General features: G+C 42.2%; 6 protein-coding genes across 17 annotated transcripts in view; 4 read left to right on the top strand and 2 right to left on the bottom strand.

Annotated features, from left to right (window-relative positions):
• The window catches only part of RGL1 (ral guanine nucleotide dissociation stimulator like 1), a 167,376-nt gene extending 329 nt beyond the window's left edge, over positions 1 to 167,047 (bottom strand). Inside the window, exons 1-19 of one of the 2 annotated variants that reach the window (XM_088016804.1) lie at positions 166,299 to 167,047; positions 161,014 to 161,177; positions 122,944 to 123,054; positions 86,038 to 86,246; positions 63,343 to 63,420; positions 46,949 to 47,133; positions 42,049 to 42,173; positions 40,443 to 40,658; positions 36,848 to 36,951; positions 33,495 to 33,579; positions 27,561 to 27,650; positions 24,748 to 24,834; positions 23,376 to 23,408; positions 21,275 to 21,396; positions 18,646 to 18,735; positions 13,342 to 13,528; positions 9,036 to 9,290; positions 4,854 to 4,968; positions 1 to 2,129 (exon numbers count right to left, since the gene is read on the bottom strand). The exon at positions 1 to 2,129 is cut by the window's left edge and continues 329 nt beyond it. In XM_088016804.1, coding sequence (XP_087872930.1) covers positions 1,942 to 2,129; positions 4,854 to 4,968; positions 9,036 to 9,290; positions 13,342 to 13,528; positions 18,646 to 18,735; positions 21,275 to 21,396; positions 23,376 to 23,408; positions 24,748 to 24,834; positions 27,561 to 27,650; positions 33,495 to 33,579; positions 36,848 to 36,951; positions 40,443 to 40,658; positions 42,049 to 42,173; positions 46,949 to 47,133; positions 63,343 to 63,420; positions 86,038 to 86,246; positions 122,944 to 123,054; positions 161,014 to 161,145 — 2,412 coding nt within the window. In that variant the 5' untranslated portion in view covers positions 161,146 to 161,177; positions 166,299 to 167,047 and the 3' untranslated portion in view covers positions 1 to 1,941. Of the gene's footprint in view, positions 2,130 to 4,853; positions 4,969 to 9,035; positions 9,291 to 13,341; positions 13,529 to 18,645; positions 18,736 to 21,274; positions 21,397 to 23,375; positions 23,409 to 24,747; positions 24,835 to 27,560; positions 27,651 to 33,494; positions 33,580 to 36,847; positions 36,952 to 40,442; positions 40,659 to 42,048; positions 42,174 to 46,948; positions 47,134 to 63,342; positions 63,421 to 86,037; positions 86,247 to 122,943; positions 123,055 to 124,095; positions 124,220 to 161,013; positions 161,178 to 166,298 lie in introns of those variants that run through there. The other variant, XM_028121581.2, reaches the window with a different exon arrangement.
• A 67,074-nt stretch (positions 167,048 to 234,121) lies between these two features.
• APOBEC4 (apolipoprotein B mRNA editing enzyme catalytic polypeptide like 4) lies at positions 234,122 to 235,228 on the top strand. The gene has a single exon (XM_028121582.1). The coding sequence runs from the start codon at positions 234,122 to 234,124 to the stop codon at positions 235,226 to 235,228; it is 1,107 nt and encodes a 368-aa protein (XP_027977383.1).
• Positions 235,229 to 246,035: 10,807 nt separating this feature from the next.
• Positions 246,036 to 254,146, top strand: ARPC5 (actin related protein 2/3 complex subunit 5). 4 transcript variants are annotated; one of them, XM_028121515.2, is made up of 6 exons: positions 246,036 to 246,281; positions 247,984 to 248,073; positions 248,528 to 248,597; positions 248,672 to 248,779; positions 250,806 to 250,982; positions 252,767 to 254,146. In XM_028121515.2, exons 1-6 carry the CDS (start codon positions 246,214 to 246,216, stop codon positions 252,827 to 252,829), a joined length of 576 nt encoding a protein of 191 aa, XP_027977316.1. In that variant the 5' UTR covers positions 246,036 to 246,213; the 3' UTR covers positions 252,830 to 254,146. The 4 variants fall into 4 exon arrangements, with proteins under 4 accessions (XP_027977316.1, XP_027977319.1, XP_027977317.1 ...); XM_028121516.2 differs by lacking the exon at positions 247,984 to 248,073 and having other exon boundaries at positions 246,042 to 246,281; XM_028121518.2 differs by lacking the exons at positions 247,984 to 248,073; positions 248,672 to 248,779 and having other exon boundaries at positions 246,040 to 246,281.
• Positions 254,147 to 281,988: 27,842 nt separating this feature from the next.
• Positions 281,989 to 311,599, top strand: NCF2 (neutrophil cytosolic factor 2). Of its 2 annotated transcripts, XM_028121491.2 has the most exons (16): positions 281,989 to 282,380; positions 284,005 to 284,087; positions 288,518 to 288,691; positions 290,726 to 290,834; positions 295,005 to 295,139; positions 295,813 to 295,920; positions 296,997 to 297,056; positions 298,369 to 298,412; positions 299,859 to 300,000; positions 300,231 to 300,299; positions 301,282 to 301,357; positions 303,060 to 303,085; positions 303,707 to 303,858; positions 303,975 to 304,086; positions 308,405 to 308,582; positions 311,118 to 311,599. In XM_028121491.2, exons 1-16 carry the CDS (start codon positions 282,207 to 282,209, stop codon positions 311,228 to 311,230), a joined length of 1,755 nt encoding a protein of 584 aa, XP_027977292.1. In that variant the 5' UTR covers positions 281,989 to 282,206; the 3' UTR covers positions 311,231 to 311,599. The 2 variants fall into 2 exon arrangements, with proteins under 2 accessions (XP_027977292.1, XP_027977293.1); XM_028121492.2 differs by lacking the exon at positions 288,518 to 288,691 and having other exon boundaries at positions 281,991 to 282,380.
• Positions 311,600 to 313,682: 2,083 nt separating this feature from the next.
• On the bottom strand, positions 313,683 to 397,586 carry SMG7 (SMG7 nonsense mediated mRNA decay factor). Of its 6 annotated transcripts, none has more exons than XM_028121485.2 (23): positions 397,353 to 397,586; positions 366,996 to 367,134; positions 351,718 to 351,749; positions 349,317 to 349,434; positions 347,477 to 347,609; positions 338,782 to 338,953; positions 337,504 to 337,575; positions 336,536 to 336,686; positions 336,014 to 336,149; positions 331,888 to 332,050; positions 331,185 to 331,341; positions 330,045 to 330,115; positions 328,756 to 328,816; positions 325,913 to 326,032; positions 324,632 to 325,058; positions 322,484 to 322,628; positions 321,619 to 321,998; positions 320,622 to 320,993; positions 317,677 to 317,757; positions 317,020 to 317,179; positions 315,943 to 316,113; positions 315,678 to 315,823; positions 313,683 to 315,066 (listed from the first exon to the last, which is right to left on the bottom strand). In XM_028121485.2, exons 2-23 carry the CDS (start codon positions 367,109 to 367,111, stop codon positions 314,953 to 314,955), a joined length of 3,498 nt encoding a protein of 1,165 aa, XP_027977286.1. In that variant the 5' UTR covers positions 367,112 to 367,134; positions 397,353 to 397,586; the 3' UTR covers positions 313,683 to 314,952. The 6 variants fall into 6 exon arrangements, with proteins under 6 accessions (XP_027977286.1, XP_027977289.1, XP_087872916.1 ...); XM_028121488.2 differs by having other exon boundaries at positions 324,770 to 325,058; positions 397,353 to 397,584; XM_088016790.1 differs by having other exon boundaries at positions 321,619 to 321,941; positions 324,770 to 325,058; positions 397,353 to 397,584.
• On the top strand, positions 397,286 to 576,025 carry NMNAT2 (nicotinamide nucleotide adenylyltransferase 2). 2 transcript variants are annotated; one of them, XM_028121493.2, is made up of 13 exons: positions 397,286 to 397,517; positions 400,085 to 400,213; positions 436,906 to 437,051; positions 547,650 to 547,738; positions 548,540 to 548,607; positions 550,634 to 550,712; positions 553,454 to 553,580; positions 555,006 to 555,086; positions 556,268 to 556,312; positions 560,304 to 560,380; positions 573,048 to 573,149; positions 573,322 to 573,389; positions 575,698 to 576,025. In XM_028121493.2, the coding sequence occupies exons 3-13, from the start codon at positions 436,967 to 436,969 to the stop codon at positions 575,798 to 575,800; spliced, it is 924 nt and encodes a 307-aa protein (XP_027977294.1). In that variant the 5' UTR covers positions 397,286 to 397,517; positions 400,085 to 400,213; positions 436,906 to 436,966; the 3' UTR covers positions 575,801 to 576,025. The 2 variants fall into 2 exon arrangements, with proteins under 2 accessions (XP_027977294.1, XP_027977296.1); XM_028121495.2 differs by lacking the exon at positions 397,286 to 397,517 and adding an exon at positions 398,745 to 398,805.
• The last annotated feature ends 691 nt before the right edge of the window (positions 576,026 to 576,716 follow it).

Below are 576,716 nucleotides of genomic sequence, written 5' to 3'. Positions count from 1 at the left end.
TCTTTGCAGCCACACCCTAAACCAGGCCAAGGGTCCTATATTTTGTGACCCGCAAACCAAGAAATTCAGGCTGAGGATACATTTACTTCAATCTCCATGATGTCTAGCACTCTGGCCATCTCTCCTCCAAGCACAGAAGTACAAATCGGACGAGGCTTGCAAACTGAAGAAAGTGCTTTTTGACCAGCTGAAACCTAGTCCATCTTCTAATGCACAGTCTCCTAGATCTCCTAGAAAGACCTAAAGGAAATGCGAGGCCTTCCTGGCTCATTCTTTGGTCCACTGCCACACATCTCTAAACTTTCCCTGGTGTTTCTTGCAGATTTCATATGGCTATTTACATGACATAAATCTCACGTAACCTTGGGGAGCTGTCTTAACAGGATTAGGAAAAAGGAAGAAAAAAAGCTTCATGTTACAATCTATACTTCGTATCTGGGTTGGTTCTTTTTATTTTTGGAATAAAAACTGGTATTTTGAGAATTTTTTTTTCTTAAAAAGGACATTCTGAAAGTGCTTCTTACACATGTCGATATCCCACATTATGGCTTTTTAGTTCAAACCCCCAGCACAGCTCAGATTTGGAAGAGAGAGGGTGATGGTGTTCCTAGAGACAAAAACGTCATTTAACAGTAACACTGTGACAGCAATGGGGACCTGAAAAAAAAAATGTTATTGATTCCATCTGGAAGAAATGTACCTCATTAGAAAGGATTTAGATGATATACGTAGCCCCATTTCTTTCCCCGTGACTAGGCACAGTAATGCTATAGAAGTTAGTAAGTTAAACAGGACGCTGCTATGAGCAGGGAACATCTTCCAAGGGGCTACTGACAGAGCGCTCGCTGTTCAGAAAGCTTTCACAGGCTCAAAATGATCCAACAGAGTCCATTGCAGTAGGAATTTCTACACCTGAGGAACAAATTGCACGTAACAGAGAGGTACTAGGATCCAGATGGCAACAGACTCCAGACATACAGTTTTACATGCAAAAGGTGGCGATCAGAAATGGCAACGAAGTAGTGGCATTCCGAGACAGCTAAGAGTCCAAACGAGTCACCATTCTTTTGTGCTTTCTTTTCCGGCTGAGAAGCTACCAAAGAGCATGGCTACTTGCGCTGTAATGATTGTGGTCTGTTCGTTGGGGGGGCCGGGGGAACAGAAACACAATGCCAGAAATCAAAATGGGCTTGTGTTGACTCCAGAGGTGTCATGATGGCTGGACCGGCGGGTCAGATGGGCCTCCGAAGCTCCTCGTCGCCCTCCCTCCCTGGGGTCGCAAAAAGTGGCAGATGCGGGCAGAGGTCGAAAGCCCACTGGCTCATCCAAACCCTTTCGGAAGCGGCCTTTCATTCAGCCGTGGCCATTCCGGCCTCTGCAGCGCAGGTGTTCTGGTGGCACTTGATGGAGAAGGGAATTCTTCCCCTTTATAAACGTGGTTGGACTTCTTATAATACTGGCACAAAGGACACTCTGTATTCCTAGGATTGATTCCATTTATTTGGAAGGTAGGAGACTCGGTTTTCAGTTCTTTCTATTTCCCTGTAAAAAGTGACCTCAACATCCCAGGCCATTGTGCAAATTCCTTTTTCCATAGTCCAGAATATCCCATAAGTCCCTCATATATTTATACATATATACACATACATCCCTAATATGTGTATACATATATATATATATATATTTATAAAAGTGGATAGTTTTGCATTTCAGTCTCAAATAGGTCAAAGAGAATCAGTGAAACATTCAACCATTCCTTGTCAAACTCACCCCCGATTTTCCCACAATGCCTATCTTGGTGCCTTGCACACCATAGGTACTCAGTAAGTATCTGTTGACTTCACCAATGATCCTCTAACACTGGATGGTCGTTGCAATCACCACGGCCTGCTCTCAGCCCCACGCTGCGTTGGGCTAGTGAGGGGCCACCGGTCCCTCCGTTCAGAGGGTGATTTTGCTGTGCCTGTTGTTCCAGCAGCCCCGTTTAGCTGTCCTGGGCAGTGTCAAGCTGGTCCGGCTACGCAATTTCACTTGTTCTTCCATGGAGTTCTTTTTGCGCAAAATGAAGTCAAAGTTCACTTGGCTGTTCATGGCATAAAAGACGTTGGCCGAGTCCGGGATCACGAGTTCTAAAAGAGAGCAGGAGAGAGAAGGCAGTCAGCTGGTGTAGGTCAGCCCAGCACTGACCGTGGCAGGTGGAGATTTTGCCCAGCCACAAGGCAGGGACTCTGGTCCCGTGTCCCTGGGATGTGAACGGAACCAGGCAATGACTACCACCCCCAAAGCTGGCTCGCTTGACTCCTCAATCCCAATTTTAAAAAATGAAGGGCAAATACGACCTTAGAAATTTGACCCATGAACTAAATGTCCAATTGCAGACTATTCTAGCTAGAAGAAAGTGCAGCGGAAAACAAAGGCCAAGCGACATGAAATGATACTCCCAGCATCGCAGCCAGGCAATGGCAGAACCGGGACTCCAACCCAGGTGTCCTTCCTCCCACGGTCCACTTGCTACTCCAGCATGCAGCCTTTCTCAGATACTGAGAGACTCCAGTGACATGGAGGAGAAAAGAAAAATCTACAGGTTTTTCCAGAACTTTCTACTTGGAATATTGAAATATTTTTTGAAGTAATCCCAAATCAAACCAGTTTAATACTGAACACCATCCAAATAAGAATGTGTATATCTGTTAACATTTAAAGTGTATCTACTTCAGTGACTCCCAACCAGATAGCCACAATTTCTGAACAAGGACAATGCCAAGTATAAGATGAAATCATCAGGCAAAGTTATTTTAATTCATTTTTACATTTTTAAAAGAAGGTATATACTACTTAGCACTCAGGGGTAATGGGTATCTAAGGAAACCAAACAGGGGATAAAAGAGGGGAGATGGGCAAGTCTACATCGGTGGCAGTGGAGTGGGGGGGCCAGCAGCAGAGGCATCTGCTTGCAGGTTCAGTGAGGCTGATGTTAACTTCAAACACGGACATTCTATGGCAGGACTGATGCAATCAGGTTCTCAGTGACTCTAGTACATTTTGCACAAATGTTCCACAAAGAATAACTCCCTTAAAGTGTGCCCAATCTCCTGCCCACATATTTCTGGGTAAGTAATAATTCACCTCACAGCTAAATGTCACTTAGCACACCTCCAAAGTACTTGTGGGCACCTTATTTCTTGTTATCCTCACAACCACCCTGTGATGTATGAAGCTCTAGTAGGGTACTGCCTCCTTTTCACTGAGGCCCAAGGCCCAAGGAGGTCAAGCAGCCCACCTAAGACCACCCAAGTGGTGAAGAAAGCTGGGCCCAGACTACACCTCGGGGCTCCTGGTTCTTCAGAATCACCGGCCTCCCCTTAGCGTTGTTTTGTGGGCAACATGGTCAAACTCAAGAGACTACACTTTAGGCCTAGAATTTTAACTATAACGACAATAAAAGATATAACTGACAGGGGTTTGCCCCTCAACCGAGGGCTCAGCTGAACGAATGAGCAAACTCCCAAGAGGTAATTGAAAAATAATTTCCTCAGGGGCTACAGCTTTTCGTCTCTAGGAAAAGATACAGCCACTCTTCTCTGGGCCCAAGTTACAGCCCTGGCTGATCTGTTGGCCAAATGGAGTGTGAAGAGCTGCTCCCTTCCCGTATCCCCAACTTATATAATCCTTCTTTTCATGATAGGGTGGCTGCTTGTTGGTGAATAGCCTTATTAAGATGCTTGAATTGGTTAGTGTTGGGTCTGTCGGCAGATAGGGTTGGCCTCAGTCAACAATTGTCCTGGGAAAGAGACTTAGTGTGACTGAGTTTCTGTGATGTGACAGGGTCCAGAGAAGTCACCTACCAGCCTGTCTCCTCCTCTCAACAAATACAATCCCAATTCAAACCAGCAAAATATAGATACATTTTGGGTATTTTCCCAGTGTTTCCATAAAAGGAATTTCTGCAAAGAGTGGGTTCCTAGGCATCCTGAAGTACGATCGCCAGTTCTTTGCCTCAGTAATTGTGAGGTAAAGAGTCTTCAGATTCTAGGAGCACCTGGGTGGCTCTCCCTGATCAGCGGGGAGCCTGCTTCTCCCTCTCCCTCTCCCTCTCTCTCGCTCAAATAAATAAATAAAATCTTTAAAAAAAAAAAGAGTCTTCAGATTCTGGAGTTAGAAGCTTTTGCTACTTGAAGATCAATCACGAATAAAGATAAACTGAAAGATGAACCTAGAAGCCTCTCACACATGATTCACTGAAAAAAATGAGAAATTATTACAAGGACCGCTATGTTTCAGATGCACATACAACTTAGACATTATTATTGGGTAAAGAAGGTGCAAGGCCATCTGCAAAGACCCAATAGAACCACCTCCCCCCGACCTTCTGACACAGGGAGAGATCTCTTCCTAGGAGAATGCTTGATACACAGTTTACAGAGAATGGGCAGGAGGGTGCTCAGCAAAACTGTAGAAAAACGAGGGTTGTGGCGGGGGTAGCTTGAGATGCTTCACTCTACGAGTGAGGTGATGGCATGGATCCCCCACACAACACCACTCTTGCACAATTAAAAACCCCTACTTGGTTCCATAAAAAAACCAAAAAACACAGAAAGGGACGCCTGGGTGGCTCAGTTGGTTAAGCGTCTGCCTTCGGCTCAGGTCATGGTCCCAGGGTCCTGGGATTGAGCCCCACATCAGGCTCCCTGCTCAGCGGGGAGCCTGCTCCCTCTCCCTCTGCCCCTCCCTTGTGCTCTCTCTCTCAAATAAATAAATAGAATCTTAAAAAAAAAAAACCCACAAAGACATTGCGTTCATTTTCTAACTTCTAAAACCAGGGTAACCTGCCACAAGCAGCAGCACGTACCCACCTTTGCCCTCCGAGATGACCTGCACCAGCTCATACTCCTCAGCTGGGTCTGAGTCCAGATTGTGCTTCAGCATTGCCCTCTGGATCACGGCAGGGGTTTTGTCCTGGCTTGTCAACTGGAAAGACAACGGATGGGTCTCTAAGTAGTTCACCTCATGTTTCCTGAAAGAGTTCTCTCAACCCTCCCATTTTTGCTGCCTTGTGCCTTCTTGGGAGTAATGGGCCAGTGGAATGAGAACAGGACCAGGAGCCAGAACTCCTGGGTTCTAGTTCTGGTTCCACCCTTAGTAGGCAAATGATGATGGGCTACCTACTCTCTCAGATCAAGTGTCTTCTCTTAGTAAAATAGAACGTGTGCCTTGCCTATGTCCTCCACATGGGTTGAGGTTCCAGTGTGGGGGGAAAAAGAGGAGGGTATGGTGAGAAATGCATAGGATTTTGGTCCTGAGCCAAAATTAGCCTTACCTGTTGAGCACTGGTCACAACCTGTGGGTTAGAAATGCTCACAGTTCTGCAGACTGATCATTTCAAAAAGCACAGGATTTTGGTCCTGAGCCAAAATTAGCCTTACCTGTTGAGCACTGGTCACAACCTGTGGGTTAGAAATGCTCACAGTTCTGCAGACTGACCATTTCAAAAAGCACAAGGGTCTCCATGACCCAACAATCTCGCTCATAGGTATTTACCAAGAGAAATGAAAACCCGTGTCCACAAAAGGACTTCTACTACAGAAATGTTCACAGCAGATTCGTTCGTAACAGCCCCAAACTGGAATCAATCCAAATCTCCCTCAACAGGGGAGAAGAGGGGAATGGACAAAGAGACTATAATACATTCCTGATAGAATACAACTTAGCCATTATAAACTAAGAACTGACATATGCAACAACGTGGATGGATCTCAAAAGCATCATGTTGAGCAAAAAAAAAAAAAAAGACCCAAAAGATTACATGCTGCAGGAGTCTATTCTTTGAAAAACAGGCCACACTCATCTATAGTGTTAGCAAACTAACAGCGAACCTTAACCTTCATTAAGGTTAAGGGGGGAACTGATTGGAAGGGGCACAGGGAATTTTGAGGGGGGGATGAAAAATGTTCTTTATTAGATTTGGGGTGAGAGTTACACAGATATAATAGAACTAACCACTTAAGATCTGTGTATGTAATGTATGTAAATTAGGCTTCAATAAAAATCAGCTTCTAAATGTTTAAGAAGAATAAATCTAACATTTTGTTAGTGCAAGTAAAGGCCCTCCTCACCTCCAATTCTGACTTTCTCCTCTTGATCCCTGCACATCAGCCAACTATTTGGAGGATGCTCAGGGCAAGGGGAAAAGAAGGCTGACTTTTATGCCATCTCTGATTTCTTTACATTAGAAAGAATGCAAAAGAAAACACAGATTATTGTTCTCATTAGGGGATAAGAAGACAGAGGAAGGAGGAAAAGGAAGAACGACCTCCAAGAAACTGTCCTCGAGGGCCCGAAGGTGACAGGGCCTAGATGTCTCCCTTTGGTCTGGAGCAGCAGTTGGCGTTTGTGATTCAGTAAACAACATGCATTACAATGGGGTCCTTGTAAGCATGTTGCAAGCATGGGTCCTTGTAAGCAACCAAGACCTTGTTCATTTGTCTATTACCTAAACATCTGGCGTATTCATTTCCAAGGGAGAAACAGATGCACACAAAATTCGGAAAGAGGAAATATGTGTTTTGAAAGTCTAAAGAAAATACTCCCACAGCCGGATCAAAGCGGACTGGAAGCATGAAGCTAAAGAGAAAGGATCCCACTCCGGGGATGTCTGTCGGGCTGAGGTGACTCATGTTAGGCGAAGTTGTCAACTTTAAACTTACCTAAGGAGAAAGCCAGGCAACCCTTATTTTCTTGACCTTAAGCTTCCCCAGGTGTGTCCAATCGAGGTGGGATATGGCCAAGGGCTTTCCTGGGGTGTTTATTCCTCTGTCCCATCAAAGGGACAGTGCAGTGGAGGATCACAATTAGCATCAACAGCTCACATACGGAACCAGCACCGTCCAGTAGAGAGACATAATGAAAGCCTCGTTTCTAATTCTAAGTGTCTATATTAAGGTTTGTTGTTAGTTTTCTAACACTATAGATGAGTGTGTCCTGAGCCATATTAAAAAAGTATTTTTAGAAGGGAAATCAATTTTAATATTTTATTTAATCCCATACATCCAAACTATTATTTCAGCATATAATCCAGACAAAAATTGCCAATGAGAAATTCTTTCTTTTGTACTAAGTCTTCAAAATCTGGTGTATATTTTACACTCAGGGCACATCTCAATTTGGACTACTCCCACTTTAAATGCTCAACTGCCACACGTGGCTAGTGGCTACTGTACGGATGGCGCAGTATCAAGTGACGCTGGGGTATCACCTTCATGGACCTTAAATACAGAAGGCAAGGAATTCCCTGTGCCTCTTCCCTGAGCTTCACTTCTAATCCCACAGGTTAGTTTCGCCTGTTTTTGAAAGGAAAGACTCCTGCGGCATGTAATACTTTGTCTGGGTTCTTTAGCTCAATGTGGTGTTTTAGAGATCCATCCCCATAGCCGCACGTGTCAGACGTGGGACTTGCTTCTCTGGTCGGCACATGTAAGAGAAGCCATGTGAGGAAGCCCCACGGAGAACGCAATAATAACATCGATGACACGGGTTCCTGGTGGTTCTCCCACCTCTCTCTCGCTCCCTGTGTGGCCCTGTCCACCCAATGGGCCAGATGACTCCCTCCCAGTATTTAACCCCAGAACCAGCCTGGCACCAACAGGGCTTCTGCCCATCTATCAGACAATGTCCCACCGGTCCCTCCAATTTCAGCACCCTCAAACCCCCCTTTTCCAGTAGTTCATACCTCACTTAATAGGACCACCAACCACCAAGCTGCCTGGACAGCCTTCAGCTTTCCCTCTTCCTCATCCCCCATCACAGTAACATGAAGTTGATGACTAAACTAATGGATTCTACAGTTATACCTCACAAAAATCTTTCAAAAATCCATCTTGTCTCCAGCCACATGACCGTCATTCAAGCCCTTATCATCCTCCACAAGGACTATGATAACAGCTTCTTATCTCGCTTCCTCACTTCCAATCTACCCCCACACCCCAGCACCATCTCCACAATGTCAGCTACTTTTTCCAGTGAACAAATCTGATGACAATTTAAAAGCCTTCAACGAGACGCTATTGCCTGTAGGACATAAACTCCTTCATGAGGGCTGCAGGCCCTTTACAATCTGGTCCGACTTCTAGTAGAGAATTCAGTACATTTTCAATAATGCTTTATGATCTCCGTTTTGATTGTTAAGCTCCTCAAAGACAGAAATGCCCCACTCATCTCCCCACCACAGAGCCTGGCCCAGTGACTCGCACACAACTAATGTTCAAGAAATATTTTGATTTGATGAATGACATAGGAAAGCTTTCCTTTGGAATGTGAGAAGACAGTGAGTGCCTCCATATTACTTATGTCATATTCAGAGCTGAGCTTATAAGCTCTCAGTGCATCCCCCAAGAAGGCGAGTGATGAAAATGAGGGAAGATAGAGAATTAGCTGTCAATGAGAACCTGTTCTTTAATACGTGACATGTCCTATAAACAAAGGAGTCTCTTCCTGTGACGACACCCCCAAGGTTACTACCAGGAGAGGCTCTGAATGCACTCCAAAAAGCTTGCCATTAATCCAAACATTTTTGAGATTGTGTCACAAACACGGTTTTTACAAGAAGCGCAAAAAGGTCAGTCTTGTGAACTCAAACTGCACTTCCAGTTCGATCATTCACCTTACTAAGTTTGATTCCAAATGACGAAAGGAGAAAAATGTGGGAGTACGGAGGTGACTGCTGAGAATGCATGGGAATTCATGATAAACGCAGACATGGGATACCCCAGGAAGACTTCCGATGCAGGAGTGGCATCTTCCCTGGAATACATTTCTACACTCATTCAAATTGATCGTTTTGAAAAAAGCAACACTGACCAGGATGAGTAAGTTTTAGTAAATTTTAAGATGTGAAAATTGTATCTTATGGGCACTGCTGGTATGAAGATTTTTTTTTTTAATATATATAAATCCATTACTGGCGTCTACCCAGGGAGCTTGGGTGTGTATTCATTCTGGGCGAATGCATAAGCATTTGGGTGTGGGTCCGAGTGCCTTACCATGATGCTCTTGTACATGTTCCCGTTGTTGTCCTCGACACTGATGCGGATTATGCAGGTGTCTTCATTCTGTTGGTTGTAAACAGGAGGCAGCACTGTCGAGGTAATGGATGTCACAGAGACGGAGCGCTTGTGGATTTTAGGGTTGTTGTTGCAGGATGGAGGGGAGGAGAGGGGGTTCATTAAGGATGACATCCCTGAGGAAGTTGTGTCCATGGAATGGATAGAGGAACATGATGAGGAAGACTCAGAGAGCTGAAACAGTAAACATACCCCAGAAGAAAACATTAGTGTTAGAACCTTGGCCAATGGGGTGCCTCATGACTGTCAAAGCAGAGGTACATGCTAACTGAGATGAATAAACGTCCATTACTTCCTCCCTAACAGCCCACAGCACACACGGATCTTGTCCCTGGTGCAAGCACCCTTTTGGCAGATGCTTATTAGCGACTCTGCACTTGCCCTGGTCCCTCGCATCCAGGTCTCACAATTCCCCGGTTTTTAGCTGCTTTTAAGGAAGTGGCCAGCAGATGGCAGCAAATACCAGAAACTAGAGGCAATATGGCCTCCGTGAGGAAGTCAGAGGCTTCAGGGCTGGAGGAAAGCCTTACTTACCAACAGTTTATCCAGTCCTACTGCCCTGAGTGGGAACGCTGCTTAACAAGCCCAACCAAGATCATTCCCATCCTGACTCCACTTCACAGATTATGTAGCAGGAGAGAAATGTCTGTACTTTTAGAAGCTTCTAAGATAAGGACCACAGATTATACAGCTCTGCATGGACTATTAGTCCTAGAAAGGCTCCTGCGTATCACCCAGCCCCAGTGGCACTCTACAGCTGAGGAACCTGAGGCCAAAGAAAAAACTGTCGGCAGCATCACCATGACACGCTCCCAAGTTCCCTGACTCCCACGGCCAGGTTCACAGGGTGAGCACCTAGCCAAGGCTCAGTCTAAAGTTGATGGGAAGTGGTAAATGAACACAGTACATCACTACCCTGGTGGCAGTTAGCACTGTGATGTTTGTGATGAGCTTTCATATATCTCATCTCATGTTGCTCTCACAACTGTCTTGTGAACAAAATACAGAGCATGATAAAAAGGGAAAAAAGACTCTTCAGAGAAATAGAGTGACTTGCCCAAAGGAAACACAGCCTTTAAGCAGGTTCCATTACTTTCTACATTTGCTTCTAGAACCAACTATATGCATTTTCACGTCCTATATCAAGGACAATTAAGGAATGAGGTGCTATAGTTAATGTGTTTTCCGATTAACTACATAGTTACCATAAACAATATAAAATTAATTACCAAAGAAATAGGAGGCCCAAAACTCAGCAGGTTGTGTTAAAAAAAAAAAAAAGTCATTAAATGGAATCATTTGAAATATCAATTCTTGCTGTTGAAAATTACAAATAATTTCTCAGAGTGTGTGAAGCTAATTATACCACATTAATCCTATCAAATATTTTGGAAGTCATTTAAAAAATAAATAACTTACAAATGTCTCTCATACCTGTCTGCCTTTCCATGGAAACAGAACAGAAATTTAGCATTCTGATTCTCTAGCTTCCAAGTAAAATGGAGTTTACTCTATTTTATGTCCTATGGACCTCTTCCTATGGCATAACTGTACAGGAAATTCCACTGTATGATTAATTAGAACCAGCAAGCTGATTTGACCTCCCTAACTGTGGCTCTATCACAGTACGGTTTAGTAACATTTTTGGTCTATTTTTACAAGTGAATCAACTTTGTGGCTCAATTTGGGGGCCGATGGTGCAGTTTTAATAGCATCACTTTGCTTGAAGGTGCGCCACACAGTAGCGAAGATGGTCCATTTTCCAATTATTGGTTCAATTCTTTCACCTCCTTTTTCTCTATATAAATCTTTCTCCCTCTGTTACATTTTCCCTAATTTTAATGACTTTTATGATTAAGATAAACTGTTGTAGATATGGGTTATAGCAGCTTTAAATGGATCACCTGATGAAGCCCAGTTCTTACTGAGAATTTACTATGAGAAGCAAGTGTAAAAATAAATGTTTAGAGGGCACCTGGACGGCTCAGTCCTTAAGCGTCTGCCTTTGGCTCAGGTCATGATCCCGGGGTCCTGGGATCGAGTCCTACATCAGGCTCCCTGCTCAGCGGGGAGTGTGCTTCTCCCTCTCCCTCTGCCCCACTCCCTGATTGTGTTCTCTCTCTCTCTCTCTCTCTCTCTCTAATAAATAAATAAAACCTTTTAAAAACAGAAAGAAAATAAATATTTAGAAATCATGATCAGGGGGTTGAAGAAAAAGGAATGCAAAGTCTACTTCACTGAAAAGAGCAACCCCTGGGAAAGGCACGGGAGGATCCAGGGTAGGGGGAGACTAGGGAGGTCATCCAGGTCCCACTATGCAGTGAGCAAGGGGAACTGAAGCCTCTCCAGTTGACATTCAGGAAGACTGTAGCCCAGCAACTACTTGCATCCAAGTCAATGAGATTCAGCTTTAAACCTAGAGAAATTCCTGACTCTGAAAGGTTCATCAGAAGAATAAAAATTCATGACTTGTGTAAGAAATTGAAGCACCCGTGTGATAAGGGAGGAGACAAAAAGGATACAGCAAGGGGTGTGCAAATGACACGCACTGGGCTTCTGGGTAGTTTTCAAAGGCTCGATCGGGACCTGCGCACACATCCAATGCACCGACAGCTGTGAGGGTGAGTCCATCCCTCCCTGGACAGGGAGGAATCCCCCAAAGATGTGTGCATGACCTCTATTGTCACTTGTGTACGATGTCTACAATCAGAAAAGGGGGCTACAAAGCATAAGAACCTGTCAACAGGTGAATAATGAGACTTCATTCCAGATTTTAAACAAATTCAATGCTGCATGTCGAGTCACAGAGAATGACTCTATCGCTGGTTTAGGAAATATGCCTGAGAAAACAGCGAACAGACTCATAGGTGTTTGCAGAGCTTTTCCTTCAATGTTTGGAGGATGTGTCTCTGGATTTCCAAGTAGAAAGGTAAGAAATCCAGCAGGGGCAGCACCTGAGACATCTCAGCCTGGTGACTCCTGAGTAAGATGTTGTCCGTCCTGGGTCGGCTACACTATGACAAGGTCACTTGAGGGTTTCCATACTGCTGTTGTTTGTAACACAATGTGAAACCGTACACCGATCCCCTGACAGAATGGCAGATACAAACAAAATGGAGGAATTCTTCCCAACACTCCACCTCATTGGCCTACGCATAAGCTAAGGGGCCAACAGTCACTCACACAGAAAGTCTGGCTGGCCAAAAATCTCCCCCAAATGGTGCAAATTCTAGTCACGTCACAGTTGACATCTCTGACCCAAGCTTCTTGACCAAGAGACTGAAGCAGATGTATACAGAAGATTAAGACAAATCTTGTTTCCTTGTTATTTCTTTATGAAACCATGGAACATGGAAACTTTCTATAGGAATGGGAATTCTTTTATCATCTCTCATCACTTTCTCTTTTTGGGGACATGGCAGATTGTATAATTGCTACCAATTCTTGATTCTCCTCAGCATCCATGCCCTTTGCCCTGTGACTCCACAGTTCCTCCCATTGTAAGGAGTTCCCTGTCTCATTTATTTAGATGAGATTTGGCCACATGATTTGCTTTGGGCAATGGAATGTTGGTGGGTATGACTGAAGTAGAGGCTTGATACATACTTGTGGGGTTGGGCTTGCTCTCCTGCTCATTTGTCTTAGCATACTAACAGCATGGCCTGGGGAGCCTCATTACTCCGAGAAGAATGAGAGGCAGGGAGAGCACACTTGGACCAAATCCATGGCCTAGGGCCAAGCCCAACCCACATCAACCAACCTATAGATGCATGAGAGAGAATAAGTGGTTGTTGTTTTAAGTCACTGAGTTTAGGAGTGGTTTGCTATGTAAGATTACTGGATAAAAGCGTGGCAAAGACAAGGTATGACACCAAGAGGTTGACACATCTCTGCCTCTTGACTTTTCACTCCTTCTAAGAAAATCCAACGCCTCCTAAATAAAGCATACCTCATGTTACAGGCCACAACCCTTCAGTCACCATTGGATGTGGGTCCAGAACAATATTTTCAAGGTCAGATGAATAAACCAAAATGCTCATTATTTTTAGACCTGTCTCTATAAGTAACGGGTCCCCAGACTGGACTCTGCTTTGACAGCTCTTATAAACATGACTTTCAAAACACCATAGAGTGATAAACTTGAAAACAGACATTCTCGTGTGGCAAACACTAAATTATGTCAGGTGTCTATATTAGGAATTATGGGAAGGGAATAAGCATATACCTTTTTTTGAGGCTCATCAGGTGTGTCCATGGGCGTGATAGAGCCCTCCTCAGGCTCTGAGTGGTTTGACTCGCAGGATGACACACTGACAGAGTCCATGCTTTCGCCAGAGCTCCCACTGGCAGTGGACTTGGGCTGCTCTTTGGTGGGAGTGCTACTGGTAATGATGTCCGACCCCAGAAACAGTCTGCAAGAAACATAATGCCAGGCATTTGGGCTCTTACAAATCTGGAATCCATGATTAAGCGAATGTTTTGTGTTAATTAGCCCCTTAGCTGCTTTGTCAATCTTGCATGCCCTGTCATCATTGGACAGTGTTTCCTATAAAGTATCTCACAGATCATAGTAAACATCTTATCCAAACAGGCAATTTCCAACCTCAAAGAACACACAGATTGCTTAGCTGAATGAGAGGCCATAGTAATCCGAGGTCCTTCTAGATCAACAGTTCTTTATTTTTTAACATGCTATAGACCACTTTGGCAGGATCAAAATACCATCGCTGCATCCCCTTCACTTCCCACCATAAAATGAACTACGAATGAGGCTAAGGAAGAAGGCTGGCTCTGCTCTGGTCAAGAAACCAAAGAGAAGGGGCGCCTGGGTGGCTCAGTCGTTAAGTGTCTGCCTTCAGCTCAGGTCATGATCTCAGGGTCCTGGGATCAAGCCCCACATCGGGCCCCCTGCTCAGTGAGAAGCCTGCTTCTCCCTCTTCCACTCCCCCTGCTTGTGTTCCTCTCTCGCTGTCTCTCTCTCTGTCAAATAAATAAATAAATAATCTTAAAAAAAAAAGAAACCAAAGAGGACAACTTCTGTTTCCAAACATCTGGTGAACTACAGGAAGCTAAACCACTTCACTATAAAACAACTAGAAAAGAAACATTTAAAACTCTTTTTTAAAGTTGAGCTTGCAAGACAGTAAGGAAAATCCCTACAGGCCATAAATGAACAGGGAACTGAAAACCAGAAGCAACATGAGCTAATTCTGCAGCTGCTCTGGATGCGGATTGGGAAGTACAGATCTTGGTAAACGAGGGACAAGGGTTTTAACACAGATACAGACCCAAAGACGAGGGCTTCTGTTTATGGTGCGATGCTGAAACCAAAACCCCTTATACAGAGCCAAGACCCTCAAAGGGCTATACATGTATAAGAAGATGGGCTAGAAAAATATCTTCCTACTGGCACAGGAAGACAACAAGGAAGCTTATCTGCCTTGGCCGGCACTTGGGTGAAAGGAAAATGTCTCCCCTGAAATCATGTGTGATCTTGGCCAGCATCTCACTCAGATTCGCTACCAATGTGACCTAGGAACTAGGAACTCTCAGACCAGTAATACTCCTGTGCAAACTAGAATTAAAAACAAAACAAAACAAAACCCAAAAACTTTCTGGAGGAATCTACCTTCAAACCAGGATGTAGAAGATTTTCTGATAAAGATGAGCTCATAATATAAAATTACAAAATATACACAAGGAAATACCCCACCCAAAGGGAGTTAAACAAGCATAACAAATAGCAGGTTTAGATTCCTGAGAATTTCAGAACTTCTGACCTACAACAAGACTTATCAGAAAGAAACTAATAATTTAGTCATTAATTTGACAAATATTTGAGGGTCTACCATGGGCCAGGCTATAAAATAAATATGCTTAAGATATTAAAGACATAAGAAAGGAAATTGAAAACAGAAGTTAAGAACAAGATATCCTGACAAAATAACAGGAAGACAGTTTGAAAAAAAAAATCAATTCTGGAGTGAAAAATGTAGTGATTTAAATGAAAAACTCAGTGGAAGGATTAAATAACTGTTGAAGAGAAAAACTGTGAACAAGATGATAGATCTGAAGAAAATCTTCAGAAATCAGCATCAAAATATAAAGACATGAAAATAAGAAAGGTTAAAAGACATGGAGATTGGAATAAGAAACGCTGACATGTGTGTAAGAAGAGTTCCAAGAGAAGACAATTGAGAGAATGGAAGAGTGACCTTATCTAAGGAGATGGTGGCTGAGAAGATTCCAGAACTAATGAACTGCATGAATCCTCAGACCCAGGAACCACGTCTTGAATAGGATAAATAAGACTCAATCCTCACTTCAACTGTCTAACAGGATATCAAAGACAAAAGTAGTTCTTAAAAGCAACAAGGTGGGGGGCATAAAACAAAGGAACAGTAAATAAACAGATACCAGACATCTCAAAAGCAACAACAGAAATCAGAAGACATGGAATAATGTCTTCAAAGTGCTGAGTGTAAAGAACGGTCCTCCTTGAATTCTATACCCAGCTAAAAGAACTCTGAGAGTGAGCACAAAATAAAGACATTCTCAGACACAGATGGAGAGGGTTTACATTAACAGACGACAGGGAGAGGAGTAAAAGGAGGGAAGGGTAAGATGCAAGAAGGAAAGGCATGTAAAGAAACTAGCAAATGCAGCCAACCCCAAACAAGCACTGACTGTATAAAATAACAATAGTAGCAACAATGAGCTTGATTTTTCATTAAATATTTCAGGCATTATCCCTCAAGTTCCAAGACCTGAAGCATATCTTTGTTCTGCCTCATCTCCACCCCCCGCCCCTCCCCACCTCTTGCCCATTTTCCATGTCGTCTCCTTTCTGGGACCTCCAGGCACTAATGAGGATAGAGGGAAAGAGCTAAACTCTGATCACAATTCACAGGAGAAAAAATAATGCCACTGTTGTACTGCTCCATAAATTCTGAGGAGTAGACTGCTGAAGGCTGTGGACTCATGGTCCTCAGCCCATCATCTGAGAATCTAGCTTAGAATGAAATTGTTCAAAGACTAAAAAAGGTTCTTCCAATTGTATAACTCTATGAGGTCAGTTCTGCTTTGTAAAGGTTAATTCTAGCTCAATACTAGGCATCTCTGACCTTCAGACCAAGCATGGTCTTTCCCAAAGGCCCCCAAATTCTTTCCAATTCTTTGGAAAATGGGTCATTAAATGTGGGGAGAGCAAAAAGTACATTTGCCACATTTTTAAAAATGCTAAGACGATAAAATATTTTGGAAATCAACAGGTATACAAACACCCTTATATGTACAAGAAATACGATGGGTGACATTGGAGCCTGTTTTATTCATGATAAATGTTCAAACTCAACTGCAGATACCAAAGGTTAAATTCAAGCATCTTGGCAAGATTTCACCAAGGAGAGACATGTCCTCAATTTCGACCACACTTTATGCAGGGCACTGAGCCCTGATGATCCCGCTTCTCCTGGATTTCATGGGACTGTCCCTGCAGAGTTTGCGCATGAGCCAGAGTTGGTGCAGAGAGAGCACCCAGCACAATACAGATGGATGGCTGGGTTGGACAGGGGTAGTGGGAAGCAGTTATATAAAAATTCATCTGCAGTGGCTACTGCCTAAGAACAGGGAAGAAAAAGCAAGAGGGCAAAGTAGTAGCACTTAGGATTGTATCTACCTGTGCAGAACTCTGACTGCCATAGCAGGTCCAGAAATTTCCAATTATTTCTGATGCAGATGACCATCAGGATGCCTGGCATTCCTTGACTCACCTTGCAGGGAGCCTGATTCCCTGTATAGCTGTCAATCTTACCAGCTGACAAGGCTTGGTCAGGCCCTTGGGTCATCTCAAAAGAGAGTTCATTCTCCTCCATAATTGCCATGATGAAAAGATAGCAAGATACTATGGAAAATTCTATAGAGGTCAATCTACAAGCTCATAAATCTACTGTGCAGGAGGGCCAAATTAGGCATCTGAACAGAGAGAGGTGTGGCAAGAGGTCAAGATTACCTTTAAAATGCTTTCTACAAAATCACATGTCCCAACCTCATCTTCAAATGTCACCTGATGTCAGGTGGAAGCCTGAGCAGTTTCTGTTAGTGGGAATATGGCAATATCTAAGTCCCTCTCCCTTTTCTGCCTTCCCTCCCTCTTCTCCCTCCTCCACTTTTTACCTACTGCTCCATCTTTCCTTCCTCTCTCCCTTCAGAAAGCATTTTTCCCCACAGGCAATATGGCAAAAAAGTTACAACCTGGGCTCTACAGCCAAATCTTGGGTTTGAATCCAGATCTTCCAATAACTAACACACTACTTCCCCTGTCCGTGCCTTACTTTGCTGATTTATAAAGTCAGTATAAGAGTAGGAACTACCACTTAGGTTATTTTGTGGATTGGATGAGAAATACATGTATTGTTCTTAAAACAGTGTTGGCACATGGCTCAATGTATTCATTCAATAAATATTTATTAATTATCTACCATGTGCCAGGCACCATTCTAGGTCCTGGGGATATAGCAATGAGCAAAAACCAGACATACATGCCTGCCTTCATGGAGTTTGCATTCTAGATAATAAAGAGACACACACAACATATAGTATGTCATGTGGAGGTAAAGGCAATGGAGAAATGCAAACCAGGTACAGGTGAGAGAGGATGCTATGGGCAGGTAAGGCGGATACGTTATAGTAGCAAATAAGGTGGTTGGGGGAAGGCTCACTGAGAAGGTGACATTTCAACAAACATCTGAAGGGAGTGAGGAGTAAGTCCTCGGGCCACCTGGGGACCAGTGTTCTAAGCAGAAGGAATGGCACACCGAGCACGTTCAGCAAGGTCTGGGTGGCTGGAATGCAGAGTACAGCGAGCCAGGAAAAATAAGGACAGACAGGCATGGGACGGGCAGGCAGGCCTGGGATGACACTGCAGTTCCCGAAGAGTCTTGAGGGCCCCGGTAAGGACTCCTGATTTTACTCAAAGGGAGGCAGGTATTATGAAGTTAGCTGTGGAGTGTATCTTGCACGCCTAGCACCGAGTGGGGCATACAGCCACGAGTATCATGGACAAGGTTCCTGCTCTCTGGTGGTGAATGTTCTACCATGGAAAAGAGCCAGCGTGACTGAGAGGGATGGGGGCAGGCAGCAGCATCAGAGAGGGTGCTCTCTCAGGAGGTGACACCGGTGCCCACACCTGAAGGAGCCAGCCACAGAGAAAGAGCATGTCAGGCCAAAGAAATATCCCGTGCAAAGGCCCTGAGGCAGAAACAAGCCTGGTGTGGTTGGTGAATGGCTACCAGGTGGGCGTGGCTGGATCCTGGTGAACAAGGGGCAAGGCTGGATGGGCGGAAGGTGGTCAAGAAGGTTGGGGAAGATCATGAAAGTCCTCCTAAGCTAGGACAAGGAATCAGGGTGCTATATTCAAATAAACCATCGGAGGCCTTTAAGCAAGGAGGTATAATCCTATAATCCGGTGTACGTTTTAAGAGACTACCAGGCTATTTGGTGGAGAAAGGATCAAGGAGGCAACACTCACAGGCTGAGCCTCTTCACCATGCTCTTCCGAGGCTTGGGCGACGTGGCGCCGGCTTCAGCAGCTGCTTCGATCTCACAGGACAGGGCGTAGCTGGGGAAGAGGAGGGGGGTGTGGTGAGGCCAGAGCTGGAGAACTGAAGAACGGGTTGAAATTCACATGACTTGCCAATTTTGTTTTAGAGGAAGTCTCCGATGGTTCAAAGTAAAGATGCATGTACCATGTTGTTCCATCACCAGTATCAGAGGGGATGGACTCAATGACCAGATTTTACAAATTTACATGTGCGCCTCCTGCTCTAATCCCCGTCCTGGCCTGAGGACTGAGGCCCTTTAGTGCTGTGCGCCTCAAAGAGGGACTTGTGCGCTTTGGCAGCATCGAAGGCCGACTCCACTCTGTTTCCTGATCATTCTCACCCCACTACTGAGCCAGGGGGAGAATTATTTCTTGTCTGCTACTTCCCCCCATTACTCTGTGTGTGTGCACACGTGCCCAACTTTTTATCTAAGAGAAATGAAAGAAGAGACTTTTGCAAACTATCTAATCTCTAGTGAATAGACATTGGCAGTTATATTATTGGTAAAGATATTTGAATATGATTTTTAATTGTCAAAACACCCTAAATTTAAAAGGCTCCAAATTCAGACATCTATATGCCAGGCAGACAGAACTTCCATAAGCACAAACGGGATTTATATCTGACTTGAAATGTCTTTTATGAAAGCTTGTAGCTCTAACTTGTAGATGTATTTGGCTCTGGATAGGTGCAGAAGGGTGAGTGCAGTAAATAGTAGCTTAGTAATTTGTTAATTACATGTACTTTTTTTTAAACCTAAAGATGTATCTAGATATTTGCTCATGTGTGGGCATTCATTGATAAAGGAATTTTTCAAATATCAACTTAAGCTCTAGAGGTGGTTGTAAATAGGAAGGAAAAATGGGATATATTTAGCAAGATTCCTCTAATCATTAAAAAGTCAATTAATACAATTGACAAAAAGTTCATTATTACAGCTGATATTGTGAGCTTAGACTTTCTGATCCATATCACCAGCCATGGTATGTATGTTCCATATGTGAGAAGGATGAACACATAGAGAGAAATTAACTCATATACACTGATCATCAGACCAGAAATGTAAGGTGAGGCAGTAACTGCTTTATTTTCTACATGGCAAAGAAAAAAATCTTCACCAACAAAGGAGTACTGAATCACATGTTTTGTTTAATGTAACAGGACCAATCTACTCTGGGATAAAAAAAAAAAGGACCTCAGAAATCATCTATCTTCCAAATGAGGGTACCGAGGCTTACAGAGGTTATACGATTTGCTCAACATCATACGACCACCTTGAGAGCTTAGGTTGTAGGGTCAAGAAGATCAGAATTTAAATCCAAGCTCTATCACTGACTAGAGTCAGTTATTCTCTGAATCTCAATTTCCTCATTGGCAAAATACTTATTTTGCTGTCGATTTTGCTCTCCCTGCTGATAAACTTTCAAGGAAATCCCCTGGTCCATGGCAGGGGTTAGCAAATATTTTCTGTAAAGGACCAGATGGCAAATATTTTAGGCTTTGCAGACTATATGGTCTCTCTTCCAACTACTTAACTGCCTTTAAAGCATGAAAGCAACCATAAATAAGACGTAAATGAATGGGCTGTATTCCAATAAAACTTTATTTATGGATACTAAAACTTGAATGTCAAATAACTATTCCATGTTATAATCTCCCTTTCTTTTTTGCCCCCCAACCATTTAAAAATATAAAAATATGTGGTGGGCCGGATAGGGCCTGCAGACTCTAATCTGCTGGACTACAGGGTAAAGACTACACCCCCGCTGGGTGGACATTCAAGGCACTGGAGTTAACGTGCTTTTCCGTGCTCGTCAACCATGATTTTGAAACCTGTCCCTTGTGTCCTAGCCACAACAGAGTTCTCACTGTTCTTCCAAATGCCAGCCATGTCAGGCCACTAAGCCTTTGTTCACGTTCTTCCCTCTGTCTAGAATGTTCTCTTCCAGTTCTCCTGGTGAGATCTTAGCTCTCCTTCACAGCCTAGTCCAAACGTTCACACCTTTCCGATGATCTTCCCTACCTCCCCCCATCCTTGACCAAATTGCTCCCGCCCGTAGATCCTGCAGCACTTCAGCTACCCGCCAGATTTCAGTTCTTCATGAATCTGTCTCTCCTTCCCAACTGAAAGCTCCCTGGAAAGCTGGCCCCAATGAACAAAAATGACAAACATGGTGACAATGGAGGCAGTAGCGGTGGTGATGAGGAGGACAATGATGATCGGCACTTGAACAGTGCTTTTCCAAATACAATTTCATTTAATCCTCACAAACACTTTATGGATAAGCATCCTGAAGATCAGGAAGAATCAGTGACTTGTTCAAGGTTACAAAGATAAAAAAAAAAAAATGGTAGAGCAAGAATCTGAAAGCACATGTTCTGATGCCATCCATCCACCTCTCCTGCTATACCATTATCCTCTGAAAACTGAGGTTATAGAATCTACTAGCTGCTCACTAAATAGTCGCTGAAAAAATGGCCCAATGAGGAAAATGGAGGTAGTATTCTTCTCACCAACATCGAAGCTCCACCCTGATGGACAATATGAGCACCTACCTCTCCTCCTCTGTTAGGAGCTGCTGCCTCTGGAACCACTGGATGAACTTTGGGTCTGGTGTCATACAATAGCTGTTGCAGGCAGATTGCAAGAGCTTTATTTGAGCAATCACTTCAAATTCCTACAGCAGACAGAACACCAAAAAGAAAGTAAATAATAAGGCCGACCCAATATATCTCTTTTCAACATGAATTCACACCACATTAGGAAATACAATGGAGAAAACCATCTAGGATGACTCTGAAGTCCTGCCTTTCTTAGGAATAAAAGAACTGAATAACTCTTAAAAATTCTAACTCTGAATCCCTGTCTTTGTATGCTTAATTGTCAATTCCCACCCCCCCTTGAAAAAGCAAATTGATATAACTAAAACAGGCTAGCAGAGCAACCCAAACTCGTTATTACCTAAAGCCATAGTGGCTCCATTTTTCTCTTTTAGGTTTTCATTCTAGGGATAGAAAACTTATTTTTTAAAGTTGTGTACTTTTAAAGTATATTTTCAATTTCCATTTCTATTTCTTAAAAGAGAGAGAAAAAAATTAAGTCAGGAGGCTCCTAAGTTCCCCATTGCCATCTTCTTCAACCCTTACCCTTCAGTAAATTAAGTTTTGGTAGGGTTGAATATCTAAACAATCCAGGGCCTCATAAACTTGAATGTTTGGATTTCCCAAATCCTTGGGTTTTTACTACTCCAGTAAATCCTTTAACTAAATCTTTTAAAGCTCACAAGAGAAGCAAGTATATAATTATGTCCAAAATTATTTATACTTCTTTAGATGTTTCAATAAAGTTTTTTTTTAAGTCAGCAAAGGGTATAAGCCTTAGCTTTAGGTTTTATACTCAAATTTTCCAGAAGTTTAACATGCTAGGCTTAAAAGGAAAGAGAGAGGCATCCAGGGTGATTCTGAAGTTAAAGGACAAAGATGGGTAACTCTGGAGGCCAGTAAGTGAATTTGTTTTATTGTTACAGGACGTGAAAGAAGAAACTCAACAACAGGCAGGTTCTGTGGGTATCAACTTCCCATCCAACAACCTCAGCTCTTGGTCTCAATAACCTCAAGGAATATTTATCATCATGCTAAAGTGTACTCTACCAGGGACAGAAGGTTTACATTTGTCTATTTGTCTATGTTAACATGAGCTCAGCCTGGTTGGCTCCTGAAGGTTTGGTTTTAACCCAATTTCATTTCCTCCTGGAAGTTTCTCTGACCCCACAAGTTGGGGACTGATGCCCTTCCTACGTCTTCCTATGCTATCCACGACTTCTGCTCACAAGACCTTATCAGTTGTGTTAGAACTGCTGACTTATTTGTCTACCTTCCTCCTGGACTGTGAAGTTTATGAGGGCAGGGAGTGCTGGGTTTTCTCTGCAGCAACCCCCAAACCTATCAGAGTGCTTGGCCCATGTGAGGTAACGCCATCAATTTTTGGGGAGTAAAAGAATGAAAGAATGACGGACTGAGTAAGCTTCCTTAGTCATAAGTGTTATGAGGTGAAGGCATTCCTTTGTTCACTCATTTTCCTTTGCATCATTTATCTATTTAAACACACCATTTTTACACTAAAACCATAGCAAATTTTCAAAGCTCTGTTTTCTCTTTTTTTTTTAGTGCTACGCAAAGCCATCCACTATTCTCTCCACAGAAAAATTCACCCCTTCCCATGCTGACAGGAAAGGAAGAGAGTTATCGACATGTCACAGTGAACACCTTTCCTTTCTTCACCATCTTTAACTCTTCCATATGTCATTTACTCTTTCGAAACCCCTTCTCTTTCATAGGATGAACCGGCTGTTGCCCAGGCTGATTATAAAGAAGAGATGAGGAAGGGTGAGGAAAGAAATGTGGGCCTTGCAGCAGCATGACTGGGTCTGGGGGCCAGCTTCTGCACCTGGGAATTGAGGAAGATAAAACCTACTTCACAGCACTCTGGGGGAGTAATACACAGGACTGGACAAGGTACAGTCGTATATGGTAAGTGTTTGATAAATGCAAATTCTTTGTTTTTTTGCCTCTACAAAAAAAGGCTTAAGTCCCTGCTTCTCTTTTTTCATGCCCAAATGAAGTAAAATGGAACACTGCAGCCAAGGCCTCTACTCACCCTTCTCCTTTTCTCAAAGTTTATCAGTCCACCCTGAAAGAAATTCAATTAAAAAAATAGTGAGAAACCAAGCTACTTTGAAATACGGCCCTGTATTGTTCTATGAATCATTAAAATAGATCACAGGGATGATAAAGTCACAATGATCAATGACACTACAATTATGGCTACTGTGTAGGAAGAGACGCACCATTTGCTTCAAGAAAAACATTCTTTGAATTCTAATAGGGACAGGACAGGCATACAGCCTTCTTATAAAATGTCCAAAACCAACTAAAATAGTAATGATAAGGAAGTTACAATTCAGAATCCAAATACATTTGTAGAGCCAATATGGGCAAAAGCTTGAGTAAATAGTCCATTACACTTTATTTCTTGACCCAAAGCAACAAAAACTAGATGGTCATTGACTCATACTGGAATCCAAATTGTTAATGGTTTATTAAAAGGGAAGTCACTTCTACATATAGCTTCGTGAAAAGTTACGTTTCAATTCTTCATCCCCCAGCTCCTGTTCTCAGTAGGCTGAATATAACTTCTAAATCATCAGTCACTCCCCAAAAAATTCCCCAGTGCTAATGAGTGTTTCCTGAGATAAGCTGAGGCAGAGGACATGAAGAGACAGAGCTCAGGAAATGCAAAATAAATGCACATGCCCACAACATCATGACGAGCTTGGAGGTAGGTACACACAGAACCACCACCAGGCCTGCTAACTCTGATAGAGTAGAAGCAGACTCATCACATGTGAGAACAAGGGAGGGGACAGAAACTTAGATTTACAAGCAATCCTTAAATCTCACTTCAAATGTCAAATTTCTTCTCCACTTAATATTTTATTACAGCTACTAACAAGTAGCTTAACTTTCACTTCTCTTCCCCCTGAGAGAGAAAGAATGCACACACGAGAGAAAACACAAGAGCACCTCAGGGCAGGTAATTATATGAAAAAAGAAAAGAACAATTAAAAATCCACAAATTTGACCACCTCCCTACCCCACCAAGTAGAATATTAGGGCATATCAACCCCTCAGCCCTACCTGCCCAAATGCTACTCAAAATCAAGGTCGTTCTCAAACCCACTCCTTCTGTAAGGCCCTGCCATCACCCCCCCCCCCCCCCCGCATATGGGACGGATGGTAACCTCCCCTCATCTCTCACTGCATTTCTGTCTGAATTCCTAGTATTTCCACAGTCACTGCCGGCCTCGATACATAGCTTCCACTGGCTTGTGAGTCACTTCCGGTGTTACTCTGCTTTGTATTCCTCACAGCACCTAACACAGTGCCGCGTTCATAATGGGCCCTCAACAGACACTAATAAAGTGAAATTCTCTCTTGGGTATCCAAGTCACCACATCCAAACAACTCACCTCAATATAGTCCTGAAGAGCAGTGTCGAGCATGGTGAGGTCAGTCAGGAAGGTGCCCAAGTAGGGCACAGTCCCCTGCATCACACCCTGAAGAGCAAGCACAGCAAAACGGTCTTTGTTGTTACTAAAAAGTGGAAGGGTTTCAGGAGCCTCCACGCTGGAGCAAATGCACCTATTGTTGGCTAAATTTGGCAAAGTGACCGTTCATAGATGAAGGCAGCAATCTTTGGCCAGGTAAGCCCTGACAGCATTCAGAGAAAATGAAGGACCATTGAAGACCATTAGTGTTAACCTCCATGAATGAAATTTTTAAAGATTTTTAAAAAGGATGGGAATTATTATCACCTAATCTTTTTTTTTTTTAAGATTTTATTTATTTATTTGACAGAGAGAGACACAGCAAGAGAGGGAACACAAGCAGGGGGAGTGGGAGAGGGAGAAGCAGACTTCCTGCGGAGCAGGGAGCCCAATGCAGGGCTCGATCCCAGGACCCCGGGATCATGACCTGAGCCGAAGGCAGATGCTTAACAACTGAGCCACCCAGGCACCCCTCTAACTTTCCAAAGTTAGGAAAACAAGCCTCAAAGGCCAGGAGATCATACAAGTATGCTCAAGAGTGTTCACAGAGGATTCGTATTTTGCTTAGGCTGTTTCAAGGGATGGCTTTTCTCTTTCAGAGTGTGTGGATACTCCTGGGGGTCTGGAATGGCTTCACCATTGGTAAAGGAGGGCAACTGTACATTGAGGAAGAGTGTATACCACAAGAGCATGGGGTGTTACTATGAAAATGGCCTCTTGGGGGGCACCTGGGCGGCTCAGTCAGTTAAGCATCTGCCTTCGGCTCAGGTCATGATCCCGGGGTCCTGGGACCGAGTCCCGCACTGGGCTCCCTGCTCAGTGGGGAGCCTGCTTCTCCCTCTCCCCCTGCTTGTTCTCTCTCTCTCTCTCAAATAAATAAATAAAATCCTTTTAAAAAATGGGCTAGACTTTGTGGCTCACTTCCAAAGGATAGAAGCGGGAAAGGGAAAAATGGTAACTTTAAAGTGGAAAGTCTGGCAAAATACTACTTTAACTAAGTGATGAAGGTTAATATCACCAGTGACTCTGATGGGATGTGACGAGAATGGCACTTCATTTCTGTGATATCCTTCCCCCAAATCCATAATCTCAGCCTATTCACTAGAAAACAACAGACGCACTGTGATTGTGGGACATTCTAAAGATACCCAGGACGGTATTCCAGAAGACTGTCAAGGTAAGGAGCAACAAGGAAGGCTGAGCTCTCACAGAGCAGAGAGGCCTGGGGAGACAGGACAGCATCTTACAGCATGGTCCCCTGACCTGGCTCCTGGAGCAGAAAGAGCGTCCTCATGCAAAAGTGGTGAAATCCCAATCAAGTCTGGATTTCAGTTCACAGTTCACACCAGCACTGAGGTGTTGGTGCCTCGGGCTTGACAGATGGGCCATGGCCAGAGAGGGTGTTGACAATGGGGGACACAGGCTGAGGGCTTCAGGGAAACTCCGTGTACTATCTGGAACTTATCCGTAAACTCAGAGTAAAAAGTCTATTTTTTTTTTAAATTGTCCCTTGGAAATGAAGACAGAATCACTTCAACTGCAGGTATACGCAGTATTAATCTCATGAAATTTCCTTTGAGATCATCTCAATTCTCCGTAAGGCCGCTGAGGCACTAACTTCCATGGATACCTTCTCCTCACTTCCATTCAGGCACTTAGGATATTCTGGAAGAAAACACAGCCCCAGCCAAGGCAGGACCAGGTTGCTCCATAGGAGGCCAGCTGTCTCCTTGGCCAGAACTAACTGGAGAGGTTCACCCCGAGGACTCTCTCTCAGGCACAGTTCGTCCTTCCCTGTTATGTGCACAAGGTCTCATCCTGAACTAAAATAATCTTTTTTTAGCAGCTATTTTTAACTTATCTTTGAACAACTAAAAAAAAGTCTGAAATGCTGTGAAATGTTTCATAGGCTTTATGGTACAGACGAGTCCTATCATTCAAACACAACATTTCTGATTTATGTCCAGCCTTCCAAAGAAGGAGAAAATCCTCCCAAAGCAGGGATGAGACGACCTAGAGGTTGTCAGTTTCTTAATCTCCTCTCTCTCTGGTTTTCCCTCTTCCATGCTAAAAGGAGAGTTTTTAAAATAAAGCTTTAAGATAAAGCTAAAGATGGTAACTATCTTTCAGTCTTAAGGAAGGAGGTACGGTATTCCTTTGAGTATTGAAAAACTAGAAAAAGGTTTGGCTAGTCCTTGGGATTAGTATGGAAAGCTGGAAAATGGAGAGAGGGTTTGGAACAAATGAAAAGATCTGCCAGTACACAGACTAAGTCCTCCTGGGAGCAGATGCTCTTTCCTCGGCACCCATGTGCTAGGGCACCAGGTGTCCAAAGTTGACTACAGTAGGCATTCCTGTTGGGGAACCGAAGCCCAGGAGGTCTCGAGGCCAAGGTAGCAGCAGCTTCTAAGTGCAGGAGTGGATGGAGGAAGACAGCAAGAGGGAGGAAGTCTACCTCCTGCAGACTTTTCTCCTTACCTCTAGAGGAAAAAATGTTCCAGAGAACGCTATGCTTTGCAAGTGTAAGGGTTTATTTCCCACTGGGTCAAATGGGAGTGATAATATGTCTCCTACAGACCTCCCAGGGCTGTGGAGAATAAATAAAGGATGGAGAACATTCCTGGAAGCAGGGGTGCCCTGCAGATCAAAGGTGCTGGGGCCATGCAGGAGCCCCACCACCCACACAGGGCTGCTTTCTGATGGGTCCTGAGGGAAGACTGAGGGCCGGTACATACCATATCCTTCTGGAGCTGAAGCCTCCTCTGGGTCCGCTTCTGGTTTTCTTTCACACTGCTGTCCAGGTTTGCAAACTTTGAGGTTCCTTCCTAAGAAACAGAAGCACACACAGAGGAGGGCAATGGAGAGTGGCAGCAGAAGGAAGAGAAGGGGCACAAAGCTTCTGGTCCGGAACCTCTGCACAATGGCCTGCATGCCGTGCAAAAGCAAGAGGCCTCCAGCAGGCTCTGGGCTGAATTATGTCAATGTTCAGCCGGCTTGTCGCGAGCGGTCTATGTGCAATAAGGTCTGGTGGCCTCGGGTGATCCCAATATCCCCCCTGCTTTGTAAGAAGAACCCCTGATTTGTGGTTCAAATCAATGGTCAATACCAGGCCCGAAGTTCCCAGAACCGAGGCAATTTTTTGCATATCCTACATTTCACTGGGACTAATCACATGCCCCGGAAATGAAGATCTCTTCCTCAGTACATTTTGTGATTTCTTGCTCTTTGCCTGAAACACATGTGCCAGCATTCTGTGAAAGAAACGGGATTCTTTCTGTGGTTATTTCTTAGCTAAATGAAACTTTTGTACCGGAAGTTTTCTGAGGAAGCCCCGTATCGTGGAGCAGCACTAACCTATGAAAGCCAGACCTTCGCCTATTTTTTCTCCCCCATTTTCCTCCCCCCAACCTATCCTCCTGAGTTGCTTTTCTCAGGTCTGGAACTCTTACAAGTCAATCCTTCCTCCTGGGGCCTGGGGACGGATGGCTACCCTTCCTCGGCTCCTGTCTGTTGTCACAACAAACTCTTCCACGATGGTGACTAAACTCCAGTCTGCTGACTGAACACAGTGCTTTGGGGTTTTGTGGTTTCAGGGTCTTTTGAGTTCTCATTTTCCAGGAACTGTATGAATGGGAGGCAAATTTCACAATTTGGTCGGGGACAAGTGCTCCGGTAGCTTTTCCTTGGTCAGTCTTCCTGGGGTTTATGTTACCACGGCCTGTGACCTTCCCTGATCACACAGAGCAGCGGCGTCTTCTGCAGACTTGGCCTTCCCGATGTCAGCGAGGCACCAAGATCTCCTAGCATTCACCAGCCCTCACCTGGGTCCAGAGCCCACAGTGACTCATGATCTATTTTAATTCTCCCTATCACAAATGATGATAAGGAGCAGTACTGTTTAGCCACCTCCTGCATACAGCTTTTCCTGGGCATGAATGAAAGCTGCCTAAAATGTTCCATTTCCAAAGCAAGGGGGTGGTGAGTCCTCCCAAATTCTTGAGAATTTGCTTGGAGTGAGCAATCACTTCTGTCTGACTTGAAGGCAAGTGTCCATCCCTTCCCTGTGTGGGTCCCTCTGGTCCCCTTCCAGCTTCTCAATCACTGGAAGAGGTATCATGTGTGGAAGTTGTGGAAGGCAGCCCTCAAATTCTTAAGAAGGATTTCTGACAAGTTAAAAGGCTCCCGAGAGCCACAGAATAGCAGAGGCAGAAAGGAAGAGCACTTGGGACAGCCTCCCTGCTGGCAGGGAGGGTGAAGACCTGAGGTGAGAGCTCGCAGACTTGCGGATTTCATGACTTCATGATTTCAAGAGAGTTAGACTCTGTTCCTCGCTGGGTCACGGAAGAGATGGCTAGTGCAACTTCTTCCAGATAAGGTGTCAACCGAAAACCTACTATTTGCCACATCCAGTGGTACCCATTTTCCCTTCTTGGCCCTAAATCTTCTGCTCTGTTCTCACACCACCGATCCCTTGAAACCCCTTGGAACTTTTCACAGGTTTGCTGATGGTATCACACTGGTTCCTTCCTTCTGACTCCTTTGCTGGCCACACTCATGCTCCTAGTGTCTCTTCATTCTGCCAAAGTCACCTTCTTGTTTTTTGCTATAACTGGGTCTTTGGAAACGTCATCCTTAATGATTGCCTATGTTTGGATGAATTCCAAATGGCTCCCTCTCCCTCCATCAACCTCCTGCTCCCCTCCTATATCTTTCCCCTTCTCTCTCTCTCTCCTCCCTCTCTCTCTCTCTCCTTCCTCTCTCTCTCTCTCCTTCCTCTCTCTCTCTCTCCTTCCTCTCTCTCTCCCTCCCTCCTTCCTCTCTCTCTCCCTCCCTCCTTCCTCTCTCTCTCTCTCCTTCCTCTCTCTCTCTCTCCTTCTTCTCTCTCTCTCCTTCCTTTCTCTCTCTTTCCTCTCTCTCTCTCTCTCCTTCCTCTCTCTCTCCCTCCCTCCTTCCTCTCTCTCCTCCCTCCTTCCTCTCTCTCTCTCCCTCCTTCCTCTCTCTCCCTCCTTCCTCTCTCTCTCTCTCCCTCCTTCCTCTCTCTCTCTCTCCCTCCTTCCTCTCTCTCTCTCCCTCCTTCCTCTCTCTCTCTCTCCCTCCTCCCTCTCTCTCTCCCTCCTTCCTCTCTCTCTCTCCCTCCTTCCTCTCTCTCTCTCTCCCTCCTCCCTCTCCCTCCTCCCTCTCTCTCTCTCCTCCCTCTCTCTCTCTCCTTCCTCTCTCTCCTTCCTCTCTCTCTCTCCTTCCTCTCTCTCTCTCCTCCTTCCTCTCTCTCTCTCTCTCCTTCCTCTCTCTCTCTCTCCTTCCTCTCTCTCTCTCTCCTTCCTCTCTCTCTCCTTCCTCTCTCTCTCTCTCCTTCCTCTCTCTCTCTCTCCTTCCTCTCTCTCTCTCTCCTTCCTCTCTCTCTCTCCTTCCTCTCTCTCTCTCTCCTTCCTCTCTCTCTCTCCTTCCTCTCTCTCTCTCTCCTTCCCCTCTCTCTCTCCTTCCTCTCTCTCTCTCTCCTTCCTCTCTCTCTCTCTCCTTCCTCTCTCTCTCCTTCCTCTCTCTCTCTCTCCTTCCTCTCTCTCTCTCCTTCCTCTCTCTCTCTCTCCTTCCTCTCTCTCTCTCTCCTTCCTCTCTCTCTCTCTCTCCTTCCTCTCTCTCTCTCTCCTTCCTCTCTCTCTCTAGTGAAAATTCCTCACTTGAGGCCCATCTATTCTCCACCTCCATGAGTTCAGCCGCCTCATCCATCCTGCTCCTGGGCCTTGGGTGTATGCAGCCACTGGATTCTTCTCAGTCAGTGTTGGGTACTTTATTGCTCAGAAGTTAGTGGTAGCGATCCGAATGGGCCTTCAGAGTCCTAACAGTCCTGCTCCAACCGCGACTTGAGTATGTTTCAGAGCTTCACTACACGTACGTTTTCACCAGAGCCAAATTCCTGGGCCTTTCTCACAGTTTTTATGTAATTCCACCAGGGAGAGTTCTCATCCAAGAGTCGCAAGAACCAGGACAATCTGGTGGCAGTCTGCTTTTCTGCTGCTTTAAAATTTATGGACTCTACAATTCAACCGCTCGGAGTGATCTAAGTTCATCATCACAGGTTTCAGATAATCTTTGAGAAAAATAAAAACAATTTTTTCCCCAACAGTTACAATGAAAACCTTAGATTCTTTTTTTTTTTTTAGATTTTTGTTAATTATTATGTTGCCTCAGCCAGAATATCATAGAGGTGGAACATTACATCTACCCGGAAATGAAGGAGAAGACCAGTCTTTAAGACTAAGATTACCCAACTGTAAATCAGTGTGAGTCCAGGAATGCCATATTAGAAACAGAGGCCTGCAATTTTTCTCTGTGGTTCTTTTGAGAACATAACTACCTTGATTCCTTTTTTTTTTTTTTACAACCATGCTGAGAATTAACACTCAGACTTATATACTTCATATGAAGAATGATCAACAAAGGTGACTGGAAAGGGACCTACATATACATACGGCCTGCCCAAAACACATCACACCATTGTAATGATAATGCACAGACCACAGGAATTCATAGCCAAGTTTTTCATTTCTTTGGGATTGGAGCCATGTAGAAGAAATTTAACTTAGAGCACAAGGGCCAACTTCTACATTTAAGAAAGGTTTACGGGACCTTTAATGTCTAGATATGGCTTTGCTTCTAAGGTTTTGGCCAGAACACCGCCACCAGGCAATGGGCTGCACGGCACTGAATTTATCTATGTTGGAAGGATGACTCAGAGCTATTGGGATTTGAATGTGTGGCTCCAGTTAGTCTAGCTTTGTATTCCTGACAGGGAGACGACTAAGCCATCTCCTTCCAGCCAGATGAGTTTCCATTTAAAGTCTGCAAATCCAGGGGGACATGAAGCAGGGAGTAACACGATCTCAGCAAGCACTGGTTAGTGTGCAGCTAATCAGGTAGGCCAAATCCGGAGCTGGACATCAGCACAAACTGCCTTGTTCCTATCACTGACTCCAAGAAGGACCAAGAGTAGGCAGCTTCTCAAAGTCACATGAGTCCGAAGGCCCACCAATTCATGCAGTTGTACAGAGTTTCTGAACATTTGCTGCATCCCAGGCACTGTGTCAGGCATTAAGAATAGAACAGTGACAAAAAGGACCCAGTTCCTGCCTGCAAGAGGCTTGCAGGCCAGCAGGGAGACAGGCTGGGTCCCCGGCAGAGCCCATGATGAGAGAGACATGCAGGAAGAGCAGGACTTAGGAGGACAACCGTCAGGAAGACCATAACAGATGCCCTTACAGGAATGACTAATCTAACAGGTGTTAGGTGGATGCCCTTTCGTAGGGACGCCACCTCCAATGGACTTTCATCCCTCCTCCAAGTGTGTGCTCTGAGCTTGTGTATGTAGCCCATACTTTACTCACTTTGATTTGTTATGCATACTTTGGCTTCGTGTGCACACAGCATGCCAAATACTAAAAACACATTTGCATAGGGCTTTCAAATATTTTATCTTAGTCAATCTTCAAATTAATTCTGTGAAGTCAGTGGACTAAATACTATTATCTCTACAGATAATACAGTCTCTTATGCAGAGAAAGAGACTAACGACAAGGATCATACCCTCTAACTGCCCAGTTCAGGGCTATGGTAGTGCATACCCTATGATTTTATAATTGTCTACTTCTCTACCTGGCCCCCATGAGATGCGATCTCTTTCAGATCTGAGACTGCCTTCAGTGTGGTTGCACCTCCGACACCCAGCACATCGCGAACGCTCAATCAACTGTTGTTCAGTTACTGATTTACCTTCTCTGTGAAGTTTTCTCTGCTCTATCCTGCCCCCTACTACCAAGTGGCCAGAAGAAACAGTTTCATGCCTCTGTGATGAAAGCACAGGCTTTAGAGTCTCACCAGGTAAGGTTCACATACTAATGACCTACCAGGCGCGTGACTTACAACACAGGGCTTACCTCTCTGAGTCTTGGCTATCTGCAAAACAAGGATGATAAAATCTACTTTATAGAAAGGTTGTGATGATCACATCTGGCCTATGTGCCCCTCTGATGACCATTCACAACCTGTTATTTGTACCTTTATTTGACTACTTATTCTCAGTTAGTGCCTCCATCCACCAGCCAGAGGGTGAATTCTTGAAAACAGGTTCTGGGTTAGTTGCCTTCATATTCCTAGAGGCCGCTCCAGTGATTTACGGATATTGGACATTCAACAAATGTCTGGGGAAATGAAATCAACCGAGCTATACTTCTACCTTCTACAGTTCTAAAGTCAGCACTCACTTGGCATTCACTAAATATTGCTGATGGGCCCGTGCAACTTGGTCCAAATATGGAATTATGGGCTTGGCCTCTGTCACTCTAGAAGATGTTCTGCTGAGAAGGAATATTCCAGGGCCTCTCACCCACCTTGCCGCCAGCACTTGGTGTCCGCAGAGCGGCTCGTTAAAGAGATACACTCGTGAGCACAAGTTTCACAATCTGGTTGTGTAACCCTGAAGCTCCGGAGCTGGACATTCAGTTTTCTCAGCCTCGAGCTTCTTTGATTTGCCAGCAAAAACAAAAATGCTGCCTTCTAGTCGCTGCAGGCTTTCTCCTGGGACTGCAGGAATGTGGGGAGCCCTCAAGCCACTCTCCCCTTGAAGGGATTCCAGAGCTATCCGTGATGCGGCCCGGTGCCCCCACCAAGAGCCTCACCTTCATCAGAAGTTCCCGGCTGGTCAAATGGTTGTTATGGTCGGAGAAGATATCTGAAAGTTCTTCAAACATCAGCATCCGGTCCCTGGGAGAGGGATGAAGAAAACATTCACAAATAAAGAGTCAGTGAAAGGCCCACACCTTCAGCCCTGCTGCCCTCCGTTACCTGTGGCTACAGAGGGATTGGACTGATCTCAGGAGCAGAGAGGAAGCCAATGACTTTGTTCATGCAGCTTTTTTTTTTTTTTAAGATTTTATTTATTTAGTTGACAGAGAGAGACACAGCGAGAGAGGGAACACAAGCAGAGAGAGGGGGAGAAGGAGAAACAGGCTCCCCGCTGAGCAGGGAGCCCGATGCGGGGCTTGATCCCAGGACCCTGGGATCACAACCTGAGCTGAAGGCAGATGCTTAACGACTGAGCCACCCAGGCGTTCCTCTTTTTTTTTTTTTTAAAGGTACACACAGTCACCTATGTGAAGAGGGGGGTTTTCCTAACCACCTATGTTATAATCATAAATAAGGATTGCTAAATTGGGGCATCAAGTTGTTCAAATGGGACATGTTCTTTAAAAAAAATCTGTCTTAGCAATACACACACAGCCCCGTGGGGACCGAGAAATCATGCTGGCCAGTTCCCTCATTTAGAGATGAAGATGCCAGGGTCAGGGATTTGCTGACATTTCCATCGCTAAGTTTTGAGCATGGCAGGTGTAGAAGCCAAATTTCCTGAGTCACAGGCCAGTGCTCTCAAATCAGAGTCAGATTAGATGGCAGCTGAACGGGCTCTGGTCAGGGGCGGGGGTTCAAATCCCCACTCTGCCCCTCCCTCCCCAAGGGCTCTTGGGCCCTTTGCTTAACCATCCTGAGCTTCCATTTTCTTACCTATACAAGGAACATCCTAGGAGTCCCCTTGAGGGACCGCAGTGAAGGTCAGCAGGATCATATATATAAAGTGGCTACTCTGCCCTCTCTCTTCCGGAGGCCCTGTCCCTCTCCACGGGCCTCAGGCTTTTCTCCCCAGCCCTCTAGGGTTACTGAGTGGAGGACTCCAGAGGCAGAGAATTGACGGGGCCATATCATTCCCCAGTCAGCACGTCATGATCACGGGAAAGCCATTATTAACTTATTTGTTTTATAATGAGGGTAATATTATTCTTGTCATAAAGAAAACCACTAAAGCTATTTGTATTTTGGAAAAAATAATTAAGAACTTAATTACACGTGGGCCTAAATAAAGAGAAATAAATAGACGTCTTCTCTGTCCACTGAAAAGTGATTAGCATTAAGGATTACAGGGAAAGTGATAACCAAATAAGGTATCCTAACTCTGTCCCTTGAATTTAGCAATGAAAACTATGGAAAGCTGATATGAAAGCATCTTCTCATGACATTTCTGCAGCATCCCTGCTAAAACATGAACCGACCAACTAAGAAACAAACCAGACACCCATACTGTACAGAATGAGGCTTTGAGGTTTGTTTTGAGGTGAAATCATTTAAAAAGCCAGCTGGAAGAATGGGTCTCATATGGTAACCAAGAGATTAAGATACAACTCCACTCATTTTTTTTATTTGTGTTTTAACCTCAAATTTGCTGTGGAAGAAATCTTTGTCTGGCTAACTGACTTTCCACAGTATGCTATTTATCAACCACCAAAGAAAGATAGGATTACCTTTCATTGCAATCAGAGAAGGTTGCAATCAAGCACAGGAGCTATTTCAGCACCTGGGCCCCCTTTGATTTTATTTTGATACCATGACCAGGGAGTACTGATGAGGGGAAGGAGAGGGGCCCGTGCTATTGAGGATGAGGACTCTGTATGCATCTGATTTTCCCGAGGCCTATCATCTCATGATTTTATATGACCCATCTCTTTCATAAGATTTATATGCAAAGGAAAACCAATCAACTAATCTTTCTTTCACATACAGAGTCAGTTGGATTATTCAAACTTATGAAGAGAAGAAAGAACCTAAGGAGTAAGTGGTGATCAAAAAAATTTCACTGGACTTTGGAAAGCCCATCTACCAGGTTTTCTCCTGGTAGATAACAGTGTTGTAAACAGAGCATGAGCTTTGGCGTCTCCAAGTGCCTATGGCTTCTCCGGCTCTGTAACACCAGGCATTACGATCAGCCACTTCGATTTTTTTCTACTGACTCATCAAAGCCTTATGTAATAAATAATTTGACTTCCCCCAAGTAGCCTTTCTTCTGATTGGGAATAGGAGCCCACTGGTATGTGTGAGTACTCTGGCACTTATTTTTCAGCATAAACTTACGAAATTCTGGTATACCGATCTGGGTCTCTTGCAAGTTTGGATAGTGTCGGTCCCTTAGGGCTTAATCAGCTCTAAGTAAACTGATGAAACCGAATGCCTAGACCTTCCACTCCTAAGGACTAAAGCCACCAATCCCACAAAGGCAGGCCTGCCTGGGGAGCCAGCTGGCTCCCCTCCTGGCTGAAACTGACTATACCGCATACAGTATAGACTGTAAACAGTTTACACATTCTTCCTCGATACAGCCTGACTTTTTGATTAAAGCTCAAACCCAGGTAGACCTGTTGAATGTAATTGGCCTAGTGTGTAGCCATGACACATTCCCCAGCTTCTAAATCTGTACTGATAGGGAACCAGAGCTGCCTCCTCATTCACCTTTCCCTCCTCTGCAAAAAGTTCTCTGGTCTACAAGGGAAGCTCTGGAACTAGGGGAAGAAAGAGAGTAAAATAATAAGGACAATAAATTGTTAACTGTTCCAAAGCTTCCACCAAGAAGTATGAAAAACAATATAAAATGAAAACAGTATAAAAAAATACAAAATGAAAAACAATATGAAATGTGGCCAGTTGATAACTTTAGTCAGGTGCCTAGGAAGGAACACTTGGCGGTTTTGAATATCACTCAGATGGCTTTTAACACGCTGAAACAGAAGCGAACTGAATAGATTCTTGCTGAACAGCAAGAACTAATGTCCTATCTACGCACACGATCCCTCACATCTTGGCACAGCTTAGGGCTTTGGAATGTGGCTGAGAAATAACCAGAAGGAATAGCAAACTGCTATAACTTCATCACTCTACAAACTTACCCTCGGAATCTAGATCATAAGCACATCCTTAAAATCATCCCCAAAGCCAATAACTTGGCTTCGACACACTTTGTCTGTGGCAGCCCCTCTCAAAACTCATTAATGATTCCATGTAAAGAGCACCCTGCCTGGGACACACAGAGGCTTTCAAACACGTTTCTCTAGTTATGTAATATGAGCTTTGAAGGCAAGGACCCGCACCCTTGATACAGCGACCAGTCGCCCCAGCCAAAGAAAGCAGGGCAGGACACTTGGGAACTTACTTGGGGACGGCGGCCCAGGTCTTTTTTAACCTATAGATGGAATTGGACTGCAGTGCAGAAATGATGGCCCTCAAGGAGGAAAAATTCTTCAGGATCCTACATTCCTGTGCGGAGAGTGATTAAAACATAAAAGGCATTTAAATCTCAATAATACAGTGAGCTGGTGGTTTCCTGTTTTAGAGGTACCACAGCTGCTATGAATTCTTACCACTAAATAGGCAGCTGTATAAATACTGAACATCAAAAAGTGGCTCCTTACTCCCACCCCAGTCACTGAAACACTTTATAGGTTTTGGCACCATATGCTTGTTTTTCTCCCTTTAATATATTTTTTGCGTTGTTGTTACAGTTTTATGGTTTCCAGCTTTCCCAGTAAAACATGAATGGAGGTGAGTCTGCAGTGCTGTGCTCGGAAGAGCAAGTTTGCTTCTGCAGAAAGCACACAGATGCCCTAAAAACACACGTGAACCATCACTGTATCCTTCAGACAGCCTCTGTGAGGTCAGGTGGTATCGAACGTCTCATGGCCAACCTTTGCCCAGAGAGGTGTATATAACTTGGCAATAAAAACTCACCACGAGTTGAACTTTGGCTTTTATGCTCTTTGCCAAGAGGGAATATTTTTATACACATTCGTTTGGTTTCAAATTGGCTTGGGCCACGATCATAAACATTCAGAAACACCTTGGTTCCCTCGGTGTTTCCAAAATAACTTGGGCTTTTAAAATAAAATTTGCTTTGGCAGCATTTGAGAAAACAAAATAGAAAGAGAACAGGAAATATTCTGGATGGCATTTTCTGGGTAAGGAGAAAAGCTCTCTGATCCTGAAATCGAAGCTACCGCACGGAGTCTACAGCCTCAGCAGCCAGTGACCCTGGAGTCAACATCCTGCTGATGAATGGTGGGGACAGTGGAACAGTAAGGGAGAGAGCCCCAGTCTTGGCAACATGGGGAGAGTGGGCTATGCCTTATGTCAAAGGAGATGTTTCAATATACAGGCATTTGGGAGTGTAATATATCCACTGAGTACACTGTGTGAGCACGGGTTTGGCTTTGTGCAGAACATCTGAAGCAAGAGATGCCAGGGTGGTTGGGCATAAATGCACATTGCTTCTAAGGTCACTTCATGAAGTCATGCTAATCCTGAATAGGAAGGAAAAACAGCCCTCTCTAACTTAGCTTGCCAAAATCTGGCTACTTAAAACTATGCCAAACAAACAAACAAACCTCCAAACATTTTTTTCTTAGAGTCAGTGCCAAAGTATTTTACAAAAGTCATGCCCACTCTTTTTAAATTTCTCAATGCTCTCCCCTTACTTGAGAAGAGCGAGCAAGCGAGAAAGAGAGAGAGAGCACTCTGAAATAAGGTCAGTCTGGAAACCCAAGCCCACGAGAGCATGGTTCAACAAAGGTTCAGAATCCAAAAGTCATGTTCCAAAAATCAAGAAACTTGCGATAAATAAAGGAACTCAGGCACAGATACTTCATACAAATTGTAATAGACATATGGAACACATTATCCAGAAAGAGGCTTCAGTTAAGTGTTTAAAGGAGTACAAGAGACATTTGGCCCCATTTCCAGAAAGGGAGGTATCTTCCAGGAGATGCAAAAGTAAAATAAAAACATAGCAGCCAGGCCAGTCCAAGATAATATGATCACATTAGGTCACAAATATTTTCTGTGCAAAATTTTTATCGTTTTTCAAATATCCTCTCGATAGAAATTAACTGTGATTAATGCAGGAAAAGTAAAATAAATCTTGGCAGGAAACCACCTATGAGTTTCATTATTTTATTAAATTACTCCACACAATTTCAAGGGACACGACATGCTCAATATTAGGAAACTACATTGCCAAGAACAAGGACCCCTGGCTTTTAAGCATGTGCTATGGGATTTGGAATAGACCTCAAATTGTTCAACTTGTATTTCTTATTATCACATAAATGCACAATTTATATTTAATTCGGACCAAAAGTCATGGTTTGAGCCACATCGTCAAACACACAAATGCTGTATTCTCGCTATAGATTTTCTAAGCAGATGAATGGATTAAAGGATATAGCATTTATGGCAAAAAATATATATTTTTTTCTTATCATTTTAAGAAGACAGAAATTCCATGCTCTGTTCCACTCTATCAGAACTTCTTTTGTAGCTCTTGAGAAATAAGCTCAATTCAGAATAGGAGAAATCTAAGTTGTAAGATAGTATTTTCCTACTTTTTTATATACTAAAACATCTGTGGTAACAGACCACCTAACAATTCAAAATAAGGCAAATTTCCTAGCACAATTATGGCCCTGCTCTTTAATTAAAGACAACAAAAGAGAATGTTAAAGAGAGGGAGAGAGGGAGAGAGAGAGAAGAGAGAGTGTGTGTGTGAAAATTTAAGCACTATGCCCTGAACATGAGGGCTTAATGAAAGAAATACACATTAGCATAGAAAGCAAAATGGGTTTTGGTTGAGGGCTGACCCATATAAACCAGAACACTGACTAATAAGAGATTTACATAATACTTATGTTTCAAAGTCGTTAATTACATAGCTCTTGCTGATGTAATTTCTTCTGCCTACAAAAAAAAAAAATCTTACCCAATCTTCAAATACCAAAAATTATATCTAGTATTCAAAGCTAAATCCAAATGTCATCCTATCTGTGAAGCCTTCCTTGATCCCCCCCAGTCAGAAGTGAGTTCTCCCTCCTCCACAGCTGTAGCTTATCTCATGGGGCCCCACTCCTCTTTTGCTTCAGCTGAGATCATTCCAGTCTATCTTAACTTTCTTATTTGACTATAGGCTCCTGTAAGACCACATTGATTGTGCTTATCCTAATGATGTCCCCAAAGTACATAAAACTGTAGCTCACGTGCATTTAAGAGCTCATGAATTACCTGGTGACCAAGTGACTGAATACTGTTCACCTTTTCTGAATCATGAAGATGCTGATTAGTGAAGGTCATACAGTATGTAAGCGGCTGACCCAAGAGACCAGACTGACACTCAGCAGAATGTAACCAGGCCTAGAAATAAACTCTGTCCCTCCAACTTCGGATAGAAGGCCCTCCTGAAAAGCCCCAGATCAATGTGAAATCTGTGCATCTCAGTCCTTTGGAAAAGAGATTCAGGATTCTGAGAACGTACCAGCTCTTTCTATCGGTAGAAGATATAATGCTTCCGGGTGCTGGAAGGGTACTTAGGTAGGTAATCATTCTGCGTTGAAGAGTAGTCTAACACTCAGACTATCATCAAGTTCTATTTACTGAACATGGGCACAACTGACTCAGTTTGTGAAAATAAGGGGAAAAGCAGATGGATGTCCTACCCTGGAGACACAGCAGTGTGCAGGCCCATGAGCAGAAAGAAGTGTGCAAGGGACCAACTTTCTTTAAAGAGCAAAAATAAGCTAAGTTAAAAAGGCAATTTTTCTTCTTACTTTGGAGGAACAACAATAACAGCAACAAAAACCCAGTGGTCCCTCACATATGGTCATTTGATTGCCTTGCAAAACGCATAGACCCCTTTAAACAGAGAGATGGAGTGGTCTCCAATATCTACTAAATACAAAGAATATTTTTAAAAAGACAATTACATGAGCAATGTTAATCCACTTCTCAATGACTTTGGCTCTCTGCTGAGTTTTGAGTTCTTTGCCCCCCAGGATGGTACTGACAACGCATTTGGTGAGCGTGTTAAACTGAGAGATGGTAGCACGGATCGTAGGAGCCAAATGTTTGTTTTCCTTCTTATCCCTTCGAGACCAAATGCAGCCCAGGCAGTGGTGAGGCACTACTTTCTTGAATAGTTGCTAGAACAAAAGAGAAACGGACTTTCAGGACACAGACATTTCATATGGCAAAGCACATCATCTGGGTCATCTGTGAATTAGTATTTTGTAAATGGACAAACAACCCTTTTCTACTTGACTTGCCTCATCGTGTCTATTTCAATGGACAAAAGTAAATAATTAATGTTAACTGGTCAGAAAAGCCCACATTTTCCTTCTAAATCTGCTCGACTGCACAAACGGAACACAATGACCAAAAGAAAATTTTAAATGACTGACCACATTTTGACTTTTCTATCTCAAATGACAGGTACAAATCTATACAGTGGTCGAGAGGGTTTTGACCTCAGAATCATATCGAGGGTATGTTCTGGGCACTCACGATCATGAATTGAGTACAATGCATATGGATGCCCAGTGACCACCTGACGAGTGATCCAAAGAAGGACAGGGCATGTGGCGTTACCATCAATGTGTTCTACAGGATTTCTAAAATGAAGAAAGTAAGCATATAAAAGGCAATACCATTCAACGTCACAGAGTAAAAGGAAGAAAGGAAGTTACAGCCTGGTTTCCAGGTCTTTGCCTAAAAGTCATCACCAATGAGGTTTCCTATCTTTCTTTGATGCTGTCAATTGTGGAACAAAATCAAAGCAAATTCGCTGACCAAATCTGATTCTCATCTGTATGACAATTCAATACAAGGGTTTGTATGAAAGAGAACATCAGGATTTACTTTACATAGACTCTCTGATTTGCTTCTGATAATTTATTTGCATGCTCCCTAGATGGAAACTCTGTCACTTTCTATGCTGCTTTCTTCAAAGTGGTAAGTACAGAAGAGCTAAAACCATCATGATAATTTATAATAGCCCTCTTTTCTTTAACTGGTATTTACCAGCTAACATTGCGCTAAGACACGTGACCAATGTCGTCAACTATGCATGGCTAACAAACATATTCAAAAGTACAGGAAACACACATAGACATGAACTGCCAGAGTCACATGTGGATTCAGTGAACTTATTTTATCCTAATTTATACTTTGACCGCTTTACAACCTTCCAAATAAACAGTTCAGATCTTGAAATATTTATGAGTCTGCAGGGAGAGAAATACCCATGGAACAGGGTGGATTTTGTTTCATGAGAATTAGAATTCTTATTTCCCTCTGCGTATGGAGTGCCAAGGAAAAAGCACCTTCACCCAGAATTGCAAGAAGAGCTTGGGCCTGAATTATTCAGATGATTGATTCAAGTCACATCTTCATTCTGCATTTATAGGCACGGCCTCTCTCAAGGATCACAAAAGACTTAAATCACACACCCCCACTGGCCTCCCCAGGCCACCAGTACTGTCAGTCCCCACATTTTAAGTGGAAGCCCATCTAGGGCACAGAGAGAAGACCTACTGCATCCATATAGGTCAGCTGCTCTGCCACGAGATCCTCTGGGAAGCACGTGAATTCTGCAGGCCCTCCACCTTCCAGTTCCTCTTCCTCTTCCAGGCTGAAGAAGATGGTGCTAGGAAACCCATCTGTTCACAGATGGAAAAAAAAATAGCATTTTGGTGCCACTGTTTATGATCTTGTTAGTAGAGTTAAACTGCACTTCCTTCATTTAGAAAGAAGAGGGCTAACCCTTCAGAAAACCCACAGGGGGAAATGCTAAGCACAATGAATCTGAGTGAAATGGAGGTCTGCTTAATCTCTGTACGTTCTTTATTAAGTTCAGAGGCCTCATGTTATCCCTTTGATAAGCCAGATTCTTAGGCCAGGGACACAGCCAGATGAGGCAAAGTCTAGAGAAGCAAAGTTGGGCTACATTCTGGGGGTTTCCCTCATCTTGGGCTCTCTCATACTCTCTGCTCAGCTTAAGGACTCATCAAGCCACTTCCTAAGCCCCAACTATGCAATTCGTAATTACTGGCCAATTATAACCAGAAGCCTGGAAAGACCGGGCATAAAAGCAGGCCAGGCTTTGGGGCGTAGAATGGGCCATGTTGGTGTCAGAAATGCTGATGAAGTCCTCAGAATTCTAAGACAGTTCTTAGAATTCTCAAGATGTTTGGAGTAGCTTTCAGTTTCCCACCTAAAGTTATGTGTGAAGCAGAACAGCCTGAAACTAAATTCACCTGAGCCTTATTATAGATAAGGTCCTCAATTCGGCAATTACACAGGACACAGACTGAAGAAGTGAGGAAAAAAATCACTATAATAACTATTTGGATTCCAAATCAAAAGCTGAAGGACTCAGCCCATGGATTAGGAACTCCAGACTCCATTCTGAAAGACTATTTAACTGGATGAAGTCGAACTTGAACCCCAGCCTCCCTTCCCTGGAACCTTTCCTGATTCTTGGGTTGTTTTCCAACCTCATCCCCCACCTCATCCCCTTCACACTCCTTGCTCTCCTGTCAAATCTGTTCTCAAAAAAACAAAAACAAAAAACCCAGCTGCATGACTTATTTCACTTAGCATAATCTCCTCCAGTCCCATCCATGTTGATGTAAAAGTTGGGTATTTATCCTTTCTGATGGCTGAGTACTATTCCATTGTATATATGGACCACATCTTCTTTATCCATTCATCTGTTGAAGGGCATCTTGGCTCTTTCCACAGTTTGGCTATTGCAGACATTGCTGCTATGAACATTGGGGTGCATATGACCCTTCTTTTCACTACATCTGTGTCTTTGGGGTAAATACCCAGTAGTGCAGTTGCTGGGTCATAGGGTAGCTCTATTTTTAATTTTTTGAGGAACCTCCACACTGTTTTCCAAAGTGGCTGTACCAACTTGCATTCCCACTAACAGTGTAAGAGGGTTCCCCTTTCTCCACAACCTCTCCAAAATTTGTTGTTTCTTGCCTTGTCAATTTTTGCTATTCTAACTGGTGCAAGGTATCTCAATGTGATTTTGATTTGAATTTCCCTGATGGCTAATGATGATGAACATTTTTTCATGTGTCTGTCAGCCATTTGTATGTTTTCTTTTGAGAAGTGTCTCTTCATGTGTCTTCTGCCCATTTTTTGACTTGATTATGTTTTGGGTGTTGAGTTTGAGAAGTTCTTTATAGATCTTGGAAATCAGCGCTTTGCTTGTAGTGTTATTTGCAAATATCTTCTCCCATTCTATGGGTTGCCTCTTTGTTTTATTAACTGTTTCCTTTGCTGTGCAGAAGCTTTTTATCTTCATGAAGTCACAAAAGTTCATTTTTGCTTTTGTTTCACTAGCCTTTGGAGATGTATCTTGAAAGAAGTTGCTGTGGCCAATGTCAAAGAGGTTACTGCCTATGTTCTCCTCTAGGATTTTGATGGATTCCTGTCTCACATTGAGGTCTTTCATCCATTTTGAGTTTATCTTTGTGTATGGTTTTAGAGAATGGCCAAGTTTCATTCTTCTGTATATAGCTGTCCAATTCTCCCAGCACCATTTATTGAAGAGACTGTCTTTTTTCCACTGCATATTTTTTCCTGCTTTGTCGAAGATTATTTGACCATAGAGTTGAGGGTCCATATCTGGGCTCTCAATTATCATATGGTTTCACTTATTTGTGGCACATAAAGAATAGCATGGAGGACACTAGGAGAAGGGAGGGGAAAATGAAGGGGGGGGGAATCGGAGGGGGAGACGAACCATGAGAGACTGTGGACTCTGAGAGACAAACTGAGGGTTCTAGAGGGGAGGTGGGTAGGGGGATGAGTTAGCCTGGTGATGGGTATTAAGGAGGGCACGTTCTGCATGGAGCACTAGGTGTTATACGAAAACAATGAATCATGGATCACCACATCAAAAACTAATGATGTATTGTATGGTGACTAACATAACATAATAAAATAAAATTTAAAAAAAATCTAGCTGCATTCAGTTATATCTTATCTTGGCAGAAGTGTAAATCAGTGTGTTACTACTCCTGCAGGATATTTACATTTTAAGCTTTTTCTCTTTTTCTTTGTAGAAGAAGACTTTTACACATCCTGGGTCAAGTTGGGGGTGGCCTTTTCTTTTTCTTGGTTTCCCAGGGGAAAGGGGTGCTGAGAGTGGACATTACATCACTCCCCCTAACAGAGCACCACGTGGGGACTTGCCAACTCCGGGGTTAGGCATGGGATTTAAGGGTGCCCCCCCGCAACAATCCCCTCCCTACCACAGGCAAGCTGAAGATGCTGATGCTAGCGGGCTTGGGTTATGACTGGAGGAGGTAGGAGGAATCACTGCCTGTCTCCAGAGTCTGAAACACAAACAGGCACGAGCTCAGGAGAGCTAAAACCCTATGACTTCACCATCCTGCCTCCAAGCAACTCTGGGGGTACTCTTCAATTCAGTGGAGGATGAAGAAATTTGAAATCCCAAACAAAGCTCCAGAATGGGCCTCCCATCCCTCTTGTTAGCTACTATGTCAATCTATCCCAGTAGCTCTGGAATGCAGAGGCTGACCCACTTCAGCCAAAGAGGATGTGTGGTAAGGTCAGATCCTCTCACTCAGCCAACAAACACTCACAGTGACCCATATGTGCCCGGGATGTTGCTGTGGGTGAAGATTACGTGGTCCTGTCTCTCCGGGGCCTAAGCCATGCCTTCACTGTTTCTGCTTTTGGCTCCTTCCCAGAGGTAAGGGAAGTAAAAACTCGAAGCAAAATTTTACTATTGGAAAACAATGTAGGTGAACTTTTGCTTTTGCCAGCATGAAATTGGGCAAAACACGCCCATGAGAACCAAGCTCCTAAAAGTCCTTTTTCAATAACGACCCCTGGACTTCATAAACAGAGAGTTTAGAGCTTTCTTGATTAAAATTTTCCAAACTCAGGAAAAATCCATTTTCGAGCACTGCCTAAAAGCCTTTCCAAAGTCAGGCAATCTCCCTCTCCCCTGCCTCAGCCTGCCAAATGAGCTCTGCCTTCCAGTCGCTGGGTCGGAAACAATGAACGACTGGTCCCACCGGTTCCCCAATTAGGCCCGGAGCCAGGGGCAGCCCCAGTGGGGAGAGCTGGGCTCTCACACAGCATTTTCCACTCCGGCTCAGAGACAGGCGGGGAGGCCCTGAAGGGAGTGGAGGTCCAGCAGCTGGAGGAGTGCCCTTGGTATTCCAACATTCCCGGCAGATGAAGTCATCTGAGATACAGAGTACTTGGCAGTCGGCTTCTCAGGATGCGATTGCATGTTCCCCCGGCTCTGATCCCCCAAACGTAAAACAATTCCACAGGTACTGTTTGGAATGTAAGGTTATTTTCTTTGGCACTGATACAGCTTCCCTTATCGGTCGTGAGGAACCGCTTCCTTTCCCTCACTGAGGAAATCGGGCGTCACTTCAGGGAAATGCCTGTCAAAAGCTCCAAGTGGGTCAGCCGCCATGGCAACCATCAGCCAGCAAGCCAGCGAGGGGATAAATCGTCAGGCTGAAAGCCTGTCCTAACCTCACTCTGACTTTCTTCAAAGATTTCAAGCGGCCCACGACCTGCAGTTGGTGGCCCTTCCTCTGTCCTTGAAAACAGGCAGTCAGTTCCTCCAATAGGAAAAAACAGCCACAGAAACTTCCTCTGACAAGACAAGGCCACTGGCGAGCTCAGTGACAGTAATGTCTTCCAGCTTGACAGAGAAACACCTTTTCGGGGCTTTTTGAACTTTTCTGAGGGCAGGAGCACAACTGGATTTAATTCTTTGCCTGCTCAATGGGGGTGGTGGTGAGGGGTTTCCATTCATTAGACAGAGGAGCCAGGAGACAGATAATAAAAAGCTAAATCAAGTTCAGCGTGGGACATGTTGACAAGAGAAGGTAAAAGATCCTCTTTATGGTATTAGAAGAAACTGAAGGAAATCACTTCGCTTCTCAGAGTCAGTTTCCTCTTCTATAAAGTGAGAGCACCAGACTAGGTGGTCTTAAAAATCTCCTTGGCTCTAGAAGGCTGAGGCTCTGTAATTAGCACTTTGATAAACTTTAGAATTTTTATCCACCACCAATCCCCTAGCAGCTTGTCTCTCTGAGACAAACCGAGGTCATTCATCAAGTATAGGGAGAACAGTCTGGGGCGGCTGGGTAGCTCTGTTGGTTAAACCTCCAACTCTTGGTTTTGGCTCAGGTCATGATCTCAGGGTCGTGAAATCGAGCCCCACGTCAGGCTGTGCGCTCAGTGAGGAGTCTGCTTGAGATTCTCTCTCCCTCTCCCCTTCCCTCCTGCACTCTCTCTCTCTCCCTCTCTCTCCAACAACTAAATAAATTTTAAAAAAAGAAAAAGTATAGGGAGAACCTATCTTCAACATGGAGCCTGCAGAATCAGAATCTAGCTTGTTCTCTGGAACCAAGCAAGTACTCACTGTCAGTTTCCACTTCTTGCTTGTGAAACTGCTCAAGAAGATTTTGTGCCCTTCTCTCTGGATCAGAGCCTGGCATCATCCGTTTGAGATAATCCAGCAGTTTCTGTAAGCAAGGGAAGTGAGGGGGCTCCCGGAAGTCCTCTGCACACTGGTCAAGCCAGGCCCTCAGGATGGAGGCGATGGCACTGAGAAATAGAAAGGGAGAGTCACTGCACCCAACTGGCTGTGGGGACTCAAAACAGGGCCTGGACACCATGGCCTCACCCAGAACATTCCACAGGACTTGGGGTCAACAGAGAATTCATCCCAAATTCCTGGCAATGTCAGTGAAGTTAAAGTGCTAGAAAACAAGCTGGTTACATTTTTATTGTTTTAAGTGGTGGCTGTATAGCACGGGAGAGATTGATAAGTTCCAAAAAGACAAAGGACCATCAACTTATCAACTTTGGAAAAACCCGCACAGGGGGGGAAAAAAGGGCACGTGGAAGAAGATTTAGTGAGTCCCGAAGCAACTTCAAAGCAATCTGTGACAGTGAGATTATGGGTTTCCAATTCTGGCTTCACTCAAATCAGAGACCACAAAATCAACTGGACCGACATTTTAGAAAATCACTGACAGTGGGCCCGAAATCGGTCTACTGACAGGAAGTACCTATGTTGGGAAAAGATAAAAGCACTGATTTAATTTTACAAAGATTCCCAGGGGTTCAGCCTAAGTGCCAAAAAACGTCCTCCCCCAATTATCCTTCTGCTTCTCGAATTACAAGAGGAGAATCTGTGGGAGAAACAGCACCTCTTAGAGAAGTAGGTCTTTGAAAGGTAAGGGAGAAAACATGGAGATGCAAAGCCCCCGTGGAGGGGATTCCCTCCGATGGCTCAGCAGGGTCTGTGTCAGGTGAGACAGGGGCCGGGGCACGAGGAGCCATGGCCACCACTCCCCCGCCCCCACGCTACTAATAACACGACTGTGCTGTCTTTAGGTGAGGGGCAGCCCCTCATCCAGGGGAAGCAACAGCTGACTGGCAAAAAGGATAAAAAGTCTTGAGTGCTGTGATTCTACGCTTCACCTTCAAAGAGGACGTGCTGGGCTGTGTCTGCCAGGAAGGACAGTACTTTGCCTCTTTACTGACCAGCCACCCCCATGGCTAAGGCAAATGCACTGATGCTGGCTGCAGGTGGTGGGGGCTATAAATTAATCCACATGTTAGTGACAGTGACGGGACACTTCGTATTAGCTGAAGACCCCACTGACCAAAATTTTTCAGCTGACAAAAAAATATGTTAGCACCTTTAGAAATGATCATTTAAGTATACTTCAAACAAATTGTTTACTTAGTTAACAAACTATAAAGAGACCACAAGGTAATATTATCCGTCGATGTGGACCTGCAGGCTGGGCTTTCGCAGGCATGTCTAAATTCTACACGTCCCAATTTCCTACCACGGAGCAAGACTACAATCCAGCCATACATACAACTAAAGCCAATTCAAGGCTTAACTTCTGGAAGTAGAGTGCAAACAAAAGAAAAATAAATTTACTGTTTTCACCGCTATGGATATTGTTGCTTTACCAATGAGGACATGAAGGTGTCTGGAACTTTAATATTTACATGCGTACGTCGGAAGTAGGTGACATAAAGCCATCAAATAAATGCTGGAATTTAAAGCCACAGAAATGATTAAAATATGCTCTAAATCTTTAGTACAGATTAAATAAATTAAATAAAAAGCCAAGCAAAAGTTTCCCTTCCTTCTAAAAAGTTCGAAGAAATTAATATGAGCTCTGGGATTAAATGAAAACCTAAGTGAAATGAACAGGTTTCTAGTCAGTGGACCTGCGATTCTTGGTTTGCCGTTGCTTCATCTGTTCCATGGATATGCCTGTGTCCCCCCGCCATTCATATGGTGAAACCCTCCCCCCCGCCAAAATTGATGGACTTCTACTTTCTGACAGCCCACACAAAGCATTCATTATTTCTCCTTTCTTCACAAAAAACAAGTATCATGAATTAAAGAAGAAAATGAAGTGGCATTCTGATATGTCATTTTTCTAAGGAATGGGACTATTTTCCTACGAATTCTTTCTCTTCTTGGCTGACAAGCACCGAGCCCAGAACCGGGTTAGGCACACAGGTGGGTTCATAACCTAGAAGGCAGGAAAACCTGACATTTGCCTCTGTCACATTGATTCTTACATACACTTTTGTCCTTCTCAAAAGAAGGGTGAATTGATTTCATGAGTAGAACTACTCATTTAATATTTAATACTTCAGTGAGAGGATACTCTTCCAACGATACTGACGGAAGAACAGTCATGGAGGGATGATAATGCACATCAATCAATAAAAGTAAAAAGAGCTTCCACCTAACAACAAGAACAGCAACGCAATGACCCTAGTGACTCCTCGGTTTCATGACTTGAAAGAAAACCGAGGCAGAAATCCAGAATCACAGGTAAAAGACAGATAGGAAAAGATATTAATATATCATTGCCTTCTTGGCCTCCCATAATTGTTAATTTTAAAATTACAAAGCTGATTCTTTATTGCAAAAAAGTAAATATTACAAATGTATACAAACTAAAACAGCAAAATACCTATGTCCTCTTCATTCTAATCCCATTTCCATGACTACCTATCAGCAGTTTGGAGTATATCCTTCTAGACTTTTCAACAGATATGTATATATACTTAAATAAATATGCTATGTATGTATAAGCCAACATGGATTTTTTTTCCCCACTGAATAGTATGAAACCGACACCTCTCCATTGGAGATCTAACTTACTGTTTCCCAGAGTTACATATACTATTCCACTGCATGGACACACCATCATTAATGTAAGCATTCTTCTACTAGTGTGCAAATATTCAAGTTATTTTCATGTTCTCACAAACACAAACAATCACAAAATATGCATCCTTGTTTACATCTCTGAATACTTATGCATTTCTATGGGACACATTATTTAGAGCTTATTCTCATGGAAGTTGCAGCCTGGAAGGGCTAGGGGAGTTCTGAAGAGGGACTTGAGTCCAGATTCGACTTGCCTTTAGGTACACATTTCGTCCTCCTCAGTCTGATGTTTTTAACTAGCGCTGGTAATCTATTCCTTCTACCCTTTGTGACAGTGCCCTCCCCACAGCTTAGCCTAAGAGGACTTCGAAAGTTCACTATAGACCCAGACACTGACTTGGTTAGAAAAAGCAATTTCACAGAAAAGAGGAATGAAGCGGGGGAGGAAGAAGGAAGAGAAGAAGGGAAGGAAACACACAAACAGCACAACACAAGGCAGACACCTGCCCTCGTATCAGCAGGGTGGTTATCAGCATGCCAGGAAGGGAGGTTTTCTGGGAAGACCTGGACATGTGCCCAAAGCTCACGGTAGCTTTATGTTTACCAGTCCTGGGAGGAAACTTCCCGTTCCTGATAGGCTATAAAGCAGATAAAATGTGAAACATTTAATATTTCAAAAAGGAAAGCAACATCACAAATCATGGCAGCCAACAGGATTGCTGGCCAACGCCTTTCCATCTCACCCTTCATGGCTCCACCCCAAAGATGGAACTTATGTCCCAACCAGAACTGGTTGTTTGGGAGAATGTAAAGAACCTCCATACTGAAGGGAAATCTGGTTTAAAATCACAAACTTACAGGAAAGGTGCGACTATTAAGCTAGAGAAGCTACTTGGCTCTGCACCAGAACAAGGAAGGAGGATGAAGGAGGAAAACCAGCTGGGATGGGTCCCAGTTGTGCCACCTGTGAACAAAGGGAGTTGGCCAGGTCCCTCAACCTCTACTGACCCCCACCTGGAGGAGACACGCAGTAATACCTGCCTGCAGCTCCCTGACACCGTTCAGTGCTTTCACCCCACAGCATGGCAATACGGGCATTTCCAGGTACCTACAGAGAAACCTAACTGTTGGCAGTCTTTTTTTTTTTTTTTTAAGATTTTATTTATTTATTCATGAGAGACAGAGAGAGAGAGAAAGAGAGAGAGAGGCAGAGGGAGAAGCAGGCTCCCAAGGAGCAGGGAGCCCAATGCGGGACTCGATCCCAGGACCCTGGGATCATGACCTGAGCCGAAGGCAGACGCTCAACCATCGGAGCCACCCAGGCGCCCTAACTGTTGGCGGTCTTAAAACTACTTGCCATAAATCACAAAAGGAAGGGACTGAAAAAGGTAAAAGGGCTCAGTGAAAATCAATCAGCACTCATGGACATCACTCAGAGAATCCTCTAACACAGAAAAGATGACATGGAATCCACACCGTGGTACACCACGTGTGGCCCCAGTCCTGCTGCAGGAAGAGTCATTGGAAACAGACTATGCACATGTGCGCACCCCCCCCCCCCGCCCCACGTAAGGCAACCTTGTCGGGACAGATCAACTCAGGGACCCCAAACTCTAATACAAACCACAAGACGTGCTTCTTGAATGACTTGTGAAGACTGAAGAAGTACTTTGTGATACCGAGTGGAAAGATCGCGATTGTGACATAATCTAAACCCAGTAAGGAGGAAAGGCCATGAGCTCCTTTTCTGAAGTCATCTTTAATGCGTTACAGAGCAACACCCCCTCGGTCCCAAGTAAGCATGCTGGGTGGGTGGCCAGGGGCAGGAGCCCAAACTGATAGTCGAGGGGGTGACCAGGATTGCTTTTTCTACCTCAGGCAGTCCTGGCCACCCTCTCCAACCTACCACGATGGTCTGTAAGGGACAGGAAGACATGCTCAGACATCCATGCATGAAACTGAAGGACACAGCGTCTAAGGCTTTTACTTCTAAGGAAACAGACCCGTGGGGAGATTTAATTCACTAATTACACTCACAGTATTTGAGTGCACTTTGTTTTCCATATTCACAAAAACCACGTATGTGAACAACATCACAATAGGGAATCCCACAGAAGGATTTAGGAAACAATGGTCAGGTGAGATCTCAGGTACAAGGAAGAGTTACTGGGGTGAAGACTGTGGCAACAGCGTGAGCAAAGATCCTGAGGTGAGAGAGGGCAAAACAGTTTCAGGGGATATACAGAAGACCTGTTTAAAGAACAGGAAGAGAGGGGAGGAATGCAGCACAGTGAGATTTGCTATACTCATTTCTCAGCCAAAGAGAAATCACACTTAGTAATACCTGGCTTCCTGGAAAATATGAGACAGATGCCTTTGCTGAGAGGGACAAGGAACCAGTACTGAGAGCCACCATGGGGACCTTCAGTGCAGAGTAACTGGGCTGCCTGAGGTGAGCGTGTAGGCTGCCAGGATGCTCAAACCACAGATTTTTAAATACATACAGGGATTTGAATGCACAGGTACTAAATCATATTAAAATCTCATTGGTAGTAAAATATTCTCTAATTGGTCAAAGGCTTAATAAATTTTCAAAATATGAAGTCATCTCTCCCATGATGTGTAACCTCCAAGCCAAGAAATAGGATTATTAGGACAAAAATAATAACTCTGTCCATTTAGAGCTCTTTTCTCTCCCCAGAAATCCGAGATAATTTATTGTTACTTAATAAGACATGGAACCATTTTTTTCAAAGGCAGCAAAATGTTTTTTTCTATGTTTGGATATTCTCCAAAAACTGGATCTTTTCCTACTATAGATAAAAGATAAGAAAATCCATGTGGAGGGTGGGCCTCTGAATCAACGTGGCAGGTGACAGCGCCAAGCCCTGAGGGTGGGAGCCAATGGCGCCTTGCTCTTCAGGGAAAGAAAGGAAAGTGACCTTGACACTGACTCTAAGCTAGACACCCCCCCTCCCGCCTTGTTCTCCTAGTCACTGAGGGGATTTTCCTTTTCAGAGAAGGCTGCCAGATAGAGGCTGCCTCGGAGACCCCTAGCAAGATGGTTTCCCTGACAAGAAAGAACAAAGGAAGGTACAGAGAATTTGTTTCCCTTTGTTTTTCTGAAAAAGCCTGGAAGAGACGGAAACGTGACTACCTGGACTTGTCAAGGTCATCTTGCAATGCTTTCTTGTATTTTCCATTGTGCATTTTTGGTGCAGAGGCTGAGCAGGGATTAGAAGGCTGGGAGGGAAAGTGAAAGAGGAATGCTGAGAGGCTCAGGGAAATCAAGGCAAACAGGGCCAGATTCAGAGCTAAGCAGCGGGCAAGTACAGGGCACAGAAGCCAGCGAGAGGCCAGGAGGCAGTGCAAGAGAAAAAGCTCCAAGGTGAGGAGGAGGAGGAGGAAGACTGTGATAGGGAGGACACCCAGAAATACCCAGTAAATATGGGTGGGGAAGGCCCCAGAGGAGGAGGAGAGGAGCCCGAAACCAATTATCCAAAGTCAGGAGTGTTTACACACCTGTCTTTTATTCCCAAACTAGATGTGCAGGCCCTGGCATCTGAAGGCAGATTTACAGAAACTGAAGAGAATTACTGTGTACAGACCTAACCCCGTATCACCAAACCTTACTCAGTGTGTCAGTGTCTGCGCTCCATTAGAAAAGGGAAAAAAAAAAACTAAGAGGGCTCTGAAATGCCTGCTTTTTCATGAGCAGCTCAGCCAATGTGGCTAAACAGTCTCTGGAGGGCCTAACGGGGGCCCCGGTTCGGTGGCTCATTAGCTGCGAGCTAGCCTCTGTATGCCTCAGCTTCCTCACCTATAAAATGGGTACAATAATGGATGCCTCCTCATAGGATCGTGAGGCCAAGAGCTAATTATGCTAAGTATTTAGAAGAGTTCCTAGGACATAGTGAGTCCTCAAAAAATATTAGCTATTTTTATTGTTTTAAAACAGAGGAATGGCAGTCTATTAGACTAAGGACTAGATAAGCACCATATTCTAGTTGATAAAGTTGTTTCCTACCGGGTACAAGTCAACAACTCTGATACTGCCATCCAAGTATCCTGAAACTGAACAACTAAGCAAATGCATGGCAGATGGTGGATGCCACTTTTCTCGCTGTTGCAGAGGGAATTTACAAATAAGCAAAGGGAACAGGCTAAAACCGTCTATGCGGTCATGGATTAGGGTTGGAGACATCAGTAGGAACTCGTGTTTAACATAATATTGATACAGATAGTTATACATAAATATTCCTAGATGTGTGTATTTACATAATTAGTGTAAACATAAATCTCCTAGCCCTATCAGCTGAGAGGGCTAAAAAGAAATGACATCCTAGCACCCAGATCCTGGTTTCCGATACTATTCTGCAATGAAAAGAACCAGGTCTCCTTGAAGAAATGGCTGATTCTAGGACTGGGGCAGGAAACATACAAGCTGAGCCTGGAGCACCTTTTCGTGCCAGAAGGTAAGAAGGGCTTGAACAACTGCACACACCCACAATTATAGAGATGCCTATCAAAGTGACATACGAGTCAATCAAAAGAGCTCCCAATGGCCCAAACTGGAACAATCTGAGCAACAAATAAACTAGCATTGTATTATGACCCACAGCATAAAAAAAATTTACTCACGGAGTCTAAACTGATAAAAATGTTTAAATAAATAAATGGGGGAAACAAATCTCCCATGCAGAAGTTTTCCAAATACATTGATTAGATACCTTACCCTCACAGAGGGGGAGAATAATCCCTACTCTTTAATTGGGGGTTATGCACTGTGACTTCCTTCCAAACAATATAGTATGGGAAGATGTTTTCCATGGAGAAATCTGAAAACTACTACTCCAGCCAGGTGATCAAGACCAATGACAGTCATAAATCATATTGATAGTATGGACCCTTGATAGCATGTGATGAGAATGGCATTCTACCTCTGTAATAGTCCTCTCAAAAACTCGTAAATTCAGTCTAATTATGAGAAAAATAGTCTAGTTATGAGAAAAATTCCAACAAAGGGGTATCCTATAATACATCTGACTTCAAAACCATAAAGGTCATGGAAACCCAGAAGAGTCTGAGAAACTGTCACAGCCAAGAGGAGCGTAGGTTGATAAGACAGTTCAATGTAATATGGTATCCTGAGTGGAATCCTGGAACAGAAAAAGGACATGAGGTAAAAAGTAGGGAAATGTGAATAAACTCCGGATTTCAGTTAATAATGTGTCATACTGGTTCATTAATTGTAAGAAATGTACTATAGTCACATAAGAACAGTAAGGGAATCTATGAGGAAGGCATATGGGAACTCTGCTGTATTATCTGTTCAGTTTTTACATAAATCTAAAACTGTTCTGAAAAACATCTTTCTTTTTTTTTAAAGATTTCATTTATTTATTTGACAGAGACAGAGATAGCGAGAGCAGGAACACAAGCAGCGGGAGTGGGAGAGGGAGAGCAGGCTTCCTACCGAGTAGGGAGCCCGATGTGGGACTCGATCCCAGGACCCCCGGATCATGACCTGAGCTGAAGGCAGACGCTTAATGACTGAGCCACCCAGGCGCCCTCCGGGGGCCTCTTAAGCGGGGCGCCTGGGTGGCTCAGTCGGTTAAGCGTCTGCCTTCGGCTCAGGTCATGATCTCGGGGTCCTGGGATAGAGCCGTACATCCAGCTCCCAGCTTAGTGGGGAGCTGCTTCTCCCTCTCCCTCTGTCCCTCTCCCTGCTCATGCTATCTCTCTTTCAAATAAATAAATAAAACCTTTTAAAAAAAAAAAAGAAAAGAAAAACCTCTTACTTTTAAGAAAAAAGCATGAACAGGAGAGTCTGACTTCAGTTCTTAACAGAAATCGTCTCCTTTTTATCACAGGGGAAGAAGCAGAGGACACAGAGTGTAGAGGGCAAGGCGTGGGTTGAAATCCCAGCTTTCCCTTATTCCCTGTGTGACCTTGGACATGCTCCTTAACCTTTCTCTGTCTCAGACCCCTCATGTGTAAGAGAGGAGTAAGAATACATAGGGTTATTATGGGAATAATAAAAGGATATACACAGGGACTATCCCTACTAAGCATCCATGAATTCTAGCTCTTGCTGTTGGAAAGGGACACTGCCACTCCCACCCCAATTATTTCTCAGGGACCTCTGCAGCTCCGTATTCTCCAATTCCTCACTGTCTGAGGCGGGTGTTTTTGTTATAAATGGGCCTCGAATGAAAAAACTGCTGAGGCCTTCTCCATTTTTCACCATTAGAATGGAGTAAGTTGGTAAATTGGTAAGGAAAGACGCAACAAGGCCCCAAGAGCAGGAAGCAGGCACTCAGATCCATGGGCCCGACCCGTCTAATCTTCCTTCTTCTTTCCTCATATCCTGCAACCCATCTCCTTCCCCAGGAAACAAGCCTAACTTCCCCATTTCTAACAGCTGTCTCGGGACCTGGCTCAGGCTGTTCATTCAGTAATAAAGCCAGGCAAAACAACATAGGATAAAGTAAATAATCCCAAATTAGAAAATGTCAGGATGCTAACACACTAAAACACTAATCACAATGGTGATAATATGCCTCAGCTCTTCATGGACTTCTGGCTGCAACCAGATTACTGTGATCTAGGCATATGTGAGCTGGAAAGGCACCTGAGATCCCGATGCTCTTCTGAAATGGCAGGCCCAAGAGCAAAGTGGTGAGAAGCCCAGGTCTGGGACCTGAGTTCAAATACCAGAGCTCGCTTAACCAGCTGGTTGACATTAGTCAAAGTATGTAACTTTTCTGGAGCTTCCATTTACACACCGATAAAATGAGGACAATAGCTCACAGCAAATCTGCGATGGTAAAGGAAGATACAAGGCCCCTCGCAGAAGGGGTCGTGCTAGTAAGCACACCATACACTGCGGCCAGGGGTAGTGGCCAGGCTGGTGATGGCGGTATCATCACTGTCATCCCCTGCCAGGCTGCAGGGTCAGTCAATGACGGGGTCTGATCGAGATGCCTGTTCTCTAACACTTCGAGAACTCCAAGTCTTAAGTGACTGATTTTTCTTCTTTCTGAACCACTGATCATCGACATTGTTTTACTCCTCCTGAATTTTCAGAAAACTAATTTCTGCTTTGGGGACCTACTCTCTTCCCAAATTTTGATTCAAGATTTCAATTTTGCTTCAAGATTTCATTGACTTTTAAAACGTCAATTTCTACTTTTCTTTGTCCAGTATGGATATTTTAAAGACAATACCAGGTTCTTTAATGTAGTGTATTATTTCTCCATTTCTTCTTTATTCTCACGCTACTTTAACTTTTTAAAAATACTCCTTTCACTGTATAGCCTTTCATTCTTTTAAATTTCAAGTTTTAAATCTTATTTTTGCTCTGTTCTTTACCCCTTTCTTTGCCCCATTTTTGTTAAAATAGCCAAATTAATTTCCACTGCCTTCTTAGGGTATTTGAGTTTGCTGGAAGGAATATTGATTGCAAACTCTCTCGGAAGATTTTTTTAGTACTTTCCACTGTAAAGTTTCTCGGGCATCAAGGAATCACAGCCAGGCTTCTTTAACTCATCTCCCTTTTCTTTAAAGTGGTTCCAATGTCTTGGATTACTACTATTCATGTGATTCTTTACTGGACTAAAATCTGGTGTCACTATTTACAACTTCTGGGAAAAGAGTACAAGAATGGCATTCATATCGTCTGAATATGCAGAGATGAAAGCAGAATGATTTCAACAGTTTAAAGCACTGCGGTGGCAAAGAGTTTGAGAAGACAAAACACAGCGCTCCAGAAGGGAAGTGCAGAGAGTCAAAAAAAGAAAAGGAAACAGAACTATTTCAGTATTATAATAATAGTCATTAAAGGAAAGAAAAAAGTGTCATTTCCTGAGGAGTCTTAAACCTCTTTAAATAAAGCATATTAGATACATAGATAGATAGATAGATAGATACATAGATAGATAGATAGATAGATAGATAGATAGATAAATATTCTAATTTCAGATCCATCCCAGAGAATGAAGATTCACCATGTCAAGTTTCCATATGGTTAATATCCCTTCTTTACGTTCTCTTCACTTCTGAATTCAATGATTGTAATAAATCTGCACAAGGGAAAGCTTCCTTTCCCATCTGGTTCTGATTTTTTTATTCTAAATAGACAGCGTTTTATCATATAAAAGTGTCAGCAACAAGGAGGAAAAGGGCACAGGTAGGACAGATGTGGGCAGAAATGTTGTTTCCTGTCACAGGAAGTGAGTGTCCTGATTTCCAAATAGTGGCAAGTTTAGGGATTGTAGAAATAAACATTGGATGCCTTATTATATACAACAGTCCAGCGCTAACATCAGAAATCACTGTGCGGCAGATTCCAACACCTAGAAGCCTTGGAAGTTGCCTTCCTCGCAACGGAAGGAATTCGTGTTTTGGCTAGATGACTTTAAAGGCCCCCAATATTGCACAAAGCCCGAACTGGGCACACTCGGGCCTGGAATTACAAGTGGGAGTCACAGCACAATCTGACACTTTTTGAAATTCATGAAGAACACTAGTCAGTTGCAGTCCAAGACACCAGAAGCCAATCTTTCATCTCGACGGTTCCATCTGTACTTCCCCATTTCTCTTTCTTCTAAGTTCTTTTATCCTCTGAAAGGTTGATTAGATCCATATTTAGAAATACAGGGAAGACTGTTATCCTGGGATTTGGGACCCTGTATGAAACGTAAGCCCTGCTCTAACGCTTTACGTTAAAAACTGAAAAGCCAAAAGAGAGTTGAGGATTTTTCCGTTCGGGGTTAAACCTCGCAGTAATTCCGCCCCCCCTCAACCCACACCACTCCCCATCTGCAAAACTGCAGGCATCTGCCCTAAAACAGGATGTTTACTTCTTAGAAAGTTACATTCCTGCCGTCGGTTTCCCACCTGAAATCACAAGAACACAGATTCACAGCAAAAGAAAACAATAGGCATTTTGCACCCCAACCCCCCATTTCGACCCCACAATACAAAGCTTTAGCTCATCTCTGTACTGAGAAGCACAGTGAGCAGCTGTGATGTCACGATTAATAACGAGCAAGTCAAAGAAGCTGTCTGTTTTGTTTTCCTATTTTATCAAAACTGGTGGCACAGCCCCTCCGACTGAAAAAAGCAGTCAAGGGCACCTCTCAAAAATTCAATATAATATTTGGGCCATATCTCTGTTTCTTTCTTTCTTTTTTTTTTAGCATTTGATTTATTTCACAGAGAGAGCGAGAACGAGAGAGCATGAGTGGGGGGGAGGGGCAGAGGGAGAAGGAGACTCCCCTCTGGGCAGGGAGCTCTCAACGCAGGGCTCCATCCCAGGACTCTGGGATCAGGACCTGAGCCGAGGGCAGACCTTAACCGACTGAGCCACCCAGGTGCCCCAGTATCTCCGTTTCTGATTTTCATTCTCACTTTTGGAGAGATGAAAACTAAACAAGTTTTATCCCAGCGGTCATTAAACTTGAAAGGACGCCAGGGATCCTACATTCTGAGCACTCATTTTTCAGGTCAAGAAACTGAAAGTGAGAGAGAGATGAAGTGACCAGGTCATATGGCTGGGAAGTGACAGTGACTGGTGAGGGACTCGAATCTGAGTTCTCCAGGCTCCTTATCCAGGGCCCTTCACCTTCTCTGAGGCCAGCTCCTGGGCGACCTCTGCATTGGATTCACCTCATTCGAAGATGGGATATGAATAAATAAATAAATCCCCAAATACGCATGGTCCTATTTTTATAGACTTCTAGATATTCATAAGTAAAGAGCTTGCACTTGAGGACTGCAGTCCTCACCATGTAGCAGAGCTTCTTACCTGCGCACTATTGATATTTAGAGGCAGCACATTCTTTGTTGGAGGGCGGTGTTTTGCGCACTGTAGACTGTTTCACAACGATCCTGGCCTCTACCTACCAGATATCAATAGCATCCCCCCACCAAGTTAAGACAAAAATTTCTCCAGATGTTGCCAAATATCCTCTGCGGACAAAACCAGCCCACTGAGAACGGCCATAGAGCCATATCTCCTACACATGCACCAGCCATCAGGAAGCCTTCGGTCATGGCTTCATGTCAGAGGCCAGAGCTCTGGGATGGTGGAGGAATTCTCCATATGTTACAGATGGAATGAAGAAGGTGCTACCCTGATTTCCTCTCAGAAAGACAGAGCAGTGACCCTAACCAGCCACAGAAATGATTAGGAGAAGGGTAACTTCCAAGAGAGAGCAAAAAGATAATGGTGAAATGAGATGAAAAATAATAAAAGGAGAAATGGGGGGAGGGTGGGGAGGAAGCAGTACGAAAGAAGGAAAATGCAAGGAAGAAAGAGGTCAGCTGAGAGAAGGGATTTTAGCATTCCAGTATTTGTAGGACAGAGTGGCCCATTATAAGATAAAGTGGCGTATTTTCATCAGGCATAAATTTTTTAAAAGGCAAGTCAGTCTGAGGAAAAGGGTCAAGTACTTTCTACCAATTCATTGTGAGGCTTTAGGAAAGGACCATTGTCCCCAGATGATGGACCCCCTCAGGGGAGTTCTATGTGAAGCTCTTTGTTAAGGACTCATACGCTTAAAACTGGAAAGCCCTTTAAAACAGCTTATCCTGGAGTTTCACCCACATTACACTGTTCCCGGTGTACAATGAAGTTGAATAAAGTTTTATAATAGGACTTTAAAATAATGAGCATGATTCTTCACATCCAGGGTACAAACTAATTTTCTTTAACGTGCGACTTCCCAGAAACCTACTTAATCTCAAAACACCCCCTGGGAAACAGAAAAGCTCTGGATATTTTTCAGACTGTTACTCTCCCTGGAGTGTTCAGGTGGCTAGTTGAATGGCAGCTCCAAATCTGACTCAATTCCAAAATTTGTGGAGAACAACACACTTATTTCTGAATCTGGTCACAGGGGGAGGTTACATGTGACAAGGTGGCCACTCAGGTCTCCTTTCGTATATGCTTTAAAGGACTAATTCTAAAAAGGTTCTTTTCAAAAAATTATTATTTCAGTAAGTTTTCGGGGATAAACACAATTAACAACAAAACCTCTCTAGTCCTATGATTCTCAAACCCTTAAGGTGCATAAGAATCACTCACGGATCCTACTGAAATGCAGGTTTTAATCTAGGTCTGTGGTGAGGCCTGATATTCTGCATTTCTAATACGCTCCCTGGTGGTGCTGATCCTCCTGGTCTGTGTACCACAGTCTAAGTAGGAAGTCTGTAAGTCTATTCCATCCCCCCACACCACCTATTTGATGATACTGTTTCCCTCCTACAAAAACTTTTCAGGGCTGACTGTCTACTGCTTACCAGGGAAGGTCCTTATTCTCTTGGGAAAATGAACCCCCTTCGAAATAGCTTCGGCTCTACAGCTCCCCTCGACCTGGTACATATGCCATCATGAAGCGGCCACACCCAGTCCGTGTTGTTCCCAAATATATTTCCCCAATATGGTCCCACCGTTCCCCCTGCTTGGGTGGCTCTACCACCAAAATCTTCACCCTCCTTCAGGACCTACCTGAAATGTCAACTCCTCCAAGAAGCCCCCCCAAGCCCTCTAAGAATAAAGGTATTTGTTCGCTCACCACACGCCTTGCATTTGACATTCAAATATCTATATTGGTGTGTCTGGTTTTCTGGAAGGTCATGGTCCATCCAATAAAATAATAAAACTGCCTCACTCAGGACTTAAAAAGATACTCAATTTTCTAACCTTCATATCCCTGGCTTCTGAAGAAAGGATTCCATCAGTCAATCCTCTGAGGAGTTAAAATATTCCACAGGATTAACTGCCTGGACTTTTGGCCCCAAGATGAATATTTAGTAAGAGAACTTTCAAGGACCCTGGCATATATCCCATTGACTCAAGAACATCACTCCTAGAGTGGCCTGCACCCCTACATCATGGATTATTCTTCAGTGTCTCCTAGATTATTCTCATCAGATTAAACCATCACCCAGGTTTAACAAACACATACAAAATGAAAAAAACCCTCCTTTGTCCCAGATCATCCTCTAGCCCATTTCTCTTCTCTTAGAGCAAAACTCCTCCAAACTTCTGTCTTCTCCTGACCCAGACCTCCATCCACCAAAACTACATCTGTCAAGGGGACCAAAGACCACCGTGTTGCAAAAGCAGTAGTCTCTTCCCAGGCTCCTCTCACTTGATGTAAGAGCAGTGTTAGACATGGTTGGTCACATCCCCCCAAAACTCCTTCACTTGACTTCTGGACACAACTTCTTCTTTCTTCTTGTTCCCCGCTAGCTCCTCTGTTCCAACCTCCTCTTGCTGGACCCTCTACTTTCCTAATCTGAACACTGGAAGGAACCAAGGCTCAGTCTTTGGACCTTCCTCTTCTCTATAGCCTTGTTCCCACGGGGGGCACACCCAGCCCCATAGCTTTAAATACCATGTCTAAACTAAGGATGCCCAGATTTATGCCTCCCAACCAGACTGCTCCCTGAACTCTAGACTCAGCCAATTGTCTCAAAGTGAGTATGTCTACGATGAAATAACTGACACATGCTCCCTACCATACCTGCTCCTCCTCACCAGTCTTTCTTATCTCACAAAACCAAGGTTCTGTTCTATCAGTTGCTCACACCACAACCCTTGGAGGTGCCCGTGCCTCCTCTTTTTCTCTCATATGCCCCAACCACTTCATCAGTACAACCTGCCAGCAATACCTTCAAGATCTCCGCAGCTCTTCCTACTACAAGTTACTCCTACTTTTACTACTATCACTACCACCAAAACCAACACCACCACCATCACCATTATTACCATCATCTCCTCCTCCTCCTCCTCCAGTTCATGCTCCCAGAATCCCTTGCCTGGGTCTTTGTAAGGGTCCTGACCAGGCTCCTTGCTGCCACTCTTGCCCCCCATCCCACTGCCAGAGTCTATTTTCCACATAGAGCTAGAGCAAGCCTTTTGAAATATAAATCAGGCCATAGCACTGCTCTCCTCAAAATCTTCTAAATGCTTCTTATCTTCCTTAGAATAAAATTTAACACCCTGCCCAAGGCCTTCAAGTCCTCATGTGATCTGGGACCTATATGACCTTACAGATCTCATCCTCTAGCACTTGTCACTTCATGTGCTCTGCTCCAGCCTCATTCACTCATCTGCCTCACAGCTTTGTCCACATTTTTCCTGCTTGGATATTCACCAAGCCCGGCCTGTACCCCATTCAGCACTTTGCTGCAATGTCACCAGATCAGAAAGCCCGTTCCTGGCACCCTGTGTGAATCAAACTCTCCATCAGGATCTAGCCCCCTTGCCCTACTTCATTCTTCCTTTGTGTGGATTCTTTGTGTCTCTGCTAAAATCCAAACTTCTTAAGAGCTGAGACTTATTTATTTTGTTCATAGTTGTTTCCCTTAGCACAGGGCCTGGCACATGGTAGGTGCCTGATACATTTTTACTGGATGAATAAATGACTATCACTGGATAGTCAAAAAATAATTCTATGATTTTACACATTATGGGGGAAAATAACAACATAAAAAGGAATTTTTAAAAACTCTACTAAATTACATCCCTTTAGGATAATAAGTCTTGACTGAGAGATTGTAATGCATAGGAAAGGCACACTTACTTCCTGATCACCGTCTTAGACTCTGATGAACTTGGGCTTCCATCTTCTTCACAGTTTGGGCTTGTCAGGTTTCCATACCTTTACAAATAAAAACAAACAAACAAACAAACAAAAAAAAAACAACAACAACCCCAGTCAGTGGTGTGGGAAAGCAACTCTATTCCATTTCAAACATGAGATAACAGTTTCTACTTCTCAGCAGTAATTAAGGAAAGAAATATTTATGAAGTAGCATCAAAAAGTGATATTGTGTGATATTAACTTAATGGGTATATGGATAGTCTTAAACAAAAAAGGGATTTCACAATGAATCACACTACTTAAACTAACTCTTAAACTTTCTCTTAAGAGTTAGCATTTTTTTGGAATCCTTTAGATGAAATTAGGCTTTTCCTCTTAGCAGGAGGATGGGGTATTACATGATGCAAAGATGGCAGATCCCTCACGGACTGGAGCGCCCAAAGCTATACCACTGCCCCTCTGCTCTGTCTCCTGAAGGAAGCATGGCCGTGTGTGGGTAGCTTTCACACTTGCACCAACGTAAGCACACAAGGACAGCTCCATGCTCTGTGATGAGGCTGGTCTCCGCGGGGATAAGTCCATTAGGAGAAGGGTTATGGAAGCCATTTTGGACCCTCAAGGAATGACTGAGACAAGGACTGAAGAACAGGATTTGTATGCTACGAGGAGAGAGGCTGTGGGGACATGGAGGCCGACAACTGGGCAAGGGGACACAGGGGGACGACTTTTTAGAAAGCGATAGGTGCTTAAATTTTTAAATGTGTCTCATTGTAAACTCAAAATTTACTGAACAATCAGTCCCTAATTGCAGTTAGCTGTTTTTCCAACTCCATATGTAAGCAAGCTTATTGCATACAAATATATCACATTTTGTTTGGTCCCAACAGTACACTTTAAATTCTTGAGAAGATGTCTTTTTATTAACTTATAATGAATGCCCTGACGATTTCTGCAGTTTCTCCTCCCCTCAGTGAAGAATCCCGAGATTCCTTGGCGTTTCACAAGCTGGTACTCTGTCCCAAAGTGTTGATAATAGAAATTCTATAATTGGTGGGTTTACATTTTTAAAGAGAACACTTTTGTCTTCTACTAATGGGATTAAAGGCCCCAGTACCCTTATGTTCCTTTTTCCTAGGATTTACAAATCCTTTTAGAAATAAAAGCCCACCATCTGGTTTGACTGAATGCCAGCCCGTCTGGTCTCCCTACCACCCTATCCCCGTAGTTTCCAGTCTGCACCCTGCGGCATTAGCCCCCCTCCCCTCCACCTGCTCCTCTCTCGAGCTCATCAGCCTTATGGACTTCTTGGCCTCTCAAACCTATTTTCCACTGGCCTCCACCCCCCCCCCCATTCCTCTCCATTCTGTCTGCACCTGTTATTTAGAGGGCTTCCAGGGCCACCCTTTGCTTTTCCTGAGATAAGAACTTAGTCAGATTAAGATTTATTCAGCCCCATGTGAGCAAGGCAGGGATGCAAAATGAGATTTCTCCTAAACAAACAAGAGTTTTTGGCTCTCTCCCTGGCCACCATCATAGTCAACCATGTCTCCCTCTTCTCTCACAACAGGCTTTGTGGTTTATGTAAGCAGGAAAGATTAGGGCAGGTGCAGTGGAGAGTGGGGCTCTGGGAGAGCCGCGGTACCTTCCACCTATCTGACGAGACAGAGCCATAAACTCTTCTCCTGCCAGCCCTCAGCAACTAAATGTGGGACCTAATCTTTGTTTTTGTCATATTCCGTGTTAGTTCATTAATTCTCTCTGGTTATCCAGGAAATACGGCACCTTTTATCGCCCAACTGGAAGCTGGGAAAGATATGCGCCTGATATTTTTCTTTTTTAGACGTGTTTCTACTAAAAATCTCCTGGTCTTCCTCTTCCTTGTCTTCACTTTAGCTTCTCAGACTCTACTGCTCTTTCTCTACATTTTTCAGACTCCGGAGCTGAGCTGCTGGTTGGGATGACACGAGCACCTATCCCAGGTCCCCTCCAAGAATGGGATGCCACAGAAGGAGTCAGGTGCTGTCTAGACGGACTAAGCAACTTATACTGGTGAATGATGTTCGCTCTCATTAATTAATCTGGTACCATCTGCTCAGAACATGTGCTCAGAAGACCCCATGCATACTTCTCTCAGCCGCCAGAGTTGTCTACAGAGTCCTAATCAGGACCAGAATGACTGGTTGACGATACTCTGGAGACCAGTGAGGACCATCAAGAAGAAGGCAAGGGATGTCTGGTAGCGTGCGCTACGCTCCGGGTGCTCAGGCTGGTCTCCACCCAACCCACCAAGAAATCCTTTTGGCTCTGCCTTTATGACATACCCTGAATCCAAACCCTTCTCATCACTTCTACCCTCGCTCAAACTACCACCACCTTTAGTCTAGATCAATGCAATAGCCACCTAACTAGTCTCCTGGCTTCAGCTCAGCACGATCCTGGGCGATGTAAATCCCACCACGTCACTGCTGGGCGCAGAACCCTCCCATGGCTCCCGTTCCACTCTGAAGAAAGGCCAAAGTCATACCTGCCTCATGAGGCCCTAAAGGACTTGCTCTGATACCTCTGACCAAGTCTCCCACGCCCACTCAGTCTCCCTCAGCCTCACTGGCCCCCCTTGCTGCTCCACCCACACCTGGGCATCCTCCTGGCTCAGAATCTCTGCGCTCCTCTCTCTGCCCCTGCGAGCAGCACCTCCCTTGGCTCCTGTGGGGCTCTGCTCAAACGGCACTTTCTCAGCGAGGCCTCCCTTGTCCACCCTATGTAAGACCAACACTCACGACACTGTTTTATTTTCCTCCACAGCCTTTAGCACCTTCTCATATATGGTCTTATTTAGTTACTGTGTTCATTGTCCATTGGAACATAAACTCCATGAGAACAAGATTCCTGTCTCTTTTGCGCACCCAGTAGGCATGCTGATGGCTTCTTGTTTGGGGGCAAATGAATGGCCTGGTGGGGTTCCCTAAGCAGACATGAAGAGACTTCTCAACTACGAGGCTCGGATCTGTTGTTGCAAGGGCACCATCTGGCTTTTTGCTTATACAAGTGTCTTAACCTGTCTGTGCCTTCATTCCTAAAGTCTAGGATCATAAAAAAGCTTTAGGATAGCTGTGATCCAAAAATCTAAAACCAAAATGCAAAAGAAATAAAGTTTTAAGATCTTAAAGCTGAGATCTTGGAGGTATAAGCAATATGGAATGGCAAAAACCCAAAATGTATATACGGTTTTACAAAGGAGACCTTCAGAAGCAAGATAAAATTAAAGAGCCTGTAACCCTCTGGAATTTCATGGGGAGGGGATGATTATTTACCCCTGCACTTTTCTAATCATTAGAGAGAATTAATGCCTTACAGAAAAGAAACTAGACGAGCACTGGAATTAAGAACTCTTTAATGTTCAAGCTAGGTCAGTTGAGAGTTAGTTTTACTAGATTAAGAGCATTTCTTTGATGTTTCCTGGACCCTCTCATAGCTTCCCATCAAAAACCAAAGTCAAGTTCAATTCATTTACTCCAGGGGAGTAAATAAAAAGGGGGTGTGTGTTTAATTAATGGCAGTAGAATAGCTACAGACGAACCTGTCAACAATGTCACCCCCTATTTCTGCAAAGTCTCCCCAGGATTTAAGATCAAAGCGTCAATCTCTTAAGAAGGCTTGCCAATGAGAAACTGGCCTTCTTTAAATGGTAACTCATAAAACTTAAAATACAAATTGTCAGAATGACTTTGGACATGGTTTCCCATGTATCACAAGGCAAAGGAAAGATTTACAGATGCCTCTTAAAGTACAGTCTTAAGCAATTATTTGCTGCGGCCTAAAAATTACTAGAAAAAGAAAAACAAAACCATGTTTAAATGGTTGCTGATATTTTAACAGGAAACAGTTTTTTCCAGAGGGGACAGATATTATTGTTGGGAGCCTATCTGGGCAAATGAAATGTTTAATATGTGTTTGAAGGGAGGACAGGAGTATTTGCGGTTCAAAGAAATCCTAAGATAAAGCTGTCCTCAGGGACAGTCTTTCTGGTTCAGGGACACTTTCGAACTTTTGCTCCCTAACGGAAAAGGGAGTAATACCAGACCAGGATGGGGGTAATCCTGAGGAACTTTTCAGGCTCCACTTGATTCCAGCAAGTGATCCAATAACAATAGCATATAATAATTACTGAGTGCAGACCACGTGCCAGGTCCTGCGCTAAGCACTTTATATGGATGGTTTCATTGAATTCTCACAATAATCCTATGTGATATTATTATTCATATTTTACAAATGAGAAAATGAGGCCCAGAGAGCTGAGGTAATTTGCCCTTGAAGACACAGCTAATACGTGGAACAGAGATTGGAATCATGACAGTCGGACTCTAGAGCCCAGTCTCCAAGTCACTACCAGATCACATGAGCTTGAGTTATTTTATTAATTTTATGTCCTCCGATGCACTAGATTATAACTTCTTTGAAGTCAGAAACCTTATTCTTTGCATTCATTTACCCAATCCTTCATCCTTTTACGCATTTAGTCCCCATTCAAGGAATATTTGTTAAGGCCTATGTTCAGGTACTGTTCTTGGCATTGGGGATACGGGCTGCGAACAAACCAAAGGCCCTGTTTTCAGGGAGCGGACACTGTAGTGGGGGGAGGTAGACGATAAAATAATAATTAGTTAATATATACCAAGTCAGAGAGTGAAAAGTGCAATGGAGAAAAATAAAGCAGGTAGGGATGATCAGACATGGCTCCCTCACACGAGGTATTCAGACAAGGCCCGAGATGAACGTGCCCATGATGTAACATCCTCCAGAAGGTGAGGGAGTGGGCTCTACAGATCTCTAAAGAGTCTTCCACGCAGAGGGGGGAGCCATGGCAGAGGCCATAGCCCAGTGGCAGAATGGTGTGCTTGAGAAGCATCAAGAACGCCACGACGGAAGTAAAGGGAAGGCAGGAGATGGGGTGCAGAGGTGACAGGGACCGTTCAGGAGGCTTGATAGGCCATGGTGAGGACTTTGGTTTCATTCTCTTACCTTGCTCACTGCTATATCCCCTGAGGCAGCAATGGAGCCCGCTCTTAGGGGACACTCAATAAACATTTGCTAAATGAATGAACTAATACCATCTCCTGTGGAAAGAAAGGAAAGGCTGGGGAGGAAGGAGAAGGGAGGAAGTCACTGACTGGGGATAGATGAAAGAACACAGAGGAAGAAGCAAAGGGAAGCGAGACCTCACATGAAGCTGCTGACTCCAGGACCTCTGGGAGTCTCTGTTCCTCTAATAAACCCCAGCCCGTGAACACACAAGGCGGTTTTCTTTAACTGACCCATGGGAACACAGATCAGGTATGAGGAAAATGTTCAGAAGCTGACCTTGACTCAGGAGGATACGGTTGAAAGAGCCGGCAGATGTCTGGAACACCAAGGAAGCTTTGATTACGACTGGGGATCGTATCCCACAGATCAGTAAGAGGGATGTTTTTAATCACTCTAAATAATATCCTTCAGAGCAGGCACTCTCCACCCAAGTCTGACCTCAGAACTGGGTCACTGCCACCAAGTCTACCTTGGAAAGGTCTTGTTACCACCATGGAGCTGGTTATTCAAGGAGAAAACAAAGGTCAAAGACTCTCTGTTCTCTTGCAAGGGGCCAGTGATGCTAAGCATGGAATGTGCTTTCCAGTCATAAGAGCTGGTTCTCCAGGCACTTTTACCATGATGAGAAAAACCTAGAAGACCCAGAAAGAGCTACCGTCCTCCCCTCTAGGCCTTTGCTGGGAAGGGCCCTCCATCTTTGATGCTCTTCCATTCTCCACATTACCACCATGGTATCCCTGACAGTTAAGGCACCATTAAAGCAAAGAGTACCTAGTCTTTCTGTTGCACTTCACAGTTTCAAAATGCTTCACAGTTATAAAATTTTCCTTGAGAAGAATACCTTCACCCCTTGCCCCAACCCACAACTGTCTGAAGAGGAGACCAAAAGGACAAAGGTCTTACAACCCCTGTTCTTCCAGAGAAAGAAAACCAAAAGGTCTCTCTTGCTATAACTTGCTTCCATCCAACTTTAGAATTATTCCCTAAGTATGATGGGTTTCACACCCTTGCTGTAAGGTTTCTTCTATTTTCCTCTCCAAGTCCTGGTCATCCATTTCTCTTCTTTGGTCCATTTTTCCCCCATCACAGCTCAGTGGCTCATCAGTATTTCCTCCTTCCACTTCTAGTGTGTAGCAACTGCAAACAATCAACTGCAAATACATCTGGGTAGTATCCTACAGTGGCCACGGCCACAGTGAAAGACAACAGAAGAAATGCGGTTACATCTGGGGTGGCGAGCAGGCAACACTCGGACAACCACAGAGTCTGTTATCCCCCCTAACAGGGGGGATATTCATTCCTACCCACAATGAATATGAGGGTAGGACTGTGGTTTCCTATCATTCATTTTTAGGATTCCTTTTCTCCCCTATGCCTACAAAAACTCAATAGAGCATCAATTTATATGTCATTCTCAAGGGCTAAGTTCTCTCCTGCACACAGACACACAGACACACACAGACACACACACACACACACACACACACACACGTAAAAAAAGGCAAATGTCAAGTAAGAGAAAAGTGATAAACTAAAACTAACTAAAAAACAGTCCTTTAACTTTGATTCAGACACACCTTTTTTAAACCATTTAATTTACTTTAATGAAATTAATGAATTTAATTTCCAGAACCATACTTATCTGCCCCATCATGATATAAGGTAGGAGCAGGGCCTTCCTCTGACTCATAATGGCCACCTATGTGTTGTGTCCCATCGTCCATGCTAGAGAGCCTATGCCTGGAGGGTCCTTGGATGAACCAATGGAAGTCTAAGAATCCCAAGCAGTATGCAAAATTTGATGATGTGCTTTTTTTCTATATGGCTCATCCATAGTTTCTAGCAAATTCCTAAAGGGGCTTGTGATCAAGCCCTCCCACCACCTGCTGGAAAATGGCCAAGACCACTTCTTTAGATTATCAAAGCTGAACTGAAACTGGAATACATTCCAGTTACTCTTCAGGATATATGTACCTTGCCTTTCAGTTTTTCTGTCAGTTTTGTTTTGTGGTTTCCAAACAAATGCACATTAAAAAAACAACCCCTGCTGAGCAATTTGGTATTCTTTTCTACAAAAGAAGGATAATTGCATGTCCTCTCTCCCTTTGTCAAGTGAAATGAGAAAGAAAGAAAAAAAGAAAAGAAGGAAGGAAGAAAAGCTACTTCACAGAAACATTTTTATCTCATCTCAAGAGAATACAGCTAGCCCAGTTATAACCTGAGGTGAAGTCTTCAACAGTATCCCTTCAGGGTCTACTTCTCAGAACCATCACTACCAGCCCAGAAAGCTAGGGTTCTACAGTCACCACAGTTCCCACAGAGAATTCCCACAGTGCTTCTGGGTGAAAGTTAGGTCCATTTGGCAAACATAAACAAGGATTTACCAAAGACTGCCAACCCAGCAAGGAAGAGAACTTACTTTCATTTCCCCTCAAGTTATTATGGTTGGGCATAATTCTTAAACTGTACCAAATGAAATTTTGCTCGTTAACCTAAAGCAGTGGTGTCATCACACAGACAGAAGAGTAACAGTGTTTGTCTTGTTGAGGCTAAGCCCTGTCCTTTGTCTCCTGCCATGCTTCCCAGGGCTGAGTGAGCCATGGGTGCTCAGGGCATGATGTTCTGGACAGAACAAAGGTGAAGGTGAATCAACACCTGACCTTCAGCTTCCTTGAGCTGCCTAGGAGCATCAGATTTTGGAGTCAATCTCCCTGACGAGAATTCTCTGTTTTTATCAAATTGTGAACTTCTCCAACAGACCAAAAATTTTATTGATGTTGTATTCGTTTTCTATTGCTGCCATAACAAATTATTACAGACTCAGTGGCTTAAACAACACAAATTTATTCTTTTATAGTTGCATAGGTCAGAAGTCCAACACATGGTATCAGCATGACTGTGTTCCTTTCTAGAGGTTCTAGGAGAGAATCCATTTAATTGCTTTTCCTAGCTTCTAGAGGCTGCCCATACTTGGCCTATTGTCCCCTTCTTACATCTTCAAAGTCAGCCACACAGCATCTCTCTGATCCTGTTTCCATCCTCACCTCTTTTTCTCTGATTCTCTTTCACCTCCACCTTTCACTGTCTCTCGCTGAGAGACAGCAAGAGAGAGAGAGAGAGAGAGAGAGAGCACAAGCAGGGGGAGTGGCAGGCAGAGGGAGAGAAAGAAGCAGGCTCCTTGCTGAGCCGGGAGCCTGACACGGGGCTCAATCCCAGGACCCTGGGATCATGACTTGAGCTGAAGACAGATGCTTAACCAACTGAGCCACCCAGATGCCCTTCCACCTTTCACTTTTAAGGACCCTTGTGATTACATTGAACCCACTCAGATAATCCACGATAATCTCCTTATTTTAAGGTCAGCTAATTAGCAACCTTAATTCTGCTTTGCCTGGAACCCAGCATATTCATATTCCAGGGATTAATACTGGACATCTTGGGGGGGGCATTATTCTGCCTGCCATGGATGGTTATGTAAGTTATTATAGATGTTATATCTTTTATCATTTTATGAGCTAAACTGTTTTTCTCCACCTGATAAAGCATGAACCAGCAAGAGCATGGGGCCTTTCATGAGGACATGCCTTATAAAAGTTTTTCAATGCTTTTTCAAAACTTTTATAAAAGTTTTCAATGCTCTTTTCAATGTTAGAAACACTGATACCAAAAGATTCTCACAGCCCTTGTCATAATCCTCTTTTCTATCAGCAAATATTTTTATCTTCCTAATAGTCACAGTAAATAAGATATGAGTCCAATTTATCTTTCAACAAACTGCCTTTTTTTTTTTCTAAACCCATAACATCTACACCATCCAAGGGTTTTCTTGCCTGTGGGGTCATCAACACTCAAACCTAGAGAAAATCTATTTAAACTCATCTGATATAAAACAAATCTAAGAAATAGCTTTCATTTTTTAAGAAATTCTCACTCTAGCGGGATATCCAGTATGTCTGTATTTTAAGCTGGAAAAGGAAACAAAGGAATGTTATGATTTCCTGAAAGCTTTCCCACTATATGAACGTGATGAGCATCCTGGAGCCAAATGACCAATAAATCTCAACTTTTTCATGGATTCTCGGACAAAAGACTCAATAAGTGAACCACTCTATTTGTTTCCACTTGATTTTGTAGTGAGTTGGAGAGGGGAATTACTAAAATAAATGAAGAGAATGGTACATCATTATTTTGACAAACTTTTCTATGTAAGTGACAGAAGTTAGATATAAGTAAATTTCAGAAGCAAAAGTGTAGGAAAAATCACATTATGAGTTTAATAATAACATTTAATACACATGTTACTACTGTGAGAGACCAGCAACTGGAGTTGACTTATGGTTACCACTGTAAGATGCTATGAGGCCCTAGTCTAGAGAGGTTAGATTCCAGTATCTGCTCAGAGTTCTTTGTTCACAACCCTCTGTCCTTGGACCTGAAAGAACAGAGGGAAGATATTAGAAACTCTGCCTCCCACTAAAAGAAAAGGAAGTAATGAAATCTTATGAGCAATGCATACAAGCACAAATCTAGGAAAACTGGGCAAGTGCATAGTTCCATTTCAGAACTAAATTTCAGAATTATTTTAAAATGAGGTTTAATATCTCAAAAAATCTCAAAATGCTTACCCAGCTCCTCATGCTAAGAAAGCATTTGAGAGCTGAATGTATTTGTGTTATGAGCTTTTGAAAGGATGTTTACTATGACCACCTCACAGTTCCCAGGGGCAACAAAGATTTTTTTCAAAAGTGTACATTCACTCAAAAAATGAGAAGAAAGCCACAAAGAGGTAGAAAATATTTTCAAAAGACATATATTATAAAGATTTTTATCCAAAATATACAAACTCTCCTAAAATTCAACAGTAAGAAATTGAACAACATGATTAAAAAATGGGCAGAAAAGAACTTCCAGTTTTCAGTCCAGCAGGAGCTTACAAGTAACCACTCCATCCTCACAACATGTGAAAAGCTGACTAAACTGGAAAATGAACAACTATTCTTAGATCCATCAGAAAAGTGAGTTCACAGGGCAAACCACTGCTCCTCATAACTGAAGAGCAGACAGGCAGATAAAAGAATCACAACTTGTCAGAGCAGAAATTCCATGGAAACCAGTGCCAGGGTAGGAAAACCTGAACTGTAATTATTGAATTGCTGGAGGCTCAGTGAGGACAAGACTGAGAAAAACTACAGGGGGACCCAGTCACAGATGTACTGCCACACTTTTGTGAGTTTTACCTGTAGGAGACTGACCAGGTTCCTACAGTAAATATCAGAGAAAAATCTCCTGGTACAGGGGCACCTGGGTGGATCAGTCAGTTAAGCATCTGGCTTCAGTTCAGGTCATGATCTTGGGGTCCTGGCATCAAGCCCCATATCAGGCTCCCTGCTCAGTGGGGAGTCTGCTTCTCCCTCTCCCTCTACCCCCTCCCCCACGATCATGCTCTCTCTCTCTCTCTGTCAAATAAATAAATAAAATCTTAAAAAAAAATGTCTCCTGGTACTTCGAGCAAGGGAAGGTGAAAAGGAACCATCTTGAAATACACCAGAGTATTCTGTTCTTCTTAAGAACACCTGCTCTCAAGACAAGCTATTTTACCAGAGCTTAATCTACCCAGGGAAAGGAAAATGCTGCTCTAGCCTTTTCTAGCCTTCCATGTGGGGGAAGGGAAATACCCATCTTGAGGCCCATCCTGGCCATCCTTTCACTAAGGGAGAGGGGGGAGAAAAAACAACTAAGAAACACTGGTGAAGTTCACAGTCCAGGGGCACAGGTTCACCATTAGATTGAAACCTAATCATAGGATTACAGAAAGCTTCCCTTCCCCCTACATTTCAAGTACATCAGGAAAGACCAATTTCCTTTTACTGGGTACATAATATCCATCTTTCATCAAAATGTTACAAGACAAGCTAAAAAGCAAAACAAAACAAAACAAAACAACCAAACACATTGTGAAGAAACTGGACAAGCATCAGAACCAGAGTCAGATATAGCAGGAATGGCAGAAATAGCAGATTGGGAATTTTTTAAAACTATGATTAACTGGTTAAGGAAAAAGTAGACCATATACAAGGATAGATAATATAAGCAGAGAAATGGAAATAAAGGATAAGAAAGAAATGCTAGAAATCAAAAATATTGTAACAGAAATGAAGAATGCCTTTTAGGGACCCATTAGTAGATTCTGTAGAGAAAGAATCTCTACACTTGAGAATATGAAAATAGATACTTCTAAAACTGAGACACAAACAAACAAACACAAATACACAAAAACAAATTAAAAATCCTCCCCAAAAGAACAGAATATTAAGCATTATGGGACAATTACAAAAGGTATAACATATGTGTAATGGGAATACCAGAAGGAGAGAAAACAGAAACAATATCTACGGAATAAAAAAGAAAAAATGAATGAGAATTTCCCCAAATTAATGTCAGACACAAAACCACAAATTCAAGAAGCTCAAAAAACACCAAGAAAGATAAATGCCCAAAGCACTACACCGTGGCATACCATGTTCAAACTTCAGAAAATCAAAAACAGAAAAAAAAACTTGAAAAAAGTCACAGCGAACAAAACAAAACAAGAACACCTTACCTATAAAGAGCAAAAATCAGAATTATATCCAAGTTCTCAGAAGCTATGCAGGCGAGAAGAGAGTGAAATGCAATACCTAAAATGTTGAGAGAAAAACCCACCAACCTGGAATTCTGTACTCTTCAAAACTATCCTTCAAAAGTGAAGGAGAAATAAAGACTTTCTCAAATGAACAAAAACAAAAATCAAGGGAATTTTTAGCCAGTAGAACTGCCTTGGAAGAAAGGTTTAAAAAAGTTCCTCAGAGAGAAGGAATATGAGATAGGTCAGAAATCGTATCTACATAAAATTCACACAAGAATAAACAGACAATCTGAATAGGCCTATATTTGTTAAAGAAGGTTATTGATCAATAATCAATAACCTTCCAAAACAGAAATACTAGGTCCAGATGGGATCCCTGGTAAGTTCTACCAAACATTTAAGGAAGAAATTATACTGATTCTCTACAACGTCTTTCAAAGATAGGATCAGAGGGACTACTTCCTAACTCATTCTATAAGGCAAGTATTAACCTAATACCAAAACCAGAGAAAGACATTATAAGAAAACTACAGACCAATATCTCTCATGAATATAGATGCAAAAACTCTCAAAAGAAAAAAACAAATTGAATCCAACAATGTAAACAAAGAATTATACACCATAAACAAGTTGGATTTATTCCAAGTATACAAAATGGGTTCAACATTTGAAAATCAGTTCATGTAATCCATAACATCAATAGTTAATGAAGAAAAATCACATGATCATATCAATAGATACAGAAAAGGTATATGACAAAATCAAACACTCATTCATGATAAAACTCTCAACAGACCAGGAATAGGGAAAAATTTCCTCAACTTGATAAATAACATCTACAAAAATCTACAGGTAATATCATACTTAACAATGAGAAACTCAAAGCTTTCCCACTCACATCAGGAACAAGGCAAGATGTCCCCTCTCACCACTGCATTTAAACATTGCTTTGGAAATCCTAGCTAATACAAAAAGCAAAAACAAAAAACAAGAAAAGGAAATAAAGGGAAAACAGATTGAGAAGAAGGAAATAAAACCATCTTGGTTTGCAGATAACATGATTATCTATGTGGAAAATCTGAAAAAAAAACATCAACCAAAAACTCTGGGAACTAATAAGTGATTACAGTAAGATTGCAGAATACAAGGTTAACATACAAAAGTTAATTGCTTTCCTATATACTAGCAATGAGCAAGTGGAATTTGAAATCAAAAACACATAAACCCTTTACATTAGCACCGGCCCCAAAATGAAATATTATGTATAAATCTAAAAAAAATGTAAAAGATTTATATGAGCTAAACTATGAAACCCTTATGAAAGATATCAAAGAAGAACTAAATAGAGAAATGTTCCATGTTCATGGATAGGAAGACTCAATATTGTCAAAATGTCAGTTCTCAACTTGATCTATAAATTCAATGCACGCTCAACCAAAATCCCAGCAAGTTATTTTGTGGACATTGACAAATGGATTTTAAAGTTTATTTGGAGAGGCAAAAGACCCAGAATAACCAACTCAATTTTGAAAGAGAACAAAGTCATAGGATTGGTGCTACCTGATTTCAAGACTTGCTGTATAAGGCTACAGTAATCAAGACTGTATGGTAATGGTGAAAACAGATAAACAGATCAATGGAGCAGAAGAGAGAATCCAAAAATAGACCCACATGAATACAGTCAACTGATCTTCGACAAAGGAGCAAAAGCAATACAATGGAGCTGTAGTCTTTTCAACAAATGATGAGTGATAGAACAACTGAATATTCACATGCAAAAAAATGAAATCTAGATACAGACCTTATACCTTTCACAAAATTCAACTCAACAGACCTAAATGTAAAACATGAAACTATAAAACTTCTAGACGATAACATAGGAGAAGACTTAGATGATCTTGGGTATGTCCTTTTCTTTTTTTTTTTTTAAGATTCTATTTGTAAGTAATCTCTGTACCTAATGTGGGGCTCAAACCCACAATCCCTAGAGATCAAGAGTTGCATGCTCCACTGACTGAGACAGCTAGGTGCCGCAACAATGTCCTTTTAAATTCAACAGCAAAGGCACAAATCATGATAGAAAATATTGATAAGCTGGATGTCATTAAAATTAAAAACTTCTGCACTGCAAAAGACAATGTTAAGAAATGAGAAGACAAGCCAGAGACTTGGAGAAAACATTTGCAAAACTCATATCTGATAAAGGACTGTTATCCAAAATGTACAAAGAACTCTAAAAACTCAACAATAAGAAAACAAACAACACAATTAAAAAATGGGCAAAAGACCTAAATAGACACGTTGCCAAAGAAGATACACAGATGAGAAATAAGCACATGAAAAGATATCATATGTCATTATGGAACTGCAAATCTAAAATACAATGAGATACCATTACACACCTATCAGAATGGTCAAAATCTACAACACTGACGATACCAAATACTGACAAGGATGTGGAGCAACAGGAACTCTTGTTGACTGGGGTGGGAATGCATCCACTTTGAAAGACAGTTTAGCAATTTCTTATAAAACTAAACACACTCTTCCCCCATGATCCAGCATCTTTGCTCCTCGATATTTACCCAAAGGAGCCAAAAACTTAGATCCACACAAAAACCTATAGATGGGTGTTTATAGCACTTTTATTTTATTTTATTATTTAATTGCCAAAACTTAGAAACAACCAAGATACCTGCCCTTTAGTAGCTGAATAAATAGACTGTGGTACATTCAGACAATGGAATTTATTTGGCACTAAAAAGAAATGAGCTATTAAGCCATGAAAAGACAGTGGAGGAGCCTTAATTTCATGCTACTAAGTGAAAGAAGCCAATCTGAAATGGCTACATACTGAATGATTCCAACCATGTGACATTCTGGAAAAGGCAAAACTATGGGGGCAGTAAAAAAATCAGTGATTGCCAGGGATTGGGGTGGGGAGAGGGAGAGATGAATAGGCAGAGCACAGAGGATTTTTAGGGCAGTGATACTATTCTGTATGATACTATAATGATGGATACATGTCATTATACATTCGTCTGAACCCACAGAATGTACAATACCAAGTGTGAACCCTAATTTAACTACGGACCTTGGTTGATAATGAAATGTCTGTCAATGACTGTAACAAATGTACCACTCTAGTGCGGGATGTTGATAGTGGGGGCATGTGTGGGGGAAGGAGGTATGTGGGAACTCGCAGTACTTCCCACAATTTTGCTATGAACCTTAAATTCTATAAAAAAGTCTTTCTTTTTAAAGTACATATTGAGCCTTCACTGCCTTGACAGTAATGGTACAAGTCTTTAGATTTATTTGTCTGTCCCACTAAATGGAGGCAGACGCTGGGTAATATTTACGGTTGTACCTTCCAATGTGAGTGCTCATAATAGGCATGAATAATATATAAACCATTATTTATCCATCGGACAGATAGTTCCTAAGCACCTACTGCCAGATACCATTCCTAAGGATACAGCCATGAACAGGATAGGCATGGTCACTAAGTGGGGGAATAGGGGAGACAGTCAAGAAATAAGATAAATAAAAAAGGGAATTTCCAATAGTAGAAAGTTCCATGAAGAAAGAAAAACTAACAGTAATTTCCTAAGCACTTAATATTTGCCAGCCACTATACTAAGAACTTTATATTATCAAGCTTAAACCTCATAATAACTCTGTAAATATTAGGGTTATTTTTCATTCTAACATTATAGATACGGAAACTGAAGCTAGTAAGATAAAGTAACTTGCCCAATGTTGCAGAGCAAGTAAGAAGTGCAAAACTGGAATCAAATTCATTTTCTCACTCCTGAGCTCATGCTCTAAACCATTACACTCTATTCATTACATGAATCTCATGACTAAAAGAAAGACAGGAAAACTGCTTTTCCCATAAATATCGTAAAACTCTGAAAGGAAACAGAAGCATATTTGGCACTTATGACAAAGTCTATGGAAATAAATAAAACATTTTCAAGCTTTATATTAAGTTTTTAATTCCAGTTAGTTAACATACAGTGTTATAGTAGTTTAAGGTGTACGATATAGTGACTCATCACTTCCATACAACACCCTGTGCTCGTCCCAAGTGCACGCCTTCATTCCCACCACCTATTTCACCCATCACCCCACCCCCGCCCCTCTGGTAACCATCAATTTGTTCTCTACAATTAAGTCTGTATCTGGATTTGTCTCTCTCTCTCATTTTTTCCCTTTGTTTTGTTTCTCAAATTTTACATATGAGTGAAATCATATGGTATGTGTCTTTCTCTGACTGACTTATCTTGTCAAGCTTTATAGTTGATCGACTCTTGCCTGTGCTGTGGAGGAACTGGTTTCACTCAGCAAGGTCAGCTCCATTCTTGCTGGTTATTGGTACAGCATCTTTTACATAGGAAGGTGTTACTACTCCAGGTGTCATAATGTATGGGTTTAAGATTACTATCTCCATAGTGGTAATATATTTGCATAAATCCTCCCAAGCTTTCTCATTTACTATACCCCTGTCCTCCAAGAAGGGTCCTCGTTGGGAAGTAGCAGATTCAGGTCAGTGGATTTGGCCTGAGCACATCAAATAAACAGAAATACTCTAGACACTCAAGACACTCAGACCCAAGAGTGACTTTGATGGTCCATGACCTATTTAACCACCCTACTTTGCTGGCCAACATCCAGTTTTGTTTGGGTAATATCCATCTCCCAAATCCTCTCTTAAGGATTAAACTTAACTAAGAAGTAAAAGAACTGAGAAAGAACTCTGTCTGTCTCTGTCATAGAATCTAGTTCTTATGTCCCAAGGATTGTACAAATTTTGATTATATACATTTATTTGTATGGTGATTTAATGTTACTTTTCCCCCATTAGCTATTAAATATGAAGAGTACAGGAGTCATGAACAGTTTGTCCACCATTATATACACAGCACCTTGTGCAGTAAAGTACATGGTACATATGAAACATCTGGTAACTATCATTTGAACAGATGAACAAATAGGAATATTGATGTCCAAGTGAATTGCTCACAACTACATGAAGAGAGTAATGTAGTTTCCAAGGAAAGTCCATTGAGTATAGCTGAGGGGGATCCCCAAATCACCCTTTCTTTTAAAATGGCAATAACAGATCATGGAAAGTAATATGGTATGTTTGGAAAAAGATTCCAACTCAGAAAGAGGTAAGTTTTAATTCCAGCTCTGACACTTAATGATTCAATGTTTCTGAGCCTCAATTTTCTTATCTGTAAACAGGGAAGTAATGTAATGATAAATAAACTGAGATGAAGTCTGTGAAAATGCATGGCAAGAAAACATAGAAAGAAGAGATAAGTTCAGAGACCCCCTGAATTAGTCTCCTCTCTGTGACCTAAGCAAGCAAATTTAAGTCAGATTGGTCTTGAAGTAAAATGTATATGGATGCCTTTAACCTTTATCCTCTCCAAAAGTCCTCCACTGGGAGAATTCACTTGAAATGAAGGGGTATCTTTTGTTGATTTCACAAAAGATAAAAAAAAACAGATGTGCTCGGTTCTTTCCAAACTGTGAACTGAGTGTCAACAGTGCCTTAGCAAAAGTTTCTGGAGACACATTCACCCCTATTCTGCTTGTCCCTGGCATTCTGATTACTTTTGATATGAAGGATATGGATCAGAGAAAGACAGAATGATCAAGAAATGGCCCAAAAGTAGCTAATATGACAGGTGTCTGAAGAAAAATCTAGGTATGTGTATAAACATTTCATGGTCCTCAGGGAAGATCACTAGTTGAAGTAGGTTTCGCCCTACATTTGAGGTTGGGTATTTTCAATGGGACCTAACTCCCTTACTTTTTTTTAATGGTATGGTGGGAAGAATATATGTTTAAGTGGAATGTATGTTTGAAGTTAAGAGAAAATAAATTCTCAAAGCATTAACACAAACAGCTGAGCCACAATTCAAAACTTTCTCTTAGGTTAAAAGGATGTCAGCGAGCCCTAGAATTAACTGAGGCATGGTGACAAGCACAGAAAACAGGATTCCTGGTGAACCTCTGATAACCCCAAGCAAGAGAAAAAGCAAACACATGGAATTAGCTATATATGACTTCAAACCACTGTCTATTGGTGAGACACAAAGACTCATATTAGCAGAATGAAAAAACTTTATAAAAAGATTTTTTTTTAAACCACATAAAGTTCCATATAAGAAAAGTCACAGGATTGGAAGTTTTAAGGAAAATCAAAGCTTGACTTCAAATAAGCTTTCCTCAACAACAAAAAACAAATAAGCTTTCCTCTGGGGGTAAATAAAGACCGCAGCATCTGCCTTCAATCCATTCTTGACTGGTTAGGATTAGCACATCCTATAATAACTCCTCAGTGTTGATTTCACAAAAGATAAGCAATCTACTATCAAGAAACCAAGAGAAATCATAAAAAAGTTACATCAGAGACTCACAAACAACCCTACCACGATTTACTAACAAGAAAAGAGTATATAAAATTTATCTTCAGAGAAGGTAAGTTTGTGCAATTTAATTACTTACCTCCCAATTACAGACATTAAAACTCCCAACAAGCAATTTAAGAACCCAGTGTTCCACAGTATCTGCATTTTGGTTAAAATTAAACAAAGATTAACATCTGGCCACAAGACCTAAGTGAGTAGGAAATGGGAGAAAGAAATATTCATGTTGGAGTTTGTACATACATGGACAAATCAAATTTCCACAGAGGAAGCAAAATAAATGAGATTTACTTCTCCAAATTTCTACAGAACATGTTAGAGTTTCATTTTTACACCATCTGAAGTGGTTGCCTACTTGTTTTATGAGTGTAAGCCTTATCTTTTGCAGTAAAATATTAAGTTCTCGGGGTAGATTCAGGTTTTTGCAGAGCATATGGAATTTGAAGGGCCCTCTCTAAGAAAAAGAATACAAAATTGTGAATACAAATTATGTAAGAGAGTATTGCAAGTAAGTGAATGACCCTGGAGGTTAAGTACCAACAGCTTCACAGTAAATTCACCACAAGGGTGAGAACCAACCAAGTCTTGTATTTCTGTTTCTTACAAATGCTGTCTTGCAGAGTACTGGGTATTTTATAGGCATTCAGTGCTTGTTGATTCCACTCATTCCAGAGGCAAGCAAAGGATAGGACTAGGAGATGAAATTTAAGGCCAAGCATGGCCCATCCAAACAGGTCAAGATAAACCTTAACTCTTTTGTTCAGTTATACCTTAAATGATAGTTTGAACTAAATTAAATTTGAATTCTGAATTCAAATTATGAATTTGAATTCATGCTGATTGTGTTATTTATTAACTGTCATCCAGTTAATCTTTTAAAAATCCAAAAATGTGTATCTCCTATAATAGAACAAAGAGAAGATTTTAAAAATCATCAAATAAAAGCTGGATGTACATGAGTCACAGACTAAACACTCTAGTTCCTGTGTGTATGTCCACTACTTAGGATGAACAGCTGGATTCATGTGCACTCCTTTACTGACTGTGGACATCTGTGGCCTATTATCAGTAGAGTTGCCCCATAAGTAGAAGAGGTTGCCAATTCCAAAGGAAAACTTGTAGGAGTTTTTGATGGGCTGACCTATTTCCCCATATACTGTTGGCCAGCCGTATACTGCATATATGGTATCCTTTATATACACATGAAATAGCAAAAAGAAAAGTCATATAATTATCCAAGTTCTACTTATAGGTGTGAGATACCATACAAGCAAACAAACCATGAAAGAAATGACTCACTAATCCCACAGGTTCATACTCCAAGCTTAACATTTTAAGTGCTGCCATGCAAAAAACTACAGAACTTTCTATCTATGCTGAAGTCCAGAGTTATCCTTTCCAGATCAATGCACGATAAAGGATAGACAGACATTTTGTCAATGTTCCTGAATATGAACATATGAATAACCATCAGTCCAAATGATGTTACTCTGCCTTGCATCTACTGAGGAAAATATCTTGAGAAGAACTCACTGTTATCAATAACCTTAATCACACTGGAATAGAGCTTTATTATTAAAGGCCTTACTTAAGACTGATAGATATGACTGCATAAAAAATTGCTTTAAATGTCTCCATGAAAAATATTAATAAACAACTTTTATTTTTTTAATATTTATTTATTTGAGAGAGAGAGAGTACATGAGTGAGCGTGGGAGGGAAGGGCAGAGGGAGAAAGAAACTTAAACAGACTCTGAGAACCAAGAGTCCAACACCCAACCCAGGTGACCCATTAATAAGCAACTCTTAAAACCAAGGGACAGGGTCGCCTGGGTAGCTCAATCAGTTAAGCATCTGCCTTCGGCTCAGGTCACGATCCCGAGGTCCTGTGATCTAGCTCTGCGTCGGGCTCCCTGCTCAGCAGGAAATCTGCTTGCTTTTCCCTCTAACTCGCCTCCCTGCTCCCCAACCCCTCCTCTGCTCATGCTCTATCTCTCTCTTTCTCTTAAATAAATAAATGAATAAATGAATTAATAAATAAAATAAATAAAACCAAGGGACAAATTAGGAAAAATATTTCTAACATATGATAGGCAAAAAACAAATTTCATAATATTAAAGAATTATAATCAGATGATCAATAATCAGATGACAATATTTCAAAACAAAAATAAGAAAAGGATATGAACAGACATAAACAGAAAACACAAATGCCCAGTATATGTTTTAAAGATGCTAAACCTCATTCACAAATATAAGAAACATAAACTTAAAAGCAATGAGCTATTTTTCAATGGACAGATCATGATAGAGATGGTTTCAATGGCAGAGGTGAAAACATCCATAGTTCACAAGGGTGTGGGGAAAGCGAAGGAACAGGCAACTCTCATTGTCTGTGACAGGAATGTGGCTGATACAGCCTTCTGGAGGGTGATTTAGCAACACCTTTCACATTTTAAAATGTTTATATATTTTGTCCCATTGATCACTCTTCTGTGAAATTATCCTACAGAATTCTCAAAGATACATATTCAAAGATACTCTTTGCAGCATTGTTTAAAAATTTAAAAAATAAATTAAAAAACTAGAGAGAGCTTAACTGTCCATCCATAGAATAATCTATTCAATAAATACTATAAGGCCACTAAAAAGAATATGGTAATCCATCTATATGTGATTTTGAAATAACAGTATCTTACATTTCTTGAGCTTTCAATATGCCAGCCACTATTCTAAGCTTTTTGCACATGTTAATTCTCTTAATGAATAAAAAGTCTCTAAGATGGGGTGCCTGGGTGGCTCAGTCATTTGAGCATCGGACTCTTGGTTTTGGCTCAGGCATGATCTCAGGGTCATGAGATTGAGCTCCACATTGGTCTCTGGGCTCATCGGGGAGTCTGCTTGAGATTCTCTCCCTCTCCTTCTGCCCCTCCCCTGACGTGTGCTCTCTAATAAAATAAATAAATCTTTAAAAAAAAATCTCCAAGACAGGTAAGTAAAAAAACAAAACAAAACAAATTTGCAGAACAGACTGTGTACTATGATTCTATTTATATCATATAAAAATATTTTTGACAAATATCAAATATGAACAAATATTATACATATTTATATAAGGATATGTGTGTGTGTATATATGTATATATGCCCAGAAAAATTGGGGAAGAATACAAAAGGAATGGTCTACAGTGATTACCTAGGAGGAGTGGGACGTGGGGGAAAAGAAGATGTTTACTTTCATAATTTTCTGAATTGTTTGAAATTTTCACTATATATATATATATATATATGGATTACTTCTTTTTTTAAAGATTTTATTTATTTATTTGAGAGAGAGAGAGACAGACATAGTGACAGAGATAGCGAGAGAGAGCACGAGCAGGGGGAAAGGGACAGAGAGAGAGGGAGAAGACACGGGGTTTGATCCCAGGACCCTGGGATCATGACCTGACCAAAGGCAGACGCTTAACCAACTGAGCCACCCAAGGGCCTCTATTACTTCTATTTTTAAAATGTTAATACGTGTTATCTGCCTAACTAGATTATGGTCTATTTAATTTTTTCTTTCTACTTCTACAATTTTTTTAAAAAACCTAATAAAAGATATCTGGGAAAATGTAGCAATATGAGAAAACATGAATGTTTCTTTTTATACCCTTCTATGAGCACATGAGCGTATAATACTTTCAAAATTTTTTTAAAACCTAGCTAAAAGTCAGCATTCAACTACTCCAACAAAAACATCCTATCTCATTTCCTTTCTTATGCAGGAAACCCCAGAATATAAGGATTTAGATGAGAACTCTCATGTCTCTAGAACAATTGTCTGAATCATGACTTTCTTTCTCCCAGTATCGTCAATTTAATAATAATTTATTAAAAGGCCAAACTTAATTATAAATAAAGCAAAAATGAGGGGGAAAATACAATTATCAGTGTGAATTATAATATACACTGCTCTGCTATGTGTAACATGTGACTTAACAACATAATCTGAGGATAATATTTATGTGCACGTCCCTAAAGCAGTCGATGCGCAATAATTGTTAATAATATCATCACCATCATCATTGAAGCTACCATCCATTAGCTTCTTCCTACGGGTCTAATACTGAACTCCATGCTTCACATATATTAGCATATTTAATTCTCCCAGCAACCCCATAAGATTCCTGGTTACTGATTATTTACTAGAATAATATAAAATTATTAACATATGGAGAAAATTTTAGGGTGGCAAATAGTAACTGAAACCTACACACAACTGAGTCTAGATTTACAGCATGTACTCCTAAATATTTTATAGATTTTTTATAAGGTATTTCTACCAGAAATAAACCATAAAGTGGGTCCTGAATGGCCTTCGTGCCACTTGTTCCAAAAGCTATTCCTTCCAGTTAATCCTTTCTCACGCATCCCACTCGGCATATTGAGCACAGGTGAATCCGAAACGCACGCCTTCCCTCTGCAGAAAGCCTTTCTCGTGTTTCTTTCATCTCACAAACTCCGTTAGAGTCTTACCTGTCCAGCAGCAGTTCGAGCACCTCTTTAGTGGAGGCAAAGCCTCTGTACGTTGACAGGAAGATGCTGATATAGGTAAAGTCATTGTCTCCAAAAGCCGTCAGCAGGTTCTCCACCAGCTTCTCCAAGGTGCCGGCTTTGATGGTCCTGATCTTACAGGTTTCATACTGACTGACTGTATGTCCTGGAGGCAGCTGGTCCCCTTCAACCTGTACAATGAATTCATGATTAGGATCAGGCGAAATGGCTCCCCAAGGTAAAACCGAGAATACTGAAACAATTGAAACACAACCTGTCACGTTTTCCCTGCTTTTATTTCATTTCCCTATGAGCCATGTAAGGCAATTCTCTCACCTGTGAGTGTAGCAGACCGAGGTGGTGGCGGGGGTGAGGGGGGTGTTACTTTACTTCATGGTGCTTACACTTGCTTCTACTTGATCCCCTGTCAAGAACCCGGTTGCCGGCCTAGAGAGGATGTTTCCCGTTGACCCCAGAATCAAGCTCAGCAGAAGTTAATCAATCATTTCCTTTGTATTGTTCCATGGTCAGCTGTCAAACTCATTCTTTTTTTTTATTTTATTTTATTATGTTATGTTAATCACCATACATTACACCATTAGTTTTTGATGTAGTGTTCCATGATTCATTGATGTCAAACTCATTCTTAAAGACAGCTCCTATGGCGGTGTGCTGGAGCTGACACATATTGGCTTTGAAGAGGTGACTGTTAGATTTTTAGGATTTGTGTGAGCCAGCTGACACTGTTACTAGGCTGAAAGACCAGCCTTGGTAGGAGTATGATCCCCATGGAAATCTCTGGAGATCTGACCATGGTCTGATATTCTTCAACCCACAAGAAGCAACAGCCTTCCTGATTCAGTATCATCAGCAATCAAGGGAATTGACCCAGAAGTGGCTGGACCAAGGAGCCCTGGGCTAATCTCTGGGGAGTGGTGGAAAGGGTGGGTGGGTATATGACCCCTGCCTCCTGGAGACTTGCAATGAATAAGAAAAGACATGGGCTCCTGAGAAGTAGCTATCACAGGAGAACGACACTGTGGATGGCATTGGCAGGTATAACCGCACCTTGGGAGACATAAAACTTACCAACTGATTATGGATAAGATACGCAAAGCTTAAAATTGAGTCTGAGGGAAGAGAATTAAACTGAAGAAAAATAGGAATGTACCTTACCTCCTGCCATAAATCTCTGCCTCACAAATTCTATAGAGATGCAATTTTCAGCTTATCTTGTCCTTCACACGCACGAAGACGACCTACTGAGAGGATCTCTTTTCTAAAGCAAACCATCACTGTCAGTGAGGCAAACAATCACCAGGTGGTTTTTCACAACAGTAAGTTTGAATTGTTGCATATCAGATTTTCCTAAACTGAAATAGCCAGAAATAGCCAGACGTGTGAAAATCGAGGAAGAGGAGCAAAGAAGAGAGAACCGATCTTTAAATGATGACCCTGCACTCACGAAGCCTCACGTTTGCTTTTCTTCACCTGGCCTGTCAGATGTTCAACCACTGGAAGGAAATTAACTGGCAAGACTGCTTCCAGTAGGACCAAAGTGGTGGCTATCACTTTCAGAAAAGGGTGAGGGTAGCTCAACGTCATGATGTCTAAGTGCTAACGGGAATGAATAGTAAGACTCCACTTTCCACAGCGAATGACTTTATTTCTTTATTTCCTTCTGGAAGGATACTTTGACTTTACTAAGGGGAGGGATCTGGTTCAGGCAAAACACCAAACATTTCTGTAGGCCTCTTTGGCCTGCTGACTCAGATCATGGCCTAATAACTGTCCTTTATCACTCTATACGTAGTTTTAAAACAGGCCTAATAGTATCCGTCTGTCCTCCCAGGAGTGTCAACCCACTTTAAGCAGAAACAATAAATGGAAAGGATATATGGCTTCAAAGTCTAATTACTTTTTTACTAGTTAGTACAGTGTTGCCCTACATGGGTGCTGTAAACACGAGTTCTAAAACAAAAGGTCCTGTGGCCAAGTTTGGGAACTCCAGAGTAAAACAAAGTCAAATACATTTCTTTACTGCAGATTTGTCTTTAACATGCTAACGTGTTATGAAACTCTAAGAGACGGATGTGATACATGATCCTTCCAAATGGACTTCCCTTTATTCTCACGGCATCTTGCAGACCATCAGAATGAACATATTTTGGAAAATGTTAGCTTAGTAAGTCACTGTAGTGCATTTAAGCCATATTTCACTTCTGCCACTTTTCGCTTAAAAAAAAGACATGATGACATACAATAATGTTAATTTTTATGTTCCAACATCCCTATCCATTTGACCTCTTTCTTAATACCAAAATGTAGGGATGTTTTCTATGTTCTACTTTGTCACTTCAAAAGAGCTGGTTCCAGAAAAATGATCAGCCTGATAATATTAAAAAGTGTTAAAAAACATGCTTCGATGTCAAATGTTAACATCAACATTGAAAGGCATGGCTTCTCATTCTTGAGGGATATTCAAGCTCTAATTCTAAATCAAGTTTCTTTACCTTGTGACACTGTTTCCTTACCAAACAGTCTTGTAATTTGAGGGTTCTTATTTTACTCACCACGTAAATCCCGCTTTAAATCTTTTCTTCATTGAAAGCAAAAACGACTTAAAAGAACTAATTTTTCCCTGAGCACCGATGTAGCCAAAAATTCAAACACAGAGAAAAAATACTTGTCAAAGGACCTGATGAAGGGGGTCCCCTTTCCTGCCAGAAAGCAGATTTGGCAGGAAGCCAAGTCCCTCCCTTGGGAATGGAGTCCTGCTACTCATTAACCCAGTCACTTCCTTTGGTCCTCCTTTTCCTCTGGAAAAAAGGATCTCTATACGCATGCCTGATCCCCATACCTCCCTCTAATGGTTTTTGTTCCTCAGTGTTTGCATCTGTACATTAGGAAGAACCATGTTTGACCTAACAGAATAGCTCATAAAATACTTTGATTATTTAGATGTTAAGAATTATTCTCTAAGTGCGATGAGTGAGCATGAATGACAATATCAAATGAACTACGGGAATTGCTCTGGTACCTACAATCATTCTCACAAAAATTCACAATGCGTGTTAAGGTGTCAGAGCACTCGCTTCATGTCATGTTCTGCACATTTGCTAAGCACCCTAATATCAACTTGCTAGAGCAGAGGGAAGGTTTCTGAAGACGAGTTCTAATTTACCAACCCTCAAACAGAGTACATTTTTGTGAAACAGAAATTTTGAAATTATCTGCTTATTCCTGGAATTACATGGAAATAAAATTATACAAAACTGAAACAGAAAACCTAAATCTGCTGTATGATTCACACTGGAGAAGCTAAAATCTTCGTTTAATTTTTGCAGCAAAATATCCACTAGCTACAGGACCCTTTCAAGAGACTTTAGGATCTGTTTTTATATATAATATCTCAATACCTTTGAATTCTAGTTTAAAAGGAAAGTGGGGGAGGCAAGGGGAGAGATTTGGCAGACAAGTGTTTAATAACCCAGACTCGGAGAGGAATACATGGAGGGCTGAGCCTGCCCTCTGGGTTAGCACACTAACAGGAAACAGCTCAATCTGGATCTAATCAGAGACCATCATTTTACTGACAAGATCATGATACGGAGGCCACAAAAATGTTTCAGGATTTTTTTTTATGGTGGTGGGGGGGGACAGCAATCTCTTTGCCATTAGAATTCAGTGTTTCCTGAGAGAACATGTCTGACTCCTATGGGGTAAATATCTAAAACTCTGCCCAACTGTCCTAGCTGAGGAATTTCCATAATTATCCATTTGGCACGAGGAGGACGGGAGAAAAGACATGGAGAAAGACTCTTTCACCTTCTGAAAACATAAACTGTTAACAACTTGGGTGTTTCTAACTTGGAAAAAAAAAATGTCCTTCAATCAAAATAATACTTCAGTCATCTGATACTTTAATAGGGGACATGCTAAGTAAACAATCTCATTAAACTGGAGACAGTACTTCTCCAAGCCATGCTCAACCTTCAGTACATCAGTTCTGGGGCATCCTGGCCTCAGCAGGAATGTCAACTGCGAGTCCTTTTCCAGTCATAACTCTCTAACAAAATCTAAAACCCACATCCCGGGTTTTACAGATTTTAAGAAGGTACACACTGCTAACTCTACATTCAGCCCAGAGCACCAAGGGGTACATGTAATATTCTCTTTTCAAAACAGTGCACCATCCAGCCACACGAAATGCTGCACAAATAGGCTCTGACCATCTGTCTAGACTGCCCAGATATATATAGATTAAATGTCCTTGCCATGCAAAGGAAAACACGCATGTAGGTAATGGTACACAGCACAGTGTTACGGCAAGGCCCGTGCACGTGAGTATTGTGAGCTATGCACACATAAGACATTCAGAGATGTAAGGCACAGTCTGTACACAAAAGTGTACAAAAGTCTGCAAGTAATGTCAAGCTCAGTGTGAGCTTCTGCATTGTGTGAACTACTTCAGACGTGAACTCATTTTTTTTTTTGGCTAGGTTAAGGTTGCCAGGATGCTCAGTTAAATTTTAATTTCAAATAACTAATGAATAACAGGATACTTGTAGTATTTAGGACCAACTCATACTAAAACGTTATTTGTTGTGTATATGAATTTCAAATTCAACCTGGCATCCTGTATCTTTAACTTTATTTGGGAAGGCTAAGCTAAGTGCATACAGGGAGGAAAACATGGATCTCTCTTTTATTTATTTAGCCACACATAAACTAACAGTGCTATGTGCCAGGCACTGTACAAGGGAATAGAAACAAAAAGGTAAAGAGCATGCAGTTCTGACACCAGGGTTGCTTGGTCTAATGGAGGAAACAGACACAAAGAAACCATAATGATGCAAAGTGAGTTAAAAAAAAAAACAAAAAACAAAAAACACGGAGCAGAGATAGATAGGCAGATTCATGGAAGAACCAGGAGGGACCCAGCCTAAATGTGGCATCAGAAAAGACATCCTATGTAGGGGATGCTTGCACCAGCTTTTAAGTTATGAGTAGGAGTTAACAATGTTGGGGAGGATGTAGCAGAGACACCAGAACAAACAAAGGCATTGAGAAAAGAGGTGTGACAGTGGTGGGGGAGAGCAGGAAGATGATAGAGTGCTTACAGGAGCAATAAGACCAAAGGAATGGACAGCTCAGCCAAAGAGTCAGCAGGGAACTACCTGATAATAGAGGATGCTGGTCAAAGCGTAAAAAGCTTAGACACCATTTCCTATAGTTTCCAGCGTGGTCAGAGAAATCACAGTGTGGAGGGCAGATCTGATGGGAAGTTTTAAAGTTGAGAAAATCAGTAAGAAAGTTGTTGATACTCCAGGTGAGCAATTGTAAGGGCCTTAACTTGCATAACGATGACAGGGGTAGGGAAAGGGGTGGGGGCAGGGGGGTATATTTAGGGGATACTCAGGAATTGTCAAGACTTGCTGAAGAGCTGGACACAGAGGATGAAGATGAGGGAAAAGAATCAGGAACACTTCCCTGATTTCTAGTGTGGATGACCGGGACGATAACAGCACCACCCATATGAAAGAAAATTGAGGAAGTGAAGCCAGATTTTTCTGGAGCAGAGGTATTGAATTCCACCTTAGAGACATAGAACTTGAAGTATCTTTGGGATTTTCCAATAGTACAGTCCAACAGGCAGTTAGAGTCTCAAAGCTGGGCACAGGGGTCTAAGACGGAAATATGTAGACATTACGTCAATTAAAATGGCTTCACTGTCCCAAGCAGACTGTGTGGAACAGGAAGAATAGAGGACTGAGGATGGCATCTGGAAGAAGACCAAAATTCAGCAGGTCCCAAGGGCAGAGATGGCAAGCACCAGAAGAAGTACCTGCACACGTGACAAATGTACACATCGCCTGATCTCTGGTAACATTCCTGGGTAGAGAACTCAGAAGTCTTCACTGGCATATTTATACACATGCCAACATAACCTTCCATCTAATTATGCAAACACACAAGGTCCAGCCAGTGGTGTGCTGGAACCGGCGTGCCCCGCTTGCAAGAGCCAACTGTGCACACCCCTTCTAAGTTCTACGTTAATGACATGGCGTTGGTATTGTGAATTCAGTCATCCTGGAAAGATTTACACATAGAAATTGGCAGATTGGGTACAAATCGGGGCATTTGTTCTGGAGAGCTGATTTATCAGCATGCCACTGCCCAGGAGTCCTTCCCAGATGATGTCAATGGTAAATGCAGTAGAGACCCTCACACTGGTTGAACATTTTTCTCTGTGTTGTCACTGTGATTTCTGACCTCAGGGAAGGTAGAAATTCTGCCTCTGAACTAAGAAAAAAGTAGGTATGTGAAGGAAGAAGAGGTAGAGGAGCATGTCCATGACACATGAATGTGCCCTAAAAACAATGACAAGATCCCCAAGAGTTGACTTTACTTGAAGCCACATGTCACAATGTGGTCAGGCTTCTATGATGAGTACCCTCCATCCTCAGGAAAATGCTGAGAGCTGTAACAACAAACAAAGGCTGTTGTTTTATCACACAGAATCCCCAGATCCTGCCACCATCCTGTCTCAGCAGGGCTCCTTAGATTCCCCCCTTCAGAGTCCAGGAACTCTCCTGGGGGAAACAGGAAGTTGTGTTTTCCATCGCCTAAAAACAGTAGTCCTCCTGGCTGTGAAGCTGCTCAATCCAATGTTAACCCATCACAGACTCCATCTTCCCTGACGCAAGTCCCTAGGTCTGACATGCTGGTCCTCTTGGGAGGATTCCAAAGTCTTTACAGAGACAGATTCAAAAAGCAAATGGATGTCAGGGAGTTTGCTACATTGGCTACGTTTTCCAAAAAGATCATTTCACTTTTATATGCTACTTTTGTGCTTAAAACTCAGAATGCTATGATTAAGATGTTTTGAATTAACCTGGGCTCCATCCCCATTTCTGAGGCCAAGTTACTATGGAGTCTAGGACAACAACTTAAGGCCTCAATATCTTGCCCATCTACCTTACAAAATTTAGAAATCACGCGTTACTTTGAGAAGTTCAAGGATTTAGAGCTGCATGAGGAGAGGGAGGTCTGAACTAAACTAGTCTGCTGCATTTACCAAATCATATCACAAATCATCACAGTTTAGTATCCAGAATAAACTTGCAAAATGTATAATTTCCGCCTTTCTCTCTCGTTCAGAGCCTCAAATGCCCAAGGTCATCATATTCTGAGGTCACAAGTTAACAGGTGCCCTGGCTTTCTGAAACTCGTTCTGTTTTTGTGCAGTCCAGCCAACCTCTGTCTGGAAAGGTCAGTAGGGGGTAGTGAGCTTCCGTGTGACCTAATATTCTCTGTGAATGAAGCCGGCTATGAATGGAAAAGCTTCCCCACAGCTCAGAAGCTTTCCCAGCCCCCCATAAAGCCCACAGACAGTTCCATGGGGCTTTATCTCCTTCTCAGGCTTAAAGGGCTCCTTCACCAATCCTTGGGGCATGAGGGGAAGGGGTGGATGGCAGGGGTTGGCGACTGCCTGATGTTTCCGAACATAGTCCTGAGTTTGATTCTTACTCTATGCACCACATTAAGGAACCCCTGCCCCTCCCCTATGGGATTAGTTCCGTTTTAAGCAGAGTAAACATTTCTTTCCCACTGTTATTATCTCCTTTATAATGATAAAGCCTAAAAATCAAAGCCCCATTATCAAAATGCCAGTAAATCATTACTCCCCCTGGATTTCCGAATTCAAGTAATGACTGTCTAACTCGGTTCTTCTCCCCTCCAAAACTAAATCTTTAAAGTCTATGCGGGGTGCCTGGGTGGCTCAGTCGTTGGGTGTCTGCCTTCGGCTCGGGTCATGATCCCAGGGTCCTGGGATCGGGCCCCGTGTCGGGCTCCCTGCTTGGCAGGGAGCTGCTTCTCCCTCTCCCACTTGCCCTGCTTGTGTTCCCTCTCTCGCTGTCTCTCTCTGTCAAATAAATAAACAAAATCTTTAAAAAAAAAAAAAGTCTATGTGGACTTACAAATTCAAAGGTAAAGCTTAACTTTACTGTTCCCACAAAGCTCTAGAACATAGAGCCTCTGGCAAATACCGTAGTCCTCAGAGCTGCATTTGACACAGGTGATATTCCTAGGTCATGGATTTGTAGACATGGCCACCTACAGAGCAAGCAGGTGTCTTTCAACATACTATCAGGTGATCAAATCTAGGGCAAGGTGGGAAGAACCATTTAGTTTATCTTGAGTACATCTCTCTGAAAGATATACTGAAATAAATGGGCTTTTTTTCTCAGGAGATTTGCCTCCTCATAATCTGTAAACCGATTCTAAGAAAACCATCCTCATGCCCTAAAGGAAAAGGAAGAGAAGAGAGGGTTAATAGATATTTATTGGGCACTCGTGGGTCAGATGCTCAATCTTTACAATAATTCTCCGGTACGAGAATTATTCTCATTTTACTAAAGGAACCTGAGGTTTGGAGAGGTCTGGCCCAAAGTTACCCAGCCCATTAGCACAATGAACAGAGTCAGGATATAAAACCAGCCCTGTCTCTCTATAGAGGGTGTTGTGTTAAAACACAAAGCAACACCGTATGCAGTATTCCATGTCCATATTTGTATACCCAGGACCATCAGGACTATCAAGAGCCCAGAATCTCCATACTTCATACGTTGTTGTAAGAAGGATAAAATGAGAACAGATCTGAAGGCCTGTTGAACAGTTACAAGAACTACTCAGGATTCTACAGATAAAAGAAAATATTGTATGTTATACTAAAATCCTCTTTCCAATTTTCCCCCTACCTCAGTTACTTTCACCAAAAGTTAGGTCTTATTGCATCAAAGGCTTTGTAGTAGTATGCCTCCTACCTCCTGACACTGACCGAAAGCTCTAACAGCTAAGGGGGGAAAGCATTGTTTTTGTGCTAAACACCCTCTCTGGAGGAAAACAAAAATCCCCCATCCCCCTCATTATTACAGTTTCTTAAATGAGTAAATTAAGCCTCAGAAAGACAAATGACTTCACCCAAGAGCTCAAAAGAAGCCAGGAAAATAATGTTAGTAAGCTGTTTGAGAAGCTACTGGATAATAGCCTAAGAACCCATGGGGGATACTAATGTGCTCCTCTGATTTCCAGATTATTAATTAATTTTCCTACCTGCTAGGTTTATAAATCTCTTTAGCCAAGAGATCATTTCCTTCTATCTTTAGAAAGAAAGGAAAATGAAAGTAGAATGACAATATGATTGACTACGGGATTTAGCCCAAGTGGCAGGTTTGTAAATGCTGACACTTAGTAAAAATAAAGGAGAAGGTAGAGTATAGAAAGGACTGATAGCTGGCAAAACATAGATCCAATTTCTCAAACGAACAGAAACTAAAAAAGCAACCATTCTGTTCAATAGATTTAGTGTGTCAAAAATATATGTAAAAAGACAGGCATGTCAATCATAAAGAAAATATTTATCTTCCTAATAATATGCTCATCATTCCCATGGGTCATGACCCATTCTTGATATCAAGTCAGTAAAAACAGTATTAAAAGAACTTCCATTGTGCAAAGAACCCAAATGAGGTGCTAAGGGAATCTACAAAGGAAATAAAGGACTGTATTCTTTAAAAACCTAACAGTGGAGATTATATCATTTATATATCAATTTATATATCAATTTATCAATCATTGATAAATATGATTTATCATGTTCATGATATCATGATATCATATCATATCAAACATCATGATGATATTTATCATATTCACATGATAAATATCAATCATTTACATATCAATTATATATCATATCATATATGAATGTGAATCTTCTCATTTGATGGCATGTAAGGGAAGGGATGTACAGAACTTAAGGCTAGGGCATATTTTTATTAAATAATGCCAGGTAAATAACAGGGGCCTTACAGTGAGAATTTCAGATAAAGCCCTCTTGAGTCGATGGTAAAGAAGGAGAATCAATGGTAAGGAAGAAGAGCAGGGGGTGGGGGGAATCCCACAGAACTAGACTGTTTCGAGTTCCAGTTCAGTTAATCATCGAGTACTTGTCAGTGCCTTCTATTTCTCTCAGCGGTAGGCTAGAATAACTCTTTTTAACTTGGTTGTGTTTGATAGTTCCTAAATACACTTGAGTGGATTCATTCATTCAACAAGTATTTGTTGAGTCCCTACTATGTGGCTGCTGGAAGCCAGAAGTAAAAACAGAGAACCAGACAGACAGGATGCCAACTCACACAGAAAAATCCACCTCCCCTACAACTAAAGGAGAAGAAAGTGATTTATGAGCCATCACTGACTGGACCTGGGCTTGCTCTAATGGAGTCCATCCCCTAGCATCAGAGTCTTCAAGTTACCTGATCCTGAGAGTTTTATGCTGCTCCACTAGAAATACCATAGAGAGATATGGTTGATTTTATTATCACATGAAAATAGAAGCTCTGAATACAGAGAAAGAAACTCTTTCTAATACTATATATATATATATATATATATATATATATATGCTTACTATATATAGTAACTAATATATAATATGTATAAGTAACTAATATATATATTTATATACTTGTAAACTTATATACATATAAGTTTACTATATACAGTAATTGCAGATGGAACCATTGACCAAACTGAAGTAAACAGAGAGAGTTCTTGGCCATAGCTTCTCCATTACACCCCCAGCAGTGCTATGGTAACACAACAATAAAATGTCCTATTCATTTGTATAGGTCAAATCAGTTTTACTTTCAAGCCCAAAGATACTACTCCATTTCACAAAGTTAATAAATCAGACAATATGTTTGGAAAGGGTACTAAAGTTTTAGTTACAGTAGTTTGAGTTTCTGAATATAAAATACTTGAATATTTTTTTGTGTGAATAATGTCACTAAGAACAATGTACACTTGGGGATTTATTTCTCTGTTTCCTTGAACACACTAAACAGTTTCAAAAGAATCACTTGGAGTGCTGGCAAAATCACTGATTCCTGAGCCCGTATTTGCAGAGATTTTGATCAGTCGACCTAGAATAAAGCCAAGGGATCTGCATTTTAGCCAGCATCCCCAGGGACTCTAAATGCATAAGATTCCTTGATTACCCTTTGAGGAATCCTGTGCTTGACAATGCTAAAAGGGAGATGAGTAAGTTCTACTGATGGGATAAAGGAGAAGCTGATTAATATAAGCTTAGACAAAGCCATGGGATTTCTCTTAGTCTCAGGGTCCTCATCTGTCAACTGGGAATAATGTTACCTTTACCTTCCTTAACTCATCTTGATGTTGTGCGGATGATCCGAAAAAAAAAAAATGTGGGATGCACTTTGAACTGCTTGAGATAAAAGAGCTATATAATAAACCAAGCTATTAACACTCATGTCAATGACCTGAGATGCTCTCAAGCAAACCATGTGATCTTTCTGACATGTTTATGCTCTGAAATTCAATGGGCCTTCCTACACGAAGGGAAGGTACTAAGACTTGCCTATAGATTTTACTTCTGCCCTCAGTATTCTTCCACCTGGTCGTCAATCCTATGAAAATGCTCCCACACTTCCCTCCTGCAGTCTCCCTATAGAACGGGCACCACTCATTCCCTCCTGGAACTCTCTGCCCCTTTAGTTTATGAACATCCCTTTCTCAACAACAACAACTAAGCACGCTTTATGTATCCCATAATAACCTTACAAAGCAGATACATTTATTATCACCATTTTACAGATATTTTACAGACAACTGAGGCCGAGAAAGACTAAGTGACTTCTCCCAGGGCACACAGCTAAAAGGTGGCCAAAGCCAGGAGTAAATCTAGGTGGTCTGGACCCAGAGTCACACTTTACCAGAATTCTAGCTCATCTCCCTCAAGGCTCTCCTTCCATACTACAGGCTGATCACTGGTTCCTCATCCTTCACTTACCATCAAGAGGGAAACATTTCTAACATCCAGCCTCTTCTTAGTCTGCATAATCTTTTCAGTCGTCTCATACATATATCCCTACAGTTTTGCCTAACATAAGTTATATTAACCTCCAGATCTTTATCTCGAGTTCTTACTTTCCTTTGAACTTTTCTTCTTCTTCTGGATAATCCATTAGGAACTCTAATTCAACATGTGCAAAGAGAAACTCATTTAATTCCTCTAAAATTTCACCCCTTCTCTAGCCTCTGACTTAGCCTTGACTTAGTCAAGGTACAAGTCATAAAACTGCCAATCATCCTTGTCTCCACCTTATCTTCCCCTCGACTCCAAAATCCAACCTGTCCCATTCCCTAAACTGCTCCCCATGACCATTAAGGCATGGTCTTGCCTTAATTTAGACCTCATTTCTTAATCGGGTAGTGTAACAGCACTGAACGACGCTTGCTTGCCTCCAGTCTTGCCAAAATGTTCTTTCTAAAGCACAAATTCTACTCTTAGAATAAAGTCCAAGTATTCACTAAAGCCAAACATGCCTATCCTATGATTCAGCAATTCCATTCCTAGGTATATTCCCAAAAGAAATGATTGTGTATGTCCACCAAGAGACAGACAGAAACATCTGTGGTAGTCACACGTTTTCCATAGTATGTTGTCAGCATTTCGTTACTTCCAGGCATCCTCCAGTAGACTGTGAAATCTTTAAAGGCAAAGACTAGTCATATTTGTATTTATATCTCCAGAAATTAGCCTATAACCACATCAACAAGCACTTCATGAGTATTAAATGAATGTTTTTAAGATAGGAATGAGTTTTTTATCTAACAAATTTAACATTATGTTCCCTAAACCAACTTTGATTATTCCAAATTCAGTCAAATAAAAAAAGTCTGTACATATAAATAAGAAAAGTGTGTACATACACAGCAAAAGTATGTAATGTTTGATCATCACCTCTTAGCCGGACTGCTAAAGCAAATGCCTTTTTAAAATTGTTCTTATGGCATCCACAGTGATCTTTTTTTTTAAGGACTTTATTTTTAAGTAATCTCTACGCCCAACTCAGGGCTGGAACTTACAACCCCAAGATCAAAAGTCATATGCTCTACCACCTGAGCCAGCCAGGGTCCCACCACAGTGATCTCTTAAAAACACAAATCAGATCATGTCACTCCCCTGCTTAAAATCTCTCACTGGCTTCCCATAATACTTGGAATAATATGCAGATTTCCGTCATGGCCCACAAGGCCCCTCTGCCTACCTCCTTGACCTCACCACCAAAACCATCTCCTTCCCTCTCTAAGCCCCAGACACATGTCTTTCAGTTCTCAAAACACAGCAAGCTCATTCACACTAATGGGCTCTGCATTTGCCCCTCTGCCTAAAATGCTACTCGGCCTGACTTTCTTATGGTGGATCCTTCCTCTCATTTACTTCTTTTGATCTGGAGTATCTCCTCAGTGTCATGCGACCCATCTTCCTCCGCTAGACCAGATCATGTGATCTACGTTAATTTCTTAACAGCACTGACTTGTTTACTTGTTTACTCTCTGTCAACTCCACAACAGCAGAGCCCGTTATCTATCTTGTTCACTCATGTATCGCTGGCGTACAGAATGATGTTCAACAATGATTGCATGTTTGTAGTAATGAGTGAAAAACTAATTAATGCAATTAAGTTGCAGATGACTTAGAAATCTGAATTAAAGGCTTAGTAAACTCCAAAGATGTACCAAAACATACAAAACTCTGTCCTCTGAACTAAAAATCTTTGATAAAAACAAAGATCTCTTCATAGCAGGTGAGAACCTTTGTGAATTTATCAAAATAACTATTCTGGGCTTTTTTTGAATCTCAATTCCATACCTGATTATCATGATTTTAAAAATTACTAAAATCATGGATTTTTTTTTTCTCCAGAATCCCTTTCCCATCAAGATTGAGATGCTGAATCAAACTACATGGAACAAGGATCTCTCATTCTCTGAGACTGACATTGCCTTCATTGTTCTATTAGATATAAAAGCCATTGAGCCAATTGCTTGCTTTGAAAACAGAGAGTGGGAATATGCACTTGTTTTCATTTCTTACAGCTCCAAGTGGGAGTATCAGAAAATGAATACACAAACTCATCAACCAGCTACATGATATAATACACTGTAAAAAGTTTACATGTGGGGTGTTGGACAACCAAGAAGCTTCCAATACTTCCTGCCTGAAAGACATGGTATAAAGTAAGTAAGGATTTCATTTGAAGTCTTTTAACTTCCCCTTTCTCCCATGCCAGGTTTTAAGCCTTAAACACTAAGACCATTGTTTGAGGTCTCTATTTATAATAATTTTTATTACTGAAACAAGTAAGTGTTCTAAACATCTCATTCTAGAATGCTAAGCGAGGATGGTTTCCACCTTATAACAAAGTCCATTTGCAACCCCAGTCATTAAACTTAAGTGCAGGTCTAGAGCAGAGTTTCTTTACCACAAATCCCACTTTCATTCATTTATTCAAAAGTACTTGAGCTTGCCATATGTTCATGGTACTATTAAAAGACACCACGGATACAGAAATGAACACAGACATGGTCCCTATCCTCACAAAGCCACCATTCAAGCAAAGACAAATATTAAACAGATGATTCAGCAGTTTGCTATCTAATGACAGTAGAGATCATTGCTTCCCCAAAGAGGTGCTAAAAGAACATAAGAGAATGGGGTCAGATTTTGTCACAGTGATCGGGGAAAGTTTCTCAGAGGAAACAGAGACTAGGACAATCGGTAGGTGTTCACCTGGTAAAGGTGAGAGAGAACAATTTCAGGTGAGGGAACTGCAGGTGCAAATGACATGAAGCAGGAAGAAATTGGGCATACCACAAGGCTAGAGAGAAGGCGATGTGGTCAAAGGAGAGTGAACCACAGTGGCAAGAGATAAGCTTAGCCAGAAAAATTCTGATCCTTAACCGAGTATCAGTGGAAAGCCACTAAAAGGTTTTAGGCAGTAAGTACACCATGATCAAATGTGACATGGGTCTACATGAAGAACGAACTGTAGCAAAGCAAGAATGGATTCAGTTAGAAGACTACTACTAGAGAAGGCAAGTTTCTCAAAATGTGGACCATGGTCCGCCGGCATCAGAACCACCTGGGGAACATGTTAAAAGCAGATTCATGGACACAACCTCCAAGCTACTAAATCCAAATCATTGTAACTGGGGAATCTGCAGTAAGTCCCAGATTATTATAAGAAACATTAATAATTAAAAAGCACAGTAACAACACCAGAGGAATTCCAATGACCATTAAATGAAATAAACCATGATTGGAGTAAAATAATCTGCTTTTACTTAGGCACGAATTCCCTCTTCTTAAAATTTTGGTGTTACTACTCTCCTCTCCAACTCCCTTTCTTCCTTACCCTAGCAAGGGACCAATTTTATCCTTTTTCCACTGTCATCAGCTGACATTAGCTTTATTCAAAGTAGAGGCATACATATACTGACTTTGAAATGTTTCTGACTGAAGCAGATCAGAGCAAGTGAACACTTAACATTAACTATCCAAGTTCAATTCTGACTAGAAAAATTCAGATTGTGAACACTCTTATCTTTTGTTTGTGTGACCCTTTTTTTCTTCTTCTTTTTTTAAAGATTTTATTTGTTTATTTATTTGAGAGGGGGGAGAGAGAGAGAGAAAGCACAAGCGCAAGTAGGGGGAGGGGCAGAGGAAGAAGGAGAGAAACTCCAGCAGACTCCCTGCTCAGTGCAGACCCCAACGACCCTGAGATCATGACCTGAGCTGAAATCAAGAGTCAGACGTGATGTGTGGCCCTTTCTAATACCAAGGCTCTTTTAGACACACACATTTGATCCCCCACAACAACCCCAATTTAAAGATGAGGGCACTGAGGCTCAAAGGTCTAAGTAACTTACCCAGTCACATTGCTTGTAACTGACAGAATCCAGAGTCAAGCCCAGAACCCCTGTACTCCAAAGCCACACTGAAGGAGCAACGCCAGATGGCTCCAGTAGGTGAGACCCCCATCTGCTCCCTGAAGGTCCCCCACGCACCCTGCATTTAACATACGGCAAAGAGTGAGAGCCTACTCAATGTCAGGTGCTGCGAATGAATCACAGACTCTCAGGTCCTACACTCAACAGCAAGTCCAAATTCCCTCTGTGAGTTATTGGGAGGGAAAAGACACCAGTGTGGGCAAACTAGGACATGGCTGATCCATGTCAGTACAGCTACTTCAAGGTAAATATTTGGACTTCATTTTATCAGGAGAGCAGTCACGATGGGAGATTATATGTAACTGTCTTCATCGAACAAAATATAAAACTTTTCTTGTCAACGAGGTGTAATGCTCATGTCGTCAGTGGTAACCGTATGTTTGGATTTTCAAAAATGCATTCTCCTCTCCCATTTAAAAAAAAAAAAAAGCTACAACATTTTCCTTTCCAGGAATGTGATTTAACTTCATAGCTAAGCTAATAATCACTAGCTGCTTATTCTCGGGAACAAAGGAAGTCCTGTCTCCACAAGTGGACACCATGGTCCTGAATGTGAGATGGGTTAAGGATCTGGCTGAGGGTGACCATTACCTTATGTAATGCGCCCAGCTATGTGGATGCCCGCCATGATGCCATGCTGCCATGTCACTTGAATAAAAGTGGGGGCAGGGGGCTTCCCCTTCCCCTCGAACCACTCTCCTCACTCGCTTCCAGAACTTGTAAGGTTGAAAAACTTTAAATTAGACAGATCCCGGGAAACGTGTGTAAATGGTTATTGTGTCCAAAGTAAATAACGCACAAGGGGAATCAGAAAGAAATGCTTCTTCAAGGACTAACAGGCAACTTGGAAGAGGGTTACAAGTGCAGGCAGCGGCCAGGCTAGGATTGGACTGAAGAGCTATGCTTTGTAGCTATGTCTTAATTGGAGAGGAAATAGAGCATTTTTCAAACCGACCCGCGGGATTTGATGGGCACCTAGCAGGTAGTGAGAAGTCCACACTCATTCATTTTGCCAAGAAAGCATGAGAGGTAGCCCCCACAGACTCCTCCGTAGCCGCAGCCTCTCGCTAATTCCACACCTCTGGTCAAAGGCCTCTGAGACTAGGAAGGAAGGAACCTGTCATATTTATTTCGGGCGGAGCTGGAAGGAAGTTGTTCGGGGTTTGAATGTGGAAAAGGAAAAATCCAACCTTTAAGAAAGCAATATAGCTGGCCTTCGAACAAGACAGGCCTGAGCTGTGGCGGGTCCACTTCTGTGCAGAACTCTTTGATTAATACAACACCGTAAATGATTTTCCTAATATGCTTTTCTTTTCTCTAGCTTACTTTATTAGAAGAATATGATATATAATACAGATGACATATAAAATATGCGCTATCCACTGTTTATGTTATCAGCAAGGCTTCCAGTCAACAGTAGGCTGTAAGTAGTTAAGTTTTGGGAGAGTCAAAAGTTATACACAGATTTTCAGCTCTGTGGGTGGTCAACGCCCTTAACCCCTGTTGCTGTTCAAGGGTCAGCTGAACATTTAAATCACATAATAGCAATCCTACATGGGGAAATGTAATGTTCAACACAGAAGGAACTGTTTTCCCAATGAGGGGCCTTTTAAACACTAGTATTTTAAAAGCTTTATTTATTTGCCGGGAATGTTTCTGAAATGTGTTATTTTTCGGCCTTCAGAAGTAGAATGTCCTAAGCATAATTTAACCTTTCATTCATAGCTCAGCAGGCCACCAATGCTGCAAGGGACTAGAGCATCTGCCCCCGGAGACACTGACCTAGAGATTAGGGCTTATTCCAAACTAAATGATCCCAAATACCTACACCTTCCTAGTTCACGTGCATGTATAATCATCTTTACTTTCTTACATTCATTTATTCAACAAATACATATTGTGTCTTCTACCTGTGAGGTGCTGTTCTAGACTCTGGGAAGGCAGCAGGGGGAGAAACAAGCAACACCCAATGCATGGAACCTGCATTCTAATGCAGGAGAGAGGCAGAGAGGCAATCAATCAATAACAAATAAAAGGGTATACTAGACAGTTGTTAAGAGGCAAGATGGGATCCAGGACGGGTGGGGGTGCAATTTAAATGAGTAATTAGAGAAGGCCTCACTGAGAGGTGACATCTGAACAACCTACCACTGGGATAGTTTTCGTCTTATGAGCACGTCTGCCTCACTCCCTTCAAATGTGCCACATCTACTCAACTGTAAACAAAAACCTTCATTATGACTATATATAAATAAGCCAACTTTGCTAAGGAATTAACATGGTATGTATTAAGAATGATGGACCTTCCCCCAGAGTGAGCTATTTGGGTTACTCAAAGAACTTTTTCATTAACTTTCAGTTTTTAAATCTGCTCTGGAAAGTTGAAATAACCAAAAGCAAGAGGATGTTACTCTTGTTTCTTAGGGTACATAAGCCTCCAAACATCTGAAAACGTTGGCCTCCCCTGTATCCTATGATAACCAACTAGCCTGCTTCTCCCCCTTACCTCTCTAACTGTGCTTTTTCTGCCCCCTGGACTAACCGCTCTCCACTTTCTTGCCTCCTGAGTGTGCATTATGCAGGCTTGGCCCTCAGCCTCCTTCCATTTTCCATATCACTCTTTCTTACTGCTTCACTCACCTACATGTGAATGGTACCCAAACGCATCTCTCTGATCCCGAATCTCTTCCAATCAGAAAACTGCCCCATCATGCCATGTCTGAACTTGAAATCAGCATGCCCTACCAGCACCACAAAGAAGTTCTTCCTCCCAGCATCCCTGTTTCTGCTAATGACACAACTATTCTCTCAGAACCGTCTCTGAATCCCTTTCTCACTGTACAAGCAGGTACCACGGCTAGGTTTGTATCTGCTCTGCTGACTGAAGGAAGTAAAAACAGCTATTATACCAGAAACGATCGTGATCACTAATGAAAAGTGATTGCTGAAGAATGCATAGAAACCTTGGGAGAAAGGGATTCTGTTCTCCTAGAAGTGTCAGAGAGCTGGCCCAGGTGTTAGGAGAAGAATACTTTTTCAAAGTCAGCATTAGAGGTTTACTCTAACAGGGAAGAGGATTCAAGAAAGGTAGGACAAATATTCCAAATATGAAATAAAAGCAAGCAACTAAAGAGGTCAAGGATTTCCAAGTGATTGGAGGTAGAAAGAAGGCCCCGTGCTTAAAGCTATCTACTTAGGGTAGCACAGATCGAAAAGCATGGCCCCGTGAAAAGATAACAGTCATAATGAACTGAGTCTTGTGAAAATGGTAAGGTCAAGTAAAAGAGCTTTTTTCAGCTGTATTGGGAGCAAGAATGAGGAAGGAGGCTCATTGCTGATGGGAGTTAATGCTAACTGATAACAGAGAAAAGAGAACTACTTCACTCCTCTTATGCGTCTATCTTCGCTATCAAGGAAAATAATCTGCAAACTGGAAAGGGTAGGACCAACATGGTAAAGAGGAAACTAGAGCCCAAGATAGAGAAGGTGATAATAAGGAAGCACTTAGTTAGCCCTTTAAGTAATTTTGTGTCTCCAGAGCCAGATAAGCAATCTGAAAAGGCACTGAAAGATCCAGCAGATGTGATCATAATATTAATGAGTGGAATCTTCACAGAAGCACAGAATCATAGAAGTGTCTGAAGACTGGCAACAAGAAAACACACCAATTTTCAGACAGAAATTAAGGTAGACTGGAAACAATGGACTGGTTGGCCTGCCAACCATTGTTGCCAATATCCCAGATGGTTTATAAGCCACGATCGCAAGGAACAAACATAAATTATGAGGAAAAAATCATATCAAACTAACTTTTCATCTTGTTCTGACCCTAGGCAAGTAACATGGAATGCTCCAGACATATTCACAGACTCAAAACACCATTCCACCAGCTTTCCCCTTAGATCTTTATAAATACGATGGAGCTCTATGAGTTGAACAAATGTAGAGTTGGCTAGATGTGTATCCAAACCAAATAGTCAAGAGATGCTAACTGGGGAAGCAATGTGAACTCTGAAGCATTGCTAGGAGTGGAGAATGTCTCCAGAAAGAGAACATGGTTTTGTCTTTGGCCATGTTGATTAACTCATGTTAACAAATGACATAGGTAATTATACAAAATTGCCAGTATTCAACCATTTTTAACTTTATAAACACAGCAATCTCATTTGGTTTGACCTAATGCAAGATTACATGTGATGTCACAAGAGAAGTAGAGTGTGCTGGAGTTCAGAAAAGGATAATTTACCACCATTTGGGCGACTGGAGTGGATTCACGGGAGCAGTGGCATGTGAGCTGGGATTTAAACAGAAGAATATTTGGGGAAAGGAAGGCATTTCAGACAGAGGCAACAGTGGGGGAAAAAGACTCCAGGGCAGGGAAGTAGCCTTGTTAGGTTAAAGCAGGGAGCACGTAAAGGTGGGACCCAGGAAATAACATTAGAGGGGGGGTTAGAACTAGACCTTAAAGACCCTCCAATCCACCGCGATCAGTGCTCTAAAATTCTGTGATTTTTCCCACAAAGGCCAAGCGCAAATATTTGGCACCTAATATGGGCTCAAATTTAAATGAACAACTGAATGAATGAATGAATGAATGGACTGATCTGTGATAAGTACAGAACAACAAGAGGTCGACATAAACACAGTTCCTTACTGCCAACTCAGACCGTTGTTGGAATCACAGTACTTTCCGTCTTGAAGGTCATTTCATCTAACTCCCTCAAAATTTCTGGGTGACTAAGCAACAGGACTGGAAATACTCAAGCAAAATAAAGGCAAAAGGCTGCCTGGCCCTCCGCCAGTTCCTACGGTAATCTAATTCACCAGGGCAAAAATCTCCAAAAAAGATTTCGGTTCAATAACTCCTAAGTATTGTGCTTTTGGTCTTTCCTGAAAGTGATGCCATCTAAGTCGACAAGTTTCAGAAACAAATGTTTGGTGGCTTTTGTGGGCAACTGTTTTTAAAACATCAAGCACGGCTAAGGTATAATTTTAAAGAATCTGGCTCCAGGAGAAAACGCTGAAGCATTAGTCACGTGTCTTACATTTCTTCCTCTTGCCTGCCAGATTTTTTTTTTTTAATTAAGAAAGGAAAAATGGGTCAGCCCCAAAGAATTTTTACAACTTTCAGAATAAATACAAGGCCCATGCAACCCCATAAACTTCATTTTTGGAGCCTTTTCCCCACTCCTCTCTCTGTGGCTTTCAGGGTCCTTTATTTAGAACCCAGGCACAGACAGCACCCTGGTAACTGCCCCCCCTCCATCTTGTGTACTGTAAGGACATGTTTTCTCTCAGGAGGGAAGAGGACTGGTGTGGTCCTAGATTACAGTACAGCCTCTTCTGATTTCAACAGGACATGGTGGGTGGAAGATCTACGGGCCAAAGAGAAACTTGTCCAACCCAGCTTGGCTCCAAGGTCATTAAGAAACCACCCTGCTTCTTAGAAAGTATCACCACCCACCAAGGAGACCATTTTGAGGAAGTTTCTAGAAGAAACGAATCAGACAAAGCCACTCCCAACTCCAGGGACACTTTAGTGCTGGGCAACACAGGTCCTGACGTCAGATGGCAGAATGGCAGCCGTCCTTGGTTGACCCTTCCCTCTGGGCTGGTCCTGCTACGGCTTTTAGATGAGATTTATTTTGATGCTCGGTCTGGTTTAGTTGAAAAGTTCTAGAAGAGCTTCCACCAACCAGACCTGAAATCTATATGGTATTCATGGTACCAACCTGTCCTCTTACAGAGCAGACCAGGCCTCCTGGTAATGCTTTAAATTAAGCTGGACCACCCTAGAACAGTGATTTTCAACCTTTTTAATGACAATTCATAGCAAAAAGAAAAGATACGTTTTACAAGTGACTCAGTAAACACATGCATGTATTTAAAACAAGAAGTTTCAGGGTGCCTGGGTGGCTCAGACGGTTAAGCGTCTGCCTTCAGCTCAGGTCGTGATCCCAGGGTCCTGGGATCGAGTCCCGCATCAGGCTCCCTGCTCCTTGGGAGCCTGCTTCTCCCTCTGCTTCTCTCTCTCTCTCTCTCCCTCTGTCTCTCATGAATGAATAAATAAAAAATCTTTAAAAAAAAATAAAATAAAATAAAATAAATAAAACAAGAAGTTTCAGAATAATACCATTCTGATATTTTCTATTCCATTCTGTTCCAATTTTAAAATACCAATTTTTGACCCACTGAATTTATTTGCAGAACACACTATTAAACTACATCCTGCATTTTTAAATGCGAGGCCCTAGAACAACTGACCGATAGAAATATGCCAGTCACAATATGTAATTTTAAATTTGCTAGTAGCCACATTTGAAAAAAAGTAAAAAGAAACAGATGAAATGAATTTTAACAATATATTTTATTTAATTCATTACATCAAAATATTACGATTTCAACATGTGATCACTACAGAAACTCACTGAGCTATTTTACATGATGGGTTTGCATGCACAGAGCATTTCAATTTGGACTAGCCACATGTCCAAATGCCCAATAGGCACATGTGGCTAGTAGCTACCATATTGAATAGTGTAGCCCTGGAGAGTTCTGGTCCCACACCCAGAGCAGAGCACACAATGGTGTTCAGCAGAAGAAAGGGGTGCGTTCCACTCCTCACATGCCCTCATCTCATTGTACTATCAGGCTCCTCATAAAAGCTCCACAGTCCTGATAAAGGATAGGAGATTTCACAGGAAAAAGGACAGAATTGAAGCTCATTAACCAATAACAGATAGGCACTATCACCTTGAAACTCCTCAAACACAAAGTCCAAATGCAGTCTTTTGTGACATGAGAAATACAACAAATGTCACAAAAGATTCAAACTTGAAAGTAACTTCTAGAGAATTTGTTCTGAAAAATATATCTTGCTGATTACAAAACTGAATAAATGGCAGGACTGCAACTATGTGGATGAAGACTAGAAGATAAAGAGCCAACGTATAAACAACTGTGTTATACGGTAGGATTATGATCCTTTTAAAAAAATATATGGATAATGTTGTTGCATCACTTTTTTAAGAATAACTTTAAGAATATTGCTTAAAAAGGTCTTCCTTCTGTCCAAAGCAAACATAGATGCCATCGAATCCCTATACACAGAAAAAGGTGAGGAAAGCATGCTCTATAAAAAGGCAAGAAAGATCAGAAGCAGTCAGAAAATTTGCTCTTGCCAGAGCCAATGACACCAGCAGAGTCGGAATGAAAACACCTAACAACAGCTAGAACCCTGAAAACTTCCAGCATAGGCTTTGCATTTTGCATGAAGCAGAAATTCCAGAGTTAAGAATGTAAGACCACAGAGAAGAAGAAAGTTGGAGAGGGTAAGAGAGCAAAGGGAGCTGAGTTTTACTTGTGAACACTGAAAAGTATACAGATAATATGTTTATAGAATAACATATAATTTACTTCACATATTTTTCCCTTTTTGCCAGTGAATCCTGGTAAGGAACAGCACATACCCCGAGAGAGTGCCCTACACAACAAGCCTGCCACAAAGATCTCAGACAGCCTTCATCATGATGTGCATAACCCTAGTGGTCATGTGCGTGGAGGGTGTCAGATCCTTTTACAAAAATGTGTTGCACAGAGCATAGCCAAATCGGCTTGACACTGGGTCGATGCAAGCTTGAAGCAAATTGGAACCATCAGATTAAGATATAATAAGATATGTGAAAACCCCAAGTAAAATAACTTTGAAATCCAAAGAGAAATTACGTTCCCAAAAGTCTATATTTGACCCGTGACTCAAACCTATATGTCACCACAAAACTTAGGGATTAACTCTAAATACCACGTCATCCCATCTATAGAGGTCACCATCACAGTTAAGTCAAGTTTTGTAAGATTGTGAAATGTGTCCATCAAACAATGATAACAAAAATGAGGCAAAAGCAGCATCTTCCTTTTTCGTTGTGTCATTTGGGGACATATAAATTAGAAATTAAATCTAGCTTACTTATTTCATATTTTCCTTTTTGTTTCAAAATATAAGATTTACAATATCACCAAATGGCAAAAAAATAAAAAAGAAGTCATAAAGATACATGTTTTATAATAGAGATAAGGCCAAACAATTTATAAGGTGCTTACTGGGTACCGAGCGTGGCTCAGACATGGTCCCAGGGGATGGGAGTACAAAGATTGATTCAACGGGGTCCCCACCCCCGAAGCACACAAAGGAACAGGGCAGAGAGGAAAAAAATAAATAAAAGGATATGTTGTGATAAGTGCTATAAGAGAGCTTTTGGTAAAGTGCTAAGGAGACCCAGATGAAAGGGTAATTATCCCAGAAGAGGGATCAGGAAGGGTAGAAGAGTAAAGATGACATTTGAGCTGGGACTTGAAAGGTAAGTGGGAGTTCATCAGTCAGTCAATCAGGGAACAGAAAGCACTACAGGCTGATTCAGTGGCAGAAGCAGTGACAGGAGGGTGACAGAGCTGCTCAGAAACATGGACGTCACTAGGGATAATGAAATCTACAAGCCTGGATTCTCCAGGAGGGATACAGCTAGTTCTTTTCTTGGAGATATATCCACATAGGGAGCTGGGGCGACAAATGGAAGGAAATCTTTTCACCCTTCATCAACCCTGTTGCTGGAACTCTCAGCGAAACAGGGAGCTCAGGTTAGGACTGGGGGCTGCTATCAGAGCTACTGCTCACCTGCACTTTTTGGCCCAGCCATCTAAAGTTGCACACAGGATAAACCCTCAAGCAGACCCTCATCTGTGGACGGTCTAGGTCAACATTGGGTAGAAAGTCATTTTTGTAAAGAATATCATAATCCTCCAACTCTAACCAAAGAATGTTCATAAAGAAACATTTTCATCAACTTTAACTCCCTGAGAAACGCTTCTGTGGGAGCGCAACGACCGCCGATCCCTCTGGGATGCCCACACCAGCGAGCTGGAAGAACGCTGCTTCCTGGGGTTCCCCTGATCGTGCAGTCACTGCTTTGCACGTAGATGAATATTAAACTTGCACCTCGAAGTCAGTGCCCAAGAGTTCCTTCTCCTTGAGCACCACACACAGAGTCAGCAGATGTGGGGAGAAGTCAGAGTTTGTCAGTGACACTTAACGTGAACAAAGCACTTGCTCAGCATCTTTGTACAAGAGATTTAATTTTCATTTAGAGCTCTGAGTACAAGGGTCAGTTAGTCCATAAGTCAGCTGAGAATGGGTGCTAATAACAGGGAATGGGTGCAGGGGTTCGAGTGCCTTGAGAGAGGAGGAAAGGATCTTCAGATGCTCAGGGGGAACTCTATATGAATAGAAGGAAGGTCAGCTTCATGTGCAAGCGGCCAGAGACCCTGGAGACTATTTTTAATCCTGAAGAAGGACAGGAAGGAACAGGAACAACAATAAAAAAGGAACTCACCCAGGAGACATGGAAAGCAAGAAGGAAGTAACAGTAACAAGCAAATGGAAAGGAAGTGAGAAAACAAGATCTGAAAACTAAAATTGTATTCCTAACAGGGAAGCCAGGAATGCTGTAGGAAAAGGCTGAAAGAGGAGAAAAACAGAAAGTAACAATAGGACTACTCAGAGGAAGTATTTTAAATGCCTAATCTTATGAGGGTCAGTGTGGGTCGGCTGGTAACATTCTTGCCTCTGGCATTAGGTCATGAGTTCAAGTCCCACATCAGGATTTGGCCTCAAACCAAGCTTTGATTTTCCAGCAGCTCTGGAAGGCTGGAAGCATTTTCCATTCCTTGGTGCATTAACTTTACCACCCTGCTCTCCACCAAATTAAAAGTACCAGAAAGAAAGGGAGAATCAAAGAAAACTAACAGCCATTATCTCAAAAAAAAAAAAAAAAAATCATACTGGAGAGAGTAAGGAAAGAAAGAGAAAAGTTTTCATTTTCATATGTAAAATATTCACTGCATTTGTCTTTAGACTCCTGTGAATATGGGGTATTTATTTCCCCACATCCGAACTATAGAGAGAAGCCCTGTCTACATTTTCAATGCACCTACAAATCCAGGAATATCAATGGTGGTAGCAGAGGAAACACTACTCCTTGCTGAACATGAAGATATCATTAAGTAAACAGCAAGTGGGGAGAAAAAAACACAGAAAAGAGTCTCTCTGGGATGAGGGAAGAAAAGGAGGACTAATGAACAGACCATATGCCCATCGAACACTTAGGCAGTGAGGAAAGAGAGAAAAAAAATGACTTTAGGTTAAATAACAACAAGAAGACTACCCTTATATTTGTATAATTATTTACATATTAAAAAGTACTTTTATACATTAACTCAGATGATCCTGACAAAACCTACAGGAAGAAAGAAAAGCAGGTATTTGCCCCACGTCAGAGGTAAGGAAAGTGAAGATTTACTCTCTGAAAGTCACAACCTCAGGAGCAATTCAGCTCATTCCTAGTTTGGGGCTCAAGTACTACATTAGCTAATCGACGTGCGGTACAGTGGGAAATTTTTATCTTTATTTGAACTTCTGAAGTTGAATCGGAACTTGAAATTCACGGGGCAAGCACAGTTTGCTAACATCCTAAGTTATGCCCAACAAAGAATGATCAGCATAATGTTTACCAATGTAGAAAAGTGGTTTCCTACCCTCCTGTTCTTTCAATCAGAAATAGCAAATATAATTTTTAAGTAGTAAAATATTTTTAAGGCATTAAAATAAGCACACCAACCAATTAACTATATAGGAAAACTGGAGGAATTTAAAATGCAAAATATTGGAGCCCAAGTGATAATTGCCCTTCACTGTACAGGCAGCCAGACGAAGAAAACACAATAGATATTGCTTCTAATAAACAAGGATTACCAAACACCGCCGTGGTCCTTCCTCCCAGATGTGCAAAAGGAGAAAGTGATGTCAGGAACATGCCTTAAAGCCTTGCTAATGCTGCTTCTTACACAATCTGGTTTATATACAACCCCAGGCTTTGGGGGACTCGGGTAGGAAAGGCACCCACGCTTCTACAAGGTTCCACGGCAGGGTTCAAAAGAGGGCCCCGACAGTGAGGTCCCGATGAGAGCCCCACCCTCAGAGGGCGTCCCATAACCTAGGCACCATGCCAAGCGCCTTATATACACGACTCATTCATTCCTCACAGTCCTTCTGTCAAGAAGGCACTGCTGGTGTCCTCTCTACGAGTGCAAGGATCGTCACGTCACAGCTCAAGCCCACACTGCTCACACGTGGCACAGACGAGTTCTGAATTCAGGTCAGCCTGGCTCCAGAGCCCGGGCTCTCTCTTTTCCTTTGTTAACTGAAGTACAGTTGACATACAATATTGTGTCAGCCTCAGGTGTACAACACCGTGATTCGACAATTCTGTACATTTCAAAAATGCTCACCACAAAAAGCGTAGTGACCGTCTGTTACCCATACAAAGTTTTTACAATATGACTGACTAGTGGCTCTTCAGCAGTGCCCTACGACCTCCCTCAACCTGAGCTCCTGCTGAAAACACCCGTGAGAAGGAAGAGCGACCAGAAGGTGCCAGGTCCTGCCAAGGCTCCAACTGAGGAGAAAGAACCAGGTGCTAACCCCCCAGCCGGGCCTTGATGGCTCTGGGCCTTGTTCATACTTGGCTAAGTCATTTTTAAAATAGATATGCTCATCATGCTGTGCTGCTGGGAGGAGGCAACGTGGGGATAGAAGATGGCAAATGTTTTCCATGTGCTCCACAAACTAACAAAATGCTTCCGATTTCCTGAATTTTCTATTCAGGAGTGTCCGTTATCTCCATAAATAATTTCAAGTGTTGGTATTTTAATTGCAAAAGTCATGACTGTAAAGTATTTTAAGCCAACATCTAATCCAGTTTTGATTATTTTTACTTATATCCATTAAATGTTCTTCTGTTAGATAAAAACCGTCCCCGTTATTCTAGCCTTGTCACCAGCAGCGACAGAAGTTATGGGCTTGAGAAGGGCACATAACCAGGGGAAAGTGCTAGCAAGAGGGTTGCAAGGAGCCTCAGCTGATGCTACCGACCAAAGACATTCTACTTTTAGCAGAAAGGGTTTGCTTTTGCTTTTCCACAGCTTTCTCTAGAATTATGAAACTGGAAGGACTCAGCCTTGGCTTCGCTTTTATAAGAGAGGAGAATGGATATTTAAATCAGCAGGAAACGAAATAAAGGAAAAAGTTGAATTGCTCAATTCTTTGCTGAAAGGAGCAAACAAACAGAAAAACGTCTGGGAAAGTTTACATGGGACAAGATTAACTGTGTGGAAACGAATTCAAATGAATGGCCTACAGATGGCACCAGCAATTAAATGGGAGAAAATGTAGGGTAATGAGTCTGTGAGGATGGAAAAATATATAGAACCACTGACAACACACGATCTCACCCCCAACTACCACTGTTATTAGTCTTAGAAGTCACATACTGCAGGCCATAAGGGAGAACATGGCCTGGTGGAACCAAGTGAGGCAGGAACCCCAGCCATCAGAACCCGATCCGTACGTGGCCACATCCGTGGAAAGGCACAGGTATTTCTACCATGGTCAAGCCGAAAGGATCAGCAAGAGATGACGTGACTCTCTCCTTACCAGACTGACTGAGCTTCCTCCAAGGCAGAGTCTTCAACCTCATGTTGGAAGCTTGCCCTACCTTTATTCCTTCCTCCTTCTCTCTGTCTTTACTCTTTTTTTAAACTGAAGGCAGTTCCTAGACAGTGCAAGTTAATCACAAAAACGGCACAATTAAGAGAAAACAAGCAACACATGACAAAGGCAGGCTTTGAATAATTATATAGAAGAGGCCAAGGAGTGACATTCCAAAGATGTGGGAAATCCTAAAACGTTAAATGTGAAAAGACATCTTAATGTAGGCCGTGTGTGTGTGTGTGTGTGTGTGTGTGTGTGTGTGTGTGTGTAAGACAGAAAGAGAGATTTTTTTTCTTGTACGTGAGTGGAATTCGCAATCAGACTGAGCCTCCAAGAGCAGTAATGCAGGGAACCAGGACAAACTGTCAGAGACGGGTTAAAGTCAACGAGGAGGGAGAGGAAAAAGGCCAAGACACCCAACCATAAAATTTCTTGTGTCTCTAACATGACAATTATAAATTTAACTGCTGTTGTCTAAAATACAGCTCTATAATCATAGTCCTGTGGGTCCCATGTTTCCTCTCTCTCTCTCTGTGGCCTACAGATTTAATTTGTTTAGTTTGTAGGGAAACAGAAGACTTAGAAAGAAAGAGAGAGAAAGGAAGAAAGCACCAGCTCTTCAAAGTTCTCTGGACTCTGAGAACCACGCACGGCTTGCTGCCTTGCTCACTGTGAGCCCGAGATCTTGTCTCTGGACATGACCTATCAGGCATGCCTGGGTCTGGTTATTCTGCAGGGCCTTCTGACAGGAAAGAAGGCATCTGCTAGCATATACACAGAGGAAGCCTGACCAGAAGTCCCCAGAAGATCTCACCCAGTGAACAGAGGGTGACGTGGATCCCAGAAAGCCCAGTTTTTGACAAGCTCTTTGAAGCCAGGGTGGCTAAGATCCTCGCCTGTCAGGTCTCCCATCCCCCACTCCCACCCTCTGTTCTGCTGCCATTCAGGCCCTTGTCCCTTTCCTCACTTCGCCTCCACATTAGCCTCCTCCCCCTCCCACGTCCCAGTCTGGCTGTCCTTCAGAGTACGTCCACCCCCCAGGTGTCAGTCATCTTGCTAAAATGCAGATCTGGCCATGCCACTCTGCTTAAAGCCCTTCCGTGACTACCTAGCATTCAGGATGGGGCGAACCCCATAGCTTGGCGCAGGATGGAGCTCAACTCTGCAGATAGCCACACCCATCAGCAACGCAGACATGAGCTAGCTGACTCAAACACAGATGAAAGACTCCCAGGGACATGACTGAGCCTTTCTCGCTAGCCTCCTTTCCTGTCACCTTCCCACCAGGCGTCCTTCCCTCTTCCCCACTCTGAGCCCCACACAGTGCTCTCACCTCTGGCCTCCATGCTTTCCCTCACCCTGCGCTGACTGGAATGCCTGCCTCCAATGCCCACATTTCCTTTAACTCCAGCTCTTTACGAAAGAGCCCTCTCTTCCATGCAGCCTTCCTGGAGTGCCCACTCCCCACCTCCCATCTGATTTATGTGCCCTCCTCCAGGGTTCCCCTAGCACACAAATGTCTCACATGGCACTAATCATACTTACCTCAATATGCTGTAATCAGTTTACGTTTCTGTCTCCCCTACTCCCTGGAAGTTCCTCCAGAATGAGTTGTGTTTTGTTTCAGTTTGGATTCCCAAGACTTAACATGGTACTTGATGCAGGTTTTTGATGAATAAAGGAATGCTATCGAAGGCAAGGTTAGCTGACTCAAACACAGATGACAGAATCATACAAACAGACAAGCAACAGCAGTGAGGAAGTTCATACTGGACGTGTTTACTAGCAAAGGGCCCAGAAACTGCCAAAAACTCCAGACTCCAAATCACTCTGGAGATAGCCACACCCATCAGCAACCCAGACATGAGCTAGCTGGACTTTTCCAGTGGAATGAAGCAACCTTTGGTATCTTCCCCCCATTTAACCAAAACTTCCCTTACTCTGTTTACAGAAATTTTTTTTTCATATCATGAGATATGATACCATGGTATACCATGGCAGAAATTTTGTCTTACTAATTTTAGCTTACTATTGTATACTTTAACATAAAATGTGTAAGACAGTCACTGTAAGATTCTGATTATGTAGGAGGGGGATGTGTAAAAGGAACATATACCAGGGACAAAGGAAACTGAAATAAGGACAGGGGTATGACAAATTCCAGCAAGGCACTCAAGGAGAAAAGCACAGCATTTACCATATTGCTCTCCTTTTCTTTTTCTAAATTGAAAACGTCAAGAAACTTTCTCTTTATAATTTCACAGAAATAAGAACAAAATATGTTTGTAAGACTAACCTAACAGAATGTATACCTTAAGTATAAGGAGTTAATGTACCTCTTACATTAGTATGATTATGTATTTGACAGGGGTAGATGTGTATTTGGAACTCAGCTGAGTAGTCCCCTGAATTGCTGAACTGAACTGGATATTCTTAATTGCAGGCTGAATCCCCCTGACCCAGATCCCAACAGATTTTAAAAACAATGAAAGGATCCAACATCATAACGATATCTCGGGCACTTGAAACTGACAACATTTTCTTGATTGGGCAGGCTACCATATTAGTGGATTATTTCAGAAACATGTTCCCAAGGTCAAAAGGAAAAAGATCAGTTGATTCGGCTACAGATGGCTGCTAAATTTTGAAATTTACTTTCTAAAGCCTAAATTCAACACTCTGACAGACAGGAATAATGCAACCCAAGGGCCTGTTTTCCTAGATGAAAACAAGGATGACCAACTGTAAACTTAGGGCTCCTCTAGGGCTTAGCTCCTTACAATTCTAAAATCCCGCTCCTGAGCTTTCCAACCACACATAGTTGTAATGCTTGCCAACACTTTTTAACTCATGCATTGCCTTTCTTTCAATATTCAGCAGTAAGACAAGTACAGTGGGGTCTCTTGCTTTTAAAAGGTACCGGGGAAGTGTATAGCTAATTCACTGCTGTGATTTTTGTTCCTTAAAATGAATAATCACTACCTTTGTTTGTGCCCCGCTCTGTTCTAGAAAGAATGCAGGATGGCTATAATCATTACCTAATTGATTTTTCTTGCTCCTACACACCCCTTCTCTTCTTTGTAAGCTAACATCTTCATGCTGATTGTGTTTTAAATGAGGAGAAACCACACATTCATATGTATCAAGACAATATTAGGGTCCGAAAAAGGGAAGAAGTTCGGTCTATTCATTCAACAAATACCAAGTTTCTGCCAACTAGATGGCCACAGTTCCCACTTCACCAAGTTTACAGTCTAGTGAGGGATAGAAGCAAATGACCAGACAATTACAACAGAGTGAGCTAAATGCATGACAGAGAAATAGAGAATACTTCTGGAACCTGCCGAAGGGGCATCTCCTCCAGACTTGGGAGATCAGAGAACCTTCCCGTAAGTGAAGTTAGCTGAAAACTTGAGGAACTGTAGGCTATTTGAGGGTAATATGATAGCAACACCACCAAAACACCAGATAGAGTCAGTCCAAATAGTTTATCCCAGTGAGAGTCAACTTCTTGATCCAGATGTGACAAGTGGTCATCCTGCTGCTGCACCCAGACGACTCACGGACTGGCCACAATTCATCCCAAACACTAGGTTCTATAACAGGATTCCAGTTCCCTTTATTTCTAAATATATTCTGCTTTCTCCTGTCCTAGTTCACTGTCTTTACCAGCCTCTCAACAATCAAGCATTTCCAACTCAACCCAACAAGGGCCTATGTGGGAGACAGGGTGATAGATAAAGGACACAGGGAAGGGAGGAACTGGGGCCCCACCTCAAGAACCACATAACCACAGAAGCATAAAACTGAGAAAAGCCATGTGACCACCCACTGACCGTACCACTCCCCGCAAACTTTGCTGAGGTGCCCTAGCACTACCAATCCTGCTTGCGAAACAAATATCCCCACTTTGAACTTATCTTAGGTTGGACACATTTCTCGGTACCCAGCATCTGTCATATTCTAAAGACAGCAGACTGGGCTCTGGACACCAGAGCCCCTTCCCTAACAGCTGGATTCTCATCCTCTGTCCATTTGAGTATTCTTCCTAAAATGGTACGTTTCCTGTGTCCAGAGAATACGGATGTTTTCTTAAATCATTTCTACCTATCACTATCAATATAAAACCACAACACTGACACCAAAGAAAAATAACAAGTTTTGACCATTTGCTCTTCCAGAAATCACTGGACATTCTACAAGCTGATTGAATGGTTGGATGGAATTACTTGCTAATGTCCCTTCCAATCCGGAGATTTTATGATCCTACGACATAATTGCAGCCATTTCTCCTTGAGGGCTATAGCTAGGAAAAAATATCCCAGTGTAAGAAGTTATTGTAGAGGGAGAATCGGGTCAGCATTTCAATAATACTTGGCTTTTCGAAGTTGTCCAACATAACCTCACTGGTAACAGGCAAAGCCGCAGCTGCACAGAGAAGTAAATGCAGCCTGGGCCATACTCAGTTGTATATTTTACAACCAAAGGCGGGGGGGCGGGGGGGGTTTACTTCAAAAGATCAATGAAACATAAAATTGAACAAACAAATAATAAAAAAAAAAGAATGTTCTAAATGTTTTGGATTGTATGATACTTTCCGTCTAAGGATGTGTAATTATTTTTGCTATCCTTTCCAAACTGAATCTTAATTACGTTTTGAGATCCGAGTAGTAGAAAATTCAAAACTTGTGCTCAGTCTTTAAGGCATTTTTGAAAAAGCCTTATAGATATGTAGCAAGAGCTACGCCCAACCTCATGCACTAGAGAACCACATACATCTCTTTGGTGCTCCACACTTCACACATCCAAGAGTTTCTCACTAAGATACATATCTTCTACCACCTCACACCCGTCAGAATGGCTAAAATTAACAAGTCAGGGAACGACAGATGTTGGCGGGGATGTGGAGAAAAGGGAACCCTCCTACACTGTTGGTGGGAATGCAAGCTGGTGCAACCACTCTGGAAAACAGTATGGAGGTTCCTCAAACAGTTGAAATTAGAGCTACCGTTCGATCCAGCAATTGCACTACTGGGTATTTACCACAAAGATACAAATGTAGGGACCCGAAGGGGTACGTGTACCCCAATGTTTATAGCAGCAATGTCCACCATAGCCAAACTGTGGAAAGAGCCAAGATGCCCATCGACAGATGAATGGATAAAGAAGATGTGGTATATATACACAATGGAATATTATGCAGCCATCAAGAGGAATGAGATCTTGCCATTTGCAACGACGTGGATGGAACTGGAGGGTGTTATGCTGAGTGAAATAAGTCAATCAGAGAAAGACATGTATCACATGACCTCACTGATATGAGGAATTCTTAATCTCAGGAAACAAACTGAGTGTTACTGGAGTGGTTGGGTGTGGGAGGGATGGGGTGGCTGGGTGATAGACATTGGGGAGGGTATGTGCTACGGTGAGCGCTGTGAATTGTGCAAGACTGTTGAATCACAGATCTGTACTTCTGAAACAAATAACGCAACATATTTTAAGAAAAAAGAAAAAGAAGATAACAGGAGAGGAAGAAAAGGGGAGTATGTCAGAGGGGGAGACGAACCATGAGAGATGATGGACTCTGAAAAACAAACTGAGGGTTCTGGAGGGGAGGGGGGTGGGGGGATGGGTTAGCCTGGTGATGGGTATTGAGGAGGGCACGTTTTGCATGGAGCACTGGGTGTTATGAACAAACAATGAATCATGGAACACTGCACCAAAAACTAATGATGTAATATATGGTGATTAACATAACAATAAAAAATTAAAAAAAAAAAGATACATATCTTCACAACAAGTGTCTCAACTTGTGGTTCAAACTATCATTCAGAGCATCAAGAAGAGAAAGTCCCATCACTCAAGTCCTGCACCAGGTGTCGCATCTAGGCAAAAAGTATGCCATATGCACCTTCGGTCTTCTGAGCCAATGTTCTCTTCCACTCTCATAGGAAACAGCCAGAAGGTTCCAGGCAGTTCCTGACTGCAAGGAACTTACCAAGTGGGTTCGAATCCAACCTCTACCACTTCCTAGCTGTGTGACCCTGGCAAGCAATTTAACCTCTCTAGGCATTAATTTCTTTATGTGTTGGGGGGGGAGAGATCATCACAACACCACCTTCCTCATAAGATTACTGACATATTTCAGTAATACCCTCACCTCACCTCAATCTCTAGTTCACTCTAAAACTGGTTGCTCTGGAGAATTTTGAAAGGGCTACTGGAATGTAGGAAAACAAATACGGAGAAGCCACTCGGTCCTAAAAAGAAGGGTTTTGTAATTACTATGGCTCAATTGGTTGAGTCACATTTAATTAAGTCTGGAATTTCCAAGGACAAAAAAACCAGAGCTTCCCAACAGGACACCTAAGACAAGAAAACAGTGGGATCAGAGCTGGAAAGTTCCTAAGAACAAGCTGTTGAGGGCTGGGGTGGTAGCTGGAAATCACACTTTGTTGCCCTGGAGGGGAAGGGGCAGATTCTTCTACCAACCAGAAGAAATCTTTTCACGTTGTCCTCCCTCTCAATATCTCAGTACTACTGCTAACTCCAGGGTGAACCAGCTCTTAACTGTATAAATCTGAGAATGCTGAGTGGGGGAGAGAAGAGAAGCAGAGTCCAGCGAACAGAACGGTCAGTGAGAATCATGAAATAACTGTGAACATCTCAATGAACCACACTTTGTGGGTTTGGGGCCTACAGAGTTAACCCCTCCATTTCCCCATAACTTCTTCATTCATGGCTGTTGTGTTGGCTGAAAACTAAAACTGTCACCCAAGCAACATCAGTCTCCTCAGAAAGAGAGAAACAACCCAGCATCAGGAAATACGATGACCCTTTCCAAGGCAGCTGGTTTAGAACTTGTGAATCATTGTGAAACACCAAGACAGGCCAAACCACATCAATACCACATGTAAATAAAATGCATATACACAACCACCCAAAACAAAGAGATGACTCATCAGAACTCTAGTTCTTCCTTCCTTCCTTCCCTATCAGGTCTGCTGAGGATGCACCTAATGCATCTGAAAGTCATACTCTGAGTAAGGTACCTGCTTGATAAGTGAAGGCCTCCGGTTTTCAAAAAAGATTCCTACCTTTCCAGGCCACAACCGCAGATGTCACTAACAGGTGACTGCCCTAGTGGGTGGTACCTCGGCCCAAAGTACAGAGCAGGAAAGGCCTGAGTTGAGGCAGCTGGGGAAGCCCAGAGCAGTGAAGGCCTGTGTCAGCAGACCAGCGAACCCACAGCAGAGAAGATCCCTGCTGCGGCCCATCCTGCCTGAAACTCAGGGGACTTACAAGTTACATGTTGCCTCTAGTCTCCATGTGAGGCCCTGGGCAGTTTTGTTTCCTGTCCGCCTTCACACCCTCCCTTTGAATGCTGCTCAAGCACTGAATTCTGTGAGACGCAAAGCCAGTGAAGATCGAATGCAAGTGCATAATCTTCATTGCCCTCCAGTCCGTCCCCTGTGAAGCCTGAGTGTGGCTCGAATGAGGCCAGATGAAACCACACTCCAACCCCTCTCTTCGGCCCACCCTGATCTTCTTTCTCAAGGCTTTCTGGGTCACCTCTCACTGCTCTGAGGATTACTTCTATCTCCAGACTGAGAATTCCTTTGTTCTTCCACAGGCTGGTATCTGCCCGAGGAGTGATCCTGTCACTAAGCTTTCCATTTCTCCCTGGGATGTGTTGAAGGAGCCATTAGGTGGTAACAGATAACTCACATGATCCCAACCAAGATTTCAGAACCTTGGTGGAAAAAGTCTTGCTTACGGAAGCAGTGTTTCCCCAAAGACCTAGCACTCTGTGCCCACTACACATGAAATCGTGGGCACGACACCTGCATTTGTCTCCTCATGGGCTGCAGAGAGGAGGTAACAGTGGGAAATCTGCCACCACCTCCCCCCAGTAGGAAGATAGGCAGAGCCGGAATGGTCTGTCCCCTGAGCATTCTGGGTACTTGGTGAAGGTACAGGAGGAGAGGGGCTGGTCAGCATCAGTAGGGGGAGGACAGGGAGAGAAAAGGGTGCCATCTGGGCCAAACTGCTTATGGCTCTTGTCTAACAGAGTGATGCTTTCTGGTCCTGTTACTGCGTGTCACTTTCTGCCACGCCACCCCCACTCTATTTGCCAAAGACCTCAAGATGTTTCTAAGAGGTTCTGAATTATTGACAAACCGAGGGAAGATGCTTTGGAAAACATTAAGTACAAAAACAGACCTGTACAGCTAGTGCAAACACTTGGTCCTTGGCATTTTCCTTTTTAAGGCCAAAAGAGAAGGAGAAGGAGAAGACGAAGAAGAAGAAGAGCCTGCCTCTGCTAAATAATGATGATATTCACAGAACAACAGACACTGCAGCTCCAAAGTTTGCGTCTCTCCGGCTTTACTCACCCCTAGCCATCTTGCTCCTTTATTGGCAGCCTGTTGAATCTGGACTCTTTTGAGGGTGACATGGTACACAGCGCCTTCCTCTACCTCTTCACCCCAGTCCTGAATCGAGCTCTGCCAGGGGATGGGATAAAGAGAAAGAAAAAGAGTATTTTTTTTTCCTCTCTGCTAACCACAATCTATCCCAGCTGCTTTACTGCTTACACCAGCACTCAGGGCACAAGATGGGCTGTTCAAAATAAATATTACAATCAGAGCAATACAAGACACATTGCGATAGAGGGAATGCTGAAATTTTCTTGGCTCCCAGTCCTTTCCTGTGGTATCAGGATCCCCGGACTTTTCCATGTAGTTCTTTTTCCTAGACTCACTCACATATTTTAGGTTTTGTTTTGCTTTTTTTTTTTTTTTCTTTTATAGTCTTTTCTCCCCCCTCCCCTTAAGACACTGTGATTTAGTCCTGGTTTAATTCCCCCCCCCCATAAGTGAAAGGAAAAATAATTCGTTGGTAGAAAAAGTTGGTACTACTTTCATAATGGCTCAGTTATTTGAGCATACTACATTTTAAACTCAGGCGCAAACAAGTGTTTAAAATGCCAAGAGTCCTCTCTCCTTTGGAAGTGAAATGCTTCCTGTGTCTTTTTCTCCTCTTGCTGCGTTGGGACCCAAAGAGTGAGCGCGGTCGGGGGTAGAAAGTTTTTATTTCCGTAAAATAATCTGGCAAGTGCAAAAAAACCAAACCAAAACAAAACAAAAAAAAGCAACACAGCATCATGCAACTTAAGTAAGACGCGTGCGGCGACCCCCTGGATTTCCACGTCCCCAGCTAAACCTGAAGTTGTGTTAAAGAGCCACTGGGACGCAGAGGCGCTCCCGGGGCCACCCCGGCTAACAGTTCTCGGTCCTGAAAAGTTTTCCCGTCCCCACAAACAGCTGCCCCAGGCACACCAAAGGCTACTGGCGAGAAAGTAGGTGCGATGAGAGGGAGAAGACACGCCGAGAGGAAGGCATACAAAGCAGAGCGAGAAAGCCTCAGCTCCCGAGCAGGGGATCGGATGGCTGCGTTCGCTCCGAGTGAGTCCAAAACACGCCCAGAGAAAGCGGGAGAAGAGTCCCCACCAGAAAAGCCTCGGGAGAAGGCAGAGCTCTCGTTACCATTTTAGCTTGCCAAAGCAATTTCATTCTCAGGTTTCTCTCCGGTCCGCGGCCGCGGCATGGTGCGCCCTGCTCCGGGGCCCACGCAGTGTCCGCCGGCGCGGCCGCCGCGCCCCCAGCCCACCGCCCGCGCAGCCGCCGCGCCCCGAGCGAGCACAGACCCGCGCGCTGCCCCCGCCGCCGCCGCCGGTGCGCGCGACTCGGGCCACAAAGGGAGCGCGGCGAGCGAGGGCGCCGCAGACTCCTCCCCGCGCCGCTCCGCCGCTCCGTGATGTCAGGCTTTCCTGTTTGTGCTCCGAGCACACTCGCTTTCTCGAATCCCATGCATAAAGTGAGCATGCAATAGTTTCAGCAGCTCCGAAGGCGATCGGGAAACAACCCTTTCAAGGTGCTCGGGTTTCCTGGATGGGCACCAAAGTGCCAAAAAGGGACCGGGTGCGGTCGCGTGGCGGCTGGGGGGCGGGGGAGAATCCAAGTGTGTGTCCTCTTCCTTTGCTAAGAGATAAAGGGGGAGGGGGCAGTGCCAAAAGGATGGGAGGAGAGGGTCAGGAAAACTTTTGTTACCTCCTGAATTTAGATTAAATCAGAGCTGCCCCGAAGACAGGAGCAGTACTCCAAGCCAGGAAGTTTTTCATTAGGACAAAAAAGAAATGGTCGGAGGATATTCCAAAACCCATGCCCAGGGGCTGTACCCGGTCCTGCATCAGCATGCTGCCAAGAGGAAATTGCTCTGGACTTTTTTCTACCACCCATTATGATAAGGCTCATCCATAGTAACTGGCCACTGTGGGTGGGAAGGGGCCAAAGCAGGAAAGGGTTTTGCTGAGACTGACAGCGTGGAAAGTGGGCCATCAGTGGCCCCAGAGGTTCTGTGAGTCTTTGTGAGACAGCCATGGGTTGAGCTTTCCTACTGAAGGGACACAGTGGAATCACAACAGCAAGGAAAGAGCCCTTCATGAGGAGATTGCTGGAGGGAGTTTTGTCATAACAGAAAGATCTGCTACCAGGACAAAAGATTATAACATCTTTTAGATCCGATTTTAATAAATCAACAGCATGATACCAGATGATAATGTATTCAAACTTTGGCACATGACAGAATGCCACACCAATTACGAGAAACCTTAGAGTTCATGTCTGTAGTACTATTCCCCCTAACTGGATTCAGTCGCCTTTAACTTTGTTTTTAAAGCCCTCTCACTAATTGCCATGCTAAGGCATAAGGCTAGGATTTGGTTCATAATAAATGTATCATGAGCTGAAAAGCTGGAGAATCATGTGTACTGATGTTCTCAGGAGAGCAGAATAAATGACAGCGAGGACACATCAAGGAGAAACAAAAGGATTTTGGACACTTGAGAACATCTTGAAGTCACTCAGCCAAGTTTCTCTCAGATAACCAGAATCTACGCAGCTCAGTAACTGTGGAAAGAGTGCATGCTCTTTTTATAAAACCCAAGTGGTTGTTTCTATAACTTAAAAAAAGTAAAAGCACATAGACTAGATCCTCCTGTGATCACCAGGACAGAGTGTGCCTAGTGTCTAGAGGAAAATCATGCAGAGGCCCTACCCCCCTCCTCCTTAAGCCATCCCCAGGTCCCCTGGCTCATTCTAGAGGACCTACCTATTCAGGGATCTCAAAAGATCACAAGATGCACCTGAGGAGAGTTAAGCAACCCATAAGATTAACTTCACCACTACTTTAACCCAATTTGGGGCTATCCATTTCAAGATGACTGAAAATTTTTCACTTCAGGGGTATCAAGCAGTTTCTCAGCCCCGCCCCACACAGGAAGCCTTCGGAGACAGAGCAGCTTATAACTCACAAGGCCCCGCTCAGGTTTCAGATCTCATCACCCTCTTTTCTACTCCATCAATTCCCTGGCGGGCCACCTGGTATATAAAGGAAAAACAAGTTTCAAGGCAAGTGGATCCAGCTTCAAATCCACACTTAAATTAAGAGTGAACTTAAGGGTGGGGCGCCTGGGCAGCCCAGTCGGTTGGGCCTCTAACTCTTGGTTTCCACTCTGGTAGTGGCCTCAGGGTCTTGGGATAGAGCCCCACATCAGGCTCGTGCTCAACTCAGAGTCTGCTTGGGATTCTCTCTCTCCTCTCCCCAACCCCCTCTCGCTCTCTCTTGCTTTCTCTCACACTCTCTCTCTCTCAAAGAAATAAATCTTTTTAAAAAAGAGTGAACTTGGGTGCTACCTCCCTGAGCCTTAGTTTCCTCATCTGTAAAATGGAAAACTGTATGCAAATTATCACATGGTAAGAGATCAAAAAAAGTTCCATTCCCGTATCATTGCACTTCTCCCAAACTGTATTTTCCCAGACTCACTGAAAAGTTGTGTATGTATGCAATGTGGGGAAATCTGAAATCATGTCTTCTTACTAAATTACATTATAATTTCAGAGAGGTTTTCCAAGAATAACTTTGTATTTATACCTGATGGTGTGTATGTGATTTTGTTCAGTGCTGAGGCACAAAAAAAAAAAGTCTGGTTATACTAGGTAGTGCAATCAAGCATTGCATTTTACAATTTTTTAAAATATTCATTTAAAAATATTTCACCTGTAGGCAGCTCAGACAGTATTACCTTATTACACATACCTTTGGGTTAAAATACTCCTGGCCAGTATGTGGGAAGGATAAACCAGTAAGCCATTTATAATTAAGTGTGAATTTATTTACCAGATTACCTTGCCCATGACCTAGCATGGTCCTAAGAGGACAGGTCAAGTTTTATATGTTGATTTTGCATCCTGCAACTTTAATAAATTCACTTATTAGTTCTAACAATTTACTTGTGGACACAAATAAATGGAAAGACACCTGGTGTTCATGGATTTGAAGGCTTAATATTGTTAAAATATCCATGCTTACCGCAAGCAATCTACAGATTCAATGCAATTCCTAACAAAATCACAATAGCATTTTTTACAGAAATAGAAAAAAAATCCTAAAATTCATATGGAACCACAAAGGATACTGAAAAGCCAAAGCAATCTTAAAAAAGAACAAAGTTGTAAGTGTCCCAGTTTCTGATTTCAAAACATATTACTAAGCTATAGTAATTAAAACAGTGTGGAACTGGCATAATGACAGAGAAATAATAAAACAATGGAACCTAATAACCCAGAAATAAACCCAAACATATATAGTCAACTGCTCTTTGACAAGGGTGCCAAGAATACACAATGGGAAAGGGACAGTCTCTTCAACAAATGGTACTGGGAAAACTGGATATCCACCAAATTCCTAGAATACATAGGGGAAAAGCTTCATGACACCGGTCATGGCAATGAGTTTATGGCTATGACACCACAAGCATAGGCAACAAAAGCGAAAATAGATGAGCAAGACTAGATCAAGCTAAAAAGCTTCTACACAGCAAAGGAAACAATCAACAGAGTTAAAAGGCAACATACCAAATGGGAGAAAATATCTGCAAACGACATATCAGATAAGGAGTTAATATCCATAACATATAAGGAATTTCTACAACTCAATAGAAAAGAAAAGATATGCAAAACAAACAAATAAAATAACCAAATTTTAAAAAGGGGCACAGAGGGCGCCTGGGTGGCTCAGTTGGTTAAGCGACTGCCTTCGGCTCAGGTCATGATCCTGGAGTCCCGGGATCGAGTCCTGCATCGGGCTCCCTGCTCAGCGGGGAGTCTGCTTCTCCCTCTGACCCTCTTCCCTCTCGTGCTCTCTATCTCTCATTCTCTCTCTCTCAAATAAATAAATAAAATCTTTTAAAAATTTTTAAAAAAAATGAAAGGGGCACAGAATGAATAAACATTTCTCCAAAGAAGAGATACAAATGGCCAACAGGTACATGAAAAGATGCTTCACTGTGCCTAATCATCAGGGAGTTGGAAATCAAAACCACAATAAGAGATCACCTCACACCTGTAAGGATGGCCATTATTCAAACAAACAAAGAAAAAAGTGTTAGCTAAGATATGGAGGGGAGGGAAACCTTGTATACTGGTGGTAGGAATATAAATTGGCTCAGCCATTATGGAAAAGAGTTCCGAATTTCCCTGATAAACTAAAAATAGAACTACCTCATGATCCAGCAATCCCACCTCTGCATATTCATCCAAAACAACTGAACTAAGGATCTGGAAGAGGTATTTGCATTTCCATGACCAAATTGCAGCACTATTCATAATAGCCGAGATGTGGAAGCAACCTAACTATCAGTGGATGAACAAATAAAGGAAATGTGATATGGACACACCTACTATGGAATTTTATTCATCTTTAAAAAAGAAGGAAATCCTGTAATATGCCTACTATATGGATGGACCTCGAGAGCATAATGCTAAGTGAAAGAAGCCAGTCACAGAAGGACAAACACTGCTTCACTTATGTGAGGTATCTAAAGTAGTCCAACTCATAGAAGCAGAAAGTACATGGGGTGCCTGGGTGGCTCAGTCGGTTAAGCATCTGCCTTCGGCTGAGGTCATGATCCCATGGTCCTGCTCAGTGGGGACCCTGCTTCTTCTGCTTGCAGCTCCCCCTGCTTGTGCACGTTCTCTCTCTCTCTCTCTGACAAATAAATAAATAAAATCTAAAAAAAAAAGAAAGAAAGAATGTAGAGTGGTGGTTGTCAGGGGCTGGGGGAAGGGCAAAATAGGGAGCTGCTGTTCAATGTGTATAAAGTTTCAGTTATTCAAGATGAAAAAGTTCTGGAGAACTACTAGACAGCATTGTGCTTATAGCTAACATTATGTGCTGTGCACTTAAAAATTTGATGTCAGGAGAGAAGCAAAGATCAATCCTCAAAACATAGGATATTGCTAGAGATTGTTTCATATTGCCATATTTGGTGGTCACTGATAAGTCGGTAGCAATACAAGGATCCTAGGATTTCACAGGAAAGAGGACAGATATATGGAAGAACCCCAAATTGGAGGGAAAAACTTTCTTACTTTACAGTTTCACCAGAGCCAATAAAGAGATAGCTGGTTAAGAGCAGACATAAGCAGCTGATTTAAGAGAATCTACCTACAAGTGGAAATATGTAGTTTATATATTCCCTCCATGTATTTATCTATTCACTGGCCTCTCTTCCTAGATTTTATTCTACCTCTCTGGCTGCAAGAAAAAGTAAATACACAAAAACTATAGTAGAGTGTACTTATGTAGGCAGCATGACATGGAGTAATACTTATGTGCCTGGGTGAGTGAGGGGACATCTGGCATCTGAAAGCCAGAGTTTGAATCTCAGTTCTAGAAGCTTTCCAACCAAGGGACTGACCTTCACTTCTCACAGCCTGAGTGTCCTCATCTGTTCCCCTTCAAGCTTATCAGGAGTGTTAAATAAACTATTATATAAAGCACCAAATCGAGTTCTTGGAATATAAGAGGCCTTGAGTAAAAATGTATCTCCTTCCCTCCCTAACCCCCACACTCTTTCCCAGCATGTTCTTTGCATGTTTGGTTGTTTACTTGGATAATAAATTGTACTGCATGACAGAAAAATAAGGACAGTGCAGGTATAACAGACATTGTGCTTGGAAATAAATACTTAGAAACTTGTCTGGAAAATGGCAACATTAGTGTGAGATGGTAAGATATGGGAAGGCCTTGGTTTTGTCCTCAAACTCAATGCTGGACTGTAAGGTCTTAGGCCCAGTCAAAACTTTAGAGGAAAACAGTCCTAGGAGAGCAGTAAGAATAACAGCAACAACAAATATGTGAAAAAAACTAAAAAGCAAGAGGTGAGGATTCTCCTTCCACACGTTAGCAGCGCTGAGTGCATATCACCTCTACTTGCCCATGGCCCTTACCTAAACAGATGAGTTTGAAAACTTTTCTCGCTTTGAGTGAAACCAACAATGGCCCTTTTGCAATATTTTATTTATAAACTATATCTTCAGCAATTTGTAATTCCCTAAAACTTTTTGGTGGAGGACGTAAGGAAATAAATCTGTTAATTCTTAACCCCTTTCCTCCAACAATATCAATGTATTGTCAAACTGCAAATGACCGAATCCTTTCAACCTCCCTATGAAACACTTCTTCCTAGTCTTAAGTCTTGCAGGCTGGATGGTTCCTCAATGAACCTTCCATATTCGGCCTCCCACGATCAGCTTTGCATCCCACCATGGTTGCTCCCAGGTCTGCTAACTGGGATTGCCCCCATTCACCTCCTCTTTGCTTGAACTTTCGATCTTGCTTTGCAAAGGGTAAAGAACCAGCCATGCTTGGTCAAAGATGACTTGCTTCCATTTTCTGAGGGCCCAAAGTGTTTTTACTAATTATCATAGAGATACTACAAATTAAAAATTCTCAGTGCTCTGTTATTAGGTTCTCTTATTTAGGCAAGCAAATTACAAGCCAATTTTAGATGGACCTATTAGAGCTAAAGAAGAGCCTGCCACAGGGGGTAGAAAATGAAGACAGAAGAAACATAAACAAACAGCAGGACAGATGGTAGGCCAAAGGCAAAGGACTCCTCTGGCCATGATGGCTAATATTTTTCAACTAATAGTTTACCAATTACTGGCATTTACTCTTAATTGATGCTGATGATACTTGCCTGAGGAAGAAGTTAGTTATTAGAATACTATTTGTAACTTGGGCTAATGAGCATTATTACCTCATCTAATTATAGATTTCTGTAAAAGAAAAAAGACAGAGATTTATTCAGATGGTTGAAAAGATCAAAACATCCAACAGTCATCTCAGACATGATGCCAGGTCTGTGTGATTTATAATAAAACCTTCTGCAAAGTGGAGGATGGGTGACCTGATGCCATGAAGGGCTTTGACCAAGATTCTGGGTGGAGCTGGGAGGAGGGCAATTAGCCAAATCATATCCTGTTTTAGGGCTAAAGGAACAACCTTTTTCTATTATAATGGTACTGAAGTGGTACTGAAAGCTCAAATGAACCAGAACTGCTAGAACATCGTGACTAAGAGTGATGGCTCCAGTCAGAAATACCTAGATGTGAGTCCTAGATCCCTCACTCCTCTCTGAAGCAAGATCTTTCATATCCCTAAACCCACACAAAATAGGAATACAAACACATTCCTCACTGGCCCACACTGAGAATTAAATGAGATGATACACATCAAGCCTTTAGCACAGTATCCAGCACCAAGGTAAAATCTCAGTGAATGTTGTCTGTTGTTGGTTTTGGTCGGATCAACAATTTGCAGAAGCTAAGAGAGACTGCCTATATTAAAACTCAGACACATATATCAAGTAACTCAAGATTTTGCAGCTTGAAGCCAAAAATTCATGTTGCAGTGAACCCAGAAAGAACTGTAAGCCCCACAAACTGTTCAGTCAATGAGCAACATTTACTGAGTTGCTACAAAGCACAGAAAGATACTGTGTCTGGTATTCTTGTCCACCTCATTCCACCTCCATACAGTGACCAGAGTGGTATTTTCAAATCACCATAGCATCCCCTCCTATTCTTAAATCCCTCCAATGGCTCACCATTGCTAAGGATAAAAACCTAAATCCTTTTCATATCCCACAGGGCCTTGCCCAGGTTGGCCCCTGCCTACCTCTCCAGGCTCCTTTCACTCAATTCTATATACATTCTCTGAGCTCCAGCAACCCTGGTCTTTTTGCAATGTCTTCACTACATCTGGCCCCGTCCATTGCAGAGCCTTTCCACCTGTGATTCTCCTTCTTGGGACACCCCTCCCTCTTCTCCTCTCCCAACTGGGTTCAATCCCCCATTTATGTGCTCTCCTGGCACCATGATCTTCTCTTTGTAACTCCACCACAGTCATAACTTTACATTTCATTGTGTGATTCTTTGATAAATATATGTTTCCCCCAAACTCTATGAGGGCAGGGGCAATTTATTTTTTTCTCTTCATGGTTCTCTAGCACCTCCCACAGTGCGTAGCACATGGGAGATGCTCAATAAATAACTATGATCGATTGATAGGTACAGACACATAAAGCCATGCTGTAAATTCAGTAAGTGCTTTGTAATTGTTGAGTGATATAAATAAATCTTAGATGTTGTCTCTACCTTAAGGTTGTTTGTACTCTAAAAGCAAGGAAAGGACATCAGGGGAGAAACTGGAAAACGACTCCATAAAGCCACAGGTCAGCAAGTCCAGATTAAGACAACAGGGCCAACAGAGCAATGTGTCACTGAGAGGACATGACCACCTCCATCAGGAGGCACACAATCCTAAAGGACTTGCAGGTCATTACAGTCTTTATTGAGATTGTGTTGACCATGACCTTTGAGGAAAAAGAGAAACATGGACTTGGAGGAAGAAAAGACAGACTTTCAGCAGGAGAGATGGCAGGCAAGTCAGAGGATGGTATTTGGTTGGAGAAGAAGCTCATATAGTCGGATAAAGTAGCTGGATGGCAGAGATTCTGGAATTTTTCTTAAAAGGAAATCGAAATGATAAAACAGAAGGTGAACAAGATGATTATAATACTTGTCCATAGGTTGGTCAGAGGGGGACAGCATAGAGACAGAGCGATCTGACAGAAAACAATACAATAAAGTACATGCATGCCAAACAATTAACACCCAGGCTGAGACAAGGGTTTTGAACTAAAGAAAGGAACTGGGGTGACATTTTGGAAAAATAAATGTCACAACTTAATGACAGGCAGCATGTTGCAAGTAAATGAGAGGGGAAAGCAAAGTTTTAAGACTGGGATTGACAAGGGGACATGGAAATAAAGAGAAATAAATAATAAAGGACTCCGCTTTCGGGAGGAAATATCAGCTCAGTTCTGGGGAGAAAGAAAAAGATATTGAAGAGTGATAGGAAGGAAAGATAAACACTAGCCGCAAGTGGTTGCAAGTTACTATGTATATGGGAAGTTGTTCAAGACCATGAATTCCCATGATTCCTCCTGAGTGGAAGAGAAGCAGAGTCTACACAGTCTCAAGATGTGCCCACAACTGGACACCAAACAAAAATAACCAGAGAGGAAAGCAAGAGGGAAAGAGGAAAAAAGAGAGCTTAGGTTATGGAAACTAATGCTGAAGGAAAGCTCACTGTGATTAAAAATTCTCAAATACACTCAAGTCAGTCTTGGAATACAGTCAATGGACTTTAGAATGCTTCAAATGACACGTGATTTATCTCCTGTCATTATCACAAGACGTTACACATATTTGAAGAGGATTTTCCCTGTTTAAAAACATATAAATTTTTTTTCTAAATTATCACCGGTCATTCTATTCTGTGACACTCTTCAATAAAATGTAACCAAAGTTAATTGAAAGTCTTAGTGTGGTCAGTTACATAACACTAGAATTGCTGAATAGCTTAAATGCGGTGTTTTCCCAGAAATATTTGTCTTTTGGATGAAACCAAGAATGGAAAGTTTCTGCCTTAAAGGAGAACTTTTGAGAAGGTGGAAAGGAAAGAAAAACATATATAACGGAAGTATCACTTTAACAATAATTAACCAGTATGCTGCAAACAGGGAACTACTCCCACAGAAACACAGAAGAACACAAAGAAAAGTGAATTTTACCACTTTGGAGAGCTGACTGTAGATTGCACATCAATTATCTAATGTCTTTTTAAAAAACCAGAAAATATCTCATATATTGCCTTTGCCAGGAATAAATTTAGACAGATCTTTGGTTCTTGTTATTTGCCTGTTAATGCTGGCAGAATCAACTCATGCTAACCCATACTGATCCTGTTTTGTCTAAGACATGAAGTAAGGTTTATAGGATGGAATTGTGTTTAGTTTGGGGCAGGAGATGGTGTGGAGTCATTACCTTGGTTTATTCAGGATCTTCTAGATAGGCAAATAGCTACTGCTCTAGAAATCTGCATATAGCCCTCACTCCTTTTCCTTCAACGATAACGTGCATGCATGTGTGTGCGTGTGTGTGTATGTGCACACGCACACGTGTGCTGTAGGAGGCAGAATTGATAGGCTGGCCTTCATCTTGAACCTTAATCATAGAAGATAATGACTGCTCCAAAATAACATAAAGGCACTGTAAAGAAATGACAGAGCAATTATAAGTTACATGGCAACCTTATAACAAAGTAATATATTTTTGCTTTATAGCCAAATAAGTCATATATTTTACATTATTCAAAGGAATTTCTCTCCTGTAACTTGCCAGGATGCCATCCTATGAAATTAGCACATCCAGTGCCACAGGAAACCACACCACCCTTGGTTGAAGGCTGCATGACCTTAGCATGAAGGCCAGCTGGCGTTCTTGGCATACATGCCCAACTTCTGCTCAGTTTTTGGTCTTCCCCACCTGAAAAGGCTTGCAGGGAAAGTGGGGATTGGGCAAGCGGTGAGACATTCCTCAATTGGATTAGTTCTATAAATCTACACCAGACTGAAACTGCCCCAAGAGGGTACAGAAGGCCCTAGAATCAGTTCCAGGTACTGACAAGAGATTAAATTCACTGTTGGTGTAGAATCCAAGGATTCCAGGACAAAAGTGGACCTCCCAGGACGTTGTCACAACAGGGAACCCTGTGGACAGGGGCGTCATCCTAGGAGGGGGAGCAACAAAACAGAAAAAGCCTGGCTCTATTATCTCATGGAACAAAGTTACCAGACCAGTCCTGGACTGCCTATCTCTGGACTGTTTTGCAAGAGAGAAAGAGAATTCCTTCTTGTTTCAAGTGTTATAAATTTGGTGCTCTGTTACAAGCAGCCCAACCTATATCCCAATTAATATACCTATGAAATAGAACAGAAATCAGTAAAGGTAAGAGAGTTATTTAGCTAGAGGCTAGAGCATTCTAAGCAATTCTAAGATTTACTGTGATATACTCTGATTCAAAAATTGTTCTGGGTTCTGAAAGGGATTCCTTTACCTATTTATTAACTCATTCATGAAACAAATATTTACAAAGCATCTACTATATATCAGGCACTGTGCTAGGTAGGCATTGTAGAAATAGCTTTCAACAAGACAGTTGCAGTATCTGCCTCATGGTGCTAATGGATTGAAGGGAGAAACTGACAAAGCATGTACATTACGGTATGATAAATGCCAACAGAAAGATTGTTATTGGGAGGTACAGACTGTGCCTATAGGATTCAGGGAATTATTCCCAGAGAAAATGGTCTCTGAGGCAAGATCTGAAAGCCGAGATGGAATTAGAAGAGGAAAGGGGTGGGGAGGGGGTGGAGGAGAGAGCCATCCAGGCAGAGGGAACAGAATAAGAGAAGGCCCCAGACTTAGAGGAATCACAGATCAAGCAGAATCCTAGGCGTGGCCCTAGTTCACAAAACATGCCAAATAAGCTGTTCATTTTTCCTAAAAAAGAAGTAGTGCTGTATCTTCACTCTGTGAACACTAATTCATCGAAATAGTATAATATACCAACTGGATGTATGTCTCTTGGAAACACAAGGCATGCTTTTGTTTTATTTTATGTAATCCAATAATCACTCAAATAATCCTCTGTAAAGGGTCAGGTAAATAAATAACTATTTTAATGATTTTACCAGAGCGCATACTAGGTGTACAGCACTGAATTACACATACTGGCCCTGCATCTAAAGTAAGGGAGGCCAACAAGCAAATGAACAAAGTAAGCAGGCAAGAGGGAAGGGTGTGACTATGGCCTTCTATGGAACCATCCAGACTCAATTCCAAGTCAGAATGCTAGTGTTGCAGGTTGTCCCACTTAGAACAACCATCTCGGGACACCCCAGGTGAGAGTCTGGCACGTGTCTGGGTGCAAGAATACAGGCTAGATGGAAGGGCCTCTTCCAAGTCCCACCTTGGAAAGACTCAGTGTTAGTGCTATACCCGATCAGGGAATGGGAGAGAAGACCAGACAATAAGTTCTCTTTTGAGGGGGAAAAAGGCAACTTTAGATATTAAAGGCTGTGAGCCTCCTAAAGACTTCAGGTAGGAATAGAATTTCCAGGCGGTGGGGAAGGGGTTTAGGGAAGCAGGGTACACAGGAAGAAGAGAGCAATGCAAACAGAGGGAAAGGCATGAGCCCAAGCTTAGAGGTCAAATGGAAGGTCATCATAGACCAGACAAAGAGGAGGCCGCCTGGCCTAGCCACACTGCCAGAGCACAGGTCCCCATTGCACCTCCTGCTCACTCTCTCACCAGGGCATTCCCTGAGTCATACTGTGGAAATGGGTCACTTCACGTAGTGTAGACTATCCAAGTTCCTCTGTACTAGGGTGGTTTACTTGAGGTTTACATGCCTCGGGGTAGGTCAAGATTACGTACAATTTAGTCACCACACCATGACTATCACCTATTTGAAGGCATAGATATTTTTGCATTGGTAATTGGCTTTTTGTCACTGCAGTTTACAAAGTGATTTTACACATATTTGTTTCCTTAATCCTCACCACAACCCCCCAAATAGAGGTACTAGCTCCATTTTATAACCTAAGAAAATGAAATGTCAAGACCACAAAGACAATGTAAATGCAAGAGCTGTGTCTTAAATCCAAGTCTTTTGACTCCAAAAATCCTGTTGCTTTCAAAAGAATACACTTTTACACTTCTCGTGATGAGCACTGAGTATTGTATAGAATTGTAGATCACCACACTGTACACCTGAAACATAACACCGTGTGTTAACTACACTGGAATTAAAATTTTTAAAAATAATAAAATAAAGTAAGAATACACTTTTGTTCTTAGAACATTTGTTTGCCTCTTTGCTGTTGCTTATATTATTTAGGACTTTTGGCACCTGATAAAGTTCAGCAGTTCTTCATACCCATTAGTAATTAGAGGTGCATTCACACCTGTTGCCTGCACTCAAGATTTACGTCCTTACTGGCTCTTTCATGAGTGTCTCATCCTTTTCATTCCTGGTACCACTGTCTTGGTTCAGGATCATACTGCCTGGCATGATGGCCCCATTTCTTCATTCATACAGCCCCATTTCTTCATTCATACAATCATGCAGGTAGCTGCTGTAGCCCAGGTATTGTGTGAGGTGCTGGGCATGCGGTGGGGATCAACCCAGAGTCCCTGCTTTCGAAGAACATAATTCTGGGGAGGACAGAGGCAGGTCAATCAGACCTTACCGAGAATGTGAGAAGGCTATAATGTAGCACATGGTGGGGCCCCCTAGCATCAAGGAGAGCCATCTATTCTAGAGTCAAGGAGTCGGGGAGGCCTAAAGCTGAGAATTTAATGGGAAGGAAGCAAAAGTTAGCCAATGAGAAGGGGGAGAAATGCTCAGTTCAGGAAGAGGAGTGGCATGAATGCTGAAGAGAACAGTAATTTCACAGATGGAACTCAGTATGGTTTGATCTGCCCAAAGGATGAGTGCAGTGAGGAGGGGTAGTTGAGAGACGAGGTCAGCATCAGATGACAAGAGCTTGGGAGCCACGTTGAAGAGTCTGGACTTGATCCTGGGGGCCATGGAGACCATCGAAAGGTTCCACACAGCAGAGTTACACGAGAAGACTTGTATTTTAAAAAGATCTGGACTGTGATAGGGAGAAGGGATTCGAGGGACACTGCCCCCATAGAAATATAATGTGAGTCACTTACATAATTTCAACTTTTCTAGAAGCCACATTAAAAATGTAAAAAGAAACAGGCAAAATGAGGATTGTATTATTTAACTTAATATACTAATTTGAACACAATGGTTTATTTAACCTGAAGCCTTAGAAAGAGGTGTGGAGAGAAGTGAACACACTGGAGAAGTATTTGGAGAAGAGGAAGAGAAGAAATTTGTGACGGTAAGGACTCATTTAATTCATTTTGCACACTAGCCTCAAATGAATCTTCCTGAAATACAGCTCTAATTAAGATACCCACTTGTTTTCACTTTTCCATTCTTCACTTTTCGCCTACCAAGGAAAGCCCCAACTCCTTAGCCAGCAGTGGACCCTGCCTTTCCTCCAGCATCTGCACTGTCCCCTCCCCACTGCTGGGCCTCTTCGCTCCCACCTGCAGACCCCACATCGAAGAGCAGTCATAACCTTATGCAGAAGGAATGAGAAGCCCTCCGCTCAGCACTCTGGAATGGAACGAGCCACTCCTACTGCTAGGCAGGCCCCCCGTTCCACGTCTGACTCCTGGCTTGGAAATCTGCCTGGTCCCTCTAGGGTGGGGGCCCTGCTTCTTGCTTTCCATTCCACTCTTTCCTCCTTCCAGAGCTTGGAAGTTTGCCTGTAAACCTGAGCATAGCAACTGGAGCCTTCCAAAGACCAACACACTTTCTTATTCCCTCACCCTCGATTACATTTCTCCATGCCACCTGTTCCTACATTTCTCAGTACCAGCACCTCCCAACCTGCAGATTTGTCACCTACCTTGCTATTCTAGCTCTCCCTGCCTAGGTGACTGCATGTCATCTGTTGCCATATCCCCCTGCCTATCCCTTCCAATGCTGCGTCTTTCAGCCTAGACTCCCTCTCGGCTCCTGCCCCAGCCCTGGGGGCAGATCCAGTCTCTGCCAGTTTGCCATCTTTTGCAGTGAACCAGGCTATTTCCAACAAGGTTGTGAGCTGTGACCATTGACATTCAAGGCCTTGAATTGATGGCACTACATCTCCAAGTACCTGCCACAAATATATATATATATATATTATTTCCTCTTTTATTTTGGTAAATGCCAGTTGAAAGGGGGGAAGGGAAGAGTGGGAGTGAAAATCTCCATTTTTTTTTTTTAATTATGTTCAGTTAGCCAGCATATAGTACATCATTAGTTTTTCATGTAGCGTTCAATGATTCATCAGTTACTTATAACACCCACTGCTCATCACAACACGTGCCGTCCTTAATACCATCACCCTGTTACCCCCTCCTCCCACCCCCCTCCCCTATGTAACCCTCAGTTTGTTTCCTGGGGTCCACAGTCTCTCATGGTTCATCTCCCTCTCTGATTTCTCCCCCTTCAGATTTCCCTCCCTTCCCCTATGGTCCTCTGTGCCATTGCTTATGTTCCACACATGAGTGAAACCATACGATAATTGTCTTTCTCTGCTTGACTTACTTCACTTAGCATAATCCCCTCCAGTTCCATCCATGTTGATGCAAATGGTGGGTATTCATCCTTCCTGACGGCTGAATAATATTCCATTGTGTATCTGAACCACATCTTCTTTATCCATTCATCTGTTGAAGGACATCTTGGCTCCTTCCACAGTTTGGCTATGGTGGACATTGCGGCTATGAACATTGGGGTGCAGGTTCCCCTTCTTTTCACTACATCTGTATCTTTGGGGTAAATACCTAGTAGGGCCATTGCTGGAAACATCTTTCTCACTACACTTGTGTGCCCTTTCTTCCAGTCAAAACAATCTAATTGTTGTTTGTTACTTGCACCTCCCCCTTACAATACCTCCCTGATATATTCCTGCCAACCGCCCAGCCTGGAAAGGGCCTTCTCCCATTCCATCCCCATTTACTGAGGCATTCTTAATAAATATTAAGCCCAAAAATATGACAATCATAATCTACTGCCCACCCTGACTGGAAATTACATCTTCCTCCTCTGAACTGCTGCAGCTCATTATTTGGACTTCGATTACAGATTTTATTGCATTCCTACTTGTTTTAAATGTCTTATCTCTCTAAGGCTATAAATAAACATCATGGGAATAAGATCCATGTCTGATTACTTAGCAAAGGAAAACAGCTAGGAGAGAGGGGAAGAGTGAAAGAGAGATTTGGCTTAATTTGGCAAAATGAATAATGGTCCATCAAGGGTTGGAGCTGAACAAGCTCATACTTTCAAGTGCCTGCTTAGCATCCTTAATCAAATCATTCCTGAAACATAGGGGATGAGGGCCCCTGTCCCTACAGACTTTAAGGAAATTCACTGAGAGTCCCTTAGCTAATAATATTATTCTCTATATATGTTCCTTATTTTCTTCCCTTTTGCCTCTCTTCTTGGACTGATTACTTTCCATCTCCCCTCTATCCCTCCTTCCCTCTTTCATTCTCTCTCTCTCTCTCTCTCCCTCTCCCCCACCCCAAGTTTCCATGGCTTCCCAAAACAGATTGAATAAATCCAATCACCCAGTTTCTATTCCTTCAGTCCTTCCTTCGGGCACTGACTGGGTCCACAAGCGTGATTAAGGAGGCACAGCAGTTTCCCCACTGTGTCAACAAGGCAACTCAAGGACCTAGGGAACACAGCTACACCCTCCCCGGGCTATATTTTAAAAATTCAATGGTAGGAAAACCAGACGGACAAGTGGGTGTTCCCGTTTATGATTAAGGTGGGCCAACTGGCCTCTTGTTCCCTGTATAGCAGTGCATCTATACATGGAGATCCTACTGTCTTCTTATTTTGCCAGGGTCTATGCCACAGTGTGATGGGAATGAGTTAAGCAGACTGAACATCATTATTTGTACTCATTTTCCAGTTTTCCTCCTCGGAACTCCAGATACTTTAGAAAATATGACAACAATCTCACCAAATCCCTGTATGCAATGAGAGCACATTTCCAACAAAAATAAGGTAATTATAATCTACCCACCACAATGTCTGTACTACCTGCATTATTCTCTAATATTGAACATCTGAGTGGCTTTCATGTCTCATTTTCCTGTTCCACTGTAAAAATACAAAGTGTCAAATCCTAGGCCATGGTCAGGATTCCTATGATGCTAGACAGACATCAAAATATCAGGTTTTATGAAGAAGCATTTAACTATGATTAAACATGCTTCAAAGTGCTTTCGAGTGCTTAATCATTCCTCCCTGCTTCCCCATCTGGGTGATGAGTTCCATTTCCCCGTTGAAGCTATAGGCACTGAGTTTCCTTTAGAAGCATCAAAGAAGATTCTCTCTTGCCCCTTGATGGGGGGGAGCAGAGTTGGTGATAACCTCTCAAAATGCCATGTGCCTGGGTTGACGTGAAATGGCCAAGCCTTATTTTCCAGATGCTTTGCTGGAATTGAAGCCCTGGTGTCCTTTGCGGCAGGTACTTGGAGATGTAGTGCCATCAATGGAGAGTCCTCATAATTAGAACCCATATCCTTCTCTGGCCCAGCACATTCTTAAGGTGTAGGACAAGAATTACTCTACTGATAGGCTTCAGAGCTGGATGGATCCTCTAGGGGAGGGGTGGGGAAGAGAGATGACATGAGCATCATTACTTTATGTATCCGATGTCCAGAAGCTAAAACATAGAGAGCACTTTAAGAATAGAAACAGAAACCAGCTACACAAGTCTGAGAAAACATTATTTTTCTTTCTACCCAAAATAGATATTTATCATCTTGAGAGTATGAGCAGGCTTAACCTCTTTAGAGCATAATTTGGCAATACTTATCAATATTAAAAATATATATTCCCTTTGAACAAGTAATGTCACTGCTAGGAATTTATCCTGTGGATATCTCAGGAATATTTCAACAAAACATATGGACAAGGATGGTCACCGAAGTGTTATTCGTCATGGTTTTAAAAATACATCAAAATGTCCATCAATACGAGGACTGGTTAGATAAAAAAGGCACATCCATACAATGGATTACTACGGACTGGTTAAAAGAATGGGATGGATCTGTGTGTGCCAATATGGAAAAATTTCTAAGATACATCATTAAGGAGAAAAAGCCAGCTATAGAACAGTGTGTATATATATTTAAGTGATCCCTTATGTGTTAGTAAACACACACATATGTAGAGATGGGCACGTAGTTGGTTACATTCAGGCAGAAATGGTTAGCTGCGGTTAACTTAGGAAAAGGCTTTGAGATGGGGTGGAGAGATGGCTTCCTGGGGTAGGGGACCATTCGGGAGAGAGATCAGAGACCAGTTTGGGTTGCTTATTTGTACCCCCCACTATTAAAAATATAATAAATATTCTATTATTATTTTACAGGGTTTCTAAATTCACATCTTCAATAGCAATTGGGTGTGTGGCCAATGAGGGCAGGAAAAAGAGACTGTCGGCAGGGCGATCGATAATACCCTAGCCAGCTGACCTGAAGAGGAAGCTCTCTAGTCCACACAGAGGAGGAAGCTGGCCCCTGCAGAAAGTGTTCACTGTGTGTTAGAGTGGAGGGGAAGTGGAAAGAAGAAGAGTAATCATTGCCCCATCTGGATTTTTCATTGAATTTCATTTTTTCTTATTGTACTTTAGAAAAGGGACTCTGGTTAAGAGGAACTAGCCCTTGCCCGAGAATATGAGGGACCAAAATGTTGTCCCAGCTCTACTGAAAGAGTCAGAAGGAGCACTCTCATCCCCCTTCCCCACCCCACTGGCCAATCAGAAGGCTAGAAGGGAGGTGTTAGGAGAGAATATTGACGAAGCTACTTAGCAATAGGCCTTAAAGGAGGAGGAATATAAACCAGCCTCAGAGAACAGACCTTCAAGAGCTGCTGTAGCTATGGAACAGCATGACTCCTTTTCCGGGGCCTGGGAAAATCTTTGGCTTCTGTATATGGTCTGGAGGTTCTATTTATCAATCCATTCCATGGTCCCTGTTGGTGTGGTACACACAATTGTCTATCCCAGCTGCGTGAAGAGATAAGGCAAGACGAAGACTCAAAAGAGTCTACTGCACAGAAAGTCTCACCTGTCACACAATGTTTGTTTGTCACACACATGGAGGTTTTCTATTGGTCAAAACCCACCTCAGTGGCTTTCATTCTGGAGCAAGTTCATCAACATTTGTCTGAGTAAAATATCCACTGGCACTGGCCTAGACACAAATCCTACAAAATAGCCCAACTCTAGCATTATTTTCTACCTGATGCTGACCCCAGGATAAGCACAGAATTTTCCCCTTTTCTCCCTCAACCATCCAGCCAATTCATCGTTAGGGCAGAAAAGGGGGGATCAGCAACATGACAAGCCTTTTTGGATAACTTCCAAATGCTGGAATTTCTTCAGGGAAGTGATCTTTCCCCCAGGGCAGGTTACTTCAGCTAGTTACAGCACAGGGCTAATGAGGCCAAGGTGATGAGCTTATTTACCCTGAAGGCCAACTAGCTTTGATCTGTTTCACGGCCACTTCTGTATCCCTCAACCCAAACAGCTGTTTCAAAAATGGATGCCCCTGATAGCAAGGAGTACTGGTCCAAAGTAAAATAGATGTGTTAGTTCAAATTTTCATGCTCCTGGAAAAACAACACAAAACATATTAAAAATGTTAAAATGACATCACCTAGTATTTGTTCCAAAGAGATCACGAGTAATAACACCAAGCAGACTTCAATGACCTGCACAACTGCTAGACTGGTCATCAGATAGAAAAGAGCGACATATTCAGAGAGATCCCATTTCTTCTTAAGAAGGCTATCCTACTAACTATGAGCCCATTTTTCCACTAAGATAATTCTTTAAAGAAAATTATTTCTTGGGGCACCTGGGTGGCTCAGTGGATTAAGTGTCTGACTTCAGCTCAGGTCATGATCTCAGGGTTCTGGGATCAAGCCCCATAGCTGGGATCCCCACTCAGTGGGGAGTCAGCTTCTCCCTCTCCTTCTGCCCCTCCCCCCCAGCACATGCTCGCTCTCTCTCTCTCTCTCAAATAAATCAAAATATCTTTTAAAAAAAAGAAAGAAAATTATTTCTTTTAGTATGTTTTTTTTAAAGATTTATTTATTTATTTGAGAGAGAGAATGAGATAGAGAGAGAGAACATGAGAGGGGGGAGGGTCAGAGGGAGAAGCAGGCTCCCTGCTGAGCATGGAGCCCAATGTGGGACTCAATCCCGGGACTCCAGGATCATGACCTGAGCCGAAGGCAGTCGCTTAACCAACTGAGCCACCCAGGCGCCCCTTCTTTTAGTATGTTAAGAATATGCTACTTCTTTACAGGTATTCCCCCAGGGAGGACACTGGAACCAAACTCTATGCCCTTTATAACTCACTAAGTATTTTATGTAAAAACTAAACCAGATGAACATTTTAGTCACTATTTGGTCTGAGCATTTTTCATGCTAATTAGAAACTGATTCTTTTCTTCTATAAATTGATAGTTCTTCAAATTACCCCAGTCCTCCCCTCACAAATATGTTCTTTCACCCACATACTATACATAAAATACCTTCTTTTTTTTTTTTTTTTTCTAGCTGGGTCACAGAACCCAACGCTGATACCTTTCCAGCATTCATAAAAAGAAACAAACTTACAAATGATCTTTCCTCACACTTTTATCTATCTCCTTGTTTTTGAAGTTTCCAATGAAATCCAAAGTCATATGAAGACCCAGAATTCACCTTGGGGACTATCTCGAACACTCACGTAGACCCAGAATTAGCCTTGGGGGCCATTTGACATACCTTGACATCTGAACACATCTGCAACTGGAAGCTCTCTGATCTCAAGATAATCAAAGTTTGCAATACCACAAATAAGAATCTGCACTTTGAATCCCTGATTCCAGAAAATGGGCGGCTACACTGCTCCCTTACTAGTATGAGCCTTCCACTAGGGGAGGAAGGAGTTTTGCCTTCTCTGTTCCTCTCACAGCCACCTACAGATGTCCCCTGAAAGACGGAGAAAAGAGCATACAGGAGGCTCTCGGATCCACAGGGCCGGTGTATAATTCTGCCAGGAGGCTAGAATAGGACCTTCTTTTTCGAACACTCCTCCACCTATCACTGCTCATTTGTCTTCAGAGGCACTGAAGCCAGGCCTCGGTGAAGGATACAGATAATTCTCTGGAGGTTGAGCCTATTTTTAATGATCTAAGAAAGTATGTCACCCTACTCAGATTTATGTTGACCATGTATATCCTTATTCAAAATCTGAGACATGGTTGAACTAGAGATGACATACATCAAATCAGACTGTGGACAGAGAACCTGGGCTGTCGAATTTGTACCCTCTTCCCATTCTAGAATTTCTATTCTTCCTAATCTCTTTCAAGAATCTCTCCCAGTTTGGGACTCCTGGGTGGCTCAGTCAGTTAGGCATCTGCCTTTGGCTCAGGTCATGATCCCCGGGTCCTGTGATCGAGTCTCACATCGAGCTCCTTGCTCAGTGGGGAGCCTGCTTCTCCCTTTCCCTCTGCCACTCCCCCTGCTTATGCCCTCTCTTTCACTCTCTCTATCAAATAAATAAATAAATAAATAAATAAATAAATAAATAAATAAATAAATAAATAAAATCTTTAAAAAAAAATCTCTCCCAGCTCTTCATAGGCTGTCAAGTTACCCCACAGTTCCTCTGTTTACCCTCCTAAAGGACTGGAACATTATATATAGAATAAAGTGCCCCCAAATCTCTCCAAACCATGAAGATATGAACATCATTTTATTTAATAAACTTTACAGACTATGTGGTTCCTCCCCCTTACTACTGGTTTATGAGGGCCCTAGGAAAACCACCATTCTTTTAATGTCTTCCCTCTCCTGTTTATCTTCGATATCCCCCACTCCTCCCTCCCTAGCTTTTCCCTTCTTCTCTGTCCTACAGTACAGAGCCCCTTTTCTTTACTATTAAATCCTAAACACAGGCTCTGCCAATAACCCTGAGCTATTGCTGTATCATGCTGATTTGCACCAGCTGTGCTTTATGGTGGTTAACCCCATACTTATAACAGGGTCTCCTTAGATCTTCCTCTGAGAACAAGATTCCACATATACATCTAAAAGTCATAACTAGTGGGGTGGAAACTGAGCCAAGAATAAACAGATTCTGCTTTGAACTACTGATCACATTAAATAAGAAAAAAAAAAATGCAACTGGAGGAAAGAAAAATGCTACCCAGAATTGTAGCTGAAAGACTTTTCTTGGACACGTATAACAAACCATAAAGATGATCTACTCCTTCAAACATCCCACTTCTAAATTTAATGTTATTTCTCTCAATATTAATGAGGGAAAGAGGCAGGTCAGGGCAGAGAGTGAAGGAAGGGAAGACTGTCATCATGAAGAATTCAAGTGACAATAAAAAGTATACTCCCAAATTAAAATAGAGTAGCCAGGAGCTTTATCGTGTAACTAGAGTTTGCAAAGCTTAGGATGTTTGAGAATCTCATACAATTGTGGAAAACCAAGTGCAGGAAGCAACCATTGGGAATTAGAGGATAATGATGTTATTTTCCAACTTTGGGAAAATCACAATCTCAGATCATCAGTTTTCCTATCAACTCCCTCCCTGAGGAGTCACTGGCAAGGTCACCAGATGGTTTGTGTATACTGAATTGTCTGGCCCGTTTATTTTCCATTATGAAACCATGTGTAATGGTCCTGTGTTTGAACATGATCAGATATTGTGAATGACTGTCATTAGAATGTAATCACCCTTCTTCATCTCTGCCCCAGTGCAACTGTGTTCCAGACTCTCCAAACCAAAAGCTATTTGTCCGAGCTCCATAGGATAATGGATAAATGCTATTGGTTTTGTTAAAGAAAAATCTTGCAGATTGTAAAGTTGTTTATTGGTTTCAAAAACTCTAGTTAACCTCAAGATCAGGGACACAAACATTGATCCATCTGATGCGAGAGGATACCAGCAGGCTACGAAAAATATGAAAGAGTTAATTTTTTATTATAAAGCTCATCTGCTTACACGTTAGGTTCCCAAAGGCTATCTTCGAGTCTGTTTTTCTGTTAAGTCTAAGAGGGCATTAAATAAGCCACTGCCAGTAATCTGTTGATGGCAGGCAGAAACGTACTGCAGCTCAGGACAACCTCAGTCCATCAGTGAAAGTTGTTAAGTTGAAAATATGTAAGAAACAGAACTTCCATACTCATTTTATTCATCGGAAGTAGTTAGAGTAAGTTTCTGTCCACTAAAAATAGCAAGCAACATGATTTCAGGCTCCCCAGAAAACACAGCTTCCATCAACTTGAAGCACTGAATTATCAGTTCCTAAGTACCAACAGTATTAGCACAAAAACGAGAGTCCACCAACAGGGGCAGACAAAGGTCTTGATATTTTGGTGGGCGAACTCTCCCTAAGAAACATGAAACTTCTCTGGCCCTTCATGATCTGCCCTCCTTTCAAGACTCATCTCCCCCTACACCTTCCACTTTGAAGCCTGTCTTCCACCCATATTGAACTATCTTCATTCCCCATCCCTCTAGGCATTACGCCTTGGCACATGCTTTTCCCTCCGCATGCGCCAAGGACTTCCCTCCCTACCCACATCTCTTGGTGTCGTTCACCCTGTTCATTCTCCAGGTCTTATCCTATACATCACGTCCTCCCACACATCACTAATCACCCTCAGCTTTTCCTCACCTCCCAAAATTCAGGTAAAAATGTGACTCATATGTGCTGCCTTACAACCTTGTATTTCCTTTAACTGCCCTGATCACATGTGTGATGCCTTTATGTTTGTTTGTTTTAATCTGTATTCCTTGCTGGACTGTAAGCTCCACGAGGCAGGGGTTGTATCACTCCTGTTCCTAGTAGTTACTCAACAAATATTGACTGCGAAATGACTCAATTTCACTCTTCTATATTTACTATGGTAGAAATGGATTTATTTTAGATAATTTATTTAATGATATCTGTCATTTGATTTATTTTTATTTATTTACTTTTGACACATTTAATTTTTAGAATTGTAAAACATACACAGAAACACAAACATATATAATCATGTTCATTATTACCATTATCTATAATTGACAGATGTTAATAGTTTTGCATATTACTTTCACTCTATTCAAGACTTTTCAAAGGGGCAAAACTCCAGTGGTTTTGTGATCAATCCTGTTAACTAGAGAGAGAAAAATGGAAATAATATTATTAAGCCCTTGCTATGGGCCAATCATTGTCCTACATGGTTCATATACACTGCATACCTAACCTTCCCCAAAAGAATATTATTATCCACACTTTACAGACCAAGAAACGGAAGCTTAGAGGATTAACTACTGCCCGGGATAACAGATCTAGTAAACATCACTCCCATGTTCAAACAAATTCTAGCTAAATCCAAAATCCATGGAGGCTTTCCCCTTTATGGCCTACATCCTCAAATCCTATCATGTCTGGAAGGAACTTGCACTTTTTGAGTGAGAAATGTACTTTCACATATGTTATGTATCCACTCATTGAAAAATATCAATTAAGGGCTGACTATGGGTCATGTCCGTTATCTCATAAATGCGCAGAAAATTAAGTTAACCAGGGCACTGTATTCACAAGCATTCTGGTTAATTTAGCTAAAGAATAAGAATTAAGTGGTACTCAGAAAACTATAAAATACTCATGAAAGAAATTGAGGAAGACACAAAGAAATGGAAAAACGTTCCATGCTCATGGATTGCAAGAACAAACATTGTGAAGATGTCAATGCTACCTAGAGCAATCTACACATTCAATGCAATCCCCATCAAAATGGGGACAAAATCATCCAGTTTTTTCAAAGAAATGGAACAAATAATCCTAAAATTTGTATGGAACCAGAAGAGATCCTGAATAGCCAGAGGAATGTTGAAAAAGAAAAGCAAAGCTGGCAGCATCACAATTCCAGACTTCCAGCTCTATTACAAAGCTGTCATCATCAAGACAGTATGGTACTGGCACAAAAACAGACACATAGATCAAAGGAACAGAATAGAGAGCCCAGAAATGGACCCTCAACTCTATGGTCAACTAATCTTTGACAAAGCAGGAAAGAATGTCCAATGGAAAAAAGACAGTCTCTTCAACAAATGGTGTTGGGAAAATTGGAAAGCCACATGCAGAAGAATGAAACTGGACCACTTCCTTACACCACACACAAAAATAGACTCCAAATGGTTGAAAGACCTAAACATGAGACAGGAGTTCATCAAAATCCTAAAGGAGAACACAGGCAGCAACCTCTTCGACCTCAGCCACAGCAACTTCTTCCTAGAAACATCGCCAAAGGAAAGGGAAGCCAGGGCAAAAATGAACTATTGGGATTTCATCAAGATAAAAAGCTTTTGCACAGCAAATGAAACAGTCCACAAAACCAAAAGACAACCAACAGAATGGGAGAAAATATTTGCAAATGACATATCAGATAAAGGGCTAGTATCCAAAATCTATAAAGAACTTATCAAACTCAACACCCAAAGAACAAATAATGCAATCAAGAAATGGGCAGACGACATGAACAGACATTTTTCCAAAGAAGACATCCAAATGGCCAAAAGACACATGAGAAAGTGTTCAACATCGCTCGGCATCAGGGGAATCCAAATCAAAACCTCAATGAGATACCACCTCACACCCGTCAGAATGGCTAAAATTAACAAGTCAGGAAACGGCAGATGTTGGCGGGGATGTGGAGAAAGGGGAACCCTCCTCCACTGTTGGTGGGAGTGCAAGCTGGTGCAACCACTCTGGAAAACAGTATGGAGGTTCCTCAAACAGTTGAAAATAGAGCTACCATACGATCCAGCAATTGCACTACTGGGTATTTACCCCAAAGATATGAATGTAGGGATTCAAAGGGGTACGTGCACCCCAATGTTTATAGCAGCAATGTCCACAATAGCCAAACTGTGGAAAGAGCCAAGATGTCCATCAACAGATGAATGGATAAAGAAGATGTGGTATATATACACAATGGAATATTATGCAGCCATCAAGAGGAATGAGATCTTGCCATTTGCAACGACGTGGATGGAACTGGAGGGTGTTATGCTGAGTGAAATAAGTCAATCAGAGAAAGACATGTATCATATGACCTCACTGATCTGAGGAATTCTTAATCTCAGGAAACAAACTGAGGGTTGCTGGAGTGGTGGGGGTGTGGGAGGGATGGGGTGGCTGGGTGATAGACATTGGGGAGGGTATGTGCTACAGTGAGCGCTGTGAATTGTGCAAGACTGTTGAATCACAGATCTGTACTTCTGAAACAAATAATGCAACATATGTTAAGAAAAAAAAAAGAAGAAGAAGATGGCAGGAGGGGAAGAATGAAGGGGAGTAAATCAGAGGGGGAGATGAACCACGAGAGACACGATGGACTTTGAAAAACAAACTGAGGGTTCTAGAGGGGAGGGGGGTGGGGGGATGGGTTAGCCTTGTGGTGGGTATTAAGGAGGGCACGTTCTGCGTGGAGCACTGGGTGTTATGCACAAACAATGAATCATGGAACACTACATCAAAAACTAATGATGTAATGTATGGTGATTAACATAACAATAAAAAATTTAAATAAAATAAAATAAAAGAATTAAGTGGTGGGCTAATGCCATGAATGTTTGTCCACCGCAAAAGAAACATGCAACCATGGAAGCAATGAGAAAATAGCATCAAAAGACCCAGCTGGTTAAGGATGACAAATGGACAAGCTACATTCTGACTAGATTGGCCCCTGAAGGTTTCTCAGGTCCTACAATGACTACAATGTTGCAGTTGTGGTATGAAAAGATTTTATAAGGTGACTAGATATTTAAGTGTCATATTGAAAAACAGGCTGTCACTTATGATTTCTACAGTATCCTGTGTTTTTGTTTTCACAGTTAAAAAAAAAAAGTGAAACCGAGGGGTGAACAATTTGGCTCTTTTCTCCATAGATCTCAGCTCTCAGTTCAAATCCTGATGGTTGTTTAATGGTCACTCCTGTGTGGCTCTATAGTTCAAGTCTGATCTAGTTAAGTTTCTACATCTTCTTCCTTGCAGCCCCTGCCTCCTTTCAGAAAAGAGGTGACACCTTGATCCCCGCCCAAAAGGGGTGGCGTGTCCTTGTATGTATACTTTGTATCGAGGGGCTTGCTACATTTCTTCCAAGAAGTCCTGCGCATTTGGGAATCACTCACTTTCTGTGACCATATTGTCAGCAGTTTGCATTTCTCGTAGTAAATTATTATACTTCTGGACTCCCATTTGAGATCCTGGCTCTGTCTTGCTTTCACAGATCTACCACCTTCAGTTATTCCTTAAAAATAACTTCTCCTCCTACCTTGAGAGGGCAGGATTCTTCCATCACAATGTTTCGAGTCTCGGCCATGTTTAGCTCTCGGCCATTTTTAGCTCCCTTGATCAACATTTTTACTTTGAAACAATTGAGATTTGTTTTCACCCAGCATTCATCCTACTTAAAATGAAAGTTTTGAGGCAACAATGAGTTAGTTTGTAAGCACGATTTGACCATAAGGGTAAATAAGAGTGGGTGGAGAGGTTATTCTGCTTACTGAGGACTCTTTTCATCAGGCAATTTTTGCTTTTCTCGTCACTCTATGTTTACTATACACATATGTTGTTGATTTCTCAGAAATCCAATAAAATTGTAATGGTTCCTCTTAGGGGCAATACAAGCCACAAAGAAAACATACAGTTCTGGGCCTTGGGTCTGCCCTTTTATGATGTCAGAGAAAACACCACTAAACCGCCCCCCCCAATTCTGTCACTTGAGTGTTCTCAGGTGCTCTTATCAACATATGAAAATGTCTGTTTATCTGTCTGTTCCTTTGTTCGTTCATTCATTCATTCATTCATTCAACAAACACCTCAATAGTGTAGTGATATAACTTTGAATAAGACAGACATAGTTCCTCGTCTTGGGAGCTCATAGTACACTCGAAAAGATGATAAAATAAGTATTTACCATATAATGTGATAATTATACACAAAGAAGACACAAAGTGCTTTTCAAAAAAAAAAAAAAAGAGTAAGGGGGAAATGACAAGGGCACATAACATAGCGTGTAGAGATCAAGGAAAATTTCCAGAGTCTGAGTGATGAGTAAATGTTAGCTAAGGAAGGTGAAGGAAGGGCATCCTAAACAGAACAGCATGGTATGCAGACACTGGGGCTACTGACACGGGAGTGCAATTTTTTAAGAATGCTAACCCTTGGGGCGCCTGGGTGGCTCAGTCAGTTGAGCCTCCAAATCATGATTTTGGCTCAGGTCATGGTCTCATGGGTCTTGAGATTGAGCCTGGCGTAGGGATCTCCACTCATCGGGGAGTCTGCTTAGGACTCTCTCCCTCTGCCCCTCCCTCACTCATACACTCACGCTCTCGATCTCTCTCTCTCTCTAAAATAGATGGATAAATCTTTTTTAAAAGAGGGGGGGGAAAAGAATGCCAACCCTTTCCAAACAGCAATGCCCACCCCTCCCCCAATCTTTACCTCACTGAAATTTTCTTCATCTATCAAATTTCCTGAGATTCCTAGATCAGGGTTTCCCATTATGTAAATCAGGTGAATTTCTCAGATGCCAGGTCATAGAGGAAAAGTTTGTAGTGAAGATTTTCAACTATTTCCTCTCCTGGGCCCCTGAGAAAGGATGGGTCTTTAAAATAGCTACTCACTGCTGTGGGAAGACATGCAACCTCTCCCAAATACCCTGCATTTGTAATCCAAGAACAAATGTAAATAATGTCATTTCTTCCTCACATGTACCCCCTTGAAGGGGAGACAAGCTTAAAGGACTGAAGACACCTCTTTTCCCTTTCATGGGAATGATTTCCCTTTGTAAGCTCTTCTCCCCCATCCCCTGCCCCTTTACTGCCTCATGCCATGCTTTTCCTGACATAATGGGGGTTTCAAGGGAACAAAAAGAGATCCTGAGGTTTACAGTGAACATACTGTGGAAAACAATGGGCTGAAACAGAACTGCTTTGCAAGCTTTTTCTTGGAGACTTAACATCCCCTTGAATGCAAGCCCCATGAATGAATGACTTCCAGGCCCTCAAGAAACTTGTGTTCTTTCTTCCTTCCTTCCTTCCTTCCTTCTTTCCTTCCTTCCTTCCTTCCTTCCTTCCTTCCTTCCTTCCTTCCTTCCTTCCTTCCTTCCTTCCTTCCTTCCTTCCTCCCTCCCTCCCTCCCTTCCTCCCTTCCTCCCTTCCTTCCTTCCTTTTATCCTAAGTTTACCTGGCATCTCCTTTACTCTCTGTATCAAAATATAAAGAAATGTTGATGTCTGGTATGGTAAAGGCAGGGTTTATTTTTAGAACTAGGAACCAAACAGAGCAGGCTAAATTGATTACAAAAGTCTAAGATATATCAATCCTGTCTTATTTTATCCTCTAGAAGGGTTTGCCGTCCCATTCAAATCATCACCTGAGCCACCTGAATCAGCAGCCAGCATAACACAAGGTTTAGAACCCAGCCCATCCACTCTGATGCATGCACACTGCCCCTGAGGAGCAAGCAAGCACACTGCTAACGTGTCACCCTACCTCACACACAGGGTAAAAGGGGAGTAGAGTTGAGTGGTTCTGAAACACCCACATTTGGCCACCACACAAAAATCATTTGTGTATCTCAACACAGTGTTGTTTAGCTGGGGTTGACTGTCTTCCTGCCTGAGAGATTCTCTGTAGGAACTTTAGTGAGGGTAGTCTCATTACAGTCAGGCATTTGTGTCCATCAGTTCAAATTCTATTTAAAACATAGAAAGGATCCTAGAGTGTGGGGCCTTCCAGAAGGTAGGGGAAATCCTAAATTCAGATAGCAGGGATTAAAAGCAGCTGCTGTACAATGGATAGGCCAATATGGTGTACCATTTTGTACTCTTCCCTTGTCACAGATTTGTTCAACAATAATAAAAGTCTACATCTATTGCTTATTATGTAGAAGGCACTGTTCTGAGCACTTTACACATTATAACTCAATGAATTCTCACAACAACCCTATTAGTATATCATTTTTATAGATGAGGAAAACTGAAGTACAGAGAGGTTAAGAAATTTGACAAGTTCACAGAGCAATCCTGGTTCCAGAGTCCATGTTCTTAGTTGCTCTGTATATTTTCTATATTCAATAAATATCTATCAAGTACCTACTATGTACCAAACACTGTGAACATTATTGGACATATACAGATAAATAGGACAGAGGCCTTGAGGAGCTTACATTCTAGTTTGGGAGACAGCAATATATAAAGATACAAGTCCCACTCATGTGATGAGTCTTATAAGATAGATAAGCAGTGGTATTATGAGATCACACAGTGTGGTCACTAACCCTGACCAGAGGGGTCAAGGATGTCTTCTTTGAAGAGGTGGTATACAAGCACCTTTTCACATCAACACTGAAATGTAACCATAATGAAAGATCTGATATCCAGAAAATTCCCCTTTGGTTTAGAGAGTGAAACTTATTAAAAATGTCAGGCCATAACTCAAATGGTCTTACACTGGGATTCTGGTGACAAGAGCCAATGGATAAAAATAAGAAGATATAAAGTTGGCCGACTGGAGCTAGAGAGACTCCCTGATGACAAGTGTGTGCCCCGTGGTAATAGCAGACTGGTGAGCAGTGTCTCATGGGCATAGGAAAACACTGTGATTCTGGCAGGTTTTAATGTCCAAGGAAGCAACAAGAGTTCAGGAAATGGGTGAAAATATCCAGGTCCCAAACAATCAGACTGTTCACAACTGGACCCCAATCAACAGCTTAGGGGATGTGGAGCAGAGTTCAGCCATGCAGAAAAGAGAGCTACAGAGAGTTTAGCAGAGTTTTAGGGCTCCATTTAAATAGGACAGAGTTAAGGGGAGGGTGTTTCCATGAGATACTGGGGTACTGTATGAGAGAGCTGAGATGGAAGTCTAGTCACACACGCTGGAACAACGCTTTGAGGAATAGAAGAAAGTTGTGACTCGGTGGGCACATTGGTGTTTACTCATACCAGACACTACAGAGCCAAGCTCTATGAAAGCAAAACTGGTACCATTTATCAAGCTAAGGGTCCTGCCCTGGCCAGGATTAGTTAAAGTTTGGGCAAGGAAACCAAATGTAGAATCAGATTGATTTAAATAATTTTGGCAGACAACTTTGTGAGGAAATAAGAGTATAAAAATGAAGAGAGACAAACCTGAGTTTGAACGTTACTCTGCCACTTACCAGCTATGTATCTTTGGGTATGTGCCTTAGCCTCTAATCTTCAAAATCCTGATGAAAACTATACCTTTGGCTGTGACAAATATATTGATGAATATGAAAGTGCCAACTAAATATAGTCCTTGACCCAGAGAAGGTGCTCAATAAATGATTTTTTCCCTCACTTACAGACCCCAGTTGAATATTAGTCTCAAAATTCCATTTCTCACTACTGATGATACATCTACTTTACTCATTTCATGATGAGAGTGATTTAATCTCCAAAGCATGCATGATGAACACATTACTATTTCTTCCTCCAAGAATGTGATGTTACAATGTGGGGCCCCATTCCTGGGCTGAATAGACAGGAAGAGGTCATATGTCCAGTCTCCATACAGGCATTCACTAGTTTAATTTCACACAGAGAGCATCTCTGTTCTATTGTCTTGTTTGCTTATCTTGGCAGCCTCCTCACAAATGTAAAACACTGAACACATATAAGTCCAGTGGCATGGCAGATGACTCAATGCAAATTCAATCAGCAATGACAAAAAAAAAAAGTCACCACCAATAAGTGCTATCTTATGATGAATCAAATGAATCACCTTTGTACAATATTGGTGGATGTAACAACTTAGAGAAACAACATATTAGTGTAAAATAATGACTATATGATTACATAAAAACTATAAAAATGTTTGGCAATCAATCATCAGGTTTTTATTTCAACCTGTGTCCAGCAGTATGCCCATGCTTTGGGTTTATAGTGGAGTAGAACTAAAACTAAGGAATATGATCTCAAGGACAGAGGGTCTAGTTGAAGAGAGAGAATTCCCATCCCGAATAATTCCCCATTGAGCACTGACTACCACAATGTAGATGGAAAAGAAAGAGACCAAAGCGGGCTAGAAGGTTTTGAAGTGTTCAAGTAACATTTCTTTTTTTTTTTTTAAAGATGTTATTTATTCATTCCAGACACAGAGATACAGAGAGAGAGGGAGAGCAGGAGCCGGGGGAGAGGCAGAGGGAGAAGCAGGCTCCCCACTGAGGCAGGAGCTGGACGTGGGGCTCGATCCCAGGACCCTGGGATCATGACCCAAGCCGAAGGCAGATGCTTAACCATCTGAGCCACCCAGGTGCCCCTCGAGTAACATTTCTAAAAAACAAATCCAACCATATCACTAGCCCCACCTAAAACCCTACATTGATTCCTCAAGACCCACAGGATAATTTCTGAAATTCTGGGTAGAACACATAAGACTTTTCATTATTTGGTTCCTCTCAGCTTCATCTCTTGCCATTCCTTTTCTGCTATAAATACTCCAAACTGCAGAACATTCTCTCTAATATACCTTTACACAGTTTTCCCTCTTCCAGGAATATTTGTTCTCTCATTCTTCTTCCAAAATCCCATTTGCTGGGCTAATGTTTGCTTTTCCTTTAAGAATGAACTCAAGTGTTAGACTATTATGTGATTAAGAAATCAACTTTTATTGTGTTAAGCCACTCAAATTTTTGACTATATTTGAGACAGCATTAGTATTACTTTAACTAATATAGATTATTACTTTAAATGACACAGGGACTAACAGACAAAACAGGGGACTGGCTCAAGAGAGAGAATCTACAGGGAATCCCCACTGCATAAAACTAGGACCCCCCCCAAAATGTTATTCCCTCTGCATTAAGATGAACCAAGAATGACATGCCCTCCACAACAATACCAGGAAAGCTGCTTATCTTAAAATATGGTGCTGAACAGGAGCAGGGGTGAGTTGGGAAGGGAGGAGTCAATTCCCCTTGGAACTAATTATCACAAATACACCCATCCACAGGCTTTCAGCCTGTATTCAGATTGAGTAGTCTGAAAAACTTCAAGCTAAGAATTTACTTTAAAGTGACTTCCAGTTAGTAGTGCTCCCAGAAGTAAATGCAAATTTTCAACAGAGAAAGCTCCCTTCATTCCAAGAAAAATGAACCCACAGTCAAAAATCATAAAACCACAAAGAAACAAAACATCATGTGCAAAAGGCAACAGAAAGAACAGATAGCAAAACAAGATCCACAGTTATTAGAATTGCCAACTCAGAATATAAGACTATTATATTTAATATTGTTGAGAAACACTCCTCCATGAGTCTCTCTTGTTTCTGTATGTCTTGATTTCTGTGCCAAAAGATCAAGGCCTGGCTGATCTTTACCCAGATCATTTTTCAGGCCTGTGTTTGCAGCCTATTGTTAACTTTAAAGGATAAGGTAATATCTTCCATTAGGAGAAAGTGCAGGCTTACTTACTTTACTGTCTACTATAAACTGGAAAGTTTCCCAAAGTCAGTGATCCTTTCCTGTGCAGGCAGGTATCTAGGCCCTGGAGGAACTGTGACATAAGGAACCAATAAAAACATGCTGACACTCTGGCTACTATTTCTCCTGTCTCTGAGACAAAGGAATCTCATGTCTTCCTTCAGTATCTATAACTTTGGCAAGCTAACTTGCAAATAGCATAAGATCTCATAGCCTTCACAGTTCTTGACAAATTGTCTTCAAAAATAAAAAATAGGAATAGAAAGAAAGACATTAAAAAATGACTAGAAAATAAAGAACAAAACAGAACTTCTAGAAGTAAAAAATAGAATAATTGAAATTTAAAACTCAATGGTTGGGTTAAAGAGCAGATTAAATAGAACCGAAGAAAGAATTGGTGAATTGTAAAAGAGATCTAAAATTAATCAAAATACAACACAGAGAGGAAAAAAAATATAGCAACTCCAAAAGAGAGGTTAAGGGACATAAGCAAAGAGTGTGAAAAACAAACATAAATCTTGTTGGAGTTATAGAAGTAAAATGAAGCAAAAGCAATTATTTGAAAAGAAAATTACAGAGATGTTTCCAGACTGATGGAAGACAGCATTCATATATTTAGGAAGCCCTATGAATTCCAAGAGGTTAAATAAAAAGAAAACCACACCTCAACACAGAAGAATGAAACTACAAAACAGCAAAATTGTAGAGAAGATCTAGCTAGTTAGAAAAGACATTATATCCAAAGGAATAAAAAAATTAGACTTTTAGCTAGTTTACAACAAAAACAATGGAAGGCAGAGAACAATGGAATATTTTTAATGTACTGAAAGAAAGTAACCTAGAAAGTAACCCATCTACACTATCATTCTAAGAGTAGGCTCAAAATAAAGGCATCTTCAGACAAAAAGAAAAAAGAAAAGAAAGAATCTTGCTCTAGTTAGACCCTCAGAAAAGTAAATTCTAAAAAGAGAGAGAGAGATTATCTAAGATGGAGTGATATATATTAAGAATTGATTAGTAAAGAATGAGATTTTATTTTATGCCAACTAGATTGAAAAAATTAAGAAATCTGACAATTACAAAAGTTGACAAGGATGTAGAATAAGATAAATGTTATGCACTGCTGGTGGGAGTGTAAATTGGTACTGTTTTGGAAGGCAATACGGCAATAACATGCAGAACATAACTTGCACATACCCAACTACAAAATTTACCTAATAGGTATTAACCTAGAAAGATTCTTACGCATGGAACACTTATACCAGGGCACAGACATGTATAAGGATGTTCTTAGCAGATTGCTCATAATGGCAAAAAACTAAATAATTAAAATGTCCATGAACATAAATATGAATAAATAAATCATGGCATAACCACATAATGGCATATTATTCAACAGTAAAAATTAATGAATTACTACTAAAAATCTTAGAAACATGTTGAGTGAAAGAAGTGAGTCACCAAAGAAATCAGGTCTATGTCATACATATAAGACGAAATAACTAGTTTATTTAACTAAACAATATTGTTCGGGGATACATACATATTCTATAAAAACTTTTAAAAAGGTAAAGAATGATCAAACACAGACTTCAAGAAAATGGTTAACTTTGCAGGGAAAGGAGCCAAGGGGATAGGATGTGGAAGAGTCCACATATGTATTCAACAAATTGGCAAAGTTGTAGTTCTTAAGTTCTCTGTGAACTCACAAGTATCTGTTTTAATATTATACTCTATAACTTACATGTATGTTATTTTGTAGATATCAAATACAATGTAAAGAAATTAACATTTAACAAAAAAGAAAAGGAAAAGAAAAAATTTCCTTGATCTTAGTTAACGAAAATCTTACAGCAAAGACATATAGGATAAAATACTGGTGAAATAGTGAGGGTGAACTATTGAAGCATGCCCGTTAAAGTCAATAATTAGACAAGATATTCACCGAATATCATAAAGATGTTGATACTCCCGAAATTAATCAACAAACGTATTTCAATCCCAATCAGATTTCCAGCAGACTTTGCTTTTCCTTTGCATTCACGGAACCTAACAAGCTCATCCTAAATTCATATCAAAAATATAAGTTCCAAAAACAGCCAAAACAATTTTGAAGAGCAGTAATTCAGTGGAGAGACATGTCCAATTAGATATCCATGTTTCCTTTAAAGCTAAAACAGTTGAGGGAGTATTACATCAACAGAGAGGGTATGTAAAGAAATATGATACATGAGAACATTACCAACTAAAGAAGAAATTATGGACATTCAAAAATGGTGCTGGGATAATTGATTATCCATATGGGAAAATTCATGTTAAAACAATAAGATCCCACTTCAAAACAATCAGATCAGCCAATATTTAAAGGTCTGACAAAATCAGTAACTGATGAAGATACAGAGCAGGGGGAATTCTCATATGCTGCTAGTGGGGATATAAACTCATGTCCTCATCTTGGAAACCAATCTGATAATAACTAGTAAAACTGAAGGTTTTCATACTTTATAATCCAGCAGGCCACTTCCAGGTGTCTATGCTAAAGAAATGTACTACACCACCTTGTACTGAAAAAAACCTAAAAGTTAATAAGAGAACAGATAAACAAACTTGATTCAATCAACAGAATATAAAGAACAGTAAAATATGAATAAGCTAGAACTACACTTATCAACCACAGAAAACAGATAAGGTAGAAACCAAATGTTAAAAAAAAAGGAAGCTATAGAAGCAGATATATAGTATAAAACTTATACAAAATTGAAAAGATATAAATCAATACTATATATTGGATATGTGGATAACAGGTATGTACCATACATATTGAAATATGCATAAGAATGGTGAATGCCTAATTCAGGAAAGGGATAATCTGGGGGAAAGAGGGAGAATAAAATTGGGTGGCAGAACCAGCACAAGGGTGAGGCAAGCAAGGCACTTCAAAATATAAGGATGCATTAACTCTCAAGTTTGTGCAAATGCAGGACATAAATCTAAGAGTGAGTGCTTCCTTAAATCTTGTGCCCTCGGAACCTCACTTATCTGACCCGAGTCTTGGTCCTATTAGATGGGTTATGTAGAGACTTCAGCTGCTCTCTGTGGAGTTTTATTCCTTTAAAAAAAAAAAAAGCTGTTGGGCAAGTATCCCTACAGAGAGGGTTTACATTTGCTTGGGCAGTATTCTCATGTTTAAGATTGCACTTGTTAAGTTACTTTCTTGAACTGGAATTGTCACAACATGTGGATATTAGGCATTTGGACTCCAAACACAAGTGCTGTGAGGACTTGCTATAATGATCTCTCATGGAAGATTCTTTTTCTCTTTACAGAATAACCAGGAAAAAGACATGTGACTGAGCTTGGCAGTGAGCCCCCCCTCTCCCATGGCTTTGCATCTTGAGCAGATACATGTAAGAATAAAGAGAGGGTGGGGGAAAGATTAGAATTTATACCAGGAATAGTGCCCTGAGCAGTTCTAACTGACTTGGCTCCTGTCTTCTTTCCAAGCCTAGTTTTCAAAGCGTCCCATCAATTCTGTGAGCCTCCCAACATCCTCCAGTAATTTCCCATTTAGCTTAAATTAGTCAGAATCAATTTCTGTTCCTGGAAACCAAAGAGCCCTAATGATACACTGAGCCTCATGCTGTCAAACAATGAATCTATATAATTCCACTTGTTATGATTGATCCTTAGGAGTTAACTTTCTCACCATGATTTTCTTTCCCACTTAGGATTGGCAGGATTCTACAAGGAGAATGTCTACCTGTATGTTTTCAGCCCTACCTGTCAGTGCCACCTCTTTTGGCTAAATCACTGTGGAATTATTAATGTCCAAGGAATACACTCCTAACTTACTGTTCTCCATTCATGGTTGGCCCCTGAATTAAAAATTTGTCAAGCTGGCCTGTGGTGCTCACTACACTAAGAACTAGAGTCTCAAGTCAAAGAAAATCCATCATTGTACCAACTGAGTCATTTAGAGTTGTCTTACCTCCTCTGTCTTTAAAACTTCCCATATCCGAGCATGATCTTCCACCAACCAGTGTCCTGTGCTCTCTACCTTGTTGGAAAGTTTGAATTTAGACACCACTTGCATCGGCTCTCCCACAGGTTTATCCTCCATCTTGAAAGAGCCAGACAGGAGGCATTACGGATCTGTGAGGAAGAATAAAGTGTGATCCAGGTTAAAACATTAATTACCATAAAAAAAAGATATGAAAGCAAATTCTCATGCTTTATTTGTGGATAATGAGACCACTGAGGAAGGTATCACAACAGACATCAACTTTCATGGCCCCTTTTTATATTTTAAATATTCATTATTGTTATTTTAATGCAGGCTTCTGAAGGCAGGGGTGCATTCTGATGAGGTGATAGAAATTTTACAGCAAAGGAAGAAGCATCATCTGCCTATTATGCCTACTTGTCACTTTGCTCTGGCTCCCTCAGGAGGCAAGATGGAAATGGGTGCATGTAAGAGAAGCCTGAGTCAAGTTTCTTCCTATTTCCATGCCGTGTGTTGCATGTGGAAGAAGTACTGGCGTCAGGAGTCTTCCTCTTCAAACACCTATTGGGTACTTGTTTATTCGAGGCTCCATGCTAGGCATACACAAATCATTTGGTAGTTTGGCTCTGAACCTTAAGAAGTGTAATGTCTCGGGCAGAAAGGGTTGTAAACAAGTAATCACAATATGGTATATTACTGCATTGTGTGCTCAATGCCACAATCATCATTTTTTTCAAACTGCAATGGAAACACAGAAAAATAGTCCCTAAGACATTTATTAGCTGCGTTACTTTCCTGAGCCTTAGTTTCAGCAGCAGTTGCTGTAAAGACAATATTTTAGAGTTGATACCAATTCTATAGAGTCTACTTCCTTGACATCTTTCCCATCCGCCCCTGGCTGGTTTGAAATCACATGGTGCCTGCTCCGCACCATCTTGTCCTAAGGAATCTCCTTGCCTCCATTCAAGTCCACCTGAATCTATCCTTCTCAGGGTAATTTTTTTTTTAAAGTAAATCTGATAATGATGTCCCATCTACCTAAAACTTTCCCTAGAGAATAAAATCCTAACTCCTCAAAATGGCAACCACGGCCCTCCCTTCCTCCACCATACCCTGCTGCCTCCTCAGCCACTGGTTCAGCCTTCTGAAGGTACATATGCATCTCAAATACATCCAGTACCTTTAGGCTTTGTTTGTGACATCTTCTCCTACCCCCTACTCCAAGGGAATAAAGCCCCCCTCCTCCTTTGTTACTCCCTCTAGATACTCTGGAAAGATGTCTATTGTGCCACCTGTAACACTTCATTATATTTATTTGCTTTCAACTCTATTTCCACCTTCCGGTCTTTTAAGAATCTTGACACTAGAGATGGCATCATATACAGAGTAAGTACTAAATAAATGTTTGATGAATTAGTTAACCCAGTAAATCATGAGAATCTGGTGAAAATGGGGCAGCAGATCCAATATATTCAAATAACAGATGTAAAAGTCAAATTACCTCTTCTCTTTTGCCTTTTTATTGATTTATTTAGTGGGCTGTAAGGTCTTCATGAGAAAAAGCCAAGTCTAACGTTCATCATGCATCCCCAAGCAGCTAATTGCTCCTTAGTTAACAACAGACTAGTTTTCATGGAAATGTCTTCAAGGAATGGAGCACATCTGCAAAAAAGCAGGTCTTATGCTCACATAACCTACTGCCCAAGTAAAAGTAAACAGAAATGAGTATTGATAAGCCGAGCAGCGTTGGTTGGTCAGAGGATTTGAGAAAAGCCTCCTTCGGCAGCAGACTTCCTTCTCTGCCTCACGCGCTCCATCTGGAAACCGTGGAGAGAAAGCCATCTGCTTGCAGAGAGCCATGATGAGGAAACTGCTAACCAAAACCACCCCGCAGTCCCTACACACATGCAGCACTGAATACAATCCTACTAGGAAGCAGGAAACAAAACCTTCATAATTAATGAACAAAGTTCATGTGAGAGGATATGCTAATAAATGATGCTGACACATACAGGCAAGGAAATAAACAAAGCAAAGTCATGTGGAGGTTTCAGTCCAAAAAAAGGAAATTAAAATAAACAGGCACAATGGAAACCCGCCAGATTAGTAGGGAAGGAAATTCCATCATTGTTATTGGAGATAATACTGTAAACAACAAATAATAAATCAAAACAAAGTGGAAAAACTACAGAAAAGGGTTTGGGTTCTATCCTCTGCCAATCAGGGAAACCTAACTGGACAAAACAGGCAAACTACAAAATCTCAGGGCAAACAATGGAACATCTGTAAGTGTAATGTATCCCGGTGACCCCATGGCTTTCACTCCACTGCTGCCCACAGCTGCTTTCTCATTGCTACAGTGCGGGTGAGAGTTGGCAAATTTTCAGTATTGGAGACTGAACTCTAGTGTGTACTGACTTCCCACAGATTGTTCCTTGCCCTGTTTGGGAAGAAGATGCAATTGAATGAGTTGTAAACCATTACAAGGTCCTTGGGCACTAAGGATGGAAGCAGAGAGATAGCCAGCTCCTAGGACGCCCTTCAAGCATTTTGAGATCCTCCACCCCATCTGAGACTTGAGGTCTTTTCACCCATCCTCAGTACCTCTCCTCACTCGCACACACAAAAACCATATTTGCAACATATATTGAGCTCTCATTGCATACCAGCCACCGTGCTAAGATTTTCCACATTATCTCTACACCATACAATGACCCTGTAAGGTAGACTTCACCATTTTACAGCTATGACAAATTAGATGCAAGGCAGCTAAGTAACTTTAATACGCTGCTGGAAAGTAGTAGAGGTCCCAAGTTTATGCTTTCTCTCCTATGTCAGGTCAGCAGAACTTCGACCCCACACCCCCGACCCCATCACTGGTAGAATGAGACCACCCTCTCCTGCTCTCTCCCCCATGGATTAGAGTTAAAGTGTTAGTGTCTTAGCCAACTGGCCCAGTAGTGCCCACTTGAGAGGTGGTCACGTCTGATGAGTACACAGGGAAGAGTGGGATAGATACAGAGAGGGAAACATGCTGGGAAAATAGATCATTCCTCTTCCTTTTTATTCCCATCTCAACTTCTTTTTTTTTTTCTGTGTTTTTTTTTTTAAAGTACTCTCTACCCCAATGTGGGGCTTGAACTCACAGCCCCGAGATCAAGAGTCCCATGCTCCACCGACTGAGCCAGCCAGGTGCCCCACCCACATCTCAACTTCTGACCAGGGCAGCCCTTATAGGTGTGACCTGCACAGCCACACAGCATCGCATGCTCAGAAGGGCCCCAGGTTTGGTTGACTGCTCTATCACTGTCTTGAACTTCTTAATTTTTGCACAAAAAACCCTACATTTTATTTTGCACTGGGCCCCCAAATTATATAGCCAATCCTGCTGCTGACCCACGTTTTTCCTCTTCAAATCTAAAGTTCTACTCCATACCTTCTTTAAACAATTCATACATTTATTTATAGGTTTCTCATTTCCCTAAAATGAGCTAGAAGTCTATATAGTGGGGTCATTTTTTGTTAGAATTAAAACAAGAGGCATATGTAGTCTTTCTTCTACCTCTGATACACTGCATATCTTAGAGTTGAACTCCTGCCTTCTTTCTTAAAACATGTGGTCAAGGCTTACAAGCCAACTTCCAAGCATATACCACTAATAGCAGCCCATTCAATGAATAAGATGAGATCACTAAGGCAGAATCTTCAATCCCACTTAATAATTGGTCTAAGATATCATAAGCCTATGAGCTTTTTTTGGGAATCAGTTTTGAAGAACTGTCATCCTAAAATACCTAATACCCAAAACAAAACAAAACATCTCCTAGATGGTGAGATCACCCTTAAGTTAGAGGTGGGGTAGAGAAAAGAACCTGTATGTAGAGAAAGGCAAATATCTGATCAGAGAACACAGAAGCAAAATTTAGCTCAAAATTGTAAAAAGAAAATTGCTGGAGAAATGCCTTTTCCAATTGTAAAAGGGTCATGACTGTATACTGTCTCTACTTCATGAAACAGAAAAGTAAAATAAGAACAGGGAAGACAAGTCTGTTGGAATGGAAGACAGATGCTTTCGCTTGACAACGAGAAACAATCTGCAGATGAGAAAAGCCATGTGAGGGTTCTTAAGATCACTTTGCTTCAAATCCTAGAGCCCTAACATTCCCACGAAAGCTTAAAGGTTTATGTTTTTTTTTTTCAGTTTGGTTAAATCCAAAGACCATCTTTTCTTCTTCTTCTTCTTCTTTTCTTCTTCTTCTTCTTTCTTCTTCTTCTTCTTCTTCTTCTTCTTCTTCTTCTTCTTCTTCTTCTTCTTCTTCTTCCTCTTCCTCTTCCTCTTCCTCTTCCTCTTCCTCTTCTTCTTCGTCTTCTTCTTCGTCTTCTTCTTCATCTTCTTCTTCTTCTTCTTCTCCTTCTTCTTTCTTCTTCTCCTTCTTCTCCTTCTTCTCCTTCTTCTTCTTTTTCTTTTTAAGAGGGAGAGAGAGAGCACAAGAGTGGGCCAGTGGGGGAGGGACAGAGGGAGAGGGAGAGAGAGAATCCTAAGCAGGCTCCACGCCCAGCCGAGGAGCCTGATGCCGCATGAGCCTAAATCAAGAGTCGGAGGCTTAACCGACTCAGCCACCAAGGCGACCCAGGGGCTAATCTTAAAAACGTAAGTATTAAGTGATAATCTAAGAACATAAACATTTGACATTACTAGTGTCTGTTCCTGTGATTTGATAAAAATTATCTATAATTCTCATGAATGCAACCTTTTTGAAGCATGGCTTTAAAAATAAGTGCTAGGGCACAATTTCACTGAAATCTGTATTTATTTTATTAATCCCCATGTTGGCCTTGGTTTGATAAGTCAATCTTCACTTTATTGAATTTGACTTTCCCTTCTATCTTAGTAAATAATATATAAGACATCCCTCTGTATCATTATCTTTTTTCCCTCCCCCTCCCTTTTCCATTTTTTCATAAGGAAATATTCAGAACCTATTTAATATTCAGAACCTTACTGGGATGGTTTGGTATTTCTAGCCTTTGTCTAGTAAAGCCATGCTTCTCTTCTGACCCTACAGATTCCATCGTATGCACTGATAATACAGCATTTCTATTTGATTCCCTTACATATACACTCTTGATTCTGCCTAAAAAAAAAAAAAAAAAACTTTTTATTTTTTACCTCAACTCAGATTTCTTCTCATCTTGAAAATGTCTGGTATTTGCCCTGTTCCGGTCTTTTCCCACGATTACTAGTGTTTCTGCCATTTCTTTCCTCTTACCTTTTCTCATCCTCATTCTGCTTCCTAATGAGCTCAGCTTCTGTGCAGATGAGACAGGCTTCCTTGCCTCTGGTTATCTTCAACTCTTTCACCCGAACGTCTATGTATCAAGAACAGTCTTTGCATTTTAGTTTTATTCACAGGGTTGAGAATGGCATGGTACAGAGAGCACTGGAATACCAGTCAGAAGACCTGGGTTCAAATCATAAGACTGCAGTAAGTTCTCTATGTAACGCTTGGGCAAACCATTTCACTGTTCTCAGCCTCAGGTTCCTCATCTTTAATATGAATAAATAGACCATAACACCGCTAAGCCCCTTACAGATATAATAAAATAAAGTACTCACCTCTCCCCGCCAAACATAGAAAGCAAAACTAATGCGCACTGAAGTATTTTTCTAGTAGAACTGAGGGATTTATATTACCAAACACAACAGTAAAAAGCTGTGATCTCTATGGGTCCCTCACATATTGTACTTATTCCCAAATGATGCATGCATTCACGACTCAAAAGTCAAACAGTAGGAAATTATGATAGCCCCTTGGCATTCATGGATTGAACACCTGAGTTGTGACTCTTCAGGAACAATTCAAAATTCTCTAATGTGTAAATCTGCAGAGGCTTTGTAAGGCTGGTGTTTGGATGAGCTCAATGATCCTTAGCATCCAAATCCTGGTTCGGGGGTAGACATCTCTAATCATGATTGCTACTGTAGTATTCATAAACTGGGGCATCCAAGGAGGTCTGAAGATACAGCCTTCCCAGTTTTGGGGAGCATCATAGTGGTCTCTTCCTTCTGAAAACAGAGACAGAAGCAGCTGTCCAGAATCTAAGATTTCTGCGCAGAAATGGAGACTGGAGCACGGACAGACACCAGACAGGAAGAACTCCAGGGAGTCGTGGCATAGATTTCTAGCGCTGAGCAGCTTTCCTCCTGGAAAAGCAAGCATGTCAGATTGCTTCAGAGCAATACCGAAAAGTCGGTTGTGTTTGAAGTGACAGTTGATGTCAACATATTAGGAGGGAAACAGATCGTCATTTTCTCCTCCTCTTTGGAAACCCACCAGCATTCTAGTCTCTATAAGGCAATTTACTTAGAGTCTGCATATTGGTTTATTTTGCTCCTTTCGATTTACTCTGGCCTCCCCCGCTGGACTGCCAGGTCTTTGAGAGACTGAACCCAAACGTATCCTATTCCTTCAATATTTTAAAAAGCTCAATCACCCTTTAAAAAAATGATTTTATTTTCCTTCCACTAAAAAAAAAAAATACTTCACTGGAATAACAGTTTAAGCATTTACTATTATGATGTATTTTGGAACAAATGTCAATCATTGGGCAACCATTTTCAAAGGAATTTTAATTATGTCCCATCTTACTGACCACGGAGCAAGCAAGGTTGCACAATAGAGGCTATGGAATCAGAATGACTTTCTCTGAGAGCAACTGTCTCCAGTTAAATGTAGAACATGGAAGGAATACAAGACATTCCTGCTTCATTCGAGTTGATAGTTTTTAAAGGCTGGTCCATCTGCACTGCAGACCTTATGCGCTACCAACCCCCCGCCCACCCCACCCCCCCGATGATAGTACTTGGCAGAAGTTTTTAATAAGAACTCAAAAAAAGAAAAACCCAGACTGAGTTTGTACTACCCTTGTGAACCTCCCTGGAGAAATGTTGCTCTTTGCTCAGCAATTCCTGCTCAGCACAGAAAGCCAACACAAGGAAAACAGCTGGGCTCCCCTCCTGGTCCCCCGATCAGAGTGGGCAGTCTGGAAACAGATCTGCAAAAGCAGACGTGGGGGAGGGAAAGGGAGGATACCTAAACGGAATAGAGCCCGAGATCAGGAAGAATCCTTCAGCGTTGTTAAGAGAGACAGAAAGAATTCTAAGGGACTGAATTTTTTTTTATAGTCTGCATTTTTATTACAATAAAAAGCTCAGCAATTCTGTTGCTTGAAAAGCTAAGGAGGAGATGAAACCGTAAATCACATGACCGTCCCAGGCTCAAATGTTTCACAATTCTGTGGACTCCAGCTTTAACTGGCTGAATGAGGGCAAAATGCAAAAACCATCAGGGGAGCATCACACAGTTCAATAATCACAGGCTAATCTTTATCTTCAAGTTGAAGGAAGCCAAGCTGACTCAGGTCCGAGTCATTCTTTAGGTACCAACAATAATCACAGCAATGCCGTGGCAAGGTAGCATTCACAGTGCCAGGCGCTGGACTTGCCCATCACGAGCATCAGTGCATCCTCTCAGCAGCCAAGGAAAAGCTCAGATTAAGAGAGATGAAGGAACAAGCCTAGAGTTTCTGTCAAGCCCTCCGGACCCCAGAGCTGGGTCTTTACTGAGACACATGCTGCTGCACCGTAATCGCCTGTGTTCCACTTACAAAATAGCAACATGTCAATGGTGAAAAATCTGAATTCACAGGAATCTGAGCTCTTGAAAGGATTCGGAGGTGGGCTTCTCATAAGAGCAATGCCAAAAGCTGAAAATATTACATTGAGGGAAGGAAGTCTGTCGAGTTTATCAGTTAATGCACAAGATCATTTTAACTAACTTCCAAGGAGACTGGCCTTTCCACATCTCGGGTTAAAGAGCAGTCTGTTCTCAATCTTTTACTTGACTAAAAACAGAAGTCTAATCTACTTAATTACAGTCACTTTACTAGGCTATAGGATAACAGCAGGTCCTGGGGGGTGGTGGGGATCTCTTAAGAAAACACTTCTGGGAGAAGCATGGACAGTGACCTGGCACTAGGCCAATCCTTATTCTCTTTCTTAGTCTCTAAGCAGCAAGGACACCATGACTTTTCCAAATACAATATATTCTTCCCCCCATATATTCTTTTTTTTTAAAGATTTTATTTATTTATTTGAGAGAGAGAGAGAGCACGAGAGGGGAGAGGGTCAGAGGGAGAAGCAGACCCCCCGCTGAGCAGGGAGCCCGACGTGGGACTCGATCCCGGGACTCCGGGATCATGACCCGAGCCGAAGGCAGTCGCTTAACCAACTGAGCCACCCAGGCGCCCCCCCCCATATATTCTTAATTACAACTCTTCTTTCATTAGATCAGATAACATCTTGCCCCACATGAATGACTCTGATTAGTTTCATATAGTAATGATTAAATCTCGTTGGTACTGCTAAATACCCAGACACCAATTTGCTAGGCTAACTAGATACAGGAAGCTTTATAATGAGGGCAGCACCTTCATTTTCATCTAACTATGTTGTTTCTTCCCTGATCTTGACCTCTAAAAGCATAAATGCCTATAAGTGAGGCTAAGGCCGAAGGAACGGGTCCAATATTCATCCAGCATGGGGGAGGGAGGGATCTCTGTGCATTGTGTTAGGGAGACTTCTCCCATTGGCTCACATTGTTCACTTTCTTCTCAGCTTTTTTGGTCTGTACCCACAATATAACATGGTAAACTTATCTCATATGGGATCAAAAACTCAATGACCCAAATGGACCCAGAAACATTAAAGAGACAATGAAATGGAAGAGAAACCCCTAGAGATGCTGCTTCCTGACTCTTGACTCTTGCACAGATCTAGTGGGCTTGTCGCCTGGTGATCGGCGTGTCCTGAGGGAACGCAACAAAAAGTCTGAGCCATTATCTTCTGGAATTCCAAGAAACCCTCCCAAAGGCTTGAGCTTGCTGTGGCATAATGACATTTTTATCAGGAAAGGCAGTGATGTTGGTCATGTTTCATGTACACTGGAAAAGATGCACAATCATTATTTTCAAATATTTTTATTCAATATGTTCAACTGTTTTCAGTCTTTTAGTGAACTCAGTGAGGACGCTCAACTTCTCTGTTTCTTCCATGTTTGTTTTGTCTCATGTCAAGCTCTGTACCCATGTGCCATAGATGAATGGTCCTACATTTGTGGGTATGTGTATTGGTTTCGAAGCTGCTATAGAATTTACCCTCCATAGTCACTAAGGATAAAACCCTCACATTATTTTGGAGTGAACCAAAAGATCTGAAGCCTAAATGAGACAAACCTAAAACCAAATTCTATTCCCAAATCCCAAACAAATTTCCAAAACATGTCTGAAAACTGCTTTGCATAGCAAGAGTCAGGAGTGTTTTCAACTCAGCTTATGGGGAAGGCCTTGCTGGGATAGATTAAATAGTTACTGAAGTTGAGCCTACTTTTTCTTTAAAATTGCAACCATTCCCAGCAGAGCCAAGCCTGGATTTCTCATCAGGCCTTCAGAACAGCACCAGCCATCTGTCACCGACTTTTCAAAGGCTGCACTAAATGCCTTGCGTACCTCTGCCGGGTTTCTGCGTTTGGTCCGAGGTTACATTTTCACTAAGGCCAAGGAAGGGTTAGAGCTTTGACAGATGTGGTCGTGGTCTGGTTGGCCCATTTTATCTGCCCTTTTACGGACACATACGGTCTTTCAGAGCCAAATTTGTGAAATGTCTCCATTTTGAGAGCAGTAAATGAGGGTTGGATGGAATGTGGGGCTTGAGAACTCTGTTCGGTATGGTTCTAGTTTCAGAGGCACTGAATCCACCACGGAATCTGTCTGAGGAGAAATAGGGTCATTTCCTTCTGTGTCACTGTTCCATTCCAAATGGGTTGTAGTTTCTTTTCTCTTCTATTTTTCCCTTCTTAAACTTTCATAGGACTTTCCACTTCCCCTGGTGTTTGCACTGACCACAGCTTGACCTTGCTATTTCCAATAAACCAAAGTAGAAACTGAATGAGATGGTGTCTTGGATTCAGACCTCTTAGCATGATAGCAATTGTGCAAATATACCACTCAGCATCCCCGATTTCCTAGCTGAGGGGTTGATGGGCCCATGTGACTTACCACAGCAAGTGGCAACTTCCAGGGAATACGATGGTCAGGTTGCTTCGACCCCACTCAGCACCGCGCTATGCGCAGGAGGGAAGGGAAGTCCGCAGCATTTTACTTGGCTAGAGCCGAATCATTGGGCCAGGTGTATATGAGGCAGGGACACCAAAGATCAATAAACCTAGGAACTCCTTTTACCGGCCTACATGCTTGCAGTTCTGAATCCAAATCACTGCGGAGGTCCGTAATCACAGGAAGAGAAAAAGAAAGATCTCAAAAGGATAGGATACATTTCACAGATATATCTCCAAATGATAGGATAAGTGTTAGATATGCGCAAGTGCATTACAGTGAGAGCTCTGTGTGCCAACTATTAATTCCCCATTAGAAGACACTGAAGCTCCGCAGAGTTAAGTGAACTGCCCAGTATCACACAGCAGAATGCAAATTTGAAAACAGATCTGTCTGACTCCGAACACAGCTGCCCTTTCCATTCTGTCATGGCGTTTCCCAAATTTCACAGAATTGCGGCCACATTAACTTTTAGCTTTGTAACTTTAATGCTTAAAGAGAAACACTAGCTCTTGCCCTCAGGTTGCAGGGGAAAAGCCAAGAGGGTTATTAGAATTTGTTTCCTTATCTATGCTTCCTTATCTGCCAAAGCTGAGAGTCAGCTTCTTCCTCCCTCCTTTCGAGTCCCCTCTGCCGCCTCTTCCACTTTCTCGGGGGCCGAACATGCTCCCCAGCCCTGCCCTTCCAGACTTAAACAACTATTTCCCTATTTTTAAAAGTGGCAGAAAACAGAAGCAAAAAATTGACTTTGTCATTTCTTTCACTTCTCATTCACATATGTAAATTTTTGCTACAAAAGTATGGTGATCTGTAGTCCAAGTTGTTGTTGGTTTTTTTTTTTTTTTTTTTTAAGACTCTCTTTAAAACAACATATGGAACCTATTACAGTACTCACTGACTTCTTCACTTTTGCTTCTGCTCCGGAGGGTGATGGGTTTATGATTTACAGCTCAAGTGAATGCAGTTCTTGGGTTCATTGCCCCAATTTGATTGCAGTTGACATTGATTCTGGATACCAGAGAGATTTTAATTGTTAACTTTATTGTAGACTGAAAAGTGATTTACAAGCTAGTGAAGCTTAAGCTGGCTCAGAATCTCAATTTCTATATGCTCAGTCCATTTCTGCATTGCAGTCTGGACCACAAGAAAATATGGGGTTTTCTTCTTTTATTCTTTTGTGTGCCCTAAAAAGGAATCTCAAGCTAGTTACTTTATAGCTATAACATCACAAGAAGAATGAAGTATGGTGAAATCAGTCCAAATAATTTTCAGGTCTTTGTTGAGAACTAAGTGCATTGATTAAGTCGGCCTAGAAATCTGTCAACAGGCTGCCTGGGTGAAGGTTGATTAGCTCTCTCTCTCCTTCTGTCTCCCTGCCATAGACCTCCAGAGTTGTTTAGATTTTACTCCAGTTCCTACTGGACCAATTCGTCAAGAATAAGTGCTGTATTCTCCAAGTTAGAAGCTGGCAATGCTAGCCTTCCATGAATAACGGGCTGTCATAGCTGGTCTCACGTAACCAAAAAGGAAATTGAAATAGAAAGGCAGGACTTTGCATACACTCAAGCAGCACATTCGCAGGGACATCCATTTTAAATATAAGAGTCCCCGATGTTTTAGTCTGAGCCACTGAGCCAATCTAACACACTCTCCGTTTCTCCACCTTTATCTTGGGGAGTGGTAGTGAAGTCAATAAACTTCTTCACGATCCTCTTTGCTGGGCCAGACCATGGGCACACTTTCCTCTGGGTCCAGCTTGGGACTTCCAGTGGAGAGCCCCTGTCTCTTGGTCTTAGCCAGTGTGTAAGGGGGAAGTTACTTTGTATCACAGGCCAAACGGTTAAAATCTTGCTTCATTTGAATTACAATGACCTTCGAGGGCTATCTATGCACCATGGATGTTAAGAAAGCTTCGCCTGGGTGGCTCAGTCGTTAAGCGTCTGCCTTCGGCTCGGATCATGATCCCAGGGTCCTGGGATCGAGCCCTGCATCGGGCTCCCTGCTCCGCGGGAAGCCTGCTTCTCCCTCTCCCCCCCGCCCCCGCTTGTGTTCCCTCTCTCGCTGTGTCTCTCTCTGTCAAATAAATAAATAAAATCTTAAAAAAAAAAAAAGAAAAAAGAAACTTTCGCAAGTGTTGCTCCCAGTGGGTAATGACCTGTATACCTGTTCCAAAAAAAACAAAAAACAAAACAAAACAAAACAAAACAAAAAACAAAAACGATGCAGAAAGAAAGGAAAGACAGGTCAGTGAGACTCCCCCCAGGGGAGAAAACTCCGCGTGTCTCTCCTCCACAGAGCTGCGGGCAGGTCCCAGGGCGTCCAAAGTGGGCTGAACACACCCACCCCACCTATTACCCAGGACCATGTACTCACGTGCAGGGAAAAATAACGACTTTGATTTATATGTTTATCCCATCTCATCTCTTTTTTCCATTTTGTATATGTTTTATAATATTTCTAAATGTTAGAATAATACTGCATGTATGCAATTTATAAGTAATGGTCTATCTCCTGAAGGACGCTCAAAAATATTGTACTGAGTAGACTACTCCACCAAAACACCTTCAAAATTACTGCCTTCCACAAATAAAGCATCCACTTCCATACCTCTTAACTCACTACCGAAACTTTCTCTTCCTCATGAAGCGCCTATCTCTACCAATGACAATACCATCCACCCAAATACCTGAGCTAGCAATCCCAGAGTCATCCTCAAATGCTCCATATCCAAGGGGTCACCAAATCCTACTGACTACTTCTTTGAGGCATCTCAGGCTACAGCCTCCTCTATATGCCAGCCACCCTCCTTGACGTATACTTCCATTATCTCCGGGTTGAACCAGTCAAGGAGCCAAGTTACTAGACTCTCTGCACCTTGACTCTTCCTGGTCATTCTCCATACTGTCACCAGAGTAGTTTTCCTAAAACTCTTTTTTAGAAAATTGCCCTACTTAGGAACTTGCAATAGGAATGCACCAATAGGAGAGAGTTCAAGGCTCCTGTTCCAGTCTGTCATATGGCTGTACCCTGACCTTCAAGTCCTATCTTCACCTTGGCCCAACCCCAGTTCCCTACTCTCTCATATCACTGTTCTCCAAATAGGGCCCTTTCATACCTTTGTTATGTGGTAACTTCCACTCAGAATATTCCACGCCCCTACCCCACCCCCCCGTCCCCTTCTCTTTGTCTTCGTTACAGCAGCTGAATCTATATCCTCCTAATATAATGTTTTTAATTGTTCGGCATACACATGCCTGACACTGTGATACATTATTCATGGCACGCTGTTTTGATATAGAGAGTAAGTAGCAGAGCCATGATTCCAATCTCTATCTCTCTTGTTCTAAGGTACATGATTTTAACTACTAGGCATTAAATTTAAAGCAAATGTAAATATCACCCCCAAACCCACTGGGGAGAGTTAATGACTCTCCCTGTGTAAGTTGTTCATAGTTTTATCACAGCATACAATACTGTATTTTAGTTTGTACCCTAGGAGACTGAGCTCTTAGAGGCCAAGGACTATTTGTACTCCCCTTCATATGTTGAGTACCTAGTACATGCTGGCCCATATGAGGGGCTCAATAAATATTTGTTGAATAAATCAACTTACAAATCTTAGGTCCCTCCTCAATCCTTATTTTTCCCCCCTCAATCCACTATGCCCTATCACAGCTTATATAAATGCAAAAGTCACAGGAATGTCTGACACAGTACTCAATGCAGAAAAAGGCTTTATACAATGATGAAATTGTCAACACCATCATAAGATGTGTTATACAAGAACTTGTCCTCAAAAACAGAGCAACCACTACACACAAGAACAGTTTTAATGAGGTATAATTTACATGTCTCATGTTAAAGATGTATTCTATGACTTTTGACAAATGTATATACCCCATTATTCCAAAATCAAAAATATAGAACATTTCCCTCACCACAAAAGGTCATTCCTTTAGGCCTTTCCCAAGCTGATCTCACCCCATCACTGTACCCAGGCAACCACAGATCTGCCTTCTGTAAATACATGGTACATTTTTCTTTTGGAGTTTCATGTCATTGAATATCATACAATATCTACACCTTTTTAACTGACTTCTTTCCCTTAGCATACCTATTTTGAGACTGATCCACATTGTTGCAGTCTAAGTAGTTCCTTCACTTATACTGCTGAATAATATACTGTTCAATATTTTATTTATACCTTTACCTGTCGGTGGACATCTGTTTTGTTTCCAGTTTGGGTTACCTTAGATAAAAGTCGAGGAACATTTGTGTACAATCTTTTTGTGGTCATATGCCTTCATGTCTCTTAAATACCTAAGTGTGGAATTGTTTGATCATGGGGTAAGTATGTGTTTAACTTTATGAGAAATTGTTAAAATTCTTTTCCAAAGTGGTTATAAAATTTTATATTCCCATCAGCAGTGTATGAGAGTTCCACTTGCATCATAACCTCACCAACAATTGGCATTGTCAGTCATTTTAATTTTCTTCACTCTAATGTTCTTTTTTTCTTTTTTGAGAGAGAGAGAGAGAGAGAGAGAGCTCAGTGGGGAGGGGCAGAGAGAGTCTTAAGCAGACTCCGCACTGAGCACAGAGCCTAACAAGGGGCTCCATCCTACAATCCTGAGATCACAACCTGAGCTGGAACTAAGAGTCACACGCTCATCTGATTGCACCACCCAGGTGATCCCACTTTAATGTCCTAATGGACATACAGTAATATCACATTTGTGATTTTAATGTTCTTTCCCTAATGATAAGTGATATTGAGCATCTTTTCATGGATGTACTGGCTGCCTGTATATCTCCTTTGGTAAAGAGTTTATTCAAATTTGTCCATTTTTAGAGACTTTTTATTGATTCTATTCGCAAATTTTAAGAGTTCCTTATATATTCTGGAAAGCAGTCCTTTGTCAGATATATATATTGATAATATTTCCTCCCAGTCTGAAGTTTGCTTTTACATTTTCTTACCCTGTCTTATGAGCAGCAGAAATTTTCAATTTTGATGTAGCCCAATTCAAATGTTTTATGTTTAAACTTTTTGTGTCCTAAGAAATCTTTTCCTACACAAAGGTTACAAAGTTTCTTCTAGAAGTTTTACAGTTCTGGCATTTACATTTAGGATTATGATCCAGTTCAAGTTAATCTTTGTGTGTGATAAAGAGTTGAGGTTCATATTTTTTATATTGATAATAAGTTGGCTTCAGACCGTTTGTTGAAAAAGTAATCCTTTCTGTATTGAATTACCTTGGCATCTTTGTTGAAAATCAGTTGACCATACATACATACATGGGTTTATTTTTGAACTCTCTGTTGTGTTTCATTGATCTATGTACCTGAATTTATACCAATAGCACACCATCTTGATTAACTGCAGCTTCGTAGTAAGTGTCAAAATCAGTAAGTGTAAATCCTCTAACTTTATTCTTTTGCAAAACTGTTTTGGTTATTCTAGACATTTAAATTTTCAAACAAGTTCTAGAACGAGCTTGGAAATTTCTACAGGAAAGCTTGCTAGAATTTTTATTGAGATCTCATTGAATCTATAACTCAACTTGAGAGAAGTAACATTTTAATAATACTGATTCAATAGCAATACTGACTTTATTGGGATTTCATTGAATCTAGAAATCAATTTGGAGAGAACTGAAATTATAACAATACTAAGTCTTCTCAGCTGTAAACATAGTAAATCAATTCACCTAGGTTTTCTTTAATTTCTCATAGAAATATCTCTAGTTCTCAGGGTAGAGCTTTCATGTATTTCATGTTTTGGGGATGCTATTGCAAATGATATTGTCTTATTTTTTATTCCAATTTCTATTTGTTTATTGCTAACATACAGAAATGCAACTGATTTTTGCATATTGATTTTGTATCCTGAGATCTTTCTAAAATTATTATTAGTTCTAGCAGGTTTTTTTTGTAGATAGTGAGGATTTGCAGCATGCTTGATCATGTCATCTGTGAATAGAGATGATTTTACTCGTAGCTTTCTAATTTGTATACCCTTTATTTCTTTTCCTTGTCTTACTGTACTGGTGAGAATGTCCAGTAGAATTTTGATTAGAAGTGAAGAGAGTGAATGAACATCCTTGTCTTGTTCCTGAGCTTAGGGCAAAATCATTCAAGTCCACCAGTGATATGTCAGTAATAGTTTGTAGTTTTTTGTCTTTTTTTTTTAAGATTTTATTTATTTATTCATGAGAGACAGAGAGAGAGAGAGAGAGGCAGAGGGAGAAGCAGGCTCCCAAGGAGCAGGGAGCCCGATGCGGGACTCAATCCCAGGACCCTGGGATCATGACCTGAGCCGAAGGCAGACGCTTAACCATCTGAGCCACCCAGGCGCCCAGTTTGTAGTTTTTTTTAAACAGCTTTATTGAGATATAATTCACATGCCACAAAATTCAACCATTTAAAGTACACAATTCAGTGGCTTTGGTATATTCATAGAGGTGTGCAGTCATCAGCCTTCTATCATATTGTGGAGGTTCCCTTCTATTCCTGGTTTGATGGGAAATTATTATTATGAATGGATGTTGATTTTTTCCAAAAGCTTTTCTTGCTTCAATCAAAATGATCATATAGCTTTTCTCCTCTATTGTAGTAATAAGATGAACTACATTAATTGCTTTTTATTGTTAATCAACCTTATATTCCTGGGACAAGCACTATTTAATCATGATATATTATGCTTTTTATATATTTCATTTTTGGTTTACTAATATTTTGCTAAAGATTTATGATTCATTCATTCATTTTCTTTTTTTTTTTAAGATTTTATTTGAGAGAGAGAGAGTGTGCCAGAAAGTGGCAAAGGGAGAGACAGAAACAGACTCCCACTGAGCAGGGAGCCTGATGTGGGGCTCAATCCCAGGACCCTGGGATCATGACCTGAGCTGAAGGCAGGCGCTTAACCAGCTGAGCCACCCAGGCACCCCTTGTGATTCATTTTCATGAGGGATGTTGGGCTGTAGTTTTCTTATAATATTTTTGTCTGACACTGGTATCAGGATAACGCAGGCCTCATAAAATAAGATGAGAAGTGTTTCTCCTACTATATTCTCAAAACAAGTTTATGTAGGATTGGTGGTTTTTCTACCTTGAGTGGTTTTTTTTTTTTTAAAGATTTATTTATTTGTTTGAGAGAGAGAGAGAGAGAGAGAGAGAGAAAGCATAAGCTGCAGGGAAGAGGGTGAGAGCAACCAAGAGTCAGATACTTAACCGATTGCACCACCCAGGCTCCTGTATTCCTTGAGTGTTTGAGGCAATTCACCAGTTAAGGCATCTGGGCCCACAAATTTCTTTGTGGGAAGGTTTCTAATTGTGAATTAATGTCTTTAATTGATATTTAGATTTATTGATTTCTGAAATAGAATAGAATATAAATTCTTTCAAGGAATTTGTGTATTTCATACAGGTTGCAGAGTTCACTGGCATCAAGTTGTTTGTAACACTCCATTGGTTACCCTTTCAATGTGTGTAGAATCTTAGAGATAGCCCCCTTTTCATTACTGATATTGGTAATATATGTATCCTTTTTGTTTCTTGATTAATACAATTAGAGGTTTATTTATTATTTTGGTCTTTTCAAAGAATCAGCTTTTGATTTCATTGATGTTCTTTATTATCTTTCTGTGTTCTACTTCATTGATTTATTATTTGTTCCCTACTGATTTGGGGTTTAATTTTCTCCTGTATTTCTAGCTTAAGGTTGAAGCTTAGACTGATGCATGTAGAGATTTATCCTTTTGTAATATAAGCTTTAAACCTATACATTTCCCTTTAAATTGCATTTCACAAATTTTGGTAATGTGAGTTTTCTTTACATTCAACCCAAAATATTTCCAACTTTTGTGTAATTTCTTCTTTGAACTATACATCATTTAGAACTATGCTGCTTAATTTCCAAATGTTTTGGGATTTTTGGGGGGTATCTTTCTATTACTTATTTCTAATTTAATTTATTGTGATCAGGGAACATACTACATATGATTTCAATCATTTAAAATTCCTGGAGAGGGACACCTGGGTGGCTCAGTCAGTTAAGCATTTGCCTTTGGTTCAGGTCATGATCCCAGGGTCCTGGGATCAAGCCCCCGCCCATGTCGGGCTCCCTGCTCAGCGGGGAGTCTGCTTTTCCCTTTTCCTCTGCCTGCTGCTCCCTCTGCTTGTGCGCTCTCTCTCTCTGTCAAATAAATAAATAAAATCGTTCAAGATAAATAAATAAATAAATACAATTCCTGGAGACTTTTTAATGACTAAGCATGTGGTCTATCTTGGTAGATGTTCCCTAGATATTAGAAAAGAATCTGTATTTTGCACTTGCTGCGTGGAATGTTCTATAAATGTCGATTAGTCCACGCTGATTGAAATGTCATTTAAATCTTCCATATCCCTATTTATTTTCTGTCTGCTTGTTCTACCAATTACTGAAAAGAGTGCTGAAAACTGCAACTATAATTGTAGATTTCTCTTTTCCTCTTTACAGATCTGTTGGTGCTTCAAACATTTTGAAGTCAGTTAATAGGTGCATACATATTTAGAATTGCTATGCTTTCTTGATTTACTGACCCCTATATCATTGTGTAATATCCGTGTTTATTCCTGGTAATATTCCTATTCTGAATTCTACCTTTTCTATTAATTTAGTTAAAACACATTTATCTTTTCCCAACCTCTCCCTTTTAATTTGTATCTTTATATACAGACAGAAAAATTTTTCTGATTTTATTTTGTTACGTTAGTCACCATACATTACATCATTAGTTTTTGATGTAGCGTTCCATGATTCATTGTTTGCGTATAACACCCAGTGCTCCATGCAGTATGTGCCCTCCTTAATACCCATCACCAGGCTAGCCCATCCCCCCACCCCCCTCCCGTCTAGAACCCTCAGTTTGTTTCTCAGAGTCCACAGTCTCTCACAGTTCGTATAGACATAAATTTTTACAGACCACATACAATCGGGGTTTTTACAATCTAATCTAACAACCTCTAGCTTTTTGGTGCAGAGTTTAAACCATTTAAATTTAATGAAATTATTGACAGGGTTGTGTTTAAACCTACCATCTTGCCATTGTTTAGCTATTTATCTCATCTATTCTTTGTTTTTCTCCCTATTTTCCTGCTTTCTTTTTGATTGAGTACTTTTTAAATTCCATTTTATCACAACTATTGGTTTGTTTAACTATATCTCTTAATTTCTAAAGGTTCATCTAGGATTTACAATATGCATCTTTATCTTATATCTGTCTATCTTAAAATAATATTATGCTGCTTCACATACAATGTGAGAATACTGGGATAATATACCTCCATTTCCCTATCTTGTCCTTTATGCTATTGTTGTCATTCATTTTGTTTTTTCCTATGTTGTAAATCCCTCAATATATTATTATTATTGGTTTAAGCAGCCAATTATCTTTTAAGAAATTTTAAAATAATGAGAAAAGTTCTTCCTCATGTTTTCAGAGCTCTTTATTCCTTTATGTAGATCCACATTTTCTGCAGGTATCATTTTCCTTCTACCTGAAGAACTATAGATTTTGTAGTGCAGGTCTGCTGGCCACAAACTCCCATAGCTTTTTTTGTCTGAAAAAAGCTTTTATTTTTCTTCATGTTTTAAAGGTATTTTCACTGAGTCTAGAATTCTAGGTTGACAAACTTTTATCTAGCACTTTAAGGATATACTACTATCTTCTGACTTGCATAGTTTCTGAAGAAAAGTCTATTGTAATTTTTACCTTTTGTTCCTCTGCATATGTCCATCCCTTTTTTCCCCTCTATCTACCTTTAAGATTTTTCTCAGAAACACTAGCTTTCTGTGGTTTGATTATGAGGTTCTTGGTGTGTGGTTTTTGTCGTATGTATTTAGCTTATGTATGTTTGCTGAGTTCCTTCAATCTGAGTTTATATTTTTCAAAAAATTTGGAAAATCTTTGGTCATTATTTCTTTAGATATTATTTCTGTTCTCTTTTTCTCTCTCTCCTACTTCTAAAGATTCTAGCTACATGTTAGTCAATTTGATATCTCCCCACAGGTCTATTTTTCTTAATTCTTTTGTCTCTTTGTGTTAGCTTCATTTTGGATATATCCTATTGTTATGCTGTCAAAAGGTTCTATTGTTTTATCATCAACTTTCATTTATCTTTTTTTTAATGTCATGTCTGTTCTATTGTTAATCCCTTTATCAAGTAATATTTTCATTTCAGATAAAAAGTCCCCTTTAGTTTCTTTGTATGTTTTCCTTTTCTCATCTCATCCTGTCCATATTTTCAATTTAATAATTGATCCTAATGAGTGTATTTATAATACCTATTTTCATGTTTTTGTCTGCTAGTTTTATTATCCCTGTCATCTCTAAGCTTGTTGATATTGACTGATTTTCTCTCCTGGCTTTGGGTCACATTTTCCTACTTTTTTTGCATGTCTTACAATTTTTTCTTAGATGCTAAACATTGTAAATTTTGCACCATTAAGTGCTAGGTTTTGTTTAACTCCTTTAAAAAATGTTGGACATTGCTCTGACAGGAAATTAAGTCTCTTGTGGGTTAGTTTGATTCTCCTCATGCTTATTTTTAAGATTTTTAGTGTGGATCTAGGTTATTCTTTACTCTAGGGCTATTTTAGTCCCCCACTAATGTTCAAGCTTTACAAGGTCTCTATTAAATATTCTACATGTGGAATGAGATCTCTCTCTCTCTCTCTTTCATGTTGGTAAAAACTTAAATTATTCTTGGTCTTGTTTGACCTTTAGAATTGTTCAGCTTACATACACCTAAAAATTTTTTCTTTGCCAGAAGTTTCACCCTACATTTGTACAAATTTGTATTTAGTCAAAGACTCAAGGGGACCCATGTGCAGATTTCTGATGCTCTTTCTTAGCATAGCTCCCTCCCTTCTAGTATTCTGTCTCATAAAGTCTGGCTATCTCAACCCACCCGAAATCTAATCTCTGTCTTCTCAATTCTGCAAAATGCAGGGTTCTGTTTGGTAGTTTTTGTCAACACTTCATCTGATAGTATTCAACTACCTGGTGTTTTTTGCTCTTGGGAAATTTTTCTGACCATCAGTCCCAATTTCTCTGATATTTCATCATCATTGCTGGTCTTCTCTCCATGTACCCTGCCTCTTCTCTTTTTGGCTGTTTCCACTTCTCTGAAATGTAAAGATAGTTTTCATACTAGGGTCCTAAATAGAAGATCTCCTATGACACTAGATGTCTTTCTAGAAAACAGACTTCTCCTTCAAGACTCATAATAATCAAGAAAAAATATTCTACACTGTCTTTATTTTTATTGGAGATGGAGATTCTTCTTCTAATCCTCCATGCCCCACACTCCTTCAACAAGACCATCACTGCCACTACTATACAGCTAGTCCCAGCCTGCACATAGGTTAATATACAAACTTTTTTTATAACACTGGTTGATTAGAATGTGAAATGCATTTTCTAGACATGTTAGAGACTTTTTGAGATGCTTTGTTATATGTTAGAGATTCTGTGCAGCATCCATACCAATTCAGGGAGAAATCTTTTTAAAGAGAAAAGAGCTAAGCATGTTCTCAGCCACCTTAATTGCTGTGGATTCCATTCCACCTGTCCTCTGTTTCCCACAAATATTGAGGACCTGCCTCATAAGCATGAAAACCATGGTAGTCCTGGATTTGGTGGCATCTCCAAAAAAGTGGCATCTCAGCAAATTGCTAGCCAGTTGTTCCACCAGTTGGCTGAAGGGCAAAAGCACAAGCCAGATTTTCCACTGATTCGACTCAACATCCCTGCCATACTCAATGAACTTCATGCAGTGCTATAGGCTTCTTGGTGCTTAGCATCTGATTGCCCTGAGGATGCAGAGCTTATTTATTGCACTGTTGTCTCAGAAGCTTGAAAGAAATCCCCTGCCAGAGTAATCGGGTATCATCATGGGGAGGAAACCCTCATCATGCTTCTAATTCAAAAATCTCATTATTGAGTATTGAACATGTGTTGCCTCATACAATCTCCACAAACCTGCAAAGCAGGTATTTGTACTCACACTTTTCATTATGGAAAGTAAACTTTAGAAAGATTAAGTACAGTACCCGAGGTCACATAAAAGGTTGTAGTGATAGAGCGAAAATTCAAGCCTAGGTTCATCTAACAACCAAACATGTTCTTAATTACAGGGTTAGTTCACTAAGTCCAAATTGGGCTTTTCACAGGTAGAACTTTCCAACATCCATGATCCTTTCAAGTTAAATTATAAACTCTCAAAAAAGAACGGGTGAAAGACCAGGTAAACCAGGAATAAAACTAATCCTGCCATTTAAAATTCATTCTGGTTTCATAGTATCATCATTTTTCTTCTTTTATTTAGTTGAGGTATAATTGACATATAACATTATATTAGTTTCAGGTGTACAATATTTGTATATATTGCAAAATGATCATCAAATAAGTCTAATTAACATGTCACCATGCATAGTTTTTTTGTGTGTGTGTGATGAGAACTTTTAAGATCAACTCTCCTAGCAACCCTCAGATATAAAATACAGTATTATTAACTACAGTCACCATGCTGCACACTACATCCCCATGACTTATTTATTTTATAACTGGAAGTTTGTAACTTTTGACCTTCTTCACCCATTTCACCCACCCCCAGGCCCCTGCCTCTCACAACCACCAATCTGTCATCTGTATCTATGTATTTAGATCCCACATATAAGTGGAATCATATGGTATTTGTTCTTCTCTGTTTGACTTATTTCACTTATTAACATAATGTCCTCAGGGTCTATCCATGTTGTTACAAATGGCAAGATTTCCTGCTTTTTATGACTAAATAATATTCCACTCTATCTCTCTCTCTCTCTTTTACACACGCACATATATAAACATTCTTTATTCATCCATTAATGATGGACACTTATGTTGTTTCCATATGTTGGCTATTGTAAATAATGCTACAAAGAATATGGGGTGCGGACGCCTGGGTGGCTCAGTAGGTTGAGCGACTGCCTTCGGCTCAGGTCATGATCCTGGAGTCCCGGGATCGAGTCCCCGCATCGGGCTCCCTGCTCAGCAGGGAGTCTGCTTCTCCCTCTGACCCTCCCCCCTCTCATGTGCTCTCTCTCCCTCTCTCTCTCAGTCTCACTCTCTCAAATAAATAAATAAAATCTTTAAAAAAAAAGAATATGGGGTGCATATATCTTTTTAAGTTAGTATTTTCATTTTCTTCAGATAAATGCCCAGAGGTTCTATTTTTAATTGTTAGAGGAACCTCAAACAAATTGGCTGTACCAATTTACATTCCCACTGACAGTACAAGAGGGTTCCCCTTTCTCCACATCCTCACCAACAGTTGTTATTTCTTGTCTTTTTGATAATAACTATTCTAACAGGTATGGAGTGATATCTCATTATGGTTTCGATTTGCATTTCCCTGATCATTAGTGATGTTGAGCATCTTTTCATGTGCTTGTTCACCACCTGTATGTCTTCTTTGGAAAAATGTCTATTTAGATCCTCTGTCCATTTTTAAATCAGATTTTTTTGTGCTATTGAGTTGTATGAGTTCTTTATATATTTTGATATTAATCTTTTATCAGATATATGATTTGCAAATATCATCTCCCATTCAGTATGTTGTCTTTTCATTAAAGGTAACATTAAATGGACCAAAGAATGGGGTGGGAGGGACAAGCTGAGAAAGCTGAGAAAATTGCAGGCAAGGTAGCTGGGTGGAGAAAGTTCATTCTGAAGAGAGGTAACAACATGTGTAAGGTGCACAAATTAGAGAGTATCACACATTTGGATAACGGTATGCTGTCCAAAGGTTGGGTTGCTGAGTGGTAGAGGGAAGAAGGTAAGATTGGTATATGCAGATATGCAGAGGCTGGAAGGGAAAGCAAACATCATATGTTTGCTGACATATGATGGAGTTTGAAATTTATGCTTATTTAGTGTCAGGGAGACAAATTTGAAGCTATTAAAATGGGCAGGGGTAAAATGAGCATTTGTAAAGCAGTAGAAATGGAAATGAGAGAAGAGAACCAAGAACTATACAAACCAAAGAGATTGACACAGCATGGGTGTTTTGGATTTGCAGGTCAGAAAGAGACAGAGGAAGCAGGAAACTGTAATTCCTGCTGAATGACTGGGATTACAGGAAAAGAACCAGGCTTCAGAGGAAGATGATAAACTGAATTCGGACATGCTGAGTATGAGCAGCCTGTAGCTCTTCCAGCTGGAAATAAAGATGTGGCATCAGGAAAAAAGTCAGGTCTAGAGAACTGGGGTAAGGGGACACTGATTTGATGTCCAACTCAACTGCCAACTCAACCTCTTCACTTGGACATCTCAGCTTTTTAATTTCCTTCCTAAACTTCCTCCTCCTCTTGTGTCCTCTGTTGTAGACAATTACGCTACCACCCATTCAGAGCTCTGTCCAGACCATCCTTGACACCTCTGCCTTGCTTGGTACCCACATCCAATCAATCACTGAGTCCGGCTCTGTCATTGCAACATATGTCTTGAAAGTCTCAAACACTTTCCTATGCTGCACCTTCCTACTCCCAAAGCAAGGCACCTTTCACTCTTACCAAGACTGTTTCTTCCTTAGAATCACTACATAAACTCCTATTTCCTCCCTATCCAATCCATTCTCCACACACTAGGTCCTGGGAATATTACATAAGCAAAACAGTCACAGTCCCTGACTTGAAGGGCCTTCAAATGAAGGAAGGGAGATTGCCAATTAAATACTTGTAATACGGACACATCAGTAGTATGATGGGGGAAATGAACAGTTGAAGCAAACTGATCCTTTGCCAGAAGAAGGCAACCCCAGGATGCAATCTTGGCATGTTGGCAGTACCTCTGGGTCAGTTCTTACAGGGGCATATGTGGTTTGGGGCCAGTGGGATTGAAACAGAAGAATGGCAACAAAGCTTGTGTTTGAAGTGGGAGTACCAGGGGGCATGAAAGATTTTATTTCAGGGCACACATGTTTGTGCGGGTGCCAGAGGTAAAGGAGTTGATTTTTCTGGGGTAAATTTTTTATGAGCCACACACAGGCAAGCTCTGTACTTGCAAGTATTTTTTTTTTACTCTTATATTTTGGTATTAAGTTTTCCATTGATGATTTTTAAGGGCCTTGCTGTATCTCCCTGGTGATTTATCAGCTGTATTTTTCCCTTCATTTCACATTTTCTCTTCTGCTATATATCTTAGTGAATCTTTCCTTTTGCTTCTGGTAGACTCTATTTTTTTAAGGCGAATTTTTCTACCATACTTTATATTCATCCTCCAGTTTCTTTTCTTACCCCTTCCCCGAGGCTATTCTAAATCTTCTCTTCTTTTAACACCATCTTCATTCAGCTTCTCCTCTCTCCACCCTGCCAGAGCCTGTGAGCTGGCTTGTAACGTCTCCTTCCCTTTGCAAACATTTACTTCTTCTCTAATAACACTGGGTGTGTCGCATAAAGCCCCCCTCCCCAGCCTTAAAAGAGACAAAGAAAAACAAAAGATAAAGCCACACAGGGGCATGAGGAGATAAAGCCATCAGCTTCTTCCCCAGGGAGAGGCTACTCTCCTGGTGATTGTATCTCATTATGCCCTAGAGAGGGATCCATGTGCACTGAAGAAGAGAGAAGGAAAAAATCTAATTTCCTTGGACTTCTCTCCTCACTTTTAAGGAGTAGAGACCACAGGTAGTCAGAGCCAGGCCAGCAGACGTGCAGGCCCTCTTGGCAAGTGTCTCAACATATGTTCTGCTTGGACTGTCGAACAATAAATACCGACTACTGGGCCAGCAGCACTAGCATTTAGAATAGAAACACAATATGGTCTTTGAGCTCAGAGCTTGGGGTAAAGCAGAGAAGCACATATCATCACAGAGGCAGTATCGTATATCAATAAAAGAATATGTTTTAGAATTATGAAGACTTGGTTATAATCGCAGCTCCATCATTACAAGCCCTACCTTTTCCAGCTGAGTGATTTTCAATATGTTATTCAACCCTTTGAGCATCAGCCTCCATATCAGTAAAACAGGAAAAATAATAACTTGCATTGGATCGTGACACATGAAGCAATTAGGAAAGAACTGCATGAATGGTAGGGTTTGCCTCCAGGTGCTGCTACCCCGGATCAGCAGAGAACTAGGTGCGATGGTATGCCTTTCAGCTTGCTGGGCAACCATATGAGAGTTGGACCAGCCCTACCTAGTTGATAGTAAAGCTATAATATTGATAATATATTGAGTCCTTGTTCTAAGCTAAGCACTTTACATGCATGATTCACTTAAACTTCAAATTTTCCTCTATGCAAGGAACGTACTGTTTTGTTTTTAGTTTTTGGTTTTAAAGATTTTATCTATTTGTTATTTATTTGAGAGAGAGAGAGAAAGAGAGAGCACGGGGGAGCAGTAGAGGGAGAGGGACAAGCCAGCTCCAATGCTGAGCGTGGAGACTGAGGTGGGGCTCAATCCCCCGACCTTGAGATCATGACCTGAGCCGAAACCAAGAGTTGGATGTTCAACCGACTGAGCCACCCAGGCGCCCCCAGGAAGGTACTGTTTTATAGATGCAGACACTGCGGCTTACAGAACTGACTTTTTATTTCTACAACCAGAATAGTGGATCCACGATTCCAACCCCAGTGGCCTAAATTCAAAGCCCATATTCTAAGCCACTAGCCAAGGGTCTTAAAATTCTTTGCTCATGTATACCTTAAAAAATCATGATAAACTATTTTGCCACTTATTCATTTTATTTCTTTAAGATTTTATTTATTTATTTGAGAGAGAGAGTGAGCAAGAGAGAGCGAAGGAGAGAGCACACGAGCAGAGGGAGACTCCCCTGCTGAGCAGGGAGCCCGATGCAGGGCTCGATCTCGATCCCAGGACCCTGGGATCAGGACCTCAGCCGAAGGCAGACACTTAACTGAGCCACCCAGGTGCCCTGCCACTTATACATTTTAAATTGATATAAAAATATTTCATTGTAAATTTAAATAGTTTCAGATGATGTAATATCTGGTACATGGTAAGTTTAGAAATATTTGAAATATTTTAAAATAAAACTGAGATCACTCTTTTAAATGTATCCAGTGGAATGTAAATACCACAGCAATTTGATCCTCAACAGCATCCATTTAAAATATATGTGCACAAGATCCTCTTTAATGGAAAGAAGCTGTGCTCTCCTTCCCACTGCTCCTTCCCTGCAACTGGAAGGATACATCTGTTCAAAAACAGAGACCACATCTTCTGTACATGTACCAAATGTCACCTCCTCTGAGACGCTTTCCTGGACGGACCACCCTGTTTACTTCTTCATAGTACCTATCATGACTTGAAATTGTCTTGCACATTTACTAATGTATTCATTTACATTCTGCCTCCCCCAATGGAAGATTCATCCATGAAAGCATAGTCTGTCTCAATTATCACTATATCTCAAGCACATAATTGTTCCTTTATCTCCTTGAAATTGTGTTTGTTTCACCTTTGCAACAGAGTTTTATCTTAATGTAAAATAGTTTTAAATTTCAAATTATTTTGTATATAAATAAAATATAAATTTTATTTCTGTGACTACAAGGTTATACGTTAAATAATATATTCTTAGTTGTCTTTACAATGATTAATAGTATATCATTGATCAAAAGAACATAAATTCATGCATATTTTTATTAAACATATAAAGTAAAATTTTTATTAGAAATGTATCTCCTACTGAGATAGATGGAGGAAGCATGTTTAATATCTTGAATATAAGTGATGCCAATTATTTCAAAAAACCACTTTGGTGCCCTTGACGTTTTTCCACTTGGAACAGTGAGCTACGCAAGAATCAGCATGAGTAAGCAAGAGATCTTCCTTTATAAGAGGAAGAAGGGAGAACTAATAAGACACTTTAACTGTAGATATTCGATCAGTTTTAAGAACATATAAACATTAAAAGTTATAGATAACTGATTCCCTTAAAACTGTAACACCTCACTCCTTGGAAAATCTTCATGCATGCTGGGGGGCACACACATCCCAGTTAGAAGATCCCTGTGACACAGTGAACTGCCTCCCAAAGATCAAAGCCAAGAGTGCTCCATGAAGAATATCCCAGTATAGGATCAAATGAGCCCCTGAACTTGGCTGCCAGCTTCGCCAGGATGGAAGTTCAGCATGAGAGAAGTTCTGCTGCATTAAGCCAGGATCTTCACTGCATCCAGCCAAAGAACTAGCTGCCTTCCCATGGAATAAGACTGTTTTGTTTTGTTTTAAAGCAATAGGAAGCCATAGACTTTTTTTCTTTTCTTTTCTTTTTTAAGATTTTATTTATTTATTTGACAGAGAGAGACAGCGAGAGAGGGAACACAGACTTCTAAAGCAAAAAGATACTGTGGATGTCAACTGTTTAACTCTCCCGTTACAGATAAGAAAAGATTACCAGCCAGTTACTAGGAAAGCCAGTACCGGAATACAGATCTGATCTTGGTACAGTGTGTGACAGAAGGCTGGAAATGTACGTCCCTCCATCTATTGTGTGGGGTCTCTCACCAGAGACTACATTTCCCAGACCCCTAGCGATTAGGTGCCGCCATGTAACAGAGTCCGGCAAAGGAATTTGATGAAAACGCTGTGTGCCATTCCCAGCTCCTAGCCCATCTCATAAAATCCTCCCATGTGGCACTTTCCCATGCTCTTTTCTCTTCCAACTGGCTGCAATGGAGACAACCCCTAGGTTGACCTCAGGAGCTGAATATTGCAGATGAAAGAGACTCTTTGAACTGGGGTCCCTGCTGACTTGTTAATTTCCCCAGTACTTTCTTATGAACAAGAAATAAACTTCTGTCATGCTTGTGCCATTATACATTTTGGAATCCATTTGTTATAACAGCCTACACAAGGTTTTATATAGCATTCCACCCTTCCTTTCCTTTAGTCTGATGAGTAACTTCAACCTGTCTTAAAATGTAAGAATGTAAAAGTTCCAGTATATGGAGATAACAGTTTGGTCCATGAGCTAAAGGTTGTATGGAAGAACTGGTAAAATAGTAGCAGTTCTTAGCTTTGCGGTGTTGAAATGTGCAAATAAAGTGTTAATCACACCCAGCCCCTAATCAGGTAAGATGCTAGTGATGTCAGAGCAGCCTGAGTAACAAGGCTTACACCGCAGAGAAGGAGAGTCCTGCGGTCTCCAGTGGTCCCCCCCACCACACTCTGCTGAGAGCTGCACATGTGAAAATCTCTAAATCAGCTCACAGTCCAAGGGGTACAGGGGGGAGAGGGGGTGAAAAGCTGGTAAATTAAATCTTCAAAGTCAAACATTAGTAAAAAGAACAGGATAAAGTATAGAATCTCCAGAATTGGGGACCTAGGAGGAATCTCAGAGGTTGCCCAAATGTTAGGGAACCTGGACTGGATCGCCCGAAGTTAGAACCAAGCGGCACTCGGAGATCTTGGAGGACAGGAGGTTTATTTAAAGCCGCGAGCTCAGAAGAGAGCGATCTCCAAAGGTCTGAGCCCCGAGCACAGACAGAGGGGGTAATTTATACACTTCTACTTCTGCATACTTGGCACTTTGGCGCGTGGGAAGCGGAGCAGGAAGAAGAACCCGGAAGAGCCCCGGGGCAGGTACTGGGACTCCCTTGCTGGCTCGGTGGGCCACCTTAGAACACAGATTTTTCCCTATCACAAATACCTCCTCTTCACAGTGAGACCCAGAAGGAGGAACTGAGCGGTAACTTTCGGGTAGTACGATGCAGATCAGGGTTCAGATGTGTCTCTGCCAATCCTTGGCTGTATGACTTCAATTTAGGTAGGCTTCTTAAACTTTCTAAGCCTCAGTTTCCTCCTTCTTAAGATAAGAATAAACATGCCCACTTAGCAAAGGCGGTAATTAGGATTAAACGAGATAAAAAGTGGATAACATAGCAGTGGCCCAATAAATGTTGGTTTCTTTCCTGCAACAAAATCAGAATCCAAACCCAAGCTTCCTGACGCCACCCCAGTTCGGTCCCTTCCCAACCCTACCAGACTGCCTCCAACTCCTAATCCCCAGCTTTTCAAGTCTCACTGAGGCCCACGAGGCTCTTCCAGGTGGCCTGGGGGCTGGGTAGTACAAATATAAAAACTGTTAGCATCTGTACTCTTGTTTCTGGTTTTAATCAATCATTTGACATATAGTTATTAAAAAAACGTAAGAGACATTGGCTCCCTGTGGCTTATAACAGTATTGCGGAATAAACTTAGCGCCAGTCGGGGCTTCCATCTTTACCCTGGTTCCTATAACGTCCCTGCTCTGTGTCCCTTGGGCTTTGGCTTCCTCAGGTGGAAACCCAGGGGCATAAATTACATAACTAAGCTAAGATTATTATTGATTCTAAAATTTTATTTGTTCATTGATGTCTCATCAAATGCTTCATCTTGCCTTAACTCTGGAGTGTAGTTCTTGTCACTGTGATTTTGCAGCATTGTTTCCGTGTATGCCAACAAAGCAGAAGGAGGTGGGGAATGGGTTTTTTATCTGATCTTTTATACTGAGGTGGTCCTCAACTTGAAAAAGAGTAAGGTAAACCACCTTTCAGACACTGTACATGGCCATCAGAAAGTTGAACTGCATTATTCTCTGGCACGGGATTGAATGTGACTCAGATACCAAAAAAAGGAAAAACCCAGTAGTTAGGTTAAGTTAAACATCGCAGGGACATCTGTATGAAATAATAAATGAAGCAAGGAAAGAAATGAATGTCTGCCCAAAAAGAGGAAAAATCCCCCACCCATGATATGCATTCATTAAAGGAATATTTACAGAAAGGGGGAGAGAAACTTTGGGTAGCGTTTTCACAGAAAATCACCATGGTGGAAACAAATGCCCTATTTCTTGTGGCCTAAGATGTTTGTACTTATGACACCCACGCAGGGAACCCCAAAGGGTAAGGACTAACCAAGACCCAGAAGTCACTCCCAGTCGTGGGCCATATGCCTTTTTTGATTGGTTCATTCATTAAACATTTATTGAGCACCTTCTATATACCAGGCTCAGGTCCAGGGCCTGGGGATCCATTGGTGAATAAAATATACAGAATCCCTGCACTCATTTAAATCACATTCTAGTGACTAATTTCCCTCTGGTCCTGGAATGTGTAAGATAATGTTTTCATCAAAAGGGTCATTTAAAAATGGGGCCCTATGCTTCTAGATTTATAAAAAAAAAAAAAAAGAAAAGGCAATAAAGTATCTTTTGAAAACCTCCATCCATCCCACTGGCATCCAATCATCAAAGGTAAAGGAAGGCCATGCAGGTCATCACTGTGCTGCAGACTGTTCATGTCAACTGATAAAAATGACCTCCTCCTAGCTGGGCTGCTTAGCTGGGACAAATATCTCTAATGCTGGGAACCTGGGATCTTTCATAATTTGCAGTAAAAAAATCAAGGTTCAACAAGGATTTCCCAATTTTTTCCTTTTATAAGAATTCCACAAAACACTTCTTTATGATAGCATCAGAAAACTTGATTTCCACAATGTTATTTGACCTTAGGAACTGGGATTCAGGTGCATATCAGACCCCCACTGGCCTTGCTACCAACCAACAACCACAACAGTGAAACATAAACTAAACTATTATAAGACTTACAGTGTTGGCTTCCTTGTCCAAAAAACCAGGTCATCCTCGTAAAATGTGTTTTATACCAAGCCTCAGAAACCAGTGAAGAATGTGGCCCACTGGTAATCAGAGTGAGTAAGTAGGAATTGTTCACATGAATACATGTGCATGCACACACACTCACTCACTCAAGCACACGTGGAGAGTTCCAAAACCACAGTGTTAAATCACCAGCAGGAGTTATTGCAGCTAAACTAAAAAAAAAAAAAAAAAAATGAACCACTTACAACCCAAGGCTATCCTTCTAGGCACTGACGTCTCTCTCCCGTAAGAGTTGACAATGGCAGGCTGTCAAGTGAATACTTCACGGCCTCCTCCCGCTGTCTCAGGCCTCACACTGCAGCTTTACAAAGATAAAATAATAACTGTGTGTCAGTCAGGCCTTCTTAAACTAGCTCTGTGCAATGTCTGTTAAAGCCCCTCCTAAGCCAGTTCCTGCCAGGAAATGGCCACTACCCAAGGAGAGGCTGATAGCCCAAGTATAGCTCCAGACTCGGTCTCTTGGTAAGTATTTTTTCTCATTTCCACAACTCTCCAAATTTGGAAAATACTTTATGATCGCTTTAATTACATGACTTAGGATACTTTAATCCTCAGAAAAGCCCTGACAAGTAAATCTGAACTGATATTCTGGTTTTAGAGATGGGAAAACCGAGAGACTTACACAAGACCACACAGCATTTCACATCTGTGACTAACCATTTAGTTCATGGATAAAGTGGCTTGTAACAGTATCTATTTGCTATCAGAGATGTCAATTATGAATGTCTTCTGCTTCTCCTCTGTTCCCATCTCCCTCCTCCACTTATTCCCAGAGTTCTGGGAACACCGTAGATACTTGAGAGATACCTAATGAGTGACCTGAGAAAGCCCCTCAGGGCAAAGCTCAAGATGGTTGTTGAATCCACTGAGCATCACAGGTTCAACTGAACAGTAGAGCAGGATTCCCCAGGTAATTATAAAAGAACGTGTAATGGATTCCCTTCCAAGGCTTGCCAAGGGGAAGTCTAAGGAGCCCCTAGACTATCACCATTAAACCTTAGTAACCATATGAGGGAGTTGGAGAGACCCAGTAAGAAGGGTCTCTAATATTTCACTCCTCTCTGTGGTTTTCCTGTCATTCCTACACACACACACCCTACATGCCCATTTAGTACAGTAGGGGATAAGGGTAGTTTAGAGGGCTCCCAGAAAACTGCTCACTGAGGCTGGGAGTGACTGCATACCCCACTGACAATGTTCACTGAACTGCATCCAGAGACAGTTCAGGGGAGAAACTGATGGCCATTCCCTGGAATATGGGTGTCTGTGGACATAGAGCCTGGGCCTGCATCCCACTGAAGAGTTTGACTGGAGCCAAACTAAAAAAGCAGAGAGCAGAGAGAGGGCAGCAGGCTACACTCTCAACATGAAGATGTTTGAGTTTCCTAGCATCCAAGTGGGCATTGCAAAACATGCCCAGGCTTGAGACATATGGAAGGGACCTCCGTCTAAAAGGGCTGACTCAGTGATAGATTGTATGGGGTAAACCTCCAGGAGCAGGAGCACAGGAGGAAGTCAAAGAACAATGAAGCAGAGTCGTCCCTGATGAAAGGCCTCCAAGGAACCCAGGAGAGTGGCCCACAGAGAGATGATGTATGTAAACATGTCACACAGACAGAACAGCAAGGACCAAGAAAGAGCTGGATAAGCAGCATCCAGATACACAAAAGGACTTTTGTCCCTTTCCTTCTAGTTGTCCACCTCCACCACTGATCCTAGAAAAGACCCAGAAAAAACAGGAGATGGAAAAATGAAGTGGAAGAGCACATTACTGAAGGCAACAGGGGTGCGGGGGGAGGGGCAGGAAACTGTTCCTTGCCTCAATTCCCATTGACTTGTGTCCATTTAATAAACCTGGTTGCACAGTAGGTTAAGGTAGATCTTGAGGCCTTTCCTGATAGACCATGCCCCATCCATTTCTCCCAATCACATGATATGGGGTGAGGAAACACTGTAGGGAAATGGAGCACACCTTCTTTTCTCTCACAAACCTCAGCAGCACTTCAAAATTGAGGGTTTACACAAATAATCAAGTGACCTCCAAGTTCAGTTCCAGGCCAGCTCTTATATTAAATTACTTTAAGGCTTCAGAGAACTGAAAATCATCCTTTCTTCATCGAAACATTGGGAACCGCTGGTTTAGTGGATTGGCAGTCCCCAAAACTAAAGCCTGGAATCTGTTCAACAAATCTCTATGTGGCGTCAGGGGCTGCCCCTGATTCATCCAGATCTTAATTTCCCCATCTGTTGCCTAAGAGCCTTTAAACCTGCTCTCTGTCCATTTTCCTGGGACGTGGAAAGACTTCATATGAGACCTGTGCTAATAGTATTAGACAGATGTTCCCAATTTAGTACTAGAAAGCTGAAATCTGGACATAATCCTCCCCTCAAGGGCTGGACCCGGAGGTACTAACTTGACAAAGCCACCACCATAGGCTTGCAATGACTTTCTTGCCATATGGCTGCTCCTAATGATTGAAAAGGCCAGTGGTAGGCGATGGGAGTTTGGTTTATAAGGGGACTTAACTGGGTGGGTAATTTCCTCTTACTTTGTACAGGTCTGAGCAGGTTCGGGGTGGGAGTGAGGAGAGGGATCAGAACACAGAATTAGCCTGGCTGCAGCCACTAAGAGAATTGGTATTGCCCCATGAATAAGTGGAGGTTCAGTCTGGCAGGCAAAGCACCACATCCAGTCTACAACGGTCCAGATGGCAAGGGCAAAGGCAAACAAAATGAGGTAGCACCGTCTCAACAGGTGGGCACAACACATCAGAGAGATGGGAGGCAGACACTCCAGAGAAAGTGCAGGATGCGACCATAAGCTTCAAGTAAGTCTCTCAACAGATGATAGAGCCCAAGCTTCAGGTGGGAATTTGGTACAGATCTTTAGGCTCTGGGAAATGGAAAATTAAGAACAAGGAAGGAACAGATGAATAAGCAGGTAAATTGGAACCAAGATGGAGGAATTAAGATAGAAAGCCAGTTATAAAAAATAAAGTACGGGGATTGCATGTGAGAACAAAGCAAACATTCAGATGTTCAGACGAGGGCTAAAGGGCAGAGGCAGACAACAGCAGTGAGGGACATGAAGCCAGGTAAGCCTGCACATCGAATCTAGTGGGGAGAGGAGGCACCCTGGATAGGAAAAACCGGGTTGGGCCTAACACAATTTACGTCAGACTTGAGGAGAATATTAAGAGAATGGAACAGTACTAAAATCAATGGCCTTTTCTCATTATATCCCCTCCTTGCTCCATTCAGAATAAAGTATGTTGATCAATACAGAAAGATGGGCTCTCTAGAATACTCCTTAGGGACTTTGTAAGGTGGGCATTGAAATAAAACGTGGAATTATAGTCCAAGTCCATGGCCTGGAGCAATTTTGGAACAGGCCCTAGATGCAGTACCATAGATGAGGGTACAATATAGTTTCAAGGATACTTAATCAGTCTGGAGCCCTGGCATTCAAATAATGAAAATGGGGGCACCTGGGTGGCTCAGTTGTTAAGCGTCTGCCTTCGGCTCAGGTCATGATCCCAGGGTCCTGGGATCGAGCCCCGGATCGGGCTCCCTGCTCGGCAGGAGGCCCACTGCTCCCTCTCCCACTCCCCCTGCTTGTGTTCCCTCTCTCACTGTCTCTCCCTCTCTCTCTCTCTGTCAAAATAAATAAATAAAATCTTTAAAAAAAAACAAATAATGAAAATGAATTTTAAACTATCATTCAGGGCAAATCATACCAACACGTGAGGGGAAACACACTGAGTGAACCTATTAAGTTCTGGGCTATTGACCCTGGAGTGAGTGTGTTAGATGACCAGGCCACCTTGCCCCAGAAGTATTGGTACCATTGGCCAGATATCACAGCTCACAGTATCCAAAAATGGGCACACAACATATATGATGAATAAGAAGGCTAAAATCCTTACAATTCAACCAAATAAGGGTATGGGTGTTATAGTTCTTCCTATTTCCAAGCAAGGCAACAGTACAAATATCTCAGATAAGACAAATTTTTGTGAGAAACCACAGCTGGGAAAGGCTGACTGGGGACTCCAAACTAGTCAGGATGATGAGGAGGGAACAGGAAGAAAACTAACAACGGCCAGTGAGGTGGGAAGAAAGCCAGCAGAGAGGAGAAGACCTGGAAGCTAAGAGAAGGAGAGAGTAATCTGGGGGAGCGAATGCAGCTGATCTTTTGTGCTACTAAAGATCCTCCCTGAGTTCACTCAAATATAGCATTGCTGCCCTTGCGCATGGATTCTATCAGTCACTTTACAGGAAAACAGACATCGTTTCCTGCTTCTACAAAGGAAGAAATTTAGCCCAGGGAATTCCTCACAAAAGTGATCAAGGAACTGAGTCCTCCACAGTTCCTTACATAGGAGTAGAATCCAGGGATGAGCAACAGCTCCAAGACCTGAGAGAGAAAAGGAGAAGTTCGAGCTTACCAGAACCCAGCAGCTGGGCTAACAGGAGTGCCCTAGTAAATGTTTAACAATGGCTATTGGGGGAAAGCCCCCACGTGTAAGGTTTGCAATTTCTGAGGTGGAAATACTCCCATCGTGGCTTATTTTAAGTCATCAACACGATATCAGTAAACATTAAGTTGGGAAAAAATGAACAGCATTGTCCCTCATGAGCTGGTATGAGCTGGCTCCTGCAAAACACCAGGCTGAACTCACATGATAGGGGCTGCCGCCATGGCAATGGACTCAGCTGCTGCTGCCCATGGAGCTCACAGAAGCAGAGAGGGAGGAGGAAAATGTTGGCTTCTCCCTCCCGCTTCCCTCCATCATCTACTAGTCGCTCCTCTTGGCTCAACCCAGACAGAAGGATGCCCAAGGAGAAGCTCCCCTCCCCCAACAACACAGAGTGGAGAAGGTAGATATAATAAAATTTGCAGAAGACTGGATGTAAGGTGTGATAGAAAGAGACAAGGTCAGAGATGACTCTAAAATGTAGAGCCTGATGGATGACAACTATGGTGGACCAGCTTTGGGGAGAAGGATCAGCTTTTGTATTTAAACATGCTAAGTTTGGATGTCAGTTAGAAATTTAAGACAAGATGTTGAATAGATGTTGGATTGAAGAATCTACCTTGTGCTCTACCCAGTAGAGTTCTGGGCTGGAGATATCAATCAGAGAGAGAAGACCTGGAAGCTAAGAGAAGGAGAGAGTGATCTGGGGGAGCGAATGCAGCTGATGGGTCCCCTGAGGTGGGCTCTGAGAACTTTGGGACAGACATGGAGGTCTAGGAACCTTGACAATGCCGTTTCAATAGCTTGCATTGTATTGGGTTTAAGAGAGAATGGGAAGAGTGAGCCTTCTTAGGTTAGAGTTATATGGTGACTAAAATTGGACCAGAAACTTCCTATCAATCATCTTTCAAACTTCTGGGTCAATCGGATTGGAGATTATTCTGAGTCAGCTTAACTGTTAAGAAAATTATGCCCAATGGCAAGAATTTATCTCTTAGAATTTTTTCAATGTGGGGCAATCAACAAAACTTAAAAATATATCCAGATATTGAGGCTCTGACTGACTACATAAATCCAGATTTCAAATATTTGTGTTCATCATAAATAGTCTGTTGGTGTTACTGGTTAACTAGAAAATAGGTAGTGATTAGAAAACTGCACTTATAAATTTATACTAAAAATAGAACCTATGGCTTAACGTATTGGGCTTTCACCTAAGTTCCATTTACCAAAAATATTTAAGAATCCAATGCAATCCGATCATTCCTATTGTTTTAAACTTCATTACACACATTATATATAATATAATGTGTTATTTTATTATATATTTCAAGTGGTTGAGAGCTTCAACCCCTTGAAAGCTGGCAGCTAACAGTATAAAATTTACTGCCCTACAGTTCTTATGATCCAGTGGTTTGCACAATCACATAAATTCTCTGAGCCCTCATTTCTTTTCCTGGAGACCCAGAATGGTAATGCTGGAAGCATTCATTAAATAGGCTTTAAAAGTGCTAGCAAACACAGTTTCTCAGTAGTGAGAGTACATGATACATTAAGACTGAGCTGACTGGACCAACTGGGAAGTTTGGGACGTTTACTCACCTAGACAGATGGCTCAGCTGACTCAAGCAAATGGAACAAAAAGGACCCAAAATAATAGAAAGTGGAACTATAACATGCAGAGCTCCTGTAAAGGCCTCTCTGGCGTGCTTGCTGTTGAGCCAGTGCTCCCTGCGGTGGGGGTATGGGGGGGGGGTGCCATCGGCATGATGTCATATCTGAAAAGGCAGCCTCCACACACATACTCTGTCACGCACACCTTCATTTACATGGCTTCAACTCCTCCCCACTTAGATCATCCAAAAACTTTGGTGATGGGGGCATGGATACTTGAGATTCTGTGGCCTACTTTGCTTTTCGTTTTCCAGGCTTTCTGAAAACAGCTGCAGAAATACCCAGACCTTTGGGAAAGAGGCTGATCTTACCGCATTTCCAGCCAGACTGCAAGCTGAGAGAAGTGGAAATATATTACAAGCCTATTTTCCTGAAATCCCTGTCAGAACTGCTCCAGCAATTTCTTGGCTTTCCACATGACCTCAAAACAGGACAAGCTCCTCTTCCAAATCCATCTGCTTTTTTAACTTTAGCTCTAGCCTACATTTAAATATTCAGTTAAGTCAGGTACAATAGCCCCACAGTCCTAGTGGTACCCCAATTTGCAAATCTGAGTTATTATGGGACCGGGGGATATATAAATCAGATGGTGAATGCAAATCGCAAACCTCATACCCAGAGATTCGACTCCAAGAAATCTATTACCAGCAACACACTACAATATATTTTCAGACTAGCTAAAAGACAAATGCTTTATATCAAAATGATCTTAAGCAAGGATTATGGTTAGGGTTGGCAAATGTCAAGAATTTCAGTTGACATTATCTCATAGCTAGCATTTTAAAATCCAGAACGACTTAGGGAACGATGGAAGGAAAAAGAGATTACCAATGTTTCATGTAAAGAATATGAATCGAGAACTTCAAACTAATCTTTCATTCACTCAGTCTGGAATTAGCAGACTCAGGAGGCTGTTGTACACAGCACCGCCCAGCCCCCTCCCACCTGTGTGGAGCTATGCGCACACCACAGCCCGGCACACAGCGCTCTCCTGGGAACTCCTGCATCGAAAAATTCACACAGCCAGTACTCTTAGAAAGAAACATTAACCTTTCCCTTCCCAAGGGATACAAAACTTTCTCCTTTGGTCCCTCATGCAGAGCTGTTTCCTGGGCAAATGACCGGAGGAACACCCACTCAGAAAACCAGAAATCAGATTGCCAAGGAATTGAGAAGCTAAAGTGACAGTATTGAGGGAAGAGGCCATGTGTTCTAAGCGTTGCCTTAATAGTCCTTCAAAATCTGTAGAAGACTGGTTCAAATTTGGTTCAGACCCGAGACACAAAGTTATTCTTTCAAAGGAATAGAAAGCTAACTTCGGACAGGTGTCATCCTGGGATATCCAGCCCAAAGAACACTAAAAGGTCAAGATCACCTCTGGCTACTTCTGGCCTGTGCCCAGCTGCTGGAGCCTGGCTCCATTCTAACACAAACCATAGGCTCAGCTCCAGAACAACACTTAATGTTGTCAGAACTAGGGAGGCCTACAGGTTATGTCGGATATCACAAATGTGTTCTGGAGAGCAGCAGGCTTCTAGTTTTGGTTTTATTCTGGCTCAGCTGTCCAGGATTGGAGCAGAACTGGACAGATCAGCTTCTCATCCCCCTTCATTTCATGTCCCTTCCATGTAATCTAGGATGCCACTTCATCATGTCAGAATTTAACTCCAGAAAGATTGGAAGGGAGGGAGGGAGGGAGGAAGGGAAGGAGGAAGGGAGGGAGGAGGGAGGGAAGGAAGGAGGTAGCGAGAAAGGTCTATTTAAAAAGAGACAGATAAAAGAAATCTTAGTAAATCAAATAATTTTCAGCTTCCATATAACAATCTTGAAGGGTGCACTTCTCCAACCTAAAGAGCTAAGAAACATACAAATCATACACATTTAGGACCTCTGCTTTCCCATGGCCTTCTGAGACTATTTTGGTGTACTTTTCTCCATCATTTGTCTCTTATATAATAAAAGATCTTTTTATTTCCCTGTAGGCATATTGTGCTCTATTTTGTATTTTTTAAATTATCATGCAGTAAAATGGACTTTTTGTGGTATACAGTTCTATGAATTTTAACACAAACACAGATTTGTGTAAACACCACCACCATCAGGATATGGAATAAAACCATGACCCCAAAAACTTCCTGGGCCTATCCCTTTGCAGTAAGACTGTCTCCCTACTCCTAACCTCAGCAACCACTGATCTGTTCTTCACAAATAGATCATTAATAGTTACTTTGTTCCAGGGAGCCTGGGTGGCTCAGTCAGTTGGGAGTCTGACTCTTGATTTCAGCTCAGGTCTTGATCTCAGAGTTGTGAGATCAAGCCCCATGTTGGGCTCTGTTGGGGTCCCCACTGGGCATGGAGCCTGCCTAAGATTCTCTCTCTCCCTCTGCCCCCTCTCCCCACCACTTGCACACATGCTCTCCCTCTCTCTCAAAAAAAAAAAAAAAAAAATTTCTTTGTCCCACATTCCCAAAATAGAAACGCTATCGTTTATAGCTTGAAAGTTAAGCATCTTGTTATGGTAGTTATTTTAACTCATATAAAAATTTATTCAAGATAAAATATAAATTTATGTTAATAAGCATGAAACTAAAAAAGGTGAACCATCTGAAACTACACCTTTAATTCTAGCCAACATCAACCTGGGAACAGGCAGTCCAGAAAACCAACCCTGTTCACTGTTCACAGAGGCCTGGAGCTTCTCTCACTCCCCTGGGAACCTTCCTTCACCCTGCTCTTGACCGCCCTTTAACCAGCCTCAATTCAGAACTGACAACGTGTCTGGTTGATCTAGTTCTGACCCACTCCTCCCCCTTGGACTCCTGCACACTCTGCACTTCTGGATTCTCTAATTACTTCACCTGGGCCAACCTGCCACCTTCGAGCCCAAGTCCCATGGATGGCCCACGAGGCCAACACACTCTCTTGGTCCAACCTGGTCAATGAGCAAGGGGCAAGCTCTGAAGACACTACATTCTCCAGCTTGTAGTGCAGTCATCTGAAATGTTGCATATACATATGTACCATGTATATGACTTTTTAAAAAATATAAGATATTAAGAACTAAAAAAGCATATTATATAATATATATTACATAATATATACTGTATATATGTCATATTACAATACATATGATATATTGTCATATATAATAACACCATATTAAATATATATTAAATTATGATTCTAACACTGTATATACATGTATATACATATAATTATCAGATTCAAAAAATGAGATTAGACCACATAGAAATGATAATACATTTTGAACATCTGCTAAAGTGGCACTTGATGCTGAATCTTAATGGGCATAACACTCTATTTCTTATAAAATTATATGATCTGAGAATTTACATCTTTCTTAATACTTGACTTTAAGGCTATTAAAATCCAACATTATTAAGTTAACACTGGTTATGCATTTTTTTAGGTTTATAAACTTAAACCAAAACGTTTCCAGCATCATCAAATTGCTCGGCTCTTCCAATTAAACTGAATTCCATATAAAAATACGGCTTACTGATGTTTGATACAACTGAGGTTTTTATGTCCACACCCTCTCTCAACATTACTATCTTCTTTAACCATAATTAATTTCCTAAAAGAAAGAATTATAGAAACATCCCCTGTTGCATTATTTGTTTGTATAAATGTACAGCTTCTTTGCTCCTCAACTAATGAGCTCTTGTCAGTCCCATAAACCAATGATATAAAATACTTCTTCATTGCACTCCTTTTCAGAACAAGCCAAAAAACAAATAAGTAGACTTATTCTTCTCATCTGACACTTTCCTTCCCCATTAACTCACACTTACAGCATATAGAGCTATCACTTCAAAGCATGTTTCTAATAGTGAAATGCTCACTAAACCAGAATGGAAATCCATCATTCCTGTTGGTGAAATGTTAATTTGTTAACTTCCAGTTGGCAATGGGCTGATAAAGGATTTCATTATGAAAGTTTTCTATTTATATTGAGCATCTAATATTAAAAGAACCCGCCTCTATGGCAAATAACCAAGTCAAGTTCATTATGTTCAATTTTTAGTATGAAATACTGATTTTTAGATATAAGTTCTTAAATTCAAAAGGTTAAATAAGATAATCCTTAACAACAATTTTACTTGATTAAAGACACCAACAAATAAAAGAAAATAAATCCCAAGTCCTATAGAATTGTCTGCCTTGGAATGTAGTATTTTTTCATTTGGATACCAATAGGATAAATTTTCATTCACGTCTAGTAGAGCGCAATTGACGCTTGAACAATGTGGGGATTGGGGCGCCGATCCCTGCTCAGTCAAAAATCTGTGCATAACTTGTGATTCCCCCAAAACTTACCTACTCTTAGCCTACTGTTGACCAGAAGCCTTACCAATAACATAAACAGTCAATTCACACATATTTTGTAGGTTATATGTATTAAATACTGTATTCTTACAGTAGAGTAAGCTAGAGAAAAGAAAATGTTAATAAGAAAATCATAAGGGAGAATAAATACATTTCCAGCACTGTACTATAAAAATTCCCCATACAAGTGGACCCACACAGTTCAAACCCATGTTGTTCAGGGTCAAATGTATTTTCTTTCTCCGAAATCAGTGGCATTGGCTCCAGAATTCTGGCCTTCATTGCTTAGATGATCTCTTTTGGTAATAAGTTAAAGATGCCTCATGGTTACTGACACATTTTCAGGGAAAGATCATTAATATTAATACCTATATTGTTATTTTGCCTTTTCAAGGATTAGCCTAAATCTCCTTCCTCTCTCTCTCTTTCTTTTCCCTCCCCAGTCCCTGAATTCTTCTTTTTTTCTCTCTATAAGACCTCCTGAAGGGACAAATCATTAAAATGTTACCTATTTTTGATTAAAATTACAAAATTTAGCATTCTTTTAAAATTCTACATCTACATTTTTAAAAGCTGAACTTTATCCACAGAAAACTGTCCATATACATATACAAACAACAGTTTGCAAATAACTCCAGGGCTTCAAAGTCGCTCTAAAGCCTATCCGTGGGTGCACAGAGGGTCTTTAGTCCTCAGAGTAAACCCTGTTCCAAGCTGATTCTCACAAGTCAACCATTCAACTCTGGCCCAGGGCTTGCCATCGCCTCAGTCCTTCCTTTGGTCAATACTGCTGAGCCCAAATTAACTTGTGTGTCTCCTATGAAGCCTTCCCCAACTCCTTCAATTCAACTCCACTTTCTGCCTTTCCAGGCTTCCTGATACCCACAGAGTCAAGTCTTAAAATTTAGCATTCAATTTCCCTCTAGATAATTATATATATTCAATTTCCCTCTAGATAAGGGAAGTTATACCTCAAAATCGAATTGGTAAGTCCCTGAAAGCAGATACATATACCTGACATTTCTGCAGCTCCCTCCACAGCACTTGGCCCAGTGCCAGTGAATATTTACTGAATGATCAACGCACTCATCTAACTCATCCTCTAGGTAGCTTCTGTCCCATCACCGTTACTTGACCCAAGGAGGATGAGGCCAAGACCCACATTTTTTTTAAGATTTATTTTACTTATTTTATTTTTTTAATTCTTTTTTTTAAGGATTTTATTTATTTATTTGACAGAGAGAGAGAGAGGGAGAGCGCAAGCGGGGGAGCAGCAGAGGGAGAGGGAGAAGCAGACTCCCCACTGAGCAGGGAACCTGATGTGGGACTTGATCCCAGGACCCTGGGATCATGACCTGAGCTGAAGCCAGACTCTGAACCAACTGAGCCATCCAGGTGCCCCTATTTTACTTATTTTAGAGAGAGACAAAGAATGAGAGAGAGATTGGTGGGAGGGGTGGTGGGAGAGGGAGAAGGAGAAAAATCTCAAGCGGACTCCCTGCTGAGTGTGGAGCCTGACTCCGGGCTCAGTCTCAGCACTCTGAGATCATGACCTGAGCTGAAATCAAGAACCAGATGCTTAGCGGACTGAGCCATCCAGGCACCCTAGGACCCACATCTTTTTGAGCAAAATCTGGGTTATACAGAGCTCAGTGGCTATCACACTACACGATTTTGTTCATCAGTTAGCAATCATTTATGGCGTTCCCACTATGTGTCAGGCACTAAGCGAGGCTCTGGAAATACAAAAGTGACGGAATGTAAGCAGATGAACTATGGTATGCTACATGCAGTAATGGGTGCACAAGGTACCAGGGAAAGAGGAGCAGGCAACTATCTATCTAGAGGTGTCAGTAAAGTTGTTACTGAGAACAGGATGCTTGAAATGGAAGTTGAAAGAATCAGTATGAGATGAACTACAATGGGAAAGACATCTCAGGAGGGTAAGAGCAAATGCAAAGGCCAAAAGCATGGAAATAACATGTCTCTTTAATCCCCTCCTCAACTCTCCCTCGTTGGCCCCGGAATGAGTCCACATTTCAATAAGGCCAACTCATCTCACCTTTCAGATTCTTTGCCTGAAAAGGGATTTATTTTTAAAGATGGACTAAGGTGCATTGCCTAGCAAATTTGAATTTCACAATACTAAGTAAATTTTGTATTTTGGACTTGGAAATCCAACCCAAGTCCAAATTATAGATTTGTAATGACATACATGTGACTGACTCAACATTCATTTTATTAGGATCCATATTTTTACAGAGAGGATTTTTAATACAATTTTAATTATAATGATCTGTCTGCCTTCAAGGGATAAAATAACATCAAGAAAAAAATGGTTTTAAGTTATTTATTCAACTTTTCCATTCCTGTATCATTTACTTCTCCAAGTGCGTTTCAGTTTCTCTGTCTGCTGGCTTTATAAACCTCTCTTTGGGCTTTAACAACCATGGAATCACTTTTACTGTGAAGTTTAATATCCTGCTTTAAAATCCAAATATGATTCACATATTGCATCTTCAGTATTTTTCTAAAACAAAACAATCTGCTTGAACTTAAAAAAAAAAACTACTTTTCTCCAGAACACTTAAAAACATGCCTTCCAATATCTGGAAATAGGACTCATTTAATAACACAGGCAATAAACTGCTTCAGGCTCACTTTCCTGCCTTGTACTCTAAAAAGAAAGATTAGTAACACTGCTAAACTAATTTTATTTTAAAAATACTAATGATATTAAAATGCATCGATAGTCTGGCTTTAAAAAAAAAAGAGGAAAGAAAGAAAAAAGTCAAGAAGAAATGGTTGCAGAGGTGCCATTCCTGGCACTTAGTACTTTTTCAGAGACCTGAGCCTGTAATTGCTTTTAAAGACATGAGAGCCTTCATTCTCTCTCCCCCAATATATCCAAAGCAGACTTCATATCTGAGATCCTAGAGGATGCACACAAATTTATAATAAAGACACAAAGCCTCACTGATGGTGTTACACAAAAGGTGCTTTTATGGTTGTTACTAATCTCAGATACACAATAAACAATCAACTAAATAAGCAAGCAGAAATTTCCTAGGAAAGTCACTTAAAATTATTTTGAGTTGTTTCACAAAACTCTGAGTTCAGATCTTCATTGGCCTCTTCATTGCCATTAGAGCTCTAGGACCCCAACGTTGAAAACAATAAGACAATGAAGACCTGGATCCTCATATGAGAAGGGTAATTATCCTCATCATGACAGTCAGGATGATACATTACATTTGTATCATGCTTTAATACCTAAAAGAATTCTTTCCCCAGATTCACCTTATGTGTTCATCCTAAACCTCCAACAGAGATAACAAACCTAGGTTCCAGAAGTGACATGCCCAAGGACATAAGGCCGGCTAGTGGCAAGAGTAGAATCAAAGCCCAGAACTTGCTGGTACAAAACAATCTTTTCCATTGCACCAGATATAGAATGACCAATCAATCTCTTTCCCTATCTTTCCCTCATTTTGTTTTGCATTTCTTAATAGACTCATTGATTGCTTTTAAATATAGTATTTCAGGATCCTCAGACCTTCATTTTGAGTTTCCAGTTTTAAAAATGTACTAATCAGCCCAATATCGATTTCCTCTTTATTCACAGTTAACCTTACTGGAAGAAGGGTAGTCTAAAGCAAATAACGATGTTCTGCATTCACTTCTCTTTTTCCTCTTTTACATCACTGTTGGAGCACATAATGAGTGCCTCTCTCAACCAGTAAAATTTCTTCCCATTCATTTATTGGGCCAGGCCTCTCCCAGAAAACACCATAATTGGTTTCCTTTTCAGGTTTCCACAGAAAACCTCTCAGAAAGATTGCAGGGACCACAGGATGCAAGCAACAAGGCCCAAATGATACCATATATTTAAGAGTATAAGACTCTAACATCAATTTCAAAAACACATTATGAAGTAAAAGTCTTTCCATTCTTTCAACACTTTACAAAAAGAGCCCTAAGAAAACCAGCCACAGAGTAATTTTTCTTGAATCCGCAACCACTGAAAGAACAGCAGATTTCTTCCTTTCATTCATTCATTGGTTGGGTCACTCATGCATTCATTCAACAAGGAGTTTCATATTGCCAGTGGTGCTCTAGGCCCCAGGGTTTCAGTGGAAACCAGCCAAGTTTCTTCCTTGTAGAGCTTAAATTCTAGAGGTAGTAAGAAAGGCAATAAACCCATAAACAAATAATATCATATATTGTTAAGTATAATGAAAAAATAAAACCAGGTCATGGGGAACAGAGTGGAAGCAGGGAAAGCAGCTGAGAAGTGATTATGGGAGCCCAGGTAAGAGATGAAAGTAGGCCGATGAAAAATAGTTAGATTAACATTTGCTGATAAATTTGATGTCAAGTTTGAAGAAGAGAGAAGTTGAGGATTATTCCAAGATTTTTGCATGAGTTGCTTACCAGTGGTGCCTTGGCTAAGATGGAAAAGACCTAGAGAGAAACAGGATAAGGGGAGGAACAGCAAGGATCCTCTTTATTGCTGAGACAAGTTTGAGGTGCCACTGAAGTGGAGATGTTATTAAAAAAATTAAAAGACAGTTGAGGGTCACCTGGGTGGCTCAGTGGGTTAAGTGTCCAACTCTTGGTTTCAGTTCAGGTCATGATCTTGGTGTCATGAGATCAAGCCCCACATCAGTCTCTGTGCTTAGTGCAGAGTCTGCTTATCTCTCTCCATCCTCCCTCTGCTCCTCCCCCTGCTCTCTCTCTCTCTCTCTCTCTCTCTCAAATAAAGTCTTTAAAAAAAAAGACAATTGAATATACAAGTATAAAGCTAAGAGGAGAACTCAGGGTTAGAAATACAAATTTGAGAATCAACAGAATTCAGATAGCACTTAAAGTCATGGGACCAGATGAGTTCACCTCAGGATATGTGTAATCAGAAGGGGTTCAAATCATTACCTAACTTGGGCAAAGTCTTTAACCTTTCTACAACCTTTCTATGCAGGATCAATATATATCTGAACGTGTTAGGAAATCTGCATAGCACTACATAAATACATGTTGTCATCAAGCTCCCAAGAAATTAACACCATAGAAAGAAAGAAACAGTAAAACCAGGAATGAAAATATAAATTTCCTGACCATGGTAATAAGTGACCGGTTACCTTAGCAGAGGAGCAAAACCAATTGCCAGCAAATTCCCTGAAGAAAATGCCACAGAGGAAGATAAATATAGGGTGTCCCTACCTCTGGCCCACTGGAAAGAGAAAAGATTTTCAGTAACAAATGTAGCAACTGAAAATAGTATGCTGTGAATATTTTTATAGTCAGTATTTAATAGTGAATATTTCCAGGCACTGATTAATTCTTAGAATTTTATCATTATTACTCTCATAATTAGAAAAAGAAAGCCACAAAAGGGTGATATAATAAAGAATTATGATTTCTGAAAACAATATTGATTTGGCATGACATATATAACTAATAGGGAAAAAATAGCAACTTGTGGATTATTTTCTAGAAGCTCCAATGTGGAAGTTGGAATCACCAAGTGACTGATAAACTGACCTGGATGATGTTCTTGCTAAACTCTAATGTGTGTTGGTGAGGTTACAAGTACTGAGGTTTTAAAGTATAATTATTCTAGAAATTTCAAAGATCCCATACATTTACCTAGCCTATTATAAACTTAAAAAGTTAGACTTTCTTTTTCTTATTGAATGCATTGACATGTGTTAACTGCTGGAAAGAATTTTTTTTTAAAGATTTTATTTATTTATTTGACAGAAAGAGAGATAGGGAGAGCAGGAACAGAAGCAGGGGGAGTGGGAGAGGGAGAAGCAGGCTCCCTGCTGAGCAGGGAGCCCGATGCGGGGCTCGATCCTAGAACCCTGTGATCATGACCTGAGCCGAAGGTAGACGCTCAACGACTGAGCCACCCAGGCGCCCCTGGAAAGAGTTTTTAAAAGTAGCAGACAAATTAAGTATCACAAAACTACTATATTGCCATACAATAAGTAGAGAGGAAGCAAGATTATTATCTGATCACATTCTTGCCACGTTTTTGCTTATTTTATCTAATTGCCCTATGTATCTTATAGATTTATCCAATTTAACCTATCACACAAGGTTTTATTAGAATACCTAAAGAGTTGCTGCAACAGAAAAGATTTCATATAGTCTTTCTGAAATTATAACTACTGTTTTTAATGTTACTGTGTGTTTTAAAAAATTTAACACTAAGGAGACCTTGGAGGAAACCATAGTCTTTGCCATGTTTGTACTAAACAGAAAACCCCTTCTGATTATATACAGCTAAAATCTCCACCTGGGGAGAAACACGTTTTACAGTGCTATGTAAGTCATTGAACATAGAGTAGAAGTTAGTCTCTCACGTCCCCTGCTGGTGCTTCCAATTGTAATTCAAGGTAGCAAGCACTAGATGGCATTGCTGATTCATAACTAGGCAACTGATGGCTTTTTTTCCCATGTTTTAGGCTGAACTTGAAAATCTTTGTTATGAAAAAAGTTAAAGTTCTTGAGTAACTAAAGAAATTTTAAATATTTCAAACATGGAAAAAAAAACCCTCCAAGCCAATTTAGGGTGTTCTCTTCTTGACAGTATTATACCTTTCCTTAATTGCTATTACCCTAAATTGCATTCTCTACATGAGGTTTTTAAATATATAACGACCTATAAATATAAATATAAAAATACTGAAATCAAACATTGGTGTACTTTCAGGTCATAATTATAACTTAAGTGGAAAGAAATAAGGTTTTCCAAAGGAAAAAACTCAGTCTTCGGCTCTGCTAAAGCAACTTGCCACTAACATCCTAAGGGCAGGAGGGGCAAGGAGGAAACAAATTATGGGTTTGGGTCTTCACCTCTATGGTGTGCTTAGGACTCATTTATAAAGGCTCTTCTGTCCACTTTGGGACTGAAGTCTCCTGGTCTTTCCACGTAAAAACCAGCCGTGTCAATATGGCAAGTACCCCACCCCCAGCAGTTTCTGGAACTATTTGGGCTTATAAAGGGGGGCTGACAGCGACACTGAGAGGTCTCTTGCCTCACCCTTGCAAACGCTCTGCTCTATTCCTCCTGTGGGTCCCACAAGTAGCCAGTGCCAGGACTGAAATTCACCAAGCTAACAAAACTTCTCCAAGAGGGAAAGTCTTAAAAAGTAATCTTGTTCTTTCAAACATGACATTTTTTTTTAAGAATCTCGCTCTTTAAAAAAGAGATACAAAGTAGCTTCTCAACTCACCAACAATAAAATAAATACAAGTGGGGTGCCTGGGTGGCTCAGTTGGTTAAGCGACTGCCTTCAGCTCAGGTCATGATCCTGGAGTCCCGGGATCGAGTCCTGCGTCGGGCTCCCTGCTCAGTGAGGAGCCTGCTTCTCCCTCTAACCCTCCCCCCTCTCATGTACTCTCTCTCTCATTCTCACTCTCTCAAAATAAATAAATAAATCTTTAAAAAAATAAAAATAAATAAAATAAGTACAAGTAATAGAGAAAATTTCTTAAAGCTAACATGGAGACTGCCACATTCGCCAATTCATTCATTTACTCAATTAATGTGGCAATGTGCCATGAATGGTACTCAGAGCAAATAATGTGGCAGTGAACAGAAAAGAGTTGGGTCTCTGTCTTTACAGAGCCTCCTGTTCAGTAGTAACATAATGTTAGTAATATAGAAATAATTGCTTTAATGTTGCTAATAAGCCAATCACCTCAAAGCCTTTTAGAAAGTAAGCCTGATATGAACTAATGAAAATGAAACTTACTGATCATGTATCACGGGAGGGAAGAATGTGAATCTATGGAGAGAAAATAATTCAAAAGAACCTATTTTGGTCTTTGGCATACCAGTCTATTTCACAGAAAGCAAACTGTGTTTCACTGCCTAGGAGGTCACACAGAGCTGCTTATTCATTTTTATTCATTTTTATGAAGAAAAGCAAATGAATAGACATTGTGGATGCTTAGACAGTTTTCCTTAGATTATTTCCCCTTTCCTCCCAAAGTTCCACCTCATCTACTTTAATAGCTTCATCTTTGTGGAAGTAAAATATCTTAAGTAAGGACTATGAGTCATCAACAAAATTATAAATTACAAATGCAAATTTAATTTTATCACATTAGAAGAAAGTCTTCCAGCATTGCCTGGGTGGCTCAGTCGGCTGGGCATCCAACTCTTGATTTTTGGCTCAGATCGTGATCCCAGGGTCATGAGATCAAGCCCTGCCTTGGGCTCTGTGCTGGGCATGGAGGCTGCTTGAGATTCTCTCTCTCCAACTGAGCCCCCTGTCGGGCTCCATGCTCAGCAAGTAGTCTGCTTAAAGACTCTCTCTTCCTCTCCCTGTGCCCCTCCCCCTCTCTCTTCCTCTGAAGAAGAAGAAGAAGAAGAAGAAGAAGAAGAAGAAGAAGAAAAGAAGAAAAGAAGGAAGAAGAAGAAGGAGAAGAAAAAGAAGAAAGTCTTCCATTGTAGAAGGCTATTTGATCAAGAATCTCTGTCCAAATTTTAGTCCTGAAGGTACCCCAGTCTCCAGTTATCCTGACATTACAGACTGGGTTCAAGTTCCTGCTTTACACCTTACTACCTGTGTGACTTTGCTTTCCTCATCTCTCAAACAGAGGTAATAGTTATATGGTGGTGATACAACCTGACTAAGGGAGATATGCCCGTAAAATGCTTACAACAATGCTTTGCACAGAGTAAGTACTTGATAAATAGCCATTGTTAAAAACAACCAAATTTCAGTGAAGAATTTCATTAATATATTCATTAGAGGGATCGGAAACCAAAGATGAGTCAGATTTTAAGAGAGCATCTAGCTTCTCTAAAGAAGCTTTAATCTCCTGGCTTGGCCAAACTACATTGTAGGATATGGAAAGAATTTAGCAAATGAAATCACTGGGCCAGCAGTGGGTATCTTTAAGGAATCTTAGCAAATGAGAGGCAGTGGTTAAATGAAAGAAAGTCCCAATTTTCAAAATAACAGAGAATGCAAGTTCTGCAAACTACAGAGCTGTTGACCACAACAACACTCTAGAATAGACCATTAAAATATATGGTCACTTAAAGAATGCTACAGGGCCGCCATTAGCAATGAGTTAGTCTAAACCATTTCCTTGCTCTCACAGCAGACTAATAAATCTAGAAAATATGAGAGATATGGTATAGCAAGAAAAAGCCTTTGGCAGTAGGCTTATACTATCCTTTGGACAAGAAGAAATACAGATTGAGTGATAATACAGATTCATTGTTAAATGATTGCCAAATGCTACTTTTAAGGGATACATATTTTTAATCCAGAAGGAAGTATCTAGTGACCAGTCCCAGGGCTTTATGTAAATCCTATTCTGGTAACCCCAATTTACTTAGATTAAGACCGAAAGCAACCTTCAAAGAACATCAGTTCCCTAGGAGAAGGAATTTGTCGGCTGGTTCCCTGCTCCATCCCTGGCTCTTAGAACAGGACCTGGTGTCCCGTAGAAGTTCATTAAATACTTGTTGAATGAATAAAAAAATGTGTAAATAATGGAAAGTTGAGAGAATGAATAAATACTCTGAATAACTTAATCAGAATCCAAAATGTCTTCACAGGACAGAATAATGGGTCAAATGAAACCCAGGTAATTTCCCAGAGTGAGCACAGGCTAGCCTTGAGAGTCAGGTGGACTCTGTTTTCAATCTTGATTCTGCCACTTGTCAAGGAGGGAAAGAGTTTGTGGGCAGAGAACTGAGGCAAAGTTCCAGAGGGAAAAAAAAGTAAGATCCTCCACGTAAGTCCAAAATTGATCAAGTACTTAGAGAAGATAATGGTTTTTAGCTGGGGAGGGGGGATATAACTGGAGAAATTCCAACTACAAAAATATAGTTCGGAATAATCAAACATGAGTTTCTATCTGGGCCACATTTGACAGTAAAAGGAGACACTGTTAATTACGCGAGGACAACAGGTGCAAAGTGGGGTTGCCCTTGGCAAACCAGGACACATGATTACACTATTTATAGGATACACCAAAAGCTCTAGAAATTTGAGTTGATGAAAAGTTAAGTGGATCAACAATTTGCTGTAACTGGTTTAGAAATATATTTGTTCACTAAGTGCTTACCATATGCCTGGCACTGTTCTAAATCCACTACATGTATTAGCTCATTGGATACTCACAAAAGTATTCTAAAGTCTTATTATCCTACATACCATGAAAAAACTGAGGCACAAGAGTTTAAATAACTTGCCCAAAGTTAACTACTCAGCTTACCCCAAGGCTTACACTAACTGAACAGACAGACTCCAAAACCAGTCGCCCCTGAGTCTGTGCATTTAACCATTACAACATACAGCCTCAGGCTGCAATGAAATGCACTGAATTGCATTCTGCTAACCAGGCAAAGAATAGTCCTGCTCGCTTCTGTTTCAATCAGAGTTACAGCTAGAAACATGGTTTTGATTTCAAGGTCCACACCAACTAGGTACGCTAAGGTGTATTAAGGAAGGCAAGGATATGTGAGACCATGATACCCAGGGATGAGCAAAAGGAACTGTTCAGCTTAGAGAAGAAGAGACTTGGCGTGGCATGAGAACAGCTCAACTACATGGATGGTCATGGGGAAGAAAAGTCAAACTCTATTCAGCAGTTTTCAGACTTTTTTTTAATCATTGAGATTCAGTTCACCTATGTAGTTAATTATATGATTAAATAACTTAATTATGTAATCGAGACAAAGGTTTCATGAAAACCTTACTACTTACGATACACTCTGATATTTTCTATTCTATTCTACTTCCGTTCTACTCTATTTCTTCTTCTTCTCTTTCTTATTCTCTCTCTTTTTTTAAAGATTTTATTTATTTATTTGACAGAGAGAGACACACACAGGGAGAGAGGGAACACAAGCTGGGGGAGTGGGAGAGGGAGAAGCAGGCTTCCCGCTGAGCAGGGAGCCTGAAGCAGGGCTCGATCCCAGGACCCTGTGTTCATGACCTGAGCCGAAGGCAGATGCTTAACGACTGAGCCACTCAGGCGCCCCTTTCTTAATCTCTTTTAATGCTGGCCATGTCCAACTAAAATTATTCTACAACTCCCGGAATTCAGCCTAAAATTTGAAAAATACTGCTCTATATGCTTCCAAAAAGAGAAACTAAAAAGTGGCAGATAGATGTTACAGAAAAGTACCTTCCAAGTCAACAAAACAATAACTACGTAACTGTCAGGGCTGTTCAAAGTTGCAATGGGCTACTTCAGAACAGAGGGAGTTCCCTCTCACTGGCGGTAATGTAGGTATCTATCCCATCATAGACTGTGGGTAGAATAGAAAAGATTCAAAATATTAGTTAAACAGCTGAAATAAAAGAACATGAAGTTTTCTTTCCAAACCCAAAATCTCATTATTCTAAATCACATTTTTGTAATAAAAATAATACTTTCCCTTCAACAGTACCCATTTTCCAAAATATTTAGGTATGTTCCAACCTACCAAGACATATGGAAAGAAGGAAGATTGGAAGGAAGAAAAGGAAAGAAGGAGGTGAGGAGAAATGGGAGAAGAAAAAAGGGAACAAAGAGAGTGAAAGAAAGAAAACCATGTAGAATTTAAGTGTTTCCTACATAAATTAAAGAAGTTTGCCTTCAAAATGAATTCTAAGCCCCACTTCCCCAATTCCAACAAAAATGTAAATTGGGTTCATCTAGAGTACAAGATTCCTGAGTACCCTGCATGAGAAAAAGAAATAAAAAAGACATCTGAAAATCACTCCAGGCTCTATAATGAGCTCTGATGGTTTTCTTTTAGATCATTCTGGATGATCAGATCAGAACAGAGGAGCTGAGACTGACTCAGGACTTGATGTGTGAAATAGCTTTCCACAGGATTTGGCCAATCCTTTTTGACAAGTATACACATCGCAACAATCTTCAAAGGCAACTTCTGGAAGAGCCTCGTAACTCCTTTTGAAGATACTGCCAAGAAAAGCAAGACAGAAAGTATGAAAAGAAATCTAAAGAAGGACAAAATGATTGAAAGAAGGACACCAACGTGAAGCCCAATGGATACAACCAATAAAGATTAAACATTCTACTAGACTACTGACCAACCATTCAACTCATAATTTCTGTGGACTTGTTATGAGCACATAGTGCTCTCTTGCCACCAGATACCTTGTTTCATCTTCAAAGCCATTGTCCATAATCCAAGGCTAACAACACTGGCACAGAGCTAGGGGTTGTTCTCTGAGTAAGACGGATGTCTTGGTGGTAATCTTGCCAGGGCTCCCTAAAAGAAATAAGAAAGCCCAAATTGGGGTAAATGATCCATCCAATACTGCCAGGAGTTCTCTGGATGCTTTTTGCCAAACTCAATTTCCTTACAAGGTTTCAGAGCAAAAGAGTACATGGACTAGAACAGCCACAATTCAACCACAGCTGGCTGTGTTTGGTATACAAGGAGATGGCTACTCGTGAATTAAACAAATAAGATTAAATCAAAGGGTAACCTCAACTGTAAACTCCTTCTTCTGACAAAATGAGTAATTCAGTATTTATCTTCAATTAATACTATGGGTACATATATTATCAACATGTAATAGAGTGTCTTCGGAATTTACACACTCAATAAATTAAGTGTTTTAAAAATGAAGTGGAAAGTTAGAAGCTTTTTGTTAAGACCATCTGGACATCTTAGAATTCTGAATCCTGAGTTGGACCCATTCCCACGTTGCTATAAACTATGCTACAAACTCTCAAATCAGGAATAGAGTCCTTTGTAGAAAGATGAGTCCAGGAAATAAACTGAAACCAGACTTCAGATTGGCAAGTCAGTGAAGACAGAGACTTGGAAACAGAAGAAAAAGACATAATTCAGGTAGGTTGGAATTCAAACATGCTGGGACCTTGGCAACACAGGCAGCTGGAGCAAGATGAAGCCAAAATCAGGCCAGGCACAGTCTAGGGAAACACATATAAGCTCCAGAGGTTTGTCACCAGGTGGACACTTGCAAAACCAATGTATCATGTCCAAAGACACAGCAAATTCCCTCTTGATTCAGACAGACACTGTGAACAGGAGGATGAACTGAAGGACAGGGCATGGCCATGTAGGTATAGACTCATAGTCATAGTAAAACTTCTATTTCCAGTAATATTGTGATCTAAGTACACAGAAAAATCTAGAATTGTTGGATAAAATAAAACAAAGATTCTAAATGCACAAGGAAGTCTAAAGGCTCAAGGAAGTAAGGTAAATTATAGAACCGAGCAAGGGAAGAACATAAATATAGATATATTACACTGACTGTCCAGAGACTATTTGTCTCTGGTTGGATGCTGATAAGCAATGAGTTTGGAGTTTTATAGCCATATAGAAATAGATGATAAAGCCTTAGGTTTGCTTAATGTGAAGAAGTGGAACAGAGCCCCTCCCTGCCCCCATAAGCTCTCAAAGGGCTACTTTCTCAATAAAAAGAGATGACAAGGAACCTCTCTATCTCAGCATAGACTCTCCAGTATCCCCAAACACAAGGTTCAAATTTATTTACCTAACCAAGGCAGGAGGAAGAAACATTTTCAAACTCATTTTATGAGGCCAGCACTACCCTGATATCAAAGAAAGACAAGGACACTACAAGAAAAAAAAATTACAGGCCAATATCCCTGATGAACATAAATGTGAATATTCATAACAAAATACTAGCAAACTGAATTCAAGAGCACATTAAAAGGGTCATACACCATGATCAAGTGGGATTTATCCCTGGAATGTAAGAATACTTCAACATACATAGATCAATGTGATACACCACATTAACAAAATAAAGAATAAAAATGAGGGGCATCTGGGTGGCTCAGTCAGTTAAGCATCTACCTTCGGGGTCCTGGGATCAAGCCCCACATTGGGCTCTCTGCTTACTGGGGAGCCTGCTTCTCCCTCTCCCTCTGCCTGCCACTCTGCCTACTTGTGCTCTCTATCAAATAAATAAATAGAATCTTAATAAATAATAATAAAAATTATATGATCATCTCAACAAATGCAGAAAGGCATTTGACAAAATTCAACATCCTTTCATGATAAGTCCTCAACAAATTAGGTATAGAAGAATACATCTCAACAAAATAAAGTCCACATACGACAAATCCACAGCTAACATCATACTCAGTGGTGAAATTTAAAGCCTTTCCTCTAAGATCAGAAAGAAGACAAGCTTGCCCACTCTCACCACTTCTATTCAACATAGCTCTGCAAATTCTAGACACAGCAATTAAGCAAGAAAAAGAAATAAAAGGCATCTACATTAGAAATGAAGAAGTAAAATTATCTCTGTTTGCAGAAGACATAATGTTATATGTAAAAAACCCTAAAGACTCCACCAAAAAAAAAAAAAATCTGTTAGAACTAAGAAATGAATTCAGTAAAGCCGCAGGATCAACATGCAAAATCAACATACAAAAGCCATTTGCATTTCTATACACTAACAACAAGCTATCTGAATAAAATTAAGAAAGCAACCTCATTTAAAATAGCATCAAAAACAATAAAATACTTAGGAATAAATTTATTTATTTATTTTTAAGTAGGCTCCATGCCCAACATGGAGCCCAATGTGGGGCTTGAACTCACAACCCTGAGATCAAGATCTGAGCTGAAATCAATACTCAAATACTGAACTGACTGAGCCAGCCAGGCGCCCCTACTTAGGAATAAATTTAACCAAAAAGGTGAAAGACCTGTACACTGTAAACTATAAGACATTGTTTGATTAAAGAAAATGAAGAAAACACAAATAAACGGATACTCTGTGTTCTTGCATTGGAAAAATTAATCTTGTTAAAATGTCCATACTACCCAAAGTGCTCTACAAATTCAATGCAGTCCCTATCAAAATTCCAAAACATGTTGCACAGAAATAGAAAAAACTATTCCTAAAATTTACATGAAACCACAAAGACTCTGAATAACCAAAGCAATCTTGTGAAAGAAGAATAAAGCTGGAGGCATCACACTTCTTGATTTTAATCTAAATTACAAAGCTATAGTAATCAAAAGGGTATGGTATTGGTACAGAGACCAATGGAACCGAATAAAAACCCTAGAAATTAGCCTATGTATATACAGTCAAGTAATCTTTGCCAAGGGCACCAAAACACACAAAGGGGAAGGACAGTCTCTTCAACAAATGGTGTTGGGAAAACTAGAGAGCCACATGAAACAGGATCACTATCTTACTCTACTCATAAAAGTTAACTTGAGATGGATTCAAGACTTAAATGTAAACCTGAAACCATTAAACCCCTAAAAGAAAACATAGGGGAAAAACTCCTTGACATTGGCCTTAGCAATGATTTTTTTGGATAAGACACCAAAAGCACAGGCAACAAAAGCTAAAATAAATAAGTGGGACTACAACAAACTAAAAGGTTTCTGTACAGCAAAAGCAACAATCAATAAATTAAAAAGGTACCTACAGCATGGGAGAAATTATTCACAAACTATATACCTGACAAAGAGTTAATATCCAAAATATATAAAGAATGCATAGAATTCTATAGCATAAAAGCATATAATCCAACTTAATAATGGAGAAAAGATCTAAAGAGACATTTTTCCAAAAACAAACAAATGACTAATAAGTACATGAAAAGGTGTTCAATATCACTAATCATCAGGGAAACGCAAATCAAAACCACTTTAAAATATGACCTCACACCTTTAAGATAGCTATTCTCAAAAAGACAAAAGACAACAAATGTTGATAAGCATGGGGAGAAAAGGGAATCCTTTTGCGCTGTTGGTGGAAATGTTAACTGGTGTATCCATTATGGGAATGTATTGGTGGGAATGCAAACTGGTACAGCCATTATAGAAAACAGTATAGCAATTCCTCAAGAAATTAAAAATAGAACTACCACATGATCCAGCAATCCCATTCCTGGATATATATCAAAACAAACAAGCAGACAAAGCCCAAAATCAGTATCTTGAAGAGATATCTGCACTCCCAGGTTCACTGCAGCATTATTGACAATAGCCAAGATATGGAAACAACTTAATGTCCATCAATAGATAAACGGATAAAAAAAAACATGGAGTATATATTCAATGGTATATTATTCAGCCATTAAAAAAAGGAAATACTGCCATTTGCCAACAATATGAATGGAACTTGAGGGCATCATGCTAAGTGAAATAAGCCAAAGACCAACACTGTATGGTATTACTTATATGTGGAATCTTTTTTAAAAAAGAAAAGAAAGAAAAACCTGATTTCATAGAAATAGAATAAAATGGTAGTTACCAAGGACTAGGGGTAGGGGTAAATGGGAAGATGTAGGCCAAAGGGCACAAACTTTTAGTTATAAGATGAATAAGTTCTGAGGATCTAATGTACAGCATGGTTACCATAGTTAATAATATAGTATTGTTATATGTTATTTGCATACTTATATTCTTGAAAGTTGCTGAAAGTAGGCCTTAAGCATTCTTGCCACAAAAACAAACAAATAAACAAAACCCCAGAGTTAACTATGTTAGTTGATGAATGTGTTAGTTACCTTGATCTTGGTAACCATTCCACAATGCATATGTATATAAAATCATCACATTTTACACTTTAAATATATACAATTTTATTTGTCAATTATTCCTCAATGAAGTTGTGGGGAAAATCCAAAAGCAAATAACAAAAATAATCAAATTGGCTTTGTTGATACTCTATATTTAAAATGTTTTTCTACTGTTAAAAAAAATTTTTTATACTACCTATATAGTTCAGGAACCCAGAGATGAGAAATTGATATTAAAGTGATCCAGGGCTAGAAACACACTTCTAGTGCCTATAAAAATTAAAGGCAAATTCTTCTGGAGCAGTGGTTCTCAACCATAACTGGGGAGAGTTTTTTTTTCTTTCTTTCTTTCTTTTTTTCTTTTTTAATGACCGTGGAACTTTAAAAACACTAATGTGTAAGTCTCATACTCGTAGTATCTGAGTTAACTGGTCTGGGGTTCAAGCTGCCATTCTAACTTTTAAAGTCTCACTAGGTGATGCTAACGTGCAGCAAAGATTGAGAACCACTGCTGTGGAGCATATCTTTAGTGCAGACCACACAGGATCCCCACCAAGCATGACTTAAAAACAAAATTTTACAACACCCAAAGGAACAATTCACCATAAGCAAGAGTAGGCAGAAATAACAAAAAGCACAGTTAAATTCCCAAGAACATTAGATAATAGAATTATCTGTTACAGACTACATAAGAACATTTAAAATAATTAAAGATTAAAAAATATGAAAATGGAAAAAAATACAGACACTAAATATATATATTCAGTGACTTAAAAAAACAACTCAATAGTGGATTAAACAGCAAATTGACAGATGTGTAGAGAAAAGTGGAGAACTAGATGATCGATCTGGAGAAAGTACCTAGAATGTGGGATTGACAAATGAATAATAGGAATGACAGCAGAAAACTAAGAGTCATGTAAGAAGGTTCAACATATACCTTATCAATGTTCCAAAAGAAGAGAAAAGAGAGACTAGAGGAGACAAATATTTCAAGAGATAATGGTTGAGTATTTTCCAGAACTAATGAAAAATAAGAATCACCAAATTTGGATTTCAAGCAGGATAAAGAAAACTAAATCCACACCTCAACATGTCATATTAAAACTATAAAACATGAAAGGCAAGGAATTGTGTTAAAAGAAAAGGTAATATTTACAACGAAACAATTAGACTGACAACAGATTTCTTGACAGGATTACTTAGAGGATTTTCAGAGCTAACCATATCCTCTCCATACTGAGTCTATGGCCATAATATTTTCTCTCAGCTTCCACATACTCTCGTCCTCACTGAAGGATGAGATTGGACTGAGCTCAGCTCAGCATTATCAGTGACTTCATTTGGAAGAGACTGGTATAAGAGGAGTTGAAAGCAGTGAGAAGTTAAATATCAAATTTCTTGATAAGCATGGTGCTCTTGGAGATTTATTGGGGGTTGATTATGCAAATGAAGAAACAGAAGTACTACAGAATCCCATCCCCTGTTTACTCCTATCCTGTCAAATGACAAGCTTAAGAGAAACCAGTCTTTCAGAATTGCTATGACAAATACTTGCTTTCACTGACAATAGCAAGTGTTGTCAAGGAGGTAGAGTAACTGGAATGCTCATATGTTGCTAGTGGGAAAATAAATTAATAAACTACTTTGGAAATCAGTTTGGCAATTCTTTGAAAGTTGAGATGCATTTACCATACAACCCAGCAATTCCATACTTAAGTGTTTGTCCAAGAGGAATAGAAACACATCCATACAAAGACTTGGACGTGAATGTCCAGAGTACTGTTTTCATAAGAGCCCCAAACTAGAAGCAACACAAATGTCCATCAACAGATGAATAAATTATAGCATATCTGCATAATGGAATTTTACTCAATATTAAAAACTAACAAGCTACTGGTATACACAATCACATAGATGAATCTCAAAAACATTATGCTGAGCAACAAGTGAAGGACACCAGAATTCATATTTTATGATTCCATGTATGTGAAACTTGGGGAAAAAACATATCTAATTGATAGTAACAGCAAAAAGATAATGCTTCCCTAGAGCCATTAAGGAGGGTGATTGATGGGGAAGGAAGGGACCCAGGGAAAATTTGGGGTTGATGTAAATGTTTTATATTTTTAATGTAACGGTGGTAACATGAGTATATCCATATGTCAAAACTCATATAACTGCACACACAGAATGGGTGCATTTTATTATATAAATTATACCTCGATGAAGTTGGTTTAAAAAAAAACCTTTCTTTCCTCCTGCAGAAACGTATTATCTCACCATGACAGTTTTCCTATGTTTGCCTGTCTTTCTTGACTGCATCATTTATTCGCTTTTGAAATTTAATTTTTCCCACTTATTTTAAGACTAGGTCATAAATTTGAAATTATTTTCTTTTTGCTCAAAATGTAGGACATGATGGAGGGATTATGGTATCAACAAAAGAGTTTTCAAGTGTTCTGGGTTCAAATCCCAGCTCTACCAGTTTCTTTCTTTCTTTATTTTTTTTTTTAAAGATTTTATTTATTTATTTGACAGAGAGAGACAGTGAGAGAGGGAACACAAGCAGGTGGAGTGGAGAGGGAGAAGCAGGCTTCCCGCTGAGCAGGAAGCCCGACGCGGGGCTCGATCCCAGGACCCTGGGATCATGACCTCAGCCGAAGGCAGACGCTTAACGACTGAGCCACCCAGGCGCCCCCCAGCTCTACCAGTTTCTAACTATGTTATCTTAGCATTAGACATTTTGAACGTCAGTTTTGTTATCTGTAAAATGGAAATTGTAATGCTACGCACCTCTTAGGGATGTAAGGCATGTAAACTTTTTGGCACAAAGGAGGCATTCAGTAAATGTCCTTCTCTGTTCAACAAATGATATTTTCATTTAAATTCTTTATCATTTATATTATAAGATAGCCAGAGGAATTAACTTAAATAAAATGTAGTGAACTTAGTTAAATAGAATCACTACCTAATAGTGGCTTAAGTGAAATGGAAGAAGTGCACGAAAGCAGTGTCACTTAAAGCTGAATCTGTGAACCAGGGTGCATCCATAAACTGTTACCAATGTCAACAAGGTAAGTACATTAATCGAGAGTATGTATTTAGAAACTTTTATAGAAATTTGAAATGAGGGCCGCCTGGGTGGCTTAGTTGTTAGGCATCTGCCTTCGGCTCAGGTCATGATCCCGGGGTCCTGGGATCGAGCCCCGCGTCCGGCTCCCTGCTCTGCAGGAAGCCTGCTTCTCCTTCTCCCACTCCCCCTGCTTGTGTTCCTTCTCTCGCTTTGTCTCTGTCAAATAAATAAATAAATTCTTTAAAAAAAAAAGAAATTTGATATGACCCTGTGTGATTTATATGAGAAAAGTGATTTAAAGTTTAAATCTTGCATGGGAGAAAGTTCTAGGATAGTTGCTCAGATTGAGGAGCTTGAGCCAGAATGCAAAACCACACACTATTTCCTTCACTGAGAAAACCTTACTATGAAAAAAAAGTCAGCCGAACTAATCATTGTGCTTAGTGACAAAGTAAAAACTATGAATTACATAAAGCCTAATGCATTACATTTGAAATCATTATGTTTAAGTGATAATATGGAAGTTGGTCATAAACAACTGCTTTACATGTTAGGTACTATGGTTACTTAGGGAAAAAGTTCTGTAGCGAATGTTGGAACCGTTGAATAAACTCTCAGAATTACTGCTGGATAAGAAACCAGTTTGGGCCCAACCTTTTAAAGATAAAGTATATTAGGCAGTCATATTTGCCTATTTGTCTGAAATCTTTGATATGTTAATAATCTTAGTATTTCCAAACAAGGAAGAAATTCAACATGTTTTCCAATAGCAGATGACTGAAAAGTCAAAATAAATATTAGAAGTGTGGAAGAACAGAGTTTCCAGAGATGGCTATGTCATGTTTCATAATTTTAACAACTATTATCAATGCAATAGATAATAATTTTGATAGAGAATTCTATGCATAAGAATTTCATGGAACCATAAACTAGTCCTTTCATTGAAAGATAACTTAAATTTAATATAACTACAGGATAAATTGTTGTAACTGGCTACTGATGAATTCTGAAAATAGAGTATCACTTGCTTTATTTTTTGAAACTGTTAAAAATGAATACCTTGAGCTTGTGAAATTGCTTTAAAATCTCTTCCTCTATTCCTATCAGCATACCTCTTACAATCGGCCTTCCCTATTCTAATGCTATCAAAACAAACACAGAATCCATTTGGATATATGTTATATCCTGCAAATAGTGTTATCATCAATTGGACCTAGATTCAATGGAATAACAAGCAGAAGCAAGTTGGTTGGTCACAATAAAAATCTTATAAGTTGATATAAATGATAAACTCTACATAAACTGCATATAGAGGACACTGAATATAGATATATCCTTCAGAAACTTTTTGTTAATATAATTGTAGAATATAATAACAGCAACAGTGATTCTCTATACTAGTCATCTATACATAATACTTTCAATAAACAACATGTATAGTTTTGTTAATTCTTTTTTCTTTTTTTCTATGTTATGTTTGTTCTGTTTATATTTACATAATGACAGACATAGAGACAGATGGGACAAAAATAATATAAAACCACACACATACAGTCAAGTGATCTTTGATAAGTGCCAAAGTGCCAAGACTACACAATAGGGAAAGAACAGTCTCTTCAACAAATGGTGGTCAGAAAACTGGATATCCACAGGCAAAAGAATGAAATTGGACCCTTAACCTACACTGCACGCACGCACACACACACACACACACAACTCCAAATGGATTAAAAATTTAAACATAAGACCTGAAACCACAAAACTCCTAGAAGAAAACACACAGGAAAGCTTTGTAACACTGGTCTGAGCAATGATTTTTTGAATATGACATCAAAATCACAAGCAACAAAAGCAAAAATAGACGAGTGTTCCATTTACATTTATTGAAATGTGATTTAAAACTTCTATATCTTTTGATCTGTTTATATCTTAGTCATTTGTAAAATGAGCTTATGATGTCTATGTATTTTTTTGTTCATGTTTCTATAAAATCACTTTCACTGAATACAAAATGATCAGTGTATGATGGTTCGTAAACTTAAATTGGTCCTTCCCCACAGACGGTTGGAAACCTTTTTTAGAGCACCTGCACAGATTCTGGGAGTAAAGATGGTGCCTTCACCCTGCACTTTGCCTCAGCTTAAGTTGTAGGAGTTACCTCTGATTCTAAACATTTGTTGGTATTTACCTGGGACAATGGGAGAAACCAACATGGAGGAATTCTGCAAATGTGTGGATTTAGCAAATGAATTGTGGTCCAACAGAAAGTTTCCTGCTGGTAAGACTATGCTGCCACCCTGTGGCCTTTCCGTTAATGATCCCAAGCTAGGACATCCATCCTTCGCTTTTTTGTCTTCTTTTCCTCTCAACCCTAACACTTCCCTTGTCGCATCTTTCCTACCTAATTCCTTAATGAGCCCCATGAAATCTACTGAATTTTCTGCTCTCCTTTATTTCATGCTTGCTTTTTTTCTTCAGTTTAGGTAGTTTCTTACTGCTACATGAATGTGGGCATTATTATTCAGTGTCAACCAAACTGCTATGAAAGCAGTGAATTATATAATTAATTGGGCATGTACCTTCAAATAAAAGTAAACAAAAATAGCAATAAAATATGTTATTAAAGTTACCTTACAGGCAGCAACTAGCAACACACAAGCCATCTTAGATATATCCCAAATTGGGATTCCAGAACACAGATTAGAAAAAATATTTTGGGGTGTTAAACTGAGTAAAGGTCTTTAAAAAAAAAAAAAATATATATATATATATACATACATATATATATATATCAGTATAAGAGAGTTTTGCCTTTGTAAAGCTTTTTCATTATAATGTCATATTACTTTGATAGAGATAATATTCATTGTAACTCATCTGGGTGAAGATGAAGCATGGCAAGGTAACAAAGGAAGACAGAAGAAAGGAGTCTGTTTGGGGAAATAGCTGTTTCTTCAAAGTTCCTCCCTTCCTGTACATGTCAATTTAGCAATAAGAATTGTGAGCAGGAACCACATGATCAAGGTTCTTCATTTCCTTGTGGCTAAATTCTGTTTTAAAAATCATTTTGTGGGGCGCCTGGGTGGCTCAGTTGGTTGGGTGACTGCCTTCGGCTCAGGCATGATCCTGGAGTCCCTGGATCAAGTCCCGCATCAGTGGGGAGTCTGCTTCTCCCTCTGACCCTCTTCCCTCTCGTGCTCTCTGTCTCTCATTCTCTCTCTCTCAAATAAATAAAATCTTTAAAAAAAATAAAAATAAAAAAATCATTTTGTGTGGGTGCCTGGATGGCTCAGTCAGTTGAGCATCTGCCTTTGGCTCAGGTCATGATCTCAGGGTCCTGGATCAAGCCCTTCTCCACGCTCAGCGGGGAGTCTGTTTCTCCCTCTCCCTCTGCCCCTCCCCCTGCTCATGGGCTCACTCCCCCCTCCGAAATAAAATAAATAAAATTTTAAAAATCATTATGTGCAACCTAAATGAAGCTTTGCAGAGTTGATCTTGCTTTGGAATTTTCCTACACCTAAGAAATGTAAAAAAGTGGTGGCTCATGCAAAACAATAAAATTGGACCTTTATCTCACACCATATACAAAAACCAATACAAATTAAAGACAAAAGTAAAAGCTGAAATTGTAAAACTACTAAAAGAAAACATGAGGAAAAGGTTCTTGACATTGGTTGTGGTGATTAATTTTTGAATATGACACAAAAAGTATAGGCATCGAAAGCAAAAATAAGGGTGCCTGGGTGGCTCAGTCAGTTAAGCATCTGACTCTTGGTTTTGGCTCAGGTCATGATCTCAGAGTTGTGGGATTGCGCCCCACATAGGGTTCTGCACTCAGCGCCAGTCTCCTTAAGACTCTCTGCCTCTCCCTCTCCATCTGCCCCTCCCCTGCTCTCACTCTCTCTCTCTCCCTCTAAATTAATAAATAAAATCTTTAAAAAAAAAAGCAAAAATAGGGGTACTTGGGTGGCTTGGTCAGCTGCCTTCAGCTCAGGTCATGATCCCAGTGTCCTGGGATGGAGCCCCACATAGGGCTCCTTGCTCCACAGGGAGCCTGCTTCTCCCTCTCCCTCTGCCCCTCCCCCCATCCCACTTGTGCTCGATTTCTCTCTCTCTCTCTCTCTCAAATAAATAAAATCTTTTTTAAAAAAAGCAAAAATAGATAAATGGAGCTATGTGATACTAAAAAGCTTCTGCACAGCTAAAGAAACTTAATCAACAAAGCGTAGAGGCAACCTACAGATGGTGGAAAGCATTTACAAACAATATATCTGATGAGGGGCTAATATCCAGAATATATAAGGCATGTGTGTAATAGCAAAAAGAAAAATAATCTGATTTTAAAAAGGGCAAAGGACCTGAACAGACATTTCTCAAAAGACATACAAACAGCCAACAGGTATATGAAAAGGTGTTCAAACATCTCTAATCATTAGGGAAATGTGAATCCAAACCACAATGAGATTATCACCTTACACTTGTTTGGATGGCTATTATCAAAAAGACAAAAGATAATGAGAGTTGGTGATGGCACAGCAAAGGGAGCTGTTAGTCCGAATGTAAATTGGTAGAGCCATTATGGAAAACAATATGGCGTTCCTCAAGAAATTAAAAATAAAACTACCACGTGATCTGGCAATCCCACTTCTGGGTATTTATCCAAAAGAACTGGAATCAAAGAGATGATTATCTCAAAGAGATGGTATTTGCACTCCCATTTTCATTGCAGTATTATTCACAATAGTCAAGATATGGAAACAACCTAAATGTCCATAGACAGATGAATGAATAAAGGAGATGTGGTATATACATAAAATGATATATTATTCAGCCTCAAAAAAAAAAAAATCCTGGCATTTGCCACAGCATGGATGAACCTCAAGGACATTATATTATATGAAATAAACCCGAAACAGAAAGACACATATTGCCTAATTTTATTTATATGTGGAATCTAAAATACACTCATGGAAGCATAGTTGATTGCCAGGGGTTGGGGCAAGGGGAAATGGAGTAATGTTGGTCAACAGGTACACAGTTTCAGTTATGCAAGATGACTAAATTCTGGACAGCACAGCAACTACAGTGAACAATACCATGTTGTATACTTGAAATTTGCTAAGAGGGCAGATCTTAAATGTTCTCACACAAACCCCCCAAAAAGATAACTATATGTGGTTGTAGATATATTAATTACCTTAATTGCTGTAACCATTTCACAATGTATAAATATATCAAAAGATCAAGCTGTACACCCTAAATATACACAATTTTTATTTGTCAATTAAACCTCAGTAGAGCTGTTTTTTAAAACTGGTGACTACCTGGGACTGCCTATCCCTGAAATGACCCTAAAATGCAATTGGTAAATATGCTAGTGGATAGAAGCTCATTTTTAAAGGAATATTTTCTTTAATATTTATTTATTTATTTGAGAGAGAGAGAGAGCCTGGGAAAAGGGCAGAGGGAGAAGGAGAGAGAGAATCTTGAGCAGGCTCCATACTCAGTGCACAGCCTGACACAGCTGGATCCCAGGACCTGGAGATCATGACCTGAGCGGAAATCCAGAGTCAGATGCTTAACCAACTGAGCCAACCGGACGCCCCTTAAGGGAACATTTTTAAATCGGATGCCATTTATTAATGTTAAATAAAAGATGAAATCTTGGTCTTATATTTACAAGTTCATTGAGTTAGGAGATGCTAGGAAAATGGAGGCAAGAAGTGAGGACGACAAGGCATGATCAGTGGCAAATGGTGGGGAAGGGACCAATCATGAGCACTCACGGAAGCAAGCATGAAAGAAAATGTAACTGAAAAGTAACTAGTTGGTGAATACACCTGAGACCCTTAAAAGGCAAAGATTAACATGAAACATCTAATCCAGGAGTCCCCTCGAGGAGAAAGGATGTTTGCTGTTGTGGAGACTGGAAGTTTGACTGAGAAACTAGTTAAGAGTACTAAGGCTGCTGCAGGAAGCCTTCTAGGTGCTCCCCCTGTCCCTGAAGTGCTATTTTCAGCATAGTAAATGTGCTTAAGAACTTTTGGGTGGTAACTAATGGAAATACACAGTAGTGACCACCACTTGCTCCTTCGAGTGGCCTGAGGAAGAGGAAAGAGGGAATAATCGGGAGTGAGCACAAACAATGAATCGACCATAGACATGTCCAATGTCCTAGGAGATGATGTGGAGTTGAAGGCGGCAATGGAACGGAGTGGAGAAGGCAGAGTGGCTCTTCTGTTAGCTACAGACAAGGGGCCACAACTAATCCAGGGGGAGGGTTTGCCTGAAACTGGAGGGAAACAGATACATACCAATAGCTAGAGTCTCCCAGGAACCCAGATTTCGACAAACTGAAGAGCTCTCCCTTCAGGGGCTGTGGAAATATTAGTAGAAAGTGCCTCCCTTGGGGGAGATCAAGTCTCTGCTCCCTTTCATAGGTGCCTCCCTCTCCCAGAAGGGCAAACCTCCTAAGAAAGGTTCCTGGTGCCTCCACAGGCAACAGAACCAATGAATCGTGTCCACATACCAGGCCTGGCACCTGTTCTAGATCAGGACAAAGACGCTGAGGAGCAGGACCTCAGAGCTTGATTCTTACAGCCAGAGGGAGAAAAACCCCAACATGTCCACTTAAATAGTCAAATAGTATGCTTTCATCCAGATTGGAATATGCATTCATGTATATTTTCATCTTCAGAACAGGTGGTTGGAAATGCAAATAAAGTAATAAGTGTCACAGCCGTATCCTAGCAGTAGCTACTTTGCAAACGTTACCATGGCACCAATTCAACAGTGTTCTTAGAGGCAGCCACACCTCAACAAGGTCTTTCTAACTTGGGACAGCAAAGTTCAAAGGAAATAAGGGACACAAACTGCGGAAGAGTCCCAAACCAATTCGGGAGGTGAAGCTTTCAGCACGACTGGCCTCTGAAGCCCCTTGAAACAGGGCATGGTACTTAAAGGAGGGAAAAAAGGGAACGGGCCATCTTGTAGAACACCTGGAATGTGATCCAAGTCTGGAGACAAAATGATGGTAATTATAACTGTTAACATTTGTTTTTAGCTGCTAACAGATTGTGCACAGATTGGGAAGGGCAAACTCCATTTTCCAACTACTCCAGTGCAAACTGTGCTTTACCAGTACTCACTAAATCCTAGCTGGGGGTGAAAAGAGAGCAGATTGTCCTCATGTATGCCTCATTTATGTGAAAGGAAGAAAGGCTGTCGTCCCAGGGCTGCAGGCCAGGGGCTACTCACAACCGGAAGCAAGGAGCCGGGTTCTGTAGATCTCTGCTTCTTACTGCTAGTAGATCTGCTCTACTGAGGGCAGCACACCTTTCCCCAAGCACAGCCAAAGCACAGGGGAAAGGACAAGGTTGTAGGCACACAGGACGCTGGGGAGACAAGTCTCAGCCAACCTGGCCTGTGAACCAACTAAGATTCCCCGAGGTAGGCCCTGGGCTGAACAGGGCATGCCACTTGCCTGGGTAGGGGCAGAATGAAAGGGCAGATAAGCAAAAGTGAATGATACAAGAGAGTCTGTGATCAATGGTAAATTGATGATATAAACCACAAATTCTCTAAGAGTTCAAAGCGGGCGGGAGGTCTTTCCTGCTTCCCCTTCAGATGAAGGTGATCAAAGAATAGTCTCTGAAAGGCCCTCTGAAAAAGTGGAAGCTTCACCAATGGGGGACCACAGCCGACTGACAGTGAAAAGCCATAAGCAAGAATGAACCTCCAGAGCTCCCTCCATGACCTATGGAGGCCACTAGTCCTCAAGATCTCCTTAGAGACAGTAAGGATGTATCCTTCCCAGCTAAAATAGGAGACGGAGTGCAAAGAGAGGAGTACTTAGGAAAACAGTCAGGACTTACCATACTGCCTTTATTTTGAAAGATACAAAGACTTCTGCTTCCCATAGGGTAATGGGGGGACCATTAATATAGTTAACTCCATCCATCCACCCCCCTCCCAAAAAACAGAAAGGCAGAAAAAGGCCTCATGGTACAGCTTCCGTAACATTTCAGTCAAATCATGGGGGACTCAAAATTGCAACTTGAGTAGTCACTTGGATATCAGGTGTGCCACCCAACAGCTGACCACATCCAGGACTCAAGATTGAAAGGCAAGTGAGACTCTGGGTTTGGTTTCAGCAAGTTTTGATATTCCGAGAGATCTATCTAGTCTGATGAGTAGGGCTGAAAGAGTAGGAAATCCAGGGAGAAAACAATGCCTGGGATCAAGCCTGAGATGGTGTGAGGCTCCAAGTAATGGATTCATTGCCAAAGGTGAAGCAGGAAAGTGCAGGACCCAGAGAAAAAGATAGGCAAGGTCTGGGAAGCCTCGGGGCATGAATTCAGTCACATCAGGAAAATGCAGAACTAAGGAAGACACTGAGGCAAACACCTGATCCTATGGACTAAATTGACATGACAGAGGTTAGGAGAAACCTGGAATGGGATGGGTTTGTGGTGTCCAGAATTACTGCAGAGATATCAGCCATTAGGAGAATGGTGACATGAGTAAAGTCACATTCCCTCTATAGCAGGACTGAGGCTCCTAAAATATTTTCTGCCCAGGACAGGTTAGCAAAGGAACTCTGCAGGTTTCAGCTGTACCAAATACAGCAGGGACGGAGGTGATCAGGGTTGAGGAAGAAAGAAGCTGATCAAAGTGCTTCCATATGAAAGGCTGTAATAAATATTCCTGTACGACAAATTAGATTTTGGAAAGTGAGAAATATATTTTGTTTTGTTTTGTAATGGTCAGTTTATCTCTCTTAAATTTTCTACTTTATCTGTGTTGTTGCCTGGACAAAGAGTTAAATGTAAAAGATAAAACCGTACATACTAGAAAAAAATATGGGGAATACTTAACTCTTTGATGGGGGAGTCTTTTCTAAATACAACAGTAAAAAATAAATCTTAAGGACAAAGATGAGACCATATAAAAATGTAAAAATCGGTATAATTAAAAATGCCATCAGCATAATTAAATGGCTTCATAAACCAGGTAAAATACTTGCAAAAATTATGACAGCTAATCTTCTTAATACATAAAGAGTTCTTGCAAATCAGTAAGGAAAACCTCAACAAAGCACGGGGCGGGGGGGGGGCGGAGGGGAAGAGATAAGGGATCAAACATTTCACAGAAGAATAAATATTACAGACCGATAAGCATGTGAAAATGTGTTCAACCTCACTAGGAATTGAAAAGGTCCAAATTATAGCCACAAAGGGATACCGATGCTCACTTCTCAAATGGGCAAAGGAGGTGATAAACATCACTGGGAGAGAATGAGATAGAATTGGGACACCTTTCTAAGAAGCAATCTGACAGGGGCGCCTGGGTGGCTCAGTCGTTAAGTGTCTTTGGCTCAGGTCATGATCCCAGGGTCCTGGGATCGGGCCCTGCATGATGGAGCCCTGCATTGGGCTCCCCTGCTCTGTGGGAAGCCTCCTTCTCCCTCTCCCACTCCCCCTGCTTGTGTTCCCTCTCTTGCTGTGTCTCTCTCTTGTCAAATAATAAATAAAATCTTTAAAAAAAAAAAACCAATCCGACCAAGTTTGAGCTAATAATACAATTTTTTAGTGATCTACATTAAAAGAAAAAAATACAAATTTATTTATAGAAATGCTCATCAAAGCATTATTTATAATAATAAAAAGAGGCAAGAACCTGAATATTTGATTACATATTTGTTGCATAATAAAATACTAATTAGCCATGAATATTGTTTTTTGAAGAATTTTTAATAACATGGGGAAATACTCATGACCTAATACTAAGTGAGAAGCGAAGTATAAAACATGATTTTATTATGTTGTACATAACAAACACACATAGCAAAAAGACTAGAGGGAAGAGACATGTTAACAGTTATGGGAACGTAAAGTGAAATAAACCGGTATGAGTTTTTATTTTTCCCTTTATGTATTAGTATTTTTAAAAAATATCCTACAAGAAATACATAATACTTGAATAATAAAAAGTTATTTAAAAATGTTCTTAAAATGATATTAGAATGCCCTAGGTTGCTGCTTGGGAACAATGATAACTGAGTAATTTTTGTTTAAAGGAAAAAGAAATCACTACTTAAAGACCTCAACTTTTGTGGTTTAACATCCCAGAAACTATTTATTTGAAATAAACTAAAGAACCATATGTGCTTTCCAGAATGGTAAAGTTTCCAAAATGTTCTAACAAGACCCACCACTGGAAATAAAACTCTCAAATAGCAAAGTGTCCACGACCCAAAGAAAACTCAAGTGGCATTCCTACAAGAAGTCTCCACCATTAACCATGATCCTTTTCCCAAAAGGATAATTACCTCCAATTTACTGCCACTGATCTGAAGAAATAGCTGATTTTAAATGCAAGCACACTCAAAACCTATGCAGATAATTAGATAATATCATTCAGAAAAGGGACAAAGAAAGAACAAGAACATTACAAACAAAATTGTAAAATCTCCCCTTGTTTGTTTAGACTTTCAAAAACAAGAATCATTTAGATAATCCTGGGATTTGTACTATCACTATTAAGGGCTAATCTTTATTGAGTCCTTAATATGAGTTAGGCACACAATAAAGCATTTTATATGTATTCCATTGTTCAATCCTCAAGATAATCTTCAGAGGCAGCTAGGTACTATTCTTATCCTCCTTTTACAGACAAGGAAGCTGTGACGCCCAGATTTTAAACAACTTGCAGAAAGTCACTGAGCTGGTAAGTGGCAGGGCCCAGATTTGAAACAAGGTAGTCTGTTTCCAGAACCTGCTCTGTTAACCCATTTGCTGTAGTACCCCACAATCTGTGAAAGAGGTAAAGGTGCATTATGCCTTTCTTTTTCCGTCTCCTCCCCACGCCCCAAGAGTCTCAATTGAAGAAAGATGAATCCTAAGCTTTCTAGTCTATGCGTATATATCACTGTCTTTTACAAAGATGCTATAGTGATTGTGCGACCTCCTTTAAAGAAGAGTATGGTTCAATAAATTAATGCATTTTCTTTAGTTTTTCTTGTGCTGGTTTTACGTATAATTTCTCTCCCTTGTCTAGGGTTGCAGCTAGAAGACCATAAAACTAGCAATGGAGCCCTTATATGAAGAATACCTAGCAAATCATGGAACAATAGTAAAACCTTATTACTGGCTAAGCTTCTCTCTAGATTGCTCGAACTGTCCTTACCATATTCGGACAGGTGAAGAAGCAAGAGTTCCCTATACAGAATTTTATCAGATTTTTGGATTCCCTTATGGGCCAGTGTATCCTCAAACAAAGCACCTCACATTTTATGAACTAAAAACTTCTTCTGGAAGCCTGGTGCAAAAGGGCCATGCTAGCAGTTGCACTGGGAATAATACCCACCCAGAATCAATGCTATTCGAGATGAAAGGTTATTTTGACTCAGCCCTACACAATAACAATGCTATCAGGCATATCATTCTGTATTCCAATAACTCCCCGTGTAATGAAGCCAACCACTGCTGCATCAGCAAAATGTACAATTTCTTAATAATGTATCCAGACGTTACTCTCAGCATTTACTTTTCTCAGCTCTACCATACTGAGACCGAATTTCCTGCCTCAGCGTGGAACCGGGAGGCTCTCCGGAGCCTGGCCAGTTTCTGGCCACAGGTTACTCTGAGCCCAATAAGTGGAGGAATTTGGCATTTTCTCCTCAACAGCTTTGTGAGCGGTGTCTCAGGATCAACTGTTTTCCAGCCCATCTTAACAGGGAGAGCACTGGCTGATAGGCACAATGCATATGAGATCAAAGCCATAACGGGAGTGAAACCTTACTTTACCGATGTTCTTCCCCAGACCAAAGAGAATCAGAACATAAAAGCTCAGGCGGCTTTAGAGAGCTACCCCTTAAACAAGGTCTTTCCTGGACAGTCTTTGCAAGTGACAAGTGGACGACCGCAACCCAATCTGACCCCAGACCTCAGGGTTCCTGTCATTTTTGTGCTGGTGCCTTTCAGAGACCTACCACCAATCCACGTGAGTCAAAACCCACATAAGCCCCAGAATATCGTGAGGCACTTAAATATGCCTCAAATGTCATTCCAGGAAACCAAAGACCTCGGAAGGCCTCCCATTGGAATGCCAGTCGAGAGAATGGAAATCACGGAGCAGCCTGCAAGGAGCAAAGAGATGGATGAAAGGAAGAAGAAGAAGAAAGGAAAAAAATAAAATCTATTATTTCTACAATGTGAGACCAAACAACTACCAGAGGACTAATTTGATAGCAAACAAAAATCTGGAAACTTTCTCTCTTCGGTCTGATCCAAGATGGGAGATGAACGGATACACTAAAAGCAAAACCTGAATTACTTGCTATCTCAACTATTATAAAGCTACACTACTTTTAACATAATCCAAGATGTTTCCATAAGCAACTTGACCTCTCTCCTTTATTTTGAAAATGACAGTATCAAAATGGAGCCATTAGTACCTTGCTAATATTTTGGTGTGGAAAAGGAAATGTCATTATTCTAGTCTACCCACATCATCTTTCCACCAAAAAAACCCATGGACTAAACAGCTTCCTAAACTGGTTTCAGTATAAAAATTTACTGTAAAATTGGAAAACAGCCTGCAGTTACTGACATTAAGTGCTGTCTGCAAAAGCAAACCGGTGATTTTCCATTAATTGTTAATCATGGAAAGAAGATTTTGGCAGCCCATTTTTTTTCTAAAGTGGTTCAAAGTAGTTCTGTGTGAAAAAAAAAAAAAGCTATTTTGCTAATTGATTATATACAGCTACAAAAATTGATTTTTGAAACCTAGTCACCAACTCAATGTGATTTTCCCAGCTCAGATCTCTCCTTCCTGAGCAGACGATAGAGGCAAGAGGATACATGAGACCCTGCAAAGGCTCCTTCCATCACACACCATATAAAATCCAAGCTGCTCTTACTGGCTGTCAAGGCTCCTCCTTTACCTTCCAGTTGCCTAGTCTCATCAGCAAGATTGTAAGTTCCCACAGGTCAAGCACTGTCTCTCTCCCTCTTTGGTTTTCCCTTAGAATCTAGCCAAGTATCCAGGCAAAATGTGGGTAGCAAGGTTGTGAATCTACATCTCAATAACCTTACCAATCACTGTTTCCCAACACTCCATACCCATTCCAACAAAGGGCTCGCTTAACCATCCTGCAATGGACATCATTTTTTTGTTGTTGTTAGCATCCATTCCCCCTTCTTCTGGTATAGCTCCCCAATGCATAATTTGTTTTACTTCCTTTTTTTCAAACCTTTTCTCTTTTCAGCAATGTATATTTAATCTTGCTTGAAACACACTTCTAGGAAGTGCTCCTTGAATAACCATCTGAGCATGTACATTAAAGCACTTTGTGTTTAATTCACTTACATTTGCTGCCTCACTTTCCTCTTAGAAATATGTAAAAATATATTACAAGAAAAATGTATATCCATTTGTAACTTGCTACTAAATTTTTTCTTTAAAAAAAAGGTTTATTTATTTTTAGAGAGAGAGAGCATGCACTGTGGGGAGGGGCAGAGGGAGAGAGAACCTTGAACAGACTTCCTGCTGAGCAGGGAACCTAATGTGGGCTCCATCTCACAAACTTGAGATCATGACATGAGCCAAAATCAAGAGTTGGATGCTCAACAAACTGAGCCACCCAGGCACCCCAATTTCTTAATGTATGTAAAAAGTAATGCTAAGCTAATAAGATAGTTTTGCCATTAAAAAAAGCTTAAAGCAGATGGGATAACTGGGTGATGGACATTGGGGAGGGTATGTGTTGTAATGAGCACTGGGTATTATATAAGACTGATGAATCACAGACCTGTAACCCTGGAACAAATAATAGAGTAAATGTTAAGTAACTGAATTTAAATTAAAAGAGGAAAAAAAATTTTTTAATTAAAAATAAAAAGCTTAAAGCACACAGTACTCCATCTCAAAGGAGGAAGAAGAAAAGAAAGAAAAGAAAAATGTTTAGAAATTTCTATTGTGATTAAAATAAACATCACTAAAATTTTTAAAAGAATATTCTACTGTTAACATGAAAAATTTTATAGAATTATTGGAATATAATTACGTTGTAGTATACAGTAATTATTATTTTAAAAAGTACTGAAGTTTATTATTAGATCATGAAGTCATATGTCTACAATTTTGGATGTAGAGTCAAAAAAAAAAAAAAAAAGACCCAATGCGACAAATTCAGCATCTCTATCCAGGTGGGCAACTGAGCTAAGAGCACTGGCAAATCTGAGTGGTTTGGGGAAACAGCTCTGAAGCTTCTGCCAGGTTGGCTGGTGATGTCCTGCAGCAGTTGGGAAGGATCTGCCCACCTTATAGGCTTCTTTAAAAAAAAGAAAAAAGTAGATTCAAACAGTTGCCATGAAATCTATCTACAAAGTAGTCAAAAAGACGTAACAGTCAGGCTACAAAGAATTCAGTTAAAAACATAGTCTGAAGGGGCGCCTGGGTGCCTCAGTCAGTTAAGAGTCCAACTCATGATTTCAGCTCAGGTCATGATCTCAGGTTCCTGGGATCAAGCCCCAACTTGGGCTCCATACTCAGCAGGGAGTCTGCTTGGGATTCTTTTTCTCTCTCCCTCTGGCCCTCCCCCCACTCGCTCTCTCTCCCCCTCTCTCTCTAAAAATAAATAAATAAATCTTTAAAAAAAAACATTAAAAAAAAAACCATAGTCTGAAATCTAAGATGAATTTGTATTTCACTGGTATATAACAAAGGGAGAAATGTTGCCTGAACTACAGGAAACAAAAGTGCCTTTTGGCAGTTAAATTTTTGTACTTGTTAGACATGTCTGGAGCTAGGAAGAATGTCACTGACAGGTCATGAGTCCCTGGCCAATATAGTCAAGCCTTCAAAAGACTGTTGAGAGAACATAAAGATATATGGCCCTAGGTATGTTGTCTCTCTTTCCCCTTTGCTAAAACAAGAGATAAGACTAGCTCATAATAAGGTCATAATAAGCTCATAATAGTCCTTTCAGCTCTATCCGTTCTAAGATGGCTTGGATCAGTACAATAGATACATGGAGCAAGCTTTTACAGTGCAGTGACCACACTTCTTACTCACCACACAATGGATTCTTGGTCACATCAGGCTGGCCCAGGGACTTAGGGAAGAGTAAAAGTTGGAATTTTCCACTCTCTTCAGCAAACTGGCATTAGTGATAGTGAAGAATTATCCCTGCTGCCACACTTATGGAAATTCCAATAAAGAAAACACAAGCCAATAAATTAAGCAGCTAGTGGTGTGGTGATCTAAAAGAGGCAAGGGGTATGTCCCAAGAAACTGATGAGGGTAAAGGAAGGGGAACTCTACCTTTATGAATCTACCATGATGCGGGTTTGGCTCTCAGTTTTGTAGGTTCAACTACCTACTTAGTCAATACAGAGAGAATGAACCTATTAACCAGGGCAGACCTGGATTAATAAAGCTCCCAAGATTGACGTACAAATGGAAGGCTGTGTACTGATTTCCAGTAAGACTTACAACGGGATATGCAACTAGATAATTCAATTGATCTCGCCTCTACAGCCTCTCCATGCAGAGAAACTACCTGAGAAGCCAAATTATAATCAGAAGGTTGCTTTGTGGATTAGGGGAGTTCATTATTTGAATCAAATGTTTAGTGCTATCACACTCTGCTTACCAGGGACACTGTGCCTGAAATGGTGGGCTCTGCCCACGGGCACCTGACCCCCGGACAGTGTTTAAGTGGGCAGAGACTACAGGAGACCACAGAAACCTTTATAACCAACTCCTGTCATGACTAGTATAGATTCTCTATAGATGTTAATGTTTTATCAAGCTACCATCTAATCCTTCGGGCCTGGGAGCAAATCCTATCTCTTTAAACAGCTGTTACATACCTTTTTTGATTCAAAGCACATGAAATCCAAAAAGTTCAGCTCAAACAATATCATGTTATGCATTTTATTTCCAAAGGTTTTAAGGAAAACTACATGGTAACTTACACTAATTAAAAATAATATTATGACTGCCTAACATTTAGTGAGAACTATATGTCAGGCACTTTTCTAAACAGTTACATGTATTAACTCATTTAATGCTCCCCATAATCCTATGAGGTAGGTATTATTATAATATCTATTTTCAAATGAGGAAATTGCAGCACAGAGAACTCATGTAGTAAAGGCTGAGCTAAGATCAAACCCAGGAGCTCTAGCTCAGATTCCCAGTTCTTAATCACTATGCTTTAATGGCTCTCAAAATAGCAACAACATGGACTCACTACAAAGCTTGGGAAAATCAATATCCATTTTTACCCACACTGAGGCCTTTCTGTAGTTCTGCTTAGACTATTGCATCAATAGGCATCCTGTAGACTATGGGAGCTAGGGAGGCTGGGTGGGCTGGGTGGGAGAACTTAAGCAGCTCTAGATTCCAGAGTTTTGGCACCCTCCTCATCCCCTACTGTTTTAGCTTGTTTTAGCTAGAGCCTCATACCAAACACACATCCTGAGATTACCTTAACTTGATGTCTCTGACTCTCAGGGATGTACCAAATCGCAGACCTGAGGCAATGGAACATTGCTTTATTACTCTATTTAGTTAATTAAGTGGAATTGTTGCCTCAAAAAATTAAAAAGAGAATTATGTGATCCAGCAATTCTGCTTCTGAGTATATAACCAAAAGAACTGAAAATGGGGTCTCAGATATCTGTATACCCATATTCATAGCAACATTATTCATAATAGCCATAAGTAATCCAAGTGTCCATCGATAGATGAATGGATGTAGAACATACATACAATGGAATACTATTTGGCCTTAAAAAAGAACAACATCCTGACACATGCTAGAGTTGTGAATGAATCTTGAGGAAATCAAACTAAGTGAAATAAGCCAGCCACAAAACAAAACAAAAAAAACAAGTACTGTATGAATCCACTAATATGTGGTACCTAGAGCTATCAAATTTATAGAGACAGAAAGTAAAATGGTTGTCTTTGGGGGCTGGGGAGAGGAGTGGGGAATGGGAAGTTATTGTTTAATGGGTACAGGGTCTCAGATCTGCAAGATAAAAATAGGTCTAGATATGGATAATAGGGATGGTTGTACAATAATGCGAACGTAATATTACTTAAAGGTACACTTAAAAATGGTTAAGACAGTACATTGTATGTTATGTGTATTTTGCTACGACTTAAAAAAATTAAGTGGAATTATTCATCAACACCTACTGATCTCTTCATATACTAAAAAAAGTGACATTTTTTGTGATAGACTAAATATTAGGTAACAGGCTCTATGTCTAGTCTCAAAATACTGAGATAAGGTGGGGAAAGCTCACAAGTACCTGAAAAACAAATGTCTTTTAAAAAATCATTACAATAAGATTTTTTAAGGTCACAGTTCATTTCAAGCTATGAAAAGCCCTGTGTAGGTTTATGTGGACGCTGGTACTTAGTTATATCCTTATTTTTAGCACAAAGGTAAGCAGTACATTTGGGAATAATGAGAAAGACTTACTGAGCAGAGAGTGGTGATTAAAAGCACAAGCTTTGGAATGTGACATACCTAATTACCATACCAGTCTGCCATATGCTAGTTGAGTATCATTAGCTGAGTTACATAACCTCTCTCTGTCTTTGTTTCCTCATCCATAAAATGGACACACTAACTCCTAAGCCCTAGAGCTACTCTGATGATTAAATAATGTAAATAAAGAGATTGTTTACCAAGTCTAACACAAAACAAACATCAAGCAGTTGCTATTATTAATAAAATATTAATAGAATAAGGATAGACAGTAGAAAAATAGGAATTGCAAGATCTTTCAAATTTAATCAAAACTATAAATTTTATTTTCTATAAGAAGTAAAGATCTATTACTAGCATTTGTAACAATAAGGTTGGGGGAAGAAAAAAAGTTTGATTTTAATATTTTGCTTAAAGCAACAAGAGAAGCAATAAGTCCATGGTCATGCAAGATATTAAAATAATCGTAAGAAAATATTTTGTGCAACTTTTTGCCAAAAAATTGGCAATCTAGATAGAATGCATGATCTATTATGAAAATATAAATTCTGGGTGCCTGGGTGGCTCAGTTGGTTAAGCAACTGCCTTCGGCTCAGGTCATGATCCTGGAGTCCCAGGATCGAGTCCCGCATCGGGCTCCCTGCTCAGCGGGGAGTCTGCCTCTCCCTCTGACCTTCTTCCCTCTCATGCTCTCTCTCTACCATTCTCTCTCTCTCTCAATAAATAAATAAATAAATCTTTAAAAAAAAAAAAGAAAATATAAATTCTAAAATTGATTCAAAAAGAGAAAAATCAAACAAGTCCAGATAATTTTGCAAGCATATTTTATAACTCTCAAAGAAAAAATAGCATGGAAATTTTCAAACTTTTCCAGAGCATAGGAAAGAAGGTGGAAATCTCAATTCATCTTACAAAGCTATACTAATCCTAATATCAAAACTGAATAGAGATGGCACAAAGAAATACTATGGGTCAATCTCACTTATACATATTGATTCTGAAATCGCATAAAGAAAATAAACTAATCCAATCTATCAATTAATTAAAATAGTAACCACAATCTATTCTAGAAATGTGGGAATGATTCAGTGCAAAAATATATATATAAATAGGGGCGCCTGCGTGGACCAGTCAGTTAAGCGTCTGCCTTCCAGCTCAGGTCATGATCCCAGGGTCCTGGGATCAAGCCCCTCATGGAGCCCCGCATCAGGCTCCCTGCAGGGATCCAACTTCTCTCTCTCCCTCTGCCCCTCCCAACCACCCCCCCATGCTTGCTCTCTCTCAAATAAATAAATAAAATCTTTAAAATATACATATATAATTCATTATATTTGTAAACTAAAAGATGAAAAATAATATGGTTTTTGTTACTAGGTCCCTCAAAAAAAAGCATTTGATAATTTCAGCAGTCATTCCTAAATATCCTAAAACAATAGGAAATATAAACCGGTAAAATACCAACACCATTTCCATTAAAATAGAAACAAAAAAGAGATGCCTAATATCACCCAGTTTTTCAACACTGCTTTTGATAGTCCAACTAATGCAATAAGACAAAAAAAATAAATGAAAGTGATATAAATATTAGAAAAGAAAATGTAAGTTATCCTTATCTCAAATATTGTGATTATATACTATGACAAGAAATGCAACCTTAAAAAATCTGTTAGCATTAATTAATAAGAGATCCCAGCAATGGGAAAGAATACAGAATAAATAAATTCTTAAATCCATAGCTTCTCTTTATATTATCAGAAGCAGGTAAAAAAAATAAATAAAAGAGTACCATTCAAAACAATGTTTAACAAACAAGGTTTATTGTTTCATTTAGCACTAAATGTTTTCCCTGAGACAAGAGTACAGATTAAAAATTTTTAATCTTAGAAGCACTAACATATAAATAAATACAGGTCCCATTGTAAAATAGTTCACCCTAACTACCCTACCTTAGTGTGTAATCATAAAGTTATATAAAGCTAAAATAAATCACAAAGCAAAAACTGAAAGTTTGGAAGGCTGGTGGTTCAACACAGAGCCAGTTCATTTGGATATTATGTACAAGCATGAGACCATACTATAGTCTAGGTAACATGCTAAAAAATCACTTTCTATTGTAGTAATTATATTGCTAGAGAATGGTGGTATTACATCACCACTACCAGAACTGAACCTTACTTATTTATTTTATATTTATAACACATGTCTGATATATTTGATTAACACTGGCCTCGTTTCCATTTTATTGCTGTGGGATTCAATGTCTTCGTTTGTTAAGTATTTAGTGGCAAAGCTGGGTAAAAGAAGCATATGGTAGGTGGAGTACTCAGCTTAAAATATCTGAAAGACCTATTATAAAATAGTTTTATCAAAATACTTTCTAATTAAAAAGATCCTTCACTCTTTGCATTATCACAGATAATAAAAAGGAGCTGCATACTATCACATAGCATTAACCTTGAGAAAATTCAGCTTTAGTCTTACTTTAGTATTCAACCAAACCAGGTTATCTGCACAGTAAATAAGATGTCTTAAAACCTTATGGATCCATTATTCCAGGGATAAACACTCATTTGGAAAATTAAATAGGGAGAATAATATTACCTAAAATGAATTAAGTACTATGATTAACATAAAAATTTGTAATTTGCAAAAAAGTGGAATAATGTGTATTATCTAATTAAAACATAATTAAGGACAGGTTTACACACACACACACACACACACACACACACATTTCCCTAAAGCTTTATAGATTTAACTGTTAGCTGATTGGGGTGGGGAGGAAATTAATGTGTCCATTAAGAAATACTTATTTAGAAATTTCTAAATATGATTGCAAAATTGTCAGATTATTAATTCATTGGATAGAAATGTTTTGTATACTTACTATATACTAGGTACTTATCGTTGTGAGACAATAAAAAATACCGCATTGGAAAAGGACCTTTTTGACATTATTACATCTCAAATGTATTATGCATTATGCAACTGAGAATTAATTATATTTAACACATTCAACATATAGAACAAAATTCTGAGTAATCAAATCAATTATACCCTTGAGCAACTCGATTTTTTAAATTCCTCTTATTATTCCCTTAAGTTGATTTCTACCCCCAGGATTCTTTCCCAGTTCTAAAATAAGAGAATAGAGACATTTCCTAAATAAGACCTAATACAAAAGAAGAGAAATGTAAGAGAAGGGATACATTAGTCTTAAATCCTTGTTTCTGTTTGTTCTCAATAGCACTTCCAATGTTCAATTTTCTCTTCAAAGAAAATCTTGATTTAGAAGAACAAAAGAGTACAATCATCTTTAACATCAAAAAAAATGTTTAGCTCTTACCAAAGTTAGCAAAAGATTGAAACTGAGGAAGAAATATTAAAATAAATTTTTATTGTACCTTATATAATCCCATTCACCATGGTAATGGTCTGATACTTTGGTATAATGACTTTTTAAAATATTACCAACAGGTAGAAAATTTTCCTTTGCTCTACGAAAACAAAACGTGGGGGAGTTTTTATCATGTTTCTGCTCATAACTTGAATCTTAATTTAAAGAAATGTCACTTCCACCACCTAAATGATATATTTTCTAGAAGGGTGATTTAATTGAGAAGAGAAAAATGCTATATTGCTTCTTCCTTCCAAGAAGAAAGGATGTATTCCATTCCTGTGAACTTTCTGTCTCTCCATATATATATATATGTATACATATGTATACATGTCAATGTAGATATAAATATACATATATACATATGTATGCATATCTGTCCAACAAATGTTTGATTTTGAGATCTCTCTTCCTATTCTTACTGATTCATTATGCTCACTGTGACTTTCAAACTGTCTGCCTTTCACATTTTATTCATTCATCAGTGAATAATTGAGTACCTGAATGTACTGAGTACTGCCTGCATGCTTAGCATTATATCAGATGTAAAGGAACATACAAAATAAATATAAGATGAGTCTTTGCCCTCCAGAATCTTCTGATCCCTTCCAGGAGCAAGACAAAACCATTAAGTAATTCATAAGACTAGTGCCAAAATCAATGGTGCAGGTAACATGCATTTTACATTTATGTAGAATTTTAGAGCTTCAGAACACTTTCCTGTACTTAATCCTCAGAACAATCTTGTGAAGTACACATTATTAGCTCCACTTTAGTAATGAGGAACCTGAAATTCAGAATTTTAAGTGGCATGCCTCAGTCAAATGATTTACAAGTGGAAGTCAAGACTTGAGCCAGGGTTTTCTGACTCTTAAGTCCAGTGCTCTTTTCAATACAGCACAGGAAACCAAGGATGGGGTATTAACAGGGCAACAACCGGCTTTCTGCTAGAGGTGGAATTGAAGTAGACCTGATAGGATGTCAGAAAAACATAAAGCTATCTGAGCAGCGTCCAGCTGAATGTCCAAAATAATTTTATTCTGCAAATATTTGTACTTCAGGGTTATACACACAGCACCACTACCATTTCTTCAGTGTTAGTGCCTTTACCTCCTCAGTAAGAGCTTTGCTCTCAGAAATGAGGATGTCAAATGTAACGAAAAGCTGGCCTAGCAGGATCATAAAAATCTTAAGTCACAAATATAAATCTTAAAGATCTGGTTTCTACTAATCCTCACACGTTTTGTTTCCCCACAGCACCAGAGAGCGTAACTCGCCCCTATCCTTTTCTAGCATTCTGGCTCCAAACAGCCACTTATTTTAAGATGTCAGTGACTGACCCTACCCCAAATTCCACAGGTTCGCCCCAGTTTTGTCACCCCAGCCCCTGCCCAGAACCTCCCCCTCCCTCCCAGTGGATATGATACCTAGTTCAGGCTCTGCAGGTGCCGTCGGGATGCTGTCACACAGCACTGACAGGTAAGATATGACCTTTCGACTCCGTCCTTGGGGACCTCCCGCTAGCCGCGCAGCGCAGTTCCAACCCCGGAAAGGGGGCTCCCGGCTCAGGAACGCAGCCACCGGCAGCGCACGGTCCGAAGTGATGTCTCTGACAACTAGAACGACACTGGGCGCCCGGGCGCGCATCACTCCGCCCCATACTCCTGCCAACTGCAGGGGACTTGGTCCGGCAGCCGGTCCATCCCACCTCAGAGGCAAGTCCGGGCCAGCCGGACCTCACGCAGGACCCCGAGGACAGGTCGCTGGCAGCAGCGGCGGCAGCAAAAGCCACCCGCCCCCAGTGCCCATAGCCGCCAACCTAAGACCCCCCTTGGCTGGACCGCAGAGAAGCGTTGCTATGGAAACCCCCTGGGGATCACGTGACACCCTCGGACGACCAATTGCCTCTCACCTCTGCCCGCGGCACCGCTTTCGGCCCTCCCTCCGGCCCCGCCCCCTCCCGCCCCCGCCTCCTTCGCCCAGCCCCGCCCCTTTCCTGCGGAGAGCCCGCGCCTGCGCATTGCGTCCAGCGCGCTCCCTCCCTGGCGCGCGCTCCCCGGGGGCAGTGTAGGCTAGAGAAGAGCATGAAGCTGAGGAGGAAGGAGCGCCGCCTGCGCGCAGGCCCAGAAGCGCCCGAGCCCCGGCTGCCGGCGACGCCCCAGAGCGGAAGAGGGAAGTGAAGGCGCCAGGCTGCGGGTTCCTGGTGGGCTACGCTTACCGAGGTAGAAGCAGCAACCGAGAGGAGGCTTTTGCCACCGGTCCGGATCGGGGATGTCGAAGAACACCGTGTCGTCGGCCCGGTTCCGGAAGGTGGACGTGGATGAGTACGACGAGAACAAGTTCGTAGACGAGGAAGACGGGGGCGATGGGCAGGCCGGGCCTGACGAAGGCGAGGTGGACTCCTGCCTGCGGCAATATCCTTGCGTCTGCCGGCCTCCCTTCCCCACCCGCTCTCCTCCCGGGACCCCCCTCCGGCCCCGGGGCGGGGGCGCGGAGCTGCCCCCAGCGGCCCATGACTTAAATCTGTCTCTCTGGGGTCCCCCACTCTTGAGAGGGCAAGGGACACTCCCATTTCTAACCGAGTCGCCCCGAGAACCCAGGGTCCCGCCTCGGAAACTTGCCCTTCCCGGCGCGCCTCTCCCGCCCCGATTCCTCAGGTTGCGGCCGGAGTTGCTGCCTCCGGGAACTGGCGGGGCGGACCGCGCCCTCGCGGCGCGGGGGGAGGCATCTGGTGCTGCGCTCTGGCTCTCGGGGGGCGCTTAAGTTGTCCTCCCCAGGACGGCGATTGCCGGAGTCACCTCGGCTCCAGAAACTTGTGATTGGGAGGAGCAGCTGCTTCTGTTTTAGCGGTTAGGTTTTGGCAGGGTTAGGAGAGTTTATTCCTTGCTGGGAGGGATGGGGCGGTTTGCAGAATTGAGGCCCTCTGTCTGCCCTTTTAGCCCCTGGGCCTTTTTAAAAAAAAAATCACTATTTAAAGAGAAAGGAATTTGGCAAGATAAAGGTTGCAAGATAGAGAATTTGTTAACCGGGGGAAAGGGAGTGTGTACAAAAAACTAACTCCCAAGAAGGAAGCTTGTAGGCTTTTACCTGCTAAGCGGGGGACAATGGAAAGAAGACAGGGATTGCATATGGAGAATCCCTGGAAATATTTAAAGTAAACCCCAGTGAATAAAATAGACGATGAGTCATTTGTACAAAGCAGAATCATTTTTGTAATTCTGAAATCGTTTCCATTTCAGTTAAAATGTGGCTGTCAGTTCCTGGGTTTTGTTTTTGCATATTTGAATATTCATAAATTCGAGTGAGCATTTGCATCACATCTTTTTTAGAAAAATGTAAATGTTGGAACGACTAATGCTGTAGTTTTAGAGATTCTCAGTTACTGAATTCACTCAGTTCTAATTATTCTTGAATGTATTCATAAGGTAAGGAAGACTCTTTAAACCCTTTCCTCATCAATGTCCTATTAAAGTATAATGGGGAAATATGAAAGTATTGGTTGTCACTACATCTAGTCTTAAAGGCACCTAAAATACAGCACTAAACATTTATCAGCATACAGATGTTTCTTTGATTGCCACAACTTTCACAGTCAGCTGTTGCTGTTTTGCATTATTTAAATTCTAAAACGCTTTAGGTCTTAAAAATGAGCCAGTCTGCAAAAGGCATGCTTTCCTAGAAGTTCGTTAACCCTTGAAAATAACAGCTTACCACCAACCATAGGGGATTTTTGTTTTGGGGTGTTTTTTTTGGTCAGACCTTTTTTTCTTTTTCTTTTTCAAGCATAAGCAATGAATATTATTCTGTCTGAAAACATTCTTTGTGATGGATAAATGATGTTTTGTGAACTAACTTTAGGTTGGTGGGTGATGACTCTTAACTGGTACTGCTGTATCCATATAATGGATCTGCTTTTTAATCACTTTATCTTAAAATAAAAAGATAATTGTCTCTTCTTCTCTTGTTGCAACCAGAAGAGACAAGCTCTGGGTCAGGCACTACAGATGGAGGAACAAGTGAACTCTGTGGTTTTCCTTTTAGGGGAATGACTGTATATTCTGACAGTCTGATTGGCCTTCCGTGTCTCGTACTTGCTAACGCACTGGTGCTTTCAAAGACTAAATTTAATAGGTATGACCTAAAACAGTTTTAATAACCTTTATGAAATATAAGAGAAAATGTGCAAAACAGAAAAATTAAGCTTCTACCTGAATGTCATTATTACATCTTTTGTAATGCCTCTTTTCATTAATATTGAGAGATTGCTGATGTGTATCATTTAGAGTGCTAGAATAGTCACCAGCGTTTTCTCCCATCATTCAATTCATACACAGTATAATTCTAGCAAAAGTTTGGTCTTTGTTTTTCCAGTTAGAATCACATAAAAACACATTTTGGTTGAGGATATGCTGTTTCATTTTGGGACCTAATAATTCTGAGGTACATAAATTTTTTTTAAAATATTACTGGATAATGTTTGCACATGTGTCTTACTGGAAAATAAAAGGCTGTCAAAGTATTCATGTAGTAATTAGAGCCAGACAAGAACTGATCTTTGCCTTAATATGTTCCCCTGTGTTTTCAGGATTTTACATTTGATTGACATCATTGAAACCAACATACTGAGTTTTCCAATATTGAGCATAGTGACTATGGTAATTTTTCTTTCTGTGTATAAAATCAAGTCTTAAGAACCAATGATACCTGGTAAACAATGCTTTCCTGACAGCTGCCCTATGCCGCTATCCCCTTAACCTCCATCACAGGAAACATGACAGCTGCCCTCCAGGCAGCTCTGAAAAATCCCCCTATCAACACCAAGAGTCAGGCGGTGAAGGTAAGTCAGACACACAGTGATCTCTGCTGGCGTCTTAGCTTTCTTACCAAAATCCTCTGAAGTATGAAAGCAACAAATATTTTAACCATTTCTTGTCTTTGATGTGGACGAGCTTACTATGTAGTTTGATAGGTAAAAATTTACATGTTAAAAATAGCACTCTAATACTGAGTTATGAATATAAGAGAGATCATTTTGGTGTGTTTAATGGAGGCAGGCGGGTTGAATTTAAACAAAGGCCTGAAGAATAAACAAAACTTGTACAAAATAAACAAAATTCTATTTGGTTGCTCTTTAGAAATCTTTCTAAATTATGCAAGTATTAAATGTTTATAGAAAACTCGAAGAAGTGAGGGGACAAAAAGTGTAGTCAGTCATCATCCCACTGCCCGGAGGCAACCGGTTATTACTTTCGGGTGTTGCTGTATGCTTATAGAGCTTTTGTATTAGTTGTGTTGTGTTTTGGGGGGGGTTTGTTTGGTTTTTTTTTTTAATAAAAATGGAGTTTTATAACTGGCTTTTTTTTTTTTACAACGTACATGAACATCTTTCCTTAAGTTTAATTCTATAAGCATCTATTTTTAATGGCTGCATATACATATGCTGCAGTTTACATATAACTAGTCTCCTTTTGTCATATATTTAGATGATTGACCTTTTGTTGTTGCAAACGGTACCGAAATGAACAATTTTGGATAAATTGTTCATTTTTTCCTTTGAATGATTCCCAGAAGTGAATAGATGGGTTTTCAAATGCATATTTTTTAAGGCTTTTGGTACAAGCGGTATTGCCAGATTGCCCTTCAGAAAAACATGACCAACATTCCCTGCAGCAGTCTTTCCAGAAATTCTGGAGAACATATTTACTAATTATTTAAAATGAAGCCTAGAGCTCTGGACCCATTGTCTGTAGCAGCCCTAAGGATCTCTTTAATTGAATACTAGTAATAATTTAGGTAAATGCATAATAATTATCTAGGCAACAATGAGAGGAAACATTTTCTTTGGTTTTTGAAAGTGGCAAGGGACGTCATTGAAATTTCAATTTTACCACCTTCTGCTTTTATATGGGTGAGTTTTTATCACAGTTTGTGGGTGGGAAGTTATAGCTGTGTTTGTTAAGAATATTTTTCTAAATTGGGTCTTAAATCCATGGCCTTTAAACTGAAAACAACAATAGGTGGTAGAAACATTCTGTAAACTCCAGATCGGTAGGAATGCCAAAGATACCACTCTTTTCTTGAAAAGGCGAAGTGAAATTATTGAAGGGGTAAACTAAGTGTTCTCTTTGCTTGGCTTCATGGGTGAAAAAATAACTTTGCTCTCGGAACAGCCTTTTATCAAAGGAAAAAACTCGGAAGTGAAGATCACTATATCTTATATCTTGATGGTAGATATAAAACTTAAAATAAGTCTTCTTAAAAGCTTATAATTTTTGAAGGATGGTTCAGGGTAGAACTGCACTTCATTTTTTCTTTGTCTTCAGGGTTTTTTTGAGGTCAAGAAGTAAAATTTAAATACTGATTTAAGAAAATTGTCAAGTTATCACATCTGTTTGTAAGCAGATCCCTTCAGCTCTCCTTCAAACATGTCAAGAATCTGTCCCCCCACACTGCTCGCGTGCTAGGCAAAGCCAGCCTGTGTTATTGCAAGTCCCTTCCAGACTGGTCTCCCGGCTTCTGCCTCGTTCCCTGCCCCCGCACCAGCCCCACTTCAGCTTATTCTCAACATGGCAGCCAAAGGGATCCCATTAAAATACAAGCCAGATTATATCACTGTTCTCAAAACCTTCCAACACCTTCTCATTTTTCTTAATGAGAGCCAGAGTCGTCGCAGCGGCCTGTGGGGCTTGCGCGGTCTTTCCTCCCACGGCCTTTCTGGCCCGTCCTCGTCCGCCATACCGCCCTGGCACCCCGGGGGGCTTCGTATCCTTCAGGTCCTAAATGTCACCTCCTCAGGGTGGCCTTTCTAGAACAACCACTCCACACCCATACGTCTAAATGTTCTGTTCTTCCTTTATCCCCAGGATCGAGCCGGCAGCATTGTCTTGAAGGTGCTCATCTCTTTTAAAGCGAATGATATTGAAAAGGCAGTTCAGTCCCTGGACAAGAATGGTGTGGATCTTCTCATGAAGTATATTTATAAAGGCTTCGAGAGCCCCTCCGACAATAGCAGTGCTGTGTTACTGCAATGGCATGAAAAGGTAAGTTATGTTCTCTCACCTAAACAATTATTTCGATTTCTTGGCTGTACATCTTTAACGCATGAAAATGAACGTTTAGATTTATCCTCACTAACCTTGATCTTAAGAGATTCTGATTTGCAGCACACATTCAGTGATGAAAACACACACCAAAGGGAGTAAAACTCGTCTCGGTCAAGTCACTTGATGGCTCATACACTGTCAAATAGAGAGAGCTAATTTTTATGGACAGGATAACCAGACCTCACTGTTTTCCCAAGATGGCCCCAGTTTATGCCTGTTGTCCCAACGTAATTATGACTAGTTCCCTTTCACTCTCCAGTACCAGTTGGAGAATAATGTATATGGTCATCCTATTCAGGAACACTTTCCATTTGTCAGTCACTGTACCATTAGTTGATGTTTCATTAGGCCTCATAATGACCCTACAAGGTATATAAACATCTTTATCATCCTCAATGTGGAGATGAAGAGCCTACTTAAAAACCTAAGCAACCTGGTTCCTGTCCAGTCTCAGGATCATAGCAGACATTGATGGAGCACTTACTGTATTCCAAGCACTCTTGCAAGCACTTTATAAATATTAACTCCTTTAATCCTCATAAAAATACCAGGAGGAGAAGCTTGCTATCATTCCTCTTTTGGTGGATGGGGAAACTGAGGCCCACGTTAAGTCTTCATTGCTTCCTAACATCAGTCACCAGTTTTTGCCAGTCTCTCTGCTAAACATTTCTCAGCCATGCACACAGATACCCTTCTGATGCAGCTCTTTGCAGCCTCTCTCCCAGTCTGTTGCTGTAGCTTGCTACACGGGCCTCCAGCTACCAGTTCCGTCCCCTTCGAATCTGTTCTCCACCCAATCGCCAGAACGCTCTCTTAAATCCAGATCTACCCTGTCAGTCACCTGCAGAATGAAGCCCAAGTTCCCAAGTCTAGCCACTCCTCTCCTACGTTGTTCTTCTCCCCCGTGCTCCAGCAGTGAGCAGCATAATAGTATGCTCTCCCAGAACACACCGTACAGTTCCACACCTCTCGACCTTTGCACAGGATTTTCTGTCTGCCTGAGTGCCTCCTCACCCCAGTGCACACCTCTGTCATTGCATACATTATATTAACAGGCTCTCCTTATATATCTGCCCCTTCCCGGTAGACCAGAAGGTGTATATCCCTGGCATCTAGCACGGTACCCAATACACAAAAGTATTCAGTAAGTAAGCCAGAGCTTTCAATTCCTGATTTGAATTGTACTCAGGACTCGCAGTTTTTGAAGGTAAAGTCAAAATTAAAGTTTCTAGTTCTTAGCTATCAAATAATACATTCTTAGCTTGGGGTGGGGGGGGAATAAAAAGAATCTGACAAACTGGCTAATCTAAATGGAACTTAGTTGGGTAGTTGATCCCAGTTTGAATTTCTTCCTGACAGTGCTAAGAAGAGAGCAAAATCAAAGTCCTAAATTGACATGTGAGCACCCGTTTTAGGCAAGCACATGCTGTAAATCCTTAAGAACATCCCATAATGTGAAAACAACATACTAGAACGTCAGCTAGTGTCTCACTGGCATGTGGGTGCACGAGGCAGGGACTCCAAAGGTGGTGTGGGTCGCTGTGTCCCCAGTACCAAGAACAGTGCCTGGCGCGTGATCGGTGTTCAAGAGATGTTTATGAAAATTAATGAATCCAAAGCCGATAGCTGCACACATTCCTCCTTTAAGAAGAATGTTTTACTTGGTATAAGAAATGACTCTTTATGATTCCATCAGCATTTACATTTTTGTTCGTTTTTAGGCACTTGCTGCTGGAGGAGTCGGGTCCATTGTTCGGGTCCTGACCGCAAGGAAAACCGTGTAGTCGGCGGGAACTGGACAGCCCATGGGTGTGGGAGTTGCTGGTACAAAGACCAAAACAACCAAATGCCACTGCTGCCCTTCGGGTAGCATCTGTTTCTCTCAGCTTTGCCTTCTTGCTTCCTTTTTCATATCCGTAAAGAGCAAAATCACATATCAGTTTTCCTTTCATGAAAATTGGGATAATAGAGAGGAAATGTTTATGAACAGGAGGGTTTCATGCTCTCAAAAATGATTTTGGTGTATGCCTGTCTGTATATAGTATAATTTGCCTTCAAGTTTAAATGTGCAATTTTAACCCCTATCGGCTGGTTGGGGTTTTGTTTCGTTTTGCTTTTTTTTTTTTGGAAGTGTTTTGTTTTGTTTTGTTTTTGACTAATAGAAATTTGATCAGAATTTGAGGCCAGTTTCCTAACTCATTCCTAGCCAGGAAATGATCTTTATAAAAAATATATTTGAGAAACTGGCAGCTATTAACATTGCAAAACTGGACCATAATTCCCTTATTTAAGCAAAATGTGTTTCTGGAACAAGTGGTGGGTGAACAGCGCTCCCAAGTTCCAGCTCTGTTTCTGCTTACCTCCAGATCATGTGAGCTTAAGTACGCTTTTTCCTCTCTGCATCCAATAATCATGGCCTCTTGATTTCTTTGTGGTCTCCAGGGTCCAGAGCAAGGAGTCTTGCTCTACAAACATGTATCTATGAAATGCCAGAGCCTGTTTGGCACGAGCATAAAACTTTGTTCTAATAATATGACCCAATTTGGGGAAACTACTCCAAATGAGAGAAGACGGGGAAACAATGATGAAGTTCAAACTCTGGGCAGCCTCTGAATGAAACGCTATTTTCTTTAGAAATACAATAGCTGCCTTAGACATTATGAGGTATATAACTAGTGTTTAATATGCCCTATAAATGTCTTCAGCGTTCTTCAGGGTAATTAGGATCTTAAAAGATTTGGTTCAGATCCAGACACATACACATCCTGTATTTTAGCTCAGTGGTTTTCAAAAAAGGAAAATGCCACACAGCAAAAAGTGTTTACTTTGGTGGACAAACCAGATCGGTTCTCAAAAAATGACCGGTGCTTATAAAAAGTTATCATTCAATAACTCCAAAACAAACCACCTGAATGCATATGACCAAGAGGGAAATCAGCCTGTGTTTAGTATTTACATTGGACACCAGTTTCGTAATCACTGTCGTACGTAAAAACTGGTGGAGAAATTCTATAACCTCTTTGCTGTTTTTGATACCTGCGTTTTGTTTTGTTTTGTAAAAATGATAAAAGTTCGGAAAATAAAATGTCAGTGTTGAATAATTTATTTTTCTAACTCTTATTTTAATACTTACGAACGTGTGGTTAATTAAGAGAGAAGATTCCCTGTTTTCCCGGCAGGTTATGGTACTCTTGACAAGAAGTAATTTGGTACAGAAGGTTTCTAAAACTCCTTTATTCACATATAAAGGAGGGGAGTAAAGGAGAGTCATGGATGAAGGCAGGGCACCGCCGGAGCCTTTGGAATGAATGATTCCATAGCCCTCCAGACGCCAGCTGAGCACCCGAGTATCACTGCCCAAAGACCGAAACTAGAATGTGCCGAGTAGCGTAGCAGCTGTGGTCCATTACCCCCAGCCCGTACACCCTTTCTCACAGCGCAGCCTTTCTTGTCCCCACACCGGCCCCAATTAGATTCCTGCTTTAAAGCCTTAGAAACCGAACGGGCAATTCAGAGGGTGGTGAGTTAAGAGAAGAAACGAAACAATAGGTAGTCGAGTAGGTACAGCATAACCCCTTACAAACTTGAAAACAAAAGTGATATTGCAGTACTTCTTAAGGTCATTTTCATGACTATCATGTTGTTGGAGAAAGTTCTGGAGTTCCATATTGTATAGTCCCCAAAACGGGTGTGTGCGCGATCTGCCAGCCTATCAGCTTCACTTGGAGAGAGTAAAAATATGTAACCCTTAGGGCAGCATAGGGACTGACTCAGAGCGGATGCCGGCTGGAAACCCCTGGCTTCCCTGATTCCTCTGGGCTGTGAGCCCCGGTGGTGCCAACCATGCGTGGACTGGCCGGGGGTGGGGGGTGGGCTGTCAGGATGATCGCAGAAAACAGAGATGCTAAGGGGCACTTTGGCACAAAAGCAGTTCCTTCCCTTCCATTCCCTTCTACTTGAGTCTCTGGGGTTTTTTGTTTCATTGTAGCCATTTTCGTTTGTTTTGCTCTTACCATTTTTAAAGGGAGGGAAATGGCACACATCCCCTTTCTTGGTCATTAGGTGACTGCACCATGTAGGCGGCAGTCACACTCGATAGTAAGTGTGCTGATGTCTTAAGGAAACTCAGCGACATACATGTGCAATCAATCTGTAGATGGTGCAAATTAACCGAGATTTATTTTTTAAACGTTTACTGTGTGCCCAAGGATCATGAAAGACATAATAGAAGAGTAATAGTAATAACTTCACTCATAAGAAACAGGTATGAATAATTTTATCCTCTAAATATTTTTGAGCCTTTCTTAAAATGCCAGTTGTGTTTAGAGAGTTCATTTTGAAGGAGTCTATTAACACTGAAACATCAGTAATCCTGCCTGGGTCCATGTGGTGCAGGGTTACATGAGCTTTATAAAAGAAATGAAACCTAACCCAGATAGTTAGAACACAAATAGCCGGAAACCGAAGGCATAGTACCCCCAGCATACCATGGCTTTTAATTTCCAAAGCAAGATTCTGAGTGAGAGTAAGTGAATTAAGACAAAAAAGCCACCGTCTATTGAGTACTTAGGATGTGTCCGACCCCTCGTATATTTTATCTTAAGAACTGAAGCTTAGAGAATATATATAAGATCCCATGGTTTGTAGGGGCCAGAATGAGAATTCCAACCCCTGTCTGCCTGACTCCAAGGTGATACCACACTTTTCTCTCAAGTCTGGTGCTTGGGGACTACAGATATTTCCAGGACAGATGAGGACTGGGGCTTTCTCTAGAAATCTCAGCCCTGGATGCACGGGTGCTATTGTTGAGAGGAAAAACCCACTCGGGAGCCCTTCAGAGAGGTGAGAGTTGACAGGTGCCGAGGTCAGAAGAAGATCGGAAGAGGTATACCCAGCAGCAAACAGAGCATAGCTCTTTCTTCACTGTGACTTTTACTTGCCTTTTGATGATTTTTAAAGTTGTGAGGTTAGAGTTCAACCCTCATAACATGCCTAACTCCACTAGAAAAGAGAAAAGTGGCTGAGGGCTTCTCAAAGCATGTAATTTCTCTATGTCTTGCTCTTTAGGCAGTTTTTTGGTTTTGGGGGGTTTTTTTTGGTTTTCTTTTTGGGGGGGTGGGCAGAGGGAGAGGGAGTGAGAGGATCTTAAGCGGGTTGCATGCTCAGCTCAGCGCAGAGCCCGAGGAAGGGCGGGGCTCAATCTCACGACCCTGAGATCATGACCTGAGCCGAAATCGAGTCGGACACTTAACAAACTGAGCCACCCACGCACCCCACTCTTCATGCAGTATTTTCAATATGTTCTCTGTTTTCCATGTTTTCACAGATGATGTATTTTAACTAATAAACTTCTATTTTAATTGGTTTTGTCCTAATTCCACTTAACAAGAACCAGAGCCTCAATCCCTCATTACATTAGCCAAGCTCAATACATTGTTGGTCATAACTAAAAATTATTTTCCTAATTGAATTCCTCAGAGTCACTTTGGTCACCTCCACTGTAATTGGCCGGTGCCCCATTTTGGAGGTACCCCAAATTGGCAGCTTATCTCTGAGGAGGATCCCAGAGTTGCCCTCATTCTGATTTCAAAGTCAGTTGAGGATTAGAGTTTTTGCAGGAGAAATCCTGGGGGATGGGACATCTCCCAGGTAACTCTGGGCTTGAGGAAATCCGAATCAAAATCATAAACCTGTGTGGATAAGGAACCAAGGCACCGCTCACCAGGCTCGATGCCAACAACCGACTCCACCACGTTCTTCGCACGTGGCCCCACCACACGGGGGTGGGTTGGTATGGGTCTGGAGAAACTCTAACTGCTGTTGTCTACCTGTCCCCTTCCCACTCCTTGTTGGCATTTTCCTGCTCTGCTTTCCTTCCCTGAATCATTTTCTCTTTTCATTCCTGCAGCTGTGGCCTTCCCGCCCTCTTTCCTCTCTCTACTCCTCGGGCCTCCTTCCCTCCGGCCCCGGCGCTCAGACTCATTGCTGCTGATTAAATATGTGGCGCTGCAGATTGGTTCAAGTAAGGCCCTCCCACGATTCTCCACCTGACTCAAAATGTTTAAACGGCTTCTTTCTAAACCACAAAAATGCTGGGTTTTATTTCCATAGGTTGCTTTGGACAGCAATTGGGCAAATAACCCAAAATCTCAGACTTGACTTTTAAAAACATTTTTCCCCCTTTAGATTTACAAGTAATCTCACCTTAGAGACAAAAAAAAAAAAAAAAAAAAAAAAATACAAAAGAGCACCAAGGTGACTGGGGATGGGAAGATGAGCCCAATAAAGAAATCAAATTGGCTCAGAGAGGGGTGCCCAACAACAAGGCTGCTTCTGTCCATAGTCCTGCCATGGGCCTTCCCCCCACCCCATCTCCACCTCAACCCAGTATCACTGATAGAGGAATATGTGAAAACCCCAGTTTCAAAATGTCCTGTGTGCTAGAATGCAGGTGCCTGTTGAGCCGGTCTGGGACACACAGAGGTACCGCACAGCATCTGCCTCAAGGGGGTGCTACTTGCCCACGGTGATGAGCCGACCACAAGCCACGTGGGATGGCGCTTCCCCTCATTTGTTTTCCTTCATTTATGTTACTTGGATGTTTAAGTAATAAACACAAATTTTCTGTGTTTACATCTCTTATTTCTCTAGGAAACAGTTCCCTAAAGGCTGTCTACATGAAAGACAAATTGAAGAGTATGCGTTTCCTGAATCCCACTGTCCAGCGTTCTAAGACTCCCATATTTTTCAGCCCAGCATTTAGCTCATGCTCTGGAGGAGACACCCTCTTGAACTTTCTACCAGACTGTGCAACCTTTCTGAAATCACAGCTGTGTCTTACTCATTCTCTGCAATCCCTTGACATAGTCAGTGCTCACCATTGCACCATATTTGCATCATATTCATTAAGCATCAATATGCTCACATGGATTGAGCAGAGTCATCTAAAATATCCTGAGTTATTTTTTTATTAAGATTTTACTTATTTGAGAGAGATAGAATGAGAGAAAGACAGCATGAGCAGGATGAGGGGCAGAGGGAGAAGCAGACTCCCTGTTGAGCAGGGATCCTGAGGTGGGGCTCGATTCAGGGACTTGGGAAACATGACCTGAGCCGAAGGCAGATGCTTAACGACTGAGCCACCCAGGCGCCCAAAAGATACCATGAGTTATATGCACAGGTTCTGGGGTGCCTGGATAAAAGACCATATTCAGGGGCATATAGTGTGCGGCTTTGCGAGTCACCAGAGACAGTGGCTGAGGGACAGAATTCCAGCTCACATCTGGCCGGCAGTGGCATCCAGGGAGTTTACATGGAACAGCTTTCATTATTCTGTGGCATCACCTTTAAGGTCAGAGATGTGTCCCAACACTTTTTGTTTCCCTTAAAGGTAAATAAAGGTGGTTTCTGATCTTTTGCAATTACAAACAATGCTACAAAAAATCTTTCCTGACTCTATTTAGAATTTTCTACTGTCAACCATAAAAGGACAATACCACTGAGTAACACTGTGCTTCCTTTCGTTTATCCAAAAATTGAATCAAGATTGCAGATGTACCTCTAAGTTAAGATTTTCTTCAGTTTGATGACTGAGTATTCATTGACCTATGATTTTATAATTTTATTCATGTTCATTTTTGTTCATTTTTTTAAAGATTTTATTTATTTATTTGACACAGAGAGAGAAAATGAGAGAGGGAACACAAGCAGGGGGAGCGAGAGAGGGAGAAGCAGGCTTCCCGCGGAGCAGGGAGCCCAATACGGGTCTCGATCCCAGGACCCTGGGACCATGACCCCAGCTGAAGGTAGATGCTTAACGACTGAGCCACCCAGGTGTCCCTGTTCATTTATTTTCAAGTAAGTAATTCGTTCATATGGTTCAACATTCAAAAGGCAAGAAAGATGTGCTGTGGTCATTTCCCTCCCATCCCAGATTCCCTTTTAATAATCAACTAAATTATGAAATTCTTGGCCATCCTCTGGATAGTGTATGCAGTCCCAAGCAAATACCTGTATAATATGTCTCCCTTTGTTCACATAAATACTAGCCTGGCATACATACTGTTCTATGCCTTGCTTTTTCATTACAGTATATTTTGGCAATAATTTCCTATCAGTACATAAAGAACTTCCTTATTTTGTGTGTGTGACTGCATAATTTTCTACTGTATAAATACATGTACCATAACTTACCTAGCTATTTCCCTATTGATTTAGGTGGTTTCTGATCTTTGGCAATTACAAACAATGCTACAATAAATAACACTGTACACACCAAAAGCCATTCCACAATGGTCAAGCCTATTTATAGATAATTTCTAAAAGTGGAATTTTAGGTCCAAACATGTATAATTTTGATAGATATTGGAGGCTAGATTGCCTTCTTTAGAAGTCCTATCCATTACACTTCCTCTGCAATGTAGGAGAATGCTTGTTTTCTCATCTCTTTACCTTCCCTATGTGCTTGTCATCAAACATTTTTTTAAGACTTATTTATTTGAGAGAGAGAGAGAGAGAGAGAGAGTGTGTGTGTGTGTGTGTGTGTGTGTGTGTGTGTGTGAGCTGGGGTAGGGGCAGCGGGAGAGAATCCTCAGACAGTCTCCCTGCTGAGCACAAGGCTGAGAGAGAGAGAGAGAGAGAGAGAGAGAGAGAGATGCGCGAGGGCTCCATCCCAGGACCCTGAGATCATGACCTGAGCCCAAAGAGTCAGACACTTAAATGACTGAACCACTCAGGTGCCCCATCAAACATTTTTATATTTGCAAATCTGTGGGATTAAAAAATGGTATGATATGTATATTTGCATTTCTTGTCATGTAAGTTGGGTTGAGCATCTTTTAATGGATTTAAGAGCCAATTTTCTTTCCTGTACTTCTGTGTTTCTATGTTTCTTGCCCTCTTGATCATTTTTTTCTAATTGATTTGTAGGAGCTCACAGGGATGTAAGCCTTTTGTTTGTAATAGGAATGTTAAATATTTTCTCACACTTTTGTCTTTTGACTTTATGATGGTTTTTACTGTGAAGAAAAATGTTATTTTCTTTTTATATAATTGAGTTTATCTATCTTTTCTTTTATGGATTCAAGTCATACCTTCAGGTTTCCCAGCTCCAAAATTTAAAAATAAAAATGTCCCAAATTTCCCTTTGTTGTTTCTATGATCTTAAATTTTAGATTTTTTTAGTTTCAAAGCATTGATTTTTTTTTTTCTTCTCAACAATTACTGTTCCAAATGGAAGGATCCTAATGATCAATTTGCCCTTGTGCACAAAGCCCACATAGCTCCTCAATGACTAGTTTGATTGTCTTTCTCAGGACTTGAGGGTATTTTTCTGAAGAGATAAGCTAAAACTACCCAGAGTATTTCGCACGCTGTCATCCAATCAAATATCTACACTCCGGGGGCTCCTTAGAGTATGTAAGACACAATCCTTATCTTTCAGAAGCTATATTCTAGGGATTGGACACCATAAGCAGCCTGCAACTCTACAGGAAACAAGCTAGAATAGAGAAAGGAATAAAGTCAGGTAGAATATCAGATGGGGAGCAGTTACCGCTCCAAGAGTGAATGTTAAGGAAAAGCTGCAAGAATATAATCTTTTCACCAGTCTTGCAGGCTATATAAGAGTTTGCCAGATAGACACAAACAGAAAGGAAATGCCAGGCAGACGGAACAGCACAATATCAGAAATCACCCAATCAGCATTCCAGAATCTTGTTCATTCTTGGTATTAAGTCAAGTTAATTAACTGATACCATTGTACCACCAAATGATTGAGTACTGGTTCCAAATTTTCTTGGTCCTCAGATAAAAAGCAAAAGATTTCCTTAACTTATATGTAATTCCCAGTGTTGATTCTAGCCAGAAGGAAAACATCTGCCACTGAGACAAAGCCACTTATAAATGACATGGTACAGCTGTTGGGTCCGGAAGTATATTTGCAAGGCACATGCTGCTTGATGGTGACTCTGGAGTGCTGTGCTGAGTAGGACGTGTCGGGAGCCAGCAGGAAGGCAGACCATGATAATCCGTGAGGTCTGCAGTGGGTTTCAGAGGGGTAGAATGACAGCACACATGCCATCCAATTACATTCAATACCTGAGTTATTTGGCCCTGACCTTTATCTATAGCCTCATCCCCAACTAAAAGTAGGGGAGGTCTCAGAGCACAAGGGGTCCCCATTCATGCCCGCGCAGTCCTGTTCTCAGGGGGTGCCACTCATAGGAACTGTGTAAATGGTACTCCTTGGTGCTGTTCAACATAATAGTGACTGAAGTTCTGCTTAACTTTACATGCTCACCGCCTAAAACGCATGCCTGCATTTACTGTAGGTCTGCTCCATTCTTCATTTTATTACCATCCAGATTCCTCTCCTTCACCAGTGACACGACAAAATATGTTCATCAGAAGCCCCTGAAGTTTTCCATCTTGAAGTTCAGACACCCAGACAAAAACTGACTTCTCTTTTTCATTTCCACTTCCAAAGTCCCAGGCAAGGATTCTGATTGGCCCAGCTTGAGTCAAGAACCAACTTCTGGACCAATCAACTGTGAGGAGTAAGATGGGTCACACTTTACTAATATGGAAACTTTTGTTGTAACTCAAGTTTTTAGAAACAGGGGATTCTTATTTCACAAACTTATAAATGTCTATTTCATATATAGATTCTTCTAGGGCAGGGTCCATGGATTATTGATCTTTGGTCAGTTTATAAAACTTGTATGTAATTGGGTCCTTCATATATTTCATTGAAGAACCAGGCACCTTTTGTTGAATGATGAATGAATGAATGATTATAGATATTATTGTCTCCATTTTTTAATTTTTTTATTTTTTTTTTAAGATTTTATTTATTTATTTGTCAGAGAGCATGAGGGAGAGCATGAGCAGGGGGAGGAGGAGGGTCAGAGGGAGGAGCAGACTCCCTGTCGAGCAAGGAGCCCGATGTGGGACTTGATCCCAGCACTCTAGGATCATGACCTGACCCAAAGGCAGATGCTTAACTGACTGAGCCACCCAGGCATCCCTATTGTCTCCATTTTAATGAGGTTATCTCAGATAATTACATTGCCTGGAGAAATATAAACATTATAGTGATCAATTAGAATTTTGGTGTCTGGTTATAAACAAGACTTTTTCCACTACATGAAGGACTACAAATGGAGTCTTACAAGAGATGTAGGTGATATGGCATAATAAAATAAACTTTTACTTTGGAACAAACAGACCCAGCAAGCTCTATAGTCTTTGTCAAGTTGCTTTACCTTTCTGAGCCTGTATATTCATCTGTAAAGTGAAAATAATGTCATCTATAGCACAAAGTTGTTATGGAACATAAACCCATAAAGAATGTCAAATGTCTGGCATATCAAATTTTCAAGAAATATTGGTTATATTTCCTTTTTGTACTAATTGTCTTCGTTGGAGTTGTTTCTCAATTTCCCAGCCATCTTATATGTCTGCATGTCATCCTATTTGACTCTACCATTGTTTATTTTGTTAGCAGGTAGACTCTGAGAGACCAAGCATTATGTCTCTATAAATTACTCTCTTAAAGAATACTAAGAAGGCTGACTGTGCTTTGGAATTGTAAGGACACCGTTTGATGGTGACAAGTGCCTGGATTACCAAGACAACCTTCAACAGGTACCACACAGACACCCTCCATTCTGTCTCTACATGGCCAGATTTTTTCAAATCAACGATTTGAAATTCTAAATCATATTATATCTCTCTATTTCTTAAAAGGCTTCAGATGTTTCCCATTGCTCTTAGTACAAAACCCAAACTCCTTAGTGTGGCCATAAAACTCTATGTGGGTTGGCCTCTGTCTCCTTAGTCTCTGAGCCTCAGCCACAGGGGCCTCCCCTCAGTGCCTCTGCATGCTCCCTCAGCACAGGGCCTTGGTACACACTGCTTCTTCCGCCCGGATGCTCTTCTCCTCTCCCTCCCAGTCACCTAACTGCTCATTTAGTGTGCTTCCTCAGGAAAATCTTTCCAAATCTTATCTAAATTATGTCCCCCTCACAGCCAAGAGTAGCTATAGTCCTTTTCCTGTGTAGCACTTGGCACTCTGGTAACTTACATTTATTTATCTGATTATTTGATTATCTGTATCACTACTAAATAAATGGTCTGCTCCAAAAAAACAGGCACTGTGTCTGCTTTTGCTCACGACACTTCTCCCACGTCTAGTACAACTAGATGATGTATTGCAGATGTACAGAAAATATTGGTTGAAGAAATGCATGTTGTACAATAAAAATGACCAAAAACATATTGCTTATTGCTCTATAACAAAGTAGCTTCAAGCAACAAGAATCGTTTATTACCTCTCACAGTTTTTGTGGGTCAGGAATTTGGTGGTGGCTTCCTGAGTATCTTTTGTGTTGAGTCTTTCATGACGTTGTAGTCAGAGATCAGTGGGGGCTACAGTCATCTGAAGGCTTGTCTGAGGCTGGAGATCTTCCCAAGAGCCTGGAAGTTTCTGCTGGTTCTTGAGAAGAAGCCTCAGTTCTCCACGCGGGCCTCTCCACAGGGTTTCTTGAGTGTCCTCAAGACATGGCAGCTGGCTTCTACCAGAGAAAACTATACAAGTCTGCAACTTTATGGCTTAACATTGGAAGTCATGGACAGTCACGTGTGCAGTATTCTGCTGGTCACACAGGTCAGCTCTGATTCGTGGTAGGACTACACAAAGGCATGAAAACCAGCAGGCATGGATAACTGGAAGCCATCTTGGAGACTGGCTACCACAAATGCCTCTGTTTAACTCTTGCATTTTCAGACTCTTGACGTATGGAAAACATTTGTACAAAGAAGGTAGGGCATCCTTCCCTGAGGCTTCTCTACCTCTCCTAGACTTATACTGGGTTTCCAAATCCAGAAGTTCTAGTGAAAGTCTCAAAAAAACAACCTTCTCATACAGAGTTAATTAACAAGTTACTGTTCCCCAAAGACTCTGCCCCAGTCAAGTGACCAGGTCACATTTTTTTTTCCTATTCTATCACTTATCTACTGCTTCATAACAAATTGCCACAAAACTTGGAGGCTTAAAACAACACACATTTATCATCTCACAGTTGCTATGGGTCAAGAATTTGGGCATAACTTAGCTGTGCCCTCTGGCCCAGGGTCTCTCTCAGAGCTGTGATGACGGTGTGGGGCAGGAACTACACTCATCTCAAGGTTCAGCTAAGGCTGGATCACTTTGGCACCAGTGGTTAGACTAAGGGCCTCAGTTTCTCCCCGGCTGTTCACCAGAGGCTGCCCTCTCAGCCACATGGCCTCTTACTAGTGTAGCTCACAACGAGGCAGCTGACTTCATCAAAGTTAGCAAGGGAGAGGAAGTGAGGGAATGCTAGTAAGATGGAAATCACAGCCTTTTGTTACCTGATCTTGGAAGTAACAGCCCATCACTTTTGAAGTAACATCCCCACTGTCTCTCTCTCTCTCTTTTTTTTAAGTGTTTTTATTTTACTTATTTATTTTATTTCTAAATTTTTAATTTTTTTTCCTTTCTTTTAGTTTTTTTTCTTTTTCTTATTTTATTTGCTGTTTTCTCCTCATTCAAAGCAAAAAACCCCGGATTAATTCTCAGCTGATTCTGGTTCTGACTCTGCTTCCTCTCTCTGTGCTAGCTAGTTCCATTTTGCATTCAAGGAAGGGGGCTTACACAAGGGTGTGAATACTAGGAAGTGGGGAACATTGAGGCCCCATGACTTCCTACCACCCCCAGTAACCTCCCTGAGTTAGGGAGGGTCTCTCTGCTTACCACAGACTTCCACTGAGCATTCCACCCCGGTTTTACTATTTCTCTCCCTTTTGGGACCCACTCTATAGATAGCCTAACCTAGGATTTCTGGAAGCAGTCATGGGAAAAATTTTCTATATTCCCACCAATTCCAAGAATTTGTCTCTTTTTAAAGAGAACAAACAAAAAACTCTATAGTTTTTCTGATTTCAAAACTAACAAAAGCTTGGGGTGCCTTGCTGGCTCAGGCGATAGAGTATACTTCTCTTGATCTTGGGGTTATGAGTTCGAGCCCCACATGTGGTGTCAAGTTTACTTAAAATAAAAAATTAAAAAAAATTTTTTTAAAGTAACACAAACTCATTGTAAGATTCTGACAATACCAAAATATAAAACTATAAATAAAAATTCCCTAGCCTTCCTCCCACATCTCAGAGATAACTTACCAATGTTAATATTGTGGTATACACTTCTATCCCTTTTTCCAATATATGTGCTAATATCATATTCTTACTAATTTACCAAAAAGGTATCAAATGCTTCTTTAGGTTTTTGTTTTGCTTTGTGTTGTTTTATTTAACAGGGTAGTTTGGCCATCTTTTAATATGGGGACATGATCTACAGCATTCTATTCCTATACACATATAGCATAATCTATTTAATAATCCCTTATGGGTAGTCACTTAGATTTAAAAAAAAAAAAAAAAAACATACCTGGGGCACCTGGGTGGCTCAGTCATTAAGCATCTGCCTTCGGCTCAGGTCATGATCCCAGGGTCCTGGGATCAAGCCCTGCATCGGGCTCCCTGCTCAGCAGGAAGCCTGCTTCCCCCTCTCCCACTCCCCCTGCTTGTGTTCCTGCTCTCGCTATCTCTCTCTCTCTCAAATACATAAATAAAATCTTAAAAAAAAAAATTCTTACCTGTTATAAACGTTGCTGCAATGCGTGTATACGTGTGTATGGGAAGGAGTGTATTTGCACATTTTCGTATTTCAGCAGAACAGGTTTCTAGAAGTGGAATGCTGAATCAAAGGATATTACAAGTGTATTACAAAATGTTGTTCAGAAAGGTTATCCCAATTTCAACTTTTCTAAAACTGATGATATTTGTCAGAGTAAAGTCCCTGGAGGAACAGGTCTATTGCCTTTCAAGGGGATCCAAGACCCTGTTAATTGTGGAAATAGCTAAAAAGCAGTAGAGGCAGAACTCCTCTGTCAAGGACCAGGGCTGCAACAACAATAACAAAAAAATCCCGGATTAATTCTCAGCTGATTCTGGTTCTGACTCTGCTTCCTCTCTCTGTGCTAGTAGTTGACCAAGCAATGAGGCTGTGTGGGCCTCACCCACATAGCTGAGCCCGCATCACATGCAGGGTGACCCTGAGATGCCCCCACAAGACCCAGCTCACCTGGAGCAGACATTCATGTGACTGGTTCACTAATTAGCCTCCCATCGGAGGCTTATTAGAGGACAACCGGTGGTGGAGGGGACCCTGCTGGGCCTCTGGGTTGGGAAGGTTCCTTGATAGAGCCTTCCTGACCCAGCCACCTGAGCTGGGCTGGGAGGAGCAGAGGAATTCAAGGCCAGAAACACCTATAAACAGCTAGCACCCAAAGTCAGACCATTTTGTGCACAAATTCAGGCTCTCTTTGTCCTAGTTACAAGATGGAACTCATGATCTCCCACAAAATGGAAGCTCTCTGGTGGTGATGACATGGGTGTGTAACACAGGGAATAATTCACAGAGCCGTACACTTCAGTGTGTGCATTTTACTACATGTAAATTATACTTCAAAAGAGATGAGGGAGGGAGGGATCATAGAAGAGAAAAAAGGGAAGAGAAGGGAAAGGAGGGTCCGGAGGGGACAGGGTCCCACAGGGCGTCCCATCACCGCCCAAGCACACCTCTTCCCGGGATGATGAGAGAACAAAGGACCTGTAGACCTTCTGGCCTGTGTTCCAGCCTGTACCAAGTGAGCCACTAGTGTTGGCCCTGCGCCCTTTGCTCAACAATGGTGCGTCCATTGTTAATAGTCAATAGTACAAGAGATGGGAGTAACAGAGAAAGAGCGTCTGCACAATAACAACATTTGGTGATGTAATATTGAGAAGTATTACTGGATGATTCCTCTCCTCACCCTCCCTTTGACTTGGTGACCTTTCCCCCGTTCCTGTGGAGAAACAAGAGGCTGCCATTTATCCCATAGGAGGCTTATCATGGTGGAGCCAGAGAAGAGAGCACAGGTTGTTGGCTTTTAAATTCAGAAGGAGTCCTCCAACGTAACACTGAAGATAGATGGAGGAATGGAGAATGTTGGCCAAGCCAGTCTCCTGTACTGTCCACCCCGCTTCTTCCAACTGCCCTCTTCCCTGCTGCCCCCTCCCCACCCCTGAGAAGATAAAAAAGGGAGAGAGCCAGTCTGGATGGGGGACTCATGGGAGAGGCGCTGAAGGCCATGGTCTCTCATAAGTTGTTAGCTTCAAAGGGAGAAAAAAATGGCCACCAGGAAAGTTTGGGAATTTCAGAGTAAGGGAACAGGAGTGGGTTTAAATCTGAAGTGTCTGTGTATGCTTGGAACAGAGTAAGATTGTTTTCTGCCACCAGAAAAAAAAGAGAGAACTAAAAATAAAGAGTTGGAAAAAAATGCAGACTTTTTTTTTTTTTTTTGCTTGTCTGTATTAGTGGGAAAATGCACATTTGCCACAAAAGCACAATTCTCTGGAGTGGATGTTTTTGCTTGTGTTCTGCATCACTCTTATCACAAAGATGCATTTTCCAAGCCTAGAAATCACATATGTGACCTAACTGGGACAGCCAAGAAAGAAAAAAAAGAGAGAGAAAGAGAGAATGTTATGGCTCAGCTCTTGTCATCTGGAGATTTTCATCCAGAGTGTCAGCTCAGACACTGAATGGGAAAAGAGAAGGCACTAGATTTCCCCTCTAACCTTGCCAAGAAAAAAAAAACTGTTTCCCAGGCCTCTGTGCCCAGGCCTGCCCTAATTTGTTTCCCAAGTTAGGAAAAGAAAACCACATGATGAGACTCATTTCACAGCCATTTGTATTTCCCCACCCCTGAATGTGACTCAGCAGATCCCCAAGGGCTGGGTGAGGGAGGGAAGGTCCAGTGTGTTTAACCACTACCACCTGATGGCCTGCTATGGCACAAGCAGAAAGAGATGCTATGAACAAAGGCTTCCTCAAGCCTGGATCCATGACCTGGACACCTGCACCAATTCCCTCCCTTCTCTCCCCACTCCCAGCCCCACTTTGGCCTCCCCCCAGAAGGGGAAAGAAATGCTCCCCTTGTTCACTCTGGGCATGAGTGATTCGGTTCTAACAGCTGAGCCCTGGGATCAATTGGCCAAAGGTAACAGGTGGGTTGGCTTTTTTTTTAAGTTTCCAGAAAGCAAATGAATCTAAGATGAGATGCTATGGTTTTAGCTCCCCAAATGGGTGCCTGGTGAACGGAAGCATGGAGTAATCAGCTGAAGTGCAGAAACCCCAATGTGGGTGCTTAAATGGTTGGGAAATAGTTTCTAAAGCAAGAGCAATTATGATAACCAATCAAATTCTGGCTCCAGATTTAGCAAACCAGACCCAGAAGAGTGGTTTAAGGTCTAGACAGGTGTTACAGTTTCACACATTGCAAGATGCACTGAAAATCTTATCAAAAGCCAGGTGGCTGAAAGACAGCCAAAAAAGAAAAAGGAATCCCTTTGGTTCACCCAAGATGGCGCATTGGGAAAGCCAATCTGCTGGAACACTTTAATTTGGGAAGAAGGCAAAATTCATTTGAATGTATATGTTCAAAGTCCTAAGAATTTAAGTATAAGTCTTTTTCACCTTCTGGAAATGGTGTCTGGTCCACACAAGAGAGAGCTGATTTCCCTATGGCCTGGTATTGGCCCTGATTGTCTTACCCCAGCTCTTCATAATGTCTCCAACCGCATGGAAGTGTTTTCAGGGCAAGGATCTTGACCTCGCCTCTGTTTGCAGAGCCCCCAGAGTGTGCAGACTGAGGGCTTTGTAATTATGTGAGGACAACTTAATTAAGCTTGACATCAACCCTGGATTTCAGTTCTCCTCTTCCTTTTCTCAGGTAAGACAACAAGTGTGAAGACGGATAAGAACATGAATATAATGTAGTTTAGAAGACAGTGAGTTCTGAGATACAGCATTGTGACTTTTTGCCTGAACAGAATGAAAGGGAATTGCTGGACCCTGAAGAGCTAAATTTAAAATATGCACATTTGACAATAGCAAATGACAATAGCAAAGAGCCAATTTGTTTTAATCATTTGCCTAGAACTGAGCAGAAAGCATCTGATTTTTAAAGCTACTTCATGGTCAGCTAAACACATTTGTTATTCCTCAGAACTCTGTTTTGAGGTTAAAAAAAAAAAAAGCCCTCTGCAAAATGACACTTCCTTGTTTGTGGACTGTTGGGTGCTCTGCCTCAGGCCTGGTAAGCGGGGCCCTGCTGGGTTTCCGGGTCTTCCGGCTGCACCCAGGTTGCTATAGAGATCTTTGGAGCAGAATCCAGAGTGAGCAGTTGTCGGAGGAGTCTCGGCTTGAGGCTGGAAAACAGCTCATTGGGAGCCTCAGCAGACAACATGGATTTTTCCAGAATTAAAATGAAAGCCCGAGGGAGCAAAGATTCACCTGCTTCTTCCCCAGGCAGAGAAAATTTGGTTGTTCATGAGCACGGTCTTTATGTGACGTTAGCAAATGACCTCAGCTGTCCTTTATTTGTCGCTTTGCAAATGGACTCGGGAAAGCTAGGGCTCACCAAATCCGGATCCCCCCAGCAGGGGCCATCCGGTCCCCAGCCCACCTTTCTGTCAAGGTGCCCCAGCCTGAGCCAAAGAAGATTTCTGAGACTGCTTGGGTGGCCCTGTGGGATTCCAGAAGTTACCTGGGCCCAGGGCCATGACAAAGGGGAGGGAGAGCCTGCAGCCCTGGCTCCCTTCAGCTCAAATGTGCTCCAGGTTCAGCTCCAGGCCCTAGCACCACTGCTGACAAAAGAACAACATGCGACTGGGCCAGGGGTTCCAAATGCCAACTATCTCAGTTTTTTAAAGTTCTGGCTGTTTTTGTATTTATTTTGATATTTATTTACTTTGATAGAAACTTGTTTGAGGTCACAGGGGGAGGTAACATGTCTAGTTTATTTAAGCTTTCAAAAAGTTAGGAGGGCAGGGCGCCTGGGTGGCTCAGTTGGTTAAGCGACTGCCTTCGGCTCAGGTCATGATCCTGGAGTCCCGGGATCGAGTCCCACGTCGGGCTCCCCTGCTCAGCGGGGAGTCTGCTTCTCCCTCTGACCCTCTTCCCTCTCGTGCTCTCTATCTCTCATTCTCTCTCTCTCTCAGATAAATAAATAAAATCTTTAAAAAAAAAAAAAAGTTAGGAGGGCAAAGCCGTGCTGCAGGATGCCCCAGCCCAGCCTTGTGCCAATGGAGGCCCCCACCTCTCCCAGGACCCCCTGACCCCACTGCAGAGGTCCCGCCTTACTCCCCTCTGCCCTCGGGCCCTTCGGGCCCGGCTGTTTCTTACACAGCTTGCTTCTCCCATGATCAGTTCCACACCGGGGAGACTCAATTTTTGATGGACTGACAGGTCCAAGACCAGTGATTTTAAAGCAGGAAATGATAGCTTTCGTATTCGTGGCAGTGAAGGGCTTGAGTCTATCAGATCACAGGCCAGGATTTTAGGAGACCTCTAAAGGTCAAATCATTCATTCCCTGCCTCAAAGCAGGAGAGCACCAGTCCTAAAACCAAAGGTCCCTGTTTTGTTTGCTTTTTAATTTAAAAGTTTGCAGGGACGCCCTGGTGGCCTCAGTTGGCTGAATGTCTGACTCTTGATTTTGGCTCAGGTCATGATCTCTAGGTTGTGGGATCAAGGCCTATGTCAAGCTCTGCACTCAGCGGGGAATCTGCTTAAGTTTCTCTCCCTCTGTCCCTTCCCCCACTGGTGCACTGGTGTGAGCTCTCTCTAAAATAAATAAATAAATCTTAAAAAAAAAAAAAAAAAAAGCTTATAGCTGTAATATCGTTAACATGCTTTGGATTCCGGGCAAGAAAAAAATTCGCCAGAGCATAACCGGAATAGGTGGCATGCCTCTGAGGTGGCAACTTCCCTTGCCCTCTTCCTTACAGAGCACGAATTGGCTTTGGAGTCAGACAGACACTAGGTTTAATCCAGATCATTTATGAGCTCTGTAACCTCGAACATGTCACTTAAGCTAAGACTCGGCTTCTTTCACTATCCATGGGGGTTTGTAAGGAGTAAATGAAATGAGGCACATCAAGTATTTAAAGCTTTCTTGGTACACAGTAAGCTCCGCAGAGAGGAACGGATGTTGTTATAGTTAGTGGTCTGCCCTCCTCCTATCCCCTCAAGGATCCCCAGCCTCTGCAACTACAGCAATTGGATACATAATGGTCCTCAGGGTAAAGCTTGCAAGTATGGACTTGAGCTCATCTTTGGAGAGCCACAATGGCAAATAGGCAATAACACCGGGCTGCGGGGGCAGGGAGGTTGTAAGAGGAGGGGCTGGGCCATCCTGCTCCTTTTTGATGACAGTCTGAGAACTCTATACTCCCAGTGCGTCATTGGTTTCAGTCCTCTGGTCCCTAACCTTCTCTAAGATAAAGTGGAAACCTGGGCGGACCCCCTGTACTCCTCACTTACGTACACTTACTGGGGGAGGCCTTTTACTGGTTTGCGGTCGTCATTACTTCCCTTCCTTCCGCATCCTTTGAGACATGTCTGCCATCTAAACTTTGTGTCCACAGGAGGGGAAGTGCATGTGGAAAATGTCTGGAAACCATTTGCCTCAGATCTCAACCCTTGGCAACCCTTGAGAAGACCTGAGTCCCTGCTACCTGATGCCGACCCCTTCTCGGGGACCCAGCCATTTCTTTGGCTTATTTGGTGAACTTGGTGAAAATGAGTAGAGGGGTAGCCTCATTTAGCTGCTCAGTTTTGCTCAGGAAGAAGGCTGCTAGAGTTTATGCAGAAAGGAGAAGAAAAGCATTTCATCAGTAGAAAGGTGTTGCTACAGACTGACCAAGGTTTCAGAAAGACTACTGAGCCTGCATGGGGTTCAAGACCAGAAGGAAGACATAGAGGCGAAGGGGTGAGGGCTGCAGTCCAAGGACACTCTCCCTTCCCCCTGTGCCATTCCCACCGGCTGGGAACATCACACCCACTACAGGTGGGGCTCCCCTTCTTCCTTTTCAGAGTGCCTCCCCCTTTATTCCCTCACCTCCCACTGTCTCCTCAGCTCCTCATGACCTGACTTCTGCCTCCCCATGCACTGCCCAGCTCTGCTGACACCCCAACCTTGGCCTCCAGCCTCCGTCACCCCTCAGCAGCATCCCACGCTGCTCACCTCCCTCCTTGAAGAGTTCCATCTTCTGACGTGTGTGTCGGCATCACCCTTGCTCCTCTCTTCTCTCTGAACACTTTTTTTTTTTTGAAGATTTTATTTATTTATTTGTCAGAGAGACAAAGCACAAGCAGGAGGAGAAACAGAGGGAGAGGGAGAAGCAGGCTCCCCGCCAAGCAGAGAGCCTGATGTGGGGCTCGATCCCAGGACTCTGGGATCATGACCTGAGCCGAAGGCAGATGCTTAGACTGAGCCACCCAGTTGCCCCTCTCTGAACACTTTCTTACCAACCTTCCTCAGCTCCACCTGCCTTAACTAGGAATTCCCTAAAGTTCAGTCTTGGTTTTCTTAAGGCCATTATCAGTCCATCTCAGCCTTAGGCTCTGGAGAGACAATACGATCAGAAGCATCATTTGAGAGTGATTTGTATAAAGCCGTGGGAGTGCAGGAGATTGCCACCCCATTTCCTCCACTTCCGTGCGGCAGCCTCGCAGCCTCTCCGGCTGGAAACACCAGGGGCTCCTTTATCTTTGATGCCTCCCTCTCCCTTATCTCCCCGTGCAAGACCACATCGCCTTTGGCATTGCTTCACACCCTTCCTGTCTTCCGGCAGCTGCCTCAATATTATTATTTCTTGCCTGAAACATTGCAGTAACTTCTTAATACGCTTCCTTGCCCTGCTGGGAACCACTACTCCAGCCTTCAAAACACCTTATTTCCCCATCTTCCTTCCAGGATTCTATGCTCCAATGGATAGGGATGGAAGGAGGGGGCAAGAGAAGGTCTGGAAGACCCTTGGCCGTAAGGAATAGATGCCTCACTTATAGCTTGTAAGCGGACAATCCAAAGAGGGAGAGAAGGAAGTATGAAGAACTCTATTTCATGGAAAATCGCAATAAATTCTAACGCAGGAAGACCAGTGTTTTGTGTCAAAGGGAACTTCCATAGCAATAACCCTGGACAGAGGGTCATGCATGTTATGGCTTTAATTGCATCTCAGTGTAATAAACCATTCTGCAGAGTTTTTACGTGCTAGCAATTCTGAGGGGTAAACGGCTACAGAGCCGGGAGTAGGCAAATCAGAAGCTGAGAGAAACTTGCTCAGAGCTGGGACAGAAGTGGAATTGAGTATCCAAGGGTCCGGCTGAGGAGGTGGAGCCCAGCGTGCTGTGAGACTTTGGCTCCAGTCCTCCTGGAGTAGGAGGGTGGGAATGCCAGAACAGAGGATCAGCACCCCACGAAGCAAACAAAGACTCTTCATTCTTTTCTCATAAATTTGGAAATCCAAAAGAACCCACTGCATATTAGCCGCTGCTTGGCGCTTTCATATGACATTCCATTTCAGTCTCCGGACAAACGAGCAAGTTAGGCACTGTTCTTATAACCATTTTGCAGAGGAAGAAGCAGAGGCTCTTGAGAACTGGAGGGATTTATGAAAGTTTGCTGAGGTCGGACATGACAGACCCAGGATTTGAATCCAGGATTTCTGACCCCACAATGTTTTCTTGGTTAAAACATAGGATAAGAGAGGGCCTTAAGTGCTTCCACAGAACTCAGGGGCATGCGTGGGAACAGAAGTCACTGAGCCACCTCCAAATCCTGACTCTAACTAGTTAAGGCCCCCTGGAAAACCAGGGAGAACCTGGAACAAGGCTCCCAAAGGCTCTCCCTTAGAGTGATGCTATGTCTGTGATAGATGTAGGACTATGACAGAATGGGTAAGCAGAAGGGCCCCAGACCACAGCGCAGGTGGCCCAATTAGCCTCATAGGTGGTACCCAAGGAGTGGGCTTTCAGGAGTAATAGGGTCTGTTGGGTAGCAGTACGAGGGAGGAGACCATGCATACCTGACATTATATACAGGACTGGTTACAGAATTTGCAGAGTCCTCTGCAAAATGAAAATGTGGCCTCTTGTTCAGAATTACTAAGAATTTCAAAATGGTGGCAGCAGGGAATGAAACCAAGCATGGGGACCTTCTAAGCCTGGGACTCCTGGCTGCCATTATATATATATATATATATATATATATTTTGGTCTAGAGGAGGAGTGTTGAAAGGGAGAGGCGCCAGGCAGAACCAAGATTCTGACTTCCCCCAATTCATTCCAAATAGCTGAATTATAATAAACACCATGCTACAAGTAGGTTCTATGTTCCAAGCACATGACTATATTATTACTCCTACTTTCCCACATGGGAACTATGAGGTTGCAAGAGGCTATAAGACCCACAGCCAGCTGGAGGAAAGTCAACATTCAAACCCAGGTTTCTGGACTCCAAAGCTCTCCCTTCTTCTGCACATTTTCTCCACCTTCAAACCCTGCATAAAATGGAGATTTTAGGAGCTTCGAGCAGGGAAGATGAAAGTTCCATACTAGATCAGCGTTTCTCAAACTCTGGCTCTACATATATATCACTTTCAAATTTTAGTGATATTTTCTTTTTTTTTTTAAAGATTTTATTCATTTATTTGAGAGAGAGAGAATGAGAGATAGAGAGCATGAGAGGGAAGAGGGTCAGAGGGAGAAGCAGACTCCCCGCCGAGCAGGGAGCCCGATGTGGGACTCGATCCCGGGACTCCAGGATCATGACCTGAGCCGAAGGCAGTCGCTTAACCAACTGAGCCACCCAGGCATCCCATCAAATTTTAGTGATATTTTCAATTCATCTATGCTGTCATTTACTTAGTATTTTTCTTCCATTAATTCACTTAAGAATGTTTAGCCTCATTATAAAATACAGTAACTGAAATTGTGTTTGGTATGCTGCTATACATTTTTGCGAATACACATGAAAATAAAAAACACTCCCACCTATTCCACTTCTATAAGTTTATCTTATGAGTATGTTGTGAAAGGACATCCATTGTGACATTGTTATGATGGCATATAATTGGAAACAACCTGTCCCTCAACAGAAAACTGGTTATGTGAAGAAAAACTATATAGCCATAAACAAAGAAGGAGGAAGCTCTCTATGCCCAGAGAAGGAACTCGTGTTAAGAGAAAGAGCAAGGTGCAGAATTGTATACCAAATGGTGTGTGCCTAAAAGGGGAGGAGGTCTACATTTGCATATGCCCAAAATCTCTTCTGAGAGAAGAATGCCAACACACTAATGCAAATGGTTCTTATTGGGTGGGAAGAGTTTGGCCATGATGGGAAGAAAATTGTCCACGTTTATTAATTCTTAAAAAATATTTTGTTTATTTATTTGAGAGAGAGAGGAGCAGAAGGGAGAGGGACAAGCAGACTCTGAGCTGAGCACGGAGCCCGACACGAGGCTTGATTGCACGTCCCTGAGATAATGACCTGAGCTGAAATCAAGAGAAGAGTTGGACACTTAACTGACTGAGCCACCCAGCCGCTCCCACCACATTTGTTAATTTTGAACTATGTGAATGTATTATTTATCCAAAAAAATTAAATGAATTAAAATAATACAACAGTTATGATAGAAATGTTCATCTACATACTGCCTAAAATCATCTTGTGAGCCATCAATGGTATGTGTTCAACTCTGCACCCCAGTGCTCACATGCGTGGGTGTGCACGGTCAAGCAGGTGAAAGTCCTGGATAAGGTAGGCCAACCCTAGAGATAAGAAGGAAGTGGAAGAAGCCTATCATTAAGAACGGCTCTTTAGACTTATTATCTGCTCACGGAGTCCATGTTGCTGACTACCCCGAAGCCCAGAAAAGAATCTGAGCCCCCAAGAAAAGGGGCTGTGTCCTTTTCTGAAGAATGCATGAGCTATGTCTGCTTTGGCAGATGAGCTGTGACCAGATGAGAAAAAGGAGTGAAATAAGGACCTTCCAGTATCTTCTCATCTCAGTGAAGAGTTCTGAGGAAAGAGATGTGAACACCAGCCAGGTCAGGATGGGAGACCTGGATGACAGACAATGGAAGATAGAAGAGGATGTGTGCAAATACGTTCTGAATTAGAAAGTTGGTGCCAATCTCCCACAATGGTCAACAGAGAGATTACTCAGGTCTCTGTGTGAGTCGTTGAGTCAAGAACCATCTGACACAAGAGTTGGTTGCACTTCTGTTAATGCAGCCTACAATTTCATTTGGCAACCACATGATTCTGTTGACTCATATTGAGTTTAAAGTCAACCCAAATGCTTAGGTTTTTTCCAAGACATTGTTCTTAAGTGTGGTCTTCTACCCATCTTTGGACAGTTGAGTTCTTTCTTTTTTAAAGATTTATGTATTTATTTGAGAGAGCGCACACGGGGGATGGGGCAGAGTGAGAGGTAAAGAATCTCAAGCAGATTCCCTGCTGAACATGGGACTCAATCCCACCACCCTGAGATCATGACCTGAGCTGGAATCAAGAGTTGGTCACCTAACCGACTGAGCTACCCAAGCACTCCTGGACAGTTGCGTTCTTAAACTCTGGAGTAAATCTTTACATTTATTCCTATCAAATTTCAACTTGTGTAAATCAGTGTAAGTCAGGCAATATTTTAATCTGGATTCTGTTATTTTACATGTTAACTCTCTCTCTCCAAGGTTTGAGTCATTTGCAAATCTGATGGAAGTTTTTTACTAAAAGGTTAAAGAAACAAGTTGTCATTGATAATTCAAGAAGGCTCTATGGGCATAATATTTAGCCAAATAAATCATGTAAATTGTTTTGTCTTAGAAATACCTTGGCCAAATATATTTCTGATATTTGTCTATGGCACTTTTCCACTAATTAGGAAAGTCTTCTCAAAAAAGGGAGAGTTTGCTTTCACCTGACTTTCTTTATAAGCTCAGGCTAGTTCCTAAAGGTCCCAGCTCCCTTTTTGTTTTTAAGTGCCTCTGTTTAATAATCTATATTTTAGAATTCTTTCCAAGGATCAGCTGGTAAATCTTTGATGTTGTTTTTAGAATTCACACCTTTTGGAAATCTAGAACCACACTTACCCATCCATCCTAGCTTTCTAGCATCTATCCTGGTCTTTGCCATGTTTCAGTTGGTGACAAGGTTTTAGGGATCATATTTGCAAAATCTTTTGGTTCCTGGGATTTAGTGAATCTGAAATTGATAACTGGAATTTATTTAAAGCAGCTATCAGCTTTCTCACTGTCCTTTGTCTGGGTCTTCATTCTCTGTGTAACTCAGGAACGAAGTAGAAGCTGAGGAGTTCTTTTTCTCTTTGATATCTGTTAATGTGATGCCATCTGCACCAAGCAGTGACCCTCCCTGCTCTTCCTCAGACACCAAGGAGCTCTTTGTGTTGTCCCTAGTATTTTTTGCAGCCTCAGCTCACTCTGGGTTTCAGCTTCCTCTGCTCTTTGCACAGCATTTAGACTTGTCTTTGGCCAAGAGCCATGTCCTCCATCACTTGTGCATGTCTAGCCTCTGAGAGAGTTCCCCAGCAGAGTCTCAGTGCCTCTCCATTTCTCTTATCACTGGGATCCCTGATTACTATGTGGTTATGTTTGTTTCTGAACATCTCCCATCTCTCATTACAATTGATTGTTTTAGAGTCTTGGGCCATGTGTGCACATCTATTTTTTGTTTTTTATTTGCCCAGTCTCTCTTTTTTTGACATACAACAAAACTAACTAGAGCAAACCTAAGCCAACACTGACATTTATTATAAGGGCCTATCAATGTCTCCTAGGGGCTAAAGGCAGGAATTTGAGGGGGGCTCAGGAAATCCTGGAATCAGTGGCTGGAAAGTCACTGGGTTTCACTGTCTCTGTCTGTTGTCTCTGATTCTCACTGGGCATCTGCTTCATTCTTTTTCTATGCAGACTGGTTTCCTCTGCTTTCCTGGACCTCATAGCAGAATATCATAGACCCACAGCTATTAAGTCCACATGTCTGTGTCCAGCTCCCCAAAGAGAAGAGCCTGCTATCTCTCAGTCTTAAATTCCAATCCACAGGAGATGGAACCTAACTGGTCCGGTTTGTCAGACACCCACTACAATCCAACCAGCCAGAAATCATGTTGTTCAAATGTGGCCACAGGGCCTACTCTCCTGCTATGGATTAGATGGGGCAGTTCCTAGAGAAGCAGAGGGAGGAACACAACCTAATAAGTGTCTACTCTTTACTCACTCATTCATTCAGCAAATATTTATCATATGTCCAGACGCTGTTTTAGTTGTTAGGGACACTACAGGGAAAGCAAGAGAATCTTTAAAAATTCTACTCTGCTAAGTGCAAGGTACATTTCTAACTCTTCTGTACATCCCCATTGTTTGTATTATGACATGGTCCATTTCTACTTCTTCTATATTAGTAACTGTCTTGTTTAGAGTGGAATTTTCCCTTGGATACCCACTGACTTGGAATCTGCATGGTTGGGGGTAATACGCTGAGGAAACACAAAATGAATTATCCCTTCCTAGAGGGAAAGGCCCTGGAGTATTAAGCCTGTCCAAGGAAAATACAAACCACATCTCTCTGGCTTTGTGGCTAGATCACATTTGCTGGATGGGTTCTATGGGGAGAAGACACTGGATTGAAAAAGCCAATTGCATTCAGTTGGGCCTCACCTAATCAGACAGGTCCTTTAAAAGAGAATCTAGTGGTCAGAGATTCAATGAAGCAGACACCCTCTCTCCATTTCTGCCTTGAGGAAGCAAGGATCATGTGTTCTACAGCTGCAGTCCTGCCAATAACATGAGGGAGTTTGGAAGAACATCCTTCCCCAGTCAAGCCTTCAGATAAGAATGCAGCCTGGCCTACACCCTGATCTCAGCTTTGTGAGGCCCTGAGCAGAGGACCCAGCTAAGTCATGCCCACACTCTACACCCATGAAAACTGTGAGAGAGTAAATGTGTGTTATTTCAAGCCACTAACTTTGTTATGCAGCAATAGAAAACTAATATGATGGTAGATTAGACAGGACTATCTTATGATGTGTTCTTGGAGAAGGAAGACTTTTCACACTGAGGCTTTCAACTAGCATTTCTGGACAATGGGATCCATGCTGGGTATTCTGTATGCTCTCTGTGAAATCCAGGCGAAGTTTATACATAATACATGAGGTCTCCCTGCCCACTTCCTGGCTGTCAGCCAGGTGCCCCTCTGTTAGAATGTTTAAAACTATAACAGAAAACCCCCTTCAAGTGACTTGAACAACAAATATATTAATTACCTCACTGAACAAGAAGGAGCTCACCAACATCATTGAAGATCCAGGGTTTGTTTTGTTTTGTTTTAGTTCTCCATCTCCTTTTCCTCAAGATTCTGGCTTGTACAATCTCAGCTGGCTTTCCTCATGGTCACAAGAAAGCTGCCACTGTTCTAGGCACATCTTCACAGTACTGTCTAGGCGAGAAACAACAACTGGTTCTTCCCATGTGACTTTTTATTATTATTATTATTATTCTTAGTGAGAGGAGAAAAAAATCTTTCCCAGAAACCCTTCATAGACTTCCCCTAATGTCTTATTAACCAGAACTGTATCTCAGGCTTGTGTCTAAACCACTCCCTGGGACAGTGTTGGGGGCTTACCTTCCCTGAAGCACATGGCTTCAGGAGAGCAGAGACTTGAACAAAAGTGGGGTTCTACCAAAAGGAAGAAGGGGAATGAAGAGCAGCTGAAAAGGCAGGCCATCCACTAACAGTATCAATAACTGTTGTAATTAAAGATGATAGTAATGATTGTCTCCAGATTGGGCCACAGAAACGATCTCACAGATGATATGCAGTTACAAATTGGGACAAACACCACGACCCGTGGCACCTGTCTGGCTCAGTCGGTAGAACATGCGACTCTTGATCTCAGGGTCGTGAGCTCAGACCCCACATTGGGTGTAGAACTTACTTAAAAAACAAAGAAACAAAGACAAAACCACACCATGACCAGAGAGAACCGATGGTTGTGAGACATCGTAGGGTGATCATAGCGAGGTCATGGTCAAGAAAGGCCATTCAGAGGAAGTGAAAGATGAATAAGAACCAGCAGGCAGAGAGTTGGGGGAAGATCATTCCAGGCAGAGGGAACGGGCCTGGCTCATTGGAGAACCCAGGAAGGAAATGGGGCTGGGGGAGAGGATGGGAGGAGGAAAAATGGCACAGAAAGGGCATGCGGCAGCCTGCAGAGTCCTGTCTGCAGCATGAGACGGAGTCTGCTTTGTCTTCTAAGAGCAACCCGAAGGCACTTGAAGGTTTCAAAACAGGCGCGTGATCCAACTTGTGTTTTAAAACCCCAGTCTGGCTGCAGGATGCAGAATGGAAAGAGGGAATGAGGCGGGTGAGGAGTGACAGTGGCTTGGCAACCAGAGGGTGGAGGAGAAGAGGACAGAGCTGAGTATGACAGCATGGCTGGCGTCCTGGGTCTACAAGGTTGGGGCAGTCCCAGGACCTTCCCCCGGAAGTGTACAGTCTGTTTGAGGGGCTAAGATGCACCTGCACACACAGAACTCTACTTTGGGGGAGAGTGACCAAGTGCCCCATGGGAGAAGAAGGCGAGATCACAGTTTGGGGGCTTTCAGGTGAGCCCGATTTCCCGGTGGCTTCTGAAGGGGGGTGATCTTGGAGCATGCACTGTGCAAGGTGGGTTCGAAGGTGCAGACATGAAAAAGGCAGCCCAGGGGGAGGAAGCAGCTTGGGCCAAAGCAAAGAGGCAGGAAATGCAGATGTAGAGGGAGGGGAACAGGGAACAGAGTTTGCAGGGCTTTGTGGAGGGACAGTCTGGAAAATAAGGCTAGAAAAGCCATGGGGGTCAGCTCAAGGACAGTTCTGTGTGACCAGTTAGGACGATAAAATAAAAAAATAAGGAACAACAGCAGCAGTTTAAATAAAAATCTAGCTTAGCTCCAAAACCACTTGGTTTTCCTAGGAATAGTCAGCATGCTAATCAAGTTTTGATTATTCATTCACTGGATGGAGTCACAGTATCGCTTTCTAGCATCACTGTCACCTGTGGGTCATTTGCCAATGATTTCTAAATTCTTTTTGGGACAGCCCTTCACCCTTTATTGAGTATTGGTTCTGGGGATCCTAGAATGAGAAGACGTGGGCCCGGCTCTCAGGGGATCTTAAGAGTTGAGCAGATGAAGAAATAAATTGCCACAAATACAACCCAAGTGGTAGGGAAGAGGTGGCCCAAAGGAGGGAAAAAGTCTCCCTAGTGGCTGGAGCGTGGTGCTAGGTTTCAGAGAGGCGGGGACATTTCCCTGGGCCTTAAGGATGTGGAGGGGTTTGCCAGGCAAAGAAGCAAGGTGGGAAGGGCTTCCAAACACAGGGGATGGATGATCTGTGTAGACACACGCGAGCCTTCTGGATTCTCACATCCTCGGGCCTACAAGCCCTATGGCATCATATCTGCCTCCTAATTTTGACATTTGCAGGACATTGGTCGCCTCTGAGCTGCCTAAGTGTTCATAAAAGTTATCTCAGTTCCAGATGGACACCCAAGACCATCCTGTATCAGCAATGTGTTAATTGCTCATTTTACCTCCAGATTAAAAAAAAAAACCAAAAAAAAAAAAAAAACCTCTATCCAGATAGTCTATGAGGTAATGAGAAAGTGAGCAGGGAATTCATGTAAGACTGGAAAGAACTAGCCTCTCCTCCAACACCCTCACTTAATGAGTGTGTGGAAATGGAGGCCCAAGAAGGCGCATCCATCTGCCAAGGTTGCCCTGAGCCTGGGGGCAGAGACCTGACCAAAAGCTGCCCCAAAGCGGAGGTGAGGGGGTGGGGGGGGTTGATGTCAGAGGACAGCTGGGTGACAGAGCAGAAGCGTTTTGGGGAAGTGACCCATCTCAGGCAGCATCTGATGTACTTCCTCCCCCCACACTCCGCCCCCCAGCCACCCGCCCTCTCTGTCTCTTTCCTTTTCTCTCACACGGTAGGGTTGTGCGTCAGTTGCCAAAAGGTGGGGACATTTCCTGAGCCTTTGCAACACTGAGAAGTTGTCTTAAGGGAGGTTGGACCCCACTCTGAGCATCAGGCTTGGAAAGTGCAGGCCCAGCTGGGCACAGCCCTGCCGAGGGAGACACCTGTTCGCCCTCCCCCTGGGTCCTGGCAGCCTCCCGGCCCCCAAGCGTGCGCCTGACCATGTCCCTGGCCGAGGCCATCAGCCTCTGGAATGAAGGGGTGCTGGCAGCCGACAAGAAGGACTGGAAGGGAGCCCTGGATGCCTTCACTGCGGTCCAGGACCCCCACTCCAGGATTTGCTTCAACATCGGCTGCATGCAGACAATCCTGGAAAACATGCCTGAGGCAGAGAAGGTGAGTGGTGGTGCCTCTCCCCGGAGCCTCCTCCTCTATGCCTTTGTCATTAGTGGGTCTCCACCCAGGCTGCGCTTTAGAAACCTCTCAGGAGCTTTCAAAGAACAAAAGTTGCCCAGGCCCCACCCCCAGGGATCCTGATTGAATCGGCTTGGGGAGGGGCCTGAGCAGCCCTCGGTTTTTACAAGCTCCCCAGGTGGTTCTGGGGGCACTGTCTGGGAACCATGTGCTCTTTTCTTCTCCATCTATTCAATTCAAATCATTCTGGAATCATTCTTTAGCACCTTTATGAAGACTACCCTCATTATGCTTTCTTCTATGAACTCCTGCTGGCTACAGGATCTCCATCTCACTGCTGCACACCTATTAGAAAGCCCCTTTTGGGTCTTTCAGGGAAATTTCCTATGCGTGAGCTCTGCCTGCCCTAGCGATCAAGAGGAAGCATTTTAAGAAAAATAGGTTTCCTCTCATGGGACAATGCGGATCAATTAGGCAGGGCACTTTTTTTTAGGATTCTGCGGCTGGCACAAGGAAGTCATACCGTGATTGATTAATGATGTCTGTCAAGGGCACACTGTGGGGTGTCTCGGCATCTCTTTCAAATATTTTCTCTCTCTCATAGTCCCTAGTATGGGGCTGAGCCCTCTCCGTGATCACTTTTTGGATGGGTGAGGGTAAGCCGGACAGGGTTTGGAGTTTGGGAGCAGAAGATCGAAGATCAGATCCCAGCTCTGTCTGTCTCTGGACCTGGGTCTCTGGCAAGTCACGAAGACTTTTGGCCCTCAGTTTTCTGAGGGGGACAAACATCATGAGGGTGAGGTGAGGCACCAACTAGTAGATGCTGTGTCAGTTCACACCACTGTGTAGATGTCAGTTCTTATTCCCCCCTCTTGACTGCCAGTCTCCGCAAGGGGGTGTGGACAGATGACTGACTCCCCAGCATCCTGGCCGTGGCCGTGACCAGCCAGTGAGCAAAGACAGAAGAGAGAAGCCACTTGGAATACGGTCCAAGCAGGTGGTCCATGTCGGGCCCCAGGGTGGGCAGACGGGAGCAGGCGAGGGCCTCACGTCTGGCGGGAGGAGGACCGCAGTCCCCACCTCCCCCCAGAGGTGGAGCGAATAGCACCCCAGATTCCGGGGGCTGCTGGACACAGAGTGCACACTGTCGGGAGGGAGAGATGGGCCAAGCACGGCAGCCAGTCTGGGCACAGCTTTGCCGTCGCCTCCCTCGAGCTGTGAGAGATTTGTCCTCACGTTCCTCTACTTCTGGCTCTCAGTCACTGAGCCTTTCTTTGGTTCCCTGCATCGGGCCTTACTGCCGGCATTTTATATGCGTTCTGGTTATTATTCTAATTGCATGATATTCATTTACTAAATCAATATAATACTGTATATAGCATTTTAATTGTTTTCCTGTGTCGTTACTTTCATGATTTTAATCCGGTCAGTAATCTTGAAAGGCAGGTACTAACCCTCCCTCTTACAGAGGTGCCTGACCTCTGAGTCTCTTGTCACCTTCAAGACACCCATCCTTCTCGTGCCCCTTTTTGCCTCTCCCTCTGGGCTTATCTTGCCTTCCTCACTGCCTGGCTCCTGGACCACGTCTGGACCCTTCTCTCCACAGGCCTTCACGAAAAGCATTAACCGAGACAAGCACTTGGCGGTGGCCTACTTCCAAAGAGGGATGCTCTATTACCACATGGAGAAGTAAGCGATCCAGCGTTGCGCAAGCTGGGGAAGTTTGGAGAGAAGCCCGGAACGGGGTCTTGCTGCTGCTAGGCTTGGTGTTTGTGAAGTATCTTTCCAGCTTCTGTTGGGAAGTGTGACTGACCTTCTCTGGGCGGGGGGCGGGGCGGGGGGGGTTATGCAATAAGTCAGCACGAGGCAGAAGCCCTCCCCAGGGAAGGAGAGAGGGAAGGCAGACCTGCCACCCAGTTAGAAATTAGTGGGGTCATAGCACACAGAGAGCCTACGGAACCACCACAGGCCTTCCCTTCAGCTGGTGTGGGGCCTCCCCAGCATCCCTGATGGGTCATAGCGTGGACAGTGCCAGTTGTCAACATTTTGGCCTTCAAGGGAACACCCGTGAGGGTCTTCTGCTGGAAAGAGTGAGCTATCACACTATGAGGATTAGCAGGAAACCACATCAAGACCGTCCTTCATTCCTACAGGATGTGTTTTCAAAAGGCTGCTTTAATCCATTCGGTAAAATATAATTTAGCCACCAGAATGAAAACTACAACCTATTAACATTCTATGTATGAGGATATACCAATCCAGATAAATAAGTGGCATATATATTAATACGGAAAAAAGTTCATAGTAGATGTTAAATTTAAAACACAGATTTCAAAACAGTGTGTATAACACAATCCCATTTCTGTTTCACAGACTGGTCTGGAAGGCCACAGGCCAAAACGTTGCCAGTAGTTCTTTCTGGGTGGTGATGTTATAGGGATTTCAATTGTCCTCCATCAGCTGATCTGTATTTTCTGGTGTGTTTACAGTCAACATGAAATCATTAGTAAAAAAAACAAAGAAATAGAAAATGAAAGTAAATCTCAATTCCCACTCCTCGCCCACCCCCCCCAATACCCCCAAAAGAGACATACAAATAACAAAGGAAAAATATGCTAAGCATTGATTTAAAATGTCTTAGGGGATGGCAAACTTCCCTTTGTAGAAATGGTTCCATTAGTGGGCACAAGTTCTAGGGAAGGAGAATTTGGCTCAGCCTAAAGAAAAACTTTCAAACAGTGAAAATGGTGGTGGGGGCATGGTGTGGGTGGTGTTGTGTGTGTGTGTGTGTGTGTGTGTGAGAGAGAGAGAGAGAGAGAGAGAGAGAATGAGAGAGCATGAGCAGCGGGGCGTTGATGGAGCAGAGGGGAGATGGCAGAGAGCATCCGGGCACTGGGGAGGGACAAGACTCTCATCCTGTGCAGTCTTGAGAGGCTTGGATCCCAGGGTCTAGTCAGAAACAGCCTGGAAAGCTGCTGAGCTCAGCTGTTGCTAGGGACAACCACAAGAAGCTCAGAGGACTTGCAGGATGTAGATGCAATCACCTGAATGAGGAAGGGCAGGAATGAAGTCTTCCCAGAGAAAACCCACAGACACAGAGGCCATCTAGGGAGAGAAAGCCAGGGATCGCGGGAAGCTATATACAAGCATTTACCTTTTGGTGGCGTCCTGCCTCTCTCTCCCTTCTTAACATTATTCTCCTTCTCCTTCCCCCTTCCCTCATCGTTACATTCTCCAGATGGATGGAATATGCAGGGAGGCCTGAGCACCAAACCTCCAGCTGATCTTAAATCTCAAAAGACAAGCTCTAAGGCCATCCTTTAGTTAGCTCTAACAGCCTGTGATGGGGGGAAACAACTGACGAAGAGGGAAGGCTCCCAGAAGACATTTCTACAGAAAAAGGCCCACAAGTCCCAGAACCTGAAAGGCTCAGATTTTGAACGAAGCAGACAGATCTTAGAATGATCTAGGAATGAGACCTAGGATTCAACTGGATTGTGGTTGATAATAGTTAAATCTGAGAGAAAAATCTACCAAAGCTCATCTTCAACTCAGCAACTGTCTATTGAGGGAATAATATAAATGAGGCACCATTCTCGACTCTGAACTGCCTATTTGTCTCTTGCTCATCCATACGCATTTGTGTCCCCACCTGCCAAGGCTCTGCTCTTTCTTTTCCCCTTTAGTCACAACAGCAGTGGTTGGGTTTTGGGGGGTTTTTTTCAGACTTATTTTGTTTGAGAGAGAGTGAGCATGTGTGCAAGAGCACGGGGAGGGGCAGAGGGAGAGAGAGGATCTCAAGCCGACTCCCCACTGAGTGCAGAGCTCCACTCGGGGCTCAGTCCCAGGACCCTGAGATCATGACCTGAGCCAAAATCAAGAGAGGAGTCAGACACTTCACGGACTGAGCCACCCACGGGCCCCAGCCGTGGTTGTTTAATGGCAAAATGTATGGGCAGTCTTTCCAGAAGGAGCACACACAAGCACATACACCCTTCTACGTACAATTTCAGGGGGTTCAGTGTCCACTGAAAATCCATACATGAGCCCTGAGGGATCTCACCCTCTCCCATAGCATTGACCCCCACCTGTAGCCAGCCAGCTGCTAAATCTCTCCCTGGTATCAACCCAGAATGTCTCTTTTCCCAAACCTTGTCAAGTTGACCTCTCATATTCTTAAATCCACCCATTTTTCTCCACCAGCCCTGCCCTGGTCTAGACCCTCCTTTTCACCAGCACTATTGAAATCACTTCCAAACTGCTTTTCCAGTCCCCAGTCTTATCTTACTCCAGAGTGAGCTTCTTTAAAAAAAAACCAAAAAAAAAATGTGATCCACTTAAGAACTTCCAGTGGATCCCAGGACTATAGGATAGAGTTCCCTGGGCTGTTCCTATGTGGTCCAGCAGCTGACTACCCGCTCACTCATCCTCCATGCATTTGCCCTAGGGCGGCGACCACTCTCTTCTGTGCCTTTTAAAATAATACATCTACTCTGTGACAGGTGTTGGCTTATGTATTTGTCTCCTTGACTACTCTGTTTCTTCAGAGAAGAAATCTTTAGTTATTCACTCTTATATTTCTGTGTCTAATCTAGTAGTTAATAAGTGCTTATTGAATTAATTAAACAAATTAAACAAAAGCAAGCAAAATACACCCTCTACTTGAAGGAACTTACAAATTAAAAGGGGGAAACAGGTCACAAATGCTAGGAACTATTGTGCAAGGCAGAAAGGGGCAAGTGCTAGGAGAGATTATTTTGAAATAAGTGCTGTTGGGGACGCAGGAAGATTACTTCTTAATGAGGGGGCTAGGGATCCCTCCGGATCGCAGTGGGGCTTGTTTAGAGTGACGATGTGCTGCGTGCTTTTCCTCTCAGCTCCCCCCTTCACGTGTTGTTGTGCGGCGCTCCCATCATTGTGAAGTTCCACAGGACAAAGTTCTGGTGCATTTCTGAGAAGGCAGGTGGGGCCTCAGTGCTGACTAAGACGGACTCTCACCTGTGTGACCCAGCCTTGTCCTTTGAAAGGGGAAGGGAGCTCTACGTGGTGGCCGTTCCGATTCTGGGCCTCAGGAGTCTTAGGGCCAGGAGAGGAACGGCAAACCCTCTAGACGGACCTGGCCCCCGGAGGCAACACGGCAAATCCTCTCTCTGCTGTCTTTGCAACAGCAAAGGGCCTGAGCCCCAGGCCCGTCTTGGAGGGGTCTGACATTTTGACTTCCTTCAGCTTGCCAGAACTTTCCAGTGTCCTGGACACAGGCTCGTGAGCAGCAGGATTCTGGACTGCGGGGGCACTGGTGGGGCAGGAACAATTGACAGCAGTGATTACTGAGAAACCTCTACAGGGAGTACTGCAGAGATGGGGATTATACACCCTCTGGGGCTCAGAGCCCTTACCTGGAGGAATGGGGGCTCTGGGCCCAGGGCAGCCAGGGGGTCCAGGGGGTGTGTGGGGGCAAGTGTCACGGGGGTGGGGGGCGTGGTATGTGAAGAAAGCACTCCCACCCCTGCCCAGCAGAACCCGCAGGAAGCTGCCAGCATCCCGGCCTCCTAGGGGAGGCTGTGGGCTCCAAATGGCACCATAGAGAACTTTCGGAGAAGGGCTGGAGGGTGGCGGGGGCTGCCGCTGCACAGCCCACCCGCACGCCGCCCGGCTGAATGCGACTGGGGAATCTCACACTGAGCTTATTCAGAGCCTGTACAATGGGGAGCAGAGCTGTGTGTCAAAGCCGATGCCCCGGGGGTGCAGCTCCAGGTAAACAAGGGAGGGGGCAGAAGGCGGTCAGGGCAATGCTTTAAATCAGACATTTAGCAGGGCCCCCCCCCACCCCGTTTCTTAACACAAAGTGAGCACTTTGAATAATTCCTCAACTCTTTCTCTCTCCCTCCCAGGGGGTCCAGATCTTTAGAACCTGATGGAGGGGAAAATTCTGAGGATTTTGTTAGGCTGGCTCATTACCAGGTAGATACAGGCAGTGTTACTTCGTAGCTAAAATTCACCTGCTCAGCCAGCTGGCCAGGGAGGAGGCCACATGTGAGGGCGAATGCTGACATGTGAGGGTGAATGCTGACTGTGCTCCGAGCCTGGCCTCTGAGGACCTTCGGCTACCTCCCGGGCAGGCGGTGGAACACAGTGGAAATCGCATCTGCCCGAGGAACGGGACACCTGCGTTTCCGTCTGCCCCTCCTTCTGGGCTCTGTGAATCGGAGTCAAGTCACCCAATCTCCCAGCTTAGAAAGGAGGAACGGTGATGCCTACTCTCTCCCCCTTCTCGGCAGTGTCTGTAAGCACAGGTAAATGACTTGACGTGTTTCTTGCTCCTTAAGGAGCGGCCCACATGTTCTTAACAGGTTTTACAATCATCTGTCTTAACAACAAGGACGTGGTTAGAGAAAGCCACTCTCCTGTTTCAGATCCAGCCTGTCTTCTTCCATCACTGCTAAAGCAACTGACTTCACAGCAACGGTGACAGAATAGCTAGCTTCTGCCCCAGCCGCCCTGGGCACGCATTCTCAGGATGGTCAGGCCAGCCCACCCTGCTGGTCAGCCCGTTGAGATCGCACTTCCAGCTGCGACGACGACCGTGGGGTTTTATCTCCAGATAATACCTAATTCACTGTAGGGTGTTATGCACATAATAAATGATTGGTGTATGAATTTAGTCGCCAGAATTTTAGAGCTAAAATAATAAAAATAATAGTAAATTACTGTGTGTGCCAAGCACAGTCCTGAGCACCTGGACGCTTCATCTCACTTAGTTCTTACAGCCCCAGGAGGCATGTGCTACCATTTACTCTCTAGTTGTAAAGATGAGGAAACAGACACAGACAAATTCAGTAACTTTCTCTCTGTCACCAGATCGGACGTGGCAGAGCTAGGACTCAGGTCCAGGGGTTTTGACTCCAGAAATTAGATCTGGGACCACATACTAGCGACTGCCTCCTATTATGGGCTCCTCAAACGCGATATGCTCCTCGTACATGATACGCTCCTGTTATTGACATGGAACCTGAGGCCGGGAAAGTACTTTGCCAGGGTCTCCCGGTGAAGAGCAGAGCTGGTGGATCTGGTCCCCTTCTCTCGGTCCCCTGTCCTGGGGTGCAGGCGTGCACCGCCAGCCCGTGTCCAAATTCCAGGCTTGCCTCCAAGAGAAGCTGCACGTGGCAGCTCTAGGTCAGCCAGTGGCCTCGGCACCTTCATTTCTGTGGCCCAGGTGGAACCACGGCCAGACAGCGAAATTTGTTCCTGCCACGCCAGGGAGCTGAGGAGGTGGGGGCAGCTTGATTTTCGAGTGTCCCACCCCCTGCAGCCCAGCAGCAGCTCTCTCCCACCAGGGCCTCTGTGGAGGTCAAGGGCGGGCCCAGGAGACCTGGCCCAGGTCCTGCCCACATCCCAGCCCCATGTGTGTCACGAAGCCAGCGACAGCAGCCCTGTACACCTTGCCCCAGCCGGCACAATGCCAATCCAACAAAGCAAAAGGGCAGTGCCAGGAGCAGTGTTAGAGATGCCATCTGGCTTAATTGGTGGTTTCTTTCTTCTGTTTTGCAAAGTGTGTGGAGGGGGAGGGCGGGGGAGGAGGCGAAGAAGACCATGAAACCAAGAGCAGAGTTGGACTCAAAAGAAGCCGAAGCAGGGGCGCCTGGGTGGTTCAGTCGGTTAAGCAACTGCCTTCGGCTCAGGTCATGATCCTGGAGTCCCGGGATCAAGTCCCACATCGGGCTCCCTGCTCAGCAGGGAGTCTGCTTCTCCCTCTGACCCTCCTCCCTCTCATGTTCTTTGTCTCTCATTCTTTCTCTCTCAAATAAATAAATAAAATCTTTAAAAGAAGAAGAAGAAGAAGAAGGAGAAAGGTCCGGGAAGGAGGGTGCTGTCCTCGGCTCTGGAAGGGTTCCCCGGAGCTGGGTCAGGCTAGCCTGGCCTGACGGTGGGGAGCAAGGAGTGAGCAGTGCTCCAAATCGCTCCACAGGGCCTTGGGGGCAGCAGGTGCTGGCTCAGCTGGGAGCTCTCAGGAGAGGACGAGAGCTCTACTGGGAAGTGAAGTCAGAAAGGTAGGAGTTCGAGGCTGTCCACAGAAAGTACCCGTGATGGCCTGAGTCTGGGGGGAGGAACCCCAGGGGCGCTGGGTTGCACGCCCCCCGCCCCGGGTGCCGCTCACACGGAGTACAATAGAGTACTGGGGCTCAGCCTTGGCAAAGAGCCAGAGCAGGCCAAAAGGGATCGGAAGGCTTCTTGTCTCAGTAAGACAGGTCGGGGAAGGGAAGCACATTCTATCCCGCATTTGCACCTCTCTGCCCTGGCCTGTGGTCTCATCGCCCTCTGTCCCGCAGATACGATGCAGCTATTAAAGACCTTAAAGAGGCCTTGACTCAGCTTCGAGGGAACCAGCTGATAGACTACAAGATCCTGGGACTACAGTTCAAGCTGTTTGCCTGTGAGGTAAGGAGGAAGGGCCCAGCCGGGGCAGGAACGCACGGAGGCTGAGGGGACAGCTGACCTTTTGGATGCACAGCGATCTGCTGACATCTCTGGGAGCTTGGAAAAGGCTCCTGTGCCTCAGGACTCAGAGTTCCCCTTAAGAAAAGACTCAGATCAATAACTACAGGCTCATTCCAGAGTCTGCAGTTCCTGGGGGCATGCATTTTATTTATTTCAGGGTTCAAAGGACCGCTTGGAAATGAGCCTGTTGGGCTCTCTGAAGGGAGGCTGGACCCGACTGTGCTGGCCTATGAAAGTATTCATAATGACTTGCATAGTTCCGGTTGACAAGCTATTTGCTCAGCATTATACTAACAAATCCAAAATCATGGGTTCACCATCCATGCCAGACCCGCCGTAACCCTGCTCCGTTCCTGAGTTACAGACCACGCTCTTTGCTATTCACTTCGTGTGCTTGGTTGATACCCAAAGAAAGAGTGAGGGTAATTTGGCACCATTCTGTCCTCCCTAGTTCAAAGAACAGCTCAAAGCACACATTTAGGGAAGGTTTCCATAGAAGGATAACTGACTTTCTCTATTACCAAAAGGGAGAAACATGACTGGCGCTGACTTCACAGGCTTGTGGGCTTTTTCCAACCAACACTCCCCATCCCCCGTCCTAAGCTCCAAATATACACCACTAGCTTGAAAAACGAAAAGCCCTGCAAATATCATGGATCTTTATTTAGAAGAATTGCTGATAAAAAGGTCCCCTTGCTTTAGTTTCTCAGGCAGGAGAAAGTCAAGCGTTCCCAGGGTTGCTCAGGGCTAATAATAGAGTCCACAGCTGCCCAGGCCCCTGGGGACAAGTGCCCCCATCCAGCCCTGCAGCGGGCTAGCAACTTGCTTCACTTCTCACTGTCCCGGGAAATGAGGCTTTGGGAATTTCAGGGGACTGGTTGACATTTGGCCAGCTTCTAGAGAGAGGTTTCTCGACCATGCCACTACTGATATGCTGGACTAGATAACTTTTTGTTATAGGGGACAGTTCTGTGCACCCCAGATGCCCGTAGCAACCCCCCCAGCCACATGACAACCTATAATATCTCTAGACATTGCCAGTCACCCCCACCCCCACAGCGAGAACCACTTACACAGACTAAAGGGTTGTGGGGACCAAGTAGCTCTAGAAAAAGGATCATAAAACATTGGCACCCAAGCACAATCCCATGGGAGAAATTTTCCCCTGTGGTTGGAGTTGAACTGACTCGGGGACGGGAAATACTGGCTTTCTGGGCCTCTCTGCAGGTGAAGCTGGGGTTTTCACGGTCTAAGGCCCTAAGGGCCCCATGAGACCCTCAGTCATTTTCCTACGTATAACGCCACCCCTCTCTTCCCCCCAGGGTACAACCCTGGCTTCTGAGAAATCACACCATCCTTTTTGAAGAGTCTTAGGCTTTTCCAGTCATGGAGTCACAAAAGCCTGTTGTGGGAAAAGGTCTTAAGAAAAGGGAGGAGAGAACCCAATAGGAATGTTTAAGGACCTGAGTTCTCCTTCCTTCCGGCGCACGTGGCCAGGGCTGGGCCGGGCCGACCAAGCATGCACGCAAAAGGCTCAGAAACAGCCTGGGAAGGGAATCTAGACCTCTGCTTCTGGGCTTGCTCCTGTGCCATCACCCAGCATCAGCCACTCACTCCATGGAACCACAGTCCTGCCACGCGTCTGTACTTGCCTTGATAAACTATTCTTTTTATCTGGCTGGGGCCCTGAACCAAATTGTGGGTGTAGGTGGCAGACTATTATAGTAGAGAAGAAGTGTATCGGTTATCCATTGTCGAATACCAAATTACTCTAAAATGCAGTGGCTTAAAATAATACCATTTATTAACTCACATATTCTGGGGTCAGGAATCCAAAAGTGGCTTAGCTGGGGGGTTCTGGCTCACAGGCTCTCAAGGGCTTGTACTCAAGATGTCAGCCCGGGCTGCCATCATCTGAAAGCTTGACTGGGGCTGGGGAGTCTACTTCTAAGCTGATTTATGGGTCTGGCAAGGTAGTGTTACTTGTTGGCCGGAGGCCTCCATTCTTTGCCACATGAAGCTCTCCATAATACTGTCTGAATCTTGTCAGGACATGGCAGCTGGCCTCCCCAGAGAACCTAATGATCCAAGAAAAAGTAATACAGAGGACCAAGGTGTTTTGTAACTTAGCCTCAAATGCCACAGCCCCTCATTTCCATAACATCTTATTGGTTATCCATGTCAGCTCCATTGGATGTGGGAGGGAACAGGGGGGTGAGGGCCAAGGAGTGAGAATCACTGGGGGCCATCTTGGAAGCTGGCTGCCACAACAGCAGAGACTTTAGAATCAGGCAGACAGGTATCAAATCCCAGCCAAACACTTAGCTGTTGTGTGATCGTAGGTGAGTTATATGTCATTTCTGAGCCTCAGACTCCTCATCATCTGTAGAAGGACTGAGTACTTACCTCATACACACTCGTTAATAACTCCATGTATTTTATGATGTCAGGCAGCAGAGGTCCAGGGGTCCACAAGACAAGGTGTCAGCACCCAGAAGCTCACGGTTACGGGTAATGTGAGGTGGGGAGGTCAGGACAAGGCAATTGCAATGGAAACACCATGGAAGCACAGAAGTGAAGCCTCAGCTTACCTGGTAGGGGGTGGGGGTTAGAGACCATGCAGATAAAGTGGCCCATAAGAGGTGGCCAGTGGGCGGCCTCGGTGAGGATGTGGATGAGGAAGACAATGAGAACGACAGTGACACCACCTCCAACAGGCAGCACCGATTTCCAGGAGCACACCATCCTTCATAGTTTTAGCCTTTCGATTATAAACACAAAGTGTCCCCAGATGGCTTTCTTCTGCAAAAGTCTTCCCTGAAACCATGCGGCCCTTGGGGGATGAAAGCCCTTCTTTGCTCTGCCGCCCAGCAAGCCCCAACACAGTATGGCAAGTAACAGTCGTGGTAGTAGTAAATACGTGTTGAATACCCGCCCTGTGCCAAGCAAACCCCAACTTGGTGCTTGATATGAATTATTTCATTTATTTCTTAGAACAATCTGGAAGCAGGCAACGGTTCCTGCCACCATTTTACAGTGAAGCTGAGGCCACCTATTAGACAGAGCCCAGGGATCCCCAGGCCCTTCACCCCTGCGGTGCACAGCCTCCACCAGGGAGAGAAAGCCAACAACCCCCTTCCCTACTAGGCCTCAGCTGACCAACTGTATCTCTTCTCTGAGGTTCTGGAGAAGCAGCCCCACACACCCGGGGCATCAGGCTGTGACTCCTATAACTTACATCTGAGAAAAGCTTGCAGCAGCTCCAGGCTATTCAGCTCATTCTCCACACAGGGTGCTGGGGCCCCTGCACTGTCGTGAGAAAGAAGGAAAGTCAACCCTTTTTGTTAGCTGTCATCCTGATCTTCTTCCGGTCGCCATTGCCTTCCCATCTTTGCTTGAGAATCTTTTTACTTCACTTAGTCAAGTCATTTGTGTGTGTGTGTGTGTGTGTGTGTGTTTTATCTTGCCGATGCATCCAAAAGATTATTTGATTCTCTGAATAAGTTGTAAGGCATAATGATAAAGCAGATGCTCATGAACCTACCACCCAACTCGAGACCTGGGAAATCGTGATTCTTGACGAATGTGCTGTTCTCGCTTGTCCCCGGGGAAGTGCTGGCCTGGGTTTGTGCCGAGTCCCTTTCTAGCCTCACTGCACCTTGGCCCGCAGAGTTTCCTCCTGCCCCTGGAACTATACCATGGTCTCGTTACCTGTAACCATGCTCCAGGCAAGGTTCTGCTGCGGCTGCTGGTGCAGGCTGAGGCATCTGGAACCTTCTCTCCCCCCACCCTGCACCTGTCTGGTCTTTCAGCCGAGGCTTGGTGGCAGCCAACACAAGAGTTTTTGTCCCCTCCTGACCTATTCGGTTGTTGAAAGAATAACGCACATGATGTTGGATTTCTGCATCACGTGATGTTTTCCTAACGCCGTGTGCGCTGGGCGTAACTTGGTAACGCGATTGATGATGTTACATTTGAGATATTCCCGGGAAAGCTGAGGAAGGGAGGGATGTCAGCGGGCAACGTCTCAGGAGCAGACAGGTGAGCGCTTCCCTGGTGCCTAGATCTGGAGCAGCCTCAAGTTTTGTGTTGTGGCCTGTGCTTTTCTAGGTGTTATATAATGTTGCTTTCATGTACGCCAAGAAGGAGGAGTGGAAACAGGCAGAAGAACACTTAGCTTTGGCTATGAGCATGAAGTCTGAGCCGAGACATACTAAAATTGACAAAGCCATGGAATGTGTTTGGGTGAGTGCACTGATGACGGGGGGGGGGGGGGCGGGGGGGCGGCCAGAGGGTCCCTGCTGGAGTTCTCTTTGTTTCGGTGGATTGAGAAACGGTGGACGTGGTGCTTATACTTTCTCCAAGCTCTGGGTAACACCGATTCTGGGGTATAGTTCCATGTTCGGATCTTGAGTCTGACAGTGCTGAGTCCAGGGGCCTCTGTGGTGGCGCTGGGAGGGTGCAGGGAGCAGGGCACCGGAGGCTGGATCCCAGCACAGGGCGGGGGGGGCGTGTGTGGCAGAGGCTGTGCCTGCTTGCCCACCTCAGAGTCCTCGCCGCCAGCCCCAGGATGGCACTGTCGCCGGCCTTGCTTGGACCCCGGCCACCTCGTGGTCGTGGTGCCACCTGTGCTGAGTGCCCGCCCTGCCTGAGCCACGTGGAGAGGGGGAGGGGCAGCCCCCAGGGAGTAACAGGGACAGCTGTCCACACAGCCTCTCAGGGTAAGGCAATATTGAAACCAAGTATTCCCACCTTAGACCCTTGGAAATAATCACAAGTGCAGTCTTTGCACATGTAGAAAACCTGCTTTTGTGAGGTCATCTCAGTGAACCTTTGCATCCATTCAGAGAGGGAGGCGGGACGCGCATCATGACCCCCGTTTTGCAGGTAAGAAAACGCCATGCCCTCTGTGTTACAGAAACAGAAGCTGTATGAGCCAGTGGTGATCCCTGTGGGCAGGCTGTTTCGGCCAAACGAGAGGCAAGTGGCTCAGCTGGCCAAGAAGGATTACCTGGGCAAGGCGACAGTAAGTGGTCTCCGTCAGCTTCCCCGGAGGCTCCTATGTGGGCCCTGCGCGGACGAGGGTGGGGACCGACTCTGGGGGCGGGGGCACCCCCACCTTGCGGTGCTGTCCTGGGACGGCAGCCCGGGACTGTTGGCAGCGTGGAGCTCTCGCTGAGGGGTGGGCAAAGGCTCCTAGCTTTTTGTCTCTGGCTCCTCTCATTGCTCCCTTCCTGCCTGACCCTGGGTGACAGCCACAGGGTTAGTGGCGGATGCTGAGTCCAGGGGAATGAGCCGGTGGGGAGAAAACACAGCTACAGGGCACTCAGTAAATGGGGAGAAAACATGTTAGAGAAACGGACGGGCACGGCATTCTCCTGGCTTGCTGCTCTTTCTAGCCCCACTGCCACAGACCTCTGATTAGACTCTTTTGTAAACTGGACTCCTTTAAATCCAGGTCTGAACTCCTCTCAGGGATGATCCAGAGTGAGCCTGCAGCCCCTTTCCAAAACTGCACTTGACTTTGACACATCCGTAGGGCTAACACTGCCCACTGACTGGGTGGCTGGCAGAACAGCAGAGTTCAAGAGCACCTAGGTCAGGGGAAACACCCCAAAGCCCATCAGCGGATGAGTGGATAAACATGTGATGTAGCCATACAGTGACATGACCATTAAAAGCAATAAAGTACGGGGGCGCCTGGGTGGCTCGGACCATTAAACGTCTGACTCTTGATTTCAGCTCAGGTCCTGATCTCAGGAGTGTGAGATCGAGCCCCATGTCGGGCTCTGCCTCTCTCTCTCTCTCTCTCCCTCTGCCCCTCCCCCCATCTGTCTTCCTCTAAAAAAATGGGGGGGGGGACAAAAAGAGAGAGAGCCTGCCAGGTTAGCAGCAGAGCTGGGCAGGTACTGGTTCCTTGAGTTCCTGGAACTTCTAACCCAGAGGGTCAGCAATCCATCCCTTAGCCACCGTCCACCTCTGGGACCGCGCTCCCATAAGAATGGATCCGGGATGCGAGAAAGGGGGGAGTCTTGGGGAAGGCCAGGAAGCATGGGGAAACAGTGCTGGCAGAGCCCTCACACGTTCCTTCCTCGATTTCAGGTGGTGGCATCTGTGGTGGATCAAGACAGTTTCTCGGGGTTTGCTCCTCTGCAGCCACAGGTGAGGCAGGTCCTGTCCTCCCCGGATCCAGGTCTCCAGAGCTCTCTGGGAAATATCCAACTGGGGAGAGTATTTGTGCTGAGCTGCCTCATTTTAAGGGCTCCTTCAGCTGACCTCTCGGTGCTGCTGACAGTGTCTGCCTGGCCATTCTGGGTCAAAGGTTCCACGACTGTTGGGAGAAAAAGGCAGTTTTAGGCGTAACCTCCAGTTCCCAGAAACCAACCCTCCTGCTTCCTCCAAAATGCCAGTCTTCATTCCTCTGCTGTTGACGAGAGCTTCTGTTGACGTTCTCTCCTGAAGCCTGGCCTAGTCTCTCAGGAAACTGGAACACAAGCTATGGAAGGCGTTTGGATGAGGCCTCCGTGGGGCCTGACCATGTGCAGGGGATCCCCTTGGGAACACGATGGGTGCCCCCAGTGAGCCGTTGCTCTGCCCGGCCTGGGCTCAGAGAGATGCTTCCAGGCAGACTGGGTGCCAGTAGGTCTAGAAACATGAAGGCATTTCCCTCCTTGTGAGGGGAAGAAGGTAAGCCAGGCTGAGGAAAATCCGAGCGCCGTTGCCCACACACTTGGCTGTGCAGGCGAGGGGCTTGTGAGCGTGGCACCCCCTCCAGGCTGCACACAGCAGCGCCCACAGCCTCCCAGGGGCAGTGACGGTGGCTAGTCCAGAATGGGACCGACACCGGGCTCTGGAGGGTGAGGGGAGCCAAGGAGGATCAAGAGATTCAGGATCCTTTGCTTTGTGTCTTCACAATGAAGCTGAAGAAAACCCTTGGGGAGGACCCCCCCCACCCACCTCAGGGCCTCAGAGCAGCCGGTGACTCCAAAAGGTGGAAGCAGCCCAGATCAGTGGACTCCATGACTTTTGGTGTAGAGCAGGGAACACACCGAAAGGAGATTTATGCCTGGTCAGGGGACGTTGAGTGGGTTTTAAATACCCACAAGTGTCACGTGATACAGCAGACATTAATTATAGAACAGAGCTTTTGGAAACTGTCCTAGGAAAGGGACAGCGCTCAAGGTCAAAAGCACCCTCGTGATGCCATGTGGCTCTGTGACAGCGAAAATTCTCCGGACACCAGGACTGGCTCAAGATGAACTGCTGTGCTAGTGACACCTGGCCCCGGGGAGCTGGTGGGAGAGGTTATTTTCCAGCAGGTAGTCAGGGTGCGAGGTGCCCTCTCCCTCGACAGCACTCCCATGGAGCTTGACAGGCATTCTTTGATTTTCGGGTCTGGGAGAAGCTCAAATTACCATTAACACTCTGTTCTCTCCCCCACTCCTTCCCTTCATTCCTCCTGAATGTTCAATAGGCCGCTGAACCTCCACCCAGACCCAAAACCCCGGAGATCTTCAGGTAAGTTCGATTTAGGGCAGGATGCAGAATATCCGTGCTCCAAGCCTGAACTATGGCAATAATGGGGGTGAAGAAGATGAAGCTGGGGTCAGGGGCTGAGTCCTGGGGAATGTAGCCTTGTTGGTGGGCTCTCCTTGTTTTCAAGGTTAGAGTGGAGTAATGGAGGGAGGATGGGAGTCTTGACTATGGTAGGATTGATCACAGGGGTCCCCAGGTCCCCGGGCACAGCCACCCACACACGGTGGTCACCTCTGAAGGGCAGCGGTGTCCGTGGAACGTCGCCCCTCTGACCAGAGGCTGGAGCACAGTTTCGCCCTGACTGTAGCCTCTTCAGAAGAAGGGGAGGCCAGAGCTTTCTGGAGCCGAGTGAGCAAAGTGGGAAGCTAGACGGTGTGTCCTTTCCTGAGGGGGTGTTTTTCACTCCCTCTGGACACATGGTCTCTGGAAAAGTGAGAGGAACAAGTCAAGCAAAGGAAGCCATTCTTCTAGAAGATGGGAAGCCAAGAATGACACAACTTGCAGCTTTCTTAAGAACGTCTTCTAAGCAAGGAAGCAAGCCCAGATCCCCCACCCAATACAGAAGTTTTTTTAAAAAAATGAAAAAAGTACCACAGCAACTATAAAAATGAGGGGGCTGATGAGCTCATTGCTAACTCTGCCTGCTGGAGGAGTCTGTCTCCTCCACGCAAATAGCCCGTTGTTTGGAAACAGAGAGCAGGGCTGAGGGGAAGGGGAGAGAGCCGGGGTGAGAGGGAGCCCCCCCGCACCCCCCACCCCCAGGCCAGAGAGGTACCTCAGGCAGCCCGGAAGCCAGCCCTGCAGCCGCACATTCCAAGGAGGCACAGACTGCACGCCAGAGCCTCCAAGGGCAAAGTAGGTCTGGAGGAAATGGTAAAGGGACAATGACATGTCCCACAGCTGGCTGGCCTCAGGACCCCTTTACACATCCCCCCACTCCCCACAGCTGGCCTCTGGCTCTTCACCCACTTCCAGCTGTGTGCCCACCCCCAGGTGACTTGGCCGCCCCACCGCCCAACTCCCCCTTCCCAGCCCTGAGAAGCCGGCTCTCCCCCCTCCCCGTGTGTTCCCCTTGCCACACGAGCCCGATCCCCCCCACCCCCACCCCAGCCCAGACTTGAGAGCTGGCCCCGCACAGCCAGCTAGCTTCCTCCTGAGAGGGGAAGGGAGGGCTGGAGGGCTCGACCTGGGTGTCTTGTGTGCTTCTGTCTTTCCTTCCCGTCCCGCCGCCTGCGTGGTTATGGAGCGTGTTCACACACAGCTTCCTGCCTGGTCCCCCTCAGATCCCAGAGGCAGCTAGATGCCGAGCTGGAGGGTGCCCGGAGCAGGTCTCCTGGCCCAGGGCCACCGTCGCTTGTCCCGCGGTGCCACGGGCGGGATGCGATCCTGGCCAGAGAGAGGACGGACTCTCGCGTCTATCCCCCGCAGGGCTCTGGAAGGGGAAGCTCACCGTGTGCTGTTTGGGTTTGTGCCTGAGACGCCAGAGGAGCTGCAGGTCATGCCAGGGAACATCGTCTTTGTCTTGAAGAAAGGCAACGATAACTGGGCAACAGTCTTATTCAACGGGCAGGTATTCGGAGGACCAGGGGGTGGGGGTTTTGGCCACGGGATCCTGGCAGCAAATGGCAAAGCTTTCTGAGGAGCAGCACTTGCCACCTCATTCGCAGACCAGCTGCCCCCCTTCGTCTGTACGGCCACCCCTGCCCCACGTCCCTGGGCTGTTGGGTGGTACGGGTCCGCCGAGGCCCAATGAGTGCAAACTTGTCTTTGCCTTTCCAATTCCGCGATGCTGCGCCGTAGAAGGGGCTCGTTCCCTGCAACTACCTTGAGCCGGTGGAGCTGCGGATCCAAGCTCAGCAGCAGCCCCAGGTAACGTAGTGCCAAGGCCTGACCCCTTCCTGCCCGCCTCTGTCCCACCACAGATAGGCCTCTCCGTGGGGGGGGGGGGGGGCGGGGAACAGGCCATGTGGGCAAGGTGAGGGAGGGACACTAGTCCTGAGTCCACCTGGGGTTGGCACCAGCCGCCAAGAGCCCAGCTGAACCTGGGGAGGAAGGAGAGCCCCCAGATGTGCTGAGTGGAGGCGTCTGAGGGACCTGTTGGGCCCACCCACCCCATCTCTCTGATTCCTCCTGGTCAGTGGTGACTTGGGACCCAAAACCTGTAGTATAAGAAGGCTAGGTCTTCCCGGAAATGTCCTCTTCACCTAGAAGAACAGTCAATGTGTTGGCGGGTGATGTGCCATTAACAAAGAGAAATCCGCTTTAGAGCCTGGAATCAGAGTAGGCCTTGCCCTCCGCGGCCCCATCCTCACTCCTCGGAGGCCGGCCCTTCTGCTGGTGGTCTTTGTTGGACCTGAGCTGCCGTGCAGAGGACTGGCAGTGTCTGACCTGTCTCTCTGGACCCTGGGCAACCAGCTGTCCTCGGGGGGCTTGGCCCTCCCTGCTCCGACTTTCTCTACACAGATGACTTGAAATGTTTTAAATGCCATACCAATGAGCAGTGGACTTTTCCTTTGAAGGGGCAAGATGTGAAGCGAGAGGGTGAGCTGAGACAAGACTCAGGGTCCTCCCTCAGCTCCAGCAGACTTCCAATGTGGCTAAAAGGGGTGTTAGGCAGCAAGGGCCTTTTAGGTGGGGCTTAAGGTTCTTGTTTCTACTGTGATTTGTTCCCACCAGGCCAACCCTGCCTCCCCTTTAACCAGCACTTTCCTTAGTCTCCCCTAAATGTCACCACCACTCCAACTTTTAGGAAACCATTTGCCCCTGGCTCCTTTTCATGAGGCCCCCCTCCCCCACTCCTACTTAAAAACTTTGTCTGAATGAAGGCTCTCACCATCTCTGTCACCTCCAGGAGGAAGCCTCCCCAGAGTCTGATATCCCAGCTCCTCCCAGTTCCAGCGCCCCTGGAAGACCCCAGTTGCCACCCGGTTGGTGTCCCTGGAACAACACCCTTGGCCTGGGTGCAGGAAAGCTCCCAGCTGCTTCCTCACAGAGCATTGCTCTCCCAGCCTTCTAGGAGATTCTGGTTTCTGCTCCTCCCAGCATGCCGCTCAGCTTATGAGCCCACAGCCCCAGGGCCCCTCTCTCCAGCACCACCCACCCACCCAAAACATAGGAAATAGATGCCCTTTCTACCTACCTACTCCAGAAAACCCACGGGGCGTGGGTAAATGTAACTGGTTTCTGGGGGGCAGTGAGTGTTCCAACTCAAGTAGACACCAGACCCCTCCGTCATGAGGTACAGAAACCATGTCCCGGGAGGAAAGGTTGAAGTCATTGCACACGTTTACTTCAGAGGGGGACAGAGTGGCTCTTTTCAAATGTCCAAGGAGCTCTATCTGGAAACAAAACTGCTCTGCAGAGCCCTGAGGGATAGACCATGAACCGAGGGCAGATGTCAAAGGACATTCTCCTGATGTTTGGAGAGGGTTGCCTTGGGAAGTAAGGGGCTCTTGGTCACGAATGCAGTTTAAGCTGATTCTGGATAAGTGCTCAGTAGGGACGCATTGAAGAGGTAGTTTGTCCAGATCCTAGATCCATGATTGTTAGGCCTCCCAGAACACCAGAAACCTTTGAGATGCTCCCCACACCTCCATTTTTATTTTGAAAACTGTCAAACCTACAGATTGAAAGTTGAAAGTGTAGTACAATAAATGCCAGAGTACCTTTCACCTAAATTCACCAACTGTTAACATTTTGTACCAAGGACTTGCCCTGCTCCCCCTCCCTCTCCTCTGAGCCACTTGAAAGGAACTTACAGATTCATGACCCTTTGCCCTACACTCGAGCATTATCTCCTATTCTCCTGCATAACCACAACACAGTTGTTACATCTAGGACATTGAACGTTAATATAATATTATAGAGTGTATATTTCATATTCACATTTCTCCAATTACCCCTCAAAACATCCTCGATAGCTTTGTTTTTACCTTTTCTGTCTAGGGGCCCATCAAGGATCACATATTAACCTAGGAGAATTTTCTGAATATAGATTCCTAGGCCTTTGATTCTGATTCTTCAGGATTGGAATTGGGCCTCAGAATCTGTATTTCTAGAAAAAAACCTTCCAAGTGATTCTAATGATTAGCTGGGTATGAGATCAGTGGCCTTTTGTTCCATTGTGCACCCTCTATAGTGAGTATCTTTATGCAGACTTCTCTTACGTAAATTAGGTGCATACAGTCATATTAATATATTATGCACATTAGGAAACATGCACAAAAATAAAGGACAAGGGAAAAATAAGTGGTTCTAACATTGCTCCTTGTGGCCCTGGTTCATCTTGCACTCCCTGCATTCATTGCTCAGAGCCCACTGGTTTAGCTGGACTTTGGGATCCCTGCTCACCCCATGCACTGCTGGGGTGTGATGGTCCTTTGATACTTGCCCGTATGCTCCCCCTGAGCCAGGCGCTGGGTTCGTCTGTGTGTTTGTGCTTTGCCTGGCACATTTCCCCTGAGTGCGATTTCCCCCACAGTTTATTAAAGTTAAGAATCACCCCAGAGATTTAAAGGTAAGAAGTTGGGTGTCCTGTTCTAAGAGGTTTCCTTCTGTGGAAGCCAGGGGCTGGCCAGGAGTGCTTATTCATCGTCTTCTTTTGTTTTACTTCCTATCTTCTCCGTTTAGGTCAAAAAGAGAAAGAAGAGCCCAAGGTAAGCTTTATCCTTGTACTATTTCTTTTTTCTTTTTAAAGATTTTTATTTATTTATTTGACAGAGAGAGGCACAGCGAGAGAGGGAACACAAGCAGGGGGAGTGGGAGAGGGAGAAGCAGATTTCCTGCCGAGCAGGGAGCCCGATGCGGGGCTCGATCCCAGGACCCCGGGATCATGACCTGAGCCGAAGGCAGACGCTTAACGACTGAGCCACCCAGGCGCCCCCCTTGTACTCTTTCAAGTGGTAGAGAAAGTAAAAGCTGAGGCTCTCCACCATGAGCATGTGTCCCTGGGTTATAGAAGGAGTCCAGAGGAAGGGTGGGCCAGTTACCACCATACACACAGTCCACGGGCTAGGCCCCCCCACAATGACTTTCCCCACCCCCGTGCACACATTTCCTACTGGCCTAGAGCGTGTGGGCCACCTCTTCTGGCTCCGTAGGAATTCCTATCCAGGCAGGAGTGGGGCTACGGGCCCTCTGAAAGCCCCTTTCCGTTACTGTGAAACCAGTTAGCCCTTGGCCTCTCCCTGCTGCACAGAACACTCCCCCTGATCTAGGATGGGGCTAAGAGGAGGCCGCAGACTCTAATGAGCCCCCTCTGCTTCCCCTTCCCTCAGGAAGTAAAGCTCAGCGTTCCCATGCCCTACACACTCAAGGTGCACTACAAGTACACGGTGGTCATGGAGACTCAGCCCGGGCTCCCCTATAGCCAGGTCCGGGACATGGTGTCTAAGAAACTGGAGCTCTTGCCAGAACACACTAAGCTGAGGTGAGTCCATGAAGGTAGCGGGGCTACACCTGGAGACCTGGTGCCGGCCCAGAGGGGAGAAGGCAATGGTTTTGTACTGATGTTCTCTGGCTTGGTTCTTACTCGTCTCTCCCCAGCTATCGGCCTCCGGACAGCAATGAGCTGGTGCCCCTTTCAGAAGATAACATGAAGGCTGCCTGGGGCCACGTGAAAAACTACAGCCTGACTCTGTGGTGTGAGAACACAGTGGTGAGTGCAGTGAGGGCACCTAAGGTCCTGTGTCTATTGGGCCACTTCCTCAACAACAGTCCAGCGTTTACCGTGCTCAGTCCATGAGCTTGGCACTGTGCTTGGTGTTGAGGATCCGGTGAGTCACGAGCTCTGCGTCCCTTTGCCCTGCACCCCGGGGGCAGCCAGGAGAGGGCTCCCCGCAAGGGAAGAGCAGGGCCGACAACACACAGAAGCCTCCCAGTCCCTTCTGTCTGCCGCCACACCTAACCGTTCCAAGGGTAGGCCCATTGCTATCAAGCAAGGTTGGAATGAAATCCTAGCTTGAGGCTGAGCTCCTAGCCATTCTTCACTGTTCGTTCCCATGGGGAAGAACACGCGAGAGTGGAAAAGAGTAGTGAGCATTTATTTCATGGGGAGATGATTTGGATTACAACATCCCACTAATAGCCAGCATCTGTTGAGAGCTTCCCCCGTGCCAGGTCCCGGGCTAAGTGCACGCTGCATATTCATTCTTACAGGCCCCACAACTCTGTGAGGTATTGTTAGCCCGTTTCACAGTTTAGGTAATAAGGCAAAGAGAGGTCAGCTTGACCAAGATTACACAGCAGGTCGGTAGTGGAACCGGGGCCCAGCGAGTATTTTGATTCCAGGGCCTGTATTCTTGAACCCCTTTCTAGACCTCAGAGCCCAGAACAGAGTTAACTGACTGGCCAGTAAGAGTAAAGGGAGTTAGGGGCAAAGTTAGAGGCTAGAAGTAGTAGCTACACATTAACACTCTTGACTTTGTCCCTTTATCTCCAAGGGAAAAGTTGCCATTTCTTTTTGTTGTTGAGGTTAATTCCCTCCCACAACCATGGCTCCTGAAAACTATCCATCTGCATTCTGTCAACATACCGATGTATGTTTTTTCACCGTTTATGTAATTTCTTATAAATGCATCATATAAATGGATCGTACAATATATATATTCACGTGAATTCACATGATCCATTTATATGAAATTGATGGACTATTAAAAGTTTACATGTACAGTATATATTTAGATATATAAAAATATTATATAAGTATATATTATATAAATATAACTGTATATATAAACTTTTAATAGCCCATCAATTTCATATAAATGGAACATTCCTGTGAATATATATACTGTACATATAAACCTTTGTTATAATAGTACATTTCAATATATATTTTTCCATTTTTATATATATTTTTGTGTTATAATAGTCCCATTTCTTTTGACCGCTAATGGTATCCCTAAACGGTATTCCACAATATGAATACTGCAATTTGTTTATTGATTTACCTGTTCGTGGACATCTGGATTGTTTCCAGTGTTTGTCTAGTGACATTTATTCTTCAACAAACACTTGCTGAGCACTTACTGCTCTCTTGACAGGCACTGGCAATATAAACACTAACAAGACACAGGCTCTTCTTGGGGGAAAGACAAGGGCGGACATGATTACAGAGCATGTGTTAAGAACTGATGGAGACACACGAATGGTCTACTGTGTTTTATAAGCACAAGGGAGGGTGTCTCACCCAAAAATGCTGAAGGAAGGTGGGACAAGTCAAGAGTCAAATAGTCTTCCTAGAGAGAATGATGCTGAAATTGTCTTGAAGTGTAGCCTTAAAATGGTAAATAGAAATTAGCAAGGTGGAGGAGGTTAGGGTGACTTATATAGATGGAAGAGCAGAGGGAAGACCCTACGAGTTGGCAGGGGTGACAGACACAAAGAGACAGTCTGGAAGGCAACAGGGCCACATCATGGAAGGCCTTGCACACTGCTGCACTCAGATGAGGTTGTGAGCCGGGTAGAAAATACGATGAATGATTGCTTGGGATGGATGATTCAGGGACCTATGAGCAAGGCAGCAGGCTCTGGGAGGCTGGCCAGCCAGCGGGCTTTCTTCGAGTGCTCAGCAGCCCATCCAGTCCTGACACTGGGGAGTCACAGGACACAATCAAGGAGATTGCAGTCTCCGCTGACTAAAGCCGTTGTCAGCTGGGGCCCCTCTGACACCTTCAGTTCTCCCGTTTCCTGCTTTAGCATGTTTAGACTGTGGGGGCATCTACAGTTACATCAGTAAGGGGTATAAAATTCCACAGGTCCTACGTGAACCTTTTGGAGAGCTACTATTTTTCACCTCTGAATGGATGTTGAGATCATGGAAATGAGCACACTGGCAAAGCTCTTCCACACCATCTAGGCCTGGGGCCGTGGGCCCTGTGGGGGCGGGGTCCCTCTAAACCCTCAACCCCACAGCTGGGCAAGGGCTTGTGCTCACTTAAGGAAGGGTCTCTTTGGCAGATTCTCAATGATGTCAGATACATGTTTGCTGGGAAAGAAAAATGAGTGGGAGAGGAATGTAAAGAGCGTGGGCCTGGAGGAAGGCCCCGTGGTAAGCCCCAGGTTGGTGGTATCTAAGGGTTCAGAAAATTGCGTTCAGGAAGTACGGCCCCTGGACTCACTGGCGCCCCAGGACCCTGGGGGGGGGGATGGGGTAGAATAGGTAACCAGCGCAAGGGGTCCTGTGGAAGTCTGAAAGGTCATCCTAAGGTTTTCGATGGTCTATGTTGGGACTAATCCTTTCAGTATTGTCTTAAAAGGATTCTGCCTAGCAGTTCTCTAAATCTGAATTACTTCCCTTAAAAGACTTACTGTTTTTAATTATTGTTATTTTTTAAAATATTTTATTTATTTATTCATGACAGACAGAGGGAGAGAGAGAGAGAAGCAGAGGGAGAAGCAGGCTCCCAAGGAGCAGGGAGCCCGATGTGGGACTCGATCCCAGGACCCTGGGATCGTGACCTGAGCTGAAGGCAGACGCTTAACCATCTGAGCCACTTTGTTCTTTGAAGAGAGCTTCAGTCTAATTAGTGGCTGTACGTGGCTAACTCTCCCCAGATTCCCAACACAGTCTTTTTGGGACTCAATCCAGCTTCAGAGGTCATTGCCGAGCATTCTTTATTACTACCCCCTACTCTTGGAGGCAGCAAGTCAGGATGTTCTCATTCACTTACTAGAAGAGCAGGAAAATGAACGATCATTTATTAAGCATCTACTCTATGCAGGCTTACCATTAATCAAGTTTAAATCTATGTATGTATATATTTAGTACTCTGAGAGTTTAATAATTGTCAGCTAGGGGCCCTTGGGTGGTGCAGTTAATTAAGCGTACGACTCTTGGTTTTGGCTGGGGTTGCCATCTCAGGGTCATGGGATGGAGCCCTGTGTCATGCTCCGCGCGCTGGCTCAGCATGCAGCTTGCTGAGGATTCTCTGCCTCTCCATCTTTCTCTGCCCCTCCTCCTGCTCACAGGCACACATGCGTGCTTTCTCTCCAATAAATAAAATCTAAAAAAAATAATTGTCAGCTATTACTATTCTACATCATATCATTTCATTCTTCTAGCCTCTATTTCAGGTGAGGAAACTGAAGTTCACAGAGGCTACCCCACTTGCTCAGGGACACACAGCCAGTGAGCAGTGGAGCTGGGATACAAACCCAGGCCTTTAGACTCCTTACAACCATTTCCACCTCACTGTACTGCCTTCCAATAAAAGGGATCTGCCAGGGCTGGAACAAGCGACATTAGGAAGTGAGAACTTTGAACACTCAGAACAGCTCTTACCCTCGCGGGGTTTCTAACGCGGGTTTGTTAAATCCCATGATTCACATCCCTAGAAACTGTACCCTTCTTCTTTTCAATATTTGTGGATGAAAAATGACCACAATGGTAACTAAGATGTGTAGTTACAAATATCAGAAAGCAAGGCCTTTTTTCATGGCGTTAGAAAGACGGTATGGCGCTCTGCAGGGTTTTTCAAACTTTAGCAGGTATGAGACTCGCCTAGAGGGCTTGTTAAAATGCAGATTGCTGGGCCCCACATGCAGCGAGTTTATTATTCAGTAGGTTTCTAACGAGGTCCCTAGTATTGTGGGTGCTGGGGAGAGGGTGTTGGATTCAGAGTTAGAAACCCAGGTTTGACTTTGGGTTCTGTCGCTTACTTGTGACTCCGTCTCTGTTTTTCCACCTGCAAAGAAGTAACAGTAGTACCTATTCTACCTTTTTCAGGATTACGCTAAGGTTTCTGTAAGATTTTAAGACTATCTATGGTCCTGCAGACCTTTTGGGTTCATTTATCCAACCGTCCTATATTCCTAAAGTACACATTAGGTCTATGCTAGGGACTGATCACAGACTTGGCCTTTGTGAGTTTATATCCCAGGTGCTACATTGACATTTCACAGATTCCTTTAGTGATGCTCAACGTTCACTGGCCAAAAAGTTGAGGAAACTAACAGGCCTTTTATTATTTCAGGGTGACCAAGGCTTTCCAGATGAACCCAAGGAAAGTGAAAAATCTGAAGCTAAAAACCAGACAACAGAACCTCAGCTTAAGGAAGGAGGCCAAGTGGTAGCACTCTTCAGTTACGAAGCCACCCAGCCGGAAGACCTGGAGTTTCAGGAAGGGGACATAATCCAGATTATATCAATGGGTAAGTACTACTCCTGGATCATAGAAACTAATTTCCATGTGAGCAGCAATAAGTTCAAGGGAAGAGAGGGAGAAACATTAATAACCTACAAGCCAAACTTTAGCCAGTGGTTTCAATCTCCTTCCTAGCTTTCAGCTGGAGGGAGCAGAACAGAGGGCTCAGCCTTTCCATCTGTTTCTCCAATGGGCAGGGAAGCAACAAATGACAGACTCAGCTGACGTTTTGATCATTAAAAATAGCTGTGTTTTGGAAGGCATGCATTCTCGTTCCCAGAGTAAGCCAACTGGAAGGTGGCTGGCATCATTTTGCCTTTGCACCAAGCCATAGGATACTTTCCTATAAACCCCAGTTCTCTGAACTGATGTACTTTTTGAAGATGAGGGAAGGAGTGCATAAATTTTGCCTTAAAAGAAGCTACTCGACATTGCTTTGTGTCTCTGGTGACCTTCCTCATCCTGTTAGTAATCAAACACACTACAAATTGAAACAGTATTTTAAGTAGAGTTCTAATTTAGTGCTTCTCAAACTTCAGTATGCCCAAGCACCGGTTCGAAAATTAAATAAAATTCACAGGCCCAGCAACCAGAGATTCTGATTCAGGTCTGGGGTGGGGCCTCAAATTTGCATTTCTAACAGGCTTCCAGTGTGATGCTGATCTTCTGACAGAGAGAAGCACTAATTCTTTTTTTTTTTTAAAGATTTTATTTTTATTTATTCGAGAGAGAGAGAGAGAGAGAGAGAGAGAGAGAGAGAGAGAGAATGAAAGATAGAGAGCACGAGAGGGAAGAGGGTCAGAGGGAGAAGCAGACACCCTGCTGAGCAGGGAGCCCGATGTGGGACTCGATCCCGGGACTCCAGGATCATGACCTGAGCCGAAGGCAGTCACTTAACGAACTGAGCCACCCAGGCGCCCGAGAAGCACTAATTCTAACTCACAGTTTGACATAATCTTATTTCTCTACTTCAAAACAAGAGTCCCATCAAAAGCTTTGTTCAGGGGCACCTGGTTGGCTCAGTCGGGTAAGCGTCTGCCTTCCACTCAGGCCATGATCCTGGGTTCCTGGGATTGAGGCCCGCACTGGGCTCCCTGCTCAGTGAGGAGTCTGCTTCTCCCTCTCCCCCGCTCATGCTCTAATAAATAAAATCTTAAAAAAAAAAAAAAAAAGCGTTGTTCAAACAGCAGAAACGTGCATTAGCAATGCAGAGTAGTGAAAACAAATTCCATTACCATCCAAAAGATGAAGAAATGAGATTTTAAAGTTAATGGGGGTAGAGAGTATACAATTGTCTGGCAATTAACTAAAAATATGAGTAATGAAATAAAGAAGCAGGGTACCCTGGCAGTGCCTGTCTTCTGACAGGGGTCAGTAGGGCTTAGTAACTCCCAGCACCATTTTTTAAGTGTCAATATCAACCAACCAGCTCCACTGTCCCCTTTGTTTGGGGATGGGTGGGATGAGATAAAAACTAGAACACACATAGAAAAACCTTCTGGATAGATGTGGAGAGAAAAAAGGTGGCATATTCCTTTTGTGTCTGACTCTTGATTTCAACTCAGATCATGATCTCAGGGTCCTGGGATCTAGCCCTGTCTCGGGGCTCCATGCTCTGCAGGGAGTCTCCTAGATTTCTCTCCCTCCCCCACCCCCCTCCCCCGGCTCATGCTCTCTTTCTAAATCAATCTTAAAAAGAAAAAAATCGTAAGGAAAATACTTTTACAGCACTGTGCTGTAACAAAGGATCTGTATGTAAGTGGATCCTCACAGTTCAAACTTGTGTTGTTCAAAGATCAACTATTTTTTTAATTTGAGAGTGAACAGGGGTAGGTGCAGAGGGAGAGGAGAGAATCTTTTTTTTTTTTTTTAAAGATTGTATTTATTTATTTGTGAGAGAGCGAGAGAGAGAGCACAAGCAGGGGGAGTGACAGGCAGAGGGAGCCTGATGTGGGACTTGATTCCAGGGTCCTGGGATCATGACCTAAACCAAAGGCAAACGCTTAAAGAACTAAGCCACCCAGGTGTCCCGGAGAGAGAGAATTTTAAGCAGGCTCCATGTTCAGCGCAGAGCCCGACACAAGGCTCTATCTCACAACCCTGAGATTATGACCTGAGCTGCAATCAAGAGTTGGATGCTTAACCGACTGAGCCACCCATGTGCCCCAAAGATTAAGGTATTTAATTAATGGCATGTAGTCAGAATAAAGATTACTAACAGTGATCAGGTAAAACTGTTATAAAAAAAATCCTATCTCAAGATTTATTCAATTTCTTTCACCTTTTTTTTTTGTTCTGGCAGTTTTTTGAAAAATCTAATTGGTTTTCTGTATTTTACTCCTCCGTTATATATTAAGACAGAAATCAGTAAGATGGTGGAAGTCGTATGTTCACTTTTCCCTCAAATCACTTTCCGATATGGACTTTTCCCTGTTATCACAATTGGGGGTGAAGGACTGCCAAAGATCTGTGTGGCATATCCAGATGAGATAATTCTCCCATATTGGTTTTAAAAATTGATGTATACGTTTCTTTTTATCAGTGAATGAAGACTGGCTGGAAGGAGAGTGCAAAGGGAAGATTGGCATTTTCCCCAAAGCGTTTGTTGAAGAACATGCAACTACAGATTCGGAAAGCTCTCCTAGAGGAGTCTAGGATGTTCCATAACCTACAAAGTTGGAGAAAAGTAACTATAATCATTTGTGAGGTTTAAGCATGCCCCTGCAGTACACTGTAGGGAGACATCACTGTTTGGAAGTGTTAACTAGTCCACTTTTCCCACTGAAAATTTAACCCATCACACAATGATGGGAGAACTTATCATGATGATGACCCTGGCGGGTGGGATGGAGTGAGTGGAAGTATCTGGAAGGACATGAAGGGGTCTTCTAGGGTACTGATAATGTTTCTTGCTCGGAGTGCTGGCTACCCAAATGTGTTCACTTTGTAAAAGTTCACTGAGCTGTACGCTTACTATTGGTGCACTTCTGGATGTGGTACCTCAATAAAAACTTACAAAAACAAGACACCGAGTACAGGCCCAAGGCTGAAGTGTTAAGTACCCCTATTCCGGTACCACGACAGTCACAGACTCCTCGAGCCTGAAGTAAATTTACAGGTAATTCAGATGGCAGACACACACAAAAATAACTTTCCTCTATTGTAAGTCTCATTGCTTAAACAGAACCTAGACTTAGTTTTCAATTCCATAGAGAATTAAAATACTAGAATCCCACCCCTTCATGCCTTCTCAGGAATACTGAGTATGTGATGTAAAGAAGCCCCATTCAGGAAGCCACTTGGTCAGGACTATCCTGTTTGTTAGTTAACGTTTTATAATATGGACTATGCTAATATACATGAGAGAATGCTATGGTTTTATTTTGGTTATCACTTAACCAAATGGCTTGATTTTTTAGGGTTAACTTGGGGTTAAATACTAGACCTTAGAACCTTGCCTTCATTTCCCTCCCTCTCTCCTCCTTGTACAGTATGTATGGCTTTGTAACCACTCAAGTGTGCAGGTGCTTGTGAAAAGCAGTTAGGAAATGATGTGTAGATGCAATCAACACAGAAGTGATAGGCTTGCTGACCAGAGTGAACACACAAACCGGCAGGCCGTGGCACTGACCTCCAACCCGCCGCTGCAGGCCCGGCAGGCTACCACTGGAAATTTTGGACACAATTCAAAGAAACGCAACCTCAAAGCTAAGAACACTAATTACCGTTGGGGCTAATCAGACTTCATGATGTTTATAGACCAGAAAGAGAAACCATCTCTGCACTGTCCCACTGACAGTAAAAATAGGGATAAAAATGGAGGGTTGTTAACTTCTTTGCATAAGCCCATCTTTATTCATTAGATAAAATAATTTTGACAGTTTCTTTCACCCATCCCTTTCTATAATAATGCACACTGGTTTGGAATGCTACTGAAAGCATAAATAACCCTGAAGCATATTCAATTTCTGACCATCTCTGATTTCCCCTAGATGACTTCTAAGTAGTTTAAACACTTGTTTTTCTAAGTAGGATATTCTTTTAGGTTAGAAAAGAAACAACGTACACACAGATCTGGTTGGAGAGAACATGGTTTAATTAAAGGCAAAGCTGATTTCAGCAGCTGCAGGTCTTGCACAGACAGACCGAAACAGAACAAAACAAAAAACAAAACAAAACAAAAAAAACACAAGAGAACGTTTACTACACAAAACCAGTTTCTGATGAAGATTCTCCCCTCCCTCCTCATTACTCCACATTGAGGATGATAAGGCGAGGAACCCCGCCCCAAGAGTCAGAAAACATTCCAAACACCAAATTCTCATGCAGAAACAGGGCTGTAGATGGGATGTGGGCAGTACCGGGAGTGAGACAGTGAACCTGGCCAGCTCGCCTAGGGTGCAAGAATCAGGGACAGCTCAAACACTGGAATGTTGCAGCTGCCTGAATGCAGAGCTCAAACACACAAAGTGGGTCAAGGTAGTGGGGAAGGAGGCTTGGAAGGGAGGGGATGGGAGAGAGGCGGACACAGGGAAGGGGCTGGAGAGAAGCACAAAGGGTTTCATATTGCCATTGGGTGGGGGGGCTTCACCCTTTCACACCTTTCAAAAAAACAACAACAACAAAACAAAAACAAAAAACCCCAAACACCATGTCAAACTTAAAGAGCAATAATGTAAGCATACGGGGCTCCAACCACTGTCTCTGAAGAGCAATGAGCATTAATCTCACCCCTTCCATTGCTGGGGTTGCCCAGACTCGAGTGACAACCGGGGCTCCTGGATGTGCTTTGCTCTGCAGCTGTCTTCCAGTTTGTAAGTCCCACACTGACTCCACACACTCACACACACTCCCCCTCCCCCAGGGAGAGCAGCTGGGTGCGCGCACCCGCGCGTGTACACACACACACACACACACACACAGACCTCCCATAAACAGACCTTACCACTAGCACAGCAATTGGACATTTAGATTGTTTCCATAATTTCCCCTTAAAATATTACTTTTCAGGAACTAACAGAAATGCTGTCCTTCTGTTTCTACACAAGAAAATTTTCAGTCCTCTTTCCTTCTAATAAATACCAAATAAAAGTTTATTTTCTTCTCTTTCGCCTTTTCCAGAACGGACTTCGTTGTGTTTTCTTCTGTGCATGATGCACACGCGTCCGTGTTGCCTTGAATTTCACTCTGAAAGTGGAGGTCGGGAGGCGCAGCTGGGCAGGGGCCTGGCCCGTCGTGCGCTATGCAGACGCCGCTGCTTCCTTCCTCCTCAGACTGTCTTTTGGGCCCCAACTTCTGGACCCCATGCTGTTGCTTCTTGGCGAGATGTTGTACACATTAGGAATAGAAACAATTACTGGCAGACAGCATAGGGTGGGAAAGGCATGGAGGTAGGGACAAGAGATGGGTGGTAAGCAGGATGGGGGTCACAGAAACCAATCAAACAAAAAATAACCACACTGAAAGCTTCTACCTATTAAAATGTGTCAGGCCACGAGTGGACCAGCCTGCCTTCTGTGAGACTGCTTGCTATGCTACTGTAAAATGTACAGGAATCAAAAACATTAATTTAAAATCCTACAGCAGTCATCTGCCAGTCCAGCCCAGCACCACCACCCACACTGCATCCTTGACTGGGGCTCGAGCACCTACAGAGTGAAGGGCATTTCCTGCTGGAGTCTCCAGGCCAGAGGAGGGCCTGCCAGAACCTTCTGAGTGAAAGTTGAGGCCTTGGACTCTCCCTCATGGAACACGTCCACTGGCTGAAGAGGTCAGCTTCCCCATCCTGTCACCACCAACCTCTCGCAGGAGCAGTGAACAGGGCGGCTTTCCTTGCTGCACACTGACTAGAAGAAGCACATCTGTGTGTGGAAGAATTCAGTGTGATATTTTACTACTGAGAGTAATAACAATAATAAAAGATGTTCAGGAATAATTTCAACTACATTCTCAGTCAGCAAAGCAATCATTAATGGATTCCTATTTTATTCCCCAAAGAGGAAAAAAGGACTGAGAAGTTCCCGTTGGCTTCTCCCATCTGCCTCCCCTTCTCAGCTTTCACTTCCCTAGTGGCTGGGGACATGCACGATGGAGAAGGTGAGAGGCGGTGATATCAGGTAACTGAGTGAGACAAAGAGCAGTTCCTCTCTCCCTCCGGAAGGCCCCAGGGGGACGGAGAGTTCCTGATGGTTTTGTTCTTTTTGTTGCACTGCAGACATTTCGTGCACACTCAGCGCGCCGGTGGAACGCTTACACCCTCTCAACAGCAAGAAACAGAAAAGAGGGCTGCCACCTGCAGGGAACTGTATGGGCCAGTCCTGCAAACCCAACATGCCATGGTTTATGGAGCCTTCATTCCCAGGGTTGCCACTTTGGCCTCAGTGTGGAGGGTTCATGGTGCCTTGTCCCCGCTGCTGTTTCTGCTTCTGCTGCATTAACAGCTGCTCCAGAGCGGAAGGTCCAGGGTGCATCATGGAACTGGACCAGATAGACTGAAAAACAGCCCAAAGCTTGTCAGCAGGGGTCAAATGCCTAGATGTCTGAAAGGGATCTGCTTCTCAATCCTCACCAAATATAAAGGCATATATGTCCCAAGATCCCTGCCCCCTAAAAAACCCAGCTATTAGACAAAGTTGTTGTAAGACTGTCTTCAAGACCAGTTAGTTCCCACTAAGATTATTTTAAACCAAAAAAGGTGAAATACTTTTTACTAAAACTCAGGGCCACGTGGGACCACAAAATATTTACTATAAAGACTTTAGGCAAACAAAACATCTCTAAAATTAGATACCGTCTTTTATTTGGTCACAAAAGGCTTAAATCAAACATTCCAAAATGACTCAGAATTGTCTTAACCTTACAATGCAATTAAAAGCTTTGTTTCTGTCCCCCTTGAAGATAACTGCTTTATCACTAGTGAGTTCACAAATTTAAAAAACAAAATTCCTATTCAATCTTATAAGGTAGACCATGTTTCTAGGACTTCACTAGATATGTGCTATGAATCGATCGACTCTAAGGGCCTAAGGAATAAGCCTGGCTATTTATAGGAACAAAAGCAGAACGACATCTCCTGTGGTTCTTGTTCCTAAGACCCACTCACCTTTAGGCTTTCCATGAGGACAGCAGAGGAATCCTCCATGGAGGGGCCGTGGCCTGCCCAGGTGCCACTTGGAGTGCTGGCTGGATGCCAACTGCTCTCAGAGGATGATGTCGCTGAGAGATAGTCAATGCCAAACCCACCCATGGCTAAGGATGCAAAGAGATACGAAGAATTCAAGATGTTCTGTCATTGCCAAACACCAAACACCAGAGAAGGACAGAGTAAGTGATTTCACTTTCACTAGGCCCTGAAGTCTGGACCTCACCTGGCTTATCAGTCTTCCACCGATCTGCAGTTCTCCTATCCCTGTTATCTGGAGTTCCAATGGGTCCAAAGTTGGAGAATGGAAGAGAATTATGGTTGTGTGTTGGAGGGGAGCTTGGCAGGCTGCTTGGGTTAGAGGAATGAGGAGATTGGCTGGCTGGTGTTGAATGATCTATTAAATCGCAACAACACAAGACATTAATAGATGTTTCACAAACAAACCAAGAACTGAAGTTTCCTATAGATCTGCTCACTTAAATTCTACTAAGTGAATTTACTTACACAAAGTAATCATGCAGCTTTGGGAGAAAGGCAGAATAAGGGTCCCCAAAGGGACTCTGCCAGATGCGCTAGTCTTACTGCACATATCTAAGGCATGTCCTTGCTTTAAAAAAAAAAAAGGCAAAACCAGACAATTCTGGGCATGCACTATTTTGGCATTGCTGTTTCAGGTAAGTATCTACTGGTCTTCTCTACTAGAAAGAGAATTGCCTAATCTTAGGAATTACTATTAAATCAAACTCCATTTATAAAATAGGGATTAAAAAAAAATCTCTATTTTAAAAAGTGTAACTTTTCCTGCAAAGAATGAGTATCTACAAACAAAATGAAAGAACAGCTGGAAATCTTAAGACAGAACCCACATTTTTCTCTCTTACAACTCTGCTGGTTATTGAGGATGTAAAAAAGCTTTTTTTTTTTTAAAGATTTTATTTATTTATTTGAGAGAGAGAATGAGATAGAGAGAGAGAGCATGAGGGGGAGAGGGTCAGAGGGAGAAGCAGACTCCCTGCTGAGCAGGGAGCCCGATGCGGGACTCGATCCTGGGACTCCAGGATCATGACCTGAGCCGAAGGCAGTCGCTTAACCAACTGAGCCACCCAGGCGCCCCTGTAAAAAAGTTTTTTTTAGTGGCACTTATCATGTGAACTGGCTCATCAGGTTTTTTTCCTATTTTCTTTCAGAAACTACTTTAAAAAAAAAACTACCATATTTATAATCACAAAATCATACTAATTCATCATCAATCTGAGTGAACAGGAAATGCAAGGTCTGTAATTTAAAGACTAGTCAATACCTGAACTGGCAGGAAGTGATGGAGACCAGGGGGTCCCTTCAAAGAGGGAGTACAGTGATGTCTCCTGGGGGGCGAGCGAAGGATTAAGTTCTGTTTTGGAGCTGGTTGTCAGGTTTTTCCCATAGACCTCATTGAACACACTGTTATTTGGGTATCTTTCCTGAAAGACAATGACAACCAAGTTATAAACTCACTCCAAGGAAAGAGATTTAAGAAAATGTAATGTTCATGTTCTCGGATGCTTAAGCATCTTAAGTGTATCACGCTTTTCTTAACAAGACAAACTTTTGAAGGCTTTTATTTCAGTTTCTTTTGGTTTTCCTGTTAAATTCATTTTCCCTTAATTTGCTTTCCCTCACTCTTTATTTTCTCTTTCTATGTAAACCACCCAGATTTAGAAGTATGAATAGTTCACTTGGCTGAACGGCAGAGCCCTAAGGATTTCCATATTAATGAGAAGTTAAAGGGTTCAAACTTTTAACATACAAGTATCTCATATAACCGAATCAGAGGGACAGAGGATAAAATAAAACGTCTGGAAGACACCAATATATGGAAGAGAAAGGAAGAGAAAAATAGGGGTATGGAAATAAAATGGGAAAGGATATACTAGCCCACTATAAAAGCACAAAGCAGGATTCTTCACCGTCTACCCACCTGATTGAGAGAGAATCCGGTGAGGGACAAGAAAGAGGAGGAATGGGACATGAGTTCCGAGGGCTTCTCCAACAAGGATTTCTTCACAGTCCCGGAAAAAAAGGTAGTTAAATTATGCCTTCCATTTTCTTAATATTAATCTTTAAGATACTATACAATCAAAGTAGAAGACCACCATTTAAGCATACTTGTACATACCCATCACGTACAATGTAATGAATAAGGCTTTGAAGATGTGAATTAAATGTTAATACCATGACACCAGCTAAGTGCAAGTCAGACACAGTGCTCCTGGATCAATACTTCTCATCTAGCACAGATACCCTGGTAGGGACCAGGGACCCTGGAAAATGGCAGTTCTGAGTGATTTACTAGCAGGAACCTTCAGGAATACCCTTATTAAGAGTTGCATTTAAAATACTCTCAAAACAAAATGCTGAGCTGATGTGGCATTTTCCCCCAATTTTTAAAACACTCACATTAATGACTTAAAGCCTTTCAAATCCATTTGACAATGGAACTGGTTTTGTCAACATGGTTCCTAAGCAGCTCTATTTGTGGTATATATTAAAATAGTTGCTGAAGTTGAACCTAACATTTACTGGCCTTAAGAAAATTACCAGGAAAAAAAGCTGAATCTCTGAAGCTCACTGTCACTGAGTAGTTGGGTCAACAAAGCATTTACTAAACACCTACTACATGCAAAGCACTTTCACACACATTATATCATTAACAATGTTAAATACAGAAAGGATTACAGTTAAGGTTTTTTTTGTAAACATAAAAAAAAAAAACCCTAAACCACTCCCCTCCCCGCCCACTGTCCCACCCAGACGGAGGAGGAGGGGCAAGCACTGCAGGAAGTCAGGGAGGAGGAAAGGAGTGGACAGATGCCCCTGGGGCCCTCAAGCCCTCAAGCCACACCAGTAGAGAGGCGGCAAGAAAGGCAAACACAGGGAGCCAACAGTTTCACAGTTAGGTTTTCCACAACCCTGAGGTGCTGTCACTGTGCTCTCGTAGTTTAAGTTTCTAGGGGATCTTTTAGTTCTCTAACTTGGGTGAAAAAGTGGGACGTCTCTCTGGCCACTCACCCAGGCAAATTCTGATGGAACTTCAAGTGCCAGGGATGGCAGCTTCTGTCATGAGAGCCATACAGTTTTACTTCTCCTAATTCTAATCTTATGGATGTTTTTTTTTTGTCTCATACTTATGAAAAAGAAACAGCAAAAAAGTAAAATTCAGAATTGTTTTATGTTTTGTTAAGATGGAGTGAAGGGAGGGGGGAAACTTCACAGCATTATGTCTTTTCATGTTCCCCCACCTCAGCAAAATATTATATAAATATTGACGAGAATACAAAACGGCCATCCTCTGAAATGCAGAGTGATTTCCACAGGACTATTTTTAAAAGACACCACTAATCAATACTTAAGACTTTATTTCATGTCATCCTAGTTATTTATCTCTGTATTCACTCACCTACGGCACTCCAACAATGTTTATAAATAGAATTCTTTTCATTTTTACTCATTCTGTTTATGAATCTTGCTCTGAATTTAGATCCGGGCTCTCAGTTACCCAAACAGAAAAGAGCCACATACCGTTCAATAATGTCACTAAGAAATCTAGAATGTATTTCATTTCATATTTTGAGTACATGAAGAAAAATCCACTGCTCCTGAGCAAGATCAAACGATCTTTGAAATTCCTGGGTTTAGATGGAAGTGCCACCTAAAACGTAAGTTAATTTGCCAGGTTTGCATCCTGTGTGACCAGCCCTGAAGGATGCTTCTGGATAACACATATAACAAAGCTATGACTCTGAGCTTTACAACTGTGGCGTCAGAAATGTTTTCCCATGTTCTACTACCATTTGACGGTTAGTCTGGGCAGTAAGGAAATAAATGGTACAATTCTGTAAAGAAGGAAAGCTCCAGAAAAAAGAAATCATCTATTTCAAGGACTCCAAAATCTCAGGAAAGAAGCTGGGGTTAGAGCAAGAGGAATTATGTCAAATACATACAAAGAGGTTCCGTCCAGGAAGAGAGGCGAGAGGCCCCAGCAGAGCTGGGTAAAGATCAGGAGGGTTAGAAAAAATCAGCTCTTCCTCTTCCTCCAAGGCAGCCAGACTCTTTAACAGGTCCGGAGGAAGCAGAGGGGAGCTCTTGGGGTCCTAGTGACAGAAAGGATCACAGTGAGATGCAATAAGGCATGACAAAAGCACAAAGGAGTAAGTAGCATGATTAGGGGGATAAAAGCAACTCAAGTCAAGGAGAAGAATTACCGCAGACAGTATTAAGCAAAGAAGAAAAGGCTCTGAAACACAAGTAAAGTGACACAAGGACAAGGGCGCAAAAGATCAAGACAACAAAAGCAGCAAGAAACACTGACAAACATGGAACCGAACATAAGAGGTTAATGCGGCCTGTGAGTAAAACAATGCGGTGCAGCAAAAGGGTTATTAGCATATCCTGGGCTAACAGAGAAACAGCTCTTTTAAAAAATTATAGACACACCTGTTTCTCATGAATAAAGAGAGAAAGGAAGGGGAACTCCACTATCAAAGATAACTGGCTGACTTTGTTCCTCTCAGAAAGCAATTTGTTTCAATACGCAGTAAACCTATTTTTAAACTTAGATGATTCAGCCCAACTGAGAGGAGCTTTGTTTCAGAATTCTCTAACATGCTGTGATAGAGATTTCCGCACCATCTCTCTGCCAGGCCATCACAGTTCCACATCAGTAACGGGATTCCTCAGCTCCCCCAGATCCAATCGGGCTGTGCAATTGTGAGGAGGAGGCCAAGAGCCACACCAGTTAGTCAGCAGCACGCTGTAGCACTAATGGGTCAGAGTGGCCTTTATAAACGTCTACTTGAGAAATTCAAAAGATATGCAGCCCCGGACCTCTCTCCGCTGTGCCTGGTGACAGGAAAGGACACACACCTCAAATGGCATCCTGGGCACAGGATCCTGCTCTGGACGGAAGACTCCTGGTGACCGTTTGCCTCTGCGGTCCATATTTGCTGGCTGTGCCATTACAGCTCTGTTATCGGCCATGCTGTAAGAAGAATCCCAGTAGAATTCCGGGACCTTGACTTCTGAGGGATTATGGTTATATGGCTCCATGGGAAAAGGCTTCATTTTTTTCTCTAGAGGCTGCTGCTGCATTACAGGAGGTTGCAGTGACGGCTCAAACAGTTTTATGGGGTCTTGGGACTGAAGGTAGTAGGGCTGTTTCACAGGCATAATTTTCCCTAATGGGCCTTGAACCTGAGGGGGATTCCACAGCTGTTTGGAGGCATCTGCCTGTTGATACTGAAAAATCAGAGATGCTTGTCATCAGGACTAGGATAAAATGCAATGTTACATTCAATACTCAGGAAATCAAAGAATGAACTTGAGAGATTTTACAACCAATGGAAGTCAGCAGTCCTTTACCCTTTAGGTTTTTCAATACATAGAGCTCTCTGGGAATAGATGATGGGCACGGAACTCACGTTCCCTTTCGATTCAATTATTTATGAGATTTAATGAACAAATGAGTGTGTGTGTGTGTTCCCCCTTCCTGCCTCAAGTGCCGTGGGGTTGACAACAGTTTTAAGAATGGTGTCCTATCCTTAACACCTCATCAAGATTATGATTCTATTTCCCCTCTGCAGTTAATGTTCAAATAGGAGAGAATTATTTATACAAAGTCCTTTGTACAACGCTGACAAGAAGTAGCAGCAAAGAATGGTACTTAAGATCTATTATCCTTTACAAGAGAAAGGAACACATTTGAAATTGCCTCAACAGCAAAGAGAATATTTTTGCATTCCCATAATCCTTACAAAGCAAAAGCATCTGAAAGCTTAACCAGTATTTCTAATGAATCAAACACTGAATAATTTCAGCCTTCCCTCCTCATTTCAGCCGCAGAGTACACACAACTGTAACTTACCTGCTGGAATCCAGAGTGGTGAGGAGGGCTTTTCCCCAAAGCCGGCACAGCTTTTGTGGGGGATTGTTGCTGAGCTAGAGCTTGAACCTGCAACTGGCTTGTAGACTGTGCTGTTGGCTGAGCTGGTAAAGATGTAAGGGGTTGCTGGGAAGGTGGCTGTGGTTGTTGAGGTCCCTGGTTCATTGGCCCTGGTCCAGAGGGCCGTTGCTGGCTGTAAGGAATGTGGGACTGTTTCCCAGCTTGCACCTGGTTTCCTGCTGGAGAGTGAGCTGTAGGCTGAAGAAAGGTTCCTGGGACAGAAACACCAGCTGGGAAGGTGTAACCTGAGCCCATAGAAAATGCCACAGGAGGGGGAATAACATATGTGGGGGGCGGGAACCCTTCAAAATAGAAGAACACAGCAGCTTTAGTTCTAAAGGCACTTAGCAAAAGACAAAAATAAGTCATCTGAGGGGGACATGGGGTAGGGTAGAGAGGAGGTCCTCTAATAAATTATAAAAAACAGGGAGCAACCATCAAGTGAGACTGATCAAGCATCAATCTTTAACTTGATTTCAAGAATTAAATTAGAGTAGTGGCTGCTATTTCTATCCACTGAAGCAACTGGAGTATTCCAAAGGTGGTTTCTTAACGCCAAGTTTAGTGATGGGAATTCTGCCATGATAACAAACATGCATTTGTATATAAACTAGAGAACTGGCTCAAAAATAACTTCATAAGCATTAGAGAAAAGAGAACTTCCTTCTACCTTTTAACATTACGGTTTAGTAATATAACTCCAGTAGACTGTAAATTATTCAATTAACAAGCAGAAACTCATACACAGATGAGATTAAGTAGAACAAAGTATAAAATGTGTATTTACCTGGCCGGCTGGGAAGAGGAGGGAAGGCTCCAGGGTGATGAATGGGGATGAACTGGGAGTTACTTGCTTGACTTGGGGTTTGAGTTACAGGTGTTTTCCTGGCTTCAGACACTGGAGTCTTTCTTAGTTCTGTCTGGGATTTTACCTATGACCAACAGAAGCAAAACTATAATAATCTGAAACTCAAATGTGTCAGAAAGAAGCACCTACTCTAAGAACCCCATTATGTCCACACACAAAAAAGCTTATGAAGGTATTTAAATTTACCTAAATTAAAAATGGGAAAATCAAAATAAATTATTTAATTGTCAATAAAAGATATAAGGGCTTAGTTTTACTAGCGTAACTATTTTCCTTTCACAAGATCATAAAAATACTAAATACGGAAAGGACCTGAGAGTTCATCTGTTTTACAAATGAGACACGTCTCGCCAACAGGTTAAAAAACTTGCCTATAATTTCTTTTTTTTTAAAGATTTTATTTATTTGACAGAGAGAGACACAGCGAGAGAGGGAACACAAGCAAGGGGAGTGGGAAAGGGAGAAGCAGGCAACCTGATGCGGGGCTCGATACCAGGACCCTGGGACCATGACCTGAGCTGAAGGCAGATGCTTAATGACTGAGCCACCCAGGTGCCCCGAAACTTGCCTGTAATCTTATACCACCTATTATGGACCCCAGCGCCCTTTATACTTGAATTCATTAAACAACATACATGAATTATGAATTAATAACGATGATTATTAACCCACAGGGGAGATACTTTGGCCCTCAGTTTAATTTCATCTGGGCAGCCTTAAGCATACCAGTCAGGTATCCACCTGCAAGGCTGACACCCCTTTAGAATAAATAAGGATACTTTCAGCAGTAAGGAGCAGGCCCCTAGATCCTACACAATGAGCTACAGAGAATATGATGTCATATGGGTTGCTCAAAATGAAGGAAAACAGGTGACATTTACAGAGACCTTAGGATGAGGTACAGAGAGTGGTAATATACTGACTCCTGCCAGGCTTTCTTTAATCATCTAGAAGCAGATTTAAGAGGGAAGAGAGACCAGAAAGGAGACTTTCAGTCTGGCCCTTGCTGGGAGGCAGTTGCAGAGAACGGAGGCAGAGCAGGCAGGAAAATACTGGACTCATCCCTAAAACACTGGCCCTTTGGCTTTATAGTTCATTTGGTTTGTTCTTTGCTTTTCCCCAGCACCTCTCTCTCCCCATGCCTTTTCTCAATTTCTACCATGTTTTTCTCTGTTTCTCCCCCTACTATTAATCTTAAAATGTAACTATTATGTTATTTCTCTGTTTCCCAAAAAAACTCTGTAGGTGAAATACCCTGAAGGCACTATTAATTTGCAAGCAGACTTCAATAAGGGTCCTCATGCCTACTGCAAACAAATACATTTGCTAAAATGTGCTAACAAATCAAATGGCTACTTAGGTCTTTGTTCAAACATATATGGTATAAATGAAACCAGCACAGAGCAAAGACCTTTTCTGTTTATATGTAATCGTCTGTATCTCTTTGGAAAGGTTTAAGAAAAACAAAGTCACAAATAATTGAGCAGTGTTTACCTTTTCCCAGCAAGAGACTTAAATTCTTATTTTACAAATTCCCATGAGTCAGGATAACACTGAAGTAATACAATGCTACTGGCTGGGACAGGTATAAATGCCAAGAAAAAGAGCCTTGTCTTTTCCCAAGAATATCGTTTATTTCTTATAGTGAACTAAAAAAAAACAAAAAATTGTAAGCCTTAATATATTCTTGGTTCTATTGGATCTATAAAAGACCCCAAATTTCCCAATAGAACATTAACAAATGGCAGTTACACTTTCCAAAGAAAATAGAACTCTTCACGTAGTTAATAGGTCTGCAACTGGTCATTTCAAACCACTTCAATTGGAGAGGATTGATAAAAATGTCAAATCAGGTTGAGTTTTTTTTTTTTTTACTCACATTACAATTTCCAAGAACTGATGGAGTAGCCACCTACCATAGCTCTTACGTGACCTTACTGTGTGGCATTCAAAGAACGCATTCAAGCTTCCAGAAGAGCCAATTCTCAAGGCTTTAGGAACAAAATGAAAATCTTGCCTTTTGTGTGAGCCTTCCTCTACCTGCATTATAGTTTAAATACAGCTTACCTGCACTGCCACACTCTGCTTTCCTGTTTCCTGTAACTTTTCTAAGATGCATTTCTTGGTTTCTGTTTTCCTCTTGCTGTTGTCCTTCTTTCCATCATTCTTAGTTACAGTAATTCCTTTGCTACAGTCCCTTCTCACCTCTTTGGGAGGAAAACTTCTTCCTTGGTCTCTGTTCACTTCTCGCGGCTTAATGTTCTCTTTGAAGGTGACCATTGGTTTCTCTCCTGGGTCACAGCTGTTGCTTAGATTACGGCCCGTGGACAGCACTGATTTTAGTCCTGGGTTCCCATCCGAAGCCAGTGACTCTATCATGGATGGTTCTTGCAGAATGAGGTTCTCTTTGGCTTCACTGGGGTCTTCCAGTATTAACTCTGGGATTTCTGTGATAAACAACAATTTCCCTACCTCATTTTCACACTGAATCAGCCTAAAAAAGTAAAAATAAATCCATATATGAAAACCATTAACCTAAAAAACACTAACAATGGAACTGAGTCTGGACCCAACAGTCAGTACATCCCCGGTCCCAAAGACTTGAAAACAGTCGGGTATCACAGTATAACATATCTATTTTTATATAACCTAAAAAGTGTTACAGAAAAATTTAGATTCTCATAATTGCTTAGCATCCCCACAACACATTCCCATGCCCTTTTAATGTCTTCTACTAATTACAGCTACATTTACTGAGCATGTCTTAAGTACAAGGCACTAGACTAGGCCCTTGAAGTGGCAATCTGTAATTCCTCATTTATAGGTGTAAAAACTAGAGCTCAGAAGGACTAAGTTCATTCAAACATGCAACCATTTAAGTGCTTACAGTAGCCTGAATATAGAAATTAATATGAGGATTGAGAGAAATTAATATGAAACAGTTACTGACTTTGGGAAGGTTATAATCAACTGGGGAGATCCTAAGGACACACACCTAGGGAAGTGGCAGAACTAGAAACTTAACTGACTCTGAGCTGTCCTAACTGAAACTGACCACCACGCCCGTCAATACAAATCACCATAATCGTGAACATACCATTTAGTTAGATTTGCACAGATGTTTATAAATTAGGACAGAAGCTCATGATTAACAAGGGAGACAAAGCCTATTTCTCTACACTAGGCAGTGTAATAGGGAGAACAGAGATTAAATGGAGTATACTTAGGATCACCAGGGTAATTTGATATTGTGTTACCAACATTTTAACTGAAGAGTTTATAATCAATAGCATTATGCCAGAGCCTGAAACACATGTGAGGTGTGTAAGTGTATCTGATGAGAAATACCTTGGCTGATTATCGGCGATCCATTTGCCTATAGAGATCAAGCGCTGCTGCCGTATTTGTCGTTGCTGACCTTCTTTGTCTCCTGTAATACCCTGGTGGCCTTTGGAAAAATCCAAGTTCCTAAAATTGATATAAGCAAATTATCCAAAATTAAACTTTGAAAGATATTTCACAGGCAACCAAGTTCACCTATTTAACTGCAATGGTTTCAGATTTTTCTATACAGGCTAGCTACTTGATGTAATCAACTGCATTTCAATATAAGCTCCCAAAGATTTGAAGTACAATGAAACAAAGCAAAAAAGACAACCTGCAAATTCATTACATTAACATACTTTTACTTAAATTTTTCTTTCTAAATGAGGAGCTCAAATAAATCACAGTATTTTATTAGGAAAGATAATTTTACTGTAAAAGTTTTCATTAACACTTACCTTGTATTCTGTGTAATTTGTTTGAAATGACCATTGAAATGCTAGGGGTCTCTAAGTATGCCTATTCTAACAAACTGCTAATCTATGCACTTTAGGTGGCCCTAAATCAGAAAAATGTATACATATCACCAAGTATATCGAGCAAAAATCTCATTGACATTAGAAAGGTAAATCAACCTGAAAAAAATAAGGATTTTTCAGATTTCTCCCCATTAAATGCAGTATTTTTTTAAAAAGTATCTAAACATTGCCAGGTAGTAGGCTAGATGCCGAATACACAAAAATAAATGAGAAAGAGAAATAGTCTCCATCATAAAGATGAAATAAGGGACTATGAATCAATTTGATGAGTATTACAATAAAAACTATGCAAAGAATAAGCATAGTAATAATAGGAGGGCTTGTTCCTTCTGATAAGCTCTGAAAAGGCTTCACAGAGTGTTACCGGAGCTAGGCTTTGACAGGTGTGGCAAGTACATACAGGTTGGTAAGGGAAGGGCAGAAGAGGAAAACGGACTGTTCCAGGCATAGCATAAACAAAGTCTTGGAGGAATAAAAATAGTTACTCAAGAATAGGACACAGTGGATGTATAGTATGTTAAGTATTAGGGGAAAGGAGGGTGGAGGTGGCAGAAAATATGGTTGAAAAATCAAGCACTTGGACATGAAGCTAAAAAAGATAGTGGAGGGTGCCTGGGTGGCTCAGTTGGTTAAGCGACTGCCTTGGGCTCAGGTCATGATCCTGGAGTCCTGGGATCGAGTCCCACATCAGGTTCCCTGCTTGGCGGGGAGTCTGCTTCTCCCTCTGACCCTCCCCTCTCTCATGTGCTCGCTCTCTCTCTCATTCTCTCTCTCAAATAAATAAATAAAATCTTTAAAAAAAATAAAATAAAATAAAAAAATAAAAATAAAAAAGATATTGGAACTACTGGGGGTGATTGAATTGAATTCTTTTTTATCAGTAATGGGACATTAACAGGTCTATATTTAAAATATAATTATGGAAGCATGGCAGAAATGACCTAAAGAAGGAGAGGGACTCTTAGTAGGGAGGTTGGTTAGGAAGTTTTTTATACTCCAGGTTAATGGTGACAAAACCCTGAAACTAAACGGAAATAAATGGGAGGAGTTGGATCTAAAAGGCATTTTAAACACAGATTTACAAAGACTTGGTGAGAAAGATTAATGGAAATAAGGATTTTTCTTTTTTTTTTTTAGAGTTCATGTAGGTGGTTAATGGCACACAGATAAATATAGAAAGATCATTTTTTGCTGACCAGATAGGAAAATAAGAGCCCTTTTGGGTCACACTGAAGTTTGAAATGTGTAAGAGATATCAGATGGTTAAAATAGGAGTCCAAACTCCAAAAAAAAAGTCAGAACTGAAAATTTTGGACTTACTATCCAAGAGATGAAAGCTCAAGACAAAAGGATGGATCTGATCACCAGGGAGAATGCAGAAGGTGGGAAGGGAAGGGTAGGAAAGACCTCTGGAGGATAATACTCTGAGGCATGTGGTACAGAAGAAAGTGAAAGAGATGGAATATGATGGCAGAGCTGAGAAAAAGGAGGCTTCATGAAGGAATGGGATCAATAGACTCAATGCCAGAGAAAACTGAACAGGATGAAAATTACAAAGTCAATGGAGTTGGTCACCAGGAAGGCACTAATAGTTTAAGTTGCAGGAGGCTGAGAAATGACTGGGAGTGAAGCAGGGTCACACACTAACTACCCTTTTAAGAAGTCTGATGATGAAGAGAAAGGGCAACATCAGAGAAAAATGGGGTTGTGAATTCTTTTAAAAAGAAAAGGTATACCTGAATGTTACTAGGCTACTAAAACGAAGTAACTGCTTGTTAAAAAAATAAAAAGATACTGGAAATACAACAGAGAGAGGGTAACAGGTAGGGGGGCAAGAAGGGGTAGGATCAAGGACACAGATGAAAGAGTTACACTTGAAAAGGAATAAAGTTATTCCTCTGAAAGGAGGAGAAGAGACAAGAATGACTATAAAAACAAACTATTTTATCATCTTTATTGATATGAAAAATGTCAAGCAATATCCTTTGGTTTACATTTAGTTTCCATTTTTGAGACTTCCCCTCTAATTTCAACAAAGTATAAAACTATTAAAAAAAAATCCAGTATATAAATCACTTGGGAGAAGCAATTTTCTTTTTCTTTCCTTTCCCCCATATTTGTAAAAGCACTTAGTACTGTATTACACAGCAGGTAAACACATGACATATACAAATCCATTTCATATCAAAAACTTCTGCTTTTAGTTGCTGTTAGGAAAATAAGACAAAGTTGGGATAAATCAAAGGTTCTTCTACACCCAAGCCTGATTTCCCATTTTAATACTGTAATCACTGGTAATGAAATAAACCTCATTCGGCTGCCACCTACCTGAAAGAAGGTCTCAAAGCCAAGAATCCTTGTAACTCAAACTCCTCTGGAAGTGGTGTAGCTACAGAAAGGCAGAAAGCAAGATTTGTAAACATTTTAATTTAAAAACTGTTAATCAGCAGAATGTTGTCCACTAAATGAAGAAAATGACAATCTTCTATACAGAAAAAAAAAAACGCTATCTATAATGCTCAGAGTTCTCTGCTCTTCTCTACAGTAATCCTGGTAACAGAATTCATTTATCAAATTCCTGCAGGTTGCCTCTGGACCCTTGACACTGTCCCCTACTACTTACCCACTACTCAATGCTAAGGAGGATGGAGCCGATGGGACCTTTTTTCCCTAGCAGCCTTAAAAATTCATAGCCTCAGATCCAGTAATCCCATTGTTTAGATTATCTCCTAGTTACTCAAAGTGTTGAATAACAACACCAACATCACCCAGGAGCTTGTAAGAAACGCAGAATCTTAGGCACTATCCCAAACCTACTGAATCATAAACTGCATTTTAACAAAATCCCAGGTGATGCATTTGCAAATTAACGCTTGAGAAGCACTGATCTGATAGGAGTAAAATAATCAGAAAGGAGTCAACTATAGATTGTTCAGTACAGAATTATTTATAATGGGGAAAATTTTAAAGCAAATAGACAATGATTAAATACATGATGGCATATCCACAGGGCAGAATTATCATGCTGCCAGTAAAAATCATGTTTCAAAATGTTTAAATGGCAAAGGAAAATGCTAGCAATATAATGTTAACTTTCAAAAGCAGGCCCGAAGCTGTATCAGATATCAATCACAGGCAGGTGTATGTACACATAAGAAAAATGTCCCAAGAAATACACTATCATGTGAATAGCACAAAGTATCTTTGTATGAGAGAACCATGGGTTACTCCTGTTCTTAATGTTTGAATGTCCCAGATGTTCTATAATAAGCAGGTATTACTTTAACAGAGTAATGCTGTTCACATTAGTTCCTTTAAAAAAAAATAGTAAGAATGAGGAGGAAGGGAAGAAGACAGAAAGAATTTAAAGGTATTGCACTCTTTGGACTCCTATTCAAATGTAGCTAAATAGGAGAATATGCTGCTGGAAGAACTGGAAGAACATTACCTCTACTTCCATCCTCTTATAATCATGATGAGTATAGAGTTCGAAGTCACTTCTGAGATACTGAACTTAAAGTCAAACACTTAACAAAAGCCTGTTTTTTCTTTGGCCTTAAGCCTAGTATTAGTGATACAGAACAATGTCAACAATATAACATTAAGGTAGCCCTTACCATTAGTACTTGAAAGATCCTCTTCATGGGGATGGAAACTATTTAGAAGAGAAATTAGCCAGGGCCAAATGCTGTAAATTAAAGAGACATTTCAGACTTTGTTTAAAACAGAGAAAACCAGAACACCAATAAGCCATGACAATGTTATCTAAGGGCCTAGACGTTATGTATTTTTCCCCTGGCTTCAGCATTTTAAAGGCTGTATGATTTCCTAAAACCTATTTTCAAAGATGTCTAGATAAAAGATACACAAGAAGGGTCAAATTTGTACAACAGAGACCTACTACTGTAGATCATTTCCCAGGCTCTTAATTTAACAATTAGTGAAAATAATTTGTTAGTTTTAAACACTGATAATTGATACTTACTGAGAACACACTGACTAGAGAAACAACATACTATGTTTTGATAGAGCTGTCACATTCATTATCAGTTATGGAACCCACTGCTAGTTCTTAATCTGTGACAGGGTCTGGGTACACCATAGACAAATTACATTCTCTATTCCAGAATATGCCTTTTTCTTTATGATACAAAAAAAATCCACATATTGTTAAAATATCAAGGTAAACTGAAAGCTTTCATTTGTCACCGTAAAATCAAAAGCTCCTAAGAAACATCAGAATTATTCTGAGTAGAGATTACAGAGAAAACGGTGAGAGCCAAAATAATTTCCAACCTTCTATGCTCAAAACAAGCAAATACAACTCAAATCGGGTGTTACTCTAGGGTAGTATCAACAGTATCAAACAGAAATAATGGAAAAAAGTAAAAAATCACTTCTCTTCAACTTCTAAACAGAAAATTGGAGCATATTGTAATAGGTAAGAAACAAAGTGGTTTTACTTCAATTTCACCTTGAAATGTGAAAAATGCTTTTTCCCCATGATGGCAGCCGGGGGGGGGGGGGAAGGGACAAACAGGGAGCCAGAAATCCTTAAGATTGTGCCTCACATGAGAAATTCAAACAAATAAATGAAAAGCACACAAAGATGTCTTCAGTTCAATTTCCAGAGAGTAGGTGGAAAATACAAAGTCTTCCATTGTTCAAATGCTGTGTTTTAGGAAGCAGTTTCTACACATCTATGAATATCAAACAAACAAAGCACATAAGCTAGTATGAAATTATAAGACACTTACTACTGTCTTTCATCCACCACTGCCTCCTGAAAGACCCTGGGTCTGAGTCTCAGCCAGTCCATGGAGACCTTGACTGCAGGAAGGGGATAGGCATTGTAGGACTCCTCCTGAGACTTGTTCTGGAGAGGGCACTTGCACAGGATGCCAAGAAAAGACACTTAAAGAAAAAAATGTATTTAGAAAGCATAAGATATTTGAAACTATGTACCAGTCCAAATTAAACTATCATTATGAGCCTTATGCTGTAGCCTACTTAACACAAATACCTCATAGCTTTTTTCTAAAAAGGCATTTTTCCCCATATTAAAAATGTTACAGGGGTGCCTGGGTGGCTCAGTCGTTAAGCGTCTGCCTTCAGCTCAGGTCATGATCCCAGGGTCCTGGGATAGAGCCCCGCATCGGGCTCCCTGCTCAGCGGGGGAGCTGCCTTCTCTCCCTCTCCCTCTGCTGCTCCCCCTGCTTGTGCGCTCTCTCTCTCTCTCTCTCTGTCAAATAAGTAAATGAAATCTTAAATAAAAGATGTTACAGATATAGTTGATGAGGGGAATGTGAGTAGATAAAAGGATAGAACTTGGGATTTAGGCCTCCTGATTCAATAGTAGGACATATAGGACACATTTTCATATGTCACTAGTACTCTGTTACAATGATGAAAATGCCTAGATTATGCTTTCTGAAGAAGAGTAAATGATTTAATACTTACTAAAGAGGGCCAGCAACTGTGTCCAACACAGCTGCTCATCTTGGCTGTAACTATGCTGCTCCGTTTCATTGCTAAAGTCACGAAGGTGATGAAGTTGAAACAGGTTAATGACAGTGACATGAACTAACTGCTGAGAGTTGAAAGCTTTTTGGAATAGCAGCCTCTGTAAAAGACAAGAGAAATACTGCATACATTATCAAGAACAGAAGCCACTTTCCACACAAGAATTAAACTGGTGGTCTGCATTTAGCCACATGACTAACAGAGCTATGGATGAGTAAATGTCTCCACCCTTAATCCCAGGCTTTTTAATCGAGTCTGAGGGGGTCTGATGTTTCTCATACTGACTCTTTGCCTTGAAAAGAATTAGCCCAGACACCACAGAGCTCTTTGAGCTGTTTTTCACAATACTTTTCCCTGAGACACTGCATATTTTTTAATATGATGAGGAAAAAGTTTTGGGCATCAGTTAATAAATGTATACATCTTAATCCATCAGAAGTGGTTTTCTAAGAAATGCATACATAGTAAAATATTAAGTTGGAACCAATGACTAGAAAGAAGATGTACACAGTAAAAAGGAAAATTTCAAACTAAAAGACTAAAAAATGTTTTTGAACTGTTGGTCATACGTAAATAAGTTATACATAAAGTATGATTTCCAAAATTTGTCATAAAGTTTACTCTTTCAAAGGCTTGACACAGTTAAAGAAACTTACTTATAAATGAGGCAGATAGCAAGAACCTACTTTGGAACACAGGGTAAATAATATACTAAAACAATAATGTGTTATAGGCAACTTCTACAAATTATAACACTGACATTTTCCCCTTTTAGAAAAGCACATGCATGATCTTCATCATTAAATTTCTTTTACTTAATAACTACGTGTTGTTCATAGCAACCTGCTAACCAGGTTATTATAAGAAAGAAATCACTTACTATGCTCTCAGCTGTGGCCTCAACTTAATCACCCTTCTACCTTAGCATTTGCAGTAATTTTAGCTTATTCCCATATAAAATATTTTCCAAACGCAAGTCCTAACCAACTGATAGCTACTAGAGATGATATCCTGGCTTCACCCTACACTTAACCTAGAGCCAACCTCCTTCCCTCTCAGGAAATGGATACAAGTGGGGATTCACTGTCACTAGCCTTACGGTGGGAAACAGATAACCTTAATTACAGTTCTACCAGCAGTGAGGAGATCCTACCATCTCAGAAATTTAGAGCTGCCTTTGTCCAGCTCCAAAGATTTTTTTTTTCTATTTATATAAAGAATCTGAAATATCCAGAGTAAGTTTTATGATTCTATTAGCAAGGTCTTTTACATTATCATGGCAGAAAAGTACAATTCAATTCCACTTAAACTACTCTCTCTCTCAGCCTCCTTGCCATGTGCCATTCCAGTATATATATCTAGAATGCTTATTCCTTTTCCAAAGGCATCAAGCATTTTTCTTTCCTTTCTTTTGTAAAACATCCTGAAATTGTATCTCTTCTTCAGATTTCTCCCATAGAAGTTCTCCTTCAATCTCTACATCCAACCTTTTAAATAAACTGACCATTTACACAAATACATAATACTGGCATAAAATGAGAATATTAGCTTGTATTTTTCAAAAAGCATTTTTTCCTTATGAGTAAAATTTAACAATGTATCTACTAATCCATGGGCATTTTATTTTAGATGGCAATACCCAATAGAAGACAATCACAGCCCTTTAAGGGACTGTCTAGTGTATGCACAGAAGCATTAATGCATGAGTGCAGCCTAAGTACTAGCAAATGATAATGTAAAATTTCACGAAAGCACAGACTTTGTCTTGTTCTCCCTTCTGTCTCCAAGAGCCTAGAAAAGTGTACGGTACACAGTAGGTACTCAATAAGTACTTAGTGAAGGCATAACCCACACCTTTGTAAGTAAATGTGTAACTATTTGGTTGTAATTTCATAAAATTTAGACTGCACTGTAGTAAGTAAAGGCCTCACCAGGAACAAAATCAGATTGGAATTGACACACTGTTACTCAAAGACATTTTCAAGAGCCGTTGAAGAATATACTAAGCTAATACCATGAAAAAATAGCACACAGTCTCATTTCCTAAACCCCAGGCCTTAAATATTTCAATAAACCTCAACCTAGGAGTTAATGATTTCTAGTTAGACACATTGAAGTTTACATGTAGATGATACTAATCATCTACATACGCTTTAGAAACACTTGAATATTTGCTCAACTATGCTAAAATTTCATTCCAACAATGTTCTTCTGATGTTTCAGAAATGAGTAAAGTTTAAAATAGATCTGCCTCATACTATGTTTAACTTCAGAGTGTTGGAATGATACTTCAAAGTCTATTTACAACTGCCCACATAAACCCCCCACAACTTTATATACAGAAATACATATTTGAGGGGCACCTGGGTGGCTCAGTCAGTTAAGTGTGGGACTCTTGGTTTTGGCTCAGATCATGATCTCAGGGTCCTGAGATTGAGCCCCAAACTGGGCTCCAGCCTCAGTTGCTCAGGGTGGAGCTGCTTGTCCCTGCCCCTCCCCCCAGCTCAAGTGCATGCATGTTCTCTCTCAAATAAATACATAAAATCTTTAAAAATATATATATATATTTGAAGAGAATATCAGTGTTTGAGGTTGAATCGAATGCAAAATGACTAGATTCTAGACCAGAATAACTTACATAGAGAAGATTTCATTAAGGTAGGATCCCTCTCTCTCCCCACTTAGGGAGTATATCTTTCATAGACACAGAGCCAGGAGCAATCTCAAGAGGTCATCTGGTCCAATCCCCTGCTATTTTACAGAACTGTACCTAAACCATCCAAGAAAGATGGCTGTCAACCTGACTTTTAAGTCCTCAAAAGAGAGAATCCCCAGCAACCCCCTACAGATCTCTTTTTTAAGATTTAAGATTTAATTTCAGTTCTGACCTCAGAAAAGACAAAGATAATTTATTTTAAAATAATCCTTCATATATCTGAACACTTAAAATAAAACTATTTAGATTTGTTTGTTCTGTCCAGGCAGAAGAGCTTAGGACATAAAAATTAGCTGTTCCTTTCATGCACCCGACTCTATAAATCATGGGCTAAAAGTTTAAATAGGCCACCAAAAGAAGCAGAAAACAACAGGGGACTCTAAAGCTTATTTTAAAACAAACTATTTCTCTTATAGTTATTTAGTACAATCTCTTATACATAAAAAGTGTCAACTGCCAAAATGATTATCTGTAAAAACTACTTCACGTTGACTATATTTGGTTAATTTATGTCTCTTAAGTATCTAAGTTCTACAATCTCTGGAATGTGTTACTTTTATAATACTTATAAAACTGTAAGGCAGTTACAGACAATTCCCCAAGTGTTTAGATACCCAGGAATAACCAAGTAATATAAAATGTTCTTTAGACGGTCTTGTTCGCTATTGATCCCAGTGGCTAAAACAGTGACTGACACAACAGGCAGTCAAATATTTGTTGAATAAATGAATTAAAAATAAAGTTAATATTTAATCTTGACTCCTGCCATATTTTACATATTATACTACATCTAAACTGTTAATATACTAATAAAAGATTATTTTCATATGAACAAAGGTTACTTAATTTTATCTCCTTACACAAATTAGTAAAATACAGTCCTGTTGAATGAAATTCTTATTCCTTTCCTTTGAACTACCACAAATCCCAATGGATCAAAACACAGTGAGAATAAAGAACTAGGTTTACAGAATGGAAATATTATAAAGTAGGTATCAGAAGCCTACCTAAGGATATAAAAACCATCAAAAGTAGTACTTTCAAAACTGAGAAAGAAAGGTGCTTGATTTGAGAAGGAAGGAAGGAGGAGTTGTTTTTTCCCACTTTGGTACCTTCTGCCAAATGGCAGCTACTTAGTGAAAACACTGCTGCGATGTTTCTCTAAAGACGGTATCTCTGTTTAAATCGAGGGGATGCTATATGCAAGAATTCCATATGCTTCAAATTTAATTTTACCCAACAGTTCACAGTTAAATAATGACATAAAAACTAGGAAGTCAGCTTCCCCCAAATCTTATGCTTCCTGAGTCAGACAAGACAAAAAATGCTTTATTTTTAAAATCTAACCTTAAACTGTTCTTCCAATTTCTCTCGAAGAGGGCTCAACTTTTCCAAGCTCTTACTCAGGTACACATGACCGTGGAATTTAATAAAGGCCTTGATGAAGTCAGAAACACCCCATTTGGTTTTCACCTCATCCCGGCTGAAATGAAAGAAAAGAAAAATTTTCATGAATCTTAAGCAGCAAAATGGCTAACACCTCTTAACAGAGGTTTCAGTCTGCAAAAACACATTATTTGAGCACCTGATACACAAGGAGAGGATTCTGCATCTAACTTTTCATCTGCAACACACTCAAATGAGTCATCAGTATTCAGCAGCCTGTACTCCTCTACTAGGAACAGATCAGATGCAGACTGCTTGAAACCCAAGCAACGACTACATGCAAAACTATTAAAATATATGTGTGTTTTTAGAAATTAGGCAAACAGAAGCGAAACACAAGTAACTATTAGTTCTTGCATGCCCAAATTTGACAGGTGAAGGCTACCAGATTACACCAACTCCTCTTGGAAAAGTCAACCCTACCTTTCCAGTGCTTTAGAAAGTGCTTTTTGTAGATTAGTGGAGGCAGCTGGGAAAGGAAACTTCACAGCGATGCTTCTGCAGTAGTAGAAAATTGTGGTCAGATGGTCTCCTTTGGAAGAAGCTAAGATAGCCAACTGATTATAAGGCTGACCTAGAGGAGAAAGTGAAGATTCTAAAGTCACCCAAGATGCACAATCTTGCCATCAGAATGCAGATGATCAATTTTTAAACCGTTAAATTAATAATGGGGTGTATTTTATAAAGTAAATCTCATGATTACCTCATTACAAATGGGCATAATTTAAAATAGCACACCCCACCACAGCACATACTATGTTTAGGTTAAGCACGTAGTAAGGGAAGAGAGCACTATTAAGTTTAAAGAAGACTTTAGAAAGGGCTAGACAGCAAATCTTTTTGGCTTTTTGGGCCTAAGAGTCTCTATGGCCACTGCAGCAGGAAAGCAGCCATGGCCAATAGGAAACCGTGAGTACACTGCCACCCCTGCTTCAAAGGGGCTCCTTTCAGAATCAAGAATTTCAATGTGGCTTAACACAAGAATCACTGCTAATTCCGATTCTGAGGTCATCAAAAGACAAAAGCCCTGTCTTTTAGGAAATAAAAAAATAAATTTTCTAGTAAGGAAATGGTAGTATTAAGAGATAATTATTCTATAAGTAATTAAGGAAGCCAGAGTTGTTAAAACAATTTTAGATCACATTAGGAGATAGTCTATTTATACTGGTTTACTGACAATAATCTTATTTAAAAAAATTCATTTCTGGTTATATAGAATATACATTTAAAAGAGTATGACCACAACTCCAAATCAATCAATACCAAATCCCCAAAACTCAATACCAAAACCCCGAAATCTTTTGCTTTCATAAAACCTGGAAGATGAACCTTGAGTTATTTTCTGTATTGTTATAAAGTCATCCACAAGTTGACATAAGAGGCCCACTCACCATTAGAGGGGACAAGCTGAGCTGCATGCCTATAGTAGGATTCTGCCTGACTGGTCTGGTTTCTGTATCGAGCTGAGAGGAGAAAAAAGATAATTTAGTTTAAAAACAAGCAAACTAACGAAAAAATAACTAGTAGGGTAATATTTCCAAAGCAACTATAGTTTTCAGTTCTAAAGATAATAAACACATTAAAATTAATTTAAGATAATTAAAGACAGAAAATACTTTAAAACAAATTAACTATAGGATTATGTGTGAAGTGTCCATCTGGCCTTCCCTATTTGGGACATTCAGCATGTAACCAATGTTAAAGCTTACCTAGCCCCCATTTTCAGGTCCTCCAGTGTCATGCATCACCAGCTCCCACTATGGACTATGCTGGTGACCTGGAGCCGGCCCACAAGAAGGGGTGAGTTATATGGCACTTAAAAACAAAACAAAACAAAAAACACTATACAATATGATCTGAAAGTTATGTATTTCTTCAATATCTTATAAAGTGATTTTGAAAGATGTCTCATACCTACTGCAATATTAAGTATGTGTGTGTACAGGAACACTAAAAGCAAAAACAACCTAAATACACTACTCACTGAATCTCCGTGCAGAACTTGGTGCTTACTTTGATGTGATCCCTCATGGAGGTCAATGATTTATGACATCAAGAAATCTAAAATCTTTGAACTTAAAGCAGTGATGTTCTTCATTCCTTGTTATTTTAGGACAGTTGAAACATAATCCTATAGTTAATTTGTTTTACAACCTTTTTAGGTTAGCCTTAAAGGGATGAACAAGGATAAGTTACAGAATACTCCCAGATAAAATATATAAAATAGAAATACAAATTTAACTGTAAAAAGGAAACAATTTAAAAAGAAGTTTTAATACACTGACAGGAAGGAAAGAAGACAATCTAGCTTCAGAAGGAGTAACTTATAAACCCTGCAATTCCAAGAGTACAGACTTCTAATTTAGAAAATATTATGGCACCACTTTGAAAAATTTAGCTTTATTTACATTTTTGCTATTCATTTGCCTGCATCTGCATGAGTCTGAATAAAACTTAAATCTTAACATGAAAGCTGACACCTTCAAGATCCTTTGCCAATCCCAAAATTTTGAGAAAATTTAAGTTCTTTAATATCCATTTTACAGTTTCCTCTTATAACTATCTAAATTGTGTGTGCATGCTCAGTTTGAAGGAAAAGAGTTTCCTTCTATGACTACTCCAAAGAAAAAGATGACTATATTAGCAATTCCTTCACACCAAAGGCTCACCAATGTCTCCAAGGTGGACGAGGCAGTGCTGGCAGATATAGGAACAGGAGCTAGACTGTGGCTTCACTATGGCGCTGGTATGCGTCTGTTTATTGCTGATAATTCCCAATTGGGAAGACTTCACACGGCATGGTAAATCTACATTAAACACTGTACATAGTTCTTGTAATAACTACAAGGAAAACATGAACAAAATTTAGTAATAAGTCAGAACTGGTATGTCAGAAGTGATCTAACAGTAAAGTTTGTATACTTTAACATGTGTACCTGATATCATATACAATTGAGACCTGAGCAAAGACTCAAAGAAAACAGGATCAGATAACTGGTTACATTTATTATAAATCATATCTTTTAAATTCTGAAGTATTAGAGCAATCTAGAATGTGCATCTAAAAGGAACAGAGGGGGGACACCTGGGTGTCTCAGTCGGTTAAGCATCTGACTTGATTTTGGGTCAGGTCATTATCTCAGGGTCTTGGGATCAAGCCCATGAGTTGGGCTCCACACTCAGCAGGGAGTCTGCTTCTCTCCCTCTGTCCCTCCCTCTTTCTCTCAAATAAATAAGATCTTTAAAATAATAAAAATAAATAAATAAATAAGTAGAAGGAACAGCAGGGCACCTTGGTGGCTCAGTTAGTTAAGTATCTGGCTCTTGATTTTGACCCACGCAGTGATCTCAATGGTCCTGAGATGGGCCCAGTGGTGGGCCCGGCCCTCAGCAGGGAGTCCGCTTGGGATTCTCTCTCTCTCTCTCTCTCTCTGTCCCACCCCCCTTCTAAAATAATGAATAAATAAATCTTTAAAAAAATAAAAGGAACAGAAACATTATTTAAAAAGACTTCACCTAAATAGGGTATTCATTCACATTCAACAAGCAATTCCGAGAAATCATCTATCTAGTATTCCTCTTAGGAACACATAAAAACCAGGGCTCTTGGGAAGCACAGTCGGTTAAGCGACCGACTCTTAGTTTCAGCTCAGGTAGTGATCTCAAGGTCATGAGACTCAGGTAGTGATCTCAAGGTCATGAGATCGAGCCCCACCTCAGGCTCCTCACTCAATGAAGAGTATGCTAGAGATTCTCTCTCCCTCTCTCTGCCCCTCCCGCTTATGCTTACCCACTCTACCTCCCTCTCTCTCTCTCAAATAAATAATCTTAAACACACACACACACACACACACACACACACACACACACACAAAACACTAAAGATTGGGTGGTTACAAATATGACTTAAATGCAAGCCAACATATTTGTCAGACTTTAGGAATTCCTTGAGATAGACAGACAGATTGACAGATTGATTTTTTAAGTAGGTTCCATGCCCAAAATGGGGCTTGAACTCACAATCCTGATATCAAGACCTGAGCTAAGATTAAGAGTCTGATGCTTAACCGACTGAGCCACCCAGGTGCCCCCTTGAAATTTATTTTCTTAAGCCTTAGGTCAGTTCATATCTTTGCATACATAACAGATCTGATGGTATTACAGATCTGGAAGGGACTTCTGACATTATATAGACCACCCATTTTTTCCTCCTTTCTCCTTTCATCTATTAAAGGTACCTCCTCCTGGTCAGAACTAACTCCTCTGTCTGAGCATACCTATTTCATTCCTGTCTGCCTCCTGCCTATCATCCTCTCACTCTTAAATTTACTTTCAGCTTCTCATGCTTCTTTGCTGTGACCTACAAATATCAAGCACCATCTACAGAAAACAATAATAAAACCCCCAAACCAAAACACTCTCCCCCTTGACCTTAGATTCCTTCTCCAGCAAACTTCTAATGTCTCTTCACCTTCTTACCAAACTCCTTCAAAGTAAAAGCTATCCGCTTTCTCAATTCCTATTCACTCCTTAATCCATTATGATCTGCCTTCTACACAAACTCTTTTCCCATCCCACCACCTACCACCACTCTACTGAAACTGTTGTCCATATGACAACCCGTTATCTAATAAGCAAATACAACGGACACTTTTCAGTCATCATCTTATTGGACCTCTTTGTTGCATTTAAAACAGTTGACCTTATGGCTGATCACTGAGCTTTGCTAGTTGTTTTGTTTTGTCTTACCAATCATTCCTTTTCAGTCCCCTTTATTCAAAGGCTTTTCTCCCCCCACCTTGCTCCCCAAGGGTTTCATTCTTGGCCTCCACAGAGTTCTTTGCATTCTACTCTCATTTATTCAAATATTTACTTACAAATATATTCATTCAAATATTTGGGTACCATGGTAAGCAACAGAGATAAGAAAATCTACCTTCTTAAAGAACTCACAGCCAAATGAGCAAGACAGGTAAATAAAGTGGGGGTGGGGGAAGGGAAGGGGCAGAGAGCGGCAAGTGATATCAAACATGATAGCTAGCACAAGCCAAGAGAATAATCTACATCTATAGTCAATATTATTTCTTAGGTTATTTGATACATTTGTCTCACTTATCCTTGTGATAAACTAGTAACAATATAGTATATGTAGTTATAAAGCTCCATTTTTTCAGATGAGGATATGAAAGCAACAGAAATATCATGGGATTTGACTAAAGATACAGAATTAGAAATACCTTGATTCTATCACCACCCTTTCTAACATGTGCAGAATTCAAAATATAAAATAAGACATCCTCAGGACCCCACTCAGGATCTGAAATGTCCCACCTTTTTCCTAAGTTAAAAACCACTTTCATAACCAAATACAAGTTCTGTATACCCTTTCTTACCTAAGCATAGACATTATCTGTTTCAGCTTTACTTACACCTATCCATTTGTGATGGGCAAGAAATTTGCTGACATCAAATTAGGTAAACAAGTTAAAGCCCAGAATGGTTAGAGTCAGGAAATATAAAAGGCAAGAAATAACAGGAGAGGAACAAAAAATGGAAGAAACAAAACAAAACAAAAACAAAAACAAAACCCCCACACCCAAACCATATGATTGCAGAAGATGACAAGAAACATGACAGATGGTGGAGAATGGAGTTCAGTAGCTACTGAAAGGACAGACTGGAAAATTAGGCAAGACTGAACATCTATCAAGAAGAAAAAAGAATGCTCATGAAAAGTAAATCAAACATGGCTGGAGCATCATGTGTAATGTCTCCAATAAAATTTTTGCCTGAACTCAGGGGCTGTAGATGAAGATACCAGAAAAGTTCCTGCTGACTCAAAAGATTCTGGGTGAGGATGTCTAGTGGGTTTAGAGGCAGAAACAAGGTGGCACTGAAGAAGAGAAAGAGAGGTTTCATAAGTTGAGAACTATATTTGGCAATTATTCTGTGAAAACTCTGTATTAAACTATTCCACTGCTCCTTAGTTCTTCACCCTATGCCAAGAATGGAGAACAAATGATGAAGGTACAGAATACCACCTTTTAAATTACTACAGAAACTTAATAATACTTTCCTTTTGGCTCTCACTTTTTTAGAGTAACAACTGTTTGTTCGGTTCTTTCATGTTTTCAAAAAACCTATAGCAGAAATGTTACATCTTTACTTTGGGAATTTCGTTCTGGCTTGAGGTACTATGCTTTAAATGGCTCACAAAATGACAGCTAAGAAGTAAAAACCATCTTCACAGAAAATATAACTTAGGATGACATGTATCAGTCTCTTCTCAATCCACTTCAATTAGATTTCTATCCCCACCACTTTACCAAAGTCACATTGCATCAAATCTAAGATACCATAAATTATAAGATGAACTAGTATTTATCACAACATTGAGAAAAAACACTGCCAACTGAACAGTGACTTACAATCTTTTGTGAACTTATCCCTGTTTTAGAGATGTTAAAATATGAAAAATATTTTGGAAATGAAGAAATACAGTTATATTTGTTAATGTCACCAGTGACTTCCGTGTTGTCAAATCTAATTGGTCACTTTTTAATCATCTTACTTGACTTCTCAGTAGCACTCAACAGAGTTGATCACTTTTACTCCTTACTGAAATGCTTCTCTCTTGGCTTCTAAGTCACCAATGTCTGATTTTCAACTCTTGCAATGGTGGCTCCACTTGTGCTAACCTGTTCTCACCTAGTCCTGTGGTTTTTAAAATTTATTTATTTAGTTAGTTGGTTAGTTTCAGAGGTAGAATTTAGTGACTCATCAGTTGCATATAACATCCAGTGCTCAATTACATCATGTGTCCTCCTTAATGCCCATCACCCAGTTACCCATCCCCAACCTCCCAACCCCTCCAGCAACCTGTTTGTTTCCTAGAGTTCAGCATCTCTTATAGTTCGCCTCCCTCTCAATTTTCATCTTACTTTATTTTTCCTTCCCTTCCCCTATGTTCCTGTTTTGTGTCTTAAATTCCACATATAGGTGAAATTATATCGTATCTGTTTTTCTCTGACTTATTTCGCTTAGCATAATACCCTCTAGTTCCATCCATGTCGTTGCAAATGGCAAGATATCATTCTTTTTGATAGCTGAGTAGTATTCCATTGTATATATATATGCCACAACTTCTTTACCCATTCATCTGTCAATGGGCATCTGGCTCTTTCCATATTTTGGCTACTGTAGACATTGTTGCTATAAACACTGGGGTGCATGTGCCCCTTCAAATCACTATGTTTGTTAGTCCTGTGGTTTTAAATACCAAACACTAATGTCAGACTAAGTCAGGGTTCTTTATTGTAATCATAAAATTTACTCCAGCCCTGACCTTTGTACTGAGTTCCAAGTTTGTTTATCTAATTTCCTATCTGACACCTGCACTGAGATCTCAAATAGCCTATCTCATTTAACACAAACATAGCTGCTTTCTCTACAGTACTCCCCATCTCAATAAATGGAACAACCAGTCATCGAGCTGCTCAATCTGATAACTCAAGTCACCTGATAATTTTTCCCCTACCCTGATTTCACATATCCAATCTGGTCCATCAGCAAGTCTACTGGCTATTCTTCAAAAATCCATCAATTGTTTTCCATTACAGGGGCATCCTAATTAGCTTCCATTCCTGAACCCCACTAATTCATCCTCCATACAACAGCCAGGATAATCTTTTAAAAATGCAAGCTTTATTATGTTACTCCCTAGACTCCTTTCCAATGGCCTACAACTACACTTAAAAGATTAAAATTCAAAACTTATATTGGCCTGTAAGGTTGTACAATGATCTGGACTTGGTCTATTCCCTCAATCTGGTGGCTTAATCTGCACTGCATGTAATCAAGAAAAATGTATAAAACATTACTGTTAGTAACACCATTAACTGTTTCAATGATCAAACCAAGACAACATAAAAATGCAAGTAAAAAGTCCTATTAAGGCTAATATCTGAAAAAGTTTATTAACACTCATTCTACCATTATTGTAATTGTTCAACCACTGCCTAAAGAAAGCAGGTGAAGAAAAATCATTGACTATAAAACTTGGAAAAAATAAATTTCAAAATTAGATCACTCATATATTTTCCTTATAAAATAATTTGAATGATTTTATTATTCCTCTGCCCATAATTTTTTTTTTATAAATACCATGCTCCCTCAATAAAAATGATGATTCTTGCTTTCCTTCCTTGCAGATTTGGTTCATCAATGTGCAATTAAAACTTTGGAAATGTGTTACATATGTATTACATCTTAAAAAAGGTCAAGAATCATGTTTCAAAGTGACAAAACAAACTATACAATGGCTATTATAAAAATGCATCGCAACATGGGGATGCCTTCCCTCACCCCCAACCAGCGCCCCTACTTGGAGCCCCTACTCCTCCGCCTACTTCAGCTGTGTTCATTCACAATTCCAGGTTCTACTGCATAGGGAGGGGAAGGAAAACAGATCTGAATCAGAATTAGACTGGAGTTTTAAACCTAGACTAGGTTTCAAAAACGGAAAGGCAACCAGAATGTTACGCAATCTTTCTAAGAAGTTATGATGGAAATCTGGAACTCGACAAAGCATAGCTGAAAGTAGTGATGGGGGAGGGAGGGACGATTATATGGTCAGGGTTATGAGTAATATTCCATTGTATATACATATGTACTTCTTTACCCATTCATCTGTCAATGGGCATCTGGCTCTGAGACTTCTCAACATACTGAGTCAAACTGTATACATAATTTTATATGCTTTTTCACCCAATACAATTTTTTCATCATCTTAAAAAATCTTCATAAATATCACTTATAATAGTTTCATAAATTTCCATTTTAGAGATATGCCATAATTTATTTAATCATTATGCTATTGTAAGATATCAAGTGTTATTTTCAAATTTTATGATTTAAATTATAATTTTACATATAAGTATTATTGTCCTTATTAAATACTCACTGATCTATGGACAAAGAAAAAAACTATATTACAAAAAAAACAACAACAAACCTGGTAACGTTAGGAAGCTCTAAATAAAATGAAAAAACAAAAGAAGAAACTGGAGATATTTGCCAAAAATAATAGAAAAGAATATCTTTCATGTATAAAGAGCTCAGAAAAATCACCATGGAAAAAATAGGGTCCAAACAATGAACAGGAAAGGAAATGTAAATAGATGATTTATATAAAATACAAGTATCTAATAAAATATGAATAACAGTTCAACACTAGTAACCCAGACTTTAAATTTTAAATGAAAAATTATTTTCCATTTATTAAATAGGAGTTATTCACTTATTCATTTACTTTTACTGAGAACACTTAACGCTAGCAAGCATGCATCAACACAGACACTTGCATGGTGGAAATACAATACTGCTGATGGAAATACAAAAATATAAATGATAATCTTTTGGTAAAACAATGTGTATCAACAGTTTTAAAATTTCATTCATCCAGTGAAGAACTGTCATCATGAAATAATCCAATATTAGAGAAAATGCTTTATATACAAAGATGTTTATCAAACTGTTTAACAATACAAGGGAAAATTTACATTATGTTTATAAAGCAGATATAAGACTGGATATGTACAACTATGTACAAAATTACTAAAACACCAGAAGGATATATACTAAAGTAGTAATTTATCCTGAATGGGAGAATTAATTAAAAAATATTTTATTTTTGTGTAATTTCCAAGTTTCTTGAAATTAGTATGCATTATTTTTATAATCAGAAAGCAAAAAGAGTATCTATTAACATAGCCATCTCTTCATTTAGACTGGATGTTCCCTTAAAGGAAAATGACTCTTTTCCCTCCATATCCTCAGTATCTGTATTGTACCTTACAAATAGTAGGTTTTCTTTAATTTTTTTTTTTAGATTTTTATTTATTCATTTGAGAAAGAAAGAGACAGGAGTACAAGCAAGGGGAGAGGCAGAGGAAGAAGGAGAAGCAGACTCCCTGCTACTGGGAGCCGGACATGGGGCTCGATCCCAGGACCTGGAGATCATGACCTGAGCTGAAGGCAGATGCTTAACCATCTGAGTCACCCAGGCACCCCAAAATAGTAGGCTTTTAAAAGCCACTTGTGGAATTAATTAATCTCTAACATCTGCTTTAAGGACTATTTAGTGGCATACCACAATCCCTCTCTCCAGAAGTATCGACTGCTACTGTTAGAAGTTGGCATCCATTTGAAAATGAATTTTGAGAATAAGAACCATACTTGAGTTCTTTCAATAATGAACTGTGAAGAATGTTTTAGTTTAAGTAAAACAAATAATTTCTATATGATGATGGCTGGCTATGGGACAACTTCCAACACAAAGTCTTTTCTTTTCCTTTGTTCAAAGAAATGATATAACCAAAATGGAGCCAAAATACAGGTAGCAATGATCAAGAAGCAACACAGAGAGAATGGCCAAACATTAATCCAAGATCTTCAAAACCTCATCTCATAAATTATACACATTTTGTTAATTATGAATGCTACTACAAATGGATAAGATGAAATTTTCTAAAAGATTCTGCTTAAAGAAAGTTCACTGTTCAAAAGATTTATTGTTTTGCTTTGTTTTTTTAAAAAAAGATTTTATTTACTTGAGTGAGAGAATGAGTGATGGGGAAGGGGAGAGAGAGTGAGAAGCAGACTTCCCACCGAGCAGGAAGAGCTATGTGGGGCTCAGTCCCAGGACCCCGAGATCATGACCTGAGCCAAAGGCAGACACTTAACTGACTGAGCCACCTAGGCACCCTGAAGATTTATTTATTCTTTTACCTTGCCTGACTTAGAAGCTATAGCAGGATGTAACCAAGAACAAGGTAAGTCTCTGAGGATAAATAATGGCTTATTATTAAAATGGAGAAAAATCTACTCCATTTCTTAAGTAGCTTAATAGCATTTAAAGCCCCAGATAAATTCTACTGAACACATAATACTATGAAAACTCACTTGATTATCACAAATTTTGACGATTTCTTGCCTGGTACAACACAGCTGTGACTTTCATAATGATTATACCCATATGCATAAATTCACATTTGTTCTAATACCATTTATAACTAACTACTTCCGCTGTTTCACTAAGACATGGTGTTTCTACTCATTACCTTTTTTCTACTCACACAATTATACCTCCAACCTTTAAGCCAAAACGTCAACCTTTTTCAGTTGAATCTTTATTGTTTGAAAGGTCTTACGGTAAACAATTTGGGATTCATGTGAGATTATAGGTGATCAACTCCTGGATGGCACACATAGTGGTAACAAAAAGCGTTTATATGAACAACAAGACATGTACAAAGAACATTCACAACTATTTCTAGAAGAATTGGTATACAATGCAGAACTCACCTGAGTATAGAAGCCACTAGCTGCCTCTAGGAACAGAGAAAGGTTTGCCTGAACTTCACTCCGATTCGGGTTTGCTCGATTCTTTGCCTGGCCTTGTAGTGTTGTGATCTGATTCTTAAAGGCATGATTCCAGCTGAAAACAAAATGTAATTCTATTTGGTATAGCAGTGACTCACTGGGCAGACACTGGTCCCCCTGAGAACAAGAAAGAACTGTTTGTTATAATTATAACTAGACAGTAAACCTGCATTAAAGTTATTCACTTATTTAAATAACTTTATGCTCCTCTTTGAGCAAGACTAGACATGCAGTAGAATCCAACTGACCTTAGTAAACACTTACCAAATGTTCAAATAATCAGACTGTGGCTTCAGTTATTAATCTTTTAGAGCTACTAGAGTTAGAGCCTATTTAGGAATCCCAGTACAAAAACAGAACTACAGTGGCAAGACCAAAGTAAAAGTAAGCTATTAATGAACCGCCATGTATTATGTGAAGAAATAATTCTTTTTGAAAATTCTTTTTAAAAATGTTAAGCCATATCTCTTATTTCCATAAAATCTATTTCCCACAGTACTCTGTTCTAATTCTATTTAATACTTTTATTTCTCTTGGGGTTAATATTTTCTTGAGAGCTTGAAATATAAGCTCATTTTTTGACATTTCAATTCTGGCTATTTAAAATAGGAAAAAATACAATGCTGAAATATGGCATACCAAAATCCTATTATAAAATGTCTTTCATTAATCAAGTTGTATAGAGACTCATTTTAAATTCAGTTACGGTGAAATACGGTCATTCCTTAACCTGTAAACCACAGAGGGAAGATGAACTAGGATGGAGGGGGGCTGTTACTGCCTTGATGAAAGGAAGCAAACACAGACAAAAGGTCGACAACCTACCTGGAAGTACTAATTCTTTATCAATGTCAACTGTGAGACTCAAGAGCACTGGGTGTTTTTAATGGTATATGAGGACAATCACTCCCTCAGCATTTTTGATGACATTTTATCCGTGATCTAGTATCATGGAAATGGATTTTAAGTGGCTGTGATTAAGCTCTTTTATTACTAGAACTCCTAAAAAATATAAAGTATCTAAGAAAGGTGTAAAAGATAGGAAAAACTAATTTTCACCACAACCTAGGGTAATAGCCATTACTAAATAGAATATTCTTAACTGATTTTTAATTTTCCATCAGCCTAATATCCCTGTTCCAATTTATAAGGCAAGGCCTTCCACAAAAGGCATTTATTTACTCACTTGGGAATCTGGTCATCTGTCATTTCACCTCTCATAGAAAGAACAAGTGGAATAGCCTAAATATACAAAATCTTTCTTTAGTCTTATTAAGGGGGAAAAAAAAGGAAATACCTACTTATTTTATAAAAGGAAGAACTTCCCTTACAATGCAAACATATTTTCCTTTGGGAGAAATTCATAGAATCACATTTACCAAAGAAGATTTATCTAAAGCTTACTATTGAACTTCTTTTTTTAGTCATGGCTTAAATGCAGGACTGAACACATACAGAGAATCCAAACACCATTTCTTAGTACTTGAAATATATATAGATTTGTTTTTATGATATGCCCTAAAGAGACCTTAAAAACATTCAACTCCAAGCATTTCTCCTCTTGCCACCCAAGACTATCTGAAGTAATACCAATGGTCAAATGTTTTGTTCAAAAAACCCACAGGTGTAAGGATTTTTTTTTTTCCACTGAAAGAGCTTACTATGAGATAGGCTAAGAAGAAATAACCAAATTGTTCTTTTCTATCCTAAAGTCTTGGTGATATCTTGATCTTACAGGGACATCCCAAATGATAATACTTACAGATCCTGTTCTACTTTCTTGTCTAAAGCGTATTCCAAATCAGTAACTAGCATTTTCTGGTACAGGTCCTGCAGAGCCTGCCTGGATGTCCAGACCTCAGCTGGACCCAGCTTAGAATCTGAGTAACAAAACAAAGACAAAACAGTAGATAGAAAAAACAGATAGTTAAAATCATTATACCACACCAATGACTCCTTCCGTGTCCATTTCCCAAAGCAAACACCCGCTTTAAGTAGATACCATAGATTGCTGCAGTAGTTTTATACTACTACATTTTCAAATGATTTTCACCTTTTGGCTAATGACTAAATCTGGTTTGAAATGTTTCTGCATTTGTCTTTTAGCTTTGAAATAACACCATAACATGAAATGACATGAATGGTGCACCCTTTGCTTTAGTTTGGACTTCTATGTATTCATGTCATAGGAAGTCCTATGCCTCAGAAGTCACCCCATTTAAAATGACAGACTGCCAAGATGGTCTGTTTACTCTCATAACTGTATCCCTTTGTCCAAAGCAGTTTTCTTTTTCTTTTGAATCATTCTCACAACTGTCCTTACAGAATCTTCATGTCTGCTCACAATCCTGCAGTTGTTTGCACATTCTGCTGTTATTCATACTCTCTATATGTCAACCCAATAAAGCCAAAAACAGTGTGGGTTATTTTAATGATTGGTAAATTGCTTGCCAAGAAATTCTGTGTGCAATCCACACTTGTCATTTAATGTAAATGACAATTCATAGCAGACATTGATTAAACTGCTCAAGAGGCCAAATGAGAGATTGGGTGAAAGATGAAAGGAAGTCAGGCTATGACTAAATGTAATACTCAATTGGCTATTACTGTCTGCCAGAGTCCTACAAGACACATTAGCTCCTCCGATTACTAGGTTTATGAGTGCAATAATTGATGGTGAGCTGCCTCAATAGAAGAACCGGATACCAGACTTTTCAATTAGGCTTCTGGTTACATTTAATATTTTGCTGCAGCACAATGGCATAGTTTTTACTCTTCTTTAAGTCTGCAAATAGAATCTCCTGGATATCTGAATTAATCCTCACAAGAGTTTGCTGGCTACAAAAAAACAGGGTGTAGTATCAGCTTCTTGGTCCCTTATTAGGTTTTTAATGACTAAACAGATTTATAGATTTATTCAATCTTGTTTTGATTCATCGATGGCAGGGAAAGGACTATAGAGGATCATTAACTCTGATCTATTAGACAGACTATCATTTAAATTACTTAATATCCTAGTTAATGTTCTTGGGCAGTCAAATGTTCCTTATAAAAGCCAAACTAAGCCTACTTACTGAGGGTATTCAATACTTAAAAAAAAGTAAAAGGTATAGCTAGCTTAATATTGCTCCACATATAACTTTTGTCACATAATGCATATTATGCCCAACAGGACAATACAAAAGCATAATACAGTAGCTTAGAGCTGACACTGATCTCCATAGTGTGGAAGATGGTAACAGTCACATTAATAATGGGAAGTACTGATATTACTTAACATGGTATTAAGTAAACCTGTTAAAAAGTGCTTTTAGCTTTTTCTTTTCCTTTAACAGAGGATAATGATACTACCCATAAATTCTTAAAACATTAGTATCAACATTTACATTAACATTAGACCGCAATGTTGAGAAAAAGACATCTAAAGACCCTATTTCTTCGTGATTATAAATTTTGGCCAGAATACTCGTTGTAATAGTTTAACTCTTCTTTAAGGATTTCACTTCAGAAATAAAGTTCTTAAAAATTAGAATGAAATCCATTTCTCTTTTTACATTTTAGGACAGCATATGCTGCTATAGAGAGCATACTGATCACTACAAATCATTGTCATATATTTCCCAATTTTGAAAAGCTGATCATCTGCTTCTTCTAGTGACTTCCAGTCATTCTTTCAAAAACACCTTGGTTCTTTTTTCAAAACAAAAAAGGTAAGGGAGAAAAGAAAGGTGGCAAGGCAGCTCACTCAATTTCAAGGACTTTTAGTAGGGTTTTCCTACAAATATTTTTTCTCAAGGTCTATTTACTCCTCAAATTTGGGGAATTATAAACGGGAAGACATGAACCTAAAACTAAGGTATTTTTGTTTATATGTATGTGAATTCTCTTTTCTATGTCTTAAATTGATGATAAATAGTCCATAACAATTAAATGATTATATGCATTAAATTAGGTAGTACTTAATTCAATGTAGCACAGACTATATAAAATTCCTGATCATCTAAGTAAGAATTCAAAGTTCAAAAAGAGTAATTATTAAAAGCAAATAGTAAGTTATCATTCCTTTTGGCAACTAGGATGGTCCAACAAGCAATAAAGATGAGACCCTTCCCTTAATTTAATGGTATAAAATAAGTGTGAAAAACAAATGAGCCAGCCAGTACCTGTCATGTCAGCCTTCAGGACTTCTGCCTGCCTAAAAAAAGGGAAAAAAGAACATCGATTAGAAACAAACTAGGCCTACTCGACATAAATAACACTGAAAGTTAAAAGTTAAGTGAAATCATATACTACATAAAGATGTATAGCACCTCCATATGTGAGGGTAGCACAAGGTCTTGGCAAACTGATGCCATTACTTAAAAGTATACAGGTTCACCATGAATTCTATGAGTAGAGCTCACATTCTTCCTGTTTTCCTCCAAAACTGATATTTAAGATAACATTAAATGACATTCATTAAACAAAAAATTTTCCCTCAATGCAGCCAGGAAATCCTATGTTTCTCAATTCACTAGCCACTGTAACTATCTCAAACCCCCACTCTCCTCAGATGTTGATTTCTGACTTCTTCATAAGGCTAGCCCCATATCTCAGCAAAAACAATGCCCAGCTGCCAAACCCTACATTCACACAACCCTCTTCTTTCTCCTGTGACAACACTGGAGGCACTGCATCTCTTATTTAAGACCAGTAATTCCACTTAGGTAGGTTCTTTCTGGACTTCCTTTATTAAGGACTTCTGCTCCTTTAATTATTCCCTCCCTCTTTCAGTAATTTTGAAAACTTCCCTCTCTAGTGGATCCTTCCTTTTCTTCAGTATCTTAAACATGCCCAAGTCTTTCACAGGTTTTTAAAAACCTTCTTTCTGTCCTAGATTATCCTCCTCTTGCTGCTGCTTCTTTTCTCTCTCTCAAATTCTTCAAGAAGTCCAAAACTGAACTCGTGACCCACTGCCATTCTGGGTTCTCTTTCTAGTGTTTTTACCTTCCCAAATGTATCACTGCTTTCTAGTTGTGAAAGGCAGATACCTGGAAGTCACCCATGACAACGTTCTCCCAAAACCCTGGTAATCTATCAACTCCAGATAAATCTACCAACTAAATATATCTTGAATCTGTTGATTTACCTTTACTTCTTCTTCAGCTCCTCTTACTCAAGTTCTGAACCATCTCTTCCCTGGACTAATGCAAAGCCACCAAAATTGTTTTCTCCATTTCACTCCTGCCCTATTTCATACTATTCTCTCTGCTGCTATCTGAGGGACCTTTTAAAAATACAAATCTGAGGGGTGCCAGGGTGGCTCAGTTGGTTAAGTGTTCATGATCTGAGGGTCATAGGATCAAGCCTCACCTTGCGCTCTGTGCTAGGTGTGAACCCTACTTCAGATTCTTGCTCTCCCTCTGCCCTTCCACCACCTCTAATAAAAAAATAAATAAAAATACGAATCTGATCTTACCAACTGCCCAATTAAAACACTTTAATGATTTCCCACTGCTCTTAGGGTAAAAACTATAATCTTTACTAAAGTGTCCTACAGGGTTCCCTGCACTCTAAAAACTAAGAGTCTACACTCTGCTTCTACCATTACTCTCTTCTCTCCTTGATCTCTGTGCTCCAGTTACTGGACTTCCAGTTTCTGCAATGTGCTTTGCTCCCTTCACACTCAGGCCTTTGTAAAGAAGAATCCCTTCCCTAGGAATATCTACCTCCGTCCCCTTTGGTTAATTACGATTCACCCTTTGTCTCAGTCAGAGACATTACTTTCTCAAGAAATCTCACTTGATAGATGAAGGATATTCCTATTTTATGTTCTCAAAGCACTCATTTTTTTCCTTCATAGTACATATCACAGACTTTAAGAATGCTCATCATCACAATCTATTAGCACATGCACCTAGCATACAGTAGATATCCAATAAATATCTTTTAAGTGAAGAAAGGAAAAAGGATACATCATGTTCATATACTCTAAAAAGTATATAAACTTATGAGATTTCCATCTTTTTTTTTTTTAGATTTTATGTATTTGAGAGAGAGAGAGAGCACAAGCAGGGGGAGGGCCGGAGGAAAAGCAGACTCCCTGCTGAGCAGGAAGCTGGACATGGGACTCGATCCCAGGACTCTGGGATCATGATCTGAGCCGAAGTCAGAAGCTTAACTAACTGAGTCACCAGGCACCCTGAGATTTCCACGTCTAAAAACAAAATATGACATAAAAGCTAGAGAATATTCAGAGATTCTAAAATTTTTACTGTAAATGTTATGTACTTAACATCAGCTGTGAATTTTAGTTTCATCAAAACATAAGGCAAACCTTTTCATTTTCTTAGCTTTTAAAAATATGTATTTTTTACTTTTTTTAAAGATTTTATTTATTTATTTGACAGAGAGAAAGAGACAGTGAGAGAGGGAACACAAGCAAGGGCAGTGGTAGAGGGAGAAGCAGGGTTCCCACTGAGCAAGGGAGCCCAATGTGGGGCTTGATCCCATGACCCTGGGATTATGACCTGAGCTGAAGGCATACGCTGAATGACTGAGCCACCCAGGCGTCCCTAAAAAATGTATTTTTTTAAATTAAGCTTTCAAACAACAGAATAACAGGGTGTTATGAGAACTACCAGTATAAATAAAAAATATAAATAAACAGCTATACTTTATCCTGTAACATCACTTCAAATCCCATTATTCAACATAACCTAGATTCACTGTTTACTTTGGGTGTTACACTTTTGCCATTAAAATAAACCAACAAACAAACAACTTTCACAGAGTTTGTTGGCTTATGTCTCTTAAGATCGTAAAATTTAAAAGTACCATATATCCTGCAGAAGATGTTACATACAAACCTAATATCAACCACAAATCAAAAACCAGTAATACCCAAAGAAGAAAAGGAATCCAAGTATACTAGAAAAAAGCCAGCAAACCATGAAAGACAGCAAGAGAAGGATCAGAGGAAAAAACTACAAAAACAACCATAAAATAAGCAACAAAATGGCAATATATATCTACCAGTAACTACTTTGAATGTAAATAAATTAAATATTCCCAACAAAAGACACACGGTAACAGAGTGAATAAAAAAAACAAGACCCATCTATTTGCTGCTTGTAAGAGAGACTCATTTCAGACCTGAAGACACCTGCAGATTGGAAGTGCAGGGATGGAGAAACATTTATCACACAGATGGATGCCAAAGAAAACCATGGTACCAATACTTGTATCAAACAAAACAAGGACTATAACAAGAGACAAAGAATGACACTATATAATAATAAAAGGGACAATCCAACAAGATGTAACAACTGTTAATTATTTATACACCCAACATGGGATTACCCCCATACATAAAACAGTTAATAGCAAACATAAAGCAATTAATAGTAATACAATAATAGTAGGGGACTTTAACACTTACATCAAGAGACAAATCATTCAACCAAAAAATCAACAAAGAAAGAGTGTTCTGAATGACCCACTGGACCAGATGGATTTAACAGATACATTCAGAACATTTCACCCTAAAATAGCAGAATACACATTATTTTCAAGTGCACATGGAACATGCTCCAAAACAGATCACATATTAGGCCATAAAACAAGTCTCAACAAATTCAAAAAGATCGAAGTCATACCATGCATCTTTCTGACCACAACGCTATGAAACTAGAAAACAACCACAAGAAAAAATCTGGAAGAGCACAAATACATGGAGGTTAAATAACATGCTACTAAACGATGAATGGGTCAATCAAGAAATCAAAGAAGAAATTTAAAAATTACCTGGAAACAAATGAAAATGAAAATACAATGGTCCCAAATCTTTGGGATACAGCAAAAGCAGTCCTAAGAGGGAAGTTTATAGTAATACAGGACTACTTCAAGAACAAGAAAAATCTCAAACAAACAACCTAACCTTACACTTACAGGATCCAGCAAAAGAACAAAACTCAAAACCAGCAGAAGGAAGGAAGTAATAAAGATTAAAGCAGAAGTGAATACATATAGAAACTAAAAGAAAATAACAGAACAGACCAACAAAACCAGGAGCTGGTTCTGTGAAAAGATCAACAAAATTGATAAACCTCTAGCTAGACTCATCAAAAAAGGAGAGAGAGAGAGGGCTCATATAAACAAAATCACTAAGGAAAAGAGAGAAATAACACCACAGAAATACAATTGTAAGATATTATGAAAAATTATATGCCAATAAATTGGACAACCTAGAAGTAATGGTTAAATTCCTGGAAACATATCACCTACCAAAACTGAAGCGGGAAGAAACAGAAAATTTGAACAGACCGAGATTACTAGCAAAAAAACTGAATCAATAATAAAAAAAAAAAAACCCAACAAACAAAAGTCCAGGACCAGACAGCAGCTTCACAGGGGAATTCTACCAAACATTTGAAGAGTTAATACCTATTCTTCTCAAACTATTCCAAGGAAAACTTCCCAAATTTGTTCTATTTGAAACCTCCAAATTCATTCATTCTATTCATTCCTGTCAAAACCAGATAAAGACACACAAAAAAGAGAACTACAGGCCAATATCTTTGATGAATATAGATGCAACAATCCTCAACAAAATACTAGTGAAACCAAATCCAACAATACATTAAAAAAATCATTCATCACAATCAAGTGGGATTTATTCTTGGGATGCAAGGGTGGTTCAATATTCACAAATCAATTAATATGATACATCACATCAATAAGAAAAAGGATAAATACCATATGATCATTTCAACAAATGCAGAAAAAGCATTTGACCAAGTACAACATCCATTCATGATAAAAACACTCAACAAAGTAGGTTGAGAGGGAACATACCTCAACATAATAAAGGCCATATAGTAAAAACCCACAGTGAACAACATATTCAATGGGAAAACAAAAGAGAGCCTTTCCCCTAAGGTCAGGAACAAGACAAGGACGTCCACTCTCACCACGTTTATTCAATATAGGACTGGAAGTCCTAGCCACAGCAATCAAACAACAAAAAGAAATAAAAGGCATCCACACTGGTAAGGAAGAAGTAAAACTCTCATTGTTTGCAGATGACATAATACTATATATAGAAAACCCTAAAGACTCCACCAAAAAACTACTAGAACTGATGAATGAATTCATTAAAGTCTCAGGATATAAAGTCAATATATGGAAATGTTTTATTTCTGTGCACTAATAATGAAGCAGAAAAAAAAAGAGAAATTAAGAAAACAACCCCATTTACAACTGCACCAAAAATAATAAAATACCTACAAATAAACTTAACCAAAGAGGTGAAAAACCTGTACTCTGAAAACTATCAAACACGAATGAAAGAAATTGAAGATGACACAAAGAAATGTAAAGACATTCCATGTTCATGGATTGGAAGAAGAAATATTGTTAAAATGTTTGTACTACCCAAAGCAATTTACAAATTTAATGCAATCCCTATCAAAATACCAACAGTATTTTTCATAGAACTAGAACAATCCTAAAATTGGTATGGAACCACAAAAGACCCCAAATAGCCAAAGCAATCTTGAAAAAGAAAAACAAAACTGGAGGTATCAAAATTACAGATTTCAAGATATACTACAAAGCTGCAGTAATCAAACAGCATGGTACTGGCACAAAAACAGACACATATCAATAGAAAAGAACAGAAAACCCAGAAATAAACCCACAATTATATGGTCAATTAATCTTCAACAAAGAAGGAAAGAATATACAACAGGAAAAAAAGAGTCTCTCTTCAACAGTGTTGGGAGCTGGACCACTTCCTAACACCACACACAAAAATGAATTCAAAACAAAGACCTAAATGTGAGACCTAAAACAATAAAAATCCTAGAAGATGGCACAGGCAGTAATTTCTCTGACATCGGCCACAGCAACAGTTTTCTAGATATAGCTCCTGAAGTGAGGGAAATAAAAGCAAAAATAAACTATTGGTACTATATCAAAATAAAAACCTTCTGCACAGCGAAGGAAATGATCAACAAAACTAAAAGACAACCTCCTGAATGGAAGAAGGTATTTGCAAATATCATATCTAACAGACGGTTAGTATCCAAAATATATAGAGAACTTATACAACACCCAAAAAACAAATCATCCAATTAAAAAATGGGTAGAAGACATGAACAGACATTTCTTCAAAGAAGACATATACATGGCCATCAGACACATGAAAAAATGCTCAATATCACTCCTCATTAGGGAAATGCAAATCAAAACCACAATGAGATATTACCTCACATGTTTCAGAATGGCTAAAATAAAAAACACAAGAAATAACAAGTGATGGCAACAATGTGGAGAAAAAGGAACCCTCTTGCACTGTTGGTGGTAATGCAAACTGGTGCAGTCACTGTAGAAAACAATATGGAGGTTCCTCAAAAAGTTAAAAATAAAAGAACTACCCTATGATCCAGTAACTGCACTGGGTGTTTATCCAAAAAATACAAAAACGCTAATTCAAAGGGATATATGTACCCTCTGTATATTACAACATTATTTATGAAAGCCAAATTATGGAGGCAGTCCAGGTGTCCTTTGATAGATGAATGGAGAGAGAAGATGTGGCATAATATAATATATAAAGGAATATTATTCAGCCATAAAAAAGAATGAAATCTTACCATTTGCAACAACATGGATGGAGCTAGAGTGTATAATGCTAAGCAAAATAAGTGAGTCATAGAAAGACAAATACCGTATGATTTCACTCACATGTGGAATTTGAGAAACAAAGCAAATGAGCAAAGAAAAAAAAAGAGGAAGACAAACTAAGAAACAGACTGTTAACTATAGAGAACTGATGGTCACCAGAGGGGAGGTGGGTGGGGGGATGGGTGAAATAGGTGATAGGGGTTAAGAATACACTTATGATGAGCACTGAGTAATGTATAGAGGTGTTGAATCACTATATTGTATACCTGAAATGAATGTTAACAATCTATGTTAACTATACCGGACTTAAAATAAAAACTTAAAAAAAAAGAAGAATGCCATGTATCAGATCCTATCCATGTCAAAACAACACACCCCTCCAAAAAAAAAAATCCTGCTGGAGCATTATTTATGAACCTTATACTGAGAAAGCCAGTGCTAATTATGCATCTTTACTAGACTCAACTCCCTGAGCTGCAAAGTTACAAAGAATATATTTTACTATGCTCCCACATATTAGTTAAAAAATTCATACAAGTATATACAAGATATCTTATACTTAGAATCATGTTTCTAAAGGTTGTTTTCTCATTCCAAGCAAGATTTGGTTATAAAAATGAACAAATATCATTTCAGTATGCTAACATCAGCCTAATGAGGATACCAACTTCCTGTCAAAGATTTTATTGAGCATATAATAGGAACCATTTACAAATAATCTGCTTCCCCTACAGGCTGTCAGTAAGAGAAGATAATGTATGTCTAATAATGTCTCATGTAAGTCTAGCAAATTCTGCAGCAGGCTTCCACTGATAAACAAAGATCAAAATTTTACTTTATATTTTTACATACCATAATCTAAGAATTTTTAGAAAAACTAAAACTTCAAGCACTAACAAAAGTGCAAAAATGTCATAAAATCTATCTGACATATATGTTAAAGCATTCTGAAATTCGAGGAGTTTTGATTCCTCAGTATGACAAGAGTAGAGGTGCTCATTCTCTGCACTGTTCATTCTCTCCTAGATTCTGAGAGAGACACATTCATGATGAAAATAATCTTGCTAAATTGAACTGATGAAAAGATAACTAAATGGAAAACATAACAACCTGAGGATATCTATCTAGTATTATTCCTCTTCTATAAACAAGGAAATTGAAGCTCTGAAATGTAAAGTAATTTGTCCACAGTCACAAAGCAATTAGGTACAATTAAGTACAAACTTAGTTCTTTCTGACTCCAAAGTCCAGTCATTTCTACTTCTTTCAAATTAGAATAAAAAAAAAATTGTGACTTAAAAAGCTAACACAGATTCTGTCAACTAAACACTAACATTTAAGTCACCTAGCCTAAATTAAAAGATTTGCTCAAATAGAAAATAAATTCTACCTGAGATTTTTATCAAAAAGACCACAAAAAGTAAAATTCATATTCTAGTACAGTGGTCAGCCTATGGGTGAAATTCCTTCCTTCACTCTGAATCTATGTTCATAAATAAATTTTACTGTAACACAGTCAAGCCCCTTCATTTATATACTGTCTATGGCTGCTTTCTGCTACAAGGGCAGAGCTGAGTAGTTGAGACAACGACCACATGGCCCACCAAGCCTCAAATATTTATTATCTGGTCCTTTACAGCAAACTTTGCCTCTCCTGCTCTAGGAGTACTTGGTCAAAAAATGAGAAGGTAAGTAGCCATAAGTTCCCTAACCAAACAGTTTTCCCATATGGGAACCATCAATAATAGTTTCCTCAGAGTAAAGATCTATTTTTATTAATGTAGTAATCTTACCATAAAAAGAACTATATTAAAAAAATACAGTGTCATGTAACAAACAGTGAAATTAACTATGTGTAAGCCATGCTGTTTTTTTGATGGACTTAATCTATAAATGGTTTAAAAGCCTGTTAGGGTTATATACTATTATCTACTAATGTTTCCTTTTTCCTGTGTACCAAAAATACCCATTTAGACAGGTGAGAGGGTTAAACTGAGAATTATCATCTCACAAGAAGACGAATCCCTAACCCCCACTACACAATTTCCTTTTGCTTTTCGTCTTTTTTTGGGGGGGCGGGCAGAGGGAGAGAGAGAATCTTAAGTAGGCTCCAAGTCCAACACGCAGAGCCTGACACGGTTCAATCCCACGACCCTGAGATCATGACCTGAGCTGAAGTCAAGAGTAGGACGCTTAACTGACTGAGCCACCCAGGTGCTCCACAATTTTCTTTCTTTTAATAGTGTATAATATACAGGAAACCAAATCAATAGATACGTGATCTTACAGCAACTGCTTTCATAAATATTAGTGCATAATTGGCTGATTATTTCATAAAGAAAAACTACTACACCTCAACTGACCTATTGTTTTGTTAAAGACCAATAATGTTAAAGTTTAATCTTATAGTTTATAGCCAATACTTATATAAAGAGAGAGTTTTTAAATGTTTTCTCTTGGTAGAAGATTTTGGCAACATGAGTTCCTTTTTATTCTTACTTTAAGCTGAAGGAATTAATGAAAACAATGAATGAACCAAGAATTCAAAAATGAAAAAGCATCATGCCTTCAATAATAAAATAGCACTATTAAATAGTTACAAAATATAAGCTTTCAGAATATTAAACACATTGTGTCACTTTTTTAAAAAGAGAAATTGAGCACTTCTATCAAGCAATAAAAAAGAAAAAGTCATTAAAAGGCTGAATAAAATCTGAAACATTCAGTGATAAACAATGCATTGAAAGCTAACAACCTGAAACAATATTCTTGGAGACAACATGATCATCAAAATCTATAAATATATCCAATGTATTCTAATGTACTAGGTACTGAATAGCCAATACTATATACAGTACTTACTACTGTCAGACACTGTTCTAAGGGCTTTATAGAAATTATTTAATCCCTCTTATGAACTATTATTACCCCCACTTTATAGACAAAGAAACCAATGGAAATAGAGGTTAAGTAACACATCCTAGGTCATCAAGTTAGTAAGTAGTAAAGGTAGCATTTGAGCTCTTCAAATCAATTCGGTTCCAGAGCCTAACTCCTAACCATAACATCATAGTTCCTCTTATACAAGACAGCAAGAAAAAAAAAATCTGGAATGTTTGATAGTAATAACCCACAGAACTAGGGCTTTCAATATTTAAATATTTTGCAATAATTTTTTATAATGTCATTAGAGAAAAAATACTAAAATTAATGTTTATCTTCTTTAACAATTACCTTTATTATAAACAGCACTTAAATAACAATGCAAGGTAACATACATAATCTTTCTTAAGAACACACATTAAGGGGCGCCTGGGTGGCTCAGTCATTAAGCGTCTGCCTTCGGCTGAGGTCATAGTCCCAGGGTCCTGGGATCGAGCCCCGCATCGGGCTCCCTGCTCCACGGGAGGCCTGCTTCTCCCTCTCCCACTCCCCCTGCTTGTGTTCCCTCTCTCGCTGTGTCGCTCTCTGTCAAATAAATAAATTAAAAAAAAAAAAAGAACACACATTAAGATTTGTGGTTTAAAATATAAGATATCTCCAAGGGTCCCGGGTGGCTCAGTCAGTTAAGCATCTGACTCTTCATTTCAGCTCAGGTCATGATCTCAGGGTCCTAGGATCAAGCCCCCGCAGGGAGTCTGCTAGAGATTCTCTCTCCCCTCTCTCTCTCTCTCTAAAATGAATAAATCTTTAAAAAATTAAATAAATAAAATAAAAGGTATCTCCAAAACAGGGGCAGACACAATGGAAGATTCCTTCTACCTGAACTTCCAAGCCTGTTTCTTCTATGAGCAGAACACAGGATAATAAGCCAACATCTTCTAAACTCAGAGTTGCTAAAGAAAGGTGAGTCATGAATCAGCCTCTTCTGTTTCGGGAGGTGAAGTTAGAAATTTTTTTTTTTTTGGAAATTTAAATAAAAGCCATAGCAGGTTTTATGTCAAGTTAATTTGTTTACCCATTTTCGTAGAGTACTAAGGAGTACTTGGGATAATAAAAGTATTCATCAATTATAATCATAAATATAATAACCTAATCATAATTATTTCTGCAAAACAGTAGGCCAGATACTGTAAGGTGACTGTGAGCCTACACATGCATGCACAGAAATACACAATCTATAGATCTCTAAGACATCACCAAGTCTCATGGTATTAATAAAAAATCAATCAATCAATCAATCATATAGCTCTACTGTTGAATTTCACATAGAAAAGAACACTTAGAGAAGATGCTGCTCCTGAAGGAGCTCTTCTCAGTAAGAGATAACAAAAACACTAATATGCTTTCTCTCTATGGCACTTTACAGTTGGTCATGAATTTTCAAGTCTCCTAACATTAACCAATGCTCTATATTACAACATTTATTCTACAGTTTCTATTATTTGAAAATGTGTATCTAGTTTTACTAAGGGATAGCCCTGGTCTGGAAATAGCAAAGTTAAGAAGGAATTCTTCTACCAGGCAGAAACAGTGGCACAACAATAAAAGCTAAGCTAAGTCAGTGAAGGAGGGAGACTGGAACATAAAATATTAGGTAAAAAGCCACAGGAGATGAGCCGAGAACCAAGGCAGACGGCAGATTGTGAGAGCCTGCATGACACATTAAAGAGCTCAGATTCTATCTTTTAAGTAATACGAAACCAGTGCTGAGTTTTAAGCAGTAGCACAGCATTGTCAGAATTTCATTTTTAAAAGATTACAACAACATGCATGAAAAATGAATTTTAAAAGGGCAAGACTGGAAGGGAGGAAGTGACAATACAGATGGAGAGAAAAACCTAGATTCAAGAAATACCTGGAAGTAAAATCAGCAGAAGAAAAGCTAAAGCACAGAAAACAGTCCAAATCATTCCCAGTTTGTTAGCTTGGATAGCTGGGTATATGAGAAAATACAGGGTAGAAGCAGGAACTTAGCAGTAAGTGTCAAGCAGAGGAGCCATCAAGACTAGGGATACAGTTCTGGAATGACCAGAACATCGATGATAGTTAAAAACATAAGAGAAAATGTCATTGCCCAAATGGCAGAAGGGAGAAACTAGCTTTCAATGATCATTTTTTTCTGAGTATAGGTGACACACAATGTTAGTTTCAGGTGTACAACACAGTGATTCAACAACTCTATTTGTTATGCTATGCTCACTACAAGTGTACCTACTATCTGTCATTATATAACACTGTTGCAATACCACTGACCAGATTCCCTATGCTGTACCTTTTATTCCTGTGACTTAGTCATTCCATTACTGGAAGCCTGTATCTCTCTCTCCCCTTCACCCATTTTGCCTGTTCCCCCATCCCCTTTTCTTCTGGCAACCATCTATTTATAGGTCTGATTCTGCTTTTTGTTTATTCATTTTTTTTTTTTGGATTCCACATGTAAGTGAAATCACATGGTTCCTGGTTCCTCAAAAACTGAAAATAGAAATACTACATAATCCAATTCCTACTGAGTATGTACCCAAAGAAAATTAAAACACTAATTCAAAAAGATATATGTAACCTATGTTTATTGCATCATTATTTACAATAGCCAAGATATGGAAGCAACCCAAGTGTCCATCCATAGATGAATGGATAAAGAAAATGTGGCATGTATTTACAATGGAATATCATGCAGCCATAAAAGGGGATGAGATCTTACTGTCTGCAACAACATGGATTGACCTAGAGATATCATGCTAAGTGAAGTGAAGTCAGAGAGAGAAAGACCTATGCTCATTTTTTAAGGGGCAGATAACTACAAGGACTGGAAAGTGGCTTGGATTTGATGAAATAAGGGTAAACGATAGCCCTGCCAGAAAAGAGACAATGTCAAATTGCAGGGGAGTAGGGAACAAATAAGAAAGAGAAGTTCACGGACACCTGGGTGGCTCAGATGTTTAAGGGTCCCACTCTTGATCTTGGCTCAGGTCATGATCTCAGGGTCATGAGATTGAGCCCAAGTCAGGCTCCACGCTGAGTGTGGAGTCTGCTTAAGATGCTCTCTCTCCCTCTGCCCCTCGTCCTGCTCGCACGGGCTCTCTCTCCCTTTCTCAAAAAAAAAAAAAGAGAAAACCTTAGGCCAATTAAAATGTTAGGCAGTGAGGAAAAAGGGAAGAGGGCAATGATAAAGAGAAGTTTCCTTTTTATAATGGTAGAGACTTAAACATGTTTAAAATGAAGAAATGAAGCTACTAGGAGAATGGAATAGGTTGAAGACTTAAAATGAGAACAAAACTGACAGAGCATGGTTCTGGAAGATATGGAAGGAAATGAGAATGTGATTAGTAAGACAGGACTGCCTTTGAAAAAGAGGCAGGATGAAATTGGGGGGAGGTAAGGTTAGATGGAAATGTGCTGGAAGAATCTGGGAATAGTGTGGGGTGAAGAGATATCAAGAGAATTCACAGCTACACTCACTGCATTACCTTCAGAGATAAAGTAGGAGATCAGATATGAACGTAGGAGGTAGATAAACTGAAGAGAATGGTGAATATCAGAGATAATTACAAAATGAATAGGAAAGGGAGCCAAAGACAAAGAAAATAACTGAGAAAAAGTTATGCAAGCCATATAGATTAGACACAATGGAAAAATTAATATGAAAATATAGCTAGCCTTAATGACGGCAGGTCCTACTTACTTTTACGGAACTCAAGATAAAGTGGAAGATACAAAGACATACAGATGATTTCAATACGTTATGGCTGAGTACAAGGATAAAGATACATGCTCACAGTTCAACTAGAGAAAGAGAAGAGCCCATGGGAATGAGGGAGAAGATAGTGTTCAGGGTTGTATCCCTAACACCTAAAATAATGCTTGGTATATGGTAGCTGTTCACTAAAATTTTGTTGAATTAATGAATGGTAAAATGTACATCATACAAGAGGCAATTTCTGCAATGAAAAGTGATACAGAATAAAAAAGGTCTGAATGTGGGTTTCCTATATATTAGTAGTGGTATGCTGGCACTTCTTTCCAAAAAACTTCAATTTCCTCATCTGTAAAACAGGGAAACAAACTCCCTTTCAGAGTTGCTATGAGAAATAAACAGACAACCAGTAAGTTACATAAAAGAACCTAAGTGAAAACTCCAAGAGGGAAGGCTGTAATCCAATTATAAAACCAACACTTTTGTGACCACCAAACTACTTTTGCTAATCTGGTTCCTGACACAGGATCCTTTCTGAAGCAGAACACGAGGTTGAAGAAGACAACATTCCAAGATGGGGGTCAAAAATCCTGTCATCTACTACCATATAATGCTAAAGGACAATAGAAAGAGAAACTGTTTACACGTCATGATGACCAAGTTCTTAGTATGTACAGAAAATGAAACCAGAGGTAGATACGTCAAAGTTGCAAAACAGTTTCTTTTTTGCTTTTCTCCAAACAGTAGTTTTGATTACATAACTTAAACACATTTTAAATATTGGACCTGATAACAGATCAGGCAAATTATAAAATACAGACACGTTATGATAATTAATTATAGACTCTAAACTCCTCTGTTAAGAAATAACTAAGAGCCTAATGAAAATAGTTTGATCAGTTAGTATTTGCTAGGTCCTGTTTACATGCTTTCATATTTTATTAAATCTTTAATTCACACAACAAATCTATCAGGTAAGTAGTAAGTGTATCCCCATTTTGCTGCAAGGAAATAGGGGCACAGAGTTGCTAAATAACTTGCCCAAAATCACACAACTAGGAGGTGGCAGAGCTTAGGTTCCACCTATAGTCTGGTTCCAGAGATCTTAAGCACTGTACAGTAAAACAAATCTTCTGGAATGGCCTGGCTATAGGTGTCACTGTCATGGTATCAACTTCTAGGGGCAACTATCACTTCTCATTTAAAAGCCACATCTCTGATGAACAAACAATGAATCATGGAACACTGCACCAAAAACTAATGATGTAATATATGGTGATTAACATAACAATAAAAAAATTAAAAAAAAAAAGCCACATCTCTGAGATCAGACGCCCTCACCCATTCTGTCATTATAACTGTTATTACAAACTGCTGTGACAACAGTTTCTAACTCACCATGTGGTTAGAGAGGGTTTCTTTTTTTTTTTTTTTAAAGATTTTATTTATTTATTTGAGAGAGAGAGAGAGAATGAGAGATAGAGAGCATGAGAGGGAAGAGGGTCAGAGGGAGAAGCAGACTCCCTGCTGAGCAGGGAGCCCGATGTGGGACTCGATCCCAGGACTCCAGGATCATGACCTGAGCCGAAGGCAGTCGCTTAACCAACTGAGCCACCCAGGCGCCCTAGAGAGGGTTTCTCTGGCATGCAATCATATACCTATTTCTATAGGCATCTGGGAGGCTGGACTGTATCCATGCAGACAGAGAGAACTAAGTAAAAGCTGATGCTCCCTGCACGAAAATGAATTGTTATATATGTAACCCAAAACACAGGAATTTTCATATTAAAGGACAATCTATAAGATGGATCACATGTCCCTATGCTTATTATGAATATTCAGAGACCTGATATTATATAAACATAAAAATGTCTTATATTTGTCAGTAAATATTTTAAAAATTTCCTTCAACTACAAGATATAAATGCTCATGACAAAATAAACATATGCCAAAGTTCTCATGAAGCCACATAAGTAAAAAAACATCTTAGCATTCCCATCTCCCATCCTGGCCAATAGCAAACGCTTCACAAAGTCTCTAACTCTTCCATTAGTGCTCATAGAATATGCATACTTTAACATACATCTCTAAAAGGAATACAAACATGTAGAAATCCCTTGTAATTTTTATCCTACCTAATATTACTTGATTTCAGATGCTCCTCTGATTTCAAGTTTCCGGTCCTCATCTGGGACTTAAATGAAACGTTTTCTCCCACAATGACTATCTGCAAGAACATCCAATTTCTCATAAGGTAGAATGGTTTAAGACATTCTAGACAGAGGAGAGGAGGAAAATATGAGTTAACCCACAGTAACAGAGAACTCCTTTGAAAAAAATTAAATTATTTTCTCTTTATTTGAAATGATTTAATGTCAAAGACAAATGAAAAATACTTTTTTTCTTTCTGTACTGTTTCTTAGAATACACATTTTAAAACGCTGTTTTGTATATTTCTAACATTCTAGTTTTAGATCAAAATATTATCTAATTACCCTCTCTCTCTGAAAGCTGACTGATCTCTATAAGGCAAACAAATACCAGTTACCCAGCAGGGTTCTTGCAGTTCCAAGGTGAGAGTGCCCTGTAGAACACAGGAGCAGATGGTTGGTCCAAACTAGACTGTTAATCAACAGAAAAACATGTAAAGCAGTTAAACCACAATTAAAGGTGGTATGAATGATGTTTAAATTCTAAGATCAGCTAAAAATGTCAGGTTTTAGATCTTTATTCACTCACTGAATGATTTAGTAATGTCTATGTGTGAGATACTGTGTGAAGGACTGGGTATACAATGATGACCAAAACAAATATGGCCCCTGCCATAGATTTAAAATTTAATGTGGACAGAGACCCACAAGGAAGGAGGAGGCAATAAAGGGTAGTGGTTAAAAGCATGGGTGTGTGTGTCACACTGTCTGCATTTAATGGCATGCTGGGAGTAAGTCAAGCCACAGAAAAAAAGCAAAATTTCTTAGGGACATCAATTTAACTCAGAGATTTGAACAAAGTTAAGTTAATATTATTGGCTGCTGCTAATTGCTTACAATTACAATTACAATGTGGCACAGTATGTGCTAAATGTTCTATATGCGTGATCTCAAAGAATGGGAGTATAATGTAATAGTTAAGCGTCTTGTATTCAGACTGTGCATTCAAACCAAGTTCTGCCAACAACTAGCTGTGTAACCTTACAAAAATCACTTCTCTAAGCCCCAGTTTTGTTAGAAGTAAGAAGGAAATAAATAAATGTACCTACCTCATTGAGATGTTTTGAGGATTAAATGAGGTAATAGAAATAAAGCACTTAGGACTGTTCCTCAGTAAGCCCTCAAAAAATATTAGCTATTTTGTCATTGTTATCATTATAGTTATTAGTCCTCCCAACAATCCTAAGATGTAAGTGCTATTATTATTCTCATTCTATAAATTAAGAAATTGAGGCTAAGAACTCACACTAATCAATTCTAGAATAAAAGACAAAGTTATAATATTTAACAATAAAACACCAGTCTTAAGAGAAATTTCAAACATGCAGGAGGTCCATGTGGACTTTGTTCCCTTACTTTGAAAGCATGTATTCAATCTCCAGTGACCTTAGTTGTACTTTAGTGGAAGACTGAGAAAATACCACATGATAAAACCCAAGCTCCTTAGCATTGCATGTGAAGTCCCACAGCTCCCCACTTTATACTTATGACCTAATAAAACTAAATTACTTTTAGTTCTTAGCTATTTTGTTCCTATCTTTATTCATGCTCTTTCACTCAACCTGGAAGGCCCTCCTTCTTCCCTCCTTGTCTGGTTAACCCCTTCTCTCATTTAAAACTCAGGAACCTCTATATGAGGGCTTTGGCTTGGCCAAGCACTCCCAGTGCATCTTAATGCCGTCGTCTATCTCAGCACTCAGCACTATGATGAAGTTATTTCCTCCACTAGAGACTGTCCTGTGCAAATTTGTATATCCGGTGTCTAACTAGTTATGCCTGCCAGACTAAAGTGTATCAAGTAAATTTCTGTTAATCTGGACTACACAGTCTCTCAAAAGGCCAAGACACTAAAAATTCAAAGTTTCTCAAAACTGAGAATAGCCTCCAAAGTCTTCCAGGAAAATAATTTTAAAGGTTTTTTTAATCTGATAACCAGGAATAACATACTTCCTTCTAAGTTCAGAAAATCTACCATTTCATAAACAGTTTAGAGAACTCCATGATCATTTACTTGGCTATCTGAAATTCAGATTGTTTTCTGCACACTGGGATCTATATAGTACTTACAATACACTACAGGTTTCTACAGAAATACAAAATCTGAGGGGCGCCTGGGTGGCTCAGTTGGTTAAGCATCTGACTTTTGATTTCTGCTCAGGTCATGATCTCAGTGTCCTGGGATCAAGCCCAGAGTCAGGCTCTGTGCTCAGCAGGGAGTTTGCTTGTCCCTCTGCCCCTCCCCTTGTTCGTGCATATGTGTGCTCTCTCTCAAATAAATAAATAAAATCTTAAAAAAGAAAAAGAAATATAAAATTTGAAATCTCAACAGAATATGGATAAATACAATAACCCAAGTGAGTTAAACAAGAAATTTAGATTAAGGCTAACTGAATTTCAATTAAAAATAAATAAATTTAGATTAAACCAACAATTGGAAGGCTATTTCCCCTTCACCTCAATTTTTACATTAGATGAGGTATGCCAAAACAATGGTTTTCGACTCTACTGAACCCAGTGCCTTTGGAGAAAAAAAATGCATTCTATGTAACAACTCTGTACCTTCTGGAAATAAAATACAAGATAATATTATACTATTTATTTAACACAGTAAAAATGAAAACTAAATGCCTTTTAGGTTAAAAAAAGGGAAAAATAAAGGAAAGCAATTTTTAAAAAAGATTTATTTATTTGAGAGAAAGAGCATGAGTGGGAGGGGGAGTGGGAGGGGGAGATGAAGAGGGAGACAGAACCTCAAGCCGACTCAGCACTGAGCGTAGAGCCCGACGCAGGACTTCATCTCACAACACTGAGATCACAATCTGAGCTGAAACTGAGAGGACACTCAATGGACTATGACACCCAGGTGCCCAAAAGAAAAACAATTTTTAATAAAATTAGCATCTGAATATATAAATGATCAGGTAAGACTACCTTTGAAGACATAATAAAGTAAATGCCTGCACGTACTTATAATGGTAAGATAAGGTTAACAGAATTCCAAAGGCCGAAAAATGAAAGCCAAAATGAGAAGACACTAGAATTAAAATAAATATTGATGTAATAACAGACCAGATTAATTGGAAATGGCAATAAGAGAAAAAAAATGACATAAGGGCAACAAGACAAAACAAAGTACAGAGGAGATTTGAAGAAAACAAGTATGTGACTATATGCTTTGATAGGTGACATGGAACAAAAATTAGATTTTAAAAAAAGAGTAAACGGGCACCTGGGTGGCTCAGTCGTTGACAGTCTGCCTTTGGCTTGGGTCATGATCCCGGGGTCCTGGGATCCAGTCCCACATCAATCCTGCTTCTCCCTCTGCCTGCCACTTCCCCCTGCTTGTGCTCTCTCCCTCTGTCTGACAAATAAATAAAATTAAAAAAAAAAAAGAATCTATAAATTATTATAGTACATATAGTACTCTCTACTTCTAGGTGGTCTCTGAAATTAAAAAATAAAAGATATACAAAAGTCAAATCTGGTTTTTCTACCAAAAAAACGTTATTTAGCCCACAACTTCCAGAGGTCAGTTTTACCTAGTCATGTTCCTTCTTTATTATTTTCCTATCTGACTGAAGAAAGGGGTGGTATATTAAAATCAATTTAACTTGGATAGAGATCACGGAGGGCATATGGAAGACTTTTATATTAATGGCCCCCAATGAATCACACACCACCTGGCATCTGCACCCTTATTAATTCCCTTCAGATATTGACCCCTAGGCTGGCCATGTGACTTATTCTGGCCAACTGGACTTCACCAAATGTGACAGAAACAGGCTTGATAAGCACTTGTGCATTTGAGCCTGCCCTTTTGCTAACACCATCACCATGTTATGAAGCCAAGGGCAACAGACCACCAGTTTTCCCACCTATCACAGTCATCTCAGTTGAGGGTCCAGACATTTGAGTGAGGTTGTCTTGGACCATTCTGGTCAGGTTGACCCACTGGCTGAGTTATCCAACTTGACCTAGATGGTCTGAAACATGAGAAAACTTTGGAGATTTTGAGCAAAGAGATGACATGATCTAATCTAGATTTTAACAGGTTCAACCTAGCTGCTATATTGAGAATTAACTGGCTTGGTCCAGTAGGCAGCACAAAGATGGCTGTCATCAGACTCTAACCAACAACATTTGTTGCGTGAAGGAAAAAAAAAAGAGAGAGAGAGAGAGAGAGGGAAAATAAAAAATGATTCCTGGCCAGCTAGAACAGCGGATTTGCCATTTACTAATGAAAGGAAGATGATACAAGTAGGTATATGGAGAAGAGTCCATTTTGGGACAACAGTGCTTGGCACATAGTATTATATAAGCTCTTGCTATTGTTTTTGATAACGATGGTAATTTTGAGATGATTATTATATATCCAAGGGAATGAACGGATAGGTAGTTAGAATCTGGGGTTTCAAGGAAAGGTTTGGACTACAGATATTCATTTGGGAGTCATCAGCATACAGGCATACCTTGTTTTTATTGTGCTTTGCTTTACTGTGCTTCACAGATAATTGCGTTTTTTACAACAGAAGGTCTGTGGCAACCCTGTGTCCAGCCAGTCTATTTGCACCATTTCTCCAACAGCATTTGCTCACTTCATGTCTCTGTGTCACATTTTGGTTAATTCTCACAGTATTTCAAACTTTTTCATAATATTATTATTATACTTGTTATGATGTTCTGTGATCAGTGATCTTGGATGTTATTGCAATTGTTCTGGTGGCACCACAAAGCATTCCCATATAAGACAGCAAACTTAATCAACAAATGTTGTGTGTGTTCTGACTGCTCCACCAACTGGCCACTCCCCCATCTCTCTCCCTCTCCTTGGGTCACCCTATTCCCTGAGACGCAGTATTGAAATTAGGCCAGTTAATAACTCTTCAACAGCCTCTAAGTGTTCAAGTGAAAAGAGTAGTATGTCTCTTACTTTAAATCAAAAGCTAGAAATGATTAAGCTTAGTGAGGAAGGCAGAATGAAAGCCTAGATAGGCCAAAAAGCAAGGCCTCTTGCACAAAACAGCCAACCTGTACACTCAAAGAAAAAAGTTCTTTGAAGGAAATGAAAAGTGCTGCTCCAGTGAACACACAAATGATAAAGCAAAAGAGTCTTACTGCTGATGTGGAGAAAGTCTGAGCGGTCTAAATATATCAGGCCAGCCACAAACTTCCCCAACCCAAAACCTAATCCAGAGCAAGGTCTTAAATCTCTTCAATTCTATGCAGGATGAGAGAGGTGAGGAAGCTGAGGAAGAAAATCTGAAAGCTAGCAGAGGTTGGTTCATGAGGTTTAAGAAAAGAAGCCAACTCCATAAAATAGAAGTACAAGGTGAAGCAGCAGATGCTGATATAGAAGCTGCACTAACTTATCCAGATGATCTAGCTAAGATAATTCGTGAAGGTGGCTAAACAACAGACTTTCCATGTAGACAAAACAGCCTTATATTGGAAGAAAATGCCATCTAGGACTTTCATAGCTAGAGGAGAAGTTAATGCCTGGCTTCAAATCTTCAAAGTACAGGCTGACTCTCTTACTAAGGGACAATCCAACTTGTAACTAAGTTGAAGCCAATGCTCATTTCCCATTCCAAAAACCCTAGGGCCCTTAAGAACTATGCTAAATCTACTCTGCCTGTGTGCTCTATGAATGGAACACCAAAGCCTGGATACAGCACATCTGTTTACAACATGGTTTACTGATATTTTAAACCCACTGTTGAGACCTACGGCTCAGAAAGAAAGATTCCTCTCAAAATATTACTGCTTGTTGATAATACACCTGGTCACCCAAGAACTCCGATGGAAATGGACAAGATTAATGTTGTTTTCATGCCTGTTGACACAACATCTTTTCTGTAGCCCATGGATCAAAGAGTAATTTCAATTTTCAAGACTTTGTATTTAAAAATTACATTTCAGGGGCACCTGGGTGGCTCAGTCAGTTAAGTGTCTGCCTTTAGTCAGGTCACGATCCCAGAGTCCTGGGATCAAGCCCCACATCGGGCTCCCTGCTCCTCGGGGAGCCTGCTTCTCCCTCTCCCTCTGCCGCTCCCCCTGCTTGTGCTCTCTCACACTAAGAAATAAATAAAATCTTAAAAGAAATAAAAAATGTGTTTCATAATAAGGCTATAGCTGCCATTGATGGTGATTCCTCTGATGGGAATTACTATCTGGGCAAAGTCAACTGAAAACCTTCTGGAAAGGACTCCCAAACCTAGATGCCATTAAGGCAGTTGAGATTCATCTGAAGAGGTCAAAATATCAACGTTAACAGCAATTTGGAAGAAGCTGATTCCAACCCTCATGGATGACTTTGAGGAGCTCAAGACTTCAGTGGAGGAAGTGACTGCAGATGTGGTGGAAATAGAATAAGAATTAGAAGTAGAGCCTGAAGATGTGAGTGAATCGCTATAACGCACTGATAAAGCTTGAATGGATGTGGAGTTGGTTCTTACAGATAGATGAGCAAAGAAAGTAGTTTCACGAGATGGGCCCTACTCCTGGTGAAGACTGCTGAAATGACAACAAATGATATAGAATATTACATACACTTAGCTGATAAAGCAACGGCAGAGTTTGAGAGGATGGACTCCCAATTTTGGAAGAAGTTCTACTGTAGATAAAATGCCATCAAACAGCATCACATGCCACAGAGAAATCATTTGGAAAGGAAGAGTCAGTTGATGTGGTAAACTTCATTGCCTCATTTTTTAAAAATTGCCAACCCCAACCTTCAGCAACCACAACCCTGATCAGTCAGCAGCCATCAACATCAAGGGAGGATACTCTACTAGCAAAACAATTACGACTCACTGAAAGCTCAGATGATGGTTAGTATTTTTCAGCAACAAAGTGTTTTTTAATTAAGGTGTACACATTGGTTTTTTAGACATAATGCTATTGCACACTTAATAAACTATAGCATAGTGTATGTATAACTTTTATATGCACTGGGAAACCAAAAAATTCATTTGACTTGCTTTATTGCAATATTCACTTTATTGTGGTGGTCTGGAACTGAACCCACAGTATCTCTTGAGGTATGCCTGAGAGGCCAAAGCTGAGAAGGGAACAGAAAAGTAAATAGACTGAGAACTAACAGCCAGAGAGTTAGGAGGAAAATGTGTATGTTTGTTTAAGATTTTAAGTAATCTTTATACCCAGTGTGAGACTCAAACTTACAATACTGAGATCAAGACTCGCATGCTCTACAGACTGAGTCAGCCAGGTGCCCCAGAAGGAAAATTTGTTGAATGTGGTGTCCTAGAAGCCAAATGAAGAAAGAGCTTCAAGAAGGGGACAGAATCAGTAAGTGCTGCTGATGCATCAGGTAAAATGAGGCCCGAGAACTGACTATTCGACTTAGTAATGTGGAAGCCACTGAGGATCTTGTTAAGAACAATTTTGGTGGAGAAGTGGAGGCATAAGCCTATGGTTTGACTTCAACAGAAAATAGGAAAGGAACTGAAACTAAAACCGAATTTAGGCATCTTTATCAAGGAAAGAGAGGCAGTAGCTGGAGGGAGCTATGAGGGTCAAAAGAGTTTTTAAGATGGGATACATAAAATGTTTTTAATGGGATGGAATGGGATAAACATGGGAAAAACTCAAGGAAGAAAAGCAAAAGGATGAAAACAGTCTCATGAATGCCATAAGGGGCTTGTTTAAATACTGCACCTTTAAAAGGAAAAAAAGTCCTTGAGTGAAAGAATAAAATTTAAAGTGAATATAGGGAGAAGGAAAAATAAGCTATTAATTATTGGGGACCCACAAAATAACAAGTGACTCACATAAACCATTCTCAATTTAATTTTCATAGCAATCTGTGATAACTACTATATAACTACTATTTTTCCTCCCCCCCCCTTTTTTTTCTCTTAAGAGTGTGAGCATGGCGTGGAGGGGCAGGGAATGGGAGGGGATGGGCAGAGGGAGAGAGAATCTTAAGCAGGCTCCACGCCCAGCACAGAGCCCAAGGCAGGGATGGATCTCATGACCCTGGATCATGACCTGAGCCCAAATCAAGAGTCAGATGCTTAAGTGACTGAGCCACCCAGGCGCCCCTATTTTTCCAATTTATAAATAAGGCTCAGAGATTGTAGGAAACTTGCCCAAGATCACAAAGATAGTATGTGCTAGGACTGGGATTCAAATCCAGGTATATCAGAATTCCAGATCCTAACCTTCTATTCATTATTCCAAGATTCATGACAGACTTCAATTTTCAGTCTATGGCCATACCACCCTGAACGCGCCCAATCTCGTCAGAAAACAAATAAAAGCTAACTTTAAAAAGATCAATATAATTCTCCCCAAACGGATCTATAGTTAGAACACAATTCCAATCAAAACCCTGGCAGGCTGTTTTTGGTAGAAACTGACAGGTTGGCTTTAAAATTTATCTGGAAATGGAAGAACCTAGAATAAACAAAACAATGTTGAAAAAGAGTAAATTTGGGAGGACTTACACTACCAGATTTCAAAATTTACTTTAGTGCGGTGATAATCAGAACAGTATAGTATTGGTATGGAATAGATACACAGATCAATGGAACAGAACAGAGCACAGCAACGGACTCATTACTCATGTGTATGAGCACATGCACATGGACGTGTCTGTGTGCAGTCAAGTGATGTTCAACCAAAGTGTCCAGGCAATGCAATAGGGAAAAAATGTTTTCAATGGTGGTGCTGGAATAACTGGAGATAAAAATTTAAAAACGAACAAATTAACCTTAAATGATATAACACAGCACACACAAAAATTAATTCAAAATGGATCACAGACCTAAATCTATAAAATTTCTAGGAGAAAATCTTCACTGCCCCAGGGCAAATAAAGAATTCCATAAAGGCAAGTTTCAATAAAAGAAAAAGTAAACTGATGATAAATTCGATTCATTTAAATTTAAAACTCCTGCTCCTCAAAATAATTAAGTGAAAAAGCAAGCCACACTGGGATATATGTGTGTGTATACAAACACAAAGGAATTACACAGAAAAAATATAAAGAGAACTCAATAATAAAGCAATACAATTTTAAAAATGGGCTAGGGGCGCCTGGGTGGCTCAGTTGGTTAAGTGTCTGCCTTCGGCTCAGGTCATGATCCCAGAGTGCTGGGACTAAGCCCCATGTCGGGCTCTCTGCTTGGCGGGGAGCCTGCTTCTCCTTCTCCCTGTGCCTGCCTCTCTGCCTACTTATGCTCTCTCTCTGTCAAATAAATAAATAAAATCTTTAAAAAAATAAAAAATGAAAATGGGCTAATGATTTAAACACTATAAAAGAAGATACACAAATGGCCCATAAGCACATGAAAAGAACCTTGCCATTTACAACAACATGGATGGATCTAGAGAGTATAATGCGAAATGAAGTAAGTCAGAGAAAGACAAATACCATGTGATTTCACTCTTATGTGGAATTTAAGAAACAAAATAAATGAACAAAGAAAAAAAGAGAGAAATAAAAAACCAGACTATTATCTATAGAGAACAAACTGATGGTCAACAGTGGGGAGGTAGATGGGAGGATGGGGGGGGAAGAATGGAACTTGACTTTATTATCATCTGTTATCTGTCCCCTCAGGATCTCACCTGATACCCATACACCTCTATCATTACTTCCCAGCTTGTGGATTTAAGTGTCACCATTATTGAAGACAACTACCAAATCAATCATTTCCAACCCAGCTCACACTATGTCCCCATTCCAACTGCCTATTTGGCATCTCTGCACGAACATTTATTAAATATTCCCTTCAACCCCCATACCTTTATTACCTATTTCCATGAAAAGTGCTACCTTTTCCCCACGGCCAACTTCAATATTACCCTCCCTCTCTCCCTTCATATGTAATCAGTAAGCAAAATCCCATTAATTAAATTCATGTATTATCTCTCAAAGATGCTTCTCAGTATCCTGATTCAGACTTTCATGGCCTTTCACATGGATTTTGGCAGTTTTCTCAAATGGTTTCCATGACTTTACTTGCATGAAGTTCCCAAATACAGGATACCAAGTAATCCTAAACATATCAATTTCCAGACTTCTCTCTGCTTCCACTTATATAGGGTTGCAAAGTCATTAAGAATCAAACACCTAATCATCAGGGAAATGCAAATCAAAACCACAATGAAATATCACCTCACACCTGTCAGAATGGCTAAAATCAAAAACACAAGAAACAAGAAGTGTTGATGAAGATGTGGAGAAGAGGAACTCTCAGGCAACTGTTGGTGGGGATGCAAACTGGTGCAGCTACTGTGGAAAACAGTATGGAGGGTCCTCAAAAATAGAATTACCACATGATCCAATAATTCCACCACTAGGTATTTACCCAAAGAATATTAAAACACTAATCAAAAAGATATATGCACCTCTATGTTTACTGCAGCATGATTTAAAATAGCCAAATTACAGAAACAGTCCAAGTGTCCACTGATAGATGAATGGAGAAAGAAGTGGTGTATGTGTGTGTGTGTGTGTGTATATATATATATAATACACACAATGGAATATTACTCAGCCATAAAAAAGAATGGAAACTTGCCATTTACAAAAACATTAATTTCCCTTTATCCATAAAATTCAAACTAAGCAGCCTGTTTGTCAGTATCCCCCAATTTAGCTTCCAACCTTACCTCCTTAAACCTCCCCTTCATGAACTACGCTCAGATGCTTCTGACTCTTCTTGTGTCTTTTTTTTTTTAATATAAAAAATTATATTTTCTCTGCCTGGAATATCCTTCTCCAGTTCACCACAAAATTCTCCCTATTTTAGGGAGATGATATGCCCTTCATAAAACCCTCTAAGACATTTTTGTGACGTCAACCCTTCACTTCATATCTATTATGGCACATATTACATCCTAACATGTTATTTCTTCAATTAATCTCTGGAAGTGTAATTCATACTATAACCCCAAAACTGCCTGGAAGAGTACTTTATTTTCTAGTCTTCCCTGAATAAATATGTTGAATGAATGTAGTTAACTAAGATATTATTTATATATTTTAAAAGTATAAAATAAAAACCTCAAGACTACAAATATGTACACAAAAAAATTTTTAACAGTAAAAATCCTTTGATGGAAACTCCTTATGGTCTATACTACTACTGGCCAATAGAAGAAATCTAATATGAGTCACATATTTACCATATGTAACCTATTTCTTTTGACTTACAAAAGAAAAGAGAAAATAATGTATTTTTAATCTAACATATCTAAAACATTAGCATTTCAACATGTAGTCAATATAAATATTATTGAAGATTTCAAATTCTTTTTCATGCTAAGTTGTCCAAATGTGTATGTTTCACAATTACAGCACCTGTCAATTAAGTAGCTAATTTTTCATCAGAAATATTTGATCTGAATTTAGATTTCATAAAATTTACTGTTGAAGGCCATACCTTCATAACAAATTTACAAATTGTCTGACAACTCAATCAAGCATAAATTCTTACAACTTAATTAAAAAAAACACCTTAATTATAGAGGTGCCTGGGTGGCTCAACTGGTTAAGTGTATGACTCTTGATTTTGGCTCAGGTCATGATCTCAGGGTCGTGAGACTGAGCCACTGTGTTAGGCTCCTGCTGGGAGTAGAGTCTGCTTAAGAGTCTCTCTCTCCCCCCACCCCAACCTCTGACCCTCCCCACCCCACCTCCCTCTCTAAAAAAAAAAATCCTTAAATATAATACAGTTCCTCAGTCACACCAGTCACATGTCAAGTGCTCAATAACCACAGGTGGCTAGTAGTTACTATACAGGGCCATGCAGGTATAAACCACTCATGAGAGGATCAATTATTTTAGCAATATGAAAGAGAAATATCACAAAAGACTTTTAACTCCTAAAACTATTAAGATTTTAGCAGGGGAAAAACCCTCCAGAGCAACCACTTTGCTTAATAATAGAAGTAGCTGTAAAACATTTTATACCAATAATGTCTTAATATTTCAGGCCTGCTATATTTTAGACACTATTCTAGCAGCTGGGATATAGCAGTGAAGAAAGTACACAAGGTTCCTGCTATGAAGGAATTTACATTTTGCATTAGGGGTTGTGGGAGGAGACAAAAAGCAAATCCATACATAATCTAGTGGGGTTACAGTGTGAAACTGACTGGGTATCAGTCTGGGGAAGACTCCCTGAGAAAAGTTAGATCCATGCATAGGAGTGTGAGGCCCCTTCCCCCCATTGTTCCATTTGCCCTCCCTTATGCAGCACAAGCTGAAAAATGCAACAAGAATCAGACAAGGCCCAGTCCAGGGCAGACCATCTAGCCTTTTTAGTATCCTAATATCTGACATAGTACTTAGTACCCCTAGGCTCTTTATGTTGCATTGAATAGAATTAAATATTACACACACATAAAAAAAGAATATAACCCCTTCAAACTTTGCTGTTTGACCCTCTGGTCTCTCTGAGCTTCAATTTCCTATATGAAAAGTTAGAGTTAATTATGCTTATTTTGCAGTGTGAGTTATTGGTAAAACATATAATACATGTGAATGGATGCTGTGAATTCTAAAGCTTTATATGAAAAAGAAAAACTTACCAGGGGTATTAAAAAAAGAGCTTATTTTATTCTGGGCAACCCCTTCAGGTCCCCTCCCTTCTTGGGAGCTTTGTACTCTCACTTTGAAATTGCTCAATAAACCTTGCTTTGCTGCCCCGCCCCCCCAGCAAAATTCATTTTTCTTGATTGACCCTCATACAAAAAACATGCCACACCACTGGGACAGACCTGGACTGACTAATTCAGTAGCCACTAGCCACAGGCGCATTTGACATGTGGTTAGTAGGACTGACATTTTAAATTTAATTTCATTTAGATGAAATTAAATTTAAACAGCTACATATGCCTAATGGCTACCATTCTGGACAGCACAGGTATGTATCAATACCACTGTTACTGATAACCTACTAGAATGAAAGAGGAAAGCCTCAAAACCTGCCTACCTTCCACGTCACCATTCAAAAGAAAGGTACAGCTGACAGCAATTTTTGATAAGCAGGTGAGAGAATGAAATGGAAATGAAAATGAAAAGCTTTCACAAAACAGAGTTGGCTTCCTATCAGGTAAGGTATGACAGAAATAGCACTGATTTATGTTAGAGTACTGGCACATGCACATAGCTTTCCATTCCTCCTCTGGCTGCCCTCAGAACTGAAACAGACATATCTCTTATTCATCTGTGCATCTCTGATACACAATTTATCAAATGAATAGAATCCCATTACCAATGACTCTCCACTGTACTTACATGCTCTCTCTGGCTGGCATTCTTCTTTGAAGCCCAGCATCTTAATTTCCCCTCCTATTTTTAAGAAATCCCCCAACTTGTAAGGCAGAAGCAATTTCCACTACAGATTTACCAGCCTCCCTTGCAGCTAGAGTGCATATAGATGAATCAGACTTATCAATGAGTACACCAACACCACATGTAAATGACAGCTAGTGAGAGAAGAGGTACTGCAGCAAATCCACCCTGGACAGCAAGAGCAACTAAATACGATTTCCAATATCAGTGGTCCTTGCATGTAAAGTGTGGGTCAGGGATATAAATTACGGAGAGATCAGGTCCTACAAAGGAGTGTCTTCACAGGCTGAATTTTAAGGTTGTATACTCCAGGCTATATAGCTGTCGTGCCAGTCAGAATAAAAGCCTCCCCAAAATCTCATATCCTAATCCCCACAACCTGTGAATATGTTACCTAACACTGTAAAAGGGATTTACATTAACTCAGATGTGATTAAGGATTTTTTTTTTAAGATTTTATTTATTTATTTGACAGAGACACAGAGCGAGAGAGGGACACAAGCAGGGGGAGAGGAGAGGGAGAAGCAGGCTTCCCGCCGAGCAGGGAGCCCGATGTGGGGCTCGATCCCAGAACCGTGGGATCATGACCTGAGCTGAAAGCAGCCGCTTAACGACCAAGCCATCCAGGCGCCCATGGATGTGATTAAGGATTCTGAGAAGAGATTATTCTGGATTACCTGGGTGTGCCAGTATAACCACAAGGATTCTTACAAGTAGAAGAAGGAAGAGGCAGGAGGGTCAGAAGAGATGTGATGAAGGAAGCGAAGGGCACAATGACAGGATTACTAGTTTTTTGAAGCTGGAAGATGGCCATAAACCAAGGAATGTGAGCAGCCTCAAAAGCTAGAAAAAGCAAGGAAAGGGATTCTCCCCTATAACCTTCAGAAGGAAGGACACCTAAATTTTAGCTTAGTGGGGCCCATTTCAAACTTCTGACCTCTAGAACAGTAAGATAATAATTTGTGTTGTTTTAAGTCACCAACTTTATGGTAATTTGTAACAGGAGCTGTTGAACCTAAGTCTCTAGCCCTTTCATACATAAATAAGCCAGTTGTTTCTCTTGCTCACATAACTGATATACTCCCCTAATTCTCCCACCCTTAAGCCTATATAATCTACTAGCATTTTTTTTTCTTAATTTATTTATTTGAGAGAGAGAGAGAGAACACACACAAGTGGGGGGGAGGGGCAGAGGGAGAAGAAGAGGGAGAGAAAGAGTGAGAGAGAGAGAGAAAAGCAGAAAATCTCAAGCAGACTCCACACTGAGCACGGAGCCCGAGACACAGGGCTTGATCTCACCACCCTGAGAACATGACCTGAGCCGAATGCAAGAGTTGGACACTTAATCGACTAAGCCACCCAGGTGCCCCCATTAGCATTTCTTAAAAAGACAATGACACAGTTTTTCCTTCTTTTCATTGCCTAAATCAAGTGTGCCTAGTTTTGTTTACATCACAATGGAGAATAATACTAATTATTCAGACTTTACCATCTCTTGAAGACTGAGATATGTCAACCATCCTGAGAAATTAATATATTTCAAAATATCTGCAATAGGGGTACCTGGGTGGCTCAGTTGTTGAGCGTCTGCCTTCGGCTCAGGTCATGATCCCAGGGTCCTAGGATCGAGCCCCGCATCGGGCTCCCTAGTCAGCGGGAAGCCTACTTCTCCCTCTCCCACTCCCCCTGCTTGTGTTCCCTCTCTCGCTGTGTCTCTCTCTGTCAAATAAATAAAATCTTAAAAAAAAAAATGTCTGCAATAAATATGATCTCATACATTACTGGTCAACATTTACCGACTGTCAGTATTGCTCTAAAGTTGTACCAAGATAGGGGCACCTGGGTGGTTCAGTCGGTTAAGCGTCTGCCTTCCGCTCAGGCCCTAATCCCAGGGTTCTGGAATGGAGGCCCATGTCTGGCTCCCTGCTTAGCAGGGAGTCCGCTTCTCCCTCTTCTCGCCCCGCCCCCCGCTCGTGCTCACTCGCACGCTCTCTCCCTTACTCTCTCTCTCTGAAATAAATAAAATCTAAAAAATAAATAAAATCAAGTTGTACTAAGATAATTGAGAAAGACCTCCCCTCAAATGCTAACATGGGAATAAAATGGTGAACAAACACAAAATAATGTAACCAATGAAAGAGTACTGAGAATAAAGAGGAACATCTGGTCATTTATCTGACAAAATTCTAAGATGATTCAAAGAAAGACTTTTCTGGAAGAAGGAACTTTTCAAGGACAACTTTTTCATGTGAAGTCACATGAAAAGAAGCTAAGACTGTGAGATAAGTAGAGGAAGGTTGTCCTTTTTCTAGAGTTAACCTGAGTCTTACTTTCTCAGGATCAGCTGTGTTTAAGCAGGAAAATGGAAAATTAAAAGATGTCAGGCCATGTATGAAAGCTTTAAAAATTTGTTACTTTTAAAGAGTCACACTGAATTTTCCTTCTGAAGCAACTTATTACCTAAGATTTGAATTTCATACATGTAAAATTCTATTCCTTAATGTCAGAAGCTGATACCTGAACACCTCGGTGTAATAAGTCAACCAAGGCAGTAAGGAAAAGGCAATCTTAATCTTCTGTACTTAAATTATAAAACTGGCAAGTCATCCTCCACTTGTCCTATTAGCCCAGGTGGGTCAGAACTGTTTTTCCCCGTAGTAGTTAGTTCTCGATATTCCCAAAGGTTCTGGGAAATATACTGTATTTAAGTAGCAATACTGAAGGCAGAAACTGCAAGAAGAACAGCTAAGAGAGAACAGCAGGCCAACTAGTCAGTAAGAGAGTTCAAAGCAGTCTAAGTTAATTCATTACAAATATAAAAGAAAAATAATCTCCCCCTTCTCTTTCCCTTAATAAGTTTCCTGGCAAGATTACCCTGCCCTCTCCCTTATTATTCTACAAAAAATAAATGCATTAGGAAGCTTGAGATTGATGAGAAAAGTTTGTTCAGATCATCTATACTACATATATATTTATGCATATTAAATGTTTTACAGAAATATATTATCTAATAACGAATATATAAACAAAAATACAATCTAAAAATCCTAAAATCCTAAGCAAATAAGAATATAAAACTATAAAGGAAGAGTCCATATGATGTATGGTGAAAAGCATTCTGGAGCCTGAATCCTGCCTGGTTCAGCTACTTTATGCATGACACGGGGCTTAACTATTCTGCTTCTCTGCTTTTCTATAAAATGAAGTCAACAGTATACCCCTCACAGGGGTACTCCCTCGGTACTGGTGAGGATACAAGAAAACAGGTAGTTTTAAACACTGTTAGGGCGGGAATAAACAGTATGAACTTTCTGGTAGGATCTACTATGTATTATTAGTTCCCTTTTGTTGCTGTAACAAATTACCACAAATTTAGTGGCTTAAAATGACACAAAATATTATCTTACAGGTCTGAAAGTCAGAAGCCTAAATGGGTCCCAGTAGGCTAAAATCAAGGTGTCAGCACAATGGTGTTGCTTTCTGGAGAAGTGAGGGTTTTGGCTTTACCTAGGTCTCAAGGCTGCCTGCGTTCCTTGGCCTGTGATCTTACTCCAGCAAAATGCTCTTTCCAGTCAATCCTTCTATCTCCCTTTTCCATACTTAGAGGATCCTTGTGATTACGTTGGGCCCACCAAATAAGCCCTGATAATCTCTTCATTTTAAACTCAGCTGATTAGAAACCTTAATTCCCCCTTGCCATGTTAACATAACATATTCACAGGCTCCAGGGATCAGGATGTAGACATATCCTGGGGGTCAGGGTGGGGCGGGGTGCTATTCTGCCTACTACACCTAACAAATGATTTTTAAATGTGCACACCCTGTCACTCAAATAAGCGTACACAAGGGTATGTGTATATGACGATGTTCATTATAGCACTTTTTAAAATAATAAAGTACTGGAAATAACACAAATTTTCACTTTTAGGAAATCAGTTTAGAAAGCTATGGCATTCCCATACAACAGAGCAGTATGCTTATGTTTCCAATGATGCTGTAGATATATAATTACAAACATGTCTTTAATAAAATGTTAAGTGAAAAAAAGCCAGATCACAAAAACAAATGATATAGTCCAATCCCGGTTATTGAACAATATGCATACACACAAATATATGAGTACATGAGTATGTTACCATACATATAAAAAATAACTGGAAGACAACACAACTCTGGATGGTAGGATAACCATACATTCCTGTGTGCCTGGAACAGTCCAGATTTATGCCTGTTGTCCCAGCAATGATTTGCACTCTCTTTCATGATCACAGGATCATTCTTAAAATTTTCTGGGGTTTGTTTTGTTCATTTCAAACAAGTACTTTCCTGGATGCTAAAAGTGGCAAGAATCAAATCTACATTACCATTTGAAATTTTTAAAAATTAAAGTAGCTTAGGAAATATGCTTTTTAATATGTGAATGTGCAACCACTAATTGTGAGCCATCTAAATTACATACATTATACCATTTGACAGCATCGATGGCAAACGCAGACACCAAAAGAGAAACTTCATTTTTAAGAGCACTGCCCAAGTATGTGCAGTGGACAAAGAGGGAGCAGACGAAAGTCAATCCCAGCTCTGCCACTAATTAGGTACTTTAAGTATTTATTGTTCTCCTTCTCTAATATGTCAATTGAGCAAGCTATACAAAGTTATTGTATACAGTGGCTTAAGAAGACAATTATATAAAAGTATTTTGAAAAGTACAAAGCACTAATAAAATTTAAGAGAGTACCCTTGAGGAATAAAGTAGTCCACTTCACAGTAAAGATCACTCAACTACTCTATAGCCAGTAAGACACAATTTACTCCTACCCAATTCAAAAACTACCTTAGCAAGTTCATAAGTTAAATATTGATACACTCAGAAATGCAGAAAATGAATACAATGCATAAATTAGGCTCTTTACTATGCTGTTTTATATACACATTTTCTCATGTAATTCTAAGAATTCTATCATTTTCATTTTATAGAAAGGAAAATACAGAGTAGAAAAGTAAAACTAGAGAGATTCAAGGTTACATTGCCATGTGCAGCAGAGATGGGATCTGAACTCAGGACAATCTAAACACAAATTAGGCCAGTCTTAATTTAAAGGCTTTTGCTCATTCAACACCACCCTGCTTTCTCAGGATACCAAAAAGATCCTTGAGTATGAGTTACAAACAACCTAATCAATAAAATTTTTTAAATTAGAAAGCAATTAATTAACATTTGCTTTTCCTTTCCTATTATAAACCACAAGTTATGACCAACATGCCTTAACATTTGAGTTATGCTTCTTAAAATGTTCTGACCTTTTTCCATTAAAAAACAAAACAAAGCAAAAGTAACGATTATTTCAGGCAAACAAATATTATTATCTTAATTATTTAAAATAAGCAGAGTTTAGGGGCGCCTGGGTGGCTCAGTGGTAAAGCGTCTGCCTTCGGCTCAGGTCATGATCCCAGGGTCTTGGGATCGAGCCCCGCATCTGGCTCCCTGCTCCCCGGGAAGCCTGCTTCTCCCTCTCCCACTCCCCCTGCTTGTGTTCTCTCTCTGGCTGTGTCTCTGTCAAATAAATAAATAAAATCTTTAAAAAATAAAATAAAATAAGCAGAGTTTAAGAAATACGTATTTTACAGACTTAGATATTAAAATACAAAAATTTCACTGTAAAATATCTTATGAACTATACGTGCACATGCACAAAATTTTGTGGATGCCCTTTTTATATTCAAATTCGTCCTGTGATAGTTCTTTTAACACTATGTTTTATCTTTTCCAACCAGCAATAAAAAAATTTTCAAAGAAGCATACATTTTAACTCATTTCTTCTTTGAATATCATCTTCTAATTGCATTTTACTCTGATTATCTTTCTACCAATATCTCATCACTGCATAGTATCTCACCTGACAAAAACTAAATAATAATTCATGACCTACCTAAGACAGAGTATTAGTAAAACACATTCTAATACACTGTGACCCAACTAACAGCACTGAAATGCTAGGCTTTTGGGAAGAGGAAGGAAGGAAAACGTACTCAACTTATGTGTTCAGTGAACCTGTGAAGTTTTAGGAAACAGACTGAGAATATTAACACATTAAATACAGCAGCTCCTTAAATATAATAGATTTTAGAACCATGCTTCTCACTTAAGACTGACGTTACAGAAAGCAAAAAGCCATCAAGAGAAAAATGCCATCAAGAACTCTGAGAACAAAATATTAATCATCGAAAAGGATCTCAAATGTACTGTTTTCTTTATGAAAGACTTAAAAAGGTTGAATCCAAAGAGACTTCACTAACTTAAGGTTCTGTTTTTCTCCCCTTTCTTCCCTCACCTCCACCTCTATTCCATATCTGGACTCAAGAGGTGAAGATTCTAGAAAATCAGTCCTATCAACCCAATTATTTTCAGAATTACATGTATTCACTACAACTTTCATCTAAACATAATAATTTAATAATGTTCCAAATAACTAATTTTTAGCTAAGATGAAGTTACTTTCAAAGCTAAGGAAAGGAAATTTAAATCTATGTATCTCGGGCGCCTGGGTGGCTCAGTTGGTTAAGCTACTGCCTTCGGCTCAGGTCATGATCCTGGAGTCCCGGGATCGAGTCCCACATCGGGCTCCCTGCTTGGCAGGGAGTCTGCTTCTCCCTCTGACCCTCTTCCCTCTCGTGCTATCTCCCATTCTCTCTCTCTCAAGTAAATAAATAAAATCTTAAAAAAAAAAATCTTTATGTATCTCAAAGGAAGGACTGTAGGCATTATATAAGTATCTTTCTCTTGTGTCTCCCTATTCTAGTAGGAATGTGTACAACAAACATCAGCCATTCAAATATAAATTGCTCCCGTAAGATTAACAATGAGATTTGAGATAGGGCTATTAACAATCTCATGTAACTTATACCATAACCTGACTGACAGTCCGATCTGATCACAGTGTTTACATCAACCAAACTCTCAAACATTTCTAATAACAAACTTTTTAGAGTTCTCAAACACACAGCCCCCAGGCGTTTATTTACTCATTTTGTTCCTCTGCCTACTACATTTTCCCTTCTTTCTTCACCTCATTAATCCTACTCATCCTTTAAGACTGAGCTCAGAGATTCAACTCAGGAAGCTTTCTCTGAACTCCCCTGGCAATCAAAGTTCCACTTCCCTCAGTATACTCTGGCATCCTTGAAAATACTTAACATAGTATTTACCACATTATATGAAAATACCTGTGTAACATCCATCTCCCCCAGGAGACCACTATCCTAAGGAACAAAAATCAGTTCATTCATTCTTATATTCTCAGGGCCTAGCACTATCATCCATACGTATTCCATAAATGTTTTTGCAAAAACAAAACAAGAAAGCATAAAAACTTTATTGAACACTCATTATGTACATTGTATTTTTAAAAATGCTGAGACATGGTCTCTATCATGCTCAGTCTAGCTGCAGAGATAATTCACTTATATAATAAAAGAGATCATTACAAATTTAAGAAATTATACATACCAAATGACTAAGAGAAAGGAAATATTACAAAGTTCAAAGAATGCAGAAATCACCAGAGTAGAGAAGTCTTCACAGAGAAGGTGAGGCTTAAGATAGTGCAGGACGGTACTTCCTACAGGGAAAATGGCCTGGGAAGAGAGATTAAAGCAGGAATGGATAAATCATGTTTAGAAGGCAAAGAGTAAATTACTCTGGCTGGCACTGTGAGTTCTTATGAAAATATAACAAGATATCATGTGGCAGAAGTAGATAAGGGTCATTTTATGGAAGGCCCAGAATGCCAGACTAAGGAGTTTAAACATGGTAAATCGACATACAAATGCTTTGCAGGAATGTTAATGCAGGAGCAATGTAAAAGATCAACTGGCAGGGGACAGGGTGCAGTGTGAAAGAGAACCAAAATTTGCTAAACATACGTAAATCTTTATTGTTTTGTTTAACACCGACAACTTTATGAGATCAATGTTCCATTTAACAAGAAAGAAATCAAGACCCAGAGATGTTGTTAGTTCAAAAAGAGAGACTAGTGGGCGATGTTTAAAAACCCAAAGTCAACACTTTCTTCTTGCTACTTGCAAGAGCTGTAGGCAAGATATCAGGTAGACTATTTCAACAGCAGGGCCATAAAGCTGACAGTGCCAGACATGAAAAAGAAGAGGAAACAGGAAGGCATCATTTCCAAAAGTGGTTTAGGTGTGGAATAGTCTGAGGACACTGGGAGAACTCAAAGATGACTGCCAAGACTTTAAACCTGGATGGGAGGATGGGGAGTGGCAGCACCAAAGAGCAAAATGAGGAAACGTGAGGGATAGGGTGAGAAGAGAAGAATGAGAATTAACCAGTTTACCTTTAAGAGTGTTGACTTTGCTATGACAGAAAGACTTCTAAAATTAGGAATGTCCAGAAGGTAGCTATGCAAAATTACCAGATTAGTCAATGCCAGAGGCTAATTTCCAGGCACTATCTATAACTAAAGCTTACATAGTGTACTTACTATGTGCCAGAACCATACCAAGTACTTTGCAAGTTAACTCGCTTGATCATTATAACTCATGAGATAAAGATTATTATCATCACCACTTTTTAGATCTGGAAACTGTGGCACAGAAAGCTTAAGGAGCTTGTCCAAGGTCACATAGCCAGTAAGTGGTAGAGCTGTGATTTGAATCCAGGCAATTCTGCCCCAGGGACCATACTCTAAACTACTATACTCAACTGTACTTTGTTATGTATTATTTTATGTTTATGCCTATTCCATTAAATAGTTTATAAACTCTCTGAATGGAGACATGATATCTGATACATGTATCTCCCCAGGACTTAACACAGTGATTTGTACTAAGTAAACATTTAACAGATTTTAAACGACAACGATGTGGTGACAGCGAAGGGATGTGGTATCTGAGGAAAAGAACCACTGAAAGAAGAGAAAAAAGAGGAATAGGGCATGCATTTCTTCTTGCCACTGATGGGGCAAGGCAAACCAGGAAAACAAAATAAAAAGGTAGGATATTCAGAATCATGGAATCTCAGTGCTAAAAACAACAGACTTCAAGAACTCCCCTAAGGCCCCTGTGTATAAGCCATAGCATCTATGAACTATGTGGTAATTAGGTACTTGTTTGTAGGGCCTGTTAAAACTGCTTGACAATGGATCCTCTTTTTATCCCCAGGGACGTGGGATATAGACCCTGGCCCAAACTGAATGTTTATTTGTGGGAGGGATGAATGGATGCATATGAGACGGACGCAGAGAGACAGAGACAAAGGAAAACAAAAGTGTCAGTGTAAGTGAGAAAGAAAAACAATCAGTGGATGAATTTGGGCATCAGTTCTTTGGCACCTGTGGAAATACCAATTCCAATAAGGTGCTAAGGAAAAATATCTGGATTATAAAGGATTAAGGAAAAGCAGATGGTATAGAAAAGTAAAAACAAACTATAGGGCAAACTTGAAATTGTTAGCCATAAGATATTTCGGTAAGGAAGGACAGAATCTAAAGGGAAAACAGGAACAGGAAAGGAATGTTAAGAGAAAACTGAGAGTGGTCCACAAAAGACTATTAGGGGGAATATTTAAATAGACTAAAATAATAAACAAGGTGCCTGGGTGGCTCAGTCCTTAAGCATCTGCCTTCGGCTCAGGTCATGATCCCAGGGTCCTGGGATTGAGCCCTACATTGGGCTCCCTGCTCGGCAGGAAGCCTGCTTCTCCCTCTCCCACTCCCACTGCTTGTGTTCCCTCTCTCGCTCTCTGTCAAAAAATAACTTAAAAAATCTTTTAAAAATAAATAAATAAATAAATAAAATAATAAACTAAAAGAGGAGAGACAAAAGAATACTGAAATAAGGTTCTGGAGAAATGGTCTATGATCAAGCACACAGGAAAAGGGATCCTTCAGGACTCTAACCAAACTGCCTTTCCCCTTCAGCTGTCTACAGCAGCCACCACGTATTCAAACCACCACTTCTACATCTCTACTTCTCAGCCCATAACCTATCTTATCTAAGAAAAACTTAGAAAGGCCTGGCTAGAATGCTAATGTCATGTATTAGAGAGTAAATGAAATGTTTAAAAATTTATTTGGAGTAAAGGAGCTATGAGATGTTCTTCCTGCCTGAGATGTCAATTTTTCTAATACCACTTTTAAAAGTCCCAACCATCTTTCAAAACCCAGACTAAATCTCACCTCCTCCAAGATACCTTCTTCACCCCACCTCCACCTCTGTTCGAAGAAAGTTCTTCCTCCCTATATTAACATAGTACCTCTGTTTCTCTATCATAGCACTTTCTAGTTCATCTGCTCTTACAGTTACTTAAATGTCTTTCTCCAGTATCTTTGAGTTTTCCACAGGCAAAGCCCCTATAATTGTGCTCTGCACATAGTATTAACTGCCAATAAAATGAAACAGACTTTAAAAAATACATTTAAAATATGTACAAGTTTTCACCAAGTCAAAACATGGTAACTATTACACCTAAGAGAAAATAGCTAAGAGAAGCCTAAGAAGTAATCTACAGCTTGAAGAAGGAGAAAATAAGAAAAAGAATTTATGCTGTGCATGTATGATATAACCTTCCTATTTATATTTTCTAAATCAGTGGTTCTCAACTGAGAGTGGATATGCACTCATAAGGAACATTTGGCAATGTGTGGAAATATTTCTGGTTGTCAAAAATGGAGGTGAATGATACTGTCATTTAGTGGGTAGAAGCCAAGGATGCTACTAAACATCCTATGATTAACAGGACTGCTCCCCACAACAAAGAACTGTCTGACCCAAAATGTCAGTAAGTTCCATGGTTAAGAAACCCTGCTCTAAATGAAGCAAAGAAGAAAAAAAACTCAAACAAAATTGCTACCTAGTCTACTTGAGACTCCTAAAGTTTTCTTGAACAATTTCTTAAACATCTACTCTTCCTACTGACTAAAAATTGGGTCTAAAGCAGTGAAAACTACTATCCTAAGAAGCTCCACTTACATGTTAAGGAGAAAGGAACTGGTTACAAGTTCTCACTTACCTTGTGACATGGTTGCCAAAACTCCATCCCTCTAACTGCTGATTAGCCCTATTCTTAGTTACAATCTCCTAGACCACTAATAAGTCCATCCACAACAATTCAACAACTAAATTAAAATACAGCTTGATTATAAAATTTAAATGACATGTGATGACCACCTGCCAAAATACCCACATACAGATGACCAATCCACTATCCAAAAGACATGTGCTTAATAATTTATTCTCTGAACAAGATCAATCAAGTAAATGAACCCACCTAAACTTTCAGGCATTCATTCATGCCACTAAAACTAAAAATCTGAAAGGCTAGACAGGATTAGGGATGTAGTTAGAGGCTGCAAACAATATTAATCCACTATAAAACAAACTAGCCCTTTTAAAGTCGGAACCACCCTCTACCCCAAAATTGCCTTGAGAAACTTGTTACACTAGTGAGTCCAGATCTTACTAGAGCACCTTAAAAAAACAAAACAAAAGCTCAGAAGTTGTTTCATCTACCACAAAGGTAGAACATAGCGGCTGTTAGAAAGCAATGAAACATAGTCTAGGACAGGAAGTATACATTTTGAATCCAACTGAAACCACAAGGGAAGCAGAAATTAACTGCCAAAATAATTTAGCCAGTCAATATTCAAGCAGGTAAAATGCTATTAAAACCATTATAACAAAAAAACAGAGTTATAAGCCTCAAGAGAGAGTAATTTTTTTCCCCAACAATTTTGCCATGTATGGCTTATTTTCTGGGACCAAAGCTATTTTATTTTAAATCCTGCGCAGGGACCAGGGGAAGGACTTCTTAACCATGTGAATTAGAATCAGCATGTACTATAGGATTCGTGTGTGTGTGTGTGTGTGTGTGTGTGTGCGCGCGCGCGGATTTCTTTTTTTAATACGATTTCATATTATGCTATAGAATTTCTTGAAGCTTCTAGAGACAGTGAATGCCCAGCCCAGAATTACCAGAATCTTCCAGAACCTATTTAGTATACGTATTCCTACCAAACCGCTCCCACTAACTTCCCTGTTCCTCTCCTCAGGCTAGGATAAAAGGCTCTGTTTGCTACTTTATTCAGCCTCATCTCCACCTTTTATCTCCCTGTATCCCAAGATTTACAGTGACACATTTTATCTTAACAAGTTACTGGATATTTTAATTAATATATAAATGATAATCATTTTTCTGCTGTCTCAGAAAACCATCCTGTAGCTGTTACATTATTTCTACCTCTGGCAACAAAATTTCTGACAAAGAAGTGTGCCACTGGAATGCAGCCTCTTTGTTAATAGAAGTATCATGCAAAAAAAAAAAAAATTCTAACAAAACAATTTGTAGATGTTTCTTGTAAGGGGTCTAATACCAGGGATCAACTTAAAGTGGATCTCCCTGAAAAACCTATAGCACAGAATGCAATTAAAGCAAAAAGACAAGAGTAGGGAAGGAAGAAGAGGAGAAAAGTTGGAAGGAGTACAGAGCACCAACTGCTGCCTCCCACGACAGCAGCAGATGTCATTCAGTGGCACCTGTGCCACCTTTTGTAACAGGATTTGACCTATTTGACTGTATAGGCTATGATTATTCTATTTTCTCAACTTTTCAAACAACTTTGATTATGTCTTCCCTATATGGTACTTCAATACTTTCTCCACGCTTGCTTTTCCAACTTTCATATGTTAATTCCCATATTTCTATTCCCTAAAATACTGTTTTTTTTTTTTTATTGATTTTGTCTATTTATTTGACAGAGAGAGGGAACACAAGCAGGGGGAGAGGGAGAAGCAGGCCCCCCGCCGAGCAGGGAGCCCCATGCAGGGCTTGATCCCAGGACCCTGGGATCATGACCTGAGCCGAAGGCAGCCGCTTAACGACTGAGCCACCCAGGCGCCCCTAAGATATAAATAAAAAATAAAGCATGATATACATCACCTTCTATTTCATACATGGATTATCCTTACCCTTCTCCCACCCCTTATTAAATGAACGATATCCAATATACCCTTTTCTTCTACTCGAGGTGTCAAAGTCTTTAAGATCTTTCCATTTTGTCATAAACTGAAAGAGAAAACACTGAAATTTTCTTCAATTTGAGTAATAAATTTCCAACGATATTCAGTCTAGGACCCTCATATTTAAGACCATTTCTTATGTTTATAAAATGTAGCAAAGTATTCTCAATTTATTCATTTGGATAGGAGTCTTGTCAATCTATTTAAAAATATGACACTTCTCAAAAAAACTAAAAAGACACTTCTCAAAAAAAAAAAAAAAGTCCATCATCCTGTCTTGCCTAGAACATCACCTTCTTTCCCAAGCAGAAGATAGGTTTTCTTTCCTTTCATCTCTGCTCTATTTCTACAACTCAAGAGTAATTCAGTCCACTTGATTTTGAATTCCTTCTATATTCATCTTACTGATGCTTTTTACTTCATAACCTCACACCTCACTCTTCTGAAACTGCCATCTTACTCCCTGGTTTGCCACCACCCCACCATTTCAATGCCAGACACCCCAGCTCATTTACTCTAACAAATTAATTCAGCTGACACAATGCTAATTTTCATCTACACAAAAAGATCTGTAGCTATGCAGTTTAAAAATTGCCCAGTCATGGTCTTATACCATTGAGAAAGGTAGGCAACAAAACTTTCCTCAAAGTCAAGGTCACAAAGAATAATTGCTATACCCCAAACCCCAAGGGGTATAGGTGTTCAGCAATACCTAGCATCCTTCCCAAGTTGTCTAAAAATCAAATGTTCGGTTTCCTACAAAGAAAAGTGAACATGATGCTTCCCTGAAGACATTCTCTAGCCTCCTGACAGCGGACTTTAAATAGAATGATTATCTGAAGGAAAAGGGAAATCTGGGTTGGTGCAAGTCTTTATTACCCCTTACCCTCTAAGTCCCGGACTACTATTAGCCCTAAGACTCGCTTTATTTACTTAGAATAGATGTGCAAGACTGAGAAAAGACTGGCTCCCAGGAATCCTTAAGGGACTCCAGGTCCTATGTCTGTTCAATTTTGCTTACTCAACTTCAGCTGGAAAATATAAGTTATTTAAACATGGTTTTCATTGTTAATCTTTTCTCCCTTCTTCAAAGAGCTCAAATCATCTCAAGTGGTCTACCCGTGATTCCACAACCTAAGGATAAGTCTTCCCTATTACGCTGATTTTGCAAAATATAAAACACATTAACACAGAAGCCTCTCAAAGCCAACCAATCTTCCCATTAAAATTATCACCACTCTCCCAGTCTGCTTTTTATACCTTTCTATTACACCACCTTATTTCTGGTCCTAACTGCCCATTACTGCATTACACAGATTCACCTCCCTAATACCTATCAATGAACATGTGAATGCTCTTCTAAACAAAGCACCTCAGATTCTCCACTGTTCATCCATTTTAACTATAAACTACAGATCATGATTTAAGACCCTCTCAAATATGGGCACCTTACCTAATAGGCTTTCCTTGATCACCCTGTCTGTATAAAACAAGATATCCATACCTTGCCTTTTCCTCCTAATGGTCACCATCTGACAAACTTATCTGTTCATATGTTTATTGATTGCATAATTCTACCAGAATATGTCTTCCTATGTTTACTCTTTTGTTCACCATTGTATCCTCAACACCTACAAGAGTAACTGGTATATACTTAGCTCTCAATACATATTTGTGGAAAGAATGGATGAACCCAGACATGTCACACGGTATGGCTGATACGGAGTTAGAAGACCTACCGAGCTTCCACATACCAGCTATATGGTCCTCAACAATTTTTACTTCTTTGTGCTATACTTTCTTCATCTGTAAAAGGAAGAGGTCGAACTTCATCTATAAAAAAATCTATATAAGTTTTTCCAGCTGCATCACCCTATATTCTTGTTTAACTAGACTAGACATCTTCCCTGGCCCCTATCCTTCCTATCTTCATATCTCTGCTCAGTTTCCTTCCATTGGATTCCCCATTCTCAATCCACACCTGTCAGAATTTTGCTTATCCCTAAAGGTTCATTTTAAGTGCCATTTTCTCCCTGCACCCTAACAATCTGTAAACTCTGTAATTAGAGGGTGGAGTTCTTTTCTATTCTCAGCAGTTGGGACAATACCTCCCATATAGGTGATCAACAAAATGACTGATGAATCATGAGTGTATGAATGAGCAAATGAACAAAGGAAGCTTTTCCTGATTTCCCCCAACTGCTCAGGTAATATTCTGCCTTTAGACTCTTAATACACTTGGCATCTTTTTGATACCTGTCATACTTTACTCTGTGCTATTATTAATTTACTTGCCTAATAAACTAAACTGCAAATTCCTTAAAATTAAGTACTAGCCTAATGAGTCCCATAAGCTCCCTCTACAACATCTACCATAGATCTTTCCCACAGTTTTATTAAGTTCATCTGATATGTTAAACAATAAAAGGATAATAATGGAGAAAAAGGACTGTGATAGATAACATTCCAACTACCCTATAGTCATTGAGCACACACGTTGTGTGGATCCTGTCACTGTTAAACTCGGGCATTCAACCATAATTCAAAGATCTCATCACTACTCTCTCCTTTCCACACTCGGCCTAATGAAACTATTACTACTTTCATAAGTAGAATAGCCACTCACTCTCCTATATCATTTACTACCTACCTTCTCTTGTAATATGCATAAAGCCAATCACACATCAATACTTTCACTTCACTAAACAGCTAAAGTGATTTTTCTGCTCATTTCAGACTTCTGCCCCATCCAATCCCCTCCTCTACAAGGTATGAAACCATTTTTTTAAAAGATCTTCCCATAAGCCTGCCTTAGTTCTGCTCCTGAAAGACAAAAAGGATCCCTTTTAAGGTCCTCCTTCCCCTTTTCTAAAAAATAGCAACTCTCCAATTAATCTCAGGCTCTAACAACCTTAAATTTCTCTGCCATCAAGATTTCGACCCTCTTTTACCTCTACCTCCAAGCTCTTAATCTGCTTCCATGGAACGTTCCTGGCTGCACAATCGCTGGTGTCTTTCCATTCAATATGCTCTCACCATCACATACTTGGATCCAAAGTATCTATCTTACCCTTCCTAAAATGTTTATCAGTCGCTCCCTTTACACCACCCCAGACACACATCACATACTCGCACAGAGAGCTCTGTATCCATGCGTCACTCTACCACCGACATACAAGCTCCTTACACCACTCTTAATGAATGCACACGACTCTCAGAATGGTATCTTCCGACTACACTAATTCTAACTCAGTTTCTTCTGGGGAACCCAACACCGTCCATAGTACCTCCCTCTTTCCTCACTTCCTCATCCATTCCCCCCTCTTTATGCTCCCACCCCCACCCCGCCAACTAACTACAGATGTCATTTTTCCTGAGCACTTTCAACCCGAGAATAAAGAACAAACTCGGGTTCCCAGCGGTCTCCCTCTCCTCTATTCCTCCGTCCTCGCCCCCCTCCCCCAGGTGTGCAGACTTCCACCTCGTCCTCTCCCCATGCACTGCCCCAACCAATCCCACACCACACAACGTTACCCCCACCACCGGGATCAGACTCCACACCCACCTCCACTCGGGGTCGCCGCCGCCGCCGCCGCCGCCGCCCCCCGCCCCCGAGCCTGCGACCCCGGGGGCGCGCGCACACACACACACATTCTCACGCTTCCCTAACCTCCTTCCCGGCACCAGGACTAGCTGGCTAGCTGGAACTCAGCCCGGCCCGCGGGGGCTAGGCAATCGAAGAGTGTGCCCGCCCCGCCCCCTCCCGCGGATCCCCTCGCAGCCCCCGCCTCCCCGCCGGGAAAGGAGAGGACACAGCAACTCCCCCGCCACCCCGACACACCACCTCTGTGTCTGTTGCTCCGTACCCCAACCCTCGACCACCTCCCCCCACGTACAGGGGCTACCTCTGCACTCACCGGAGATACTGCGCGCTCTGCAGGCTCATCCTCCGCCGCCGCGTCTTCCCGCGAAGCCTCTGTGGGTCTCAGGCTCCTCGAAGCGGCCCCGCGGCCCCGCGGGTGCTGGCGGCCGCCGCCATCTTCCTCTCCTCCGGCTCCTCCTCGCTCGGCGGGGGGGTGGGGGTGAGTGAGGCGAGGGGGAGGGAGCGGGGAAAGCTGCTCTCGCGGCTGCTCTGGCCCGTGGGGCGCAGGGACACTCCGACCCGGGAGGGGGGAGGGGGAGGGAGAAGGGAAGGGGCGGGGGGAAAGAGGAGGGAGAAGCAGAGGAAGGAAGTGGGGGTCCCTCTCGCGAGATCTCAGTGGCGCCCGTCCCTTCGGGTGACTTCTGCCTTTCTGTAGCGCTCCCTCTTGGGATCGGCTAGCTGTGAGGCGCCTCTGCGGCTGCTGAGCGCCCTGCTGGAGGCGTTTGGCGGCTTCCGGCCAATCCACCCCGCTCCCGCGCGAGGGGGCAACCCCAGCTTCACCGGGAACATCGAGCCCAAATCAACCAGGAGTTACACTCAAAGTCTTCCCCCGTCTTTCCACTCCACCCGATTTCTCTCTTCCTTTTTCCACTCCTCCACTCTTCCCTACCGGAAACACTGCCCCTTCCTCCTACAGTTCCGCCCGCCAGTCCCTCAACGCTAGTCTTCCCTCGAGCCCCAGAGAGTGACGCTAAGGACCCCCTCCCCCTTTCTGGGGCCCCTCCTCCTGCACGCCTGGAGACTGTTGAAGGGGATGGGGTGGAGCCCAGAGAGGAAGAGAAAGGAAACCAATCGGATTGGATAAGCAGCTGCCATGGCAACTGGAGGCTGTGGTTGTATTGTCATAGTAACCAATGTGTGCGGACTGGGGGACCCTCCCTTGGCGAATGGATTCCCGGGAAAGTGCCCAGGGTTCCCCCTTGGCTTCCTTTCCGTCTAAAAGTCTCCCCCAGGTTGGGAATCCGAGTGATCTCCTGGGCGGTGAAGTTCATTTCCTCTTCCCTTTCCCCTTCCCGCAACAATGGGGGGACCCCGAGGCATTCACCGTGGCCTTTTCCACCCGCCTGCGGGCGGGAACCACCTCCAGTTTCCTCTCAGTGCGGGGCGTGGAGAGGGCCGGGCCTGCGAGGAAGACGCCGGGCCTGAAGGCTGGCGAGCTGCGGACTGGAGCGTGGAGGGCGAGGCGGCCGGGCGAGGTGGCGGTGCGAAGCTGTGAGGCTGGCGAGGGGTTTCCCCAGGACTGCCTCGGGCTCGGAGAGGCGGGATCCCGCCAGGACGGGGTCCCTGAGGGAGGAGAACGGCACACGACGACCCAGATTCCTCTCCTGCCGGGCAGGGACCTCAGACTTTTCCTGGCGGGTCGACCCCTTACCGAAATCCCCCAACTGCCGCCCACACACGCCCTTGGCGGCGACCGAGCCACCTCCTGCTGCGGGGAGGCAGCCAGAGTGAGTGTGGGAACACATCTTAGGAGTCTTGACAAGTGTGGTTTTCCAGCATTTAGAGCCAGGGACGTGGTGAGACGCCCACGACTGCCATCCGTCTCAGAGGCACCCCCCAGTGGGGGTCCCACTTGATTGTTAAAGGCCGACCTCTGAATTCCTCCCTCTGCAGACTTCTCTGATGGGTCCACAGTGTTTTAGAACTTGTCACTCTGTATCTTTGGGGTCTGAGAGGAAAACGTTGTGTGAAACAGTAGCGACAAGAACCTAGATACTGGCGCGAACTACCTATGAAAGGCACCTAGGAAAAGGGTTTTCATTCTTAGAACAAATCTTTTTGAAAGTATTAGGTATATTTCGTGTCAGGTTTGGGGCTAAAAACCAGAAATAAAGAATGGGGTCAATAATACTATGGAGTGTGAGAAGTAGCTGGAGAAATGGTCATTCTCACGGTCTAAAGGACTTGTTTGACATTTTACAAATTACATTTTCAATTTGTATTGTGACGTCCATTACGTAACAGTACCCAAGTACTTTAGGATGTATAACTTATAACCCACCCCCGGAATGCAGCCCTCACTAGGCTGTTTCCATGCTAGGTAAAGAGGCACTTTTCAAGATCCTTCCCTGAGACCACACCTATTACAAGACTAGACCAATGTCTATTTGGAACATCACGTATACGTTTGGAGGAAACGAAAGTACAGGCTACTCTGAAATAAATCCGAAGAATAGATTATCATTAACGAAACAGAACTTGAACTATGCCCTGCGCCTCCTGTTGCCACAGCCTACTGTGATGTGGTGTGAAGCATGGGGATTGCAGCTGTACAATGCCCCCTGTCATCCCTTACTGCACCAACGCGCCACCCACTCACGGAATAGAGAGCCACCTAGTGAAAGATTGTCCTCATCTCTGGTGTAGGTACTTCTTTTCCTTCAACTTTAGAGCCCAAGGATGGAGATTACTACCACATATTACCTAAAATACCCTACATCTCTTTCCTGAAATGTATTAGATCTTTAAAAAAGATTTTAGCCAGAATAAAAAATTTATGTCAGGTAAAATAGTTACTCCCTTAGTAATCATCACAATAACACCTTTTATGTCTGTGGCTTATAGCTCCAATAAACAGTATTTGAGCATATGTCATGATACTCCTGACAAGGGATCTAGGAGAGTATTACTGTCTTCTTATTTCAGAAATAAGGAAACTGGGATCAGAAAGATGAATCCTTTTGTTTTTTTTTAATAAGCATTTACTAAACATTTATTATATTTCAGGCACTGTCCAGGTTACTGTGGATACCATGATGAAGACGACGTCCCTGTCTTGGAGAAACCCACCTTCTGATAGAGATAGAGAGAGTGGAGAAGTGATAAGAATGCAGTATGGTGGGTACAGTAATTAAGGTAAGAACAAAGTATTTTAGGGACACAGAAATATAAATAACCTTTATATTTTATAGCAGTTTTCCTAAGAATTTTATAGAATTCTTCAATAGCTTTACAATGTCCCTACAAACTAGATAGGATAGTAACATCAATGTCATTCCTGAAAATAACTTTTGAAAATCAATAAAACTCAGAAAACCTGGAATTTACATACTGGTTAATGTACATTTTCCAATCTCACCTCTTTCTACTGCCCCCATCAAGAGTTGTAGAATACAAGCATCCGTATGCAATAACTTTTATTCACTTTTTTCCCCTGCAGATATAAATTACATCTAAACCAAAAGAAATTAATGAGAAACTCTTACTTTGTCTAATCCTACCAGGTTTTTTTTATTAACAATATAATATATTATTTGTTTCAGGGGTACAAGTCTGTGATTCAACAGTCTTACACAATTCACAGCACTCACCATAGTACATACCCTCCCCAATATCCATCACACAGCCACCCCATCCCTCCCACCCCCCACCACTCCAGCAACCCTCAGTTTGTTTCCTGAGATTAAGAATTCCTCATATCAGTGAGAGCATATGATACTTGTCTTTCTCTGATTGACTTATTTCGCTTAGCATAATACCCAATGGCAAGATTTCATTTTTTGATGGCTGCATAATATTCCATTACACACACACACACACACACACACACACACACACACACACCCCACATCTTCTTTATCCATTCATCTATTGATGGACATCTAGGCTCTTTCCATAGTTTGGCTATTGTGGACATTGCTGCTGTAAACATTGGGGTGCATGTGCCCCTTCAGAACACTACATTTGTATCTTTGGGGTAAATACCCAGTAGTGCAATTGCTGGGTTGTAGGGTAGCTCTATTTTCAACTTTTTGAGGAACCTCCGTACTGTTTTCCAGAGAGGCTGCACCAGCTTGCATTCCCACCAACAGTGTGGGAGGGTTCCCCTTTCTCTGCATCCTCGCCAACATCTGCCGTTGCCTGACTTGTTCATTTTAGCCATTCTGACTGGTGTGAGGTGGTATCTTATTGAGGTTTTGATTTGTATTTCCCTGATGCCAAGTGATGTTGAGCTCTTTTTCATGTGTCTGTCAGCCATTTGGATGTCTTCTCTGCAGAAATGTCTGTTCATGTCTTCTGCCCATGTCTTGATTGGATTGTTTGTTCTTTGGGTATGGAGTTTGATAAGTTCTTTATAGATTTTGGAAACTAGCCCTTTATCTGACAGGTCATTTGCAAATATTTCCCATTCTGTCGGTTTTCTTTTGGTTTTTTTGACTGTTTCCTTTGCTGTGTAAAAGCTTTTTATCTTGATGAAGTCCCAGTAGTTCTTTTTTTTTTTTTAAAGATTTTATTTATTTATTCACGAGAGACAGAGGGAGAGAGAGAAGCAGAGGGAGAAACAGGCTCCCAAGGAGCAGGGAGCCTGATGCGGGACTCGATCCCAGGACCCTGGGATCATGACCTGAGCCGAAGGCAGATGCTTAACCATCTGAGCCACCCAGGCGCCCGTCCCAGTAGTTCATTTTTAATCCTACCTGATTTTAAGGGTTTTTTTGTTTGTGCCTAAGTGATTTTGTGGAAAGATCATAAGCTAGCAGACCTGAGTGTGCATTCCAGCTCTGCCCTCCCAGTCTCTAACTAGACTTCAGTTTCTTCCTTGACCAATGTGAAAACATTACCTGTTACAGGATTCCTGTAAACTTTAATGATGATATATGTGACTAAGTATAAATGACATATAACCCTGGCACTTGATAAATGTTAATTTTCTTTTTGCCCTCTTATTCAGTGCTAGAAGATAAATTTCTTTATCCATGACTCTGATCACAGAAAAGAATATAATATCGGGGGGGCACCTGGATGGCTCGGTGGTTTAAGCGTCTGCCTTTGCTTCAGGTCATGGTCCCAGGGTCCTAGGATTGAGCCCCGCATTGGGAGCCTGCTTCTCCCTCTCCCTCTGCCACTCCCCCTGCTTGTGCACTCACACACGCTGTCTCTGTCAAATAAAATCTTTAACAACAACAAAAAAAAAACAAAAACAAAAAGAATACAATATCAGGATGTTTTGAGTCAGATTCTGGAGAGTTGAAACTTTTAAAAAACTTTTTATCACTAAAAATAGCCTAATATGGGGTGCCTCGGTGGCTCAGTTGGTTAGGTATCTGCCTTCGGCTCAGGTCATGATCCTGGAGTCCTGGGATCGAGCCAGGCATTGGGCTCTCTGCTCCCCAGGGAGCCTGCTTCTCCCTCTCCCCCTCATCCTGCTTGTTCTCCCTCTCTCTCTCTCATTCTGTCAAATAAATAAATAAAATCTTAAAAAAAAATTTGCCTAACATAACTGCATTTTGGCCCAAGTGAACAGTGTCCAGTTTTCAACCAGACAGCAACTGCTTGCTGACAAGCTACTCTTAACATTCCTACCAAATTTACCCAGAGCTTTGGTAACCTGATAATTAATACATAGGAAGCCTCCTCCCTTTTTTATGATAACAGACATCTTATCTGACCCATGAAACCATAACAAGCACTAATTTATTTTAATATTTAGCCTACATATTCTGAATGATTCCAAATCATGTACACAATTAGGTATTTACTACATGTGTTTCTATTTTGATGAGTAGAATGTATTCAAGTATACGATGTGTATGAAGCCAGTCCGTGCTATCTTCAGTACCGCACCTCAGGTCATGGAGCTAGATGATTCAACCAAAAGAATGATTCATTCTCTTCAAATAGTGAGTCAGATACAAATTGACATTTAAACTCAGGTCTTCTGTTGCTCAAGATTGCTTAGGCCAAGGGTCAGCAGCCTTTCTCAAGCAGTTTGCCAAGTATATATTCATTTACTCCTGAGCAGGAGTCACTGAGCCTGAAGAACAGTCAGAAAGCCTTGCAGCCCAAGATCCTAGAGAAGAAACTTGTGGTTTTGGAGGCAGTGAGGTAACAGAGAATGGTAGTCAGAGCTCATTCTCCTTCTCCATTCTCCTAATATTTACTAAGGGAAACCTTGTTAATCTTCAAGAACTTCTCCCAATTCCCAATTAGAAAATACCTCTGGGAAAGAACCACACTTTAAAATCTTCTCTGCTAATTTAATGGATACAGACCATCTGGAGAAGACAAGAAAGGCTCATAGGGAAAACTGAAGAGTATTTAAAATAAAAAAAAGAAAATTAAAACGTTAGCCTCTTAACAGTCTATATTGTCCAAGGGCCTTATAACACTGTTCGTGTTCTCTTTGTTACTCCAAGGACAATACTCTGATGCCATCTTGGTGTCCCTAGTGTGAAATCAGTATGTTTCATCTCAAAATCTGTTGTATTATCCAGAAGCTGCCATTTTTTTTCCTTAAAACACCCAACTAAAAGAAAAAAAAACTTTTAATATTTTAGAGTCTGCACTTTCCTAATTTCTATAGGATAGACTGTTTTTGAGAACAGAGAATGTGATACGATATTCTTGGTCATCTGCTCTTCTTCAAAACCCTGGGACACCACATGTGCACACACACACGCGCGCGCGCATGCACATGCACACCTTCCTCTCCCTGTCTTTATTATTTTACCACCTCTATTTGCAATTCAAGTTAAAATATGATATAGATGTAAAGCAAAGAAGCTCAGGATGTAAGTCTGTCACTTCAAGATATACTAAGGATACATACCCAAGGACTGTTCTGCTTTGCTTAACTATTCTAAGGTCTTTTCCAGTCTCAGAAAAATTATATATATCAGAAATCTAGATAGTTTGTTTTTTTGAATACAAAATTATATTAAGAAGAATAAAAATTCTTAATATCATTGGATTACTAAATATAAGAGCACATTCCAGAACAAATTAAATAGTCAGTTAATATATTTTTGTATTCTACATTTTAGTCATATTAAGCTTTTTAAAAACTTTTATTTCCCGGCTGAAGTTCTCCATTAGTTTTTCAGTACCCTTAGAATAAAGTTTCCAATCCTTGAGATGACCTATGTGATCTGGTCCTTGCCTGCCTTTTCTCCAACATTTCCTACATCACCACTCTTGCCACACTGACCTCCTCTTGGGTCCTTCGGGAGGTAGCCTTCTTTCCTACGCAGAGACTTGACACAAGCTGTTCCCTTATTTCTCCCAGACCACTCTTCTCCTTCTCATGTTTTCAAGCCTAAACTTGAACTTCTTTGGAAAAATCATCTCTACCCACCCCCACCCCCAATCAGGCTGGATTAGCTACATCTATTACATATTCCCCCTGTACCCTTCCCTTCTTCATGGCATTTGTCATATTCATTATTCTTTTTGTTCAATGTCTGTTACCTCCAACTGGCTGTAAGCTCTGTAAGGGCAGACACAGGGACTGTTTTGCTCACTCCCCTAATAGGGTGCCTGATACAAGGGGTGCTCAATAAATGCTTGTTGAATCAATCTTAGGGAAAAAAGATAGAAATAAAAAATAGAAAAATAGAAATTTGGACCATGACTTATGTTCCTAACTATGGAACATAAAAGTAATCCCTAAGCAATAAGAAAAGAACTTCACTGGGCCTTCAACCCATCTGGGGAATTGAAATCTGCTGTGATATTTAATAAGATGAAAGTTTTAATTAAATGACATTTACTTAGGCAATGAGTAAAGAGCATACTTACACAATTATGGATAACTCATCAATTATCTCACAGCAATGTAGGAAAAAAGTCTTCAATATCCAAATCATTTTTATTTAACTTTTATGGTTTCTGATTTGAGAATAGGGAAAGTAGTCAACCCTGTTATTGTGTGGCAAAATAAAAAAACACTGCTGGATGGCAAGAGAGAAAAGAAGCTATTAGCCAGTTGGTAAATAAGAAAGAAAAATTAGATTTAAAAATTCAGAAAGAAAATGGAATCAGAGTATAGAATGGAAAACTCAGTGATCTTTGTATCTCTCACCAGAAAAGTGTCTATAAATTTCTGGCATTATTACTGTTTTTTTTTTCCTCCTGTAATGGGATAGGGCTAAATAAATTGAGTATAAGTTTGTTAAGGAAAGGGCCACATGCAATTTCACAGTAAATGGTACATTTAAACTGTTTCTGGAGGCAGATTCTCCAAGTTCAGTTAGAGAGTGTATGTATCCTACCTAGCAGTACTGGGCACTTTGTAGGCACTCAACAGGTGGTGCTGCTGTTATTATGCATAGGGGGTGAATCAGAGCTTCACTCACTCAACTTCGTACTCTAATTAACGTAGGTTAGACTTGTTTTTTAAAAAAAACGAACACAAATGTAGAATCACATTTGTAGAGAGAAAAGTACTAGCACACTGCCTCTAAATCATATGACCAGTTGTATCATATGACCAAGTATAAATTGCCAGCAGGGAAAACAGCTTTCATCTACTTACAGAGGATGTCTCAGTTCATTAGCAGTTTTATGTTGGAATGAGATGAGATCCAAGATCTGTCAAAGCTGAAGAGGATAAGGAGGCTCATAAGGAGCAAAACCAACTGCTTGTGCTTTCCCCTGCCCTCTTTCAAACTGACATCTCTGGAAAGGCTCTCTGGCGCACTCTCTCACTCTCTCAACCATTGGCTGTAAGCTTTCTATTGTACACATCCCCTCCCCCAAGTGATCCAGTTCTTTGTCCAAGAGAACATGCATCGTTTTAGTTCTTTAACAGTGTTCCTGTGGTGGGATCAAGCCTATAGTGCAGCCAAATATTAGAATGCCAATATTTCCAAAATGTAGGCAGCAGTGACCTAGATGTACAGGAGGTTATTAGCTGGAGAACGAAGTTGAAATTAATTTTCTATAAGCCAAATTTTACCATTAAAGCAAAGTAGGAATCTTAGGTAAAGTTATGAATTTAGGGTCTATGAGGAATGTTCAACTGATGATCAGTTCTTATCTTTCACTGCCCTTTCAAGACAAACCTGAATTTAAACCAGTACTTTACTTCTGGAAAACTTAATCTGGATATATCCTGATACTAAGGCAAAAGCTTGGTACGTTATGGCTCCTCTAGAATTTTAGTATTTAGTTATTTATTCTTTCATTCATTTAAACTTCAAAAACATATTGAGGGTCCTCCTAGGTGGCTCAGTCGCTTAAGCGTCTGCCTTTAGCTCAGGTCATGACCTCAGGGTCCTGGGATCGAGCCGTGTCAGGCTCCCTGTTCTGCAGGGTGTCTGCTTCTCCCTCTGCTTCTCCCTCTGCCTGCAGCTCCCCCTGCTTGTGTGCTCTCACTCTCTCTCTCTCTCTTTCTCTCAAATAAGAAAAACAAACAAACAAACACCATATTGAGAATTTTCTGTGTGTTGGATCATATGCCTATCACTGGGGTAGAGATGGTGAACAATACAGTCTTGCTGTCAGAGTTTAAAGGACAATTAAGGAAAGGGGCAGTTATATTACAGAATAATAATCTGTGGTAGAGATCTTTGGAACCATTCTACCATGAGATCAAGTGCAGGCATCCAATCAGATAATCCACTTAAGTGTCTCAGTCAACTACAAAGTCCCTCAGAATGAGATTTTGCAGAGTTTACTGTTTCAAGTTCTGTTACTTAGCAGGAAAAGTAATATATACAGTTCACCTGTCCAGAAAAGTGATGGAAAGCTATAGCCAAAAGCATTTTAGACGAAAATATACCTGAAAGATATAAGACTGTGTATATGAAGCATAACTACAAAATAGAATTGCATAGCAAAATGGTCAGAAATACAGTAAAATTCTAATAGCAAGTATTTCTGTGAGGCGAACTATTTATGGGTGGCTTTTATTTCTTGTATTTTTCAACATCTCCCACCAACCAGAGAGTAAAGTAGATTAGATTGAGTGGCTGTTGTTGCAGTTATTGTTAGGAGTTTCATTTTTCATCGTTGTTTTTAAAGAACGACCAAGCTATCCACCACATTACAGGAATTTAAAAGTAACATTGGAAATTGAAAAAGAGATAGATGAAAGGATAAATGTAATAGCTTCTCGTCCTTGTGATTGGAAAAGAGATCTTATTATCTGCAATTCCTTAGTCATTTCCTAAGCCTCGCCTTAATGTACTATCAGGCGCTGATACTTTCATACAAACAAAAACTGATGGGGGCGGTCGTCTTTGAATGTGTCATCACTGACCCCCTTTGGTAATTTTGGGTCTGGTGGGAACCATCTCTGCCTGAGAAAGATGGAATGCCCTAGATGGAATTCACAAAAGAATCATTTTAAGTAATAAAAATCCAAAATTAAACCTTCACTTAACCCTTCTGCCTTCTTTTACCTTTAGATTACTCTTCTCTTCCCTCCACTGTAGGTCACACCTCTGACCCCTCCCAGTTATATAACCACCGCATTTCCTCATTTCTCTGGAATGTCACCAGTCAGGAATCTCAGCTTTTGTGCTTTTTTTTGTTTTTCCCTCTATTCATGGGTTAGAAAGAAAAAGAGAGGCTGGAAAACTGAATTGAGAAAGAAGCAAGAGTAGGGAAAGAGAAAAAGAAAAAAGAAGACCCTAACGTCTGGAGGAAGAGGAAGAATTGATGGATGAGCAAAGAAGTACACGGCCTAGTGGTAGAAATAGGTCTTAGACACCTTCCTATTAGAATCTACTTTCCATGAGCGATATTAAGAAGAGATTAGATCCGCAGTCTGTCTTAAAAACAGGAAAGGGACTTGGTGACCTCTAGGATATACTTACAGACTCAACAATCTCTCTTCTGAGTGGGACATGACTGGTCTTGCTACCTATAACCAGTGACAGTTGGACATGATTCCATATAATGATCCAAGTCAAGGAGGGTGGTATACACCTTAAGAAATTGTATGTTGTCATTTTAAAGACTGATATTCTCCAAAACAAAAAGTATCATCTGAATTTGGCCTGTCAGTACGAGTTGGAATATCACCCTACTTGAAAACACCCTACTTTCCCTACAGGAAAGGGACTTGGTGACCTCTAGGATATACTTACAGACTCAACAATCTCTCTTCTGAGTGGGACATGACTGGTCTTGCTACCTATAACCAGTGACAGTTGGACATGATTCCATATAATGATCCAAGTCAAGGAGGGTGGTATACACCTTAAGAAATTGTATGTTGTCATTTTAAAGACTGATATTCTCCAAAACAAAAAGTATCATCTGAATTTGGCCTGTCAGTACGAGTTGGAATATCACCCTACTTGAAAACACCCTACTTTCCCTACAGGAAAGGGACTTGGTGACCTCTAGGATATACTTACAGACTCAACAATCTCTCTTCTGAGTGGGACATGACTGGTCTTGCTACCTATAACCAGTGACAGTTGGACATGATTCCATATAATGATCCAAGTCAAGGAGGGTGGTATACACCTTAAGAAATTGTATGTTGTCATTTTAAAGACTGATATTCTCCAAAACAAAAAGTATCATCTGAATTTGGCCTGTCAGTACGAGTTGGAATATCACCCTACTTGAAAACACCCTACTTGAAAACATCTAAAACAAAACAATACAGGGGAACCTGGGTGGCATGTGACTCTTGATTTTGGCTTAGGTCGTGATCTCAGGGTCATGAGATGGAGCCCCGCATCAGGCTCTGTGCTCAGCATCGAGTCGGCTTGAGATTCTCTCCCTCTCCCTCTGTCCCTCTCCCCCATGAGCACACGCTCTCTCTCTCTCAAATAAATAAAATCTTTTAAAAAATAACAAATTTAAAAATATTAAAATAAATAAAACAAAACAATACAAAACATTAGAGTTCAGACAGTTGTTAAACTACTATATACTCTGCAGAAATTCCTTTTTTACCTCTCAGGGAACTGAGATCACAAGTAACCTTTTTTTTTTTATTATTCTTTCAAAAACTTTATGTTCCATTGGGCAATATGAATCATATTTTCTTTACTGAAACTATTTTTTTTTACCTTGAATCTAATGATTTTTTTTTTAATTTTACTACCTAACCTCATCTTTGATTCATTGTATCGCTATGGCTCTAGTGATGTTAATAATGGTTGGCTATAAGCATTCCTTAAATGGAAATACAATAACAAAGACTTGGCCACTTACTGGATGTGAGGGAGGGAGGGGGAGAAATCAAGGAGACTCCCAGGTTTCTGCTTGGGAAACTGAGTGGAAATAGAAAACTTAAGAAATCAGCTGGAGAGATGGATGGATGTGAAGATAAGAATTTGTTTTAGACACGTTAAACTTCATTTGTCTGGGGTTGAAAAAGTCTTGTTTATCTGGAGAATTTAGGAGAAATCTGAGCCAGTTGTAGATTAGGAGTCATCAGCATGCAAATGGTAATTGAAGTTACTTGAGGGCTTTCAAAAAGCTTCCTACGAAAATGAGAGAGCTAGGAGAGGTTTTGTCTTATAAAGTGGTAAAAGACTTAAGCAAGAAAGGATCCAGGATAGAAAACTATGAGATAAGAGAGGCCAAGCAGACAGGAGCATGGCTTCTGAAGAAATTGGAGAAGACAGATTTTCAGGACACAAGGGCAGAAAGGGGAAATTTCTTTTCTGGTAGAATAATAATGAGATTGTAATTATGGTGTTTGCCTCCCACTACCCTCACCCCTATCTCTTTTATCTCATGCCCCTATAGATTTCAAAGCTTCAGGTTACAAAATCACATAGACTGCAAAGTCCAGGACAAAGACTGATGATTTAAGACTAAGGCTCTCAGCACCAGAATATATAAAAAAAATTCCTCTAATTGCGTACAGAAAATCAGAGAGAAGAACAAAAAACAAGAAGACTTTGTACTCTCCCTCCCACCTGAAACCAGAAGCCCTGAGGAGATTTATAGATACTCTAAATCATTTTCTGGTGTTTGAGAATAGAATAAAAACCTCAATCCCCATTACCATACAAAGCCAAAGAAAGTAGCAAGACTACAATGGCACAGGAAAATAGTTAAAATGGTATTGTGAGCTCATGCTTTGAATTTCTACATCTTCTCCAAAAACTTCAATCATAAAAACATTTTATCTTAAATTAAAAGACATCTCTGGGTTCATTAACAAGATAATTATCTCTGGACATTAGGATTAAATGATCAACACAACTGGGTTAGTGAGTCTAGAGCTGTGGCTCTGAAGTGGGTCTGAAAGCAGGTAGAAGTTGGCTAGGACTTTGAATCCTTCAGAGTAATGGAGAGCAATGGCACCCTATACAGAGTATGCCCCTTTAAGTCAGACAGTGAAACTGGGATTTGGGAAAAGCTGTGACCTGCACCCTGAGCTAGAGTTTAAAAAACAAAATGAACAAATGAATAAACATACTACCTGCTGCTAGTGGAAGGCAGAAAAATCAAGACTTGTGCCAGTCTGCCTTATTCTTAAATTATAGCTTAGCTAGATATAGAAATCTATGATGCCAGTTATTTTCCTCTCAATGCTTTGGAGATATTGCCACAGTGGCCTCTGGTATTTGTTGTTATTGATGAAAATTCTGGCATCTAATTGTCATTCTTTTATGGGTAATCTATGTTTTCTCTTTGGTGGCTTTTGAAATTTTCTCTTTATCCTCAATGTTAGGCATCTTCACTATAGTGCATCTAGGTATGAATTTTATTTTCATTGTTTTGTACCTAATATGTGCTTTCATTTCAAGAACTTTAGAAAATTCTGTTTAATCTCCCCAAATATTACTTCCACCATTCTTTTTATTCTCTCTTTCTGATATCGCTAATTATGTGCATCCTTAATGTATTCTGTCTACATGTTGCTGTGTAACAAATCACTCCAAAACATAGTGGCATGAAACATTAACCATTTTATTATACTTAGAGGTTCTGTATGATAGGAATTCAGGGATAGCTTGACTTGGCTTCATGATATTCAGGGTGTCAGCTGAAAAGATTTGAACAGCTGGTAGTCATGTGAATGACTAGGGTTTTTTGTTTTTGTTTTTGTTTTCACTCCTATGTCTAGGCTACAGTGACAAAGGCTGGACTCTACTGGAACTGTAGGTTGGAGTACCTACACATGACTTCTCTGTGTGGTTTAGGTTTCCTCACATCATAGTAGCCATCTTTCATCTGTGAAAAATGAATATATGTTTATGTTTGTAAACATAGAATATCATGGAAGGATATTTAAGAAATCAGTAATAGTGATTGCCCTTGGAGAAGAAAATGGGATCACTGAGGGACAGAAAAAGGACAGAAACATAGGTCTAATAATTACTCTTTTGTGCTCTTTGCATTTTATATCATGTGAATGCATTACCTGTTAAAAATTAAAAACAAAAAATCCCCAGCCATGCAGATAGCCATTTATTTATTCATTAAATGTAAATGTAAATAGACACTCCCCCATGCTTGATGTTACATATGAAACACTGCACCAGCAATTCTAGGACTATTGAAAAGAAATACACCACACGGTCAAGCATGGCTTCTTCATTTTTTTTTTTAAGTAGGCTCCACACCCAGCACAGAGCCTAATGCAGGGTCTGAACTCAGGACTCTGAGATGAAGACCTGAGCTGAGAGCAAGAGTCAGACACTTAACCAACTGAGCCACCCAGGTGCCCCAAGCAGGACTCCTTCAAGTAGAGCATCATCCTACAGATTGAATCCCCTTCACATAAAGACAAGAAGTGACTCTCAGGTGGTACAATCTGTGGATCATTAAGATCCATCTAACTCAAAACATTTCCTCCTGCTAACTTGCTCCAGTTCTGAAAACCCCTACCTTGAACTTTCTTATTTAGGGTAAAGGCATATTTTCAGCAAGCCCCTGTTATGCTGCACATATGTAACCTGGCTAACCTGGTAACAAGATGAGTTTGTTCACAGATTCTCTTTGGCAGAAAATTAACAGGAATAAGGTTGGTTTTGGTGGGAGGAAATTAAAAAACTCTGATGCATGCAACCCTACCAAGGATCACACCCTTGAGATTTGCCACATGAGAGTTCCTGCGTAGTAACAGGCATAATGAAAGAACTGAGTATTTGGGAGAAATTGAGAAAAGCATGCAGCTTTATGGAGTGCCAAATACAAACCTCACCTAGTTTTCATGAAACAATGTCTGGCTGTATAATAGGGTGAAGCCCTACTTGGAAATTACAGGAAGGTCAAAAGTCATAGTAATTGAGTATAGGTTTACAATAGACTTATATCCCTCAGTATTTTTTTTAAGCTGTAAGAGTAATATAACCTGTTATAAAATGGTTTCATATACATCATCTACCCCAATATTAATCAATGTATGTCTTGAATAATGCTAGCCTCTTTGGATCTTTATAGATGTTGTTAACATAATGTATTTCATGATTAAATAAGTTTTAGCAACAGTAGTTTAAGCAGGATTTTTTTCTCTTCGTGAGACTTCTCAGAGCCTATAACATGCAAGTATATAGTTCTCCCAAAGAAAAAAAATATTATGCAATGTGCTCAAAATTATCTTCCCACAGAACCCTTTTTTAAAATCATAGCACACGTTATGGACTAATGTTATATAGGATACTTGGGAAGAGCTGATCCTTTCTACTTTTCTCCTGGTCTCTGTTTCTATCCTGCTAATCACCTCATTCTTGTCTAACCTTACCCTCTCCTGAATCATTACACATCCTCCATTATGATGTTCATACTTGGAAAATGGTGATGACATCAAAAGTAATGATGACCTTCATGCAAGGTCTTCCTTACCACTTGTTACCATATCCCTGGCATGAGTACCAGGGATACCCTGCATTTTCTGAAGCAATTGCAATCTGTAGCAAGACTCAGAGAGATCCGTGCCAAATAGGAGCAGACCTGAATGCAGTATCTCCCTGTCAGTGTAATCCTGTCTTTCCGGTGTCATGATGCTCTCTGTAATCCAGTCTTGCCTTCTCTTAGGCCTCAAAAATTGGGTCTAGGGCTTGGCCTTATGCCTCTCTGAAGCAATAATAGTGGCTTTTCTACCTTTCCATGCTTGATTCTACTAAATTCCAAATTCTTTAAAGCTAAAATTAAATTTCATTAGAGTTAGAAACCAGGCCATTAGAATGCTACCCATCTCTGGCCAACATTACCCTCCAAGGGTAGTAGGGAGCAGTAGATTGTGGCACCACTTATTATGCTTCTCAAGACAGTCTGATTATATATTAGTAAAACCAAACTAGGGCTTACTCCAGCCATAATGTTCATCTGAACATCTCATCTCCTTCAAAAGAATAATCACAAATCCATCTTTAAAGAGCTTTGAAAGATCATTTATTTTCACTGAAGTCTTGAAGAAGTAGCAAAGTAGTGAATCACACCACATAACTAGAACTTAGTTAAAATCCTTATTTATTTCCTCAAAGCCCCATACCACAAAGCGGCTGCTGTCCGAATAGCCCTTCTTTGCTTTTCAATCACTCCCTCATCTCTCGCTACCCTACTTCCTCTGTCCCCTTCCCCTTCCTTCCATAGCTTCTCCACTGTGAGTAATTTCTTATCTTTTTAAAAAATTAATGTAAATCTCTTTAGCTTCTCCAGTTCTTTCTAGTCCCTTATCACCCTTTTTCCCCATTACTTTCCCCCACTTACCCCATCAACTCAACAAGAAAGCTGGGAGAGAGCAAGTGGAGGGAATAGTCTTAACATGTTATACTCTTTCTCTGGTATATACATATATAATATGTAACACATATGTATATCATGTATATAATATGTTATATAACATGTCCAGCAAGGCCTCAGTGTAACAGTCCTTGCCCCTTACAGTCTGTCCTGTAAAATTGTTAGATTAATGCACCAGTCAGGTATTTTTTTCTGAATTCCAATAACTAGTTCTCTTAAAAGTTCATGCCCTTTACTCAGTTCCAGAGCATAACAAATGGTGTTCTAAGAAGTTCTCAAAAAATTGTGTAAACTTGTGTAATTGTGTAATTGAGCTGTGTGAGATTGAAACAAATGGACAAAATATCCAGGTATTGGTTATTCATATGAATAAAGCTGCCTATCACCCTCTGCTCAGACGGTCTGAGCTCACACGGGAAGACCCTTTTATGTCTTACTTGTGCTAAGCGAGATAAGGAAACCATTGAGTAGGAACTGGGTCATCTGCCTCCCACTGCTTATCACAGTCATCAGAGCAGATTTCTTAGCTTAGAGTTTCGTGTCTTTTAAATGGATTCCGTGTTCTCTTTTCTTCTCTACAAACCAGGACTTTGCTAATCATCTCACCTTCAAGCAAGTTTATATTTCATGTGTGTGTAGGTTTGTGTGATATTTCTCAGCTTATTTTTTGACTTGCATATCTAATCATTTACTGGACAAATACTTCATATATAAACTATGTAAAAACACATATCCAGGCTGAGTTTAAGATTTTAGAATCAGAAGAATTTCAGAGAAACTGAACTTGAAAAAGAATAGAAAATGTCAGCATATACTCCCCAATCCTCCTGCTGCTTGATCTTGGTCAGAGTGAAATCAGGATTCAGTGGTGAAGACCACATCCTGTTACCATGGAAATTATTGTACTGTCACAAATTTAGTACTGTGACTTCATGGTGGAGAGGAACAGATGGTCTGGAAAAGAATGGAGGCCTAGGGTTAGCAAAATTGTTTGGTGAATAAGCCATCTTAGATCCCTTCTGGAAGTAGGTAAGAACATAAATAATAAGCAACAACTACTTCACTGGAGCTTTACAAAAGCCACGAAGCAAGGAGTTTAGCTAGGGTAAAACTACAAAGGTCTTTTCCAATGAGAGAAAAACAAACATTTTACTGTAGGATGAAGCACAGGTAGGAATACAATACAGCTGACAATAAGTCCATACTCCAAAGCTACCCCTTCACTCTTCACCAGTCTCTCACCTGATCACTGTTGAAGTAATATCGAGAGCCCTCAGGACCAGCAGTGAAGCCCACATTTGCCACACTTTCACACTGTCCCATTTTTAGGTATTTCTGGCTTTGGTGTTGATTTGATTCCTGCATCCCAGGTCATAGACTTCCAAACAACAGCAAGAACACAGGCCTGGGTAGCGGGGCAGTCAGGTTACAGCCTCCTCAGGGGCTGTATATAGCGAGTTCATCTTGCCTGAGTGGTCACAGCCCACATCCAATTCTTGCCCAGCCAGGTTGGCACTCTGAAAACCAGTCTCCACAGATTGGACAATAAAACCAAAGTATCCCAGCAACTCAAAAATTGGCTAAGTTCTAATTTTTAGAACTGTCTGCCTAGTAACTTTCCATCATGATACTGTTCATTTAAAGGGCAATGAAATTTCCCAAGCTTATGAATGCCACTAAAATCACTCATCCTTAAAAACACACTTTATTTAGAGTAGAAGCAATGAGAGATTTCCTAGCATTATCACCCTCTGGGGATGATTATCAAGTAAATTAACTGAGAGAAGCTAACAGCTAACAACTAGTGTGTGCTAGCTGAAATGCTTAAAAAATGTGTCGGTTTTTTTTTTTTTTTAAATAACTTTAGATTTTTGGGGCACCTGGGTGGCTCAGTCGTTAAGCATCTGCCTTCGGCTCAGGTCATGGTCCCAGGGTCCTGGAATCAAGTCCTGCGTTGGGCTCCCTGCTTTGCGGGAAGCCTGCTTCTCCCTTTCCTACCCACCCTGCTTGTGTTCCCTCTTTTGCTGTGTCTCTCTCTGTCAAATAAATAAATAAAATCTTAAAATAAACAAACAAACAAATAAATAAATAACTCTAGATTTACAGGAGAGTTGCAAATACAGTACAGAGAGCTCAAGGATATCCATCATCCAGCTACCCCTAATGTTAACCTGTCATATAGCCACAGTACAAGATTGACACTGTGAAACTAACATTGGTATAATACTATTAACTAAACTACAGACTTCACTCTGATTTCACCAGTTTTTCCATTAATGACCTTTTTTGGCTCTGAGATCCAGTCCATGTTACATTTAGTCATTGCATCTAAGTCCCCTTCAATCCATGATAGTTTCTCTGTCTTTCCTTGTTGTTCATGACCTTGACAATTTTGAAGAAGACTGGTCAGATATTTTGTAGAACATCCCCAAATTGAGGTTTTTCTGATATTTTCTCATGACTAGACTGAGCTTATGGATTTGAGGAAATGACATCACAGAGGCGAAGTGCCCTTTTCATCACATCGTATCAGGGGTACATGAGATCAATATGACTTATTACTGATGATGTTAACTTTGGTCATTTGGTTAAAATGGGGTCTGCCAGGCTTCTCTACTGTCAAGTTACTATTTTTCTCTTTCCATGCTGTTTGTAAGAACAAATCAGTAAGTCCAATCCACATTTAAGGAAAAAGGAATTAAGCTTCACTTTCCAGAAAGATGATTATCAAAGAATTTGTGGGCACATAAACATTTCAGCCATCACAATAACTAATAAATATTTTTTGGTGAGATACTTTGAGGCTGTGCAAATATTCTAATTTTAGGGGATCTTAACTGCAGCAGTTATCACTGTGGTGTGCTGATGGTTATTTTCAATATCCCTGATTCCTTCTACATTTATTATCTGAAGTTCTTCTCTAAGAAAGATTTGGTTCCTGCCACACACACTCTACCACCACTAATTTCTTTATTTGTTTGTTTTCCTCACATATTTATATCAATATAGACTCATTGATATTTATTTTATTCTTTGAATTATAATCCAATGTTGTAATTACTTATTTTGTTGTTTGGATTGTTCCAGTTTGGGCTTTGGGAATAGTTTTAGGTTGGCTCCTGTGTCCTTTTGATATGCCCTGTACAGGAAGGAGTTGGGTCAGAGGCTGCTCTGGTCAGAAGGGTCTGCCTGCAAGGTTGTCCTTGGGTGGCATCTGGGAACTTGGCTTGTGAAAAGTTCCCCACCCTGATAAGAAAAGTTCTCTACACTGCCAAGGTTGTTTTGCCCACTAAGGCACTGAACACCTGCTTCCTTCTGAGATACTGGGGTTTTGGTAGTTGCCAGGCAAAGAATGCCAACACTACTAGTCCCCAGTAAAAACCCTACACTCTGAGTCTCAAATGGACTTCCCTGGGAGAAACATTTAAACACATGCCACTGCATTTTCACTACCAAAAAAGCGGGCACACCTGGTTTGCCCCCTCCTGGGTCGGGAGGGAAAGTCTGTGGATAGATTTCTCTAGATTCTGCCTAATGTGCCTTTCCCCCTTAATAGTCTGCTGTGTAACTTTACTGTGTCACTGTAATAGGTTTTAGCCATTAGTACAACCAACTCCTGTGAGTTCTTCTGCTAGCATAGCACTGCATTTGGTAGTGGTCTTGGATACCTCCCAATAAGCCCTATCCCCCGCTTCCTCCTTCCCTCCCCCTTTCCCTCCCTCCCTTCCTCCATTTATTTATTAGTACTTCCTTTCTTTGTGGCACTACAAGAAGTTTCAGACTTGTATTTTCCTTGTCCTAGTCATACACAGAATCAGCCATTTCTTCAAGGAACCTTCGTTTCTTTTATTGGAGAATGATACTTAGAAAACAAAGTCTAGGCACTCATTGCTAATGCGGTATCCATGCTTCTAGGCCCTTTGGGCAAATGGACAAGGAAATGTATGTATGTTTGCTGAACCATATATACACACAAATTAATACTTATTTCTATGTCTGTCTACTTGTGACAACACACACATAGTGAATTCCTACTGGTATTATCAACTTTAACCTAGAACCACAGGGTTCATTCTAGCCTTCTCTGCTTGTTTGTAACTTCTTTCTTTGACAGTGAGAAACCTAGCTTCCATTAGCTACAATTTATTTACGTATTTGTTCAACCCTAGTATACATGCAAAGTAGTTTCAGAATTGCTGATTTATACCCCTGTGAGAACAAATTCACCAACTTACACCCCTTATAGTAAAGCAGCTTTTGCTTTAGCCTTACAGTGACCAGTCAAAACACATTTCCAAAGTTACTTAGGTCAGCACCTTTCCCCTCATCCATGTCTGATAGATAGGTTATTTGTAAGAGATAGATTTGTTAGTCTGCATTCTATCCTGGGATTCTCCCACATCCTCATGGATTTTTAAAATTTGCATACAGTATATTTCACTTTTAGTTTTATAATAAATTACACCTTGTTAGAATAAGTGTACCATTCTGTGGGTGTTGACAAGTGCAGGCAGTCATGTATCTACCACCACAGTACCATACAGAACATCTCCATTACCTAAAATCTACCTTGTGCCACCTCTTTGCAGTTAACCTCTTCCCAATTCCTGGCAACCACTGATCTGGGTTTTCCGTCTCTATAGTATTGCCTTTTTGCAGAAGGCCACGTAAATAGAATCATACAGTAGTCTTTTCAGTTTGGCTGCTTTCACTTAGCAAATGCATTTAAGATTCATCTTTGTTGTTGTGTGAATCCAGAGTTCATATTTTTAAAATTGCCGAGTAGTATTCCACTGTGTGGCTATATTACAATTTGTTAATCTCTTCACCTCCTGAGTACATCTCAGTGGCTTCTAGTTTTTGGTGATTATCAGTAAAGCTTCTGTAAATATTCACTTATAGATTTCTGTATATACAAGTTTTCAGTTCACTTTCATAATTACCTAGGACTCAGATTGCTGCCCCATATGATAAATGTGTTTAACTTTGTTGAGAAACTGCCAAAGTAGCTGTACCATTTTGTATTTCCACAAGCAATGACTGAGAGTGGTTGCTGCACCACATATTGACCAGCATTTGGAATTGTCAATTAAAAAAATTTTTTAGCCATTGTAATGGAGGTATCCATTACAGTTTTCATTTGCATTTCCCTAATGATTAATGACTTAGAGCATATTTTTTTTAAAGATTTTATTTATTTATTTGAGAGAGAGAATGAGAGATAGAGAGCACGAGACGGAAGAGGGTCAGAGGGAGAAGCAGACTCCCTGCTGAGCAGGGAGCCCGATGTGGGACTGGATCCCGGGACTCCAGGATCATGACCTGAGCCGAAGGCAGTCGCTTAACCAACTGAGCCACCCTTTTTTTCTCCATTTGTATGTTTTCTTGGGAAAAGTATCTCTTTTTTTTTTAATTGCGTTAAAAAACCCAAAAATAACTGCCGACACTACTAGTCCCCAATAAAAACCCTACGCTCAGCTCTTGCTGAGTTATAAGAGTTCTTTATATTCTGGCTACAAGTCCTTTATTGGACATATGATTTGTAAATATTTTCTCCACCTCTATAGTTTGTCATTCCTTTAACCTTTTTTTTTTCAAAATCAAACTTTCTTAATTTCAGTAAGTCCAATTTATTAATTTTTTCCTTTTATGGATTGTGCTTATGGTGTCATATCTAAAAACTAGTTACCAAACCCAAGATGATGCAAATTTCTGTATTTTCTTTTGAAAACTTGGTAGTTCTACATTTTGCATTCAGGTATATGATCCAGTTTGAGTTGATTTTTGCATAAGGTGTGAAACATGTGTTAAAGTTATTTTTTCCTTTTTTTTCTGCGTATGTATGTTGAAATGTTTTAGCTCCATTTGTTGGAAAGATTATACTTTCTCCATTGAATTGACTTTGCACCTTGTCCAAAATCAGTTGACTGTACTTTGGTGAATCTATTTCAGGGTTTTTCTGCTTCATTGATCTATGTGTCTCTCCCTTTGCCAATTCCATACTATTTTGATTACTATAACTTTATAGTAACTATTAAATTGAGTAGTATGACTCCCCTCTCTCCATTATATGCTTATATATAAATATACTTATATATTTATACATATATTTATTTTTGTTTATATATAATGTTTTTATATATAATATATAAATGTAAACATATACAAATGTATACTTATATATAAATGTATAGGTAAATATATTTATATATATTATGTATCATATATATTTTTCCCTGGTCTAGTTCTAACATCTCTCATATCTGAGTTTACTTATGATTTGTGCTTTTGTCTATTCACCTGCTAACCTAGATGTCTTAAATGTGTTATCTCAAAGTTTTCAAATGCATCTATGAGTTCAAAGAGGATTTTTAAAAATGTTGTGTCTATATTTTATGATCATCTAATATGAGATTATTCTGGATCTTGTCATACAGTGTTAGTCCTCATGTTTGTTTCTAGCTGAGTTTGTACCAGTGAATATCTAAAGTAACAGCATATAGTATTTAATGAGTGGAAAAGCTTGTCAGACTCCTGTAAATTTGCTTGTCTTGAAGTCAAAATGACAATAATTTTCCTGCATATACTGCTATAGTTATGTTGATTAGTTTTACCAGTTGTGTAGACAAAACTAAGCTTTTGCAGTATAATAATAACTGGAAAGATATTTTCATAGAAAAATACTGTGGCTTAAGTTATTTAATAACTTGAAATTTGGGGTAAACATGATGAGATGACTTAGAACCAGCTAATGAATAGTGGCTGACCTAGTATGTAAATTTCTTATTTGTATCAAATGAAAGTCAAATTATGTCATGCTAACTTTCTTTCTCATGCAAAAGAAGTGCCTCTAGTAGTTTAAATGGAGGAGTAGGAGAATTAATCTGCACCATAACAGTTTCGTACTGCAAATGGTTATATTGCTTCAATATTGTCTTTGTCAACCCAATTTTAACAGATTATTAGCAGAAGCATGGTAGTATGAACTTAAAAAAGAATTTTGTATTAACTAGTATTTTTCCCAGAATTGTATTTTGGGGTGCACTGTTGAATAATGGACAGTTTAATGTTGGATTTGGAGTTAAAAACAAATTCACTGTTTAAAATGGAATGCCGTGCTCACTTCGGCAGCACATATAATAAAATGGAATGCAATAGCAGTAACAACAGCCCAAATTTTAGCCACTCAGTCAAAAATCAAATTAAGTCAACAAGTGACAGAAAGCAGAAAGAACTCTCATTGCCCTCTCCTCCTTATTTGGAATTAGCAACTTCAACCTTAGTCCTTTGAGCAGAAGCAGCCCTACCGTGTATCTCATAAGGGAGCAATTGGTGATCAATAATGGGACCAGGACACCTGGCAAAGGAAGTGGGACCTAAAATCCATCTAGAGGAAGAAGCATCTTTTCTAATTTACGCAGAGATGTCAAATGGGGTAATGGTGCCCTAGCTGATGAATCCTTTCCTTTGCCAAGTTTGTTGTATTAGTCAGGATACATATAGCTGCAAGTCACAGAGCATGTAACAAAGAATGCCTTAAGTAATTAACACATTTATCTGGAGATAGATGGTTCCCAGGGTTGGGAAGTAGCTCGATGATGGCATTAAAGATTTTTTTTTTTTTAATCTTTCCACTCTGACATCCTTGAGTGTTGAATATTTATCCTTGGATGGTCATCTCATGGTAACAAAATTGCTGTTACAGCTCCAAGACCGCATCTTCATACAATTATATTGAACCCCCATCTCTGTTTTTATCAGAAATAAAAATTATTCACAGAAGTAAATCCATCCTCCCACCCCAGCCAACTTCCCTTCATGTATTATTGGGCAGAAGTGGGTCACATAGCTACACTGGCTTTAAAGAGAGGTGGGAATGACTGCCTGAACAACAGAAGAGAGTTGGCAACCAACAGTGTCTACCACACCCGTAAAAGAAAAGGCTCTTTTTTACTTTCTGTTTCGAAGGCAAGCTCCAAATCTAGTAAGCAAAAAGCATCTCAACCACCCTTTTATTTGACTGGGATGTTTTCATGAGTCACTGTGTATCTCAATACTGTCGCATTCATTCAGACTAAGTAGAAAGAAGATAAATCTTACTTAGTTTGACATTTAAAAAGTTATAGAATAATTTTAATAACTTGTGCGTCTATCACTTTAAACTGCATCTTCTCAGTAAAAATTGGGCTAGTTGGTGAAGGCCAAGAATGAATCCTTCAGACGAAGCTTTAAGGAATGAACATTCTTTGTATACAAATGGATCTACCAAGCTTCTTAAACACTTTTTTTCTGCAACCCTGTTTAGCATATATATTTTTTGTGTATGCTGGATGGAGGAGTGGTCGACCAAGGGAGCAACTAAAGGAAATTTAGGCAAATTAACACAATACTGGCTTTCAATTTAGTTTCCTAAATTATGAAGAATCTTGTTATGTAGGGAAATCCTATTTGTGACTTTCTTTCTCTAAAACAAGAAATCCATCAATAGACAAATAACCACCCCCTAATTACCTCTTTACATGTAAACATGGATTTACATATACATGGATCCTCCTCCTAGAAAGTTTGGCTAATATATAGTATACGTTTCTGCCTTGATTTCCCTTAGTTATATTATTTTCAACAGTATCTACATCTCTCATAACAAAAATTTCCAGGGAAACTCTTGTTTTTATGCTCTCTAAGCAAGACACTTCCCTCTCCCCACACACATACCTCAAACAAATATACCAAACCCCACTTTATACTTAGAAAAGGTCCATCTTAAAAAAGAAAGAAAGAAAGAAAGATAAGAAAAAAGTCCATCTTACCCAAAATTGCTTATTTTTTTCTTAAAGGAGCTTTTAGGAAAAGGTGTGAGCAACCTTCATTCTTCCCCCTCTGAATTCCATTCCCAAGATTGAGATTTGGGTCATTCTCAAGTGAAAAGTACTTTCTTTTCTTTCAGTGTTCTGGGTTTGCTGAAGAGCACAATGTTAAGAGAAGAGAGAACAACATGTCGCAGCCTCCAAGGCAGTTTCTTATTCATTGCATTGTGCAACTGCCTCCTCTTCAATTGCATACTTCATTTTAATCCACATTATGGTTCCTGCATTTTTCCAGAGAGGTTAAGAAAGCAAAAGACCCATCATTATACAAAGTTTGATTACTTCAAAGAATCCTTTTGGTGCCATTTAGATGAGGAAATGAACCCTTTACTATTTGCAAATAACATTTCCTCTACTGTGATGAATTTGCTCAAATCATCTTGGAGACCACCTCAACACATGGATAGCCTTGAGTTGGGGGCCTACAGGAAGATTCTAGAGCATTTTTACCAAAACCAGCCTGTGCTTTCCTTCTGTCAGGAAGTCTTCCTTAAAAGAGATGTCCCCTGGGATTAAGAGATCTTCGAACTAGGAGAATGATCAAAGACCAGCTGAGCCAGAAAACTTTCAAAGTCTCACAGCTGAAGGGGAAGGGAGACCTCAGCAGAGATGGGCTGGTGTGGGAGGAAGCAGAGCAAAGGTGCTGGTGATCACAGGCAGTGAGTGCTGTCTTACCTATGCCATATATCACTGGAATTCCAACTCCGGGGACTCTGGCTGGCAGTCGCTTCTGGACAGGTTGGTGTGCTCAGCCTTTAGCTGGAAATGTCACTGGGCTACAAAGTGGGCTGGCATAGCCTTCTGTCTTCGTCTAGGCTAGATATCATGTTTGAGAGCCAAAAGACCCTTACCTCCTTCATTGTCCTGCAGTTGATATAGGAAGGTGCATACCCCCACCCACAGTCTCCCTTCACAAAGGCAGCTTGAAGCCTTGAAACAGGAGTGGACCCTGGACTCTGACAGCACTGGTTCAAATCCTGACTCTGCCATGTGTAGTGCAAATCATTTGACTCCCCTGACCCATTTCTCATTTGGAAAATTGTGATCACAACGCCTGCCCACCTCTAACCCCCTCCACACACCCAGGTTTAGAGTAAAAAGTCAGAAAACATGACTTTTAAACTCACCTCAAAATTTCCTTTCCTCCCTTCACTTAAAAACTAAAGGTGTGGAGAGTGAGAAGAGCTCCCATCCAGAGGGATGGCAGGAGAAAAATTTTAGCCTGTGTAGGCTGATGGACGTGTGCACAAGGGCAGTTCAAAAGAACAACATTAATTACAAGCAGCCATAAAGGTGAATCATAAAATGCACCCTCCCCACCTTTACAAAGTGAAATCTCAGACCTCCCAGAGCTTGGGACCTCTAAGTACATCTTTACACCTTTAGTTCAAATAGCTACATGGCCATCTGTCAGCATTAAAACTGAGGGTAAATTGGATGTGTTCATTAACTTGATTGTAGTAATCATTTTACAATATGTACATATATCAAATCACGTTAACCTAAAATATACACAATTTTATTTGTTAATTCTATCTCAATAAAGCTTGGTGGGGGAAGGCTGAGAGTGTATTTTTATGGACTTCTAATGTTCTATAATGTCCTTGCACTTTGCTTTCTAGAGTGCATCTACCAGTAATTTAGGAAAATGTCTACGCACAAATACCCGTGTACAGTAGCTCTCAGTCCCAGATCTCTCCTTCTTTGAGTCCGCTTTAGATCCTCCTCCCTGACAGACAGTTGCAGACAAGGGGAGTTCCTCCCTTCCTGCTTTCATTTTCTCTTCTACCCAAGGCAGTTAGAAGCCCAGCTAACCCGAGAGTGACCATTGCCTGTATTTGCTGAGATAGGGGCTAGTCTAGGGCAAATGCCACCAGACCTGGCAAAAGTGGGGGAAGCTCTATAGTCTCCCTAAGACAGTATTTCCTCTTCCCCATAAATTCCAAGGTCAGGGTCAGATGCATCTGTGTTTTATCATGGTGCCAGTCAACCCAGGGATGGAGGGCTATCTTCCTTTCACCAGACACTAAAGTGTCCTCCAGATAGAAGAAATAAATCATGGAACCAACTCCTTTTGGTTCCCCTGGATGACTGTTTATTCATCCTTCCCTCTCCCAGGCTACTTCTGAGCAGCTCTTTGTGTATCCAACTGCCCTCATGGAAATCGCTCTCTCTGTCTCCCAGCAGGACCCCTTGCTTCTCTGTACCTTAAAGTAAGATTGACCCATGTGACAGGAAGTGTGAGAGCCGAGGGGGAAATGAGTGGGAAGTGGACACAAACACCAGGGCTCCTCCATGTCCCATTCACCATAAGTCACAATAGGAGCAACCAAAGGGTGTTCTGCCTGTTTGTTTCTTTGTTTGTTTTTTAACAATTTTATTTATTTGTAAAGTAAGCTCCACGCCCAGTGTGGGGCTTGAACTCATGACCCTGAGATCAAGAGTCACATGCTCTCCCAACCAAGCCAGCCAGGCGCCCCAAGGGTGTTCTGCCTTCTGTGTTACCTTACAACCAAAACTTAGTCTCTAACTTCACCCCATTGCCTTTTTCCATGATGAGTAATAAGAAGTCAGTCAGATGTTTAAGTGCAAGAATGACTTTACTACAATATGGGAACATTAAGCCAAGACTACCTATGAAATGCCAAAATTTACCTACCCAGTAGAGAGACTGAATACACATTGTTTCTTGGTCCCATAGCCAGGCTATTCAGGTTCTACCTCCTAGGAACTAGTGGCTAAGAAAGAAGAAAGAGGTACCTTCTAGTCTTGAGAAAGGCAAGGATTTTTACGAGTAGGCTCTGCAGTCTTTGTGTTCAGATTTAAAATATCATGTCTATCCTCCTTGATGGTCTGAAATCCTCAATTCTCCCTTATTCTCAAGCCAAACAAATTTCTGTAGCCAGCAGCCTGGAGGTTCTGATCTGGACACTTACTAGATACAACCTTGAGGAAGTCACTTAAACTTCCTGAACCTTGCTTTCTTTCCTCATAGGAAAATCCAGAACAGGGCCTGTAAACGCTTAGCTCACAGGATCGTTCATTGTAAGGATCCAATAGAATAACATATGTGAGAGCACTGTGTGTCCTAGATGGCTCTACACATGTAAGCAATTATTGGATCAAATCCTTAATAATAATATAACATATTAATTACAATTGTGCTGATAGTCCCTTGTGGAACCCTGGGGTCCTCCACTCATCTTTCTTTTTCTCTTTCCCCAGTCATTATCTATCATTCTGCTTGATTCATCCTTCCCACGTTCTCCCTTCCCCTACTCATGAAATACACATGCACAAAACCTATAATTGTTTCACCCATTATTCTAACTCCTGTCAATCAGTTTCTTTTTCATTGCATATTTACATTTCCAAAATAACCGCATTTACATATAATTTTCTCTTGCTCGCACAAAAAGTGGGTACAGCTAGATACGGCATTTAAGGGGGTGTGTCCGATTTCAATTCAGGAAACAGAAACAAGTGTAGGTATTTTAAGCAGAAAGGGATTAAAAACAAGAAATTCAGTGCTTATGAAATTCACAGGAAGAGCTAAACAAGGGGAAGTTAGGGGCCACCACTGGGGTCTAGATTTTTTTTTTTTAAGATATTTTTTATTTATTTCACAGAGAGATAGAGAGTACAAGGAGACAGAGCGGCAGGCAGAGGGAAAGGGAGAAGCAGGCTGCTGAGCAGGGAGCCCGATGCGGGGCTCGATCCCAGGACCCTGGGATCGTGACCTGAGCCAAAGGCAGCCGCTTAACCAACTGAGCCACCCAGGTGCCCCTGGGGTCTAGATTTTAAGGGCACAGCACAACAGCTGTAGTCCAGAGGTCAGCCGCCAAACTGCCTCTCAGTACCCATGATTTCAGTGACTAGAATCTGGGGACTACTGGAACGTGGGTTCTGGCTTCGAACTCATATCAAGTGTTGCTTAGCAGCAAGAGCAAGAGCAAGGTGGCCTTCACCTCACCACTGCCTTCCAAATCTCATGCAAGGACATTGCCCTGGCAGAATTTAATTAGTATCCAGAAATCTAGTTGCAGGGCGCCTGGGTGGCTCACTTGGTTAAGCAACTGCCTTTGGCTCAGGTCATGATCCTGGAGTCCCGGGATTGAGTCCCGCATCGGGCTCCCCGCTCAGCAGGGAGTCTGCTTCTCCCTCTGACCTCCCCCCTCTCATGTGCTCTCTCTCTCTCTCTCATTCTCGCTCTCTCAAGTGAATAAATAAAATCTTATTAAAAAAAAGAAATCTAGTTGCAAAGGAGTCTGAGAAATGTCATTTCTGACTTTCTAGGGCCTAAAGTTCAGGAATGTACATACAGGGCTTTGGGAATGGATGCCTACTTCCATCTGACGACAACCTGCTCAAGACAGTGACTTTATACTCCTTACAGAGTGAACAACACCATGGTGGCCTAAAAGAGAGTTTGAGGGGAGGGGGGAAGAAAAGGGGCACAGATCTTATAGTTGCAGCCTTTACAAATACCTGTGGGGATTTATTTGGGGCAGGCCTCTTGGTTTTTAAGACACATAACTCAGATTAAGAGTAAAAAATTATGCAGAGAGTGGAGTCGGCCACAAGCAAAAAGGATTCCACATTTGCTATGTGCCACGCTGTGATAGATAACTGGGGACAGAACAGTGAACAACACAGAAGCTGTTCCTGTTGAAAGATAGGATATTAGAAATGTCTGGTTGACTGCCCAGGTTCAAAGCCTACCTCCACCACTTATTAGCTGTCTGGCTTGAACAGCTTCTCCAAGTCCCAGTTTCCTCTCTTGTGTAAGCTAGATGTAATCAAAGAACCTACTTAATTGAGAGATAGTAAGAATACAATGAGATAACGCGTGTAGAGTGCTAAGCATATTCCCTGGTACATCATCATAGGGTCTAAATAAATGTTGATGAAGGGTATAAGCAAATCAAAAGGCAATTACAGTACAGGACACTGTAATAATGCAATGATGCAAGAAAAGAGCACATATGAGGAGAGGCATTAACTCAGGCCTAGGGGGCTCACTGAAAGCTCAGGAAGTAAATTCTGGGTTGGCATTTACTGTCTAGGAGAAAGCATTCTATATTTGATGACTAAAGGAAGTTCAGTGTGGCTGGAGCAGAGGAAGTGGAGTGAGGTTAGAAGGCAATTAGCCAGATCATGAGGGGACTTACAAGACTTTTAAGAGTTTGAATTTTGGGGCACCTGGGAGCCTCGGTCAGTTAAGCAGCTGCCTTCGGCTCAGGTCATGATCTCAGGGTCCTGGGATTGAGCCTGGGTGTGGGGCTCCCTGTCAGCAGGGAGTCTGCTAGTCCCTCTCCCTCTGCTCCCCCACCCCCTGCCCCACTTGTGCTCTCTCCGTCTCTCGAATAAGTAAGTAAGATCTTAAAAAAAAAAAAAAGTTTGAATTTCATTTTGAGGGCACTGGGAAGTCATTGAAGGATTCAAAGCAGAGTGATACGACCTGATTTATATTTTAGAAAAAATCCCTTTGGCTGGAATATGGAAAATGTTTAGAGGAGGGAACGATTACTGGCAGGAAATCCAGCCAGAATTTTTTGGATTAACTAAAGAGAGAGAAAAAGGTGGTCTGACCCTGGGAAGTAGCAGAAAGATAAAGAAAAATGGAACAGTTCTGGAGATATTTAAGAAGAATTGGCTGGAAGGTAAGGTATGCATTTCCCCCCCACTATTCTCCTCCTTCCTTGGCTTTCTTTATTAATTTCAATTAGGAAACAAAAACCTTTAACAAATTTATCTTCTTAGGTAACAGATCATATAGTGGCCTCCAGAAGCATATGCCCCATGTTAGTTAACATAGTAAAGATGTTCATATTGCAAATTTCAGGTCATGTGGAAAAAAAGATGAAGCAGGGACTAAATTTACATCTGGCTTTTGCTTTGGTGTGTTTGGGGTAGTAAAATTGGGACAGTGCCCTCTTACAACTCCAACTGAGTAAATGGGCAGAGGCAGACCTATTTTTGGCCCCTGGTGAGTGGACCAAGATAGTTAACATGACTCAAACTGAGCTAATAGAATTCCATCTTAACAGTTTGTACCAAGACACAGAAACTGAGGCCCGTGGATGTTGGGAATTGGAAGTCATGTATAGTCTGTGCCATAGTTTGGCCTATGAAAATCCAAATCATTTTTACAGAGTAGCAGGAACCAAGAACCTTTCAGAGAACCTGGTGTAGAGAGAGAAGGATGATGCCGATGCCTGGCACAGACAACAGATCGTGTGGAGGAAGTGGGTGGGGGGAGGGGTGGAGAGAGGGACACAAACTGAAGGAATTTAAAGCTTCTGGGTGTCAGGCAAGGACATCTTAGAGAGTATCTAGTTCTCATCCTCAAAAGAGTATTTCCAACACTCTCTTCAATTCTTGAAAGCTCCTGCACGAACTTCCTGGATTCATCTAGGACTATGTTTACCTTGGCATGCTTTGCTCCTTTCCCACCAGCTTCTACCTTCCCACCAATCAGTAAGTCTCAGCTTACCCCCTACAAGAAATTGGAGTTCTGAATATTAACAAGACATGTTCAGTCAAATTATTGAATTTGAGGTCTATACTATATGTTTTCTTCGTATAGCAACGTTGGGGACATAATTTTGCCAAGCTTCTCTACCGTGTTCTAGAACAATCTTGCCCAGCCAAGCAGTTTGAATGGAGTTGGCCTCCTTCCTGTTTCCCTTCCCCCTTTGAACCCAGCATGGGCAAATGACCCAGGTTTGGCCAATTAGAATACTTCTCTTTCTTTTTTTTTTTTTTTAAAGATTTTATTTATTTATTCATTAGAGAGAGAGAGAGAGAGAAGCAGAGGGAGAAGCAGGCTCCCAAGGAGCAGGGAGCCCAATGTGGGACTCGATCCCAGGACCCCGGGATCGTGACCTGAGCCGAAGGCAGACGCCCAACCATCTGAGCCACCCAGGCGCCCTAGAATACTTCTCTTTCTAATCACAGTGACTGATTAGGAATGGGCACAAGATCAATGCCAGATAATTAGTCTTCCTTAAGACTTCACTGGCATTCCTGGGAAGGATGTGCCCTCTTAATGGGATTATGATCTGTAAGGACAATGTCATTTGAGGCTGCCAGCAGCCACCTTTCTGTGATATGAAGAGCACCCATCTGAAAATAGAGCAATCACAAAGGAAAGTAAACAGGGATGGTAAGAGAAAGAAATGGAGTCGTGATGATATTATTCCAACTCTTAGATACAGCTTTCCCTAAAGCTAGGTCTACTTTTTAGCTTTCTGTTATGTATATGATATATTCTGATGTTTTGGTATCTTTAAAACCTTCTTTTTCTGGGGAGAGACTGCCCTTCCCTGAGCTAGCCAATTCTTAGAGATAGCAAAGGGCCCAACAAAGAGCATGCCTTTGATAGGCAAACTAATCCAGAGTCAAACATCCTCTATCTGGCCCCTAGACTCCAGGAGGTAATATTCTCTGCCTTCATCATCCTAGGGTCAAGTACTAGGCAGGCTAGGGACCACACCTATAGCCCAAAGCCCTCCAAAATTATTCAGATTAGACTATCCTACACTGCTTACTCTACCCTGCCTTGCCTTTTCTGTGGAAATAAAGGCCCATGGCCTAAGCTCTCTCCTCACTCCTATCTTCCGCGTCCTAACCATCCTGATGTTTTTCCCTGTGGCCCTGCATGACATGTCATGCCTCCTGTCTCTAAGGACCTGTGAGGATAATAAACTTTGCTTTCCTGGGCCTCTCCTATGTCTCCTCTTATGACCCTACCTGGCTGACCATCTCGTAAACGACTACAAAACAACTTCCTACTCACAGAGATCAATAAATGCTCTCTTTGGCGTATGCTGGTTTGAATAGGGTTTCTGTTATGGATTTCTGAAATAGTCCTTGTATAGTAATACAAGCAACTTATAAAATCTAAAAATGTACAGCTACCAACCTTGAGCCACCTCAACTCCACTAAAAAAATGAATACAGGTTGTGAAGATTGAAACTTAACAGGTCCAAGTGGTGCATATTTTTCTTATGCCTCTTTTTCTTCTGAAATCAGTGTCGGCAAGTTGTGAGAGTAGCTCAGCCATACCACTGTTATTTTCTGCAATTCCTAGGTTTGGGGAATCGTGGGACTGAAATTCTAGGTCGATCTGACTTAACCAAATTGTGAGTTATTGACATAACGGGAAAAAATATTTTGTATTTTAAGTTGCCTATTCTTTATTTAACACTCCCTTGAGCCATATGTGTTTTCCATTTGAATGATGTAAAAGAGAGAAGCAGAGATATTCTCAGATGTCATTTCAGGGAATACTTACCTATTTTTTTCTTTTTTCTTTCTTTCTTTCTTCTTCTTTTTTTTTTTTTTTTTGAGGGAAAGAAAGCACGAGCAGGTGGAGGGGCAGAGGGAGAGGGAAGAGAGAGAATCTCAAGCAGAATCTATGCTCAGCACAGAGCATAGAGTGGGGCTCCATCTCAAGACCCTGATATCATGCCCTGAGCCAAAATCAAGAGTCAGATGCACTGACCCAGGTGCCCCAATACTTATCCTTCTTTTTCTTTTTTTTTAAAGATTTTATTTATTTATTTATTTATTTATTTATTTATTTATTTATTTATTTATTTATCTATCTGACAGAGAGAGAGCGGCAGGCAGAGGGAGAGGGAGAAGCAGGCTCCCCGAGGAGCAGAGAGCCTGACGCGGGGCTTGACCCCAGGGCCCCGGGATCATGACCTGAGCTGAAGGCAGACGCTTAACAGACTGAGCCACCCAGGCGCCCCAATACTTATCCTTCCTAATGATACTTCTTTCTAAGTCTGCTAGAACTAATTTTTCTATCTCCTGTTGCTGCTCTGGGGCAAACCTTATAAGTTGTGAGATCTTGAGTCTCAAGATGAAAATAATGATTTATATGCTCCTCTCCTTGCCCCTCCATCTGAAAGAAGCCATGATGAATAAATCAGCAAATATCTGAGCTGGCTGAAGAAATTTACTGTTAAAGGTATCCAATGCTTATTGGTTATAAAGACCTGTGGTGCCAGCAGTATTACTATGTTTGTAATTGATAACCAGGCTTTAAATTTTGGAAACATTTTTCATTTGTGAAATAGGATTTGAATGATTAGAGAAATTATAAGTCTGACTGAGGTTTTGGGGATTTAGAGTTAGAAGAAGGAATCTTGATCTAGGGACATTTTTCACTTCATGGATGTAAAAATACTTGCTTGTGGAGAAGATGGGGAGAGTAATGCCATTCACTTTAGCTGTATCCCTGAAGATGTTTATCTTGAAGAAAAGTGGAGAAAGCAAAGGAGAGAGAATTGTACAAATGTTGAGGCCTGTAGAGAATCCCAAAGAGTTCTCTCAGAATAATACTTTTACAAGGAAAACATAAAATAAATATTCACTCTCTGACTTTATGATGAGAACTAAAGGAGCCACACCAAGTGTGTGCCTTTTTGCTCTTCCTAAAAAGAATGACCCCTAATATTACCTTGGAACCAGCTTTATAAACATGGAATGGATTCCCCCTCATCGGTGATGTAAATGGATGATTAATCTGGACTAGGTGAATAAGGAGAGAAGGGAATATGCATACCCACTGTGCTAGACTTACATGGGCACATTTCAAATCAGACTCATAGATACTTATGCCTGCCCATCAGAACAGATATTTACAGCAGAGAACGTTCTGGATTGGACTGTCCGTCTTGAGCCATTTGGAAACCAAACTGGCTAGAGCAGATTGCAAGATTTAGGCTGTGGGAGAATGACTCTGGTTCCTTTTCAGCCTAAAGCAATTACCCAGCTGTTGGGAAGTTGAAATATTGGACCAAATTATATTACCTAAGTTAAAATAAGCACTCCTGAGAATAGATGACTACATATACTAAGGTACATGTATTATGCAAGAGTTGGCATTCCCATTTCTATATCTCATGAACCAGCCTTGGAATCTTCCCTGAAAATAAATCGATGTTAGTATCTTTTTGGCTATTTGTTTTTGTTGGTTAATATATACACTACTAGCACATTTCCAAAGTTATTACCCTCTAAGATTAGTACTTCCAGAAATCTTCCTGACAAAGCCGTCAATAGAAACAACTGAACACTTAAAAAACAATAAGTGTTTTGTAGGTAACAACTATGGAGTTTGACCAAAAGCTGACACTATGCTTTTTAAAAAGTCAGTGACTCACACATGGTGTTATTTGATCCATTTAGCACCCCCTTAAAGTACACAGAGCACATTGACAAAATAGAATCAGCAATAAATCACTTGTCCAAAGCCAAACAATTAGAAGGGGGAGAACCAGGACTTGCTCTCCATGGTTTTGTTTTGTTTTGTTTTTAATTCTTATTTATTTATTTTTAAGTAGGCTCTCTGCCCAAAATGGGGCTTGAACTCACGACCCTGAGATCAAGGGTCATGTGCTCTACTGACTGAGCCATCCAGGCACCCTTCTCCATGTTTTTATATTCCAATTCCAGAGCCCTCTTTGGGGATGCAGAAATTAGATACAAGCATAAGGAAAATCACAAGAGACAATTAGAATCACAACCAATTAATCAAATAGAATTTAAACTATCTCTTAAGACATAACCTACAATACTGAAAATATTTATTGCACTGTATAACACATTCATGTTTCACTGTTACCCTCTGGGCATTGGGCTGATGAAAAGATTTTTCATCTTAATTCATCAGTAAATATTTACTGACCACTATTGTGTATGGGAAGCCTGAGTCGAATCTTTTCTCTTTCTTTTTACTAAAATTAACTTGTAGCATTGAGTGAGCGTCCAGTCATTCCAGCAAGTTAACAATGAATTTTCCTCTCTACCTTTCCATTTTTCCTGGATAAAGAAAAGAAAACCTAAAAATGTGGTAAGGCAATTCTCAGTCTGTTCTTCATGTCTCTGCTAAGAAGTTCCATTCTCTCACTTATAAAATAGGTATCACTTATTGACCATCTACTATATGCTACATATTCTACATCCATTATTGGTAATCTTCACATCTCTGTGGCTTAGGGGGTATAGTTACCCTCATTTTTACGAATGTGGTTAGTATAGCATAGCAGTGAAACACAATGAGATAGTAGCCTTGGATCAAGAACAGGTCCTTCGATCAAAAGCTACCAGAGTTTGAATCTGGCTCCATACAAACTAGTTTTAGGAACTTGGACCACTTATGTCATTTCTTTGTTCTCCTTTATGCCCATCTCTAAAATGGGATAAATTACATGAACTTATTGGAGTTATATGAACTCACAATTAGAGTTATTATAGGGTTAATAAATTAACATCTGTAAACAGCTTATAGTACCTGGGCTTCTAGTGGTACTCAATGAACCTTAGCCACCATTATTAATTTGGTGTGCCCCAAGGCTGAATCTGAGGGACTCTTTTCTTCTTCATATATCTGTTACTCCCTAGATGACCTCATTTAATCCTATGGTTTTAATAAAACTATACTGATGACTCCAGAATTCGTATCTCCTGCCAAACCGGTACTTTTCAAGTGTAAGTCAGCTCATGTCACTTCTCCACTCAGAACCCTCCAGCGACTTCCTATCTCTCTGAAAAAGTCAAAGCCCTAGCCAGGGCCTAGGAGGCCCTATGTGTCGTCCTACTTTTCTAATCTGTCTCCTACCAATTTTCCCTTTCTTTCTTTTCTCCAGCAATACACGTATTCTTTTGAACATTCCCTAACACTCTTGCTCCTCACACTCTTTGCAACTGCTGTTCTGCGTGTATATTCTTCCCCAGTCAAGCAACATATGCCTTCACTTGCTTCAGGTCCCCTGCTCACATACCATCTTAACTGAGATGCCATCCCTAATCACCTTATATAAAGGAGGATTTCCCTTTCCTTTTCTTCTTACCCCGCTTTATTTTTCATTGTGGTATCTATTGCCATTGTGTTTATTCATTTTTCTATGGTCCGTTTTCCCCTCTAGCATTCGAACTCCATTAAAGTAGGGACTTTGTTTTATTCACAGTCCCTAAAGCAAGTGTGTGGCACATGGCAGACACTCCATAAATATTTATTGGTTAAGTATAATTATGCTAATTGCCCAGCTAGTGTCAAGAGTTTCATACCCAAGTCAGCTTCCCTTCAATATCTCTTGCTCTTTCTTGCTCACTAACCTGCATCCCATGCCAGGGAAGACATAAACCCCATTAAAGTATACATCAATTCAAAGGCCTTTTGTATCTGAACTAGAAATCTTGTGCATATTAGGGTTGATTTGCTATTCAGCATAATTTAGCAAATATTTACTGCACAAATATTTACTGAACAAATATTTATGTGATCTTGGATAAGAAACAACAACCAACCCACTAATATAGGGTAGCAATTTATTCAAGAATCCCGAAGCCTGGGAAAGGTAAATATTTGTACTTGTGGATCTCTAAGTTCAGAATTATTGTGTACACCTAAAATTAATACAACGTTATATGTCAATTATACCTCAAATTTTTTAAAGGCTGTTAAAAAATAAGAATTAATAGGTATCACAATAGAACACTTGGTTATCCCTCAAACTTTCTTTCCCCATTTTCTCAATCTCAGTCCACTCCTTTGTTTAAGCCAAATTTCTAGACATTTTCTTAGATTTCTTTTTACCTCACCCTACACATCCAATCCTTGTGCAAAGACCATAAATTCTACCTGCCAGACTTGTCCTGAGAACATCTGCTTCTCATCAACTTCACCTTTATAAACCCTAGTCCAAGGACAACTCCACTTAGCCTAGGCTACCAGCAAAATTTCCTTAATGCTTGGGGTGCCTGGGTGGCTGTTGGCTAATTGTCTGCCTTTAGCTCAGATCATGGTCCTGGATCCCTGGGATGGAGCCCTGTGTCCAGCTCAGCGCGTGGACACTGCTTCTCCCCCTGCCTCTCCCCTCTGCTTGTTCACTCTCTCAAATAAATAAATAAAATTTAAAAAAAAAAGAATTCCCTAAATGCTTGCCTTGCCCTCCCACTTTTTGCCTACCAACCAGACTGATCTTATAAAAGTGTAAGTTACTCATCACTCCCCTGCTTAAAAGCTTCAGTGGTTTCCTTTTGTTACTCCTCTCTAAATTATTCCACTTAGAAAAAAATCCCAACCCTATCCTAGCCTCCAAGGCCCACTCCATTCTGTCCTCAAGGACAGTCCAATCTTGTCTCCTAGCGTTTTCCCCTTATTCATGCGTTCTAGTTATGCTGGTCTTCTTTAACATCTATGAGCACAATAAAATCTTGTCTGCCCCAAAATATGTGTACCAGCAGTTCCTTGTCATTTAGGTTGCAGTTCCAGTGTCATCTCCCTGGAGAGACCTTCCCTGACTACTGGATTTAAAGTGCCCCCCCTCCCCATTCACCTTTTGTTCTGCCAGAGAGTGAATGGCATTCACTGGTGGGGCACTGCGCAATCGCCGTCTAATATTTTCCTCCTCTGCTTATCACCTCCCTCCTCCAGGAGAATGTAAACTCGAAGAAGAGGAGGACTTTGCTTTATCAGCAGGGCTTATAACAGGGCCTCACACATAGTGAGCACTCAAGAAACACTTGTTGAATGGGTAAATCTTTGTCTCAACTTTGACAGCTTATGTAGGATCACAGTAGTTTCCTAGTACAGCTTTAGTAACTCTGCCCCATACGTGTTCTCTGCATTGCTTCAACCCATAAAAAGGTCCATTATTCCAGAGGAGGGATTCAGAAATAAGGATTCCCCCTGTTTCTTGGCAACCACTAGGTGAAGATCTGGACTCAGTTCAGCAGTTCAAAATCATCAGATTAGGGGGAAAAGAAAAACAGAAATTAGTATTCCTGACATAAACCATTGTCATTTCTCACTTAAAACTTTTAGGAAGAAAAAAAAACCCAGTTCTTAAGATCAAACACTTTTGGAGTTGAAAATGTTAGAGAAAGTAGATGTGGACAGAAAAATGTTAGCGCGTGGGAGGAAAAGTCAGAAGGAGGTAAAAGAAGGAGCTCACACCATGCTGTGAGTATCATGGTTCTGGGCTTGGGTACCATGTCTTGCCTTGTACATAAATATTAAGCAAGAGCGTGATGGAGTGAAGTGGGTGGGGGCGAGGAAAGGCAGGAGTGGGAGACCAGGACGAGAGACGTGAAAAAGGCTAAAAAGAAAAGAGAAGGACGAAGCAGAGCCATACAAAAGCAGCCTCGGATCCTGCCGGAGCTGCAAGCGTTAAGGGGAGGCGGGGAGTGACGCGGTTTGCGTCTGGAGCAGCTCCTTGGAGTCCACAGCATCCACCGCCAGAGCCTCGCCTTCCTTTCTCCCTCTGCAGACATATCGAGACACAAAAAAAGAGGCGACCCCTGGACCAGCGCGAGGGACCCACCCGCACGATGACCGAGACCACCAAGACCCACGTAATCTTGCTTGCCTGCGGCAGCTTCAATCCCATCACCAAAGGGCACATTCAGATGTTCGGTGAGTCCTCCCGCCCACCCCCGGAGGCAGCTTCCGCCTCTCTCCTTCCCCGGCACCTGTATTTTCCAGGGCGACTGAACAGTAAGGCGTGTGCCCCTCTGGAGGGATGCGCCGGCTCATCCCCCTGGTGGGAGATCAGCCCCTCTATTCGGGCTCCTGAGAAGGGACGTGGACTGCGCTTCCTAGGCGTCACTTGCTCCGGCCAGACCCGGCTCACTGGGGACCAAGGGGTGGGGGAGGGGAGGGGCTGGAGGTGACTGTGGGTTTGGGCCGGGTGGGAGGTCGAGGTTCCAGGACTGGGGTACGGTGGTGTGGTAGTTTGTCCACTTGGCTGCTGAGGATTGGGGTGGGGTTAGAGGTTGGGTCGCGGAGAAGGGAAAGGGGGTTGGAGATAACGTGCTGTTTGTTTAGGATGGGTGGAAAGCTCGAAGGAGTTAAATGATGTATATGCCTTGGAGACACAAACACACTCACACACACAACACACCATTGGCAGGGCTGGGGCTTCGAAGAGATTAATTTAGGGTTTGGCTAATGGTTCAGGGCGGCCCAGGGGCGAATGTTTGAGGGTTGTGGACCGTGTATTGCCCTCGCGAGGTGGATGGCTGAGTGAAGCGGGTGAGGGGCTGGCCAGCCTGGGCTTGGCTGCCGGGACCCGCTGCCCAGGAAGGGGAGGGGGCGGGGCGGCCGCTGCGGGCAGCCCTTTTCAAGCCGGTGTTGATGGATCCGGGCCCAAGTTGGCTGAGGCTCTGCCGAGGGCGGCGATGGCACCTGGAAGGCTTGCGGCGTGCGAGTGTGTGTATGAGTGTGAATGTGTGTGTGTGTGTGTGTGTGTGTGCGCGCGCGCGCGCGCGCGCGCGCGCGAGTTGGGACGGGGAGGGGCGCGCATCATTGCGCGTTTGTTTCTTGGAGGCTTTGGGGCGTGGAGAGAAAGGGAGTGAGCGGTGGCTCCCAGCTGCTGGTTTGGGATTCAGCAGGGGCAAGGGACATTTGGTCGATGCCTGTCGGAGATCTCGGGCCACCGGTGGACGCGGCTTCCCTGCTGCTTCGGTAGGACCCAACGGCACGGGGGCGTGCGCGTTTAGACCCTGAGGGAGGGACGCGGAGGTCACTTTAGAAGCAGGCATAGAGTAGAGGTTAGAAGTTGGGGGTGCTTTTTTTCTGGCACTGCAGGAAACGAGAAGAGGAGAGAGTGGGCTGGAGATGGATGAGAGACGGGTGGGAGGCCCTGCGCGGGCCTGTCAGCAAGGCGCTATCCAGAGGCGGCGGTGCTGAAGCGCAGGGCGCGCGGGAGCTGGCTTTGGACACACGTGTTTACCCGGAGCCGGAGGATTGCGTGAGCCCTTCTAGGGCTTTTTAATGAAAGCCACATCATATCGGTAAAGACTGGGCGAGGTGGCTTTGACTAAAAATACTCTTCTCTGAAACCTAAAAGGTGCGTTGAACTGGGCCCGCTTATTAAAAACCTCATGAAAAGAATATAGAACTACTTTGAGCTGAGGGCAGATTCAGGTAGGCACATTTATAGGATACAAGGAGGGAGATTGAGAGGTAGCCATCCTTTCCTCACCATCCCTTCAGCTTTTAAAAGTGTCTTATTAGGAGCTAGTGCTAACCTACCTACTAAATAAAGACTTTTGTTTAAGCATCAGAGTAGACCAGAGCATCTCATCATTTATCTAAGGGAATATCAGTGGCCTAGGAACACTTTACTTTCACTGATGCCATTACCCAGGTCCTGCTTTTCTTCTCTGTTCATATTTCCTTTAGCCATTTTATGTGACTGTACTTTATTCCTCTCCATTACCAGGGCAGGATTGGGCTTTCCTCTGGAACTCCTTGGCTCTAGAAGTCTTTTTTTTTTTTAAGATTTTATTTATTTATTTGAGAGACAGAGAATGAGAGATAGAGAGCACGAGAGGGAAGAGGGTCAGAGGGAGAAGCAGACCCCCTGCTGAGCAGGGAGCCCAATGCGGGACTCAATCCCGGGACTCCAGGATCATGACCTGAGCCGAAGGCAGTCGCTTAACCAACGGAGCCACCCAGGCGCCCACTCTAGAAATCTTTAGTGAGCCAGCAGGTACTCCTTTTTTCGTGGGGCTAAAATAGTCAATTCCACTTGTTTTGGATTGCAAGAGGGGTAGATTTAAATCAAGAACTGAGGATTCTGTTTTGCAGCTGAAAACAGTTTGCTAACAGTGATAAAGGCTTTTGTTAAGTCGATGCTGACCTGCCAATTCTCCATGAGTTTAGAGGATAGAATATGTGGAAATAGGTATGGATTACAGCAAGCAGGTTTAGACACGGAAGAGGTGAAAGTAGACTTTCTGACAGTAGTGACTATTTTCTTGGTATTGGAACTGAGGAATAAGAGAGAATATCTGTCAACAAAGCCTTATGAGCGTCCATTAGTTATGTGTAATCTGAAGAGCAACATGAAAAGAGGATATGGTATGCTCACTGTAGCCTTAAGGAGCTTATAACCTAATGAAGGATTTAGCACAGATACATATGAAAAGGAAACAAGAACAAGAACACAAAATACATATTAAACTATTCTTTGTAGAATTTCTTATGGGCATCTTTGAGCTCATGATAATTTTGTGATTTACTTCTATAGTTTCTGGTTTACAGAGCCTTTTCATCTTACTTATTTCTAATAGCAAGCTTACCAGAAAGTCATCATTATCTCCATTTTACAAATAAGAAACTGATGTTCAGAGGTGAAGTGACTTTAAGAGGCTTAGGTGACATGAAGAGTGGGTGGCAGAGTTGAGACTTGAAGCCCACATTCTTGATTCCTCTTACAGAGTACTTTGCCCTGTACTATGTGCAGGAAAAGTACTCACTGATCTGACTGCATAATTCCATAAACTCTATTTCCTTCAAACGTAGACTAACAGAGATTTGAATTAAATTGGTCATCAACTAAATGAGATTCCTAAATATGCATTTTAAGAGCTTTTTTCGGTCTCTAATGAAAGCAGTTATCCACGAACTATTTTCTCCTTTTAAATGGCTTTTTAAATCTTCTCCACAACAGTACAGAAATAATTCAATAAAGTTATCAAACTTTCTTTAAGGTGCCTGAAATTTGTAATTGAATTTTTTTTAAAGACCTGAATAGGACTTTGAAATTAGACATCTTTAACAAAGTTACTGTATTTTGAAATCCAATTGCTTACCAAAGGAAAAAGAGATGTGTCATTCAAAACTAAAAACTCATTCTTCATCTCTGAAAAGTAGTACTTGTACAGTTCTCAATATTTGTAAAATATTTTAGAATGAGCATTTCCTTTTACTTTGAAGAAATGGAAGTTGATATTATTCCTAATTGTGGCTATAGAAACACATAGAAAAATTTAATGTTTGTGATGGAGGTATTTGACAGTTATATACTTAATTATAGCTAAAATATTTTCAAGGATGAGTAAATTTTTGGCAAAATAAACTCATAAACTAACAGTGTTTTATTTCGTGGTCTGCCTTATTGCATAAGAGACTAACATGACACTAGGTTTTTTTAACACATTCAATCTTAGTTATTGAGTATGTAGAGATTATATTTCAGTATAACTTTCTTCGCTTTTATATTGCTGTGTTTGTCAATAAATTCACCCCTCAGAAATAAGATAATAAGTTTAAATAGAAAAGTAAAAAAGGACTGATCAGATAAGTTTTGCCATAAAAAATAAAGGAATTGAAGGACTTGATCACAGCAGAAATGTATTCTGTTTTTTGATGATTGCAAAATAACTGGATTTTCCAGTTTTTCTACTTCAAAGTATTTTTACTTTGAACAAGTGGGTCTTTTGAAAAGAGACACGATCCAATTCTGTCCCGCCTCAAGGGTAATGAAGAGGGTTTTTTATTTATTGTGGAACTGGAAATGTAGCCCCTATTGCTACAACGAGAAATCATAAGAAAAATGAATTTGAGTTTCTATTAATATAGAGAACTGTCAGAAATCAAGAAAGTATTTAATATACTTGAAATGCCTGTAAAAAAAAAAGAGCATTAAACACAAAGTGATACTTTATACTTTTGGCACCGTTATCTTATTTGATCCTACCCTGCAAGTTAAACTGGATAATATTATCATCTCCTTTTTACAAAGGACAAAGCAGAGGTACAGGTGTAAGTCACTTGGTCAAGGTCATATGCAAAAGTCAAGATAAAACTAGTTTTCTGATATCTAGACTCTCTCTCTCATTCAGGATACCTCTTTATTCCTTTAATTGCAACAACACCTATAAAAGGAGGAGTCACCTGAACTTAGCTGTTAACAAAGGGTGATGAGAACTTTGTGAATTTTTGTCCTTGGTAACACAGGCCACCAACAAAATATATTCAACAAAGGTATCTATTCCCAACATCTTATACTATAACAAGGAAAAGCTATTTCTTTTCTTAGTACTCATATATTTTCCATATGATCGTGTTGCTAGAACATTTTTTTCCACCACTCCCATACCTCCTCCTTCCTCCCCACTCTTCTGTTACCACAACTAACACCTACTAATACTTCAGATTTTAGCTTCAATGGTACCTCCTCAGGAAGCCTCCACTGACTTCTAAATTAAGTATGGTTACCCTGACATTTGATCCCACATCACCTTATACTTTCCATGCCATAACTCTCATCTCATTATGTGCTTAATGACTATTTTGCATGCTAGACCTTAAGCTCTTTTAGAACAGAAACCATGCCTGGTTTCATTATTGATTTATTTCCTAGTACCTAGCATGGAGTAAGCTTTCTGTAATAGTATAATATAAATCATAGTTGCAAGTAGCAAGTCTTTGCTCCATCATAGTTGTTGAGTAAATAAAAAATAAATGAGTCTATAGAATCTTGTTCCAGGTAGAGGAATCAACCATGTACAAGGGCTGGGGTGGTGAGGCAGAGATATGACATATTAGAACAAAGGATAGTTCAAGGAGAAGGGGAGTAAGAGATAATACTGGAAAGGTAGATGGAAGTCTGATCAATTATGAAGGCTTGTAAGTCATGTTAAGGAATTTAAATTTTATCCCAATGACAATGAAAAAACATTGCATGGTTTTTAAGGTAAAGGAATGTCATAATTATATCTCTGAAGTTATGAATTAATCAAATTTTGAATATAGATTGAGGAAGGGCAAAAATAAAAATGTAGTGACCAGCTAGGCACCTATTTCAGCAATACAGAGCTCAAGTAAGGGAAGATAGTCACCTCATCCAGATTGGTGGTGTTTGGGATGGAGAGTGAGTGTATTTGAAAATATCTGAGCTGTAAAAGGGATGCTTAATTTGGTGACTTGATGGGTGGGTGGTGGCAAAGAAGACCAGGGTAACTCTCAGGTTTCTGTCCAAGGTAGATGAATAAAGAACACTGAAGAGAAGCAGGTTTAGGGTTGGTGGGGAAAGTGAAGATTATACTTACTCTAAGATTTTGGAAATAATGTGTTCTAACCAAGCACTGATGCAAAAAAAGGAAATACTTAAATTCAAAGGTCTTTGTAGCTGGGACATTTGAATCTTCTAATAAAAGCTCCCAGTAGGTTCTAGTTGGGTTATTCAAAGTTCCTCATATGAGAATGATACTGAAATTCATCAACATTATGGAAGTAAAAAGATAAAAAGGGGTGTGCTGCCTTTTTTAAAAGTATGAATTTGGAGAAAATCAAGGTCCTAAAATTGACTCTTTTTTAATACTATGGTTGTGAAATTGGGAATAGTTGATACAGTTCAAAAGACCATTCTAGAACTTGCCCGACACTGATGATGGCTGTAATATATTTTCAGGTGGATTTGGGCATTCTAACTCATTGATAAGTTAAAAGTCCACTAATGAAAACTCATGGATCAATCATGGTAGTTTCACGGGCAGGAGCTGTGTCTGCTCATGACATGAGAATAAGGCCTAAAAAAGAAAATTTGGACATTTTTATTCACATGAACAGGTGTTGATTAACGTCCTCCTGCTGAACTTATTAACTGAGCCTCATGTGGAACAGGGTAGCTATGAGAGACAAATATCCCATCTGGAATTCATCCCAAACCAAGGAATACAATAAAACCAAGAGTGTTGATGTTCTAACAATTTTGAAATGAAGAAATATTCATTTCCAGTTTCTCTTCTCTTTTTGTTTTACTTGATTTTATTCTACATGTCTAAGCATTTTATTAGAAGATATGCTTAGACCTATCAGAATTAGAGGTTCATATGCCTTTTAAGAAAAAGTTTGAATATTACTTAGTAGGAACATCCTTTAAAATATGAATGCCTGGGTGGCTCAGTCAGTTAAGCGTCTGCCTTCGGCTCAGGTCATGATCCCGGAGTCCTTGGATCGAGTCCCGTATCGGGCTCCCTGCTTAGTGGGAGTCTGCTTCTCCCTCTGACCCTCCTCTTTCTCTCTCTAATAAATAAAAATCTTTAAAAAATATAAAAAAATATTAGGAATCTCAAGAGAAACATTTCTATACACATTTCCAATGTTAGACCAAGGCAAATGAACAGCCTAGAAGTGTGGAGGCAAACTAAAAAACAAAACCGGCTAACCCTCAAGTTTGGACCCCTCTGTTTCAGAGATATCTTCAGAGATGAGAGGAACATGCAAAACTGGATGGATTATCTGTATTTTCTGTTATTTTTCTATTGATAGGCAATCGTTGTGAAAGTAGTATATGGATGACTGGGAAAGAGAATGAAAACCCACTTCTTTAAAAAGATTTTATTTATTTATTTGAGAGAGAGAAAGCACAAGAGGGGTGGGAAGGGGAGAAGGCAGAGGGAGGGAGAGAAGCAGACTCCCCACTGAGCAGGGAGCCATGATACACGGCTTGATCCCAGGATCCCACGGTCATGACCTGAACCAATGCAGACGTTTAACCAATGGAGCCACCTTGGAGCCCCATACCTGCTTTTAAAAGTGTTTCTTTAAAGCGCACCTGGCAGGCCCAATGAGTAGAGCATATCACTCTTAATCTCAGGGTTGTAAATTCAAGCCCTACATTGGGTGTAGAAATTACTTTAAAATAAAATCTTAAAAATAAAAAGTGTTTCTTTAGAAAAGATTCAAGTGTAAATTTAATAATATCACCACAGATACAGTGTTCTGAATGTAGTGATTGTTTAATCAGTATTTAATGACACTGTAAAATATACACTTTCTAGTAAAGTTCTTGTTCATTTTTTTAAATTTATTTGAGAGAGAGAGAGGGAAAGGACAAATGGGGGGAGGGGCAGAGGGAAGCAGGAGAAGCAGACTCCCCACTGAGCAAGGAGCCCAATGCGGGGCTCCATCCCAGGACCCTGAGATCATGACCTGAGCCTAAGGCAGACACTTAACTTACTGAACCACCCAGGCACCCCTCTTGTTCATTTTTTAAATTTTCAAATCATCCTGAATTGCTCAGGAAGATCCTAAGGACACAAAGAAATGCATTAAATATTTTTTCAACACCACCTTTTTAATTTTTTTTTCAATACCACCTTTTTAAAAACAATGTTTAGGGGCACCTGGGTGGCTCAGTCGTTAAGTGTCTGCCTTCAACTCAGGTCACGATCCCAGGGTCCTGGGATCGAGCTCCGCATCAGGATCCCCGCTCAGTGGGAAACCTGCTTCTCTCTCTCCCACTCCCTCTGCTTGTGTTCCCTCTCTCGCTGTGTCTCTCTCTGTCAAATAAATAAATAAAATCTTTTTTAAAAAGTAAAAAAATAAAAACAATATTCAACACACAGAATTTTGATTAAACAAGGCATTTAAAATAATTCCTGGGGCGCCTGGGTGGCTCAGTCATTAAGTGTCTGCCTTCAGCTCAGGTCATGATCCCAGGGTCCTGGGATTGAGCCCCACATCGGGCTCCCTGCTCGGCGGGAAGCCTGCTTCTCCCTCTCCCACTCCCTCTGTTTGGGTCCCCTCTCTTGCTCTCTCTCTCTGTCAAATAAATAAAATATTCTTTAAAAAATTCCTAAAGATTCGATGTAACAGACTAAGAACTAGGATATAGGAATTTATTTGATAGAGAATTACATAATTTATGGGCATGTTCCATATTTCAACATATGTAAATGTAACATTAGTTTACAAGGAAGGAAGTTTTCCATTGCCAGAGGTTTTCCCATTATAAGCATTCCATTGCAAGGAACGAATTTGCTTTTTTTGGATACAGTTTGGCAGATAGCCTCAGAAGTATTCTAGCCCAAAACAAAGTTCCATGGTTTGACCAAGGCCATCCCTCTGACATTGGCATCTTCCCTCCACCTCTTGTACTGGACAATATCTCCATGATCTATGAACTCTGCAGCAAAGGCAAATATTATAACCACCACCACCATCATCATCTTCCACATTATCATTTTAATAGTGGAGCTACCTTCTTTGGGCTTCTGTAAACTCTACTACCATTAAACTGTTTCCTGTTAAATTTATTGCACAATTCTTTTTATTCTGGACAAGTAAGCCATTCAGGATAATTGATGTAATTCTGGGGACAAAGGGGTAGGAGGAAGAGGTAGAAAAGAGCAAGACTTAGAGGCTAACCCATGGAAGTGGTGGCAGCTTAAATAGCACTCTTTTTTCCTACTTTCTTCTGCATCATGTTACCACCACGTGGATAGCCATGCTGCTATATGTTGACCTCATTTATTTTTTTTTTAAGATTTTATTTATTTGACAGAGAGAGACAGCGAGAGCAGGAACACAAGCAGGGGGAGTGGGAGAGGGAGAAGCAGGCTTCCCGCTGAGCAGGGAGCCAGATGTGGGACTCGATCCCAGGACCCTGGGATCATGACCTGAGCCGAAGGCAGACGCTTAACGACTGAGCCACCCAGGCACTCATGTTGACCTCATTTAACATTTACCAATCAGTAGGAAAAGGATGAGTGAAGTATAGCCCCTAGATAAGACTGAATGCATATGGTTTTGTTCTTGTTCCAGTTGGTTAGGTCATAAACCTTGAACTTTCTTGATCCTTCTCTCTTTGCACACCCCATCTGTGTCACCAAATGATTTTGGATCTATCTTCAAAATACAAGTAGGACCAACTACTTTTCCACATCTACAACCCTGGTATAAACCACTGGTATCTTTCACCTGCATTATTTCAATAGCTTCTTAACTGATCTCCCTGCTTCTACCCTTGGCCCCGATACTCAGTTCTCAACAAAAATAGCCAAAGCAATCCTTTCTAAAAGTAAGCCAGATCTAACTCAGATCATGTTGCTCCTTTGCTCAAAATTCTCCAATGGCTCTCTATCTCATTCAAGGTCAATGTCATTAAAATGGCCAGAAGGTCTCCATGATTTGCAACCTTTCCCCCTCACCCCCCCTACAGCAACACACTCTTTTCACCTCATTCTTAGCCAACCTTACTGACCTCCTTGCTTCAACCTTAAGAGTCTTCATGCTGAATGTTCTCTCTGCCTAGAATACCCTTCCCCCACATATTCCCATGTCAAATTCACCCTCCTCAAGGTTTTTGCCCAAATGTTACTTTCTCATTGTCTACTTTGCAGATCCTATTCCCCTGATCACATAATTTGAATTGTAGCTCACCCTTTCCCAGTCCCCCTTATTCTGCTCTTCTTATACCTTTCCCCTTACTTCTTATTACCTTTTATTTTATTTTTTTAAGATTTTATTTATTTATTTGACAGAGAGAGAGAGAGAGACAGCAAGAGAGGGAACACAAGCAAGGGGAGTGGGAGAGGGAGAAGAAGGCTACCAACTGTGCAGGGAGCCCGATGCGGGGCTCGGTCCCAGGACCCTGGGATCATGACCTGAGCTGAAGGCAGACGCTTAAAGACTGAGCCACCCAGGCACCCCACCTCTTATTACCTTTTAACAAAGCATGTTATTTCCTTATTTGTCATGTTTGTTATTTAATGTCCCCAGCTAGAATGTGAGCTCTTCAAGGGCAGGGATCTTCATTTACTCTGCTTACTAATGTATCTCAGGCTCCTAAGAGTGCCTGGCACATAAGAGATGCTCAATAAATATCTGTCGAATGAATGAATGAATGAAATGTTAGAATTACCTACCATCCTCACCTCAAGTCTATATTCTTTTTGTGGCAGGAAGGGCAGAGAGTCATGAGAGGACTCAGGCGCAATTGATTCATTCAACAGCGGCTTAATGAGTTATGCATGTGCCTCAGGCACCATGCTAGGCCTCAGGGATATGAAAATTAAAGGCACTCTTTCCCATGCCCCAGGAAAATCATCTTCCATACAGGAGATAAACAAGCTAAACATAGCAGTTCAAGTCGTAAGCGAGAATGAGGTTGAGTGGGAGCACAGAGGAAGAAGACGTGGTGGGAAGGCCATCAGAGCAGGTATCAGTGAGAGTGAGCTTGAAAGTAGGAGCTGCCCAGTGCACAGGATAGAGAATGGCATTCTGGGCTGAGAGCAGGATATGTGTAAAGGCATTTATTTATTTATTTATGATTTTATTTATTTATTTGTCAGAGAGAGAGAGAGAGCACAAGCAGGGGGAGCAGAGGCAGAGGGAGAAGCAGGCTCCCCACTGAGCCCCACTGAGCAGGGAGCCTGATGCAGGACTCCATCCCAGGACCTTGGGATCATGACCTGAGCTGAAGGCAGATGCTTACCTGACTGAGCCACCCAGGTGTCCCTGTGTAAAGGCTTTTAAAAACAGGGCATATTGAGGAATCTCCAAGGAGCTTGCTCGATGACTGAATGTGGCTAGGGACAGGGAAGGGCAGGAGATGAGACAGCCAGAAAACAGGGTTGGGTGGAGAGGGGAGAGGGCAGTTCCAAAGAGTTCAGACTTTACGCAGCACTTTTAGTGAGCCCCTGAAGGGTGATGGGCAAGGGAATACATTTCACATGTGGGGCCTTGCATCCCGAATGTCAATGTCCCTGTCACTGTGATTTTTTCTGTTTTGAAGTTATCTCTGTATCATTCTTTGAAATAAGGAGGGCTTTTCTTTTTTTAAAAGATGATTCTATTGATTAATTAATTAATTAATTTATTTATTATTTTCCAAAATGGAACCATTGTCTATTGCACAAGCCATATCTACTGAAGGAATAAATAAGTGAAAAAAAAAATACTACTACTGTACAGCCCACCCAAACAACCCACCTCTTCCCTGATTGGGGAAGTTGTTCTCACCTACCTTCTAAATGTATGTCTTCTGTACATCAATGGGATGGTCTCTCATTGTTCAAATACTCTCAGATTTGGTGAACTCAATTCACCCTAGTTTGATCTTCCATAATTTTGTAGAATTTGGATCATGTGTTTGTTCTCTTATCCACAGGCTTAATTGTCAGAAGAGTAAGGGCCATAGAGATCTTTTTCCTTGACACTTGTTTTTAGCTCATATCCTTTTAGGAGGTCTCGAACAAGTATATTTCAGCTCTTGCTATAAAACTATGGGTTTCCATGACTTTGAAACTTAGTATTATATCTTTTTAAATCCTCAAATAAGTGACATTCCAGTGGGGGGCTGGGTTTCCCAATGCTTTATTCTTCAACATTTCCCAACTCTTCATCTTGGTACCCACAGTGAGGTGGAATACTCATTCCATGCAGCACTGAGATTAAACTACATCAATAACTCTTCATATTGCTTTTGAAATATTTATGTACTCATAAATATTTAGCAGCATGTGGTTCATCACATGAACTACAAGATATTTAGGCAAATGTTTTTTGTTGTTGTTAACTTAGAGACTGCTACCCATTATAAATTAAGAAAGACAATAAAATAGGATACATATAAATTTAAGCCATAATTGCTTCATTTACCAGGAACCAATCTGCCTAAGCACAGTTTAAAAATTATTTACTTGTTATGCCCTGGGAATCAAAATTTATAGATAACATATGATTTGCCCATGCTTTGAATAATGTTGAGAAAGAGTGGGTAAATTTCTCAGTTTTTCCTCTTGCTTCATTATTTCTCTCTATATGGACATTAATAAACTGAGTTGCTATTGATTTGGGAATATACTTAGTCTCCTTTAGCCTTTGTTTTCTCCTCTGTAAATAGAGTGATTAGATAACCCACGGGTCAGCAAGCTATAGCCTGCTGGCCAAGTGTGGCTTACAAGCTAAGAATGGCTTTTATATTTTTAAATGGTTGAAAAAATGCAAAAGAAGAATAATACTTTTATGAAATTCAAATTTTATCATTTATAAATAAAATTTTAATGGCGTCCAGCCACACTCATCCACGTGTGTATTGTCTATGGCTACTTTCACACTACAGCAGCAAACTTGAGCAATTGCCATAGAAACCTTATGAACTGCAAAGCCGAAATTGTTTACTGTCTGGCTGTTTACAGAAGAAGTTTGCCCATCCCTGATATAACCTACCTCTGGGGGTTGGAATGGGGAGTAAATCTAAAGGTTTCCAAAAATATAAAGTGCAGTTGAAGTGCATTACCCAAAGGAACCCTTTAATGAACAATTTTCAGTCTAAACTGCATTTCCAAAAAGACTTGTTTAAGCAGTAAATGTAGTTTCAATTTCATAATCGTAATTTTTCTAGCTGACTGAGTAAATGATTGTGTTCACAATGGGGACGATTTTCTGGTGTCTGGACATTGATTAGCCCCTCTGGCTACTGTCGGACATTTATTTGCTGTTGAACGTTCGATGTATTTTTCCAAAACATCCTTTTCCCGATTCACAGTTACCTCCTTCTTTAAATCTAATATTTTATATACTTTATAGTTGAGGATTTTAAAAGATTAGCACATCAATGGCATCAGGCTTTTGCAGGCTGCTCTTGCAGTCACATCTCGTTTTTTCTGCAGCATCTCACCTCCCTGTGAACTCTGACAGCACTTGCTTTGTACCTCTCTTATAGCACTTAGCACATTGTTCTGTGGGGTGTAGCTATTTCTGTGCATGTTTCATATTCTCTATCAGATTTAGATGTAGGCCCTTGCCAGGGTCATATGGCATTTTGTATTTGCTAAGGTGCCCAGCACGGTGTTCTAGGCACATGGAAGGTACTATAAATATTTACCAAATAACTGAAAGATTGAACTGTTAGGAATATTTAGAATTCTCTGAGATAAGATAGGTGATCAGAAATCAGACAAGAAGTTGGGAACCAGCAAATACGGGAAAACAGAAATTCAAGTATGACAGAGTCAGGAAACGGGACAAATAACACTCAGGGACTTCAAAATTGAAATGGTTGTACCAAGATGAGAAGGCTCATGTATCCTTGTGGAATCCTACCCCATTGTATAGCCTTTCCAGATCTCCGCAGTGGGCAGGTCATTTTGGGGAGCTTTTAAGTATGTAACTTGGCAGGAGTGAAAAATGTAGGGTCAAGGATGAAAGTGAATCCTGAAACCGTCCCCTAGATGCTTTAGTCAGATGCATGGTACATCTAGGAATGTTTTCTCAGTGAGGTCAGTAGGTTGGAGGATGGCAGAGGAGTTAAGTTTTATTCTTATTTATTCACAGTTTGAAACATGTTTTAGGCACAAGCCACCTGGCAAAGGAAGATTTGTGTATTGTTTACTTCAAACAAACAAAATGAACCGAAAGCCTGGTTTGTCGTTTGTTAAGTTTTCATCCTCAGAAATCACAGAATCTCCATTTGAAGGAGAGTTCAAAAATCATGCAGATACTCAGTATTGAAATCCCCTTTAAAACATCTTCACAAGTGTTTGTCCAAACTCTGTTTGAGATCGTCCCAGAATGCACTATTGTCCAAAGCAGCCAAATAGTGCTTGGCACAATTTTATTTTTTTCAACCTTGTTCCTCCTATTAGGCTGACATTGACCTTCCTGAGACTTTCCTATGTTAGTAGTTCTTTTCCTAGTTTTTTTCCCTGGGAATCATGGAAGAGGTCTAATCTGTCTCCCACTTGTGAGACATTGTAATAGCTGAAGACAGCTCTTCTGTCCTCACCAGGCTTCTCTTTAGGCTAAAAAGCTCTAGTTCCTTCCGCTGGGCATCCGTTACTATTTCTAGTCTTCGTACCACCGTGGCTTATCTTCTTTGATCATAACTTCATTGTCTGTATTCCTCTTTAAATGTTATATCCAGTTCATGATGCAGCATTCTAATGTGGCCTGATATGCACTATCTTATCTATTATTGGACTTAGCTTTCTGGACATTCCCTTTATTTATGGCACTCTTTTCTCTCTCTTTCTCATTAAATCAGGTAAGGCAAGCTATTGCTACCTGTATGCTAAAATGTCCTGACATTCTGAATAATCAATCAATTTGGTGGACTGAGCTGCTAAACTAGTCCAATTTATTTAAAGATCTGTCTGGTTAAAAACAAACAAACAAACAAAAACCTGACTGGCATATTGTCAAGATGTAGTATCTTCTGGAACTTTGCAGGTCATTGCACATGCTAAGCTGTGTTAAATGTCAACCCTACACTGGGAGTAACATGTTGCCTTTAGGATAAGAAACTTTGCAGATTCCCAGACAGGGCTGAGACCAGAAGTCTCTGAATTCTTGAATTATCAAGTTTCTTGATATTTCATTGCAGGGTATGTTATTTTTTTTAATGGGTTCTGTTGAGAGTTCCAAATAAACTCTCCTCCATGTTTAAAAGTCCTGGTTTGGGGACTGAAGTCTGAACTTTCTTCCTATCTTGTCTATTTCTCCCCTTCATGGTTATGCCATTGGCACTGCCCTATTCCCAGGGCTCCCATAAGAGTGGCAGAAATGCTCTTGTTCCCAGCAATGGTGACTTTGTCACAGTAGAGGTGCGCAGTGTCACAATTAACTGGGCAGATGGAATTGAAAAACAAATAGCAAAAAGGTCATTTTTCTTACAGAAATTTCCAAACATGCAAAAGTAAACAATGATACCCACAAAGTACTGTCATCCAACTTCAATAATTATCAATTCTTTGCCAATCTTGATTCATTGATACCCCAACCCACCTATATTCTTTTGAAGCAAATCCCAGACATCCTGTTGTTTCAAGGTGAGATCCGTTCACCTAGTACATAATTGCTTCTCTGTCTATATGACCTCCCTCAACAGACTAGATCTTTTTCCTCCTTCATGTTTGTTTGCTTGACAGTTCAAGTTGCAGATGGGCAAGTAGGGGGACAATGTCTAATTTCCATTTTGAACAGACATGATAATGCTTCCACCCCAGTCAACAGCAAGCGACACTTTATCATTGGCATTGCCTTTATAGCAAGGCTTTTAATGGCTTTTCCCATCTTTCTCACATGTGGGGCCTGGAAGGCTCTCCTCCAGAGTTGAACTCCCACAGAACACAATGGGCCATTCTTCCATGACATACAATGTTCAGCTCTTTATCCCTTGTCATTCAAAGCCATAAATGTCTGTGTTAGAAGATGTTCCTACATGAGTGGGCCCCAACCTTGGGGCTCTGAACAACCAGGGCTTCTCATAAATCAGAAGAGAGGTCTGGGAACTGTTTCCAGAGAGGATATACATTCACCCTCAATCTGGTACAGGCTAAGCATCACGTTTCCGGGCTTTTGCTAATATTGTTATCAGTTTGGTGAGGTAAGCTCATGCTGATCAGGAGTCCTGCTTGGTAGTTATGGATGTCATTGATGGAAAAAAAAAAAAGACAGGGGGAATTTTTTTCTTCTACTTCTTCATAAGAGGAGGGAAATAATTGACCAAATTCTGTTCCGTGACAATTTTGCTCCTGGGATAGCATTTGAATTCTGGGCTTCTGTTTGGCCTGCCTTTAACCTCTGTAGAAAATTAAAATAAAATCCTTCTTATTGGTGCCTTAATCCTTCCCTTGCTGTTTTAAATCAACTTTTCAAAGTATATTGTCATGCAGTTTTGTTATCATTTGCATTTAAATGTAGTGAATAAAGAACTCCCTGCTGAATCCCTTGGGAAATGTTGAAGCCCAAAATCCCAGTTTACCGGGTAAATCAAGCAGCTCTGAATATTCATAAAAGAGGCTTGAATGACTTCTCCAGATGGAATTTGCTCTTCCGGCCTGCACTCTTTTTAAGATTGGTTCTTCCTGGTTTCACTTGTGGTTGTATGGAGCTCTGACCATGGACAGGGAAGGAATGCTGGGGTGCTGGTAAGGACAGTTTCCAGACTGGGGCCTCTCATCATGGCCATGAGGGTCCTCTAATGTGTTTTTCTGGCAGTGCTCTCCTTCACTTGCTCCCATCCCCCATGTAGTACAACCCACAGTCATTTACACATATCCATTTCTTTTAGATGCAAAATAGGTTTATTTTAGCCTATTGTGATAAAATTTTTTGTTGTTGTTGTTTAAAACAGTGTGCTTGAAAAGGCTGGGAAGGGAAAAAGGAGTAAAATGAATGGCTGATGAGGAATTGTTTTATTGTCTGACAGTGGCTTTGGGGTAAAATCTGAACTTTGGAAATTAAAAGGATGGGGAAGAAAAAGAAAATCCAACTTGTCAATGAGGTAATCTCTCAGCTTCCTTTCTCCTTCCTTCCCCTTAGGCTTGAACTATCCCCAGAGGGTTCATGACCAAAGGCCTTTGTGGGAAATGAAACTACTTACAGATACTCTCCCTGGCCTGGAGAAGCCAGGAGAGAGTGGCATGACATTCCTAACACCAGGCAATTTTTCTGGTTGGTCCATGTTGTGACCAACCCTCTTCATCCTCTCCAATAAATAATCACTATAAACTAACATGACCTAACCTTTATTGGTTTATTGAGCACTTACTTTTTGCCAGGCATTGTTTTAATGCTCTTCTTATCTTATCTCATTTAATCCTTACAACAATCCTATTTTTTAAGGCTTTATTTATTTATTAAGAGAGAGAGAGAGAGTGCACATCTGCAAGCAGGGGTGAGGGTGGGGAAGGGACAGAGGGAGAGGGAGAGAGAGAATCTCAAGCAGACTCCCCACTGAGCGTGGAGCCCCACCCAGGGCTCAGCCTCCAGAATCTGAGATCATGACCTGAGTTGAAATCAAGAGTCCAACCCGTTTAACTGACTGAGCCACCCTTTACAACAATCCTATTATCATTCCTATTCAGCTAATGATCAGAGAGGTTAGGTAACGTGTGTCAAGCCACACAACAAATACATAGTGGGCAAATGTGTAGACCCAGATGCTCTGACTCTGGTCACTGTTTTAAGTGCTGCAAGATGCTGCCTTGCTCATTTGTTGGGTGAGAAGGGATGCTGAGCACTGTATTAGGGGCTGTGACAATGCAGAAATGGGCTAGGCCTCATCTGACACTTGCATCTACCAAGTGGGCCAGTGCCAGGGTTCATGTGCAGAGAGGCCGGCGCTGCTCTGGGGATCCTGCCCATGGCAGCCAAGTGTGGATTCTGCAGCACATCAAGGAGACCTGTGGACAAGTCCAGAGGACAGAAAAAAGAGCAAAAAGAAGGGCTCAGCCCAGAACCAGGAGACACTGGAGGGAGATAGAAGATTGGGAGCATTCAAGAAGGGCCCTGGGTGATGATTATGAACAGAGTGAAATAGCCATACTCACCTTTCTGCTAATTTAAAGGCACAGGGTCAGAGTGGACAGATAGAAATATAAAATTCTCTCCTTTTACATTGTAGTTGGCAAAAGTGTTCACATAACTATTCAGGAAACTCCCTCCCCTCACACTCTGTAAAATGAGTGTAATAATACCTACCTTACTGGGCTATTATGAGCATTAAATGAAGTGAAGTGAATATATTATAGGACCACCTTCTTTGACTGCCTAGCTTTCACTGTGGGCCCCAAGTGCCTTATTTCACCCCTTGCAAAATGACAGATCCTGCCCCTAAGGACTGAATGATGTAGATTTTACTCCATATTTTACAAAGAGATAGAAGGGTTACAGTGTAAATCACCAACAATTTCTAAAATGTCACACAAAATTCTAGGGGGGCGGAAATTTGGTTCTTTCCCTTATGGTAGCAGGTTCATCTCCCTTCTGCCAGCAACTGCCCCGCCCCCCATCCCCATGTCCTTCCCACAAAATGCCCTTGTTTCCTCCCCACCCATCCGGCTCTTAGCTTCCTTGGCTCAGCTGTCCCTCCATCATCTTTCCAACCTCTCAATCCCTTGGCCAGCCAGCCTACCCCGCTCAGTAAACAAAAGCCATTCATCATATTCTGCCCAGCTCCACGCATGTCCCAGCCATGTATAAAGATTATAAAGCCTGTCACATACAGAGTTTTTAACAAACTAGCTGGCCTCCAGTAAGCGATGGATAAATGTGGGTAGTACTAGCAATTGCTTCAGTGTCTTTCCCGTGATGTCTTTTTTTTTCCTTGAAAAAAAATGGGGTTTATTGATTTTTAAACTGCAAATAGTCGTAACAAAAAGTTTTTTTTTCTTTTAAATAAATTCACACAAAGAAAGAGAAATAGAAGGCAGCAGTAGTGACCAGCAAGAGGAATAATAATTACATTCATCTTAATGTGTGTGCCAGTTCTGTTTGCATTAACATTGGAAAACTCCAAACCTGGAATCCAGAACCTCAAATCTGCAATCGTCATGTCTTGAGATGGGCACGTTTTCCCGTGATGTCTTGCCGGGGCCAACACCTGCCAAAGGAGGGTGGGTGATGACATCAGTGGATGCTGTGAGAGGACTAAGATTTCAAGAGAGGCCTGCAGAAGTGTGGACGTTGCCAGTGAGCATCCAGAAGTCACCAGGGAGGCAGCCTCCTGTCCAGCACGATTTGCCCTTCTCCTTTTTGTAATCACTAGTGGCTTACCTGTCAGTGAGAATAGAGCAAGTGTCCCTGCTGGGCAGAGCACCTCATTTAGATGAGAGCCCTTGGTAGATCCTGCAGGGTGAGGATCTGTGCCCCTGGTCTCCCCGCAGAACACTTAGCTTTTGCTGCTGCTGGAAAGATCTAGGGCCAACAGTCAGGTGACTTCTCATCCTCTGGGAAGGCTGGCAAGAGAACCAGGATTTGGGACCAGATTTTTGTGCCTGTCCTCACCCCATCACCCACTGGAACTAATGGTGACTTAGGGTAGAGAGAATCTCTGTAGAATGGAACATAATCAGATTTGCAGTTGGAATGAACTTCAGAGGTCATTCAGTCACTTATTGGATACTTTTCATGACAGAGAGCTCATTTCCAGTCTGTTTCATTGCTGGCAACTTTATTTATTAGAAAGCTCTTCTGTCATGAGCAAAATCAATGTTCTTATAACTTAGGGCTGTTTGTCCTAGTGCTGTCTTCTGAAACTGCCAACCAGGCTCCGTTTAGCTTTAAGATCACCCCAGTGACCTAGCATCTAGATTGGTAATCTTGCACATCTTCGTAATTCAAATGTATAATTTTGTAGGATCTCCACCCAACAATTTGAAGCACAGTCCACCCCCCTGCCAGAAGAAGGATTTGTGGGTAACATGTTAATGAGTTATTGCTGGGTATCTCTAATGATAGATCATCTGCTCTGCTCCCCATCAACCTCAATCCCTTTCTCCTTCAAAGAGCTATCACCCCCTGACATATTTTAGGGGGTGTTTAGTTGTTTACTTGTTTATTGACATCTCCGTGAGAACATAACCTTGTCCTGGTCTGTATTGGCCTGTACTGTATGCCCAGTTTTTAGAACAGTGTTGGAACTTAGGAAGGATTCAATATTTGTGGGAATAAATCAAGAGCCAAATCAGGATAGTGAAGGTCCCAGATCCTGTCAGTACTCATTTGAGCAATCTGGCAAAGGACAAATTGTCTCTTTCAAGACTGACTGCTATAGAAGCAATAGTCCTAATCCTGGACTCAGGGCACTTGGGTTCATTCCAGTTTTGTACTCATTGGCTGGGTGACCCTTAAGCTGATATTTTACTGCTCTAGGGCTTCTCCTCCTCATCTGTAAAGTGGGATTGACATTTTCTGCTTTGTTCAATTTCAGAGTTGTCCTGAGGATGAAATACAACTATATGTGAGAAATAATTCTATAAACTGGAAGGCTCTATATAAATATGAGTTATTACTGTTATGGTTATTATGATTGAAGATGTATAATCTTCATATAGCAAAAGTATATTTAGTATGAGAATGAATTTATCTGATTCTTGAGATGAATTAATTTCTGGAGCAGCTAGGGATCATACAATTTCTAGAGATGCTCTTTATGATTTTGCTTACCAACATCCTATCCTCACTACCAATACTTATTTAAGTGCTTACTAGGTGTAAACAATTTGTCCAGTTGCTGGAGGTACATCAGAGAATAAAACAGATAAAAATCCCTGCTTTCATGACATTTACAGTCTAGAGGAGGCAGAAAGACAATAAACAAAATAAATAATTATCTAGTGTGTTAGGTTAATAAGTGCCATGGAGGGCAACAGAGGGGAAAAAAAAAAAAAGCACAACAGAGAAATAAGGAGTACCAGGGATGGGGACTGCAATTTTAAAGGGTGGTCAGTGGAGATCTCACTAGATGGTGACATTTAAGCCAAGACTTGAAGGAGGTAAGGGATTCAGCAGTATGGATGCTGGGGGCAGAGCATTCCAGGCAGAGGGAACAGCAAGTACAAAGGTCCTGAGGTGAGTGCTTCTCTCAAATGCCCAAGAGAAAAATAAGGAAACCAGTGTGTCTGGAGTGGGGAGAGATGGAGTGGTAGATGAGGTTAGAAAGATAATGGGTGGCCAGATTGTATAGGGTCATAAAGGACATTTTCAGGACTTTGGATTTTACTCCAAGGGAAAAGGGGAGCCATTTGAAGGTCTGGAAGAGAAGTGTAACATCATCTGACTTCACTGAATTATTCTGACTGCAATGATGAGACTAAACCATCAGGGATGAAAAGAGAAACAGGAAAACCAGTTATATAGTTACTCCTAGTAATCTAGAAAAGAAATTATGGTAGTTTGCACCAAGGAAGTAAAGGTGGGAAGATGTAATAAAATTCTAGATGTATTTTGTAGCAAGTTCCAATAGGATTTATTAATGGCTCTGTTTTGGTGAGAAAAAGGAATCAAGGATGAACCAAGGTATTTGCCGTGAGCCACTGGAAGAATGGAATTGCTATTAATGCGGTGCGACTGTGGGAAGAGCAGATTTGGGAGGGACTATCAGGGGCTCAGCCTTGGACATGTTACTTCTAATTCAAATGAAAATGTTGAGTAAGCATATACCACCAGGAGCCCAAGATACAAGTAAATAAATAACTTGAAAGTCATCAGCACATAGTTGGTATTTAAAGCCACGAGACTGATAATACTGAGGGAGTGAGTGTCCCCAGGGCAGAGGTCAAGGACTGAGTACTATGGCACTGCAGTGTTTAGGGACTGGGGACATGGTGGAGGGCGTGGGTTGTGTGGGGAAGAGGCAGCGACACTGACTTTGAAAGACAATCAGTGAAGCTGATGCAAGCATGCTTTGAAGGCGCACACACGAGTTGTCTTTCCACAATGTCAGTTTTATTCAATCATAAAGCAAGGTTGAAGCAGGTTCAGGATTCTAAACTCATTGACATTGACATTTTGCTACGCATTTAACTTGGCTTCATTCACGTCACACAATGCAAAGCACAATACAAAGTCACACAACCAACAAGATACAACAAAGGGTAGAAGTTAATGAACCAAATGTGATGTCAGCCCGTGAGTACAGGTGAGATAAGGCCATGGTCCAGGTCAGCTCCTGACATGTGCAGCTTATTTTGTTCAAGCAGTAGAGAATCTCGGTTATATTCAGAGGTCAGTTGGGCAGAGCATTTGGTGGCAGTTGCGTTTTTGATGTGGTCAGATGTGAAAGGGTCAATGTCTAGAAAGTCTACCATTTGCTACAAAAGTTCTCCCCTTTTAAAGGAGTTTAACCAGCCTTGGACTTTTGCAGGCTTCCTCTGGCTCTGCTGGTATCAGTCCTGGGTACTGTCAGCCTGTGCTGGTTCTGGTGATATTTGGTCTTAGCTGTAATGCCCTTGGCTGCTTATATCATTGTTTGACATAAGTCACTGCTTGACAGGAGTGACTCCATCTTGCCCTCTACAGAGGCAGAGGGAAATCAGGACACTGTGAGGTGCTGGAAGCCAAGTGAAGCTGGTGCTTCAAAGGGGGGCAAGATGAAGCACATCAAACATTGATGAGAGGTCAACAAATATGAGCTCTGAGAACTGACTGTTGGTGTCTCAAAGCAAAGACCATTGAAGACTTTGACAAGAGCAGATTTGCTGGAGTGGTGGGGGCAGCAGCTGGATGGAGTGACCATAACAAAGGAAGAGGAGAGTAATTGGAGAGAGCAAATTTAGGTACTCTTTTGAGGAGTGTTGCTTTAGAAGGGAGCAGAGAAAGAGGGTATGGCTGGAGGGAGACATGAGTCAAAAGAACGTCTTTGTTTTTTATTATTTTTGAGATGGAAGAAATAACATCATGTCTGTATACTGATGAGAATCATCCAATGGATATGGAAAAACCAATAACACAAGAAAGAGAGGAGAGAAATCTTGAAAGAAGGTTCTTGATTAGGTGAGAGGGTTGGGTCAAGGCAAAATGGTAGAGTTGGCCTTGCCTAGGGGCACTGAAAATTGACTTGTAGGAGAAGAGAAAGCAGGGAATAGGGAGTCACATGCAGGAAGGTGGATAGATATGCTGGTGGAAGTGTGCAAAGATTCTCTTCTGAGAGTTCCTACTTTCCCAGTGAAATAGGGAGAAAGGTCATCAGGTGAGAGTGAGGACGGGGGAGCAAGCACTGGGGTTTGAGAAGAGAAGAGAAAAACGCAATAGGAGCAGAGATGGAACATGAATGATGTGGGGCAGGTGTTTCTCTAAGGGTTTTGGCGCTGCCCTTGTGTGAGAGGAGCTCAGTGCTGCTCTCTGCTGCAAAATATTAGCTGCCCCATCCCTCCTTCAAGATTTCTTGGCCAGGTTTTTATCAATTTTTAGGCATAAGTTTTGAAATTAAAACTCACTTGTGATTCACTCAAATGATTCTAGGTTGTGGGAGCTATCAGAACTGTCACAGTCTTTTCGAAAATTGACTTCATAAAAAGAAAAAAGGGAAAATGTTATGCTCTGACCCAAGCTGACCTTCAAAATGTTCCAGATTTATGCAGCATACATGGCTTAACTTTTCCTTTACATCATTAGTTAGGGTGTCAATCCTGGCCTGGGAGAGGAATTCTTTATTTCTTTTGTTTCAGATAAATGTGCTATCCTTTGCATTTCTCCCTGCCAAAGTGACTTTGGTTGATCTGGCCAGGCATCCCTAGCCTGAGTTATTTTATCTTTTTAAAAATTCTAAATGCTCCCTTGAATCACCACCTTTTAGACAGCAGCCAAGAGTCTCTTCAATTTTGGTTTTAAGTATAATTTGTGTAACTACCATTAGAATCAAACAGCTAACAAGTATTCGTAAGGCAACTATGATGTACCAGCCGGGAAATCATAGTGTGCAATGACAGCTCTTCCATTCTTGGCATTAACGATATGCCAATGAAAGCAGGATAGGATGCCTTTTCAGGCTCAGCCACCTCATAATAAGGAAACTGAGGACTGAGGGAGTGCTGACAAGATCGGGGTGGGAAGATGACCTTGGCATGTGACATTTTCTCACCAGAAACACTAAAGCATATTCATTTTGGTCATTGAGATCTGCACGTCTCCCTCTCATTGCTGGCTGGTACCATGGGTGCGTTTGAGTCGCTGTTTTCATAGTGATGAACGTCACCTCTGATTTATAAGCAACACACACAGAGAAGGCAGCAATATTCCACCACCTTCTCTCACCACTGCTGCCCACAGGAACCACCCTGTGTGGTGGTTGCCCTCTGTCCCTGGGACCACCGCAACAGTGTTCTAAATAGTGATGAGTTTCTATGCATGGTTCTATAAAACCTCAACTCTCCTTGGTTCATGGGTCCTTTTGGACCGTTGAGAGTTTACTTCAAGGACAGAAAGAGAAGTAACATTTTCTTTAATACCTACTCTGCACCAGGTGCTTTTGTCTATTTTGTCCCATTTAATTCTTACAGTGGCCCTGTAGAGTTGGTTTTATCCCCATGTTTACAAGCTGTGATGACCAAGGTGGTGAAGAGGTTATGTAATTTGATCGAGGTTGCACAGCTATAAAATCGAAAAACTTGGGTTCAAATTCAGGTCTTGGTGCGTGTGACAGAAAAAAAATAATAAAGAAATTTGAAAAACAGAAAAATGATTTTTAATTTCCATATTTCCTTCTGAGGAGCATGGATTCCAAGGGGCCACAGGTGTGAGGAGCTACCCTGAAGACCCCGTATTGTTCAGGGCCAAGGGGAGCACAGAGATCCAGGAGGAAGAACAGCTGGGGACCTGCAGTGCCCGAGGGAGGCAGCGTGAGAGGGTAGAGGGATGGCCAGCTGACAGGCCAGGAGCCTGCTGTGCACAGAGATGCCCAGTGGAAATTTAGGAAGGAGCAAAATGCTGTGCTCTGTGTGAGGTTGCTTCTCTCCTCCATCTCCCAACCCCCCTCCAGCAAAACCCTTCCTTTTCCTTGTGCTTCGTGACATGCACTTGCTTCGGGGTAATGGAATAGTATTGATACACTAACTCAGGGTTGGCTGGCATGAATAAAGGCTGCCCACAAGGGTCTGGTGAGCATTTTCAAAGTCTATTCTTTTTCAAATATTCACTTCATGAATATTTACTGAGTTCCTTCTCTGTGCCAGGCTTTGTTTTATGGTGCCAAAAATACAGTGATAAACAAGAATGAAGTCTCTGCCCTTATGTAGCTTGTACAGTAGTTGGGGGAGACAGACAATAAAAAGCGAACGAGGAAGTGTTATATGGGAAAAAATACAACAGAGAATTATTTTTAAAGTGTTGGGTAGAAATCTTCCTGAAAATTTTTTTTTAAAGATTTTAAAGATTCTATTAATTGGACAGAAAGAGACAGCGAGAGAGGGATCACAAGCAGGGGGAGTGCGAGAGGGAGAAGCAGGCTTCCCACAGAGCAGGGAGCCCGATGTGGGGCTCGATCCCAGGACCCTGAGATTATGACCTGAGCCGAAGGCAGACGCCCAACAACTGAGCCACCCAGGTGCCCCATTCCTGAAATATTTTTAACACGTGTCTGCTTTATGAAGTGAGAACTGAAAATCGAGAAGTAATGGTTTATGACATTTGTGTAACAAAGTTTTATTGATTAATTACCATGCCCAAAGTCCAGCTCTAGATCCTATAGTAAGTGGATTGAACGTGGATCCTCAAGGACCATCTGGTTAATAGGGGAGATGAGATGGGTTTGTTAGTAACTTCAAAGGTGATGAGGTAGTCAAACTGCTATAAACTTTCCAATGCAGTTGGCAGGAGTGCATTTCTTTAGGATCCGGAAATTGGTTGAGAGTGGGAGAAAGCCTTCCGTAGACTCCACTCTGGGCCTTCACGTTGCTATAGCCCTGCCTTTTTAATGCGCAACCTTTGCTTCACCCAAATAAACATGTGCACCTCTGTGTCTCCCAGTTTACAGGCCTGTCTCCCTGCCCACAGCTGGTCTCTTTTTTCTGGTACTCTTGACTAAGGTAGAAAAGCATAATGATCGAGTGCATGGTTTCTCAGCTCTGTCACACTTAGAGCTGTGTCCCCAGGCCGTAGTCTCCTTATCTGTAAACTGTGGATAACATTGCACCTGCTTTGTGGGGTTTTCGTGAAAATCAAATTAATTAATTTATGTAAAGTAATTAGAAGAGCTCCTGGCACATAGCAAATTTTGAGTTAGATTTAGCAATTGTTATTCCGGTGTTATCTAAGTGTTCATTCTTATTATTTAAACTGACCTCATGTACCCTCAAGACCACCCTGCACCTCCCGAGCAGAGAGGCCACCAGTGCTGAGCCCTTGGCACTTGAGATTTTCAGAAAGGAGGTCTACTTTCCCTTGAGACATATGAAACCACAATGCAGTGGTATTTGAGATGGACCTTGGAGATGGGGAAGATGTAGGTATTTGGGAATGGCAGAGAAGGAGGGGGAAAGCTATCCTATACTCAGAAGAGAACTCCAGGAGCAAAAGAACAGAAGCCAGGCATATTGGGAGGCACTGATGCACTGAGGGAGATGATTTGCCCGAAGACTGAATGCATGAGGTCAAGACCAAGAGATAGGTGTGGAAACATTAGTGGACAAATTGTGGAGGCACATGAACATTAAGGTTGTTGGTGTTAGACTTTACCTTACAGGCAAACAGGGAACTATTGTGGATTTTTAGGAAGCCACATTTATTCTCTACTATAATGTAGGTGTGTAGGTGTAAGGACTGTTTACCCCAACTTTAAATAACCCAAAGCTACTGTAATTTTTTGAGTTATTCATTTTTTCCCCACTAGTTTTATCTATTAGATTCTCCCCAGGGATTGGTCAAGAAAACCTAAGTGAATTAATTACCTACAATACATATTCCAAATCAAGGGTATTCCATATTTTCTCAGTAAGAGGTTGTAAAAAATATGGGTGCCTGGGTGGTTAAGCGCCTGCCTTTGGCTCAGGTCATGATCACCCTCTACCTTTCCCCCCCAGTCCCCCACTCGTGATCTCTCTCTCTCATTCTCTCTCAAATAAATACATAAAATAAAATCTTAAAAAAAAAAAAGAAGTTGTAAAAAATAGATAGGAGTTTTCCATACATAAACCCTTAGGGCGATAGATGACATTTAAAACAACATTTAATTCATGTATTTATTTACTCTTGCATATTTAACATTATATACCATATGAAATAGTATATTCATTTATAAATATTGCCTGTCTTCATGCATATTTCATCAGTTTTATTCAAACTCATCCCGGGCATTCAAACTCATCAACCTCCATGTCTTTGTCACTGCTAAGTGAATTTTAGAATCGTCTAGTAGTTTTCCAGACCACGATATCTTCATGTTTGTGTAAGTGGTTTGATATAAAGCCCTTTTTGCATCTGTGTATAATAAAATTTTATCCTAAGCTACAAGTGTCCATTTGTATAACATAAGGGCAGTTTTGATTTTTCATTTTTCCTAGCTGCTCATAATTTCCATGACATAGCTAATACTGTATTGCTTTTTTTTATTGGTAAAGAATTTTTAATTTAGTGCAAAATTTTGACACAATAAGGTCAACTAAAAAAGGCAGGATACATAACTATATAAATATAGTATGACCTCAGCTATGAAAAAATGCCCAAAACAGTTATATTTCTTTAAGAGGTAATTTTTAAAAAGCTTACATACAATATCCAACCCGGTTATCATGAAGTTATAACCCCAGAACGAACGATTAGATGTGCATTAAATTTCTTTGCCTTGCTTTTTACCAATTTCATCAAATGTTTTCTGCAAGCACCCAAACTTAGCATAGATTGTGGTTGTTTTGGGTGAAATAACTTCCCCTAATACATAACTGTTCGAAATAAAATAATTGAAGGGGTGCCTCAAAATATTAGAGATTTTGTAAAGATTTATACATAAGATAGCTTTCTCTCTCTTTTTTTTTTAAGATTTTATTTATTTATTTGAGAGAGAGAGAACAAGCCAGGGGAGAGGCAGAGGGAGAGAGAAGCAGGCTCCCCGCTGAGCAGGGAGACCAACGTGGGGCTCGATCCCAGGACCCCGCAATCATGACCTGAGCCAAAGGCAGACGCTTAACCAACTGAGCCACCCAGGTGCCCAAGCTTTCTCTTTCCTAAGGATATTTTCGACACTGTATGTTTGGACATATATGGTCTCTTCTCTCCCATTGATAATGTTTGGTCTTGTGATCCCTTTGCTCACAGATTTTTTTCTTTCTTTCTTTCTTTTTTTTTAAAAAACCCCAGCTCTTTATTTTTTTAAAGATTTTATTTATTCATTTGAGACACAGAGATACAGAAAGAGAGAGAGAGAGCATGAACAGGGAGAGAGGCAGAGGGAGAGGGAGAAGCAGGCTCCCCGCTGAGCAGGGAGCCTGATGCGGGGCTCGATCCCAGGACCCTGGGATCATGACCTGAGCCAAAGGCAGACGCTTAACCATCTGAGCCACCCAGGCACCCCCAGATTTTTTTCTAAGTGGGTATAGTTTTTGCTTAAAAGATAGTCCTTTAGGAAACAAAATGCTACAGCAGAGTTAAACAAAATCCAAAAAGTTTCAGTTCCCCAGAACAGTCCTCACAGTGGGCATCAGGTTTGTGTCTTCCTTCCCAGAGCTTCCCTGACATAATGGCTCGGTGCCTTCCTTCTGTCCTCTCAGCACCCAGGACTTAACTCCTCCGGGCGCCCATCATTGGCTTCAGATACACCCATTGACTTGTCTGGGTCTCTAGACACTAGTTGTCTTGAGGGCAGAGACTGTCTTGTTCACGACCTCAGTCCCTGGCCTAATGCCTGAAGGCATAAATAATGTCACACAACCTCCTGTGATAGAGGATCATTCCAGTATCTTAGAGAGTTGGTTCAAATTTCAGATGATGCCATATGCAGACTTTAATGTTTGTTGTTTCCAACTATGTGCACACATTCAGATAGTTCCCATCTGTCGTCTAAATGTCTGGGTGGCCAAATCTCATACACGGGGTGATAAATGGAGGACAGGCAGGGCCTGCATCTTCAATGTAGAGGCTTCTCTGAAAAAAAAAAATCCAGGCTCAGCCTGTGTGTTTACATCACAGGGTGCTGGTTTGGGGCCCGGCCACACCCCTGTCTTCACAGAAGATGTGTCCATTCAGCCTGTGTGTAGACCAGTCATCTGCTTTGAGTTTGTTTTATCTCAACTAGACCTTCGCCTGCCTCCTTCCAAGGTTGCCTTCCCTAGGTGTATTTTTAGATGGTTAGATAGTTGGTGGATGCTTTTCCAGGAATTTCTGCCATCCGTGGGTTGTAGGCCATTGGTTCAGCCAACCTCCGCCATCCATTGCTCCCGGTTTCCACACATGCAAGCACATTCACGCACATAGATAGCCAGGGGCTACGATTCTCACAGGATATTTGTTGCATGGACTTCTTGCTGCTGTGGTCTTGGTCACAGTTTATATACTGTGTCCTGCCCGGTGCTCTGCTCTGTCGGACCTCATGACTGGCAGGGTACCAAATACATACCATAGACGTTCATCTTTAGTGCCTTCCTTTGCATTTCTGTTATTCTCAGCCAGGAATGTGAGCGCTTTCTGCCTCAAGGCAGTGAGAGACACTCACTCTCTGGGTGGGGATGTGATTTGGGGAATTCTTACAGAGTCCAGAGCATCAACATTAGGGCATAATGGCACAGAGCCCGGACTCTAGAATCAGATGCCTGGGTTTGAATATTGATTCTGCCATTGACCAGCTATGTGATCTGGAGCAAGACTCTTAGTCTCTCTGTGCCTCCATTCTCTCATTGTTGACTGGTGACATAATAGTTCCTACTCCTAGGAATTCTCTGAGGGGCTTAGAACAATACCTCATACAGAGTAATGGTTAACTTTATTTTATTTTTAAAGATTTTATTTATTTGAGAGAGAGAGCGAGCACATGAAAGGGGGGAGGGTCAGGGGAGAAGCAGACTCCTTGCTGAGCAGGGAGCCTGATGCGGGACTCGATCCCGGGACTCCAGGATCATGACCTGAGCCAAAGGCAGTCGCTTAACCAACTGAGCTACCCAGGCGCCCCAGTAACGGTTAATTTTAAGTGTGAGTTACTATCATCTCATCTACTTATTTTTTATCGAGCTAAAATAGTAGCTGTTATTATTATAGATGATACTGGCTCTGGTCAACCGGAAAGGAACTGACGGCCATGACCAGCCCAAATTGGGTTATCCTTCCCCAGCCCCCTCCCCTGCACAGTAGGGCTTAGTCTCTTGCTGGTAACTTTGTACTTTCTCTGCTTGCAGAGGTTGGGAAAGGGAATACCAGGGCCTGTCAATCTTCCATCCAGAACAGGAATCATGTGAATGCCTGTCCCCCTGGTTATTTACATAGTCAATTTCTTTCTCACTCATCCTTACAACTAATCCTTTGACCCCATTTCATCTCCCTCTCATTCTTCCTAATGGTTGGCCCAGGTTCTCCTTGGAGAGAAGGAGCGTTCTCCTGGACCGTTAAAGAAGCTTCCCCACCATCTTCTCCACCTCTAGTTCCAACATTCCCATCCAGTCCTCACACTGCTTCCAGAGTGATCTTTCTAAAACAAGTCTCATTACGTTTCTTCTCTGCCGAAAGCCTTCAGTGGCTCCCTATTACCTGCACAATCATGTAAGAAGACACCACTTGGCTTTCAGAACCTCCTACAACATGGCTATAGGCTCACCTCCCCAAGCTCCTTTCCTGTGCACCTTCTACTCCAGCCAGAACGAACCAATCCCTGTATCTCTGCTTCCTTCTTTTACTCCAGATATTTCCTTTTCCAAATGACTTCTCCTGCTACTTCTAACTGTTGAATTTCCATCTTTAAAATTTAGGATGGGGGACGCCTGGGCTGCTCAGTCAATTAAGCGTCTGCCTTCGGCTCAGGTCATGATCCCAGGGTCCTGGGAACGAGTCCCGCATCGGGCTCCCTGCTCAGCGGGGAGCCTGCTTCTCCCTCTCCTTCTGCTGCTCCCCCTGCTTGTGTGAGTGCCCTCTCTCTCTCTCTGACAAATAAATAAATAAAAATCTTAAAAATAAATAAATAAAATTTAAGATGAGATATTAGTTTTTAAAAATGAGACTTTTCCCCCAAGATCCCCCACCCCCCAGCAAACTACCCCTCCAGTCAGAATTTTTTTTTAAAAGATTTTATTTATTTGATTTTTTTTTTTAAAGATTTTATTTATTTATTCATGAGAGACAGGGAGAGAGAGAGAGAGAAGCAGAGGGAGAAGCAGGCTCCCAAGGAGCAGGGAGCCCGATACGGGACTCGATCCCAGGACCCCGGGATCATGACCTGAGCCGAAGGCAGATGCTTAACCATCTGAGCCACCCAGGCGCCCCAGAATCTTTTATCCTCTCTCATACTACCAGTAATTTGTTTATATCTCTGTGATAATGCTTAACACGGACTGCCTTGGGATATTCATTTTTACCTTTACTTATTTCAAAACTGTTTTCAGACGGCTAACAAAAATGACATGGTAATATTTGTCAAAACTCATTGAATTGTACACTTAAGATGGGTTTATTTTATCGCATGCAAATTATACCTCAATAAAATTGATTTTAAGAGAAAAATACGGTAAAAGCAAAGGAGAATAAAAATAAACACATGGGAAATTAAACTGAGGGGAAATAAGGATGGAAAAATAAAATAAATCTGGGGTAAAATTAGTATAAACATGCAGGCCATAAATTTCCATGGGCTAAAAATTTGCCTCTGATTACATTTCCCAGCAGCCAAAGGAAATAGGGAATTATGACCAGAGAAATAGAGATTTTCCTAGTTCCGAAACTTGAGCAAAATCTTTCTCATGGTTTCTTATGAAGAGAACGCTATGATCTAAAGGAAAGCTTTCTCAAGAATAACCCTATGTTAAGCCCAATAAGGAGTTATATAGGATCGTTTCTTAAAACATCTCTCAGTTTAAGTTGCTGGCAGAACATCAAAGTGCAATTAAGAAAACAGTCCCATAAGGGACTAAAATAGTGCAGTTCAAATGCACAGCTTTCTAATGGTTTGGCTAGATTAAGAAATAAAATTTAAAATAACTACAGAAATGGATGGATTGCTTATCCATCAAGAAATCCTTTGAATTAATATGAATATATCATAGTATATCTTTTCTTAATATTTGAGAGTGGTTAAAACTATAGTTTGTGGGGCACCTGGGTGGCTCAGCTGTTGGACGTCTGCCTTCGGCTCAGGACATGATCCCAGGGTCCTGGGATCAAGCCCCGCATCGGGCTCCCTGCTCAGCAGGGAGTCTGCTTCTCCCTCTCCCACTCCCCCTGCTTGTGTTCCCTCTCTCGCTGTCAAATAAATAAATAAAATCTTTATAAAAAACAAAACAAAACTGTAGTTTGTGACTTCTGTTATCAATCAAGGACAGATCTTTGTTTTTAAAGCTGTGTTGTTAGCTGCATACACATTTGTGATTGTTATGTCTTTGTGTTGAATTGAACCTTATATCATTATGTCATGTCTCTTTTTATCCCTGATAATATTCCTTGGCCTGAAGTCTACTTCATGTGAAGTTGATATAGCTACTCCAGCTTTCTTTTAGTTAGTGTTTGTACAATTCTTCTTTATCCTCTTACTTTTAACCTATGTTTTTATATTTTATATTTATATTTTATATTTTAATATATTTTAGGTGGGGTTCTTGAAAATGGTATAGAATTGGGTCTTTAAAAAAAATCGTCTGACAATATCTTTTAACTGGTATATTTACATCACTCACATTTTTTTTATTTTTTATTTTTTTTAAGATTTTATTTTTAAGTAATCTCTACACCTACTGTGGGGCTCAAACTCACAACCCTGAGATCAAAAGTTGCATGCTGTACTGACTGAGCCAGGCAGGCACCCCTATATCACTCACATTTAAGGTGATTATTGATATAGTTAGATTAAAACCATGTTACCAAATTACCATCTTTTTTTTTTTTTTAAGATTTTATTTATCTGACAGAGACACAGCGAGAGAGGGAACACAAGCAGGGGGAGTGGGAGAGGGAGAAGCAGGCTTCCCGCCAAGCAGGGAGCCCGATGTGGGGCTCGATGTGGGGCTCGATACTAGGACCCTGGGATCATGACCTGAGCCGAAGACAGACGCTTAACGACTGAGCCACCCAGGCACCCCACCGAATTGCCATCTTGCTTCTTGATTTCTACTTGTTCCAATTGTTCTTTGCTTATATATTTTTTTCTACCTTCTTTAGGTTTAATTAGAATTTTTTCTGCAATTCTATTTTTATTTCCTCTCTTGACTTATATATACTAGTGATTGTCCTGGGGCTTATAATACATATTTTAAAATAATCTAAGTCTACCTTAAAATAATATTATACCACTTCAAGTGAAATATAAAGACCTGGGGCGCCTGGGTGGCTCAGTCATTAAGCGTCTGCCTTTGGCTCAGGTCATGATCCCAGGGTCCTGGTTCTCCCTCTCCCTCTCCCCCTGCTTGTGTTCCCTCTCTCGCTGTGTCTCTCTCTGTCAAATAAATAAATAAAATCTTAAAAAAAAAGAAAAGAAATATAAAACCTTATAACAGTATATTACCAATTCTTTCTTCCCATCCTTTGTGCCATTGTTGTTATATATTTCACTTTTGCCTATGCTACAAACATCATAGCAACACATTGTTACTTTTTTTTTTTTTTTTGCTTTAAACAGTCAGATATCTTTTAGGACAACTAAAAATGGGAAAAAATCTGTTCTTCCTTTTTCATTTCTGTGTGTTGATTCAAATTTCTTTTCTTCTTCTTTTTTTCTTTTAGATTTTACTTTTAAGTAATCTCTGCACCCAATGTGGGGCTTGAGGTCACAACTCCAAGATCAAGATTTGCATGCTGTACCGACTGAGCCAGTCAGGGGCCCCTATACATTAAAATTTCTGACCTATATTTCTTCTGCCTGAAGAACTTCTTTTAACATTTCTTGTAGAGTAGGTCTGCTAGTAGTGAATTCCCTAAGTTGTTTATCTGAGGAAGTCTTTATTTCTCCCTCACTGTTGAGAGCTATTTCTGCTGGGGATAGAATTAAGAATTGGTTTTTGGATGTGGGGGTTTTGTTTGTTTGGTTGGTTGGTTTGGTTTGGTTTGTTGTTTTTGTTGTTTTGCTTTCTGCACTTTCATAATAGCACTCCGTTGTCTTCTTGCTTAAATGTACAATAAGAGTGTTTTAACTCTTAGCCTTGTTCCTGTGTAGGTAATGAGATAATGTGTCTTCCCTGGGTGACTTAAAGATTTTCTGTTTGGGCTTTCTGGGTCTGTTATGATTTGGTGTGTCTCACTGATGTGGAAAATTCTTGGCCATTATTTCTTCAAATATTTCTTTTGTCCATTCTTTCTCTTTTTTGGATTCCATATACACATATATTTAATACTGTGTATTTAATATTGTCTCACATCCCTCAGATTCTCTAGTCTGTTTTTTTGTTTTTGTTTTTGTTTTTATTCTTTTTCCTTGTTTCAGTTTTGGTAATTTCTCTGACCTATTTTCAAGTTCACTCATTTACTGATTCTTCCTTCAGCTATGTCCAATCTACTGATGAACCCATTGATAATATTCTTTATCTTTGTTCCTGTGTTTTTTATTTCTGGTATTTTCATTGGATTCTTTCTTATAGTTTTTCAACTCTGATGAAGTTATCTATCTGATTTTCCATGTTTGCTTTTTCCATTAGAGCATTTAACATGTGAATTATAGTTATTTTAAATTCCTAACCTGATAACTCCAACGTCTGTATCAGTTATGAATCTGATTCTAATGATTGCTTTTTCTCTTTTGGCTTTTTTTTTTTTTTTTGCCTTTTTGTATGCTTTGTAATTTTTTTTGGAAAGTCAGATGTGTTGTATAATACAGTAAATAATGAGGTTAGTTCATATTTTTTTATGCTTGACAATGAACACACCTTTCCTTTTGGTTGACCTGTAGGGTAGGGAGTTAATGTTAGCCTACTCAGAAGTTAGGTGTGGTTTGAAGTTAGCCTGGCTTTGTTGTTGCTGTGGTTAACTCTTAGTGCACCAAAGGCTTCAAATTCCTCTAATAACTTCTGTTTATGGTTTGGACTATTTTGTGAGTTTTTTGTCAGCGTCTGTTCTCTGCTTGACTTTTAATCTTCCTGCTTGGATTTGGGTCTCCCTTTGTATTACTACAGAGAGAACCTGCCTTTTGTATCTCTCCTAGCTATATTCCAGTTTTGTTTTTTACTTGATGCTTGTTAGTGTGGAGAAGGTGGGTGTGTGGGGGCCATTCTCTGATGTCCTGATTAAGCCTCAGCTGTAGGCAGGTACTATCCATCTGGGGACGCAAGGCAACAGCTTTCTCAAGTGTTCTTACTCCTCCTCCAGATGTAATGCTTCCACCAGCATGCATTTCTGCCCCTCTACCAGAGGTAGAGTTTTCCCTTTTTTTCCTATTCCCTTACCCCAAGTTCTGTGAGTTTCCACCAGTGCTCTGACACAATTGTTTTGCTGCCCTTCCTGCTCAATATCTTCTTCCTTAGAGAAGACAAGGGAGGTAGAATTTCAGCAGTGGTTGTTGTTCTCCCTCAGCCAGTACCATGAGAGGAGCTTTCTCCCTAATCTTCTCTGGAAGACCTTAGTGGGATTCCTAGAAAAAAGAATTTATAAGGGAAACTTTATTTTTGATAGTCAACTGAGCAGAATTGGAGTCCTCCTATGAAAGTTAAAGATTCCAAATAGTTCTTAGGCCCTTAGAGATTGCCACTCTACCTCAGCGTGGAAAGGGCTGCTGGGGCTCCTGTAGACAGGCCATGATATTTATTAGAAAATATCTTCCAAGGTTCATCTTCACTCTAACCACCACGCAGTCAAATGCATCTTCAAGATCATAAAGTTCTAAATGGGGAACAGTGGGTTCCATGTTTGGATTTCATGGCACAGTAAAATTAAAACAACAAAAAATCATTAAGAGGATCAACATCAGGTTCTCAACTTCTTATTTTTCAGACCAAAAAGCACTCATTTTGCTATCACATCATTTCAGTATGAAAGAACATTTAATATCACTCCCCTCCTCAAACTACAAATGATGTAGTCTTGGAATAGTGACCAATCCTTCACTTGGAATGAATTTAACCCTTTGAAAAACTCGGTAAGGTGAGCTTAACTTTTTATCTTTATCGTGATAGATCAATGGATGCTTAGTTATGGACCAGCACAAGTCCTCGCCTAGTGCTCATGGGCTTGCTGCAGAGCTTACTTGCCTTTTCATGTAGTTCTGTTTTCTGTATTTTTGTTGTGACCTCCTGGAAAGCAGGATCATGTCACATTCACATTTGTTTCTCTAACTTGACCCCCAAATGTAGCCTATGTAATAGGTATTCAGCTAATGATAATGATTAATATTAATATTAATTATTAATACCATAATATATGTGTATATACATATATGGTGCTATATATGTATGTGTGTATATACATTGCTAATAAATGTTAGGTGAGCTGGACTGAAATCTTGTCATGCCCTCTCTAGCACTCCTTAGATCCTCTTCCAGTACCTCCCTAAGCCCACCTGGAAGGATGCAATATTTACTTTTATTTCTTTTCATCTTTTTTTTTTTAAGATTTTATTTATTTATTTGAGAGAGAGAGAATGAGAGAGAGAGAAAGCACATGAGATGGGGGGAGGGTCAGAGGGAGAAGCAGGCTCCCCGCCGAGCAGGGAGCCCGATGCGGGACTCGATCCAGGCACTCCGGGATCATGACCTGAGCCGAAGGCAGTCGCTCAACCAACTGAGCCACCCAGGCGCCCTATTTCTTTTCATCTTAATGGCATTTAGTGAGTGCCCACTTTGAGCAAGGAGGTTTTTTTTTTTTAGATGCTGTAGGAGATAAAAGGATAAACAAGAATTTTGCCCTTAAGTGGTTTATAATTATTATGTACAGAGGTAGTTAAAATACTAAGCAGAGTGTGATCAATGACCTAATTATGAGTACAGAGAGCCACGGGAACAGTGAAGAAAATGTTCATGTGCCCATTTACTCATAAATACTCTGAGTGGCTGCTTTGTTTTGGACTTAAGGTGGAGGGAGGAGAATAAGCATGAGTTTTGCTTTGATGGATGGTTGCAAAGAAATAATAGGATGAAGGTGTAAAGAAATAACAGATGTGGACAGAGCATGGTTGGGCAAGGAGCTCAGAGAGGGGAACAGCTACTTCTTCCTGGGGATGAGGGAATGGCAGGCGGTCAGAGAAGTGATTAATGTTGACTTGGGGAAATCTGGAAACGTTTCATAATGTTAGTGGCACTCGAGCTGTCCTTGAGGCTGGACAGAACTTGGACCTCTGGTTATAGAGGAGGGGAGTTGGTCCCCCAGAAACAGCCTGGGCAGAGGCACAGGGTGGGACAACTATAGGTCAGGATCAGGAAATACAAAGTCATGACACAGGGAACAAGGTGTATGGAGTGGAGGGAATGGGGCCTAGAAGGTATGACTGGAGAGGTTGGCCAGACAGAATTAGAGTGTGGCTGGCAGGGAGCAGGTGCTTAATAAATACTTGTCAAATGATTGGTTAAGAGAATATCAGCATCAGACATGGGTTGTTATTGTTTTGTTTGCTTATTTATTGCAGTAGCTAATGGTGATGAATTTTAAATAGGGAAGTGGTATGACCATGTTATGATGGCAGCTCTGTGGAGGACACAAGAGAGAGAAGGCCAGCCATGGGCGGGATCGGAGTTAGGAAACCCTGGTGATTGTCCTAAGTTGTCCTCCCTGCCCCCAGTCCTGGAAGGCCTGATTCTCTGCCTCTGTGAAAACCTAGGCTGGAACACTTCCCTCTTTTGAAATGTTTATGGGTCAAGGAATGTAGGGCTCAAGTTAAATGCAGGGTATGCTTAAACACACACTGGGAACATCAACACACATCCTATTCCCAGGGAGGGGGCTAAGGATCTCCTGGTTGCATTTGTGTCAGGGTTGGTCTGGCTCCCGGGGAGGACCTGGGGAGGTGACATGTAGCATGACTGTCGGCCCTGACATCTGTACGAGCCTCTAAGTGTCCTAGGCTTGATGATTCTCCCCTTCCTGCCTCCTAGAGGGAAGATGGAAAGCCATCTGATGTTCCTTTCTTAGCACTCCTCATCTATTCCGTATTGATATCAATAAACAATAAAATCACAGGATTCAGATTAAGTAAATCTATTTTCCTTGCATGTGGTACAACATAGTTTGAAAATAAAAAAACAAATCAAATGCTCTGAAAGCAAAACTAATGCAAATTAAGGTCTAGAGAAATCCATCAGCATCTGAGCATTTATTTTGCTTTCCTCTCCCCTTTAAATTAAACTAACACGATTTTCCAAAGCTCAGATGTGAATCACAGCCCCTTCTGGAATGAATGATTATGACTCTGGCCTAGTTTAAACAGATGATCCCCCACAAGTGTGGGGAGAGAGGCTCTTCTCCATGGGGTAGGAGGTGCTCAGACCTTGGCCTCTTGTGGGCAAACTGCCAGATGTAGAATTGCCCAGGTGAGGTAACCTGAAGCCAGGGGAGTGCAAACAGACCCACGCAGAGTCTACCTTTCTTTTTGATGAACCCATCACTTGTGCTTTCTTTAATTTTGTGAATGCTTCTCATTAAATTTTTTAGTGGTACTACAGTGTATAGAGAACTGGTTCAGACCCTCATCCCCAGATGTGTGACCTTGGGAAGGTTACTTAAATTCTCTGAACTGCAGTTTCCATCCCTATGATTTGGGGACAGTAATACCCAGCACCTGGAGTATTGCACAGGGTTATATGATATAATACATGAAATGTATTTAGCAAAGTGGCACATAGTGAGCGCTTAACAAAAGATAGCTTTTCCTTATTATTAATAAAGAGTAAAGTTCAACTATCTTGAAGGAGAAGGCAGAAGTCTTAGAGTAATCACGGATCCTTATTCCCTGGCTTTCTGTAGTGTGTTTATTTCTCAGTCATCACTGTTGCTGCTTCTGCCTTATCTCTGTCTTTCTGGTTTGCTAAGCATCTCCTAATTTGTTACACCAGCCAACGCCCAGCAGCCTGGTTCCTTGAGAAGCATGTCTTTGCTACCTGTTTCAAATGTCTCGTGAACTGCCCCTTATTTCTCTGGAGAAGCAGGCAGAGCATTCATAGCTAACCTTTTGTTTCTTTAATCTCGCAGTTCCTTGCATAGGAGAGAAGAAATTGGGGAAGCCCAGCTCCCTCTTTCCTTGCCCTCCAGCCACCAGCAAACTCAGCAGAGCTCAAAACACCACAGAGTTTCGGGCCTTTTCGGCTCCTTGGATTTATGGTTTCAGGAAGTTTGTCTCATGCTCCAGGTGGCTGAAGGCATCAGTCAAAATCAATCTCTCTCTCTTTCTCTCCACCTTCTGCTCCCCCTCCCCCCCCAACCACCACCCTGTGGAAGGCATGGGGGAAAATCCATCCTAAAATATTTTTCCAGGCAGGTTTGCTCTTCCTAAGTAAAAACACGTCCTAGGCACTGCAGTCAGGTGCCCCACACTTGCTCACCTGCTGATCCAGAGGATATTTACTGAGCACCCTCTGCGTGCCTGCACCCCATGACGCTCTGGGCATCCGTGGAGAGCATACTGGGCTCTGCAGGAGCTGTCCAGCCTGCCTGCTGGCGGAGGCATGGAAGTTCAGGCAGGGATTTGGCCTTTCAGAGCATCAGGATTATTGTGAGCTCTCCAGCACCCTGTTGTTCTAGTTTTCCAGCCAATACTTGAGATGCAAGAGGCGGCACGTATTTTTCTGGGGATGTTATTTCATTCTCCCAGGATTAACAAGTCCCAACCACTCCTTCCCCTCAACCATACCTCTTCCCCTTCATTCTCCTCTCCCCAGCACACTTGCTAAATTCAGCTTTGTCTCGGAGGGTTTTCAGTTTTCTCTCTGCAGAAGGTAAAGTGGAAAAGGAAGGGGACGGGAGCTCACAATGACTCGGTTTCTGCTCCGGGTCAGGAACTGCGCCTGTCTGATGATTTACTGCTCCTGGAACCCAGGTCTGTCTGAAGCCCAAAGTCAGAATCTTGCAGCTACAGCCCCTGCGCGGGGCGGGGAATGCATGCGCGCACGTAATGGGCGGTGCTAGGCGAGGCTTAAAGTGAGCACTACGGATCATCCCAGTTTCTTTTTCCCCCACCCTGAGTCCTTGACCTGGAGAGTCTGGCCACTCTTCTGCTTCAGCTCAGAGCGCAGCCGTGTGTCTTGGACAGACGGGGCATTAAGGACAAAAGGTCTCTGGCTGTCTCCCCAGAGGGATTTCTATTTCCTTTCACATGGCTTCGTGGGTTCCACAGCCAGAATGCCCAAGTTCTAATCCCAGCTCTTCTGTTTGCTGGCTGTGTTACCTTAGGCCAAGTACTTAAACTCTCTGTGCTTCAGTTTCCTTTTTTACAAAGAAAGTAATAATAAGAATACTATCCTCATTCCTAGAGTAGTCAAATTCATAGAGACAGAAAGTGGGGGCAGTGGAAGGATGGAATGGGGAGTTATTGTTTAATGGGTACAGACTCTCAGTTTGGGAAGATGAAAAAGTTCTGAAAATGGATGGTGGTGATATTTGCACAACAATGTGAGTATCCTTTTTTTTTTTTAAAGATTTTTATTTATTTATTTGAGAGAGAGATAGTGACAGAGGTAGTGAGAGAGAGTATGAGCAGGGAGGAGAGGGAGAAGCAGGCTCCCCACTGGGCAGGAAGCTAGATGCAGGACTCGAACCCAGGACCCTGGGATCATGACCTGAGCCAAAGGCAGACTCTCAACCGACCAAGCCACCCAGACACCCCAATGTGAGTATCCTTAATGCCACTGAACTGTACACTTAAAAATGGTTACAGTGGTAAGTTTTATTTTATGTATATTTTACCACAACAGTAAAAAAAAAAAAAAAGAGGGGTGCCTGGCTGGCTCAGTGGGTAGAGCATGTGACTCTTGACGGTAGCACATGCGACTCTTGATCTCAGGGTCATGAGTTCAAGCCCCACGATGGGTGTATTGCTTATATTAAAAAAAATTTTTTTTAATGCAAAAAAAAGAGTATCTTCCTCAGAGGATTTGGGGGAAGCTTGAATGAGATAATGCATTTAGAACAGAGCCATTGTAAATGCTCCATAAACAGGAGCTCTTTTGGGCTCCAACCTTGCCTTTTCCAGGGAAATCCTTGAAGCCAGGGGGTTCTGGCTTCTACACAGCTCTGTAGCACACACCTGTCTCTTGGCTCAGTGTTGCATGAGCAGGGGGTTTCACAGTCACCTTCTAGAGCAGCTTCCTGTGCGTGATTCAGTAGCTGCCAGGATGGGCTGGTGACTGTGCATTTTAATGGAAGAGTTCTCACTGCCCATGTCAAGCACCGAAGTTATAAATGGAACACTGCTTGCTAAATCACCCCATTACACATACTCACTCCATGAGTTGCCAGCTCTGACGTGTGGCTGAATTTGGTGGTTAAAGTAGAACAAAAGAATTATGAACCCACTGAGGACAACATCCAGTTAAATGGCATCAACACAGTATGTCTGAGAAGAGAATGGTGTTTCAATGTTTTCACTGGCCTTGCCCACAAATCTTTATGGCAGGTCAACAGGGGAGGGGGGAGGCAAAGTTCTTAGAGTTCAGATCAGGAAACAGCTAGTGAGGTATTATGGAACTGAGGAGGGAAAGAAGACACACACAGTAGAACACCCCTGTGTCATGCTGGATTTGGGGACAGGAGCTCCTTCAGACTTCCTGCATGCAATTCTCCCCAGACACCACAGCTCAGTCCAGACCAATAACATTTATTGTCTGGTGTATAGAACTCAGTAAGGGGCAGACAACCTGAGCCAGGGCGGGGGGGCAGTCAGGAGAAAAGACTCCCTGGTCCTTGTGTCCTTGTTTGGGCTCCCGAAGATCCTTCCTAAATCACTGTAGCCATGAGGCTTACCTGATTCTGAACCCAGAGGACCCTGCCACCTGCGCAGACAGCTTCCCAACGCCCTTCTAGCTCAGGACACTAAGACTTACTGTGTCTTGTAGCACTTCCCAGCCCCTCTATGGTGAAAGACCAAGTTTGTATTTTGATTCACTTTTTAAAAAATTTCCAATCCACTGTCGGTAGATAAAAGTACAGTTAAGATGAATTACTGAACTTATTTAATAAATAAATGAAGAAATAATTTGGAAAAACAAAGAAACAAAGAGATACAAAATACAAGACCACTTTTTTAAAATTACTATAGCCAGGGGTGCCTGGGTGGCTCAGTTGGTTAAGCGACTGCCTTCGGCTCAGGTCATGATCCTGGAGTCCTGGGATCGAGTCCCGCATCGGGCTCCCCGCTCAGCGGGGAGTCTGCCTCTCCCTCTGACCCTCTTGCCTCTCGTGCTCTCTCTCATTCCTTCTCTCAAATAAATAAATAAAATCTTTAATTAAGAAAAATAAATAAAATTATTATAGCCAGCAGACATTTGCCTACTCAAATTGCTATGAAAGTTTCTAGATAGTTGCTCTCCATTTTGGTGCTTATTGTGTAACAGATCAGTAACAAAATGGCTGTGCCCGCACACTGGTCAGGGGACCCCATTTTGAATGGCATTGTTCTAAATCGCTGGCCTCCAGAATGGTATGCCAAGACAATCCATTGGGGTATAGGAAAAAATATTGCCAGCCTCTTTATATGCATCTTCTTCTGATTTTTACTCTTGTGTATATTTTTAACATATGTAACACAATTGTAAAATAAGACACCTGCACTTTATAAGCAAAAAAAAATATGGCAAGGTGTGCTCAGAATCTTTTTACTGATTTATGTGATCAAAAACACTTGAAGTCTACTCCCCTCAACTACTCATGTGAAAGTTACTGATATCCCTCTTTGGGGCATTGCTTGTCCTGCATTGGGCTTCTATTATTTAAAATTTCATATATTTATGCCTGTCCTAAAATTATAAATTCTCTGAGGGCAGGAACTATGACTTATTTATGTTTATTAAGCTGAGAAAAGCGTGAATGGGATTCCAGTCGGTGTACTGGGATAAACATGACTAGGAATTGGTCTCCTTTCTCTGGGATGTACATGTCTAAGTTGAGGACGGAGACCTTACAAATTAATAATTGCTTCTGGTGTAACATGTGCAATTGAGTTAGCATGCATCAGTAACAAACTCGAGCCATAAAGAGTGGATAACTCCATTGGGGATGGTTCTCAGAAACCATCCAGAAGAACTGATACCTGAGAAGATATTGAGGGATAACCAAGCTTTGCATGGCTAGCAGGGGGAGGATATTTTCGGTAATATTAGCATGCGAAAAGGCACAGAGGCGACCTCTGTGCCTTCACCCATGAGGATAGCTCTTTAAAAAAATAGAAGATAACAAGTGTTGGCGAGGATGTGGAGAAATTGAAACCCTTTTGCACTGTTGGTAGGAATGTAAAATGGTGCGGCCACTATTACAAACAATATCGTGGTTCCTCAAAAATTAAACATAGAATTACTGTATGATCCAGCCATTCCACTTCTGGGTTTATACTCCAAGGAAATCAAAAGCAGAAACTGAAACAGATATTTTACACCCATATTCATAGAAGCATTATTCACAATAACCAAAGGTGTAAACAGCCAAAACATCCATTGATAGATAAATGGATAAACAAAATGTGGTCTATATATACAGTGGACTATTATTCAGCCTTAAAAAGGAAAGCAGTCCTAACACATGCTGCCACATGGATGAACCTTGAGGACATCATGCTGAGTGAAAGAAGCCAGTCACAAAAGGACATATATTGTATGATTCCACTTATATGAGATACCTAGAAGAGTCAAAATTATAGATAGAGAGTGGAATGGGGTTACTAGGGGTGGGAGGTAGAGGGAATGGGGAGTTGTTATTTAATGGGTACAGAGTTCCAGTTGGGGAAATGAAAGAATTCTGGAGACAGGTGCTGGTGATGGTTGCACAACAATGTGAATGTATTTAAAGCCACTGAACTGTACACTTAAAAAATGGTTAAAATGATGAATCTTACATTTTATATATCTTACCACAATTTTTAAAAAAAGCATAAAGTAACAAATGACCCAGTGTATTCAAAGCATGGCATTTCTGCACTTGACTATGGCTGGACCATAAGCTGTGAGGAGGGGAGGGAGGAGACGTGGGAGGTGCTCATGTTCCTTCCAGCTTAGAACGAAACAACATGATTCTTCTACCCTGCATTCCTCTCTAGCTGCTCCCTCCCTTCTCTCCCTCCCTGGACTGCCAGGTTTCATATCCTTACCTCTTTGCAACTACTTCACCTCCACACATAACCACACTCACTGAAGACTGGACATGGCCCCTCACCTTCCCTGAAGGCTCTCAATGGCTTATTGGGTGCTAAGTCCCATGGACTCTTCAGTCTTCTCGACACTCTTGACCACATGCTTCTTGTTGAAACTCTACTCTCCTTACATTTTTTTTAGTGTCCCTCCTCTGATTTTCCTCCTATCTACTCCTAGTTCCATCTCAGTTTCTTTTGCTGGCTTCTCTTTCTTCTCTTGTCTCTTCATGAGGATCTTTCCCCAGGGCTCCATCTTGGGTTCCCACCTCATGTTTTGTAGCCTCCTTTTGCTGGCTCTCATTTCCTCCTGCTATTGTTTACATATCAGTGACTCCCAAATTGATGTCTCTATTCCAGGTCTCTCATCTTAGCATAAGACCTGGATATTCATCTTTTAACTGTCCCTCTGTCTGCTCGCTCTCAGTGTATCAGTGGCATCAGCATCTTGCCTGTACGCTCATCACACTCTTCCCCTCTCTCACCTCTGGCATCTCTTTTGTTCATATCTGTCCAATTCTACCTCTTTTCCGTGTCTCAAATGCATTTCCTTTCAATATTAATAATGATAATACTTTTTGTAAGGCTACTATTTTCCACCACTGTGTGCTCTTATTGATCTTGGAGTCTCCAAGCTAGCAGAGTACTGAGCCTGCTGCATAGTACTAAGATTAATAAGTAATTATGATGAGAATATCTAATTCTAATACGGTGCTCAATATGTGCCAGGCCCTGTTCGAAGCACTTCACATATAATACTTCACTTAATTCTAACAAGTATCCGAGGAGGTAGATCATTCTTTTTCTATCATTCCATTATCCTTTTTTTTTATTTTTTTATTTTTTTTAGATTTCATTTATTTATTTGACAGAGAGAGAGAGAGTGCACACAAGCAGGGGAAGTGGCAGGCAGAGGGAGAGGGAGAAGCAGGCTCCCTGTTGAGCAGGGAGCCCAATGCGGGGCTTGATCCCAGGACCCTGGGATCATGACCTGAGCCGAAGGCAGACACTTAACAGACTGAGCCACCCAGGTGCCCCTCATTCCATTATTCTTTTTACGGATGAAAAACGGAGGCACAGAGAGGTTAAGCAACTTGCCCAAGGTCCACAGCTTATAGAGGCTCAATGTTGAATGAATGAATGAATGAAAACACAAATGGGAGAATAAATGTCCAAGGCCAGAAAGAGGAGCTGAGTTGCATAGTAATAAGTTGTGCCATGTATATAGTTGGTAGATTGAAAGCCATTTCTTGGGTTTCTTTCTAAGGAGGTGCTAAATGTTTGTTTTGGCAGTTGTAGTTTGACCCAGGGTATAGTAGTACATCAGAGAAAATAAGAATTTGATATATGTGATCAAGATAAATAAGGGGACAAAACATTCTTGATGGAGAGGGAAAGGAAATTGGTTGGTCCAAGGTCTGAGTTCAGTTGGAGGCATGAGTCGGGGTGGTTTATCTACAGTCTGTGCCTGTAGATTGATACTGGCATCCTGCCTCATCCAGCCCTTGCTACACAAACACCGTGACCAGTGTCCCCCAGGGAACCCTCTACCTGGGATTTAAATAGCACAGCATCCTAGGCATCTATGGGGGGTGCTGCTGGCCACCTGTCTAGATTTCATAATCTAGAAAAATTGTGCTGCCGGGCCTGTTTGCTGTCTTCCCCAGTTCTTAAACCTCCCTGAGCTTCCTTTCTGTTTTCAGAGGGCTCTGTGCTGTGGTTCTGCCCTGACCATTGAGAAAGAAAAGCAATGAAAAGGGTCCTTCTCCCTCCTTTGTTGTCCTCTACAACCAAATAAACATCAAAACACCTCCATTTTTCCTGCTATTCCTGTTTTCTTCCTTTCTCCCAGCTAAAAATAAACGCATGAATAAACTGCCCACTCTGACAGACTGTCAGAACTATAAGGCATCTTCAAGACCTGCTGGTTCAACGTCTTCGTTTTAAGTATGAGCAAACAGAAATCCAGAGAAGGTTGAGGATCCTGTCGTGGGACACGGTTTAGATGAAAACCCTTGTCAGGGGACATGGGAGATAGAAAGCATTCTCCCTTTGCCCAAATTCCTCCCCGCAGCTTCTACTTATGTGACAAAATTACACTGTAAATTGATTTTAATACTTTACTGTGATTTCTCCTTTAATTTCTATTTAGAAAAATAACTGTAAAAATCTATCATATTTCATTTCTTCTCTGCTGGTTGCCTTCTCCAGAGTAAGCCTGGACATAGAAAAATGAAAGCATGTGTATGTTTTTCTCTCTTCCCTTCTAGTGGCTATATGCAAATGGAGGGATTGCCATAGGATACCCGAGGAAAGGTGAAACTTCAGGGTCTAATATTTTTGCAAGCCTACCATGTGTGCTCCCATGATGAAAATCACTTTAGGGCAGTCATTGAAATACAATGTTATTAGTAAATATTGTTTATGTACCCATTTTTCCACCATATGATGAGCTCTTTGAAGGCATAGACTATGTCATCTTCCCTTTTGTGTTCCCACTACATAGCACAATGTCTTGCACATAGTACATGCTCAATAAATGATTGCAGGATTATGGCTGAATGGAGTTATCAGTCTGGCCCCTCATTCAGGGCTTAGATTCCCCCTTTTATAGAGAATACTACTTAGATATTAAATGACCCTCAAGCTGAGCTGTAGTGCAAAGCCAGCACATGAAAGCAGGAGGCAGAAAGTTGTTTGTATGCACATGGAAGAAGCCAGACAAAGGCTTGGAGCAGGAGACTAAACTTACTAGGTTGTCCATCAGGAACTTAAACAGCCTATCCATTCATTAGAGAAGGAATAAATGATAGGCCTTGTGCATTACCAGACTGTTAATAAGCAGGAGCCAGACTTGCTTTTATGGAAAGCCAGACTCTGAATGTCATGTTACCCTGCCCTCTCAAGCCACCCATTCTTAAAGTCTTGCTATTCAAAACTGTGAAGATTGTAAAGTGTACTGGTGTTAGAATAAGGGGTTACAATCCCTCTTTTATAACTGTCTCTGTCCTCCTTTTTTTAAGGCTGCCAAGATGGTTTATATTTGCTCAGATGATCTCATGCAGAGATCAGCCGGGCCATATCACCCCTCACCCAAAAGGAGAGGCATTGTTGTGTGTATGTGTGTGTGTTGGGGGGGGGCCTCATAATAAACTCACTGACCTCTTCACATTGAAGGCCTTGCCTTTTGGACTTCAGTCCACTCCATTTGCCATGTTGAAATTGGTCCACCAGGGTCAAACCCATCTTCCTAAGGGAAAGCATGTCTACAGCAAGGGTGGGGTGATGAGAGAGTCTAACACATTTTTTAGTGTCTATTGGGTACTCCACTCTGTGCTTGATGCTCTTGCATCTCATCTGTTCCTCATAATAGCCCTGGAAGAGAGGTTTGACCTCTTTTTTACGGATAATAAAGCTAAGGTTCAGAGAAATAAAAGAGTCTTACTTGAGGACACATAGTTAAGTGGTGGAGCTAGAATCAAATACAGGTCAAATACAGGTAAACCTGTGATCCTTCCAAGATACCATTCATTCAACAGCTGTTATGAAAATATCTGAGGTCAACAAATAACCCAATTTTAAAAATGGGCAAAGAGTTTGAACAGACATTTTTTCAAAGAAGTTATGCAAATGTCCAATAAGCACATGAAAAGAAGCTCAACGTTATTAGTCATTAGGGAAATGTAAATCAGAACCACAATGAAATACAATTTCACACTCACTAGAATGGTTATAATAAAAAAGACCAATAATAAAAAATACTGGTGAAGAGATGGAGAAATTGAAACTCTTGTTACATCACTGGTGAGACTGTAAAATGGTACCACTGCTTTGGAAAACAGTTTGTCATTTCTTCAAGAAATTAAACATTGAATTACCATATTATACTAACAATACCATTCCTAGGTATATACCCAAGAGAATTGAAAAACATATGTCCAGGGGTGCCTAGGTAGCTCAGTCGGTTAAGCATCCCACTCTTGATTTTGGCTCAGGTCATGATCTCAGGGCTGTGGGATCCAGCCCGGCATCGGGCTCCGCACTCAGTGGGGAGTCTGCTTGAGATTCTCTTTCTCCATCTCCCTCTGCCCCTCCCCCCACTAACTCTCTCTCTCTCTAAAATAAATAAATAAAATCTTTAAAAAAAGAAAAAGAGAAAACATATGTCCACCCAACAACTTGTACCTGCATGTTTATAGCAGCATTATTTATAAGAGACAAAAGGTGAGAACAACCCCAAATATCCATCCAATAACAAATACATAAATAAATTGTGGTATATCTATATAACAGAATATTATTCAGCCATAAAAAATGAAGTACACTTCAAAAATAAGGGTGAATTTTATCATACTGACACATGCTACAACATGAATCAACCTTGAAAACAGGATACTAAGTGAAAGAAGCCAGTTGCAAAAGACCACATACTGTATAATTCCTTTCATATGAAATGTCCAAAACAGGCAAATCCACAGATAGGAGGTAGTGGTTGCCAGGGGCTGGGAGGAGGGAGGAATGGCCAGTGACTGCTAGGAAGTACGAAATTTCTCTTCTGGGTGATAAAAGGGTTCTAGAATTAGATAGTGATGGTGAGTGCACCACTCTGTGAAGACACTAAAAACCACTTAATGGTACACTTTAAAAATAAGGGTGAATTTCATCATATGTAAATTGAATCTCAATAAAGCCGTTATAAATTATATATGTGAGGCCAGAGGGTTGGTTTAAGCTAGTGTCAGGTAACCATACTTGGGAAAAACACTAACTCACTGGGCACATGCTACCAAGATTTAGGATTTAACAATAAAATGATCTATAGAATGCTTGTAGGGAGTGTTTATCCATGACAGGATTGGAAATGAAGTTCTTGATAAACAACCAAAAAGATGAAAGAATGTCCCTTTTGGTTCTGGTGTGAGATACATCACTCATTACAATAATATATCTCACAGAGATTAAGGTGCTAGGAGTATACAGTCAATGGGAGACACAGTCCATCTTTTATAATACAATAGTAAAAGAAAGTAAAGGTAAATGTAGTGCTAGGACCACTATTGCTACTTTCATTTGTTCATTTGTTAAAAAGTACTTATCCAACATCTGGGATGTGTTTCAGGTACTTTGCTATTTATGTTAGAATTTATCACGTTTATTATTCACAGACATCTCATAAAGTATTAGTCTCCCATTTTACAGATGAGAAAACTGAGACTCAGAGAGGTTAAGAAAACTACACAAAGGTACATAGCTAGTGAGTAATAGAGACAGAATTTGCACCAAGATTTGTCTGACTCCAGAGCTAAGAGCCAGAGGATTGGGTTAGAGAGTAGACAACAAGCAGTGGCTGGCCCATCTATGGACAACATTCGGATGGGAAGGTTGAGGACAGTGGTGGAGTGAGTAATGTCTAGCCCAGACCCTGGAGTCAAATGCCTGGGTTTGAATCTTGCCTCTGCCATCTCATGGGGATGGTGTACAGATTTAATAAGTTTTGAATGCAAAAATGCTTACAAAAGTGTTTGGCACATTGTGAATATTCATGTGCAGAGCATTTATTATTATTATTATTATTATTATTATTATTGCCACTTCTGCACACATGCATGGTCATGGTTCTGAGGTTAGGGACTATCGCTAAAAGGGTAGAAAAGCTTCTCACAGATTTACAGTCGAAACAAGGGTTATCTCTGGGGAGAGGGCTTAAGAGAGGAGGAGTGCAAAGAAAGAGGAAAGATGTTCTCACTCTCCCTTATTTGTATATTTTGAATTTTTTACAATCATGTATTACTTTTTAAAGGCAAAGAAAAATAGCTGATAATAATGCTTTTACCAATAAAAGAATACTTGTACAACAAAACAAAACAAACCCAAGGACATCTGTATTTATTTTGATTCTCGGGAAACCCAGAAAGTCAGTCTTCTATATGCAACTCACAGACCAGAGTCTTTGCAGTGAAGGGCACAGTGCCAAATTTAGAGATTCATTACCTTGCTCCTTCAGCTTCTTTTCCATTATGGGCAAATCTGCTGTAATTTGATCTTGATAGATGACCTGGCAGGTGTTTCTAGACCTCAGCTCTGCAGGGTCCCCTTTCTGATTCCATCTTGCCAGGTACTCCCCGGATGGGTGATATTTTCAAGAGTCTACCAGCAGGGCCTTCCTCTAGGAGATGTGTTGAGGACACTTATTTGTGAATGTGGAGTCTGAAAATGTTAGTCATGAGTGGGATCCGGGGCTCAGGAGAGGAAGGAAGAAGAAGAGGCGAGCAGTGACGTCTTCCCAGATGTGAAAAGACAAGCTATGTCCATCATTTCACCCCAGGGAGCAAAGATTGGCTGTGCATCTTTCATCTTACCTCTCCTCAAATTTTCCATGTCAGCCCTACCAGGCTGTTTTTCCTTGGTTGAAACTTGGCTTTCTTATTTGTGAAATGGGCTTCATATTTCCTATTTGCCAAGGGTTTTTGGAAATCAAGTTAGCTTTGCCCTGAAATGTATCATACAAGCTTCTGTGAGCAAAGCAGAAATGATACAGAAATAAGGAGGGGAAAGTGGGGTGACTCGTCATTGGTCTGTCTCTCTACAGGAAGAATAAGTAGAGGATTTAAACTTAACAGCCCATCAGAAAAGAGCCCAAAACCAGCAAAACTTCAGTGTTTTACACTTAACTTTACACAAGGATAAGGATATGCTTGGGACAGACAATAAGGATACAGGAAAAAAGCTGCTAGAATGTTATAAGCAAAAACACGGTCATTATCCTGCAGGTCTCTCTGCAGGAAGATTAACTAGAAAAAAATTATAATCCAGGCTAAAGTTCACAGAATAAATGCCTTCCAGTGCTTCCTGCCTTTAAACCACACCCGTATCCTACCTCTACTGGACTCTGTCTCACACATCTCTCCTTTGCCCCTCTCCCACAGCTGAGCCAGATCTTGGCAAGCGGATAGGAAGGAGATGGCCCCAAGGGATGTGTTCCCACCAGCCTTGAGCTGACTCCATCTCCATCCCTTACAAATGACTCAGATGCCCTCTGTCCTGTTCTCCCATACTTGGAAAAAGATTTGCCCAGTGCAGCGTCACACAGAGGAAGGACAGAGTTCAGAACTCACATGGCTCAAAATATAAAGTGAGCCCGGAAATTAAGAAACAAAGACAACTGGCATCAGCTTCCCAGGGCTGTTCTTCTCTTCTCATCCCAGAGCAACCAGACAGTAAAGATGGGATGAGCTGTCATTTCGACTGACAAATCTGGTGGTTCACATACTGCTATGCTTTCTTCTCCTGGCTATCTTTTGGGTGGGAGATGAGGAAAAGAGGGGATTTCTGTTTCCAGAGAGTCCTTTGTCTCCTTATGGAAAGGTTCCTAATGGCAGTACTATATGTGTGTTATAAAGAAGTTCTTAGTTCCTGACATAATCTGTTGGTAGTGTGGCACTGAGGAGGCCTGAAGGAACCGGGAGATGCCCTACCCCCCACTCCAAAAAAGAAAGGATTACATTTTTGGAAATGTAACAGAATTATTTAAATTACATAATAAAATTGATTATATAATGAAATCAGTTTTGTATGTTCTGTAATTGGTATTTTAAAGTCACACCCTTTAAAAGAAAAATCAAGATAGAACATTTTATGAGTATATTTGAACAACTAAACAAATAATGACACTTTAATTGTACCATCTTTGCCCAGCTGTTCTCTGCTAGCCTGCTTGCACAAGCGTTGTTCATAGGAACACCTGCAAGTTTTGTATGTGAGGCATGCACATTCCCGCTCTGCTTCAGTCAGGGACTGACCTGTTCCTTTTATATTCAAGTAAATCAAGCTCCTCCCTTCTACTCCCAATCCTTAAGCATTTTGTTCATGCTATCCCATTAAATCTTATTTTGATTATGTGATGCCTCCTTTCAGGAAGAAGGGATGGGACCCTTTCAAAGAGAAGTCAAATGATACAATGGAGGGGCGCCTGGGTGGCTCATTCGGTTAAGCGTCTGACTTCGGCTCAGGTCATGATCTTAGGGTCCTCTGATCGAGCCCCACAGCAGGCTCCCTGCTCAGTGGAGAGTATGCTTCTCTCTCTCTCTCTCTCTCTCTCTCTCTCCCTCTCTCCCTCTGCCCCTCCCCCCACTTGTGTGCATGTGCACGCTCTCTTTCTCTCTCTCAAATAAATAAATAAAATATTTTTAAAAAATGATAAAATGAAAGGAATCAGAACATTTTATAATGGGAAAAGTCTTCTGAGACCACTTTATCTAATCCTCTTGTTTTACAATTGAGGAAATTGGGGACCAACAAGGTAAGTCATTTGCCCAATGTTACACAGAGCAACTGGTGGAGACACCAGAGGCCACTCCCCTTCCCCTACGTCATCAGGATGCTTCTACCTTCGGATCATTCATGCAGCATAGCCTGAGTGAATTAGGAGAGGTCTGGAAGGGGGCAGGCACCAGCTTTAGTGTGTGCCCTGGACCTTTCAATGTGCTGCCATCCAGAAAGGAGGAGCAGACGTGAGAGGGCAGGAAAAGAGGACAGTTGCACACTCTTGGCATGCCAGAAGATTCTGGAAATGGTTTAGACTCAGCATGTTAGGAAAAAACTGAAATCGTCAGACCAAGGGATGAGGGAGGATAAGTCATAAGGCACGTATACCCCACCGTTCTCTCTGGGAGCTGCCACACCCCCTTCTGCTCGGGCTTGCTTCCAGGTCTCTGGTCTGTCACTCAGCTCAAGATGTTGCAAATGTGTTTGCAGCATTTTCACCTTTGCACCTTTGCTCGAGCCCTCCCTCCATCCTCTCCACCCTCTGTGGCCCAGCTGGTCCTGGTCTTCATGGTCTTCAGGGCACCCCTGAAATATTCTGTTGAATTTGATGCCTCTTTTCCCTGAGCTACTTGGCTATAGTACCTGGGTTCTGCCATAGGTTATGTTACTGCACTTTTTCTGATCCTCAGTAAAATCCTCCACACACTGCCCACCCCTCCCCACCATAACTATCCCATGTAATCAATTATAAGCTTTTTGAGGACAAATGTGTGTCTTACTAATTTTTATATTATCCATAGTACATGGCACAGACCCAGACCACTGTGGGTACCGAAATTGAATAGAATATTGGCTGTGAATTGTAACAGTAGACCTGATTGTGTTAGTGAAATGTTGTTTGGATTTTAGAGGCTTATTTTCTGACAAACACAGTTTAATCTAGAAAAATCCATCTTCCACCATCATAAATAGCCCCTGGCAGCACAAAGGAATTTTAGCACCTTTCAAAGGTGAACATTTCTCACTTCCTTGCTAGTTAACTCTACTTGTTTATATACTGTGAACACAGTCACAACCACTTGACTCAAGCCCACGGTTTATCCAGTTGGTCTTATCTCTGGCCTGTTGTTAGTGGGGTCCATGGTCTAATGGGAGTCAGATCTGAGACAAGTTTGAACAAAAGATTTGAGACGCAGGACAAATGCATAGGGTGATGATGCTACGTTTTTGCACTCTGTAATTTAGTAGGTACATGCTAAACTACACACTTGGCCGAGTGGCATGCTGGGCACTCCCTGGCATTGCTGAGTGGAAAGCCTTTGGTGCCAACAAGCTGCTCAGATGCACCCAGTAGGCTGGCTCTTTGCCCCAGAAGTGGCTCAGAGAGTCCGTGGCTCTCTCTGATGGGGAATAGTATAGTATAATGGTTAAGAACCAGCTGTATCTCTCTCTGTCAAAAAAAAAAAAAAAAAAAAAGAACCAGGAGTGTTTTGACAGAACTAGGTTAAGTCCTGGTTCCACCCACTACTAAAGGAGTGATGTAAAATAAGATACTTGATCTCTTTAAGGCTCATTTAAAAAAATATGTGAAGTGGAGTAATAGCCCACTTCATGGCATTGTTTTGAGGATTACATGGAATTGGGCAGTGCTCAGTACCTGCCAGCTATTGGGAGTTGGCTATTCCCATGTGCTTAGTAATAGATGCCCAGCCTCTCTGGCAGCAGTCCTCCATTAATTCTGGCTTTTAAGCAGGAAGTGCTGTTCTCAGAAGGCTAAGCTGCACCCACTCTACCCTCAGTGCAGCCCTGAGATTTCCAGAAGAAGGATTTCAAAGGTAGAGAGAATAATGGTACAACTCTGTTTGTCCAAAACCTTTCCTCTTGGGGCACCTGGGTGGCTCAGTCAATTAAGTGTCTGCCTTCGGCTCAGGTCATGATCTTGGGGTCTTGGGATCGAGTCCCCGGTTGGACTTCCTGCTCAGTGGGGAGTTTGCTTCTTCCTCTGTGTTCTCCCTCTCTCTCCCTCAAATAAATAAATAAAATCTTAAAAAAAAACAACAACAACACAAAATACCGTTTCTCAAGTGTCTAAGGCTGGGAGGGGGCAGCAGATCTACTGTCTCTACATCAGGGGCTCCATGAGTTAGAATAACAGCAAAACCTATATGGCCCAGAAACATACTGTGAGCAGAATCTGGGCTGGGACCTGGCTAGAGGGTTAGCCATTAAAGTCTGTGGAGCAGAGCAAGCTTCAGGAGCCCATGCCAGGGCTACATTTCTGATCTTGGCCACAGTAACATCTCTCCCAATGAACCCATGTGATGCACATTTATTAATTCATTCACTCAACAAAATCTTATTAAGTGCCTGCTCTGTGCCAACCACTGACCTCATGGAGTTTTCATTCAAGTTGGAGAGACAGGTGTCAATCAGTTTGCCACAGGAGTAGCAATATAGCACTGGTTCTCAAACCTTAGTGTGTGGGACGCCTGGGTGGCTCAGTCTGTTAAGCGTCTGCCTCCAGCTCAGGTCATGATCCTGGGGTCCCGGGATCGAGTCCCATGTCAGCCTCCCAGACTCAGTGGTGAGTCTGTTTCTCCCTTTCCTTCTGCCCCTCCCCCTGCTTGTGCTCTCTCTCTCTCTCTCTCTCTCTCTGTCAAAAAAATAAATGAATAAATAAATAAATAAAATCTTCAAAAAAAAAAAAAAAACACCTTAGTGTGCATCAGAATCCTCTGAAAGATTTGTCAAAACAGTTTCTGATTCAGGAGGTCTGGAGTGGGGCCCAACATTTGCGTTCTTAATGAATTTCCAGGCGATGCTGGTCTAGGAGCCACACTTGGAGAACCACTAATGTATAATAACAAACTGTGATAGGTTCTGTGGGGCAAAAATATAGAGGGTCTGGAGAGTGTATCAGAGGGCCTAACTCAGATCAGAAGAGTCTTAGAAGTCCTCTCTGAAGAAATGGCATTTAAACTGAAATCTGAACAGGTGGGAAAGAGTGGGGGGGTGGGGAAGAACAAAGGAGCTGTGAGTAGGAAGGGAGCGTGGTGAGTTGGAGAAGGGAGGCCAGTGTGGTGGGACCATGGTGGGTGGGGGGGCAGCCGTTCAGACAAAGTCACAGGGACAAGAGTCAGATCATCAGGATCTTGCAGATGAGCAGAAGGGTTGTGGTTTATGTGTTAAGCACGGTGGGCAGCCTTTGTTGAGCAGAAAAGTGACATGTTCTGATTTATAGTTTTAAGATTTAACTTATTGCCACTGTATGAAAGATGGATTGGATAAAAGGAAAAAAATGGTAGTAAGAGACTGGTGAGGAGACTGTTATAGAAGTCCAGGCCAAAAACAACAACAACAAAAATGGTGGCTTGGACATCGATGGCACCTGTAGGGATTGAGGGAAATAGGTAAATCCGGGATATTGTTTGGAGGTAATATGGCTAAAATTTGGTGATGGGTTGGATGTGGGAGAGAGGAAAAGAAAACAGTTAAGGATGACTACAGGTAAGTAGGATGAAATTATAGCAGCGGGATGGATCTGATGATCTTCCTGAGAAAGTGATGAAAATTTTGTGTACGCATCCACTGACAGTCTTTATTTGATCTTACCTCTCATCTTTCTTCCCCCTTTCCCCTCATCTCTTCGCCATCAAGCCAGGCTTGATGCCATCTGCCATTTCTTTGGGCTAATTAAGCTATTTGCTGTGGCAGTAGACTATCTGAAGATGAGGGCAAGACTCTAGTAAGTTTGATCAAAACCTGTGGGCATTGGTTCCCAATCTGACAAACACAATGGGGAGAAAGGATTGTCCACATACACAGATGCTGTATCCCTTTCAAGCTCTTCTGTAAAACTCTTAAAACACTCATCGGAGAAAGCTTAATATTGTCATCCTTATTTCACTGGGGCAACACTGAACCATGGAGCAAAATGCCTTGCTGTCTGCCAGAGAGGGAAGGAAGCCAATTCCAGAGTGGAGGTTTGGAGCTTCCTGGCTCCCAGGTATCTCAGCAGAGCCTCTTACTCAAGCAAGCAGAAGTAGGTCATGAGCTGCAATTAGGGACAGGAACAGGATGCTTCCAGCTGGAGGTTTGAATACCAGTGAGTCAAAGTAGAGGTTCCCATGGCAATGGTAATACCATCTCTTTTTTTGAGACCAGCAACCTAGCAATATGGGGGTGAGTCAACTGCTACTTTGAAAACCTGTTGTATTTCTCCACTTTCATGCCTCAGATTGGAAATATCTGTGATGACTTGGTTCACAGGCATTTGATAGAATTTCAGATGGTTTTCCACATGGTGATGCAGTCTTAGGAGAGAAGCTCCGTCTCATAATATGCCTTCCCCCTTGTCCACTGCACCATCCCCAGGGAATGATAGACTTTAGGACTCCAATCGTATGAGATTTTTAACTAGCTTAAAAGTCTTTCTCAGGGCATTACAACATTTTCCAACTTTTCTGATTTTGAGAAATATCAAGAAGGGAAGGATGAATGGAAAAGATCCTGCTGTTTCCTAAGGATCTCTGAGAACATTTGCTCTGGCTCTTCTGTCTCTTTAGGAGGTTGTGTTCAGAAAAAGATGGCCAGGCCTCCTCATCTGGTCAGATTGCATGCCCAGGCCATACAGGCACCCTCAGGCTCTTCTCAGGATGAGTCAGACAAGTCTTGAATCACAGACTATCAGAGCTGGAGAGGGCTTCAGTCAGAAAGGGGTGAGCATGGAACTAATTGAGACTTTAAGACTTCATTCAGGTGAGGTCTCTCATAGTGCAGGACCTTGGTGTGGTCACTGTGTTCCTGAGACCAGCCATTTGTTTTATAGGTCCGGGTTTCATAGACTGACTCATAATAACCAGGTTTGCCATAAATTGACATATAAACTGAAATGTCTCCATATAAATTTTATAATGGAGGATATCCCATTTCAGAGACCAGATTTCTCAGGTCTCTTATCCAGTGTCAGAGTATTTGGGAGATAGAACTGATAATCAGGAGCTTACTTAGCGATTAAAACTTTAGAGCAAAGTGAAGTGGATGACCTTGAATGATCTTTCATTTGGGACAGGAACCCCTGCTGAAGTATCCCTGCCCAACAACACACACTTTTGGGTTATAGCAGAATGTTCACATGCCCCTGAGCTTGCCGTTCTCTTCCTAGGACAGCCTTGGGAAAGTAAATACTGATCAGTTCTGCTCTTTTTGGCATAACCCTGTCAATAACATATTATATTTCACTGGGTTTCAGCTATCTCAATGCTAAAACCATTTTCAATTATGTCCACTCGAATCACACCCTGATCACCTTGTCTCCTGATTTATTGATTTTCTCTTTGGATGGGTTGACTGTTAATAGTGTCCCTTTCCAAGGGTACCCGATTTCTATATTTTTACAGGGAGCACACTAGAGCCTCCTCCAGGACTGTAGAAGGACCAACAGTTCTTCCAATCCAACACTTTAAAACACAAACTCCCCTGGGGTGCCTGGGTGAGTCAGTTAAGCATCGACTCGTGATTTCGGCTCAGGTCATGATCTCAGGGTTGTAAGATAGAGCCCCACATTGGGTTCTTGGCTCAGAGGGGAGTCTGCTTGAGATTCTCTCTCTCTCTCCCTCTGCTCCTCCCTCCCCCCACTCTCTCTCTCAAATAATAAATAAATAAATCTTTAAAACACAAATTCCCAATGCCATATCCCTGGCCCACCTTGACTTGAATACTGCCAACATTGCAGAACTTACCACCCTCTGAGGGCTTAGTTTTTTCAACAAAGACCCTAGGCTGAAAAGGGTGAACCAATGAGAAGATATTGCCAATGTTCTGTGTGTCTAGCACCTGGATGAGGTTTATGGATGAGGTTTTTTTTCTCAAGGTGCCTCAAGGGATGTAAGAGAAGAGTAAATGACATCAGGAATGGGTAGCTGGCCTGTTTCAAAAGTTCCACAGAGGAGGGTCCAGACCTTCACAGACTTGGCAGTTTGTGTCCTCAGCATCCTTGGAGCTCATTCTATCACTTAGAACGACTCCTATCTATCCAGGACTCTAGATGTTTGCTATTTTGATGGAGAAAGCTGAACCCTGGGGCTCATGAAGGGAATAGCCTGCTACTAGGGCCCCATGAGGCTTGTCCGAGTATCTGAAAAATCCCACCATAGTTTCGGACCCTTATTTAGTTATAGCATTGTCTCCAGAAGGTTCCTTTTATAATGCAAATCATTTTACATGAAATCAGTAACAGATAATGACATAAGTGGCTGAGCAAAGAATAAAACCCTCCCCTCCCCCCCAAATGGGCCCCAGGTGCAGGAGCACTGATTTAGAGTATGGGGCACTCTTCTAAAGGGGAAAACGGAAATTTTGAATGGTGATTGGTTGGCTGCCTAACAGTGAGGGGACATGGCTCCCAAGGACCCCTATTCCCACCCCAACCCTCAAAACAAGAGTCCACAGTGAGATTCATTGCTATTTTTTGCTGACCCAATTCTGGAACTGGGGAATTTTCCCTCCAAATTTATCTCGAACTCAGTAAACTAGCTTATTGTTCAAATCCCAGCTGTACCACTTAATAGCTTTGTGATCTTATATATGGTACTTAATTTATCTGAGCCTTAGTTCACTCAGCTGTAAAAAAGAGAAAATAATACCCACCCAGAAGGACTGCTTGTGGAAGATTAAATGAAATTACATGTAATGTGTGGCATGTGGTAGACATGCAGTAAATGGAAATAATTGTTTCTCCTACTCTTGTCGCAGCTCCCTTTAATGCATCCATAAAGAATTCCTTCTCCGTTTCCAAGAGTCTTGTCCAGATGTACAATCGTTCACTCCAGGAGCTGAATTGCAATCAAGCCCAGTAACAAACGTGAATCTGAACAAATTAGCATTGGCCTTGGGAAGTCAGACATGTATATTCTTTACTAAGGATAACTTACGAACTTTGAGCTATAAAATGGTGGTAATAAAAGGAGGGTCCCATTATTTCCTTCTGTCTCCCTTCTCCCCTTTATTCCCTCTTCCCTTATCATCAAGACCTTCAAACTGCAGGATATCTTTGAATGGGTTTATCTCAATTTTCCCTCCAAAACTGACCAAGGCTGACGAGGACAGTTCCCTGATCTCAGTTGGTGAGGAGAAAAGGGGACTCCTTTGTCCTCCTGGACACTCTAGGTCATGGCTCTTGCTTGGTGGGTGAAGGAGGGGAAAGAAGGAGGACCCTGACAATCATGTTATTCAATGTATTTATTGATAGCACTTACCATCCTCTGTAGTTATGCCCCTTGGAATGGGAACTCCATGTGGGACTGTGTGTATCCCATATACTTTTATGTGTTCGGTGTTTGCACAGTGCCTGGTGCAGAGCAGGGATTTGATAAATGTACAGCAAATGAAGGCATGAAAGTGTATGATTGTGGCCTGGTGGGGCAGGGTCACAAAGCAAATCTGGAAAATTGCTGAGCTTAGGAGCCTCCAGCTACACTCTGCCAATTCCAGCAAGGGGACCTCCTATTTTTTTCCCCCCCTAAAGATTTATTTATTTATTTATTTGAGGGAAAGAGAGGGAGAGCACGGGGCGGGGGAGCTGAGGGAAGAGGGAGAGAAAGAGTCCCAAGCAGACTCCACACTGAGCGCAGAGCCCCACTTGGGGCTCAATCCCAGGACCCTGAGATCACAGACCTGAGCTGAAATCAAGAATCAGACGCTTAACTGACTGAGACACCCAGGTGCCCCGGGGGCCTCCTATTTTGGACTGAGACCGCATCTCTCGCAAGTTCAGCATTGGGATGGCTTCTGTGTCTTCCTCCCTGGAAGTGTAAGCCTCTAGGTTCTCCCCATCTCACCTCACCCACCCCAGGCTCCCAGTCTGCAGGGCCAAGATACGTTTTCCAGCAGGAAATCGGTATTGGCTGAATTTACGTTTGCAACTTTGGAAATCTCATGTCCTCTTCCCACCACCCAGATAGGAAGTTTCTCCCCCGGCTTTTACATTCTGGGCCCAGGCCACCCACGGCTGCAGTGGATTTTAGGTATATTATTTTCTGCTCCTCTGAGTGCCAACAGCACACTCAGCACTAGACACAAACATGCAACGACACAGTTCTCGCCTGCCCCAGAGGCTTGCTGGGTAAGTTAAACAGACAATAAAATGCTGACTTCAAAAATGTCAGAGGAGAAGGCATGTAAAATTCTCAGCGGGGGCTGGAAAGAGAATGCTTTTAAAGTGTTTTCATTTCTTTCTCTTCCCTTGTCTTCAGCTTCGGAGCCATCCTGCCCCTTCTCAGTCTATGACCATTTAAGGATGACTGGTCCTTTTGTGAGCAGGCAGAGAGTTTGAGCTGTTGGCCCTGAGTGTGGACAGTGGCTCCCAGGCTCCCCCCGGGCTGCCTGAAAGAGCAGAGGCACCTAAACTGGGCAGTGAACATTTCCAAGCCTGCTTTCAAGTCTACCGTGCAGAATGGTGTTCTAAGTTGATGATTCTGGATTACAAACCGGCAGAGCTCTGTCCTTTGGGGGAAGCATACTCCACATGCCAGGTTTCACTTGAGCTATTTCTGAATACCAGAAACCAGAGCCCAGGTCAGTGCAGATCAGGAAGCAGCTGGGCCGGGGCCCATGGGTCAGAGTCCACCTGGCGGGGGTTTCATGGGTGACGCTCTCACTGCTTGCCTTGGTCTTTGCAACAGATGTCCCCAGGGCAGTGTGAGTCCTCCCCTGTGTTCATACTGGCATTCCTTTCTCCTGGCAAGGACCTAACCTGCGTCATCAGCTCTCCTAAGCAGACAGGAGGCGAAACTGTAATGACTTCCAAGGATTCACTTCCTGGTCTTCTGCGGAGGCTGTCTTTTCGAGGAAAAGTTGTGCTCGTTGGCCAATGAAAGGATCAGGACTCAAGATAGGGAATTTAATAGGTCTGGCATCAAGATCTCATCAAAACCTATGGCCTCAGAAAGCATAGTAGCTTCCTTGTGCCTGGAATGTGTGGCAGGAACAAGTGAAGAAGAACAGTTTTGGGTTTTGTTTTGTTAAAGCAAAAAGACCCTGCTGAGATGCCCATTATCGTGCATGTACCATGAAAGAGCCTTTGTTCCAGCAAATCTCCAAACATGGTCCGGGCTGCAAGGCTGGTCTGGTGCATTAGGCAAAACATAGACATTTGCTCTCTCATTCTCCCTTCATCTCCCTCTTTTATTTTGTTTCCGGGACATTCACATCAGTACACAGGTCTTAACAGCAAAGAACATAAATGGTCTTCGTAACTAATATTTTTTTGCACTTAATGCTGCCCCTTGTCCGCAGGGGAGCTACCTGGATGGACATTTATAGTGAGAGGGATAGAAATGATTTAACAGCACTCACTCACTCAGCTTTGCCAGAATAAATTATTTCCACTCTCCCTGCTGCCTATGCATGCACTTACATACTCGTGCATGCATGCGTGCACACACACACACACACACACACACACACACACACAAAGACCAAACCAACCATGTTGCTTATTATTTCAAGGGACTGAAAAACCTCTAAAATATGTCTTTGCTGGGTTGTCACCGTTTTTACTAACCGTCAGGCTCGATGGAAAAGGAGAGAATGTATCACCCATGTTGGGAAAATAAGGAGGGCATTTTATAGTCAGGTCCTATCTTTTAAAGAGAGACAGGTGAGTGCCTCTTTTCAAAACGGGGCAGCGGGTGGGGAGGGGAGCTATAGCAGGAATTCTCTTGGGAACGATTTTCAATGTACATGTTCTCATTCATTCCTCCCACCCTGAGTTGCTGTTGAACCTATAGCTGCGTTTCTGAGAGTGGTGCCATCTCTGAGTGCTGGCATAAAAATAAAAATGTTGAAGTCAACTGATCTAAAGGAACAGGATGGTTTGGGGCCCACCTAACTGGTGGAGAATAGCAGCACTGAAGAACAAATAGTTTCCATTCAAAGATCTGTGATGGAATGGGAACCCCTGCTAGATGCTGCACAGTTGTATTGATCTTCAAAGAACGGTGCTGTTGCAGTCATTCATATGGTCAAAAATATTTTTGAAAATTCCGATGTCCTAGCACCATGCTAAGTGCCTCAAAGACACAAAGCTATAATTAATAACAGCATTTTCAGAATGTATTTTCCTACAGATTAGGAAATTTTCCATATAATAATTTATTTAATTTAGTCCTCTCAACAGTCCCATGAGAGACGTATTATTTCATTTTATAGATTATGAACCAGGAGTTTGTGCTCTACAGCAAGGACAGAACACTCACAGGAGAAAGTGATAAAATGCCATAGGAGAAGCTACAAAGGATATGCTATAGTAGTTTGTAAGAAGGAAAGGTCAGTTCCAACCAGGAAGATCAAGGAAAGCTTCATGGAGGAGGTAGCATCTGAGTGGACTAAAGGAATTCCATCTTCTGCTGTGCTGGAGTTCTTCAGTGACGGGGGTGGGGGGGGTGGGGGGGCAGATGAAAGTGCCGTTGGTTTAGTTTTACTAATGGCAGGTAGTGGTCATATTGTATGGAAAATCTATTTCATTTCCATTAGGTTTGTATGGAGGTCAAGAGAGAATCACATCTTACTTCTGAGATCTATTTTTTTATTTAAGCAAGTGAGGGGAGGGGCAGAGGGAGAGAATCTCAAGCAGGCTACCCGCTGAGCGTGGAGCCCAGGCAGGGAAGCGGGTTTGATCTCAGGACCCATGAGATCATGACCTGAGCTCAAATCACGAGTCAGATGCTTAACTGACTGAGCCACCCAGGTATAATACCTCTGAGATCTATTTTGATGTCAGGGTCACAGATGTTGGCTCTCAATGAGACCACGAATTGCTCACAATTTGGGCTGCTGAGTAGGTTGAGTTAATGAGGATTAGGTTCTCAGCTAATTCATTTTCTACCTACCGTAACACAATGGTCCTTAATCCAGGGCAGTTTGTTCACCCAGGGAAACTTGGACTTTTTTCCTTGTGGGTAGAGCCCAGAGATGCTGCTAAACATCTGTTAAAAAGCAAAATTCAACTGACTAATTTAAAGATCCAATTCGCTTTATTCAACAATTCATGAATCGGGCAACATCCCATCTAATGGACAGTTGTACAAAATGGAAGGATATTATAGGCAGAAACGGGGGGCAGGACAAGGAGGTTATTAGCAAAAGAAAAGAAAGGATTGTAACATGGAAGGTCAAGGGGAGGAGCAGGGGGTCTTATCATGCAGATGACCTCACTAGTGCTGGTCAGGAAATTCTAGACTGATTGGTTTAAGATTCCACTCCTGAGATAGGCTGGAAGTGCAGTTGAGTTAGGGATTAAGTCTTAGTGAAGTTTAGCAAAGATGACTCCCTTTTGGGCCTGTGGTTTCTTTTTAGCATATCTGACAATGCACAGGCCAGCCCCCACCATGAAGAATTATCTGGTCCAACGTGTCAACAGTGCTTCAGCCGAGAAAGCTTACGTTAATGCACTAACTTATTATTCATAAAGCACCTACTTAAGTGCCACCTCTAAGCACGGAGCTGAGGATATGAAGATGAAAGGCAAATTTATGCTATCAAATTTCTGACAGTGTTGTGAGGAGACAGACATGCTCAATGATACAGAAATAAGATGTATGTTATCATGGGGGTACATATGAAAACCAGCATGAACAATGGAAAAGAAACCCAGCATGGTGGTTGAAAAGCAATTTCTTGTTTTGTTTTGTTTTGTTTTGTTTTTCTCTAAGATTTTATTTATTTATTTGTCAGAGAAAGAGAGAGAGAGAGTGCACAAGCAGGGGGAGTGGCAAGCAGAGGGAGAAGCAGGCTCCCCGCTGAGCAAGGAGCCCGATGTGGGACTCGATTCCAGGACCCTGGGATCATGACCTGAGCCAAAGGCAGATGCTTAACGTATTGAGTCACCCAGGCATCCTGAAAAGCAGTCTCTTTGGAGTTGGTCAGCCTTAGATTTGAGTTCCTAGTGATGGAAAGATGTTAGGGTTGGCCAATGGCCAAGAAAGAATCCTTGAGGTGCCCTTGGTGAAAAAGGTGGTTTTAGTAAAGCACAGGAATAGGACCCACGGGCAGAAAGAGCTGCAAGGGCATCATGAGGAGTGGCCCATTATATACTTTCAAGTTGGGAGGGGGTTAGGGATAGCATAAGTCGCTAAGGAATTTTGGAAGCAAGGTTTCCAGGACCTTGAGGGGGCTAGCTACTGTTAGGAAAAGATCATTTATTACTGGCTAATAAAACCTGAGTCATGAGACCCTTCAGATATATATCTGTGGGCCATATGCTTGGGAGATGATTCCCAACATGTATCTTGGGGGGTTTAGAGATAAAAGAAGTTTCCAAAGGAATTTATATATGTTAAAGTAGACTTACAGGATCCTGGGGGTCGGGCTTAGATTGCCTTTTGCCCTTAGCAAAGTATCGACATGGAGGCAGCTGAGTCCCTAGAGGAATGTCACTCTGCCTGTTTCAAGGACTTGTCAGTGGGCTCTAGGTAGTAAGGATATTTAATTTTTCTTTTGCCTTTGTTTCCACATCACTAGTTCAATTCTTACTGCATCACCTGGGGCAAATTACTGAACCCCCATAAATCTCGATTTCCTCACCTACGATACAGATAATTATGCTGACCTTATTGTTTGTGTGAGGATGAAATGAACTTCGCACAGTGCTGACACATAATAATTGATCAAGAAATGGCAACTAACGCCAATGATGAAGATAGTGCTGTTGCTGATAATGATGATGTTTGCCTGCCTGAAGATTTGGGAAAGCTTTGCAGAGTAGCATTTCATCTGAGGCTTGAAGGATGAGTAGAAGTTTTCTAGGTAAGCAACAAGAGGACATTTTGGACACAGAGAAAACATCATGGGCAAAGACTCTGAGAGAGATTATATCATGACTTGTTTGAAGAACTACAAATAGCTCAGTACTGCTCAAGTTAACAGAAAGTAGGGGTGTTGGCTGAGACTGGGGTTAGAAGCTAGCAGGGTAAGAGGCTGGACAGGTAGGTGAGGCCCCATCATGAAGTACCTTTTTTTCAATGCCAAAGAGCTCAGCTTTTGCACTATAAATTCGGAGGAGCCACTGGAATATTTAAAATGGGAGAGTGACAAGATCAGACTTAGGAATTAGGAAAAATAAATCACTTTCTGAAGTTTGTAGGGTAGATTAGAAGGGACCAATAGACATATAAGGAGACTTTTGCAAAAACCCAGGAGGGAGATACAATAGAACTAATGCTTTATCTCAAAGCATAATTCCATTCATTTTGGTAAATTTTATTGAGCATTTACTAAGTTCTTGGTGATTGGAATACCACAATGAAAAATACAAAATCCCTGATATCACAGAGACTGCCTTCTAGTGGAATAGACCTAGAATAAACAAGAAAACAAGTGAAGGGCGCCTGGTCGGGCGGGGGGGCGTAGTAGGTTGAGCATCTGACTCTTGATTTCAGCTCAGGTCATGATCTCAGGGTCATGGGATCGAGCCCCGCTTTGGGCTGTGCGCTCAGTAGGGAGTCTGCTTAAAGATTCTCTCCCTCTGCCCCTCCCCTACTTGTGAACTCTCTCTCTCTCTCTCAAATAAATAAATGAATCTTAAAAAAAAAAGAAAGAAATATCTTAAAGATGTGCCCTTCAGAGCGTTAACGCACCAATAAGGATGTGCACTATGTGTCAGGGTGGTTTCGATCTTCCTCCAGCCTTTTTCATAAAGGATTATCTGAAGCTGTCTTCAGGGGCTGTAAGTGCAAGCCTAAGAAGGATGGAGCCACAAAGATGAGATTTTCTGGCAGTGTGGATGGTTTCTCAACCAGAGACACTGCTTTGCAGGTTTGGGCACAGCAGGGGTGGCAGGCAGGGGCCCTAGGCAACAGAATGGGGCAGCAGAGAGGAGAGGAAGGAAGAGAAAACAATCCTGGAGATGCAACTGGTCTGTAAGAAGCTCCCTCCACCAAAATTCAGAGATGGGATTCTACCCCATGTAATGTCTTTGGGGCAAACCATTCAAAAAGAATTGGAGCTTGGTTTCCATCAATTAATTTGGTAATTGTGTGTCCAGACAAAAAGCACTTTAACAAAATTGAGGGAATGTAAGTATATTGATATATTTTCCAGTGGGCTTCTGAGATGACTTTTTTCCTCTGAGTACTCTTAATGGAAATCAATCTTAAATGCATGAGTCTGGAAAGTAATCTGAATTGAAGGGAACAGTTTGTCATATTTAACAACAGTCAATGTTTATCGGATGCCTACCACGTATGGTGATTTGTCCCAAAGCACTTCACTTATCCCATTTGAAAATATTATGTTTGCCATTTCAGAACCGGGACAACTGAGTGGTAGGTACATAACAGAGACCCTGAATTCCTGGAATCTTGAAGTGAGCCACAGTGAAATGCCTTCTTCTGACTCACAGCATTCAGTCCTACCAACTTGAGCAGTCCGGTGTACCAGAGGGGAAAGGGCTGAGGGTTCGGAGTTAACAGAGCTGGGATCGAGTTCTAGCTCAGCTGTCCATTAACTGCATGACCTTGGGGAAGTCACTTAGCCTGACAGAACCCATTTTCTCATGCAGTAAAATGAGGACAAGTATTGCCTTCGCCCACAGTTTGTCATCAGCATCTAATGAAATAACACATGTGGGGCCTTTGTGAACGACAGCCTTCCCCAGGTGAAGGATATTATCCCAATAACCATGACCTGCCCTCAGTAAAAATCCAGGTGGTTAGGTAGGGCTTCTGGGTGACAATTATTTGGCTGCTCTGCCATTAGGCCACATGCTGGATGCTGTAATTAAACCAACCACATGGCAGATCATCCTTGGGTTGTGCTTCTTCAGCCCAGGTTGGCAGGCCGGGAAGGGCAAACACCTCCCAGCATCCAGGCAGGTATCGTCACACCTAAGTCAAGGAGGTATTTGGAAAAAGTTCCCAGTCTGGCTGTCCACGAGAAGCAGCTAAGCAGAGGACAGTGTCAGGATCCAAATGACCCATCGGTACCAGCCAGCTATGTGTGTTTGAGGATGTGCCTTCTGGGGGAGCCAGGGTGAGAGGCTGGGTTTGCTCTTCAGCACTTTGGCCCCCTGCAGGGAGGCAGCATCTGGGAAGGGAGAAGCCAGGGAGTCTGATCTTCTGGCCCAAGGTCCCTTGCAAGGCTGGTTGGCAGTGGACCTTAAGGAAGGTGATGGGACCAGGCTCTGTGCTCATTGCAACCATTCTAATCAGCCTAACTGGCTCTTTTGATGGTCAAGGGGACCATTCCTCTTTCATGTGTTTGGGTTTTCAGGGTGCTGATCCTTAACAACAGTACTGGCCCCACCTCCCTGTGTGTTCCAGGCATTAATGAATGTTTCCAACCCGCCTCTCTTCCCCCCTATCCCAGCGCACATGGCCCTGTCAGAGCCTCACCGGGCCACCCAGAAGGCAGAGATAAAGGTGCTGTCTCAAAAGCAATGTCACTTTCCTGGTCCACAGCGTACCTCTCTGATTGCCAGGACAGTTACCAAAAATGCATTGTGTGACAACTGAGATGATCCACGCCAAGTGCTTAGAACAGTGCCCAGCACACAGGCAGTGTTTAGTTAATATTAGTCATCATTATTACCTTTCTCACAATACGTTATGAAGAAGTATTGTTAGTAACTCAACTTTAAGCAGGAGGAAATTGGAGCTCAGAGAAGATGGATCTCTTCCCAGGCAGCTTCATTCAGCTTGTGAATGATGTCCTCAGGACTCGAACTCAGGATTCCTCTGAGTTGCGCTTCCTCCCACCCTGACTCTGTCCCAAAATGCTGAAAGGGACTAAAGCAGTGTTGTCCAAACACTTACTCTGGGCATCAATCCCTGAGGACTTAAAACTGTGATCTCAGGGACTGGAGCTGCTGTGTCTACCCTAATAGGACATGTGTACCCAGGGGAGCCCTTGTGGAGGGACTGGGGTGGGGGAGAGGGGCTCCTGGCAGGACCCTGTGCCCTCAGCCAACAGTGAAATAGAGGCGCTTGGCTCTGATGCCCTGAGACATTTCCATCTCTCTTCCCAGCCCTGCCCGCCCTGCCCCACTTCACCCCAATTGTTAGCCTGAGACTGATAGGCCATCTCCAAAATAGGTTGCCTGGCCAAATTCCCCCATGAGGGGCAGTTTCTAGTTGCTTCTTACCATAACCCAAGGCCACATTGTTCATAGAACTGTCATGGTCAGCTGCCCTCCTCCACAGCCCCCGGAAGCCATGTGCTGCTTCCTAAGTCACCAGTGAGTAAGAGTGCCCCATGAGGGCAGCTGTATAGAGGCAATTTTTCAGATGGATGGAGTGCACTCAGGAGACCCGGGTTCTACATTTAGCTTTTCCATTTACCAACCTGGGCAACAGTAATAACAAACACTAAGACGGCATTGACAAAACGGCCTTTCAAACCCTGTTTCATTTAATTCTCGTAAGACCGTGTGAACGATCAGGACAGATTCTCTGATTTCCATTTTACAGAAGAGAACCTGAGGTGTGGTTAAGAGCCTGATGGAGATTGGGCCTCTCATAGGTGAAAATCAGGGCACGAACCTAAGATCTTAGTAGCAGTCCCAATGGTATGGCCACATTGTCACTTCTCTCCCTTCTCCCCATATCCCATACAAACACACACACAATGAACTTCCAAGTTTCACATGTGAAGTTCAAGTTTGCAATAAATGAGCTCTGAGGTCCCTTTTGCTCAAACAGCATCGAATCTTTCAGCTTTCTGATGCGCCCTTATTCCGTTTATGATACTTGTACCAAGGCTGTGATCTTTCAGTCCTGTTCCCACTCGTCTAGCTGTATCCTGTAACACTGCCGTTCTTATAGCTCATGGAATATACTTTCTTCAGGGAGGGGACCTATTTGCAACCAATAATAAGAGAATTACTAGTTTATTCCTTAGACTGCACTAGCAAATAAAGAAACCTCCCTAGAAGGGTGTGGGCATTCGAGCAGCCCGGTACTTGGGCATTAAACCTCTGAGGGCAGCTCAGCCTCTCTCCATAAAGAAGCCTGGTCTGCAACATCTTCTAGCATCATCTATGAGGCATTTAGACCTCTGGAAAATGGCAGTAATAGTGCAAATGGATCGAGAGTATTGATGGCTCAAGGTATCTAAGTGATTAAGAATTTAAAAATGGAGCAGGAAATGATTGTTGCCAACAAAAAGAAGCTTCAGCTGAATCCTTGGTCCATTACTCTTGAAGGAATAATTAAAATAGCCCACAAACTGATAGTGATTCTCCATTATAGATGCTATTCAAATATATGGTCTTTTTTGCTGCAGAGAGGAGGTGGTTAAGATTATTATTAGTAAGGACACCTAAATTCAGGACCTAGTTTTTAACAAATTACTTAACCATTTTATGTCTCAGGGTTTTATTTATAAAAAGCTATGTTATAATAATAACACTAAATAACATGTCAAATAGGGATGTGAGGATTTTAAAGTAAAAAAAATTATAATTAGTATTTTTTCCTTATTTCCTTCCCACCATTATCTCATTTTCTCTGTCATTGTGGAAATGCTTTCTTCCCCATTCTTTTCAGTTTTGAAAACTGAGGTAAAATCTATACAGAGCGGCAAGCTCCCATCTTAAATGTACAATTCAGTAAATTTCGATAAATAAATATGCCCGTGTAACCAACTCCCCAGTGAAGATATAGACCATTAACCCCAACCAAGAAAGTGTCCTCATGCCCCCATCCATGCAGCCCTTACCCCTCCCAGACAGCTAATTTTTCTGATTTTTGTCATCGTCGATTAGTTTTGCATTCTTGAACTTCACATAAATGGAATTACACTGTGTATGTTGCTTTGCGTTTGGCTTTCTTTGCTCAACATAATGTTACTGAGATTTATTTGTGCTCTAGAGAGTAACAAAGTTTATCCTTTTTGGACTGCAGAGTAGTATTCGATTGTAAGAGTCTACCAAAATTTGTTTATCCCATCTGTTGACGAACATTTGGGCTGTTTCTGGTTTGGGGCTATTGTGAACACAGCTGCTATAAGCCTTCTTGTAGAAGTATTTTTGTGGACATAATGCTTTCATTTCTCTTTGGTAAGTATTTAGGAGTAAAATTGCAGAGTCGTATGGTAACTGTTTAACTTTGTAGAGAACTACCTCATAGTTTCTCAAAATGGCTGCCATTTTACAAGCCCACCAGTTCCAGTTCTTCCACATCCCCACCAACATTTGGCTTTGCCAGTTTTTTTAACTGTAGGTCTTCAAACTGGTATAAAGTGGTGGAAAATATAACCAATGAGAGAAACTGGGTGAAAGAAGACATGGGACCCCTTTCTACTGTCTTTGCAACTTCCTGTGAATCTAGCATTATTTTCAAAACAAAAAGGTTTAAAAATACATTGTTTTTTTCAAAAAACAGGTGTGAAGTGGTATTTCCTTATAGTTTTATTTTGCATTTCTTGGATTCCTAATGATGTTGACTACTTCTTCATGTGGATCTCGGTCCCTCATCTATCTTCTTTTGTGAAGTGTGCGTTCAAGTTTTCATACATTTTCCTTTAACTGGGTTGTTTGTCTTCTTATTATTGAGTGGTAGGAGTTGTTTACATATTCTAGATATAAGTCCTCAGTTACATATGTTGCAAATGTTTTCTCCAGTTGGTTGCTTGCCTGTTTATTTTCTTTAAAGTATCTTTTGGGGGCCTGGGTGGCTCAGTGGGTTGAACCTCTGAGTTTTCTCAGGTCATGATCCCAGAGTCCTGGGATCTAGCCCCACATTGGGCTCCTACTCAGCAGGGAGTCTTCTTCTCCCTCTGCCCCTCTCCCCACCCCCACCCTCCTCTGGTGCTCTCTTTCTCTCAGAGAAATAAAATCTTAAAAAAAAATAAAGTATCTTTTGATAAGCACAACTTTTAAATTTTGTTGGAAGTTAATTTATCACTTTTTCTTTTATAGTTAATACTTTTTTTTTTTAGATTTTATTTATTTATTTGACAGAGAGAGACACAGCGAGAAAAGGGACACAAGCAGGGGGAGTGGGAGAGGGAGAAGCAGGCTTCCTGCAGAGCAGGGAGCCCGATGCGGGGCTCAGTCCCAGGACCCTGGGATCATGACCTGAGCCAAAGGCAGACACTTAACGACTGAGCCACCCAGGCGCCCCAGTTAATACTTTTTCTGTCCTTAGAAAGCTTTGCCTATATTCCAAGGTCACAAATTCATTATCTAATATTTCTTCTAGAAGCTTTGTGGTTTTAGCTTTTGTATTTAGATAAATGTGCTATGCTTATCTAAAACTAATATTTGTGAATGTTGTGGATAGGAGTTGAAGTTCTGGTGGGGTTTTCCCCATACATTTATCTAGTTGTTTCAGCACCAATTGTTGAAAAGACTTCTTTCCCCATTGATCTTTTATTGCAAATCAATTGACCGTATGTGTATGGGTCTCAGGAAAACCTTTTAGTCAGATTGGATCTCCTGGATTGATCTTCTACCTTCTTTTTCTCTCTTATTTTTCTTTGTCTTCATGGTTTACTTTATGTGATTTCTTCAACCTAATCTTCCAACTTTTCTTAGAATTTTAATTTTTGGTTTTAGTGTTTTCAGTTGGCAAGAGTCTCTTTGTGTTCTCGTATTTGCTATCTCAACTCCTTCATTTCTGTGTTCAAATGTTACTTTCTTAGTGAGGTCTTCTGTGGTCATTGTGTTTAAATTCATGTAATCTCCCTGCTAGCTCTGCCTAACTCCCTTCCCTGCTGTATTTTTTTCTCTCCATAGAATTTACCATCAGCTGGCATGCTATAGTTTACCTATTTTTGTTTGTTATCTATCTCTCTCCACTAGAATGAAAGCTCCCTGAAGGCAGAGTTGTTTAAATGTGTTCTATATTAGTGCTACTGCTGTTTCTAGAACCTAGACTAGTGCTGTGCACAGTTAGGCAAGGAAAAATCTACCAAATGAACTAATGGTTGGGTCTGTTATAGCATTTTCTTCTTATTTCATGGATGCAAAATCTTATATCTCTCTGAGGATATTATAATATCTTTGAATTTTTTTTTCTATTTTCTGCATTTCCTCTGTTTCTCTGAGTTTCCTCTCCCAACCCCCATTGTTAATTTTCATTTTCCTCCTTTATGTTGGATGTTTTCTTCAAGTGACTGGTGATCCTTGACTGTTCATTCACAAACTGGGCCTTCCGGAATCAGAGATGGAGCTTGTTGACTAGTGGGTTTATGGACATGTAAGGGTGGCTCCACCAATATCCATCCATGTTTTCTCTTGAGCCACTCAGTTTCCCCAAAGAGGAGTCCTCGATCTTCTGCTTGAAGAACATCAACTAGCCTGCTAGTGTTTTGGAAGCCTCATGGGAAAGGAAGCTGTGGATCTCACTGTTTAGCATGCAGACTTCGATTTAATCCCCTTGTGTTCCAGAAAGCACTTCCCCTCTGCCCTTCACTTTGGCTTGTTTCTCGGAATCTAGAACCTCTTAGGGTTATTTGCTCCAGAGGAAAATATTCCCATTTCCTGCCAGGATCAGAGAAGGGCAACAAACACATTCCATGGAGGAGGTCAGAGAGTGTGGGGGTCTAATGGCCCTTTTACCAATTTTTACCTATTCTGTGTTCACCTCCATACTTTGTAAGGTAATGGTGCCTCAGATCCCCACTCTTAGATTCAGTCATGCAAATTAGCTTTGGGCATTTATGTTTGACTTTCTCCACTCTGCTCTGTCAATTACTACTCATGCATCTGTTTTTCACCTTCCAAAGATAATGTGGATATCTTTTGTCTGGTGTTACCTCCCATCCCATTTTCTTTGTCTTTAACATTTTACTTTTTTATTCCTTTACTTTCATTTTAATGGGTTGTGTTTTTGTTTTTACCTTGTTTTGTTTTTGACAGAGTGTGAGTGGGGAAGGGCAGAGGGAGAGGGAAAAAGAGAGAATCTTAAGCAGGCTTCATGCCCAGTGCAGACCCCGATGCAGGGCTCAATCCCATGACCCTGAGATCATGACCTGAGCCGAAATCAAGAGTCAGGATGCTCATCTGACTGAGCCACCCAGCTGCTCCCCTTTTAGTGGGGTTTTAAGAGAGTAGAAATAGATGCATATGTTCAGTCTACCGTGTGCAACAGAAGTCTGCTGTAAGGACTAAATGAAAAGTGAAGGGGACAGTGACTCATAATGTTGACAGTTACCATATTTAATCCAGTCCCCCAGCTTGATTCTGAATCGAGTCCAGTAGGCTTAGATTTGATCATGGCACTGCTCTAGTAACACCACAGTGCTGATCCTGGTTAAAAACCCAACAAACAGAAGTTCACTGTACTGATTTAGGGAGGCATTAAAGTCTGTTGCCAGGGAATAAGTTTGGTATTAGAGGAAATCACATAAATTCAGGGAGCAATTTCTGACTAGGCTTTAGTTCTTTCCAGAAGCAGATTTCATAGAGTTCAGGGGCTTAGCTGTGGAAGTCTCTGCCTCCTACATCCTTATAAACCTCTTCATCTCTTAAGAACAGCCTGTGCACAGAGGACAGGCAGGCTTCTTATAGTCACAGATTATTTATCCAACAAACATTAGTAAGTGTCTATAATGTGCCAGGCACTGGCTAGGCTGGGGATTAAAAAATAAGTTAAACCCAGTCCTAACTTCTGAGATCCTATAATCTTGTTGAAAAAAACAGAAAAATAATAAAATGAAATAAATGATCTTACTTAGGGTTAACTATGAAAAGAGGCATGCTTGAAGTAGCATGGGAGCACAGTGAAAGGTATGATCAAGTTCATCCTGGAATACAAGGGGAGGCTTCCAGAGGAATATATGTGTTGTCCCTCTGGGAAGCATTTTTTTTCCCCAAGCTTCAGGAAAGCGTTATACAGGTGGGAGAAATGTCCATCCTAAGGAGACAAGCCGTGCTGTAACTGAAGATGATCTGATCAGAAACATCTTCAAGCTTGGTGCAGCAAAAAAACCTATGGATCAGAAAAAGAGTCCTTCAACCCTGAAGCACCTCACCACAGAAAAGGGCATGGAGGTGATGACTGTGGTGGTGGCTCATTCACATTTTACATGAACGAGTGAAGGACTATCTCCTTTCCATCTGCATCTGTAGCCAGAGATGTAGATTTTCCAGGACATAGGGATGAATGGAGAAGGGTAGAGTAAGACAAGACCATGTGGTTTCTATCAGACATTTCTATTTGGACTTCTGGGTGGTTGGTACTGCTGTTAACAGAAATGGGATCTAATAAGGAGGAGGAAACCTGTTGTGTTGGTAGTTGTTATTTCGGTTGTGGTTGTTTGGTGACCTTTCACAGAAGCCCAGTAAAATGAGGATAACAGGATAGTAGCATGAATTAAATGAGGGGGCCTCTGTAAAGTGCTTGGTAAATTATATTAACTATTGATAACTATTATTAATCAATATGGTAAGGAGTTGGGAGACCTGGTTGAATCATGCTTTTGTGATAATCTAATCCCAACCTGTGCTCTAGTTCCTGAATTCTCTCCACTTAGGACAATATCATGTGACCTCTTCCTGACCCATTGACTATAGCAAACAGGAAGTGGGCCCAGAGCCTCTCCACTGGAGCCTCCCAAACACCAGTGCTCGGTCTCCATGGCTGTTTGAGTGGGACCCAAGGTTCTAGTGTTCTTGTGCTCACCTCAGTGGCCCACTCTGGGGCCTATGATAAGAGCAGGCACAAATAGGCTCTTGGGTGTGTTGTGGGGCCCTAAGGCCTGAGAGCTGCTGCCTATGGTGGCAAAGTTGGAGCTGAAGAGAATGGCTTGCTCTAGCTGGGGCTCAGCAAATCTCGACATGAGCTCGTGTCTGTGCATCGGGGAATAGAGACAAATATCTTCCCCTTGAGGAGGCTGCGCAGAAGGCCACAGAAGGTCTCCCCTGACATTTGTTAACCAGATTGCCCAGGTGACCATTGGGGGTGGGGTAGGCGGAGACACCTAAGCTGCTTGTCCTTCCAGCACACCTCTAAGAAAGGCTCTGGGCCCTGCACATCCCCAGGACAGTATTGTGTGAAGGCTAACCCCAATCTGCGTGGCATAGTCACGTAATACGTTGCTCTGAGTGTGGTGGGAAGAAACTTTTGATAAGCGCATCCGCTGGAGGGGATCTTTCCCAGCATCCTCTTCATTCAGTGAGGAAAAGCCATCATGCACATTTCTCAAAGCCTCTGGACTCGCATTTATCATTTCCTCCTTCCAGCTTTCACACCTCTGGGAACAGTTAAATTGTACCGGTGGATCCCTGAGATAGCTGGAGAGAACAAATTCACAGCCAGAAATGACAGAATTAATGGCAGGAGAGGGAAGCATGAGCCATAGATGCTCTGTGAAGAAAGCCAAGAGGAATGCCATGTCTCAGGCTTACCTAGAAACGGTTTGGGTCATGGGGAAGTCAAATCGCTTAATGAGTATACTTGCTTCCTATTCCTGCTGTAAGAAATTGCCACAAATTGATGGTTTTAAACAATATAAAGGTATTAGCTTACAACTCTGGAGGTCAGAGGTTGAAAATCAGTCAGGTGGGCTGCTTTCTCTTCTGGAGCCTCTAGGGAAGAATCTGTTTTCCTGTCCAATCCATCTTCGAGAAACTGCCACATCCCTTGGCTCATGGCGTCCCATTACTTCGACCTCTGCTTTCCTCCTTTCCCGACTCTGATCCTCTTGCCTCCCTCTTGTAAGGATCCTTATGTTACCTTAGGTCTACCCAAATTATCCAGGATAATTTCCCCATCTCAAGATCCTTAACTTAATGACACCTGCAAAGTCCTTTTGGCCATGTGAGGTGACATATTCACAGGTTCTGGCAATTAGGATGTAGACGTCTTTGGGGGATCATTATTCTGCCTACCACGGTAGAGATGACCTTCTCAACCCACTCCCAATTTGAACGTTCTTTTGGCCAAAGGGCCTATCTTTGGGTCTATCTGGAGATTTGTTCAGTAACACCTCTGAGTGATGGGGTAATCCAGCTCCGAATACCCCCTGGAGGGTTCTCTGGGCATTGGGCTCCTCCTAGGTTTTATTCTTCCCTCAAAAGAATTTCGAACAGCTGGGTGGAGTCCTTTTCTGTGGGATTTTTAGTGGGGGCCAGAGGCGTCCCAGCTCTGTGCCGGCATTGCCTGGTGACACGGACATCACAGCCTTGCCCAGCCATAAGACCAAGGGCCACCTCCCTGGATAGTGATCTCGTTTGCCATTACCCTGTGGCTCCCGACAGGCAGATGGCCATCACTGTTGCAAACAAAGTGAGGGGAAATGTGCAGAGGTTTTAAAGGCCATGAAGCCAGCAGGGAAGGTGGGAGGGCAGGGTGCCCAGACCTGCGTGAAGCTGGGAGAATTCCAGGGTGAGTTTGGATCCCCAGAGAAAGGGTTACATCCAAGGAAGTCATGGAATTTCTTTCTGGTCCAGCGTAGCTTAAAAGTGACTCTGGAGTGGCCCTCCTGGGCTTAGCTAGCATGTCTTTCAGGCAGGCTCAAAGGCAAGCAAGTGTCTTTTTGACTTTTTGAATTTCTTTCCCCATCTGGTGCAGGGCTGGCTGGTGACAGGATCTGATTGCACTTCACTTCCATCCTACGTCCTCATGTGGATCCCAAAGCTCATTTCAAGTCTTTTCTTCATGGTCGTTGCCCTCAGTTTCCCCTCCCTTTGGTCCTGGCCTGCATGACTAGCACTTTAATTTATTCAGGATTTGGTGCCTTTTACACTGAGCGTGCTCAGTGATTAATACCATATCCTGCTTCTTACCATTTAACTCTGCTATACCTCCTGGGTTATGGTGTCCCCCCAAAGACAGTCAGATAAGATAAAGTTGTCTGGAAAAAAAAAAAAATCCCTTGCTGGTGAGATCAGATAATATGGAAAGGAGTAGGGTTAACTTTGTGAATCTGGGCCCTGCATTCAAATTCTAGAAAAGGCCCACTGGCCCTTTGTTTGCAGTCCCATAATGTTCTCTAACAGAAAGCCCAACTCCTGGCTGGGAGGCCTGTGTAATGTTTTGGCAGAGTTCTCCTCAGAGAACACAGGTTCCATTTGGAGTTTGTAAAAGAGGTGCAGAGCTGGGCCTGCTACTGGCAAGAGAGCCGCCTGGGTGAGTGGGAGGCAGAGTGTGCCCCCCTCCCTGGCAGGGGGAGCCCTGAGTTGTCAGCAGTGTGCATCTGGCCCTCTGAAGAGGCTGAGGCAGGAAGGGCCAACAGAGAGAGCAGGGAGCCCTTCAGAAAGGGAGGGAGCTCAAAAAGAAAGCCTGGCGGCTTTTCATGATGGGGAGAAGGTGTTCACAATCCAGTCTCCCCAGTTCCCTTGGCCCACCCTGGGGCAAACCTGCCTCTGCTTCCTTCAGGGGATATCTGCTCTCCTTTCATCTGGTTTGGGCAGCAGGGTCTCCGACCAGCAGCTCCCCCTCCAGCTCCCTCTCCTCCTCCCCTTCATCCTTCCGCATGGCCTTCCTGCTCCCCTCTTCCCCAGCTGTGAGCTGCAAACAGGCTCTGGCAACCCTCCACCCAGCCCCCTGCCCCAGCATGTTTTATGACAACAGCTGTGGTCTGCATCTGCCCTCTTTCCTTCCTGAGTGCTCAGCGCACTGCTGCCCCCCCCGCCCCCCGCCGCCCCCACCAACTCCACCCCAATTTGCTTCTGTTCTGTCACTGGAATTGCCATGAGGGGTTCAGGGTGGAGGGGACCCCAGCTGAGTCTCAGGCTGAGTCTCTGCCTGAAAATCTGGCGTGGACCTCTAACAAACCTGGGGAAGTGAGAGGGAGGGGGAGAGAGAGAGAGCATCTTAGAAAGGGAAGGAAACAGAGGAGGTTCCACATTTCTGAGAGGTTGAATGAAGATCTGAAGATGTTGGAATTCTTTAGACAGAGCTCAGAGAGCTCTGAGCCCTGCATATTTTACTCTAGACCTCTGTTCTGGTTTGGATTTATCCTTAAAAATGCAGGTTGGCCAAAAAACTCCAAACCCCACATGTTTGGGGGTTAATAAGAAATGCCTCAGTTGGGGGCGCCTGGGTGGTTCAGTCAGTTAAGCGTCTGCCTTTGGCTCAGGTCATGATCTCAGGGTCCTGGGATCGAGCCCCGTGTCGGGCTCCCTGCTCATTGAGGAGTCTCCTTCTCCCTCTCTCTCTGTGATCTCTCTTGCTCTCACTCTCTCTCAGATAAATAAGTAAAAATCTAAAAAAAAAAAAAAAGAAGAAGAAGAAGAAAAGAAAGAAATGCCTCATTTGTTTAGGAGTGCATTTTGTGACCCAGCTCTCTATTTCCAGAGCGGGCGGCAGGCTGACACAGACTTCAGGAAGCACCCACAGCCTCCTCCAGCAGGAGCCTCTGAAACCCTCTCCTCCCACCAGGTCCTGCTTTCAGAGGTGGAGGGACTTGGCCAGTGAGCCTGCGGTCCCACTGCCACCAGCAATGTTCTCAAGGGCACCACTAGCTACAGTGCTGTCAGAAAGAATATGGAGCCTTCCTGAGGAGGGAGGTGGTAGGTGAGGTGATGGGCTACATGTTGAGGTAGCCCAAGCCACAAGCCAGCATCCTTCCTACCCCCCTTTCTGTGGGTCTCCACCTGGCTGCTTTTGTAACCCAGCCCCTAGTGGTGAGGGACTCTGTCCACCTGATGTCCCAGGATGGCTCGACCCCCCCAGGCACCTCATCAGACTTCGGGTCTCCAGAGGCTGCTGGGCTGTATTTAACAAACACACATATAGCGCGGACTGCATGTGCCAAGCACTGTTCAATGTATTTTATTCACATTAATTATAATAACGCTGAAACAAACCTATGCGACAGATACTGTTTTTAGCTCCCATTTTACAGACAAAACGGCTGAGGCATAAAGGGGTTAAGTAGCTGGCCAGAGCCAGTGCAGCTGGGGAGGGGTGGAGCTGGGATTTGAACCTGGGCACTCTGGAAGCAGATCCATGCTCTTAATCACTGGTTCTGCTGCCACTCACACTGGTTCCCTTTGTCTCCCTGCTCCGTGCCCAGCCTCCGTGCTTTGGGTGGGAAGAGGAGTTGGATAGAATGAGTAGAAGACAGCCTGGAGGTCAGTAAACCTGGTTCTAGTCTGGGTTCTGTCACTATCTGGCCAGGTGTCCCTGTGCACGTAGCTTGAATGCTCTGCACCCCAGTTCCATATCTTTAGCTAGCTGACTCCTATACCACTCTACCCCTGAAGACTTGCAAGGCCCCGTAGACCGCTCAGCTCTGCTTGGGCCAAGCCATCCCTGCAGCTGCCTGGAACTCACTTTGGGGATCCCCAGAGGAAGATGGAGGGAGGGAGGAAGGCAAACACACTTGGCAGGAAGGCAGTGGCGGGGGGAGGGGGGCAGCCTCCTTTGGAAAGATGGACAGCTTAATGAGGCTCTGACAATGTCCCTCTGTGAGGGGGACAGTAAGGGTTTGGATAATGATCTTAACGGGGAGATCCTCTTATGATTATGATCCCCATGATGATGACCATGGTTATCATATAGGGCTGTGCCCCACCAGCCAAAGGCTAACTCAAGTAGCTCTCCCACGCAGGCAGTAACAGATAGATTTCAGCTACTCCTTAATGACTTGGAGACGTGTACACTTTAATTGCATTTAAATGGACCATTTTACCTAATTAAGAGTCAGGATCAGAGAGTTAAAAATTGAAGTGTCCTATTTCCTCAATGCTAAGATGCATGCTTTTCATGTTGAACATTTCTAAAATTGGAATGTCATACAAACTTATTTTTAATGTAGTGTTTCTCCCCCAAGACACACACACACACACACACACACACACACACACACACGAATTATTGAATGCTTGTGGTGCATGTTAAAATTAAAGAAATTTAATAGCATTATTGTTGCTTTAGTCTATGTTGGTGGTGGGGACAGAAATCACTTCAGCAAGAAGAGGGAATTTATTATAACAATCATGAACCCCTGTGGGCAAGAAGGGGCCTCAGGGAGGCTAGAAACTCAAATTTGGAACAGTGGGGATTCCTTGAAGTATATTCATCTCTCATCTTTGCCTCTTCTGTGTACCTGATTCATCATTCACTCATTCTGCTGACTTGCAACCTCTGTACCTCAAAATTCACAGTGTAAGATGGCTAACCACAGCCTCACAGAAGGACCAAATCCTTCCATCTCCATGTTTTTCTGTCTCTCTTTCCTCCAGTCCTAATACCAGGGGGAAAATTCTTCTTTGTCCTTCTAGTCCAATCAACTGTGAGTGGAGTGGAGAACAGGGCCACATTTTTCAAGATGGCTGCCAGCTTGTCTCTGTGGGTTCTCAGGTCGGTATAGGGAGACACTGTAAATTGGACATTCCTTAAGTTCTCCCCACAGGAGGCAGAAGTTTACTATGGTGGAACATCATTCCAGTGGCACTATGTGTTGGAGCTGGGAAGGACTGTAGGCCAGGCACTGGGAGACAAGTCACTTAGACTAGAATCGGAAGTAGTGCAGGCTCTGATGACAAATCTTGTGGGCAGATCAGCAATGGCCATGCTGGCTCACTCGGGACTACCCAGGGCTTTGCACAGATCTCCATCACCCTCAGAAGGACTAGAGGACAGAGGGACCATTGCCCAAGAACATCTGAGGAGTGGCGGGGACCCAGTGACCCAGTCCCCCTGAGAGATGGTGAATCACAGAAAAGAACTCTTCTATATTTTTTTAAAGATTTTATTTATTCATTTGACAGAGAGAGACAGTGAGAGAGGGAACACAAGCAGGGGGAGTGGGAGAGGGAGAAGCAGGCTTCCTGCTAAGCAGGGAGCCCGATGCGGGACTTGATCCTGGGACTCCAGGATCATGACCTGAGCCAAATGCAGACACTTAATGACTGAGCCACCCAGGCACCCCAGAGAAGAACTCTTCTAGAAAGGCTCATTGACCTTTAGATTAGCACCACAGAGGTAACAAGGGGGACTGCATGTAAATATGGCCCATTTGGCTTGCTGGATTGTTGATTCTTATGCCAACACATCTCCATAATTTGCTGTGTGAACGGAGATAAACTATCTCACCAATTTCTGTTTCTACTTTCCTATTAAAGAAAAAACAAAACAAAACCATGAGCACTGCTGGGAAGTGGGAACGGTGGCAGCCATCCCAACCCTTTTACTCTTGTGTGGTATGACTGGAGACTGATTCCATTCATCTCCTTATCCTGGTTCTCACCCAGTCTTCTCCCATCCACCTGGTTATCCAAGCCCTTCCCTAAGCCCCAGAGCCAAACCCTCAGCTACCCTGGTAATTCTTCCTCCAATGTGTATCTTGAGTCTAACCTCTTCCCACTTCCCTTGTCAACTCTCAACCTCTTCTGTGGCAATAGTGCTCCTCTAGCTTCTCAATCCATTCTCCTTACAGCCCAGAGTGCTTTCCTAAAACCTAAGTGAGACCATGTCACTTTCTCAAATCCCCTCAATGACATACGCCCAACATGATCTGTTGCCTGTGGAACCCCTCAGTGATGCTAGACTTTTCATGTTCTGGAACACACCTGTCTTAGTCTTTGCTCATGCTGTTGCCTCCACTTGGAATGCTAAACCTCTAAATCTCTGCCCCTGGATCCTCCTCCTCATTCATACCTCAAATGAAAATTATTTTTTCCAACCTATCTTCCCTGACAACCATTATCTAAGTAACTCTCTTCCCCTGTTCCACATGTTCCTGATTATTTCATTCTGTTCATTACCTAATTATTTCATTCTGTTCATGTTTCTCAATTTGCATTTATGTGTATACTTCAAAATAAATACCAGTCTTCTCTGACTCCCTCCTTCAGGTTGTAAGCTCCAAGCGGACAGGGATATATCCCTTTGGCCCACCTCTGACCATTAGCACCCAGGCAGGGTACCCAAGATATAGCAGGTGCTCAATAAATATTTATTTACTTCTTTTGTGAGCACCTATGATATGCGAAGAATTGTACTATGTGATGGGCCAATAGTGATGAAATAAAACAGACTGCCCACATAGAGCTGATGGTTGTAACACATGATTAACTACTATTTGAGTATGGGGGGGGAGGTAATGGTTCTTTTAATATCCAAACCACACTGCAATTGCATTAAGAAACTCAAAATAATAGCAACAGACTGATCTGGCTTGCTCCACTGGGGAAATAATAGAAGGTGAAAGGTTTTATTTAAAGTAGCTCCAGCCCTGGTGTAATACTTTGTGCCTATTTAGACATATTCTTTAGAGGTTTCTGATGCATTTTCCCCAAACCATCAAGCATTAAATTAGCTTAAAGAAAGCCATAAAGATTGCCCTGAGTCTCTTAAAGAACATGACACTTTCATTTTTCCATTTTACTCATGCAGATAAATGTATGTATCTCTCCAGAGTATTTATGGATTTTAATCCTTTTACGAGGTGACTGTGTTTGCATTCAGTTGAAAGAGAGGGAATAAAATCCTTTTACCTACACCGAGGAAGAAATTGAATATGGAATGGAGCTGGCTGAGGTAGGGAAAGAGCACTGGCTAGGGTTTGGGAAGCTCAGATGCTGGGGTCAGTCCTACCACAAAGTTAACTGGTGAGTCAGATCATCTCATGGGGCATCAAGTTTCTCACCTGGAGAGTCAAGGGACTGGACTTACTTAGGTGTCCTGATCTACTGGGGGCAAGAGATCAGGATGGATGGATGATGGTGAAATGGGAGACCCTGGGCGAGCGGCCCCTAATCATCTGCTCTGTACCCAGAGAGAGGACTTGGTGTGACTTCTGGCTCCTGGGTAACCCCAAGGATTTCTCTGTTGGACCACAGTCATTGAACCCACATTTACTCTGCCCACATTGAACCACACTGACACTCTACTGGGTGGGTTCTGGGGGGTCCAGAGATTCAGTCATTCAATAAATATTTATCAAGTGCCTACTACTCACACTACCAGGAACTAGGTACATAATGGTGATGGAAGGAAAGTCTAAGTTCCTACCTTCAGGGAGTTTAAGCCTGGGGGAGACAGGTAGCAAGCCAAAGAGAAAGAAAAAAGTACAGTGAAGTGTTAGAAGGATGGAAGCGAGGGGCAGAGATGGAGGATGATGCAGAAAAGCACTTAGAAAGGGGTCAGAGAAGACTTTCCAGAGAAGGTGGCATTCATCTGAAGGATCTAAAAGGAGGAAGGGAGAGCTTGTTCAAAGGCAGGAAAAGGCTTACAGTGTGGAGGAACTCAAGGAAAGCCAGGGAAGGTGGCCTTCAGTGGTCCAGGAAGAGGCTTGAAATAAGGGTAGTGAAGAAGGCAGAAGTCAGACCACAGGGCCTTCTGGGTCAAAGTAAGCAGTTTGGATTTGGATTTTGAGTTAAGGCAAATAGTATGACTGGATTTACGTGTCACCGGTGTGAGAATCCCCACTTTGAACAGTACTGTGTACAGACATTTAATTTTGTGTATTTCCCTATGACAAAACTCAGCTAATTAGAGTCCATTTGCCCTTGTCAGGGCAGATGACACGGTAGGTTCTGGTACTCTTTTTTAATACCCTCTCAGCAATTTCAGAATTCCTTCCTCCCTTTTCCTTCTCCCTTTCTCCCTGGATTTGCTCAAAATTCCAAGGGGCATATGTATCTTTCTGATGTTGAAGGAAGGGCACCTGACCCACATTCGTCCTCTGCTAGCATCTGCTGTTTTAATGTAGCTTGGCATTTGTTCTCATGCCCTGGGCAACATGAATTAACTTCTCTAGGGGTCTCCCCTTCCAAGTTCTGCCTTCATCTCTGCCCTTACTGCTCTGCCTCCTCTCAGGTCCCCAGTTTGGTCACCCCAGTCAGAAGCTTCTGACTTTGGGACCCCTTGCACATTTTATGATGATCCCCCATCAAGCCCCCAAGCTAACCTTTGTCCCACAGGCATTGATCCAATCTCCCCACCCTACAGGAAGCAAAGATAATGGGGTGGGGCGGGGGGGGGGGCTAGATGTCAGGAAGGTAGTATCTCAGTCCCTTTCTCTGCCTATATCTGCTCATTTACATTAACTGTGCATCCCTTGCTGGTGCTGAAATTTTTGTTCAGAGTTGCTGAGGGTTAGTGGGGTCAAGTTCTTTCCATTCTCAGATTCTCAAACTTTTCCAATTTGGACTCCATGCCACAGTCATGAGGGAGTGGGGCAGCAGTGAGCCAGGTTCCAGCCTCAGTTGAAATGCTCTCCCTTTTCTGGGGTGCCTGGGTGGCTCCGTTGTTAAGCGTCTGCCTTCGGCTCAGGTCGTGATCTCAGGGTCCTGGGATCGAGCCCCGCATCGGGCTCCCTGCTCAGCGGGAAGCCTGCTTCTCCCTCTCCCACTCCCCCTGCTTGTGTTCCCTCTCTCGCTGTGTCTGTCAAATAAATCAATAAAATCTTTAAAAAAAAAAGAGAGAGAAAGAAATGCTCTTCCTTTCCAATCTCATTCTCCTCTAAGCTCCACTCCCCGGTCATCTAGAGAAGAGTGTCACTTGGAGGATGGTGGTGGCAGTGAAGCTGGAAAGAAGCTGGTGGGGTTTAGAGGCTGTTGATGGATCAGATGGGGGTGGGGAGGTTATGGGAGAGGAAGAAACCAAGGATACCTTCCTGGATGCTGGCTTTAGCAACTAGGCCCTGGGTAGAGAGCAGGGCAGGGAGGGAGTAAGCAGTTGGGGAGTGGATTTGGGGATGGATATCAAGAATCTAGTTTTGTATGTTTCAAGTTTGAGATATTCGTGGGAGACATCGTAGCAAGAGATGTCAAGCAGATCATTTGATTTCTGAGATTAAAGCTCAGGGGAGAGGTCTGCAAGGTGATGGAAATTTGGGAGTGGTCAGCAGACAGATGGTATTTAAAATCATGGGAATGGACCTTAAGTAGTCTCAAGTGTTCAGGTGGGGCTTAGGGCTTTGCTGTGTGGTCCTGAAAATTTCACCTCATGATTTGAGTAAGAAGAGCTTAGGCTCCAGATGGCTGTCCCAGAGGCCCTGAGGACCCAGGTGGTGGGTCAGTGATCCCCTGACAGCTGCAGCTACCCCCTGTGCAGGCTCTGTTAGTCTGGTGATATGTGGGAGCTCCCAGCTGGGGACAGAGGTTGCGACAGGCCCAGCTTGTGAGGAGTCAGGGTGGGAGGAAGGAGAGGTCTGGCCATCTGGATGCGGTGGGCGGAGCAGGATATTTCCAGTCAAGAAGGAGCTGTCCTTGCCCTAAATGGCTGTGATTACTCCTGGAACCTCCAGGCAGGTGCAGCATACCACAGGGAAGAAGGAGGATTCAAGGCCCCCTGTGCTCAGGTCTAAGGAGAGCCTGGGACCATACACCTGAACATGTTCTCTCCCTCAAGGGAGATGATACTATAATCCCTCACATTTGTACCCCTTATGAACCCATAAACCTACGTAACATAGTCTCAGAGGGTGTCATAATCTGGAAAGTCAGTTTAGCATTCACTCGAAATTTAAAAATTATTCCATCTTTACTGTCAAGGATGCTAAAGGCACTCAAATGCATAGTCCCAGTAATGTTAATTAAAATCTTATCTCTTTTTCTATTCATATGATTTACACACCACAGAGGCTCAGGCACCACCACTGACAAACCTGGCTCTCCCTCCCTCATAAATAAACTCTCTTCTGTGCCAGCCTCTCTGGATGCCTCCTCCCCTGCCCTGCTCTCTCCCTTAGCCCTTTATTATGGATGTGTCTGGCCTCTGTCCTAGGAGGAAAGCATGCACCCTTTTTGAAAGCGGGGAAGGAGTTTTAGGGACGGAGGTTGAAATGACAGGACTCTTTTTGGTGGGAAGGAGGAATGGACATTTTTGTTTCATCGCACACTTACAGGTCGACTGACACTTCCATGCTCTCCTTCCAACTTCCCAACAACCTTGCAGGATAGTTGGTCGCATTAATCTGACTTTATAGAGAAGGAAACGAAGACTCACCCAGAGCCATGTAGCTTTAAAAAGGCAGGGAGAGAACAGGAACTTCTTGCCAGCATGAAGGGGGCTGAGATGGGAGTGTGCCAATGAGAGAAATGGAGAGAGATGGTTTCTCTCTACCCGCTCCTCTCCTTTCTCCCCCCTCTGCTCACCAATCTCCCTCATTCCCTTTCGGCAGTGAGGACAGAGCAGTTCCACTCCTTGGTCAGGAAATTAGTTGAGAAACAAGGAACTGGGGCCTGTCTGGCTCCGATCTGTTTCTTTTTCTGTAATACAGTGAAGAGGTTAGGTGACTTTGGATCAAATTCCATGAGTGTTGGTGTAACCCACACAAAGCATAGCTGCCTGGTGACCCAGTCCCAAAATGGTGATGTACTCAGAGAAACAATCTTTGGATAGCCAAAAAGTCATTCACAAAGAAATTCTAATCTCTGCTCAAACCTCTCAAAGAACACCAAAAGGATGTTCTCAAAATAGAGCAACACTTAAAAAAAAAACAAAACTCTCTCCCCATGTACATTTTGAATACAACTACCTCAAGTACTGTCATCTCCCTCCACACTCCCCAAAACGGCCCCTGCGCCCAGAAGGTTCGCATCCTTCTTGTCTTCTCATCTCACTCGGGATCTATTTATTTCTCTTCCACCGACAACTCAGAGTTACTTTCCAGAGGAAATCAATCCACCCACTGTGGTTTTTCTCAACTACCCCAATTCGTCACTGAAGACTGTGCTACCCCAGAGCTCCCTCCAGAGGCAGTGAAGGGGAAAGGGGAAAGGGGAAAGGATAGAGCTGCATCAGTTTCCTGTCACACTGGGATGAGTCCAGGAAAATAGGAGTCCTTGTGTTCCTGGCCCTCAGCGCGGTGCACTGGCACTTAGTAGGTACTCAGCATTGGTGGGACGGATGTAATCAGGGCAGATTTGTTTAGGAGAGTCAACTAAAGCCCAGAGCCATCAACCAGCGTCCAGTGGAGTCAACACTGGGGAAGTCTGACTTCTACTTCAGTGACGTTTCCACCGCGGCAGTCCTGGGGGGTCTCCTGCGGGGTGCGCACACACGTGTGTCCCCCGTGCCGGGGCTTCTGAGTCCAGACCTCGTGTGATTCCTGACTCTGCCACCTTAACCTGGTTTTAAAGATACCACCCCCAATTCAGCTGGTGTGATGATGAAAAGTAACAAAAAGATGATGGGGATGCGCATGCTCTCTGACCCCCCAGCGGATTTTGGAAGTCTGGCTGGGCGGAAGCGGAAGTCAGCTGCTCCGGCTCCCCCCCCCCCCCCCAGGCGGCAAGGACTTCGGACTTTCCCAGGGTGGTGCCACGTCCTAGTGCCCTCTCCTCCCGGCCCGGTCAAGCGGATACAGCCCCACAAGTTCTTCCCCCACCACCCCCTTCGGGGGATTTCCTTTCTCAGGGAGGACAAGATGACCTCACTCTGGTACCGGAATTCCAAGACCCAGCAGGAATAAATCCTCCCCAGCTGACCTAGCTTCCAAAGACCGAGCTCACTCAATTCCTCCTTTCCTGTGGGCATCCCCTCCGCAACATCGCACCTACCCCCCCGAGCCAAGCCGGGAGCCGGCTCCAAAGGCAGGCCCTGTTTTCTTCATCTGGCCTGGGCTTGTCTCCAACAGACTAGGCGACGGCCCGTAAACAGGCCCGAGAGCTCCAGGACCGAGGCCCAGAAGAGGCCCAGTGCAGCCCAAGGGAGAGGAGCCGGGGGCCCAAGCTCTGCGGCTGGGGGCGGGGTGGGGGGGTGGGCAGTGAGGCAGAGACCCGGCTGGGCCAGGCGCCGGTGCCCGGGGTGAGAGGCCCCCTCCCCCGCCTCCGACAGTGGGATTCCGAGCTTCCCTCTGTCAGTAAAAGACTTAGGAACTCTGAAGTCTGTAGCACAGTGTCCAGTACATAAAAAGCGCTCAGAGTGTTGACCATATCGCAACTCCTGACGCTACTGGATTTGTCTTATTTACGCGTCTCTCCCTCACACTGGGGGACTCCTCCCTATCTGCGGTGCTTCCTACAGGATCCAGCTCACAGCTGCTGCGAACTAAAAAAAATTTTTTAGTTTGGCCCCGAGGCAGAATTTTTTGAAGAGCTCCTGTCATTAGCCTGGGTGGGGACCTGTCTCTTGACTAGTGACAAAAACCCTTCAGTTACTGGCCTTGGGCTGGGGGGGATCATGAATCCCTGTCCAGCACTATAGGTTAGCTTCGGCAGTCTCTGGGCCCTCACCCCTCTGTCAGTAAAGTGAGGGGGAAACTGAGTCAACTCTAAAGGGTTTTTCCGCTTGCAGAGACAGAATGGGTGACTTGACTGCATAGAGGACCAGGGCTCAGGCCCAGAGTGGGGCAGGGGGTGTGGGGAGGGAGGCTGAGATATAGCAGGGTAAAGCTGGGCCTCCCCTCTGGGATGGAAGGGCTGATCTGCCTGGTCACACTGCCTTGAGGCTGCCGCTTTTCGAGGTCTTACCTGAGGGCTCCAGTCTAGAAGGATTTACCCTACCTCGACAGAGACTGCTGAAATGATCATTTTATTTATTTATTTATTTATTTATTTATTCACCCACCCTGTCTATCCAAAGGGGGAGAGTGAGGGATTTTTTTTTTTTTTTTAAGATTTATTTATTTCAGAGAGAAAGAGTGTGTGTGTGCACGAGCAGGAGGGAGAAGCAGGGAGTTCCACTCGGGCTCGATCCCATGACCCTCAGATCATAACCTGAGCTGAAACCAAGAGTCTGATGCTGAACCGACCGAGCCCCCCAGGCACCCCTGAAATGATCATTTTAGAGTGGCTCCTTTGGAGAGGCAGGCTGAGGGTTAAAATGTAGTATGTTATTAGACCTGGACTAGGTAACGTTTATTAAACATACACAGGCCTAGTGATTAGTGGTGTCGGGATACTAAGTAACATCTGGCGGAGAGCAGGAGGGGAGCCCTGAGGTCTGGAACATGGAGCATGCCAGGGCTGCTGAATGAGAGCTCCAAAATGCAGAGAAGGGGCCAAGCGCTGCTGGCAAACACCTCAGTTTCCTCAAGTGGGAAGAAGGGGAATCAGAGAAGGGCCTGTTTCCAACATATTTTGCCTAGTATGCAATATTCCTGTGAGTATCGGTCTGCTTTCAACCGCTCCCTCATTCAGTGTTCTGTTGAGTATCAGTAATATTTAAGATGCTTGCTAAGGGCTGGGGGTGGAGTGGGGAAGGCAGCAAGCTGCGTGAGACACAGCCCTCCCTCCAGAACACTCCTGGACAGCCCACCAGGAGCCCATGCCTGGGTCAGCTCAGAGGCCTGGGACACCCAGTGGGCTGGCCGGCCCTGGCTCTGGGGCCAGGGCTCCTGCCACCTAAAAGAAAATCTGGGATTGTTGTTTGGCTTGGCACATGATCTCAGATACAGAGAGAAGATGAGTCAGAAAGAATGTGTGTGGAGAACGAATCCTCTCCCTTTTCAAGCTAGAGAGCCTGCAGGGGAGAGAAGAACTGGCCCCTCCCCCCTTCGCTCCCCATCCTACCAAGTGGCCACTGATGACAGGGAGAAGTCAGGGAGACAGCCCGCCCCCTGCCCCGCTCCCCCTGCCCAGGTGACATAGACACAGAGCCCTACCACCCACTCCTTCCTCATTATTCACATGGCTCTCTGACCTGTGTCAAAATAAATTCCAGATCCCAGGAGAGAAGTTTCCTGGGAATGCAAGCACATGGGGTTGGGGAGTGGATCTGGGCCTATGAGGTCCCCACCATTTCTTTCATTTTTTTTAAGACTTTTTAGATTTATTTTTTAGAGAAAGAGAGTGGGGAAAGAGCAGAGGGAGAGAGAAACTTAAGCAGACTCTGCACTGAGCACGGGTCTCACCAACCTGAGATCATGACCTGAGCTGAAACCAAGAGTCAGACACTTAAGCCACCCCGGCGCCCCTTCCCCATTTCTGAAGAAAGCTGCCTCACTGCCCCAAGCACCCCAATCTGTAGATGCTGTCAGGATAGGCACAGACTGAGCCCAAGAAGAGAAATACGGGCTGATCCCTCCCACAGGGTGGTGGTTTACGTCAATGGTCATCAAGGAGAAAAAAAACATCTTCAAATCAAAAATGAAAGACTGGTTACTCTGAATTTGGTGGTTTGCTCAGTCTGTGGGGCACTCTGACATTTCAAAAGCAGTTTGGACATGATGTCTTTAATTTGGGTTGAATCAAACATACACCCCCATACATACAATACACATTCTGTGTAGACTGTACCCCCTAACGGAGTGTTGGACTAGTCACTACACATGTTACTGAACATGCATGATGTGCATTTGTGTTCACCAAGGTGGAAGTGCTGTGCCATTGGGAGACTTGGGACTTATTGTTTATTTTGTTAAAACAGTTGAGATATAAATGAACTCTTTAAAAAGTAAATACGGGGTAGGGAGTGTTCCTGGGTGGCTTAGTTGCTTAAGCACCTGACTCGATCTCAGGGTTATGTGTTCAAGCCCAATGTTGGGCTCCACGCCTAGCATGGAGCCCACTTAAATAAACAAACAAACCAATAAAATTAAAGCAAGTACAGAAGTATTTTATTTCGATCAGTATGTCTGCCCCACGTGATTTCAGAATCGCCATCATAGTATGATTGATAGTCCCATTGAATATGCTCTTCTTATTCTTTTTTAAATAATCATTACCATCTTTTTGTTGAGGTAAACCAATCTTCTAGATAACAAGAGAAAAAATAATTGGTTGGCGCATATTCAGAAGAAGTGTGAATGTAAATTTTTTTGACCTAATTATTATTTTATCTCTTGAAGTCCATATGAGGTAATGTTAGGAAATTAATTCACAACACTTTTTTTTTAACAAGTACTATATTTGTATGTGAAAAATTCACCTCCAGACTGGTAATTCTAGTTTTCAAGGTACCTGCACTTTTACACATACGTGTGCTGTAATTTAGCACAAAGCTGTACGCATCGTGAGTGCTCATGCGTATTACCTAATGTCTAAGTGATAAGGAGGGGCCAGGTCCTGGAGATGCAAAGAAGAGTAAAGCACAGTCCTTTGCCAGGTGTTACCAAGCTGGGGAAGGGCATTCGAGGAAGAAGGAACGCATGGGTGAAGGCGCCAGGGGTGTGTGTGCAAGAATCCATGTCTCTGGGGGAAAAGGGCATGCTTGAGGCTGTGTCGGAGGCACAGGAGAGAGCCTCAGGGTTCAGATTTAAAGGGGTCTGCTTGGGAGTTTGGGCCTTATCCTAAAGGCAAGATGCTGTGGAAGGTTTGAACGCATGGTAGAGGGTAAGTAGGTGCCCCTGGAGACAAGCAGAAGATTCCACATGGGACACACTGAAGGCTGCTTGACTTTCAGCTGCAACTGCTCTTGGCAGAGGCTGTCTCACACATGTGAGGCCTAAGACTGTGGCTCAGCAAAAGCCACCCTGTTTCCAGTAGCTACACACCTGGCAGGTCCCTGGATAGAAAACCCAGCTACAGCTGGCGCCAAACCACACTTTCTGCTTCCAGGCGCTTCTTCCAGCCTTTGTACTTTGGAGCTGCCCATCGATGGTAGTTAGTGATTAGTTGATATGTGCTGTTGTCATTGGATATTTTTCTTGGGGCGCCTTGGTGGCTCAGTTGGTTAAGCATCTGACTCTTGGTTTTGGCTCAGGTCACACTCTCAGGGTAGTGAGATCGAGCTCCAAGTTAGGCTCGGTGCTCAGCAGAGTCTGCTTGAGATTCTCTCTTTTCCTCCCCCTCCACCCCTCCCTGTGCTTGCTTGCTCTCGCTCTCTCAAAATAAATAAACAAAATCTTCATAAATAAATAAATAAATAAAAGGTATATTTCTCAAAAAGAAATGCTTGAAAGTGGAAATAGCTAAACATCTTGTGAAAGTGCCAGCAACATAGTAAGTATATTTTAAACATTAGTTTTCTTTTTTTCTTCCTAACCAAATACCCATTATCCATGCCTAGGGAAAGAAAGTACAGCTGGTTGACCCAAATGCTCAGAAGCCAGGTATCTCCCTGTCTTCATTGGTAAATACTCAAATCACCACCCTGTTGCTTAGGAAGAGATGTGATCTTATGCACGCTAGGTTCTTTGTGGTTGTCCTACTTTATTCATTATTTATTTATTTAATTAACTTTTATTTATTTATTTGTCAGAGAGAGAGAGAGAGCACAGGGAAAAGCAGACTCCCCACTGAGCAGGGAGCCCGATGCGGGATTCAATCCCAGGACCCTGGGATTATGACCTGAACCGAAGGCAGACATTTAACCAATTGAGCCACCCAGGCGTCCCGTGGTTGTCCTACTTTAAAGCACAGGTATTTTAGTAATCTTACAAGAAATGGAGTTTTGTTCTTTTCTATTCTGTAGTATGCTTATAAATCTCTACATCTGTCATGGTTTCATTGAACAGGATACTGATGTGGGTGGGTGGGAAGGGGACCTGGCAGGGAGAGAAAGCATTTAGGGAGATTGCACATTTGATACCAGCTCTGCCAACGAAAACTGGAGGACTGGACTTCATCGAAAAGGGCACTGGCTGGAGAAGTACTGGAGAATAATAATCCTTTATAATCACAAGGAAATGAGAAGTGAAAAGAAAAGGAGACAGTAGCGAACATGAGGACTATTAGTATTGCTTCACACATGGGTGAAACCTGTCCCTGCATAGACTTACTTGGTGACTTGGTTCATTTGGTCGTTCCCAGAGACCTAGGAAAGAGAGATGAGCATTTTCCCCATTTTACAGATGGAGAAATTGAGACTTAAGAAGATGTCCAAAATCACACTGCTGGCAAGTAGTGGGGCCAGGATTTGAACCCAGATATACCAGGAGATCCTTGGAAAATCCTATTCTGCTGGTACAGACTTTTAAATCATTTGACATTCACTCAGCTATTCTTCAATTGGAAAGGGACGAACTTCATAAACTGTCACTAATATGCCCTTTTGTTGGGAAATACATACACAAAAGTATTTAGGAGCCAAAAGGCCGCTTACTATCCAATAGTTTAAAAAGTAATAATAATGTGAATATAGGGAAAGCAAAATGATAAAGCAAATGTAGTAAGATATTAACAAGTAGGGAATTGGGGTGAATGGTATGGTATATGGGAGTTGGGGTAAATGGTATGGTATATGGGAGTTTGGCAACTTGTTTCTAAATCTGAAATTATGTAAAAATAAAAATATTTTTTAAAGGAACACGAACCTGTGACTAATGTGCTTAGAAAAAGTGATTCTCTGCCTTTTCCTATGTCAGAGTGTGCTGCCAAATGTCTAAATCTGTTTGATTAAATTGTGTAGAACTCCAGGATGTGGGGTGTGTGTGTGTGTGTGTGTGTGTGTGTGTGTGTGTGTGTGTCTGTGTGTCTGTGTGTCTGTGTGTCTGTGTGTGTGTGTAGGGGGCCAGAAGTGTGAACGTCTTGCACAACTATCTTACTCTGTTCGGAGCAGCCGCTCACTTCTCAGGTTCTGCATGAGTAAAGTAGTAACTATATCTCATGGCTCTTATCATCAGGTTATAAAACAGACCCTCCTGTCCCCTGACCTGAGAGGCAGGAGGCAGATCCTTCCAGGGAGCTTGGCCAGAAACAAGCCTCTCTGTTCACTCCTGCCAAGACCGTGCAAACAGGTCCCTACCATTTGAACTTCCAGAAGGAAAAACAAAAAAATCTTTACAGCAGAGTGCCAAGAAACAAGTGCAATTTTTTTTACCTGATTATTATATAATATTACTTTGGGCCTAAAAAATAGACCGCTGAGAAATCCTTTCGCTGTTGTTTGTCTGAATTATTCCCTCACAGCTTTTCATAAGGAACATGAATTAAGTAGGGCCTAAGAGGAGAAAGGGTCTCCCTTGATTTCTGGCCAAGGATTCCCTAAATCGCTCAGTCTGCTCGTTCCAAAATCCTGTGCATTTTCACTACTGTGCGCAAAAACCATTCATTCTAACGGGTGCCTGGGTGGCTCAGATGGTTAAGCGTCTGCCTTCAGCTTGGGTCATGATCCCAGGGTCCTGGGATCGAGTCCTGCATCAGGCTCCCTGCTAAGCAGGGAGCCTGCTTCTCCCTCTCCTGCTCCCCCTATTTGTGCTCTCTCTCTCTCTCTCTCTGTCAAATAAATAAATAAAATATTTTTAAAAAATTCATTCATTCTGTCAGCTCAGGGGATTTTTGAAGCTTAGATGCGTGACTCCAGAGGCTATAAAAGCAAAGGGAAGGGAGCAGATAGAGAGGAAGGCAGGTGAGCAGGAACTTGTCCAGATTACCGTCCTTCACTCAAGCAGAGGCAAGTCTCGCTGTGTAGCCTCTTGCTAGGAGCACAAACCGTGGGACTCGTCTTTTACAACCCTGCTGGATCTCTTGGAAATCCTTTCATCGTGTGGAGCTTTTTGTCATAATGGTATTTGACTTGGTTACTTTCCCCAGTAACAGTCCCTTGTGCTAGAAGGGGTGGGAAGGTGGACTCTGAAATCCCAGCGCCCTTGTTTTTCTTCTCTTGGGGCTATAATTCTTCCACCTATGTTAGCATTATTCGTTTCCATTTTACCTTTCAGACGGAGGCCTTGTTTTATTTATCTGGAACCTAGTTTCTCAATCTGGGCACTGTTGGACCAGATAATTCTTCGTTATGGAGGCTGTCCTGAGCATTGTAGGATGTTAAGCAGCATCCTGGCCGTTACCAGCTAAAAGCCGGTAGCAACCCCCTTCCAACAGCAACAACCAAAATTGTCTCCAGACTTGCCAAGTGTCCCCCAGAGAGCAAAATCAACCCAGTTGCGAGCTGATCTAGAACTTCCTTAAGAATAGGGGTCTTCCTCTTCTTCTTGGGAAACCAGAAGAAGCTAAAGGCATTTGATTCAGCTTGGGCTGATGGAGCGAAGAGAAACAGTTGTGACCTGAGGGGTAAGGCATTCTGGAAGACACGGTTTGTGGTATTACTCCAGGTGCTAGATTTAAAGTCTTAGGACTGTGTCATATTCTGCACCGGCTGTTCACACAGGAGTTTTTGAGAGCAGTCTCAGGATCAGGGCAGTACAGAAAGCAGACCCAGAGATAGTAAGATCCAGATTGCCAGGCCAAGGTCTTTGAATAATTAGAAATACGGCATCTTAAGAATGTTAGGGAGTGTCCATCTGGGCCCTGCCCAGGTTGGCTGCAGATTTACCTGCTCATGGCAGTCTCTCTCTTTGCTCTGTAATTAGCACTGCCCTCCCGGTAGAAGGTCACAAAGCTCATCTTGTATATTCCAAGAGCAGCGCTGTGGACCGCCCAGGGTGAATTTCCATGAGTCTTCAGGTGTCCACCCTACATTTTCAGGAAAGTGCTGAGAAGGTTCATCTAAGAAAAAATACTTGCTGGGCCTAAAATCAGGATGAGAATATCAAGTCTGGTCTTCTAGGGGGCACTGTAACTTCAGCTAAAAAAAAAAGGAATGCTTAAACACGTGCATGATACACCTTAAAAGCACGAGAATATGGGACTTACTGGTTACTTAGGAATTTTGCACAGGTTTTCATAACTCTTGGGGTCTGCTTTCAACTCTTGGGTTTGGGAGAGCAGTATTGCTACTCATTTCATAAACTAACAATATTATATCCAGGTTGTTGAATACATAGCCATGTTCTGGGGAAGGGATTTGACCAAGTCAAATATGGTCCTCACAAATAATCTTCATAATTAATCAGCTATCACAAAACTTAATTCTACTGTAATATTACTCTCTCCTTCATGTAGGCCTTCCTACTTTTTAAAATAATGTCTTAGTTATCCAACATTTTGAAAGATGCCAATCGATTACTGTAGCTCCTTCAGAGGTAAATGATGGCCATTTGCAAGTTCATGACCATCATGTCTTTCCTGGACTCATGGATCACCTAAGTGGTTTCATTCCTTCCGTTCTTGCTCCCCCTCAACTCATTTTCCACCCAAGAGACAAATGTACTTTCAAATTTTTGAAAATTGCAAAATAGTCAAAATTTCAAATTTCAAACATTTCAAAAAATATTGTTCTCCTGTTACAACCTTCCAAGGGCTTAAAATAAAATCCTAAACTTCTTCCCTGCTCCCAAGGCCCTTCAGTGTTGGTCTCCCTCCTGCCTCCCTGACTTCAGCACCAGCTTGGCTCTTCTGCCTTTGGGACTTTGTACCCACTGCACCCCATGACCTGCCACACTCTCCCTCCTGATCTTTGTGTGGCTGATGCCCTGTCATTCACGTCTCTGCCTCCATGTCACCTCCACAGAGAAGCCCACCCACAACCACCTAGTCTCCACCCTCTCTGCCCATTTTATTTTCTTCACTGCTCTTATTATCACTATCTGAAATAATTTTACATGCATGTAGTTTTAGTCAAATGTCACCATACTATACGTAGTATTCTGTGACTTGATTTTTTTTTTCAAAATCCGTTGTTGACTTTTTTTTTTAACAATGTGTCTTAGAGACCTTCCCATGTCAGACTGAATAAGCCTAGTCCATTCTTTTTAATGGCTATGTAATATTCCTTTAGGTGTATGTACCATAATTTGTCTGATGGCTGCCACATTTATTTCTGATTTTTCACTATTACAAACGATGCTGAAGTGAACCATCCTTTTGGACACACTTCTGTGCACATGCGCGGATTTTTTCTGTACTAAAGATCCCTGGAAGTGAAATTGCCAGGTCAAAGGTTATGCCCATTTGTCATTTTGATAGATGCTCACTGCCACATTGCTTTCCTAAAAGGCAATCAATTTATACTCCCACCGATGGTGTGTTAGAGTACATACTTCCCTCATTCTCACTGACACTAATTAGTATCATTTTTAAAAAAATGTTGCCTTAAAGGATATCCAACAGAGGTATCGGCTTTCACATCATGAGCCTGAAGGCCATTTTAGGATCGTTTCCCGCTGGTGTCCCTTGGAGTCATGCCTCCAGGTCAGCTTGGGGAGAAGAAGCGAAAGCCTCTGTGAGCTCTGAAAGCTCCCGAAGACAAATAAATGAAGCCTCTGAAAGCTGTCTCATCCATCGCCGCAGAAAGGCCCTCTGTCCAGCTGCCAGCGGAGTGCGATCAATAACCTGGAGAGCCGTGGGCCAGCCTGACATTTCCGGCATGCAGCATTCTCCCCCATCCATCATCCAAACCATCCTGGCCGCTCAGCTCCGATTGAACAGAGCCGAAATCTGCCCAAGTGCAGCAGGCCCCCACCCCCAGTCTTGGCTTCTCTGGCATTGCTCAGAACCCTTTGTTTGGTTGCACCGAAGGACGGGAGATCAGCGTCTGGGAATAGGCAGACACTCGGTCTCCAGAAACGGCTGCTCAAGCCCAGAGGGCCACATCCGCTATCTACCGGAGGGCAGGACCAGCAGCTGCAAGCACCACGAGAAATGACTCACCGGGGACACCAAAAGCATTAGGAGCAAAGGAAGCTTTCTGATACTTGATGCCCCCACAATGGCAAGCTGTCAATTTTTTAAAAAAGAGTTTTTCAATTTTTCCTGTCCCACCTTCACTTTTGTAATAAGAAAAAACCTCCATTTTCCACCTCCCTGCGTAGGGAAAAACTCAGTTCTTTCCTACTAGGAGTCTCTTCCCTGGGTGTCTCCTTTACTCCTTGTGCAAAATGCTCGCACTTCGGACATTTCTGGTCACCTGTCGTGCGGAGGTTTTTCCCCAAGACAATCAATCCTCTGTGACACCAGCTGGGTGCCCTACAATTTAACTCAATTCTGACAGTATCTACCCGGAGACAGGTAAGGGCTCAGTCTCACAAATGTGGCCCCTCACCCCTTACACACACACACACCTGAGGAGCCAGGAGCAAGCCCAGGTTTGTCACCTGTGCTTTTGAGCAACTGGCTATAGATCAGAGGTCCTAAAGATCCCTCCTTGAGTTTGATTAATTTGCTAGAGTGGCTTACAGAATTCAGGGAAACACTTACCTCTATTTGCCAGCTTTTTTTTTTATTATTATGTTATGTTAGTCACCATACATTACATCATTAGTTTTTGATATAGTGTTCCATGATTCATTGTTTGTGTATAACACCCAGTGCTCCATGCAGTACGTGCCCTCTTTAATACCCATCACCAGGCTAACCCATCCCCCCACCCCCCTCCTCCCTAGAACCCTCAGTTTGTTTCTCAGAGTCCATCTATTTACCAGCTTATTAAAGGATATGGTAAAGGATACAGAAGAAGAGACAGGGTGAGGTCTGGGAGGATCCCAAGCTTAGGAGCTTCTGTCCCCATGGAGTCCAGATGTGTCACCCTCCCCTTGTTGTGTTCAAAGCTCTCTGAACCCCCTACTATTGGGATTTTATGGAGGCTTCTTCACATCAGCATGATTAAATATTAACTCCATTTCCAGCCCCCCTCTTCCCTCTCTGGCGGATCGAAGGGTAGGAAGAGAGGGCTAAAAATTCCAAGCTTCTGATCATGGTTTGGTCTTTCTGGTGACCAGCTCCCATCCAGGAGCACCAAGAGTCATCTCATTTAGAACAAAAGACACTGCTATCATGCAGGAAATTCCAAGGGATGTTGGAACTCTATGTCAGGAATGGGGCTCAAAGACCAATTTTCAGAACAATAGATGCATCCAGTACTCTTATCACTTAGGAATCTGCAAGGGTTTTAGGAGCTCTGTGCCAGGAACCAGGGGCAGAGGCCAATATATATATTTTCCATTATCTCATAACCTTCCTCTCCAAAGGAATTGTTGAACTTCTCCAAGAAAGAAAAGTATGGATGGCCAATGTCTCCTGGGTGCTGGTGTTATGCTGCTTTTCACGTCTGTTACTTCACAACCCTGTGAAGTTGGATCATATTATCTCTAGTTTAAAGATGTGTCAGCAGCCAGAGCATTTGGGTAACTAACCCAAGGTCACCCAGCTAGTCATGCCTGGAGCAGGATTTGAACCTAGACTTAGGTTGCCAACGAGGTGGGCTGTGACTTAATTTCAGGAATTTCAAAGGCTTGATTTTGGTAGTTCGTAGGTTATTGTACACTTCTTTACTTACAGGTTTCTTCAAAGAGAAAATTCTGAAATACCAATGAAATTACTTTAAAACCATGTCCTTTCTGCAACTGTGAACCAGTCCAACGCATGATACATTTTCTTTGAGCTGATTTCCTCTCTACACTTCTGCAGGAGTTGGTACTTGTTCTTTGGTTCAGTGCATGCAAAACAAGATGGAGTGACTCACGGGTTCCCTGGGCACGCTGATTCAAGCGATGGGTAGGGTGACAACGGTATTAGCTTCCTGCTGCTACTGCAATCAGCTACCACAAACTTGTTGGTTCGAAGCAATACACATTTATTATCTTATACTTCTGAAAGTCCTAAAACTATTATCTTATAGTTCCTGGAAGCTCTAGGGGAGATCTGCTTCCTTTCCTCTCCCGGCTTCCAGAGGACAGGTACGTTCCTTGTCACAAGGTCCCTTCCTCCAACTTCAAACCCCTCAATGCTCTCTGCTTCCATTGTCACATCTCTGAGTCTGACCCTCCTGCATTCTCTCTGTGATCACATCGGACCCACCTGGAGCATCCAGGATCATCTCCTCATCTTGAGATGAGGTCTTTAATCTAAGTCACACCTGCAAAGTCCTTCTTGCCACATTCAGGTGACATATTTCCAGGTTCCAGGGATTAGGACCTGGACTTCTTTGGAGGGCTGTCGTTCAGCACACCACACTTCTCATCTCAGTTTGCAGGGGACTATGAGCACTAACAGGTTGTGGAAACTTCAGTGTTGAAAGTAGGAAAGTTCCAGGCAAGCCTGGAGAGTTGGTTGCCCCTAGCCGGGGGCGCCCTTGATGCAGGAAGATACTTCTACTGATTCTTGGGAAAGTGGAGAGGGAAGATGAGCACACGTAAGAAAGTTGGAAGGGAAACAGTGTTTTCCCAATCGCATTCTTAGGGGGAAAGCAACTTCTAACCTTTAAGCAGTCTGGTCCTGTGTGCTCCCTGCAGGAGAGCCTCAGCAGGACCACATCCTTCCAAAAGGGAGCCTTCTCTGCCTGATGTTCCCCACTTGTTTTACGAGACAAAAGCAAAGCAATTTCCTAGATAAACTACTTCAGAGCCTGAATTATCCCTAAATAAGAAACCTGTATGGTGAACTTGTATTCAGAAAGGTTAATGGTTCATCCAGTGTGAAATAACAGACGTGTGGTTAAAAATAGAGCTAGATTCCATGCCCGTGACAGACTCATCACTAATGTGAAGCCACGGTGGGGTGTTTTGTTTTGTTTTTTTTTAACATCACGTGTGCTCTTCTGTCTTTATACCTTTCCCCACACTTTCCCCTCTCCCCCCCGCCAAACCCACACAGTTATATTTAGTATTACAGGCTGTGGGTTTGTAAAATAATTTTCCCATGTGTTTATGAGTCTTACTGAAGGGGAAACCAGTTCATGCTGTCTTTTTACATATATATTTAGCTTTCTCTTTCTGAAGAAATAAATAGAAAAAAAAAATCGTTTTCAATAACGGGTGAATTCCCAGAAGCGTGGTTTGGAAAGAGCGAGGGACAGGGATCTGGGGAGCTTTTCCAGTGGAGAGGATTCAGATAGAGAGGCCAAACTTCGAAGGTGGCACGGAGCTGCTGGGACACATGAGAGGTTCACCCCAGCACGGTCTGTCAGAAGTGACGGTTGTGGAACTGACGGTCATAAATCATTTCCTAGCGGTGAAGACGAAGGGACACACATTCTCCCAAGCTAGAGGTCGCGGAGCAAATAGGATGAGCAGTAATGAGAGAGGAACTGTGCTAGCCAGACAAATGGATGAAAACCCAGGAACTAGAGGAAATCCAGGCATGCAGGGGGTTCTGGGAAGCATTTGTTGCCTTCTCTGGCGAATTAAGACAACCCGAGGTGCGTGCACCGGAGATGGGGGCAGATGGGGGCAGATGGGGGCAGATGGGGGCAGATGGTGGGAGTAGACAGATGGTCGAGAGAACCAGACTCTCTGCGTCCAGGGGAGCTTCTCGGGGTTTGCTGGGCTGCTCTGCGCATGAGTCTGGCCAGGGGCTTCAGTCTGACCCCCACATGCATCCACACCCAGCCCACATCTTCTTCTGGTCAGCCCCTGGCCATAGAGACCGCGCGGAAGAACACGCCAGATTGGGGCACCCTATCATCGCCTTGGGAAATGTAGCTTTCCTGAGTCAGAGAGACAGGAGTAAGCAGGCGAAGAGCACAAGCTGTGCTCTCATAATCCCAAGAGGCTCCCTATTTCACTGCTTCTCGGGTAGTTAAGAGTCCTGGGTGTGTAGGAGAGGAGAGACCATTGCACGGGTGAACGTGCATCTTCCCCACCAGCTTTGCTGAGGGATGGTGGCAAGCATTTGTAGATGGCTGGCTGGGGGCAGGGCTGGCCAGCTCCTGAAAAGGGCTAAACCAGTTGCTCCTCATGGAGACTAAGTCCATAACTAGCCTGCACTTATTATAGGGGGCCGCAGCCCACTCAGCTAGTGGTGATCCGGTGGGGTCCCATGGTCTCACTCATGGATCAAGGTCAGGGACCATACTCCTTTTCACACTTGCTTCAGATTCAAGTGGGAAGCTCACTTGAACACTTATGGCTTAGGCTGGACATCTCGAAGAGAGAGGACCTGGTATGATTGACTATTTCACCCACCCAGGGAAACATGATCACCCAGCACGCTGCTTCCCGAACACATTGGGACTGGAGGGTCTAGGAGTAGGAGGAGATCCAGGAAGGTGCTCCAGGGTGAGACACCCTCCATGACAAGGCATGGAAATGGTACCATTGCTTCTCAAGCAAAGAAAGCCAAGCCATAGAGCTCAGTGGAATCTGGAGTTTCCATTCCTGACTCAGTCCATCTGCTCACATCCCCTGGAATGAGTTTCTTCCTTCTGTTTTTATTTATTTTTTTAAAGATTTTATTTATTTATTTGAGAGAGAGATAGAGAGAGAAAGAGCACGAGCAGTGGGGAGAAGGAGAAGCAGGCTCCCTGATGAGTCGGGAGCCTGACATGGGGCTCAGTCCCAGGACCCTGGGATCATGACCTGAGCCGAAGACAGACACTTAACTGACTGAGACACCCAGGGGCCCCATATTCCTTCTGTTTTAAAATGTGTGTTTTACTGTGAGGCAAAGCCAACAGGTCCAGAGTCGAACGTTACTGAAAAGGTAGTGATACTCACAGATCCCAACAGAGGACATGCTGTGCTTCGGGGCCGGGGGGGGGGGGGGGGGGGCACATGGGGAAGCACCAGTCAGGAGGGTGAGAGAGTTGGGGAAACAGGGGCCAGAGACTTTATTGTGGTTACTGCAGGGAGGAAGCCAGGAGGAAGGGTAATCAGGCTTATGATTGGCTAGTCTGATTAATTTCTGTGGCTCTGTGACATATAAGCTGTCCCTAGGTGTCTGGTACCTGGCCCTGGGGTGATTAGGGCAGGTGGATAGTGGCGCTGAGCATGAGCGCCACACCGAGCGGGTAGTTGAGGGTATGGGCTCTGGATTGGTTAGTTTGCATTTGAACGGCCTGCTCTAGGGTGAGTTGTTTACTATCTCTAGGAACTGGCTAACCCTGGGAGGGCTGGCCCCTCCAGGGTCAGCAAGGCCCCAAATGTCAGCCTCAGAAAACAGAAAAATAAAAAGACAGTTAATACACCTTCCTCTTCTCTGCTCCCAGGACCCAGCTCAAGTCTCATCTGTTCTAGGAAAGCTTCCCAGGCTACTCTGTCCCATTGGGATCACTCCCTCCCCCTGAAGTCCTATAGCACGGAATGGTGCTGCTTTTCAGCTTTGTGTCCGTTATCTAAGCAGAGAGTGCTGTGTCCCTCTGTCAAAAATTCACGATCCTTGGAAGTGGGGACTGTGTCTTTTACTTCTCTGTGTCCCCCACAGCACCTGGCACAGAGCCTTGAACGTAATAAATGCTCACTAAATTTTTGTTAAGGAATGCCCAAGGTTCAGTGTGGTAGGCCACCGGGATGGTTCCTTTAAAAGAAAAACCATTTTCAACCCCTGGGCAGGAATAACCCTGCTTGGTTCCTTCCTTTATTATCCAATAAACATTCTAAAATTTAGGATGTTTACAAATCCAGATCACCTTTGTGAAATTCACAAACAAGGAAAATTCAGGCAGCTCTAGCTGTGAATACAACTCAGAAAGGGTCATTTCTAATTGCAGCTGAAAAGGAAAAATTGTGTTAGTATCGATGCCCTGACCACACTGTTTCCTCCATTAACTCTCTGGAAGAGGAGAGTAGATTACACACATCAGCTGGTTTCACTGAGTAGCCAGGAGGCAGACGAGACATGTCTGTCTCGTGAATTACAGTTAATGGACAAATCATCTGTGTTGTGTCCGTGCATGGCTGGTGGGTCTAGCATAGGCTGTCAGGAGTGGAGATTTACCTGGCTCAAAGTGGCCTGGAATGAGTTGTGAGAAACATGGATCATCAGGGTGTTGAGGAGGGCAAGGACACAGCAATGCCACCAGTGGCCTTGGGCTCTTCCTCTGTGACTACGGGAGCAAGGAGGGTAGACCAGATGGAGGACAGGTTGGACCTGAGTGTAAAATGTTAGAGGGATTTGGCTTGTTCTTGGGGCAGAGCTGAGGGACAAAAACAGACTACATCTTGGGAAGCGTGGCATGAAATTAAATTCCAGGGCCCTAGCTATTGCTCTACCAGTGGACTACCTGCCAATGTCCAGAAATGCCCTCATCATGCCAAGTGGAGGTGGTGGTGGAGTTGGGGAGGGAGCAGAGCTTCTTTTGTGGGTACCCTAATGTTGCAGGGGCTGCACCCCCTGTCTTTAGTCCCTTGCTGTTCAAAATATAGTCTATAGACCAGCAGCACTGGTCTCATTTGGGAGCTGGTTAAGAAATGCTGACTCTCAGGCAGGGCTGGGAGTAGTATGAGGCCCAAGGGGATAACTCCCTCTGGGGCAAAATTTAAGGGAGCACCCCTAAACTTGGTAATGGAGATAAATAGCATTTTTTAAAAAGGAAAAATTAATGCAAAAAAAAATCTATGATGAGCAAAGTAAAATAATTTTAAATGAAGACAGGATCTGACCCTGCACTTGAACGATTCTACCCCTCTCACCTCACCCTAATCTTGGTCCTGATCTCAGGCCCCACCCAGACCATTGGTGGGAGACCATCTGCATTCTAACAAGATCCTCAGAGGATTCACGTGCACATCAAAGTTTGAGAAACATTGCTTCGGACAAGACCTCCCAAGCCATAACAACCCCAAATCTTGGAATCCAGACAGCAACAAAAATGGAAAAGGATGAGCAGACATTCCAGAAGTTCCAGAAGCATCCAGTGCCACGAGTTTGCTTGTTATTTACTTGGATATGCACACTACCACCTTAAAATTGTACAGTGTTCTGTAGTTTGCTGTAAACTTTTTAAAAAATGTTTTATTTTGAAATGATATATTCATAGGAAGTTGCAAAGATAGAACAGAGAGTTCCCATGTGCCTAACTTAACCCAGTTTACCCTGTTGGTTACATTTTATGTATCTACAGTACAATATGGAAGTGAGGATATTGACATTGGTATAAAGTGGATGTATAGTTATATGCCATTGTATCACATGTGTAGATTCATGTAACCAACACAATTAGGCTACAGAACTAGTCTATTACCTCAAGGATCTCCCTGGAGCTATAGCTTTATAGTCACACCACCTCCCTGCCCTGCCCCCACCCCTATCCTTAACACTTGGCCATCACTAATCTGTATCATTGCTGAGAAGGTTATGTGATTGGGATCATACAGTATTCAACCTTTTGAGATTGGTTTTCACACAGCATGATGATCTGGAGATCCATCCAAATTGTTTGCATGAACTGTTAGTTTGTTCCTCTTTATTGGTAACTAGAAGTATTCCAGGGTATGGATGTACCACTGTTTGTCTAACAATTTACCTATTGCAGGACATTTCATTCATTTCCTAAAGTTGGATACTACAAATAAAGCTGATATGAATACTCATGTACAAGTTTTTATGTAGACATGTTTTTATTTCTCTTGGAAAAAAAAACACCCAGGAGTACCATTCTGGGTTATGTGATAAAGCATATGTTTAGTTTTTTAAGAAACTACCAAACTATTTTTCAGAGGAGCTTGCTGTTTGACATTTCCACCAGCAGTGTAGGAGAAATCCAGTTTCTCCACACCCTTGTCGGCTATTGGTATTGTCATTATTTTTTCTTTTAGCCATTCTGATTGGTGAATTAGTGATAGCTCTTCACGGTCTTAATTTACATTCCCCTGATGCTTAGTGCTACTGAACCTCATTTCCTAAGCTTATCTGCCATCCTTATTTGTCCTCTTTGGTGACATGTCTCTTCCTGTCTTTTGCCCATTTTCTAATTGGATCCTTAGGGGTTTTTTTGTTTTGTTTTTTGTTTTTACTATTGAGCTTTGAGGGTCCTTTTTATATTCTAGATATGAGGCCTCAGATATGTGGATCACAGATACTTGCACCCCGTCTGTAACTCATTTTTTCATTTGCTTAACAGGGTCTTTTGAGAGCAAAAGTTTTAAATTTTGTGAAAGTCCAGTTTATTGGGTTTTTTCTTTTGTGCATTGTGTTTTTAGTGTCATATCAGAGTCTTCACCAAGCCCTGCGCCCAGAGATTTTCTGCCATAGTTTCATCTAAAATTCATATTTTACACAAGTTAAATCTATGATCCATTTTGCATTAATTTTCTATAGGGTAAGAGATTTAAGTTGACTTAGGTTTTTTTTGTTGTTGTTGTTTATTTTTGTCTATGGCCATCCAGTTGCTCCAACTCCATTCGTTGAAAAGACTATCCTTCCTTTATTGAATTATTTTTGCACCTTTGTCAAAATGCAGTTGGCCATTCATATGTGGGGCTATTTCTAGGCTCTATTCTGTTTCATTGATTTAAGTGTCTGCCTCTCTGCCAATACCTCACAGTCTTGATTACTATAGCTGTATAAAATTTGGAGAGATTGATTTCCCCACTTTCTTTTTTCCCACTTTCTTATATTTTAAAAAAAGTTTTAACTATTCTTGTTCCTTCTATATCAATTTTAGAATTATTTTGTCTGTATTTATATCAAAAAAATCTTGCTGGAATTTTGATAGGAAGTGCATTAAATTTATATATTGGTTTGGAGATCATTAATATCTTACTATGTTGTATCTTCTAATTCATAAACATGGTGTGTTTCTACATTTATTTACATCTTCCTTGATTTCTTTTTATCAGCATATTGTAGTTTTTAGCATACAAATTCTGTATATGTTTTATTATATTTATACCTAAGTATTTCATTTTTTTCTGAGTTATAAGTGGTCTTGTATTTTTAATTTCAGTTTCCACGTGTTTGTTGCTAGCACATAAAAATACGATTGATTTGGGGCACCTGGGTGGCTCAGTCAGTTAAGTGTCTGCCTTATGTGTCAGCTCAGGTCATAATCTTGGGGTCCTGGAATGGAGCCCCGCATCGGGGTAGTGAACTATCCCTTCTGTGAATTTTTTTCACCCCAGCTCAGAGCATATCACTTCCCTGTTTAACAGCCTTCAGTGATTCTCTGTTGTCTATACTTCTTAACTTTACGGTCGTTGTCTATGTATGTCTAGGGTTCTTAAACTTCAGAGAAGAGAAGAATCACCTGGCGACACTAATTGAAAATGTAGACTCTTAAGTCCCAGCCCCAGAGATTTTGACTCAGTAACTCTGGACTGAGACCTCGGAATCTGCATTTTAATAACCTCCTGCTGGTTATTCCAGTGCAAGAGGTCCACAGAATCCATGTTGGCCAAACAGCGATCTCAGGCATACAGGTCATAGTCCTCTGAGGACTATGAGGTTCGATTCCAACTTGCTTAGTCAATAGTACCCCTTCCTCACCCTCACCCCTACCAGGCCTCCAGACCTACAGACCAGCATAGTGGGTAAGACTAAACCAGTTGGCGAGTGCTCTTTGGAAAGGCAAAATTAATCTCTCCTGTCCCTTTTCCCCCATTTCAATGTAGCACAGAGTTGTTCAAACTATAGGTTGCCACACAGTAATAGGTTTTGACCAACTTTTTATTTAAATTTATGATTCCCGGAATAGAATACATGGAAAATATCAGTGTGCATTGGGTTAAGGGTATTGTAAAACATTTGTTTCAGCTAATTATACCTATATGTAGGTATGTATTTTGTCAGGATATAAAATTTCTTTCTTTTTTTTTTTTTTAAAGATTTTATTTATTTATTTGACAGAGAGATAGAGAGCACAAGTAGGCAGAGTGGCAGGCAGAGGGAGAGGGAGAAGCAGGCTCTCTGCTGAGCAGGGAGCTGGACATGGGGCTCGATCCCAGGACCCTGGGATCATGACCTGAGCCGAAGGCAGCCGCTTAACCGACTGAGCCACCCAGGCGCCCCAGGATATAAAATTTATTTCTTACTGTGGGTTGTACTCTAACAACACTGAAAGCCATAGCTAGAGAACTGACCTCTCATGAGATCCATCAGTATAGCTTTCTGTGTCTCCAACATTGTGAACCTTTGGAGAATAATAAACAAAGCCATCTTCCTCCTGTTATTCCTCTAGGATGCATCATAGTGTTTTGTGCTCAACAACTGAATTGATTTGATTACATCATCACAGTCATGCCTCTTCTGGGTTTAACTACTTCAGATCAAGTATCCTCTTTTAGGGTACAGGTTTGGGGTTATTCCTTTCAGAAATTGCCTCTTGTAGGGCCCCTGGGTGGCTCATCAGTTAAGCATCTGCCTTCAACTCAGGTCATGATCTTGGGGTCCTGGGATGGAGCCCTGTGTCGGGCTCCCTGATCAGTGGGGAGTCTGCTGCTCCCTCTCCCTCTGCCCCTCGCTTCGCCCCCATTCATGCTCTCTCTCCCTCAAATAAATAAATAAAATCTTAAAAAAGAAAAAGAAACTGGCTCTTTGTGAGAGAGTGAACCTTGGAGCATTGCCAGAAGTGGCTCCTCACCTTGGCCAGAAGCAAAGGGTAACATTTTCTAAGGTGATGAGTTTCTTTGGGACAACGTATTTCATTCTGGAAATTCTGGAGTGTGGTCTGAGGAATGGAGCGGGTGGCTCTCTGGCCTGAGATAGCCCGGTGAAAGGACACTCTAGAAGGGCAAGAGTAGGAAAGGTAGCTACATGAGCCTTCTAGGTGAGCATGTGTTAAACATCCATTGGTCAATAAATGAGTCACTATGAAGGTGCTCAAGAACCCAAGAAGTGTTCAGCATGGGTGACAGACTGAACCACATTTGGATCACAGCTTCGTTTTCTTAGGGCAGCAGTGTTTCAAATGGCAATATGTCCAGTCAAGGGTGTTTGAATGCAAATCATTTTATAATGAGAGCTTGCTTCTCACATGTATGTTAACTGCACGTCTCCTTTAGCTGTGAGTTGGGGACCTCCTACCTATGGCAAAAATCTCTGGCTTTGAAGAACTCAGTGCAGAAGAGGAGTGAAGGCATAAATTTTCAGAAACAATTTCCCAGCTAGGCCCCTTGAACTGGATGCACAGGGGGCTAGCAGAGCAGTAAATCCAGCCAAGGGGGGTGTTGGACAGAGCAGGCATGCTGGACCAAGGTAGAGGTGAGGTAGAGCGGAGTTTCCAAAGAAAAGCTTGGGTATGTGGAGAGTAAGGAGAGGCCACTTTTTAGAGGATGGGGGAGGAAGGAAGCTCTGACTTACTGAGCAGAGACTTGGTGACAGCTAAGGGCCAGATGTAAATGATCTCAATGAAGACTGGGGTATGAAGGGCCAAGAGAAGAGAGGGGAGGTATGGAGTTTATCCAAATATCAAAAGGGTTGGTTTTGTTTTTTTTTTAACAAGGTTTTCAGTTTGTCCTTGGCCTCAAAATAAGACTTCTTGAAAACAAGTAAAGTAATATTACTCTTTAAAAGAGCAGAGGTGACACACCTTATTAGAACGGCTAAAATCCAAAAAACCTGACAATACCCCATGCTAGCGAGGATGTGGAGTGACAAGAACACTCATCCGTTGCTTATGGGAATGCAAAATGGAACGATCATGTTGGAAGCCAATTTGGCAGTTTCTTCCAAAATCAAATGTACTCTCAGCCTCTGAGCCAGCCATCACACTCCTAGATGTTGACACAACCGAGTTGCAAACTATGTCCACGAGAAAACCTGCACAGGAATGTTACATCAATTTGATTCATAAATCATGAAAACTGGAAGCAGCCAAGATGTCATTCAGTTGGTGAATGGATAAACAAATGGTACAAATGGATGAAGAAATTGTGATACATCCAGACAACGGAATGTTATTCAGCAATTTTAAAAAAAATGAGTTATCAAGCCACAAAACTACATGGAGGCACCTTAAATGCATACTGTTAAGTGAAAGAAGCCAGTCTGAAGAGGCTACGTAGTGTATGATCCCAGCTTACCTGGTATTTTGGAAAAGGCAAAACTAGAGAAATTGTAGAAAGATTTGTGCTTACCAACGTCTGTGGCCAGGGAGAGGGATGAATAGGGGGAGTACAGTGGATTTTGAGTGTGGGGAAACTATTCTCAACACAACTGCAATGGTCATACATATCATACATACATTTGTCATTCATCAAAACCCATAGATTGTACAACACAGTGTCTCTTTATGGGAAGTATGGCCTATAGTTAATCAATAATAATGTGTCAGTATGGACTCATCAAGTGAAAAAATGAACCACACTAATGCATGGTATTAATCATAGGGAAAACGGTGTCCAGGGGAGATAGGAAGGTGGGGGCTGAGTATATAGAACTCTGTAGTATCTGCTCCATTGTTCTTTAAACCGAAAACTGTGCTCAAAAATAAAGCCTATTAATTATTTTTTTAAGAAATGAAGAGATTTCACATTGAAAGAAAAAGAAAAGGCAAATGTGATGAGAATTATTTTTCAATGTTAAGAGAGCCAGCAAGGAAGTCCTGGGAACTTGCTTGTAAACTACACATCCAGCCTTGCTACCCAAGACCCTCTTCACGAACAGAATCCCTCACCTATGACAGAAATCCACACCACATCTCCTCAGGGGTACAAGCTCAGGCTCAGTTGGGTTTGCACACTGAACCCCCTTGGAAGGGAGAACCAAAATTTTCATCCCCTTCCTAGTTTTCTGAATTGTCTCATGGAAGTGACAATGGGCTTGTCTGGTAAATTTGAAAAAGCAGCCTCATGAATTCCTTCCAAAGGAAGAAAAGCTTTTCTGTGACTGAACTTTTCTCAGTCAACGATAATGATGGCTTTCCTGTTAATTCTCCCTAATTATGTAAAAGGGCTTTTAAATTTGTTTCGGTGGTTCTTCTCTTCTGAGATGAGGCAATCAGCCCACCTTTCATATTATAAGAAGGTGGTGGCCGCTGCTTCTTCTTCCTCTGGTTCTTCTTCCTTTTAAGTCACTCCTCCATTTTGGAGTTTCTGCAAGTGATCATAGACGTAAATTCCAATCTGTCCCTCAAATGGCTTTCAGTGAGATGCTTGTTCTAAATCCCTCTAAGCTACCGACTTGTCCAGCAGAGGACCTTTTAAACTGGATTAATCCCCTTGAGTTCTAAATCCTTTTTCTTTGGGGGCCAGAATCTCATCCCATAACCTTCTGAATGGCCAACAGAACTTTGAAAGTTGGCACTTTGCATGTAAATGGCGAGAAAGCTGTAAGGCAATAAGCCTTGCAGCAGGGAACGTATTGATTTCAACGATCACCTTTAATCCACACCTTTCCCCTTTATAATGTGTGGTTTTCTTCTCTTAATTAGAAAGAGCCAGGGATTATCTGCACAAAACCGGAAGGTTTATTGTGATTGGTGGGATTGTCTCTCCCGTCCACGACTCCTACGGAAAACAGGTGGGTTGGTCCTTTGCCTCTCTGCTCCTGTACCCTCCCTTTCTGACCCGATGGCTCCTCCTCGGGCACAGCTGCCCCACAGCCATCTGCTACACTCCCTGGAAACACAAACGCCCGATAGCGGGCGTCCTGCTCCCGGCTCTGGAGCACAGTCCGACGTGAGCGGGTGGGTGCTGGGCAGCAACCGGGAGGAGCCCGTGCCCGGGGCCGGGCCGCTCGCAGCGCCAAGCGGTCGGGGCTCATCAGCAGCGGCGCACGCACACCCGCTGAGGGCCGAGCGGGACTTGGCGCGGATGCCACACTGGCAGCCGGTTACGGATCTTTCCCGGATTTTAGGAGGAAAAGGCCCATGCCTCTTACGACCTGATTTAAAATTCCTGTTCTTGCCGCTCCCTCCCTGCCACACGAAAGGGAAAGTCTAGGAGCCCTCCCCGCGTGTCCATCCCCCTCCTTCCCCAGCTACCCGTGGTTGGGCTCCGGGGAGGTTGCCGACCCAGCAGCTCGAGCCTCGAGACAAAGCACCGTTTGCAGGGTTAAAAGTCTCATCTCTGCGCTGGGCACGCGTTGGCTGCTTCCTCCGAGAGGCCCACCTCCGGACCCTGTCGCGAGTGGCACATCCGCGCCCTCCGTCCCTTTCTTTCCCCTCCGCCGCTTCATGTGTGTGTGCGTGGCAGGTGCACACGCAGGGAGGCCACACCCTCATTCCCGGCGCTCTTGAATATGGAGCGGGCTTGGGGTGGGGTCTCCAGGAGGCTGTGGGGAGCGCAGCGAGCCTCCCACTGATGCTCTGTTGCTCCCCAGGGTCTTGTGTCGAGCCGGCACCGCCTCATCATGTGTCAGCTGGCCGTCCAGAACTCCGATTGGATCAGGTAGGGCTGGCCAGGCTATTGCCACCGGTACGGGTGGCCTGCGACTCACTGGGGGTGAGTGGAGGAAGAGGAATGCCCTCAGCCATCTGGATCCCACAGGGGTGGGGAGACCGGAACAGATGTTAGTCCCTTGCAGGCAATAATTATCCAAACCTTGGGAGGTGGCCCAACTGATAGCTTTAGTTTATAACCGGGCCATAGGGTCCGGCAGACTGAAGAGGGAAGCATCAGTGTTTCTTCTGCTCTGGGACTTTTGGATCCAGGAGTTTTCCTGGAGCATCATTGGATTTGGGGTGAGGCCTGGCCAGGAAATCCGAAATGCCTCTCCACTTTCCTCCCCAGTTACTTCCTGTGAACTCGCACTTCCTTTTAAGGAATGTACCCTGGCCTTCCTTATTTCCCATTCCTGAACTCAGGCTCCCTGGGGCTCCATGCTGCCTGGGGGAGCGCTCACTGCCTTTCCCTCAGACTCTGGGCACCGTCCTCACTAAGATGGCAGCCACCCTTACGCACAGAGCTCGCAGTGTAATTAAAGCATCTTCCACTAATTATGCTAATTATGCTCCCCCAAGTTCCTACAGTTATAATTTGCATGAGAAAATGGTGTTTTAAAAAAAATAATGGCACACCATTTGTACTGTAATTTCCCCCCACGGAAAAATAAGCAGCACCAGAGGGTGCTGGGAAGTGAAGGGAAGCTGACCTCACAATGAGGGAGAAGAGATGGGGTGGGCGCGAAGGAGAGCAGTGAAGGGAGGCGACAATGATAATTAAATAGTGATCCCAGCTGGTTGTGAGTAGTGATTTGTGTGAGAAACACTTGCCCTTTATCGACTTTCTCATCCCCCTAAGATACAGGTAGACAGCTGCTTTTTCGCTGGTGACAAATAGGTCCAGAGAAGTCAAGGGGTTTGAGTGTGAACAGCACATCCATGGTCACGTCAGGGATAGAAACAAGGCCTTGTAACATTGTGGCTCAGGACCTCCTGGGGAAAATGGGGTCCACTGGGGGAAAACGTGGGGCAGGAGGTTGTTCCTGCTTGGATGTGACTGGAAGATTCTGAAAGAATTGCTTCATTCATTCATTGAATATTTACCCAGCGCCCCCTGCCCGCTCTGCACTGCTCCAGGCACTTGGGCAAGGTCAGAATTCCAGGAATTGAGGTCACTAGGGAGGCCCAGGTAGCTCTAGAGTTAGAGGCTTGGCCCCTGGCCCCGGGGGAGCCTGCCTAGCCCAGTCTATCTGTTTCAGACAGGTGGGTGGTGGTCAGAGATACAGGGAGCCTGACGCACAAGCTGACTCTCAAGGGTTTTCAGTCATTGAGCTCTTACCTCTGGGAAGCTTAGGTGTGTGTTCAAGGTGGAAGGTGGGCAGGGAATGCTCAACGGCTAAGAAAATGTTTGAGAAATCTCCCAATTTAGCAGCTCATTAAGTTGCAATTAAGCCCGAGCACTGCATCGGTCTGGGCTAGCTCCCTGCTCATTTCACATCCTCGTGTACGGGAGGGGCTGACCAGGGTGCAGGGCTGTGCCCTTTAGTCTGACTGGCACGCCCCTCCCCCCATGCCACAAGGCCCCCCACTGCACAGATATTCAGATATCTGCAGCCACCACTCAATGAGGGCCTGGCTTTTAATCCTTATCCCAATCCTGGAGGGCCTAGAGTGGAATTTCCATCTTGTGGGGAAGCACAAGAGTGAGACTCTGTACTAAGCACTTTGTTTATAAAACTCATCGAGCCCTTCTAATAACCCCACAAGAGAGTTACGGAGTCATTTTACAGGTGGGGAAAGTGAGCACCAAAAGACAACATCACTTTCCCAGAGCCCCATACTCCTCTCATTTTTACAGAGGGGAAACTGAGGTGTAGGAAGGTGTTTCAAGCCCACGTTTGATCTGATTTGGGATCTAAGGACACGGCATGAGCCGTTGTGCTAAGCTCCCTGAGCTCCGGTCTCTGGAAGGAGCCACTAAGGAAAGAGTGTGAGGATGGAAACCGAGGGAAGCCTCTTTCTGGTTATGTTAGGGTGGACCCATGGGAGTGCTATCAGGACACCTGGCAGACCACGTGCAGCGTGCTGGAGCACCATCGGGACCTCATGAAGGTGAGCTGGGCCACAGCAGAGGGGTGGGTGGCCCCCGAAAGCCAGGCAGGCCCGGTAAGGGTGCTGCTGGCCTACTGACCTGGTTCAGTTTCCTGCTTCTCAGCCAGCTGTGGGAGACCAGGCCCTGAGCAGCAGGAAGGAGGGCAGCCGATTAGTAACCCGAGTCGTACTGGAGGCTGCCCCCCGGCCTTGCTCCGCCTGCTCAGTATGACTCGGGTGGTTTTCATATTCTGGCAGCAAATCCAGGGTGGGATTAAGGAGAGACTTCAGAAAGTGAGGAGGGAAGGAGACCTGGCCAAGGAAGGCAGGAGCACAGAGGAGCGCTGGGAGGAGGTGCCATCAGCCGGGTGCTCCTGCCCCATCTGTTTTAGGGCTGAGGCACCTCACCCCTGCCAGTCACCGTCCCTTTGCTCACTCTCATTCCTCCTCACATGAGTTCCAAGGCAGTGCTCTGGTCCTTGTTATATGAGTGGATAAAAAGAGGCCCAGAGAGGTGAGCCCATCTATCTGAGGACACACAGCCATTGCTTAGTGAACACAGATGGGAGCACATGGCCTGTGCCCAGGTGGTCGCGACCAAAGAGCAGGTTGCCACACCAGCCAGCAGCACTGGCCAGAGTGTGCGGAAAGCGTGCTTCCCAGATCAACACCAACACATGGATCTCCACAGTGACGGCATGAAGAGCGGTGCCAGCCAGAGCAAGAAGCCTGACCGCCCAAGACAAGAGGCCGTGGGTCCTGCCCACCCCCACTGACCCTGTCCTGGTGCCCTTGTCAGCCGCCATCGGCAGTCTGGATGGCATTGTTCTGACACATGCAGAGCCTCCGTGCATCTGTTTTCTGTCAGTGGGTGTCAGAGTCTGCTCCTTGGGGACCTGTCAGCATCATGCTCACCAACAGGGCAGCTGTGCTTGATTTGAATAGAGTAGGGGTTTCAGGCTCCTGCCCAGCCAAGGAGTCGAGAAGAAGAGGAAGAGGGAGGGCTCTAGCTGGCTGTTGCTTCATCTGCTAGGTTTGTCCCCCTCGGAATTGAAGACAGTGCACATCCCTTTCTTCCGTTTTCAGAATCCTTCACACACATCCTGAGTCTTTCCTGGTCCCCTTGAAAGGACTCTGCCACAGGATGGCACTCACTTGCCCTCTGTGCTGGTCTCAACAACAGCAGTAATAAAAGGCATCCCATCCCATCTTACTGTATCAGTCAGGATAGGCTAAGGTACACTGTGGTAACAAGCATCCTTACAATCTTGGTGACTTCACGTCAGTTTATTTCTCACGCTACGTGTCAGCTAGGGGTCAGCCAGGGGCCTGTGCTCCTTCTGATTATACAGCATCCTCAGGCTCCATGATGGAAAGGAGGAATCAGGGGCCCTGCACACATGCCTGAGCCCTGCCTATACCAGCCATGTGGCCTAGCCGCTGTTTTGCTTCTAAATGCCTGGGCTTCCCAAACCCTCCCTCTGTTACTCATGCCCAGAGGCAGGAGTCTGGGCCAGAGCAGCTCAGCCAGGAGCCCCAGCCATTGCAGTGACAGGCACAGGCCAATAGAGAATGTTCTCTACCTAGAACAAGTCCCATGGGACCCATGACGTGGTCAGCGGGAGGAAGCAATTCCTCAGCTACAGGACCAGTTACTTAGTGAGAATGTGGCATTTTCTTTTCTGGAGGTGAAATAATAATAAGAAAGGAGGCAGGCTGCCCCTTCCACTCCACCAGCCACCGCTGGTCACGAGGATCGTGGCAGCCCTGCGGCTTGGGGTCCTCTGGCAGCCGGACTCAGGAATCCAGAAAGAGTGGTGCACAGGGGTGGGACACTGGCTTTCAGGGAAGGGAAAGCTGAACGGATTGAAAAATCCATCCTTTGTTTCTCTGTTGCCCCGGAGTGGGCTCTCCCACCCACAGCAGAGAAGGGGGGTGGCTTCTGGGTCAGCTGGGAAGAACGCAGCCTTATCAGCTCTGTGCTTTCTGCGGCCTCAGAGGAAAACTGCAGGCCAGATAACGCAGCACAATGGATCATACACATAGAATTTCCGCTTGGCTCTGGAATGTGTATCCACACCAGCCAGCAGGCGCAAGAGTACCCAGCACCCCACCCCCTCTTCCTGCCACACCAACACATCCTGCTCGGCCGGCACCACTCTCGGCGTTGGCCCTGTCGTTGGCATCTCTGGCCTGGGGAGGTGGCAGGTGGTGATAGTGCCTCGTGTTCATATGACCTTTGCCAAGCGTTACACAGCCCTTCTGCGGACATGACCTCCTGTGAGCCCCGTGAAGCAGGCAGGGAGGGCAGGTATGCACGTTACACAGAAGGTTACAATATCGGCGGCCAGGGGCCACATACTCTATAGGCAAATGCTTTGCAAACACTCACATGTGTAATCCGACCACAACCCAGGAAGGCAGCTATGTGGCCTGTCCGTGTTACACTCCTGAGCTGAGGTTCAAGAAAAGGTAACTCTCCAAGGTCATGCAGCCAGAGGGAGGCAGAGCTCAAACTTGAACCAGGGTCTGTGCAACACTACATCCCATGCTTTTCCAGCCCTGAGCTAGCGGTCTTGCCTCCTGCCGGCCACATGCAGCCACGTGGTACAGCTGGATCTAGAACCCGCCCCTGCCACCACCTCAGCTGCAAATGGCTTAACCGTGATAGATGAACGGATGAGCATTTGAAAATAACTAGGAATGCTTTTTATAAGTCACTTGGCTAATGACACTGACCTTGCACCTCTCCCTTTCCCCAGCGGGTGACTGGCTGCATCCTCTCCAATGTCAACACGCCCTCCATGACGCCTGTGGTCGGACAGCCCCAAAATGAGACCCCCCAGCCCATTTACCAGAACAGCAATGTGTCCAGCAAGCCCACTGCAGGTAGGGGGACACCGGTGTGGACCCGTGGTTCTCAAACCTCAGAATCAACTGGAGGGCTTGTTAAAATCCAGATTGCTAGGCCCTTCCCCAGAATGTGATTTAGTAGGTCTGGGAGAGGGGAGGAAAATTTGCATTTTTAACAAGGTGACACTGATGCTCTGGTCCTTAAAATAGAGCATCAAAGAGAAGCAGTCACAATGAGAGAGAGACAGGGTTGATGGTGTGCATTTTTTCCTATATTTATAAGTTTATAATTCTAAATTATATTTATAAATTACATTTATAATTGCCTTCCTGGGAATTAAAGATACGAAAGGCAGCATTTTTCTCTGCCTCTTCCAAGGGAGTTGAGGATCTTGTCCAAGGTCACACACTGAAGCGTTGGTGTCAGGACTCGGAGTCAAACCCAGGCATCTGCATTCAGAATCCCACATGTTCAACCACCTCTTCAGTGGCAGAGAGCAAGGGCTCCAACATTTACTCAACACCGAGTCCTGTGTGCCCATACAATGCCCAGTGTTTTACATGATTTCGTATTTTACGCAGTAATTCTGTGATAAAGATATTATGTTCCCGTTTACAAGGAGAAAACTGAAATTCAGAGAGGGTAAGTGATTTGCCTAAGGTCACACAGCTCAAAAGTAGAAGAGTCAGAATTCATGTTCAGGACTATTTGAATCCAAGGTCCATGTTTTTTCCAACATTTTTTTTTATCAACCCATTGCAAGAGACAGATCCTGGTATTACTTTTCAAGCCTAGAGACCATAAGCTATAAGGTTATTAGTCTGTTCTAAACAGGGTGAGTCACAAAGTCTCATATAGCTACAAGTGGGGGCTCAGAAAAGTTTTCTGGATTAGAGCCCAGGGAGGTCATCAAAAACCAGATCCCTCTGAGCCAAAGCAGGCTGTCTGATTATTATAAAGTCCATCTTCATGGGAAGGAATGAAGGCTAAGGCTCATATTAAAAAATGAAAAAAGCGAATATGTCTTTTAAATGCAAAATCTGAGCCAACTTATGGTGTGCAAACATACCTGCATAATGCATATTTTTTTAAGTGGAGGAAAATAAATAATATGCCAATGTGTTAGTGGTGGCTGTCTGCCAGGATGGGATTATGGGTGCTTTTTATTTTCCTCTTTATATATTTTCCTCATCTACATTTTCCATTTTTTGACAGTATAATAAACACGAGCAGAACATATATTCCAGTCTATGGCTCACAATGCTTGTGCCTTGGACTGTGAACGGGAAGGAATGTTTGCTGTCATATTTCTGTTCTTTCTCTCCACCCTCCTGCCTCCCACTACCCCCACCCCTGCCCCCCTCCAGGGCAACTCTATTGTTTAAGTGGCCCAAATGCTGGGCTGTAAGTTGTGAGTGGTTCTCTCCCTCTGTCCCTGTCTGTCTTGCTCTCTCCCCTAGCCAAGATCTTGGGGAAGGTGGGAGAAAGCCTAAGCCGGATCTGCTGTGCCCGCCCACCAGTGGAGCGCTTCACCTTTGTGGGTAAGGGAGCATTCATTCATTCAGCAAACACCTCCCAGCACCTTCTGTGGGATGACTGTTGATAGAGCAACGATGGAGAGAAAACAGAAGCAAGCAGGAATGTCCCCAGGCTCGCAGGGCCCAGCGGTGTGACCCACCTGGCCTGGGGCTGCTGAGACCTCAGGATGGTGATGTGCTCATTCCCCACCCCCACCCCCACTGCCCCACCCTCCCACACAGAATGAGGCCACATGCCTAAGAGTTTTCAGGAGCCCAGAATCCTCCCTCGGGTCCTCCCAGCTCTGGCGGCGTCTGCCTCACTGCTGATAGGCTACCAACACCCATGCTCTTTCCTTAATTCCCTGTTTCTGGCTCTTCCCTCAAGGACTCTGCATGGATGAGAATATCCAAGTCACTGGGGCTCTTTCAGGATCCCCCAGTTCAACTCTTCAGAAGAGCTGAAGGTCTAGACCTCATTCCTTTGACGCTTTGAGGCTGACTTCTGCCATTCCTGAGATTTCTGAAAATTCCGCCAATTTTCCAAAAGGCACTAAGAGGGGTGGCAGAGGGGGAGAGGGGACGGGGGACCAAGATGGCGGCTCTGTGGTTTCTGTGCACACCGTGGACCCCCGTGCCGGCATTGCACAGTTCAGAGCACAGGCCAAGGCCTCTGTCTCCTCCTCTTTCACGGGCTCCTGCTGTATCTGCCGTCTCAACACGCTCAGCTTGTTCTTTGAACCAGGCAATGCCTAAGGAGAGAGGGCCACCTCCTTGTGACTCTAAGAGCTGTTTCCTTAGGTTTAGAGGACACTGCTTTTGTGGACTACCTCCCTAAAGTACAGAAAGAAACAGAAGGTGCTCAGCATGAATGTGTGTGTGTGTGTGTGTGTGTGTGTGTGTGTGTGTGTGTGTGTGTGTGTGTGTGTTCGTCATCGGCTTCCCAGCAAAGCTGTCTAATTCTTAAAGGCCCAGAAATGTGAATTCCTGCCGTGGAGCATGAGGAGACGCTCCCTCTCCATTTTAGGCTGGACTGCTCTCCATTCACTGTACTCAGATGCTCTCTGTGCAGGGCGGCAATGACCCCCTACCCCCATGCGCTCCACCCCATCGCTCTCACTCCGGAGGAGGCCCCTGGGCCCACCGCGTGTTGGGTGGCAGTCAGTCAGGCCCCTCATGCTTCTCCGCCCCTCTTTCCTCCCTAGATGAGAACGCCAATCTGGGCACGGTGATGAGGTACGAGGAGATCGGTAAGTGGCCGGAAAAGTGGGGACACTTGGGGCTTTCTGCCTCTACCGGGGGCAGAGGGGGGCAGGGGAGAGGCTTGGAGCCCCTGGGTTGTGTTTGCAACAGGGTCTACTCTCAGGACGGTGGCTTCCAAACTAGAGCAGATTCTCAGTCATCTCCCACCTGCCCAGTTCCTGGGAGGTAGGACGGCTTGGTAATGTTCCCTTCGGAGCCTCCCCTCCCTCCCCTCCGGAGTCCCGCAGAACCCTGGGGAGCAAACCAGAAAACTGGGTTCTTCCCGAGGTTCCAGAGCGGGTGAGAGACACAAGTGTGCGAAGCTGGGGAAAGAACAGACAGCTGTCAGAATGGAGCTGGAGTTGGTACCGTACCAGGTGACAAGGAGGGTCAGTGACAACTGGAATGCTTGGAGCTCTAGCATGAGGGGCAGCCTGGTGTCCAGCAGACACGCCCAATCCGCAATCCCAGCTGCAGAAATACTCCAGGCCATCCGTTTCCTGCTGTGCCTCCGTGGAGGGCTGGCGGGCAAGTGTGTGTGCTGGGATCCTGGGAGCAGAGGACTGGTTGTCAAATGCAGCCAATACGAAAAATTACATTATATTAAACAACAGTTAAGTACATTGTATTAACAACAAAGATCCCGAGTCCTCCAAACTCCTCACTTCTGAATTATGTTCCTGTGTTTTATTTTATTTTATTTAGAGATTTTATTTTATTTATTTGAGAGAGAGAGAGTGAGAGAGAGAGCACATGAGAGGGGGGAGGATCAGAGGGAGAAGCAGACTCCCCGCTGAGCAGCAGGGAGCCCGATGCGGGACTCGATCCCGGGACTCCGGGATCATGACCTGAGCGGAAGGCAGACGCTTAACCAACTGAACCACCCAGGCACCCTGTTCCTGTATTTTAATGTCCTTTATTTACCCGCCCTGCACCATCTTAAGGCCACAAAAAGCAGCTATGTGGCTTCCTGGTTGCTCCCCCAAAATGAGGCAGAAGCATTGGGCTCCAGGTTCCCCAGCTCCCAAAAACCCCAAGGGCCAGGAAGAGCAAGCCCTGAACTCCCATGTCCTTCAGTTCCACACCTGGCCCCGGAACTGCGCTCCCTGGGAGGTCTTCTTGAGCAGCCCAGCTCAGAGCAGTCTTTAGACTTGCAACTGTATTCAATGTCGATTTCTCCATTTCTTGCGTTCCTTGTTCCAGAAAGCTTTATCATGGCAAGCTTCAGCCGTGACCTTGTTTTCGTTCTGGGCTCACAGGGCCACTGTGTGAGGCCATACCTGCGGGAGCGCCCCCGCCCACAGAGAGGCAGGCTGATGAGGGTTTGCAGTTTGCTGCCAGGCCAGCACCCTCAAGTTCCTCATCTCTCCGCTGCCTGGTGAGGGGCAGGGCTAGCCTGACCCCATCTTATTCTTCTTTCCAAGAAAGGAAAGCTGGGCGGCCACAGCTGTCAGGATCGATTCGTGGCCTGGTGTGGTCCAGCTGGCCATGGCCTCAGGGGGCAGCGGGAGCTGGAAAGGGCCCTGGGGCCGGAGCTTCACAGAGCCAGGATTCCTGGGAGGGGAGTGTGGTGGGACAGCACTGGTTCTGCCTCCTGGCTCTGGATCCCTGGATGGGGGTGAACCCGGGAAGTGGGTGAACCGGGGAAGGAGGTGGACCGCAGAGCAGGTGGAAAGAAGCTGCCTTGCTTCCAGACTGTGTGCTGGGAGGCCCTCTGGCTCACGAGTCCCCTTCTTGAAATCCCCTTGCACCTCGCGAGAAGGAAAAAGCCATGTTCTCCTAGCTCAGCTAGCACCTATGGCTCCGTTTCCATGTTCTTAAGCCACTGTCTGCTCCTGGGGGGTGCCCCAGACCGAAGGCTTTCTGGGCGGGAAATGCTAGCGTTAGTCTCCGGCAACAAACCACGAGAGATCGCTGCTGCCCTCCAGCGGCCATGCATGGGATCCCAAGCTCCGCTAGGGCTTCTGGTCTGTGACAAATGCGTCTGTTCTGGTCCCACAAGAAAAGGTGGAGAACTCACTCTTTACCTTTCTGTGCTTTGGCTTAAAAAAAAAAAAAAAAAAAACCAGCATTGTACTTGAGTGGGAAAGGGAGTTCCTGGCTTGGAAATAGAAAAGAGATTTATTTTCATGGCTGTAGAGCAGGCTTTCTCAACCATGGACCATTGACATTTGGAAATAAGCGATTCTGTGTCGTGGGGGCTGCCGTGTATGTGCCTTGCAGGATGTTCACCAGCATTCCTGCCCTCCACGCCCCTCTCCCTGGTCTTGACAACCAGAAATGTCTCCAGGCATTGCCAAATTCAGGAGGCAAAACGGCCCCCCACTGAGAGCCACTGACATAGAGAAAGCCAGGGGCCCGGCACATCCTCTGGACAATGCCACCTGACTGAAATTTTAGGCGATCAGAGTTACCATACAGAGTTACAGATGATCTCTTTCCACAGAAAGAGAACTCTGAGCCCTGGGTGGTTCCAAGTGGGGTGTTGGGGGGCAGTAGGATCCCAGGAAGGAGGCCAGTGTGGCTCCTCTCAGCCATACGAAGACTTGGTTCATCTCCACAGACGGGGAGTTGGGCCAGAAGTCCCCCGGCATAACATGGAAGGAGGGAGACACCACTCCCCCCAGGACCCCCGGGCTGCAAAAGCAAAGGCCATGAGGGCCAGCAGAGCCATCCCAGACTACGCAGAAGGCTCTTAGACTGCTTGCCTGCACGGCCTCTGTGGGCAGCTGGTCTGTGGTTCACTTATTCATTACATCCTGAGCACCTACCATGGGCAGGTCATTCTGCCAGGCCCAGGGGATAGAAAGATAAATTAAGGTCCCTGCCCCTAAGTAGATCTTTGGGCTACAGTATGGCATGGAGGAGAGGGGAGGCTGCAGGAGTATTTAGGAACAAAGACCACAGCGCTCCACGAGGCTCCCTGAGGACAGGATGCCCGGGGGCAGGGGGGGGCGGGGGGTGGAGACAATGAGATACTGACACCGTCGTCAGCCCAGCGGTACCATCTGGAGATTCCCGCAGCAGGGACAAGGTCACCGTCTGTAAGTCCTTGTCAGGTCCCCAAGCGAGCTGTCGCATCTCAGGCAAGCAGACCTAACCGCCATCTCTCAGCCTCGGTGCAGGGTGGCGGTGGTCTCTGGAAGGCTCGGAGCTGGGCTGTCTCTCTCACCGTTTCAGACAAGATGCCCACAGCCTCTCGCCGGAGGGGCCAGGATGCCTGGGAACCAAACGCTCCACACTGAGTCACACCCCGGCAGGGGTCTCTCCCCACGTGGTCCTGAGAATCCCAGAATCCTTTTTTCCCCCATTGCTCCATTGTAGTAAGTCAGTCACTTTGCTGCCTGTCTGGAGGGGCTTCGCTGGGATGATGCAGAGTGGGCTGGAAGGGAAGGAAAACAACGGACAAGCAGGAAGTGCACCTGGGATGGGGGTGGGGTTGCTTCTCAAGCTCTTTGCTGAGGACGGTGGCCCCGGAAAGAGAGGACATCCGATTAACTCAGTTACTGCATGGGGACACTCGGTGTACCCCCAGACCCCCCAGCATGTCCGCATTTGTGATGAAAGACAAAGCCTGGATAATGGACAGCAGCAGGAGGGGCCAAACTCTGTTGGCGCTTGAGTTTGATACGGAGCAGAAGAGAGAGCCCCTCAGACCTTAGACAAGTCACATAGCCGACTCCGTCTCTCGGAGGATGCGCAGCCATCCTGGTTTAGCATGGAAGGACCTGTGTCCCCAGAAACCCCTCGGTACCAGGCAAACCAAGACCCTCCCTGAATGAGTAATTCCTCACACAGGGGACAAGAGTGGTCTGTAAATGAGCCGGGCAGGCAAAGGTGTCTACACCGCACACACCATGGTGCAGGGGAGCCTGGAGGACGTGGGTGTTGGAGCCCCGGGAATTGGCGACTTCTGTATTTATCAGCGGCGAGGCTGAGAGTTGAATGTTTTCCAGGTCTCCACTCATCCCTGTGCCAACTTTGTTCCCTCCCCCCCAGAGCTGCGGATCTTGCTGCTGTGTGGCAGTGACCTGCTGGAATCCTTCTGCATCCCCGGGCTCTGGAATGAGGCGGATGTGAGTAGCAAGGTCCCTATAGCACCACGCACAGCTGCCATGGGGAGGATGGGGAGGGGGTGCTTGGTTTCGGCCTCTGCTCTTCCCTCCCCCCCACTGCCTCCCTCCCCAACCCGCGGGTCTCATCTCCTGTGAGCTTCCAGGAGGACAGTCCATTCTTGTCACTATGGAAGAAAATGCTCACCTATCCCAAGCTTTAGTTCTGACTGCGTTTTTACACTCACTCCTACTCGGGCTTGCTCCTGTAAAGCCCCTGGGGAAAAAAGCAACCCGAGTCATAGAATACCTTCTCCAAGTAGTACTTGGAGTGTATGTGTGTGGCAGAGGCAGTAGGTGGGGGAGGGAGGGATTTTTTAAAAAAAGCCTTGGCCCTTTTGAGATTATGTGTGTTTTGTTTTCCTTTGATTCCTTTTGAAGAGGTAGTAAATACCACCTTAGAATTCCCTCAACAAGAAAAAAGGGGTCAGGAGGGGGGGAGGCGTTCATGGCAAAAGGTCAGTAGAATCCTTCTAGCAATTGACTGGGGATAGAGGGAAACAGGAAGTTAAACTTATACCACTTAGAAGCTCAATGGACATCCTTTGTTGCCAGATCTGATGGTGATGGTCTTAAACCAGCTCTTTCATAAGTTACTCACTCTTGGTCTGTACATTCATTCTTGCTCTTTCATTAATTCATTCCTTGGATAGCCTGAGCTATTGCTAGTTCCCAATTCCATAGACCCCCCCCCTTTTTAAAAAGATTTTATTTATTTGAGAGAAAGAGTGAGCAAGAGAGAGAGCACAAAAGGGGGTGGGGGGGAGAGGCAGAGAGAGAAAAGCAGACTCCCCTGCTAAGCAGGGTCCCCAATGCAGGGCTCGATCTCAGGACCCTGGGATCACGACACGAGCCGAAGGCAGGCACTTAACCAACTGAGCCACCCCCCCGCCCCAATTCCATAGCCCTATGCCAGTTGGGTTCTCAAGGCAGCAATTCCAGACCTAGTGCTTTTTTAATTAACTTGCTGTGAGACCCCATGCAAATCATTCAACTCTCTGGGCATCAGTTTGTTTCCAGTTTTATTGAGATATAATTGATATGTAACATGGTATTAGTTTAAGGTGTACAACACAATGATTTGAGATATGTATATATTGCAAAATATTATCACAAATTTAGTTAACATCTCTTCACATAGTACAACTTGGTTGCGCTTTTAAAAATCTATGGCATGTTATCTATCACATTCTGTCATTTACAAAAATAGGTAAAACAGTCTGTTCCCCCAAGTATTGGGTGGCAAGACATATACATGTGAAAATTTTTTCATGTACATATATGTACGTTTCTGGAGAGAGAGAGAAACCTTCAGGATCAGATTCCAGATTCCAGCTTTATTCCAACACAGCTCATGACAAAATCTATTTTGAGCCTCAGTTTATCCCGTCTCTAAAATGGGTGTAATAATAGTGCCTATCGCATAGGATTTGGGGAAAATGAAATGAGATTGTGTACGTGAAGTGCCCAGCCTAGTGCCCGACACACAGTTACGTACAACAAATGTTCATAAGCAAATTTACTTCAACACACTCATGGACATACACACTGATATTCCAGGTGAAGCGTGTGAGTGCTAACGTGCTGTGGGAGGACCAAGAGGGGAGGGAGAGTTTCCCGGAGGTGAATTATACTGAGTAGGGCTTTCATCTCCACCCCTGGACCATTTCTTGCAGGTGAAATTCTAAATCTCCTTTCGGTCTGGATGAAATGGCTTCATTAACTTTTACTTTCTTCTCTAATTTCACATGGTGCTGTGAAAGTAGACAATAATGTGGCCAAAACTGTGTACAAGATCTAGGTGCTGAAATGGCAGCACAGGTTAAGACAAAAAATAAGAGCAACCAATAGCTGTTGATTTACTGGGAATGTGACAGAGAAAGGGGGAGCAAGACCCTCATTTATTCAGCTGTGTTCCCCCTTGGTTGGTTACTCTGAAGATCCAGAGCATCCTGCCTGGCTACCTGAGGTAGAGGGGGAAAAAAAAAAATCAAGGAGCTGTTTCCTTACATAACGAGTGTGAATCTCAACCCACAAAAGAGGTGTGCTAGAAATATCACCTTTGATTTATTTAAATCAAATTAAAATTCAAGTCCAAATCTATTCCACAGGGCTGATGGGAAGTTAGTCTCAATTATTACACTACTGACTAGCAGAACCTGAAAGGCTTCTGTGGGCCCTGAACGTGAACATTAGTTCATCAGGACGCCTTCCCTGTCTGGACATTCGTGGTCACTTGGAGGTGGTGGGGTTCTGCAGGGCTCCTGGCCCAGTCTGGAAGCCCAGCGCTGGACCCCACCCACCAATGATCATCAGGACTCATTTTCTTCTGAGGTTTTGCCCCGAGGGTGCTGCCTGGGAGGGAGGAGAGGGTGGTTTTCACAGATCTCTAGCTTCTATCTCTAGGAGGGGGGAGTCGGGCGGGGGAGGGGGGATGGCGTGGGGGAGGCAGAGAATGCAGAACCTCCTCATTCTCTTCTAAAGGTATCCTCCCTATTTTCTCTCATCCTAGATATCTAGTGAAATCTCTTCAGTGAGCTTAAAGCCGCTGACTGCAAAGCGTTATTTTCTGCCCTGCAAATTAGAGAGCAGGGTCTGGTAAAGGGTCTGGTTCTCTGCTAGAAATAGGGTTGGGCTGGGCAGAGGGGGCTGTAGGGAGCGCACAACTAGTTAGTAACTCCGAGGATTATTCCACTGTCCTTGTTCGGGGATGGTTGGGTCTCAGGGTCTAGAAAAGGAAGGTCTTACTTTAAAGACTGGGTACAGTGTGAATCCTGCTTATTCTACTAGAAAATTCTACCATCTGGAGTTTGCCTGGAAGGGCTCCATTTTAGGGTCTTCAGTTCCTAACCATGAGATAAGGTAAGGTATATGAGACCTATTTCTGTCCCGCGTTTCTTCATTAGCTGGTGTCCCAAGTGATACTTGTTGGCCACAGACCTCTGTTTAGTGACCATGAGCGCAAACCCCCGAATCTGCCCATGACTGGGGACAGGAGGTGGGCAGAAGAGCCAAGCCCTTTGGGAAGGTCACAGGCCCTGGCTCCACACCCCAGCCTCCCATGTTCTTCAGAATCCTCAGGATTCTGACGGCAGGAGAGAAACCACAGGTCTGGGGAGAAATGGGAGTCTCTCCACCCTTCTGTAAAGAAAACTCAAAGCGCTCAATGAAGCAGCTTTGCCCCCAGCTGGGCTGGGAAGCAGCTGAGTTGGTCTGTCCCACAGCGGGCTTCCTCCAGCATGGTCACAAATTCTCCAGAGTCCATCTAGCTCTTGCAGTTGGGACTCCTGAAGCAGTGCTCTCCATCCAGAAGTCTAATCCCACAGCCAAAGGAACAAACCCACCTCCTAACTCATCCCTTGGGCATTTCCTATTAGGCACAAAGATCCATTAGCCCACAGTGAATTCTGACCTCCTCTGACCAATGACACACCCTTCCCCTTACATTCCAGGGGGAGAAAATTCCATACATATTCATCAAGTTTTCTCCTTGGGATACAAAGGAGCTGCTTGTGTGGCCTGGCGGTTGGCTTTTTCATTCTTGATTCCTGAGAGAATTCAAGATCCAGGCTCCTGGACTAGCCTTGGAGATCAGCACCCCGGAGTGAGGGGTCGGGTGGAGGCCAGCCCTTCCCATCCCTGGGTTTTTATTACAGAGTCGGTCTCCCCTAGGGGACCTGATCTTTGCTGTGCCGCATCCTGGCACCGGCACCAAAGCAGGTATCCAAGCATGGAGCAGGATCTATGGGAAGTCAAGGCCAGAGGATAAAGGGTCAGCCATGAGCACATATCTGTGAAGCAGGAAGCTGTTACACTCACTCCCCTCCCCCAAATAAAATCAGTTGTCTTGGGCTCTTAGGCTGTCAGCTGCTTTGTCCATCATATTATAATGGAAGGCAGTCTGGCAAATTAATTCTGATTCAAGCATTCTTTCCTTCAATCAATCTTTCAACTAATACTGAGTTTTAGACCCCAGTATGAATATAAGCACGTTATCTGTCCTTAAGGCACTTGCAGTCTAAAAATACATTAGTTTTTTATATTGCATGAAATAAAATTGTAAAGTCTAGAAGAGTTCCTGAAACTAGTAAGCGCTCAATAAATGTGGGCTGTTATTCATCTATTGGTTTTAAAAGATTCGTTGAGTACCTACCAAGTGCCAGACATTGCTCTAGGGCTTGAATGAGCAGAGAAAACAAAACAGACAAAGCTTCTCACTGTGTGCACTTTACTTTCTAGGGAGGGGAGAGAGAGAGACAATAAACACTTTGATGTTTCTCCTGGATTAGCTCAGTTAACCCCCTGCACACTCCTGGGAAGTGAAATTGCACGAGTCTTCAGATCCCTAATCCATAAAAGACAGTGAGAAGGATGAGAAATATATATATATATTTCATAGCAGGCTGCAAGAGGGGAGCACTTGAGCTGGGCTTTGAGTAATGGGCAGGATTGGGTTAAGTGGGTGGAAAGAGATGGGCTTTTGGGGTTGAGAGAAGGCTGTAAAGGATCTAATGGTGGGAACAAGAGCTTCTGAGGAGATGGTTCTGGCTAGTTGAAATAGATGGCTTATCTTGGTCTTTATTTGAGAAGCTTTTGACTTTTCAGCAAACAGGCAAAATCATTACGTTTAATGATTAAATGTATTAGCTGCTTTCAAATGGCATTTGCATTTTAAATGAGCAAGGGGCAATAATTAACCAAAAGGAATGAAAATCTAAAGGTGGAACATTAGGCACCAGAGATGAGCAGGTAAGGAAAATTGTGTTTTCTTTTTCTTTCTTTTTGTACTTCTTGAAACCTAGCATTCCACAGGCTGGCTCTAATTGGCTGTACCCTACATTTTTCCAGCCAACCAGCCATGGGCTAACTGCTTCCTACATCCACCAGGGATGAGAAAACAACCAAAGAAAATAAACAGAGGAAGAGCCTGGGGCACTAGCCACTCCAGAAGAAATCCCAGGGCTCCGGGACTTATAGAGCAAAGACAAACATTTGGTCTTTCAGGCTCAGATGGTTTTTATCAGACGGTCCAACCCCGCCAGGAAGCCCGATGGACACTTCCACCCCAGGGGAATAGGCCCCCACACTGATAAAACCAATGTCAAGTTTACAGGCTCTAGGGAAGGAGGCTTAGCTCCTATCATGGAAGATTCTGGTTCTCATGTGAAAGATACTGTTGGTTTGGTTTTCAAGCTTTTGACTTGAGTCTGGAATCTCTTGCCTTCTCACAACCCCCTGTCAAATTGGAAATGGGAATGGGGATAATTTCCTCTGGGAAACCCCTCTGAAGGATCATTCATTTATTTGCACTTAAGAGAGCCATTCGGGAAATGCCTTCCCACTTTCTCAACCCTGATCATACTAACCTCTTGCCCTGCTTTCCCTCCAGAGAGGAACAGAGGCCAGAACAAGGGTGGAGAATTCTTTTGCCGAAATGGGTGGGGCATATTTCAGAAACCCCTAACCCACTATGTGGCTTCTGCGGGACACCATTACTTGCATCTTTTGCAACCCCGGTTAAAGAATACAAAATTATGTACTCCAGGGGGCGATGTAGAGTAATGAACGGAGGAAGCCCATGATAAACCTGGAGAAAAAATAAGAATATATTTTCAAACCAAAAAAGTTTCAAGTCACTAAAATGTGAGTCTTAAGAAATGGATCTTGAAGAGGTTTGACGTGGCAGAAAGAGCTTTTAAAGCTGAGCAGAGTGGGTTCAAATCCACTAACTAGCTGCTATATCTCACTGAGTCTTGATTTCCCCATCTATAAATGGAGAACTCAGGCACAAATCTCAGAAGACCATTGTTGTAAGGATTAAGCGTAGTAATCAGTAAACTCCCAGCACTGTGCTTGGCACATAACAGATAGCTTAATACCTCTTGTTTCCCTCCTTACTGACAGTCCCTTGTCTATCGCTGAACATCCTCATCTGGAGAAGAAACACAAGTGGGCTCAAGTCATTCAAGTTTGGGGGAGATAGTCAGGATTCTGAATCCTCATTTCAGAAGGATCCTACAGAGGATCCACTTACGCTTGCCTGGGCAAATCAATGTAAATTGGATCCTGTTGTCAATGGAAGTCAAACCTTCTGTTTAAAACACTCTAATGACTTCTGTTTGCAATTGGAATGAAACACCATCTTTGATCTGGTCCTTGTCTATTTTTCCTACTTCTCTGTGCTTCAGTCCTACCTATTTTGTTTTTTGTGTTTTTTTTAATATGTTTTCCTACCTCAGGGCCTTTGCACTAGCTGTGGCCTAACTAGGAGTGCTCTTACCCCAGATATCCCTATGTCTGGGCCCTTCTTGTCATTTTGGTTTCAACTTAAAGGTCATTGTGTTTTATATTCAATATTGTACTTAATTCCACCTCATGTATTCTTATTTACATTTTTGTTTATGGTCTCTCCCTCCTGGAAGGTAAGCTCTATGAGTATACTAGATTTACCTGTCTTATTTGGCAACACCAGGAGAGTGCCCCTTTTACCATATACACGACATAAAAGTTTGTGGAATGAAAGAGTACCTCCTCCTTGGTTGGAGGAGCTTAGCCCATAAGAGAATTTAAGTCTACCATGAGATGTGGCCCAAACTTTTACAAGTTACCCATAAGACATTAGCCACTACAAGGTATTAGCCACTTAATATAGTAACCTGCCCTCATCCTTCATAGCAATAGATACACTTGAAATCATTAATCATTTGTTTAATGCCTCCTCCTAGGTAGTGATTGATCCAAGAGATGAAGCCCTCTGTCCCTGGTGCCCAGGAAAGTACTTGGCTAAGAGCACAGAGCATCCCCAACCCAAAGCATCCCTCTAATCCAACAGTGCAGATCTTGAAATTCAGCCTCCTGGAAAGATGATGAGAACTTCACATTCCTTCCAGATTTGCCGCCTGGGTCCTCATGAGTGTTCTCTCTCCCAAGGCCAAGTTGCTTCCTGCCTCAACGTGTCTCATATCCTTCCTTCAGATTCCCCACATTTGGGGAAGCAGAGTCCACCCCCTCCCACTTCCTCTCCCCATCCCCACCCCTGCCTCCCCGGGGAGCTTTTGACCAGAGGATGAAAAGATATGATCAAAATGCTGTGCCTGTGAGCAGGAAGTTGAAACAGGATGAATGTCATAGACCCCCCCCCTCCCACCTCAGGCATGACCGGCCAGAGCTCAACTGAGAGGGCCACTATATGCTGGGCGGGCCTGGGGGGTAGGAGAAGACTCTACCCTGATCTTGCTAACTGTGGCGGGGTAGTATGGGGTCACATTGGTCAGCATCAGGAAAGGGACTTGCCGAGCAGAACAGCTCTGCTACCTTGGCTACTCACCCACCTCCCTACTCCCGAGGTGGAGAACTCTTCATGAACATGCAGGAGACATGGGCCCCCCTCACTCTGGAATAACAGCTCCATCCCAGGGGTCTGGGCACACTCCTGCAGTCTCCATGAGCAGGGAGAGCCTGAGCACCCTCTGTTTCCTGGGGTCAGATGTCCGCCCCAACCCCCTGCCCCCCACTCCCCAGGGCACAGAGTGACGTGCTTGTCCTCGTTTTTGCTGGAATCTTCAGAGGTGCTTGTCGCATGAGTATCTCATTTTGACCTCATCCTAAACCAAGCCAGAGAATTAGCAGCTTAGGCAACTGCCCAGGCGATTTGAAACGTCAATTCCCCAGGGGTTGGCGCACATCGGAAGGATTAGGGAGCTTTGTAAAGAGAGAGGCTCCAGCCCATCCTGGACATGTTGGATCAAAACCCCTGGGGTGAGGTCTGGGGGCTCTACTTCTGTCATTGGTTTTAAAGCTGCCCCGGGTGCTTCTGCCCACCAATCAGATCAAATGTGGGAACCTGCAAAAGTAAGCTCACCCTTACTTATCATAGGACCTGAGAGTCTATCTTTTGAGTAATTTCTTTGGGCCTCCCAGAGTTCCCATGAGGTACTGTGGGCTCGTCGCCAGGTCCTGAGACAGAGTTTTTCAGCTAATGGCTCGACCTCAGCTGCCAGACAAGACTCTGCAGGAATCTACTTTTTCAACAGCACCTATTAAGCATGTATGAGGTGGCAGGTCCTTCTCCTCTGGGGACACAGTGGTAAACCAAACACACAAAGCTCCCTGTCCTCATGGAGGTTACCTTTATAGAAGAGAGAGAAAGAGACAAAAATCAGGTGGAACAAAGAAAATATATAAGGTATTAGATGGACATAAAGGCTAAGGAGGAGCGGCGAACCCAGGAAGGGGCAGGGACGGTGCAGGTGTGGATAGCGTGTGGGGCTGCGTGCATGGCCACACAAGTTGAAATAGCCTGGTCTCACTGAGAAGGTGACGTTTAAGTGAAGACTTTCGAGCCAAGGAGCAGCACAATCTATTTTAATACTCTCGGTCTGGCTGTTGGGAATAGACTGAAAAAAAGGCAAGAGAAACACAAGGAGACCAGAGTAATCCAAGTGAGAGGTGATGGGGATGAAGTAATTTTCTGTTGCTGAAGATTGGTGGCTTAAGGCCACACACAGGGGCGCCTGGGTGGCTCAGTTGGTTAAGGTTCTGACTCTTGGTTTCAGCTCAGGTCATGATCTCAGGGACGTAAGATCGAGCCCTGCACAGGGCTCCGTGTTCAGCACGGAGTCTGCTCAAGATTCTCTCTCCCTCTGCCTTTCCCTCCCCCTTTGCCCCTCCCCCTGCTCTCTCGCTCTCTGTCTCTCTCTCAAATAAATAAAATCTTAAAACAACAACACACACAAACACATTTATTCTCTTACACTTCTGGAAGCCAGAGGTCCAAAATGGGTTTCACTGGGCCAAAACCAAGTTGTTGGCAAGGCCACATTCCCTCCAGAGGCTCCAGGGGAGAATCTGTGTCCTCGCCTTCTCCAGCTTCTAGAGCTGCATCACTTGCCTTCCTTGGCTTATGACCCCTTCTTTCCATCTTCAAGGCCAACAGTGGAGCATCTTCAAATCCCTCTCTGCTCTGTCTTTACATTATCTTCTCTCTTCTGTGTTAAATCTCCCTCTGCCTCCCTCTTGTAAGGACACTTGTGATTACCTTAGGGCTCACCTAGATTATGTAGGATAATTTCAAGATCCTTTGCTTAATCACATCTGCATATATGTTGCCATATAAGGTAACATTCACAGGTCCCACAGATTAGGACCTGGTTATCTTTGGGGGCCGTTATTTAACCTACCAAAGGAGGCTTGGACCAGCAGAGACTTGATGGAAATGGTGAAAAATGAGCAGATTCTTGGATTTGTTTTGAAGCTGGAATCAATTGGGTACCTTTTAGGTAGAATGTGGGATGTGAGAGAAAGGGAGGAGTCCAGGAAAATTCCAAGGCTTTGACCTGAGTAATTGTGAGAAGAGAGTTTCCATTTCCTGAAATGAAAAAGACTATAGGAAGACTATAGGAAAAGCATTTTGCGGGGTATGAGGATTGGCTGATTTACTCACTGATTGATGTCAGAGGGTTTGGGTGCCCATGGACATTTTAGATTTGGGATGCCCCACTAAATAGACATATTGAAAAGGCTGCTGGATATATGAGTTTGAAGTTCAGGAGAGAAGTTATGCCCCAGGTATTAATTTGGGAGCCTTCGGTGTGTCTCTAATGCTTTGAAATTGAGTGAAATCTTTAAGAGTGAGTATAGTTAGAAAAAAGAAGAGGTCCAAGGATTGAGGCAGCCTGGGGGACTCCAATGGGTCAAGGTTAGGGACATGAGAAAGAACCAGCTCAAGAAGACCCAAAATTGCAGCTGCTGAGGTAGGAGGAAACCAAGAGAGGGTGGTCTCCTGGGGGCCAGGCAAAGACAGGAAACAGGGTTTGGGGGTGGGGGTGGGAAGGACGGCTAAGTCCCTGCACAAGATGGATACGTATGGGACGGAGGGCACACCTTACCAACTCTAGCACATGGCATCTCTCCCCACCCCCAGACGTACACCCACACAAATACCCTCGAGCATGAAAATCAAGGCCGGTGTCCTAGGGTCTGGGCAAAGGAGCAGAAAAGATCTGCAGTCTCTGACCCGAACTCCCACGGACGTGCAGCTTGGATGTGGTTAAGCTGTATGTCTTGTCCTGTAGACCCTGTCTCCCTCACTCTATCTGCGATTGCCAGGGGGCAAGTCTGTCACCTGTTTCTGGAAGAAGAAAACATCTCAGGCAGCAAGGTCTCCATCTGCTTGCCACCCACTGAGCCACCTGGCACTGTTACTGATTGAGTGCTCAGATCATTAGCTCCTGAGTGGGAAGCAACAGCTGTACTAATGTCACCCATAGGGTGTCACCATAGGGTGACATCCCCCGCGAGGCCGGACTCCCGGCGGAACCGTTGTTTTCAGGCTTTCACTGAGAATGCTCACCTTAAATAGCTCCCTTAGTTCATTCATCGCTTATGGGAACATCTACGAAGTCCTCAGAATCAAACTGAGGGCAGATCCTACATTACACCATGTACACCAGGTATCTTGAGTCATCTACCGAGAGAGGCAGTTGAGGAATGTTCGTGGATACCAGCTTGGATAGATTCCCTCCCCTCCCCCTTCCCCCTCCCGTCCTCTCCTCTCCTCCCCCTTCTCTTTTCTCTTTCTCCAGCCTACCACTTCCCCCCCCCCCCCGAGTTTTAAGCAGCACTTAGACCCCTGGTCCTCCAGCTGGTTGCATATTGGAATCACCTGGGAAATTTTAAAAAACTATTGATGCCTGAGTTCCATTCTCCAAGATTCTGATTTTCACTGCTCTTAGCTGTGAGTTGGGCTTTGACAGTGTTAAAAGCTCCTCAGGTGATTCTCATGTGCAGCCGAATTTGAGAACCAGTGCCTCGGGTTACCTTCTGAGCAGTGAATCCTAGTGCAATATTCTAAAGCTGTGGAGGAGGAGTGGCTCTACCTCCAACTCCTTGCCCGGCCTCTCCCTAACATTCCTGGCTTATAGGACAAATGCTTGGTGCCTGTTTGCCCCACCTGAGCACCACCGACAGATGCAGCATGAGGTATAATGCTCTGTCTCTTCCAAATGGCATGATTCAATGGGGACTCTGATATTCTATACCTGGCTTCTAACAGCTTCCCTCCCAGGGCACCTTCAGCCACCTTTCTGTGTCAGCAACATCAGAGTTCCAGCTGCAACTCTAGCCTCAGTTGTAAGCAATGGGAGAAGTAGGGGAAAGGTGGCTGGAAATACCCAAGGGCATGTGCACACATGCTCGGGCGCACACATAATCAATGAATCTGACTGCGAAGTGGAATTCTGCTTCTCCGTATTGAAATTGTCTGATAGAGAAGAGGTAGCCACAGTGCTCCCTAATGTCTCATTCTGTGGTACTTACTAGGAGGAAAAACCTGGGTCCCCTGCCACCAGAGCGGGTCTTGCACAATGAGCTGCCCTGCTTAGAAGCACCCTGTCTCCCCCTCCCTTCTCTCCGCATTTGGGATTCTTAATTGGCAAGATCTAAATAGTAATATGCCCGGGCGAGATCCAAGTCTATTAAATGCCATAACTTTCAAGCTTTTTGAAAATAAAAATTGGCACGAGTTCTCAGAAAGCAACTTGGTAATAGGCCTTAAGACTTTGAAATCTGTTCAGTGTATATCCTTTCATCTAATCATTTTACTTCTTATCCTAAGGAAATAGTCAGAGATGTGGCAAAAGGTTTATATATAAAGATCTTCAACAAAGTGTTATGTATACTTGCAAAAAATCAGAAGTAACTGTACACATTCTATAATACAAGATTGGTTTAATATATCATAGTACAGACAATGAAATAATCAGACTGTTAAAACTTAATTTTTTCAAGTAATTTTTAACAATGTGAAAAAATGCTCACAATATAATGCTAAATAAAAAATACAGATAAAATGATTATTTTTTCAGTGTAATCCAATTGTAGGTGTATACACTTATTTATAAAGAAGGAAACACTGGACAGAACACACTATGATAAGAGTAGTTATCCAGATTGTGTGGTTGTGATTGATTTTTTTTCCCTGAATTTCCCAAGCTTGTACTGTGTGTATAACCAGAAAAAGTAATTTTTTTTTCATGAGAAGGTTTCATTTCTCATTAGGGCAGCAAGCGTTTCTCAGAGGCTGACCTCAGATGTGACCCCATAGTGATCTTTCGATCACTGCCTGTGGGCACACGGGCGTTCCAAGCCCTTCCATGCTCTTCATCACCCTTGAGTCCCCAGCAGCTTTGACATGGGTGAGCCAGGGAGCATTCAGCCCTTCTCAGTAGTCCGGCTGGGAGCTGGGGTACACTTGCTGGGCAACGGGACCTGTGTCGCCTTTGAGGGTGTCTACCATGTAAGGACTATGTGTCATTCCGATTACTCTTCAGCATAATGAACTCAATGGGAGCCTCAGGAATTGAAGATGCCCAGACATGCAGCAGTACATTTATTCATTCAGTCTAGAGGTATTTATTAAGCATCTTCTGTGGTGCCAGGCAAAGTTCCCACTCATTCCACTAACACCGTTACAGGTTGTTACTTGAAAGAGCTGACTGGTAGGGTTGAGAAGGCAAGCTTAGGACCAGAGCTTGGGGTTCCACATGGAAGATCATTCCACCTGCTAAGTAGTTGCTTAGTAGGGGTTGGAGTCATGGATGCACCAAACGATGCTCTCTCTTTGTTTTTTCAGATGGAGGTGATCGTCGGGGACTTTGGGATTGTGGTGGTGCCCCGGGACGCAGCTGACACAGACCGAATCATGAATCACTCCTCAATACTCCGCAAATACAAAGTGAGTCCTCCATCTCTTTGCTGCTCTAGCTCTGTGGTGTGTTCCTTCTCTGAGGGGCCTGTGGGGTGGTGGGGGGAGGTGGTAGGGGCTAGCAGTGGTAGGGAAGAGTGAGGGCACCCGAGGAGTTTAAGCGTGAGGGGAGGGCAACCTGCTTTCTTTGCTCTGTCCCCAGAATAACATTATGGTGGTGAAGGATGACGTCAACCATCCCATGTCTGTTGTCAGCTCAACCAAGAGCAGGTACGTTTGACAAACAGCCAGAGGGACCTTGGTCAAATGGGCTTACAAGTTTTAATACAACTGACTCTTACCATTTGCTGACACCTGCTGCCTGGTATTTAGCCTTCTTTGGGGACCTCATGTATTTGTCCCCAGTTATCTACTTTTTTTTTTTGAGAGAGAGAGAGAGTGCACAAGCGGGGGGGGGGGTGGTGAGGGGCAGGGGGAGAGGGAGAGAGAATCTTGAGCAGGTTCCACACCCAGCACAGAGCCCAACATGGGGCTCGATCTCACAACCCTGAAATCACGACCTGAGCCGAAATCAAGAGTCAGACATTCAACTGACTGAGCCACCCAGGCGCCCCCTCAGTCATTTACTTTTAAAAGGGGGGGGGTGGGTCATCAGCTAGTTTTAGCTGGTTCTTGGGAGGAAGAGGATGTTTTTAGTTTGAGACTCTTTAGTTCGAGGTGTTTATTGTATTAATGAGAGTATAGGCTAAGCTGCCATAACAAAAAGAGCCCAAATAGTCATAGTTTAAATAAGAGAAATGTTTATTTCCCTCTTACTGAAGTCAAAAGAGATCGAATCTCTGACCTCTTTCACGTGAAGCCTCTTATCTGTGGGTCCCCAGCTGCTGCCGTGACCGCTGGAAAGGGCAGGAGCTTTGTCTTTTAAAAGGTGACTCATTGTTGTACACATCACCCCCCTCCTGCACCCCATGGGCTCAGCCCCAGTCGCGCGGCCATGCCTTGCCGCAAGGGAGGCTGGCACATGGACTTTATGTGCCCAGCTTAAACTCAGGAGGTTCTGTTCCTAAACAGAAGGAGAGAATGGATGCTGGGGACCAGGTAACAGTTGCCACCACAAGCTGCAACTGGAAGTGTCCAGTGGAATGGTGAGGTATATGAATATAGAGGTCTGGAAGTGGAATAGAACCGAAAGCCATGAGCACATAGCTGTAAATTCCGTGAAGAGTATGGCTGAGCTCACAGGGAGAGTCAATAAGAAGAGAAGCATTTAAAAGAAGGCTAAGGAGCCCTCAGAGACCACCAGCAGGGCTGGCCCAAGAACCAAGGCAAGAGAGGGCACAAAGATGGAGAGCATTGTCATCTCTGTCACATATTTCAGAAAAATCAGATGGGCCCAGCATTTTTAAAGGTCTACTGGACTTCCTCCCTGGAAGGTGATTATGTACACACTTCAAAGAGTAGGACAGCATCAAACTGTGAGGTGAGAGCTGAAACCCAATGACAAGGGCCAATGAGGGGAGAGGAGAAGGGTTTGATTCCAAACATGGCTGCACAATAAAACTACCCCACCAGCTTACATAAGCACACAAATTCCCGTGTCCCCTTGAATCCCACTGAATCAGAATCCATGGTGGATGGGCCTAGGAATCTGCTTCCTGGGTGATTCTGATCAAGCTGGGATTGGCATTTGGAAACTACAGATACAGATCACTTTTTCCAGAAGCCTCCCTGTGAACTGTGCAGGGAGGCACTTAGGGACCTAGCTTGCTTGCAAGATCAAGACAGCGTATGCATTGAAGAGGCAGTGAGCCAGCCTCTGAAGAGGTCTCACAGGGCAGGACTCAGCTGCCTTTTAGAATCTACATTTCTGGAGGAGTATGTGCATTTTTTACAAATAGCTTCGTGGGGCCTGACATTCCCAAGACCATCATATGAGCAGAGAATGGGAAGCAGCCAGACCAAGGCTGGAGCACAACTGTGAAGAAACCAAAGCGCCTCACTGGAACTCTTTCGTACCTGGTAGTGCCTTCCTCCTTCCTCCCTGCCTCAGAGGAGGTCACCTTCTTCTGTGTCAGGGCTCCCGTAGGAAGGAAAAGAAGTGGTCCCTCAGGAGATTCACTTTCATGAGACCATGCTGCAGAGAAACACGAAGGAAAAAAAATAACAGGCAACACATTTAAATACCTACTGTGTGTTTGGGCTATTCTGAAGGCTTTGCATGACTCATTTAATCCTTGTATTTTTATTTTTTAAATCCTTTTAATAACTGAAGGAGATGGACCCAAATATTCCCCTCATTTTTACAGAGGAGAAAACTGAAGAACAGAGGGGCTTAAATAACTTGCTTAAGGTCCCTGTGCTAGGAAATGGCAGAGCCAGGATGGAATGGAGTCACCAGACTGGGGGAGGAATTCTGGGGCAGGCGAGCTTTTCCCAAGAGGGAAGCCATTTATGGAGCCTAAGCAAAGGCAGAGACTGGGGTGTTGGGTAAACCCTTCCCCTGAAAGAGAGTGGGCAGGCCCGTCCTTCGGCCTTGGTCAAGGAAGGTGTCATCTGACCACCGTCTCTTCTCCTCCAGGCTGGCCCTGCAGCACGGGGACGGCCATGTGGTGGATTACCTGTCCCAGCCGGTCATCGACTACATTCTCAAGAGCCAGCTCTACATCAACGCCTCGGGCTAGCAGCCACACGGCCGCACGCTCCACTCTGCCCTCGTCCTCCGCCAACACACTGGCCCCTCCAGGCTCTGTCAGTCCCCCCGTTTTTCTCCTGCCTCTCTGTTTCTCCATCTCCTCATCTTGACTGTTCTCCCCACTTGCTGACTCAACCCTCCACAGTGTGGGGGACCTGCAGAGAACCACAGCATACCCTCTTCAGCAGTCATCTTTGGACAGACTTTCCTCTAGTCTCCGGGTTGGGGTGGGTGAGGGAACGGGGGTGGGAGTTGGGGGAAGCGCAGTCCCTGGAGACGTGCTGGTGTCTGTCTCCCAGCATGCTCTAGAGAGCGGCTCCGGCGCCCGTCCTCCCAGCATGCTCTGGGGAGGCGGCTCTGGCTCTCGCCTTCCCAGCATGCCCTTTACCACGAAGGGCTATTTTTTTCCTTCTTTTCTTTTCTTTTTTTTTCTTTCTTCTCTTGTTTTTTTGTGTTTTTTGTTTTGTTTTGTTTTGTTTTGTTGCTGTTGTTGTTCTTCACTCCTCATAGAATTTGGATGAAATCTGTGTCCGTGGTTCTTTACGTTTGTAGTCTTGATGCATTCCTGTGGTGTTAACTTCCCATTTGATAGGATAGCGTAGCCAGCCTCAGCGTGAGAGCCACACCCAGTAAAGAAGGCCAAGCCGCCTCCACCTGCCCAACACCCCCCACCTGCCCACTCACGCCCCACAAACCCCCACACACAGCAGCTGCCGACTAGGCTGAGGACTGAGGCTTTCAGGTTCCAAAACCTGGGAGGGAGGTGTGGGAAAAGTAGGGTTTCTCAGAAGAATTTGTGTCCATTTCCTTAATTTCAGAAGACCATTGTCCCGATGCTCTGGGCCTGTGATCACACAGATCCAGTCCATCCTCATGTCCTGGTGGCATCTGTATGTGGTTCCTCC

Source organism: Eumetopias jubatus, unplaced genomic scaffold (genome assembly GCF_037043125.1).
Source record: "Eumetopias jubatus isolate StellerSeaLion01/CBP00866 unplaced genomic scaffold, mEumJub1_p1.0 scaffold_12, whole genome shotgun sequence".
NCBI classification, from domain to species: domain Eukaryota; kingdom Metazoa; phylum Chordata; class Mammalia; order Carnivora; family Otariidae; genus Eumetopias; species Eumetopias jubatus.
The sequence above is the reverse complement of the archived record's forward strand: the minus strand, read 5'-3'. Positions and strand labels throughout refer to the sequence as shown.

Coding starts and splice junctions, on each gene's coding strand:
- APOBEC4 (XM_028121582.1), top strand. CDS start 234,122: ATGGAGCCCTTATATGAAGAATACCTAGCAAATCATGGAACAATAGTA.
- ARPC5 (XM_028121515.2), top strand. CDS start 246,214: ATGTCGAAGAACACCGTGTCGTCGGCCCGGTTCCGGAAGGTGGACGTG. Junction 248,598..248,671: donor TATTGAGCATAGTGACTATG/GTAATTTTTCTT, acceptor CTTTCCTGACAG/CTGCCCTATGCCGCTATCCC. Junction 248,780..250,805: donor CCAAGAGTCAGGCGGTGAAG/GTAAGTCAGACA, acceptor CTTTATCCCCAG/GATCGAGCCGGCAGCATTGT.
- NCF2 (XM_028121491.2), top strand. CDS start 282,207: ATGTCCCTGGCCGAGGCCATCAGCCTCTGGAATGAAGGGGTGCTGGCA. Junction 284,088..288,517: donor CTCTATTACCACATGGAGAA/GTAAGCGATCCA, acceptor CCTCCCGGGCAG/GCGGTGGAACACAGTGGAAA. Junction 295,921..296,996: donor ATTACCTGGGCAAGGCGACA/GTAAGTGGTCTC, acceptor CCTCGATTTCAG/GTGGTGGCATCTGTGGTGGA.
- SMG7 (XM_088016792.1), bottom strand. CDS start 367,111: ATGAGAAATTGGATGTTCTTGCAGATAGTCATTGTGGGAGAAAACGTT. Junction 349,435..351,717: donor CCTGAAGGCTGACATGACAG/GTACTGGCTGGC, acceptor TTTGTTACTCAG/ATTCTAAGCTGGGTCCAGCT. Junction 337,576..338,781: donor CGTCCACCTTGGAGACATTG/GTGAGCCTTTGG, acceptor TTCTCCTCTCAG/CTCGATACAGAAACCAGACC.
- NMNAT2 (XM_028121493.2), top strand. CDS start 436,967: ATGACCGAGACCACCAAGACCCACGTAATCTTGCTTGCCTGCGGCAGC. Junction 437,052..547,649: donor AGGGCACATTCAGATGTTCG/GTGAGTCCTCCC, acceptor TCTCTTAATTAG/AAAGAGCCAGGGATTATCTG. Junction 555,087..556,267: donor GGAGCGCTTCACCTTTGTGG/GTAAGGGAGCAT, acceptor TTTCCTCCCTAG/ATGAGAACGCCAATCTGGGC.